The 439499-nt window shown below is 43.2% G+C and overlaps 5 protein-coding genes, 1 non-coding gene and 1 pseudogene across 25 annotated transcripts; 5 read left to right on the forward strand and 2 right to left on the reverse strand.

Moving 5' to 3' along the window:
* Positions 1-81804: 81804 nt before the first annotated feature.
* Positions 81805-105977, forward strand: MOSPD1 (motile sperm domain containing 1). Of its 2 annotated transcripts, XM_072817058.1 has the most exons (7): positions 81805-81943; positions 83642-83871; positions 94961-95218; positions 95328-95403; positions 97104-97321; positions 102009-102170; positions 104354-105977. In XM_072817058.1, exons 3-7 carry the CDS (start codon positions 95065-95067, stop codon positions 104383-104385), a joined length of 642 nt encoding a protein of 213 aa, XP_072673159.1. In that variant the 5' UTR covers positions 81805-81943; positions 83642-83871; positions 94961-95064; the 3' UTR covers positions 104386-105977. The 2 variants fall into 2 exon arrangements, with proteins under 2 accessions (XP_072673159.1, XP_072673156.1); XM_072817055.1 differs by lacking the exon at positions 83642-83871.
* Positions 105015-189765, reverse strand: LOC140628109 (P2R1A-PPP2R2A-interacting phosphatase regulator 1-like). 14 transcript variants are annotated; one of them, XM_072817043.1, is made up of 13 exons: positions 189617-189765; positions 186080-186266; positions 179458-179536; positions 176346-176426; positions 163790-163858; positions 154096-154139; positions 153953-154007; positions 151996-152085; positions 151518-151606; positions 150840-150901; positions 144993-145084; positions 107059-107212; positions 105015-106057 (listed from the first exon to the last, which is right to left on the reverse strand). In XM_072817043.1, coding segments are annotated over exons 1-13 (1125 nt in total). In that variant the 5' UTR covers positions 189738-189765; the 3' UTR covers positions 105015-106055. The 14 variants fall into 14 exon arrangements, with proteins under 14 accessions (XP_072673144.1, XP_072673151.1, XP_072673150.1 ...); XM_072817050.1 differs by adding an exon at positions 186410-186465 and having other exon boundaries at positions 105015-107212; positions 189617-189724; XM_072817049.1 differs by lacking the exon at positions 189617-189765 and adding exons at positions 186410-186465; positions 186576-186649 and having other exon boundaries at positions 105015-107212.
* Positions 166461-170020, forward strand: LOC140627795 (annexin A2 pseudogene; annotated as a pseudogene).
* Positions 189766-191556: 1791 nt separating the features above from the next.
* Positions 191557-406609, forward strand: PABIR2 (PABIR family member 2). Of its 6 annotated transcripts, XM_072817346.1 has the most exons (13): positions 191557-191662; positions 192435-192678; positions 194846-194924; positions 199365-199421; positions 199722-199765; positions 199848-199902; positions 200213-200314; positions 200609-200694; positions 201377-201441; positions 204107-204203; positions 362322-362393; positions 376231-376302; positions 406471-406609. In XM_072817346.1, the coding sequence occupies exons 2-13, from the start codon at positions 192581-192583 to the stop codon at positions 406493-406495; spliced, it is 852 nt and encodes a 283-aa protein (XP_072673447.1). In that variant the 5' UTR covers positions 191557-191662; positions 192435-192580; the 3' UTR covers positions 406496-406609. The 6 variants fall into 6 exon arrangements, with proteins under 6 accessions (XP_072673447.1, XP_072673450.1, XP_072673452.1 ...); XM_072817349.1 differs by lacking the exon at positions 362322-362393 and having other exon boundaries at positions 191557-192678; XM_072817351.1 differs by lacking the exons at positions 362322-362393; positions 376231-376302; positions 406471-406609 and adding an exon at positions 212064-213866.
* LOC140628959 (small nucleolar RNA U109) lies at positions 207147-207286 on the forward strand. Its single transcript, XR_012026870.1, has one exon. It is a non-coding gene; the product is annotated as a small nucleolar RNA U109 (small nucleolar RNA).
* LOC140627351 (fatty acid-binding protein, adipocyte-like) lies at positions 265885-266438 on the reverse strand. The gene has a single exon (XM_072815571.1). It carries the CDS (start codon positions 266436-266438, stop codon positions 265920-265922), a length of 519 nt encoding a protein of 172 aa, XP_072671672.1. The 3' UTR covers positions 265885-265919.
* PLAC1 (placenta enriched 1) lies at positions 406529-407376 on the forward strand. The gene has a single exon (XM_072817353.1). The coding sequence runs from the start codon at positions 406529-406531 to the stop codon at positions 407165-407167; it is 639 nt and encodes a 212-aa protein (XP_072673454.1). The 3' UTR covers positions 407168-407376.
* Positions 407377-439499: the final 32123 nt, after the last annotated feature.

Consider the following 439499-nt stretch of genomic DNA (forward strand, 5'->3'; position numbering starts at 1 on the left):
TTTGTGCCCTATGGGGACATGGGCCAAGGAGTGGAATGGCAACTCTGGGCCTTCTGCCTGGGAGGAGGGAACAAGGAGGGATAGGACTGGAGGGGGCCAGCTTGAGGGAAAGGGCTTGAACTTTTTCTCCTTCATCTCCTGGCCCCAGGAGGTACCTGCCCATCCACCTCTTCCCCCTGTGCCTCCTCACAGGCCACAGCTCTAGCTGGGACACCTCATGCTCTCGGCCGACTCCTCGACCAGTGTCCTCTGCTGCCAGAGGACAAGGTAGGACAGTAACTTGGATGCCTGTTGCAAACCATCATAAGAGTTTAAGTCCCGGGACACCTAGGTGGCTCAGCGGTTGAGCATCTGCCTTCGGCTCAGGTTATGATCCCGGGGTCCTGGGTTAGAGTCCTGCATCCGGCTCCCCATGGGGAGCCTGCTTCTCCCTCTGCCTATGTCTCTGCCTCTCTTTTTTTTAAGATTTTATTTATTTATTCATGATCGATAGAGAGAGAGAGAGAGAGAGAGAGAGAGAGACACACACAGGCAGAGGGAGAAGCAGGCTCCATGCAGGGAGCCCGATGTGGGACTCGATCCCAAGACTCCAGGATCATGCCCTGGGCTGCAGGTGGCGCCAAACCGCTGCGCCACTGGGGCTGCCCTGTCTCTGCCTCTCTGTGTTTCTCATTAATAAATAAAATCTTAAAAAGACTAAATTTCTGGGGGAGGTTGAAACTGCATTTAGGTCAGGCAGGAAGCCCCAGTTTGGGAACTTGGTCTAACTGACACCATTTTGGGCCTGTGGTTTTCTTAAGAACACATTATGAGGGGCACCTGGGTGGCTCAGTCAGTCGAGTGTCTGCCTTCAGCTTGGGTCATGGTCCCAGTGTTCTGGAATGGAGCTCTGCATCAGGCTCCCTGCTCAGTGGGGAGCCTGCTTCTCCCTCTCTGTCTCTGCTGTTCCTCCTGCTTGTGTGCTCTCTCTCTCTGTCAAATAAATGAATAAAATCTTTAAAAAAAGAACACATGAAACTTGTTTTTATGCAGCTTAACCTGTCTCAACTGAGAAAGAATGCACTGAGAAGATAAGCAAATGGGCATTTATTTGGGCAATTAAAATTGCAGTTTGGGAGACACTAATTCTGGTGGAAATCAGACTCAATGTTCCAAGGAAGACAAAGAGGGGGCTGGGTTAGAAAGGTGAGAAGTGACAAGTGTAGCTCTCATTTAGGTTCTCCATACAAAACAGGGATCGAAACTAACTGAACTAAAACAAGGAAAAATAAAAAGAAAGAAAGAAACTAGCTGAACTGGGATTGGTTGGATTTATTTGCCAATGAGGGATTGAAATTTGTGAAAGGCATTGGCTTTCGAAGTGAAGAATACAAATAATCTAGTTGCCATGGTGAGGAGGGAATTAAGGCCAGGCCCAGAGCTGTACCTGGCTGAAAAGTTTTTTTTTTCTTTTCCTTTCCTTCAATTTATTTTTTAATGTAATTTCTATATATTCTTTTTTTGTATATTTTTTATTGGAGTTCGATTTGCCAACATATAGTATAACACCCAGTGCTCATCCCATCAAGTGCCCCCCATAGTGCCCGTCATCCAGTCACCCCACCCCCTCCCCCCCCACACCTCCCTTTCCACCACCCCTTGTTCGTTTCCCAGAGTTAGGAGTCTCCCATGTTCTGTCACCCTCAATGATATTTCCCACTCAGTTCCCCTCCTTTCCCCGATAATCCCTCTCACTATTTTTTGTATTCTGGGAATAAATGAAACCATATAATGTTTGTCCTTATCCAATTGATTTACTTCACTCAGAATAATACCCCCAGTTCTATACACATTGAAGCAAATGGTGGGTATTTGTTGTCTTTAATGGCTGAGTAATATTCCATTGTATACATAAACCACATCTTCTTTATCCATTCATCTTTCGATGGACACCGAGGCTCCTTTCGCAGTTTGGCTATTGTGGCCATTGCTGCTATAAACATTGGGGTGCAGGTGTTCTGCCGTTTCACTGCATCTGTAGCTTTGGGGCAAATCCCCAGCAGTGCAATTGTTGAGTCATAGGGTAGCTCTATTGTTCATACTTTGAAGACCCTCCACACAGTTTTCCAGCGTGGCTGTACCAGTTCACATTCCCATCAACAATGCAAGAGGGTTCCCCTTCCTCCACATCCTCTCCAACATTTGTTGTTTCCTGTCTTGTTAATTTTCACCATTTTCACTGGCATGAGGTGGTATGTCATTGCGGTGTTGATTTATATTTCCCTGATGGCCAGTGATGCGGAGCATTTTCTCACGTGCTGTTGGCCATGTGTATGTTTTCCTCTGTGAAATTTCTGTTCATGTCTTTTGCCCATTTCATGATTGGATTGTTTGTTTCTTTGCTGTTGAGTTTAATAAGTTCTTTATGGATCTTGGATACTAGCCCTTTATCTGATATGTCATTTGCAAATATCTTCTCCCATTCTGTAGGTTGTCTTTTAGTTTTGTTGCCTGTTTCTTTTGCTGTGCAGAAGTTTTTATCTTGATTAAGTCCCAATAATTCATTTTTGCTTTTGTTTCCCTTGCCTCCATAGATGTATCTTGCAAGAAGTTGCTGTGGCCAAGTTCAAAAGGGTGTTGCCTGTGTTCTCCTCTAGGAGTTTGATGGATTCTTGTCTCACATACAGATCTTTCATCCATTTTGAGTTTATCTTTGGGTATGGTGTAAGAGAATGGTCTAGTTTCATTCTTCTACACGTGGCTGTCCAATTTTTCCAGCACCATTTATTGAAGAGACTGTCTTTTTTCCAGTGGATAGTCTTTCCTGCTTTGTCAAATATTAGTTGACCATAGAGTTGAGGGCCCATTTATGGGTTCCCTATTCTGTTGCATTGATCTAGGTGTCTGTTTTTGTGCCAGTAACACACTGTCTTGATGATCACAGCCTTGTAGTACAACCTGAAATCTGGCATTGTGATGCCCCTGGCTCTGGTTTTCTTTTTCAATATTCCCTGGATATTCGGGGTCTTTTCTGATTCCACACAAATCTTAAGATGATTTGTACCAACTCTCTGAAGAAAGTCCATAGCATTTTGATAGGGATTGCATTAAATGTGTAAATTGCCCTGGGTAGCATTGACATTTTCACAATATTAATTCTTCCAATCTATGAGCATGGAATATTTTTCCATCTCTTTATGTCTTCCTCAATATCTTTCAGAAGTGTTCTGTCGTTTTTAGGGTATAGATCATTTTCCTCTTTGGTTAGGTTTATTCCTAGGTATCTTATGCTTTTGGTTGCAATTGCAAATGGGCTTGACTCCTTCATTTCACTTTCTTCAGTCTGATTGTTAGAGTATAGAAATGCCACTGATTTCTGGGCATTGATTTTGTATCCTGCCACACTGCCGAATTGCTGTATGAGTTCTAGCAATTTTGAGGTGGAGGCTTGTGGGTTTTCTATGTACAGTATCATGTCATCTGCAAAGAGGGAGAGTTTGAATTCTTCTTTGCTAATTTGAATGCCTTTTATTTCTCTTTGTTGCCTGATTGCTGATGCTAGGACTTCTAGTACTATGTTGAATAGCATTGGTGACAGTGGGCATCCCTGTCTTGTTCCTGATCTTAGGGGAAAGGCTCCCAGTGTTTCCCCATTGAGAATGATATTTGCAGTGGGCTTTTCATAGATGGCTTTTTAAGATGCTGAGGAATGTTCCCTCTATCCCTACACTCTGAAGAGTTTTGATTATGAATGGATGCTGTATTTTGTCGAATGCTTTCTCTGCATCTATTGAGAGGATCATATGGTTCTTGTTTTTTCTCTTGTTGATATGATCTATCACGTGGATTGTTTTACGAGTGTTGAACCAGCCTTGCATCCGCAGGATAAATCCCATTTGGTCATGGTGAATAATCTTCTTAATGTATTGTTGGATCCTATCGGCTAGTATCTTGTTGAGAAGTTTTGCATCTGTTCATCAGGGATATTGGTCTATAATTCTCTTTTGGTGGGGTCTTTGTCTGGTTTTGGAAATAAGGTGATGGTGGCCTCATAGAATGAGTTTGTAAGTATTCCATCCCTTTCTATCTTTCAGAACAACTTTAATAGAATAGGTATTGTTTCTTCTTTAAACTTTTTTTTTCTTCTTTAAACTTTTTTTTTAATTTATTTTTTATTGGTGTTCAATTTACTAACATACAGAATAACCCCCAGTGCCCGTCACGCATTCACTCCCACCCCCCGCCCTGCTCCCCTTCTACCACCCCTAGTTCATTTCCCAGAGTTAGCAGTCTTTACGTTCTGTCTCCCTTTCTGATATTTCCCACACATTTCTTCTCCCTTCCCTTATATTCCCTTTCACTATTATTTATATTCCCCAAATGAATGAGAACATATAATGTTTGTCCTTCTCCGACTGACTTACTTCACTCAGTATAATACCCTCCAGTTCCATCCACGTTGAAGCAAATGGTGGGTATTTGTCATTTCTAATAGCTGAGTAATATTCCATTGTATACATAAACCACATCTTCTTTATCCATTCATCTTTCGTTGGACACCGAGGCTCCTTCCACAGTTTGGCTATCGTGGCCATTGCTGCTATAAACATCGGGGTGCAGGTGTCCCGGCGTTTCATTGCATTTGTATCTTTGGGGTAAATCCCCAACAGTGCAATTGCTGGGTCGTAGGGCAGGTCTATTTTTAACTCTTTGAGGAACCTCCACACAGTTTTCCAGAGTGGCTGCACCAGTTCACATTCCCACCAACAGTGTAAGAAGGTTCCCTTTTCTCCGCATCCTCTCCAACATTTGTTGTTTCCTGCCTTGTTAATTTTCCCCATTCTCACTGGTGTGAGGTGGTATCTCATTGTGGTTTTGATTTGTATTTCCCTGATGGAAAGTGATGCAGAGCATTTTCTCATGTGCTTGTTGGCCATGTCTATGTCTTCCTCTGTGAGATTTCTCTTCATGTGTTTTGCCCATTTCATGATTGGATTGTTTGTTTCTTCGGTGTTGAGTTTAATAAGTTCTTTATAGATCTTGGAAACTAGCCCTTTATCTGATATGTCATTTGCAAATATCTTCTCCCATTCTGTAGGTTGTCTTTGAGTTCACCACTGCTATTCAACATAGTACTGGAAGTCCTAGCCTCAGCAATCAGACAACAAAAAGACATTAAAGGCATTCAAATTGGCAAAGAAGAAGTCAAACTCTCCCTCTTCGCCGATGACATGATACTCTACATAGAAAACCCAAAAGTCTCCACCCCAAGATTGCTAGAACTCATACAGCAATTCGGTAGCGTGGCAGGATACAAAATCAATGCCCAGAAATCAGTGGCATTTCTATACACTAACAATGAGACTGAAGAAAGAGAAATTAAGGAGTCAATCCCATTTACAATTGCACCCAAAAGCATAAGATACCTAGGAATAAACCTCACCAAAGATGTAAAGGATCTATACCCTCAAAACTATAGAACACTTCTGAAAGAAATTGAGGAAGACACAAAGAGATGGAAAAATATTCCATGCTCATGGATTGGCAGAATTAATATTGTGAAAATGTCAATGTTACCCAGGGCAATATACACGTTTAATGCAATCCCTATCAAAATACCATGGACTTTCTTCAGAGAGTTAGAACAAATTATTTTAAGATTTGTGTGGAATCAGAAAAGACCCCGAATAGCCAGGGGAATTTTAAAAAAGAAAACCATATCTGGGGGCATCACAATGCCAGATTTCAGGTTGTACTACAAAGCTGTGGTCATCAAGACAGTGTGGTACTGGCACAAAAACAGACACATAGATCAGTGGAACAGAATAGAGAACCCAGAAGTGGACCCTGAACTTTATGGTCAATTAATATTCGATAAAGGAGGAAAGACTATCCATTGGAAGAAAGACAGTCTCTTCAATAAATGGTGCTGGGAAAATTGGACATCCACATGCAGAAGAATGAAACTAGACTACTCTCTTGCACCATACACAAAGATAAACTCAAAATGGATGAAAGATCTAAATGTGAGACAAGATTCCATCAAAATCCTAGAAAAGAACACAGGCAACACCCTTTTTGAACTCGGCCACAGTAACTTCTTGCAAGATACATCCACGAAGACAAAAGAAACAAAAGCAAAAATGAACTATTGGGACTTCATCAAGATAAGAAGCTTTTGCACAGCAAAGGATACAGTCTTCTTTAAACTTTTGATAGAATTCCCCTGGGAAGCCATCTGGCCCTGGACTTTTGTGTCGTGGGAGATTTTTGATGACTGCTTCAATTTCCCCCCTGGTTATTGGCCTGTTCAGGTTTTCTATTTCTTCCTGTTCCAGTTTTGGTAGTTTGTGGTTTTCCAGAAATGCACCCGTATCTTCTAGATTGCCTAATTTATTGGCATATAGCTGCTCATAATATGTTTCAAAAATTGGTGGTGTTTCCTGGGTATTGGTTGTGATCTCTCCTTTTTCATTCGTGATTTTTTTTTAATTTGAGTTTTTTTTTTTTAATGTGGCTGGCTAATGCTTTATCTATCTTACTAATTATTTCAAAGGACCGACTCCTGGTTTTGTTGATCTGTTCTACAGTTCTGCTGGTCTCTATTTCACTGAATTGTGCTCGAATCTTTATTAATTCTCTTCTGCTTGGTGTAGATTTTATTTGCTGTTCTTTCTCCAGTTCCTTTAGGTGTGAGGTTAGCTTGTGTATTTGAGTTTTTCCAATTTTGTGAGGGATGCTTGTATTGCGAGGTATTTCCCTCTCAGGGCTGCTTTTGCTGTATCCCAAAGATTTTGAATGGTTGTATCTTCATTCTCATTAGTTTCCATGAATCTTTAATTCTTCTCTAATTTCCTGGTTGACTCTTTCATCTTTTAGCAGGTTGCTCCACATGTTTGAATTTTTTCCAAATTTCTTCTTGTGATTGAGTTCAAGTTTCAAAGCATTGTGGTCTGAAAATATGCAGAGGACAATCCCAATCTTTTGGTTTCGGTTAAGACCTGATTTGTGACCCAGTATGTGGTCTATTCTGGAGAAAGTTCCATGTGCCCTTGAGAAGAATGTGTCTTCAGTTGCATTCGGATGCAAAGTTCTGTAAATATCTGTGAAATCCATCTGGTCCAGTGTATCATTTAAAGCTCTTGTTTCTTTGGAGATGTTGTGCTTAGAATATCTGTCCTTTGCAGAAAGCGCCGTGTTGAAGTCTCCCAGTATTAGTGTTTTATTATCTGAGTATGTCTTTACTTTGGTTATTAATTGATTGATATCCTTGGCCACTCCCACATTAGAGGCATAAATATTCATGATTGTTAGGTCCTCTTGTTGGATAGATCCTTTACGTATGATATAGTGTCCCTCTTCATCTATTACTACCATCTTTGGGATAAACTTTAATTTATCTGAAATGAGGATTGCTACCCCAGCTTTCTTTTGAGGACCATTCGAATGGTAAATGGTTCTCCAACCTTTCATTTTCAGGCTGGAGGTGTCCTTTGGTCTAAAATGAGTCTCTTGTAGACAGCAAATAGATGGGTCTTGCTTTTTTATCCAGTCTGAAACCCTGCATCTTTTGATGGGATCATTAAGCCCATTCACGTTCAGAGTTACTATTGAAAGATATGAATTTAGTGTCAACATAATACCTATTCAGTCCTTGTTTTGTGGATTATTTCTTTGGGCTTCCTCTTTCTTTTACAGAGTCCTCCTTAATATTTCTTGCAGAGCTGGATTGGTGGTCACATATTCTTTCAGTTTCTGCTTATCTTTGAAGCTCTTTATCTCTCCTTCTATTCTGAATGACAGCCTTGCTGGATACAGTATTCTTGGCTGCACGTTCTTCTCATTTAGGACCCTGAATATATCCTGCCAGCCCCTTCTGGCCTGCCAGGTCTCTGTGGAGAAGTCTGCTGTTAATCTAATATTTCTCCCCATATAAGTTAGGGATCTCTTGTCTCTTGCTGCTTTAAGGTTTTCTCTTTATTTTCGGAATTTGCAAGTTTCACTATTAAATGTCAAGGTGTTGAATGGTTTTTATTGATTTTAGGGGGGGATCTGTCTATCTCCTGGATCTGAATGCCTGTTTCCCTCCCCAAGTTAGTTTGAAAAGTTTTTAAGACGTTTATGGTTTCTCCCACTGAGAGCGTGCATAAATTCCTCCTCCTTTATGGCCTCCTGACCCTATTTTAAGAGAGATTGTTTTAGTTAAGCTTGCTTGCTCCGTTTGCAAATCTACTTTTATATCCGTTTTACCTCAGTTGAATTATTAGAGCAGCCAAGGAACCTAGAATGTGGAAAGGAATTTTTTTCTTCCCAACAGTAGCCAAAGAGCATGCCCCTTACACATGCTACCTTGCTGATATCCTTTCTAAGCCATGACTGCTGGTTTATCAGTTGACCTTGGTTGGGCATGTCCCATCTCCTGAGAACCTGAGACTGGGACAGCAGAACAGTACCTGTCTTGTTCCCTGCCGGGTTTCCAGTATACAGAGCATGAGACTGAATCAATGCTCAATAAGTATTTGTTTTACATTTGATCATTGAAGAGGTACAATTTAAAATAACTGTGACGTAATACGTTGCCTGTCACCTTGGCACAGATTTCAAAAGGTAGTGTTGCAAAGAAAACCACAGGGCTATAATGGGGCCAATTAAACCCATGCCCCAAATCAGTAAACCAAGACCTAATACCTAATCTAACTGCAGTTGCAACTATCCTAGGAATTTGACCTTTAGCCCCTCAACATGAGAATTTCCTGGTCAGCACTCACTAGGAAATTTACTGACAGACCCTTTCTGCTTGCTCCCTTTAGGGGTGGGTGACCTTGCCTAAAACAATGGGTTCTTTGCTAATAATTTCCTCTTTTCCTCTCCCTCTTTGCCTTTAGAAAACCTTTCCCTTTCTGTAGCCCCCTGGGGCTCCTTTCTGTTTGCTAGATGGGATCTGCTTGAATCATAAATCGTTTGATTAAGCCAACTAGATCTTTAAAATTTATCCAGTTCAAGTTTGTTTTTCTAACAAGGGGAACAGTGTTGTAACTGACAGGGGCCAGAGCAATACTCTCTCACACTTCTGGGAAGAGTATCTGTCACTTTTTGGTAGGAAACAACCTGGCAGTGTGTGTCCCAAACCTAAAAGGATCTCATTGCCTTTGAGCCAGACATTCCTCTTCTAGTCATTGCTTACCTAAAATAAAGGACTTATCAATGATGCTGTGGAGTGAGCAGAGTTTGCTTTCCCAAAATATGCCTCTTTGGCATATTTCTTTGTGGCTGCTTATTTCTGAGAGCCTGAAGACATCGGAGAAGCTCTGAAAACCCTAGTAGAAGCTATCTTTTTGTAAGAGACGTTTACATCTAACTATTTATTTATTTTAAAGATTATTTATCTATTCAAGTAATCTCTATACCCAACCTGAGGGTCCCACTAACCACCCTGAGGTCAAGAGCTCTTCCTACAGGGCCAGCCAGCCAGGTGCCCAGAGACATTTACATTTATAGGGAAATCTCCTTTTGTAAGGGTGTTTCTGTAGGTATACTGGGAAGGCAATGTCTCTGAATCTCCAGAAACTCTTATCAAAGGAAAAGACAGCAACTTAAATCTGCAGAGCAGCTTTGCTCTAGCTTCCTGTGCTTTTCTGGGGAGCCTCTCATCATCAGCACCCCCTAGCCCTAACATATTTTGTCTGAAGACAGTATTTAATGTGGTAGTTTGGGCCACTTGGGGGAATGACTAAGTTTTCTTGGGTCTCTCCCATGTACACAGGAGATACACTTGTTATTATAATTATTATAGTTATAATAATTATTAAAGGCTCTTTATTTGAGAGAAAGCCAGAGACAGAACATGAGCAGAGGGGGGAGCAATAGAGAGGGAGAAGCAGGTTCCCTGCTGAACAGGGAGCATGACGAGGGGCTCAATCCCAGGACCCTGAGATCATGACTTGAACTTAAGTCAGATGCTTAACCAACTGAGCCACCCAGGCGCCCCGGAAATATACATATTATTAAATGTGCTTGTTTTTTTTTCTGTTAACCTGTCTTTTATTGTGGGTAGGGTTTCTCAAGTAAGAATCTAGAAGGTTTAGAAGGAAAAGTATTTTTCCTCCCCTTTTGTATGTACAAAATTTAACACAAGGTAGAATGATTTTTTTTTTTTGGTAATAATTAAGCAATAGAAAATAATGCTGCAGAAGGATATATAACACCTAGGAAAGGTTTTTACAAGCTTATGTTGCAAAGTGGAATCAAGATAATATGCAGCAAAATACCACATTTAAAATATTGTATTTACATTTAGGTAAAGGGGAAATGTAATGTGGATAAAATACCACAGTGCTCTGTGTGCTTTTCTGAGGCATGAGACATCAGGTGATTTTTATTTTCTACTATTGGTTTATTTGTATTTTCCAAAGGTGGCTCCTGCTTTTGTCCTAAGAGACAATTCTAATTTACTAAAATAAAGCAATTTTGTCCCCCTGGCGGCATATTCAGGAATCGCAGTCTTTTTTTTTTTTTTTTAAGATTTTATTTATTCGTGAGAGACAGAGAGGCAGAGACATAGGCAGGCAGAGGGACAAACAGGCTCCCTGCGAGGAACCTGATGTGCTACTTGATCCCAGGACCTTGGGATCATGACCTGAGCTGAAGGCAGATGCCTAACCTACTGAGCTACCCAAGCACCCCATAATTTTTGTTTAAAATTAAAAAGGAGAGGTGGCTAGCTGGCTCAGTCAGAGGAGCATGTGACTCTTGATCTCTGGGTCATGAATTTGAGCCCCACGGTGGGTGTGTGTTGAGATTACTTAAATAAATGAATAAACTTTTAAAAATCAAATTAAAAAAAAATCAAATTAAATAGAAAATATACGCAGTATTAAAATAATTGAGAGTCTGAAACGGTATACAGTGAAATGTTGGTCTTCTTCTTACCATTGGCCAACAAAACTACTGCTATTAGCTGTACCTTGTAGGGACTTCTAGAAATTTTTTTGTGCATAGAGAAGCACATATATATGTATATATCCTTTTGAGGGCACAAATACAAAGCGAGTCATATTACACTTAATTCTTTGTGAAATTTTATTTTTAAAAAACTTTTCAGGGCACCTGGGTGGCCCAGTCAGTTAAGTGTCTGCCTTCAGCTAAGGTCATGATCTCAGGGTGCTGGGATCGAGCCCTGCATCTGCCAGTTCCCTGCACAGCAAAGGGTCTGTTTCTCCCTCTGCCTTTGCCCTCTGCTCCACTTGTGTTCCCTCTCTCTCTCTCTCAAATAAATAAAAATCTTTTTAAGAAAATTTTTTCACTTTGACTTAATTGTAGATTCATATGTAGTTGTAAGAAATGAACTGAGGTCTGTGCACCTGGTTGGCTCAGTTGATAGAGCATGTGGCCCTTGATCTCAGAGTCGTGAATTCAAGTCCCACACTGGGCATGGAGCCGACTTTCAGAAGAAAAGAAGGAAAAAATGAACCCAGGGAGCCCCTGGGTAGCTCAGTTGGTTAAGTGTCTGACTCTTGATTTTAGCTCATGTCATGATTTCAGGGTCGTGGGATCAAGCCCCATGTTAGGCTCCATACTCAGTGTGGAGTCTTTGAGATTCTCTCTCAAATAAATTAATAAATCTTTAAAAAAAGAAATAAATGAGCCCAGATCTATTTGAACTTAAAAAGTGCCATTTCTCAACTTTGGTTGCCCAACATAAGCAGTTGGGGGAGCTTTTATAAAATCCTGATGCCTGGGTTCCACCGCCAGAGATTCTGAGGGAAGTTGCCCCGGTCACAGCCTTGGCATTGGGAGTTTTAAAACTTCCTCAGGTGACGCAAATATGCAGGCAGAGCTCTTAACTTCTTTTTTTTAAGATTAAAATTTTATTTATTTATGAGAGAGAGAGGCCAAGACACAGGCAGAGGAAGAAGCAGGTTCCATGTAGGGAGCCTGATGTGGGACTCGATCCCAGGACTCCAGGATCACACCCTGGGCTGAAGGCAGGCACTAAACCCCTGAGCTACCCAGGGATCCCTTGAGCTCTTAATTTCTACACTCCCCTATCTCCAGGGTGAGGAAGAGTCAGTGTGGGTGAGACATGAGAACATCTGTTTCCTGACCTAACTCAGCCTCAGCAAGAACTTGGAGCCAGAAGAGTGTAATTAGTAGAAAAGCGAGTTCTCCTGAGAATGCCTAGACCCATGCTGTGTGTGGCTCCTCTGGATACAGGACAAGGGTTTAAGTCAATTATATGGGAATCTCAAGTGACAGGGTGATCTGAGTTGACATCTTTTTTACGCGGACCCCTGGCCCACCCCAGATGGCTCCTCGTTTCCCTATAACTGCTATTCGAAAGTCCTGGGCAAGACCTCCTTTGCCAAAGTGTCAAGCCTTAAGTGCTTGAAATATTGAAATGAAATATTTTAAAGTTTATGATGAAAACAGGGAGGCATGCTCCATAAGTGAGGCCCAATCAGTCACTATTCCCAAGCTGGGACTCAGTAAAAACCAAAACAAACCTCTTTTTCTGGCTTTATCTCCTTGTCTCCTCTGTGCTGAGTACAGGGATTTTATGGACAAGAATAAGTGAGTCGGCTCAAGGTAAGGTCAGGCTTCTCTGCAGGGACATCAGGAAAGACTATGTGGACAGTGGAGCCCAGAGGACCCTGCTGGCCAGTGTCTGGGCAGGTCATGGGCCTTTTGTTTTCCAGCAGTGACTCAGTCCTCTCTGGAGGGATTGTCCACCTCCACCTGGCACTAAGCCTTCAGGGACCCACTGCCCGGCGACCCAAAGAAATAGGAACCTCACAGGTGTGGGCATTAGAGATGCCACTCCAGCAGTCACGGGGAACAGGAAAAACCCAGGAGAGGTAGTGATGGGATTATTAGGTACATAGCTTTGTGAGAGCGCAGTGCTGGCAGGGTTCCAGCCGAGCTGGCCCACTCTAGGAACAGCAGCTACTAGTTATTGAATGCTTTGTTCCAGGCACTACTACATTCTCTTGGGATAGGGTCCTGTTAGGTACCCAGAGAGATTGTTTTCCCTGGCCCCTGGAGGTTGGTTGTTTTCCTTTGATTAGGGTATAATTTAGATTCAGTAAGATCCACCCATATTAGGCGCACAGACCTATGAATCTTATCATAGAATCACCGCTAGAATAAGGTGCAGAATGCTCCATCACCTCTGAAAGTTTCTGCATCCCCCATTCAGGGTTAATCCCCTGACCCCACCTGGAGCCCCTGGTAACCACAGGTTTGGTTCCTCTCCCTACACTTTAGGATTACAGCTAAGGACCTGAAACTTTTAAAGCAAAAGACATTCATTATCCCAAACTGAGTTTAGAGGACCGTCAACTATTAGAGCCAGCCTCCAGCCCACAAATCTCGCTGGGGAAAAACCAGCTTTCCGCCCCACTGCCTGGTAGATGTAAGAGGGCTGGTTTGGGGTTCCACGATCTTTTCCTCCCTCAAGCAGACAGAGGAGATGCTCTAAGGGAACCGCTCATAAAAATAAGGCTTGGAGGCAACCCAGCACCTTCCTAAGACAGGGTTTCTCTAAAACGTGGGGAGCAAACACACTGGCACAGTACTTGGTGCTGCCCCGGCAGAGAGGAAGGGCTTTCAGGAGCCATAGAGGCCTGGGAGATGGGACAGTAGAGAGGGAGCCAAGGAGGGGCCCCTCGATGTCCTGATTCTTGAGGAGTAAGTAAGGTATATGTGGCTTAAGTCTGCAAGCCCAGGAATTATCACAAAAGGATACATGGGATTGGGGCCCATGGTCTGGCCCCAATTTACCATAGTATGAGGGCAACGAGTCTCACACCTTAGTGAAATGTGGTATTTGGGCCTCCATCAGAGCCACAGCGCTGTTGAGGGATATTCATGGGAAGTCGAAAATAAATAAAATGAGACCATTTTATACATATATTACCAGTGAGTTGAGACACCTCAATAAACCTGTGACACTTTCAATGCCTCCATGAATCCTAAGAATGTAGGTCCTCTTGTTATTCCTATTTTATAGATGAGGAAATTAAAGAAAGGAGAGCAGGGGCTCCTGGGTGGCTCAGTTAGTTAAATGTCTGCCTTCAGCTCAGGTCATTATCCCAGGGTCCTGGGATGGAGCCCTGCTTTGGGCTCCCTGCCCAGCAGGGAGTCTGCTTCTCCTTCTCCCTCTGTTGCTCCCCCAGCTTGTGTGCCCTATCATATAAATAAAATCTTTTGAAAGAAAGAAGAAAGAAAGAAAGAAAGAAAGAAAGAAAGAAAGAAAGAAAGAAAGAAAGAAGAAAGAAAGAAAGAAAGAAAGAAAGAAAGAAAGAAAGAAAGAAAGAAAGAAAGAAAGAAAGAAAGAAGAGGGCATGTCGTGTGTCAAAAGTCACCCAGCAGGTAAATAAATGACGGAACCATGACTTGAAGCCAGCTCTGCTCATCTCTGAAACCGATGTTCCTTCCAGCACATCTGGCTTCCTTACTTGTGTGTCAAGAAGGTGGAGTGGAGGAGACAGCATGCAGTAGTGACGAGACTCCAGGGTAGACTCAAGGGTGGCCAGTAGAAGTGTTAGGTCTCTCTCTCCTTCCCACCTGGTGACCTTCCTCCCCCTTTAGCTACAAGGGGCCTGGCTTTTCAGAACAAATCTGTGAAAGATTCCATTTCATTCCCTGCTCTGAGATTCTGTTGATATACTTCTTTTTTTTAAGATTTTATTTATTTATTCATGACACACACACACAGAGAAAAAGAGAGAGAGAGAGAGAGGCAGAGGGAGAAGCAGGCTCCCTACAAGGATCCTGATGTGTGACTCGAATCTGGATCACAGGATCATGCTCTGAGCCAGAGGCAGACACTCAACAACTGAGCCACTCAGGTGTCCCTGTTGATATACTTCTTGTCAGTTCAAGTTCATTCTGACTACACACCCAAACCTAAAGCTGCCTCCTTCCTTGGGACTCAAACTGCTGTAACTCCACTCCCCATCCCTTATGCCTGTCCCCACTCCTTGTGGGGAGACTCCAGCTCCACTTCTTAGATCCTCAGTCTGTGTGGTCCCATGGCAGTAAGCTGGGCCTTGCTTTCAGATCTGATATAAATGTTTTCTTTTCGGTGTAAGGGTATAACTCAGTGTAAAGTGATAGGTAAAAAAAACCACAGCTATGTGCTATTCAGTGTGTGTACGTAACAACACTCTCTTCCGTGATAGAAAATAACCATCTTAAAAAGATGGTTACTCTAGGAGTGCCTGGCTGGCTGAGTCTGTAGAGCATGTGACTCTTCATCTTGAGGTGGTGAGCTCAAGCCCCACGTTGGGTGCAGAGATAACTTAAAAATAAAATCTTAAAAAAATGGTTACTGTAGGCTTAGAAGAAAAAAAACACCTCCACCCCTAATCTCCTTGTTAAGTACCTGCTACCTACCTTAGGACTTTTTAAAGTACTTACAGGAATTCCATTAATGTCAAAATTAAATTCCTTTCTTCAGAGCATTCACATAATGAATGGAAACAAAAACCCAGCATTCATTTATGATGATTTTAGACTAGGGGTAACACAATCCTTAATCCAATCCAGTTTCATAGGTGCTGCTGAAGCAATGGGAAGACTGTCTCATCAGGATTCACTAGGCCCAGGGCTGTTCTCTGTTAAAAGGTGGGTGCCAGGAAAAGTAACAAAACTCTGTGAAGATAATACAAATTGGTGAAAATGGTACAGCCTCTATCTATAATCTTTTTTTTTTCCTTGACGAAAAAAATTGACCAATCCAAAAACTCTTAATGCTCTAGGTCTGTTTTCTCCATCATTTTATTTTATTTTTTATTTTTAAAATAAAAAAAGATTTTATTTATTTATTCATGAGAGAGACACACACAGAGAGAGGCAGAGACATAGGCAGAAGGGGAAGCAGGCTTCATGCAGGGAGCCCGACGTGGGACTTCATCCCAGGACCCCAGGATCACCACCTGTGCCTAAGGCAGGCGCCAAACCACTGCGCCACCCAGGCATCCTTCTCCAGCATTTTAAATGAACAAGATGGTTTTATTGAATGATGGTATTTTCTAGGTAGTTGAGTCACCATGGAATGCAATATCATCCCCAAAAATGTAACAATGGAATGCAATTAAAGGTCAGCAAGTATGTTTGTCCAGTCCAGGGTTCTGCGATCAATGCAAACCAAGAGATCAATAATAGAAGAAGATGTGTCCTCCTTTAGAATCAGGAATTAAAATAGGGATGGCCTCAGGCAGCTTTAGACTCCTGTAGTACTCTACCTAGCACCCAGGAATTCATACAGATAGTTTTAAAAGTTATCACATGTTGAAGCCCCTGGGTGGCTCAGTAGGTTGAGTATGCCTTGAGATCAGATACTGATCCTGGAGTCCTGGGGTCGAGCCCTACGTAGGGCTCTGTGCTCAGGCAGGTGTCTGTTTCTCCCTCTGCCCGTGATGTCTCCCACTCTATCAGGAAAAAATAAATAAAATCATTTTTTTATTTTTAAAGATTTTATATCCTTATTCATGAGAGATACACAGAGAGAGACAGACATATAGGCAGTGGGAGAAGCAGTCACTTGAAGGGAGTGGGATCAAAACTCAATCCCAGGAACCAAGTTTTACACCTAAGCCAAAGAAGGATGCTCAACCACTGAGTCACTCAGGTGTTCAAAAAAATAAATAAAATAAATAAAAAATTATCCTGTGTCCAGCTTAAGAATTGGGTACATTCATCCCTGAACGTGCACTCCCACTGTCCAGTGACACTCACGTGTCCTTCCCCTGCAAGCCTGATGCCCGCATTCTGGCCACGTGCCCAACATCAGTCCAAGCACTGGTCCACGGTCCCCGCGCCTCCCACGAGTCGATCATCCACGTGACCATCATTCCTGTACCTCGGCCAACGCCCCTTCCATCATTCCTTCTTCCAATATCCCACACGCCTTCCTTGATCCAGAGCTCAGCCTCCCCATTCGAGAGACCAAAGTGCCTTTCGGTGGCTCAGACTCTCTTTAGCTGCTAAAGAGAGGCAATTTCTAAAGTCAGTGTCTTGTCTGTGGACCCAAGGGCCTCGGAAATGGTGGTTCGGAATTTGCTGGAGGTGGGGCAGATCTTTTGGTAGCGTCCCTCTTTTCAATTCAACTTTTCATTCTGACATGATTGTAGCTGACCTGCAGTTGAACAAAGAGAGGGGTCTCCTTTACCCTTCCAGGAGTCTGGCCAATAGGAATCGCAAAAAGTCTACTTCCAATCCAGCATATTGGCATGAGGAAGGCCTGGCTCTACTCACCTGCACCCTGTCCTGCCCATCCACCCCTTTGACACAGTCCCCGATCTTCTCTGGCCTCTGGCAACCACTAATGTGTCCGATCTCCTTTTGTTGTTGTTGTTGTTGTTGTTGTTGTTGTTAAACGTAGCCTCCGTGCCCGGTGCAGAACCCAGTGCAGGGCCTGAACCCACGACCCTGAGATCCAGACGTGAGCTGAGATCAAGAGTCAGGCGCTCACCCAATGAGTTCCCCAGGTGCTCCACTCTGTTCTCCCCTCACATCATTTTGTCATTTCAAGAATGTTTTCTACATGCAATCCTATGGTCTGTAGCCTTTGGAGATGGGCTTCTTCGCCCCCACCCAGCACAATTCCCTGGAGATTTCTCCAAGTCATTCTGTGTAACCAACCACATTTGTTTCTTTGTATGGGTGTGTAGGTATACCGCAGGGGTGTTGCAACAGTCATCCAGTGAAGGGCCGCTGGGTTGTTTCGAGCTGTTGGCTACTACAAAGAGCCTGGTATGAACATGTACTTGTAATTTTTAAAACAAGAGTTACATTGGTTTGAGAGAGAGGGAGAGGGAGAGAGAGAGGGAGGGAGAGACAGAAAGCCTGAGAGCGAGAACACAGGGCGGATGAGATGCAAACAGAGGGAGAGGGAGAAGCAGGGAGCCCGATGCGGGGCTCGAACCCAGGACGCTGGGATCATGACCTGAGCTGAAGGCAGGCGCTTCAGCGACCGAGCCACCCAGGCGCCCCCTGGCGCCGTGTACTCGTAAGTGTTATTTTTAGGATCGATGCTTTATGAGTTCATTCTGACATCTCCTTAATTCTGGAGTTAGTATCACTTGACTGTTGTCGTCCAAGTGGAGGATTTCCTGGTTCTTCGTACGAAGGATGAATTTCCATCGTGTCCTAGCCATTTCGGATAGTACGGGAGGACACACCGGGCTCTCTTTCCACTTGGTATTTGAGCAAGCAGTCGTCCTGTGGAGGTTTGGCCTGCAGGTGCTGGCCTAGTGTTGTGGGCGGTGGTTGCAAGGACGAGATGATTTTCCAAGTCCGCGTGGCGCTGTTTCTCAATTATCTGTTTTACAGACATCTGTTCAAGCTACGCGCGTGCGGCTGGCAGCCGGGACCCGGAGACCAAGGGTTGCCTGAGCCAGCGTTTGGGGGGCGGGGGGCGCTGGGGCCTTGGCGGTGCTCCTTTGGTCGCCTGGGTTTATGCTGCTGCTGGGACTTCCACTTGTCCCTGCGGATCTTGCTGGAGGAAATGGAAGAGATCTCCCCAGGCCAGGCTACCTTAGGATTCTCGGTGGGGCAAAGGATTCCAGTGCCTTCGGGGCAAGCAACCGTTTCCAGTGTTGGGAACTTTGGGAGGCAGGATGCCCTCTACCAGTGGAAGAAGGGGACCATTCTGGGCCAAACGCTTGGAGCCTGATTCGCCGCGTCGCGTCGGTGCCTGCGGGCAGCAGGGCGTCTCGGGGTGGGGTGGAGGAGGGCATTTTCGGGCGCAGCTGGGAAGGACAGGGTTGCTGGGCCAGGCGCTTTGTTGTGCCGGGATCCCCCTTGCTGGAGTCCCATGGTTTGGGCGTGTCCTTGTCGGAGGGGGGGATCTCAGGCTAGGTGGAAAACGAGAGTGCTTCCCAGGCGGGATGCCCCTTGTGGTGACGTGTCCTTTGCATGTGACCCAGTGACAAGGTGTCTCCGTGTCAGGAGGGGAACCTCGGACGTTGGTGGGGAGTGGAGTCCTCTTGGAGCTTGGCGGAGGGCCGACTGGACCATAGGAGGCTTGGAGCACCGCAGCCCAGCGGGGAAGGGACCTGTTATTCCTTTACTGTGTCCCCATCATTTCAGGTATGGTTACCCCTCCTCCCCCCGACAGTTGCCTTCTCTTAGGAGACTTGAGTCCTACGGGGCAGGGCCCAGGGGTTGGGGAAGGCACACCACGTGCTACTAATCTGCGGGATGCTACCCAGTAGGGACGCTGCTGTCCTGGGCATTTCTCTCATCTCCATCATTATCTGTCCCCTGACTTCTCTCTTGCCCCCTCAGGGGGGCCTCGCGGGACAAGATGATGGAACCGGGTGGTGTGCAAGGTGCTGCTGTGTCCCCCCATCACAAACACACCCCCCGCCCGCCGGTGCCCCTCCTCCTTGCTGCCTGCTCCTCTCCTTGGGGCCCTTGCTGCTACGTGCACCTTCTCTTCAGACGGTGCTCGCAGCAGGACCTGGATGTCATGTGGCCTTGTCTGGGATCAGGTCACCCTCCGCCAAGGGGCCTAGTAGCCTTGGACTCAAGCCTCATCTGACAGAGCTGGAGGAAGGGGAGCTGCACCTTGGTGGATGTCCTAGGGCAGAAGGAATAGCGACTGGGGACCCCCTGGCCCCCATACACACACTCAGACTCCATCTCAGATACGGCGCCTGCTCCGAGGTATTGACTCCTAAAACCTCAGGGCACTTCTTCTTCTGGATTGGATTCTCTGAGCTGTCTCTTCTCCGCTCGTATCTTTAGCCCGTTCTCCAGTGACTCCCATTTCAGGGGACCCGGCCCCGTGTTCCGGCTCATCCGTTGTCACGGGTCTAAAACATACAGCAAGGAGGGTCTGCGTGCCCAGGCGTTTCCATCAAGCGTGACTTAGAGGTTTGGAGATGTGGAACCAAGGGCTCTATCCAAAAGAGCCGGTTGTTTTCATAAAGTGCGAGACATCCATGCGATGAACTATTTCACAGAAAATTGTTAAAATGCCCATAAGATATGACAGAAAGCTAGTGGCTGGACTGTGGTGGGAGGGCTAGAATGGGCGCTGCGCACTTAAAAGGTGCTCCCTTTGTAAAAAGCTTATTTGCCTCTGAGTCCTCTCTGCACTGAACGAGGGGCTCATGCTCACACCCCCGAGTTCAAGGGTCACACTCTATTCCTTTCCTAAAAAGGATTGCATTGATTGATTCATGAGAGACACAGAGAGAGGGGCGCCTGGGTGGCTCAGCGGTTGAGCATCTCCTTTGGCTCAGGCCGTGAACCCCGAGTCGTGGGACAGAGCCCCGCATCAGGTCCCCTGCTCAGTGGGAGCCTGCTTCTCCCTCTCCTTCTGTTGCTCCCTCTGCTTCTGCGCTCTGTCTCTCTCTGCCAAATAAAGAAGATCTTAAAAAATATAAAACCGCAGGATGCATCAGAGTCTGAGCTTCACACCAGTGCGCTTTGGGCTAGCGGTCCTAGCCTGCTGGGAAGAAGTCAACGACGTAGGAGCTCATCCCGAGAAGCCAGCCACAGACAAACGCAGAAAGGGGCAACCGCAGTGGTTACCAGAGGCCACACTCACCTCCCTCACCTTGCTTCCTTTCTCCCAAAGCCATAAAGCTGCAGGTCCTGACCTCTTCCGTAGTTAGCAGAAGCTGATGAAAGCCACGCACTCACTTCCCAGAAATACACAACACACACACATACAGACGCACATCCCATGTCAAAGGTTTACAAAATGTCCATGAACATCCAAGGGCCCTCTATGACTGTGCTGCCCCATACGATAGTGCACGTCCCGTGTGGCAGTTTCAGTTGAATTAATCTGAAAGATTCAGTTTCTCATTCCCACTGGCCACATTTCAAGTGCTCTAGAGACAGAATTTCAGGAAGTCCTATGGGACAGCTCGGCTCTGAAACTCCACAGACCTAAGGCTAAGGACCCCACCCCTTAAGCGAAGCCCTATCCATCTGGGGGCTTGTAACCCCACTGCCACTCTACTGTTCGCCGTCTTCTGTTTCTGTATATAGGCGGGTCGACGCACAAGTGGGGGCAGCGCTCACACCTCTGCTGAGCAACCCTGAAGGTCCAGGTGGCTCTGAGTGACCCTCGGTCACCTTGCGCCACGGGCATCATAGCTGCAGCCATGCCTCCAAAGGCTGCAAATCCACAAGGCTTCGTGCCTCTCCGCTCAAGGGGTGTGTCCTTCAGCCAGCATCAGCGTGACCGGCCTCCTGCTAGGGCATGCGGGGCTTCCTCGGGCGGGGGCGGGCGGGGGACGGCTTGGGGGGTGGCGGAAACAGACCGCAACAGGGTGGGCCACCGGCCATCTGGGCTGCGTGAAGAACGAAGGACACGGATCGTGTCACGCTCGTCCTGCTGTGTCCTCGTAGGCATAGGCCGGGTCCCCCAGCCCTCACCCAAAGCTCATGCCCGGACTCCAGAGGAGGGGCCTGAGGCTTGTGGCTCAGGAGCACTGAATGACGCGTCCCAGGTCACACAGAATATGCCAGAGGGTTATGGCGACCGGGCTAGAGTGGATAGCCCTTGCAATGCTCACGTGTAGCAACATCCAAAGGTTCTTAGTGCAACGTCTGGGGCCAGGCTGGTGGACACAGGGGTGCTCACGTGCACGTCAGCACAGGTCTCCAGACCTGTACCGGCCCCCACCCGCGCCCCCCACATGCTCTCCCTCTCTTTGCTCACAGCCCTGGGGTCCCCGGCCTCGTCCCTGGAGGCCATGAAACAGAAAACGACTCAGGACTCTTCCTGCCCAGTCTTGGAAGACAGCGCTGTTCCCACCCCATCCCTGGGCAAGTTTCTTTTGCACAAGGAATGATTTCTTCCCTTGAGGGAGGGCGGGTGGCAGAGGGAGAGGGAGGGAGAGACTGACAAGTGCGGGAGATCCTGACCTCAGGACCCTGAGTTGAGGGCCTGAGCTGACCCCCAGGATCCCAAGCTCAAGCAACTGAGCCGCTCAGGCCCCGCCCGCCGCCGCGCCTCTGCCCCCCCTCCCCCCACCTCGGGGAAGGTATCTGCAAGGACGCCCAGGGTCTCTCCTTGAACCTTCAGTTTCCCCAGGTTTCCCGCGGCGGCGCATGCAGCTGCACGGAAGCCACGGGCAGCAGGCCGGCCTGGCCCAGAGGAAGCGCTCCTGCAGGGGGATTGCTCGCGAGCACCCATTCCTTGAGAGCGTGCGCGGTCGCCCGCCCTCAGCCCCGAGCCTTCCTCGCGGCTCCGAGGCATCCAGGAAGCGGGCCGCTTGGGCTGTGGACATACGTGCCCTGACCGTGCTGGGCCTCAGAGCTGGCAGCCCTCCCCACACGGGCCCCAACCCTCCAGCACGACCACCAGGGAGGGCCCAGATGGTCCGGCCGTCCCTCCATGCGCTCTCCCGCAGGGCAGCCTCACTGCATGCACCGCGGCTTCTCCCCAAAGCCGCCTGAGCGAGCCCGCGCTCACTCGGCCCCGGGATAAGAAGGCTGCGAGCAAAGCGGGCACGCACTCGGGGAAAAGCGAGGGCGACGCGTCTCGGGAACGTCCAAAATCCGGTTACCAGGCAGCTGCCGGGGCGCCGGGGCGGGTGCGGGTGCGGGTGCGGGTGCGGGTGCGGGCGCGCTCCCCACCAGGATGACCCAGGGCCCCGCCGGGCGCTCCTCGCCCCAGACAACCTGGGCAAGGCCCGGCCTGGGGCGCAGGGAGCGGCGGCAGGGAGTCCGGCGGGCGGGACAGGGGCGGGCCGCGCGTGTCCTTCGTCCCCGCACCCGCCGCCCATCTTCCGTCCACGCGCCCGCCCTCTGGCCACGCGCCCCCCACGTGTCGCTCGTCCTCGTCCTCGCGCCCGCCGCCCGTGCTCGTCCACGCGCCCATCATTCTTCCACGCGCCTGTCCTCTGTCCCCGCGCCCCCGCGTGTCCTTTGTCCCCGCGCTCGCCACGCGTCCTTCGTCCACGCGCCCATCGTTCCTCTACGTGCCAGTCCTCCGTCCTCGCGCGCGCCCCGGGTCCTTGGTCCAGGCACGCGCGCGGGGAGCCGCGCCTCCCGCGTCCCAGAGACCCACGCGCCCTCCGGTGGCTCAGACAGGTACTGCGTCGGGGCGCACCACTTTCCCAGGCCGGCAGTGCCCGCCCTGCGGACTCCAGCTCCTGGGCAGGCCCTGAGCCTCCCGCCCCACCGCCAGGGCCCCAGACGAGGCTGGGCCCCAGACGACGCTGACGTGGGTCGGGCCTCCTGCCGCTTCGGAAGCGTCCCCGTTTCCGGTCTGAAGCGCTTCCAGAGCCCAGGGGCTGCCTGGGTGGCACATCCCCCGTTTTTGATCCTAGCGAGGGCTTCTCTGCCGTCCAGTCGAGAGGAACCGGAGCGGTGGGGACCCCCTCGGGCTCTTCCGCCCAGGTCGCTGATTCTCAAACGTCTCAGTGCAGGGAGAATTTCCTGGGAGGCCCTGCACGGAACACTGCACGTCTCTGGGGCCCCCCTTCCCGACACCCCGACACCCTGACGCACCGCATCTCGCAGGAGCTGGACAGTTGGCACTTTCAGAAGCTCTCCTGGGCTGATGCCTCTGACCTTGGTCTGGCGGGTCCCAGTGGCCTTGAGCTACCTTCCTACTTTCTTCCCTTGGACACCTGAGCTTCCACCTGGCTAGCCCGGTGCTCTCCTCTCCGCCCTGGGCCGCCAGCAGAGGGCTGGTGGGGGCTGGGGTTGGCCTCGCCGCCCCGCCTCTTGTCTTCCAATTGGTCCCTGGCGGGCGGGGCGGGGCGGGGCGGGGCGGGGCTGGGCCAGTCCCCGCCCCGCGGCTGGGGTCCCATTTTTTCCCTCCTGGCTGAGCCGGCGCCAGGCAGAGGCTGTCACTGAGGCCAAGTGGTGCACACGTTGGTCCGCAGCTCAGCTGGAGCCCTTGGTGTTCGGACGCCAGACTTTAGGGCTGCTGCCACTTCCCTGGTGGGAGCAGGGCCTAGTGGTGCGTGGGTCCCGGACAGAGAGGAGACAGCCGCCCGCGATGGGGCCTCCCAAGGCCGCGCAGAATCGGGTCGAGGGGGCGGGAGCCCCACTCCCCGAAGCCACACAGGCCGCGGCCCCTCCGGGCTGTGAGTGGGAGCCCGGGGCACGGCGGTCGTGCACCTGCTTTTCAAGGTCTGGCGCCCGCCAGCCCGCCCCGGGCGCGGGCTCCTTGGTCGGCGGCGGTCGCGCCTGCTTTCGGGGTCACGAGGGCTCGGAACCTGACCTTGGCGTCTGGCCCGTGCTTCCAGGAGCCAAAGGCCTCCTGACTGTGACAGCCCGGGAGTTACTGCACCTGCCGCCAGGAGCTGCCCCCAGCCCAGCCCAGCCCAGCCCAGCTGGAGGGCGCAGGCTGGTGGCCTCCTACCTGCCCCTGTGGATCGTGCCGCTGGGCCCCAGGAAACCGTCAGGCGGCTCCTGGAGCTTTGCCAGCGGTCGGTGGCTTCGGCCCGAGATGCGCACCCTGGAACGGGTCCTAGGTCCCTTGGTGTCCGTGCAGCTCCTGGCCCTCCTGGCCCAGGAGATCCACAGCCGCGTGCAGAAGCTGCTTCTGCAGAGCTGCGAGGAAGCTGTTCCTGTCCTAGGGCAGAAGGAGTAGCAACCGGGGACCCCCTCGCCCTCATTCACACTGAGACTCCACCTCAGATATGGCGTCTGCTCTAAGGTATTGACTCCTAAAACCTCAGGGCACTTGCTCTTCCGAATTCTCTGAGCTGTCTCTTCTCCGTTCATATCTTTAGACCGTTCTCCAGTGACTCCCCTTTCAGGGGACCCGGCCCAGTGTTCCAGCTCATCCGTTGTCACGGGTCTAAAACATACAGCAAGTGGGTCTGCGTGCCCAGGCGTTTCCATCAAGCGTGACTTAGAGGTTTGGAGATGTGGAACCAAGGGGTCTATCCAAAAGAGCCGGTTGTTTTCATAAAGTGCGAGACATCCATGCGATGAACTATTTCAGAGAAAGTTTTTAAAATGTCCATAAGATATGACAGAAAGCTAGTGGCTGGACTGTGGTGGGAGGGCTAGAATGGGCGCTGCGCACTTAAAAGGTGCTCCCTTTGTAAAAAGCTTATTCGCCTCTGAGTCCTCTCTGCACTGAACGAGGGGCTCATGCTCACACCCCCGAGTTCAAGGGTCACACTCTATTCCTTTCCTAAAAAGGATTGCATTGATTGATTCATGAGAGACACAGAGAGAGGGGCGCCTGGGTGGCTCAGCGGTTGAGCATCTCCTTTGGCTCAGGCCGTGAACCCCGAGTCGTGGGACAGAGCCCCGCATCAGGTCCCCTGTTCAGTGGGAGCCTGCTTCTCCCTCTCCCTCTGTTGCTCCCTCTGCTTCTGCGCTCTGTCTCTCTCTGCCAAATAAAGAAGATCTTAAATAATATAAAACCGCAGGATGCATCAGAGTCTGAGCTTCACACCAGTGCGCTTTGGGCTAGCGGTCCTAGCCTGCTGGGAAGAAGTCAACGACGTAGGAGCTCATCCCGAGAAGCGACCCACAGTCAAACGCAGAAAGGTGCAACCGCAGTGGTTACCAGAGGCCACACTCACCTCCCTCACCTTGCTTCCTTTCTGCCAAAGCCACAAAGCTGCAGGTCCTGACCTCTTCCGTAGTTAGCAGAAGCTGATGAAAGCCATGGACTCACTTCGCAGAAATTCACCCCACACGCACGCACGCACACACAGACACACACACAGACAGGCGCACACACACACACACAGACACGCCACACGCACACACATCCCACGACAAAATTTTACAGAATGTTGAAGAACATCCCAGAACCCCCTACGACTGTGCTGCCCCATACGATAGTGCATGTCCCATGTGCCAGTTTTAGTTTAATTAATTCGAAAGATTTAGTTTCTCATTCCCACTAACCACATTTCAAGTGCTCTAGAGACATTATTGCAGCAAGTGCTTTAGGAGAGCTCGGCTTTGAAATTCCACAGGCATAAGGTTAATGACCCCACCCCTTAAGTGAAGCCCTATCCATCTGGTGGCATTAACCCCCCTGCCAGTCTACTATGTGCTGTCTTTTGCCCCTGTACAGTTGTGAGGACTGTGCATGAGTTAGCATTTGTATATGCATAAAGTGTTTATGGAAAATTCCGTTTTCAGTGGCCAGCATTAGGGAATAGTGTGGTAGGGAAAGCAGGGTCCAGAGTAAGGGAGAGATTTGAAGCTGCTATGTTGGTAGCTTTTCAGATGGAGAAATAGGCCATGAACAAAAGAATCCAAGTGGATTTCACAAGCAGGAAAGTTGGCTGGGGAGATTCTCCCTAGACCCTGCAGAAGGAAGATATTCCTGTTGACACCTTGATTTTTAATCAGGTCAGAGTGATCGTGGACTTCAAAGCTACAAAACTGTAAGATAATCAGTGGTTGTTTGAAGCCACCAAGTTTGGATAAATTGTTACAGCAGCAAAATGATACTAATATAAATGAAAAATGAAGCAAGAGGATACCCTGAGATATTTTTACTTTTCAGTACATACCCTTCTTTAAGAGAAAAATGAAACAAATTCCTCAAGTTTAAGAGCTAAGTGATGACCTTACACAAATAATTTTAATCGAGGCTTTGGAGCCTAGTAGGAGAGAGGGCTATGAGTGGATGGGGCTCCAGTCTCACTCAAGCTGCTACAGCTGAAGGATTTTCACTATTATCTGTCATTTATATCAGGCTTTGATGGCTGAATTAATCCAAGTTTCTAGGAAAAAGGAGGGAGGAAAGGAGGGAGGTAGGGAGGGAGAGAATTGGAGAAACCTACTGTTGCGTGTCTTTGCTTACTCTCACCCAGAACACCCACAACACTTTCTAAAACCAGATACAGTGCGGTTTTCCCCTAGCAAGTAACTCTGTCTGGAACCAGCTGGGTATCATACAATTTAACTCAATTCTGACAGCATCAACCCAGAGATGGCATTATATCTCATGTGTTTAGGGCTTATTCCTATAGGACTGCTCCAGTCCCATTTCAGATACTAATAGCAAGTCCAGTAAATCACCTGTGCTTCTGACCAATGGCTTATAATTTGGGTATTCCAAAGACCCCTCTCCTTGGGTTTGACTAATGTGTTAGAGTGGCTCATAGAGCAAAGGGCCAGGTCTGGGAGACTCCTGCACACAGGGGCTTCTGTCCCTGTGGAGTTGGGGTGTGTCACCCTCTCAGTATGTGGATGTGCTCACGAACCCGGAAGCTTCCCAAACCTGCTGGTGTTTGGGTTTTAGGGCGGCTTCATCACATAGGCATGATCCATCAGTAAGTCCATTTTCCAGCTTTTCTCCCTTCTCTTGATGTGGGTGGAGCTGAAAATTCCAAACGTCTAAGCTTGGCTTGGTCTTTCTGGAGATCAGCCCCCATCCAGGAGGCCAACCAGAGTCTCCACATTAGAAGCAAAGATACTACTAGTGCTCAGGAACTTCAAGAGCCCTGAGTCAGGGACTGGAGACAAAGACCAAGTATTTTTTCTTATTATAAATCACAATATCAGAGAAAGAGAGAGAGAGATTTATCATAAGGAAGTGGCTTACATGATCACGGAGGTGTATAAGTCCTAAGATCTGCGAGTCGGCAAGGTGGAGACCGAGAAGTGCTGACGGTTTACTTCTAGTGCATGTACAAAGGCCTGAGAAGCAAGAGAGCCAAGGATAGAGTTCTCATCCAAAGGCCGGCAGGCATGAGGCACAGGAAGAGCAGCTCTTTCAATCTGAGTCTGAAGGTAGAAGAAAAGACAATGTCCCAGCTCAAGATACAGATGCAGTGAAACGCTGGGACACCTGCACCCCGATGTTTATGGCCGCAATGTCCACAATAGCCAAACTGTGGAAGGAGCCTCGGTGTCCATTGAAAGATAAATGGGGAAAGAATATGTGGTCTATGTATACAATGGAATATTACTCAGCCATTAGAAATGACAAATACTCACCATTTGCTTCAACGTGGATGGAACTGGAGGGTATTATGCTGAGTGAAATAAGTCAATCGGAGAAGGACAAACATGATATGGTTTCTTTCATTTGGGGAATATAAAAATAGTGAAAGGGAATAAAGGGGAAAGGAGACAAAATGAGTGGGAAATATCAGAAAGAGAGACAGAACATGAGAGACTCCTAACTGGGAAAGGAACAAGGGGTGGTAGAAAGGGAGGTGGGTGGGCGGTGGGGGTGACTGGGTGACGGGCACTGAGGGGGCACTTGATGGGATGTGCCCTGGGTGTTATGCTATATGTTGGCAAATTGAACTCCAATAAAAAATAAAAATAAATAAAAAACCATTAGGTAGGAAGAATTCTCTCTTAAGTGGGGTGGGCCAGAATATCTGTTTTATCCAGGCCGTCAACTGATTGGGCGAGGCCCACCCACACTAGAGAGGGCAATCTCAGTCTACCAATTTAATGTATGTGCTGGGGAAGCAAGCACCTAGTTGACCAATTTAAATGTTAATCTCATCCGAAAACATCCTCACAGCAACACCCTGAATGATACCTGACAAAACATCTGAGCACCCAGGCGCTCAGTCAAGTTGACACATGAAATTAACCATCACAGTGACTAAGGAGGACTAAGAACATCACTGGCCTACGAAGCATCCACCATTCGACTGATGAGAAACTTGAAGTCAGAGATAGGAAAGCCCTTGATGTTACTGATCTTCCTTTACTGATTCAATTTAGGTAGAGGGCTTCATTCCCTTGTGCAGGCTCCAAGGTAGAATCTGCTTCCTTGCCGTTTCCAGCTTCTGGAGCCCCCACATTCCTCAGATTGCAACCCTCTTCCTCTATCTTCAAAGGTAGCAAGATGGGTTGAGTTTTTCTCACATCAAATCACTCCATTGCAGACCTTTCTGACTCCCTCTGTCACTTATAAGGACTCTGGTGAGTACTTTGGGCCAACCCGGATTATCCAGGATTATCTCCCCATCTCAAAGTCAGCTGATTAGCAACCTTAATTCTGTCTACAGTCTTAATGCCTCCTCGCCAAGTGACGTAATGTATCCACCTGTGCTGGGCGTTAAGAAATGTACATCTTTGGGGGTACGTTATTCTACCTACAACAATATTATTGTCAGAGATCTCTGAGAGAACCTCTGTCTTCATGCTGCTCACCAATTTCCAGAGGGAAACTGGCTCCCTGGATCAAGGCGGAACCCTCCCAACTCTCTGGCTTCCAGATCCCTACTTAGCCAGCATTATCTTCTCAGAATTTCTTCTTTTCGGGATTGCCTGGAAAGTGGTTGTTGCTTTTGGGGCCATGATTATAGAACCCAAACCAACCAACCAACCTGACGTCAGCTTCTTATTCTCAGATGCCACATCTAGGGGCACCTGGGCTAAGCGTCTGACTTTTGGTTTTGGCTCAGGTCACGATCTCAGGGTTGTGAGATCAAGCCCAACATCCAGCTCCATGCTCAGTGAGGAGTCTGCTTGGGATTCCCCCTCTCTCTATCCCCCCTCTACCCCTCTCTAAAATAATACTATAAATGGCATATCTACTCAAAAACTTGGCACTGAAGCTCTGCTCTCTATAATTTGGTCCCTGTCCACTCGTCATCTGCTCACGAAATAAGCAGTTCACGAGCACCTGCTCAATACCAGATAGCATTCTAGATTCTGGAGGCACCGGAGTGATGTGACAAAAAGCTAATAGGGACTAGCTCATAGGTCTTGGAATTGACAGGTACAGAAAGCAGAGTGGGTGGAGGGATGGAAGTTGGAGTGGAACAGCTGGGACAGAAGGTGTAAGAAGTAGCATTTGTAACCAGCTACCACCCCAGTGGCTGCTGGCTTAACAGAGCAGAAAATGTACCTTGGGTGGGCCCCCAGAATGAGTACGGGGACAAGGGAGAGAGGCAGCACAGAGCCTGGGGTTCACTTCTGACCTCCACAGTAGCCCCAGAATTAAAGACGAAAAGAAAGCTGCACCCAGGGAGGAATTGCACCAAGAATAAAGTTTACCTTGGGACCCCTGGGTGGCTCAATGGTTAAGCATCTACCTTGGGCTCAGGGCATGAACGTGGAGTCCCAGGATCGAGTTGCACATCAGGCTCCCTGCATGGAGCCTGCTTCTCCCTCTGCCTGTGTCTCTGCCTCTCTAACTCTGTGTCTTAATTTATGAAGAAACAAGTAAAATCTTTAAAACAAAGAATAAACTTCATCTTCCATCGATAATGGGGGTGTTGGGAGGATGACCCGAGTTGGTTTCTCTGTCCATTACCCAAAGGGAAGCTTGCTTCCCGGGGCCCCCACCTACTTATACAGAGATGCAGTCAGATAGTCAAGAAAGATGATCTTGGGGTAAATAGTTCTATTCAAAGGCCAAGCTGTATCTCCTATTCATCAAAATCCCCCAGTCATAAATATAAATGGCCAACAAAGGAACACCAAGTATTTGAAGGAAACTGCAACAAGAGAAGTCTAAGATGAAAAAAGTAGTATCTTGAAGGAAGCAGAGCAAACGCCTTAAAGGATCAAAAATGATCTTTAAAAAAGATCCCTGGGGTGCCTGGGTGGCTCAGCGATTGAGCACCTGCCTTCGGCTCCAGTCGTGATCCCGTGGTCCCTGGATCGAGTCCTGCATCAGGCTCCTTGCTTGGAGCCTGCTTCTCCCTCTGCCACTGTCTCTGCCTAGTCTCTCTGCGTGTCTCTCATGAATAAATAAATAAAATCTTAAAAAAATGATCCCTTATTTATCACCCCCAGAAAGATTAGAGAATATATCACATACATAAAACCAAAAAGAGCAATCAAGAAATGAGAAAGTTCTGAAAAAAAAAAGAAAATAAGAAAGTTGTCAGATAAATAAAGATATGATTAGGAAGTACAACAAATAACATGGTGCCTGAGTGGTGCAGTCACTCAGGTGTCCAACTCTTGATTTCGGCTCAGGTCATGATCTCAGGGTCATGAGACTGAGCCCTACATGGTAGGTGGGACGGTCCATGCTCAGCAGGGAGTCTGCTTGAGATTCTTTCTCTCCCTTCCCTCTCCCTCTGCTCCTCCCCTACCCCCTTGCACTCACGCTCTATCTCAAGCCTTTGTAGTTATATTATTATTACTATTATTATCGATTCCCACTTAAAGTGAGGATAATGTACCTACCTCCTAGAATTGTTCTAGTAATTAGACAAGATAATGCATTTTGGCAGGGTGTTATTGTCCAGTAAATGGTAGGAGCTATGAGAAGCAGTAGCAGCGTTACATGTAATGGGAACGTTAAGTTGCAAAGCCAGCATGTCAAGTCAAAACCACACTAAAACTATTCCTCAGGGACGCCTGGGTGCCTCAGCAGTGGAGCCTCTCTCTGCCTTCGGCTCAGGGCATTATCCCAGGGTATGGGATGGAGTCCCACATCAGGCCCCCTGCACGGAGCCTGCTTCTCCCTCTGCTTATGTCTCCACCTCTCTCTTTCTGTGTCTCTCATAAATAAATAAGTAAATAAGTAAATAAATAAATAAATAAAATTTAAAAATTCTATTCCTGAAAAGTCCTACAGAATTCCCATAAATTAAAAAAAAAGAATTCCCATAAATCTCACAGGCACACATGGTGAAATTTGCACAAATCAAATACCGTAGAAGAGACACCACTGGTTTATTAATACTAGGACGCTGGCTCCCTTCCGTGTCATCGACCTCTGAGCCCTAGACTTTGCTACTTTCTTGTTCTCTGAGACGAAAAAGACTGGAAGTTGTAAAAGGCCGACCATGAGAGTCCTTTCTATAGACAGCATGGAATTTTAGCATTGGAGACGTTCTGGAAGGGGTCGCCTCATGTACCGTATAGCAGAATATCAGAGTTTTGGATGTGAGTGTGCGACTTATAAGCCAGATGAGCCACTTACCCTCTCTGCCTGTCACTGTGCTCACAGGCTAGGTGACAGCCTGCCCATGCTGTCTGCTTTCCCAGATTGTGGAAAAGACCCTCCAAGACATTAACTATCACAGTAAAGATACCGGTAATAGCTAACACTTACTGAAGGCTAAGTTATCTCATTTAATTCTTACAATGCTCTTTATTTCTTTATTGTTTATTTTTTAAGAGTTTATTTCTTTATTTGAGAGAGAGTGTGAGAGAGAGACCTGGAGCAGAGGGGAAGGGCAGAGGGAGAAGCAGACTCCCCGTTGAGCAGGGAGCCTGATGTGGGGCTCGATCCCGAGGCCTTGAAATTATGACCTGAACCGAAGGCAGACACTTACCTGACTGAGCCATCCAGGAGCCCTATTGTTGTTTTTTTTTTTTAAAGCTCTACATGCAATGCGGGGGTTGAATTCACAAACCCAAGATCAGGAGTTGCCCCGAATTATCACAATACTCTGGAATGTGGTAGTGCCCATAATTATCTCCAGTTTACTCAAGGAGATCCAGAGACACCAGAGGGCATGTCCAAGAGTGCTCCACAGATGTAGGGGATACTTGGATGAAGATGCCGAGGGGTAGAAATACAAATGGGATCTTGTGGGCAAATCTTATCCCCAAACTGGGCCGAGTTTTCTTATCAGTACAGGAGGAGGGTTGAAGTCTTTCAGGGTGCATCTCAAACTTCCAGAGCCTAAGTACAAAAGCCCGGAGGAAGGTCTACCGCCTCGACACCATAAAGTAAAGTATTTCAAGACCAGGTCGTGATGAAGTCACTCGTCCAGCTCTCTGCAGCAGGTCTATTAGGTTGACGTGTTGAAGCACACATGCCATCTCACCCATAGCCAAAGAGCCCCTTTCTTTGATGTTTCACTGACAAGCATGAAGGCTTCGAAATGTTCTGCATATTTTCTCCTTAGAGCACATAAAAGGACCAAGGAACATTCCCTGGAAAGCCTGCTTAGTGCCGGATTACACTTTAATAATACATCCTTGGCTCCTTTGGAGCACCTTCCTGCAATATTTACTGTGCATTTATCTGCAAGACCAACAGGACACATTTATTTTCCCGTGTTTTAATTATAAACGTAACATTAAAATCTTTCAGAGAGAGAGAGAGAGAGAGAAAGAGAGAGAGAGCGAGAGAAGGGAAGGAAGGAAAGAAGGGAAGAAGGAAGGCGCAGTGAGTGACAGAGACACAGAGAGTGACCCTCTGCTCTAACACGTTCCCAACATTTGTCATCCCCATGTGCCTCCTTTTGTCCCTGTTTGGCGGCTTCCAGATATTTCCACAGTTGATTTAGTCATTCCACAGGTATTTCTTAGGCCGTGTCAGGTCCTAGGCACTCAGTGCTCTAGGAACCAAATATGGAGCAGTGAGGACCACAGAGTCCCACCTCTGGTTGCAAGCCCTGTGTCCATGTGCCTTTGCACCTCCTCACCTTTCCTGGGGGTTGGGGGCGCTTAACATTATATCATTTTTGAAAAGATTTTATTTACTTATTTTTAAAGATTTCATGTATTTATTTGAGAGAGAGATAGAGCACAAGCAGGAGAAGGAGCAGAGGGAGAGGGAGAAGCAGATTCCCACTGAGCAGAGAGCCAGATGTGGAACTTGATCCCAGGTCCCTGAGATCACCACCTGAGCTGAAGGCAGATGCTTAAACAACTGAGCCACCCAGGTTCTCCCTGCTTTTTTTTCCCTACTTCTTTATAAAGATTTTAACTTTATATCTTAAGCATTTTTCCACGTGTCTGCCTTCCAGCTCATCCTTAAGGAACTTTGATTTGGTTCCATTTCTCTGTTTTGGAGCAGGGTAGGGAGTGTAAAATCACTTGGTATTGTCTTTTGCAAATTCCATAATCACTTCCAGGTTTGCAAGGAGAGAGTAGTAGAGAGAGGGGAAGTCGCAAGCAAGTTAGAAGAAGTGAAGGAGGGATCCCTGGGTGGCGCAGCGGTTTGGCGCCTGCCTTTGGCCCAGGGCACGATCCTGGAGACCCGGGATGGAATCCCACGTCGGGCTCCCGGTGCATGGAGCCTGCCTCTCCCTCTGCCTGTGTCTCTGCCCCTCTCTCTCTCTGTGTGTGTGACTATCATCAATAAATAAAAATTAATTTAAAAAAAAAGAAAAAAAAAGAAGTGAAGGAAAATAGTAACTCTTCCTTTCTCCTTCTCTTCTTTGCTCATCTGAAGCCTTGCCAGTGCATCATTTTTATTCAAGGAAACAACGGAGGAAATGGTACAGTGTAATAGCAGTGGCATAGAACACAAATTGCTAAGATAGGGTAATTCGACTCAGTGGTCAAGGAATGCCAAGGACCCACAGCTGCATCGCATGCTCCCACCAGTGGTTGAAGAGAGGCCAGGGTCACCTTGGATGCTGGACGTATCTCTGAGGTAATAATAGCAACAAAAAGAAATTTCAATAAAAGGAATTCCTGGCTGGTCATGCAGCTCTTTCCAGTCTTCAGTACCCGGATGGCAGTTTCTCAATTATGAACAATATGCAGATGCTTCCTTTCTTTTAAAAAAAAAGTCTATTTGGTTATTTATTCATGAGAGACACACACAGAGAGAGGCAGAGACATAGGCAGAGGGAGAAGCAGGCTCCCTGTGGGGAGCCTAATACAGGACTTGATCCCAGGATCCAGGGATCACACCCTGAGCTCAAGGCAGATGCTCAACCACTGAGCCAACCAGGTGCCCCTGTGTGGATGCTTCCTATTGGAAAAAAAACTGCTTCAGAACTCAGTGTTGATCTTTTATTGTAATAGTACTTGAATATACGTTGACAGAAAATGAGACATCCTCCTTATGCTTATAATAGTGAAACAACTGTAAAACCAGAACGATTTTGCATATGAAATGCAAACCACACCACAAAATCAATAAAACTCAAAATCACTACCGTTCACCTGGTAGATGATGTTTTGCTGAAACTAAATCACTTTCCCCAAGTGAATATTGGTACGTGCCTTAATAAAACACTGCCTCTGAATTAACTATGGTATTATCTGCATGATTTGAAGCAAATGCATCATTTATGCATTATGATCTCTGTTCTTTTCTGTTGGATCGAAAGCACTGAAAACGGTACACTTTGTATTACTATGATTGAAATTGAGATGCAGGGATCCCTGGGTGGCGCAGCGGTTTGGCGCCTGTCTTTGGCCCAGGGCGCGATCCTGGAGACCCGGGATCGAATCCCACATCGGGCTCCCGGTGCATGGAGCCTGCTTCTCCCTCTGCCTGTGTCTCTGCCTCTCTCTCTCTCTCTCTATCATAAATAAAAAAAAACAACAGCCTGCCATCTATTTAAAAAAAAAAAAAAAAAAGAAATTGAGATGCAAAGTCTGAGGCTGAAATTCCATGACAGTACGGTCGACCCTTGAACAACACAGGGGCTAGGGGCACCCATTCCTTGTACAGTCGAAAATCCACATATAACTTTTGACACCCCCAGCTTTAACTACTAATAGCCTACTACTGATGGGAAAGTTTCCTGCAAACAGGAACAGTCAGTTAACACATATTTTGTATGCTCTATGTATTAGGTACTGTCTTCTTACAAAGAAGTAAGCCAGAGTGAAGAAAATGTCATTAAGAAAGTCCTAAGACAGAGAAAATACATTTCCAGCATGGCACAGTGTTTATCGTGGAAAAAAAAAATCTACGATAAGTGGATCTACGTTGTTCAAGGGTGAACTGTACTTGGTTTTAAGGTGACCACTCACTCAATGCAATTCTGGCAGATGACCTGAAGACCCCCTGTTTGGAAATGCTAGCGCTTAAGAGCCTAAGCTCTGGAGTCCAGCAGATCTGAGTTGTCAACTTTCCACTCGCACAGATTGTTAACCTCTCTGTTCCTCAGGGTTCCTCATCTCTAGAGCGAAGATGATAATAATAGTATTTAATTTCTTCATCAGAGACAGACACCGTGACCCACTTTCCAGACATGCGTGATGCAGAAGCCTGAAACTGGAGAGACACCTCAGAGCGGCTCTAACGTATTTCCAAACTCCTCTGTGACCCAAGAACCACACGGAGTTGGGCAAGTAGAAAAATAAAAACAGTTTCTCTGGCCTCCCTCCCTACCCTCCCGGTACCTGTATTTACTGTTCTGGCTTTATGCTTAGAGAGGGAGTGGGGACTGATGGGGCCTGAAAAGAGAAATAATTAGCAATCCAGTACACAGACATTGAAAGTCAGTTGAAGCCTGGCCACAAGACAGCTATTTTTATCCGAAGCCCACCAATATGGGCATGCTTTTCGGCCTCCTGGCCTGGCATGAATCCCTTGATTCTCGAGGCCCCCAAGGTTGAAAATAGCCTAGGCACCTGCCAACAGTTGGTATATTTTTAGGACCAGCAGGATTGGAAACAGGACTCTGTATGCTCGGAACTTGAGCCAGGTTCCTGGGGGGGGGTTCTCTCACCTCCAGTGGGTTGCTGGGTTCCGAGCTCATGGATCAAATCCAGCAGCCATTCACAGAAGATGAGAGAGAACTCAGAGAGGAGCACATCGGAGTAGTGAAAGGAGGTGAGGTTTGGACGCTTTGGTAGAGAGAATACACGGGGGAGAGGATGAGTAGGAGCCCATAGCTGGAGGGTATTTGGATAAAGCATGTAGGAAGGTTGTGTAAAGGGTAGGACCACATAACAAGCAAACTTCACAGTCCTAGACACTTCCTTTTTTTTTAAAAGGCTAGTTAAAATTGATCTTATTGTCTGTTAACCATATCTCAAACAAAAAGCCCAAAACATTTGAAATGATCCTAATACTGTGTATTTGTCAAATTATAACAGACAGATCTAAATATCTCGTTCTCCGTTTCCTCTTATCTCCATCTCACTCAAGACAAAAATTAATTCCGGGTGCCTGGGTGGCTCAGTTGGTTAAATGTCTGCCTGCTCAGGTCACGATCCTAGGGTCCTGGGATTGAGCCCCACATCCAGCTCCCTGCTCAGCAAGGAGTCTACTTCTCCCTCTGCCCCTCAATTTCTGCTTGTGTACTCTCCAATAAATAAAGAAAATATTTAAAAGGAGAGAGAGGGATCCCTGGGTGGTGCAGCGGTTTAGCGCCTGCCTTTGGCCCAGGGCGCAATCTTGGAGACCCGGGATCGAATCCCATGTCAGGCTCCCGGTGCATGGAGCCTGCTTCTCCCTCTGCCTATGTCTCTGCCTCTCTCTCTCTCTCTCTCTCTCTCTGTGACTATCATAAATAAATAAAAAAAATAAAAAAAAATAAAAGGAGAGAGAAGGAAACTAATTCTTCTTGTCTCACTGTGGGCCTCACTCTCTTCCTTCTGAGTGATTTATTAAAATCATTCTTCCAAATCAACCTACTCCTCCTAAGCAATCACACTAAAAAAACAGAAGACATGAGTAAATGAGAGAGCAGAACAGGAGGCCCTCACTTAATCTGGGAGACCAAAGCATTTCCAAGAAAGTAATACGATTAAAGCTAATTGTGTGTGTACGTTCATACCAGCTGTATTTGTAATAGTTGCAAACTATAAACGGGAGAAATTTCCATCAATTCTGAAGGGGTAAATGAGCCGTGGTGTGTATATACAGTCAAGTATTACTCGGTAATACAAGTGAATGGACTGGGACACATGGGTTGCTCAGTGGTTGAGCATCTGCCTTTGGCTCAGGTTGTGATCCTGGGGTCCTGGGATTGAGTCTCGCATTGGGCTCCCTGCAGGGAGCCTGCTTCTCCTTCTCCCCATGTCTCTGCCTCTTTCTCTGTGTCTCTCATGAATAGATAGATAGATAGATAGATAGATAGATAGATAGATAGATCATCTTTAAAGAAAAGAAGGTGGAGGGAGGGATGGAAGTAATGGAGAAATACAAGTTTTGTTCTTTATTCTAGAGGAACATGCAAAGTTATCGATGGGTTTTAGACAGCAGTGTGACATGATATTTGTCATTACGAAAGATCAGTCTGATTATGGAAAATAGAGTATAGAGCTGAGGAGACAGGTAGAAGGATATGGCAATGGTCCAGATTCGAGGTCATACCACCTTGAGCTAGGGCGGTAGGAGGGGCTGGGTTGAGGTGAATGGATTTAAGGTACGTGAAGAAAACAGAATCAATAGGATTTGGTGATGGATTGAATACAGAGGATGAAGAAAAAGGACAAAACAAGCCAGATGATGGTGTCATTCACCAGGATCAGGAACACTAACAGAGGACCTGTCCTGGGAGAGAGGATTATGAGTCTGATTTTGGACGCGCAGAGTGAAACGCCTGTAGGATGGGCAAGGGTAGATACCCACTGGTCCGTGAGCTATGCGGGCCTGGAGGTCAGAAGGAACACAGGGGCCAGAGGCACAGGTCTGGGAATCAGCAACATAGAAATGGTAAACAGATTAACCATGCCAGGCAAGACGACGGTGTTTCTCTGCTCCATTTGCTCTCCCAATCCCTGCAGTGGCAAGTTCACACTTTCTCCACCTTTTTCAAACCTTCTACTACCCTTGCTCAACCAACACACGAACATACCACCCCCATCATCAGCTGAGTCCCAGATCCCAACTTCTTCTCCTGAATCTTGCCCATGATTCCCTCTCTCTTCTGTATCTTCACTCAATCCCTCTGGGTTTGCTGCATCTCATCATCATTGATACACGCTCAAGCTTTTCACATGTTTGGAACAATGTTCCTTCACCCTACTCCCCGCTCCTCCCCCTATTATCCTGTTTTCCCCTTCATTGTTAAACTTTTCCTGAGAGTGGGTCTATTCTCACTGCCTCTGTTTTCTTTCCCACTCACTTCTCAAATGACCTTAACCTGTATTCCACCCCCACCATCCAATGAAGTCTTTCAAGAAGGCTGGCAGCACTTCCATGTTCCTAAATCTAATGGGCATCTTTTGATTGTGATCTTCCCTGATATCTCAGATGCATTTGTAACAGTTGATGGCAGTTGAGAACAAAGGTGGTTCTCTTCAAGTTCCAGGCTCACACCAGTCATTTCTGAGAAAAGTATCTGACAATCAAGTCTAGATGACCAGAGTTTGTGTGTCATCGTTTCATGTGAAAGTGGAGGTCCATAAAAAAAGCCAGCTAGTTCAGCTTATAACTCCACTGAGCAAGGTATTTTTTTTTATTTCATCACTACCATCCAACTTTTTTTGAAAAAGATTTTATTTTGGTGTAACCCTGGGTGGCTCAGAGGTTGAGCATCTGCCTTCAGCTCAGCTGGTGGTGATCTAGGGGTCCTGGGATCGAGTCCCACATCCGGCTCCTTACAGGGAGCCTGCTTTTCCCTCTGCCTATGTTTCTGCCTCTCTCTCTGTGTCTTGAGGGTACTGGGGCAGGATGGAGCGGGATAGTTGGGAACTGACCATCTTGTATTTTGTTAGACTAAAGGGCACTTCCCTTGGTTTTGGTTTTCTTCCAGACAAAGGAGTATCTGCCTGGAAGTACACAAATCCACACCTCTTAAGAGATGGAAATGCTTCCACCTTTGACAGGAACTTCTCCAGGTTCTTACAAGCTCATTTGAGTTATTTCCAAGATGTAGTGCCTTCTACAGAGCACCTATTCAGTTACAACAAATGGCCTTTCACCGCTATAATTTTTTTAAAGACAATGAGATTATTATCATCAATGCGAGGAAAAGATCCAGGATTGTTCTCTGTTTAAATATTAGAAGCTACTACTGCACCAACCAAACCAAAAATGGGGTTACCTATACCTATACCAGGCACAGCCCAGCCCGCCAATGAAACACAGGCGCAGGACAACCAGCCAATGATACCCAGGCACAGCCCGGCCAGCCATTGAGAGAGAGGTACGGCCCAGGCAGCCAATGAGCGACAGGCACCGCCTACCCAGCCAATGACAGAGAGGCACGGCCCACCCAGCCAGTCAAGGAGTGGCACAGCCCAGCCAGCCAATGAGGGAAAGACACCACCCATGAAGCCAATCAGAAACAGGTGCAGGCCTGCAAAGAATGAGAAAGAGGCACAACTCAGCCAGCAAACGAGGAACAGGCTCCACCCACCCAGCCATTCAGAGAGAGCCACATCCCAGCCAGCCAAGGAGAGAAAGGCACTGCCCAGAAAGCCAACCAGGGAGAAGCACTGCCCACTCGGCCAATCAGAGACAGGCACATGCCTGCCAGCCCGTGTGAAAGGAGCATGGATCAGTCAGTCAAGGAAGGACAGGCATCCTCCCCACCCAACCAATCAGAGAGAGGCATGGCCCATCTGGCTATCAGGGAGAGACACGGTGCAGCCTGACAACCAGAGCGAGGCGTGGACAAGCTAGCCAGTGAGCGACAGGCACCACCCACGTAGCCAATCAGAAAAAGGTATGGCCAACCAGCCACTCAGAGGGAGGCAAGGCCCCACCAGCCAATTCGGGAGAAGCACCGCCCACCCAGCCAATCAGAGAGAGGCACTGACCAACCAGCCAATGAGTGAAAGGCACCACCCACCCAGCGAATCAGAAAGAGCCATGGCCGAACCAGCGAGTCAGGGAGAGGCATGGTCCCACCAGCCAATGAGAGACGGGCATGGCCAACCCAGCCTAAAAATCATTGGCACGGCCCAGCGATCCAGTGGCGAACAGCACCACCCAACCAGCCAATCAGGGATAGGCACCGGCCAGCCAGCCAATCAGAAAGAAGCATGGGAGCAGCCAGCCCGACAGGGAAATACGGCCCAGCCAGCCACTCAGAGAAAGATACGTCCAAGTCAGCCAATCGGGGAGAGGTCCAGACCATCAGCAGCCAATGAAGGACAGGAATCGTCTGAGCAGCCAATCAGAAATAGCTCGTGCCAAGCCAGCCTGTCTGACAGGGGCAAAGCCCCGCAAGCAATTAGAAAGTGGCACGGTGCGGCCAGGCAATCCGCAAGAGGCAGAGGCCAGCCAGCAAGTGAGAGTCAGGCACTCCCATCCAGCCTATCAGAGAGAGGCACAGCCCAGCCCGCCAATTCGAGAGAGTCACAGGCCAGCCAGCCAAGGAGAAAGAGGCAGGGCCCAGCCAGCCAATGAAAGGCAAGAGACTACCAGTCATTGGGTAACAGGTATCTTCTACCCAGGCAAACAGAGAGGGGCACGGGCCAGGCAGCCAATCAGTGAGGGACAGGCATCTCCCAGCCAGCCAATCAGAGAGGCATGGTCCAGCCACCCAAACAGGGAGAGGCACTGCCCCGCCATTGAGGGACAGGCACCATCCACCCACCAAATTGGAGAGGAAAGATCCACCCAGCCAACCAGGGAGAGACACAAACCCAGCAGCGAAAGAGGGACAGACACCACCCAGACGGCCAATCAGAGACACCGATGCCCAGCCAGCAAATCAGCGAGATGCATACATAGACCAGGCAGCCAATGAGGAAGAGGCATGGCCCAGCCAGCCAATGAGAGAGAGGCGCAATTCTTCCAGCCAATAAGTGACAGGCACAGCCCACACAGCCAATCGGAGAGGGACGACGTAGCCAGCCAATCACAAAACGGCACGGCACGGCCAGCCAATGAAGGACGGACACTGACCACTGAGGCAATCAGGGAAGGGCAATGCCCAGGCAAACAATCAGCGAGAGGCACGGGATAGCCAGCCAATGAGGCAGAGGCATGGCAATGAGAGCCAATGAACGAAAGGAACAGACCACGAAGCCAATCAGAGAGTGCTACAGCCCAGCAAGCCAGTCAGAGAAAGGCAAGAGTCAGAGAGCCAATGAGGGACAGGCAAGGGCCACCCAGCCAATCCGAAAGAGGAAGGACCCAGTCATCCAATCAGAGAGAGGTGCAGCCTCGGCAAGCCATGAATGACAGGCTAAGACTTCACAGCCAATAAGAGACCAGCATGGCCCAGTGAGCCAATGAGGGATAGGCAAGGGCGAGCCAGCCAGTCAGAGAGGGGCATGAGGCAGCAAGCCAATCAGAGGAATGCGCAGCCTGGCGAGCCAATGAAAGACAGGCACCGCCCACTCGGCCAATCAGAGAGGCAAAGCCAATCCAGCCAATTAGAGAGAGGTATGGGCAAGCGAGCCAATCAGAGACAGCCAGGAGACAGACAGCCAATCAGGGGCAGGCATCGACCACCCTGCAAATCAGAGAGTGTCACGGCACCTCCAGCCAATGAGGGAAAGGCACCGCCCCCCTCAGGCAATCAGAGAAAGGCACGGACCAACTAGCCAATCATAGAGAGGAAGTGACATTCAGCCAATGAGGTTACTGCCCAGGTGCCGTACCTCTCTGAGCCACCGGAGGGCGCGTTGGTCTCCTCAAATGGGCGGCCGGGCTCCCTGCTGGCGAGAGAACCATGGAAGGGCGGCGGGCGCGTGGACTAGGACTGCCGCATGGATGAAAGGCGGGTGCCTGGAGGAGGCAGAGGAGGCAGATGCATGGACGGAAGACGCGTGGAGTGCCCGGGGACGCAGAAGGGTGGGAGGCGTGTGGTGGGAGGACGGGCGGTGGACCCGGGAACGGAGGAGGGGTGGCGGGTGCGCGGACGGAAGACTCCTGCCTGGGGGAGCGCGTGGACAGAGGACAGGGGTGAGGAAGAAAGATGGGCACATGGACGATGCACGGGCTGCGGGCGCGTGGGCGAATGACACTAGGGGAGAGCGTGGAGAGAGGACGGGCGGTGTGCACGTGGACAGAGGCTACACGGCCTGACCCTGGTAGCCTGACTCCCTTGCAGCAATGCGAGCCATCCGTCTGGGCCTTCCCAACGCCCCGCAGAACGCGAGCACCTGTCTGGGCACCGGGACATCCTGGTAGAGAGGGCAGCGAAGCGCACCATGACAATCTCAGGAGCAACACCGGCTGCCTGCGGAGACAGGTGCGCCCAGGAAAAAGTCTGCGGGATCCAAGTGGCGGACGAAACCACACTGTCACTTGCCCAAGTCAGGTTCCCTGGAACAATCAAGAAAACGAAAACGGCAAGTAAGATTCCAAGGGCTGTCAGTCTCCAGGACGGACCCAGACTAGATAATACACCCGGTTGTGGATCTCCTGGGCCAGGAGGGCCAGGAAGTGCTCGGACACCAAGGGGCCTAGGACCCGTTCCAGGGCGCTCATATCAGGCCGAATTCACGGACCCTTGCCAAAGCTCCGGGACCGCCTGACTGTTTCCTGGGGCCCAGCGGTAGAAGACTCGGGGGCAGGTGGGAGGCCATCGGGCAGCACTGGGCTGCGCTGGGCTGGGCAGGGCTGCAGGCAGCTCCTGGGGGCAGGTGCAGTACCTGCTGGGCTGTTGCAGTGAGGAGCATTTTTGGGGAGTGGGAGCCAAGGCGGGAAGCCAGGGCCAGGTTCCTAGACCTCGTGACCCTGAACCCGCCGCTACTGCCCGATTCCAAGGAGCAGGGCACGTGGAGCAGGCGGGCGAGACACATTAAAACGCAGGTACAGAACGGCCCTGCCCCAGGATCCAAGTCACAGCCAATTACCCCAGGTCCAGACCCAGAGGGACCACAAGCCTGGCCCCAGACGTTGCACTAAGAACCTTTGGATGTTGCTACACGTGAGCATTGCAAGGGCTATCCACTCTAGCCCGGTCGCCATAACCCTCTGGCATATTCTGTGTGACCTGGGACGCGTCATTCAGTGCTCCTGAGCCACAAGCCTCAGGCCCCTCCTCTGGACTCCGGGCATGAGCTTTGGGTGAGGGCTGGGGGACCCGGCCTATGCATACGAGGCTTAGAGCAGCACCTGGACACAGCAGGACGAGCGTGACACGATCCGTGTCCTTCGTTCTTCACGCAGCCCAGATGGCCGGTGGCCCACCCTGTTGCGGTCTGTTTCCGCCACCCCCCAAGCCGTCCCCCGCCCGCCCCGGCCCGAGGAAGCCCCGCATGCCCTAGCAGGAGGCCGGTCACGCTGATGCGGCTGAAGGACCCACCCCTTGAGCGGAGAGGCACGAAGCCTTGTGGATTTGCAGCCTTTGGAGGCATGGCTGCAGCTATGATGCCCGTGGCGCAAGGTGACCGAGGGTCACTCAGAGCCACCTGGACCTTCAGGGTTGCTCAGCAGAGGTGTGAGCGCTGCCCCCACTTGTGCGTCGACCCGCCTATATACAGAAACAGAAGACGGCGAACAGTAGAGTGGCAGTGGGGTTACAAGCCACCAGATGGATAGGGCTTCGCTTAAGGGGTGGGGTCCTTAGCCTTAGGCCTGTGGAGTTTCAGAGCCGAGCTGTCCCATAGCACTTCCTGAAATTCTGTCTCTAGAGCACTTGAAATGTGGCCAGTGGGAATGAGAAACTGAATCTTTCAGATTAATTCAACTGAAACTGCCACACCGGACGTGCACTATCGTATGGGGCAGCACAGTCATAGAGGGCCCTTGGATGTTCATGGACATTTTGTAAACCTTTGACATGGGATGTGTGTGTGTGTGTGTGTGTGTGTGTGTGTGTGTGCGCGCGCGCTGTGTATTTCTGGGAAGTGAGTCCGTGGCTTTCATCAGCTTCTGCTAACTACGGAAGAGGTCAGGACCTGCAGCTTTATGGCTTTGGGAGAAAGGAAGCAAGGTGAGGGAGGTGAGTGTGTCCTCTGGTAACCACTGCGGTTGCCCCTTTCTGCGTTTGTCCGTGGCTGGCTTCTCGGGATGAGCTCCTACGTCGTTGACTTCTTCCCAGCAGGCTAGGACCGCTAGCCCAAAGCGCTCTGGTGTGAAGCTCAGACTCTGATGCATCCTGCGGTTTTATATTTTTTAGGATCTTCTTTATTTGGCAGAGAGAGACAGAGCGCAGAAGCAGAGGGAGCAACAGAGGGAGAGTGAGAAGCAGGCTCCCACTGAGCAGGGGACCTGATGCGGGGCTCTGTCCCACGACTCGGGGTTCACGGCCTGAGCCAAAGGAGATGCTCAACCGCTGAGCCACCCAGGCGCCCCTCTCTCTGTGTCTCTCATGAATCAATCAATGCAATCCTTTTTAGGAAAGGAATAGAGTGTGACCCTTGAACTCGGGGGTGTGAGCATGAGCCCCTCGTTCAGTGAGGAGAGGACTCAGAGGCAAATAAGCTTTTTACAAAGGGAGCACCTTTTAAGTGCGCAGCGCCCATTCTAGGCCTCCCACCACAGTCCAGCCACTAGCTTTCTGTCATACCTTATGGACATTTTAAAAACTTTCTATGAAATAGTTCATCGCATGGATGTCTCGCACTTTATGAAAACAACCGGCTCTTTTGGATAGAGCCCTTGGTTCCACATCTCCAAACCTCTAAGTCACGCTTGATGGAAACGCCTGGGCACGCAGACCCTCCTTGCTGTATGTTTTAGACCCGTGACAACGGATGAGCTGGAACACTGGGCCGGGTCCCCTGAAAGGGGAGTCACTGGAGAACGGTCTAAAGATATGAACGGAGAAGAGACAGCTCAGAGAATTCGGAAGAACAAGTGCCCTGAGGTTTTAGGAGTCAATACCTTAGAGCAGACGCCATATCTGAGGTGGAGTCTCAGTGTGAATGAGGGCGAGGGGGTCCCCGGTTGCTACTCCTTCTGCCCTAGGACAGGAACAGCTTCCTCGCAGCTCTGCAGAAGCAGCTTCTGCACGCGGCTGTGGATCTCCTGGGCCAGGAGGGCCAGGAGCTGCACGGACACCAAGGGACCTAGGACCCGTTCCAGGGTGCGCATCTCGGGCCGAAGCCACCGACCGCTGGCAAAGCTCCAGGAGCCGCCTGACGGTTTCCTGGGGCCCAGCGGCACGATCCACAGGGGCAGGTAGGAGGCCACCAGGCTGCGCCCTCCAGCTGGGCTGGGCTGGGCTGGGCTGGGCTGGGGGCAGCTCCTGGCGGCAGGTGCAGTAACTCCCGGGCTGTCACAGTCAGGAGGCCTTTGGCTCCTGGGAGCACGGGCCAGACGCCAGGGTCAGGTTCCGAGCCCTCGTGACCCCGAAAGCAGGCGCGACCGCCGCCGACCAAGGAGCCCGCGCCCGGGGCGGGCTGGCGGGCGCCAGACCTTGAAAAGCAGGTGCACGACCGCCGTGCCCCGGGCTCCCACTCACAGCCCGGAGGGGCCGCGGCCTGTGTGGCTTCGGGGAGTGGGGCTCCCGCCCCCTCGACCCGATTCTGCGTGGCCTTGGGAGGCCCCATCGCGGGCGGCTGTCTCCTCTCTGTCCGGGACCCACGCACCACTAGGCCCTGCTCCCACCAGGGAAGTGGCAGCAGCCCTAAAGTCTGGCGTCCGAACACCAAGGGCTCCAGCTGAGCTGCGGACCAACGTGTGCACCACTTGGCCTCAGTGACAGCCTCTGCCTGGCGCCGGCTCAGCCAGGAGGGAAAAAATGGGACCCCAGCCGCGGGGCGGGGACTGGCCCCGCCCCGCCCCGACCCGCCCCGCCCCGCCCGCCAGGGACCAATTGGAAGACAAGAGGCGGGGCGGCGAGGCCAACCCCAGCCCCCACGAGCCCTCTGCTGGCGGCCCAGGGCGGAGAGGAGAGCACCGGGCTAGCCAGGTGGAAGCTCAGGTGTCCAAGGGAAGAAAGTAGGAAGGTAGCTCAAGGCCACTGGGACCCGCCAGACCAAGGTCAGAGGCATCAGCCCAGGAGAGCTTCTGAAAGTGCCAACTGTCCAGCTCCTGCGAGATGCGGTGCGTCAGGGTGTCGGGGTGTCGGGAAGGGGGGCCCCAGAGACGTGCAGTGTTCCGTGCAGGGCCTCCCAGGAAATTCTCCCTGCACTGAGACGTTTGAGAATCAGCGACCTGGGCGGAAGAGCCCGAGGGGGTCCCCACCGCTCCGGTTCCTCTCGACTGGACGGCAGAGAAGCCCTCGCTAGGATCAAAAACGGGGGATGTGCCACCCAGGCAGCCCCTGGGCTCTGGAAGCGCTTCAGACCGGAAACGGGGACGCTTCCGAAGCGGCAGGAGGCCCGACCCACGTCAGCGTCGTCTGGGGCCCAGCCTCGTCTGGGGCCCTGGCGGCGGGGCGGGAGGCTCAGGGCCTGCCCAGGAGCTGGAGTCCGCAGGGCGGGCACTGCCGGCCTGGGAAAGTGGTGCGCCCCGACGCAGTACCTGTCTGAGCCACCGGAGGGCGCGTGGGTCTCTGGGACGCGGGAGGCGCGGCTCCCCGCGCGCGTGCCTGGACCAAGGACCCGGGGCGCGCGCGAGGACGGAGGACTGGCACGTAGAGGAACGATGGGCGCGTGGACGAAGGACGCGTGGCGAGCGCGGGGACAAAGGACACGCGGGGGCGCGGGGACAGAGGACAGGCGCGTGGAAGAATGATGGGCGCGTGGACGAGCACGGGCGGCGGGCGCGAGGACGAGGACGAGCGACACGTGGGGGGCGCGTGGCCAGAGGGCGGGCGCGTGGACGGAAGATGGGCGGCGGGTGCGTGGACGAAGGACACGCGCGGCCCGCCCCTGTCCCGCCCGCCGGACTCCCTGCCGCCGCTCCCTGCGCCCCAGGCCGGGCCTTGCCCAGGTTGTCTGGGGCGAGGAGCGCCCGGCGGGGCCCTGGGTCATCCTGGTGGGGAGCGCGCCCGCACCCGCACCCGCACCCGCACCCGCACCCGCACCCGCCCCGGCGCCCCGGCAGCTGCCTGGTAACCGGATTTTGGACGTTCCCGAGACGCGTGGCCCTCGCTTTTCCCCGAGTGCGTGCCCGCTTTGCACGCAGCCTTCTTATCCCGGGGCCGAGTGAGCGCGGGCTCGCTCAGGCGGCTTTGGGGAGAAGCCGCGGTGCATGCAGTGAGGCTGCCCTGCGGGAGAGCGCATGGAGGGACGGCCGGACCATCTGGGCCCTCCCTGGTGGTCGTGCTGGAGGGTTGGGGCCCGTGTGGGGAGGGCTGCCAGCTCTGAGGCCCAGCACGGTCAGGGCACGTATGTCCACAGCCCAAGCGGCCCGCTTCCTGGATGCCTCGGAGCCGCGAGGAAGGCTCGGGGCTGAGGGCGGGCGACCGCGCACGCTCTCAAGGAATGGGTGCTCGCGAGCAATCCCCCTGCAGGAGCGCTTCCTCTGGGCCAGGCCGGCCTGCTGCCCGTGGCTTCCGTGCAGCTGCATGCGCCGCCGCGGGAAACCTGGGGAAACTGAAGGTTCAAGGAGAGACCCTGGGCGTCCTTGCAGATACCTTCCCCGAGGTGGGGGGAGGGGGGGCAGAGGCGCGGCGGCGGGCGGGGCCTGAGCGGCTCAGTTGCTTGAGCTTGGGATCCTGGGGGTCAGCTCAGGCCCTCAACTCAGGGTCCTGAGGTCAGGATCTCCCGCGCTTGTCAGTCTCTCCCTCCCTCTCCCTCTGCCACCCGCCCTCCCTCAAGGGAAGAAATCATTCCTTGTGCAAAAGAAACTTGCCCAGGGATGGGGTGGGAACAGCGCTGTCTTCCAAGACTGGGCAGGAAGAGTCCTGAGTCGTTTTCTGTTTCATGGCCTCCAGGGACGAGGCCGGGGACCCCAGGGCTGTGAGCAAAGAGAGGGAGAGCATGTGGGGGGCGCGGGTGGGGGCCGGTACAGGTCTGGAGACCTGTGCTGACGTGCACGTGACCACCCCTGTGTCCACCAGCCTGGCCCCAGACGTTGCACTAAGAACCTTTGGATGTTGCTACACGTGAGCATTGCAAGGGCTATCCACTCTAGCCCGGTCGCCATAACCCTCTGGCATATTCTGTGTGACCTGGGACGCGTCATTCAGTGCTCCTGAGCCACAAGCCTCAGGCCCCTCCTCTGGACTCCGGGCATGAGCTTTGGGTGAGGGCTGGGGGACCCGGCCTATGCATACGCTGCCCCCACTTGTGCGTCGGCCCGCCTATATACAGAAACAGAAGACGGCCAACAGTAGAGTGGCAGTGGGGTTACAAGCCACCAGATGGATAGGGCTTCGCTTAAGGGGTGGGGTCCTTAGCCTTAGGCCTGTGGAGTTTCAAAGCCGAGCTGTCCCATAGGACTTCCTGAAATTCTGTCTCTAGAGCACTTGAAATGTGGCCAGTGGGAATGAGAAACTGAATCTTTCAGATTAATTCAACTGAAACTGCCACACGGGACGTGCACTATCGTATGGGGCAGCACAGTCATAGAGGGCCCTTGGATGTTCACGGACATTTTGTAAACCTTTGACATGGGATGTGTGTGTGTGTGTGTGTGTGTGTGTGTGCGCGCGCGCGCTGTGTATTTCTGGGAAGTGAGTCCGTGGCTTTCATCAGCTTCTGCTAACTACGGAAGAGGTCAGGACCTGCAGCTTTATGGCTTTGGGAGAAAGGAAGCAAGGTAAGGGAGGTGAGTGTGGCTTCTGGAAACCACTGGTGTTCCTTCTTTCTGCTTTTGCCTGTCCTCAGCTGTGGATGGCTTCTCGGCTTTAACTCCTATGATTTTGACTTCTTCATAGTTAGTTAGGACCCCTAGCCTCGAGGTCAATGGTGTTAAACTGAAACTGTCATACAAACTGTTTAATTTTTTTAAATATTTCTTTTCTTTATTCAGTAGAAGGATGAAGCGACCAGTAACAGATTGAGAGAATTGAAAAAACCTACTGTTTCATGTCTTTCCTTACTATTACTCAGAATACTCACACTTTCTGAAACCAGATACGGTGTGGTTTTCCCCTAGCAAGCAACCCCGTCTGGAACCAGCTGAGTATCCTACAATTTCACTCAATTCTACAGCATCCACCCAGAGATGGCATTATATCTCATGGGTTGAGGGCTAATACCTGTAAGACTGCTCCAGTCCCATTTCAGATACTAATAGCAAGTCCAGCAAATCACCTGTGCTTCTGACCATTGGTTTATCAATTGGGGATGCCAGAGACCCCTCCCCCTGGGTTTGACTAATGTGCTAGAGTGGCTCATAGAGCATAGGACCAGGTCTGGGAGAGTCGTGAGCACAGGGGCTTCCATCCCCGTAGAGTTGGGATGTGTCACCCCCTCAGTATGCGGATATGCTCACCAACCTGGAAGCTTCCCTAACCTGCTACTATTCGGGTTTTAAGGCGGCTTCATCACATATGCATGATCAATCAGTAACTCCATTTCCATCTCTTCTCCCTTCTCTTGATGGAGGTGGAGCTGAAAATACCAAGCTTCTAATCTTGGATTGGTCTTTCTGGACCAGCCCAGATCCAGGAGCAGATCCAGAGTCCTCTCATGAGAATAAAAGATATTTCTAGTGCTCAGGAACTTCCAGAGCCCTGTGTCAGGGACTGGAGACAAAGACCAAGTATGTATTTCTTATTATAAATCACAATATCAGAGAAAGAGAGAGAGATTCATCATAAGGAATTGGCTTACATGATCATAGAGGTTTGTAAGTCCCAAGATCTGTGAGTTGGCAAGGTGGAGACCCAGAAGTGCTGACGGTTTAATTCTAGTGCATGTACAAATGCCTGAGAAGAGGGGAGCCAAGGATAGAGTTCTTGTCCAAAGACCAGCCGGCTTGAGGCACAGGAAGAGCAGCTCTTCCAATTTGAGTCTGAAGGTGGGATAAAAGCCAATATCCCAGCTCAAAAACCATTAGGTAGGTATTTTTTTATTGGTGTTCAATTTTCCAACATATAGAATAACACCCAGTGCTCATCCCGTCAAGTGCCCACCTCAGTGCCCGCCACCCAGTCACCCCCACCCCCTGCCCACCTCCCCTTCCACCACCCCTAGTTCGTTTCCCAGAGTTAGGAGTCTTTCATGTTCTGTCTTCCTTTCTGATATTTCCCACTCATTTTTCTCCTTTCCCCTTTATTCCCTTTCACTATTTTTTTTATATTTGGGTCCAAGATTATAGCACCCAAACCAATCAACCAACCTGAGCTCAGCTTCTTGTTCTAAGATGCCACATCCAGGGGCACCTGGGTTAAGCGTCTGACTCTTGGTTTTAGCTCACATCATGATGTCATGGTCGTGAGATCAAGCCCCACATCCAGCTCCATGCTCAGTGGGGAGTCTGCTTGGGATTTTCTCTCTCTCCCCCTCCACCCCTCTCTAAAATAATACTATAAATGGCATATCTACTCAAAAACTTGACACTGAAGCTCTGCTCTCTATAATTTGGTCCCTGTCCACTTGTCATCTGCTCATGAAATAAGCAGTTCACGAGCACCTGCTCAATACCAGATAGCATTCTAGATTCTGGAGGCTCCGGAGTGATGTGACAAAAAGCTAATAGGGACTAGCTCATAGGTCTTGGAATTGACAGGTACAGAAAGCAGAGTGGGTGGAGGGATGGAAGTTGGAGTGGAACAGCTGGGACAGAAGGTGTAAGAAATAGAATTTGTAACCAGCTACCACCCCAGTGGCTGCTGGCTTAACAGAGCAGAAAATGTACCTTGGGTGGGCCCCCAGAATGAGTACGGGGACAAGGGAGAGAGGCAGCACAGAGCCTGGGGTTCACAGCAGCCCCAGAATTAAAGAAAAGATAGCTGCACCCAGGGAGAAAGTGCACTAAGAATAAAGTTCACCTTGGGACGGCTGGGTGCCTCAGTGGTTAAGCATCTACCTTCAGCTCAGGGCGTGATCCTGGAGTCCCAGGATCGAGTTGCGCATCGGGCGCCCTGCATGAAGCGTGCTTCTCCTTCTGCTTGTGCTTCTGCCTCTCTAACTCTGTGTCTCTCGTGAATAAATAAATAAAATCTTTTTAAAAAAAGAATAAATTTCATCTTGTATCAACAATGTTGGTGTTGGGAGGATGACCTGGCTGGCTTTTCTGCTCATTACCCAAAGGGAAGCCTTCTTCCTGGGGGTTCCATTTACTTATACAGAGATGCAGTCAAATGGTCCCTTCAAGGAAGATGATCTTGGGGTAAATGGTTCTATTCAAAGGCCCAGCTGTATCTCCTATTCATCAAACTCCCCCAGTCATAAATATAAATGGGAAACCAAGGAACACCAAGTATTTGAAGGAAACTGCAACAAGAGAAGTCTAAGATGAACAAAGTAATATCTTGAAGGAAAAAAAAATAAATAGCTTGAAGGAAACAGATCAAAGGCCACAAAGGATCAAAATTATCTTTATAATGATCCCTGGGATGCCTGGGTGGCTCAGCGATTGAGCACCTGCCTTCGGCTCCAGTCGTGATCCTGCAGTCCCGGGATCAAGTCCCACATCAGGCTCCCTTCATGGAGCCTGCCTTTCCCTTTTCCTTCTGTCTTTGCCTGTCTCACTCTGTGTCTCTCATGAATAAATAAAATCTTTTTAAAAAATAAAAATAAGGGATCCCTGGGTGGCACAGCGGTTTGGCGCCTGCCTTTGGCCCAGGGTGCGATCCTGGAGACCCAGGATCGAATCCCGCGTCGGGCTCCCGGTGCATGGAGCCTGCTTCTCCCTCTGCCTGTGCCTCTGCCTCTCTCTCTCTCTGTGACTATCATAAATAAATAAAAATTAAAAAAAAAATAAAATAAAAAATAAAAAAATAAAAATAAAATAAAAAAGATCCCTTATTTATCACCCACAGAAAGATTAGAGAATATATCACATACATAAAACCAAAAAGAGCAATCAGGAAGTGAGAAAGTTATAAAAAAATAAAATGAGAAAGTTGTCAGATAAATAATGATACGATTAGGAAGTACAATGAATAACAGGGTGCCTGGGTGGTGCAGTCAGTTGGCTGTCCAACTCTTGATTTCGGCTCAGGTCATGATCTCAGAGTCATGAGATTGAGCCCTGCATGTTGGGGGGGGGGATCCATGCTCATCAGGGAGTCTGCTTGGAATTCTTTCTCTCCCTCTGCTCCTCCCCTACCCCCTTGCACTCGCGCTTTCTCCCAAGTCTTTGTAGTTATATTATTATTACTATTATTATATATTCCCACTTAAAGCGAGGATAATTAAGTACCTACCTCCTAGAATTGTTCTGCTAATTAGACAAGAGAATGCACTTTGGCAGGGTGTAATTGTTCAGTAAATGGTAGGAGCTATGAGCGGTAGTAGCAAGGTTATATCTAATGGGAAAATAAGTTGCAAAGCCAGCATGTCAAGTCAAAACCACATTAAAACTATTCCTGACGGACACCTGGGTGGCTCAGCAGTGGAACCCATGCCTTCAACTCAAAGCGTGATCCTGAAGTATGGGATCGAGTCCCACATCAGGCCCCCTGCATGGAGCCTGCTTCCCCCTCTGCCTATGTCTCTGCCTCTCTCTTTCTGTGTCTCTCATGAATAAATAAATAAAATCTTTTAAAAAATAACTATTCCTGAAAAGTCCTACAGATTTCCCATAAATCTCGCAGGCACACATGGTGAAATTTACACAAATCAAATACCATAGATGAGACATCTCTGATTTATTAATACTAGGACACTTGTTCCCTTCCATGTCATCGACCTCTGAGCCCTAGACTTTGCTACTTTCTTGTTCTCTGAGACGAAACAGACTGGAAGTTGTAAAAGGCCGACCATGAGAGTCCTTTCTATAGACAGCATGGAATTTTAGCATTGGAGACGTTCTGGAAGGGGTCGCCTCATGTACCGTATAGCAGAATATCAGAGTTTTGGATGTGAGTGTGCGACTTATAAGCCAGATGAGCCACTTACCCTCTCTGCCTGTCACTGTGCTCACAGGCTAGGTGACAGCCTGCCCATGCTGTCTGCTTTCCCAGATTGTGGAAAAGACCCTCCAAGACATTAACTATCACAGTAAAGATACCGGTAATAGCTAACACTTACTGAAGGCTAAGTTATCTCATTTAATTCTTACAATGCTCCTTATTCCTTTATTGTTTATTTTTTAAGATTTTATTTCTTTATTTGAGAGAGAGTGTGAGAGAGAGACCTGGAGCAGAGGGGAAGGGCAGAGGGAGAAGCAGACTCCCTGTTGAGCAGGGAGCCTGATGCGGGGCTCGATCCCAGGGCCTTGAGATTATGACGTGAACCGAAGGCAGACACTTACCTGACTGAGCCTCCCAGGAACCCTATTATTTTTTTTAAAGCTCTACATGCAATGCGGGGGTTGAATTCACAAACCCAAGATCAAGAGGTGCCCCGAATTCTCACAATACTCTCGAATGTGGTAGTGCCTGTAATTATCTCCAATTTACTCCAGGAGAATCTGAGACTCAAAGGTCATGTAGAAGCACTTTGAGAACTTGAAAGTGCCCCACAGATGTAGTAGATGGCTCAGATGAATACCCTTAGGGATAGAAATACCAATGGTATCTTGGGCAAACCTTATCCCTAAACTGGGCTGAGTTTTCTTATCGGTACAGTAGGAGGGTTGGAGTCTTTCAGGGCCTAAGTACAATAGCCCGGAGGAAGGCCTACTGCCTAGACACCATAAAGTAAAGTATTTCAAGACCAGATCGTGATGAAGTCACTTGTCCAGCTCTCTGCAGCAGGTCGATTAGGTTGACGTGTTGAAGCACACGTGCCATCTCACCCATCGCAGAAGAGCCCCTTTCTTTGATGTTTCACTGACAAGCATGAAGGCTTCGAAATGTTCTGCATATTTTCTCCTTAGAGCACAATAAAAGGACCAAGGAACATTCCCAGGAAAGCCTGCTTAGTGCCGGATTACACTTTAATAATACATCCTTGGCTCCTTCGGAGCACCTTCCTGCAATATTTACTGTGCATTTATCTGCAAGACCAACAGGACACATTTATTTTCCTGTGCTTTAATTATAAACATAACATTAAAATCTTTCAGAGAGAGAGACAGAAGGGAAGAAGGAAGGCACAGAGAGTGACAGAGACACAGAGAGAGACCCTCTGCTTTAACACTTTCCCAACATTTGTCATTCTGAGGTGATTCCTTCAGTTCTTGTTCAGCAGCTTCTAGATATTTCCACAGTTGATTTAGTCATTCCACAGGTATTTCTTAGGCCGTGTCAGGTCCTAGGCACTCAATGCTCTAGGAAACAAATATGGAGCAGTGAGGACCACAGAGTCCCACCTCTGGTTGCAAGCCCTGTGTCCATGTGCCTTTGCACCTCCTCACCTTTTCTGGGGGGCGGGGGTGAATAACATTATATCTTTTTAAAAAATATTTTATTTACTTATTTTTAAAGAATTCATGTATTTATGTGTGAGAGAGATAGAGCACAAGCAGGAGAAGGAGCAGAGGGAGAGGGAGAAGCAGATTCTCGCTGAGCAGAGAGCCAGACGTGGAACTTGATCCCACGACCCTGAGATCACCACCTGAGCTGAAGGCAAATGCTTAAGCAACTGAGGCACCCAGGCACTCCTCCCTCCTTTTGAAAGATTTTAACATTGTATCTTAAGCATTTTTCACGTGTCTGCCTTCCAGCTCATCCTTAAGGATCTTTGATTTGGTTCCATTTCTCTGTTTTGGGGCAGGGTAGGAAATGGAAAATCACTTGCCATCTTCTTTTGCTCAATTCCATAACTACTTCCAGGTTTCAAAGGAGAGAGCAGTAGAGAGAGGAAAAGTCACATGCAAGTTAGAAGAAGTGAAAGAAAATAGTGACTCTTCTTTCTCATTCTCTTTGCTCACCTGAAGCCTTGCCAGTGCATCATTTTTATTCAAAGAAACAACAGAGGAAATAGTACAGTGTAATAGCAGTGGCATAGAACACAAATTGCTAAAAAAAAAAAAAAGAACACAAATTGCTAAGATAGGGTAATTCGACTCAGTGGTCAAGGAATGCCAAGGACCCACAGCTACATCGCATGCTCCCACCAGTGGTTGAAGAGAGGCCACCTTGGACCCTGGAAATATCTCTGAGGTAATAACAGCAACAAAAACAAAATTACAATAACAGGAATCCCCGGCTGGTCACACAGCTTTTGCCAGTCTTCAACACCCGGATGGCAGTTTCTCAAATATGAACAATGTGTGGATGCTTCCTTTTTCTAAAAAAATATTTATGTATTTATTCATGAGAGACACACAGAGAGAGACAGAAACATGGGCAGAGGGAAAATCAGGCTCCCTGTGGGGAGCCCAAAGCAGGATTTGATCAGAGGATCCAGGGATTGTGCCCTGAGCCAAAGGCAAATTCTCAACTACTGAGTCACCCAGGTGCCCCTGTGTGGATACTTCCCATTGGATAAAAATTGCTTCAGAACACATTGTTGATCCTGATCATAATATTACCTAAATAGGACAGCCTGGGTGTCTCAGCAGTTAAGGGCCTGCTTTCAGCTCAGGGCATGATCCTAGAGTACCAGATTGAGTCGCAAGTCAGGCTCCCTTTATGGAGACTATTTTCTCCCTCTGCCTATGTCTCTGCCTCTCTCTGTGTGTGAGTCTATGAATAAATAAATATATAATCTCTTCAAAAATATTACTTAGGGGGGCAGGGCAAGATGGCGGATGGGTAGGTTCCCCAACTCACCTGCCCCAAACAACTTACCTAGATGACTTTCAAATCATCCTGAAAACCTACGAATTTGAACTGATATTTAAAGAGAGAACATCAGGAATGCTACAGAGAGAAGGGTTTTCGTTTCTTACTAGTACAACTCATTTTTAGCCACTCTGCACTGAGCAAAATGACTAGAAAGAACTCACCACAAAAGAAAGAATCAGAAACAGTAATCTCTGCCACAGAGTTACATAATTTGGATTACAATTCAATGGCAGAAAGCCAATTCAGAAGCACTATTATAAAGCTACTGGTGGCTCCAGAAAAAAGCATAAAGGACTCAAGAGACTTCATGACTGCAGAATTTAGAGCTAATCAGGCAGAAGTTAAAAATCAATTGAATGAGGGATCCCTGGGTGGCGCAGCGGTTTGGCGCCTGCCTTTGGCCCAGGGTGCGATCCTGGAGACCCGGGATCGAATCCCACATCGGGCTCCCAGTGCATGGAGCCTGCTTCTCCCTCTGCCTGTGTCTCTGCCTCTCTCTCTCTCTCTGTGTGTGTGACTATCGTAAATTAAAAAAATAAATAAATAAAATAAAATAAAAATCAATTGAATGAGATGCAATCCAAACTAGAAGTCCTAACGACGGGGGTTAACGAGGAGGAAGAACGAGTGAGTGACATAGAAGACAAGTTGATGGCAAAGAGGGAAACTGAGGAAAAAAAGAGACAAACAATTAAAAGACCATGAGGATAGATTAAGGAAAATAAATGACAGCCTGAGGAAGAAAAATCTACATTTAATTGGGGTTCCCGAGGGCGCTGAAAGGGACAGAGGTCCAGAATATATATTTGAAAAAATCATAGCTGAAAACTTTCCTAATCTGGGAAGGGAAACAAGCATTGAGATCCAGGAGATAGAGAGATCCCTCCCTAAAATCAATAAAAACCGTTCAACACCTCGACATTTAATAGTTAAGCTTGAAAATTCCAAAGATAAAGAGAAGATCCTTAAAGCAGCAAGAGACAAGAAATCCCTGACTTTTATGGGGAGGAGTATTAGGGTAACAGCAGACCTCTCCACTGAGACCTGGCAGGCCAGAAAGGGCTGGCAGGACATATTCAGGGTCCTTAATTCCAAAACCAGTATGCAACCAAGAATACTTTATCCAGCAAAGCTCTCATTCAGAATGGAAAGAGAGATAAAAAGCTTCCAAGACAGGCAGGAACTGAAGGAATATGTGACCTCCAAACCAGCTCTGCAAGAAATTTTAAGGGGGACTCTTAAAATTCCCCTTTAAGAAGAAGTCCAGTGGGACAATCCACAAAAACAAGGACTGAATAGATATCATGATGACACTAAACTCATATCTTTCAATAGTAACTCTGAACGTGAATGGGCTTAAATGACCCCACCAAAAGGCGCAGGGTTTCAGACTGGATAAAAAAGCAGGACCCATCTATTTGCTGTCTACAAGAGACTCATTTTAGACAGAAGGACACCTACAGCCTGAAAATAAAAGGTTGGAGAACCATTTACCATTCAAATGGTCCTCAAAAGAAAGGAGGGGTAGCCATCCTTATATCAGATAAACCAAAATTTATCCCAAAGACTGTCGTGAGAGATGAAGAGGGACACTATATCATACTTAAAGGATCTATCCAACAAGAGGACTTAACAATCCTCAATATATATGCCCCGAATGTGGGAGCTGCCAAATATATCAATCAATTAATAACCAAAGTTAAGACATACTTAGATAATAATACACTTATACTTGGTGACTTCAATCTAGCGCTTTCTACACTCGATAGGTCTTCTAAACACATCTCCAAAGAAACGAGAGCTTTAAATGATACACTGGACCAGATGGATTTCACAGATATCTACAGAACTTTACATCCAAACTCAACTGAATACACATTCTTCTCAAGGGCACATGGAACTTTCTCCAGAATAGACCACATACTGGGTCACAAATCGGGTCTGAACCGATACCAAAAGATTGGGATCGTCCCCTGCATATTCTCAGACCATAATGCCTTGAAATTAGAACTAAATCACAACAAGAAGTTTGGAAGGACTTCAAACACGTGGAGGTTAAGGACCATCCTGCTAAAAGATGAGTCAACCAGGAAATTACGGAAGAATTAAAAAGATTCATGGAAACGAATGAGAATGAAGATACAACCGTTCAAAATCTTTGGGATTCAGCAAAAGCAGTCCTGAGGGGGAAATACATCGCAATACAAGCATCCATTCAAAAACTGGAAAGAACTCAAATACAAAAGCTAACCTTACACCTAAAGGAGCTAGAGAAAAAACAGCAAATAGATCCTACACCCAGCAGAAGAAGAGAGTTAATAAAGATTTGAGCAGAACTCAACGAAACTGAGACCAGAAGAACTGTGGAACAGATCAACAAAACCAGGAGTTGGTTCTTTGAAAGAATTAATAAGATAGATAAACCATTAGCCAGCCTTATTAAAAAGAAGAGAGAGAAGACTCAAATTAATATAATCATGAATGAGAAAGGAGAGATCACTACCAACACCAAGGAAATACAAACGATTTTAAAAACATATTATGAACAGCTATACGCCAATAAATTAGGCAATCTAGAAGAAATGGACGCATTTCTAGAAAGCCACAAACTACCAAAACTGGAACAGGAAGAAATAGAAAACCTGAACAGGCCAATAACCAGGGAGGAAATTGAAGTAGTCATCAAAAGCCTCCAAGACACAAAAGTCCAGGGCCAGATGGCTTCCCTGGGGAGTTCTATCGAAAGTTTAAAGAAGAAATCATACATATTCTCCTAAAGCTGTTTGGAAAGATAGAAAGAGATGGAGTACTTACAAATTTGTTCTATGAGGCCAGCATCACCTTAATTCCAAAACCAGACAAAGACCCCACCAAAAAGGAGAATTATAGACCAATATCCCTGATGAACATGGATGCAAAAATTCTCAACAAGATACTAGCCAATAAGATCCAACAATACATTAAGAAAATTATTCACCATGACCAAGTAGGATTTATCCCCAGGACACAAGGCTGGTTCAACACTTGTAAAACAATCAATGTGATTCATCATATCAGCAAGAGAAAAATCAAGAACCATATGATCCTCTCAATAGATGCAGAGAAAGCATTTGACAAAATACAGCATCCATTCCTGATCAAAACTCTTCAGAGTGTAGGGATAGAGGGAACATTCCTCAACATCTTAAAAGCCATCTACAAAAAGCCCACAGCAAATATCATTCTCAATGGGGAAGCACTGGGAGCCTTTCCCCTAAGATGAGGATGAGGAACAAGACAGGGATGTCCACTCTCACCACTGCTATTCAATATAGTACTGGAAGTCCTAGCCTCAGCAATCAGACAACAAAAAGACATTAAAGGTATTCAAATTGGCAAAGGAAAAGTCAAACCTTCCCTCTTCGCCGATGACATGATACTCTACGTAGAAAACCCAAAAGCCTCCACCCCAAGATTGCTAGAACTCATACAGCAATTTGGCAGCATGGCAGGATACAAAATCAATGCCCAGAAGTCAGTGGCATTTCTATACACTAACAATGAGACTGAATAAAGAGAAATTAAGGAGTCAATCCCATTTACAATTGCACCCAAAAGCATAAGATACCTAGGAATAAACCTAACCAAAGAGGTAAAGGATCTATACCCTCAAAACTATAGAACACTTCTGAAAGAAATTGAGGAAGACACAAAGAGATGGAAAAATATTCCATATCATGGATTGGCAGAACTAATATTGTGAAAATGTCAATGTTACCCAGGGCAATTTACATGTTTAATGCAAGCCCTATCAAAATACCATGGATTTTCTTCAGAGAGTTAGAACAAATTATTTAAGATTTGTGTGGAATCAGAAAAGACCCCAAATAGCCAGGGGAATTATAAAAAAGAAAACCATATCTGGGGGCATCAAAATGCCAGATTTCAGGTTGTACTACAAAGCTGTGGTCATCAAGACAGTGTGGTACTGGCACAAAAACAGACACATAGATCAATGGAACAGAATAGAGAATCCAGAAGTGGACCCTGAACTTTATGGTCAACTAAGATTCGATAAAGGAGGAAAGACTATCCATTGGAAGAAAGACAGTCTCTTCAATAAATGGTGCTGGGAAAATTGGACATCCACATGCAGAAGAATGAAACTAGACCACTCTCTTTCACCATACACAAAGATAAACTCAAAATGGATGAAAGATCTAAATGTGAGACAAGATTCCATCAAAATCCTAGAGGAGAACATAGGCAACACCCTTTTTGAACTCGGCCACAGTAACTTCTTGCAAGATACATCCCCGAAGGCAAAAGAAACAAAAGCAAAAATGAACTATTGGGACTTCATCAAGATAAGAAGCTTTTGCACAGCAAAGGATACAGTCAACAAAACTAAAAGACAACCTACAGAATGGGAAAATATATTTGCAAATGACATATCAGATAAAGGGCTAGTTTCCAAAATCTATAAAGAACTTATTAAACTCAACACCAAAGAAACAAAGAATCCAATCATGAAATGGGCAAAAGACATGAAGAGAAATCTCACAGAGGAAGACATAGACATGGCCAACATGCACATGAGAAAATGCTCTGCATCACTTGCCATCAGGGAAATACAAATCAAAATCACAATGAGATACCACCTCACACCAGTGAGAATGGGGCAAATTAACAAGGCAGGAAACAACAAATGTTGGAGAGGATGCGGAGAAAAGGGAACCCTCTTACACTGTTGGTGGGAATGTGAACTGGTGCAGCCACTCTGGAAAACTGTGTGGAGGTTCCTCAAACAGTTAAAAATAGACCTGCCCTACGACCCAGCAATTGCACTGTTGGGGATTTACCCCAAAGATACAAATGCAATGAAACGCCGGGACACCTGCACCCCGATGTTTATAGCAGCAATGTCCACAATAGCCAAACTGTGGAAGGAGCCTCGGTGTCCAACGAAAGATGAATGGATAAAGAAGATGTGGTTTAGGGATCCCTGGGTGGCGCAGCGGTTTGGCGCCTGCCTTTGGCCCAGGGCGCGATCCTGGAGACCCGGGATCGAATCCCACGTCGGGCTCCCGGTGCATGGAGCCTGCTTCTCCCTCTGCCTGTGTCTCTGCCTCTCTCTCTCTATGTGACTATCATAAAAAAAAAAAAATTTAAAAGAACCTCAGCAAGAATAATAAAAGTGGTTCCTTTAAAAAAAAAAAAAAAGAAGATGTGGTTTATGTATACAATGGAATATTACTCAGCCATTAGAAATGACAAATACCCACCATTTGCTTCAACGTGGATGGAACTGGAGGGTATTATGCTGAGTGAAGTAAGTCAGTCGGAGAAGGACAAACATTATATGTTCTCATTCATTTGGGGAATATAAATAATAGTGAAAGGGAATATAAGGGAAGGGAGAAGAAATGTGTGGGAAATATCAGAAAGGGAGACAGAACGTAAAGACTGCTAACTCTGGGAAACGAACTAGGGGTGGTAGAAGGGGAGGAGGGCGGGGGGTGGGAGTGAATGGGTGACGGCACTGGGGGTTATTCTGTATGTTAGTAAATTGAACACCAATAAAAAATAAATTAAAAAAAAAGAAAAAAAAGAAAAAAAATAAAAAAAATAAAAAAAAATAAATTGAGTCTCTTAAAAAATAAATAAAATGAGTCTCTTGTAGACAGAAAATAGATGGGTCTTGCCCTTTTATCCAGTCTGAAACCCTGCGCCTCTTGATGGGGTCATTAAGCCCATTCACATTCAGAGTTCGTATTGAAAGATATTAATTTAGTGTCATCATAATACCTATTCAGTCCGTGTTTTTGTGGATTATTTCTTTGGGCGTCCTCTTTCTTTTATAGAGTGCCCCTTAATATTTCTTGCAGAGCTGGTTTGGTGGTCACATATTCTTTCAGTTTCTGCCTATCTTGGAAGCTCTTTATCTCTCCTTCTATTCTGAATGACAGCCTTGCTGGATAAAGTATTCTTGGCTGCAGGTTCTTCTCACTTAGGACCTTGACTATATCCTGCCAGCACTTTCTGGCCTGCCAGGTCTCTGTGGAGAGGTCTGCTATTAATCTAATATTTCTTCCCATATTAGTTAGGGATCTCTTATCTCTTGCTGCCTTAAGGATTTTCTCTTTATCTTTGGAATTTGCAAGTTTCACTATTAAATGTCGAGGTGTTGAATGGCTTTTGTTGATTTTATGGGGGATCTTTCTATCTCCTGGATCTGAATGCCTGTTTCGCTCCCCAAGTTAGGGAAGTTCCCAGCTGTGATTTGTTCAAATATGCTTTCTGGTCCTCTTGCTTTCGGCGCCCTCGGGATCCCCAATTAAACATAGATTTTTCCTTCTCAGGCTGTCACTTATTTCCCTTAGCCTTTCCTCATGATCTTTTCATTTGTTTTTCTCTTTTTTCCTGTTTCCTTCCTTGCCATCTACTTGTCTTCTATGTTACTCACTCATTCTTCTACCTCATTAACCCTCGTTGTTAGGACCTGCAGTTTGGATTGCATCTCATTTAATTCATTTTTTAATTTAGGCCTGATTAGATCTAAATTCTGCAGTCATGAAGTCTCTTGAATCCTTTTTGCTTTTTCCAGAGCCACCAGTACCTTTATAATTGTGGTTCTGAATTGGCTTTCTGCCATCGAATTGTAATCCAAATTATGTAACTCTGTGGCAGAGATTACTGTTTCTGATTCTTTCTTTTGTGGTGAGTTCTTTCTTGTCATTTTGCTCAGTGCAGAGTGGCTAAAAACGAGTTGTACTAGTAAGAAGCAAAAACCCTTCTCTCTGTAGCATTCCTGATGTTCTCTCTTTATTTTATTTTTTTATCTTTCTTTTTTTTAAATAATAAATTTATTTTTTATGGTGTTCAATTTGCCAACATACAGAATAACACCCAGTGCTCATCCTGTCAAGTGCCCCCCTCAGTGCCTGTCACCCATTCACCCCCACCCCCCGCCCTCCTCTCCTTCCACCACCCCTCGTTCCTCCAACCACAAATGTTGGAGAGGATGTGGAGAAATGGGAACCCTCTTGCACTGTTGGTGGGAATGTGAACTGGTGCAGCCACTCTGGAAAACTGTGTGGAGGTTCCTCAAAGAGTTAAAAATAGATCTGCCCTACGAGCCAGCAATTGCACTGCTGGGGATTTACCCCAAAGATGCAGATGCAGTGAAATGCCGGGACACCTGCACCCCGGTCTTTATAGCAGCAATGTCCACAATGGCCAAACTGTGGAAGGAGCCTCGGTGTCCATCGAAAGATGAATGGATAAAGAAGATGTGGTCTATGTATACAATGGAATATTACTCAGCCATTAGAAATGACAAATACCCACCATTTGTTTCGATGTGGATGGAACTGGAGGGTATTATGCTGAGTGAAATAAGTCAATCGTAGAAGGACAAACATTAGGTAGTCTCATTCATTTGGGGAATATAAAAAATATTGAAAGGGAATAAAGGGGAAAAGAGAGAAAATGAGTGGGAAATATCCGTGAGGATGACAGAAAATGAGAGACACCTAACTCTGGGAAACGAACAAGGGGTAGTGGAAAGGGAGGTGGGTGGGGTGTTGGGGTGACTGGGTGATGGTCACTGAGGGCAGTACTTGACGGGATGAGCACTGGGTGTTATTCTATATATTGGAAAATCAAACTCCAAAAAAAAAAAGAAGAAATGATGAAAAAATATTACTTAAATATATGCTAATGAAAAATGAGACTGCCTCCTTTTGCTTATAATAGTGAAAAAACTATAAAACCATAACTATTTTGCATATTAAATGCAAACAATACCACAAAATCAATAAAATTCAAAATCACTACCATTCACTTGATGACTCATGTTGTTTTGCTGAAACTAAATCACTTTCCCCAAGTGAATATTGGTACGTGCCTTATTAAAACACACTGCCTCCGAATTAACTATGATATTAGCTGCCTTGATTTGAAGCAAATGCATCATTTATGCTTAGATCTCTGTTATTTTCTCTTGTATCCGAAGCATTGAAAATGGTACACTTTGTATTACTACAGTTGAAATTGAGATGCAAATTCTGAAGCTGAAATTGCATGACAGAACCGTCGACCCTTGAACAACACAGGGGCTAGGGGCACTGATTCCTTGTACAGTGGAAAATCCACATGTAACTTTTGACACCCCCAACTTTAACTACTAATAGCCTACTACTGATGGGAAGGTTTCCTGAAAACAGGAAGGGTCGAGTAACACATATTTTGTATGCTCTATGTATTAGATACTGTCTTCTTAGAAATAAGTTAGCCAGAGAGTAGAAAATTTCATTAAGAAAGTCCTTTGAGAGGGAAGCCGGGGTGGCTCAGCAGATTAGCACTGCCTTCAGCCCAGGCTGCAATCCTGGAGAGCCCGAATCAAGTCCCACATTGGGGTCCCTGCATGGAACCTGCTTCTCCCTCTGCCTATGTCTCTCTCTCTGTGTGTCTCATGAATAAATAAATAAAATCTTTTTTAAAAAAGAAAGGAAGAAAAAAATAAAAATAAAAAAATAAAGAAAGGAAGTCCTACGAGAGAAGAAATACATTTCCAGTATGGCACACAGTGTTTATCAGGAAAAAAAAAAATCTTCAAGAAGTGCATCCGCGTTGTTCAAGGTCAACTGTACTTGGTTTTAAGGTGACCACTCACTCAATGCAATTCTGGCAGATGACCTGAAGACCCCCTGTTTGGAAATGCTAGCGCTTAAGAGCCTAAGCTCTGGAGTCCAGCAGATCTGAGTTGTTAACTTTCCACTCGCACAGATTGTTAACCTCTCTGTTCCTCAGGGTTCCTCATCTCTAGAACACAGATGATAATAATAGTACTTTAATTTCTTCATCGGAGACAGACACCATGACCCACTTTCCAGACATGCGTGATGCAGAAGCCTGAAACTGGAGAGACACCTCAGAGCAGAGCGGCTCTAGCGTATTTCTGAACTCCCCTGTGACCCGAGAACCACACGGAGTTGGGCAAGTAGAAAAATAAAAACAGTTTCTCTGGCCTCCCTCCCTACCCTCCCGGTACCTGTATTTACTCTTCTGGCTTTACGCTTAGAGAGGGAGTGGGGACTGATGGGGCCTGAAAAGAGAAATAATTAGCAATCCAGTACACAGACATTGAAAGTCAGTTGAAGCCTGGCCACAAGACAGCTATTTTTATCCGAAGCCCACCAATACGGGCATGCTTTTTGGCCTCCTGGCCTGGCATGAATCCCTTGATTCTTAAGGCCCCCAAGGTTGAAAATAGCCTAGCCACCTGCCAACAGTTGGTATATTTTTAGGACCAGCAGGATTGGAAACAGGACTCTGTATGCTTGGAACTTGAGCCAGGTTCCTGGGGGCGGGGGGGTCTCTCACCTCCAGTGGGTTGCTGGGTTCCGAGCTCATGGATCAAATCCAGCAGCCAGTCACAGAAGACGGGAGAGAACTCAGAGAGGAGCACATCGGAGTCGTGAAAGGAGGTGACGTTTGGTCGTTTTGGTAGAGAGAATACACGGAGGAGAGGATGAGTAGGAGCCCATAGCTGGAGGGTATTTGGATAAAGCATGTAGGAAGGTTGTGCAAAGGGTAGGACCACATAGCAAGCAAACTTCACAGTCCTAGACACTTCCTTTGTTTAAAAAAAAGGCTAGTTAAAATTGATCTTATGGTCTGTTACCAATCTCTCAAACAAAAATCCCATTACATTTGAAATGATCCAAATACTGTGTATTTGTCAAATTATAACAGATAGATCTAAAGATCTTTTTCTCTGCTTCCTCTTATCTCCATCTCACTGAAGACAAAAATTAATTCCGGGTGCCTGGGTGGCTCAGTTGGTTAAATGTCTGCCTTTGGTTCAGGTCACGATCCTTGGGTCCTGGGATTGAGTCCCACATCCAGCTCCCTGCTCAGCAGGGAGTCTACATTTCCCTCTGACCCTGAAACTCCGCTTGTGTACCCTCTCTCTCTCAAATAAATAAATAAAATCTTTAAAAAAGAGAGAGTGACATTAATTCTTCTTGTCTCACTGTGGGTCTCACTCTCTTCCTTCAGAGTGATTTATTAAAGTCATTCTTCCAAATCAACATATTCCTCCTAAGCAAACACACTTAAAAAACAGAAGACATGAATAAATGAGAGAGCAGAACAGGAGGCCCTCACTTAATCTGGGAGACCAAAGCATTTCCAAGAAACTAATACTATTAAAGCTAATTGTGCGTGTACGTTCATACCAGCTGTATTTGTAATAGCTGCAAAATATAAACAGGAGAAATGTCCATCAACTTCCGAAGGGGTAAATGAGCTGTGGTGTGTACATACAATCAAATGCTACTTGGTAATAACAGTGAATAGACTGGGACACCTGGGTGGCTCAGTGGTTGAGTGTCTGCCTTTGGCTCTGCTCATGTTCCCAAGATCATGGGATTGAGTCTTTCATGGGGCTCCCTGCAGGGAGCCTGCGTCTCTTTCTGCCTATGTCTCTGCCTCTTTGTGTCTCATGAATAGCTAAATAAATAAATAAATAAATAATCTTTTTAAAAAGAAGGTGGACGGAGGGATGGAAGTAATGGAGAAATGCAAGTTTTTTTCCTTACCATGGAGGAACATGCAAAGGTATCGAAAGGTTTTAAACAACAGCATGACATGATATTTGTTGTTGTGAAAGATCAGTCTGCTTATGGAAAATAGAGTATAGAACTGAGGAGACAGGTAGAAGGATATGGCAATGGTCCAGATTCGAGGTCATACCACCTTGAGCTAGGGCGGTAGGAGGGGATGGGTTGAGGTGAATGGATTTAAGGTACGTGAAGAAAACAGAATCAATAGGATTTGGTGATGGATTGAATACGGAGGATGAAGAAAAAGGACAAAACAAGCCAGATGATGGTGTCATTCACCAGGATCAGGAACACTAACAGAGGACCTGTCCTGGGAGAGAGGATTATGAGTCTGATTTTGGACGCGCAGAGTGAAACGCCTGTAGGATGGGCAAGGGTAGATACCCACTGGTCCGTGAGCTATGCGGGCCTGGAGGTCAGAAGGAACACAGGGGCCAGAGGCACAGGTCTGGGAATCAGCAACATAGAAATGGTAAACAGATTAACCATGCCAGGCAAGACGACGGTGTTTCTCTGCTCCATTTGTTCTCCCAATCCCTGCAGTGGCAAGTTCACACTTTCTCCACCTTTTTCAAACCTTCTACTACCCCTGCTCAACCAACACACGAACATACCACCCCCATCATCAGCTGAGTCCCAGATCCCAACCTCTTCTCCTGAATCTTGCCCATGATTCCCTCTCTCTTCTGTATCTTCACTCAATCCCTCTGGGTTTGCTGCATCTCATCATCATTGATACACGCTCAAGCTTTTCACATGTTTGGAACAATGTTCCTTCACCCTACTCCCCGCTCCTCCCCCTATTATCCTGTTTTCCCCTTCATTGTTACACTTTTCCTGAGAGTGGGTCTATTCTCACTGCCTCTGTTTTCTTTCCCACTCACTTCTCAAATGACCTTAACCTGTATTCCACCCCCACCATCCAATGAAGTCTTTCAAGAAAGTTGGCAGGACCTCCATGTTCCTAAATCTAATGGGCATCTTTTGATTGTGATCTTCCCTGATATCTCAGATGCATTTGTAACAGTTGACGGCAGTTGAGAACAAAGGTGGTTCTCTTCAAGTTCCAGGCTCATGCCAGTCATTTCTGAGAAAAGTATCTGACAAATACTCAAGTCTAAATGACCAGGGTTCGCGTGTCTTCGTTTCAGGTGAAAGTGGAGGTCCATAAAAAAAAGCAGCTAGTTCAGTTTATAACTCCACTGAGCACGTTATTTTTTTATTTTGACACTATCATCAAACTTTTTTTAAAAAATTTATTTTGGTGCTCCCTGGGTGGCTCAGTGGTTGAGCATCTGCCTTCAGCTCAAATCATGATCTCGGGGTCCTGGGACCGAGTTCTACATTGGGCTCCCTGCATGAAGCTTCCTTCTCCCTCTGTCTATGTTTCTGCCTCTCCCTCTGTATCTCTCATGAGTAAATAAATAAAATATTTTTAAAAAATAAAAAGATTTTATTTTTAAGTCATCTCTACACCCAAGGTTGGGCCAAACCTACAATCCTGAGATCAAGAGCCATATGCTCCACCGACTGAGCCAGCCAGGCACCTCTGATGTAGGATATTGGTTAGGTCTCAGAGCCAATGGCCAAGAAAGAATTCTTGAGATGTCTGTGGTGCAAAAGGTGGCTTTATGAAAGCACGGGGACAGAACCTGTGGGCAGAAAGAGCTGCACTAAGGTCATGAGGAGAGGCCCATTATAGATTTTCAAGTTGGGAGGGTGTGATGGATAGTACAAGCCTCAAAGGCATTTTGGAAAGGTTTCTAGGACTTTGAGGAGGCTAGCTGTTCTTAGGAAAGGTCATTTGTCACTGTTTAGTAAAACTTCAGTTATGAGACCCTTCTTCCAATGTATATTGGTATGTCATATACTTGGGGGATGATTGCCAACATGTAACTTGTGGCGGGTAGAGATAAAAGAAGTTTCCAAAGGAATTTCTATATGTTAAAGTAGACTCACAGGGTCCTTGGGTCAGGCTAAGGTCGCCTTTTGCCCTTAGCAAAATGTCAACATTGAAGCAGCTGAGTCCCCTAAAGGGATGTCACTCTGCCTGTTTCAAGGACTTGTCAATGGACTGTAGGGAGTAAGAAATCTTATTTTTTTTTCATTTACCTTTGTTTCCCACATCACCTCTACCATCATACTGAAGCAAGAGAGCGATGTTCTTGTCTCAGAGTCAAAGAATGAATTTCTCAGAGAAAGGAGAGTGAGCAAAGCAATAGAAGTTTATTAAGCAAGGATACAAAGGAAGCTCTCAGGAGTGAGAGGGGACCCAAAAGAGTTGCCAACATGGCCCTCACTGATAGTCTTTTATTTAGAATCAGCCCTGGAGCTTGTGGTCTGCACATTCTTGTGACATCTTGGTTTGACTAAGGACTGGTGATAACATCTTTAATGGCTCACTTTTTAGGGTACTGGTCATTTTTTTTGTGGTCACAATGTGCCTGCCATAAAAAGACCCCACCTCTAATGCCTAGGGTAAGGTGGTCTTGTTTGTTCCCTTAACTCTGATTTCCTTACACCTCAGCGTTTCTGAGATTTTTGGTGAGCCTGGTCACATAGCCCCTTACTTGAGCCTAGTCATGTAGTCCCCTAGTCCCCTAGTCCTCCCTCCCTCCCTAGCCTTGCCTGGCCCTTACTCCATACTTTTTTAGACAGAAGTGCTTTATGCATACTTCTGTTTTGTTGCACGGAATATTGAAAAGACCTGTACTTATGGGTTGAGATTTAATAAGATTAATACTTCTCACTGCTTCTTTTTTTAAAAGATTTAAAAAATTTTAAAGTAATCTCTATATCCAACATAGGGCTCAAATTTACAATCCCAAGATCAAGAGTCACATGCTCTACTGACTGAGCCAGCCAGGCACACTGCCTCACTGCTTCTTCAGGTAAAAGTGAATTTGTCTTTTGTCTTCAAGAGTGTGGTGACAGGGATGCTTGGAAGGCTCAGCGGTTGACTGCCTGCCTTTGGCTGGGGTGGTGATCCCAGTATCCGGAATCGAGTCCCACATTGGGCTTCCTGCGGGGAACCTGCTTCTCCCTCTGCCTCTCTCTCTCTCTCTCTCTCTCTCTCAGTCTGTGTCTATCATTAATAAATAAATCTTTAAAAAAAAAGAGTGGTGACAAAAAGTACAATGACTATTAGTGCAGCCTAATGCCACTCCCTAGATTCATGTCAGGGCACCAGCAGGTTTATCCACCAATGCTTTTGCACCATCATTGAAAATGTCCACACAGGAACAACAACAACAAAAATATTATTATGCAAAGGGTTTTGACCTTGTGCGGCCTTGGAAAGGGACCTCCAGGGACAACAATTGGAAAATCATCCCTTTAGATTCATCAATGTTTACCCCTACCCTGATGAATCACATCCCTGAGAGGTGGATAGTGGGAAAAGGTGGCGTTCTGTTGACATGGAGGAGGAACCAGGTCATGCTGAAAGTGTCAAAGAACAAAAACTCAACTGAGTAAATTCAAAGACGTAATTGAATACCTTGAGTTATTTATGAATAAGACAGCATCCCTTCTAGTAAAAAGAAGCATGCTTAGAGTAGTTATACAAAATGGAAGGCTTTTATAGGTAGGAATGGGGTGGGAAAAGGAAGTTATTGGTAAACGAAAAAGAGAATTATTTTCTGGAAAAGTCACTTTTCCCTAAAGGGAAGGGTAGGGATCTTATCTATGGTGCACATTATCTCACTAGAGCTGATCAGGAAATTCCAGACTGATTGGTTTAAACCTCCACTCTTGGGAGAGGCTGAAGCTGCAATTAGGAGTTGAGTCTTGGAGCTTAAAGTAAGTGACTCCATTTTGGACCTTGGGGCATTTGTTTCTATTTAACAATAGCCAGTCAAAGGTCTCTTCATTCACAAAACAAAGCGGATTTAGTGGGATAGTTAAGGGGGAGTTGGCATGATGAAAGGTTCGAATTCAGATAAATTTTGCTGATTACAAGGGTTATCTAGAATATAATCATTGGAGTGGGTGGCTGAGTGGAGAATATGGTCTTTGGAAACAAGGAGATCAAGGATGAGTGGGTTGACCACGTGGACATTGAAGGCCCCTGGATAATGGCAGCAGAACTTAGAGCAGAAAGGAAGACTAAAAGCCTGTTGTTAGAGTCTGCACTGGATACAAAAGAGTGGCTAGAAATTCAATCAAATCAGGGACCAAGATGGGGAAGCATTAGCACAGCAAAACAGGATGAACTTGAAAGGAAAGAGTAATGGTTTGGAAGTGGTGTTCCTCAAAGTGGAGGACACTAATCCTCCTCCCATCCTATAGAATGTGGGGTGTTGAGAGATGAAGTCAACACTATTTGAGCAGGCTGCAAAGGAAATGGTGTTCTCAGAGGAAAATCAGATTTCCATTAAGGTAAGGAGATGGAAAAAATTGTTCAGAAAAGATGATGAGGATATAAAGAAATGTGATGATTATGTAGCAGCCATTCCAAAATAGGCATGATAGAATTTTTTGTTTGCTGAGACAAGAATAGAACTTTGGGTAATGAGAAAATATGGACTTTTTTGGTGAGAAGTATATTTGGGAGATCGAGGAGCAGGAATATATGACTAGAAGGACTTAGAATTGGGGAAAAAAAGAACTCTGAAAATAAGCTTGTAATTACCCTAGACTTAGCCCTGACAGCCTCTGGGAGGAACAGACTATAAAAATTAATGGAGGGAAACTTCACTAAAATGGACTGGGGAGGCTCGACACGGAGAGCTCTCACACCCTACCATTCCTCTCAATAGCAATCCTGATAGGAAGAGAAGATCTTGCACACATACTATCTTTCTATGGCAGCAGGAGAAAGGCAGGCTTTCTGCCTCCCTCGGCAACAGCTCAGCCAATGAGAGACAGTCACAGCCCAGCCAGCCAATGAGAGAGAGAGGCACAGCCCAGCCAGCCAATGAGAGGCACAGTCCAGCCAGCCAATGAGATTATATCTGCAACTACCAGTTTACTCCAATGAACTTCTTGTTTACAACAGCCCTCCCAACTCCCCCACTCCCTCTATTAAAGAGCCTTCCTCTACTTTGTTCTCTGGACTTGCTTACGATTTTACTGCAGTTTGATTGTTCCAGATTCCAATTGCCCTCTATTGGCGAATAAACCAATTTTTTACTGGCAAAGTATCTGGCAGTGTATTTTTTAGGGTAACAATGTAGACCTCCAGAATTCAGCCTAGATTTGGGAAGAAAGGCCATGAGGTAATCAAGTCTTGAGGATACTGGAGCAGGATGGAGCGGGATAGTTGGGAACTGACCATCTTGTATTTTGTCAAACTAAAGGACACTATCCTTGTTTTGGTTTTTTTTTTTCTTCCAGACAAAGGAGTATCTGCCTGGAAGTATGCAAATCCATACGTCTTAAGAGATGGAAATGCTTCCATCTTTGACAGGAACTTCTCCAGGTTCTAACAAGCTCATTCGAGTTATTTCCAAGTTGTAGGGCCTTCTACAGAGCACCTATTCAGTTACAACAAATCGCCCTTCACCGCTATAATTTTTTTTAAAGACAATGAGATTACTATCATCAAGGGGAGGAAAAAGAGCCAGGATTGTTCTCCATTTAAATATTAGAAGACGGACGCCTGGGTGGCTCAGCGGTTGAGCGTCTGCCTTTGGCATAGGGTGTGATCTGGGAGTTCCTGGATCGAGTCCCACGTCGGGCTCCCTGCATGGAGCCTGCTTCACCCTCTGCCTGTGTGTCTGCCTCTCTCTGTGTGTGTCTCTCATCAATCAATAAATAAAACCTTTAATAAATAAGTAGATAGATAAATGAATAAAAGAAGATACTGCACCAATCAAACCAAAAAATGGGGTTTATCACCTATACCTAAATAATCTCTAGTTTTTTTTTAAAGATTTTATTTATTTACTCATGAGAGACAGAGAGAGAGAGGCAGAGACACAAGCAGAGGGAGAAGCAGGCTCCATGCAGGGAGCCCGACTCGATCCCTGGTCGTCCAGGATTAGGCCCTGGGCTGAAGGCAGCGCTAAACCGCTGAACCACCCAGGCTGCCCCTAATCTCTATAGTTTTAACCTGAATAAAGTCACTTGGTATGTCGTGATTTTTAAAAATATTTTATTTATTCATGAGAGACCCACAGAGAGAGGCAGAGACACAGGCAGAGGGAGAAGCAGGCTCCATGCAGGAGCCCGATGTGGGACTCAATTCTGGGACTCCAGGATCACAACGTGAGCCGAAGGCAGCTGCTGAACCACTGAGCTACTCAGGTGCCCCTGTCATGATGTTTTTAAGGTGTGACATGATTCCAACGAATTACTTCCACAGAGGTCAGTTTTACCTAAAATGCTGCAGCACTGATAAATGACCTAAAGGCATGGACCTGGTTAGAGTTTCTTATGAGTAAATTACCCTAGCAATGTTTTCTTGCCTATTTCCAGAGGCTTGCTAATGTGGCCACAGATGAGTAGCACTAGTCCCAAAACTCCTTGGTCCTTTGCAACCACAAAGGGACAGGCAATAATGGGCTCTCGATCACTGCCAAGACTGTACAGTTACGCAAGCTTATGCAAGCTCAAATACGCACTGGCCAATCAAAGTGTACTTTGATGAAGCAATCACTTGTACTTTAGTTTTTATGAGTTCAACACGGTTTTATTTGGAGGTTTTGCTTCAAAGACGAGGAGCTCATTTGGGTGTGCGCAACCTGATTAAACCAGAACTGGCTTCTTTTTATTTTAAGATTTTATTTATTTATTCATGAGAGACAGAGAGAGAGGCAGAGACATAGGCAAAGAGAGAAGCAGGCTCCATGCAGGGAGCCTGATGTGGGATTCCATCCCAGAACTCCAGGATCACCCCCTGGAGCCAAAGGCAGACGCTCAACTACTGAGCCACCCAGGCGTTTCATGAGCCATCCACATGTCCCCAGAACTTATTTCTTAAACATGGAGTTTAGGTGTTTTAAACGTTGGCTTTCATTTTTTTTTAGTGAAGTTACTGACCTCAATATACATCTCACCTCTGATTTTACCTCAAATGCCAACATTAAAAATGACTTTGTAGCATTAAAGAACTTCCATATGTATATAATCACACTCTCATTTTACAGATAAGGAAATTGAGGCTACAAGAGGCTAACTTGCTCAAGTTCACACACGGCTAGTAAGTGGCAAAGATCACAATTTAACTTAGATCTGAATGCTTCTTGTCAATGCTCTTAACACTTGCATGGCAGTATAGTGTACCTGCCTTTGGCATTGGACCTTTGGAAAAATACTTAAAACTGAATTACAGGGCTGTCACTTTTGAAGTAGGAAATCCTATGGGTTGAAGTGAAGTCTAATTATATACAACCTCCATCTTAAGTAGCTGTTATTGCAAGATCCCCCTGCCATGGTTTTACTCATCCTGATCATTAAAATCATTTGCGCCTCTGTGATGACATGTTCCCAAATGTGCTGTGGCGTGCATGCTTACCTTGAAAATATGGTTTTCAGGTATATTAACTTTGGTCTGCCTTCCAAGTTTGCCCATGAAATGAATTGATAAGCAGGTGAGCGTGATGAGTTATACATCCTGGAAGCTTAATGAAATTTTAGTGCTGCCCCTTGGCCTGTTTCTTCGACAGGGTATCCCCAAAGTCTAACTGCAGTTAAAAAAATAGAAATATATTTTAGGGAGCACCTACCAGATTCTCAGAAAAATCCCAGGTCGGTGGTACCACTGATGATAGAAGCAAGGAGTTAATCGTGAAGGGTTGAGTCATCCAATATGCCAGCATTGGAAAGAGTGAGAAAGAGTGAGGACAGCAGGATAGCAGGAAGCTACTTAGAGTATGATGTGGAGGGTCTTCATGAGAATCCCTAAAATTTCCAGGAAAGTTACCCAACTTAAAAATGCCATGTGTGTCAGGATTTCTTGTGGGAAGTGGTGAGCCTCATCTGGGTTTGATGGGGGACAGAACCAAAGTGGCCCTCACAAATGTCAGAGAGTGCAGAGGTGCTAAAGTATTAAGGGGTAAAAGCATACAAATGCCCTGGAGAGTACTGAGACAGAAGGTGGAATCAGGGCTGACCCAAGCCAGTGTCTGGACTACACCACCATAAGGTATATGGACTGCCCTTGTGTTTTTGTGGTCCAGTTGACCAGTCTCAGTGGCCCGGGGTCTTTCTGTCTTTCTTTCATCAGCTCTCAACTTCTTCATAATAATAATTATCATGTCCTGAGTGCCTTCGATGTTGTAGTCTCTTTTCAAGCATGGCATTATTTCCTCTCTTCAGGCCATCATCTGAAGGAAGGCTTTCCAAAGGATGGATCCGAGCCCAGGGAAGTTAAGCAACTTCCCCCACTTTCCACCTCTCATTACTCTATGCTCCTTCCCATAAACCACACTGCCTCACATGCCCTGTCCCGTAGTCTTCTTCTATAGTCAAAAGGAATTCCTGACCTTTGCTTCTTTCCCCTGACCACTGTGCCTCAGACCATCTTCCTGTTTTGGTCAGTTTTCTCCAGGGTGGTAAATAGCCCTCTGTAACAGTGCTGTAACCCGACAGATGCAAAAAGTACAGGTGCCCTGGTTACCACAACAGAAGGTAACAACCATCCTGGGCTCTGCCTACAGGCTCACTGAGGCCACCTCAAGCTCCTGGAGCATTAAAAATGCTCCCACCTAAAGAATAAAACAAAACCATTCATACAGAGTGGTGACATCTAGCCAGCAATCCAGTAAATGTTCTCCACTAATTGGCAATTTAGCCATTTTTATTTTTCTAATATGGGTCATTGGGTGAAGTAGGTGAGAACTACAGAACTGCATTTCTGTGGTTGATTCTGTAAGTTTGGGTGAGGAATCAGGGCAGGTGACCATCTATTGGGATGTTGACCAGCTATTTCTGGCCAGGCCTGCCACAGACTTGTGGTAGTCCAGCCACCTCATTGTACTGATGGGTGAGTTTTGAGGCCCAAGGGGGAAGAGAGGGTTTGCCCAAGGGTCATAACGGCTAATTGGAGGGACAATGGAAATCAGTTCCTTCTTTTGCAAAAAGTAGGAAATTCAAACCATCTCTCTTCTCTGCCACCAGATGCCTGCTATTATGATTCTTATTATTTCCCACCAAAAATGAGCTATGGCAAAAATTAATTCCTTTTTTAAGATTTTATTTATTTATTCATAAGAGACATACAGAGAGAGGCAGAGATATAGGCAGAGGGAGAAGCAGGTTCCCTGCAGGAAGCCTGATGTGGGAGTTGATCCCGGGACCCCAGAATCACATCCTGAGCCAAAGGTAGATGCTCAACCACTGAGCCAGCCACTCAGGTGTCCCCAGCAAGAATGAATTCCAAAAGGAACAGCAATGCAGTATGTCTGAAGAGTCTAGACTTAAAGCACGACCTCTAATACCTTTGTAGGCCTGGGTTCGCCACGTGTCCAGTTTGTCAGCTGATGAGAAGCCAGTTGAAGCTGTGTTGATGTCCGGGCCCCTGTCTCAAGGTAATGGGAGAGCTCAGCAATAGTGCCCACTCCTCTCGGAAGTCCCTTCTCCAACTGACCTGGGATCACAAGGAGCAAACATGTATAAAGGCTACGAGAATATAAAAAATAGTGAAAGGGAATAAAGAGGAAAGGAGAAAAAAATAAGTGGGAAATATCATAGAAGGAGACAGAACATGAAAGACTCCTAACTCTGGGAAACGAACTAGGGGTGGTGGAAGGGAAGGTGGGCGGGGGATGGGGGTGACTAGGTGATGGGCACTGAGGTGGGCACTTGATGGGGTGAGCACTGGGTGTTATTCTATATGTTGGCAAATTGAACACCAATAAAAAATAAATTTATATATATATAAAAAGGCTACGAGCAATCACTTCTCCCCGGGCCCTAGTCCCAAGGCTGTCAGCATGGACACCTCGCAGACAGCCTCCCTCCAAAGGAGCTAACAGGGGCTCTACCAAAAAGAGGGATCATTCACTTTTCAGTAAACTACCGACCCATGACCCTGCATGGCATGAGGCGATGACAGGAGGGTACAAAACTGACCTGTGGTTGCCCTGGGCATGCTTCCCAGTCAAGCAGGTGAAGCAGTCGATAGCTTCACAGATCATCTCAACAGGAGTGCTTCCATCTAATGCACCAGGTGCAATGCTACTACTCCGGGAAAATGGGGATGGACAAGACCTAATCCAGCCCTCATGGTTGCCTCCAACACAAACAGGAAAACAATGACGATAACAGGGTTTACCTGTCTCGAAAGAGGTCTGCTTAGGAGGGGAGGCAACTCGGCAGACAGAGATCTAAAGGGAGCCTTGGTCACGAAACCACTGCACCACCAAGAAAATCCTGGGAAGCCACCAGCTGGATTGAGAGGGCAAAGGCCTTAAAATGAAAGGTTAAACACTCTTTGTCTGGCCAGGAAGTCAGATGCAAGCAAGCCACCTAGCCTCAAGCCAGTTTCTGAGAGCTTGGGGCAAGGGTGAGGAACTTCAAAGGGAAGGTTTTGCCTGAAGGGGTTGCAGACTACAAGTTGTGACGCAGACTGGGATGTGTCCTCCTGGAGCGTCCTCCAAAGTTGTGCTCCCATGGTGACACCTCCTTGTCCTGTGAAGGCCTTTCCCAGAAAGAATCTTTTTTTAAAAAAGATTTTATTAGAGAGAGAGAGCAAGTTAGCACAAGCAGGCAGAGTGGCGGGCAGAAAGAGGGAGAAGAAGCCTCTGGGCAGGGAGCCCAACGTGGGACTCGATCCCAGGACCCTGGGATCATGACCCAGGCCCAAGGCAGATGCTCAACCGACTAAACCACCCAGGTGCTCCTACCAGAAAAGGTCCTAAACAAATTCACTCTGATAGGTGAATGCCTTTTTTAAACTGGTAATGGCAGTGTCTCCCAGGCTCGCCTGAAGTTAAAAATCACTTGTGTCCTTCCTTTTTTTAAAAGATTTTATTTATTTATTCATGAGAGACAGAGACACAGGCAGAGGAAGAAGCAGGCTCCATGCAAGGAACCCGATGTGGGACTTGATCCCAGGACTCTGGGATCACCCCTGAGCCGAAGGCAGATGCTCAACCACTGAGCCACCCAGGCGTCTCACCTGTGTTATTCCTTAATCGTGCTGTGGACCTTGTTTTTCTCCTGGTGGGATATTGTGAGTTGGAATAAGAAAAACATGCGTGGTCTTCCTCCCCAGTCCTGGCACAGGGCTCGTAAAACCGTTGGAATTTCCCAAGCTATGAGAGTGGTAAAGGTGGCTTGATATTTATAACAAACCCCCATCATGTAGGAGCTTATGTTAATAAGGTAATGGGGGGGGGGAAGCACTAGGATGGGGACTACATGCCAGGGGAGCTAACCCTGTGATTGGAAGTTTGAACCTTTCAGTCCTGCCCCACAGACCTCTCAAGATGAGAGAGGCACTGGAGATTGAATCAATCACCAATAGTCAATGATTTAATCAACCATTGATGCGGGAGAGCGAGGTTCTTGTCTCACGGAATCAAAGAATGAATCTTGCTCAAAGGAGAGTGAGTAAAGGGATAGTTTATTAAGCAGCGATACAGAGGAAGCTCTCAGGAATGAGAGGGGTTCTGACGGGGTTGCCACTGGGGGCTTGCAGGGTTGGTCCTTTATTGAAAGCCAACCAGGGAACCTAAATCCTTTTAACTTTATTGATAGCACAACTAAAGACTAGTGATAGCATTTTTAAAAAAGATTTCATTTATTCATGAGCGACACAGAGAGAGAGAGGCAGAGACATAGGAAGAGGGAGAAGCAGGGCCCATGCAGGAAGCCCGATGTGGGACTTGACCCCGGGGACTCCGGGATCACGCCCTGAGCCAAAGGCAGACAGATGCTCAACCACTGAGCCACCCAGGCATCCAGAGTGATAGCATTCTTAATGGCCCATTTCCCTGTTAGGGTCCAGTAATTCTCTATTGGTCGCAAGTATCAGTTATAACAAAACCCCACTCTGATAGCTAGGACAGGACAGTCTGGGTTGTTTATCTCTGGTTTCCTTTCATCTCCATTTTTGGGATTTTTGTGAGCCTGATCCTATGGCCTCCTACTTATCTCTCCCTACCTAGCCCCACACGTCCTTTACTCACCATGCCTACGTAATGAAGCCTCCATAAAAACCAAAAAGGAGGGAGTTCAGAGAGTTTCCAGGTTGGTGAACCAGAACACTTCTACATGTCACCATGCTGGGCCTCAAACTCCAGGGGAACAGAAGCTCCTTTGTTGGGGGACCTCCCCTTATGTATCCTTTCACACCCTTTTTTAAGAAGCTGGGAATCTAGTGAGTAAACTGGTTTCCTGAGTCCTGTGAGCTGCTCCTGCAAATTAACTGAGCCCAAGGAGGGAGGCATAGGCACCTTTGATTTATAGCCAGTTAGTAAGAGTATAGTAGGTAACAATCTGGACTCCCAATTGGTGGTATCTGAAGCAGAGGACAGTCTTATAGGACTGTACCCTTACCCTGGGGTATCTGATGCCATCTCCAGGTAGATAGCGTTACCCTTAAAAAATTAAACTACCTATCATTTAACCAACAGGAGACTTATTCAAGAATAGCAGAGAATTGCAACCCAGGAGAATCAACCTCAGCAAAACCATAGGTAAGCTTAGAGATGAACAGGACAGTTGTAAACAAGAAGTCCATTGGAGGAAATTGGGAGTTCCAAGTATTGTGGCTTCTCAGTGGCTGAGCTGTGACTGCCTCTCATTGGCTGGGCTGTTGCCAGGGGGAAGAGGAAGTCTTCCTTCCTCCTCCAGGCGCAGTAAAGCAGTACCCATGCGCAAGGTCCTTCTCTTCCTGTTGGTTCAGTAATTGACTAGCACTGGTAGGGTTTGAGAGCCACCCCTGCCCAACCTCCTGGCTCCATTTTACTGAGGTTTCCCTGTATCGATTTTCACAATAGTGTCAGAATTGAGATGAATTGTAGGACAGTGTCAGATAATTGCTTTGGTGGTATAGAAAAAACCTACACTTTAGGACCTTTGGAACTCGGGGATCCTGGGTGGCACAGCGGTTTTGCGCCTGCCTTGGTCCCCAGATCGAGTCCCGCATCCGGCTCCTTGCATGGAACCTGCTTCTGTCTCTGCCTTTCTCTCTCTCTCTCTCTCACATGAATAAATGAATAAAATCTTTTTTCTTTTTTAAAGAGAACTGTTGGAGCAGAATCTTAACCTGGAAATTTTTATTCAATGGGTCTGGGGAGGTTCCGGGAATGTTTCTAACAAGGGCTCCAGGTGACTATTCCCTTCAGGCAAATTTGGGAACCATGATGTAAAACATTACCCCAGGAATTTGCAATGAAGGCTCTGAGTCCTAATGTGGAATCTCAAACACACATACTAAGTAGTAGAGTGTAAAGGCTTTTAATAATAAAACAGACCTTATGTTTGAAGAGCATCCTATAGTTACATTATCAAGTATACTATAAATATCACCACATTAGAACCTCCTAAAAGCCTAGTAAACTGGGTAAGCCAAGGATTCTTGTCCCCATTTTAGGGGTGAGGAAACCTGTCAGAGTGTAGTTTGTAATATAATTGGAGAAAAAACAAATATGTATTAAATGATGCAAGAACAACACAAAGCAAGATGCCTGATTTTGCAAACGAAGACTGTATAACACAGCATACAAAGTTTGAAGGTATATGGGGCCCAAGGGTATAGCCTGAGGCAAATAGGAGCCCAAAGCCTCCCAAAGGAGGAGATATTTCTGCCTTGGGAAACTCAGTCATTTTCTGTGTCACCATGAAATCTGTCTACATTGGATTTTCATGTGAACTGTACCAGTTACATTTTCCACAACCATATATTATACCACAAACCAGTCTGACCTGCGGGGTAAGTACAAGCTTTGGGCCTTTTGCAATTGCAATGCTCTGCTGTCTAACCAGTTTGTGTTTGCAAAGTGACATGTGGCTGGGTCAAGATGAAGATGTCCTAGTGAAGCCTTGCCTAGGCTCCTTTCTGGGCCTACTTAGGGCTCCAGATACAGTGGAGATGAAGGATTTCATTTCACCCAATTATACTGATGCCTTTTCTGGATTAGGCATCGTGCTGGCAGCTGTGGGTCACTTTGAGGAATTCATAGTCTAGGTAGTAGAGAAAGGAAGACATAATACACAACTGGTGATTACCTAAGTCAGGAAGAATTGCAAAGCAGAATAAGCAACATTCTATGGTGATGGAGCTGGAGGTGATAGTTCTCATGGAAGATCCTGTAAGGTTTATTGGAGGAAGTAGCATTTCCACTGGGCCTTGAAAGATGGTTAGGTATTCCAAAGACTGAGAAGAAATTCCATGAACAAAGGCATCAGAAGCCTGAGCCCAAGGGTGATCTATTGGCAGCCCATTGCTCATGTGGGGCAACTGGGGAGAATTCTCTGGGCCGTTCAGGGAAGGCACCTGTGGCAGTGGCAACTTACTCTGCCTTTCTGAACAGCATTAACTTTTAATTCTGAGTATCCCATCTTTAATGATATTTCAAGGAGCCTATGAACATTACAGACAGCGCGGCTTCCTTTCAAGGGGGAGTATTTGAGGCCAGCGTTGTCCCTAGCCCCATTGCCTTCCAGGGATGCCTAGTATATTGGGTTAGAGTATTGGGTGCATCAGAAAAGGATTACAGAGGACCTTTTATACTAGGCTGAGGGGCTGTAGGCACTTCTGAGACATCCAAAGGTTTTAAGTAGAACAGTAGCAGGTCACCTATACGTGGTAGATAAATCCCTCTGGTTGCTGTCCGGGAGATGAGATGGTGTGGGCAAAGGCAGGAGTGGAGGCAGAGAGCCCAACCAGGAGGCCACAAAAGTCATGGGGCCTATGCTGAGCCTGTAGCACTGAGGAGGGAGTGGCGAAGGGTGGGCAGTAAGAGGTGTCTCAGCGATAGAATCGGCTAGCTTTGGGTACTCACTGCCTGTACTTGTGTGCGCGCCGCGTGCACGTAGGGGAGGAAGAAGGGGGAGCGAATGGAACGTGCTGCCTGACAAGTGCAAAGAGAGATGACCCTCAGCGTCTCCGGTCTCCTCAAGGGGAGGCAGGAGGAGAGGGAGGGGAGGAGGGAGGAGGGACAGGTCCTGGACAGCAGGATGAAGTTTGGAGCACGGAGGAGGAAGAAACCCGAGAGGCCAGGTGGCTGGCAGGAGGCCCCGCCCCCGGGTCCCGGCCCGCCCCCCGGCTCCGCCTCTTCTCCCTCTTCCTACCCGCCCCCAACCGCAGCTCTTCGTCGGGGGCGGGGAGAGGTGGCATTTGAGTCCTCCGGTATCCCAGCAGGCAGTGCAGCTTAGAGACGCTGACAAAGGACCGGAGGAGCAGTCGCAGCTGCTTTCCGAGGAGCCGGTGTTGCCGAGGTGAGAATCCCCCTCCCCCCGTCCCGTCACCCACTTCCTCCGACTTCGGGAAGACGTGGAAGTTACGTTACCGGGAGACCCCGCGCAAAGAACGAGCCGGACCCAACCCCCGAGCTGGGCTCTGTGACTGGCAGCGGGGCTCGGCGGCGCCGGGCTGTGGGTGGAAGGTGGGGAGCGGGCAGAGGGAGCCCTCTCTGCCCCGTCTCTGACTGTCAGCTGCCCCGCCGCCCGCGGAGCCCGGCCCCAGGGTCCGGCCGGCCCGTGCCTGCCTTTCTCGTGCCCAGGCGGAGGCAGCGGGCTCGGGATCCTCCCGGTGCCCGCCCGGCAGAGTTCCGTTGCCCCGGGGATGAGACTCCGGGGACAACTCTTTGGCGGATGTGGCGAGGAGGGCTAGGGGAGGGAGGCTGACTCCCCCTTCGAGGTGTCACCGTCCTCGCCCTAACTCTTCCTTTCCCCAACCCAGCCAGTTCCTCCGGGCGATCAACTGGAAGGAGATCGGTGGGGCTGGAGTGGGGCGTCCCGGGATGGCTGGAGGGAGGTGAAAGTGGGCTGGAGAGAGGCGGAGAGGGGGAGCGAACGACTTCGTGGGATAGTGGCGGGGGCTTGCGGGGAGACGTGGCCTGCATCCGTCCCCCTTCCTGGACCTCCGCACGGATCCTGATGGTTGCACCAGCTGCTCGGCTGTAAACAGGCTCACATGACCGGTTTCACATGGAGCGGGCCGGTATGGGGACGAAGGCTGGAAAGGCTGGGCCCCAATCAGGTGGAGCTCCAGTTCCAGGACGGACCGTTTGATACTCCCTCTCCTGCCCTCCAGCCCTTAATCGATGTTCTGCGGTTTCCCCTCTGGGTAAAGTAACTGACATCTGCCCTCTCCGACAGAAGTCGCTTTTCTGCCCTGGTAGAATCCAAGAGACCTCACATCGGGGAGCGAGAGGGCGAAATATTAAATGAAAATGGCCCCGGATTTTTGACCTTTGAGGGAAATAAGAGATGGACGCAGACCTGGAAAATGGGATCCTTTGGATCTTGCCTAAAAAGCAGTCCTGTCCTGTTGGAATGCGTTGCGTTCTTAATGTGAATTCCAGAGAGAAGGGGAAAAGTCTACTTTTTTTCAGCAAAGGCACACCTGGAATTGAATATATTCTCATTGACGAAAGTCTTGTCCATGTTTCCTTTAAGTACTTGGAAATCTGCCTATAAAGTGCTATATACAGGATATTGACCAGGGAGTGGACACCAGCTTCTAGGTTACCTATGTATTTGGTAGAAAGCTGTGGGGAGTTTGGAAAACAGGAAACCGAGCCAAATGTGTCTTTCAAGTTGTTCATGCCTACATACCCAAACAGGATACAAGATAAAGTAGTTTCTGAAGCATTTCTAGAACTCTCAGAATACAAGGTTTACTCAAATCCCGGGATATTTGAAAATTTGGAGTTTCTCAAATCTGTAAGGGGTAGTGGTGATAGAGTCCCTTTACATGTAATATATAATTAGATGTAATGGACAATATTCAGTATAAAGTCAGCCCTTTCTATAAAGTCAAAATAGCTTATAAAATAATGCATGTGTCTCCCCTTAAATTGTTCGTGCACATTTTCTTCTCCAATTTTTTATTTTTAATTAATTTCTCCTGAAGCTTTGACATTTTAACTCTAATTTCTTTCTTTCTTTTCTTTTCTTTTCTTTTTTTTTTAGAGGGTAGGGGCAGAGGTAGAGGGAGAGAGAATCTTAGAAAGGTTCCATACCCAGCAAGGAGCCCAAGTTGGGGCTTGATCCCACGCCCTTGAGATCATGACCTGAGAGCTGAAATGAAGAGTCAGATGCTTAACCAACTGAGCCACCCAGGTGCCCATTAAACTCTAATTTGTGAAAAGCAGTTAAGAAACTACAAGAAAAGCTTCCCCATCCTGTAATAGCCCAATAAAGTAAGTTATTTGCTACTCTTTCTGTTTTTAAGACGTTTAAAATGGAAAATAGAGGAATTTTAAATATTGTCTAAAATTTAAATGAGATTATCTGTGTTGCTCTGAATCTTGTTTTCCTATCTTGTAGTATTCTAGAGAATCTTGCCCTGCAATAAATAGATGAAGTGATTTACTCTTTAAGGCCCTCTGTTTCCTTATCTATAATATGAAAGTTTTGTTTTAATCTCCAGAGTCCCTTAGAGCTCTCAAATTTCATAAAATAGTGCAGGTTTTGATTGGGAATTATTCTTGGACAAAATAAGGTGCTCAGATAGGCCAAGTTATTGGTATCAGCTGGAAGAACATGCCATGCATAACAGGAAGTATCCAGAGTCCTAACAGAAATAGGGATTGTGCTTTACAAAATTCTCATTAGGTAAATTAGCCAGATGGGTTGACCTGTACCCCTCTCTCATCTTGATCAGGAAATTGAAGATTGCCTCAGCTAAATCCTACCTCCAAAATTAGAACAGTTAAGCCTGACTTTCTTGGCCTTCAGGGCATAGTACAGGGTGATTCTTTTCATTCATTCCAGCTTCTTCCTGAATTAAGTGGGCTATGTGATCAGTGACGAAGTAAGGAGGAAGAGAAAGGCTCTAGCATTGAGTCTTACCTTGGCAGTGCCTTGGTAAGATCCCCAGAACCAATGCCTTTTTTCAGCTCTCCAGCATTTGAGATTTGATTTTGCCAGCACATCCTCAAAATTGTATCAGTCTCAAGGTTTGATTCAATCTAACCAAACTCACGAAAGGTTACTATGTTAATATGAATGCCTGTTGACTAACTTCCAGTGAGAAGTAGAAGCTGACCAGAAGATTCAGGGATAAGCCTGGGCACCCCTTTTGACACTGGAAACACAGACGTTGTGCTCCATCTTGCCTTCGTTTTCTAGGGACTGTGTAGAACACTTCCTTCCTTTTTAAAAAAATTTTATTCATTTATTTGACAGAACACAAGCAGGTGGAGCAGCAAAGGGAGAGGGAGAAGCAGACTCCCTGCTGAGCAGGGAGTCCCATGCAGAGCTTGATCCCACTGGGATTGTGACCTGAGCCAAAGGCAGACACTTACCCCACTGAGCCCCCCAGTCACCCTGGAACACTTCTTTCTTAAAACACCTAGTGGTCGATACCTTTGACAAGGTTACAGCTTTTATGTAAAAACCCTTTCAGTCACACCTTTGTATGGATCTATCTATCCTACTCACCTGATTGAATCTGGGCCACCTGGAAAACCTCTCTAAAATCTGTTTCCTTCTGTTCCTCTTGCCTTCATCTAGGCCCTCATTCCTTCATGCCACATTGATTCAAGACTTACACTTGGATTTTACTGTAGCTACTCTGGATTCTGGTGGTGTGCTTGACTGGTCAGCAGCAACCAGTTTCCTACTTCTAGATCTTACCCAGTCCGTTCTGGGCCTAAGACCTCTCAGAGGGGTTTCCCATCATCAGACGCAGTGGTTCTCAAAGGACAGCCTGCATTAGAATCATCCAGAGGGCTTGTGAAAATACAGATGACTGGGCCCCAGTCCCAGAATTGTGGGGGCAGTAGGTCCAGCCTGGGACCCAAGAATTTGCATTTCTAACAAGTTCCCAGGTGAAGTTGCTGCTGCTGCTGGTCCGGTAACTCATTTTGAGAACCACTGGCAGCCAGAATCCAGCCTCCACCCCCAAACTTGGCTTGCAGGATTTTTCACCATCTCTTGCCACTCCCCCATACATGCTATTTTTTAACCATGTGCAGTGCCAAAGCTCATCTTAAGAGTCCCTTTCATGCTTCTACACATCTTCTTCCTGGAAGTCACCCCCATCTCCACTCCTACTGCAACCTCCTATTTAAGGCAGACCGTCACTTTCTTTATGCTCCTAGAGCTTTTTTATCTGCCAGCATTTTAACACTTGTCACATCATATCCTAATTACCATGGATATGTGTTTTTCCTGCCAGACTGAGTTTTTCAAGGGCTAAGACTATGTTTTCATCTCTTCTGCATATCCTCAGTGCAGGGCCTAGCACATAATAAGTGCTCAGTTAATGTTCCGTGAATGAATTTGTGATCCTAACTCTGGAGAGTGCCATATAGGTAGCAATATGTGTCCTTCATATAGTGAGTTAATATAGGTTTTGCTTTGAGAATTGCACATACATCTTAAAATACCTGAAGACATTGAGATACTGTAAAACAAAGATGGGAAATACCTAGCTTTAAGAAAAATGGTTTTAAGACACGCTGCTAGGCATCCTTATTTTTCAAAATCTTAAATGATACACGACTCAACTTTTCCAATTTGAATATGTAATAGCCCATCACCACATTATTTATAGCAGGTAGGTCTCTTTGGAAAGGCATCAAATTACACAAAAAAAACCCCGAGAACGTGTGTAGAAACAAAATGGCCTCATATTGTGCCATGAACAGCTGAACCTATAAAGTGGACATTAGGACATTGCTTGTGAAAGACTTTAGGAATATACCAGCCAGGGCAGCCTGGGTGGCTCAGCGGTTTAGCAACGCCTTTGGCCCAGGGCGTGATACTGGAGACCTGGGATCAGTACCTCGTCGGACTCCCTGCATGGAGCCTGCTTCTCCCTCTGCCTGTGTCTCTGCCTCTGTGTGTGTGTCATTAATAAATAAATAAAATCTTTTTTTAAAAAAGGAATATACCAACCATTAAAAATCCTAATGGACAGTACTGGAGATATATGGAGGAAGAGAGCCAAGCTGATGAAATGGAAGGAAAAAAGAGGCTTGGATAATAGTGAGACTAAAGCAAAGAGAGCTTATCGCTCATAACTGTTCAATATTTTCCCTGCCCATTGGCAGAGTGTGCCAGGTATGGAGGAAGGAGATAGATAGCCCTTGTGCCCAGATAAGTGGGAGCTGGCCCCGAGGTAGAGCTGGGGACCCTAATCAGTATAAACACAAGTGAGAGACAGGGAGAGGCAGTAAGGAGCTGGGGCACTGTGGCCAAGCAGATGGGTCACCAGTTTCTGGGGAAGTCTGTACCCCCCAATTATCCTTAGCAGTTTCAGACTTTAAACCACTTGAGTACAAGCATCTCCAAGGACCACTTACTTTATTTGATTTTCTTGGAGCCTCCTCTTTCCAAAAAAAAAAAAAAAAAAGAAAAAAAGTAGGGGAGAGGGCAAAAGACAATATGCTTTTATTTTTGTAGAAGTTCTTTTTTTAAAAGAATTAATAATGAGAGACACAGACATAGGCAGCAAGAGAAGAAAGCTCCCTTTGGGGAGCCTGATGTGTGACTCGATCTCAGGACCCTGGAACCACAACCTGAAGCAAAGGCAGACATTCCACCACTGAGCCACCTAAGCATCCCATGACCATATAGTTTTAAAATGGTTTCTGTTTTAAATCTCCAGTTTGAATCTGTGGTGAGCAAAGGTATTGAAACTCCCACATATCTCAGAGTCTGATCTTTTCCTCCTTCTGGTCAATCTAAAGTGAGGAAGACAAAAAATAATCACACTTCTGGGCACTGCTCTCCCAGGACTGATGGTGGAGGGTGAGGACTTCACATGTTCAGGCGTGTGTGTGTGTGTGTGTGTGTGTGTGTGTAAGAGTAGTTTGCAGACTGGTCACAAGGTGGTGTACACACATAAGGTTTCCTTACAAATTTCATTCATGATTGCATTTCTGGGCCTTTGGTGCAGAGGAAACGGACAAGGCAGTTCCTGCACTACCAGCTGCCAGCTGCATGGTGTCTCTGTAAGGTCAGGGCTGTGCCCGAGCCTAGCTGGGCACCTAGGAGCCAGGCTAGTGATGAGAGGGAAGCAGGTGGGGGGGTGTGTGGGGGTGGATGGGGAGAGGCAGCTGGAAGTGCAGATTCTCTGTTCTCCACTCCCCCCCCCCGCCCCAGCCCATGGTAAGCAGCTACTGTAGATTTCCTGTTCCTTTAATGGGGATTCTTTCCCTTTTATTTTATGGACAAAGTGTGTTTAGCCACGAGGAAGAGGAATGCTCCTGGATGGAGGAGACCATTATTAGTAAACACCTGTCGGCAAACTGATCAGTTCAGTATCTGCTAAGTGCCTAACACCGAGCTTGGGTCTATGCAGGGTGAAAAAAAAAGCCAAAAACCAAAACAAACAAGCAAACCCCACAGAAAAACAATATGGCATTCTGCTTGACATCTGGGGAGTCCAAATTAATCCACACAAAACAAATGTTAGTATATTCAATCAATTTGGCAAGTACATTAAAAGACCATGTCATAAACTTAATGAGATCCCATAGATCAGAGAAGTAGAGGAAGACCACAAAGAGGGGAAATTTGAACGAGGCTTTGAAGGATGGAGGGACATTTGGCATCCAGAGAGGTAGAATAAAATAAACCTTAGTTACCAATGCCCTAATGGTTAGCTCCTGATAGCCGTCGGTCTTCTTTTTGAATCAAGAAAAGAAAGCATGCCTAACTTAGTAAGTGAAATTGTCTCTTAGTATTTGTTCTTTATAAAACTGAAAAGGCAGCACATGCATCAAGACTTGGAATTTTAGGGCAGCCCGGGTGGCTCCCCGGTTTAGCGCTGACTTCAGCTCAGGGAGGGATCCTGGAGACCCAGGATCAAGTCCCACGTCGGGCTCCCTGCATGGAGCCTGCTTCTCCCTCAGCCTGTGTCTCTGCCCCCCCCCCATCTCTCGTGAATAAATAAATACAATCTTTAAAAAAAAAAAAGACTTGGAATTTTGGATCATCCTTTGAGAACTCTTCTGGAAAAGCAGGGACCATTTCTAGGGATGAGGGCATGTGTGACAGTGAGCCTCAGAGGCAGGACTTTTGAAAAAGACACAGAAGAGATGGTAGGTACCGTATAGGGAAGGGTGAGTCTGGAGACCAGAGATTTGTCTCCGGTACCTCGTGCAACCTTGGGTAGTAAGTCCCTTAACTATCCTGGGCCTGCTTTCCCATAGGTACAATGAGAAGGGCTGGGAGCGCACATTCTTTGACTTCATGTTAATGTTTGACTTTTGGAAAGCAACCTCATAAACCGATTTGTAGTAAGGTTTTACTGGTTTAGTGTATAATCTCTCCCCAGAATTTTTGCACTTTATCATTTTGCAGTATGGACAGGAGCAAAGAGAAAGTGTTATCCGGAAGACCATCAATTAGAGGCAGGTGTTCTGCTTCCTTATGTTTGTTGGCAGAATCTTGGATATTGCTCTGGTGACCTGGTGCTAATTCCTCCCTAATGGGACACCCAGGTGGCTCAGCGGTTTAGCACCACCTTCAGCCCAGGGCGTGATCCTGGAGACCTGGGATCGAGTCCCACGTCAGGCTCCCTGTGAAGAGCCTGCTTCTCCCTCTGCCTGTGTCTCTGCCCCCCTCTCTCTCTCTCTCTCTCTCTCTCTCTCTGTCTCTCATGAATAATTAAATAAAATCTTTAAAAAAAATTCCTCCCTAATTTCTATTGGTCGGAGTTCAGGAGGCAATGTATCTCTTAGCCGAGATAAGTGAGAAATGGAAACAGGGGTACAAAAAGAAATAAACTGCTAAAACCGATGAAATGCTTCTGTAGCAGTGACCGGGGGTAGACAACCTATTTATTCACAATTCATGGGGAAAAGTATACATACTCAACTTGTAAAGGGAAAGCTTCAAAATAAAAAACAAAGACTTCTAAACCATTATGTAAAGCGAGCGAAATTCCTACTCTGACTTGTGCCAACTAACCCCCTCTTCAGGTTGGAACCAAGAGTTTAGTGCTTGTTTTGGGTGCGTAATTTTGACTTCCCAGCTCAATTTATAAACTGTCATACTCCTTTATAACAAAAAGTTGCACATTTTCATCAGTTTTCCAGTCCTCTTAAACCTTTGTTTTTCTCACTGTAATGAGATTCTGTTGCATATAAAATGATTTTAAAGAATTGAAATCATGGTATTTAAGACATAGTTTAAGATTTTCGGTGTTAGTAAAGGATCATGAATTGGAAAATGCAATTAACAGAGGTTTTTCACACATTGTTTCTAAATTTCTTCCTGAGTTTCAAAACTGGCACCTTTTTCAGATCAGGCCCTGGAGGAGTTGTTCAATTCCACTAGAAAAACAAACCCCACACAAAACTTTTGATTTTTTAAAATATTTTATTTATTTATTCATGAGACAGAGAGAGAGGCAGAGGGAGAAGCAGGCTCCATGCAGGGAGCCTGACGTGGGACTCGATCCTGGGTCTCCAGGATCACGCCCTGGGCTGAAGATGGCATAAACCGCTGAGCCACATGGGCTGCCCTACACAAAACTTTTGAATAGGTATTCATAGGGTTCAGAATTCGAAAGATACAAAAAGGTATCCAGAGGAAATTCCCCTTCTACCCCAGTTCCTGGCTACTCAGTGGGTTTCTCTGGGGCCAACCCTGGCCATCCTTCCACAGATCGTTTACCCAGAGCCAGGAAACCTCTGTCTCCCACACAAATGGTGCCATACTCTCTACTCTGCATTGTACCTTGCTTTTCTCACTTAACACTACACTTGACGTTCAGTCTGTACCCATACTACACAAAGAGCTTCCTCTTTCTTCTTGACAGATACCTGGTGTCCCAACGAGTGGCTACATCATACTTTATTTCATCAACACCCTGTAAGGGACAGTTGAGCTGTATCCAGTTTTCTATTGGCCACAACAGCTAACCCTTACTGAGCACCAGGCTTTGTTCTGGGCGCCTCCCATACATCATTTTATTTAATCCTCAGAACTGAGATTAAAACAGTTCCACGTACATACTTCCACACAAGAGGAATATTTATGCTCGATGAATTCCTCAAAGTAGCATCTCTAGATCCGAGGACATGCATGTTTACTTTTGGCAGGTAGAATCAGTGTGCCAATTTATATCCTCGCCAGCAATGTTAGGAATATGCCTGGTTGCTCCCACCATGTGCTGTCAGAGTTGTTGATTTTTGCCAATCTGGCAAGTAAAACATGTATTCCAGTATAGCTTTAGTTTGTTCTTCTCTTGTGAGATTACATCTCCTTTGGTAAGTTTAAAAAACAATTGGCCCTTGTCTATAAAATATAGCATTTGCTCATTTTTTTCCTTTTAATGATTTTATTTATTTATTCATAAGGGACACACAGAGGCAGAGACATAGGCACAGGGAGAAGCAAGTTCCCTGGGGGGAGCCTGATGCACTCCAGGATCACCACCTGAGCTGGAGGCAGATGCTCAACCACTGAGCCACCCAGGTGTCCCAGCATTTGCTCATTTTTATAATGAGTGCTTTTTCATAATAATTTGTATTTCCTCTACATATAGTAGGGAAATCAGATCTAGCCTGTGATTGAAAAAGTCATTTTGGTTTTGCTTAAAAGTTTTTGTACCTGGCAGCATTATAAGTGTTTTTATAGAGTCACATTTAGCAATACTTTTTGGTTTCTGGTTGTTAGAAAGCCTCAGATTCTATAAGAAAAAAAAAAGATTTCCCATAGTTTCTAGTATTTTAGTTTTCTTTTTCTACACTTAAAACTTTGGTGCATTTGGAATTTACCCTTTAATAAACTGTTGGAATTTTGTAAGGAGTAAGGGATAAATTCAACTTTCTTTTCCCTAGGTGGATACCTGGTTTTACCAACATTTACTGACTAAACTATTTTCCAGAAATCAGAGATGCCATGTCACCTTTTATCCTAAGCTAAATTCTCATCCTAACGTTTTATTTATTTTTTTAAAAAAGATTTTATTTATTTATGAGAGACACAGAGAGAAAGGGAGAGGGAGAAGCAGGCTCCATGCAGGGAGCCTGATGTGGGACTTGATCCCAAGACTCCAGGATCATGCCCTGGGCCGAAGGCAGGTGCTAACTGCTGAACTACCCAGGGATCCCCTCATCCTAATGTTTTGAATGAGATGTTGAATATTATTTAGTAGTGGCAAACTTGGATGTTGTGTTTCTATAGCCAAGCTTACTAAGAAAGTAATAGAGCTAATTATTTTCTACTGGAAAAAAAAAAAAACAAAGTTCTTAGAGCACATTATCCAAATAGTGTGTATGGCCCTTAGCAAAAGAAAGAAATTTGTGGCAAATAAAAACTCAAAATTAGAATGATTTTATCAGATGCTCTTCAGAATAATCTTAGTTTTTTGTATTACAACAGACAGTTTGCTAGAGTAGAAATGCTGGACTGCAGGCAGAAGGCCTGCTGACATTATTTGTCTTTGTCTCTTCCTAATTTAATAACAACAGCAAACACTTAGAACACTGCCTGGTCTACAGTAAGTGCTAAAGCATTGCATGTATTAATTAATTCTGTATATTTAATTAATAAAAAAGTTTGTAATCTGTTATGACTGATATACATATTAAATGTTGTTACTAATAAAAATATTAATAGGCCCTTTCAGCTCGGTCAAAAACAAAAACAAAAACCAATCCAATACTGTCATAAGCTACATGTGTGCATGCTGTAAAGTGTACGGATAGGAAGTAGAAGGATGATCTGGGATAGCTTGTGGATTATGATCTTCCTAGCATTGTCCCTCACCTTCACATTTCTGTTCCTTGGCGTATGCTATTCCCTAGGTCAGAATGCCTTTCCTTGTGCCACCCACCCTGCCCCAGGAGTGTATACCTTTTTTTTTTTCCTTTAGGGACTACCTCCAGTGTCATCTCTGGGCCTCTCTTCCAGGCAGAATTATTCATGTAATCTTCTAGTTCCCTAAGCACTTAAATACATATATAGTGGTATGCATTATAATAGAGGTAGCTTATTTTTTTAAGATTTATTTATTTATTCATGAGAGACACAGACAGAGAGGCAGAGACATAGGTAGAGGGAGAAGCAGGCTTCTCGCAGGGAGCCCAATGCAGGACTCTGTTCTGGGTCCTGGGATCACGCCCTGAGCCAAAGGGAGGCGCCCAACCGCTGAGCCACCTAGGCTCTGATGGCTGAAGCATCCACTTCAGAGATTGCCGGCCACAGGACAGGACAGAGAGCCAGGCCCCCTCCCCCCAAGTGTTTTAAAGATTTGGTTGATTTCAGTAACTGATTGGTTGGGTCATTTGTTTTGTTGTTTTTGTTTTTGTTTCTCTTCCTACACTTTAAATTTCCACTCTGATGTTCTGAATCCACCAATAAAGTATGAGCCCACAAAATCCTCAAACCCAATAAAAGCAGAGCCCCAGGAAAAAAAAAGTATTTAAGCTTCCTAGAGATAGCTTAAATATTGTTTCAATTAGATTTGAGTCTTTTAAAAAAAGATTTTATTATTTAGAGAGCAAGCACAAGCAGAGGAGAGAGAATCTCAGGTGGACTCTGCACTCAAGCGCAGAGCTTGACACAGGGCTCAATCTCACGACTCTGAGATCATGACCTGAGCCAAAACTAAGAGTTGATCGTTCAACCAACTGTGCCACTCAGGCGCCCCTCAATTTGAGTCTTTCAAGAGCAGGGTGGTCGTGATATCTCTGCCCAGCTCCTGACATAGTTCCTGACCTATAATAGGTGTTCAGCTGAAAGAAACTAACAATTTGCATACATGATTATACCCTATCATATTTGATAAAAGTTGGAAAGGCCTCAAGCAGAATCTGCACAGCAGCCACTTCTGGCTGGTAAAAGCAAACAGTTTAATCTTGTGTTCTATTGCTTTTTACAGGTGTGGGAACTGGGACACAAAGTATTAAATGGTTTATGGCCGGTTTTAAAGGTGTCATCTACAGAGAGAAAAATAAAACATTTTCTGTGATTGTATTGTTTTAGCTTTTGCATTTTCAAAAGCCACATTCTTAGGATGCAGGCTAAATAACAATGTTGTTGATTAAAATTAGCTTAGGAAATAAACATAGAAACATCACACCTATCAGACAGACTTCTCCCAGCTACACTATTTAGAACATATTCAAGAACCCCAGAAGGAATCCAAAAGGTCTCTAAGTTAGAAGAAAATAGCTCTCATGTAGCCTGTGTACTTGATGTAGGGGGGAAGGCACGGTGCCACTTGCATGCCAGAGCCTCCTTACTGACTTTGAATTCTCATAGGAAGCTCCCAAGAACTCCTTCACAAGTGTGATATTCAGCTTCCCTTCGAGACATTTTTGCTTGTCTTGGGTTTTTGGTAGGAAAAAGATGAAAAGCACTCTTCCACCCATGCTGCCAGAAGACACTATTAAGGCATTGTTGAAATGAGTGTAAAAAAAAAAAAAAATAAAAAAAAAATAAAAAAAAAAAAGAAATGAGTGTAAAAGTCAGTCTCATGGTTTTTCTCCCATAACTCATGGAAACTTACTTTGTTTTATATTTTCTAGTCTTTGAGAATTCTGACGAGCTCACATAAAATCAGTTGTGACAATACTTAATCTTACTTTATAAGAAATCCAAGGTTTTATTCTTTTTAATCTGTTTCTTACTATTTTATTTATTTGGCAGAGAGACAGCAAGAGTGCACAAGTAGAGGGAGTGGTGGGCAGAGGGAGAGAGAGAAGCAGGCTCTGCGCTGAGCAGAGAGCCCAACTTGGGCTCGATCCCAGGACCCTAGGATCATGACCTGAACCAAAGGCAGACGCTTTACCGACTAAGCCACCCAGGCACTGGGGTTTTAAAAAAAAGCCATGTCCCTTTGATCTCACCTCTTTGAAAGAGGGTGATTAATTTGAGGTAGAAAGACTTCTTTATTCCAGTATTTGTGTAATTTATCATAGCTTGAAATATTTTTTATATAAAGATTTTATTTATTCATGAGAGACACAGAGAGGGGCAGAGACACAGTCAGAAGGTGAAGCAGTCTCTCTGTGGGGAGTCCAATGCCGGACTAGATCCCAGGACCCTCGGATCACAACCTAAGCCAAAGGGAGATGCTCAATCACTGAGTCACCCAGGTGCCCTATCATAGGTTGAAATTTTGAATGTGAAAGGAGCATCTGTAAATTTCTTTGCATAGTTTTGTACAACCTGTACAAGTAAGCCAAGAGGAAGAGTCCATAGGCATCTTTAAATGACTTGGGGACCTATTTTAATGCAAGCTGAGCATGCTTTTTGTTGGAGAGATGACCAATGAACACGGGTATCATTCGACCTCCTTCTCTCTTCTTCTCTTTCTAGATTGCCAAAATGCTTTGGAGTTTTTAACTAACTGACTTAAGGAAAGTCCAAAATAGATTTGAGACTGTAAAAACAGAAGCTGCAGCAAGGGGGATTCAGAGCCAATGCATCAACAAAAAAGACAGCCAGAGTTAGTGGAAGGAAATCTTCCCGTTTTTGTGTTTCCCACGGAGCTAATATTTTATGCAGATGACCAGTCAACACATAAGCAAGTGTTGACGCTATATAATCCCTATGAGTTTGCCTTAAAGTTCAAAGGTGAGTCTCCTAGGTCTCTCTCATGGATTGTAACTAGTCCCTACTAATTGTTTACTTGTAGAAACTAATTTTAAAAGACACTAATGGCCATTGTGACTTTTTCTTTCAGTTTTGTGTACTACTCCAAATAAGTATGTTGTCGCTGATGCTGCAGGTGCAGTAAAGCCTCAGTGTTGTGTGGATATGTAAGTCAAAAATCCCTTCCTGGTAACATGTTTTAAGTGTGTTAATATTTATGTGTTTAACTTGTAAAGAATCTCTTGAAGCCATTCCCCCATAGGCATTTATGCCATATTGAATCTTTTGCTGGAAGTTTGAGTCTCTCCCAATTTTTTATTTTATTTATTTTTTTAAAAGTTGTTGATTTCTTTGAGAGCAAGAATGCACAAGCAGGGGGCGTGGCAGGCAAAGGGAGAGTGAGAAGCAGGCTCCCCACTGAGCAGGGAGCCCGATGTGGGACTCAATCCCAGGACCCCAGGATCATGACCTGAGCCAAAGGCAGATGCTTTACCGACTGAGCCACCCAGAAACCTCAGTCCCTCACAATTCTTAAAGAAGCCCCTAAGATTCCAAACAGGTCGACCAGATACTTAGTAATATTTCATGATGCTGGAGCTGACGTGTATGTTAATATTTCTGTGAACATCTCAGTTGTTGTACTTGTCATTATAGTGGGGTCGCTTATGAAGGTCAAGTTCTAACTCATTCCTTTAAATTTCTCTAGCTGTAACAGGGACTTTAGCTTTCTTTGGAACATCCTATTATAGTGACATTTGGGAAACTAATAATACTACATTCACAGAACAATGGTAATAGAAGTTCATCTGAAATGATTCAGCTAATAAGCCTGGAAGTTAATCTCTGCAAACAGGAAGCAAGTGTGTAACTACTCATCTGTAAAAGGTTATCTGAGCTCTTCCAGATAATTTCGTCTTAGAGTGTCAGATAAATGGTTGTTTGTTCAAGCTGTTCATATTTAATTTTCACTTTAGAGCTAGTGGTGACCAGATGGATCCATTGACCAACTCTTAATTTAAGCTACCAAGTAAACTGTATTTGTTTAAATCTTCCATGAGAATGAGAAGCAGAAGTTTTTTCCTCTGAATATATTTTCAGCCTCCCATATCCATGAAATGATATATCTTTAGAGGACGTGTTTTCACAGGTTTGATTTCCATTCAATACACAATAAGCAAGAACTATTCCAAAGAAATGTAGTCTCTTGCCAAAGAAATGTGTTATCTTTAGCCTAATTGGTTTGTGTTCTCTATTATGAACAAAGTAAGATACGTGGAATTGTAGATCACTCTCATAAAATGTGAACTACTTTATACTCTTTTCAGAGGAATACATAAATGTATTGTTAGCCTTCCGTGGCATTGGTCATACTGGTTACTTACTTACTCAATTGCTTGTTTTTACCTGTGTGCACGGCTTTTGGTTTTGAGTCTAGGTGAGGCTTGTTAGTTGCATGATAAATAAGTGGCCTTAGAAATCCATGATACTTTTGTGGGGAATAAACCATTTCATATACCCTATTTGGTAACTGTTGCTGCCTGTAGATCCCAAGGGGAAAAAAACCTCATTGCTCAAAGGAATTTTCTTTACCTATCGTCCTTTTACTTCAGACTTTTATTCTATGTTGTAGAGTATGTGGTTTTCATCAAATATTTTAGAATCACCCATTTCCTTTTGGGTTATGCTGTGTTTTTTGTTGTTTTCTTTCTTTCTTTCTTTCTTTTTTTTTTTTAGCATCAGTAGCAAATTTCTCTACTTGGGTATTTGGTTACAGTTAGTTCATGTTCTCCTGTATGAAATCTCTGGCTGAATTCTGTTTGACGGGCCCCCAGAAACCTAAACAGCATCTATTTTTTAATGTTTTCAGTGTGATTCGTCATAGAGATGTTCAGTCCTGTCACTATGGCGTGAAAGACAAGTTCCGTCTCCAAGTGTCCGAACAGAGCCAGAGGAAGGCTTTAGGAAGGAAAGAGGTTGTGGCTATTCTTCTCCCATCTGCAAAAGAACAACAAAAGGAAGAAGAGGAAAAAAGAATAAAGGAACATTTAACTGAAAGTTTCTTTTTTGAGCAGTCCTTCCAACCAGGTAGTTTGGGGTTGCTTGGAAAGCCCTCTGGCGGTTGTCACGCATTTCTAACTTGAAAATAATCAAGGACTGAGGATAATTACTAGAGAAATGATCTGCCACTTTCCCACCTAACCTACTGCTTCAAAATGGAACCTAACTAGAGATCAGGTACCTAAAATCACACCAGGAGGCCTAGAGCTGGACCCAAAGTGGGGAGAAAAGCTCTCAGCCTCTGAGAGAGCTTATAGCAACTGTGTTGCTATAAGCCTGGGAAATGTGTAGACCTGAGAATGCAGCCCCCTTACTTTTGTTTCTGTGACTTTCCTGTATCCTTTCTCATTTAATTAGTTCGAAGAAGGAAAGAGATTGTGTTTGGCAATAGGCCAAGCCTGGTGCACTGTTCATATTATTTTGAAAAAAAAATCTCATTAAAGTTGAAGTTAATTAAACTAAGTAGATTATAATATCCCCTGTGGGCTATTAATTGAATCCCTCTCCATTCCTCATTTCCTTCCAGCTTAGATATTCAGAAGTGTTATGATATATTCTTTCAACATTGACACTATCCTCATATTCAACCCTTTGGACGTCATTCTTCCTCCCTCTTAACGTCTCATTATCTCCTTCCAACCCCATTATAAGGGGAGGAAGATAAAATTTTCCATAGAAAAACATGGAAACTTTTTGATAGTGATATATGAATGCGATAGCAGCTGTCCTTGAAATTGCAACATTATCTATGAGGAATTAAAAACAAATCTACTTGTCATTACATGAATTCGCATATCCTTATCAGTTTGTTCATCTTAGAGTATTTATTTGGATAACACAGGGAGTAATGCCTCTTTGACTGCTGTGGGCAAGAGTCTCCTCCGTCTGTGTAGGGAGTGCCCAGATTTTCTGGTGACACTAAGACGAGGGCCTAGCTAGTAGCCAGTAGATTGCTTCTTCTCAGCAACTCTTATTGCCTGATAGGATCAGATTTTCCTCTTTAGAAGCTGAAAGAGAGAGAGAGCTTCTGGTAAATGTCACTTTGATCTCTGATCAGTATTGTGAGGTTGGCTTATAAATGTTTATGGAAATACAAGATTCTCCCTTTAAAATGCCTCCTCTAGAATAAGAAAAGTGATATAATGAGTATTTGTTTTTTGATGTTAAATTCATAATTTAAAGAAAAATGGTCACTGGCTAATTTCTGTATTTAACAGACCAGTTAAAGAGTCCCTCCCCAAAAGGATTAAAAGTTTAGTTTTATATTTTCTCCTTTTTTGTTTTTTATTTTAATTTTTAAAAATTTATTTATTCATGAGAGACACAGAGAGGCAGAAACACAGGCAGGGGGAGAAGCAGACTCCCTGTAGGGAGCCTAATGCAGACTCGATCCCAAGACCCCCAGGATCATGCCCTGAGCCGAAGGCAGACACTCAACCACTGAGCTGCCCAGGCATCCCTCCTTTATTTTAAAACTTATTAGAATTCAGGTGAAAATCATCCTAAAAGAATAAATAATGACAATTGTATTAATTGAGCATTTTACTCTTATTTTACTTTGACAGTGAGCATTTGGTATCGAAAGTATATTAGTGAATTCTTCTAATTGTAAAATCAAAGTAGGTTAACAAATGAGGTGATTTCTCTTTTGAAAAAAAAAAAAAAACAACTCTCTAAGCCATCCATGTCAGGAAGCTCAACGAAAGCACATTTGTCTGGTTAACTGTCATGTCCTTGTCCACTAGTGCAGAGTAGTATATGTGTGCGTTTCATCTGGTAGGGTCTGTTGGATTGGTTTTCTTTGTCTTACGAGGTTTCCATGGCTCTTGCCACTCTTGAGAGCAAGGGCAGCAGCACAGTAGAGCATGTCCAGTTTACGAGTAGTTATACCCCAATGTTTCTAATAATGTGGCCAGAAACGGAGTAAGGTATTCTTCTGTAATAGAGTATGATGGTGACTGATTTAGCCTGTGTTGACAAACTGATATTTTTCACTTCCGTTTTTTGAATTAATAGTAAGTTATGTGTGGTTGCCAGTATGTAGAATTCTCTGGTTTGTTCATCAAGTTTCTCTAAACTAAAGAAGCAAATTGAGATTGTCAGGGGGTGTGGGGTTTGAAATATCATTATTTTTGCCCATCTTTAGCTTAGAGAGATGATTATTAGATGTATCACGAGCGCAATGTTGCACGGCTATGTGAACCAGCCAGAAGATGGTCAGAGGCTAGATCGTGAAAGATTTTATAAATATATTTCTATAAATGTATCAAAAGGCAGGAAAATAAGAAATTTCTTCTCGAGTTGATTGTACTATAAAAGACATAGCAGTAACAAATTCAGAAAGGAAAGCAGCACCTACAATCCCACACACTTAACAGATCTGCTTATGTAAGTGTTCCAGGCCTTGTCTGTGTGCAGAAGTATGTGTGTGTATATATATATATGTATATATATATATATATTTCATTTAACAGAAATTTAAGAGAAACCCACAAAGCATACTTTAACAAAATACCAAAGCCCAGGTTATTAAAAAGATGTTTTAAAAAGATGCAGCTGAATCTTAGTGAGTTTGTCTTAATTACATTACTAATGAACTGGTGTGTTGATGCAGTGTCACAGTCCGTGCCCTCTGGCTTAAGAAAATTACACTCTTTATTATTGTTTATAATAAGAAAAGATCAAAAATGACCTAAAAGTCCATCAGTTGGACTGGAGATTGGATTAAATTATGAATATTCATAAGATGGGATGCCAGGCAGGCATTTATTTACAAAGATCTGATAGAAAGATAGATGGTTGTGCATTGACATAGAAAGAGGTGCAACCATATTTCTGAGAGGAAAAAGCAGTTATAGAACAGTACATATATTGTGGTCTCATTTATGTCAAAAAATTTTGTTTACATGTTTATGTGGGTCTTGTAAAATCTGAAAGGATCTATACCAGCCTGTTAACTGTTATGTCTAGGAGAATGAGACTGATCAGGAAACTTTGTTTTCTATATCTCCATAAAGTTTTTACAACAGTCTTGTAGTATCAGGAGAAAAGCTATTTCCATTTTGAAAAAATGCAGGCATCTATGCAAATGCATTTGGAATTTCTCTAAATACTAAAAATTCCTTGAAATTATCTTTATTGTGGGTCTGCAGCCAGCAGTGTAGTAATCATAAATGTTTTCCTTAAAAGCTTATCTCTGCAACAAATACAAAGATACTTCACTTATTAAATGAAATAAGACTTGTTTTTAGATATTTATACTGTTGTTTCATCTCAAGCAGTAATTACTATAAAATTTGAATTTGTTTTTACCTATCTGGCTTTGGCAAGGCTCAATTAAACTTCACACAACAGCTAAGGTATTAATAATTTAGAAAAGTTGCATTTAATAATAAAATGAACAGTGTTATTTCATTAATAAAACACAAGATTATGTTGCTGTTGGCTATTCCTTTTAATGAAAGAAGGGTAGTGGGAACAACTATAGGACAGAATATGCTGTTGGGTTTCTTAAAAATATGGGTATGAATATTGCACACATACAGCAAGAACTGTAGAGTAGCAGGCCCAATGACGTTTTTTAAATTTTATTTTACTGTTGTAAGAACACTTAACATACGATCTACTCCACTCACAAAATTTTAAGTGTACAATACAGTATTGTTAACTATAGGTACAGTGTTGTGTAGCAGATCTCTAGAACTTACTCATCTTGCTTAATTGAGACTTTATGCCCATGACTAGTAAGTCCCATTTTAAACACACCCCCAGTCCCTCGTAACCACCATTCTACTGTCTGGTTCTGAGTTTGACTGTTGTAGATACTTCATGTAAGTGGATTCATGATGTATTTGTCCTTTTGTGACTGGTTTATTTCATTTAGCATAATAGTTGCCAGATAGTTTCTGCTTTCTTTGCTGTAAATGGGATAGAGCAGAGGACAAGAATTTTCACAGGTAGCTTTTTAAAAAAGATTTTATTTATTTGAGAGAGAGAGAGAGGGAGAGCACAAGTAGGGTTGGGGGGAAGGGGAAGAGGGAGAAGCAGACTCCCCATGGAGCAGGGAGCCTGACATGGGTCTCCATCCTAGGACCCTGAGATCATGACCTGAGCCCAAGACAGACGCGCTCCACTGACTGAGCTGAGCCACCCAGGTGCCCCCATGGGTAGCCTTAAAACACTCAAGTAGTGCCTTTCTGCAGCTTTTAATATTTTCAGAAATGGTAGCAGGATGCTACAGTTATTAGGACCAAACCTGTGTACCTAAGCTCCTCTCAGAAGGCACTGGGCTCCGAAATGGAGTAAGACACAAGCCATCCCCAGGGGTACAGGAGGAGAATATCAGGACTTCAATTTCTATTTCTAGCCCCTTCTTTAAAAATTCTGTTTATCTTAGAAACCTATACAGATGCTGCGTGCTTGAGTACTTTCTGCTGATTATGGTGAGGTGGGGGGAGGGGGAGGATGGTGATCTTTCAGTAGGAACTTGCTGCCTCACAATGCCCTTTCAACATTACATTCCATAATGACTCCGAGGAGTTATGGGCTTCCAGATAAGTCCAGCAGGTACAACCCCTTGGAATGGAAATGATGGGGAAAGAGTCAGAGGAGTAAGACAAAACCAGAATCCTGGTGAGTGGTAGACAGTAAATGTGAATGAACTTGGTCTTAGATCATTTTTAGAAACAAGCTCAGGGGTTTTTCTCTTTCACAGAAAACAGAGCTGTCTCCTCAGGACCTAGTTTACTGACTGTCTTCCTGGGAGTGGTGTGCATTGCGGCTTTGATGCTTCCTACGCTGGGGGATGTGGAATCGCTGGTGCCTCTCTACCTCCACTTGAGTGTGAATCAGAAATTAGTGGCTGCTTATATCTTAGGTGAGTGTTTTAGAGCTGCATTTGGGGCCCATGTGGGGCATGTGCGTAGGCTCAGGGGTGGTATTGGTGTTACATGTGTATGGAGTTGATAGTGATGGTAATGGTGCTGGTGCTGGTTTGTTTGTTTGTTTATTTATTTATTTTTTTATTTATTTGAAAAACAGGTAAGATTGCTTCCAAAGCATGTGTTGAGGTAAAGTGCATTTCAAGATTTAATTTTTGGCTTACATTTAGTTCTTGTTGTCTCTGTAAGTTTATTTACTTAAGTAATCTCTACTCCGCCCCACGTGGGGCTCTGACTCACGAGTCAGAGCAAGAGTCACATGCTCTACCAACTAAGCCAGCCAGGCACCCCCCCCACCCCCCCAACTAGTTTTTTGTAGCTTATTGATCTAGCACCTGATCCTGTATTCAGTTGTTTTCCTTTTGCTGACTTGGATGGTATACAACATGTATAAGAATGTAAAAGGCTATGTTCCACGATCCAGCATTTTTACTTCTAGGATTCAGTCCTAGGGAGACACTTAGACAAAGCGCCTACAGTGACAAAGGTGAACAGTGTGTCCTGATTTAATACGGTGAACCTCTCTCTTTAAACCCATTCCCATACTTCCTGTTAAATCATTCTCTCAGGCATCCTGGCTTGGAATCTTCTCATTAGTTTAACTGAACTCAGTGCCTGCCATGTGTCAGGGATCAGGGCTCCAGTCATGACTGACCCTGTCTTCTAGTCTCCTGTCACCTCTTCTGAGATGCCAGCTCTTTTCAGGATTCTCTCAGTACTCCTTGGTATACTCTTTTTTTATTTTTATTTTTTAAAAGATTTTATTTATTCATTTGACAGAGAGGGTGGCCGGGGAAAAGCACAAGCCAAGGGGAGAGGGAGAGGGAGAAGCAGGCTCCCCCCCTGAGTGCAGAGCCCCTCGGGGGTTGATCCAGAAACCCTGTGATCATGAGCTGAGCCAAGACAGACACTTAACTGAGCCACCCAACTGCCGCTATGCTCTCTTTTCTTTACTTTCAAAATTCTCGGGCAGCCCATGTGGCTCAGCGGTTTAGCGCCTGCCTGCCTTCGGCCCAGGGCGTGATCCTGGAGACCCGGGATGGAGTCCCACGTCGGGCTCCCTGCATGGAGCCTGCTCTTCCCTCTGCCCACCCCTCTCAAGAATAAATAAAATATTAAAAAACAAAATTTCAAAATTCTAAATTTGACTTTGTACCTTCTATGTGTGTCCTTTCTCTTCCCATTTCCCCCACCCCCTACCCCGTCCCATTATTTTAACCCTCCAAATGCTCCATCACATTGCTGTCAGTTGGATTTCCATTCTGGTTTGGTTTCACCACCGCCACTGCCTCTTCCAGAATCATCAGAGCCTCCCCATAGTCCACAGAAAGAAATGTGACTCTGTAGTTGGGCATCTCCAGCTCTTCACTCTGAGCCTTGCCAATCTCATCTAGCTGATTCCCTCTATAAATCCTTGATCACAGCCTGTGAGATTATTTATTCACCTTGAAAAGCTCAAGAGTCTGGTCAACCTCCTTGTCCTGGCTCTTGCCATTCCCTCACCTGAAATGCTTGCTGACCTCATTGTTTTTATCATCCCTGTCCATCTTTTAGGCTTATTTCAACTTTACCTTTTGGGGCATCTTTTCTACCTGTCCTGGTCCTATGTGATTGTCCTTCTTTTCTGTACTTTATCACTCACTTTTGTTTATACCACTTAGCACTGAGCATATTCTTAATTTATTAAATTTTTATGCTTTCTTGTATGGAGTCTCTTCAAAAGAGACAAACCAAGCAGGAATACTATGCTTCTCTTTGTGGTTCAATGTGTTTTTGTTGATGAAGTTGGCTGGCTTTACTGACACTTTAAAGTGCCATGTCTGCTATTATCATAGCTGATGTGACTGGGTAAAGTGGGAGGAATAGTTGATAGTTAAAAAATTAGCTATGGCCAGACATTAGCGATTTAATTAAATCTATCCAGTGACTGTCCATTGCTATAAATTGTATTTCTTCTGTATAATATCAACTGAATTCAAACTGACTTTTGAATTCTTGGTAGAGTGCCTGTCTATGTGCTCTATTTTATTTGCTCATCGAGACCTAAACAATTGCTTATTGAATGGAAGATTTTGTAAAATGCAGGACTTTAACTGTTCTCCAATTTTTTTTCTTTCAGGTCTTATCACAATGGCTATACTTAGAACCTGAGCAAGAAATTCAGTTGACTTCTGAAGTAAATTTATCTTGCAAATAAGAATGTGGACTGCCTTTTATCTCTCCTTCACTCCATTAACATGCTACAAACTATTGAGTGATTTATAAGACTTGCAAATGTATAATATATATTTTAAATTACTCTCTAATTTTATTGGAAGGACTCTAGCACATTATGTTACAGACAGCAAAGATGCTTCTGAGTGACACCTAGGAAATTATCTGAAGAAATTCTTTTTATATCTAAAGCTATTGTGCAAAAGACTTTAATTAAAACATCTGCTATTTTCTCACATTTTTTTCTAATTTATCTTGATTATTAAGGTCATATGTCCTTCCAAGTGAAAGGCCTGAAAGAACAAACTGACCAGCCTAAACATAAAATGACATTTATTTCCTAATTACAAACATCAATGTTACTATGTAAATTATACCTTGTCTTCTGTCATTATAAACAGTTGCCATGGTGTTTCTAAAATAAGTTTTACAGTTAATATGTGGAGGGTAAAAAAAAAAAGCGTAAAGTACTGAGGGATCATGCTTATCCTATCCTAGGATCTCACAGAAGACCAGACATTCTTAATTTATCTGGTGAACTACAGAATAGGTAGTGGTCCAGATGCCAAGCATGTGGGTTTTTTTTTCTTTAGCCCTCATAAAAGTAGCATGACTTCTCTATTTGGTTTAAGAATTTAAAAGGAAGGTAGGCATTTATTTAGTTGTTCGATTCACCCTGGCTTTACCTCTGGATCATGCTTTATGTTAATAGGAAGAGAAAAATCACTTATTTCTTCCTAGCCCTTTTCCTGACTGTAAGCAACTAGCCCACACTGGGATTACTAGATGCTGGATGTTTTATGTGGAGATGTTTTTCACCTTTAAACTCTAAGCCAAGTATAGAAAATCCTTGATATGTGTCTATTTTATATTAGTCACTGAGACATTTTTTAAGTTTATATTTATTAAAACAACTTTACCAAAAAAAGTCCCCAAAGCACAACTATTTACATTTCTTTATAGCCTCTTCTGATCTTTAACATAAATATGCAGTTTTAACTGTTATTGTCATAATAACTGATCTTTTGACTTAGGATTTTTATCTGAGAGCACAATGCGTTGAGTCTCTTGAAAATCATCTTTCAGATCTTTTTATAGAACGAACTTATGCACTGCTACTGTAGTGTTCTCAAGGAATATACATAAACATAATATATATGCCTGAGGTTTGTTTTTGCAGGAAAATAGTGCTTTAGCTTTGAAAGTAAAAGCTTTTATGTATACTCTTTCATAGAAAATCCTCATTGTTTACCAATTTGGGGAGGATGAATCATTAAATGGATCATGTCTGTACATTGTGTAATGACTGAAGAGCACAGAAATGTAATCTATTTTAAACTTTGTAAAAAAATATGTTTGGAGGCTATTCCTTGTTTCTCTGTCCCTTTCAAGTCCTCTGTGTGTGTATGTGTGTGTGCAAGTGTGTGTACGTATGCTTGTGAGCGCATGCGTGTGTGTGTGAGATAACATATTTGTAAAGGAGAGAAATCACTTTAAAATAATAAAAGAAAATGGAGGCCTGAGTTTCACACTGACTTACACACTTTATTCTGGTTACCTCTGAGGAACTCCCTTTTCGTTTCCTGCTTCCTAGAGCTGTCTCCTATTCCTGTGAGTTAAACAGAAAAAATAAGTGAAATAGATGCACTAAAATGCCTTAAGTTCCTTAATTTACTAAGGGAATTAATTTGTTTAAATTTTTGAATAGGTAATAGTCACATGCTTCAAAAATCAACTATAAAAATGTATACAGGGGTACCCGGCCAGCTCAGTTGGTGGAGTGTGCGACTCTTGATCTTGGGGATTGTGAGTTTGAGCCCACGCTGGGGTTAGAGATGACTTTTTTAAAAAAATAAAAAGGTTACAGTAAAAAAAACCAAAACACTGCTTGCCATCCCCCTCTCCACCCCCATTCTCTGTCCACTGAGGCCCTTTCAAGTGACCACTGTTGTTGATTTAAATATGCTTCCATTGTTTCTTACATATTTTCATTTTTGTGGTTTTATATATATAATGGTAGCCTCTTCTATATATTATACAGCACCTAGTTCTTTTTCACTTAACACTATACCCAGGAGAATTTTCTAGATCAGTAGTTGGAGAGTATCCTCATTCTTTTCTTTACAGCTGTGTAGTGTTTTCTTGTGTGGCTTGTAGCCTAATTCACTTAGCCAGTTCCCTCCTGACCAGTTTTACCAGCACTGCAGGAGAGTGCCTGATCTTCCAGTCTCATCAACCATTCATCAGCCATGTGTTTTGCCAATCTGATGGATGAGAAATGGCATCTCAGCGTACTTTTTTTTTATTAACTCAAAAGTGAGGTTGACCACCTTTCCATAGAGCTATTTATTCATATCCTCTGTTGCCCCACCCCCTGCTTTCTGGTGGCTGGGTGGTTTTTTTCTTACTGGCTGTGGGAGCTTTTTGTAATATGAGTTGCAAATATTTCTTTCTAGTTTCTCATTTTTCTTTTTGCTTATGTTATTTTTACCACATAAAACTTAATCTGGGGTAGTTAAATTTATGAATCTTTTATGGCTTCTGGATTTTGAATCCTAGAAAACCCCAGACCATTGCAAGGTTACAAATCATATTTAAACATATACATACAGGGATCCCTGGGTGGCGCAGCGGTTTGGCGCCTGCCTTTGGCCCAGGGTGTGATCCTGGAGACCCGGGATCGAATCCCACGTCGGGCTCCTGGTGCATGGAGCCTGCTTCTCCTTCTGCCTGTGTCTCTGCCTCTCTGTCTCTCTCTGTGTGACTATCATAAATAAATAAATAAAATCTTAAAAACATATACATACAGACACCAGTTTAAAGATCAAACAGAATAATCCATTACAATAGCAAAAAAAAAATGGGAAGACATCTTATTCTTGTATATACAGTTTTGACATCATTAGAACTTACCTTGTTTCTTTTTAAACAGTTTTTTAAAAAAGAGTTTATTTATTTATTCATGAGAGACGTAACAGAGCAAGGCAAAGACACAGGTTGAGAGAGAAGCAGGCTCCCTGCAAGGAGCACAATGCGGAACTTGATCCCAGACCCTGGGATCATGCCCTGGGCCAAAGGTAGATGCCCAACCGCTGAGCCACCCAGGCATCCCTTAATAGTTTTTTTTTTTTTTAAGTTAGGCTCCTTGCTGGGTTTGGAGCCCAACAACGGGGTTTGAACCCAGAACCCTGAGATCACGAGCTGAGCTGAGATCAAGTCAGATGCTCAGTGGTCTGAGTCTCCCAGGTGCCCCTCCCTTGTTTCTAAGTTATATCAATTTAATATGGTTCCAATAATACCAGGAGGTTTTGGTATCTCTTCTTAATTTAGACAAGTTGATTCTAGATGCATATGGAGATAGGCACAGCCAGGAAAACTCTTAAAAAGAAGATTAATGGGAGAAATTCTTCCAGACATTAAAACATTTATATAATCCCAGTAATTCTGTGGCATTGGCCCATGAATAGACTAATGGAAAAGAATTGGAAGTACAGAAATAGACCCAAAAGCATCTAGGAATGTATTATATGCTAGAGGTGTCCTCTCACAACAGAAAAACAGAAATACTGGTCAGTAAATGGCATGAGAACAACTGGACAGCCATCTAGAAAAAATTGAGGTTGCACTGATGCATGCTACCAGGATAAACTCTAAATGGATCAACAGTTTAAATGCAAAAAAAAACAAAAACAAAAAACCACCATAAAGGTGCTAGATAACAGTATGGGAGAATTTATTCCTTTATCCTCATGGAAGGGTTTTTTTCTCGATGACTCAGTAGCAGGATTTCGTACCAAAGCCTAAATTCGTAAGCAGTGTCTCTCCCAGGCAGCTTTTCTCCTTTCTGTAGTGTGTGATTTCCCAGTTTTGTAAAAGGGCCAAAGGAGTTTCTGAAGTAGATTCCCAGAGTCACCGAGCAGTTGGGTCTTCCCTGTTAGAGATTCCTTCATTCAACTGCATAACATCCTTCCCTTTCCTTGGAGACCTGTCACTTTTGGACGGGCTGTATTCGCCAAGAACTGGGTGACCGGTGAATGATCGGACAGCGGACAGCGTGTCTGCGGCGCCCGATCTGCAGGCCACGTCGGGGTGGTGGCACGGGGCAAGGGCGGGAGCGATGCGCCTCGGACAGCTGGGACCCGGGTGGCACACCCCGCCTGGGGCCGCAGGGGCTGGGAGGGGTCGGAGCTGACTTTTCAGGGGTGGGCCTGGGTCGGATACAGAGAGGAGCTGGATTCACAAGAGGCCCAGGGTGAGCATGCCACGAGGGGGGGGCAGGTTGTCTTCAAACTGTTTCTAGGGTGCTCTTGGAGACCGGGAGGCTGTTGCCCTTATTTCCCGTCTGCCACGAACAAAGCATCCTCCGTGCGGTGATGAGCGGGGACCCAATGCGGTCTGCCACGGGTATTACAAAGTTTAATCGGGAACCAGGTAGAGAAGGGGTTGTCACCGCGCAAGCAAACACGATTCATGCTGCAAGCAGCCCGCAAACAGGAAATGCACCGCCAGAGGCCTGGTGAGCGCTGTAATTATCTGTCGCTGCAGGTGTTTCTGTCACCTCGAGATGGTGAGGCCTGCACAGCCCTGCCACCCAAGTAAACTTCAAAAGGAGCTGGATGAAGTCAGCATGTCAAGTTTTGGGTTTCTAGGAAGGATTCTGGAGACGAGCGTCTCTCCTGGATATTTTCCTTCCCAGAACACTGGAGCGCAAAGATGACAGGGCAGCTGCCAAGGCGACACACCTACGGGTTTCGGCATGCACACAGAAACAGAACGCTGACATTTCAAAACTTTATTATTATGGAAAAGATTGAGGATTGCCAGTAGCACCGAAAGCCCTGACATTTGGAGAGAAGACAATTAAAGGGAACAATTTAAAATGGACCCAAAGGACATTGGAGGGAGTGGGGTGGAATTAGAAGCCCGCAGTCCCACTAGAAGATTCAGATGGAGAACTCTGCAGAGCCTGGTTGTGTTATCCCAGCAGGAGAAGGCCAAGTTAGTGATTATTTCATTAGGAAAATATTTGCTACACCTATAATCTGGAAGTGATAAACAACATACCAGAGCAGAACATAACTCTCCAGGATTAAATACCAAACAGAATAACAAAGGGTTGACCCAGCTACAGGCCATTGGGATGAAGCTTCGTCCAGTTACCACATCAAAGACCCTTTAAGTAAGCCATACACGGAAAAGAGAGGAATCGATTAGGACAGTGGTTTAGAGAGGCTTTATATAACCAAGAGAAAAAAAGAATTGCAAACAGACTAAGCTCAAGCTGGCCATGTCCTTACTGTGTTCATTTTGTTTCTTTCTGACTTGCCCCTGTCACTTGGTTAATCAAAAGATGTCCAAATGTTTGATGACACCCATCCTGAGCTATGTCAATCAGCTCAGTAGCTAATAAAAACTGGGCCCAGTTCAAGGAAGATGATGATGGGGAATGTCCGGCTCACTAAATGCATTTTCCAATTAGCTTGGCAATTGCTTTGTGAATCACTGGCTTAATGAACACACAAGCCAGGCAGATCAGGATGTGATCCAGGTAGGTGGAGGAAAGCCCTGATTCAACAAAGTGAAAAGAATAAATGATTTTATGAGGATGTGGATGGATTTTAGTCCAGCACGGCAGAGAAAAACAACGTGCAAAGCGTTGTGATAAAATGAAGTGTGAACCGTGCTAATGGTAAGGGAAAAACTGTGCTAAATCCTGGGGTGGATGGGTCAATTACTTTTATACAATCATAGGTCACAGACGGCAAGGTTGGGAATGGATTTATTTGCAGAATCGAAATGAAAGCTTTTTCTCTTCTAATGAACATGCTTTGGGAGGTAATCACTGTACTAGGTAACCTGTCTCCCACTGTTCTCAGGCTGTTAGGAAACAGGTGTTTGTTTGTTTGTGTGGTTTTTCTTAATAGACTTTATTTTTTAGAACAGTTCTGGGTGCACGGCAAACATAAACAGAAAGTACTGAGAGTTCCATATACCCCTTTCCCCCCCAACACATGCATAAGCCTCTCCCCTCTCTGTATCCCCCAGCTGTGGATTTGTTACAATGGCCGAACCTCCACTGACAGGTCATTATCACCCAAAGTCCATTGTTTACATTGGAGTTCACTCTTGGTGTATATCCTGTGGGTCTGGACAAACGTATAGTGACATGATCCACCATTGCAGTATCATACAGAACACTATCTGCCCTAAAAATCTTCCACTGGGGTTTTCTAATTTAAAAAATGTATTTTGGAAAATGTTAAACATGTACAGAGGAAGAGAGAATAGTTATAATGAACCCCTCCCATGTACCTATTCCCAGCCTTCAGAAAGTACCAACCATGGCCAATCTCAAAGAGCCATCTTGAAAAGGCTATGGGAACATAGCTACAGGCAGACCAGTATTACATTTAAGGAAAGAGGATATTTTGAGGAAATTTCATCTCAGTAATTTTTAAGTGAACTGGTTGAATTATTTGGGGGATGATCATGTATTAATTACTAACTGTGCTGGGCACTTTGCAAACGACATACTTGCAACTCAGAGTATGGTCCGTGGACCAGCAGCATGGGCATCACCTGGGAGCTTACTGGCGATGAAGAACCTCCCACCCCACCCCAGACCCACTGAATCAGAGGCAGCAGTTGAACAAGATCCCTGCGTGATCTGTGTGTACATTACAAGTTAAGAAATACTGACTGCCTGACCCAGGGTGGACACTTAAAATAGCCTCCTAACAATCCTGCAACAACACTTCAAAGCAGATATAAACTTGCCCAATTTACAGATGAGATAACTGAGGCTCAGGTATATGATTTGGCCTTCCTGAGATCTCACAGATAATACATTTAGATCCGTCTGGCTTCAGAGTTGATAATTTTATCACTTATACCATGCAGCCACCCCACTAGGAAGCTCACTTTTGGGGCAACTCAGTAACAAAAAGAAAAAAAAAGAGATAGTATGTATTTACACAACATAAAACAACCAGCCACCTCGGCAACAACAGCAACAGAAAACCACACCGTCTGCTATCACACAAGCAATCACTTACTCCACTGAAAGACCTTTTCACTTTTCAATCCATTATTATGGCATCAGGTAGACAGCTCAATTATTTCAGGAAAAAAAAAACTGGAGCAATTATCAGAGTAACTCCCTCTTGACAGTGACCGTCGACCCAAATATGAACCAAACTGCAACCACAGGCTCTCCTGGAACGAAGGGAAGATGTTACAGATCCGAAGAGCTGGGCAACGCATTTTAAAAATCAACCATACCGCTTTGACATCACCTGGCCAGAAAGGGTAGATGGTTGACCGCGATTTCACTTTCCACGCAGCTGGGTGGTCTGAGCCTATAGCTCTGGGCAAGAGCACTGCTTACGTAGAGAAGGGACCTTTCCATGCTGAGCACTGCTGGGCAATGCCACAGGTCCTTCTGTTTTCTGAGTAGCGTTTTCAAAGGAATATTACAGGAAAAGGTAGAAAAAGCATAATCCTGGATCATACCCCCAGTTTAGCAGGGACTCATCAGATCTTGGGAGCTTCTCCCCTGTAATCCTGGGAGGAGATTAGGCCATTTTCTTCTCTTTCTGCTGTCCTATTGACTCTGGAGACCTGCATTAATGGATCAGCATGGCTACTTGGTTTTGCAATGAGTTGATTTGATGATTAATTAGCCAGTAGCAGGAACCTGATGAAGTTCTCAGCTCAGAGCCCCAGGGATCCGGTTCAGGGCAATCTGCCCTCACAAAAAAAAAAAAAAAAAAAAGACCAGGTGAAGAGGCATACAAACTGGCCTGCTGATAGACACCACAGGAGTTATTCTGATTGACTTGGCATTTTACAACCAACTGGCTCAACAAAGTTAACTGTCTTTGTGCACGAGATCAAATTCCTAGTGTTTGGATCACTCTATCCCACACTTTTTTTTTTTAATCCCACATCCTTACAATTTCGTAATATTTTATGGCCAACCTCACCCTCATGCTAAAAAATATAATGAATAGTAAGAATTGAGTCCAAATAGGCCAAAAATCCTGGCCTCAGGTAAAATAGATAAGAATGAGAGTTATTTTAAGAATGCTTTTCTAGGGACGCCTGGGTGGCTCAACAGTTGGGTATCTGCCTTCAGCTTGGGGCGTGATCCTGGGATCCTGGATTGAGTCCCCCATTAGGCTCCCTGTGGCAAGCTTGCTTCTCCCTCTGCCTGTGTCTCTGCTTCTGTGTGTCTCTCATGAATAAATAAATAAATCTTAAAAAAAAAGAATGTTTTCCTAGGGGCACCTGGATGGCTCAGTCAGTGGCTCAAGTCACAATCCCAGGGTCCTAGGATTGAGCCCAGAGGCAGGCTCTCTGCTCAGTGGGGAGTGTGCTTCTCCCTCTCCTTCTGCCCCTCCCCCTACTCGTTCTTTCTCTTTCTCTCTCTGAAATAAATAATCTTTAAAATAAGAATGTTTTTCTATTTCAAGATTGCTTTGGCTATTCGGGATCTTTGTGGTTCCACACAAACTTTAGGATTGTTTGTTCTAGCTCTGTGAAAATGCTGCTGGCATTTTGGTTTTTTAAATTTTTTTTTATTTTAAAGATTTTATTTATTTATTCATGATAGTCACACACACACACACACAGAGAGAGAGAGAGAGAGAGAGAGAGAGAGAGAGGCAGAGACACAGGCAGAGGGAGAAGCAGGCCCCATGCAGGGAGCCTGATGTGGGACTCGATCCAGGGTCTCCAGGACCGTACCCTGGGCCAAAGGCAGGCGCCAAACTGCTGCGCCACCCAGGGATCCCACTGCTGGCATTTTGATAGGGATTGCATTAAATGTGTAGGTTGCTTTGGGTAGTAGAGACATTTTTTTGGGGGACATTTTAACAATATTTGTTCTTCCAATCCATGAGCAAGGAATGTCTTTCCATTTCTTTGGGTCCTCTTCAATTTCTTTCACCAGTGTTTTATAGTTTTCAGAGCATAGTTCTTTTACCTCATTGGTTAAGTTTAATCCAAGGTATTTGATTATTTTTGGTGCAATTGTAAATGGGATTGTTTTGGTAATTTCTCTTTCTGCTGCTTCATTATTAGTATATAGAAATGCAACAGTACATTGGTTTTGTATCCTGTGACATTACTAAATTCATTTATTAGTTACAGTATTTGGTGAAGTCTTTAGGGGTTTCTATATATAGTATCATGTCATCTGCAAATAGTAAGTTTTACTTCTTCCTTACCAATTTGGATGCCTTTTATTTCTTTTTGTTGTTTGACTGCTGTGGCTAGGATTTCCAGTACTATGTTGAATAAAAGTGGTGAGAGTGCACATCCTTGTCTTGTTCCTGACCTTAGGGGAAAATCTCCCAAAAAAAAGACCCCAAATATCCAAAGCAATCTTGAAAAAGAAAAAAACTGGAGGTATCACAATTCCAGAATTCAAGGTATATTACAAAGCTCTAGTCATCAAAACAGTATAGCACTGACACAAAAACAGACATATAGATTAATATAACAGAAAACCCAGAAATAAACCCATAATTATATAGTCAATTAATCTTTGACAAAGGAGGAAAGAATATGCAATGGGGAAAAACAGTCTCTTCAACAAATGGTGTTGGGAAAACTGGACAGGATGAAATTGGACCCCTTCCTTCTACCACACACAAAAATAAACTAAACGTGGGACATGAAGTCATAGAAATCCTAGAAGAAAGCACGAATAGTAATTTTGTCTGACATTGGTTGTAGCAGCATCCTTCTAGAATGGGTCTCCTGAGGCAAGGGAAATAAAAACAAAAATAAAGTATTGGGACTACGTCAAAATAAAAGGCTTCTGCTCAGTGAAGCAAACAATGAACAAAACTAAAATACAACATACTAAATGGGAGAAAATATTTGCAAATGACATATCTGATAAAGGGGTAGTCTTAAAAATATATAAAGAACTTATACAACTCAACACCCCAAGAAACAAATAATCCAATTAAAAATGGGCAAGACGTGGAAAGATATTTCTCAGAAGACCTACAGATGGTCAACAGGCACATGAAAAGTTGTTCCACATCACTCATCATCAGGGAAATACAAATCATAACCACAATGAGATATCACCTCATACAGGTCAGAATGGCTAAAATAAAAAACATAAAAAACAACAAGTGTTGCTGAGGATGTGGAGAAAAAGGAACCCTTGTGTACTACTGATGGGAATGCAAACTGATGCAGCCACTCTGGGAAACAGTATGGAGGTTCCTCAAAAAATTAAAAATAGAACTACTCTATGATAGAGTAGTCAAACTCCTGGGTATTTCCCCCCAAAATACAAAAACACTAATTCAAGGGGATACAGGCACCCCTATGCTTATGGCACCATTATTTACAATAGCTACATTACAGAAGCAGCCCAAGGATCCATTGACAGATGAATCGATAAAGATGTGGTAGATATATACAATGGAATATTACCCATAAGAAGGATGAAATCTTGCCATTTGTACCAACATGGATGGAGCTAGCGAGTATAACGCCAAGTGAAATAAGTCAATCAGAGAAAGACAAATACCATGGGATTTCACTGATATGTGGAATCTGAGAAACAAATGAGCAAAGGAAAAAATGAGAGAGGGAAACAAAGAAACAGATTCTTAACTCTAGAGGACAAACCAATAGGTTACCAGAGGGGAGGGGGGGATGGGTAGAATAGGCAATGGGAATTAAAGAGCACACTTATTATGATGCACACGGAGTCCCGTATAGACCTGTCAAATCACTATATTGTACACCTGACACTCATAGAACACCGTACATTAACTATGCTGGAATTAAAATGAAAAACTTGGTAAGAAAAAATAAAGAAAAGTAACCATTTGAATTACAAAAAAAAAATAATTTTTTAAATTTTTTAAAAAGATTTTATTTATTTATTCATGATAGACAGAGAGAGAGAGAAGCAGAGACACAGGCAGAGGGAGAAGCAGGCTCCATGCACCGGGAGCCCGACGTGGGATTCGATCCCGGGTCTCCAGGATCGTGCCCTGGGCCAAAGACAGGCGCTAAACCGCTGCGCCACCCAAGGATCCAATAATGTTTTTTTAAACCATAAGAACATTTTAAAACGTTAAAACTGTATTGGAATGTTTCAATCACTACATTTTCCCTCTGAAACTTGCACAAAGATGCTGCTAATGTGTTTATCTACATGACCTCCTTCATCAGGTTAGGAGAGCGGCCATTATTTATCTGTCCTTTGCAGATGAGGAAACTGAGGTCAGGAGGGTGGAAGTTACCTGCTCTCCACCAGGAGGTGTCCAGCTAGCAATGGGCAGAGCCATGAGCAGATTCCCAACCATGAATGGGCCCTGGGGGCTGTGCATCTGCCACAGGTTGAAGAAATAGCCGGAGAGGAGCCACAGAAATTACCCCCTAAAAAAACCAAAGCAACTAAGCACGTGTTGGGATGATGATGATGATGATTATTATTATTTTTAAAGATTTATTTATTCAGAGAGAGCGAAAGAGAGGCAGAGACACAGGCAGAGAAAGAAGCAGACTCCACGCAGGGAGCCCGACGCGGGACTCAATCCGGGGTCTCCAGGATCACACCCCGGGCTGCAGGCGGCGCTAAACTGCTGCGCCACCGGGGCTGCTCAAGGGATTATTATTGTTTTTAAAGATTTTATTTATTTATTCATGAGAGACACACAGAGAGAGGCAGACACAGGCAGAGGGAGAAGCAGGCCCCCTGCAGGGAGCCCGTCGCAGGACTTGATCCCAGGACCCAGGGATCACAACCCAAGCCAAAGGCAGAGGCTCAACCACTGAGCCACCCAGGCGTCCCATGTGTTGGGATTATTAAAGCAGCTAGAGATACGTTTTCACTTTGGAAATGACAAATCACACACACAGGTTATTTGGTGCAAGGGGAAAACCGGGAGCTGTGAGTAGCGGCATTCACCATGCATCCTGCAGGCCTTCAGCCTTCGGGCAGGAACCCGTGATGGGGACGCAGAGCAATGGCCCTTGGGCGGGGAGTGGTGGGCACACAGCAAGCTGTGGTTTCGCTTTCTCTCCCTCACTGCTCATACTCTTCCCCATCTAAGGAGAAGTGCAGAGTCTTCTCGAAGGCAGGAATCCCCCACTTTCTGAGTGGGGGGGGGGCTGGGGTACTGTTAGCCATATCTCAAGAAGGAGGGTGTTCATTAGCTTGCAGTGTCTCCTAGCCCCAAATCAGGCGCCTCTATCCTTGAAGTCATTTTTTCAAAGAGCACGTCCTACGGGGTCTGAGTCTGGCTCTGTGCATGTGCTGCTCTCCAGTCGAGAACTAGCTGCTCTTTGTTGAAAGAAGTTCAGTTTGTGAAAAGTGGACAGATTTCAACAGTCCAGGGGAGAAGAGGTGAGGGATCCAGATTAATCTCAGCCATTGAACCCTCATGGGTTGACTTCTGCTAGCCCCTTCTGGTCTTAGCCTGATTTTGAGTCATTATTTTCTGACGTGGCAGGCTATAGAATGCCCTGTAAAGCTCTCTTACCCACCACCGGTGAGTCCTGGGGAGTTGGGCTCCAGGGCAGCTGGGCTCCAGTTTGGATTTTATCTCCCCAGGAATGACTCGTAGATGTCATGGAGATAACAATCACAGTCAGCCTGGGAAATAAATTCCACACAGGCACCAATTATATTTGAAAGGCCCCAACTGCTGGAGGCCAGACTATTTAATCTATAGTTAAGGAAGGGATTTCTGGAATTTTCTGTGAGCCTTCCGGGCCTCCTGCATCTCATCCCTCTCACTAGGTAAAAGAATGGAAAAAGGAGATGCTAGCTTGGGATAGAACATATGGGAAAATCAGCACATGAGAGAAAGAGAGCCTTTCATAATATTTAATCTAAGGATAAGAGTTTAAACTTACCCTGAAAACTGATAATTGTAAGTTTGTAGGAGGAAACGATGTCCTTGCTCTAAATATTTATATCACACACTTCAAGATCCCAGAGAAACTTCTGGTTTGCACCTTGTAGTGGGTGGATGGATGCCTGGAAGAACTATAGGGGGAGTTTGTGCACAGGGTGGAAAATGGGGCGGGAGAATTCTGTGAAATTCCTTCAAGCAAAAGGAAAACTGGAGATGCCAGTCCATTTTCTTAAGGGAACTGTAGTGTTTAAAGTACAAGGTTATAGAGATGGGAGAACAAATTAATGGTTGCCACAGATTAGGGACGGTGGGGGGTAGGGTAAGGGGCAGGGGAGTGTGACTATAGAGGGATACACCAGGGAGATCTTTGTGGTGACGGAATAGCTTTTTATCTTGATTGGGGTGGGGGGTCACACAAATCTACACATGTAATAAAAAATACAACTATATACATGCATTCTACCTATGTCAATTTTCTGGGCTTTCTATGGTACTATAATTACATGTGATGTAATCATTATGGGAGATTGGGTGAAGGGCAATGACCTGTGAATCTATCCTTATTTCAAAATAGAAAGTCTAGGGGCTCCTGGGTGGCTCAGTCGGTTAAATGCCTGCCTTTGGCTCAGGTCATGATCTCAGGGTCCTGGGATCGAGCCTCAGATTGGGCTCCCTAGTCATCGGGGAGTCTGCTTCTCCTTCTCTCTCTGCCCCTCCTCCCCATTTCTGTTCTCTCTCTCTCTGTCTCAAAAAACTAAAATCTTTAAAAATAAAAATTCTAAAAAATATGAGTACACTTCTGCATTTTTAAGTGACCTAGAAAAACTTTCATGTATCCCATTTTTCTTTTGAGAGAAGGCCAGCCCCATACACCATAACTCCTTGACTGTTGAGAATTAGAACTACAGACTTAAGAAATAACTTTTCCTTTTCTTCATTGGGGGAAAAAAAGTCAGAGAATTAATGTGCCCTTCTTTTATTTTACTCTACAGATCTGATGTTTCAAATGGAGGCTCTTTGATTGGTGGTAATGGCTTGAGCAGACTGGGAAGATTCTATATCTGACTAGGCCAGCTCTTCTCCCTGCCATGGAAAAAAAAAAAGCAGAAACATGTTAAATTCCTTTCATGCCTTCTCTGTGAACAAAAGCAGAAGGGTAGGAAAGGAGGGAGAGGGAAGGCCAGGGGGGTGTGGGGTCTCGTGGTTCTCAAATGAGAGGCTCCTTTCAGTTTTGAGGGAGCTATGCTTCTGGGTTGACAAGCATGGAGAAACTGCCCCAGGAGGTCAGGGACTTGGAACAGTAACAGTTCAGCTAGCCTTGGACAGGGGGTAGTTTGTGTTGAAGGTAGAAATGTGACCCAGCCTCTTCTCCCTACTTTCCCAAATAGACCAGAAGAGGAGATGGACAGAGCCTGAGCCCTTCAGTGGGAACAGGTGGTTGTAATAGGCAGGTTATAAAGGGACTTGGCATGAGAGCACCTGCTGCAGGCTGTCAGTTTCCTGACACACTCTCTCTCCCAGAGGCCCCATCTTGGCCTTCCTAGATTCCACACAGCTCACTAAAACTTCTTGCGTGCATCTCATCTGGCCCATGCAACCAAATGCTTGACTATAAGCTGTCTCATCTTATTCTCTTATGTTGAGTCCCAGGGCTGCTGGGTTCAAATCCTAGTTCCATAACTTACTAGCTATGTGATCTTGGGTGAGTTATCTTAAACCTCTCTGATCCTCAGTTTGCTCATCTGTTAAATAGGGATAATACCTGCCTTACAGGGTTTGTCAAGTGACTGGCCCCTAACAGGTGCTTAGCAAGTGTCAACTTCTCTTTGCTGTTTCCCATGGGGATGGCACATGTTTCACTAGCCTGGAATCTCTTTAGGAGAGCTTCCTTCTCTTCTTCCCCGTCCCTGACCCTAGCACCTAGCATATGGTTGGGCACATAGCACAGTGTTAATGAGCCCTTGTTGGCTAAGTTGAATGGAACTTTCCTGGCTACCTCAGTGATCCAGATGGAGACCCAGAAATGGGCACAAGGTAATATCAATATTCTGTTTCAAAGATATGAAGGTAACATGCTGAATTCTTTACTTCCTTGATATATCATTTCAGTAAAAACTGTCTATGTGCTAAGGCCTGCCTTTAGTGCAAATATAATTTCATAATTTATAGTTTAAAATATAAAAAAATATAATTTTTAGACAATTATGTAGCTCAGGTAAAATTAAAGCCATTGCTCAAGTATTTTGACAAAATAGCATCTTGATCAGTTCATCAGAAGTGGATGAAGAAAAGAAATCAACTAGACTGACATGCTCCTTACCAGAGAATTCAGAAGGTTCTTAAGTATAGCAAAAGAATTTGAAATTGACCCAGTCACTTCTATACTCCATTGTCTTGGGACCACACCTTAGTCTGCAGTCATTTTTAATGAGGGGAAGAGGAATGGATCAGGAAATGAAGACCAGAGATACTGTCTCAGATCTAGTCATTCATTCACTCATTCAGGCAACAAATATTTACTGAGTGCCTGCCATGATCCTGCCCTGTACAAAATTTACTATCAGCAGCTGTGTGACTTTTGTGAAGTCACTTCATCTCTCTGGGTCTCATGCTCCCCATTTGTCAAATGGTAACAAATGAGAAGTCTAGGAAGGAGTGCAGGGGCCAGAGTCTGGCAGACTGTTAATGTCCTCTACTGTTGTCCTCTATGTAATGGCCATGTGAATAGCTTGTGATCATTTGAAAATTATGTCCAAAGTCTATTTCAAGGGGTGCCTGGGTGGCTTAGTCAGTTAAGCATCTGCCTTCAGTTCAGGTCATGATCTCAGGGTCCTGGGGTCAAGCCCCACATCAGGCTCCCTGGTCAGCGGGGAATCTGCTTCTCCCTCTCCCTCTCCTTCTGCCCCTCACCCCCACTTGTGCTCCCTCTCTCTCTCAAATAAATAAAATCTTTTTTTAAAAAAGTCTATTTCAAGGGGGCTAAGGATCATCTGCCTATCTTATTTTCCTTCCTTACCTGTTGGCAAGCCAAGACCAGAGTGAGCATGAAGGACAGAGAGCTCTGTTAGACTGGGCTGAAGCATTATAGTGAATAGCACTCCACTACCTGTTCTCAAATGGGTCAGATTTCAGGCATGGTTCTTGTTATGGGTTGAATCAGGTCCCCCCAAAACATATGTTGAAGCCTTAACCCTGGGTACCTATGAATGTGACCTTATGGAAATAGGGTGTTTGCAGATGTAAGATGTTAAGATGAGGTCATTACGGTGGGCCTTATTCCAACATGACTAATGTCCTTTATAAGAAGAAGGAACTTTGAACACTGATACAGACACAGAGAGAATGTCATCGGAAGACACACACACAGATGCAGAGGGAAGATGCTAGAGGAAGATGGAGGCAGAGATTGAAGCCGTGCAGGCAAAAGCCAGGAAACGCCTGAGGCTACCAGAAGCTGGAAGAGGCAAGGAAGGATCTTACCCTAGATGCTTCCGAGGAAGCATGCCCCTGCCACACCTTGATTTCAAGCTCTAGCTTCTGGAACTGTGAGAAAAAAAATCTTAATGTTTTAAGCCACCCTGCTTGTGCTAATATGTTACAGAAGTCCTAGGAAACGAATACAGTCCCCAAACAAAACACAGCTCCACTCTCCATGTAGTCATGGTGACTTACCTTTTCTAAAAGAACCCACGTGAAAATGATACCTTGATCCCAGGGCCTAAAAATGTGGGCCACCAGAATGGCAGAAGAGGTTGAGTGGAATCCTGAGTTCTGTTTTATGTTTTTCAAATAAGTCAAAATGGAAGGCAAGCGTGCTCCCTACCTTTACTACCTCTCTGCCCTCAAGTTTGATGGAAAATATGAAGAATAGGCAGGCATGGGTCCTGTAGGCATAGGCCTGACCGAGCAGGCAGCTGCTGTTGGCCTTCAGCATGGAGAGACCATCTTGGGAAGGCCATGGGGTCCATTTTAGGTTCTGATAAAAGCCAGCGGGGCTTAGAGGAAAATCGGCCTCATTTAAGGTTTCCAAGCACTGCCAGCTTGTCTCTACCTAGACTTCACTCGTGCAGCCAATCAGAGGCTGCTGTCCTAGCAAAGGAGGCATCCCTTCTGTAGGACAAATAAGCAATTAATTTAACCAATGAATAGATGTTATTTTGAAAATTACTATCTGGCAACCACCATAGTAAAAACTGATTCAGGCAAGAGTCATCAATGGATCCTAAAACTAGAGAGTTAAAGTTTTATGAGAAACATGTTATTTACATAGTCTCAAAGTATTTACTTATACATTAGTTATTAAATATGAAAAGAAAGGTCTTATCTTTTTTTTTTTTTTTTAGAGAGGGAGGTGGGCAGAGAGAGAGAATCTTAAGCAGGTTCCACCCCCAGCACAGAGCCCAACATGGGGCTTGATCTCAAGATCCTGAGATCATGACCTGAGCTGAAACCATGAGTTGGAATCTTAACCAACTGAGCCACCCAGACGCCCCATGAAAAGTCATATCTTTATAGTGGAAAAACATGGCGGGCATTTAACTAATTATTTAAAGTTAACATCAACAACAATCATTGTATGCCTTTTTATGTTTTACGCCTGCCAGAAATACATAACCTCTCATCATGAGGACACATCAGGCAAACCTCAACTGGGGAATATTCTACAAAATAACTGGCCTGTACTCTTCTAAAAGGTTTATGTCATGAAAGACAAAGAAAGGTTGGGAGCTGTTCTAGACTGAAGGACACTTGAGAGAGTTAAGAAACATGACCACTGAATACAATGTGTGATTCTAAACTGCATCATGGACCAGAAGAAAAATAGCTATGAAGGATATTCTTGGGACAATTAGCAAAATTCGAAAATGACCTGAAGATTATATGCTAGTATGCCGTATCAGTGTTATATTTCTTGATTTGCCAACTCTACTTTGTTTATCTAACAGAATGCCCCTGTTCTTAGGAAATACGTATTGAAGTACTGGAGGCAAAGGGATATGATGTCTACAACTCACTCTCAAATGCTTCACACACAAAAATGTGTGTGTGTGTGTGTGTGTGTGTGTGTGTGTTTAGGGAGAATGGTCAATTTAACAAGATGCTAACAACAGATGAATCTTGATAAAGGGCATGTGAAAGTTCTTTTTCCTATTTTTGGGTACAATTTTCTGTACATCAAAAGTATTGAAAATTAAAATTGTAAAAATGTATTATTTTGAGCATGTAACTGTGTGCCCGATGCTGTGCTCAGTGTGAGATATTCAAGGGAGCATAAGGCATGATCTTGATCCTTAGCTCAGGAGCTCACAGTCTGGGATGGACAGGACACAAAAGGAGACCAGCACATTCCAGCATGATAAAGAAAAGCTTTGAGAGCACAAGGAAGGAAGGTAGGCTAAGGGCAGACTGCCTGGGGAAGGGGGCCGGAGGAAGTAGACAGGAGGCCTCAAGCTGGGGGAACTAATTAAGTCTGGGGTGCCGGTGGGATATGCAAGCAGAGCTGAATGACAGATCTTGGGACATCGGGAAGATGCCCAGGCCTGCAGGCAGCAAGGGGAAGCCACCTGACTCCCGAAGACAGACAACAAGGCATGGATTAGCAGGTGCTGGGGGCCAGGCCAAAGTCCCCATAGCTCCTGAGGTAACAGAAGTAGTGCAGACATAAGCAAAATAACTTAAGACTGAAAGGTTGAACATAAGTGGGCTTACTGATGGCATAGGATGAACTTTGCGGTGCTGTATACTGAGTGTCCCAGAGTCATCAGCCTCCAGATTGATAAATATACGTCACCTGGATAAGGGCATGGCCCCAAATTAGTTAGGCTTGCTATTAATAGACTGTGAGGCAGGAAGAGAACGTCAAATGATCTTAAGAAACTAAAGAAGTGATTTTTTTGAGAACACAATGAGCTTGACCAGCAATAAGGGGAAGGTGGTACCCAATTAACACACAACAGGTTGTTAACAGAAAAAACCCTGAGAATAGTACTGGGTCTCAGAATAAAAGGAATCAGGGAGGCAGTACTGCTGTTTCAGAAGTCGGTGGGGGAATGGGAATTTCCACTCAATTACAAGATATAAGGGCTGGGATGAGAAAGAATATGAATATTCCTAGCAAGAACCTGGTGGGAGCTCATTTGTTTTCCGTTCTTTGAAAACTTTTATATTATGGAAAATTCACAAAAAATAATGAGAACAGCATTAGCTTAACCTGCATGAAATGGCTGCAGTGTGACCATTTTTTACCCAACCAAAGTGGCAATCTCATGGTTCAGATGAAAATGAACCCCCAATATACTCGTTGCCCAGGCTCAGCAATTATTTTGACACATGGTCAATTTCATCGCATCCAAAATTCCCACCCATTACCCTGCAAACGGACTGGTTTGAAACAAACTCTCCAGTGGGAGTTTTTGTTGTGCTTTTATTTTAATGAATTAATATCTAGAAAAGAGATCCAAATTATACATAGATATATGTATGTCTACATATAATGTTTTTAGTTAATTACTTTATTCTCTTAGTAAGTAATATATCCACATGGCTCAAGCTTCAAAAGGTACATCACTTTGTATACCTTAAATATACACAATTTTTGTCAATTACACTTCCATAAAGAAAAAAAAAAGCCACAAAACAAAAGGACGAGTGAAAAGTTGCTTTCCAAACACATCCTATCACCCAGCCAACAGCTGTCCCTCCTCAGAGGCAACCTACATGAACAGTTTTTATGTATGCTTCTGGAGATGTTTTACGTATGCGTCAGCAAATAGACTGTGAACTATCCCCACGGATCTGTACCTTGCTTCTTCCACTTAATAAGAGAAACGTCCTCCTTTTTCCAGCTACCTAGCATTCCATTTTATGAACCATGATTCAAGTGACTAATGCACTATGGACGGACTTTTAGGCTGCTTCCAAAATCTGTGACTGTTACAGACAATGCTGCAGTGGCTCCCCTTACACATCCATCTTGCACAAAAGCAAGTAAGTGTATCGGATAAGAAACTCCTCAAAACTGAATTGCTGGATGATAGGGAACACGCATTTGTACTTTTGATAGATACTGCCAAACTGCCCTCCATCAGCTAGGTGTTATTTTAACGCTCTCCTCACCCTCTTTTTTAAAAGATCTTATTCATGAGGCAGAGAGAGAGAGCGCAGGCAAGAGAGCGCGAGCAGGGGTGGGGGGAGAGGGAGAAGCAGGTTCCCTGCGGGGAGCCTGACATGGGGCTCGATCTCAGAACCCCAAGATCATGAACTGAGCTGAAGGCAGAGGCTCAACCACTGGGCCACAGGAACACCCCTCTTCTTGCCCTTTTATCCTCCTGCTTTCCTTGCTGTGCTTCCCACTTCCTCCCAGGGCGCCACAGGAGAGGCTTTGCCATCTCAGACCCAGAAACGCCACTCTGCCCTCAGCTTCCTATGGGTCTCCCTCTGTACTCTCGGCCCCCAGCCTGTCCTTCCTCCCTCCTCCTTTCCCAGACACCTTCAGGAGTCTGCTGGCACCCCTTCTTCCTTCCGAGTCAGCCCCACAACCAGCCATCCAGCCATCTAGCTCTGACCCCTGGACTCACTCTCCCAGTGACCTTCTGCAGCACCTGCCCTGCCAATCTGCAGCCCTATGAAAATCCCACCATCCATTCCCTCCACCCCCCACTCCCAGGCTGCTAGCTATTGCTGGAGAAGGTCATGAAGTTGGCTCCGCTACAAAGCCAGCCGGCCAGCCTCTGCAGGGCCCCAAGGGCTGCGAGGCAGTCCTTTTATGTATCTGTATCAAATTTCTCTCCGTGATTGTTCCAAACGCTCTCCCTCTCCTCAGATCCCCTACCTGGCCCCCTCGGCCCAACCCTTCAGTAGAGGGCCGGCTCTGGATTTCAGTGATAGGATACAGGTCATTGGGCAGACACTCCCCCACTTCTCCCTCTTTTCCTTGCCCTCCTCCAGTTTTCTGCCTTTTCCCCTATGCCTGCTTGTCCCCAACCCTTCAGCTTTATGGGGACCAGGGACTTCCTCCTTAAGGTTGCCTCTTCCGCCCGTGCCCTTGACGCTAGGTTCTCTCGCCGGACTCTGGCACTTGGCGCCAGGAGCCATCCTCTTTGCCTCTGGGAAAGCTCTCCCTTCCCGCTGGTGTTTCTCCTCTCACTCTAGAAACACTTCCCACAAATCCGTGTCACTATTCCACACTACCACCAAACTTTTGAAATGTAGGCATCTTTAAATTTACACAAGTAATTCATGCCTCCTGGCAGCACTTCCTCCTGTCAAGTCATCCCCCAAATTTAACAGAAAAATCAGAAAATTATAAGCAAAAAGAAGAAAAGAGAAATCACATATATATCTTTCCAAGCTTTTTATATGCACATCTATACATTTATCTATATGCATTTTTTCTTACAAAAGTGGATCACAGTGTACATATTGTTTTGTCATCATAATATTTCAAACATCTCAGCTTTGCTACTTATTAGTTGTCTGACCCTGGATAAGTAAATTCACTTCCCTGAATCCATTTCCTCCTGTGTAAATGAGGACTATTATAGTAACTACCTCACAGGGCTGTTATAAGGATTAAATGAGATAAAAATATATAAAAACGCTTATCACAGTGCCTGAATTAATGCCAGCTATTATGATCTTCCCACGTCAATAAATATAGTTCCACATAATAATTCAATGAGCTCTGTCATTGTTGTGTCTAATAGGAGTGACGAAAGCACCGCAGTGAGTCACCAACATGCATTCATTTGGTATATGAGCAAGTATAGCTGTGGGATAAACTCCTAAAAGCAGAATTGCTCATTCAAAGGCTATGCGCATATGTAATTTTTGTAATTTTGATAGATGGTACCAAATTGTCCTCCATGAAGTGGGAGTAATCATGATTTCTCGAACTTAACTCTGATTGATGGATATTGAGTCTGTTTCAAATTTTTCACCGATACAAACTCAGACAGTGATGAACATTTTTAAAACCAAATCTTTGTATAGATCCATGATTATTTATTCAGGGCAGAGGAAAGAATGTAAGTAACGCACAGAGATGGAGGAACAAATGGCGTGCACAGGATACTGCTGGCATCAGTAACACAGAGAGGAGGATGACAAGAGGTGAGGTCAGAAAACAGTGGAACCAGATTATAAAGGACGGAGAATGCCATGGTCATTCATTTCATCAGTCATCAAGTATTTAGTGATGGTCTCCAACAGGCCATGTGCTGTTTTAGGTACTGTGTTCACTTAAACAAAACCAGAAAAAGATTCCTGCCCTGGAGGAGCTTACGTGCCAGCAAAGAGAGATAAACAATAAAGATAATGAGTAAACTACAGAAAATGTTAGAAGGTGGTAAGTCCTGGGGCGCCAGGGTGGCTTGGTTGGTTAAGCGTGTGCCTTTGGCTCAGGTCATGATCCCAGGGTCCTGGGATCGAGTCTTGTGTCCAGTTCCCTGCTTCTCCCTCTCCCTCATCTTGCTGCTCCCCCTACTTGTGCTCTATGTCAAAAAATAAATAAATAAAATCTTAAAAAAAAAAGAAGGTGATGAGTCCTATAGTAAAAAGAAAAAGTAGATCAGGCTGGAGGGATCAGGAGTGCTGGGAGTTGGGGGGGTAGTAACAATAATAATTAATATTAATATTTCTCACTACAGTATTAGAGTGGCCACACCACTACAGAGTTTGACCTTACTCACCACCATCTCTGCCACATCCACATACCACCATCAAGATACCTAATGATTCTGCTTGAATCAACTTACTTCTTCCCACTCAAAGTTATTTTATTTTATTTTATTTTTTTTATAAATTTTTTTTTATTTTTATTTATTTATGATAGTCACAGAGAGAGAGAGAGAGAGAGAGAGAGAGGCAGAGACATAGGCAGAGGGAGAAGCAGGCTCCATGCACCGGGAGCCTGACGTGGGATTCGATCCTGGGTCTCCAGGATCCCGCCCTGGGCCAAAGGCAGGCGCCAAACCGCTGCGCCACCCAGGGATCCCTCAAAGTTATTTTAAAGGAAGCTTTATAATACCAGTATAAGTGGAAACACAGTATGGCATGCCACAAATGTCTACAAAGGGAGACTGGGAGATACCTAGGGTTGGCCTCTTCCTTTCCTTTCAGACGCCAGCTGGTAAATAAGAACAATCACAACAAGCACTTTTAATATCGCATGCTTTGGATTTGCCAGGTAGCTCAGTGTATTGCAGACAGCAGAGAATTGTGGCTTCACAATAACTCTGTGCTATAGGTGTCACTATTGTCCCCAGGATGAAACTTGGATGCTGAGTAGCCCTCCCAAGTCTCAGCTTGCTCCTAAACAAATGGGGACAATAGTGGGGATAGAGGAGAGAAGGTCCCTGGCTTCTGCCCAGTCTTCATTGTGCTAGGGGGAGGTTGGAGAGGGGACAGGAAAGGGCCAGAGCTCCCAGCTACATCATCCCCTGACCACTGCCCCCTCAATTCCAACGACTGAGATTAGAACTAAATTGCTGCTTGAAAACACAAACAACCCTCTACAGGATTAACTTCATTGGTCACTTTAAATTTCCTGTGAAGAATATTAATCAGAATATCAACATTGATTTCAGACTTGTTAGTATGGGAGATTTGCTTTTTTATTCCAGTAATGGTCAGTATATGCTGTTATATGAGTTTCAGATGTACAATAGAGTGATCCAGCACTTCCATGCATCCAGGTGCTCCTTATCACAAGTGCCCTCCTTCATCCCCATCACTTCTTTCCCCCACCCCCCCCCACTCCTCTCTGGGAACCACCAGTTTGTTCTCTAGAGTTAAGAGTCTGTTTCTTGGTTTGTCTCTTGTTTTCTTTGTTCATTTATTTTGCTTCTTAAATTCCACATCTGAGTGAAATCCTATGGTATTTGTCTTTCTCTGACTTATTTTTTTTTCTGACTTATTTCACTTAGCATTATACCCGCTAGATCCATCCATGTCGTTGCAAATGGCAAGGCTTCATTCTTTTTTTATAACTGAGTAATATTTCTGTGTGTGTTTATCCATTCATTTATCAATGGACACTTGGGTTGTTCCCATATCTTGGCTATTGTAAATAAAGCTGCTATAAACATAGGGGTGCATATATCCCTTTGAATTAGTGTTTTTTTATTTCTTTGGGTAAAGACCCAGTAGCGGAAGTATTGGATCATAGGCTAGCTCTATCTTTAATTTTTTGAGAACCTCTATACTGTTTTCCACAGTGGCTGCCTGAGTTTGCATCTCCACCAACAGTGTGTGAGGGTTCCTTTTTCTCCACATAGGATGAGGGTTTTGATTAGAAGAGGGAAGAAGATGAGCTTCTGGAGCATTGACCCTAGACCCTTCTGGAAGAGGGCAAACCTGGGCAGACACAAGTGGAGGGGAGGCTGGCACCGACAGCTGGGGAGATACGGGCAGCAGAAAGCAAGGTGGGAAGAAATGGAGACAGACTGTATCAACTTCAAATGTCTCTACTTCAAGTCCTTTGGGGAAACAAGCAGAGTACAAATACAATAAATAACACATTGGTAGAGACACTCTGCCTAGGTTCTCTTAACCTGCTTCATCTTTCAAAGCATACTCCTGTTATTCAAACTTCCTGAGGAGTGTGCTTCATTTCTAAAAAAAGCCATTTCGTTCATAGGAAACAATATGGGACTCTGAGCCATGCAATCGAAGAATTTGAACCAGAGATGTCTTTCCCTGGTTTCAGTTACCATTGAATAATAATTCCACAAAGCCACACAGATGAATCCAGGCTCCTTGAAAGGCTTACAACCAAGAAAAGATGAGTATAAGGTGGTAACCCTGGAATGTGAGCATCAGTGCAATTCTTCAATATTTGATTTATAAAGGAGAGATGAACTCTTGTGCAGAATAAATATATTTTTAAATGGCTTAGAGAAAATTGGAGATGAAAGAAAAGTTTCTCATGGAAACAAAAAAGCTAGGAGCAGAAGGGGTCAATTATCTGGTGCAGAGCAGGTGTTGCTGGATGACCCCAAATAGCCCACAAATGTGATGTGTTAATGCAGGTCCTGTATCACAGAGGAAAATGTCATTAAATCTGTTTTGTGCAGATCAGACCATCTATCATTGGATAGAAATCTCTAGAGGCAAGCACACTACTCCTGATTTCACAATGTAGAAAAGGAGATATCAAAATCCTTTAGTCGACAGTCTGGTGAATGTGGCACCACATTTTCTAGTACATGAATGGCTTCCTTCCCCTTGCCCAGCATTTGAGGAGTGCCAGACAAGACCCAAACAACCCTGGCACTTACACTGGAGTTCCTATTTGCTAAAGTGAGATTAGCGAAGCCTGTTGCTTGGTAACATGTGCTCTATATAAACCTTTGAATCTTAGGCAAGGTGAAACAGACCAAGTACATCTAATGTGTTGTTTTATTTTTTAAAAAATTCCTTTCTTGTCGCCAAGATCCAAAGGCTGATACCATGTTTCATAGCTTTCCAGATAACCCGCAGCAGGACACTGGAAAACATTTATAAAGTCAGACTCTTCTCTTGCCAGTAAGTGAGGGAGGTTGGGAGGCCAATACACATTTACTACGTTACTGGGTGCTTAGCATGCCATAGTTTCTCTCTGAATATAATTTATTTATGAATTTATCTTGAAGTTAAATAAAAGAAGTAGGAAGTCATATGAAGATATTTCTAAGAATTTTAGAAAACTCTGGAGAAAGTCAGGTCAGTTTATTTTCTAAATCAAATGGGATTATCTTTTGAAGGATGTATGCCCTTTAGCTGATCATTTTAAACAGTAATGAATAATCATATTTGGCCAAATCACAAAACCCAAGATCTATAAGTAAATTCTTTGAAAACAAATATAATCCGGTTAATATTTTTAAATAAACATATTTAAATTACTCAGCCATTAGAAATGACAAATACCCACCATTTGCTTCAACGTGGATGGAACTGGAGGGTATTATGCTGAGTGAAGTAAGTCAATCGGAGAAGGACAAACAGTATATGTTCTCATTCATTTGGGGAATATAAATAATAGTGAAAGGGAATATAAGGGAAGGGAGAAGAAATGTGTGGGAAATATCAGAAAGGGAGACAGAACGTAAAGACTGCTAACTCTGGGAAATGAACTAGGGGTGTTGGAAGGGGAGGAGGGCGGGGGGTGGGGGTGAATGGGTGATGGGCACTGAGGGGGGCACTTGACGGGATGAGCACTGGGTGTTATTCTGTATGTTGGTAAATTGAACAGCAAATAAAAAATAAATTTATTATAAAAAAACCATATTTAAATAATTTCCTTATTTTCACTGATGGCTTTCCTATCTTAAGCAACTTTAACACAACAAATCCTTTAGAAAAGCAGGATCTCAAAATGAAAACACTGTTTAAATGAACCACACACATGAACTACTTACGTGAATATGCATTGCTGGTGGGAATATAAAATGGTGAAATCACTTTGGAAAACAGGCTGACAATTTCTTAATAAAGCTAAACATGCACTCGTCATTATAATATAGCAATTCTACTAGGTATTTACTCAAGAGATATTAAAATATACATCCATACAAAAGTTACAACACAAATATTCATAGTAGCTTTATTTGTAATGGCCTCCCCATTGGAAACAATTTAAGTGTGCATCAAAAGGTGAATGGACAAATTGTGCCTTATACATACAATGAAATATGATTTAGCAATAAAAATAATGAACTACTGATACAGGAAGCAGCATGGATGAATCTCAAGGACATTCTTTTTTTAATATTTTATTTATTTATTCATGAGAGATACAGAGAGAGGCAGAGACACAGGCAGAGAGAGAAGCAGGCCCCCTGCAGGGATCCCAACTCGGGACTCCATCCTGGGTCTCCAGGATCAGGCCCTGAGCTGAAGGCGGCACTAAACCGCTGAGCCACCCGGGGTTCCTCTCAAGGACATTCTAAGCAAAACCAGTGGACACAAAAGAGTACATATTATAAGATTATATATGTATATGAAATTTTATAAAAGAGAATCTAATCTATAGTGATAACGAAAAGGAGATCAGTGACAGCCTGAAGCCAGCAGTGGGGGTGGAGATTAACTACAAAGGGGCATTCTCTGTGGCAATGGAAGTGGTCTGTATCTTGAACATAAGCTTAAAATGGGTGCAATCTGTGATAAGCATGTAAATTATAACTCAATAAAGTATATTTTAAGAATTAGTGTAAATGGAAAACTTCAATATGTGAAGACTTTTTAAAATACTTTATGATTTAAAAATAAATTTTATTTGAGAGTGAGAGAGAGAGAGCACACACAAGCAGGGAGGGGCAGAGGGAGAGGGAGAAGCAGGTTCCCTGCTGAGAAGCCTGACGTGGGGCTCCATCCCAGGACCCTGAGATCATGACCTGAGCCAAAGGCAAATGCTTAATCAACTGAGCCACCCAGGTGCCCCAAAATATATTTTATGATTTTTAAAATCTCTATGCCTAATGTGGGGCTCAAACTCACACCACTAAGATCAAAAGTCACCGAACTAAGCCAGCCAGGTGCCCCCAGAAGCTAATTTAAAGTTACTTCTGCTTAGCAAGTACATGTATTAAACATCCTATGTAAACTATGCCCCAAAATGCAGTCCCTACAATGAAGAAACTACTCTCCTGAAAAAATGAAGCACACAGAACAAGGTGGGCGAGTGGGGTGGTGGCGGCAGTCTTGAGGACACAGAAATGCAGATCTTTGTGAAGACTCTGATGGGCAAGACGATCACCCTCAAGGTCGAGCCCTATGACATCATTAAGAATGTCACAGCCAAAATCCCAGACAAAGAGGCATCCCACCTGACCAGCAGCAGTGTGATTTTTGAAGGCAAACAGCTAGAGGACGGCCATACTCTCTCGGGTTACAATAGCCAGACAGAGTGCACTTGGTGCTTCGCCTGTGGGGTGGCATCATCAGGCCTGCCCTCCACCAGCTGGCTCAGAAATACAACTGCGACAAGGGGATCTGCCCCAAGAGTTATTCTTGTCTGCACCCCGGTGCTGTCAACTGTTGCCAAGAAAAAGTGAGGCCACACCAACAACCTGTGCCCCATGAAGGTCAAATAAGGCCCCTCTGCTGGCTGGTGTACTTTGCAGGGCAGCCTTCTGCCCAAGCGCCAAGACCCTGTGGCCTCAATAAAGCTTCCCTTCCACTAACCAAAACAAAAAACCAACCAACAAACAAAACAAGTATACAGGCACATATGCCTGGTAGAAGGCAATGGGCTGCTATATACAGTTTACCAGGATCTTTTAAATAGTGCCCACCATGTGGGAGGCATGGCAAAAGGGATAAAAGGCAAAGGATTCTTTAGGCTGGAAAGAAGACCCATGCATAGACTAGGTTGGTTAGGGGAACTGGGATTAGATAAAGGACAAGAAATGATATTCTACATCACCACGAACCCTGGCTTGTCATTGTCATCTTGTTAGGTGCCTCTTAATAGAGAGGCCAGTCAATCTGGATGCAGCTTGACCTCCCAAAACTGGAACCAATGGCTTGGAAAAACAGTAGAAAATGGTATAGGACAAGAGGTTCTTCACATTCCTTGGCCAGACTGCAGAGACTCTTCTGCCTTCCCCAACAGTATGAAAGCTCTTCCCATGCTCTTTTCAGTGCTTTATAAAAAGAGTTCTACTAATATTTTAATAAATGCAGGAGACTGGATGAGGAACTGAACTGGAATATTTTATTTAGCTACGTAGCTTAGAAACTAAAAGATGGGGGCAGCCTGGGTGGCTCAGCGGTTTAGCGCTGCCTTCAGCCCAGGCCTGATCCTAGAGACCCGGGATTGAGTCCCACGTCTGGCTCCCTGCATGGAGCCTGCTTCTCCCTCTGCCTGTGTCTCTGCCTCTTTCTCTCTGTGTGTCTCTCATGAATAAATAAATAAAAATCTTTAAAAAAAGGAAACTAAAAGATGGGAAAATAGCTAATTGAGTATCTCTCATATATAATCTTATAGAATTCTGAGTACAGTCACACTGAATTGGGAAGTATTCTGAAATTACTTTTTAATTAGAGAAATCAAATACCAAATTTCTTAAGGAACTGATAACGATATGTGAGAAGAAATGTGTGGAGTGTTGTGGTCATTTCTGGGTACCACACTTGAAGGATATTGACAAACTGGAAAATGTTCAGAGGCCAATAGCTAGGATGAATAAGGTCTGGGAACCATCACATAAAGACTAGAGTGGAAACTTAGAGTAAAATGATGATTGCTGTTGCCAAATATCTGGTGATAGATACTTGGGTTGTTGTCACCTTTTGGCTGTTGTGAATAATCCTGCAAGGAATATTAGTATAAAGTATCTGTTTGAGTCCTGGTTTTCAAAGAGTGCAATTCTTGGATCATGTAATAATTCTATGTTTAATATTCTGAGGAACTGCCAAAATGTTTCCCACAGACATTGCTTTATTTTACATTCTAACCAGCAACGTACAAAGGTCCTCTATTTCTCCACGTCCTTACCGATGCTTGTTACTAGGAGATGGATTTTGTTTATTTTATGGCATTCCCTATGACAAATTAGGACCAAATGATGGAAAGTAGATTTTGGTTCAATATCAGGAAGCAAAAAAAAAATCAGTAAGCATTTTTGAATTAGTATTACTTCCTAATAGTTGAAAGGCCCTTTCACTATCCTTTAGTGAAAGTTTAAGTAGAAGTGAAGTGCCCAATAAGCGGTAAGGGAGTACTGATCCTCTCACCCTCTCCCTCATATAATTAATAATTGCCCATAGGTTTCTAAAAAATATTTATTTTAACTTCTATTATTTCTTGATTATACAAGTAACCAATATTCCATATGGAAAAATATGAAAATACAGACAAGCAAAGAGAAAAACAAATGAAAACAAAATCATCCATCTTCCCACCACCCAGAAACTTAAGCATTTGGCATACAGCCTTACAAACTTTTTTCTTTTATATATCTGTATAAAATATATACATATACTTTTTAAAAACAAAAATGAAATCCCATTAATCACACTGCTTTTTTACTCAACAATATAGTATAAACATCTTTCCATGTCAAGTGATATATGACCGTGTCATCATTCTTAATGGGTACACAGATTTCCATGGAACGAATGTACTCTTATTTGTTTAACCCAGTGTTTTCCAAAGGGTCTACATAACATACTCCCACAAGATGACCCTCAAAAACAAGAACTTAAGTTAAACAGTTTAAAAATGCTTCATACCATATCTCTTTTCTTGGGCTTTCACAATGTTTAAGAAATGATTTTAACTCATTTTCCTAAACTTACTTGACCATAGATTGCCCCCTCCCCCATGGCCTTCCCTTTCTTTCATTCTTCAGGACACTTATTCACATTTTATAAAACATCCTGAGAAATGATGGCTTAATTGATCTATTCATGTTAAATACTAGGGCTTTTGTTTTTTACATAGAACTTGCCATTTGAATCACTTTTAAGTATGCAATTCTATGGCATTGATTACACTCACAACATGTAACCATCCTCACTATCTAGTTCCAAAACCTTTTCATCATCCCAAGCAGAAGCGCTATATGAGCATTAAAGAATAACTCTCCATTCCCCTTCCGCCAGCCCCTGGTAACCTGTAATCCACTGTATGTCTCTATGAATTTGTCTATTTTAAGTATCTCATATAAGTGGAGTCATGCAATATTTGTCCTTTTGTGTCTGGCTTATTTCACTTAGCATACTGTTTCCAAGTTTCATCTATGTGGTAGTATGTACCAGAACATCATTCCTTTTTATAGATGAACAAATCCCATTGTATGTATAGAACACATTTTTATCCATTCGTCTGGTGATGGACACTTGGGTTGTTGCTACCGTTTGGCTATTGTAATTAATGCCACAAGGAACGCTAGCACACAAGTATCTATTTGAGGCCTAGTTTTCAAGGAATGGAACTGCTGGATCTTATGATAATTCTATGTTTAATATTTTGAGGAACTTCCCACAGTCACTGCATTATTTTATATTCCAACCAGCAATGTACAAGGGTCCTCTATTTCTCCACATCCTCACCAATACTTGTTATTATCTTTTTGATTCTAGCCAACCTAGTGGGTATGAAGTGATAGCTCTCTGTGGTTTTGATTTGCATTTCCCTGATGACTAAAGATGTGGAACATCTTTTCATGTGCTTATTGGCCATATGTATATCTTCTTTGGAGACATGCCTATTCATAAAGTCCTTTGCCCATATTTTAGTTGGGTTGTCTTTTTGTGGCTGAGTTATTTTTTTAAGGTTTTATTTATTTATTTATTCATGAGAGACACACAGAGAGAGAGGCAGAGACATAGGCAGAGGGAGAAGCAGACCCCATGCAGGAAGCCCAATGTGGGACTTGATTCCAGGACCCCAGGATAATGCCCTGAACTGAAGGCAGATGCTCAACCGCTGAGTCACCCAGGCATCCCTGTGGCTGAGTTATAAAACTTTTTCACATATTCTAGATTAAACTCATCAGATATGATTTATAAATATTTTTGTCACTCTATAGGTTATCTTTTTCACTGCCTTATTAATGTCCTTTCATGCACAGAAGTTCTCAATTTTGATAAAGTTCAACTTACCTATTTTTTTCTTTTGTTGCTCATGTTTTTAGTGATATATCTAAGAATCCACTGCCAAATCCAAGGTCATAAAGATTTACCCCTGTTTTTCCCCTAAGAATTTAATGATTTTAGCTCTTAATATTTAGGTTGTTGATCTATTTTTGAGTTAATTTTTCTATATGGTGTGAGGTAGGAGTTCAACTTCATTATCAGTCATGTGGATATTTACTTACCCTAGCACCATTTGTTGAAAACATTACATTTTTCACAGCTCCAAATAACATTACAGTAAACATCCTTTCCAACCTGTCCCATATTTTTCCCTAAGAAAAATTTCTAGAATTGCTATATCAAAAGATGTGCACATTATGAAGGTTTCTGATACAAACTTCCTCTGAAAGGACATTAAGAACCCACCACAGTGAATTCAAACACCACTTTCACCAAACTCTCAATAGCCATGTATACTACAAACAAATTTTAAATCTCTGCTCATCCATATGGCATGGGAATGTATTCCAGTTAAAGTTTAAGAGAGTTTTAGCTGAACTTGCCTTGATAGCCCCAACACACTAGCCTCAGCAACTGCCTTTCCAAAGGCTTCACACTTATGAAAAGATTACCTAAGAATAGGACTCAATGTAAAGTACTGCAGAGCTTAATATAAGTCTAGTTGAGGAAGCAAACTAACCCCACCCCCTCTTAAGAGTTGGGCTAAAAATGGAAAGTATAATTAGGTTCCTCCACAGGATAATGTAATTTCAAAATATTTCCTTCCTTAGCACAATGTCACAAACCAGCTGTTGGCGACTTTCAAGTGTGTTCTTTTTTGTTTATGTTCAGTAGAGAGTTACCTAGCATGAAAGCCAGGCCATGAAATCAACTAAACTGAAGTTAGAGGGTTTTTCTTACAGCCATATAATAATTAACAAGGAAAAAGAAAAACTATTTTGCTGGTCGTTAGCTTTTTAGTACTAGTTAAGTGCGAATGTGAATTGTGACCAAGTTTTTATAGTTGATGTAGCTTTTTTGCTCTGTCTCCTTTGCTTCTCTGAAGCAAACATACCAAATGTATCTTTATTTTGTTTTGTCTCAAGCTGTAGTTACTAGAAAGAAGATTTTATTGTGCATGCTTTGTCAGTGGGAACTTGTTATTAATATGGAAATCCTGAGAGGACCATTTATCCACACAAAACAAGAAACCAGGGGGAAATTAGCTTTCCACATTTCATCATAAAACATGCATAATTCATAGAAGAGAGGAAACTATTGATGAGGCTGAACAAAATGAATTTCTTGTTTCCAGAAAGAATAAAAATATTTGGCATAAAGCCCTCTAATTTCCTAAATATTTTCTTAAAGTCTTCTGAAGTCTAGTGTCACCATGATTTACACTGTTATAGTAGCAAAGATGAAGGCAGATGCTTTAACAGAATCAATAAAATTTTAAGAGGCAGAAAGAACCTTGTAAATACCTAGTTCAACTCTATTTTACAGATTGGAAATCTGAAGCCCAGATCGGTGAAGTGACCTGCTGCAAGTCACACAGAGAGAGTGACAGAGTTAGAGCCACAAGTCAGATCTCCTGACTTCTGCACTCATAATGTAGCCTGGTCACTCTTCTAAGAGGTTGATATAGTTAGGTTACAGTTTACTTTGCTATCAGTGATGCCACAGAGATTGCCAATTGCATGTATATATAAGTTATTGGTCTGATAATAACTGCATTAATTTAATGCATTTCTTCTGAGAGGCCATGGTCATTAAATTTCCCACTATTAAGAAAGTTGAGGAACGTCTGGGTGGCTCAGTGGTTTTGCACCTGCTTTCAGCCCAGGGCATGATCTTGGAGTTCTGGGATCAAGTCCCACGTCTGGCTCCCTGCATGGAGCCTGCTTCTCTCTCTGCCTGTGCCTCTGCCTCTCTCTGTGTGTCTCTCACGAATGAATAAATTTTAAAAATCTTAAAAAAAAGAAAGTTGAACAAGTTTCCAAGATTCCTATATGATAGATGACTCTCTCCACCCATACACTATAGACATTTATAAAAAGAAATCTCATTTACTCTTGGGTTAAGAACCACATTGTAAGAAATCTGTGAGATACCATGGAACTTAAGGGAAACCAACTACCTTTTTGCCAGAGTATTTATTGTTCTTTGGCCTTTTCTAAATGCACAATTTAAACTATCTGACAGTGAAGCCTACCTATATGATAGATTTTTCAAGCTCAACTTTTAAGATCTAAAATATTTAAAAACACTTGAGGCAAATTGTAATTAGTTTTCTCCATAGATATCCAAAGTACCATATATGCATTTTCATCATAGATATTTATATATAGTTGCTTCTAGGTGAATTTTAAAAATTCATTTAGGAGATGAGATTAAATATATCCTGTAGTGGGAGTAGTAATAACTCAAGGAGCAGGGACAAAGATTAATGCAGAATTAGAATCTTAACTCATCTGCTTTTAATAGCTCATTTGATTTGTCTCAGTTCTAAAGAGCCAATGAAACAGGCCACCTAGATACAAATTCTCACCCCATCCCCCCTTTTAACATAAGAGCTTTCTGATAGTGAGAGTTGTCCAACAGCAGAATGAACTGTCATGTGAGAAGAGTCAGTTCATTACTACAAGATTTCAAACTAAGGCTAAAAGATCATTTGTCTGGAACTCTTAAAAGGATTTCTGCATTGAGAGGTAGACTAAAAGGCTTCTAAAATCCTATCATCTCAATGTTGTCTTTCTTTCCTACTTTCATAGTTTAGAGGTTCTTTCATATGTGTGTATCTGTAGTCATCTTACACTGCCTGGTATCAGTATTATTTTTGTACTTATGTTATCCTGCTTGAAGACAGAGATGGTATTTCACTTATCTTCATATATACTACAATTTTAAGTATAGTTTCCTGTACAGAGAAAGTATTCATTAGATACTTAATTGAATATGCTTGAAATAACAAGCTTGATTGGTTGATTTAGTCATTATAAATCTTCAGAGCCATATTCTTCCCCTGACCTGAGAATCTTAATTACTACTACAGTGAGTCTTCATGTTAGGATGAATCTGGAGTGCTGGTCTTTTATAACAGTATAAGTAAAACAGGAATATTTGACTGAACATAAATACATTTTTAAGGCTTAACAATGATGCCTTGAAAATATTTTAAAAACATACTTCCATTTTCATTTATCCTTTTATTGACAGTGTGAAAACTAATATGTCTGTATATAAACATACAGATACATTTATTAATAAGCATATATTTATGACATATAAATATTATAAACATTTATAACATATGTTATATATTCAATATGGTCACCTCTTATTCTCATATTTTTTAAAAAAATGGGTTATAAAATAGATAGTTTAAAAAATTAACTTAAGAAAAATGAACCAAGCAAAATAAAAATTCCTAAAGTATCCTACTGTGGGTTGAATTGTGTACCCTAAAAGATGTTGAAGTCCTAACCACCAGTATCTGCAAATGTGATCTTAAATGGAAATGAGGTCTTTGCAGACATAATCAAGCTAAGATGAAGTCATAATGGATTTGCTTGGGCCCTAAATCCAATGACTGGTGTCTTTATAATAACCACATGAAAACACAGGAACACAAGGAGAAGCCCATATGATGACAGAGCCAGAGACTGGAGTGATATGTCTGTAAGGGATTTCCAACAACCACCAGAAGCTAGGAGAGAGACATTAACAAATTCTCCCTCAGAGCCTCCAGAAAGAACCAACTCTGATGACACCTGATCTTAGGCTTTTAGTCTCCAGAACTGTGAGATAATCTATTTTGATTAGTCTATCCAGTTTGTGGTACTTTGTTATGGTAGCCCTAGAAAACTAATACATGTCTTTTACTATGAAAATTGAAATGATGATTCCTTGGCATATTTAGGATGACAAATATAGTCTTACCATAACTAAAAAATAATCAACCACTCTGACAAGTGTGAGGTGATATCTCATTATAGTTTTGATATGTATTTCCCTGCCCAGCAATTGTACTACTAGGTATTTACCCAGAGGATACAAAAATACTCTTTCAAAGGGCACATACACCCCGATGTTTACAGCAGCATTATCAGCAATAGCCAAAATATAGAAAGAGTCAAAATGTCCCTCAACTGATGAATAGATAAAGATGCGGTGTGTCTGGTGTGTATGCATACATACATACATATAATGAAATATTACTCAGCCATTTGCAAGGACATAGATGGAGCTAGAGTATATTATGCTAAGTGAAGCAAGTTAGTCAGAGAAAGGGACACCTGGGTGGCTCAGCAGTTGAGTGTCTGCCTCTGGCTCAGGGTGTGATCCCAGGGTCTGGGATTGAGTCCCGTGTCGGGCTCCTTGTGGGGAGCCTGCTTCTCCCTCTGCCTGTTTCTCTGCCTCGCTCTCACTCTCTTTCTCTCATGAATGAATACATAAAATCTTTAAAAAAAAGTCAGAGAAAGGTAAATACCATATGATGTCATTCATATGTGGAATTTAAGAAACAAAACAGATGAACATAAGGGAAAAGAGAGAGAGATATACCATAAAACAGACTCTTAACAATAGAGAACAAAGTGAGAGTTGGTGGAGAGGAGGTGGGTCAGAGATGGGCTAAATAGGTGATGGGCATTAAGGAGGGCACTTGTTGGGGCACCTGGGTAGCTCAGTGGTTGAGTGTCTGCCTTTGGCTCAGGTCATGATCCTGGAATCCTGGGATCAAGTCCTGCATTGGGCTCCCCAGAGGGAGTCTGCTTCTCCCTCTGCCTATGTCTGTCTCTTTCTGTGTCTCTCATGAAAAAATAAATAAAATCTTAAAAAAAAGAGAGCACTTGTTGTGATGAGCACTGGGTGTTAAATGTAAGTGATGCATCACCAAATTCTACTCCTGAAACTAACATTATACTGTATGTTAACTAGAATTTAAATAAAAATTTGAACCAATGGGGGACCTAGGTGGCTCAGTTGGTTAAGCAGCTGCCTTAAGCTCAGGTCATGATCTCAGGGTCCTGGGATCAAGCCCCACATTAGACTCCCTGCTCAGTGGGGAGCCTGCTTCTCCCTCTCCCTCTGCCCCTGCTTCTGCTTTCTCTTGCTCACTCTCAAACAAATAAATAAAATCTTTTTTAAAAAATTGAAACAAAAAAAATCAGCTACAAAAAATATCATGTAAAAGAACTACTAAAAGCCACTTAAGAAATGGAAAATCAAAAAAAAAAAAAAGAAATGGAAAATCATTTAAGAAACAGATCCTCCCAATACAAAAGCTCAAATGTCAGCAGACTGGAAAACCAACTACAAAGTCCTTGATTCTGAGCATACCATACTAAGCTGTGGCATCCTGGAGTATAACCAAAACAATAAACACTAACTGAGTAGAATGAAATGAATTGTCTGAGTTGAAATAAATGCATTCAGATTGTCAACGTTACCAAGATTTATTGAGTAAAAGCTCCTTATACAACTCAGTAGTAGTTCTGCACCCATTGTTCACTTTCTCCATCCTTGGTCTTTGTACCTGAATATTTCACAAAACTTTTTTTTTTCTTTGCTGAAGTGTCAGTAATACATGAGGACACTTTGTCAATGATGTACAATTTCAGCAAGGGACATTACTGCAATCACATCTCATCCCATGAGGGCCTGTGTATATGCTCACAATTGGTCCACTAAGGGTCTGGCAAGTATAGAAGCTTAGTTACAAAGGCAATATTGATAGTTCACTTGTCCTTAGTTAACTTGCAGAATACTGTCCTAGTTTCCAAAGACCATCATGATCCCAGTCATCTCATAAATATTCATTTATTCATAGGTGAACAGAATCTTCCCCCACATATCTAGCCATGCTAATCAATTCCACTGGGGCCACTGTCAAACCATTCTTTTTTAAAAAGATTTTATTTATTTGTTTGGGAGAGAGGGCGTGTGAGCGAAAGAGAGAGAGAGAGAGAGAGCGCACCAGCAGAGGGAGAGGCAGAGGGAGAGGGAGAGGGAGAAGGAGAAGCAGGCTCCCTGCCTCAGTGGGAGCAGGGAGCACAACGCAGGGCGCAGGGCTCGACCCCAGGACTCTGGGATCATGACCTGAGCTGAAGGCAGACGCTTAACCAACTGAGCCACCCAGGTGCCCTGTCAACGATACTTGGTGTGACAATCTTTTTCCCACGTGGGGCATACCTGTATCAGATTTTCCGTCATTCTGATTATTTCTAATGACAAGGAAAAACTTTTAATAAATATTTTACATAGCCATTCGTATTTAATTAACTGAGGAAATTTAAACTAATTCTGAACTTCATTGCATGAGGATACATTTCTATTTTTCAAAATGTTAATGTTATCCTCAATTAAAGCACGCACTTTAGATTTTAAAATTTTAACACATAATTTTTCTTATTCAGAAACCCTTCAGACTTTTGAATAGAAAATTGGGGTTTAAACAAACATTTGTAGCCCTTAGGGAACAACTGGAAGTATATGATTCTTGCAGAAAAACCCTAACATACTAAGCCTTATTTAATCAAATCAGTAGTCATGATGATGAATAAAAAGTAATTCATAGAAATGTAAAGGACCACAACTTATCAATAGTGACTTTTTTCCCCACACTTAATTAGAATACAAAACTGATCAGGGATAATCAGGTTCAGTAGAAATTGAGTGAAGCCCAATTACATATTATTTTCTTGCTATTCAATTAGCCTTTTCATCTTATTTCCCCTACCTATTCCTTCCCAACAAATTAAACATCCAAGGATTCACGTGCAAAATGGGCAATCCTTGTATCCTTGTATAGTATAACTAGCTCAGTTTTAAAAACTACTCTAAGATAGGTAATTTTTCCCTACCAAGAGGAAACTAGCAATTATGAAAATATCATTAAGGACTAGCATGGGGAGGGATCCCTGGGTGGTGCAGTGGTTTGGCGCCTGTCTTTGGCCCAGGGCGTGGTCCTGGAGACCTGGGATTGAGTCCCATGTTGGGCTCCCGGTGCATGGAGCCTGCTTCTCCCTCTGCCTGTGTCTTTGCCTCTCTCTCTCTGTGTGACTATCACAAATAAATTAAAAAATAAATAAAAAAAGAACTAGCATGGGGGAAAAAAAAGAACTAGCATGGGGGAAAAAAAGAACTAGCATGGGCATTCAGCAACATAATTCTAAACATTATTTCACTTATTTATTAAATGGAACAATTATATTTCATCAGAATGTATAATTTTATCTACTTATTCATGTAAATAAATAGAGTTCTCAATTATGTCTTTAAAAATCAAGGTGCAGCATGTGTCTACACACTAGCAGCTTGAAGATATACGGTTTATCTTCAATATAGTTCTTATTTGGAAAACATCTTTGAAAGTATCACTATATTGCTTTTAAGGGCATACAGAGGAATTAGATATGCAAATTCTATAGATAAACAGAATTTTAGAAACTTGAGAAAATAAGGTAATAAATAGTTGCTCTAACTTGTGTGTGTGTGTGTGTGTGTGTGAGAGAGAGAGACAGAGAGAGAGAGAGAGACAGAGAGAGAGAGAGAGAGAGTAACAAATGTGTTTCTCCACTGGTGAGAAAGTCTTGGGATGGGTGAATCACTTAGTTGAAAGTTCATCTACTAAAACAAATGGAGAACGGAATCAGAAGATGATATGGAAGATTGTGACAGTGTTGATTCTAACTGATAAATTACAAGAAGATACTGTATTGCTAATGTTTCTATCAAGAATATCTGAAGATTGGAGAAGAAAGTGCCAGTTGTCCATAACAGAATTCAAAAGATCTCTGTGCACTCTGCTTTGTCTACAAATAAACACAAAATATATGAAGCAAAGAACTGGCACTAGTTACAAGAGCAATTTCACAAGAGCAGTAAAACAAAGCCAACAGTAAAATTAAATAAAACCCCATTCACTGTATTTCCCATCTTGATTATTAAAACATGCTTTCTTGGCACGCTTTTCAATAATATGATCAGCCTAACAAAGCATACAAAAATCCAAGGAAGAAAGAATGGGCAGAAGATGACTTTTTTCCAAGCTTGTATTTTTATATATTTCTCTAATACATCTTTTAAAATATTTTATTTATTTGAGAGAGACAGAGACAGAAACAGGGTAGAGGAGCAGAAAGAGAGGGAAAGGGAAGGGGATATCAAACAGACTCCATGCTGAGTGCAGAGCACCTCCCACTCTGGACAAGGGGCTTGATCTCATGACCTGAGATCATGACCTGAGCCAAAACCCAGAGTTGGACACTTAACTAAGTGAGCTGCTCAGGCACCTCTTCTCTAATACCTCTTAATCAAATGCCAAGACGCCACTTCTAAAAATGTATCCAGGGATCCCTGGGTGGCTCAGTGGTTTAGTGCCTGCCTTTGGGGCAGGGTGTGATCCTTGAGCCCTGGGATCGAGTCCCACATCAGGCTCCCTGCATGGAGCCTGCTTCTCCCTCTGCTTGAGTCTCTGCCTCTCTCTCTCTCATGAATAAATAAATAAAATCTTTTTAAAAAAATAAAAGTGAAGTAAGCCAGTCAGAGAAGGACAAACATTATATGTTCTCATTCATTTGGGGAATATAAATAATAGTGAAAGGGAATATAAGGGAAGGGGGAAGAAATGTGTGGGAAATATCAGAAAGGGAGACAGAACGTAAAGACTGCTAACTCTGGGAAACGAACTAGGGGTGGTGGAAGGGGAGGAGGGCGGGGGGTGGGAGTGAATGGGTGACGGGCACTGGGGGTTATTCTGTATGTTAGTAAATTGAACACCAATAAAAAATAAATTAAAAAAAAAAACCAAAAAAAAATAAAATAAAATAAAAAAAAATAAATAAAAAAATAAAAAAATAAAAAAAATAAAAAATAAAAATGTATCCAGCATATATTAATGTCACACATAAATGTTAGGGAGAAGAACTTAAGTTAATAGCATTCATTTGGGATTTTTTTATAACTTCTAAAAATATTTAATAATACTTCTGAATATATACAATAGTAAGAATAGATTTAAAAACCAAGTGAAAAATGGCTAGTGAATGTTTAAAACCTCATGTTAATACTCACCACATTCATATCAGACTGTTGGGTAGTATCAGAAGAAACCACGTTGGTTGTGCCATAGAAACTCCTCTTTGGCTGATCTTCAAATATTTCACCTATGACAAAAAAAGTAGGTCAAAATAGATATGTTTTATCTAACATGCGTTTGCTTTTAATTGCAAAAGTAAAACTTGCTCATTGCAAATAATTTATAAGATACATAAAAACATAAAGGAAAAAGTTTTATATTCCCACTATCCAGAGATAATCACATTTCAGTAATTCCTAAATGTGTGTATACATGACTGTTTTTATTTATTTATTTTTTTACATGATTGTTTTTAAACAAAATTGGATTTGTATCATATATAATACTGATATGCAATCTACTTTTTGTTTTTAATGATTATAATTTCTTCATATTATTAACTAAATTCTTCAACATGATTTTATAGAGCTATGTAGTAAGGCCACACAATAATTTAATCTCATTCCTTATTTTAAATGTTTAGGTTGTTGCTATCTTTATTTTGCCAAGCATATACAATTAACTAAATAGACCAATTCTTTTATAGCATACAATGAACAAAATAAACATATTTTTAAAGATTAAGGAGACATATCTAACCTCAAAAACTGCATTGCTATAATCGTTACCTCAAAGTAAATGCTAAAATCTGTACACTGTTACACCATCTGGATGAGAGAAAACTGATGTTCAAGCCCATAACTAATAAGGTGGAACATTAAGACCACCTACTCATTAAAAAATATCCCTAGGAATAGGGGTGCCTGGCTGGCTCAATTGGTAGAGCACGTGACTCTTGGTCATAAGCACAAACCCAATGTTGGGCATAGAATTTACTTAAAAATAAAATAAAATAGGGGCACCTGGGTGGCTCAGTTGGTTAAGCCTCCGTCCTCAGCTCAGGGTCCTGGGATAGGGCCCGGTGTCAGGCTTCCCGCTCAGCGGGGAGCCTGCTTCTCCCTCTTCCTCTGCCACGCTTTCTCTCTCAAATAAATAAATAAAATCTTTAAGAAAATTTTTAAGTAAAATTTTAAAAGTTTAAAAAATATCCTGGGGCGCCTGGGTGGCTCAGCCTATTAAGCATTGGCCTCTTGGTTTCAGCTTAGGTCACGACCTCAGGGTTGTTGTATCAAGCCCCTTGAGGGGCTCTGTGCTTGGCACAGAGTATGCTAGAGATTGCCTTCCTCTTCCTCTCCTCCCCTGCTCCGCGATCTCTCTCTCTCTCTCAAATAAATTTTAAAAATCTTTAAATATGCATATATCTTTAAATATATATTTAAAGATTTTAAAAATCTATATATTTTTATATATATATATATATATATATATATCTCATTAGAAATTCTACAGACCTTCCTTAGGAGTATAATCATGGCTCATAAAGCTCCAAAGAGGTCTGGGTATCTTGTCTCATGCCAGATTAAAATTACATCATTATAGAAAAACTATTCACCTTTCTTTTTGGGTTTAAATTAAAAGCCAGACAAATCAAGACAAATTCATCATATAAAAAAATTGAAATCTTCTTTGCTGAAACCATCATTACTGGTAAAATGCTCTTTATAGCTGTCTGATTTTCTGCAGATTTCTTAGAATTTCCACTTGAGGCCCTATTTGCCCTTGCCTATTTCTAGTGGAAGTAAATGCAGCTTATCATTATACAATGTACCTTCTTGTGCTTGGAGATTCTAACTGCTATCTCACACTCTCTCCCATTTTATAGTCCTCGTTCTTTTTTCTCCCCCGCCCAGGACCTCTTCGGATTTTTTATACCTCTTCCCCCCACATTTCATTCGTATTAATAGGCTCCAAATAAGATATCATTTATTATTTCCCAGTGGATATTCATATTTCCAAATAGATAAATGAAATTAAATTTCTGTTTAATCTCTTACTGTATTTAAAACTCCAGATGAATTCTGACCAAACTTATACAGGCTATGCTTGGAAAAGTCTGACTTAAAATATAGACTATGCTTGGAAAAGTCTGACTTAAAATATAGACTATAGACTATGTAGTAGATACAGAATTTGCTTTGGCATTCTTAGGGATAATTCAAAGAAAAGAGGCGGTCAGCCTCCAGAGCACCTGAAAACCAGGTACAAGATGGTCGTGTGAGACATGCCACATCCACCAAAATACTGAGTAGAAACAGTGTATTATGTCAAAATTTTAATATAAAAACAATTTTTAAAATAATAAATTCTAAGAAAATTCCAGGAATTTTCAATGTCATAAAACATTTTATGCATAAATGTCTTAGAGAATTATTTTATTTGTTTTTTTAAAGATTTATTTATTTATTTTAGAGAGAGAGGGAGTGAGAGAGCATGAGCAAGTAGGGAGAGAGGCAGAGGGAAAGGGAAAAAGAAAAGCAGACTCTGTGCTGAGCATGGAGTCCAATGACGTCTTCAATCTTAAGACCTTGAGACCATGACCTGAGCGGAAATCAAGAAGTGGATACTGAACTGACTGAACTACCCAGACACCCCAAAAGGAGAATTATTTTAATTTAGTAAAACACTGTCTTCAATTTAAGCATATTTTATTTCACTGATTTTAAAGATTTTATTTTTAAGTAATCTCTACACCAACATGGGGCTTAAACTCACAACCCCAAGATCAACAGTCACATACTCCGTCAACTGAGTCAGCCAGGTGTCACTAAGCATATTTTATTTTATTTTTTTTTGAAGTTTTTTTTTTTTAATTAATTAATTAATTTATTTATGATAGTCACAGAGAGAGAGAGAGAGAGAGAGAGGCGCAGAGACACAGGCAGAGGGAGAAGCAGGCTCCATGCACCAGGAGCCCGATGTGGGATTCGATCCCGAGTCTCCAGGATCGCGCCCTGGGCCAAAGGCAGGCGCCAAACCGCTGCGCCACCCAGGGATCCCCGCATATTTTATTTTAAATACTCAAGTGACCCCAACTTTCTAACAGCTCTTACACTATTAGTTTATTTATTTATTTATTTATTTATTTATTTATTTATTCATGAGAGACACAGATAGAGAGGCAGAGACATTGGCAGAGGGAGAAGCAGGCTCCCTGGAGGGGAGCCTGATGCCAGACTAAATCCCAGGACCCCAGGATCAGGACCTGAGCCAAAGGCAGATGCTCAACCACTGAGCCATCCAGGTGCCCCAAACTATTAGCATATGTAAATGTTTTGTCAACAGGAGTTCTTAACTTCACAGCACAGAGAAAAGTCCCTTAAGCTAGGTCATTGATCTATCATCATAAAACAATGCTTTGTTTGAAAGAGTGTTTTCCTGAATTGATCTAGTCTTAGTCTTAGAATATAGTAAGTACAAGCTGAGTTAGATGTGTTGTTAGGACAATTGCCATTAATTAATCCAAAATACCCCAAAGAAACAGATGCAGTGAAATGTTGAAACACCTGCACCCCAATGTTTATAGCAGCAATGTCCATAATAGCCAAACTGTGGAAGGAGTCTCGGTGTCCATCGAAAGATGAATTGATAGAGAAGATGTGGTCTATGTATACAATGGAATATTACTCAGCCATTAGAAACGACAAATACCCACCATTTGCTTCAACGTGGATGGAACTGGAGGGTATTATGCTGAATGAAGTAAGTCAATCAGAGAAGGACAAACATTATATGGTCTCATTCATTTGGGGAATATAAAAAATAGTGAAAGGGAATAAGGGGAAAGGAGAGAAAATGAGTGAAAATATCAGCGAGGGTGACAGAACATGAGAGACTCCTAACTCTGGGAAACGAACAAGGGGTAGTGGAAAGGGAGGTGGGCAGGGGTTGGCGTGACTGGGTGATGAGCACTGAGGTGGGCACTTGATGGGATGAGCACCAGGTGATATGCTATATGTTGGCAAATTGAACTCCAATAAAAAAATCCAAAATACAAGCAAGATTAAAGTACATTTCGATTTTAATTTCTTTCCCTATAGTTCCTTCTTCCCCTTCTCCTATTCTTCTCCTTTTCCTTCCTCTTTTTTCTTCTCCTTCTTCTTTCCTATCTTAATGGGTTTTTCACAAATACACATCTTAAAAGTTTAACCTTCTTTCCTATCCATTTTCCCTCCTTAGTTTTTTAAAGATATATTTATTTACTTAAAAGAGAGAAAGAATGCACAAGCGGGGAGGAGGAGCAGAGGAAGAGGGAGAAGCAGAAGCCCCACCAAGCAGGGAGCCCAATGCAGGGCTCCATCCCAGGACCCTGGGATCATGACCTGAACCAAAGGCTGACACGTAACTAACTGAGCCACCCAAGTTACTCCTTCCCTATTATAAACTTTGTACTAAGCTTTTTTCTTTTTTTTAAAGATTTTATTTATTTATTTATTTGAGAGAGAGAACAAGAGAGAGCACAAGCAGGGTGAGGGGCAGAGAGAGAGAGAGAAGCAGACTCCCCATTGAGCAGGGAGTTCGATGTGGGGCTCAATCCCAGGACCCCAGGATCATGACCTGAGCCAAAGACAGATGCCCAACCGACTGAGCCACCCATGTGCCACTGTTGCCTTGCCTTGCCTTTTCTTTCCTTTTTTTCCCTTTCCTTTCCTTTCCTTTCCTTTCCTTTCCTTTCCTTTCCTTTCCTTTCCTTTCCTTTCCTTTCCTTTCCTTTCCTTTCTTTCTTCCTTCCTTCCTTTCCTTTCCTTTCCTTTCCTTTCTTCTTTCTTTTCTTTTCTTTCTTTCTTTTCTTTCTTTCTCTTTCTCTCTCTCCCTTCCTTCCTTCCTTCCTTCCTTCCTTCCTTCCTTCCTTTCCTTCCTTCTTTCTTTCTTTCTTTCTTTCTTTTCTTTCTTTCCTTTCTTTCTTTCTTTCTTTCTTTCTTTCTTTCTTTCTTTCTTTCTTTCTTTCTTTCTTTCTATTTAAATTCAATTTGCCAACATATAATACCCAGTGCACATCTCATCATGTGCTCTCCTTAATGCCTGTCACCCAGTTAGCCTACCCCCTCACCTCCCCTTCTGCACTTTTGTACTAAGTTTAACTAACTCAGTAGTGGTATTAACGAAAAAGTAAGAACAACCTAGCTTAGTGAGGCAGGTTTGAGAAATGAGATCCAGGGCTATGGGAGTTAAAAAAAAAAGTTCTGTTTTTTTTCAACACCTTTTTATTACTGGGTAGGTGGGTCATTTTCCATATATTCGACCAAATTAACCCCCATAAATAAGTGAAACATCAGAGAACACACACCTTAGCATATATTTTTGCTAAGTGGATCTGATTTGTGTCAACTTATTCATATGATGCCAATAAGTAGGTGTGGCAGCAGGCCAGGCAGGGGTCAAGATTCAGTGGAATACTAGGACTGATTCATTCTGTTTGTTCATTCACTCATTTATCTTGTTTCAGAAAGTATTTAAGGCAGCTAGCTTCGTGAATTTTATAATGAAAATCATAATAGATGACTAAACTTAAATTTCTCAATTCACATTTATATGGCACTTTATAGCTTTTAAAGTTGTCTTTACACAGTTTTGTTTAAATAAAATGAAAGGCATCTAGTAACTTATCAAACATTTTATTTTTTTATCAAACATTTTTTTAAATTTTTATTTATTTATGATAGTCAGAGAGAGAGAGAGAGAGAGAGAGAGAGAGGCAGAGACACAGGCAGAGGGAGAAGCAGGCTCCATGCACTGGGAGCCCGACGTGGGATTCGATCCCGGGTCTCCAGGATCGCGCCCTGGGCCAAAGGCAGGCGCTAAACCGCTGTGCCACCCAGGGATCCCTTTATCAAACATTTTAAATAAATCCTTTAAAATTAATTTCTTATAACACTTTGATTTTATATGATATTTTATAAAAATAATTCGAAGTTATATTTGTTTTTGCTGGTAGATAAAAGTACCTTTTCTTTTTAAAGGTCCACAGATACTTGGTCTAATAGTGTTGTTGGGGCTTTGACTTCTTCTAAAATAAAATCATCACAATCATTACAAGAAAAAATTTGAACAAAATCAGCTATGACTATTTTATTATAATAGATCTAAGGACATACACTAGAAAAAGACTGTGTAGTATTACATCGTTTTATTGCTTTTCTCTAAATCTAGGTTAAAAACAGGAATGCTCAGGATAGCAAACTGTCTTGTAATTTATAAGGATTCAGGATTTTCTGAAATTGTGAGGGAAAAAAACTAGAAAGATCTACAGTTCTGGTTGTGACATGCCTTGATTCAAGGTGAAAATCATAGGTAAATGATCAGGTACAGTTGTTTATATTCAAGAATTAGCTCTTATCCTTATTACCAAGCTTGGAGAGGAAGACTGTGTTCAAACAGGGCTAATGAATTACTGATTCTTCGAATGTTCATATGTTCTTACATGTTCTTAGTCACTTGATTCTTTTTAACATACAAAATAATAAAACAATGACATTTTAATTTAGCTAAAAACATGACTTCTTTGGTTGTCACAGAACATGGAGCTATAATTTCTTTTAAGTTCCTAAAATTCTTATTTTATTTTATTTTTTTTAATTCTAATTTTATAAGCAATTTGGTATTTTCATATAACATGAACTTACACTGTAAATCGTTGTGTAGGATTAGGAATAGGACTTGGAGGCAAAGTGGTGCAACCCACACAAGTTTGTAACGATGGAGGCAAACATTGCTAAAATCAAATTAGAACAGAGGTTTTAAAACCACCACTCTTCTCAGAAAACAGATCAGTGGTTTCCTAGGATGGGCGGGGGGTGGGGAGGAGGATATCACGTGCAAAAGATCACGAGGACATTGTTTAGAGTGTGGGAACTATTCTATATGTTGATTATGGTTATGGTTACAGGATTGTACACATACCAAAATTAATCAAATTATATACTTAAAAGCTGGTGACTTGTTACATGTTAATAATAGTTCAAGAAATTAAAAGGAAGGGAAAATGTCCTTTAGAATCAGATGTACTATGACAAAATATATCCCCCCAAAATGTGTGTGGTGAAGCATTAATATTTTCTAAATATTTCAAGGGACACAATTTCTTAGGCTCTCCGTTCTTACCTTCCCAATTCCCCTGGTAGGAGAAGTTGCTGGGGATACTGGAATTAAATCGATGCACTTTGAAGATGGTTTCTCTAAATCACCGTCACTCTGTGTCAGCAGAAAGCAGTGTACAATTGTAGCACCAATTGCTTACCTATCACATACTTAGGGAGAGAACTGCTGCATGGGGAAGGGAATCTTTATTGAGTCATGGTTGTACCATGATGAGAAGCTCACATCGTCCTGAAGCAAGCAGGGGACCCAAGATTCACTTCATTTTCTCTTTTTGGCAAAGAGAGCTCCATGGCAAGTCTAAGAGCTTGCCTAGTGTCCCCAAAAAGTCTAGAATGTGAGTACTTGATATTGTGTGATACTTACCATATATATACAAATCCTAATTTAAAGTTTTTCTCTTTGCGGGATCCCTGGGTGGCACAGCGGTTTGGCGCCTGCCTTTGGCCCAGGGCACGATCCTGGAGACCCGGGATCGAATCCCACATCAGGCTCCCGGTGCATGGAGCCTGCTTCTCCCTCTGCCTATGTCTCTGCTTCTCTCTCTCTCTCTCTCTGTGACTATCATAAATAAATAAAAAATTAAAAAAAATAAAGTTTTTCTCTTTGCATTGGACCTGTGCTCTGTTATTGAAAACTACAATATTAAGTCAAGGAAACAATCAAAAAGGATTTGGTTAGAACTAAGATACAAATGTAACAGCAGGGATCCCTGGGTGGCGCAGCGGTTTGGCGCCTGCCTTTGGCCCAGGGCGTGATCCTGGAGACCCGGATCAAGTCCCACATTGGGCTCCCGGTGCATGGAGCCTGCTTCTCCCTCTGCCTGTGTCTCTGCCTCTCTCTCTCTCTCTCTGTGACTATCATAAATAAATAAAAATTGAAAAAAATATATTAAAAAAAAAAAACAAATGTAACAGCAAAAATTACTGCAGCTATATAAAAACTGTTGATAGATTTTATGTGGATAAAATCAGTACTGCATAATTCAGGACTTTAAAATATGCTCTTTATTTTCCGAGACACAGTAAAATTATGTTGCATATTCTCTTCGTTTTCCTAACACAATAATAGGTTCACTCACTCGTGCCAATACCTGAATAATTAAAATTGGGTCAGTTAAGAGAATCAAACAGTATATATAAATTGTATTAGCACCAAACATGAAAAGGGATAGGCTCCAGAGGTTATCTACTCATTCTTCGGGACCTACTCCTAAATCAGGGATAGATGTCCATCTAATACACTCAGGGCTCAAAGGAAAATAAGATGGTACTGTTTTTGCTGATGACCCATTTCCTAATCTAATAACTCCCCAAACTGAAAGATGAACCTCTTCTATGCAAATTTCAGCTCAATTCTATCATTATCTGAGATGTCCATGGAAAAAAAACCTAAACATCATTCAACTTCCACAACTAAGTAATCATAATGTGTACAGAAACATTAAAGATGCTAGCAGGGGATGTAACTAAATTCCAAATATGTTCAAATTAAAAATGGTATGTTAAAATTTTAGTGGGAGTACATGCATTACAGGCATAAAAATGTAGTATTTATCCAGGAAAACCATTGTCTGTGGTTTAAAACCCTAATATCTAGTTAATAAATTCTGTAGGAAAGAGTGAAATCATTTATTGTTTTGTCATCTAAGCAATGTGACCAGCAGAGCTGAACTTTTCTTAGATTCACCAGGACAGAGACAAAGCTGATCCACAACAATGACAGTTTTGTATTAGACAACTATTTACTTTGAACCTCACTTTCAAATGATGTCAGTTATTTTTATGAATAAGTCATCAACTGTTTCTTAGGAGAAATCAAAAATTACTTACGAGGCATATAAATTTAAGTTTCAAATGAGAGCTTACATTTATAGAAATTACAACAAAACTAGGTAAGGCCAACACTGAAAAATCAGTAAAAATTTCAAATTTTCTATAAAATTGAAGTGTTAATATCATACCAGGTTCAAACTTGCTTCCCAAGACCGATTTATCTGTATTGCAGTTTGTACCTTCCTGCAAAAGAAGAGACATCAGTACTGGAAGAAAAGATATGACTGAATATAGAGATGCTCAGAATGGTAATTCAAAGTACACTACTCACCATTCATGCATTGCTTCTCTATTTATTAAATCCATACCTTCTTCCTGAAAGGCAGAATGTAAGAATAAATGAATATCAGATCCTATGGCTTTACAAAATTATTTCATTTGGTTGTACTTTTATTATTATTTACTGGGCTACAGAAGAGCTGGAGTATAAACAAATCTTTAAACAATTGTGTAGTTCTCTACTTTTCATTGTTGCAACTTCTACACCAAAGGTCTATTACTAATGCAGTACAGTACATCAAATATGCAGAAACTTTTCAGATGAAGAACTTCATAGCTTTCTTCATTTAAAAGAGTAAACATCATTCATTATTATACTATTTTTCCTACCATTAATACTGTGATATTAATAAATATCACTCACAGTCCAAAGCAAACTAAATGTCTATCAGTATCGGTTTGTTTAAGTAAATGATGGTGCGAACATGATTTAAATCTAGTCATTGACAAAGAAAAACATGTATTACATATTAAGTAGAAAAAAGCTCAGATGCTATTTATGTAAAATTACAAACAAGAGGTGTTCAAAAGGATGTTCACCAAAAAGTTCACAGTACTTATCAATGAGTAGTGAGATTTAGAGTAATTTGTTTTTTTTTTAAGATTTTATTTATTTATTCATGAGAGACACAGAGATAAAGGCAGAGACACAGGCAGAGGGAAAAGGAGGCTCCCTATGGGAGCCTGATGCAGGACTCAATCCCAGGACCCTGGGATCATGACCTGAGCTGAAGGCAGATGCTCAAACACTGAGTTACCCAGGTGCCCCTCTTTCTTTCTTTGTACTTTACCACATTGTTTGAGCTTTTTAAAAAATAAATGCAAATATTACTTCTCATATAAATAGTTATTTAAAAAATAACCCACATATACAAAGATATCTGATGTTCATGGATTGGAAAACTTAGTATTTTTGAGATGGCAATAGTACCCAAAGTGATCTTCAGATGCAATGCAACCCTCATCAAAATCCCAGTGGCATTTTTTGCAGAAGTAGAAAAACATCCTAAAATTCACATGAAAAAAAAAAAAAAAACAAAATTCACATGGAATCTCAAGGGACCCTGAATAACCAAAATAATCTTGAAAAAGAAGAATAAACTTGGAGGACTCACACTTCCTGATTTCAAAACTTACTATAAAGCTACTCATCAAAACAGTGTGGTACTGGCATAAGGAGAGACATATAGACCAATGGGATAGAATAGAGAGCCCAGAAATGAACACCCACACATAGGGTCAATTGATTTTCGATAAGGGTGCCAAACCATTCAATGGGTAAAAGATGGTCTTTTCAGCAAATGGTGCTGGGAAAACTGAACATCCACATATGAAAGAATGAAGTTGAATCCTTTCCTTACACCATCTATACTTGAAATGGATAAAAGACCTAAAGGTAAGACCTAAAACTATAAAGCTCTTATAAGAAAATATACGGCAAAAGCCTCATGAATTGGATTTAGTAATGATTTTTCAGGTATAATACCAAAAGCGCAGTTAACATAAGAAAAAAATAGATAAATTGGACTTCATAAAAATTTAAAACTTTTGTGCATCAAAAGACACTATCAAGAAAGTGTAAAGACAATCATGAAATTGGAGAAGATAGGGGTACCTGGGTGCCTCAGTCTGTTAAAACCGTTTGACTCTTGATTTTGGCTCACATCATGATCTCAGGGTTGTGGGATCAAGCCCCACATCTGGCTCCATGCTCAGCGTGGAGTCTGTTTGAAAACTCTCTCTCCCTTTCCCTCTGCCCCTCCCCACTGTGCTGGTGCTCTTTCCCTCTCTAAACTAAATAAATTAACTTAAAAATATTAAGATAAACAAATGGTCAATGAGTTCATGAAAGGATGTTCAACATTCGTCATTAGGGAAATACAATTCAAAACTACAATGAGCTAATACTTCACACTCGTTAGGAAAGCTATTATTTAAAAATGTGGAAAATAACAAGTGTTGATGAGAATGTGGAGAAATTATAACTCTTATATGTTGCTAGTGGGAATGTAAAATGGTGCAGACTCTGTGGAAGACAGTTTGATGGTTTCTTAAAAAGTTCAATATTGAATTTCCATATGATCCACCAATCCTGTTCCATGTATATACCCGAAAGTATTAACAATGGACTCAAACAGGTACTTGTACACCAGTGTTCATAGTAGCACTATTCACAACAGCCAAAAGGTGGAAACAACCCAAGTGTTTGTTACTAGATGAATGGATTAAAAAATGGAGTTATCTTTTGGCCATAAAAAGGAATGAAGTTCTGATACATGCTACAGCATGGATTAATACTGCAAACATAATATTAATTGAAATAAACACAAAAGAACAAATATATTTTTAATCTTTTAAATTTTTTCTTAAGATTTTATTAATTTATTCATGAGAGACACACAGAGAGAGGCAGAGACACATGCAGAGGGAGAAGCAAGCTACTCATAGGGAGCCCAATGCAGGACTTGATCCTTGGACCCGGGATCACGACCTGAGCCGAAGGCAGACACCCAACCACTGAGCCACCCAGGAGTCCCAGAGCTACCCAGGCATCCCTCCCACAGTCAAAATTCATCCTGGCATTCTTAAAAACATATTTCACACATAATAAAGTACCTAGGATAGTGCTGGGCAAATATAGTGATAAATATTATGGAGAACATCAAATAAGCAGATGAGCTTTCCCTAAATGGCCTAGAATCATATTAGAGAGACAAATTTTATACACATTAATTTGGTGTTCTCCAAAGTAAGCATGATCCCAGGAAGTATACAAGGAAGTATACAAGATGATCCACCGAGAAGCAAAAAGAAAACCATAGAAATTCAATTTATATATTTTAAAATCTAAGATAGTAAGAAATGAAAGTTTGCTAATAGTATACAGATTGATACAGGTGCCCTCATTCAGCCCAGAGGGTCCAAAGATCTTGCAAGAAACCAGCGTGATTTTGGCTTTTAGTTAAATTATAACTAATTCCAAGTTAGATGGCCATATGGATATATTATTTAGTTTTAATTAAACAGAGTTCCACAAAATAGACAAGTATCTTAACAAGATTTCTATAAAGAAATGTTGGACAGAAGATTTGTAATACAAGTCTAAGCGAATGACAGGGAAATGACAAAGGTGAAGCTCCTAGCACAGCACACATCATCTGCCATCTGCTTGTGAAAACACAATGCTGAGCTAATCTCTATCAAGGAGCTGGTTAAAGTAATTTTAAATCATGAGGACTATTGGAAATATGAATTCATATTCACTCTCAATAATGACCTATAGTTAATAAAATATTTAAAACGTTCTAAAACCATAATTTTATCTTTATCTTATTCTTTAAAAAAAGATTTTATTTATTTATTCATGAGAGACACAGAGATAGGGGCAGAAACATAGGGAGAAGGAGAAGCAGACTCCCTGTAGGAGAGTCTGATTTGGGACTTGATCCCAGGGTCCTGGGACCACGACCTGAGCCAAAGGCAGACACTCAGCCACTGAGCCACGCAGGCGTCCCTATTTCATCCTTTTTATATTCGTATTTTGCATATATTCAATGATTCATATTATATACTAGTTTGGTAGTACATGCCCATCATGTATTAGAAGGATGCGCTAAAACATTTTGCATTGGTGCAGCGTATGATCCGAAGAGTTTAAATAGTATTGCCTACATAAACAATATATGTTATGGGTGGTCTGGAATAGAAGAGAAGCTTGTGTTGTGTGAATTAAAATGTGACCTAGGCCTTGAAGGTGGTTTCAAATCTGGCAAGCCAAGGGTGGAAGATATGCCAAGCAGAAGGAACCATGTGAACAGAAGCTTAGAGGCAGGAAAGCACGTGGCTGGTTTCAGGGTAGTGAGGCTAGCTTGACTGAAACAGTTTGTACTAGGAAGTCGTGAGAGAGAAAACTGGAGAGGGAAAATAGGGCCAGATTTCCAGGATCTTAAATAACTGAAGGGTTTGAGCTTTAAGAGTTTGGGCAGAATAGCATAGTTAGTTAGGACCGGGCTTTGGAGCCAAACAGAACTGGGTTGAATCTCAGCTCCGTAACTTATTACCTGTGCAACCCTAGGCAAGTGACTGAACCTGAGCCTCGGTCTCCTTGTCCATATGAGGATGATGATAAGACTTGAGGATAACAAAGCAGGTGTACAATTTCTTTTCCACAGTGCCTGGCAACCTATGTAAGTAAGTACTTACTACAACTGAGCTATTCTTATTCTTACTTTTAAAGATTTTATTTATTTGACAGAGAGAGCAAGAGAGTGAGCACAAGCAGGGGGAGTGGCAGTCAGAGTAAGAGGGGAGGAAGAGAAGTAGGCTCTCTGCTGAGCAAGGAGACTGATGCTGGGCATGATTTGAGCCGAAGGCATACGCTTTATTGACTGAGCCACCTAGGCACCCCTCTTATTCTTACTCTTATTCAATAGGTAATGGGAAGCCACTTTAACATTTTGCACAGGGGAGGAAAAGGTGAAAATGAAGTCTTCAAGAAGTTATCTTAGTGGTGGTTGTAGAAGTTGGATTAAACTGGCAAAAATAGGAAATCTCTTAGAATATTATTATAGTAATCTGGACCCAAGGGACAGAGGAAGTGGGAACAGAGAGGATGTTGTCAAGGAAGAATTAACAGGATTCAATGCTTAATTGGATACTGTAGAAAAATAAGGAAGAACTGAGGGTGAATCTAGAGCTTTGAGTTATTCTAAAGTCATTATGGAAAATGAGGGAAATTGGGAAAGGATGTTTAAGAAGCTAGTCTTTTAAAACAGTGGAATAACAGTAAATCTTTTCAACAAAATGTGAGGTTAGTATAGTTCTTCCATTTAATACTTATGTAGGTGTTTTCCTGTAGTGAGAGGCTCAAAGTATTTTGTAATTTAGTCAACCAACAAGAGTAATTTTTCCCAAAGTAAGTTAGGATTTTGCCTATTGTTCCTCCCATTGAAAGACCATTAGCCAACATCAGCTATTTTGAGGGTTGTTAGTAAAAGCAGGTTAACTCTTATTGCTTATATCTTGCCTATTTCCAAAACGGTTATGAGATGCTTATAATGAAATAAGATGGTTAAGGATAAAAGGTCAAGAGCCACATAACTGTCAAGGGGCAAAGAGTACTCTATGCTAGAAATTCAGGTTAAGGAGAGTTGCTGCACTTAAGCACTAAACTTAGCTTTCAGGTCTTTAGGATCCAGGGTAAAAATGGAAATGGTAAGTTAGACACTTGTGCTCTCTGAAGGTGAGCATGCCTGAAAGATTTTAGTTGCCCAGCGCCAGCACACTGCTTAACAAATGCTTGCTGAAAGAATGAAACAGTTTGTAAACTAAGATCAAATTAAATGTCTTTTAAAATAAACCAGGCTATTCCCTTAAAGAACATCTTTTCATAAAATAAGACTAGTAGGTTTCAAGGAAGACTGAAAGACATATCACTGAAATCTAATGTCCTTGCTTTTCTAGACTAGAAATGATAGCAAAGTCCATAAGACAACCTATCAAACTGTGGTATCTAAATGGTCCCTATCAAAAACATGCCCTGCACTCCAGCTGGCATTATCTGTTTTATTTTTTTAAGATTTTATTTATTTAGGGATCCCTGGGTGGCGCAGCGGTTTGGCGCCTGCCTTTGGCCCAGGGCGCGATCCTGGAGACCCGGGATCGAATCCCACGTCGGGCTCCCGATGCATGGAGCCTGCTTCTCCCTCTGCCTGTGTCTCTGCCTCTCTCTCTCTCTCTCTGACTATCATAAATGAATAAAAAATAAAAAAAAAAAGAAATTGGCAATTGGCAAAATGTTTAAAAAAAAGATTTTATTTATTTATTTGAGAGAGCATGCAAGCATGAAAGAGAGTGTACAAGTAGGGGAGAGGGGTAGAGGGAGAAGTAGATGCCCCACTGAGCAGGGAGCCCGATGTAGGACTCAATCCCAGGAACCTGGGATCATAACCTGAGCTGAAGGCAAGTGCTTCACTGACTGAGCCACCCAGGCACCCTGGCATCATTTGTTTTAAATGGCTTCATTTCATAGAGTTCCTTTACATTTGTGTCTCAACCCAGTTTAATTTATCCAAGCCAGGTAAGATAAAACGACCGTAATATGTATTGGAAAGTTTACATTTGCAAAGATACAAAAGGAGGAGATGCTAGAAATACAGGGCTAGCATGTAAGTAGATAATTTAACTGATGCTACTTAAGGTACTGCAGAAAAAAGTTACGTTCTAGGTATCAATGATTTTATATCCTATTTAACAAGTCAGGGAATAGAAGTAAAGCTAAAGACCATATACTGTGAACAAACTGTTATGGTTGGAATTGTGCCCCCCACCTAAAAATCCAGTATGTTGAAGTCCTGATCCCTAGTGTGTCAGAATGTGACTTTATTTGGAGATAGGGTATTTGCAGAGGTAATCAAGTTAGGATAAGTTTATGAAGGTTGGCCCTAATCCAATATGTCCTTATAAAAAAGAAATTTGGAGACAGACATATGTGAGAAAACATCATGTGAAGGTAAAGATGGCTATTTATAAGCCAAGGACAGAGGCCTGGAACACACAGACACTTCTCTCATAGCCCTCAGAAGAAATCAATCTTGCCAACACCTTGATTTCAGACTTCCAGCCTCTAGAGCTGTGAGAAACTAAATTTCTGTTGTTTAAGCCCCCTGTTTGTGGTACTTTGTTATGGCAGCCCTAGCAAACTAATACACAAGCTATTTCGACAGGGTGGTTACTTATGTTTAGGGCTCTGGGATAAGGACCTAAAAGCTGAGTGCTTTCAAACCTCTTAAAACATAAACTCAAGGGGATCCCTGGGTGGCTCAGCGGTTTAGCGCCTGCCTTTGGCCCAGGGCACGATCCTGGAGTCCTGGAATTGAGTCCCACGTCGGGCTCCCGGTGTGGAGCCTGCTTCTCCCTCCTCCTGTGTCTCTGCCTCTCTCTCTCTCTATGTCTATCATAAATAAATAAATAAATCTTTAAAAAATAAAAAAATAAAGTCCTAAAGCCTATAATTTAAAAAAACATAAACTCAATTGTTACTAGGAAAGGAAAATACATAAAAGGAATAGTTCCTGAACACTTAGGAATTGCTATGTATTTAGAAAGTTAACTTCCATGGTCATCACCTTACAATATGTACATAAATCAAATCATCATGTTGTGCACCTTACACTTAAATGATGTTGTATGTCAATTACATATCAATAAAGCTAAGGGGGAACAGAACATTAACTTCCAGCTTCATTTTCTCAAGCTCCCTAATACCTAGAAAACACCTAGCAGCCCCAATTGAGAAGAAATTATTCATTAACTGCCTGCAAGGGAAGGGGCAACTTAAACCATACATTGACTTAAATGTTGACCCAGAACCTAATATTGCGTGGGCTGTGGGCTTATTTAAAAGTAAAGGAAAATGTAATCAAATCAGTTTATAGGAAATGCAGTGAACAAAAAAACATGAAATACCACATGGAAGCAGAATCAGAATATGGGTCAGTCTACAGGATAAATGGCCTGGTTTCTTCAATAAATAAGTGGCATGGAAGAAAAACAGGAGGGGAAGGCTGTTTTAAATAAAAGACCTGAGAGGCGCCTGGGTGGCTCAGTTGGATAAGCAGCTGTCTTCGGCTCAGGTCATGATCTTAGGGTCCTGGGATTGAGCCCCATGTAGGGCTCCCTGCTCAGTGGAGCATCTGCTTCTCCCTCTGCCCCTCCCCTGCTGCTTGTACGTGAGCTCTCTCTCTCACTCTCTCAAATAAATAAATAAAATCTTAAAAAACAAGAGATCTGAGAGATCATGGTTGGAACATGTTTGAATCACTAAAAAAACATTTTGAGAACAGTAAGAATTTTAACATGGACTGGTTATTAGATGACATTAAAGAATAACTTAATTTTGCTAGATGTAATAATGGCATTGTGATAATGTAAGAAATCTCTCAGAGATTCATACTGAATGTTTATGGGTAAAAAGAGATCAGAAATTTACTTTCAGGCATCCTCCTGCCCAAAAGGTTAATAAGCTCAATAGCCAAAAGTAAAAAATCATGGTTAAAGAATGCATATAAAGAGGGACACCTGGGTGGCTCAGTCGTTAAGCATCCGACTCTTGATTTTGGCTCAGGTCGTGAACTCAGGGTCATGAGCTAGAACTTTGCATTGAGCTCTACGCTGGGCATGGAGCCTGCTGGAGACTTTTTCACTCCCTCTTCCTCTGCACCCTCCCTGCTCACTCTTTGTCTCTATCAAAAAAAAGATGCATATAAAGAAATATGCAATTTAAGATATCTATCAGACCATTAAGCTGCTGAAAATAAGTCTTGATTTTTCCATTCAATCAGTGCCCAGATTGAAAGCTAATATTATTTCTATTTTCCCATTTAATTCACTTTCTACTTGTGTTTCATTTTAAATGTTTATAACATATATTCTGTCACTATGGAAATAGATTGCTTTACAATTTATATTACTGACCAGTTAAATTTATCTTGATTTCAAGCTTCATAATCAAATAACAACATGTAATCAATTTTTAAGTATTAATCTCTTTTAGAGGAAGCAACAAAACAAATTGCACAGATAAACCAGGGGTCATCTTACCTACAAATTTTAGGTTCTTTCACTAAGAACTTCTAAAAGAGCTCCATAGTCACAAAGACAGTTAAAGAATGTTTTATCTAATGAAAAGGAAAAACATCTTTTTACCATACATTTTTGCTACTGGATGACAGGCTGGACTTTAGGGAAGCCATGGTGTGAGAGGGAGAGAGGGAAAGGAAGTAGGAGTTGGAGTCCTAAACACCAGTCTTAAGAGATACTATGGCTTTAGACCACTGAAACAGGGAAAGGGTAGCTGGAAAGGAATCCAGTAATTTGGGGCTAAACCTGGCTCTGACATTCACTACCTCTGGACATTGGTTAAGTTACTAAATTTCTCTCATCGTTAGTTTCTGACCTTATGTTGTGAGACAAAATGAGAGCACAGTTGTAAAGTACCCATTATAGCACTATAGTGAATAATAGGTGCTTCATAACAGTTAAGCCCCCCTTGAACAAAAGTCTGCTTGTACTTGGGTCAGAAAAATCCCACCACCTGTGGCAGACTGGTGATTTGATCTTTTGAGTTCTGTGGCTAATCTTTGGATAATTAAAAGGTTTAACTGTGTATTAGGTGTTTGCTATTAAACACATGCGTGTGTGCGCAATCGCCCACACACATGCACACATACGCGCCAGCACAGAACATAAGCCAGTGAGATACAAAGTGTCCCTTAGATCACTAAGAAATTAACACAAAATGATAGCATACAGGCCATTTCATCTGTCAAAAAAAAATTTCTCAAAAAAAAATTTCTCCATCTGATGGTTTAAAAAAGCATAATAATTATGGTCATTACGAACCTACAAATTAAATTAATATTCTTTTTTCTTTGAGATCTCTGAAAGAGGCCAGACTAAGGTAGAAGAGTATACAGTTTTTCTGGAAACTATCAGTTTATTAAAATAGGTAATAACTCAAAGCAATATAGGACTCCTTAGTTGTTTTTCTTTTAGAAAAACCATTCCTGGAATTAGAAACAGAATCACATGTGATCTCAATTGGAATTACTGAACAGGCATTTTTTTAAAAGAAAAATAAGGTTTCCCTTTTTTTTACCAGTTGTTGGTTTTGAAAGTCTTTTTACCTGTTTGATTTGATGAAGGTGACCAAAGGAACCACACATGGGAGTGGGGATGGAAGGAGGTGGCAAAAACTGAAATTTAAAGAAGTCAATACTTGAAACTAATATAACATTGAATGTTAATTATACTTCAATAAAAAAATAAATTGAAGTCAAGCTGGCTTTAATGCTTCTGATTAATTATTTCTAAACATTAATTAAGTCAATGTTGAAAGTTATCTAAAATATCTGAGTGCCTAATGCATGTTAGCAACAGTATTAGTTAAGTTTAAAATTAAAGAAATAATAAAAAATCCAATTGACTCATGACTGAGAATGATGCTAATCAAAAGCATATATATAATAGAACAAAATAACTTAATATAAGAGATGCCAGGCAGAACATTAAGAGAACATTTTATCTCTACTTTCCTCTTCTCAAGGCAATGGATCTTAAAATCACCTCATTTTTTCTTGCCAGTTTTTTCTTACAAGAAACAAAATAACCCCATCAAGTATCTTAGAACCCAGGTGAGGAAACCACACTTTCATAATATATAATGGCTTAAGGCAATAGTTTTCAAGTATTTCAGCACATTTTACTCTTGCTTGTTCCAATACTTGTCATATAGACTACTTTCTCCTTTTTTGTCTTATCTCAAAGCATATGAGGACCCACACAAGAGGAAAATGAAAGAATGGGGGGGGATTTAAAGCTAAGTGTGAAAATAAGGCTTGAAAATTGCCTTTAGAACTCATCCATTCTACCTGTATCCTGGTTCATTCTTGAAATGCCAGATAATGAATCTACCATATCTTACTTTTACTATCTTAAGACCACATTGAGTTGTGCATTCAGAAATATTTAATGAGGTAAACCACTGTGCTAGGCCCCGAGGATCCAAAGAGAAATAAAACATTTTCCTGTCCTTGAGAAATTCAAAGTGTAGCTAGGGAAAATTAGGCCATACGTCAGTGCCAGAACACGTTATGATCTGTGGGAAGTCAAAGCACAGAGACTATACCTCTGCCTGGGGTCCCTAGGTAAGGCTTCACAGAGGAAGGTAGGAATTCAGTAGACAGAGAAGAGGAAGCAGGTATTCAGGGAGTGGGAAGAGATGCTCGGCCAGAGGCATGTTTGGGAAACAGAGAGATTCAGGGTGGCTGAAATACTATAGGGCATGAAAGGAAGCAAATTTGGGGAAATTTAGCTGAAACCAGATTATGGATTTTGGACATTAGCCTTTGAGCCCAACAGGAAACCTGAAGCATAGATCCTTCTGAGTTCTTAAAACTCAAAGGCATTTTAAACAAGATCATATCTCTTTTAGAAAGGCAACCCTAGCACCATATACAGAACAAATTGAGGGTGGAGGGAAGAGGGACTAGAAGCAGGATCAAAGGCCAGGTAAAAGATAATGAAAGTCTGAATGAAAAAGGGTGGGAGGAAGAGGAGGAGGAAGACTAGAAAAATGATGAGAAAGTGAGAAGAGGGTCACTTGGCTGGCTCAGTCAGTAGAGCACGGGACTCTTTTGATCTTAGAGTTGTAAGTTCGAGTCCCACATTGGGAGTAGAGATTATTTAAAAATAAAATCCTTAGGAGTGCCTGGGTGGCTCAGTCAGTTAGCATTCAACTCTTGATTTTGGCTCAGGTCATGATCTCAGGTCATGGGATCAAGCCCTTCGTCCGACTCTGCCCTGAGTGTGGAGTCGGCTTAAGATTCTCTCTCACTCTAACCCTTCTTCCCTAAGCTCACGTGCACTTCCTCTCTAACATGATAATAAATAAATAAATAAATAAATAAATAAATAAATAAATAAATAAATAAAATCAATCTTTTACAAAAAATAAAAAAGTAAGATAGAGTGCAAAGAGCTCCAGATTGGTCTGAGGTTCCTAGCTGAAACCCATGGGTGGGTACTAGCCAGGAAAGGCAGTAAGAGGAGTGAATTGGTGTGTGGGGAAATGAGTGTTCAAAAGGTGTGTTGGATAAAGAAGTATTTTTATGAAGTAACTGGTCTGAATTTTTTTATTAGATTTTTAAATGTATCATATGACTCTTTAAGGAGCATTTTCCCTCACTAGTTATATTTTGCTGAAGAAATCATTAAAACCAGTTTTTTTTTTCTAATCATTTGCTAGAAGCCAAGGTTATAGAAGTAATAATAGAAAATTCATATGGGGATCACTGAAAATTCACTACATCTAAATTATATTGGACAATGAGCCATAATTACTTATCATAACAAGCCACTGTCAGAAAAATAGGGCTAACTCTTAAGTATTTCAATATTTATTTATTGGGCCCATACTATGTTTAAGGAACTGTGTTTCTACTCAGAGGGGAAAGGGAGATTAAAAGAAAAATAAGCCGGGCAGCCCGGGTGGCTCAGCGGTTTAGCGCCTGCCTTCAGACCAGGGTGTGATCCTGGAGACCCAAGATTGAGTCCCACGTTGGGCTCCCTGTATGGAGCCTGCTTCTCCCTCTGCCTGTGTCTCTGCCTCTCTCTCTCTCTCTCTCTCTCTCTCTGTCTCTCATGAATAAATAAAATCTTTAAAAAAATAAGCCATAGTTATTATCCACAGACACCTTACAGTCCAGACATGAGAGCAAATTATTACATAAGAGACAAGGAAATAAGTGTCAAATGGAGGCAAAGTGGGGTGGGGGATAAAAAGCAAAGATTAAGGGAATGGGCACAGGGAGTGGGAGATGGGAGACAGGTAAGGCATAAAGTGGCAGTGTGAGTTGGGCCTCGCAGGGTGAAGAGTTTGACAGCATAAGCAACAGAAAAAGGAAAGTTCTAGGTATGTTTTAAGAAACATGTTTTAAGAAAGTTATTTTAGGAAACACGTTTTAGGAAAGGTTGCTAGTCCTGTGTGAGTGTAATGCAAGGTATCTCTGCAGAGATAGAAGATTCTGAGGATGAGGGGGTGAAGATACTGGAAAGCCTTGAATGGCACACTTAAAATTTTTTTTTTGAACTGTGGCTAAATGATCTACTTTGGTATACACAGATGAGCAGATTATACCTAATAGCACTGTCTATTTAACTTTGGAAGAGACACAGTCCATATTCATTGGCCTGAGCCTGGTTCAGTTTCTATCCAGAGGATGACTATGAAGAAGGAGGTATCAGACAGCTAATGACTGCTCACTGGCCAGAAATTCAGACTAGCCTGTACTAATCACGTTCTAGGGTTGATAGTTCAAGAAAATTCCTAATTCAAGGAGCATGGGTGGTTCAGTCAGTTAAGCATCCAACTCTTGATTTTGGCTCAGGTCACAATCTCAGCGTGGTGAGATTGGGTCCATGTCTGGCTCCATGCTGTGCATGAAGCCTGTTTAGGATTCTCTCTCTCCCTCTGCCACTGCCCCTCCTCCTGCTCTCTCTCTCTAAAAAATATAGTTAAAATAAAAATTCCTAATTTAAATCAATAAGGCTACTAGCTGACCCTTCTCACAAAAGTCAGGAAACTCTTCTCCATAAACTTGTATAAAAAGAGATATATTGGACATATTATTTGTTGCTATATGGAAGTGTTATATGCAATGTAACAAGAGTTTCAAGTGTCTATTTGTATGAAATGTGATAATGGTGATAATGCATGTAATGTTTCACATAGCACTGGCACATAGTATGCGCTCAGTAAATAGTAACTATTACTACCACTACCACCATTATCACCATCATCATCAAATATTTCTAGAATTAAATGTTTAATGACATATAAACAACAACTAGAATTATATATGGTAGCTTTATAAGACTTGGATATCTATTCCTTGCTACCCTGCATTCTTCATTCATTTTCCCATCTGATCTTTTAATTAATTTACTTTTAATAGATTTTATTTATTTTTTATTTATTTATGATAGTCAGAGAGAGAGAGAGAGAGAGAGAGGCAGAGACATAGGCAGAGGGAGAAGCAGGCTCCATGCACCGGGAGCCCGATGTGGGATTCGATCCCAGGTCTCCAGGATTGCGCCCTGGGCCAAAGGCAGGCGCCAAACCACTGTGCCACCCAGGGATCCCTAATAGATTTTATTTTTTAGATCAGCTTTAGGTTCACAGCAAATTTGAGCGGAAGGTACAAAGATTTCCTCTGCTCTCACATAAGCAGAGCCTCCCCTGACTATCAAAAGCTGAACAAAAGTGGTAAATTGTGGGATGCCTGGGTGGCTCAGCCTTTAGCTCAGGGCATGATCCCAGTCCTGGGATTGAGTCCCACATCAGGCTCCCTTCGGGGAGTCTGCTTCTCCTGTCTATGTCTCTGCCTCTCTCTCTCTGTCTCTCATGAATAAATAAAATTTAAAAAGTGGTAAATTGTTATAAGAGGTGAACCCACACTGACACGTCATTACCATAAAAAGTTCATAGTCTACATTAGAGTTCACTCTTCATGTTATACATTCTATAGGTTTGGATATATGTATAATGATCCATATCCATCATTACAGTATCATGAGTAGTTCCACTGCCCTAAAAACCCTCTGTACTCCATCTACTCATCCTGATCTTTTTTTTTTTTCAACAGAAACTGACTCACTTTTTTCTCATTATACAGCACAGCATAAAACGTAATTAATGGGAAAAAAAAACAGCAACACCCACCACCCAGAGATGACCATAGTAATAATATCTCGGTGTTTATTTTTCCAGACCTGGATCCTACTGCACATACTATTTGCAGTTTATTTTTTTCTTTATAATTTTTTAAAGATTTTATTTATTTGGGAGAGAGAGAGAGCACAAGTTGGGGGAGGAGGGGAGGGAGAAGGAGAGGGAGAGAGAATCTCTCAAGAAGACTCTGTGCTAAGCACAGAGCCAGACATGGGGCTTGATCTCATGACCTTGACAATATGATCTGAGCTAAAACCAAGAGTCAGATGCTCAACCAACTGAATCACCTAGAAGCCCCATTTTTTTTAAATTTTTTATTTATTTATGATAGTCACAGAGAGAGAGAGAGAGGCAGAGACACAGGCAGAGGGAGAAGCAGGCTCCATGCACCGGGAGCCCGATGTAGGATTCGATCCCGGGTCTCCAGGATTGCGCCCTGGGCCAAAGGCAGGCGCCAAACCGCTGTGCCACCCAGGGATCCCCCCATTTTTTAAAATTATTTAACACATTCTGGCTCTGCATCTGAGGATGCTTGCAGCTTTCAGCTTATGGGCCAGCATCTATCAAAATGTCCACTGTTCATGAAATTCTTTTTATGTTTGTTTGTTTGTTTGTTTTTGTTCTTTTTTGTTGTTGTTCATGAAATTCTGTGCAAACTCCACTTGGAAGGTGATGACTCTACACCCCTATATGCATACAGGTCAGTCAAAATATACACCTACTTTGATGCTAAGTGGAATGCTTTCAACATTGAAATGGCATCAAGACTAAAGGTGTGGATGAAGTCACTGTCACCAACATATTGACCAACCACAGCAATGAGGGGACATAGCATATTGCCTTCACCTACCAGACAAGGACCAAAAAGGAATTTGCATGGGCACTGAATTCAGCCGTGCCTGGCCACCTGGAAAAGGCGATTTGGAGCCTACTGAAACACCTGCTCAGTATGAGGCTTCCGAGCTGAAAGCCTCCCCCATGAAGGTGCTGAGGACTGATGAGGACTCCCTCACTGAGATCATCTGCTCAAAGACTAATTAGGTGCTAGGGGAAATTAACAGTCTACAAGGAAATGTACAAGACTGATTTGGAGAAGGATACTGTTTCTAACACATCCTGTGAGTTCTGCTGACAGTTGCCCTTGCAAAGGTAGAAGTGCAGAGGATGGCTCTGTCATTGATTATGAACTGTTTGAGCCTAGATACTATGATCTCTAATGCTGAAGTGAAGAGGAAAGGAACTGATGTTCCCAAGGGGATCAGCATCATGACTGAGTAAGTGTGTATCACATCCAGAAAGAATTTGAAAGGTACGAGAGCTATAGCCCTTATGATCAAGGAGGAGGTCAAAAGAGACCTGGAAAAAGCTTTTCTGACCCTAGTCCAATGTGTTCAGAACAAGCTCCCCTATTTTGTGGACTGACTTTAGGATTCCATGAAGGGTAAGGAGGCTTGTGATAAGGTCCTGATGAGAAACATGGTTGCCCACAGTGAAGGAAAGGTACGTGTTAAAAGTTAGGTCTGAATTCAAGAGAAAGTATGCCATGTCTCTGCACTACCACATCTAGGAAGCCAGGAAGGGCAACTGCCAGAAGGTGTTGCTGTGCCTGCCTGTGTGGTGGAGCTGAATGAAGTGTGAGCATCTAGAAGTGGTGCTCCTGTGCTTCCTGCTACCAGTTCTAGGAAATCAGCTTGTAAGGAACAGCCCCTTGTGGCCATCCCTGTGAGGATGATGTTAGCGTTGCCCCCCACCCCAGCCTTATTTTAGTAGCCTAGGCATTGCCTGGCTTTCCCCACTAGTCTCTCCTTTCAGCCAAAAAATGAACAGTTCAAGGAATTGGAAGTGAAACCTATGATGTGAAACACTTTGCTTCTTGTGTATTGTTATTTTTTAAAAATATTTTATTTGAGAGAGAGAGAGTGAGAGAGTAAGGGGAGGGGTAGAGGGAGAGAGACAAGCAGATTCCTCATTGAACAGGGAGCCCAGGGCAGGAATCTATCCCAGGACCCTTAACCAACTGAGCCACCCAGGCACCCCTGTACTGTGTTATAAACAGATGAATAAACTGAATTTTTACTGTAGAAACAAAACAAAAATAACAATACATTCCACATATCTTTCCATGTTAAAATTCACCTGCAACACCATTTTTATTTATTTTTTAATTTTTATTTTAAGTGGGCTCTATGCCCAATGTGAGGCTTGAACTCATAACCCTGAGATCAAGAGCCACATGCTCTACAGACTAACCCAGCCAGGCATCCTACCTGCAACACCATTTTTTTTTAATTTTTATTTATTTGTGATAGTCACAGAGAGAGAGAGAGAATGAGGCAGAGACACAGGCAGAGGGAGAAGCAGGCTCCATGCACCGGGAGCCCGACGTGGGATTCGATCCCGGGTCTCCAGGATCGCGCCCTGGGCCAAAGGCAGGCGCCAAACCACTGCGCCACCCAGGGATCCCTGCAACACCATTTTTAAAGGATGAATATTTTATTATATGAATGTACCATAATAAGAAGCTCTCATTATGTGCCAGGCATGTTTTATCTGTCTCAATTCTCACAACAACCCCATGCTGTAAACATTTATGATAGTCAGAGAGAGAGAGAGAGAGAGAGGGGCAGAGACAAAGACAGAGGGAGAAGCAGGCTCCATGCACCGGGAGCCCGACGTGGGATTCGATCCTGGGTCTCCAGGATCGCGCCCTGGGCCAAAGGCAGGCGCTAAACCGCTGCGCCACCCAGGGATCCCTGTAAACATTATTATTGTCCCCATATTAAAGATTAGAAAACTGAGGGTCAGAGAAATTATGCAAGTTGTTCAAGTTCATACAACTAGTAATTGCTAGAACCAGGATTCAAACACAGATAATGAAGACTCATTCATTTAACCTATTCCCTAACCATTATATTGTTGCCACATTTTTTTTGCTCACTCATTAAATAATGCTGTGACAACAAGATTTAAGCTCATCTTTGTATATATCCTTAATTAATTCTTTAGGATAAATTCATAGAGATGGAATTTCTTGGTCACAATGCTATTAATACCCATTGCCAAATTGCCCTCCAGAAAACTTATACAAATTTACTTTCTAGCAGTGTATGAGAATATCAATTTCCTTCTCTCTCCAACATTAGATATTATGACTAATTTAAAAAATTGTATGCCCATTCTTAAAGCATACTATAAAGTCCAAAGCAAGTAGAAAATATTGTGATTTATCCACAGTTTTGGATATTCTCCCCCAATGCTTCTCTTTATTAGCATCGATCACTGAGAAGTTGATATACAGTGACATGCACCAAATCTGAAAAATAAAGGTTTTCCCTTAAAAAGATCCATCAAATATGTATACACACACATTCATCTTTGAACAAACAGAATTTTAATACATTTAATTCATACTACTGATGCGTATATTGTTCTCTCTCGAATGCCCAGAAAGTTCACAGTATAAAATGTGAAATACTCTAATTGGAAAGACATGCTAACCTGAACTCAAATATGTACATATGCTCAACATAAAGAAATTATGGTACGTTAGCTGTATTATGATGACATGTTATAAAAAACAAAAAGAAGAGAATTGCATGGTGTGGCAAAATGTCCTAAACTATGAAAGACTTCCTGGAAGAGATTATTTTTAATTGATATCTAAGGAATGAGAAGGAACTGGTTAGTTTCAGGTAAAGGCTTAGAATTTCCTATTGGAAAACTTTATCTAGGAAATCCTGAGAAGACTGCCTGACTAAAACTGATGAGATTAGCAGGAATGTAGTGTGAAACATCTGGGGAAGGTAAGATTTGACCTTGAGGTAAAAAATCATAAGCCACAATGTATGGATTAAATATTGGACCTGGCATTTTTTAGGAATGATTTGAAAACTTAATTGGAGAAAAGAAGGCTTCTGGAAGAGAATCTCCCATAAGTTAACTATTATAGGTGGTGTTTGCAAGGGAATTACCTAAGATAATTTTTCTACATGAAACAAAGTATTAAAATAGAAACAAAGCATTTCTGATATGTCAATAAACTTCACTGGATGTCTTTTGTGTAAATTTCTCATTGTGCCTTTCTTTCACACTCTGGAGGTAGGAGGTGGAGAGAGGGAGTCCTTAGAAAGAAGCAAGAGTGCCAGGACCAAGGAACAAGGTCATGGGGGTGGGGAGGAGTAGAAGGTGTTGGGGAGTATGGTGGGCGAAGCAATTCCCAAGCATTATCTGCAAGGAAGGAATTAAGATAGGAAAGATCAAGCTCAGTTCCATTTAAAAGAGAAACCACAGAAAACTGATATTGTAAAGACATTAAATTCTTTGGAAAGAATTTTAACTTTACTACGTTTGCTATTTTTAACCCATTGCTTCTGTAGTCACTAGAGATAAAGCACTTAGAAAATCCTGAACAAGAGCTGTATGCTATGTTTATCAATGCCTCTGCCTAGTTCCTGCAATGACTGATCCTGAACATGAATTAAATGTAGGCTAGCAAGACAGAGCATAAAGCACGGCCAGGAATGTATTATGCACTCACTACTGGGTGGGCTGTAAATTAAATTTAGTTTGTAGCTGCCACATGAAAAGCTAAACCTAATCAGAAAAATATCAGTAGCCATAAAATTAAAAGGGAAAAATTGTTCAAGAAGAGCACAAACATTTCTGACAAGAAGACGAAACATTTCTCCTGCTTTTCTTGGAGTAGGAGGGAGTGGAGACAGAAGAAATGTGGCCACATCCAATTCAACAGAGGTGCCAGGAAGAGAATTCCTAGTGTAAGAGTGGGGAACAGGTACACTAACCCTAGAGTTCTTTGGATATACAGCGAAGGGATAAGATGGGGGGAAAGCATGGTGCCCACGTCAGAGGAGGGCCTTGAGTTTCTGCTCATCAGAAGTGGGGTGGAGTGATTTTCTGAGAGTACAGAGGATAATATTGGAGCTTAATTAAAGTAATTGTGAGAGAACAGATTTTTACAAGGGTTGGAAATGTGCATTTTTATCTGCATGTTAAATTGCATCCATGGTTCTTCAATGCACTCTACCACTGCAATTTTTTCTAAAACCATTTTACCTACATTGAAATATATGAAAAGCAGTCCTGATTTTGAAAATTCTTGAGATAAGATACACGTAGAATTTGCCAACTTAACCATTTTAAGTGTAAAGTTCAGTGGTGTTAACTATATTCATATTGTTGTGCAACCAATCTCCAGAACTCTTTTCATCTTGCAAAACCAAAACTCTATACCCATTAAACCCCCTCTCATTCCACCACCATCCCCAGACCCCGGCAACCACCATTCCACTTTCTGTCTCTATGAATTTGGCTACTCTAGGTTCTTGCGGCACCAATTTTAAGGACAGTGTAGTATGAGATAGGACCCTTACACCTAGGATTCATGTTATCACTCAACAATACATGTATTTTTTCAGGAATGATATTTCTTTTTTAAAAAGATTTTATTTATTCATGAGAGACACAGACAGAGAGGCAGAGACACAGGCAGAGGGAGAAGCAGGCCCCATGCAGGGAGCCCAATGTGGGACTATATCCCGGGACTCTGGGATCACACCCCGAGCCAAAGGCTCAACCACTGAGCCACCCAAGTGTCCTAAGAATGATATTTCTATTTTGTAATGTAATATACCAGGATTTTGTTACGTCTGCGGAAACATCCTAATTATCACATCATTCTCCTAGACAATTCAGCCTATTTATACTGAAAGCAAGTATCAATATACATAAGTCTTACAATAGTGAAGTGATACTTTGAGCAAAATAAAAGTATACATTATGCTGTTACAGCAAGCCAAACCAATAAGTCTTGAAACTCCCATCAACAAATAAGTGTGAATGATGTCAGTTATGTGAAACATGACTATTCTGTAAAATGATTGTTTTAAACATGCATTATATTACATTGAACCTTATGCACATTAAGAGCCTAGAATGCCTAAGGAAGATTATGCATTTTAAAAATTGCCAGGTACATGTTTGCTCTCTATATGTACTATTACTATTAAAACATCTAATACTTATTAAGCACTTAGTATGTGTCAGTGCTGTGCAGAGTGATAACTTTTTATATGCTATAGGCAGTTTTCCTTTATTTCTTTTTTTTTTCTTTTTTTTTTCCTTTATTTCTTAAAAGATTTTATTTATTTGAGAGAGAGAGAGAATAAGCAGCGGAGAGGGGAAGATGGAGAGGGAAAAGCAGGCTCCCAGCTGACCAGGGAGCCCCAAGCAGGGTTCGATTCCAGAACCCTGGGATCATGACCTGAGCTGAAGGCAGATACTTAACTGTAGGGATCCCTGGGTGGCGCAGCGGTTTGGCGCCTGCCTTTGGCCCAAGGCGCGATCCTGGAGACCTGGGATCGAATCCCACGTCGGGCTCCCGGTGCATGGAGCCTGCTTCTCCCTCTGCCTGTGTCTCTCTCTCTCTCTCTCTCTCTCTCTCTGTGACTATCATAAATAAATAAAAATTAAAAAGAAAAAAAAAGATACTTAACTGTCTGAGCTACCCAGTGCCCCACATTTTTCTTTCTTTAAACTGTGGTAAAATACACATAACATAAAATTTACCATGTTAACAATGTTTAAATGTACCAGTTTGGCGGTGTCATGTATATTCACATTGCTGTACGATGTGCTCTAAGTCTTTTTTCTTCCAGTTTTTGTTGAGATATTTTACACTGATTAATGTACTCACTTCAACAAACCTATGAGGCAGACACTGTCACATTCCCATTTTGCAGAGGAGGAAACTAAGGCATAGAAAGAGTAATGTGCATGTGAATAACCAAGCTAAGTCTGTATGATGCCACTTGTAGGTCCTCACTTCTCAGGCATTCATTCTTCAACCCAATCCAATCTGGCTTCATCTCACCCCACCCCTCTCTCCATGGAACTTGCTTGCAAATAAAAGAAATTCATGAATAATTTCCATTTTAGTAACTCAAAGGACACCTTCAGTTTTTATCATGTTTGACCACTAGATAGCGTATGACTTAATACTTTTCCTTGTTTTTTCAAGGTACTACTGGTGATCTTTTAAAGCTGTTTCCTATGGGCTTCTAAGTGGCAGTCAGTTAAGTGGCTGTCTTTGGCTCAGGTCATGCATGATCCTGGGGTCCAAGGATCAAGACCCATATGGGGCTTCCTGCTCTATGGGGAGTCAGTTTCTCCCTCTCCCTTTGCCAGCCACTCCCCCTGCTCATGAGGTCATGCTCTCTCTCTCTCTCTCTGTCAAATAAATAAATAAAATCTTTAAAAAAATAAAGCTGTTTCCTAGAGCCTCTTTTCTCCTTTTATATTCTTTCCATACATCATATCATTCATTCCCATAGCTTTAAATAAGGATCTATTGATAATGCCTAAATGTGTGTTTCTAGCCCAGATCTCTATCCTGAGCTTCAAACTAGTACAACTAACATTTCTATTTAGAGATCTCAGAGAGGGATCCCTGGGTGGCGCAGCGGTTTGGTGCCTGCCTTTGGCCCAGGGCGCGATCCTGGAGAGCCGGGATCAAATCCCACATCGGGCTCCGGGTGCATGGAGCCTGCTTCTCCCTCTGCCTATGTCTCTGCCCCCCTCTCTCTCTCTGTGGCTATCATAAATAAAAATAAAAAAAAATTTAAATAGAGAACTTCAAACTGAACATGTCCAACACTAAACTTGTTTTCCCTTCTTTATCCACGTTTTTGCTAAAGTTTCCCCTCTTCTGTGGCCCCACTGGACCCATTAGTTGCCCAAGCCAGAGGCCTAGTAGTCCTCTTTGCTACCACCATCACCCGCCCTCCATCAAATCTATCAGCAACTGATTCTACCTTTCAAATATCTCATGAATCTTCCACTCTTCTTCACAGCCACAGCCATCACAGTAGCCAGGGTCACTGTACTTGCCTCCTATACAATTATCCCACATCTTTGTCTACTCCCAATCTACTTACCACTCTGCAGCCATCTCTCAAAGATGTGAATCTGGTCATGTCAATCACATATTTAGAATTCTTCAATGGCTTCACATTGGCCTTAGGAGGACAAAGTGAAAAATCTTTTTTTTCTTTTTTTTTTTTAAAGTGAAAAATCTTTAGCATGACTTGGAAGGCCCTACTTCCACAGATCTTACACTACTCCACATCTCCAATCCCAACTCTCATCACTTCATAATTTTTAAATTTTTATTTTTTTAAAGATTTTATTTATTTATTTGAGAGAGAGAGAGTGCACAAGAGAGAGAGAGAGCAGCAAGCACAAGCAGGGGCAGAGGGAGAGGGAGAAGCAGACACCACAATGAGCAGGGAGCCCAATGTGGAGCTCGATCCCAGGACCCAGTGATTATGACCTGAGCCAAAGGCAGACACCCATCCGACTGAGCCACCCAGGCGCCCTCATCACTTCATCTTTACTCCCACCCTGGCCAGAATGCACTTGTTTCAAATTCTCTATACGCTCTATTCTTGACACACTATACTCCCTTTAGTTTCCAGGCCTTCACACATGACATTTTTTTTAATCTGGAATACTGCCTGTCCCTATGATCCATATCCCAAGCTAGCTAACTCCTACAAATCAGTAAGATCTCAACTAAGGGAGGTCATTCCTACTTCAGCCCCCCTACTAGGTTAAATCTCTCTGGCAACTAGATCAGAGCTTAATACATAGGAGGTTCTTAAAAATATTTGTTGACTTAGGTGAGTAGAAAAGAAGAATGACTAGGTATGCAGGTCTTTGATAGACAAACAAGTGCTCAATAAATATTGTTAAGTGAATGAGTAAATGAGTGAATGAAGAGAAGAAGAAAGATTTATTTAATGAACAATTCTAATTTTTTCCCAGTAAAATATTGCATTTGTGGAATTTATACTAGATACCATTCTACTAAGAAGAAAATATCCAGGTTCTTTTTTATATATAATTTCTTTAAAAATAAGAGAAAGGAGTGGGGAGAGGCAGAGGGAGAGGGAAGGAAAGTCTCAAGCAGACTCTGTGCTGAGTGCAGAGCCCACCATAGGGCTTGATCCCACGATCCATGAGATCACAATCTGATTTGACACCAAGAGTTGGACACTTAACTGACTTTGCTACCCGGGCACCACAGAAAATATCCAGTTTCAAGATTAGGAAGCAATAATTTAAAATGAGGTCCAAGCTATAATATTTCACTAAAAATCATGTAAGAGAAATCTATGAACAATTGTATGTCAACAAATTGGATAATCTAGAAGAAATGGGCAAATTCCTAAAAAACACACAAATTACCAAATCAGCTCAAGAGAAAAGAGAAAATCTCAACAGATCTGTAAACAAGTATAGAGACTGAATCTGTTTCAAAATCCTCCCAACAAAGAAAAGTTTAGGACTGGATATGGTTTCACTGGTGAATTTCACCAAACATTTAAAGGATCAATACCAATCCTGCTCAAACTCTTCCAAAAATAGAAGAGGAGGAACATTTCCTAATATATTCTTTTTTTTTAAGGACTTTTCTTGGAGGTTATCTTTTTTTATTTATGATAGTCACAGAGAGAGAGAGAGAGAGAGAGAGGCAGAGACACAGGCAGAGGGAGAAGCAGGCTCCATGCACCGGGAGCCTGACGTGGGATTCAATCCCGGGTCTCCAGGATTGCGCCCTGGGCCAAAGGCAGGTGCCAAACTGCTGCGCCACCCAGGGATCCCTCCTAATATATTCTATATGAGATAGCATTACCCTGATATCAAAGGCAGCAAAGATACTATAAGAAAACTACAGACCAACGTCCCTTATGAATACGGATGGAAAAGTTCTCAACAAAATAATAGCAAGCCAAATCTAATAGTACATTAAAAGGATTATACAATAGGACCAAGTGGGATTTATTCCAGGAATGTGAAGGTGGTTCAATATAAGAAAATCAATGTAATGTATTTTATTAACAGAACAAAGGGGGTAAAAACACATGATCATCTCAATTAATGCAGGAAGCATTTGAAACAATTCAACATGCTTTCATGATAAAAATACTCAGCAAGTAGGAATAGAAAGGAACTTCCCTAACATGATAAAGGGCATTTACCAAAACCTATAGCTAATATTATACTCAATAATGAAAATCTGAAAGCTTTCCATGTAGGGAACAAAACAAACAGGGATGTGTTTTTTCCTTTTCTTTTCTTTTCTTTTCTTTTTTTCTTTTTCTTTTTTTTTTTTTAGAGGGAGGGTGGAGAAGGTAGAGAGAGAATCTCAAGCAGGCTCCATGCCCAGCACAGAGCTGACATGGGGCTTGATCTCACGACCCTGAGATTGTGACCTGAGCCAAAATCAAGAGTCAGATGAGATGCTCAACAGATTGAGCCACCCAGGTGCCCCAAGATGTCTGCTTTTTGAAACAAGAGAGAGGTGGTAGTTGAACAACATTGTAAATGCACTAAATGCCCCTGAATCATATACTTTAAAATAGTTAACTGTATCTTATATGAATTTCACATCAATAAAAAGATTCATAGAGTGAATCATTTGTTCATTTTGGTTTACTGATCTATAAGCATATTTCCTATGTTTACAGGATAATTGGTAGATAAGAGTTATAATTTAGAGATTACATTATAACACCATGAAAAACAAACTTTATTTTCAATTCAAGATGAATGTGAGATAAAAGTCTAAGTAAAAGCCTAAAAACTACTCTTAGGAGAGCTTGCAATTTTTTCTCTCAAAATTAGAATGTTCTTTTAAAAATTGGAAGCCAGATGGCCCTATACATAAAAACAAATCTCAATGTTAAATCCAGATGGGATTTAAAAGTTAATTCTGCTGCAGCTGCAGCAAAGCAATCATAACTGTAGTCAATGTGTTTATTTTTCCTTCAGTGATGTTTAGAGCACTTTTTCTCAAATTGGGAACTTATTGGAAAGGCAAATTTTCAGGCCCTACCCCAGATCTCCAGAATCAGAAACTCTGGGGTTGGGGATCAGTAGTCTGTTTTAATAAGCCTTCCAGGTGCATACTCAAGTTTGAGAACCACAAGTTGAGACCAATAGCACAAGCCTTGGCCAGTGAGGCTGCTACAAGCATTTTCTTACCGGACAATGTTGTGTCATAAACGTTGTGCTATTTCTTCGAGTTGTTAATGTGTCACCTTGGAACACCTGTGAGTTATCACTATGAAGGAAAAGAAAACATTTGAAATCCATAATGAAAAAAATTTTTTTAAAGAAATAAGATTTCAATTACTTAAATAGCGATGCCATTAATGTAAATGCATTCTTTGTGGAGATAGCTGTGTAGATGGAGAAATTAAAACACATGCACACACACATGCATGCACACATACATGCACACAAAGCCTCAGTTGGCTAAGCCTAACAAACGTCCGTGTAAGGGAAGGAATTCTCAAGTATGCCACTTTACCACTAATCATGCTACCAAGAATAATTTATCATGACCTTGGAAATGCATCATTTTCTGTGCAAACCTGTAACTGATTTAAGTTTATGGTTGAAGCTACAGTGTGTAGTACCAATTCCCTCTCAACTCTAAAGTTTTCACATGAACAAGAGCGATAATCAAATAGCAGAGGTTACAGAACTGAGATTTTCACAGATATGTTTTGATCTACTCAGTATTAAAATATTTTAAGTTAGTTGCACACTCTCGAAACACTGAGAGTTTCACATAAATAATCTAGATTCCATATTTCTAGCTTCTTTTGAAAATTTGCAAGCTGTGGCCACACTGGGCCACATTTCCACATGGCAACAACAGACCAAAGCTAAGCAACTGTTGTCTGTTAAAGCGGGGGCTAGTCTTCCTCAGCTTTGATGGTGTCTCAGCCCTATATGAGCTTGGGACCCTGAAGAAGTCTTTTCCTTAAGATGTCTTCTTTTCATTTTAACTTTCTATTTTGAAGCTGTTTAAGACTCACAAGACGTTGCAAAAAATACAGAAGGTTCCCATGTACCTTTCATCCAGGTTTCCCCGATGATGGTAAGAAGTCATCCTTAACTTCCTTCCTCCTCTCCCCCCATATCCAATCAGGTGCTAGGTCTCTCTTACTGCCATCTTACTCTTTTCATGCTCCTTGCCAAAAACCAATTCAAAGCCTTTTTACTTTCCTACAGACTCTGCAATAGTCTAATTCGTCCTTTCATTTCGCTTTTATCTCTACGGCAGTCTACGTATCAGACTGCCAAGTCGCCCTCCTGAAGAACAGGTTGCTCTCCTGCTCACAACTTTCAGTAACTCTCTTCATTGTGAGCTGGATTCAGTTACATTCTTTTTCCTATGACATTCAAAGCCCTCCACCATTTAGCTCTAGGTTTTTGGATTTCATGGACTAGTAAAATTTCACAACAAAATCCTGGCACAAACATATAGTTGCTAACCATCTTTCTTTTCCCAAGTAAGGTCATTAAAAAAAATCCTACCATCTACCAAGATCATCATTTCATTTATAAAAGGACATTTTGGAGGTGTGCCTGGGTGGCTCAGTTGGTTAAGCATCTGCCTTTGGCTCAGGTCAGGATCCTGGGGTCCTGGGATCGAGTCCCACATTGGGCTCCCTACTTCTCCCTCTGTCTCTGCCTACTGCTCCCGCTGCTTGTGCTTGCTCTGTCAAATAAATTTTTTAATATATTTTTTTAAATTTTTATTTATTTATGATAGTCACAGAGAGAGAAAGAGAGGCAGAGACACAGGCAGAGAGAAGCAGGCTCCATGTACCGGGAGCCCGACGTGGGATCCGATCCCGGGTCTCCAGGATCGTGCCCTGGGCCAAAGGCAGGCGCCAAACCGCTGCGCCACCCAGGGATCCCTCAAATAAATTTTTTAAAAGGACATTTTACAACGTGGATGGAACTGGAGGGTATTATGCTGAGTGAAGTAAGTCAATCGGAGAAGGACAAACAGTGTATGTTCTCATTCATTTGGGGAATATAAATAATAGTGAAAGGGAATATAAGGGAAGGGAGAAGAAATGTGTGGGAAATATCAGAAAGGGAGACAGAACATAAAGACTCCTAACTCTGGGAAACGAACTATGGGTGGTGGAAGGGGAGGAGGGCGGGGGGTGGGGGTGAGTGGGTGATGGGCACTGAGGGGGATACTTGACGGGATGAGCACTGGGTGTTATTCTGTATGTCGGTAAATTGAACACCAATAAAAATTATTTTATTAAAAAAAAAGAATTTAGCCACTAGAAAAACAAAATAAAATAAAATAAAAGGACATTTTGCTATATTAAAAAATTATAATATTCACAGGGTAAAATACAGCCCAGGAAAGGACAATTGGCCAACTACATCACAACATATTTATCTGCATTTTTAAAGAAAGATTTATTTATTTATTTATTTATTTATTTATTTATTTATTTATGAGAGAGAGAGAGAGGCAGAGACACAGGAGGAGGGAGAAGCAGGCTCCATGCCGGGAGCCCGACGTGGGACTCGATCCTGGGACTCCAGGATTGCGCCCTGGGCCAAAGGCAGGCGCTAAACCGCTGAGCAACCCAGGGATCCCCACTCTGCACTTTTTTTAAAAACAGGGATTGGTGGAAATGTCACCTAGGGTCAGCACTGGTCAGCAGATGAGTATCTGTGAGCCAGCGACCCGGGCAGAGTTGACCAGCTCTCTGGAACACACCTATGTTTTTCTGTACCCAAGCTTGTTCCATATACTTGGAATGCTGTCCCAGCTCTCCAGCTCCTCTCTTCCTGTCTGCATCCTATCAATCCATCAGGACCCATCTCATATGCCTCCTAAGAACATTTTCCTTATCCCTCACCAACTCTGCTCTCATTTCTCACTCAATTCTTCGAATCTCCCTAGCACTTTCTTTCCCTCCTTAAGCATATATCTTACCCTATCATATATTTAAGTCCTCTGATTATTTATTTGCCCTACTAAATTAAAAGCTTATTGAATCAAGACACATATTTGCAGCATGGTCATTTATATATAACAGGCAGTAACTCAATATTTTATGAGGATATGTATATATGGGTCTAAGTTTTACTCATTTCCCAGTCATTTTCCTTTTTAAGAACAGGAATATATTCTAGCAGTAACTTATAAGAATGTTGGAGAGACACTAATGGGTTGCATATTTCCACTTTTTTGTATGGTCGGGGGGGAGTAATTCTCAAAGCCGGTAATTATATTTTCCCCTAAATTTTTGTCTGTCAATTTTAATAAGACTATAACTGAAAGGAATAATGAGGAAGTATATATTTTCAACTGGTAGGAGTGATTCAACATGAATTCATAAAATCCTAGGTGATATCTACAACTGAGTTAAGTGCTACCACTTAGACAAAGTGAAGGCAGTATAACTAGATATATGTTCAATGGTCCACATTAAATGATCCTTAAGTAGCTCTGTCGAAAAATCTAAGCTACAATATGTTTATTCCAGTTATATTCCCAAAGCAATCATTCTCTATGGCCACTGTTCTCCTTCCAGGGTTGTAAGAATTAATAAGCCAGATGGTTGGCAAACTTCTTCTGCAAAGGGCCAGACAGCAAATATTTTGGGCTTTGTGGGACATCTAATCTCTGTGGCAACTACTCAAATCTGTCACTGTAGTGGGAAAGTGGCTGTGGACAATAGGTAAGCAAATGGGCCTGGCTATGTTCCAATAAAACTTTATTTACAAAACCAAGTGGCAGGCTGGATTTGGCCCAAGTAGTTTGACTTTCAAGCAGTTTAAATGCAGAGTCAAGCTAGAGTATTTACAGCAGGAAGGCACTGGCAGAAATCCCAGAACTTACTCTCTAATTCTCCTAAGGGCCAGAGAAGTAAAAAACAAAAACAAAAACAAAAACAAAAAAACTACTACCTTCAAATAAAGTTATTGACACCAGTAGTGAAGTCAGCTAAGCAGAGGGCTAACGAGTATAAAGAACTAAGAGGTTCAAAACTTTTGACATTGGTATTTTTATTAATACAAGATGTGCACAAAACAGTACAGAAACTCCTTTAAACAGTTAATACTTGTATTAAAGATGATATTTAAGGAACAAATTCTGCAAGTGTGGGTGCGAGAGAGATTGAGTTTATATACAAGCATCAAGCAGAACTGGAAAATTACTTGACAGAAGTGCAACAATTATTTAGTGATCAGTGCAAGGGGCGAGTTTTAGGGGTTCAAATAAGTGAAAGTGAGGGAGGTGAGCAGTGTACACATGCAACCGAGGAGAATGGAGGTGAGCATGAATTCAACTAAGGCGTAGTCTAATTCTACTCTAAACTGTTCTCGCTTCCCTGACCACATCGTAAGCCGGTCACAACAGCACAAAATCTGCCCTCAGGAGATCATTTGGCCAAGTTCCCTGCCCTCAGGCGTATTATGTAGCACTTCGATGCTATTCTTTTTGACAGACAAGAGTCTGACCTGATCCACCTTGCAGTTTCTTTCTTTCTTTTTTTAATATTTTATTTATTTATTCATAGAGACACAGAGAGAGAGGCAGAGACACAGGCAGAGGGAGAAGCGGGCTCCACGCAGGGAGCCCGACGCGGGACTCGATCCTAGATCCCCAGGATCACGCCCCGGGCTGCAGGCAGCGCTAAACCTCTGCGCCACTGGGACTGCCCCACCTTGCAGTTTATCTGTAACTCCTACTAAGTAAATATGCAATCGCCTCTTACCTTTCTGTACCAATTTCACTTCATGTGTCAGGAGCATAAGTGATAGAATTCAACACTGTAACTATATGCTCTAATATGATAAAAATAAAAAAAAATAAGTCCTTTGCCAAACAAAACAAAGCATGAAGGGATAACAGCCATCACTCTCCTTGCTTCTAGGACTGTTTGCAATGTGTTTTTTTCATTTCATAAAGGCTTCAAATAAAACCAATATTTGCCCCAAGTGTTTTCTTCTAGTAGCGTGGGTTCACAACAATTCATGTTTTTTTTTTTTTACAATTCATGTTTTCATACAAAAGGATTAGAGTCAATCCTGAATTTATAGAATATTCTTGTTTTCTGTCCAACTTGTACAGTGCTGCCCCTTTATTTCTTTACCTATTAAAAAAATATTACATTGGGACGCCTGGGTGGCTCAGTGGTTGAGCATCTGCCTTCAGCTTGGAACATGATCCCAGAGTCCTGGGATCGAGTCCCACATCAGGCTCCCTGCATGGTGTAAAACTAGGGTCCTGGGATTGAGTTTCGATCTGGCTCCCTTCAGGTGACTGCTTCTCCCTCTGCCTATGTCTCTGTCTCTCTCTGTGTCTCTCATGAATAAATAAAATATTTTTAAAAAATTATGTATTTTCTGTTTAATCTTAGTTTGCATTTCATTTTGTCCAGTATATTCTTCTTTCCTCAAATGACCAAAAAGCTGCATTTGGTTAGAGTTAATAAGCTTAGAAGTTGACGGATGCCTGGGTGGGCAGTCAGTTAAGCCTCCGACTCTTGGTTTTGGTTCAGGTTGTGATCTCAGGGTTGTGGGATCAAGCTGGTGTCAGGCTCCGTGCTGAGCACTGAGCCTGAGTTCCTCTCTCCCTCTCCCTCTGCTCCCCCCACCCATGCTTGCACTTTCTCTCACTGTAAAATAAATAAACAAGACTTAAAAAAAGCCTAAAAGTTGATTAGTAGTGGACAAACCACTAAGCATAGGAATCAGGAGACACAGGTTCCTAGTCCTGGCTCTGTTACTATGTCACTGTAGAGACTTACGGGCCTTGGTTTCCTCATGTTAAATAAGGAGGGTAGATATGGTCTCTGTGTTCACTTCTAACAATTGTGATTTATACCTATCAATTAGAACGATGCTAGCAAAAGGAAGGAGCAAAGTTACTAACACAATGAGCGAGTGCATTTTCCAAACATTTTTACAATACTGATAAAACTTTATATGACCCTGGGATATGAGATCCAAGATCTTACTTTCAAATTCTATGTAAAGAAATTATAAGCATGTGTCATGCCAGACTTTTGGATGCGTCCAGAAAATAGTTAATCATCAGGACAGTGTTTCTAAATCTTATGCTTTTCACTATCAGCCCTCTAAGGAGCCATTTTCAACATTCCCCTCTGCCCCCAATTACTCCCTCTTGAAAAGTCTCACAAAATGTTTATGTATAGTTGTGACTTATATATAGAAAGAGCAAGATTTTTTCGCACACCCCCAAGAACCAAGTTGGGGACAGTATCGGCCATTGAGAACGCAAAATTTATGGGGTCAAGTTTTTGTGGTACCTAAACTTTTTGTTCAAATAAAAACTAGGTGTAAAAAAGGTCTGAGCTTATTCGCTTGGTAACCATTTCCATTTGCTGGAAGTGAAGGTCAGAGGTGACAAAGCAGCTAAGAGAATGACAGAAAATTACAGTCATCACAGAAGATCTGGAGGCGAGGGTGGGGAATGCTGTTTCTTCAAAGGAGTGGGTAAGAGGGTGAAGTTAGAAAAGTTGTGCTCCACACCAATAGGTTGCTGCTTTTTGGTCCTGGTGGACTGTCAGAAGAGGACGTCCAGGTTCACATGTGTGTCAACCTCAGGGTAGGTGTGTGCTCTCCCTCCTGCCAGCCCATCCCACTCCCCCCAAGTCTGAGGGTGAGCTCTCCGGACAGCAGGAACAAGGGAGATACCTGTAGAACCTCGATGGAGAAAGGCATGGGAATGCTATTGGAAGTAGCTTTCCCCACCTCCTGCCACCCACCCCCAGCTTGCCTCCTCTAATATCTCAATCCTGCTCACCCAAGCCCATTGATCAAAGGGGCGCTGTTGGATCTTCTCAGCGTGTTGTCTGTGGTGGCTGAAGTTGGCAGCAGCTCCAAGTCTAGTTCCATTTTCTCTTGTGCCATGTCCACGTCGAAGAAGAAGCCACTCTTTGATTCCAAGTTCTCAAGGTTTTCTGGCTCCCATTCACATAAGGACAAGTCAACTGGGTGAGGAGATGTAGGCAGAGAGGAAAAGGGGAAAAAGAGAAGAGAGGAGGAACCTCTTAGAGGAGTGAGGTACTCACCTTGACAGCCCTACCATCCCTAATACCAGTGGGCACTAAGTGGGGTAGGATTGACTCCGAACCTCCCACCATCCAAGCTCGAGGTTCCTAACGCTGAGAAGATCCTCCACTTCCAAGTCTATAATGAAAATGAGGAATTTATCTTAGTCACCTCCGCGAATCGTTCTCTATTTCTCTCAGCAAAGGAAAGCCCAGGTAAGCCTTTCCGGCCAAAACGAAAACTACAACCTGTCGCCTTCGAGAATCCGTCGGGTGCCGCCCCTCTGCGCCTGCGTCCCGTCCCGCCTGCTGACGCATGCTTATTACGCAAGCAATGAGAGTCAATAGGGGCGCCCTTTGTCAGCCTTGCCTGGGGGGCACGCGCAGTCTTAGGAGTCACCTTTTTACTCCAACCCAGGTCCTCTCTTAGTCTCTTCTCGGGGGCGATTCACCGTGGTTGTTCCTCTGCTCCTATGTGAACCCTGGGATGGTTTCACTCACCGTTATTTAGGAAAGAATGGGTGGGGAGGAGTAAGGTGTATGAGAGTGCCGTCCTTTCTGCGCTATATCTAATACTCCATTTTCTCAGTTTTGATTAGCCCGTCATCCCCTTCTAACTGAGGCCAAGAAGCTTAACTCCCACGATGAATTTTTCCATCCTGTTATAGCCAATACTACATATTTGTAATTGAGAAAAATGCTATATGTCTGGGGAAAAAAAAAACAAAACAAAACCCAAAACCTGCCACCTGTTCCCCAAGTGTCTTGTGGTAGGGTGCTAACCCAATTGAACCAATCGTGCAGACGAATCATTGTTTTCCAGGTGATCTCATTGTCTTTTTTTTTTTTTTTTAAGATTTTATTTACTTATTCATGAGAGACACAGAGAGGGAAGGGAGAGACACAGGTAGAGGGAGAAGCCGGCTCCATGCAGGGAGCCCGACGTGGGACTCCATCTCGGGACTCCCAAGATCACGCCCCGGGCTAAAGGCCCGCGCTAAACCGCTGAGCCACCCAGGGATCCCCTCATTGTTTTTTAACCTTAATTGTATTTTTACACTAAGTAAAATCTAGCTTCTCAAAGCTATTCGTCTAAGAAAATGATTTGAGTTAGAGAAGCTTATTTACTTAAATATCTCAGAATTTAGTATCCATCCAAATCAGGGTTTCCTTTTTTTAAAGATTTTATTTATTTATTCATGAAAGACACAGAAAGAGAGGCAGAGACACAGGCAGAGGGAAAAGCAGGCTCCATGCAAGGAGCCAGATGCAAGACTGGATTCCAGGAATCTGGGATCAGGCCCTGAGCCAAAGGCAGATGCCCAACCATTGAGCCACCCAGGTATCCCTCCTTTAAAAAAAAAAAAAAAAGGATCCCTGGGTGGCGCAGCGGTTTAGCGCCTGTCTTTGGCCCAGGGCGTGATCCTGGAGACCCGGGATCGAATCCCACATCGGGCTCCCGGTGCATGGAGCCTGCTCCTCCCTCTGCCTGTGTCTCTGCCTCTCTCTCTCTCTCTCTCTCTGTGACTATCATAAATAGATAAAAAAAATATTTTATTTATTCATGAGAAACACAGAGAGAGAAAGGCAGAGATACAGGCAGAGGGAGAAGCAGGCTCCCTGTGGGGAGCCCAATGCAGGACTTGATCCCAGACCCCGGAGTCACAACCTGAACCAAAGGCAGACTCTCAACCACAGAGCCACCCAGATGCCCCAGGGTTTTCATTTAATAATACTGCGTGGCTCAAACATTTTAAGAATTGCTCTTTTAGAATTTTTCACCACCAGTTAATGAGCCACGCTGAGTACTGAAATCCTAACTCCACACTAATAATTTTGTAAGACCATACCTTTTAGGAACCATATACAGGACTGGCAGAGAAGGTAAGCGAAACTACTGAAATGAGAGTTATGAATTAAAATAATCATTACATGGTATAGCACTTTAACGGTTTAAAAAATGTCTTCACATACTTATCTCAATTGGTTCAATCATGAACCCTGCTCAGCTAATCAGTGGTGAACTTAAAATAATGGGATTATCTTGAAACAGTTCATGACAAGTTATGACATGAATGATCATAATCATTCCTCATTCATTCTGAGAATAGAATAAGAAAAGCTTAATTATATCAGGCAGAATTGGGTTATCTAAATCCCAGACACGAGGATGATTTGGAGTCTCCTTTCCTGATGTAAGACAGGTTAACAATAGCTACCATTTTTCATGCACTTAATTATATGCCAGGCACTGTCCTAAGCACTTTAAATATGTGATTGCATTTAATACTTACAGTAACTCTGTGAGGTAGGCACCATCACAATGCCCATTTTTTTTAAAGGAGGAAACTGAACCCCATAGGGGTTACTCAAATTATAACTGCTAAATGGCAAAGCCACTCTGCCCTTGTATGTAGGTGAAAAGACAGATGAGGTGCCTCTGGATATTTCTCTAGATACTATTTCTGTACTCATAAGCACTTGATAAATACTTATTAAATTATTTTACGAATAAATGCAGGTTTTAAAAACCTGTCATTCACAGCTATTTTGTAAAGTAGGCAAATCTACTTCTATTTTACAGTTGATAAAATTCCAGAGAGATTAATGGCACATTTAGGTAGCAGTAGAATCTGAGCTGGTACCAAGATCTCCTAAAAATCACTGTTAAAGTTCCCAGGATACCTGGAAAGTTTACAAAAGATGGTAGTTAAAGCTGAATAAAGTCAGGGCGAACGTAGATGGCAGTGGTTAAATACAGAACAGGGGTCAAAGCCAAACTAAATATCAGAGAAATAGGGGGTACACCAGAAAACAAGTAGATCTTTGCTCCAGTCTACTGCTCATTTTACTTCTCAAAGAGTTTGTTAATATTCGTGGCAAGTAATAAGGTTTAGTGGATATATATTGAATGAATAGATCATCTCATCATGCCTAAGCATCACAGATACAAATTTTTAAAAATCTAAGTATAATAACACTAAGAAAATAGATAATAAAATGACAAGGGAGGAGCAACTGTGAGACTTTGAAGAAAAGAGGTAGTAATATGAAACGATAACATGGATAACATGCTCAAGATGGCAGGAAGTTTGCAGGTATTGCCAAAAAAGAGGAATTCTTTAATTAAGTGTAGCTGAATGCCAGGAACTCAGAGTACATATGCAAGTTAGAATGTCAAAAGGAACAAGTACTACAAAAACAATTCTGTATACCACAGGGGCAAACACAACATTTAAAGAAATTATTTTTACTTCTTCCCATTTCTACTCACGCACTATTATACCAACCTAGCTGTGTGTCATCATCAGCTTCTGCTGTTCTGTAGCAATATGCCATGATCTCAGATTGCTGGTTTGCTTTTACCTTGCCACTTATGCTACTCTTGTCTTTGTCCCAGTCTGCTACCATCTGTGCCAGGCCTCTTACTTATAAAAGGTGTCCCACAAATATGTCATAATCAGTTGTTTACTAGTCGTCATGGCAACTTTAAAGCAAATTTTCCTTATCACAAAAGCAAATCAAAGGCAAGCTGAACCCAAGCCCACAAACCACAAATACCCTAAACCTCCCAAAAGATTTATATGAAGGGTAAGAGAAACTAGGTAGGCAAGAACGATATGAATAGAATCTGGAAATGATGGTCAAGGTTGCATCCATCTTCTAACATGTCTTTGAGTTTCTCCTAATTGTTAAGGTCCTGAAAGTTAGGGATTCTACTAAATCATTTGACTCCTCAGAGTTAGGAATTCTACACGTAGCCAACAAATGATTGTTTAGTAGCTATTGTGAACAATAGAATGTACTATGTTGTTTTGAGCAGATGAGGGGGTTGCTGAGACCTTGAGATGAAAAGAGCTACATAAATTGGTCAAAAACAGAGCTTGCTTTTCCAATCCAGTTGGAAGAAAAATATAGGCAATTTAAAGGAAACTATCTAAAAGTGCTTTAAAAACTCTATATTACAAGCAGTGAATATTAACATTGAGGAATAAAATGATTGGATTTGGCAAGTTTAATATGGGACAACTAAGTTGAATAGGCAGGTAAAATTATTTTTGCTAAATTAAAAAAAAACATTTAATTTATTTATGAGAGACACACACACACAGAGGCAGAAACATAGGCAGAGTGAGGAGAAGCAGGATCCATGCAGGGAACCCAATGTGGGGGACTCAATCCCGGAACTCCGGGATCATGCCCTGAGCTGAAGGCAGATGCTCAACCACTGAGCCACCCAGGCATCCCTATTTTTGCTAAATTAAAAAAAATTATTTATTTATGTGAGAGAAAGTGCAAGCATGAGAAGAGGGGCAGGGCATAGGGAGAGGGACCAGCAGACCCCCCTGAGCAGGGAGTTTCACGCAGGGCTCAATCCCAGGACCCAGGGATCATGACCTGAGCCAAAGGCAGATGCCCAATGGACTGAACCACCCAGGTGGCTCTATTTTTGCTATATTTTGAAACCAATTTCATGACTATTAAATTTTCTGTATTTCTCCCTCTGTATGATTAACACAATACAATACCATCTTTATCCCATGGTTATTCAAGTAGCGAGGATTGAATGAGTTAATATTTCTAAAGCTCTTAGAATGGTGCCTAGCACACAGCAATTGCTACGTAGATATTTGTTAAATAAAATAAGTAATTCCAGGCCTCACACATGCTGAATGACTATTGTTAGGGTCTCTGTAAATCCTAGGAAGGAAAAAAAATTCTGGTTCTGCTACTTGTTCTTCAGGACTTTTCCTAATATCGTTGAAGCTGACAATGCTTGTAAAATGAAGATGGTGATTGCCACTCGCTATATGAACTCTTATTCGATTCTCTTTATTTTTACACCATTACTTTTGTTTTTTCACTTCCCTTTTGTTTAGTGCATCCAAACGGATTATCTGAAAAAAAAAATCAGCCCCTCCAAACACCAAACAAAATCAAGGGATTTAAGAAATGGGCAGAGATCACAGAGATCAGAGCAAATAAATTGGCATTGAAAAAACATGGAAACCACAAGTTTCTGTTTCCCTTGAATATTGGCCCAAACTCCTCCTGAACGGCGATGCTCCACTGTCTCCAAACTATTGGTTCTTTTCAAAATCGGGCGCCAGGGTCCCCGGGCCAATGCCAGAGAGGAAGGCGCCGGGCCCCCTGAAAACGCTCCTCCCTTTTGGAGGAGGTTTGCGGGGCGGGGTTCCCACGCATGCTCGGTGCCCGCGGGCTCATTGGCGCGGCCGCCGGGCGCGTGCGCAGGACCCGATGGGTGCCCGGACGCGGAAGACTTGGCCCCGCGGCGGTTCCCGCTGCTGAAGCGTGGGAGGCGGAAAAGGCGGCAGGTTGTAGATTTTGGTCTTGGCCCCAAGGGGTTCCCTCGGGCCATTAGAACCCAAGAGAGGAAGAGGAGGCACCGCGGCGGCGGCTGAAGGGCCGAACCCCCCACCTGTCCTCCAGGCGGGGAGGGGGGGTAGGGAGGGGATAAGCACCCCTCACAGGGCTGAGGATCCTCCGGGACCGAGTCCCAGAGCATGGGGGGCTGGACCGGGTCCCCCAGCATGGGGAACTGGAGCCGTCGAGGCCGCCCGGCCGGGCCCTGCCCAACTGTCAGCTTTTTGGTACTAGCGCTGCCTGGGCAGCTGCGGTGTTTGTAGCCCGGCCCCGGTTGAGGTCGTCGGCCAAAAGATAGCAACATGAGTTCCGCCGCTGCCTAGTTTCCTCCCCATCCTCTTCTCCCTCCGTCCGCCTCCTCCCTCCCTCCTCTTCCCCATACCTCGTCTTTTTCTTTCCCTCTCTCGTATTCCTCTTTTCCCACCACCCTGCTCTCCTCTTCCCCCTCGGTCCTCCTCCTTTCCTCATCTTCCTTTCCCGATCCTGTCCTCCTTTTACTCTCTCTGCTTTCCTGCTTTTCTATATATCCGCTTTCCCTATCTCTTGCTCTTTTCCTTCCATCCCTCTCTTTTCCTTCACCCTCTTCCTTTATTCTGTCACCCTCCACCACCTCCCACTCCACTACCGCCCCCCTTCCTCCTCCCCTCACTCACTCTCAAGCTCCCTTCCTCATCCTCATCCTCCTTCCCTCCTCCTCCTTTCCTGCTTTTCTCCGCCCCTTAGCCCCCGCCCCTAAGCCTCCGCCCCTTAGCCCCCGCCCCCAGCTGCCAGTCCCCAGCAGCTCAGTCCTGCAGTGAGAGTCTTGGGAGTCCATAGCTAAGCACCAGGAGCTGAGCACTGTCCGCTGTGCCTGCCTGCAAGTCTCCGACATGGCTCAGGAGAAAATGGAGCTGGACTTCGAGCCTGACACATCCGATGGGGGCACCCTGAGGAGATCCAGCAGCGCTCCCCTGATCCATGGGCTCAGGTGAGGCGGGTTGGGAACGATGAAGTACAGGGTTCAGGGGCTCCTTGACCCCCTGCAAGCAATCTTCCTTCCCTAAAGTGAGAGTTGGTGCTCATCTGGGTTTTCCAAATTAAGGGCATGAGGACTTGTTTGCTCGACAGTGACTTGGGTCCCAAGGTGGAGTGAAAGTTTGACCCCAGACTCTGGGAAGTGTGGAAAAAATGGGACCCTCTTTACCTGGGGCTCTCTTGGCCCACTCTGAAAGGATCTACAAGAAGCTTCTGGATCTTGTAACAGGTTGCTTGCCCTGCCTAATTTGCACCACTGAATGTTAGCCTGAAGCCCCTGGAACTAGACTTGCAACTTGACACCTGTCTCTAAGAGCTGCTATTTCTAAGCTTAGTTTAGGAACCCTGGCATTAACGGAGCATTTACTTTAATAAATCACAATTTATCTAATAACTTGTAACAAGTGTCGTGTTCATGGCACATTAAGTGATTGGGATTTGTCGTAATGTTTTCAGATCCTAAAACTGCCTGGAATGCATATCAGTGAATAAAAAACAAAAGGTGTCTCTTAGCTTAGGTCAGTGAAAATACAGGTTTTAGAAAACAATGGAAAGAATCAACCCTTGAATTTTAGTGGTAGGGTCTTGTATTTTCACGTGAATACTCACTAGAGGGTCTATTTTAAGGTAGAATCTTACAATAGTGAAGGTTATGTTGGCAGACCTCCTGAGCCTATTACATTTCACTCCTGTAAGTAGACAATTCATCTTAGTGGAGAGCTAATTTGTGAGACCTTGTAGAAATGGAATTAGCCCAAAAAAGGGGATGGGAGTAGAATTAGCCAAAATCATTAATCAAGCACAGTGAAGGCAGAGAAATAGGTAATTTTTATCTATCAAACTGATTATAATATCTGTATTTGAGGGGAAAATGGATTTACTCATTTTCTTGTATTAAATTTTTAAACTGAGGGAATGATGGGGTGACTCTTTGCTTTCTTAATGGCTGTCCTCAGCTCTACATTTATTTTTGATACTATAGGAATAAATTGGTCTTTTGGGGTTGTCTTTTTAAATCTGGTAAGCAAGCAATTGCAAGGGACTAGGGCGATCATGCTGACCTGCATTTAGACTGTCATAGAAATAACACTGTTTTTTGAATCGAGATTTAAGTAATTACTTGCCAGGGTAGCATGATGTGACAGAAGGAGTGAGGAGACAAGACCTAGTCCCAATATCTCTCCCTAACTGTGATCATGAATGAGTCACTTAGCCATTCTAAGTGTCTGTTTTTTCATTTGAAACTTAAGACCTGAATTAGGTGATCTCATGGGTCCAGTGAAGCCCAATTCAATTCAGTCCTGAAAATTTTTCTTGGCTTCTTATCATGGGCACGGCACTCTGCTAGGCACTGCGGGGATGTTATACAAGAAGGAACAAAAGACCTCTACCATGGAATTTAAAACACACGCACACTTCTCTGTAATAAGAGGTAAAGTCGATGTCTCAAGAAGCATCTTATTTCGCATTGTGCTCTTTGGACTCAAAGGAGGGCAGGATTGCATTCGGTTTGTGGACTGAAGAGAGGCTTCATTCACAGAGGGTATTGGATTGAAATGGGTGCTCAAGGAGAGGAAGGATTTTGATTGATGGTGGTGAGAGGTAGGACATTGTGAAAGCAGAAGAGGCAACTTGAGAAAAACTCCAGGTATGTTTATTTAGTTGTACAGCAGACTCACAGGTAGAACACTTATTTAGGGCTATAGTGGGAGATGTGCTGATGGGCCCTGTACTGTAGCACAAGGCTCCCCAGCTCTTCTCATGGTCATGGCACACATAGAAAGCAGTAGTATGTTTAGGTCCTTTGGTGTAAACAGATGAGGCTGCTGGTGTCTGGTGGGAACTGGTTTGGGGGCGTGAGCTCTGACCAGAAGCAGCTGGAGGCAACCAGTTTGGAGCCCCGCCCCATACCTCTCCTAGCTTGCCCCCCAACCACTGAGGAGATCAGTATCTGGGCAAACCTGTGATCCACAGCACACCACCACAGAAGCTCTGAAGAGGTCAGTGAGGAGCTTATTCATTGTACAAAATGAGGAACCATGGAAGATTTCATTGTTGATCAGAGAGTTGATGGATATCTCAAATGAGAAGACACTAATAATTTTATTTTTATTTTTTAGTGATCTTTCACAGGTCTTTCAACCTTATACATTTAGAACTCGGAGGAATAGTACAACAGTTATGAGCCGTCATAACCTGGTAAGTATAGAAGTAAGTATTTTAGTGGTATGGATTGGGGAAAACACTTTCAAATGTAGTTCATTCTTAAGATGATGTGCTATGCCCCTCTGTTCACAAAAGAAAAAAATATTTTACCTGTCTTGCTCATTCTGTGGCCATTTTCAGTTTTTGGTGCAAAAAAGAGATCTGGTTAAAGTTTTTTCTTGGCTGTGGGACTTTGTATTTCTAAAGATTGTTGTTTTTTGTCACTACTTGCATCATGGTTATGAGGTAAGTCAGGATTAACCTCTAAATATAGCTGAGAAAAATGATCTTTATTTGTTCTAGAAAGCAAAAATCATTAAGACAGTAGCAGAGTATTTGTCTCTGGCACATATCTGTTGGACAGTGCTATTTATCCAAAGTAAGATCTCCTTTAAAATGCTCGTATTTATGTTCTCAGCAGAGTTGCTAATAGTGACTGTTTTATATAGCCAGAGCTGTTGGGATCACTTTATTAGTTGGTTGCATTGGGAGAAATGATGATGAGGTTTTTTATATAGTAGCACTTCACATGTGGAGCCCACTTATCCAGTAGCTGCAGTGCGCTGGAAGACATCTGAGATGTAAGCAAACAGACCTCTGAATGGCTGTGCTTGATTTCCATAGTCTGAGCATAAAGGTTCATCAGATTATTTATAGGGAGCCTCTCTGACCTCTGAATCATCTAAAATTTATGCATAATTATAATAAGCTTCCAACTCGGTAGTATGTGAGAAGCAGCAAATCAGCAGAGGTGCATTCGGGTTTAAGGTACACTAATAGCTGCTAGCAAGGGAGGAGAGGGGAAAACTGAAAAGCAGACAGAGGTTTTTTAAAAATTAGTCTGCGGCTTAGTATGAGGACGAAGAGCCTGTTAATAGACCCTGAGGGTCTCACTGGCATAGAACTGTAGAATTCTTGATGTTCTTAAAGGTACCTGGGTCATTAACCTTTCTTAAATTATACTAGTCCCTTTGCTTATATGGTATTCTACATGTTACAGAGTCCTTTCACACTTTTCATTCTCATAGCAACCCCTGTGAAGTAGGCAGGACAAAAGATGTTTTTCCCAGTTAAAAGAGGCAGCAGCTAAGTGTCGGCTGAGAGAAGTGACTTGCTTAGAATCACGTGATTGGTAAGTGGCAGAGCTGGGATTAGAATAGAGATGTGCCAGTGTCATTAAGAAAGGGGGAAAAAATACATCACTTTTAAAAAAGATTTCCAGCCGAAGTGGCTAGGAATGCTTAAAGGGGGGGAAATGTTAGCTATCTGGAGGTTTGATTCACTTTATCTTCCCTGAGGATACTGGAAAACAACTTAATTTCACTGTGTATGTGAAAAATGTTTCCACTTGTTACACAGCTGTGTCCTGATATCAGTAAGTTGACCAAAGAAGGGAAAATGAATTTGCCTCTTTATGCTTGACTTTGCCCTTTTCTAAGAAGCGAAGATTCCTATCGACCCTGTCTAGGCTCACCTCTCCTTGCTCCCTGACAAAACCTTTTTCTCTGTCTGCACGGAAATACCTCATTTGCCAGAGGGGCCACGTTGATTCCGTGCTCTTTGCCCACCCTTGCATTGTCTTTCCCTCCGTCCCCTTCTCCTTTTGAGTTTCCTGCTTCGGGGAAGCCTTCCGCAACACCCCTTGTGTCCTTCTGTCATCATACTGATTATACCATATATGTTAGATCACAGCGTCCTCTATCAATCTTAATACTAACCTGCCAGAAGCAAGGTGTGGAATGAAATGGAGAGGAGACTGGCACAAGAAAATGTGCAGAGGTCATTTCTTCATGATTTGACAACTGACCAGGCATAAATGCAGGGAGAAGGAGGACTCCCGGGCACTGAACTTTTATATCTTAGTGACCAGGGGAAGAATGTTGCCTTTACCACTACAAGTAGGGAAATTTCAAGGCATTGGTCATTTGAAAGGCCAGGAGATAAATTCTTCCCGGGCATTTTGGGTTCAAGATGCCACTGGCTCCTTGCTGTTCTCTAAAGTAATATTCCAATTAAAAAAAATAATAACTCTGCAAGCTTCATGCACCTTTCACTTCTGGCAGATGCCCCTTCTCCATTCACAGAGAAGGCAAACAGCCCTCTTGTGTACATGTCAGCTTTCTTCTCCTGAAAATGTCTTTACCTTCACATGTGGTGCTTTCTCCTAATGGTGCCTAGATTTTCTGAGTCTCCTGTCACTTTGCTTGGTGTGTTGTCTCCTCTCTAGTCCCTTCCTCCGTAGCTTTTTTGCTCCCACCTTCTTCTGACTCACAAATCTAATATCTGGAACACAAATTTGTCTTTTTTCATAGATCTCTCTTTCCCTGTTTTCCCTTCACCCCTCTGAGCTTTCACAAAGCTTAATCCACACCACACTGCCTCTCATTCCTTGTCTCCTAATTCTTTGCCAACTATTCAGCCAGTTTGTGATCTCACTACTTCTATCACCACGCTATTAAAAAACTGTTCTTGCAGGGGCACCTGGCTCAGTTGGTTAAGCTTCTGACTCTTGATTTTGGCTCAGGTCCTGCTCTCAGGGTCCTGGAATCGAGCTTTACGTCAGGCTCAGCGCAGAGTCTGCTTGTCCCTCTCCCTCTGCTCCTCCCTCTGCTCACACTCTCTCAAAAAAAAAAAATAAAATATTGAAAAAAAAAAACAAAACTCTGTTCTTGCAAAAGTCACCAGTGCCCACTTCATTGCTAGTGGCAGGGTCCTCTTTTCTTAGCCCACTTGAGTTATTTGCTTTACTGAACACCATTAATCAGCACCCTCCTTCAAGTGCTTGGCTTTTTTCTTAGCCTGCACATTAACACTTGTTTCCCATACCAGACACTGCATTGTTCCTCCCTGTCCTCCTTTTGGGTCTTCTCTCCAGTTCTGTCTAAATTGACAAGTTGTACATCATATAGATGTAGCATCTAAATTTCTGACTTTCTCTGCAAGCAGCTTTTTGCAGTTTTTGACTTTCCTGAAGATTTCTTTGCTGCTGGGGTTTCTTTTGTTCTCTGGTCACATCCATACTCTCTTCCATGGTACCGTTAGTCTTTCTGCCTTATTTACTTGCCTAGTAGCTTAGTGTTTTTCTTTCTTTTTTTAAAAGATTTATTTATTTATTTGAGAGAGTGCACATGCGCCAGCAGGAGGAAGGGTAGAAGGAGAGAGAGAGAGAGAGAGAGAATCCATAGACAGATCCCCACTGAACGTGGAGGAGCCCAATGTGGGGCTTGATCCTAGGACCCCAAGATCATGACCTGAGCTGAAACCAAGAGTCGGCCCCTTGGCCACCTAACCAACTGAGCCACACAGACGCCCCGCTTAGTGTTTTTCAAATGGCCTAATTAAGAGTTTACCAGTAAACATGTGTTACTTTTCTAGTGGAAAAAAAACTTAAAGAGGATTTTAGTCATAAAGTCTTTATGTTTTCAGAGCATAGGAGAGGGAAAAAGAAAGGGTGGGTACTAAAGAGATACTCTTTGAGGCAAAATCATATTTCATTGTATAAGTTTTAAAAATTTAACCCAAAATAGCTTTTGCCTAAAAAGCTTAGCAGTTTATCACTGTTTTATACTACTTACTACATTAGGATTTTTAGATGTTTAATAGGGTAGGGCTTCTTGTAACAGGATCATTGTCTTATTTGGTCTAAATAGCATTACAAATTTATTTGCATTTAATTAGGGAATAAATAGCTTACATTAAGGATATTAGAACCTTGTAAGAGCTGTTGAGATGAATTGTACCTTTCATTTTTGATCAGATTGGGATTATTTTGAAGGAACATAATTTGGCCCCCAAATAATTTTAGCTTTGTGTTGTCAAAAAATTATGATCTAAGGGAGAGCAACAGTTACCTGAAAAATACACATTGCCTTCCACACTGATTTTCTTAACTAGTAAGTAAGGGTTTGCGGTGATAGTGGTAGTGACCACATTTTAGAATTGATTTAGATCACACAAGCAAAATTTTCTTATTACAGTTTTAAAGTGTTTTTAATCAACCCTAATCATAGATAAACTACTAAGCCAGGCTTGTTAGCCTGTCTTCCTCCATGGGTACATCAGTGTTAAAATGACTAAACTCAGATTTTTCTTTCCCTTCTTACCTATTTCCTTATTTTAGATAAGTGAGGGTTAATGGATATTTCCAAGGCCTGGAATCTTTTTTTTTTTAACATAAATGTACATAGCCCTGCATTCATTTGGGAAAAGTGTTAAAGTCAATGCCTGTCTGGCGACAGATGGTGCTTTGAGGTTGGATACCTGGTGTACCTGGTGAATGTCCCGCCTCTAGTATGTTAATGTTAAGTGGTCTAAAGAGCTCCATCTTGGAAAAGAATATGAAATCTTAGCTGGGAGGAGGTTAGACACTGGGGCTGACAGCAAACTGCTGCCTTGTGATTCAGTAAATAGTAAATGTTTACTTTTCCTTTCCAGTTGCTGTCATCCTCCCCTAATCGTGTTCCTAGTAGCCGACTGCATCAGATCAAAAGGGTAAATTTTACTTCTTAGCCCAGACCTACAATTGTTTCAATTGTCCATTTTGATTTTATTTTCATTCTGAAGATTTAGCTATTAAACCTGAGTCAGGCTGCCACTCTAGGTGGCCACAGACAGCCAAAAATTCTTTTGAGTGTGCAGGTGAAATGCATATGTGGCAGGCGTGATGATCTTAGAATGTTCTGCCGCCCTGTGATATTGCCAAAGAAGGCAGGAAAATCTTTGAAAATTTTCTTCGAAGTAGAGAACCATGTGGCTGTGGATACTGTTTTCAGCACATGTTTGTCTTTGCAGGAGGAAGGCATGGATATGATGAACAGGGAAACAGCACACGAACGGTTAGTGTTTCACAAGAACAGGGCCTAGGTGTTGTATGTCTCATTCTGAGCACTGATGGCCTTTCATTTTTGTTTGTTTTAGGGAAGTGCAGACAGCAATGCAGATAAGCCAATCATGGGATGAGAGCTTGAGCTTGGTAAAGTTCTCCCATGTTTGCTTGTTTAATTTTTTTTTTTTTTTTTTTTTTTTTTTTTTTTTTTTTTTTTTACTTTCTGGAAACCTTTATGTTGTTCATTGGCTTTGTTAATTTTTTTCATACCTTCCTGTCCTTCCCATGTCCAAATTTGTATTCATTTCTAACCTCTGCTTTTCCACCAGAATATGAGATTGCAACTTTTTAGAGTTTGTACATTTCTGTCCTAAAAATGTAGGCATGTTTGAGTAGTAGAGAAGAGCTGTGATGTGCTGAATTGTGAATTATGAGGAAATATGTTTTATGTTCACAGAGTGACAGCGATTTTGAGAAGCCGGAGAAACTATATTCTCCTAAAAGGATTGACTTCACTCCAGTTTCTCCGGCACCGTCACCCACCAGAGGATTTGGAAAGGTAGGCTCATTGATAAGATGTTAACTCTCTTTCACACTCCAAGCTCTTTGCTCTAAAGTACACACACACAGCTTCATTTGTAAAGAATCCATGACTGGAAGGAAAATTAATGGAAGTCTGTGATAATAACTTGAAAAAATGGTATATCAATATATGTATATATTCTTGTGTGTGTGTATACCTATATAGATATACATAGCTAAGCAGTTTTAAGGATTTTGTTTCTCTTATTTTGAGAACCTTTTGAAAGCTGGAGCACTAGAACTATTTTAATATTAAATATGTTTTTTCTAGCAATGTTTTTCACCATCCTTACAAATGTTTGTGAGCAGCAGTGGGCTGCCACCAAGTCCTGTTCCTAGTCCCAGACGCTTTGCCAAGTAAGTAAACCTACTTTTCAAAAATGTGGTTTGAAATGCTACACTTTGAATTTGTCTCTCCTGATGAGCTTTTTTCTCAACATTTTCTTATGGAAATTTTCAAACAGACAGCAAAATTGAACACAGTGAGTATCCTATACTACCTACCACCTGTATTCTATCAGTGATGTTTTACCAGATACACATTTTTTGAGACAGCGCCAGAGAATGAACACACACACACACACGCAAAAAATATCCTTTGTTGAGGATAAGGGAAAAAAATTTAAGGTTATAGACCAGTCAAATCCAAATAAATTTTTAATAAGGTTTATCTTTAAAAAAAAAAAAGCTATCGTAGATACCTTGTTTTATAAAATGATTTTTAAAAATAGCTTCAAACGCCATGTTGTTTCAGATTGTTGTATGCCAGGTTAAATCTCATTTTGGCATTTCAGTTCCTCAAATTACAACATGGGCATTTTCCAATCGTCAATTTTTTTTTGTATTTTTTTTATTGGAGTTTGATTTGCCAACATATAGTATAACACCCAGTGCTCATCCCGTCAAGTGCCCTCCTCAGTGCCCATCACCCAGTCACCCCAAGCCGACTGTCAATTTTATTGCTTTATTTGGTGGGCTATAACATTTATCTTGCATCTTAGAAGCACTTCACATTCTCCTGTTTATTTGTTCTTTAAAGCAAGAGGAGTCAGAGTCCAGTCAAATGTATCAGGCCCAGTGTTCTTGGTCCCCTGAAAAGAAAAGGTAAGCATCCCACTTCTGATATTAAACCTAGTTGAGCTTAAATGACAAATTAGAATTTGTCTGAAATTAGCTCAAGGCATGACTCCTTTTTTCTAAAGAAATGTGAAATATTCTTCCCAACGTATGCTTTACAGATTCTAAATTTTGTGATTTAGTTATCTGATACTATGTTTTTTACACTTCCTAACTGAATCTTATTCATATATTCATATTACCAATATATATTCCAAAAATTTTGCCTCTGAGTGATCTGAATAGAAAGCAGATGCAAGCTAATACGTTGCAAAAGTTTGTGCTTATGTCCTAGCAAATACATTTCTAAACATGCTGCATGCTCAGATATAAGCCACCACCAAATTATGCCTCACAAAGAGAGGCTGCCTCATATTCGAGTCCATAGGGTTTTTGATATGAAGGGGGTGCTCTTAGTTACATTGTTTTGAACCACAGAGTTCTAAACTAAAATGGTGTCACTCAGTGCTAGTTTTAGATGCCTGTGAGGGCCCCGAATGGAGTCTACTTTAAAAAGGCACAAAAAATTAACATAGGTTGAGTCATTATTCCTGGGACTATTCTCATATGATTGTAAACATTGGATGTCACTTTAAACAAGAGTCTTTTTAAAAAAGATTTAATTAATTAATTAATTTATTTATTAATGAAAGACACACACAGAGAGGCAGAGACATAGGTAGAGGGAGAAGCAGGCTTCATGCAGGAAGTCTGATGTGGAACTCGATCCCTGGACTCCGGGATCACACCCTGAGCCGAAGGCAGACTCTCAACTGCTGAGCCACCCAGGCATCCCTAAACAAGAGTCTTAATAATTTTGAAAAAGCAATTTAGTAAGTGGTGTATTTGTGCCAATCACCTTTGCGGCCAGGAAAGCAGTCCCTCTCCTAATACTAGGTAAACAGGTATTTGCAGCTTTGGTGGAAACTTTCCACTGACAGTGCCATGCACAGATTCAAAAAGTACAATATTTCAGATAACTTAAAGTTGGTGTGCTCTGGAAAATAGGTTTCGATATGGTGATGATGTTTATATTTAGTGAATAAATTTTGTTTTATGACCTAGTAGCCTTTTACCTTAATGCTGCAAGGAATTATTTAGGTTTTAAGGACCTTCTCAGGAGATGTTAGGTGAAAATAACACTTGGAAACTAAAGCTATTATTATCATTGTTATTATTAATTTTCGATATGTTACAGGAAATTGGTGGAATTAGTATGGTTGGTTCATTCAAAAGCTATTCCAAAATATACCAGCAGATGGAGGAATCCTTTAATAAAAAGGGCTAAAGTGTTTTGCTGATGAGGTGTTGAAAGCTGGGCAGTAGCTTTTAAAAGCTCCATATTAAAGCATGGCAAAAGTAAATAAAAAATATAACCGTTCCTGAGTTAATAATTTTCAGAATGGCTCCAGAAGAAAGATAATATGAATTAATTGATAATATGAAGGGGAAAAAATGAATGCTGCATTTGTTCTTGCTTGATCTTTTTCCATCACAAGCCTCTTGTACAGCTTTTTTACTATTCTTTTTTTTTTAAAGATTTATTTATTTATTTATTTATTTATTTATTTATTTATTTATTTATTTATTTATGATAGAGAGAGAGAGAGAGAGGCAGAGACACAGGGAGAGGGAGAAGCAGGCTCCATGCCAGGAGCCTGACGTGGGACTCGATTCCAGGACTCCAGGATTGCGCCTTGGGCCAAAGGGAGGCGCCAAATTGCTGAGCCACCCAGGGATCCCCTCTTGTACAGCTTTAAGTTCACAGTTACTGAGTTCCCATTGGAGTATCTAGTTAGGCCCAAGAATTAAATTTTATTTCATATTCCATTTTATTTTATTTTTTTTCATGTTCCATTTTAAAGCTCCTCAGATGAGGAGCCTCAAAACTAAGATATTTGTGTGTTTTAGATCATAGCTTATTTGAAAAGGGGCTTTTTGTGTCTGAGGGCTTTGAGTCTTTGCATTCCTGGTGGCAAAGTGGTTACTCAATGGATGCAAAGTTTTTATGCTACCTTATAGATGTTCTGAGACAATCTATAAGATTGAGGTAGCCAGTATAACACCAATTTTGTGAATGGATTAATAATTGCTTTCAATTACAGAAGGGCATTCAAAGTAACTTCTTAAAATCTTCACTTTTACTAAGTAGTCTAAAGCAAGCTTTTATTTATACGCCATTTATTAGACTACATACTTTTTAACCCATTTGGCTTCAACTCAGGAAATGTTCCAGTATTAAAATAATATAAAATCAATCATCTTAACTAATTCTCTAGAATAAATCATTATTCACTATGAGCTTCAGCTGTTTGGGGATTTTTTATTTCTGCTGTGCTAAGCCTTGATTCATTTTGCCCAATGCAGTCAGTGTTCTGCTCTTCTATTAAAGAACATGACTATATCCGTAGCATACTAAATAAAAAAGCGTTTTTTGTTTTCTTTTTCTTTTCTTTTCTTTCTTTTTTTTTTTTTTTAGGGCTGCTTACTTTTGGTTGAGGTTATATGGAAGTATTAAAGCATGAGAAAAAACAACTTCAAAGTAATGGCTTGACAAAGTATTCTATTCTGAACCTTAAACAGAGATCATCCCATTTTAGCACCATGCCTGTATCTGTAAATCATTTCACAGTAGCATCTCTTTCTGTTTTAGGTGAAATGGAGACGGAAAGCCAGCCCAAGAGGCTCTTCCAAGGCACTACCAGTATGCTGTCTCCGGAGGCTGCTCAACTGTCTGATCTCAGTTCATGGTAAAAAATGAAATAAAAAAAAATGAAATCAAATCCAAAGGATGTTAGGGTATTATCTATTTAAAAAGAGCCACATCAAAAGCATATTGGAATCATTTGATATAATATTCAATTTTTTATTCATGCTCTCTAGAGGGGAAAGCTCCACGGAGGTACAGATAACATGGGGAAGAAAGCAGATCATTTGAAAGTCACTGAGCACACCTTTAAAAGTGTGTGTGTTTTTGGCACCTTCATCTGCCTTCCTAGCTCCTGTTAGGTCAGCCTCTCTCAGTAGGTGCTAATGGTGCAGGGGCGTGGTGACAGCTGGATGGTGTGAGAAAGAGTTTCTGGGTTGCTGTGGAAAATGTGCCTTGATCGTAGCTGCTCTGCCTGCATTTTGTATTATATCCTTTGGATGTAGCGGAGAGTACCGGCATCCTCTGAAGCATGACCTTTTCTGTTGTTATAAAATTTTTTTTAAGTTTTTGGGATATTCTGTCACAGTCCTAACTAGGGTTTTGTTTTTATACTAGCACTTCCTGATTCCTGTGGTCTGGTCACATAATTTTTTTTTTTAGTCTTACTTATCTGAGTTTAGGTATCTAAGGCCCTTCAATGTTTTTGTGCAAAAGTTACCTTCTTTTCATATGCCTGAAGTTGAGTACTTGGATGCCCACATACCTTTTGGAAGGAAGGGGCAGGGATAGTGGCAATGGCCAGGTAACATTTTGAAATCTTTCAGTCTGTATTTCTAATCAACTCACTGAGCACCCATGTTCTGGACACAATTGTGTAGTGCCTTTCAGGACTTTTTGTTCCCTGAGTTTTATAGGTGAGGGTCTTTTTTTAAAAGCCCAAAAGTGCATTCACTTTAAAAATACAAGGATGGTGCCCTCTAAATGGAAGAACTGTGTAAGTAATACTTATAAGATATAAGGATTAGAGATTCTTTCTTTCCAGATCACATATTCATTGTTTTGTGTAAGATAACTTGTACTTCTAGTTGACCAAGAAGTCACAGATTCTTCTAGTATTAGACTCGTTGATCAGTACTATTCTAACCTTGGAACAGATGCCTTTTAGATTATTCTAGCTATTTTCAGCCCCACAGTCTCTCTTCTCTCTCATCTATGTCTGTCCTTGGTAGCTCAGTGTGCTAATTTTGGCATAGAGTGCCTTTCCAGGTATGTAGATGATTGCAAAGAGAAAACTTCTAAAGCTTGTCAAGAGGACTAGTGGATGAAACCCTATACTTAGTGGAAACTGCCTATCACTTTTATGGTAAAGTGTATTTTAATATAGGCACATGACATTAAAAATAGCTTTGCTTACCCAGTTGCTAACCAAGTAACCAAGTTGGGGAAAAGATAGGGAAGACTTTTGATAAGCTGAGAACATACATTGTGAAGTGGGTTTAAAAAAAAAAAGTTTCATAGACTGTACAGGATGCCATAAAACAGATTCAGACAAATAAATAAGAAAGGAAAGAGGGGATCCCTGGGTGTCTCAGTGGTTTGGCACCTGCCTTTGCCCCAGGGCATGATCCTGGAGTCCTGGGATCGAGTCCCACGTCAGGCTCCCGGCATGGAGGCTGCTTCTCCCTCCTCCTGTGTCTCTGCCTCTCTCTCTCTATGTCTATCATAAATAAATAAATAAATCTTAAAAAAAAGAAAGGAAAGAGAGGGTCCGGGATTTACCAAGGATCTTTACCCCTTGTCCAGACATTTATTCCTCTGAATAGCAAAACTTGAGTAGTCAACGATGGTGGCTGCGGTGAGGGTCCTATTTCTGTTGTCACTACTCACATTATCCTTAGACCTGTGACTAGATATTAGAGCCCTGGGGACATCCACATTGGTGATCAAGGGCACTTTTTGATCCATAAAGACAAAAAAGTTTGCCTCACACTGGAAAGATTTGCTTTTATTCATGGCTAGTCATAGAGTGATAACAAGCCAACATAACAGTGTATGTTAAAATAAATTTATTACTCAAAATTCACAAAACTAAGTGTGAAAGGTATTTGAGTAACTAAACTTTAAAAGATGTTTTCAGTAAGTTCATAGCATCTGTACTCCTGAGGATATTAAAACTTAAAATTGCACTGACTTTTTGGACACTTTGTATCCTAATATTGCTGACATTTATGTCTGTAATGCAGAGATTCTAAACATGAGTTACTCATGATATGTGAAAATTGCAAACACTTTTTTTTTCTATCTCTGTAATGCAGTTTCATTGATCAGACATCGGTATTCTTAGAAATGAGGACAGAGACAGAGACTCTGTGTTCTGGATTCTGTTGCCAAGGATTGCGATCTACTTGATAACCAGGGAAACCATTTTTATACATTTTAGGGAGAAGAGGTACCAGATCATTAGCAGAGGGTATCTCCTCATTTAAATTGTCATACTTTGTTCCTGCCCCACTCTACAAAGAAAAGATGGATTTTAAAACTTTATTTTTTTTTTTTTATTTATTTATGATAGTCACAGAGAGAGAGAGAAAGGCAGAGACACAGGCAGAGGGAGAAGCAGGCTCCATGCACCGGGAGCCTGATGTGGGATTCGATCCCGGGTCTCCAGGATCGCGCCCTGGGCCAAAGGCAGGCGCTAAACCACTGCGCCACCCAGGGATCCCAAAACTTTAAATTAAACTTTACATATTAGATAATGGTCTTTCAAATCTGACATCTTTGAAGTGTAAATTAAGCGTGAAGTTTGAGTATGGACCTACTTGGGGTTTGTGTCCAGTGTGCCAACTACTGCCCAAAGGAAAAAGTAGGCCTGCTCTTTATATATTTTTTACTAGATGAAAACTTTGAGATCTTTGCCAGCCAAATCTGGGAAACCTTGTCAACCACAAGGCAGGAATTATGTCATTCTGCATTTAGTTCTTCTGAACCTCAAGAATTTGATCATAGCTTGGAATTACACCTTTCCATGGTGCTTTGATTCTTTTTGCATGTTGGGAATTCTTGTTATGCTCCTCGTTCCCTGAGGAACTAGATTATCTGTGGCTTGCTATATGAAATAAAGGAGTTCTGAGGGCCACTAGCCATGTAGTGAAGATTAAGTGATAGTCTGTTTCTCATACGGAAAAGGAAAAGTTCTCCCAAAAAATTTCTTGCCCAGTGCATCGTAGTGTTGGTGTGACTGCTAATTTAACCTTGACAGTTGTATTTTAACATTTTTCATTAGATTTCACTTAGTGATTTTCACATTATTTTTAATGGTATATGTATCATGGCAAGAGAGTTTAATCAGGAATATGTGATGTGTACAAAGAATATTTAATCGTGATTTATTGACTAATAGAACTGTATACATATACCTTGAACGTGTTTAAGGGAGCAGCTTAGACATCTGTGCTGGTACTTTTAAACTCCTGTCCCCAAGGTAACTGGAAATGATTATACTTAAATGTGTGATCTTAAAAACTTAGGAGTTAAATGCAGAAATATAATGTTGCATCTTTCTAAGGTAAGATGATTGAGGCCAGAAAACTTACCCCGTGGGCCTGTTTAGCCCACACCATGGGGCAGGGGATGCCCCGTAGTCTTACCTTATACCAGAATCTATTCAGGGCTTGATAGGGCTGTGGCTAATTTCTAGTCTATTTCCCTGCCTGTTCCTAATCTGATGGAACCCAGATTATTGACTGGACAAGGCATAAAGTGGCACCAGATGGTACCACTTTAATAATAGCATGAGTCACACTGGACATCCTGATTCTGTTGTTACTTTATCATTTGAATGTTTTAATGATTCTCTTATACTTGCATCCTTATTTTTTTAGACAGGGTACTACTTCAATAATCATAAGTATTTTTGGTTGTGCAGTTCAGATATTGCATCACTATACTCGGTGGCCAGAATGAATTAGAATTAGTTCATTTTTGATTTGTGTACTCCTGCGTCCAGTTCGGACTGTCTAGGTCCTTTGCTTTCCTCACACTGTCTGGGTCTCAGCCGTTAATCTAAGGCCCATTCACACCTCCATTAGAGTTTCAGCTAGGAAAGGAAAAAGATAAACTCAAATTGGACCATACTTTGTTGCTTTTAGAAGGCCTGGTAGAAGGTTGACAAGTGAATGCTATAAAAGTCACTTTTGTTCAGTGATCTCTCTATAAATAAAAAAATCATGTAAATCTTTTCTTTATGCAGATTTACTAACAGTAGGTAATCTATGACAGTGGGTAGTCTCTGCTTCCATGACCATGCATAGTAGTGTCAGATTTATTAACAGAAACTAGATTTAACAGATTTTAGTTTAGTGAAAATATCTGGTTAATGGTTTACCAAGTTCTGAATCTAAATTACACTGGAGCCTAAATGTAAGTATGCTATTTTACCATTAATGAACAAAATTTTTCATATGTTCATAGTTAATAATAGAAAAGAAGTTCCTGAAACGGAATATATGAAACAAAATATTCAGATTTGTATTATTTTTTCTCAGTAACTTCTTGGTAATTTCTCTATTAGCTTATTTCTTATTTCTCTTAAGGTAATCAACAGTGTTAGATGGGAGCTTTCTTCTCATGAGCCATGTTCTGTGTTTTTGAATGAATACAGGATTCACCTAAGCAAGCAGGTCTTATTACAAATGGAATCTTTTAACCCAGGGCTCACCATAAGTCTGGTGGTTGGAATAAGAAAGTCTTTATTTATATTCAGATTATCTGCTTGGTGGCCAAATTTTAATCTAAGCCTGTTTCTTCCTGCCAAGTAGCACAGAGCGTGTCCTTCGGCTGCCTGGCCAATATGTGCTTTAGGAAAGTAAATTCATTTTAATATTAGTCTAGGCAAAATGCTGCAGGAGGAAAAATCACATATGTTCCAAAGGCAAATATAAAGGTCTTTTGATTTTCCAATGCCTTAGATTATCTGTGTAACTTTCTTTCAGTAGTTTGAATAATTCATATTTTAGACGTATTTTACTATTGGGTTGAAAATATAGCAGTGCCAGCTAAATTTTCCAAACTTCTTACTTAAAAGTGCTGTTATTAATGATGCATTTCACAGCAGTGAGCTTAGAGTGGGAGTACCGTGGACTGTACTGTTTCCATTTTTATGTTTACTTTTCCGAAGCTTATTTGTATTCTGCCTCCACCTAAAAACAATCCACAGGCAATAGAAAAATAGCAGAGAAGTGGGGGGAAGGTGTTACATGCCATTGAGGTGGAGGGTAGGGTATCAGGCCTAGAAACTTCCAAATGTACCATGGGTTGCTTAACACTGGTAATATATTAACTCGGAGATCCATAAAAGTGATCATATTTAAGACTTCCTCCCCAAAAAAGAAAGATTCCCAACATTTAGCCTCAGAGCATATTAGACCAGGTTGGGCTTTTGTGAAAGAGCTAGTGACCAGACTTCAGCTAAAATCTATATTCCCTGATTCATTATTCCTTCTCCAATTCTACACTTGTATCCCTCTTCAAAATTAAAAAGTGTGTCTATGTGAATCCTAAAACTGCCTGACTACCTCTCAAGCTTTGTCTCTCATTGTGTTCTCACTCTCTGTACTTACAGCCACACTAGCCTGCTTTTGGCTCCTAAAACCACCCTTGCTTCCTCCCAGACCATACCTAGTTAATGCCTACTCATCTTTCAGATGACAGCTCAAGTGTCACTTTGAGGGAACGTGTTCCTCTAAATTAGATCGAATTACTCATGTTATATGCCCGCGGAGCCCTTTGTATCTTGCTTTTACTGCTTTGATCACAAATTACATATGTATTAGCACGATTACTTAAATGTCTTGTCTCCTGTACTGTAATATAAGTTCCATGAGGGCAGGGACCATGTCTGTCTTAGACACCATCGTATTTCTAATATCTAGCATACTTCCTGCACTTGGCAGTTAGTCAGTAAATATTAGAATAAATGAATGAGTGAAAAAGTGAATTCAGGCCAGATAGTGAGCATAGAATTTGTATGTTGGATTGATGGGACGCAGAGCCAGAAAGGCAACCTGGTGCGAAATTGTGAAGGCTGTTAATTGTGAACACTGAAGTAAGAAGCCAGGTTTATGAAGCAGGCTGGATGGAGGGTTGGCAGCCCTGAGAGCCTGGACTAGATGGGTAAGGCATCCCTGGGCTGGGTTCTAGAGGCTCTGATGCCCAAAGAAGGAGTTTGAGTGGAAGGATGGGAGCAGAAGCTAGCTGTGAGAATCAAAGAGGCAAGTGGAGGGTCAGAGTATTGGGTCCATGGCTAAAGAACATTCCTTTTAGCAGCCTAACTGGATAGTCACTGGAGGCTTGTAGAGACATCAGGGACACCTTTGTGTTCTGAAAGCAAGAGAAAAGGAAACTGTGTCCAAAATTCATCAAATTAGAAGAATTTAAAAGACAAACAGCAGAGGGAGAAATTTTTTAAAAATGTGTTTGAATTGAAAGCATCTTGGGAATGGGGAAGCAGTCCAATTTAGAGTAGTTGAATGCCTGTGTTCTGGAGCAGAGGAATGGTGAAGCAGTGTCCTTAGTAGGATACTTCAGACAGTCCAGGGTACCTCAATGAGTAACCATTCATCTTACTCGAAGGCTGATGGGAAGGGAAGAAGATAAATCTCAGGATAGCAATCTCTTGAGCTGAAGGTAAGGGAATACCCTCACGAAAATCATGACACATCAAGAGGAATGCTTCCTGTATTTTGGACATTCTGGTGCTTCCAAGAAAGCACTAAAGTGAAGCAGAACTTGAATGTCTTACTTTGGATTTCTGTGACCTTGTTTTTGCAGGTACCCAAATATAGTAGTACATTATGTAGTTCATTGCTGTTGCTTATGCTTTTTATTATTTACAAATGCTCTTACTGATTTGTGAGTTCTTGAAACTATGTCGTTGCATGTTATGTTTACCTTTACCCTGATAGATGCATCTGCTTATAATTCTTTTTGCTTTGTCCTCAGTTCAGATATTTTGGATGGCAGTAGTAGCAGCAGTGGCTTATCCTCAGACTCACTGGCTAAAGGCAGCACAACCGCAGAGTCTCCAGTAGCATGCTCCAATTCATGCTCTCCGTTCATCTTGATGGATGATCTCTCACCCAAGTGACTTACCCATTTCTGATTCAGTGTTTTAACTGCTGTTTCCTACATAAAACATTCAGTGAGGAACGCAGAGAACTTTGATCCATAATGAGGATTAAAGTGTGGCAGACCTAAACCATTTCAATGCCGTACTTTTTGGCATCTCTCTTCTCTAAAGTTCAATTTTACGAGTGTAGTGATCTTACTTATGTCTCTTATTGCTGATCTCATTTTGGCTCTAGTGACTAAATCTCAAATACTCATTTTTGATTGCTTAGAGCATATGTTTTTTTTCCTCAGTGCCTCAGAGAGCACCTATTTTAGAATCTATACGCTTAAGGAAAGCACTGATGTGTATTTTCGACAGAGGTTCTTTTTCCCAGCAGTGACACAACAGCTAAAGTTGATCAGAAATTCTCTTGCTTGAGAGATTTGTGGTTTGTTTTTTTTTCCTTTTTTTGTTCTCTGTTGACTACATAGTTTCAAATCTCTTTATTTCACAATAATAGATGGATTGCTTTCAATTATATTAAATTATTATTTTTCTGCATCAGCTTAAAGTACATTATTTTGTTTCCCTTTCCTGTTTGAGCTGCTTACTTGCCATTTCTCACAGAGGGGAAGAAACACATAGTCGCTTTCATTACTATCCATACCGCTTCTTTGCTGTTGGAGTGTATGACGTGAGGATTGATTTTAGTGCAGAGAATGTAAATGGACTGACAGGATGCCTGGATTACTCACCCACAGGTTCTTAGGCCTTAGCCACCACAGTTGATATTTTTCTTCCCAAACTTTTTGTTGCCCGAAGGAATATATAAAATATTGTTAATGTTTCTAGGTGGTGTTATCAAGGAGAAGAAATTCCTGCCTTGACCAGATGTGTGGAGCATCTACAAATGAATGAATAATGTTATTTACTCACAAAGCACTGTGTAGAAAAGCATACATGGAGCTTGACAGCTTGTTTCGGGTGATATTATGAGGCCTGAGGTGCCTTGGGGTACAGTGTTGTGCTGTAAAGATGGATGTCATAATGTAGGGTAGATTATGTGTCTGGTCACTACATACTGTTTCGATTGCTGCTTTTTTTCTGATTACTTTTTTGTCATTGGATTTGTTTGTTTCGTCAATGTGGTGAGTGAGTGCCGCTGCGGACCGTGTTTTGGTTATCATGTTGCCATCAGAGTCAGAATCCAGTTCTTGTCTGTGCTGCCTCATAGTAAGGGCCATTTAATATCGGGGAAACTTTTAGGAGCTGAAAAAGTCAATGTTACTGTGCATTCTGCTTTTCAGAAGCTGTTTGAGCTGTGAACAGTGTATATGATAGTAAGTCTGAGGTACCATAAGTTATTTAATTTTTAAAAGAGGAAAATCGTGATAGAGCTATTTAAAAAAACTGAGTGTAATCTATTGTTATTTATTATTTAAAACTGTGTAAAAATGTCTGATGTGATAGATATCTTTTAATGTTCAGACATCGTAGTTGGATTGTCTGTGTTTAATATGCAAATTTGCCTGCTAGGATCATAATATTCCACTTTTTAAATGAATGTAAGAAATGAAAACTACTGCCTTTGTGTCCTTTGAAGGCAAAGATTCTTGAATTTTAAAGGAAGATGATGCGCTTTGACGGTACTCAACAGAGTAGTAATACTGTATAGCTTGAAGGGAAATCTGTCCTCTTTGACTTACAAGAGAGCATCACATAGCTTGCAGTAAGTAGTTCTGTTCTGGCATCAGACGTGGTGTTTATTTTAAACTGTAATAACCACCACGATGGCCATTAATGGCTTTATTTTTTGTGTTGCTTTCACCTGTGAAAAGTCCATAAACTTTAAATCCTAATATCAATGTATATATTATGAAGAGTGTTCTCTAGTGTGCCATTTTAAAGAAAAATCACTTCGATGGTATTCAGTGTGTTTATTCTGTTTGTGAAAGAACCACATTCAGATGTTTCTGCCTATATAATGCCAAGAGATGGTTTTATCTTACATCTTTATAATTTATCCACCTTCGCCCTCCTGTCTTCTTTGCCTTAAAGGGATACTTCTGGCCATGATTTCTTGGCTCTAATTTAGGACTCATAAGAAACAACCTTTGGAAATGTGATGATATTTAAATTTCTTTTAAAATTCAGTGGTGGGTGAGAATTGGGACAGGAAAATGAAGTTGTTACAATAGTGTAAGAACTAGGAGATGAGATGAGTCACTTCATCGTTTAAACCGAGGTTCATTTTTATTGTTCAAATTGACTAGAAAGTTAAGTTTATGCAGGGGTTGTTTTGGAATAAATAAAAGATAGAGACGCTAACCTTCAGATGAGCTTTGTTGACAGTACTCCTTTATTTTTATATAAAGTCTAATATTTGAAAAGTGGTCATTATTATAAATTAAAATTCTCTCTTCCTATTCTAATATATCCTATTTCAGGCTTCTGTTTGAAAGCAAGTACAAGAGATGATATGATAAGAAAATCCTATAGATACTCTTTTTGCTTGACTAACTTATATAATCATACTGTTTCATGATAACTGCTTTTTGGAATAAATAATAGGAAGTTTTGTGAAATGCTGACCTTGTGTATATCTTAGAATGCAAATTTAATAAAGTGTGTACACATGCATAAAATTCTATAAAAGTTTTTCAAGTCTCTCTCTTTTATCATCACTAAGAACTATTTTCTGCCTCCGTGTCCCAGTATCGCGTTCTCTGTGTCTAATTGCAGTCAAGTTCAGAGTAAAATGTATTGGGAACACAGAAGAATAACCTTATTGAAGTTTGGTCTGTTACGCAAAACAAAAAAAGGAACCTCTCCATGTAATGTCAAACCTTCATGAGCATTTTGTATAATTGGACAATTTAGACAGTTTTTGCCAAGGCCACACATATTTCTTACTTCTTTTTTATTCTTTTCATGTTTTTTTTTACATATTCATAAGACTTGGTTGTTTTGAAAGAAGATGGGGGGATTGACAGGTTAGAAATTTTTTTAAAGCCTTTTATGCATGACTCAGGTTCTAAACACTCATTTTTCTTTTCAGTTTCTTAAAAACATGAACCGGTGTTATTTCACACTTACAGAAAAATAGCAAGAACAGCAGGGAGAATTCCTGTGCATCCTTCAGCCGGGCTGCCTGATTGTTAGCACCTAACCACGTTCACTTTATCATTCTCTCCCTCTCTTCCATATGGTGTGAATAAGTACTTAAGTATTCACATCTGAACCAACGGAGCAGTTACTGAAACGATACCCCATTACTTTTATGTGCCTTACCTGCTTCGGTGCACATTTCCTAAAGACTGGGACATTCTACACAGGCACATTAGAACTATCAAAATCAGGAAATCACCTTTGCTATACAAAACGACCATCTAGGGGATCCCTGGGTGGCGCAGCGGTTTGGCGCCTGCCTTTGGCCCAGGGCGCGATCCTGGAGACCCGGGATCGAATCCCACGTCGGGCTCCCGATGCATGGAGCCTGCTTCTCCCTCTGCCTGTGTCTCTGCCTCTCTCTCGCTCTCTGTGACTATCATAAAAAAAAATTAAAAAAAAACAACAACAACCATCTAACCTATAGACTCCATTCAAATGTTGCCTGTGGTCCCAATCATGCTCTTTTAGCCAAAAAGAAAAAAAAGTCTTTTCTTCTGACCCAAGAATCAACCCAAGATTATATGTTACACGTAGTTATTAGGTGTCTTTGACCTCCCACAATCTTGAAGCACCTCCAGCCTTGCCTTTGGTGATTTTCATATTTTTTGAAAAGTTATGGCCAATTTTGGAAAATGTCCCTTGATTGAGGTTTGACTGTTGTTTCCTAGTTATTAAAATTCAGGTTATGCATTCTGGGCAGAAGTACCACAGAAGCGATGCTGCCTTCTGTGTATTATTGTGGGAGGCACGTGATGTCACTGTCCTTTTACTGGTGATGGTAAATTTGATCCTTCACTTAAGGTGGTGTCTGCCAGATTTCTGTGCAGTTAATGTTTTGCCTTTGAAATTAATAAAAATATTTGGTATGGAGATACTTTGACAGTATATAAATATCCTGTTTTCTCACACTTTCACTCATCAGTTTTAGTATCCATTGATCTTTCGTGTTCGTGCCTTATGGTAGTAGGATGGCCGCCTAATGGTGACTCATTCTATCATTTTTTCCACATTTATTAGTTGGCATTCTAACTAAACATTTCTCTTCACCATTTATTTGCATCAGTGTGGACTTCTGGACTCCTATTTTCATCAGTGGGTTTTAAATCATTTTCATTATTGGGGCACCTGGGGGGCTCAGTCGGTTAAGCAGCTGACTCTTGGTTTTCAGCTCAGGTTATGATCTCAGGGTTGTGAGACTGAGCCTCACGTTGGGGTCCACACTGCGTGTGGAGTTTGCTGGAGATTCTCCCTCTCCCCCCACTCACACATGTGTGTGCTATCTTTCTAAATAAATAAAATCTTAAAAATCATTTTCAGGGATGCCTGGGTTGCTCAGCGGTTGAGCATCTGCCTTCGGCTCAGGTCATGATCCCGGGGTCCTGGGATGGAGTCCCACATCACACTCCCTGCATGGAGCCTGCTTCTCCCTCTGCCTGTGTCTCTGCCTCTCTCTCTGTAGCTTTCGTGAATAAATAAATAAAATCTTTTTAAAAATCATTTTCATTATTTTAATAATTCACATCTCAGATTTGGACAGTTGAGAATCCCTCCAAGCAGGCTCCTGTGTCCTTTTGACAAATCTCAGGGTTTTTGGAGCACTGTTTTGCTACCTGGCTTAAGATGACCCAGATTCATACTTTCCTTGCCCCTGCCTTGGGATCAGACATTTCTATAAGAAGCCCCGATTCCTTTTAGTGGAAAATGGTATTTCAAAGCCAAGGTGTAGGCACTAGGTGTAATCATTGCTATTAGGGCATTGTGGTTTAAAGGCTTTCTCAGCATAGAGAAAATATGTGTGGATGTGTGTACACACACACACACACACACACACACATATATATATATGTTCATCTATTAAAAATGAGTTCAAACAGCTACCTCTGATTCCAGTTCAACACCATAAGGTTCCTTCTAGCATCCACCCTATCCATATTTGTAACTCTGCTCTCTGATAGTGACAGACCTGGTTCCCTTTATCCTCAGCATGACTGCTCATTTCCCCTGTATGTAAGTGATTTCTGCCCCTGCCACGCTGGCTTCCTCCCCAGCCCCAGCCATCTCCTGATGCTGACCTTGAGGTCCCTCCAGTCCCACCAGCCCTGGCTGTCTCCACAGAAGGCAAAGGGAAGAAGGGCTCAAATACTCAGGTTTTAAATATTCCTAGCTTGCACCCCTCCCAGCTACCACCCCTAAGCTCCTCTTCCTGTGTGTTGAATTATTCACAGCTCAGGGATTTCTTATATTCATCAATTTTGCAACTACTTACCGAGCCCTGGGCTGGAAACTATGCAGATTACGTTCCTGCCTTCAAGTTGACCAGCCTGGTGCTGTAAAGGGAGCTACACTAGGCAGTGGAAGCGCTGGTGTGTGAAGCACTGAGTGCAGGGGCAGACAGAAGGAGAGCACCTAATATAACCTGGACTGCACTTCTGGAGTGCTTCCTGGAAGAGGTGACATGAAGCTGAATCTTGGAGAACAGACCGGGGGGCTGGTGGGAGTCAGGTAGAGGGAAATAGGGCACAGGTGCTATCATGGGAGGGAAGTAATTTGCTAATAGAAGAAAATGAGGCTGGAGAAACGGGGACCACATCCGGTTTTTAGGACTTGAGAGTCAGACTATGGAGGTGGAAGCTATGCATGTGGATGGAAAGTAGCGAGATTCATGGAGAAGAGGGTTAAGGACAAAATCCTGACAAGCGCCAACATGTAAGAGACAGGCTGAAGGAGAAATGGGATGGCAAGAGAGGTAGGAGAAAAACCTGGAGAAACAAGCTAATGCCGTCAGCAGAGCTAAGGAAGGAGTCGGCTCCCTGGTTACTTAAGATGAGGGCCAGAAACGTCCCATTGGGTCTGATCTTTAGGTCCCCTAGGGACTCATTAACATACTTTTGGTGAGGTGGAAGGGGCAAAGTCCAATTGATGTGGTGGAATAAAGGGAGCTGGGGTGGGGGAGTGGGTGCTTTTAAGAAATGGAGACAAGCAGCACAGTCTGTACTCAAATCCAACTTATTCCTTTTCTTCCAACTCTTGCTCAATTACAACTTCAAATCGCTCCCATTTTCTCTTCTGTACCCTTGGTGGCTAGCACTGTGTCCACAACATAACAGTTACTCAATAAAATTTTGCCCAACAGTGAGTAGGTAACCACATGCTCTAACCAACAGAGGGAGCCGAACTAAAAATCACTCTGATCTGTAGAGGGAGCCCAAAGGAAGAAAGAGTGGGAAGCAACCCCTGAGGAAGTGTTAACCACACAGTCTGACCTCTAGGAGGAGCCTCAAGCTTCTTGTGTTCCAGACACTCCTGAGGAAAACTTGCATGAGGAGCCTGGGAGCAGAAGTACCACCTTTAGGTAATTTTTATTAGTGTATAATACCTCATATGTACCTTCTGTTTGTGGCACATGGTATCGATTTCCTATTTCTGATAGTGATGTGAAGTTTTCTGCTGGCGTAAATTGAACAAACAATATTTTAAAATTCGTCTGTTTAAAACGTGAACAAAAAGTGAGTTCATAGGAGTAAAAGCACCTAGATACGGCCCAAATCTTCGAAGTAAAATCCGAATCAGAATTTAGAACCAGGGAAAGCCTGGGGTCACTGTGGTGTGTGGAACCGATGCTATGAAGAGGTTAAAAGCTGTTAAATCTGTGTGGAATGCTTTCCTTGGGTGCCTCTCGGATCCTCTCTCTCTCTCTCTGGGCTTCTAATTCTGCTTTTCTCCTGTGAGGTGTGGTAAGATAAGTCTGGCACCCCTGCTTTAGCTTCTGAGGGGGAGACACCCCTCTCTCGCCTTGAGGGTCGACGGAGAACTTGGTTGGGGCTAAGGGAAAAGGAACCTAAAGAGCACGTGAGGCCTGGTATGTTAGGTCCTGGTTTGCTCAGAACTGAGATGTTTCCTGGGGACTTTCAGTGCGAAAACAAGGCAGGTACTGGGCAAACTCAGACTATTCAGTTACCCTAAAAGGTTTCTTGCCTTTCCTAGGTGTGGTTTTCCTTCAGTTTCTTTCCTTACCTGTCTTCTGATTGGAAGAGTATTTAGGGCTCCAAAGCTAAGCTCAGAAGGTCAGCCTCAGAGAAAGAAGGTTCTGGTCACTGAGGCCTGTCTACTTTGGGCAAAGGAAATATCTGGTGTATAGAATTTCAAGTCATCTAGTGACTACACTGGAGTTTGAGGTAAAAGCCTGGGCTGGTGAAGTGTTTCTTTGAACCTGTTATTCAAGCATTTATCTCCCTCCAAGACCTATGGGTCAAGAGTGGCAGGAGGGGGACGCTGGCTGATGCAGGTGGTGGATCTAGAATTCTAGGATTTATAATCCTGAATGATGAGTAGTTTCTCCTCAAGGACAAAACTAATGTCTCACAGCAGTACTTAAAATTATTTTCTTTCTTGTATGTGTATTTTACTTCGTTATTTTTTATTTGTTTTAAAATGATCGGTTATGAAAAACTCACTATAAAAATTTCAAACCTCATAGAAGTATGCAAAATAAATAAACTCCTCCCCCGCAGCCTTCTTATCAGTAATTTAATAGTTTGATTTGTATACATAATTAATCTGTTTATACATTTGAAATGTACTTGTAATAGATAAGCATGCATACTTTAGAGATTTTTATTATAGCATACATACAAAAGAGGGTACTGCTTCATGAATGAGCACAAACTGGATGGTCTGTGGAATGTTCTGGAATGTTCTGTGTGACTTGGGTGATGGTTACATGGGTTTATTCAGTGTGTGATAATTCATAGACTGAATGGCTAGAAGTGAGCATTAGGGGGCGCTTCAAGAGTTCTGGAATTTTCTGTGACATGGGTGATGGTTAAATGGGTTTGCTCAGTTTGTGATAATTCACAGAGTGTTAAATGGCTGGAATTGGCATTAGAGGGCGCTTTAAGTGTTCTGGAATGTTCTATGTTGTTTGTGATAATTCATAGAGGGTGAATAGCTGAAGTAGGCATTAGGGAGTACTTTAGGAGTTCTGGAATGTTCTATGTTGACCCGGGTGATGGTTTATGGGTTCATTTTTAGCAACCGTATATTATTCCCTTGTACAAACATTCCATAATTTATCTAATCCTTAATTGATGGTCATTTAGGATCTTGATAATTTATTAGTGTACATAAGTAGTAACATACATTTATTTTCGCTTCTGTAAGTATTTCTGCAGGAGAGAGTTTTAGAAGTGATAAATTGTTGGGTCAAAGTGTATGTGCATTTTATTCATTATTTTCCTTTTGTAAAGGTAATACAAGTTCAGTGTAAAAAATTCAAATAGGAAAAAGGGCATATAGAAAAAAAGTCAGTCTTCCTTCTCCTTTTGACCTCTAGTTCCATAAGATCCTTCCTCAGAAACAACCAGTGTTACCAGGTTCTGGTGGGGTTTTTTCCAGAGACAATTTGTGCATTGCATATGCATTTACATATTTTATAGGCACTGCTTAAAACCATACCTTCAAGACTTTACCAATTTATAAATTCTCCTGTAGGGTATGAGAGTTCTCATTACCCACTAGAGATGATTTAAGGGTTCTAGAAAGATTTGAGTAAAAGAAACAGATTTTAGGGGCACCTGGGTGGCTCTGTTCAGGTAAGCATCTGCCAGCCCCACGTTAGGCCCCCTGCTCAGTGGGGAGTCTGCTTTTCCCTCTTTCTCTGCTGCTCCCCCTGATTGTGCTCTCTTTCTCTGTTTCAGATGATAAAATTTAAAAACTAGATTTTATTCATGTATTTATTCACTTATTGGAGATACATTCACGTTTCAAAATTCTGTAGGTACAAAAGAGCAGTGAAATGTCTCCCTCCCATCCTCATCCCCCAGCCACCCTAGCTTATCTTCCCCAAAACAGTTTTCAGTTTCTCATGTATCCTTACAGAGTTTGCATATGCAAACAAATACATCAGTATTTTCTTTTTACCAAAGTTTTACACAGACGATATCATTGTTTTTATGAGCTATGACTATGTATTCTCTCCCTCCCCCACTGCCAGCCCCCAAACCATAGTGCCTTATAACAATAGTTGTTCGTTTTTTTCTCAGGAGTTTATGGGCAGGCTGGAAAGTTCTACTGTTCAGGACCAGGCTCAGCTGATCTCAGTTGATCAGTTGGTCTAGAATGGTCTTAGCTGTGATAATTCAGCTCTATTCCACAGCGCTTGTCACCTTCCAGCTTACTCTTAATTGTGGTGCCATGTTTTCCCAGGAACAGAAGCACACAAGGCCTCTGGGAGCCTAGGCTTGGACCTGCACACCATAACTTCTTAAATTTAATTGATCAAGGCAAGTCACAAGGCTAGCCTAGATTCAGGGATGTGAGGAGCTATAAAGTCATCTTACAAGGGATGTGGGTTTAGGGAAGGGAAGAGGTAAGGTCATTTATTCCATTAAACAATGCTATAGGTAGATACACTCTTTTTCCCTAACAGTATATCATATATTTTGAAGATTATTTCATATTAGTCTTCAAAGTGCTTCTTTGTTGTTTTTTTAAAAATTATTTTTAATTTTTTTAAAGATTTTATTTATTCATTCATGAGAGAGACAGAGAGAGAGAGAGAAGCAGGCTCCATGCAGGGAGCCCGATGTGGGACTCGATTCCGGGTCTCCAGGATCACGCCCTGGGCCCAAGGCAGGCATTAAACCGCTGAGCCACCCAGGGATCCCCTATTTTTAATTTTTATTATTGTTTTAAGATTTTATTTTTATTTAGTCATTAGAGACACAGGAAGAGAGGCAGAGACATGGGCAGAGGGAGAAGCAGGCTCCCCTTATGCAGGGAGCCTGATGCAGGATTTGATCCTGGAACCCCGAGATCATGCCCTGAGCCAAAGGCAGACGCTCAACCACTGAGCCACCCAGGCGGCCCTGTTTTTTTTTTTTTTAATTCCATTTTATTTTGCTGGTTCCATTTTGTTTTAAAGATTTTATGTATTTATTCATGAGAGACAGAGAGAGAGAGAGAGAGGCAGAGACATAGGCAGAGGGAGAAGCAGGCTCCATTCAGGGAGCCCGATGTGTGACTCAATCCTGAGACTCCAGGACCATGCCCTGGGCCAAAGGCAGGTGCTCAATCACTGAGCCTACCCAGGCTTCCCATTGCTGGTTCCATTTTGGAGGAAATTTGGATTATTCCCAATCTCGTTATTATTTAACAATGCTGCAGTGAATAATACTGATCATATGTCAGATAAATTCCTAGAAGTGGAACCACTAAGTCAAAGGGTATGTGTACTTGCGATTTTGATAGATATGGCCAAGTTCAATTAAAACTTTTTTTTCAGGGCACCTGGGTGGCATAGTTGGTTAAGTGGCCAACTCTTGGTTTTGGCTCAGGTCCTGAGACCAAGCCCTGAGGGGAGCTCCACGTTCATCGTGGAGTCTGCTTAAAAGATTATCTCTCTCTATGGGACACCTGGGTGGCTCGGGTGGCTTTCTCTGTGTGTCTCTCATGAATAAATAAATAAAATCTTAAAAAAAAAAGATTCTCAAAAAAAAAAAAAAGATTCTCAAAAAAAAAAAAGATTCTCTCTCCCTTTCCCCCTCCCCTCCACACTCTCATTCTCTCTCTTAAATAAATAGATTTTTTAAAAAGATTTTATTTATTTATTCCTGAGAGACACAGGCAGAGGGAGAAGCAGGCTCCATGCAGGGAGCCTGATGTGGGACTCGATCCTAGGACTCCAGGATCACACCCTGGGCTGAAGGCAGGCACTAAACCGCTGAGCCACCCGGGGATCCCAATAAATAGATCTTTTAAAAAATACTTCAACTTCTTACTTAGAAAAAGGTTGTAAAGCCTATAGAAAAGTTGAAAGAGGGATCCCTGGGTGGCGCAGCGGTTTAGCGCCTGCCTTTGGCCCAGGGCGTGATCCTGGAGACCTGGGATCGAATCCCACATCGGGCTCCTGGTGCATGGAGCCTACTTCTCCTTCTGCCTATGTCTCTGCCTCTCTCTCTCTCTCTGTGTGACTATCATAAATAAATAAAAATAAAAAAAAAGAAAAGTTGAAAGAATAGCTCAATGAACACCTATATACCCTTCACAAAAATTAAACATTTCGTTAAGTTTTTTTAAGATTAAGGGCACCTGGGTGGCTCAGTCAGTTAAGCATCTGCCTTTGGGTCAGGTTGTGGTCTCAGGGCCCTGGGATCGAGCTCCTCATCAAGTTCCCTGCTCAGCAGGGAGTCTGCTTCTCCTTCTCTCTCTCCCTCCCTCTCCCTCTGTCGCTCCCCTTGCTTATGCTCTCTCTTCTCTCTGTGTCAAATAAGTGAATAAAATCTTTTAGGACGCCTGAGTGGCTCAGCGGTTGAGCGTCTGTCTTTAGCTCAGGGCATGATCCCAGGATCTGGGATTGAGTCCCACATCAGGCTCCCTGCATGAAGCCTGCTTCTTCCTCTGCTTGTGTCTCTGCCTCTCTCTTTCTGTGTCACAAATAAATAAATAAATAAATATTTTTTTAAAAAGTAAATAAAATCTTTTTAAAAGAAGATTTTTAAAGATTAAACATTTGTTTACCTTTTGCTACCTTTGTTCTCTCTCATGTCCTTTTTCTCTTCCTTTCTCTCATCTTCCCCCCCACCAGTATGTACACACATATTTTTGTGAACCATTTGAAATTAAGTTACAGCCATCAAGGCACTTTTTCAGATACTTTTCCATCCTGCATTGCCGAAAAACAGAGATGTTTGCTTACATAATCACAATTTTGTTAGCAGAACCAAGATATTTAACATCAATAAGATAATTTTATTTAATTTGCAGTCCATATTCAAATTGCTCAAATTGCCCCAAGAATCTCCTTTAGAGCTTTTCTTTTTTTAGTTGAGAATCCAAAATTCAGGATCAAAGGTCACGTAAATTCATCTAGTTGTCATGTCACTTTGTTTTATTCTTAAGATTTAAATTTATTTATTTATTTACATTTTTAAAAGATTTTATTTACTTATTCATGAGAGACAGAGAGAGAGGCAGAGACACAGGCAGAGGGAGAAGCAGGCTCCATGCTGGGAGCCCCATGTGGGACTCAATCCCAGGACTCCAGGATCACGCCCTGAGCCAAAGGCAAAGGCTCAACCGATGAGCCACCCAGGTGTCCCGAGATTTAAATTTTAAAAAAAATAATTTTACACCCACTGTGGGGCTTGAACTCACAATCCCAAGTTCAAGAGTCTTATGCCCTACTGATTGAGTCAGCCAGGTGCCCCTTTAGTTTTCCTTAATACAGAACAGTCTCCCACTTTTTTCATCTTTCATGAAATATTTATTTTGAAGTGCCTGGGCCAGTTATTTTTGCATAATGTCTCGTAATTTGGATTTTTCAGATTGTTTCCTCATGATCAGATTTAGTGAAACAAACGTTTTAAGCAAGAATACTATATAGGTGAGTCCTATTGCACCACATAAGGAGGTAGGTGACATTGGTTGGTCCACTAGTGATGCCAAGTTTGATCAGTTGGTCAAAGCAGTGTTCTCCAGATTCTTCCACTGGAAGGGCACTCTTTCCCCTTTGTAATGAATAAATTGACATTTTAAATTAGGTGTGATCATGTACATTCCCTATTCTGCAAAGACTTTTCACCAAATAGTTTTAGCATTCACTAGTGATGCCTATCTGAATCAGGGTTATTTTTTTTTTCAGGGTTATTTTTTTAAAGATTTTATTTATTTATTCATGAGAGACACAGAGAGAGAGGCAGAGACATAGGCAGAGGGAGAAGCAGGCTCCCTGTGAGGAGCCTGATGTAGAACTTGATCCCAGGACCCTGGGGTCACGACCTGAGCGAAAGGCAGCCGCTCAACCACTGAGCCACCCAGGTGACCCCAGATTTTTTTAAAGATTTATTTATTTATTATATAGAGAGAGCATTAACAGAGGGAGGGGCAGAGAGAGAGAAAAGCAGACTCCCCTCTGAGCTTGGAGCCCGACATGGAACTTGATCTTAAGACCCTGAGATCATGACCAGAACCAAAATCAAGGGATGCCTGGGTGGCTCAGCCATTGAGCATTTGCCTTTAGCCAGGGTGTGATCCTGTGGTCCCGGGATCAAGTCCCACATTGGGCTCCCTGCTTGGAACATGCTTTTCCCTCGGCTTCTGTCTCTGCCTGCCTCTCTCTCTCTGTCTCTCACGAATAAATAAAATCTTTACAAAAAAAAAAAACCCGAAATCAAGACTCAGATGCTTAATCAACTGAGCCACCCAGGTGTTCCCTGAGTCAGTTTTTCATGGTGGCTACAAAATGATGTTTTCCTATTTTTGTCATTCCTTCCACATCTATTAGCTAGCATTCTGTTAAAGAAAGCTGCCCCTCTTCTTTTTGCATATCACTTCAAATTATTTTGTTAAATTAGTATTCAATGTGTTATAACCTGTTACTATTATTGTATTGGCACATGAACAGACAGATCAATGAAATAAAGCAGAAGGTCCAGAAGTAGATACAGGTATATATGTAATTTTAATATATAATAAATACATAAATACCATATATAATCTAATAATATAATAAATATAAAACATATATTATATCTAAATGAATATATCGTTATTATATATTTAATATATAATAATACCCAAATCACTGGGGCAAAGATGAACTTTTTAATAAATGCTATTGGGATAACTGGATAACCACATAAAATAGATAATTTGGTTCCACACCTCACACTGTATACTGAAGTAAACTCCAACTGGATATGAATATAAAAAAATAAAGCCATACAAGTACTAGAAGAAAACCTGGGTATGAGGAAAGCCTTTCTACATAGGATTCCAAATCCAGATGTAATGAAAAAGATGGAAAATAACTACATAAAAATGAAAGTAAAAACCTTTTGCATGGCAAAACCACATAAGCAAAGTCAAAAGCAAGATGACAAAACTGGGAGAAAAATACCTCTACCATATACTATGTGAATACTATTTCCCCAATGCATAGAGAACTCTGGAATTTCATGGGGGGGGGATACAGTGCTAAAAATGCCAAAAGGAAAATGGGTAAAAACATGAATACACAGTTCACAGAATAAATAAATGACCTTTACATGTATGAAAAGATATTCAATTTAACGCATAGCAAAGGGAGATGTAAATATAACTTTAAAATACGCAGTCAACTTGACCACGTGGCTCCCTTGGGGAGAGAGCTGAACAGTTGACTGAATGAACTATGGGTCCTGCCACTTCATAGTCAAATGAATGACTGGGTGAATCAGATGGAGGCAACATTCATGGTTTCTTTAGTTCCTTCTCTCCACTCTGTTTCAATTCCTACTTTAAAAAAAATTATTCATGAGAGACACAGAGAGAGAGGCAGAGACATAGACAGAGGGAGAAGCAGGCTGCCTGTGGGGAGCCTGATGCAGCACTTGATCCCAGGGCCCCAGGATCATGACCTGAGCTGAAGGCAAACCGCTCAAGCACTGAGCCACCCAGGTGTCCCTCTACCCGTTTTTTTTTTTTTTAAGATTTTATTTTTTTATTCATGAGAGACACACACAGAGAGGCAGAGACACAGGCAGAGGGAGAAGCAGGCTCCATGTGGGGAACCTGATGTGGAACTCAATCCCCAGACCCCAGGATCATAACCTGAGCCGAAGGCAGACGGGCAACCACTGAGCCACCCAGGTTCCCTCTACCTGGCTTTTATAGCAAAATCTCTCTCTTATTTTTTTCTCCCAGACTTCCATCTCTTGTCCATTTGTTACCTAAAAGTAAAGCGTTAAGCAAGGCCCATCAGCATAAAATCAAAAAGAGGAGTTGTCAGCATGAAAGGGAAATGAGCTAACAATTAAAAGTGCTGGGAAAAGTCCTGCTTTGTTATCTTTCTAGAATTATTTTCTCACGCACCCAAACAAGAAAACTGGAGAGTAATTTATTGCTAAGATCATTCCTACATCTGTTTGATCTCATTGCTAGAATTGCTCCCTACAGTTTTGCTGTAAACCTCCAGTGTTTTAGCTTTCCTTTTGTGAGCTCACTTGGGAACTCGAACAGCTATAACTTCGGTTCTTCAAGAAAATGCATCCCAGGCACTCAAAAATAAATACGTCAATAAACATTTGATATGCAGCACAATTTTAAGTAGGGGGATTGCATGTTGATGGAATTTGCTAATGAGCCTTCAGCACTTGTACTTTCTTCTCTATGACTAGAAATCCTGTGTTTTTCTATTCCACTTAATTTTTTCACGCGTAGAATGAGGCTTTCTTCAAATGTTGATTTTGACCTCAGATCTTGAATGAGTCACTTGATTTTTTCAAGCCCAGAAAAACAGTCTTTCCTCCAGACAGTTATTGTAAAAGGAGCCTCTTGGTAGTAGATCCTATTTTCTCTAATATTGTAATTATAGATTTATCCAATAAATGTTACTTGGAAATTTCGCTCAGTTGAAAGGTGAAAAATCACATGTATTAGACACGAGAAGTTTGACTCTGTTACAAATCTATTTGTGCATATTTAAGAGTTTTGTTAGCCTATATAAATAAGCACGCTGCTTAGCAGCAGTTGAAGACAGTAAAACAACACTCTGCAGGGTTGTTGTTTTTTTTAAGGTTTTGATGAATGTGAATACAAATTGAATTGGGACAACAAATGAAGGGTTTGAAGTTAAAATTGAGGTAGTGATAATTTACTGTAAATGTACTTTATCGTTGTTGGAGAATAAATGAAAAGCAATGGAAAATAGAACATTTTAAAGTGAAAATAAAAATCACCCTAAATATCCCAGGTAGAAATTGCTCTAAGTTTGTGGGTTTTCCCTACCTAATTGAGTCCAGGCTCTAAACACAATATCTGAGGCTATCAAAAGGCTTAAACATTGTGAATATTTTTTAAAGAAATACTCATTCAGGGTATTTAGGTTATACGAGTTGACACACTACAGTGATGCATGGTTTGAGAATCTGTGTCTAGAAATCAATTCATAGAAGTCCTGTTTCAGTTACCTGCAGATGTCAGTGTGGATCTGAGTGTGGTTCAGCAGTTTGTTCCAGATGATGGTGAACAGTTGAAGTCCAGTTGTGAACCAGTTGCTTATTACACAAACACCAGTTTAGTTTGGATGAGAAATGTGAGCTGCAAGGGCCTTAAGTTGCTGAATTTCTTTTTACAACATTTTCATAAGCATGGATATATTCTCTAGTCACAGAGTTCACAGAAGATTATACTCTCTTGTTCCCACCCCTGGTTGTTTGACCAGGCTTTCTTAAATTTGTTCTAGTACTAGAGCAGTAGGGTTGATGTAGTTGGGTTTTATGAAATTTGACATCAACCCACATGGCAAGTCTGAGGGATATATTGCAAGCTGTGTTGGTTCCCTTTCTGCTGTTATCCTGTATTTAAACAAAGTTTTTTTTAAAAAAAAGATTTTATTTATTTATCCATGAGAGACAGAGAGAGAGAGAGAGGCAGAGACCTAGGCAGAGGGAGAAGCAGGCTCCATGCAGGGAGTCTGATGCAGGACTCAATCCAGGAACCTAGAATCATGCCCTGAGCCAAAGGCAGATGCTCAACCGCTGAGCCACCTAGGCATCCCTAAACACAAAGTTTAAAACCAGTAATTCTGGGTTGCCTGGGTGGCTCAGTTGGTGAAGTGTCTGTCTTCAGCTCAGGTCATAATCCCGGGGTCCTGGCATCGGAGCCCCTCATTGGGCTCCGTGCTCAGCAAGGAACCTGCTTCTCTCTCTTCCCCTCTCTCTTGCTCTGCTCTCAAATAAATAAAATCTCTCTCAGCTCTCAAATAAATAAAATCTTTTTATAAAAACCCAATAATTCCAACTCTCAGCATCATCTTTGCCATTCTTTCCTATTCCCTTCTCTTCTACAGGATTCCACTCTCATCCGACTTCACAACATAAAAAGTCAGTGTTTATTAAGCTAGAAAATTCTCAGAGAGTTGCAATGGCTCATCGTGGCAATGCCCTGTTCTTTCTTGGGCCATGACACAAATCTACCATCTGTTTCATAAGCTAGCGAGCTTCCTCTCAGCTATAATTTGCTATATATATTGGTACATAAATTGTTGGTAGCTTATGTTTACCTAGCAACAGAATCTGTTTGGCAGAAGGCTGTGGGAAAAGAGGCTTTCCTTTTTCTTTCTATTTTTTTAAAGCAGTTTCTTCATCTATAAATTTTCTTCAAGTGCAAGAAAAGCAGATATACTGGCCCAAGCAATCTTCCTTTTTTTTTTTACAATATTCCTTTTATATCATTTTAACCCAAATTGCCTAGTAAATGCTCACTTTAGAGATTATTTTTGCCACTTTGATTACCTTGTATATAACTGAATGCCCTCTTTTAAATTTGTTTTTCTTTTATAAGAAAACTTTGTACAAATCACTGTGAATACTGTCTTTGACCTTGTCACTATCAAAGATCACTGAGTTTTGGGACTACCCACATCTATCCAGTGTAAATTTCTCTGGTTTCCCAGTGTCTTTAGCATCGCTTGTGGATTTGGATTTTGGATTTTGAATTTACATTTCAGGAACATTGGTCAAGAGATAGAGCAAGACAGATACTGGCATGGTATCACTTATGTGTGAAATCTAAAAAAAAATGTCAAACTCATAGAACAGAGTAGAATGGTGGTTGCCAGGGGCTGAAGAGTGGGGGAAATGGAAGCTGTTGGTCAAAGGGTACAAACTTCCAGTTATAAGATTAGTAAATTCTGAGAATCTAATATACAGCATGGTGACTATAGTTAATAATACTGTGTTGTGTACTTGAAATTTGCTAAGAGAGTAGATCTTAAGCATTTTCACCAAAAAAAGTAACTATGTGAGGTAATGGATGTGTTTATTAACTTGATTGTGGTTAATCATTTCACCATGTATACATATAGCAAATCATCAGGTTTTACACTTTAAATACATTAAAATTTTATTTGTCAGCTATAGTTGACTCTTGAACAATATGGGGGTTAGGAGTGCTGACCCTCCCTCCCATGCAGTCAAAAAAAAAGTTATATCCATGTATAACTTTTGATGGGGTGCCTGGGTGGCTCAGTCAGTTAAGCATCTGACTCTTGGTTTCAGCTTAGGTCATGATCTCAAGGTCTTGAGATCCAGCCCCTGGTTGGGCTCCATGATCAGTGAGGAGTCTGCTTCGCTCCTTCTCCCTTCTGCCCCTACCCCCACTAGCAAGTGAGTATGCATGTGCTCTCTCTCAAAATAAATGAATCAATCTTTAAAAAAAATCAATGTGTAACCTTTGATTCCTCCAGAACTTAGCTAGTAATAGCTTACTGGTGACCAGAATCCTTACTGATACATGAAGTCGATTAACGCCTATTTTATATGTTGTATGTATTGTATCCCACGTTCTTACAATGAGGTAAGCTGGCAAAAAAAGTTATTAAGAAAATAATAAGGAAGAGAAAATACATTTACAGTCCTGAACTGTAGAAAATCCACCTGTAAGTAGAGGCACACTGTTCAAACCCACATGGTTCAAGGGTCAACCGTATGTACCTCAGTAAGGCCAGGGCAGGGGATGGGAAAAGACACTGATCAGGATCCACTTGTCTTTAAGTTAACTGTGACCGACTCTAGCACCATGCACTGTGTTGTCTGCATTACTTTCATTTGCCTTTAGCTGAATGAGCTGTATATTCCTACCTGCTTGCTTTCTTAGCTTTCTAATCAGCAGAGCCATGTGTCTGCTGAAAGAAAAGCCAAAGGGAGAAAACAAGTTCTGACTTCCTTTCACATTAGTTATAGACATCCTATGCTGTTAAAGGTTAGAGTGTATTTGCTGCATTCATTTTGAGAAGGGAAGGAGGTATTGTCCTGTCAGCTTCCTTCATGCAACACCGGGGTGTAATTTGCTGCGGGCTTACTGCATGCTCTTGCCTTGGTTCAAGTGACTGGTTTTCCATTTTGATCTACAACTCTTGTGTGGTTTGCTAGGAAGTGGCAGTGTGGAGGTCACTGACCCACCCTACCCTCCAAAACAGGAAGAAGAAGAGATCAAAAGGAAAAAAAAAAGAACTTCGATGCCATCTTGAGACTTTGAAACTAGCCATAAGAAAGACTAAGACAGAATTATTGGGGCAGCCTGGGTGGCTCAGTGGTTTAGTGCTGCCTTCAGCCCAGGGTATGATCCTGGAGACCCAGGATTGAGTCTCGTGTCAGGCTCCCTGCATGGAGCCTGCTTCTCCCTCTGCCTGTGTCTCTGCCTCTCTGTCTTTCATGAATAAATAAATAAAATCTTTAAAAAAAAGAATTATTGTGTAGACAAAGTTCCTTTTGGCCAGAGCCTTTCTATGTCTTTTGTTTTGTAGTCTTTGCCTCTGTCCCCCCTCAGTCCCTGACTCTTCACATGCCCACGGTGTTGCAAGGGACGTGGCAATTGACTGTGATGGTGAGATCCATGAATTGCCCTGCGTTCATTGATAACTGGGGGCATTCACTGATATCACAAAAGTGCATGCTTGCTGCTCTCCCAGTAATGGCAGGCATGTAGGCAAGGAGTGAGCATCTTGAGCCATTGAGGTTGAATCCCATTTTTGTAGAGCTGCTGGTTAAAGGTGAGCAAGAGTAGGTGAGCTCACGAGAGGAGGGCTGGCAGAAAGAAGGAGTACCGGACTTGTGGGACAGGAGGGAGGCACAGCAAGAACTCCTGGAGGAATGAACAGTCAAGGAGGGAAGCCCATTGTCTCAGCTTACTGAGGCCTCAGCCAGTGGTGTTGTGCCAGGGACCAGAGATAGGAGGAATAGGTTAGAGAAAACAAATTTGAAAAGGGTGGTGATGACTGCCCAAAAACTGGTGATGAATGCCCCAAAAGCCTTTGGTGGCATCATTTCTGTAAAGGAGGTACAGAAGTCAGATTGCAGAGGACCAAGAAAGGAGTGCAGGCCTGAAAGCAAATTTCCATTCTAAAAGTTCAGCAGAGGGGCATCTGGCTGGCTTAGTCAGGAGAGCATGGGACTCTTGATTTTGGGGGTTGTGTGTTTGAGCCCCACGTTGGGTGTAGAGATTACTCTAAAAAAATTTTAAAACTTTGGCAGCATTTAGAGACTGGTAGCTATGAGGGTAGGAGGGTCACTGTAAAGGTAGTTTTTGCTGCCATTGTGATGACATTGAAGAACCCATGGGAGACGTAAGGAATCAGAGGATCCTATTGATCATTGCTATCCTGTAGAACTTCCTGCAGTGATGAAAGTGTTCTATGTTTTCACTGCTCCATACAGTGGCCACTAGCCACATGAGACTACTGAGCCCTTGAAGTGTGGCTGAGGCATAGCAAAACTGAATTTTAAATTAAATTAAATTAAATTTTTTTTATGATAGTCACACACAGAGAGAGAGAGAGAGAGAGGCAGAGACATAGGCAGAGGGAGAAGCAGGCTCCATGCACCGGGAGCCCAACGTGGGATTCGATCCCGGGTCTCCAGGATCGCGCCCTGGGCCAAAGGCAGGCGCCAAACCACTGCGCCACCCAAGGATCCCAATTTTAAATCTTATTTAATTTTAATTCATTTACATTTAAATAGCCACACATGGCTAGTAGCTACCAGATAGGGACAATGCAAGTTTAGAGGGAGAGGATAAATGTGGAAGGAGAAAGGTAGGAAGGGATCAACTCTAAAGCAGAGAGGGAGGGATAACTTTTTTTTCATTTATTTCATTCATGTATTTATATAGTATATTATTAGTTTCAGAGGTAGAGTTTAGCAATTCATCCATTGCATATAACACCCAGTGCTCATTCCATCATGTGCCCTCCTTTGTGCCCATCACCCAGTTACCCCACACCTCCACCCCCCTCCCCTCCAGCAACCCTCAGTTTGTTTCCTATGGTTAAGAATCCATTATGGTTTGTCTGAGGGAGGGATAACTTTGAGAGTCTTGAGAAAAAAGTCTTCATCTGATATGGGAGATCTCTCATGCCTCTAGTAGCTAAGAGTTCAGACTCCCACCTTCAGTTTTTTCCACAAACTTTGTCAAGCTCATCTACTAAGAATGGGGAATTTGGAGGTAGAGTCCTTGGGGGCCTGAGGAGAAAGACTAGAATGTTCACAGGATGAGGTTGTAAGGAGCAACTGGGCCACAGTGGTAGCCAGGGTGTCATTGACAGCATGAATTTGTGGTGTGCCAAGTCTGAGGGACTTGATAGGGGCCAAATTTGCACTGGGCTAAATGTGTGCAATTCTAAAATAAGGTTCCTTTTGGACTAAGATGTGAACTAAAAGGATCTGGAAAATATTATGCAGTTTAAGCTTAGAAAGTTATGTTTAAGTGTATCTTAACTGTTCTATTACTCTACCTTAAATGTTTCCTGGTAAATTTCTTTTTTTTCTGGTGAATTTAAGCCTTGATAGCATAAAATGTGTTTGAAAGAATCTCACCAGACAGGTTGGGCCTCTTCTGCCTGGGTGGTGTTTGGTTAGGGTAATCTGCCAGATTCCACTGCTTGTTCTCCTCTTGAAAGACTTTTGGGGCAGCTAACTCATCTCTGGTATAGGAGTGGCGGTGGCAGGAGGCTCCCTTATAGCAATAAAAATTACAGCACTGTGCAAACTCATAGCTACTTAACTAACACCCTTTCCAGATTCTTTGGCAGGCAGGAGCAGGAGATGCTTATTGCAATATAGATTCTATTTGCGGGAAAGGAGAATTAAAGGAACGAGCAGAGAGGAATGGATGTTGATCAGCTAGGAGTTTTCTGTATGTCAACAACATCAAAAGAATTATGAACTCAGGAGTTTTTCTTAAAGTCTAGGTATAGACAGCAGTTTAAAATCTTGTTTTTAAAAAGATTTAAAAAAATTTTAAGTAATCTCTACACCCAACATGGGGCTTGAATTTACAACCCCAAGATCAAGAGTTGCACACTCTGCTGACTGAGCCAGCCAGGCATCCCAAATCTTGTATTTTTAAATATCTTACCAGGCCCCAAATTTTAACTTCAGAGAAAAGTACATATTTTGGCTAAGTAGTCAACTGTGTGGGTATTTCTGTGTAATTGATTCTTGTCTTTGATTCTTATCTTTTTTGTGGCCTAACACTCTTGTAAGTTTATGTCAAAAGCCCATGACAAATGACCTTGATTAGAACTCTTCCTCTCACATTAAGATATAATACAAGCACAACGTGTTTCGTTTAATATGTTCCAATGGCCAGAAAGGGGCAACACGACTACTCCATTCGCTAGAATTCCAGCCAGGGCTTTCAAGGGAAATAAATATGCTGGATCCTCAACTTGCCAATATCAGACCTAGATAATCCTCAGTGGTTTCGTCCATCGAGAAAGGTGATCTGCTATAAAGTATCAAGACATTCCTCCTATTTAAGCCCCAATGCCAGAGCCTATTTTAACCTGCATAAGTAATCCCAATAGCTACAACCAAATGAAATTTCCAAAGATGAGGGTATAACCATGGAAAGTAGAATCTGGCATACCTCTAAGGTATAAGGAGTAACTCAGAAATTGTAGAATTTTTATGTGTTTGTTCTAGACATTTGTTAAATATCTTCCAAGAACCCCTAACATTGGTGGTGAGGTAAGGAGAGGATGGAGATTCAAAGGGAGTATGAGATATGGATCTAGCCCCCAAAGATCTTGTACTCTAGTTGCAGTAACAGATCTGGAGCTTCTTTTTTTTTAAATTAATTAATTAATTTATTTATGATAGTCACAGAGAGAGAGAGAGAGAGAGAGAGGCAGAGACACAGGCAGAGGGAGAAGCAGGCTCCATGCACCGGGAGCCTGACGTGGGATTCGATCCCGGGTCTCCAGGATCGCGCCCTGGGCCAAAGGCAGGCGCCAAACTGCTGCACCACCCAGGGATCCCAGATCTGGAGCTTCTAAAGCAATTAGAGAACAATTAGGTACTAAGTTACATAGTAAGGACTAGAAGATTGACTAGAATCTATCCCCTTAAAGATAAAAGAGATATGTGATAGCTTAGCAAGAACTGGGACTAGCATGTCAAAGGCCAGTTTTGTCACTAATCTACCACATCATCTTGGCCTGAAACTCTCTAGGTCCTTAACTGGTTTTTCTATAAAAGATGGTGCAACGTGCTAAGATGGCTTTCACAGAGGGCTTCTTCGAAAATTCAGTGAGAGATTTTGTAGATGACCATCTTTCCTGAGGTGGGAGGCCATACTGGATAATTCCTAAAGTCCTGGATAAGTCCTGGAGTCCCACTCTTAAGATTCTGTGATTTTGTGGTAGTAAATGTGAAAGTGCTTCGAAAAGTGTAAAGAGGTATAAAATGTGACATTTGTGTCCTCATCACTACAAATGCTTCTTGTGGGTTCCCTGGGGCTGATATGCTCCCCATCCCTGCTACATGGCTTATCCCATAGCTCATTTCCTGACCTTAGGTTCTCAGGATGTCTCTTAAAAATTAATAAGCTGAGTGATCAGTGGAGAATTTCCCAAGGAGGTCCCCACTATTTCCCCACTCCAACAGACATTTGTTTTCTCTTCCCTGGCAGAATGCAAACTTCACTACAGGCCACTGAACAAAATAATGGCTTCTTTAAAAATCATTAAGCTGAGTGACCAGGCAACTCGAAATATAGCAAGGTGTTTCCCAGGGAGGTCAGGTCACCTCTCTTCCCACTTCTACCTTTGTCTTCCCTTCCCCATCAGAATGCAAACTGCCCTGTGAGCCACCTGGCAGACACTCTTTTGGCCTCCTGGAGAGACCAGCCTTTAGCCACAGGAAGCAAGCAGCTTAACAGGACGCTTTTGGTGCAGGTTGGCAATGGGTTAATGAGAGGTTTCATTTAACTCTAGATGGTCAGTGGTGTTCCACCCCACCTCTCCCAGAGTATGTCATTGTCTCGATTGAAAAGGCCTAAGGGCAAAGCTTAGAAATGAGTTTAAGCAGTTATACATCAACTAAGCATAAAGTTCTCTGTGTTTTTGCTGCATTTATGGCCCACTCTATACTATTCCTTTTGACTTAGCATATACTACCTTGGATTGTTCATGATTTTTCCAGAGCATATGCCACGTGTCCCTTACTAAAACCTTGGGTAGCCTCTTGAACGTGGAGCATAATGTTCTGTATACAATATTCACTTGATTTGAAAACAAATTCCAAGTAATGTAGAAAATATGATCTTTCGAAGTATTTACAGTCCAAAAGAAATTATACTGATCCTAATCCAAGAAACTTGGAAGTCTGTTCACTTCCACCCTTTCACCTCAAATAACGCAGATTGGTTTAACAGCCCACCATGTCTCACTAATGTTAATGTATGGTTACCTCTGGCAGTCGGTGCTGGGATCTAGGAGTGGAGTTTGGGCATTAGTTAGCTTTGCCAGTGACTGTGATATATCATCTATAATATATGATACGTGATATAGCCGGCAGAGCCAAACGAGTCACTCCGAGAGTGAGTTATTGGCTTTCTGGACAGAAAAGGTGTTGGGTCAAGTCCAAAAACAGCACTGAATTTTCCTACTCTGTGAGCAGCAAGAAAAATGAAGGCCAAGGTGACCACAATCCTATCTAGCCTCTACATCTGCATTTACCAAGATGTTTTTAAAGTCCTTGATGTTAACTCCAGAGAGGCAATAAAAATGGACCCAAACCGGAGGGATGTAAAGGGTGCCTTTCCGTCTCTTGGGACAATTAGGCAGCCAGCCAGCCTGGCCAGCTGATGGAGAACAAGGCAACCTGCCTGGGGAGACCAGGCAGAGGTCAGGCAGGGAACCGAAACCGTTCTGCCAGATGGGTGGGAGTTTTGAAAAATTAAAAACAGGTCAAGGAGGAAGCCGATGATGGGAACGGACGGAACCTTGCGGCACAGGCCTGTGGCCGTACACCTTCCAGCACAGGGTGTCTGTCATGCCGGGTGCGGCAAACAATCCGGCCTCATCTGTGTCAGCATATGGAGTCCACAGCCTTGGCTTGGACAAATTATAGTTTCTCAGGCCGACTCATTTTTAAATTCAACATAAACCGTAGAGAGGCGAGGAGGGTAAGCGATTTTCAGGCCCCCCACCGCCCTCTGAAGCTACAGCTAGTATTTTTTAGCCCAGCACCTTCAAACAAAGGGAGAGCCATGTTAGCTTCCTTCTGGGAGAGGAAGGAACCAGGCTCGCTATGGCTTGGGTAGTGCTTGCTACTGAGGCATTAATCAGGGTCCTGACAAACCTGGAAAGGGCTGGTTTCCTCTTCATGTATAGAATCATAAAGGGGGCACAGCATTCAAACAAAAGGCCAAGGAAACCTCTCCCAAAGATCCTATCAACTGTCATTATGGAGCAACCAGTCTGGCCAGAAGGGAAAGCCCATTTTAGAAAAGGGCCCTGTTTTTCCAGGCAGTGACATTCCTGTTACTCCGGATATGACTATAGTTCCAAAGAGGTCACTGGGGTAGACCTTAACTTCAACTAGCTTTCAGGGAGTGGCCGGTTATTCGTGGTTGGGTTATTTTTCATTATCTCTAGCCTTCGGGAGCACGGATATCCTATGCTTAAGATGGCGGCCATTGGGGGTCGATATCCTACCACCGATTCTCACACCATTTCACGCAACTCTATTTTGGGGGATTGCTTCCCCCTTCACTGGGCGGAAAGCCGAATTAGCCTAAGCCTATCTTGGCAAGGCCATGCCCCTGGATGCCTCAGGTCTACCTGGCCACGAGGATTTGTTTGGGAATGGGCACGTGACACAGTTCCTATCAATGAGAGAGGAAGGAACATTTGCTGTGGGCCTCTGAGGAGAGTTTCCTCAGTGTTAAGAGGTCACTCTCCCTCTGATCTGCTGTCATGGATGGATGTGAAGTCTGAAAGGGCCACGTGGTTTCACTTGAGCTTGAGGACAGAGGCCACTCAGGGAGGAGAGCAGGGAAAGGGAGCTGTGGCCACAGCAATCACAGTGTTCACTCTGGACTTCCAGCCTCACAAGCCAAAAGCTGTCTTATTCTGGGATGTAAATGTGACAAGAGAGACTAGTGGGTCGCTGAGACGTAACTCCCAGATCATCCATGGAGACTCTGGGGGACTGATACACACCACCTAGACTTGAAGGAGACTGTAATTCAGACTACCAGTTTATTCATTGGTAGTGAAAGGTTGGCTTTTCTGGTAGCTGGAAACCTTGTGTCCTCTAACTTCCTTTCCCAGTATTAAGGTACCTGGGAAAACAAGTTGGTAGTAATAATAGCCACAATGGAAAATAATAATAATAATAAAAGTTTGATTTGTCCAAAGTTACATAGTTTGTAAATGGCAGAGCACAGGATTTAGACTCTAATCTATCTGAGTCCAAAGCTCAAAGTTTTTTTAAAAAAGATTTTATTTATTCATGAGAGGCATAGAGAGAGAGGCAGAGACATAGGCAGAGGGAGAAGCGGGCTCCCCTCAGGGAGCCCGATGTGGGACTCAATCCCAGGACCCTGAGATCACGCCCTGAGCCAAAGGCAGACGCTCAACCACTGAGCCACTCAGGTGGCCCTCAGTTAGCCTTTTAAACTGATGCCTTAAAAATAATAATAATAGGGATCCCTGGGTGGCGCAGCGGTTTAGCGCCTGCCTTTGGCCCAGGGCGCGATCCTGGAGACCCGGGATCGAATCCCACGTCAGGCTCCCGGTGCATGGAGCCTGCTTCTCCCTCTGCCTGTGTCTCTGACTCTCTCTCTCTCTGTGTGTGTGTGTGTGTGTGTGACTATCATAAATAAATCAAAAAAATTTTTTTTAAAAATAATAATAAAATAAAATAAATAATATAAACTGATGCCTTGTGGTTGCAATTTTAGAAGCCATTCTCAGTCTCTTGTTGATTTGGAGACAATACCCCAGTCTTAATAACACCAAAAGATGAGAGTTTTCTCACTATGTCAGTTTCAGAGCATGACATTGGCTGGCCCAGTTCCTGCAGCCCAGGAATCCACCTTATTTGTATCCTGTGGAGCTCTCCTTATTGTCTTTGGCATTCTTGTGGTGTTGAATTGCCCATTCTTGCCCCAACCGTACATCTTTGCACTGAAGTATGTTTCTTTTGTTTTTTTATGCCTTTACTTTCTAACCTAATTATTTGGATTGTTCAATATTTGGAAGCCTTCTCTCTCCCAACAAAATGGCAAACTTCTTGCAGGCATTGCCTATGTTGTCTCCTTCCTATGCATTCCCCACAGCACCAAACTGAATGTTGAGCATGTAGTAAGCATTCAGTGAATGTTGATGGAATTGAATTATGAACTATTGTCTCATGTTCAGTCTTTCCACAGGGGCTTTTGGTTAGAACATTTGACCAGAATGCCATATAGACAAAACTGAATTAGGAAAAAAACATGGAATATAGGTTATAGTCAAGGCTCAGAATTTCACATTACCTAATTTATTATTATTTTTTATTGGAGTTCAATTTGCCAACATATAGCATAACACCCAGTTCTCATCTCGTCAAGTGCCCCCCTCAGTGCCTGTCAGCCAGTCACCCCAACACCCCTCCTACCTCCCTTTCCACTACCCCTGGTTCATTTCCCAGAGTTAGGTGTGTCTCATGTTTTGTCACCCTCACTGATATCTTCACTCATTTTCTCTCCTTTCCCCTTTATTCCCTTTCACTAATTTTTATATTCCCCAAATGAATGAGACCATATAATGTTTGTCCTTCTCTGATTGACTTATTTCATTCAGCATAATACCCTCCAGTTCTGTCCACGTCGAAGCAAATGGTGGGTATTTGTCGTTTCTAATGGCTGAGTAATATTCCATTGTATACATAGACCACATCTTCTTTATCCATTCATCTTTCAATGGACACCGAGGCTCCTTCCACAGTTTGGCGATTGTGGACATTGCTGCTAGAAACATCGGGGTGCAGGTGTCCCGGTGTTTCACTGCATCTGTATCTTTGGGGTAAATCCCCAGCAGTGCAATTGCTGGGTCGTAGGACAGATCTATTTTTAACTCTTTGAGGAACCTCCACACAGTTTTCCAGAGTGGCTGCACCAGTTCACATTCCCACCAACAGGGCAAGAGGGTTCCCCTTTCTCCACATCCTCTCCAACCTTTGTTGTTTCCTGTCTTGTTAATTTTCCCCATTCTCACTGTTGTGAGGTGGTATCTCATTGTGGTTTTCATTTGTATTTCCCTGATGGCAAGTGACGCAGAGCATTCTCTCATGTGCTTGTTGGCCATGTCTATGTCTTCCTCTGTGAAATTTCTGTTCATGTCTTTTGCCCATTTCAAGAATGGATTGTTTGTTTCTTTGGTGTTGAGTTTAATAAATTCTTTATAGATCTTGGATACTAGCCCTTTATCTGATATGTCATTTGCAAATATCTTCTCCCATACATTACCTAATTTTTTTTAATTAAAAACCTTTTTAGAAGTAGGCTCTACGTTCTGTCTCCCTTTCTGATATTTCCCACACATTTCTTCCCCCTTCCCTTATATTCCCTTTCACTATTATTTATATTCCCCAAATGAATGAGAACATATAAAGACTGCTAACTCTGGGAAACGAACTAGGGGTGGTAGAAGGGGAGGAGGGCGGGGGGTGGGAGTGAATGGGTGACGGGCACTGGGTGTTATTCTGTATGTTAGTAAAAGAAAAAAAAAAGAATTTAAATAAAAATATTTAAAAAAAAATAAATAAAAAAAAAAAAAGAAAAAGAAAAAAAGAAGTAGGCTCCACGCTGGGCCTACTTTTAAATCACGCTGGGTGTAGAGCCTAACGCAGGGCTTAAACTCATGATGGTAAGATCAAGACTTGAGCTGAGATCAAGAGTCGGGCGCCTAACTAACTGAGCTAGCCAGGCACCCCTAAAATTAAAAAAAATTTTTTTAAACTCCAGTATAGTTAACCTATGGTGTTAGATTTATGTTTTGACTTATTTTCAAATCAGTTATTATCTGGTCTCCTAAACATTGCCTTTCTTTTCATATTTTCTAGGTGGGCAGTTTCTTCTCTTTGCTTCTGAAGTTCACATTTTCCCCTCTCAAATCCTTGAGTGAAGTTTTTCTTCTTGCTGGAGAAATCACTGTCGTGACCATCCCATAGTGGCCTAATGTGGAACATGTGCCATTCACTTTTAGCTTCACTTTTCTTTTTTTCTCTCTTCCTTCTGTTTTTCTTTGCATTAACAGCTGTGTGGAGATGGCAGCAGCTTGAAGGAGACAGTAGAAGCAGAGGGCCTGGCCCTGGAGGTCTTTGGAGTTCATACCCTAAAGGACGAGAGACAGAGCTTCCCCAGGGAGCAGAGTACACATGTCTGAGGATTCCAGTGCAGGAGGGGACTTAGAGCAGTCATCAGGTTTCTTTTTTAAAGATTTTATTTATTTATTCATAGAGACCGAGAGAGAGAGAGGCAGAGACACAGGCAGAGGGAGAAGCAGGCTCCATGCAGAGAGCCCGACATGGGACTCGATCCAGGGTCTCCAGGATCACGCCCTGGGCTGCAGGCAGCGCCAAACCGCTGCACCACCGGGGCTGTCCCATCAGGTTTTTTTAAAAAGATTTTATTTATTTATTCATGAGAGACACAGAGAGAGGCAGAGATATAGGCACAGGGAGAAGCATGCTCCGTGAAGGGGAGCCTGATGCGAGACTTGATTCCCAGGACCCTGGGATCATGACCTGAGCCAAAGGCAGAGGCTGACCTGCTGAGCCACCCAGGTGCCTAGAAGTCATTAAGTTTTAAAGAAAGATTTATTTATTTGAGAGATAGAGAGAGAGAGAGAGAGAGAGAGAAAACACAAGCAAGCAAGCAGGGGAGGGGCAGAGGAAGAGGGGGAAGCATAAGCAGACTTCCAACTTGAACTTGGAGCCTGACATAGGGCTTGAGGTCTCCTTGAACTGGAGTTTGATGGCTGGATTTAGCCAGCAGTGGCTCCCTTTAAGCAGACATGCCTGAGAGCTGACTTCCATGAGGCTGGAAAAAGGCTGTTCCCCGGCACCCCCGCCCCTGCCCTGTGCCTCTCTGCACCTGTGACCGTTTGAAACCCCCATCCTGCCAGCTTTGTTCCTCACTAATCCCTGCTGAGGGAATTTGGGCCTGCTCTCCACGGTCCCTTCCATCTGCACTTGGCTCTCATCTTGAGTCCACAGTCCTGGCAAGTACTGACTTCTTCAAAGCCAGTGCGAGGGGAGTGCACGTTCAAAATCCTCTGACTGGGGTTGGAGAAAGTGGAAAATGCAAAACATGCTCATTTGGGAGACATCTCATTCTTTTGGAAAAAAATCTGAAACCTCCACTGGTCTGTCGTTTGTAAGCCGCCAAGTGTGTTTTTTGTTTGTTTTTTGAGACAGAGGAAACCATCTCTAAATGGCATTCATATTAACACACGACCTCTGTGCTGCGCTTCTCCCACCCACTGCAAAATTGGCACGTGAGGTGGACTTACGGTTTGGCCTCTTGCTCTTGTTGTTGATCACAAAAGGTTTACAGCTGATCCACTCTCAGCAAAAGTAAGGTTTTGGTCACTCTGTCGTTACCCAAAACTTCCAGACAGTTGCTGTCCTAGAGATTTGTTATCCCTTAACTCTTGTGCTGCCAACTTCAACAAAGAGGAAAATATGAAAGTGGATGTATGCTCCTTGCTTCGGACCTCCTGTCTTCCAAAGTACCCTGCACAAAGCTACAGTGGAAGGAGAGAGTAGGGGTATACGTTTGTTAGGGACATACTTTTTGATTTGGTGGAAAGCCTTCCTTCTTTCCTTGTTGTGAAGCCAGGCTGACACATAAACCATGAAACTTCATAAAGCCAGTCTCTCTTTACTCAAAATGGTGGGAAGTTGGAAACTAGTTTCTAGAATCATGGATTTTCTTTCAACAAATTTTTTATTGAAGTATAATATACACATTAAAAAGTGCACAGATTATTAGTGTACAACTTGATGAATTTTTACAAAATGAACTTATCCATGTAATCAAGCACCCAAATAAAGAGAACACTTTTCCTGTATTAGTTTCCTAGGGCTGCCATAACAAATCACTACAAGTTTAATGGCTTACAACAGCAGAAATGTTTCTCTCAGAGTTCTAGAAGCCAGGGATCTGAAATCAAGATGACAGCAGGGTCGTGCTCCTTCCAGGGGCTCTCGGGGAGCATTCTTCCTTACTTCTGCCAACTCTGGTGGTTCTAGACCTTCCTTGGCTTATGGCCACATCACTGTGAATCTCTGCCTCTGTCTTCACTGGACCTTCTCCTTCTTACACTTCTTGTGTGTCTCCTCTTTCATTTCTTATAAGGATACTTGTCATTGAGGGCTCACCTAGATAATCCAGGATGATCTCACCTTGAGATTCTTGATTTAATTACATCTGCAAAGACTCCTTTCTTTCCCCCAAAGTTCACAATCACAGGTTCTGGAATGTGAATATATATTTTGGGGGGCCACCATACAACCTACCACACTTCTTGTCTCTCCCAGCCACTCCTTAATGCTAACCACTGTCCTGACCTCTCATGGCATAGATTAGCTTTGCCTGCATTTGAACTTCATGTGAATGGAACCATACAGGTGTGCTATTTTGTGTCTGGCTTCTTTTGCTCAGCATCACCCTTGTGAGATTTATTTACACAGTTGCTTATAGTATAGACCACTTATTCTCAGTGCTCTATGGCATTCCACTGAATGACTTTGTCACAATCTATCCATTATATACTTGACAGACCTTTGAGTTATTATCAGTGTGAGCTATTATGAGTATTTCTGTACATGAGTCTTGTAGCATGTGCCCATGTGTTTCTGTTGAATATACTAAGAGCAGAATTGCCGAATCCTGGATTGTGCATGTACATTCAGCTTTGGTAGATAATGTCAAGGAATTATAGAATTTTAAAGTTGGTATGAATTGAGGTCAAGATCGGATGCCTCACTTAAATAAAACTCAAATAATCCCAAATCCACTTAATTCAAAGTCCACTCTTCCCACCCCCTGCTCCAGACCTTTTGAATTGGGAAGATACTTTTGCATGTTGTCATTCTGGCTTAGTACCCCTATCAAGGTCCTGGACCAAAATCCCACTACTCTGCCTTTGTCAGATCACAGAAGTGAAAGAGAGCTCAGTAGAACTGGCATGGCAGAGGCTGCTGTCTCAAGATTAAATGTCTCAGGCAGGCTCTTTATCCTCACTTGCATGGGCAGAGTACTGATATGTGCCTAGTGAAGAGCATTACACATGCAGCATTCATTTCAAGAAGTGTATGTTGCAGAAAGAGTCCCATCTTTTGGACTCTGAGCTATGGAAAGTCAAAGGCAGCTCAAAGTAAAAAAAGTAATTTAACAAGGTAGCTCCCACCCACCCCCACTCCCACCCTGCTGTGTTATTTTTTAAAAAGCATTTAGTGTAATTAAGCCATTGCCTCATAAAGTTGTTTCACCAGGAACTTCAGTTTCCCCAGGAAGAGATGAAAATAAACTGAATGTTTCATGTCACTGTTCCCACGATTCTTAAAAAATCATGTTTGTCTTTAACAGCATGATATGAAACATCTCTCATCGATAAAGTATTGTTTTACTTCAGGATAACAAGGCAACAGAATCTAGAATGACAATTTTTATGCACATTTTAAACATGAATCCTTCGTATAGATAGATTACCAGGCATGTTTGACTCCAACCGTATTTTCCCACATAATTATTTCGTTTAAATCTCCTAATTATTCCATTCTGTTGAATACCATCTGTCCTGCAAAGGGACAATTGTGTCTAAACAAATCAACAGGTTTTGCGTCATTGTCTAAATATGAGGGAGAAACAGCCCCCAAACTCTACTCTGGCAGTTGGGTGGAAATTAACAGAGGTCTAAATCCCACATTGGGAATGCCTCATCTCTAGCTCCCCTGGAAGCTAACTTTCATAACTTGTGGAGCCCAAAACAAAGCCAAATGAATTTTGGAAAGGTCAGTGGGAAAGGGATTGGGGTGGGACTTTCCCAGAGAATGTTTGAGCCTTTGCTCCATGAGCTATCTGGTCACCCAGGCAGTTTGTACTTCTCAGGGAGGGTGGAGGAGAGGACAAAAGACATTCTCTCTTGGTACCTAGGTCTGGGGGTAGGGGTGGGGGTGGGTGGACACCTGGAATTTTCCCAGTTGGCTTGGGGGCAGTCATCTCATCCTGGGAACCCCGTGAACAGTGTAGTTATGTCAGGAACCTGGGACAACAGTGCATTTGTGGGAAGAAAATTGCCGAGGCTTGCCTGCCTTGTGTCTTGTTATCAGGAGAACCGCTGATGTGTTCCAAATAATCACATACCGTGTGCTGGGAAAGTGCTTCTCCCTGCAGCCAGTTTCAGGCACCCCAGAGCTCCAGTGCTTCTGCTAAGGGCCTGCAGATGTTGCCCTTAGCACTCTACCTTCCAACAATAATTGACCTTTCCCCTTTCTTATTTTCTTTTTTCTCACCCTCTGTCTTGCTCTCACTACTTGCTCCCCCAACTTAATTTCCCTTCGTATGCTTTTTAAAAGAATTTTTTATATGTTTATTTCTTCCCTAAAAGATGTGGCCAAGAAGCCCTGATGGCTCTCAGGGTTAGAAAGGAAGTCAAGTCCACTGGTCTGAGGCTAGCCAGCAGTTCTGAGAAATCAGTAAGTCCCTGGAGATTCTTTTCCTTCTTCTATGAGTGTATCAGCCTCCCTCTCCCCTACTTGTTTATGTTATCGTATTGTCTTTTTATACATGCTCACTTCCAGATCAGTTCATTCAAAGACTGTAAGCATCTGCCTTCAGCTAATAAACTGATTTGATTTGAAGCCCAATCAAAGGGACTAGATGAAGGAGTAGAGTAGACTGTCCCTCTCTCTGCACCCCCGGCCCCCCACCAACCTCATTTCCCAGAAACCCAATTGGCTTCCTCAGAGGCCTTGGTGTGATTAGAGATTCCATATCCCCTCCCCACCACAGCCCCATGCAATGTCAGGAGGAAGGGTAAAGGAGCTCACCATTATAGTTTTGGGAATTGGCAGTGCTCCCAATCAGGTGGTGGGTCCCATTAGCGCACACACATTTCCCCAACTCTCCCCTGGCCCCTGCCCAGAACCCCAGCAAGCTAATCACAGGGAAAATGCATGTGTGTGAATGTCAGGAGTGAATAGGCAGGTGGCCTGCTTCAGTATTAGCCTGCAGCATCTCTTTTTCTAACCGCCATCCAGTATTGGACATGGCAACCACACTGGTTAACACCCCAGCTCAGCTTGGGATTATGAATGGAGGGATGGGAGATCCCCATGCAAGTAAGCAGCTGTCCCTTTGGTTAATTATTGGGATCCACAAGCCCATCCCCATTGCCAGGGCTCCAGTGTCGAGATGATGAAATAGGTGATTAAGGGACTTGGAGGCCAGTCCACACTGCAGCTTTGTCTGGAGTGTTCCAACGACAAGTGTTATTAGTCCACTAATCATAACATTGCCTGCAGTGGAATTTCCTTGGGAAGGAATGGGGCAGAGCCTCCATGCCAGAGGGCCGCACTGCATGAAAATACTAACACATCACAATTGGCTGTTCTGTGGGAAGGCGATTCCAACATCCGATTCAGGAAGTAGGTCACCAGGCTTCTAGATGCACTGTTATTTTGATTTACTTCCTTAGAGTCTCACAGTTTTTCTACACTTCTCTGGGTAGGAATCAAACTCCTCCGAGTTACTGGCTTCTGGACTGCCACGCGGGGCAGGACACAAGCAGGTTCTGAAAACAGAGCCATGGGTTTTCTGTGGCCAGACCTGCAGGGCCATGTGCTTCTGGGACTCTGACAGGGTGCCCTTCAGGTCAATCATCCTCACCTTGACCCCTTTCCATGGGGTCTTCTGGAGGTCTGAGGCCATGGCTTTTAGGAGCTCGCAGCTGTGCCTGCCAGACAACACATGTTTAGAGAGAGGGTGAAGAGGTACAAATGAGTGGGAGGGCGCCAGAGCCTTCTCAGTAATGAGCATAGCAAAGCTTCCATTTCCAAGGATCTTGGGAGGACGCAATGTACTCATTTGGAGTGTCACACTGCCAGGGCTGTTAGTACCAGCTGTCGGATTCTGGGACCACCCTGTTGGCGGGGTTAGGGGCCCAGCCAAGTCTTTCTTTTATTCTATACCTCTGGTCACTTGGGCCTTAGGAATCAGGAGTCATGGGGGCTCTGGGGTTCTGTCACCAAGCAGCTGCCTCCTCTTTCCTGGATCAGTCTCGAGTTCCCCTGGTTTCTCCTAAACCCAAGCAGTTGTCTGCTGCCTTGGAGTATCAGCAAAAGGTATTTGTGTGTCCATTGGTATTTGCAGATTTCACATTAGGCAAAAGCTTATATTTCTTTTTTTTTTAAGGTAGACAGATGGTCTGACACTGGGGACTCTGAATTTACCCCCTGCTCCCTTTTTGTTTTTAACCATTCAACTGATGGGTATTTCTGATTCCCAGTGTCTTTCTTGGTACTGTATTTTATTGGGGTATAAATTCTGGGCTCCAGCTCACTTGCCCAGAAATGTCATTTCAATGCAGTCTTTGAGGAGGTGAAGGATTGTGCCAGTAGTACTTTGGGGCATTGAGATACCATGGAAGGGTTTGAAGAGGTCTCTTGGAGAGCACCAGAGGGCTTGCTTGCCCCCCCTCCTGCCCGCCCCTCACTTTCCCCATCTCTATTAGTCACAACCTATCTAGGCAAATAGTAAAAGAAAATCTTTGTGATAAAACATTAACTCTCTATTAAACACACCCTCTACCCTTGGTTTTATTTGCTTGTTTTATAAATCTTTAGAGCAGGGGTTGCCACTCTGAAGTAACTGGAGTTGAATTTACCATCACCCCAGAATGAGCACGTGGTTACTGCATATAATGCAGAGACAAGGAAAAGCCAGGACGCCTGAGTCGTGAGAACAGGCGTGGTGCAGTGATGCAGCAGATAGTAGTGCCTTACGAAGGTGCTGATGTCAGCCGCCGGCTTTAATTCCCAGCTGGGCTGCTTCCTAGCTGTGGGGCCAGGCAAGTTCCTGAGCCCCTGCTTCCTACACTCCAGATGAAAACAAGAGTTCTTAGCACAAAAGGGTTGGGAAGAATAAATGAGAAAAACGGAGGTGACATGCTTTGTTAGGACAATCCTGAAAATTCACGAAGTGGCCGCTCAACATTGACTTTTGTCATTATGAAAATCGCCTCCCTGGCTCTGTAGTCCTGTTTCCTGTTGAATAGCAACTGAAGGAGCCCCAGGAGCCACCCCCATCTGAGTCTGGCTATTTTTGAGGCTCCCTTTGGAATGGGCTGGCCCCAGCAGTCCAGGGGGTGAGAGGCAGGGAGGGAGGCAGGCATTATGCTCTGGGTTGCAGCTGTGACAGCCAGTACAGTATCCCCCACATGCCAGATGAATCAAGCTGAGGGCCAGATCTGGGCTGTGGGCCAGAGGCTCCCCACCCTGATTTATAGTGTGGACAGAGATGTGGGTGTTTTCTGAATATATTTTGATGATGATAAAAAGAGAGAGAGGGAGAGGGAGAGGGGGAGAGAGCGAGAGAGTGAGAGAGCGAGAGAGAGAGAGAAACACCCTTCCTAAAAAATGTGCTGAGGGAGGGAGGTCCAGGCCTATCTGCAAGATTAGAGCAGCCTGACTGTGAGCAGGAGTCACTCATAGGAAGGAGGCCCTGTGCAAGAGTGGCCTGTGATAGGCAGTGCTCCTTGAAATGCAGTGAATTGTGAATGAGGCCCCTGTATGCCAGCCGTTGGGGGTTAGACCAGGCCTGCTGGCCCTCCGCAGGTGTGGAGTCGGGGACTAAGCCTGCATTTTAACTCCCCATGTGCACGCCCCACAAGCTGGGACAGAGAGTACAGGACTTGCTGGGCTCTGGGGAGACCCCCTGCTCCCATGGCTTCCCTGGTCCTAATGCTTCTTTAGAAACCAGTGAGGCTTTGCTGTGGGGGTCAGGGCTAAGTCATTGCCAATGGGCTGGGGACAACAGGCAAAGTGTGGAAGGACTGCCCTGGATGGAGTTTGGAAACACATACACACACACACCCAGGATTTATTCTCAGCCTTCATCCCAACACATTTGAGAGGGTTCCCAACTCTGGGGCCAAGAGAGCAGTGTGGAAGCAGAGAGGCCAAATAGGGGCTGGGAGTGCGGGCTCCTTCCGGAATGTTTCCCCTCCCAGACAAGGCAGAGCCAGGCACAGCCTTCCTTGTTTCACTCAGGAAATGTCAGACACAGCTGTCCCGGCTTGCTGTATTTCATCTGAGAAAGAACCTCAGGTTCCCTAGGACTCATACAGATCTTTGAAGAAAAGCGACATATTTCCCAGAGGTGAGGCTGCTAAGTGGACATCATGCTGGAGCGCATAGCACGTAGCCTCACATGGGTCTGCAAACGTTTTTTTCCTGAGGGAAGGGCAGGGAACACTCTCATGCCAATAACCTGTAGTATCTGACAAGTACAATCTGTTAGATTTTTTTCCCCCACTTCTTCACCTCTCAGTGCTCCCGGCCTCGGGCCCTCCATTCAAGCGAGGCCTTGTCTGGGTCCCTAGCACCACTGCTACCCCGCCATGCTCATCTGTGCCTTTGAGCTTTCACTCTGTCTGGAATCCTCTCATCCTTTGAGGATCCAAAGCCTCCTTATCCAGGTTTCTGAGGAAATAGTCCAAGGTACCCCTGGTCCTTCCATCGTTGCTGGGCTCACTTCTTGAGGGGCACATACTACCAGTGTGTACATTTTTGCAAACTCCAAATTTACCCATCAGTACAGAGGATAAAGAAGTCTGGAGGAGAAAGGTGAGCCTCTCTCTCTCTCTCTGGCTGCCTCTTTAGACCCAGCTCAAGTGGGTTTTTTAGAGCTTTTCCTGCAACTTTTATTTTATAATATCGTTTTCTTTTTTTAAGATTTTTTATTTCTTTACTTGATACAGAGCAAGCAAGTGGGGAGGGCAAAAGGGGGAGCAGGCTTCAGGGAGCCTGATGCAGGGCTGGATCCCAGGACCCTGGGATCATGACCTGAGCTGAAGGCAGATGCTTAACTGACTGGGCCACCCAGGTGCCCCATTTTTTCTTTTGCACACATTCCCCTCTTTTAGGTGTTCACTTCACCAAAACACAAATCTGCTACACCCACAAGTCCAACTGGGGGTTACTTTCAGAACTTACAATGATTTCCCCCCATCAGAAGCTTATCCTGCCCCGAGCCCTGCGAGTTCATTGCCTTACATCTAGGATGAAAAGTCAGACTCCATGAGAGGGGCTCCAGTCTGTATCACTTGATGCTGGCTCATTTGCCAGATGGTGAGAAGCCCTCTGAAAGTGAAATAAAATGGCTTCTCAGGCTCTTCTTTTAAATTTCCCATTTCATGCCTCAAAGCTCAACAAAGGATTTGTGTGTGAAGTGTGTGTGAGTATGTGTGACCATGGTGGGAGAATGCACACAGGATCCTTGTGCATTCACTTTTCTTGGTAGGAAACAGAAGTGGGTGTCTTGCCAACTTGCTTAGGGTGTCCTTTACTAATAATTTCATTTGATGTAACCAAAAAGTTGTATCCCTGGCTTCTGACTACATCCTACATCCTGACTTGATGCCTGCAAAAAAAAAAATGTGTCCTGTTGACATTCAGGAGACTGTATATTTCTAGCAGATAAGGGAGCCAGAGGCCATTCCCATCTCAGGGTGCTGGTGTTACACTGTAACAAAGGTCAGGGTTTCAGCTCCCGCCATGGTACTACTTTTCGATGATCTGGCTACAGACAACTTTGGTCACTGCTTTTGATGGCCCGGTCAGCATTTGGGAGCTTCTGCCAGGGACTGGGCTTCATAATGATTGAGTTTTCTTTGGGATCCTGTTAAAAATGGAGTAAGCATTGTGGGTACATGCTCATAGCAACCCTGGGAACAAACTGTTGGCTAGGAGTAGAGTGGGGCCCATTTACAGACCAAATGTACTAATTATAAATGGTTCTTGTCATTAAACAGATCTGTCAGGCCTGGGACTTGGCAGGTTTTGGTTAGCTATTAGTTCCATGCTACTGTACCGGCTGGGCAGTCATAAAACTGTATCATTTTGAAAAATGGTCCATAATATCATAATATAGACCAGCCTCCTCTGCACCCATTAGCTCAAATTGGTATGACTCGATGGTCCAATCTTGGACTGCTCAGATGCTGGATTTCATTTCTGCCTGGAGCCTTAGGTAGACTGGAGGGAGGGTCACCAGGGCTGTGTACAGTGAGGTCGCGGCAGAGGTTTTGGGCCACAGCCCCTCATCTCCCCTGGCACCACTTTCCTTCCTACTGTGTGGTGAGCCCTTTATCTCACATACTGGTTCTGTGTCCCACGCTGTCAAGTCCTGCTGAGGACTGAACTGCAAGTTGGGGCGTATTTGATAAGAGCCTGGGGCATAACAGGTACACGTGCTTATTAACAAGACTCTAGGAGGCAAAAAGCCTCCATGGGTGGAGGCCACAGTGCTAGGATGAGAGCTGATAGGGTAAATATTTTTCGATGAAGCTTCCTCAGAACATACTGTGGGCATTTCAGGCATCAGGAGGGAGTGGTTGGGAAAATAAGGGGTAGTAGGGGAGAAGTTCTAATACTCCAGAAATCCCAATAAATAGACCACACTGAATCTCCAGGCAGATGGTGCCAATCTCTCTGCTCTACCTTGGCAGTGTTATAGAGAACATTTATGAAGTACCAGGTGGCACGTGTGCCTTTCCAAGTTTAGAAGCAGGCCCCTAGGACAACTTATAATGTAGACAAGAAGGCTGAAGGCTTTGCCCAGCATTTCTAAAGCTTGATTTGGCTTTCATTTGATTTAAATATCTCAAAAATAGAGAAAGGAGCCAATCTTTTGCTGATACAAGATAGTCCTAGGACCTAATTCACAGGGTTCTTACTTGGATGCAACTAGATAACTTGAATGTGTATGAACACTTAGCATGGTGTGCAGCATAATAGGAAGCACTTAGTGAATGTTATTTGGTCTTGCCACTCCCTTGCTAAAGTTGCCTTGTCCTTAGGTCCCTAAACTATGTATGTAGATCACTCTGTTCAACTGGGGTTACTGAGTATCTGCTGAGTGCTTAGCCCTGTGCTTGGGGAAATGTGAGTAATACAATAGAAATCTATGAAGGAGGAGCTATTTTCAAGGACCTTCTTTGGTGGGATGTTTTGAGCTTCTTCCAAAAAGCCCCCCTCTGGCAGCTAGGTGGAGAGGCCCAGGGCTTTTCCTTACATGGCATAGCAAGGGCTTTAAACTCATGGGCTTTGCTATCAGGCAGGCATGTGTTTAATTCTTGCCTCCACTTCTTGACTGTATTGTGACCTTGGCAAGGCTCACTACCTCCTCATGCCTCAGTTTGGGCATGCCTTGGTTTCTGATCTGTAAATCAAGCATCGTAATTACATTCTTACACATGATGTACCCATGAACATAGATCCATACTTTCTGCTTTGTACAGTTAGCTTTTCAATCAGATGGAAAAAGAGAGTTACAAAAATACCACATTAGTATCTTTAATATTTATTTTGAGAGAGAGTGCAAGTGGGAGAGAGGGGCATAGGCAGAGGGGGAAAGAGAATCTCAAGCAGGCAGCATACTGAGTGTGGAGCCCAATGCAGGGCTTGATCCCAAGACCCGAGATCATGTCATGAGCCAAAATTAAGAGTCAGATGCTTGAACCATCCAGGTGCCCCTCCTCTCTTTTTTCAATTTAGGTGTAATTGACATATAATATTATATGAGTTTCAGCTGTACTACATAATGATTCAGTGTTTGCATATATTGCAAAATGGTCCCCACAGTAAGTCTAGTTAACATCTGTCACCATACATACAAAAAAAGTTTTTTTTTCTTGTGAATAAAGAATTTTTAGATCTACTCTCTTAGCAACTTTCAAATATGCAATACAGTATTATGAACTATAGTCACCATGCTGTACATTCCACACCTGTGACTTATTTTATAATTAGAGGTTTATGCCTTTTGACCCCATCACCCATTTTGCCCACTCCATATCCTCACTTCTGGTAACCACTAGTCTGTTCTCTGTATGTATGAGTTTGGGTTAGTGTTTTTGGTTCTTTTTTTTTTAAGATTTTACTTATTCATGCATGAGAAACACACAGAGAGAGAAGCAGAGACACAGGCAGAGGGAGAAGCAGGCTCCATGCAGGGAGCCTGACGTGGGACTTGATCTCAGGACTCCAGGATCAGGCCCTGGGCTGAGGGCAGGCACTAAACCACTGAGCCACCCAGGGATCCCAGTGTTTTTGGTTCTACATATAAGTGAGATCATATGATATTTGTCTTCCTCTGACTTAGTTCACTTGGCATTATGCCCTCAAGGTCCATTCACGTTGTTGCAGATGGCAAGATTTCATTCTCTTTTTTGGGGGGCTGAATAATATTCTCCTTCATTTTTTATTTTTTATTTTTTTTTCTTTTTAAAATTTTTATTTATTGATGATAGTCACACAGAGATAGAGAGAGAGGCAGAGACATAGGCAGAGGGAGAAGCAGGCTCCATGCACCGGGAGCCCGACGTGGGATTCGATCCCAGGTCTCCAGGATCGCGCCCTGGGCCAAAGGCAGGCGCTAAACCGCTGCGCCACCCAGGGATCCCCTCTCCTTCATTTTTTAAAGATTATTTTGCTGGGTATAGAATTGTCGGTTGACAGCTTTTGCCTGTCAACACTTTGAATATATCATCCCACTGTCTTCATGCCTCCCTGGTTTCTGATGCAAAATCAACTGTTAATTGTATTGAGAATCCTTTGTATGTGATGAGTGACTTGTCTTTTGCTGTTTTCAAGACTATTTGTTTTTGTTTTTTTACAGTTTGCTTGTGATGTGTCTAGGTGCAGACCTTTTTGAGTTTATCCTACTTGGAGTTAGTTGAACTTTTTGGTTGTGTAGATTAATATTTTTCATCAGATTTGGGTAAGTTTTTCCTATTATTTCTTCAAATATTCTTTACACTCCTTTCTCTCCTCTCCTTCTGAGACTTCCATTCTGTATATGTTGTATATTTGAGGATGTCCCATGAGTCTCTCAGCCTTTAATTACTTTTCTTCATTCTTTTTTCTCTCTGTTTCTCACATTGGATATCAATATCTTCAAGTTTGCTGATTTTTATTCTTCTGCATGTTCAAATCTGCTGTTAAGCCTCTCTAGTAAATTTTTCACATCCATTTTACTTTTCAACTCCAGAATTTCTATTTGGTTCTTTTAAAAAATAATTTCTACCTCTTTATTGATATTCTCCATTTACTGAGACATCATTCTCACACTTTCCTGTAGTTCTTTAGACATGGTTTCCTTTAACTCTTTGGACATATATAAAATAGCCGACTTGAATCTTTGTCTAAAAAGTCCAACATTTTGGCTTCCTTGGGGACAGTTTCTGTTGGTTGTTTTGTTTTATCCTGAGTATGGTCTATTTCCTGGGTATGGCCTATTTCTTTGCAAGTCTCATAATTTTTTGTTAAAAGCTGGTCACTTTGAATATTATAATATAACTCTGGAAATCAGACTCTTTCTCCTCTAGTATTTGTCATTGCTGCTTGTTGTAGTAGTAGTTGTTGTTTGTTTGTTAAGTGATTCTATTTGAATTTCCACCAGAGCTGGTTGGCCCTATCTCATAGTTACACTTTACAAAGTATAACTCTCCCTACAGTTTGCTTTGGCTGACTCACAACTCTTTTGATGAAACTTGAGGCCAGTTATTGGGAGAAGCAAATTATAAATATTAAACTTGTCTAATGCTTCTTAGATCTCAGCTGAGCTTATGCTTCTTCAATTGCCCCATTTCAAGGAACTTGTAAATCACAAGGCCAAACAGCATTCATTATCTGCCTTCATGTCAGCAAGAGAAAAAAAATAATGAGAATGATCCCATTCCATTCTCCTAAGAGGGTGAAAATAACTCTCCTAAAGAGAATAAACTATAATCTGGAACAAGAGTCGAAGTCCATGTCACCCAGGATATATGCCCCCAGCCCTCTCCTTTCTTTTTTTTTTTAGCCCTCTCCTTTCATTCCTGATCTTCCCTACTTTTGAGGGAAGAGGAGAACACCCCTGCAAACTTGAGTTGGCCAAGTCTTACAGTGTTGCCAGAGACAGGTTCTCTCCCCACAGCAAAGGGGACAGCTTTAATGGCAACCTGGAGGCAATTAGAGACTGGGGCAGAGGGACTGGAAATGTAATCTGAGGAGCAGGGGCAGAGTATGTTCAGTGCTGGACTTGGAGGTGGGGAGGAAGAGAAAGGGTAAAAGGGAGACAGGCAATGGGAAAAATAATTTAATCAATTCTGCATGGCAGGGGCAGGCTTATAGCAAGAGGCAGTCTACTTTTTCTGATTCTATATTTTCACCAGTTTGTATTTTTTAATTTTAAAAGATATTTAATTTTTAAGTAATCTCTACACCCAGTGTGGGGCTTGAAGTTAAAACCTGGAGGTCAAGAGTTACGTTGTATGGACTGAACCAGCCAAGTGCCCCTCACCAAACAGTTTTTAATATTGCTATTGGGGTTCTGGTGATGTTCCCCAATCATCAACCTTGTACATTCATTTACAAGCATTTACCATGTATCAGGTACTGGGCATACTAATATGAATAAGCTAGGTCCCTCAGGGTTATGGGGGAAACCACTCTATAGAAAATTGCAGGATAGCTCTATTTTTAATTCTTTGAGGAACCTCCACACAGTTTTCCAGAGTGGCTGTACCAGTTCACATTCCCACCAACAGTGCAAGAGGGTTCCCCTTTCTCCACATCCTCTCCAACATTTGTTGTTTCCTGTCTTGTTAATTTTCACCATTCTTTAAAAATAGGGCTACCCTATGACCCAGAAGTTGCACTACTGCAGATTTACCCCAAAGGTACAGATGGGTAAATCTGCTGAGACACCTGCACCCCAATGTTTATAGCAGCAATGTCCACAATAGACAAATTATGGAAGGAGCCTCAGTGTCCATCGAAAGATGAATGGATAAAGAAGATGTGGTATATATATACAATGGAATATTACTCAGCCATTAGAAAGGACAAATACCCACCATTTGCTTTGACATGGATGGAACTGGAGGGTATTATGCGGAGTGAAGTAAGTCAATCAGAAAAGGACAAACATATGGAGAATATAAAAAAGTAGTGAAAGGGATTATAGGGGAAAGGAGAAAAAATGAGTAGGAAAAATCAGAGAGGGTGACAGAAAATGAGAGACTCCTAACTCTGGGAAATGAATAAGGGGTAGTGGAAGGGGAGGTGGGCAGAGGGATGGGGTGACTGGGTGACGGGCACTGAGGGGGCACTTCATGAGATGAGCACTGGGTATTATACTATATGTTGGCAAATTGAACTCCAATAAAAATACACACACACACACACACACACACACACACACATAAAGAAAATTGCAGGATAGTGAGAGCAGGAAGGAAAGCCAGAGAACTGGGGGCCCCAAGGAGGCCCCTCACCCCAACGTGGAGAGGGGGTAGGAAGTAGGATTCTGTTAGGTTTGTGGAAGGAGGTAATGCTTCAGTTAAACTTTAAAGCACAAGAAATTACTTAAGTGTTGGTGGAAGGAGCATGTGAGAGTGCAGGCATCCTAGACAGAAGGAATAGCAAATGCAGGCAGGAGCCAGAAGGAGCTTCTGCTACATTCCGAAATGGAAAATAGCTTTGGAGGATGGATATGAGCTGTATGGAGGATACCAGAAGGAGATGAGATTAGAAAGCTAAGTAAGACCAGATCATGAAATGCCCTATGTATTTTAAGGAGACATCTGTGTTTTATCTTAAGATTATGGAGGAGTCAATGAAGGGTTTTGCAAGAGGATGACCTGGGTGATGTAATAAGGTGGTTGACTTTAGAATCATATACTATTGATGTTCAAAACTATGGCCCTTCTACCAACAGCAGCAGTATCACCTGGGAACTCATTAGAAATAGAAATTCTTGGGCCCCATCCCAGACCTGCCTAATCAGAACCTCTGAAGGTGGGACCCAGTCATCTGTGTTCGAACAAGCTTTTCCAGTGATTCCAATGCTTGCTCAATTTGGAGAACCACTGCCCGAGACATACCACCAGGTTGGAATCGTAGCTCTTATAGTGCAAAATTTTTTGACCCCATTTACTCAACTGAAAAATGGGGATTGTAAAACTGTTGTGAGGATTAAGTACATTAATGTGTGAAAAGTGCCTAGAATAATACCTGGTCCGTAGTATATGTGCCATTATCATGTATGTTATTGTCATCCAAATTCTTTCTGGAGGGCTGAATGTTTTTATCTGACCTGTCGCCTTATAAGGTTTAGTGTCATGGCTCTTCTCCTCCCTTCCCTTTTCTTCACTCATATGTAGTAAAATAACTATTAATGTCTGTTATAAGCAGAGGAGTGCTTTAGGGGAATTTACCTGGAGCTAATGCTAGCACCCTAATGAGAATCCAGGTTTGCCGACTCTAGAAAAGACAGAGCTCAGAGTACAGCTGGACAAACCCCCTTCCCAGGTCTTGTCCTCAGTGTGCTCATCCATAGAGTGAGGGGGTTGGACAGATGATTTTGGAAGACTTTGACATTCAGTAATTCTACTTACCTTTTAAATGTCAGATTCAGCAACTGTTCATTAAGTAATTATTCTAGTAACTTTTCACAAGCCTGTGAGATAAGTGGTATTATTATCCCAACTGAAAATGAGAACGTGGAAGCCAAGAGAAGAGAAGCTTGCCCCAGATTGTATAGCACCCAATGGCAGGGCTGAGATTTGAGCCAGGTATGGCTGTTTCTAGGGCCTATGTCTCTTCTGCTTGTCACATTGTCTCCTATGGCATACTGTGACTTCCTTCAGAGAGATAAATGGGCTTGCCCAAGGTCACACAACTAAGCAAAGGGCAGAGAAAGGACCAAAACCCAGGTTTTCTGACTCCAGGGCCAGTGTTTGGTCTACAAATCACAGTGGCCTCTAACAATGAAGGCTAACAGCGTGCTAAGTGCTGGACAGATTAATGGCCCGCCTCTTGCCTATAGGCTCCAATAATCTAAAGTCAATAGACAACATACCAGCGTTGTAACGAACGGCCATGTGGCACAGAGGTCAGCAGTCCTCTGCAGGAGCCAATTTGAAATGCCTAGAGGGGTCCAAGAGGGTTTGAGGTTGACTTCCTGACAGAGGATGCTTTCAGGAGCTATTTGAAGGTGTTATGACAAGTGACATGCTGCCTCTTTCCAAGCAAATAATGGGTATGGTTGGATATCTCTCCATTTACCCCACTCCATCTCCAGAGCAGAGTGTGTACATTGGGGTGCAGGAAGACAATGTTAGAACTTCTATTCCAATTGCCTGTTTATCACTTTTTAAAAACAATTTTATTTATTTACTTGACAGAGAGAGAGAGAGAGAGAGAGAGAGAGAGGGAGGGAGAGAGAACACAAGCAAGGGGAGCAGGAGAGGGAGAAGCAGACTCCCCACTGAGCAGGGAACTAGATGTGGGGCTTGATCCCAGGATCCCGGGATCATGACCTGAGCTGAAGGCAGATGCTTAACCAACTGAGCTACCCAGGCGCCCCTATTTTATCACTTTTAAATTTCTATTTTCTTTCTTTTTAAAAAATTTATTTACTTATGAGAGACACACAGAGAGAGGCAGAGATGTAGGCAGAGGGAGAAGCAGGCTCCATGCAGGGAGCCCGATATGGGACTTGATCCTGGGACCGCGGGATCATGCCCTGAGCCAAAGGCAGATGCTCAACTGCTGAGCCAGCCAGGTGTCCCTAAATTTCTATTTTCTGTATATGCTTTATGATGGAAAACGGACATACTAAAATTCAGGGTACATGATTAGAATTTACAAATTTCTCATCTATCACTTATAAATCATTTTCTGGTTTAGGATATATGATATAATGTCCACAATTATTATGTTAGTATGCAGTACATTAATATAATTTGTAAACCAGCAATATATATGTACTTAAGTACATATGCATAAAGTAAATATATAAATAAATATATTAAAATTATAAATATATGATATTTGGGGATATACTCAAACACTTTTCTAAACAGGGGTTTGGGGAGATAGGCACCACACCTCACCATCATCCACCAGGAAGCAATATTCTGAGGCTTGCTTAGATTTTGGCAGAGCAAGAAACCCTATCTTCTTTGGTATTTCTTAGCCACATATGTCTGTTGGTCCATTTGGCTTGGTTTAAGTGCCTACCTGGCATGCAGAGACTCTGGCAGAGACAGAGCCCCTGGCCCTGTAGGGTTGATGAGCACAAGATCCAGTAATAGGGGATCAGTAATATCAATTTTGGTGCATCCACACAAGGGAATTTTATCTTGTGATTAAATTTTTTTAATTTAAATTTTACTTAGTTAACATTCATGTTTTAAAATGTAGGAGAAAAATGTCATGATGTGGGAGAGATGGTCTTGTAATTGTAAAGAAAAGTAGTTTGCAGTTACATTGGAAAGATTCGTATTTTTATTAAAAGAACCCCCCCACATCATGTATATATATGCATGGAAAAAGACTAGGAAGAAATAGCCCAATATACTCATGGTGGTGTGTAATTGCAGGCATTTTTATTTTCTTCTATGTAGCTATCTTTGTTTTCCAAAATTTCTATTTTCCAAAGAAGTCTATTTTTTTTTATTTTGAGAGAGAGAGAGACAGAGATTGAGAGAACATACAGGTGGGGGTGCGGGGGAGGGTCAGAGGAAGAGGGAGAGAGTGAATCTTAAACAGGCTCCACACTCAGCATGGAGTCTGAGGCGGGGCTTGATCTTACAACCTTGAGATCATGACCTGAGCTGAAATCAAGAGTCAGACACTTAACCAACTAAGCCACCCAGGCGCCCCTCTATAAGAAGTTTATATTGCTTTTGTAATCAGGAAGAACACTCTAAAAGAAAATAAATAGAACACCTGCACTTGAGAGAGCTGTAAGCATCTTCTCAGTGCACAATGCAGACCTACAGAAAGAAAAATGAGCCCTACTTGTTTCTGTTTCCTGTAAGAGGATGCTAAAGGACCTTATCACATCAGTGTGTGGTGAGGGCAGCGGGGTAGAAGTTTCTGTCGGGGATCAGAACCAGGAAGAACTGCACTGGTTTGCTTTTGTCTCGTAGACACTGTGACTCATGTCACTCAATAATCAGCAAATGTTTTTGCCTGTGAATCTCCTGTGATTTTCTTAGACTTTTTTGTTTTGAAGTGATTTTAGATTTATGTGAAAGTTGGAAAAAAAATAGTACAAAGATTTCCCATATACCCTTCACCTAGTCTTCTCTGATGTTAACTGACTTAACCATAATACAGTGATCAAAACTGGGAAATTAACTTAGTTACAATAATCCTGAATAAAGGTCTTAGTTCAGGCTGCTATAACTAAGTGTCACAGATTGGGTGGCTTATAAACAACAGAAATTTATTTCTCACAGTACTGGGGGTTGGAAGTCTGAGAAATGGGTGACCGCATGGTTGGATGAGGGCCTTTTTCTGGGTTGCAGACAGTCATCAATCACATTGCAGAAAGAGGAGGAGAAAGCTCTCTGGGGTCCCCTTTATAATAGCACTCATTCCATTCATGAAGACCTAAATCAAGACCTAATCACCTCCCAAAGTCCCTACCTCCTAATGTCATCACATTAGGGGTCAGATTTCAGCATGTGAATTTGGGGGGGGCGGAGGGGTCACATTCAATCCATTGTACTAAATACCACAGTTTATTCACATTTCCCTAGTCTTTCTTTTTCTTTTCTTTTTAAAAAAGATTTTATTTATTCATGAGAGAGAGAGAGAGAGAGAGAGGCAGAGACATAGGCAGAGGCAGAGGCAGGCTCCATGCAGGGAGCCTGATGTGGGACTTGATCCCAGGACTCCAGGATCACACCCTGAGCAGAAGGCAGACGCTTAACAGCTGAGCCACTCAGGTGTCCCTTCCCTGACCTTTTAATAACAAAATCTCCCCTTGCACATTAAAAAAAATATTTTTATTTATTTATTTTAAAAAAGATTTTCTTTATTCGTGAGTGACACACACAGAGAGAGAAAGAGAGAGAGAGAGAGAGGCAGAGACACAGGCAGAGGGAGAAGCAGGCTCCACGCAGGGAGTCCAATGTGGGACTCGATCCCGGGATCATGCCCTGAGTCCAAGGCAGGTGCCAAACCACTGAGCCACCCAGGGATTCCCTCCCCTTGCACATTTTTATCATACAGTTTTACAGTCTGAAGTATAAATAGTTGCAGAGGTGTTATTTTCAATCTATTGTAAACATCAGCATTTAAAATAAAACTGTTTCTTCTTTTTCTTTTTTAAAAAAAGATCATTTATGTATATATTTATTTGAGAGAGAGAGAGAGAGAGAGCAGAGCCAGTGAGAACACAGGTAGGGGGAGAAGGGCAGAGAGAGAGGGAGATGGAGGCTCTCTGCTGAGTAGGAAGCTCAAGGAGGGACTCAATCCCAGGACCCTGGGATCATGACCTGAGCTGAAGGCAGACGCTTAACCAACTGAGCACACCAGGCACCCCTCTTTCTTCATTTTTTAAAAATGTATTAATGGATGGGGCACCTGGGTGGCTCAGTTGGTTAAGTGTTGACTCTTGGTTTCTGCTCAGGTCATGATCTCATCATGGTTCTGAGCTCAGCCTCAGGTCTGCTTGAAAGATTCAAAGATTCTCTCCCTCTGCCTCTCCCCCTGCTTGCTTGCACTCACTTGCTCTCTCTCTCTCTCTCTCTCAAATAAATAAACAACTCTTTAAAAATAAATAAATTAATTACTTAATTAATGGAATCTAAATTCCAAAGTGATTTTACCCACCATTATTTTATTTGAAAACATATAAATGAGATTTTTAAAAAACATTTAACATTGTACTCCTTCAATCTGTATTTCTAGTTTACTTCCTCCGGGCAATTTTATCTTAAGGTAGTACATCTTTATACATGAAAGTCTAATGTTGGGATGCCTGGGTGGCTCAGTGATTGTGAGTCTGCCTTTGGCTCAGGGCATGATCCCGGGATCCGGGATCCGGGATCCGGGATCGAGTCCCACCTCAGGCTCCTTGCATGGGGCCTGCTTCTCCCTCTCCCTGTGTCTCTGTCTCTGTCTCTGTCTCTGTCTCTCTCTCTCTCTCTGTCTCTCTTGAATAAATAAATAAAATCTTTTAAAAAAAGAAAGAAAATATAATGCTCCCCCATCAGACTTTTCTGTAACAAAAATATACTCATAAATTGAATTAACTTTTACTTCCTGTATCCACAAAACACTATTTAAAAATATTATAATTATTGTACACAAATGACAAGAATAGAATAAATGTATTAAAAGTTTTTGAAAAGAGAGGCACCTGGGTTAAGCAACTGATTCTTGGAGTTGGCTCAGGTCATGGTCTCAGGGTGGTGGGATTGAGCCCTGTGTTGGGCTGATTGGATATTCTCTCCCTCTGCCCCTTCCCCTGGTCATGCTCTCCCCCCACTCTCACAAATAAATAAATAAATCTTAAAGTTTTTGAAAATAATTATTAGCTACAAAAAGTAAATTTTTATTTATGTGCATCTCTCAATGAAATGGATGGGATTTTTTTTTTTAGTATCCATGGATGAACATTGCTATTGCTAGAAACACAGTATTCAGCACCAATTCCATTTCTAATTTCCTTTCTTTATATATATAAGGACTAAGAAATCTTGTTCCTAGAAATAGGAAGACAAGAGTTGACATAATTCCATGAGTTCTTTCTGAGTTATATATGAAAAATCAGAGTGATCTCCCCCAAAAACCTTTTTCCCATTTTTTTATTGTGGTATAATTCCCATGCCATAAAATGTACTCTTTTAAAGAATAAAATTCAGTGGTTTTAATGTATTCAAAAAGTGGTATACCTATTACCACTATCCAATCCAGAATGTTTTCCTCACACCAAAGACATTCGCAGTCACTTCCCATTCCCCCCTCCCCACACTCCACCCCCGCACCTGCCAGCTCTTGGCAACCACTAATCTTTCTGTTTGTATGGATACTGCTCTTCTGGTCATTTCATATAAGTGGAATCATATAATAAGTGACCTATTTTTGGTCTAGCATCTTTCACTTTGCTTAATGTTTTATTCTTTTTTATGGCTGAATAAAATTACATGGTATATATGTACTACATTTTCTTTATCTATTTATCAGTTGATGGACATTTCAGTTGTTTCCACCTTTTTGGCTATTGTGAATAATGTTCTTATGAACATTTGTATACAAATTTTTGGGTGGACATGTTTCATTTCTCTTGGGTACATATACCTAGGAGTGGAAGTGTTAAGTCACAAGCTGTGTTTAACCTTTTAAGGAAGTGCCGGACTTTTTTCCAAAGTGGCAGCATCATTATACATTTCTACCAGTAGTGTGCAAGCATTCCAATTTCTCCACATCCTCGTCAACACTTGTTATTATCTTTTTTATTATAGCCATTCTAGTCAATGTGAAATGGTATCTCTTTATAGTTCTGATTTGCATTTTCTTGATGGCTAATGATGCTGAACATTTTTATTTGTACTTATTGGCCAAGCCTTTTGGGATCTTTTGCCCACTTTTAATCAGGTCATTTGTCTTTTTGTTATTAAGTTTATAAGAGTTCTTTATCTATTTGAGATACAAGTAAGTCCTTTATCAGGTGTGTGACTTACAAATATTTTCTCCCATTTCTCTTGCTGTCTTTTCATGTTCTAGATGGTATAATCTGCAGTACAACAGCTTTACATTTTTGTGTAGTCCGATTTATCTTTTCTTCTTTCTTTTGTCACTTGTGCTTTTGGTGTCCTATTTAAGAATCCATTACTCTAATCCAAGGTCATGAGGATTTATAGCTATATTTTCTTCTAAGAGTTTTCATTTTTATAATTTTATCTCCTGGCCTCTTGCCATTTCCATATGAGTTTTAGGATCAGCATGTCAATTTCTGCAAGAAAAGCCCACTGGGATTTTGTAAGGGATTGCATTTCATCTGTTTAATTCAAAATAATTGATTTGGGGTGTACTGCCATCATAACAATATTACATTTTCTAATCCATCAACAAAGGATGTTTTTCCATTTACTTCAGTCTTCTTTTATTTTGCTCAATAATGTGTTATAATTTTCAGGTACAAACCTTGCACTTCTTTTGTTAAATTTATCCCTAATTATTTTATTACTTTATTATAAATGGACTTGTTTTCTTAATTTGATTTTCAGGTTGTCTGTGGTTTGTGTATAATAATACAATTGGTTTTTAAAAGTGTTTTTTAAATAAATTTATTTTTTATTGGTGTTCAATTTGTCAACATACAGAATAACACCCAATGCTCATCCTGTCAAGTGCCCCCCTCAGTGCCCATTACCCATTCACCCCCACCCCCCACCCACCTCCCCTTCCACCACCCCTAGTTCGTTTCCCAGAGTTAAGAGTTTTTATGTTCTGTCTCCCTTTCTGATATTTCCTACACATTTCTTCTCCCTTCCCTTCTATTCCCTTTCACTATTATTTATATTCCCCAAATGAATGAGAACATATAATGTTTGTCCTTCTCCAATTGACTCATTTCACTCAGCATAATACCCTCCAGTTCTACCCATGTTGAAGCAAATGGTGGGTATTTGTCATTTCTAATGGCTGAGTTTTATTTTAAATTCTAGTATAGTTAACATACATTGTTTTGTTAGTTTCAGGTGTACACCATAGTGATTCAGCACTTCCCTACATCATCCAGTGCTCATCATGACAAGTTCACTCCTTAATCACCATCATCTATTTAATCTAACTCCCCACCCACCTTCCCATGGTAGCCATCAGTTTGTTCTCTATAGTTAAGGGTCTGTTTCTTGGTGTGTCTCTCTCTCTCTCTCTCTCTCATAATTCTTGTATCCTACAGCCTTGCTGAGCATGATTACTAGCTCTAATAGGTTATTTGGGTAGATTCTTTAGAATTTTCTACATATAAGATAATATATGAATAGGGATATTTTTACTTCTTTCTTACCCAAATGGGTACCTTTTATTTCTTTTCTCTTGCCTAATTGACCTGGTACAATGTTGAATAGAAGTGGTGAGAGTAGAAATCTTTGTCTTATTCCTGATCCTAGGGAAAGAGCTTTCAGTATTTTTTTAAAAAGATTTTATTTATTTGAGAGAGAGAGAGAGGGCGAGAGAGAGAGAGAGAGAGTGCATGAGGGGAGGGAGGGGCAGAGGGAGACAGACAAGTAGACTCCTTGCTGAGTAGGGAGCCCAACACGCAGCTCCATCCCAGGATCCCATGATCGTGACCTGAGCCAAAGGCAGATGTTTAACCAATTGAGCCACTCAGGTGCCTCAAAGCTTTCAGTCTTATACCATTAAATTTTATGTTTGCTGTGTTTTTCATAGATGCCCTTTATCAGACTGAGGAAGTAACTTTCTATTCCTAGTTTGTTGAGTGTTTTTATCATGAAAAGGTATTGGATTTTGTAAAACACTTGTCCTGCATCTATTGAGTTGAACATGTGGTTTTTATCCTTTGTTCTATTATTACTACAGCATATTACAGGGATTGATTTTCATATGTTGAACCAACCTTGAATTCCTAGTTAAAAAATCCCACTTGGTCATTATATATAATCCTTTCTATATGTTGTTGACTTCAATTTTGGGGTACAGTTGACCCTTGAGTGACATGGGCCTGAAATGCATAGGTCTGCTAATATGTAGATCTTTTCCAATAAGCACAGTACAGTAGTGTAATGTATTTTCTTTCTTTCTTTCTTTCTTTCTTTCTTTCTTTCTTTCTTTCTTTCTTTCTTTCTTTCTTTCTTTCAAGAGAGAGGGTGGGGAAGGGGCAGAGGGTAGGAGGAAAGAGAATCCCAAGCAGGCTTGGTGCCCAGTGCAGAGCCTGACATGGGGCTCCATCCCATGACCCTGAGATCATGACCCGAGCTGAAACCAAGAATTGGGCGCTGAACTGACTGAGCCACCCAGGCAACCCTTTCTCATGAATTTCTTGATAACATTTTCTTTTCTGTAGCTTATGTGATTGTAAGAATATAGCATAAAATACATATACAAAATATGTGTTAATTAACTGTTATTGTTGAGGCTTTCAGTCAATAGTAGGCTATTAGTAGTTAAGTTTTTGGGGAATCAAAAGTTGCATATGGATTTTTGACTGCATGGGGGGATTGGTGCCCCTAACCCCTGCATTATTCAAGGGTCAACTGTATTTTGTTGAAGATTTTTTATTATTGTGGTAAAATACACATAACATAAAAGTCACCATTTCAACCATTTAGTGTCCAACTCAGTAGCATTTAGTACATTCATACTGTTGTGCAATCATCACTGCTATGTAGTTCCAGAACATTTTCATCACCCCAGGAGAAAGCCCCATACACATTAAACACTCCACATTCTCCCCTCTTCCCAGCCCTTGGCAATTGCTAATCACTTTCTGCCTCCGTGGATTTACCTATTCTGAATTTTGTTGAGGATTTTTACATCTGTGTTCATAAAGAATATTTGTCCATAGGTTTTGCCCAGGTGTGAGGTAAAAATGGCTTGGGTGAAATTCTTTCTATTTAGAGAATGGCTATTATTATTTTTTTATATCTAAAAGGTTTTATTTAACAAACATCCACGTTGGATAAGATCATTTGGGGGAAATCGGTTGCTTGCTAATTAGTAGAAAATAACAATACATGTTTGGACAATACATCCAACAGAATGTTGTAGAGTTCAATGCAAACTTCAGCTCGATGTCCCTTGGATTATATGCTCTCTCATAAATTCTGGTAGAAGTGATGCCTTTCATGATACATTCTACCACCAGTTTATCATCCACTCGTTTTCTTTTTATGGTAGTTGATTTTCCGTCCCACTTCTGTACCTGTACCAGGACACCTCCATCTAAGGTTATGATGCTCTTGACTTTTCTGTCATCCACAGTGACTTCATCAAATTCCTGGCCCAGTTTGAAGGAAATCTCTGTATTTTTAAAGGTGCTTTCCGATTTAATGGTGATCACATCCCCGTTTACACTGATGATCATGTTGGGTTTGGCCATGCCAGCCACTTTCCTGGTGGTGAAGCCCACTCCCACTTCTTTCATGTAATCATCAAAGTTTTCACTGGAGCTAAGTTTCCAGGTACCCACAAAAGCATCACACATTTTTTTTTAGCTTTTAGGATTATCTTCAAGATGAGAAAAAAGCTGTCGTGGTCTGTAAGGTGTTATGAGAATGGCTATTATAAATTATTTAACACTAAGCAGCCCATAAAGAAGGGGCCTTGCCTTTCTGCCAAACAGTTATTCACAGTCCCCTTTATAGCCAATTTATTTGGCAAGGGAGGGAGATGTGCAGAGAAAAGGAGGTGAGCAATCTTTCAGCTTTGTGTCCCTTCTGTCTGGTGAGAAAGAAGGACTCTGGGAGAAGTGCTGCCCAGTGTGGCTCCAGGCAAAATGTAAACATATGTTTGCCCTCAAATCTCTCTTCTCTACTTTTGTGTCTAGTCCCCGAGTGGCCTCAAGTAGCCAGGTCCTGGGATTTGATCTCAATGGTCTCTGCCCCCCAGCTGGGACCTTAGGCCCTGAGACTCCTCTCATAATTGGTTCCCTGTTGAGTGCCCCTTGCCCACAAGCCTTTCTAACTGACCAGATGGCATCCACTTGCTTGAGTCATGTGTTCTTGCTTGCTAAGGCCTCCTTAAGTTACCCTGTCCAAATTCTCTGATCATGAGGAATGTCAAGCCCTAAGGTTGTTAAAAAAAAAAAAGACTTGCCAGAAGCCAGGAAGGAGGTATTTCTGGAGAGCAGCATGTTCTTTAGGTACTTTTCAAGTAATGTACAAAGGCAAGTTCATTAATTGATGAAGCTAGTTCAGGGGATGGGGAATGAAAGGTATACTCCTACCCTCGGAGTGCCCCTCACAGCCCAAGTCCACCTTCCAGCTTTGTTGAAAGCCAGAAGTCTCTGGAGAGACTTTGTGATGGGGAAAATTTTTTTTTCTCCATGGAGGCTTTCTGGCTCACACTTCTCCAAACCCCAAAGACACTCCCAGGCTCAAGATGATGTCATTGGAGTGTTTTCAGATAGAGAATTTAAGACTTTCTCTGACTTCATGGGCTTTGTGTTTATAGCTGAACTCAAACTTTACAAGACTTAGGTTCATTTGCCTTTAGTCAAAAATTCCCTTTCTTGGCTCCATTTCTAAATACACATGGGCCTCTGAGTCTTCTTGGCCATCAGGTACCTGTTGATCAAAAGTGCCACATACTTAGGTGGGACTAATGTGGCTGACATGTCCTTTGAAGTTCAAATAGGGTTGGAAATGAGTACACTGTTGCTCACATGATGTCAACTCACATGTTTGAAATGTAGTGTGTGACATTTGACAGACTCAAGCACATGGAAAGATGGTCATTCTTCTTATAGAACCAAAGACTCCACTCAAGAATAAGGGAATGGCTTCCCATCAGGGTCTGTTTCTTTGATGAAGAATGCTATTTCTGGGGCACCTGGGTAGCTCAGTAGGTTGAGTGTCCACCTGTTGATTTTGGCTCAGGTCATGATCTCAGAGTCCTGGGATTGAGCCTGATGTGGGGCTCCATGCTCAGTGGAGAGTCTGCTTGAGGATTCTCTCCCTCTCCCTCTACTCCTCCCCAACTCATGCATTCTCTTTCTCTCTCAAATAAATAAATAAATATTTTTAAGAAGAGTGCTATATCTAACCCTTAGGCAAGTAGTGGGATATTTGAATAGTTTCAGAATTTTAGTAGGCAGGCCTACCCTCCATCCTTGCCCTTACTGTGAGGGGCAGTCCCCACTGAAGCCCTAAGCTTTTTTCTTACACCTACATGGCTGATAAAAGCAATTTGCCATATATATGCAATGTACTTCTCCCTGAAGAATATTCCAGATGGTTCAGGGTTGGCCACTTGTATGGCCAAACCAGAGAAGGCAAATCCCCTGTAAGTTCCCACTTCTCCTATCTTCACTCATAGTAGGCCTTAAAGCACTCTTTTCCATCGAGTTGGGTTGAGACCACAGAATTCTCAATTCAGCATTCCCAGCAATCTAGACCAGTTGCCTGGGGTTGATATACAAATTAATAATAATAACAAGAACAACTAACATTTTACTGAGAATTGATGGGTCATGCACTGGCTAAGTGCAGTATGTGCATTATTTTTTAAATTCACACATTACTTTTTTATGATACTATTATCTAATATACAAGAAAACCAAGGCCAAAGGAGGTTATCTTTCCCAAGGTCAAACTGTCAGAACCTGGGCTGGAATTCTGATCTGACTTGAGAGACTGATCCCTTAACCATTACATGATGCCAATTCATTCATTCACTCAGTGAGTATTAGCACCAATGAGATGTTAGTATTGTTCTAGGACTGGGGATACAGCAGTCAGAAGAGCTCTATGCAGTGAAACATGCCACACTGTATGGGCCTCCTGGAAGAAGAAGGCCTCTGAAGATCAGTGAACTAACAATGGGCGATCTATCCATTTGCTAGCAGGATGAGGGATCTCAAAAATGGACAAGCTCCAATCTGAGGACAGGGAATGTATGAAAAACACAAGCCACAAGGCAAAGGAGCAGTGGTGGAGTTTAAGCTCAACTCTGGTCCTATCAGGGCGCTGTGTGCTTAGTATAGGCTGTGGCTCATTCTCCAGTGCTTGAGGTAGAAAACATGCCCATTCATCTCTATAAAGGTCAACCACCTGGGCCCCTCTAAACATGGGCCAACCTTCAGCTTCTCAAACACCCCATGTCTGCTTCTCTTTTCTGCCATTAGCAGCTGGATGTGTGAAGCTCATGGCTCTCTGCAAGGAACCCTGGGGCAGATCACAGGTGGGGCTGAGCTCACCCTTCCTATAGAGACATTCCTCTTTTCTGAAGGGGAAGGAGATAGATCAAAGGACACCTGGGCCCATTTGCTTGATAGGGAGACCCGGGGCGAGGTGGGGAGGGGGGTGCTGGAAAGGAAGAGGGAGGAGGGGACCGGAGCAGCCTAGAGCCGTACCATGATTTATTGGCTTGTTTTGCTCCTGCACTTCTGTTTACCCAGCTGGGCCTGCTGCTGCCCAGGGTACCGGCATGTGCATAGCCACTCTGACCAGTTTTTGGGGTAATGTCAGAGAAAGCTGTGGACCTGGCCAGCTCCTGGCAAAATTGAGGCAATTGAGTTTGTGTTTTCTATTTGCAAGTGCCCAGCCCCACTAGGCTTTTTCTCTCATCCATGGGGCACCCCTGCACACAACCCAACTGCGCCGCCCCCACCGCCCCCATCTCAGCCACAACATCCCTCAGCCCTTCTTTTCCTTGGTGGAAAGTGGTGTCACCCAGGCTTCTAAGGCATGCTTACACTAACAGGTAAACATCTGCCAACAGCCTCAAGCCTAATTCTTCTAGAATTTTAAAATGCTGGGCACCTCTTTAATTAATCCATTCAAGAGCAGATTGCCTCGGGAGAGGAAATGAAACAAACAGCTTATGGAAGAGTAGCAGATCCAAGAACATGAACTGAGTCCCCAGTCTAGGGCTGTCTTCTTTCTGCTAATTGATGAACAAAGTTAAAACAAATCCCAGCATCTCAATAAGGCTCACTGCCTGGTTTAAACAGCAACAGAGAAGTCTTGACAGCCCCCAGAGTAGGATGATTTCAAAACTCTGTGTGTGTGTGTATCGTACATGCATGTGCATGTGCAAGAGGGTGGTGGCCAGGATTTTAAGACCCAAAGGGCCCTTCCAGGCACATGTGGTCAGTGCTCTGTCAGTGCGTAGAATCAGCTCTACATTTCTTACAAACCAACCCAATCTGAGACCAAACAGAAGGAACTGGTGGCAAAGGGCCTCTGGGCCTCGGGTAGGCACTAGGAATGATGCTTCCAAGTAGGGGCTTTGCAGCCAGGCAAGCCTGACTGGGGTTTTCAAACCCAAGCTCTGCTATTTATTGTTTGGCCTTAAGCAAGTCGTTTACCTCTTCTTTTTTTTTTTTAAAGGTTTTATTTATTGATTCATGAGAGACACAGAGACCTAGGCAGAGTGAAAGGGAGAAGCAGGCTTCCTGCAGATAGCCCAATGCAGGACTTGATCCTGGGACTCTGGGATCAAGCCCCGAGCCAAAGAAGATGCTCAATCACTGAGCCACCCAGGTGTCCCTTGCTTAGCTCTTCTGAGTCTCAGTATAAGACTGTTATATGGAGAGAAACACCCACTTCACTGCATTGTTGTACAGATTAGATACTGTGAAATATGCCAACCACTTAACAACTGCTCTGAGTGCTCATACCTGGGGACTGTGGTAGTCCAAAATAAGGATTCTGGAAAGCAGGAGATAGGGCAGTGGAGAGCTTCAGCACTTTGGGTGTTCATTCCTAATGTTTTCACAGTTCAAAAGAAAATTCAGAAGGTGGAGGCAACCCAGTGTCTATCAACAGATGAATGTAAACAGAAGGTGGTACGTTCATACAGTGGAGTACTATTCAGCCTTCAAAAGGGAGGAAATCCTGACACCTGCTACACACTATAGAAGAAACTTGAAGACATTAGGCTAAATGAAAGGAGCTTGTCACACAAAAAATAGTGTATGATTCCATTTACATGCGGGACCTAAGGTACCATTCATAGTGGCAGAAAGTAGAATGGTGGTTGCTAGGGGCTTGAGGTAGGGGCAAAAGGAGAGTTGTTTAATGTGTCCAGTTTCAGTTTGAGAAGACAAAAAGAGGTCTGGAAAAAGATGATGCACAACATTAATGCCACTGAACTGGACACTTAAAATGGTTAAAATGTCAATTTTATGGCCTTTTTGGTGGTGACGCCCTCCTCACGAGAATATGCCCCTCATGAAGGACCCCCCTCCACCCAACCCTGGAAGAGGAGACGAAGAAGCACAAGAAGAGGCACCTAGTACGAGGGCCCCAACTCCTACTTTATGGATGTGAAGTGCCCACAGAATTGCTTACAGAATTGCCACCATCTTGAGCCATACACAAACTGTAGTTTGTGCTCCACTGTCCTTTGCAGCCTACAGGAGGAAAAGCAAGGTGTATAGAAGGATGCTCCTTCAGATAAAAGCAGCACTAAAAGCACCCAAAATCAAGATGAGTGAAAAACAATCCAATATCACATTTTGGGTTAAAAAAATGTCAGGGCACCTGGGTGGCTCATCAGTTAAACATCTGCCTTCGGCTCAGGTCATGATCCCAGGGTCCTGGGATTGAGCCCCACATCCAGCTCCCTGCTCAGTGCAGAGTTGGCTTGTCCCTCTCCCTCCCTGCATTTTTTCTTGGCTCTCTTTCTCTCATAAATAAATAAATAAATAAATAAATAAATAAATAAATAAATAAATAAATAAATCTTTTTAAAAAATGTCAATTTATGTTCTCTATGTGTTGCTGTAGTTTAAAAAAAGAAAGTTTGAGAATTACTGGGATTAGGAGTATACATGTGAGGAAGAGGAATGAGAGAAAAAAAAAACAGAACAACTCTGGCAAAGGGATGAGTGCCCCAGGGAAAGCCTTGCTGGGATGCTACTATATTCCACCCTACTATGAGTGGGCAACTGATTCCCATAAAGGGTCAGAGAGATAGAGCAAACAGAAGAAGGAGAGGAGGGGGGCCTGGGGCTGTCCGTGTCAAACAAAAAATAGAAAGGAATGGAAGTTTCAGAGCTCTGAAAATGCAGCAAGCAAGGAAAGAAGGCTCTATCTCTAGTCCATGGTCACCTGGAGTAGAGGAGTCCCCAAGCCCATTTGAGCCTCAGCTGCAGCCAGACAGGGAGACCTCAGGAGGGGAGGAGGAGGTGATTTGGGCTGGTCCAAGGTAAAAATGGCTGAGATTCACAGATGTGATGGGTTCAGGTCCCTACCACTTCCAGGCAGAGTGTCTGAGACTAGCTTCTCCTCTTTCCCCAGTCTCACTCCCTCTAGGCTCCACGGGGTCCCTGGAGGCTGCTCTCTCCTTTGGTTCAGCTGCCTTATTTCCCTGGATAGGATGTTGTGGGGGAGGGGAGGCAGGGGCTGCCATTCCTCTCATCCCTGGGCACCTACTTCCTCACCAGGCCACGCTGGCCCCTGGCCGTGTGGACACACCTGAATCCAGAAACGACCCAAGCTGCAGGGAACTCAGCCCAGGCACGGAGGTAATTAGGCACGTCTTCTCTGCTCCTGAAGTAATGTTTGTCTTTCAAATTCTGCCAACCAAAATGGCTGGGGCTGTGATTTACCATCACAACGTTATGTCATACTTCCTTACTGCTTTTATGACCAAGAAAGACTCCAGGCACAGTAGCCATATTATGTCCCAGCAAACTCCTGCCTAAATTAAGTCACTATTTCTGGTCCCTGTCGCTGGTCAAAAATGACATCCAAGGGTAATTGCTGTTTTAGGGGCACATTTTTAAGGCAGATGCAAAAAAAAAAAAATGAATGTACCTATTTTCTGACTGAAATTTGCATCTGTCTTTTTACCCTCTCCTGGCAAACATGTTTTATGTTTATTTAAATGGTCCTTAATAAAAATGTACAGCTGCAAAGCATCTTACGACTCAATGCTTTCTGGTTAAGAAAATTGCTCATAATCACAGTTGACTTTCCTATTCGTAACAGAATATTATTTTTCATCGGAGCATGGCTATGGCCCAATGTGTGACTGTTACAAATGCAGCGGGAGGCTTATCTGAGGTCGACAGCACTTCATTCATTCATTCCTTCAGTCAATTGACAAACTTGTTTTGTGGACTTATTATGTGCGGCTTCGAACCTCTTAGAGCAGAGGGAAAACCATGCAAAGAGCATGGCAGGTCACCAATGGGACAAGAGTAGTTCTTGTTAACCACAGCTGATGTGTCATGATTGGCTGTAAAGTGCTAATGTCAATAATTTGTTACTGATGGGAGTGAACATACTAAAATTGCTGAATGATTTACCATGGTTATACATTGGAGTGGATTCAAGGTTATCCTTATAATAACAGCATCACTCTTGCCTGCTTGCATTTTGGTATGTTTAATGAGAGTTAGAGAAAGGGGCCCAATTAATAGCTGGCATGCCAAGAATTATGTAGTCCCCAAGTATACCCCTGGGAGTATGTCATGCACTCAAATATCATCTGTCAGTTGTATCACAGTTTAGAATTGGAGCGATCCACAAGACGTGTGTTATCTGGGAGAGATGAACTTAGGGAGGGGGGGATGGGCAGATGCAGCTTTTCAGAGCTATAGTACACACATTTTCATTTGGATTGCTCCCAAATTTTGCATGGCAAATTGTCGTTGATATCACAGAGCTACTGCTCATTTGTCAGGTATTTCCCCTGATACAGAGATGGGAACATAGTTAAAGTAGTGACAATCAACCCATACTCGAGAATGTAGCATGTCTTGGAGAACCCATAATTAGACTTCTTACAATCAACTACTTCTAGCACTGGCTGCATTACATGCTGAGCTCCTTACAAATAAGAATGTGATCTAAGAGGCCATTTCCAGGTTAGGTTTCATGGACTGATTGTATTGGGGACCTCATATGTCTTGGAAAACAGGTGGAAATTGTCAGTAATGAATCAAACTAGAAAAAGGAACTTTCTAATAACGAACTTGATATGCTATCTCTGTTAGACACGTGGAGGGCTGTTGGAGTACAGAGAAAGGATGCCCGTGTTGCCTTACCTTTCCAATATAAAATGGATTTCTGGAATTGACCAGAAGATACTAGGCATGATACTAAGCATGTGATGAGCAAATAGAATAACTGATTGGCTTGGTGTTCTGATTTGAAGGGTACTCAAAATGTTTCCCTGCCCTTGAAATAAATTGTTCTTTGAACTATTTTCTTTTTTTTTTTTTTTTCAAATGTATGCTTTGGGAGAGGAGGGTAGTTCCTTTAAAAATAAGAAGCACTTTCAGGAATGAACTGGAAGCCTGCTAGAATTGTTAGGAAAACTAGTTGTGTGTAGATGCGACCTCAGTAATTAATCAGTGAGCATCTAGCCGCCAAATATCTGATGGGAGGGAGGAAGCTCTCTCCTTTGAGGGGGAAAATGACTCCCTTCTGATTGAAAACGCACCATCCCAGACCTTCTTGCTGCTGACATGCAGATGTACATCTGGCTGTAATCTCTCACTCCCTGCTCGCCTTTGCCAAACTGTGTGGAACAGAAATCCAGTTTCTCCCCCATGTAAAGAGACAGAGAGAAATTGAATAGTTAGATAGTTAAAATTCTGAGCACTGGCTAGGAGAAGGAACATGCCCAAAGCAATAAAAAGACTCTCACTTAAAAGCCGTGGCTGCAGAAAGATTCGAGCTGTTTAAACAACTGGCAGAGTTGATTGGGGTGAAGGGAGTAGGAGCCTCTGAACTATGGACAAGACTCAATACTCTGCAGACAAACCAAGAAATATTTAAACTGTGTTCAGTCTACGCAAGGTGGATGGACAGCATAGAATCCATGCTTGATAAAATTGGAGGGAGTTTATTTGCATACAGGTATCCATGTTTCTATGAATCTTGCTCTTTTATTTCACATGCAGTTGTTTTCAATGCAGTTTTATTTATAAAGAATGAAAGCATAACTGAATGGGAAAATGTTTTGTTGTCTCTGAGCTGTCCAACCTAATGGGAGCCTATCATTCTGTCAAAGTGGTGACAACTTACCCAAATTGCAAGGCTAGTGCATGAGAGGAAAATAACTCCCTTTGAAGTTTTGTCTTCAAAACTTCATGACCCACAGTTTATAAGTGACAGCAGATACCACTGTGCCTCAATCTTTGGATTAAATACTGCAGCCTTCTTTAAAAACGAAAGTGTCCCTGGGAAGGTTAACCTATAATGTTACTAGTATCTTAATATGATGGTTCCCTAAACTGAGTATTTATCAGAAGCATCTGACACCACACCTTTCACTTATACTGAGAGCTTTCAAAATACAGGAAAGTTCAGAGAAGAATATAACAAACACTTGCCATGTAGACTATTTTTGCCATGCAGAGTGGAAATACACTACCATATTTACTTTGTCTTCCATTTTTTCATTTTTTAAAACTTTGTGAGAGGGAGAGAGAGAATCTTCAAGTAGACTCTCCGCTGAACATGGAGCTAGATGTGGGGCCCAATCCCACAACCCTGAGATCATGACCTGAGCCGAAACCAAGAGTCGGACCCTTAACTGACTGAGCCACCCAGGCACACCTGTATTCCATTGCTTTAAAATGAAAAGGGTAAAATACTTAAGGAAAAGTATTCTTTTTATCTCCCACTTCTTGTCAAACCATTCTCAGCATTATTTTCTGAGATCAGTCCGTGTAGGTACATATTGATCTAGATCATTTCACTGCTGAACAGTAACCTATAATGACACACTTAATTTACTCATTTCCCAGTTGATGGATATTTAGGTAGTTTCCATTTTTTTTTTTTTTACTAATAGCCCTACCAGTGGTCTACGTGTTCCCATGACATCATACCACAGGCAACTTTTGAGTTTTAATTTTTGCCAATCTGACAAGTAGTTCCCTGAATATTTGAGGGAGGTTGAGCATCTTTTCATATATTTGTAGATCATTCCAGTTCCTTCTGTTCATTGCCTGTTGGGATTCTTTGCCAATTTTTCCTTTGGGTTGGTTGCCTTTTCAAAATGTATTTATTATATACATTTTGGATATGGTTTCCTTTTCAATTTTGTGTGTGGCAAATGTCTTCTTCCACTGTATTGCTGGTCTTTAACTTTATAGAGTTTTTTTCTATAGACATTTTAATATTTAATGTAGTAACATTTATCAGGCTTTTCTATTAAAATCTGTTAGTTTATGTGCATGTGTGATTACTAAATTCTTCCTTACTCCAAGATCATAAGGGTATTCTATATTTACATCAAAATGTTATAAAATTTTGCTTTATAACATTTAGACCTTTAGGGTACCTTTATAACATTTAGACCTTTAGGGTACCTGGCTGGCTCAGTTGGAAGAGCATGGGACTCTTGATCTTGGGGTCATGAGTTCAAGCCCCAGATTGAGTATAGAGATTACTTAAATGACTAAACTTAAAAAATAAGAAATGTGTGGGAAATATCAGAAAGGGAGACAGAACGTAAAGACTGCTAACTCTGGGAAACGAACTAGGGGTGGTAGAAGGGGAGGAGGGCAGGGGGTGGGAGGGAATGGGTGACGGGCACTGGGTGTTATTCTGTATGTTAGTAAATTGAACACCAATAAAAAAAAATAACATTTAGATCTTTAATTCATTTTGAATTAATTCTTAGGTAGGATTTTAAGGTGTTATCTAATTTTATCTTTTTTCACACGGATAATTTTAATAACATTTATCAAATAGTCTATATCATATCTTCCATGATTTATATATTTTTAAAAGATTTTATTTATTTATTTGAGAGAGAGCAGAGAGAGTGCACACATGAGCAAGGGGGAGGGTCAAAAGGAGAGGGAGAGGCAGAATCCCTGCTGAGCAGGGAGCCTGATATGGGGCTCAATCCCAGGACCCCAGGATCACAACCTGAGCCAAAGGCAGATGCTTCACAGACTGAGCCACACAGGTGCCCCTCTTCCATGATTTATAATCAATCTGTCATATACCTACTTCCCACAGATTTATATGAGTTTTTAAGGCTCTTTCTCTATTCCACTGATCTATTTATCCACCAGTACCACACTGTTATTATTGCTATAATGATAAGTCTTGATAATCTGCCCTCCATTGCTCTTCAAAATTGTTTTGTCTATTCTTGGTGCCTTACTCTTCAGCATAAATTAGGATCAGCTTGTTAAGGTTCATAAAACATCCTGTTGCAATTTTGATGGAATCTGAATTAAATTTATAGATCAGTTTGAAGAGATTTGACATCTTGATGTTGAGTCTTCTCATACATGATCATTTATATTTCTGCTGAGGTATATTTCTGAGGTTACCATTTTGCAAGTTTTTATTTTGGTGCAATTATGGATTCACAGGAAGATGGAAATGTAGTACAGAGGCCATCCCCTGTACTGTTTGCTGATTTTCTCACAGTGGTTACATTTTGTTTTTTAATACAGTTTTATTGAGGAACAATCGATATACCAAAAGCTGGACATGTTTAATGTGTACAATTTGATGAGTTTGAAGATATGCATATACCTGTGAAACTATTACCGCAATCAGGTGATAAATATATCCATCACCTGTAAAAGTTTCCTCCGGCCCCTTTTTGTGATTGTTGTTTTGTGCTAAGAAACTTCGCATGAGATCTGCCCCTTAACAGATCTTTAAGCGTAAGATGCTGAATTGTTGACTATTGACACAATGTTGTACTGTAGATTTCTAGAACTTATTTGTCTTGCCTAACAAAATTTTTTATCAGCAATTACATCTTACATAACTAGAGTATGGTATTAAAACCAGGAATTTGACACTGGCACAATGTTTGTGTATATTTCTAGGTCATTTTATCATGTGTAGATTTGTATAGCCACATTGAAATCAAGATACAGAACTAGTCTATCACTACAAAGATATTCCTCGTGCTACCCCTTTATAGTTACACCTACCTCATCTCTAACCCGCAGAAACCACTAATCTGTTCATCTCTACAATTTTGTCATTTTAAGAATGTTATATAAATGGAATCATATGGTATATGACCTTTTGAGAGTGTCTTTTTTTATTCATCATAATTTCTAGATATTCATCTAAATTGTTACATGTGTCAATAGTTTTCTCCTTTTTATTGCTGAATATGAATCCATGGTATGGACATAGCACAGTTTCTTGAACCATTCACCTATTGTGTGACATTTTGGACATTTCCATTTTTCATATTTTATGTTTGCTCTATCTTTTGCTTCTCTGTTTTAGTTTTTAAATCTTCCTGTGGGTTACTTGAACATTTTTTAGAATTTCATTTTGATTTATCTACGGGTTTCCAAGAGTATCTTTTTGTATAGGTATATATATAACTCATCACAGTCTACTGGTGTCATCATTTTACCTAGTAGAGCAAAATGTGAAAACTTTGCCTCCCTTTATGTCCCTTTATCTCCTCCCCAGTTTATAATATAATTATCTTAAATATTTCCTCTACAGGTACATCTGGGTGGCCCAGTTGGTTACGCATCTGACTTCAGCTTAGGTCATGATCTCAGGGTCCTAGAATCAAGCCCCACATTAGGCTCTGTGCCCAGTGGCAAGTCTGCTTCCCCCTCTTCCCCTGCCCCTCTCCCTGCTCATGCTTTCTCTGCCCCCATATAAATAAATAAAATTAAAAAAAATAAATAAAAAAAATAAAAAATAAAATTTTATTTTTTTTTAAAGATTTATTTATTTATTTATGATAGACACACACAGAGAGAGAGAGAGAGAGAGAGAGGCAGAGACACAGGAGGAGGGAGAAGCAGGCTGCATGCCGGGAGCCTGATGCGGGACTTGATCCTGGGACTCCAGGATCATGCCCCGGGCCAAAGGCAGGCGCTAAACCGCTGAGCCACCCAGGGATCCCCAAATAAATAAAATTTTAAAAAATATTTACTCTACATACACTGATAAACATACTAGACAGTGTTTTACTTTTTATTCAACCATCAAACATAATTTAGAAAACTCAAGAAAAGAAGGAAAGCCTATTGTATTTATCCATATTTTTTTTATCTTTCTTTGTTCCTCCATCCTGATGTTCTAAGGCCCTTTTTTTATCCCTTCTTTCTTTTTGGAGAACTTCCTTTAGCCATTCTTTAAGTGTTGGTGTACTAGTGACAAATTCTTTTGTTTTTCCTTCATCTGAAAATGTCTTGATTTCCTCTTCATTTCTGAAGGAAACTTTTGCTGGACATGGAAGTGTGTGTAGGTGGTTCTTTTCTTTCAGCACTTGAAAAACAGTATGCCACTTTCTTGTGACCTCCACAGGTTCTGATGAGAAACCCATTGGTCATTTGTTGGAATGATAGGAATTGTTTTTCCCTGATAGGTAAAGGTATCATTTCTCTCTGGCTCTTTCAAGGTTTTTTCTTTGTTTTTAGTTTTCAGAAGTTTGACTATGTAGCTCAGCCTGGATTTCTTTGGGTTTATCCTCTTTGGGATCCACTAAGCTTATTGAATCTGCCACATTTGAGAGATGTTCAGCCAGTATTTCTTTGACTACTTTTTCAGCCTTGTCCTCTTTCTCCTCTTCTGGGATTCTGATGCCATGTCTTTTGATATAATTGCATAGGTCCCTAAGGCTCTGTTCATATTTTTTTGGTTTACTTTCCCTCTGTTGTCCATCCTGAGTAATTTCTATTATTTTTATTTTTATTTATTTATTTATTTTTTATTTATGATAGTCACAGAGAGAGAAAGAGAGGCAGAGACACAGGCAGAGAGAAGCAGGCTCCATGCACCGGGAGCCCGACGTGGGAATCGATCCTGGGTCTCCAGGATCGTGCCCTAGGCCAAAGGCAGGCGCCAAACCGCTGCGCCACCCAGGGATCCCTCTATTATTTTTATTGTCAAGTTTACTACTTTAAAAGCTATGTCGGATAATTCTAACACCTATGTCCTCTCAGTCATGGCATCTGTTGATTGTTTTTTCTCATTGATGTTGAAATTTTCCTGGTTCTTGGTATGACAACTGATTTTGATATTTTGGGTATTTATTATTATTGGGCATATATTGTTGAAATCTTCAGTTTTAGCAGGCCTTCTCTGACAGTGTTGCAGTGGAGGAAGAAGAATTATGGCCTCCTTACTCCCAGCTGGAGGAAGAAGTGTAGGCTCCCCACAGAGTTGCCACTTTCATTGTGTGAGGAGGCACCTTGTTACAGTCCTGGCTTCCCTCTCAGCCCTCGTTGACAATACCCCAGTGGGTGGTTGAGGTACCTGTTTACAGTCTGGGGAAGGTGAAGTCCAGGCTCCCTACTCTGCCTTGCTGGCAAAGGTCAGACTGGGATTACATTTTTTTCCCCTGTGGAAAAAAATTCAGCTGGAGTAGGGAACAGTTATTGGTAAAAGTTTTCTTTCTCACTACATTGCTTCTTTCCTGGTACCATGGCTAGAGATATCAGACTTTTGTTGGGACTTTTTCTGGTCTGTTCTTATTGGTATTTTAGGATTGCCAGTTTCTCTAGAACCTAGTCTGGGATAGATGAGGCCAAATGAAAACAGAAGGAACTTACTGACATGTCTCCTCAGTTCCCAGGGTCCTTAGCCCGTCTGTCTGAGTCTTCTCTCCACCTATCAGAGTCTTCTTATGTTTGTTTTCTATTTAGCATTAAGTTTTTACCTATACTTAGTGGAACAAATAGGGAAAAGTACTTCTACTTCATCTTGTCCTGCACCGGGAAGCACAAGGTCATCTTTTACGACTTCCAAAATTTTCCACAAAGATCTTACACAAATTTTGTGTATGTGTATTTCTAGATCCTTGCTAAGAATATATATTTTTTATTAGTATCATTCCTTTTTTTAAAATTACCTATTCTGATTAGTTGTTTCTAGTATATTGAAATGATTAATACTGATTTTTCATATCATTGTATCCATTACCCTTGTTGAATTCTGTTTTAATGACTCATAAATTCTATTGTATTTCATATGTAGGCAGCTATATCACCTGCAAGTATGATCATTTTTTCTTTCTTCCCAATCCTTATATGTCTTATTTCTTTTTCATATACTATTGTGTTTGCTGGGTCTTTAATTACAGTGTCAAACACAAGCAGTAATGACAGGCATCCTCACCTTCTTTTTCTGAGTTTTAAAGTAAATGCTTGTATTCTTTTATCATTGAGTATAATAATTTTTTAAAAAAGAATTTATTTACTCATGAGAGACACAGAGACAGAAAGACAGAGACACAGGCAGAAGGAGAAGCAGGCTCCATGCAGGGAGCCTGACGTGGGACTTGATCCTGGGACTCCAGGATCACGCCCTGGGCTGAAGGCATCGCTAAACCCCTGAGCCACCCGGGCTGCCCGAGTATAATAATTTTTTAAAGATTTATTTAATTTTGGATGCCTGGGTGGCTCAGTGGTTGAGTGTCTGCCTTCTGCTCAGGGCATGATCCCGGGGTCTGGGGATCGGGCCCCGCATCAGGCTCCCTGCAAGGAGCCTGCTTCCCCCTCTGCCTATGTCTCTGCCTCTCTTTCTGTGTCTCTCGTGAATAAATGGATGAAATCTTTTAAAAAATTTATTTTTGAGAGAGAAAGCAAGCGGGGCAAGGGGAAGAGTAAAGGGAGAGGCAGGGAGAGAAATCCCAAGCATACTCCCTGCTGAGTGTGGAGCCCAGCACAGGGCTGGATCTCATGACCCTGAGACTGACCTGAGCTGCAATCAAGAGTCAGGTGCCCACAGACTGAGCCACCCAGGTACCTCATTAAGCACGATTATTGTAGATCTTTGGCTTCTATATAAAGAAAGGGCTGTAGAAAGGCAACAGGGGCAACTGAATGACCAGTTAGGAGGCTAATGCAGTAGCCCCAGTGAGAGGCTAGAGTGGCCTGGATTAAGATGGTAGCAAATGAATGTAGCAAATATAGAGAGAAAGGGAGAGATCTGAACTACATTTTGGAGATAGACTTGAAACATCTGACAGGGGGCTGAGGGTAAAGAAAAGGGGAGAAATCAGATCGATGCCTTTTTTGAGGCCTGAATAACTGCATGGATGGTGATGCCATTTTCTGAAGTATACGAGATTGAGATAGGAATATATTTTGGGGCCAAAATTAAAGGTTCTCTTTGGGTTACATTAAGTTTGAAATTCAATGCCAGACATGCAAGTAAATATTCTAAAAAAGACCATTGGATAAGAGTCTAGAGCTCAAGAAGAGTTGTCAAAATTGTAGATATAAGCAGCATATAGATACTGTTTAAAGCCATGGGATCATTTGAGGTAATCTCGGATGTAGTGAAACTAGAAAAGAAGACTAAGGTCTTTAACATTTAGAGGTTAAGCAGGGATGGAGAAGACAGCAAAAGAGACAGAAGAAACAGCAAACAAGATAGGAGTAAAACTAGGAATTTATCTTAATAAAATGATTGGACAAGCATGTACTTATGTACATGTATATACTTATACATGTATAAGTAGACTTATCACACTATTTTTTATAATAGCAGAAATTGGAAATAAATGTCTGTAGGGAGATGATTAAATAAATTGTGGTGCATATATACTCTAGAATATCCTAGGCAGACATTAAAAGGTTGACATAAATCAATACTTACTGACATATAGGAAGGTCCATGATACATTATTCCACGCAGGAGCAGGTTACAAAATCACATATATAGTATGAGCCCATTAATGTAAAATTGTATTGTGAAGGTATTTGTGTGTATGTGTGTGTGTGTGTGTGTGTGTGTGTAAATAGGACCATGTGGGTAGTTTTGTTTTTCTACTCTGTTTATTGGTGCATCTCATGTCTAAAACAGTGTTTAGCACCTAACAGGCACTAACACATGTTTTTTGAAAGAATGAACGAACAAATGAATGTTGAAAAATGCTCACCAACATGTTCAGAGTCAGTTATCTCTAGGTCTTGTGATGAAGGGCATTTTATTTTCCTTTCTTTTACATTTTGTTTGGATTCTTTTACAATGAGCATACGTTCTTTTTATCAGGAAGAAAATTCTTTTAATTTTTGAAACCACCTCCACCCTCCCCAGTTACCTATGACCTCCAAGTACCCCTATTTGGCTGAATTCAGAGCAAAGCAGTTGCTTTGCCATTGTAAATCCATATTTGGGCAGGAAGATCAGAATGATAGCAGAGAGATATGCTGGCTCTTAGAGAGCTGGAGGCAGGAAAAGTGAACTAGGAGGTGAAGACTGACAGGAGCTGCAGGAAAGAAAGGAGTGAAGCTGGGTTTTGCAGAGTGGAGCCAGCATAGCACCTGAAGCTGGGGACCCCTTGCAAAACCTGGCCTGGGGGGAAAGAAGCCCGTGGCACCCAGAGAGCACAGTGAGTTTTGCAATCTAAATTCCTGACTCACAATTGTGGATGGATATAGGAGTTAAAAAAAAAAAAGCCACACTGTGGTTCCAAGATTGTACCGTTTGGTATAGAAATGCCTCATTCCCTTTGGTGGTGGCAGTGGAAAATGACGAAAGCCTTCTGTTTGAAGAAGCCCTTGATTCCCTGTTTTTTTTTTCCCTGAGGCTACAGGAGGAGCAAGTTGGATTATGTTCTTTGAATAACTGATTGGGACATACTTTGGAATTCCATGTGTGTGTTTGCCCAGCCACGCTCTGTCCTCCCCTCCATCCCCCCGGCACTAGCCTCTTGCTCCCCATTACCAGAATATACCTATATTTCTTCAGCATGGAAGTTTAATCTCCTGCTAGCATTTCTCCTGTACTGTATTATGCTAAATGAGTGTTCATTTCCTTCCTGGTCTTGAGTTACAAAACCCTCTCTTCTGTTGCCCAAGTCTTGGAAAGTGCAGGCTCCAGGAAAAGGGTGGTGGTAGAGATAGGGTTGCCAGATAAAATACAGCATACCCAGTTCAGTCTGAATTTCAGGTAACCAATGAAATTTCAGGGTAAGTATATCCCAGATATTGCACGGGACAGACTTATGCCAAAAAATTACTCATCCTTTATCTGTAATTCAATTTTTTTTTTGCAAAATCTGGCAACCTTAGGTAGAGAAAAACTCATCTTGTGATACAAGCATTTTCTCAGTGCTTTTCATCCAAAATTTACCAGATGTTTCTTAGATGGACTTTCAATTTACAAAAGGAGAAATAACTCACTTACTAAGTCAAAATTAGACTGCAAATTAATACTGGACCTGAAATTTTAAGTTTTCAGCTTCTCCAACACATGATTTAATTCAGTGATCTCTACTTCAGTAATTTATTGGCTAGCAGGAAGCAGGAATAGAGTTATCAGAAAGGCACATATTCCCATGAAGAGTAAAATTTGAAAAGAACTTAGAAGCAATAACTCTTAAGATATTAATTTCCTTTGGACTGTGGTCATGACTATATTTAGTCTCTAAGGTAGTGTTTCTCAAAGCATGGTCCCTGGACCACCTCCATCAGAATCACCTGGGAAGAAGTCTGTGAATACAAGCAGAAAGTAAAGCTAATTGCTCCTTTCAAAGATTGAGCCTATGGTCTTTCTCTTTCACTGGCACCACAATCACTTCCTCCTCCATTTCCAGAGCTTTTATTTCATTCCACTAATTGCTTTTATCTGGAGGATCTCAGTGACAGAGGATTTGTTAGTTACTTTTAAGTTTTGTTTCTTCCACTGTACACGACAGAAACAAAATTGTGAAAAGGCAAAAATTACTAAAGACAAAATTGAAGACGGATTTGATACCCCCCCCCCACATCCTTGGATAAAGGAATCAAAATAATTGTTGATTCTAAGAGAAGAGATGATCAGACCGGGCCTATATTAAATCACCAAATTTAATTTGATCTTGGAAGAAATCTCTATCACCTTCATCTTGCCTTGATACCTAGCCATTCCATAAAATCTACTCCCTAGTTCTCCTGGGCCTCATTCCAAGAGAACTAATCATATCTTAATAATTTGGTACAGAATCACAGTGTAATTGTTCCAGGTCATTATTGTACCCTATCAGATTGGAGAGCAGAAATTAAGAATGAAAAAGAATGAGGTCAAGAGGTACTGCTTGACTTTCAAAGCACCCTAGGACATATGTATAACAGAATGACTTTTTAAATTAAGGAATTACAATTATCCTCTGTTAGACTGACTGAACACATTTGCTTTGCTTTACTCTATCATTTCCCATTTATAGCAAACAATCTCACATTTGGTCAATTCCTTAATCACATGCTAATAAAAATAACATAAATAGTTTGGTAACTCACCCCATGCTACTAAAATGCAAGTAACCCAAGATGGCTTGGCTGTGCTGTTCTCATCTCATTTTATCACCAGAGACTCGATTCTTCTTAGTTAGCCTTATGTGCTGCCAGTTGATACTTGCCTAAATATTTCCTTCATACTTAGAACATTATAGTTCCTTTTTCAGGCTTCAAATATTTCCACCTAATTCTAGAAATACGTGAGGTACGCCTGAAACGCTGACAGCTGTAGCTTAGACCCAAAATAGTCAGGCCTACTCTAGAAGACACATTGAGCAAACAGAACCAGGAGTTTGTAGGTGACAGCTGAAAAGGCATCAATAGGAAACTGCCAGGTGCTCAGTTGATCCAGCTAGGGATGGGAACAGACAGATTCTATTTCTAGAAATAGTACAGAGAATGCCAACAAGTCATGGGATATACACGATAGTATAAATCTTCCCTTCCATTTGTGGGTAGCTTGAGAGGATGCCTCAGTAACCTTAAACTTGCTGTGAAAATTAACATGTCTAATGAATAATCTTTGACGTTGACTTGTTCAACTCCTATTATTTTCAAGTTATTTCGCTAAGCACTTTGAAGAAATATAAAAAACTTTAGGACACAGGCTCTACTTACATGGAGTTTTCACACCAGTTGGGGAATCAAGACAAATATGGGAGAGTCCTGTTTTATAAGGGGTTAGGTTCCTGGTGAGCAAAAATATAATAATTTATAGACAAAATACCCCTCAAAAGTTCCTTTGAAAAGTGCTACACTGAAGACAGATATACCATTTTTCAGTAAGTCCAACACAGGTTCATTTTTATTATTTCCTCTGACATTATACTAAATCACTCTTCAGCTGAGAACCAAGCCAACTGGCTTGCATCTAGGGGCCATATTGAATTTGCAAAGCATGAACATTTAAGCATGAGGCTCACTAGTGAGAGGCTCATGGGAACCAACACCATGTGAGGGAATGGCAGATTCCCATCTCCCAGTTTAAGTAAACTCCAGGGCAAAGCAAATTGAAATGGTAGATAGAATTACCCACAGGCCTTCAACTGCATTCTCCCTTCCTCTCTTCTTCTTCCCACCTTCTCTCTCAAAGTCTCTAACTATAGATGGATTCATATAAGAATTATTTGCTTATATTGTACTTCTCTATACCCATGTACCCTGATAGAGAGGCCATGAGAAAGCGGGTTTTGCCACACACTGATTGTATGATGTTGGCCAAGTGGACCCCACTGAGCATCAAGTCCCTCTTCCATAAAATGAAGATAATAATTGCATCTTCCTGACAGGATTATTCTGCCAATCAAACTCAATGCTCACAAAATGCTTCACCTAGTCCCTAGTAATATAAAAGCCTTAATAATGCCTAACGTGTTGTGCGTATGTGTGTAATTGCTTGTATTTTTTTTAGCTCTATTGAGGTATAATTGACAAAATCATAAGATATTTATTTTTATTTTTTTAGAGGGAGATAGAGAGTAGTGGATGGAGAGGTAAAGAATCTCAAGCAGACTCTGCACTGAGTGTGGAACCTGGCATGGGGCTCCATCTCACGATGCTGAGATCATTACCTGAGCCAAAACCAAAAGACAGACCCTTAACCAACTGAGCCATCCAGGGTCCCTAAATTGTAAGATATTTAAAGTACACATCACAGCAATTTGATATATGTATACAGTATGAAAGGATTCCCATCATCTTGTTAATCAAATCCATCTATCACCTCAGATACTTATCTCTTTTTTGGGTAGAACATTTAAGTTCTCTTTTAGCCAGTTTCAATTATATAATACAGTGTTATCAACTATAGACACCATGTTTTACATTATCTCCTCAGACCTTATTCATCTTATAGCTCAAACTTGATAACCTTTTACGAACCTCTCCCTGTTTTTCCCGCCACCCCCAGCTACTGGCAACCACCTTTCTACACTGTTTTTAAGAGTTTGACCTTCTTTTAAAGATTCCACATATAAGTGATACTGTGCAGTATTTGTCTGTATTTGGCTTATTCACTTAGTGTAATGCCCTCAAGGTCCACCCATGTTGTCACAAATGGCAGGATTTTTCTCCTTTCTCATGGATGAATAATATTCCATTGTGTATATCACATTGTGTGTGTGTGTATATATACAATATATGTATACAAAGAAAATGTGATTATATATATTTTTCCTTTATTCACTCATCCACCAGTGGGCACTTAAGTTGTTTTCATATCTTGGCTATTGTGAATAATGCTGCAATAAATATAGGAGTACAGATATCTCTTCAATATCCTGTTTTTATTTCCTTTAGCTATATACACAGAGTGAAATTGCTGGGTCATATGGTAGTTCTATTTATAATTTTTTTAGGAAGCTGAATACTGTTTTCCAAAGTGGCTGTACCAATTCACATTCCTATCAACAATGCACAAGGGTTCCCTTTGTTTCATATCCTTGCCAACACTTGTTATCTCATCTTTTTGATGATAGCTATTCTAACAGGTGTGAGGTGTTATCTGATTATGGTTTTGATTTGAATTTCCCTGATGATTAGTTATATTGAGTACCTTTTCATGTACCTATTGGGCCATTTGTATATCTTCTTTGGGAAAATGTCTATTCAGTTGCTCTGCCTGTTTTTTAAATTAGGTTGGTTTTTTGCTGTAGAGTTGTATGAGTTCTTTTTATATATTGGTTATTATCCCTTATTCCTTTTTATATATTGGTTATTATCCCTTATCCCTTATATGATTTACAAACTTTTTCTCTTATTCAGTAGGTTGCCTTTTATTTTGTTGATGATTTCCTTTGCTGTGCAAAAGCTTTTTAGTTTGGTGTAGTCCTGCTTATTTATTTCTGCTGTTGTTGCCTTTGCTTTTGTTGTTGCCTTTGCTTTTGGTGTAAAACCCAAAAAATCATTGCCAAGGCCATTATCAAGGAATTTTTTCTGTTTTCTTCTAGGAGTTTTAGGGTTACAAGTCTTATGTTCAAATCTTTAATTTATTTTGAGTTGATTTTTGTGTATGGTGTAAGGATCCAGTTTCATTCTTTTGCATGTGGCAGTCTAGTTTTCCCAACACCATTTATTTTGAAGAGATTATCCTTTCCCCATTGTGTATTTTTGGCTCCTTTGTCATAAATTAATTGACCATATACATATGAGTTTATTAGTAAGCTCTCTATTTTGTTCCTTTGATCTATATGTCTGTTTTAATGCCAGTACCATACTGGGGCTTTCTTGGTAGTTTTGTGGTTTTATTAACACAAATGCAGTATGCACATGAGCTATCTATCTGTTCATTTTCTTCACTGCACAGGCTGGCATCGGGATTGGTCATTCTGATGGCCAGATGGGCTGCTCTTTCCACAATGACTTTGTGATTCTTAGAGAAGACGCTGTGAGCAGTCTCTGCACAGTAAGATTTGTTGCACATCAGCAGCACTTCAAGCTCCTTGGTGTTGTGGAACTAGGAACTTCTAGAAGCTGCTGGGCAGCATATGCTTTGTTTTCTTGTTGCTCCTATAACCAAATGTTGGGTGTTGAATCTTCTGTGCACCTTATTGTCAGTGACTCTGGGTTTCTACCAGTTGTGCTTTATTTTGACATATCCATCTAACTGGTGCCAGATGAATTTCTTAGTCCTTTTTTTTTAATGATCTTGGGTTTCACCAGAGGTCTGAGGGTAGCTGTAATGCCATGTAGGAGATGACTGCTATTTTTGTAGGCAGCACTGAGGAAGAACCCATACTGTCCTGATAGCTATAGCTCTATGATGTAGTTTGGAATCGGGAAGTGTGATGCCTCCAACTTTATTCTTTTTTTCTCAAACTTGCTTTGGATGTTCATAGTCTTTTGTGGCTCCATACAAATTTTAAGATTGTTTTATTTTATTTCTGTGAAAAATGCCAGTAGAATTTTGATAGGGATTGCATTGAATCTGTAGATTGCTTTGTGTAGTATGGACATTTTAACAGCATGAATTCTTATCTGTGAACACAGAATATCTTTTTATTTATTTGTGTCTTCTTCAATTTCTTTCACCAGTGTCATAGTTTTCAGTATACAGATCTTTTACCTCCTTGGTTGAATTTATTCCTACATATTTTATTCTTTTTGATGCAATTGTAAGCAGGATTCATTTCTCAATTTCTCTTTCTGGTAGTTCATTTTAAGTGTATAGAAATGCAACTAATTTTTGCATATTGATTTTGTATCTTGCAACTTTACTGAATGTGTTTATTAGTTCTAACAGTTTCCTTGATAAAGTTTTTGGGTTTTCTATGTATAATATCATCATGTCATCTGCAAATAGAGACAATCTGCCTTCTTCTTTTCCAATTTGGATGTCTTTTATTTCTTTTTCTTGCCTAACTGATATGGCTGGGGCTTCCAGTACAAAGACGAATAAAAGTAGTGAGAGTGGGCATCTTTGCCTTGTCTCTGATCTTAGGGGGAAAATTTTCAGCATTTTACATTGAGTATGATGTTAGCTGTGGGCTTGTCATATATGGCCTTTATTATGTTGAGATACATTCCCTCTATACATGCTTTTTTCAAGTTTTTTTTTTTTGTAATGAATGGATGTTAAATTTTGTCAAATGCCTTTTTTGCATCTATTGAGATTATCATATGATTTTTATCCTTCATTTTGTTAATGTGGTTAATTGCATTGAATTATTTGTGGATGTTGAGCAATCCTTATATCCCCAGAATAAATCCCACTCAATCATGGTGTATTATCCTTTTAAGTATTGTTGAATTCATTTTGCTAATACTCTGTTGAGAATTTTTACATTTGTGTTCATCAGGAATATTGGCCTGTAATTTTTTCCCTCTAGTGTCTTTGTCTGGTTTTGATATCAAGGTAACGCTGACCTCATAAAATGAGTCTAGAAGTGTTCCTTCCTCTTTTGTTTTTTGGAAGAGTTTGAGAAGCATTAGTATTAATTCTTTAAACTTTTGGTAGAATTTACCCCTGACATGATCGGGTCCTAGTGTTTTCTTTCTTGGGAAGTTTTGATTATTGATTATTGATTATTATTATTCCTTACCAATAAGAGATTATTGGTCTCTTCAGATTTTCTCTTTCTTTATAATTCAGTCTTTGTAGGTTATATAGTTCTAGGAATTTATTCTTTTCTTCTAGATTGTCCAGTTTGTTGTCAAACAGTTACCCATTGTAGTCTTTTATGATCCTTTGCATATCTGTGGTATCATTTCTTTTTTTTGTGGTATCATTTCTAATGTCTCCTCTTTCATTTATGATTTTATTTGAGCCCTCTCTCCTTTTTCTTGGTAAGTCTAGCTTAAGGTTTTGTCTGTTTTATTTATCCTTTTAAAAAGAGCTCTTAATTTCATAGATCTTTTCTATTGTCTTTTTAATCTTTATTTCATTTATTTCTACTCTGATCTTTGTATTTCCTTCCTTCTCCTAACGTTGTACCTGGTTCTTCTTTTTCTAGTTTCTTGAGGTATAAAGTTAGGTTGCTTATTTGAGCTTTATTTTTTTCTTAATGTAGAAATAAATCACCATGAATTCCCTCTTAGAATAACTTTTGCTACATCCTGTAACATACTACTGTTAACTATTATAACAAGTGGTTTATATGTGGCATATCAGATGAGAGAGACGTGCCTTCTATGTTGAGGAATTTCAGAAGAGGAAGACATAACTGAATGTGTATTGGCAGGGATGGGTCAAGGGTAAAGTGATTTTTGAACTTGACAAGGAATGAGTGACATTGGAGAACTGGAGAGGAGGGAAGGAGTGAAGGTGGAACACAGAGAAAGCCAAGATAGGGACAAGTGGGGATGCTCAAGAGACCAGAGGCAAAAGGGAGTGGGTGAGGGATCCTGTGTAGCAGAACATTAGGAGTTACTGTTGGAGGGAAAAGATGGGGAAGTGGGGCCATATGACTGAAGGCCTTGAATGCTGGAGGCATTGTGATACTGGAGGAATTGTTTGAAATTTTTCATAGGGTGATAGGATGATAAAACTTACCTAAATATACTTTCCAAATGTAGTGCGTCTGTCAAAGTCCAGTTCACAGCCACTTCCTATTGGAAGCCTTACTGAACCACTTCCCCTCCTGGATTTCACTACTCCTTTTCCAAATTCTGTTGACATTGATTGCTCTTCCCCTGCTTCATTTTGACCTTAACCTTCTACTGTCTCATCTTGGGAGCTAGCTATGTTTTGTGTGTGGGTGTGTGTGTTGTGTAGGGACAAGCTATCTTTTCTCTGAAGATATAGCCTTGCCTTTCACTTCCTCTTTCCCACACAGAGCTTAGCACAATGTGGGCTCTGAAGGAATAATTTGAATTAACTCAGTGATTGATTATGGACATGCCTAACTGGAGTAGGAAAAACAAAGTGTCCCACAGGCAGGATGTTACTGGCTCTGTGCGGAAAGTAGTAAAATTAAAGAAAGGTGGACAGGCTTCACTGTCACAGGCTCATTCCTGAAGCCCCAGATTCAAATTTTTAAAACATTTTTTAAAAGATTTATTTATTTATTCATGAGACACACAGAGAGAGAGAGGCAGAGACATGGGCAGAGGGAAAAGCAGGCTACCCACAGGGAGCCCCATGTGGGACTCGATCCGGGATCACGCCCTGAGCCGAAGGCAGATGCTCCACTGCTGAGCCACTCAGGCGTCCCTAAAACATTTTTCTAAATATCCCTGCCTACATTAGTTGGTACCTTCCAAGCCAAACAAAGGCTGGATGGCTGGACTAACTGGCATAATGGCTTCAGAGAATGGAAGGCTGGCCAGGGAGAGATGCCCCAAGTGCAGTCCTATGGGGGAGACCAGCTTCCTCACAGCCCAGAGAAGGAAGAAAAAGAGCCTTGGTCTTTAATTGCAGCTATTCAAGAAACCAACTCTGCTGAGAGCAGCAGACTCTGGGAGGAAAAAAATATAGTATTTGCAAAGGAAACTTTTTTCCAACCTGAGGTCAAGCCCAGGAGTCAAACTGGAAAAGGGACTGGGAGGGAGAGCCTGGGTATGAAATGAAACAAGCGAGTCTGTTACAGGCCTGATTCCAAAGAACCGCATCTCTGTGCCTGCCACAGTTCATCTTCCCAAACACCCATCAAATGAAATAACCCATCTGTACAAATCTTCATTTGTTTAATGTGGAAGTTCAGTGCTTTTCTAATAGAAACCTACATGCTATCCTGGTTTGCATAAGCTTTGAAACACATCAACAGAAGAAGTTATTTGAAATGGATTCCAATTAGGACTTGTCTCCTTCCTCATGTTCACAGTGATATCATCATTGACAATTTAGAGCCCTGATACCTGCTGCCCTTCCTGGGCCCCCATGCTGCTTTCTGGATTCCCAGCTGAAACTGCTTCCGGGGCTCCCAAATGACCCTTTCCTGGACCTCCACCAATCAGAGCCCCATCCCTCAGCCCACCCATCTTGCCCAGATGTTGAGGAGAAAGCATTCTGATTTAACCAACACACACTAAGGTGTAAGTGAGGTCATATACAAACTAGCCCAGGTGTGTTTGCATTTCCAGAAGGGCCATCAGAAGGAACAGAATTCTCAACAGTCAAATTTCCAGTGTTATTTTGGGGCGTTGTGTGATGAGCTGAGTCTTACTGGGCCAACTCAAATATACCACATGGGTAACCGCCTCAGCCACGTCTGATGCCATTCCCTTCTCTTGGAATGTTCTGGCCTCTACTCTCTCTCTCTCTTGTTTTTCCTTCAGGGCTTAGCTCAAGTCTTACCCATGAAGCCGGCCCAGAGTGCACCTGGCTTGAATTTCTGCCCCATTCGGAAGTCATTGCTTCTTACGTGTTCCATCTGGGTTAGTTTGGTTTCCTTGAGCAGATCCTGAGCTCTGTGAGAACAGGAATCATGTTTTAAACTTCTTGTCTACATCTTCCACAGCTCTTGGCATGATGCTGGGCTCAAAAGAAATGTACAAGAAAATTTTATAATAACAGCCTTTGCTTTCACACATGTTAACCCAATTTGAGTCACAGTTACCCTCATAAGGTAAGGTATCATTACTCCTATTTTATAGAGGACCCTGCTAAACTTACAGAGGACACTGCTAAAAAGAAAAAGTTAATTTAAAATCTTATCTCTTTTCTATTTCTGGAAATTCTCCATTTATCAGTCAATATGATATTTTTTAGTTTGACCTCTGTGACCAGCACTGTGCTAGTGGAAATGTAAAAGAGGCATAGACCTGGCATCCTGCCTTCAAGCTAGTCATGGGGGAAGGCCTCCAAAGCTGGTTGATCATCACAAATGCCTCGGGAGCTTGTTAACATACAGACTTCCTGGCCATCCCCAGAGATTCTGATTTAATAGGTCTGGGATAAGACCCAGGTCTTTTCTCAAAGCCACTTGAAGACTTCTGATAATCAGCCATGTTTGAAAGCTACTGCTGCAGTGAACCATATATTTTTAGTGCTCAACAAGTCTATGGAGATTATTGAGTCAGCTGTTTGTTCCCTTAAGAGTGAACGATATACTACTGATGGGACTGAGGCATACAAACTTTATTTTTATATATTTATTTTAATATGTATTAGAAAAAATATATCCATTCCATAAAATCATGATTTCATAGATATGATAGTTTTCTTTTATTAAAAATATACTTAATTCTCGGGCACCTGGGTGGCTCATTTGTTGAGCATCTGCCTTTGGCTCAGGTCATAATCCTGGGGTCCTAGGACCGAGTCCCACATCAGGCTCCTGTCAGGGAGCCTGCTTCTCCCTCTGCCTGTGTCTCTGCCCCTCTCTCTGGGTCTTTCAGGAATAAATAAAATAAAATATTTATATCATCTGGTTAGTTGCTAGCATGGTGAAGGCAACAGACCCAGAAGGTACTCCATATATGCTAGATAAGTCAGGGAGAGCTTGATGAGGGGACTGGGCCTTGTCATAGGCCCTCAAAGATAGAAGGATGTGTAAATGAGAGGAGATGGAAGCAGGGCACAAGGACGAACACAGGCCTAGAAACAAAAATGAATGTGGTTTGTGGTTCATTCTGACACAATGAAGCTGGAACCCTGGCTAGAGCTGTGCTTGTGTTCTGAAAAAATGGAAGACTCTTGAACAATAGGTTAATTGAGACTTGATACCATAACTAATGGGCAACCCCTGTAGAATTTTGAGCAGAGGTGTGACATGCTGAAGCCAGGTTTGTTGGAAGATTAATCTGCTGGTGGGCAACAAGATGGGTAGAATGAAATCAGGCCAATGAGTGGACTCTTCTAGGAATCCAGCCATGGTGTGAGAAGAACCAGAGCTGAAATGGTGGCAGTGGGAACAAAGAGGCAGAGGTAAATCAAAGGCTGTTTTAAAGGCAAGTCATAAAGCAGAACAGCCAAACTTAGTCACCTATGAAAGGGCGGATGGAGGAAAGAGAGCAATCTAAGATGACTCCAAGGTTTCTAGGCCTGGGTGATGGGGTCATGGTAATGCCCTCAATGGAAATGAATGGAGAGGAGATGCTCTGGGGCAAAGGTGAAACATTTGGTTTGGGACACAGGGAGTTGGAGGTGATAGTGGAACATCTGAGTAGAGATAGTCTTGAAACATGAGATAGGAGATTGGAGTGAGGTTAGAGGTTAGAGGTCATTAAACTCCTTTTAATTTTGGATACTTTATACAAGGATGATCTTCCAGTGACATATTCACTTTTATTTAGCATTAATTTAAAAGACATATTGTTTTCATAAAGAAACTGTGGTGTAAGACTTTGAACACGAGGGAGCAAGCATTTAAGTGCCTTCAAAGCCAGAAAACATCAAGGAGAGGGTGGGAATGGCCCAAGTGAGTAATTATATTTCTTCTTCTGGAAAGAAAAGAGAGAAAAACCATGGTGTAATTTCCAGTTGTCCTTTCTTGGAGCTCTAGTGCATAGAAGGATTTAGTGTCCTTGTCACCCAATGCAACCTTTCAAAGAACTGCTGGATGAGTATTTAGTAATGAACCTTTGGGAACACCTTGTATGGAATCCAGCTCCTCTGCAATTAATGCAGTATGGCAGCTGCCTGAATGATTCATATCAGAGCATCACGCAACACCACATTATTTGACAAAGTGGGAACAGGAGGATTGACAATATTTGCTGTGTTGTCTGTTACATAGTTGCTCTGTGTATGAAAGGCTATACCCCCTTCAGCATGACTGACAAAACTCTTGGATTTGCTAACCCCCCTCCCCTACGAAAAACAATCTCCTCTCTGATTTCTATGAGTTAAATGAATGGAAAATGTCAGAGTTGGGGGAAAACAGCAGATTTAGCAGATGTTCTTATGCACTGTTACAGAGAACAAGAAGGGGAAATGGTTTGCTCTGGTCACATTTACAGAGAGGATTCGGGGAGCCTTTTCTTCTAAGCTTATTTCCTTGGATCAGGGCTAGTCATCAGGGACGAAGGAAGTTTCTCTTTAGCCCCTTCACCTCTCTTCCTGTCTTCTGTTTCTTTCCTCACAATTACCTTCGGTAGTCCACAGGCTTACCTCCAAGTGCCCAGAGCTATCACACAGCCCCACAGTGAGGCCTCTCTAAAACTAATAATAACTTCTGTGTGTTGACAATTGACAGTGTGCCAGACAGGCGCTGTGCTGGGTGCTTTATATATGCATTATCTCATTTAGACCTCAAACTGATGAGGTAAGTAACTATTATTCCCCTCATTGTACAGATCAGGAAAGTGAAACTTATGAGCTTAAATGAATGCCACTGAGGCACAAACCCAAGTCTAGCATTCATTCCACCATATGGCTCTTTGTCAGAGAGGAGGAGGAAAGAGAGGGGGCATGACCTAGCCAGCCAAAGCAGCCACATCAACTGTAGCAACCAGTAGACTCTCACATCATCTATTGAGCAATGAACTTCCCAGAAGACTTTAAACTACCCCCTAGGACAGACTCCACGGATGGTCTAAAAGAAACTAGAAAGACATTTTCTACCCTTGACATAGGTAAAGGCAGAGTTTTGATTGGACAAGAAGCCTATGATCACTCTTCAGATGATTTCAGATGAGAAAAGTATAGTACACATTTTCCTTGGGCTTTGCACATGTTTTTGAATGTGCACTTTGCCTCCAGCTCCTCCTGTGACCCATCTGTGACAGAACCTTAATGCCAGTATCCCTTTCATAATCTCTTTCTGCTGATACATCACTCTTAAGAGGGGCATAATATTAGAGAGGCACTGGGTGAGCTTTATGATTTGCACTTATGCCCCTATTGGCCTACTCTTTTGGAGGACTTAAAATCTATCATTTCTTCTTGAATTACTGCCCAGTTCCTTATTAGGATTAATTCATCCCATTGGTTTCCAAGAGGAAGGCTAAAAACCATGATTGTTGGTCATGCTGAGGAAGAAAAGGGGCAAGGGCCAGGCTGCAATTTGGGCTCTGGAAGGGGGCAACCAAAAGAAGCCTAGGCTCCTTTCCAAATTCATGAAGGGGCAGCACTGGCCCTGAGCACATTGCTGTCTGTATGGTTGACCAATGCAGAGCTTAAACCAAGACCCTTTGTCATCTGCCTATCATTTGCAGGAGGCTGAAGGAGGATTTAATTTTAAAAAATTATAGTAATAACGAAAGTGCTGGCCTACCTTGGAGAAGCTGACCACTGCTGGCCCACCCTGAGTAGGGTTGGATTTCAAAGAATTTGTCCAGCAGCAGACAAGGCTCATACTGAACACCTCTCACTATTGCACCTAGTCCTCCTTATGCTGGCTGAGATGAAGGGGGACAGGGATGTTTAGCTGGAGAAAGGCATTTTACTTTGTTTATTTACTTTTCAATAAAAAGATAAACCAGCAATTTTGCCCACCTTGGTATACCCTGGGCTTGGCATTGTACCCTGCAAGGGATACTCTTGGCCACCAACTTTCCCATCTTCAAACCATAGAAAGACAGGGCTGGAAAGGAATTTCTAACTTATTTAGTTCTACCCTTAGTCACACAGATGGGGGACAGAGAGGCTTGGAGAAGGAGATGGATTTGCTCAAGGTCACGCAGTGAGTTAGTTGTGGGCTAGAACCCAGATGTCTTGACTCCTGGCTGAGCATTCTTCCACTCCACCACATTGTAACCTCATCAACAGCAGACCTCCGATTAAGTACCTCTTGGCTTACATCCATTTCAGGTTCCAAAGTGTTGTCCTAGCTTGCTTGGTAATCCAAGGCCGTTTGGATAGTGCCTAAGTATCATCCTGGATTGTTCTTCCCAGATCAGCTGCAATACAGGCCAGGATGGAACACTGCCACAAAATCAGTCCTCCCTGGCCTCTGCATCATGAGTAAAGGAAAATGAATGTCTCCGTCTTCTGTCTGGGGCTTTCAGATTGCTGAACAGATGTCTGTCTCAAAATGACTCCTTAGCTACCAGGCAGGGAAAAATATCAGCTACAAGCCCTGATAAGAGACCCAAGCTTTTAGAGTGCAAAAGAACTGCTATTGTCTACCTACCTCTCCCCCACTGGACCAAATATATGCACCATGTTGAATTCCCCTCATCAAAGAAGATGTGTACAAACTCCCCTGGCTTGAAACAGCCTGGTAAGCCCTGTGTTTTGGAAAATTGGCTTTGAAGCCCAAGCTCAAGTTCCTCTCAGAGGGCCTTACCTGTTCTTCTACTAGGTACTGGACTCCAGTTCTTCCCATTTAAAGGCAATAATCAATACTTTTCCAGTCCTGACCAAAAAGGGGAAAGATTCCATTTCATCCAGCCTGCTATAATTCCATATATTTCCATGCTTCATCTCCCCTTATCCAGTGGCCTGTGGACCCACATGGGCATTATTTTTGGAACTAACCTAAGAGAAAGGATGGCGGCACTGGGGTGAGGAATTTGAGAAGGGATTCCTGTGTCTAGGGCTAGGCCCAGTACAAGTAACACTCTGAGGTTACCACTCAATGCTGAAGGTGTTTAGTTTCTTCTGGGGCTACTTTCAAGAGCCCAAATATAGCAGGACACACAAGTCAGAGCATGTTCCTCAGGAAGGGCACACGACACGTGGCTACTCACACAGCAGGGCCAGAGTTACTCCTCTGTAGAGAATGGCAGCTGCTCTGCTGAGGCCCTCCGGAGGGGCTAGGCAGCCTTCCAAGATACAAAAAGCCATGTAATCTCCACCACACCTTCTGCCATCAATAGAAAAGCTTAGGCAAAACTGTCTTTCTCCTACATAGTTCAAGTCAGGAATGGTCTTGCATCTACACTATGGGATTTGAGGAATACGCCTCAGGCCAGATTTAGGCACAGCAATAGGTGACCCTCTCACTATTCTGATGCAAATGGTGTCCAGCAGGGCCTTAATTATCTCTCTTCCCCAGCCATTACTGCCAGTCAGAAATCTTAGACCAGACATGCCAGTTGGAATCTGCCTCTCCACCATTTCCTTTTAAGGGAAACTACAGTCCACAGTCCCGTGCTGAAGAAAATGGCCCTAGACTATTATTCTTTGAAAATGGAGTGGTGACTTCTTAGGTCATGGATGGGCACCTGGCCCAAGGACAGTCAATCTATCAGCTGGTGTATGATCGTATGAAGTGGCCTAACAAGAAAAAATGTGCCCAGTAGGGCAATCGCAAGTAGCTAGGACATATGACTTGTCTCCCTAGAATGTAAGTGGGGAAAATACTGAGATTTTTCAGTTTGTTAGCAGCAAGAGTATAAGTGAGAAGACACTAGATTAAAGCAGAGAACAATTATAGTGTTTTCTTTAGTGGCAGGGCATTGCATAACATTCTGGCTATTGAGGAGATAATGAGATTTAATCCCTAGAATTCTCTTAGTTTCTGAATGATACCAAATCCTGAGTTCCCATGAGAAGTTTTAGATGGCATGTAGCTGGGGACCAGGCTGAAGTATGCAAAAAGGGAAGGGATCCTTCTTCTGTTGAGGGTGATGTGGGAAAATTCTTAGCACTGGGTGGGCTCTTTTCCCTTGGAACTCAATTTACACTATTGATAAGCCTTGGTAAATGGACCCAATCCCTTACGTGTTATATAGAAGTCCCATCCTTAGTCTTTTTCTCTCTTTCCACCTCTCTGCCCAATTCTAGTCCAAGACTGACCATCATTTGATGTGACCAGCTTTTCATCATAGTGGCAAAAGATCACTCTCTTTCTGACTGGGCATTTCAATCCAGGTCAGCACAGATAGGCAATGCACAGGAGGCCTCTGCCACTTTGCCTGTAATGGGCATGCCAAATTAGCTTTCCCTTCAGATCTAGGCCAACATGATTGCAGATATCCAACTTAATTTTCAGGCCTTAAACATGGTACTCAAACAGACTGATGTGGGCACCAAGAGGGGTTGGGCCCAAAACCTGTGTTGACTTGTGGCAGCTCCTGAAGCAGGAGGCCTTTCTTGGGAAAATAAGCATCCTTCCAAGCCTCTTGCCACAATAGCTACTATAGATGATTTTCAATACCTTAAAAGTCACATAGATGCTCTATGTTTGGGCTCAGTGTTATGGACAGGACTTTGGAAGAACCCTATCCTTGACTTCACCAAAATCCAGTCCTATCATCTGTTTTTAATCTGGGCTGAATTAGTCTGTGATGGGAAGCAGAGAAAGATAAATGATACAAGGCCACTGTTTGCAAGCCTCTGGCAATCCTTGGTGGAAAAGATTTGTGACACTCAGATCTTGTGCCATCATGTGGTGAGAACAGACTAGAAATTCTTCTAGAAAAGGAACCTAGATTCTAGAGTCCTCTGAGTAGGTCCATCTGAACCAGCTTATGAAACTAACTTCCCCATTTTTGCTGTTTATACTGGCAGGGAGAGTGGGTAGGCCTGCAGTGATGGGAAAGGGTACTGTAGCTGACATCTATAGGCTCTCTCTACACAGTGTGAGAAATAGGCATGGAAATTCTGGGATGATCCCAAGGCCTGCTGAACTAAGCCAAATCCCATTTCACTACCAAATGCACATCCCAAAAATCAATTTTGCAGCTTCAGTCAGAGGAAGAATGAAATTTTGAGATTAATGTACTCCTTGATTTTTCTTAGTGTACTAAGACTTCATGGAAAATTCTAGAAATGGAGGAAACGAAGAAGAAAGCATAGAGACTGGACAAGTAAATCACACACAAAATAATACTGCCTATATTTCCTGGGCTTTTCTCTACCACCTGTGAACTGAAACAAGGATGAAAGTGGCATTTTGTCAAATTCAGATGTCCTTTTACTTTATCTTCACTTACTAAGTTTGGCTTTACAGGGATGTATGTGACACTTCTTTTGGGTCATCAGAGTAGCTTGCATCCTAGAATCAGCAGTGAATAGGGAGGCACTTGAGTCACCTGTGGCCAGGCCAGGCTGCAGTAACTCTGATCAAGACAAGAGAAGCCATTGGCCCAACAGTTCTTCCTTCTTCCTTGACTCCTCAGAATCCATATGAGCTTGTTTGTCTACTTCATTGGCCCAGCAGCCTGGGCTCCATGCCCCATCCAGCTGTTCTATGAAGAACTTCATTAGTCAATGGCTCTTCTCTCCAATGTCTCTGCTACCAGATAAATGAAATCAGGTTTAATGAGAGAAACACAGAACATCTGAGTCAGAAAGGACCTTAAAAATCACTTTGCCTGAAAGAATGCTAACAAATAGAGAAGAATCACAGAATTAGCAGGTCACCATTTTGCAACCATCATCACACTGATGGATTCAGGCAATAGTTGTCAATATGTGCTGAATTGCTAGGGCATGAGGGTGTGTGTGTTTGGTTTCTTGTTTATGTTGGTGTCTGCCTGATTTCTCCATTGTAAAATTATCTTTTCCCCCTTTGAAATTACAAACTTAACAACCACAATCGAGAAAACTTGTATAATATGCCTCCTGATACAATGCAATGATAGGGACACAACATCATTTATGTAATATTTTTGAAATTAAAATATGAGAAAATGCCTTTTTGAACACACTGGGAAATTTTTTAATGATTTTGTTTTTATTTATTCATGGGAGACACAGAGAGAGAGGCAGAGACACAGGCAGAGGGAGAAGCAGGCTCCCCGCAGGGAGCCCAATGCAGGACTCGATCCTGGGACCCACGGATCATGCCCCGAGCCAAAGGCAGATGCTCAACCACTGAGCCACCCAGGTGCCCCCATATTGGGAAATTAATACCCCAAAAGGAAAAGGAACAGAGTAAAAAACTGAGATTTGGAGTCCTTTCTCCATGACCTTTTGGTGAGCCACCTAGTTCTAACCATGATGATGTCACTGCTGTTGTTACATTCATTTTCTTCTCAGCAAATGCTGTTATGAGTTCCTACTGTGTCCTAGGTACTGTGCCTGGCACACTGGAGTTGTCAGTGAGTGAACTGTCTCGCATTCATGGGGCTTCCATTCATTGTTGTGTTATTTCATGTCTGCCTTCTTCTTTCCCATTCTCGCTATTGTCATTTCATTGTATTTGCTTGCTTTTATATTTTTGTTGTTTTTAACTTCACAAGGTCATTTCATCTATTCCTCTGCCACCAGTGGGCTAAATATAGTGGGTTATTAAGGAGGGCATTTGATGTAATGAGCGCTGGGTGTTGTGTGCAACTGATGAATCACTGAACTCTCTCTCTGAAACTAGTAATACATGATATGTTGAGTAATTGAATTTAAAAATGAATGAATGAATGAATGAATGCAGTGGGCTAAATGCTCACCTTCTTTTAAATTTGTGATCCTTTGCAGAGAGACTCCTAAATGGATATATCTCTAGGGCCTGGCACAGAGTAGGAGCTTTATAAATAGTTATGGAATTAATAAATGTGTGTGCACACATGTGAAGATTATGTATATATTACCACTCTCCATCTGTCCTTTAGCTCAACCTATCCCTCACGGACAGACATCTCCCTTCTCTCCTATTATCCTTTAAGGCAGCCTCATTTCCTCACTGAAGTCTTCACAAGAGGATCTCTTCCTCTTAACAACCAAAGCATTTACCACTCATTTGATTCTTATCACACTGGTAGGTTCCTTCAAGGTAGAATAATTTCCAGTTTCCCAGGGAGCCTGTGGAAACAATGAGCAGCTAATACAATTTTTGGCCCTGAGAAGAGGAAGTGACCCCTTGATGTGCAGAATTTTTCTGGCCTGGTCACAGGAGACTGATTGCAATTCTTCCTCCAACCTCCTCGTGTGACTCTGGGCAAGTCTTAGACCCTCAAAATTCAGTACATTCACCTATTCAATGAAGGGGTTGACCTCTGGACACTGGAATCCTTTGCACTTTTCTTTGTTTTTTAAAAAGATTTTATTTATCTGAGAGCAAGAGAACATGGGTGGAGGAGAGGGACAGAAGGAGAAGGAGAAGCAGACTCCTCCCCACCCCCAAGTAGGGAGACTGATGCAGAGCTCAATCCTAGGGCCCCGAGGTCATGACCCAAACCACAGGCAAACATCAACTGACTGAGCCACCCAGGCACCCCTGCACTTTTCTATCTATTCAGCTTGATCCCTCCTGACTTCAAGAAGGGAAGAAGTAGCCATGACTAAAGGTCCAGTGACTTCTCAAATAGCCTTCCATATCACCACGTCTGTGCCCTGTCCTAATTAAAAGTACAGTGCACAGACATTTGGATATTTGCTTTAATTAAGGCAACCAAATGAAAATTCTAGAATTACAGCCAATGGCCCACATATAGAACAGATTTTCCAAGCCTTGAACTGCATCATTTTCTTGAGAGGCCACGAACAAGTGATGTAGGGGTAGGCGAAAGCATTTTCCCTTTTTAGAATACTGGCTAATGCAGAAGCCCTTCCAGAGACCAGGAAATGCCTAACCTTTGAGGTGGGACTTGTTTCTCTTTTTCTTTCCCCCTGCTCCACAGTTCCAGGGCATATTGGAATGTGATATGACAAGCCAGGTGATAGGGTAGCTACGATGGTATGCTCTGGGATCGGGCCAACTTGGGTCTTCATTTCAATTCTATCATTTGCTGGCTGTGTGACTTTAGCCACATTATTTACCCTCTGACTCCTAGTTTCCTTATCTATAAAAGAGAATGATAGTGGTACTACCTCCTCAGGTCATCATGCAGATTAAATGATGTGATACACTTAGAATAGTTCCTGGTGCTTAGTAGATGCTCTGTCAGGGTTAGGGGGGAAAAATTCCAAATCAAAATAGGGACAGGGATACAAAAATACCCATGTATGTGCTTCTAGGGATTCAGGGTGATAGATGTTTGAAATTGAGGCTGTCCTAGAAAATTCAGTCTCTGGGACAAGGAGGTATCTCTTGCACTCTTCTCTTTGTCAGCTAGCGCTAAAAACTTTCCCCAGTGGCTTGACTCAAGTGAGTTTTTACCTCTCGCTGGGGGAAAGAACAGACATGCAGACTCTAGGGCCTGGTGGAAAGCTTAGAGAGCAGCTAATGCAATCAACGTGCTCCCTGCCTTCACTCATAGCCGCTCAAAGAACCCAGAAGCTTAGAAAAAGGAGGTACATTACATGAGGTCACACACAATAAACTTGTAGTGGAGAGTTGGTTGCCACCTCTTGCTCTTTTCCCTAAATCTTTTATCAGTAAGAGTTTAGAGAGAAAATATGTGCAGCACAAAATAAATGAAAGAAAAAAAGAAAAAAAACCCACAACAGCAGGAGACGTAAGCCAGTCCCTATATATAAGGGTTCCTCATCTTCAGCACTATGGACAATTTGAGGCCAGATAATTTTTCATTGTGGGGCTGTCCTGTGCACTGTAGGATGTTTAGAAGTGTCCCTGGCTTCTATCCACTGGATGCCAGTAGCATTCTTCCCCACCCCAGCTGTGGCAACTCAAACCATCTCCAGACATTGCCAAATGTCTCCTGCTCAGGAAGGGTAGCAAAATCATCTTAAATTAAGAACCACTGCCAGAAAGAAATGGCACTATAACTGTTTCCTCCTCAGCCTTCTTCTCAATCTTAACTATTCTGTCTCCAGTGAGGATACCATCTAGCCCCATGGTCAATGGTCCCCAAGTGGATATCTCTAGCTTTGACCTCTCCTGTCTCGTACACCCATTGCCTACTGGACATCTATCTTTTACATGCAATGGACATCTAAGACAAGATGTCTAATACCAAACTCCTGATTCCTGATCTTACCCTTTTTCCATTCATTCTTGCCCACATTCATTCATTCATTCCTACATTAGACAACATTGCACACCGACTGTATCAGTTTCTTGCAGCTGCTCTAACAAATTGCCACAAACTCAGTAAGGCTTAGCAACAGAAACTTATTCCTGGGATCCCTGGGTGGCGCAGCGGTTTAGCGCCTGCCTTTGGCCCAGGGCGCGATCCTGGAGACCCGGGATCGAATCCCACGTCGGGCTCCCGGTGCATGGAGCCTGCTTCTCCCTCTGCCTGTGTCTCTGCCTCTCTCTCTCCTCTCTCTGTGTGACTATCATAAATAATAAATAAAAAAAAAAAAAGAAACTTATTCCTTTGCAGTTCTAGAGGCCAGAAGACCTAAATCAGGGTGTCAGCCATGTTCCCTCCACCGGCTCTAGGGGAGGATCCTTCCCTGCCTCTGCCAGCTTTTGGTAGCTCCAGGCCTTCCTTGGTCTGTGGACTGCATCCCTCCAGCATCTGCCTCTGTCTTCATACAGCCTTCTCTTCTCTGTGTCTTCCCTCTATGTGTCTCTTGTAAGGACACTTGTCACTGGATCTAAGATCCCTCCCACACACGTAATCCAGGATGATCTCATCTCAAGCTCTTTAGCTTCATTACATCTGCAAAGAGCCTTTTCCCAAAGATCATATTCACACCTTCCTGGGGATTAGAGTATAGACATCCACTTTTTTAGGGTGCCAGTGTTTTCATTCTGTCCACTATGCCCACTCTGCACCAGTGGTATTATAGGTGCTGGGGACACAGCAGAGAACAAAGCCTCTGATTTCATGGAAATGATACTAGGTCGGAGGCTGTTGGATAATCAATAGATAACTATGTGATATAGAATGTCAAGTTATAATACAGTATAGTGAAGGATTGTATAATATAACAGAATGTAATATAAATATCGCTAGGAAGAAAAAGAAAGTGGGATAAGTAGATAGACAGTGGTGGGAGCTGCCGCCTTTGATAGAGTACTCAAGGGGAGTCTGTTGGACGAGGCAACCTTGAAGTTGAAAACCGAAGCACTGGAACAAGGCTTGGGAAAGTCTGGGAGGAGGTGCTAGAAACAGGTAGAAGAGCAAGTGCGAAGGCCTTTAGAAAGGCCTCTTTCTTGGCATGTTTGACAAAGAGGCTAGGGTGACTGTTGTATAGGGAGTGACCAGAAGAGTAGCAGGAAATGAGTTTGAGGAGGCTAGTAGGAACCAGGGCACCTAGGAAATTGTAGGCTTCTCCGTGGTATGATGGGAAATGTTGGGCTGGGGTCTAGAGAGATCAGGGGAATGACATGGCCTGAACTGCATTTTGAGATGGTCAGCCTGGCTGCCATGTGGAGAGTGAAGTACAGTATCAGGGTACACGTGGGGATAGGTGGTAACTCTAGCCAGGGAAAGGGAGAGGTGGCATCGCCATGTAGTTGCTTAGGCTAAAACCCTGGGAAGCATTCTGGATTTCCTTCTCTCCCTCTCCCCCAAGTCTGATCCATTGGCAAATCCTGTTGGCTTCATGTCCAAAACATATCCAGGGTCTGACCACCTCCAGCACTATCATCCTTGTCTAAGCCATGGCCATCTCTTGCCTGGCCCACCATCACAGCATCCTAACTGGTCTCCCTGCATCAAACTTTGCCTCCCTAGTCTAGCTCTAACACAGCAGCCAAATTCATCTTTTAAAAGCATGAATCAGAATGTATTCCCCTAGCAACTACCTCCCCGCCCCTGGCTTAAAACCCTCAGTGATATTCCAGTGCACTTAAAATCCAAACACTCTACCATGGTCCTGTTATCTAGCTTCTGCCTACCCCTCCAACCTCATTTTATACCATTCTTACCCTCACTTGCCACATTCCAACTACTTTGGTCTTCTCTCTGTTTCTTGAACCCTTTCAGCTTGTCTCTACCTCAGGGTCTTTGCACTAGTTCTTTCCCTAGATAGTAATATAGGTATTCTCAGCTGCTATCACCCCCTCTAAGAGGCCTCCCTGATTACCCTCATGGAAGTAGGATCCCAACAGTCACCCTATTTTCTTTTGCTTCCCTCAGAGCATTTATTATCCTTGGAAATTATAACAGGTATTTAGTTAACTATGAATTTATATGGTAACTTGTTTATAATCTGTCTCTCTCTGCTAGTAGGTGAGCTTCTTGAGGCAGGGTTCACATGTGACTTGTTCACTGGCATATCCCCAGCACCTAGCACAGTGCCTGGCATATGACAGTCCCTCTGTTAATATTTATTAAGTAAATGCACATCTCACAGTACACAGCTGAATGCTCAGGGACCACCTAGTGTCTGGGCTTCAGAATCACCCAGGGGGGCCTTTTAAAAATCCATATTGCCAATGCCCCTTCCAGATCCACCAAATCAAAATCTCTCAGGGTGGGATCCACTAATCTTCATTTTGAACAAGTTTATTTATGTAACAAACACTTATGTAGCCCTAACTACTACTATTCTAAGGACTTTACAAATATTAACTCATTTGACCCTCGCAATAGTAATTTTAATATTCCCATTTTACTGATGGGGAAGCTGAGGCACAGATAAGAGAATGAATAAGCCACAGTCAGGGATGAGCCAGGTTTTGTGTCTCCCCATCTAAAGAGCATTCTGTTCTGTCCAGTCATTCTGTGTTCTGTGAGGAGCAGGACCCAGGAGCATGCTGCTCACATAAAAAATCCAGTCACAAGATGTTATCTGGAAATGTTTTTGCTATCAATGCTTGTTGTCAGGGAATGCAGGAACGCACCCTGGCACTGGGTTCTCCAACCATCTCGACGGGAATATAATCTTAAAGTCAGAGATTCCCCTCCCATCAGGACACAGTTAGCAAAGCCAAAGGCTCCGTGGAAGCCTGGGTCAGTGGGGCGTGGACTGGTTCGAGATGGTGTACAGGAGTAGCCCCCATAACGTATGTGGCGGGGGCAGTGTGTGCTGTAGAGTTGATCTGCTCCAGGCACTCAAAAGTACACCAGGCTTAGGCAGTGTTCATTCCCCCGGCCCAGAGTCCCCGCTGAGGGAGCAGAGGATGGCCCAGCCACATGACATGCATCAATTACTCTGCAGGGAGGCCCTGGGCCAAACAGGCTTTTCAATTTCCAGATGCTTTTCAATTAAAATAAAGGCCACTCTGTAACCTGCCTTTGAATGGACAAAGTTTCCATAGTAGAATAACTCTGCAAGTTCACCCTTTTTCCATTACTTTTCATTGAGCAACTGAAACGTTTGTAACCAATAAATTATGACTCGAGTCACATGGCAGTAAGGGGCACGGAAGGGTTAAGTGACTTATGGAAGGTCACTCTGCTGAAGAAAGACTCCTTTGTTTCTGCACCCCCCCCACACACACACCCTTTTGCTCCTGCCTCTGCTGGTGTGCATTCTACCTTTGGGGGAGACAGAGAAGCTAGGCTGCCTCCTCACTCAGAACAACAGAGGGTTGAGCAATGATGTGGTGACCTTGTCCATCTGGGAATTCAGGCTCTCTGTCCCCTGCCCCAAAAGGAATCTTGTTAGCTCAGACTTTCTGTATCAGTCACCCACACTGTAAGCTCTGCTTGTCCCTCATCCTCTGGGGCAAGAAGCAGCAGGCAGTGGGGAGAAAAGGCCACTTTTATTTCTCTCCAGGCCACAGTTAAAGGAAATGTTTGCAGAGGCCGATGGGGAGACAAGCAAGCCTCACCAGGTCTTGTCTTGGACTTGTCTTTTCTCAAATTCCAGCATTGTAAAGGAGGAAGGGGCCAGGCAGTATTGGTAGCCAAGGGCTCTGTTGAGATAGGACAGCTTACTTGTTCTTCTTGATGATAAATGGGCTCAGCCATGAACGGAGTTCAGAGACAATGTCTGTGCATGGGCCCAGAACAAAGCCTGCTGGTCGTAGATGGCAGAGTTGCGCATGATCTCAAGGGATTCAGCTTCCCTGCCTCAGATGAGAGGATGCCACTCACCACATCCTGTGGGTTGGACAGCTGAAATTCAGGTGGTTACATGACATGTCCAAAGACCCTCCACTAAGAACTGAGGAGGGCAAGGAGTAGGTGTTTCTTTGTGCCTTTTTTCTCTTGCTAAACCTCCCCAAACACCAATCATATGGATCTTTTTTTTTTTTTATGGGAGCAGAGCTTTTCCCACGTTCTCTTTTCCCCGTGCTGCTGAAAGAGTGGGTCTAATCTGTATTAATCTATATCGCCAGCTATAGAGACAGGAAGAGGAAGGAATGAGAAATCAGCGAGGGGAAAAAAATCCAGTTTCCAGTTTTCCTTGGATACACCACAGTGGTCTCTTCTGCCACCTGGAAGTGCCAAAACTCTTTGCATGGTCTGTCTTGGGCCAGGCGGACCTGACATGAACAGAGACAGTAGGAAAGAGGAGGACCCAGTCACCCTCTGTTTAAGAGGTTGGTGATGTTTGTTTCTTAGAAGTCGAAATTACTCATTTCGGGGGCACTATAGAAACTGGGGAGTTACGGTGCGTATGACTGAGGTTAGGGGAAGAATGTTCTAGGAACTAAGTTTATTTTGTCTCGGATTGTTTCTCCCTTGGGCCTTCTCTTATTCCTTGTTTGGATCCGCCCAAAACACAGAAACTCCCCCGCCCTTCCAGCCCAGCCCTACCCGCTTGTCTCCTGAATGGCCTCTGGGGTGGAGGTTCTCTCGGCTTTGCAAAGATCCAGGGTGTCTCCTCGAGTCCTTTTTAAGCTTCCCGAGAGACTTTGAGGCGTGAGGCTGCGAAAATGAGTTTTAGGATTTAGTGCTTAGAATATTTTTCCACATGTCATCCTGAAGCTAGAATTTCCAGGGAAGATCCGTGATATCAGATCCCTTTGGACAGCCTCAGTGTCTTCCCATATCCATTAAACTTGTGAAATATCGCAAAAAGGCCATATCCTAAATGACTCCCAAGTGGGCTGTTGGGCCAAGATTTTGGTGTCCAAGGCAAGCTTCTTGTGTTTCACCCCGTAGGGGATTGTTGTAATCATATCCAACAGATGTGTAGCTTCAAAAAAGCGAAGGATGGTAGCCTTTAGAAATATCCATCTGTTGAACATTTTCCCTTTCATCTCCAGAATAGATAGAAACTGTGTGAACAATGCTGCCCAGCTCTGCACTAGATTACAGTCACATTTTTTCTCATTAGCGGAAGAGTAAAGACAAGTAAGGAACATTTGGGGATTGGCCAGCAGTACCTAGGTCACATAGTTAGAAGTTCTCTGGGCCCTCAATTTGAGATTAAGTTATATCAGAACAAGGCGAACCAAATTCCTCCCTCTACAGATGGAGATCAAAAGGCTGCATCAGCCTCGCTGACCACAAATCTCTCTGGCGTTTAACACTCACTGTCGATTAACACCATCTCTGCTAGCATGGTGGCAGTCTGGAACAGTCTCCTCCAGGGGGCTTGTGGACCACAGTAGACTCTGCTTCCTTTGCCATTTCTCATTTGGGATCATTTGGGCCAACTAAATCTCTCCGTAGAACTTAACTTTTAGGACCATGATGAGGCTTTTGAGTGACAGAGTTTCTAGGTGGAGAGGAAATGACCATGGAATAATAGGACATTTCCTTTCTCACATCCTGTCATAAATCCACTCAGCTATTTCTCTTCTTTCCTCTTCCTTCTTCCTTCTTCCTTCCTTCCTTCCTTCCTTCCTTCCTTCCTTCCTTCCTTCCTTCCTTCCTTCCTTCCTTCCTTCCTTCCTTCCCCACTCTTTCTCTCTCTAAACAAATAAACAAACAAACCTGCAGAGGTTCACCCAGTATAATTTCAGCAAGTTCACAAACCCTAGATGTTTCTCTGTCTCTCTCATCTTGGCTTCTGTCGGCACCAACTGGATCCCCCAGAAGGATTGTATTGGTGTAAACAGATATAGAGGAGGAAAAACCCATCTTCTCCTATAACTGACATAAGGAGTTTGAGCGTCCCCACAGCCCCCAGTAAGTCTTGAGTTTGGCTCCAGTAGCAGGCTGAAGAAGCCTCTGAAATAACAGGAGGTGTGCAGGTACCTGGTGAGGCTGTCAGTGGAGAGAAGGCTCTGCAGCTCTGATCTCTGAGACCCTGAGCCTGACTCCACTCCTCACCTGCCAATTGGTCACCTGCTATAGGGCACTGGTGGGGCAGCAACTTCTATACTATGAGCAGCCGCCCCTCATTGTTCATTGGTATGTTGTGAATTGGGTTTTTTCTTTTTTTAAAGATTTTGTTTATTTATTCATGAGAGACACAGAGACACAGGCAGAGGGAGAAGCAGGCTCCCTACAGGGAGCCTGGTGGGGGACTCAATCCCAGGACCCCAGGATCACAACCTGAGCCAAAGGCAGATGCTCAATCACTGAGCCACCCAGGCGTCCCAAATTGTTTTTTTTTTTTTTCAAATAAATCCCCTTTGAGGGTAACCTTCATGACTTCTGAGAGTCACTTGCTCTGTTTCATCAGAATCCCAACTTTCGTCATGCTAGTATTGATCAAAGGTATTTTCTTCTGAGTGGGGAGGTACCTCCAAGCAGCTGGTGAGATTAGCAATACCATCATTCTCAGCCACTGAGGAAGAGAACAGAGTGTCCCTTGATTTTCGTAGAGCTACTGCAAGACCCTCTAGAGACCCCATTTAACAGCAAAAGGGAAGGGAAGGGAGAGAAAGTATGTATATAAGAGAACTCATGCTTCATATGTGTCTGAGTCTGCAGCCAGCTAGGGTATTAGGACCACCCAGATGCACCAGGTCAGCCTCTGCTTTTCTCACAGGGGATGTTATTATAAGCCCTCGGGACTTGTGGGGAGGTGTGCTTCAAGGTCATCTAATAACCCTGAACCCTCTCTACGGTCCCCACGCCAGTGGCTCTCCAGCCTCTCCTCGCACTCCTCCAGGGGCTAGGACCTCACCCCCAGAGCTGAGCCAGCACTCTTGAGTGGCTCAGACTGAAAAAGATTTTCCTTCCATTTATTCAGTCTCTCACTTCTGTTTACTGAGCACTTGCTTTGTGGCAGGCACTGTACTGGGTACCTGGGGATGCAGCAGAGGATAAAATAAGTATGGTCCCCACAATCATGGAGTTTAGTGGGGAAACAGGTAATAAAGGAACACAACTCTCCCCATGCAGCTTAATGCTGTATCCACTTACCCACCAGTTTGTGGTGGCCAAAATGTCACCCAGTGACTCAGGGGGATTTTGCTTGAGCAGAGCTCCTTTATTCTGAAGAGTAGGCTTTTATGAATACAGCCTAAAACCACTTTTTCTTTTTGGTTTACTGGCTGTATCACATGTTGACTTACATTGGGCCAACTCACCAGAAACCCCTAAGCACCTCTGCCCCCACCTTTTTTTTTTTTTTTTTTCACATATTACACCATGAAGCCAGTTTTCTCCGATGCTATATTTGTGCAGTTGATTTATTTTGGACCAAGTTACAGGACTTTACATTGATTTCTGTTAACTTTTCTTTTCCTAAAATACCCTGTCATTCCAGTCTATCGAGCAAGTTTGCGATTCAGCAGGATAGGAAGTCCTGTACAAAATTTACTCAGGGGCCTGTACATTAAGCTAATAACACTGGATTATCACAGGGAGAAACTGGGTCTTAGCCAAAAGTCAGAGGCCTGACAAAAACCAACGTGTCACAGGAGTTTCACCCCATGGGGTTACTTTTTTTTTTTAAACAAGGAAGAATAGCATAGATCAGTCTTCTCAGAAAAATCCCCAACTGTTCACCATGTGGTTGATACTCGATAATGTCTGTGAACTTTAAAATCCAGCAGTCAGTGTTTTTGTTAGGTGACAGTAGGGGGAGGGGGCTTCTCAGATGCCAGATACTCAAGGCAATGGGACATGATTGGAAAAGGTGCCCATGACCATTAGCTCTTGGTAGGAGCTGGGGCATCTCCTTGTCTTGTTTACGTCATAGGGCTGAAGACTGTGCTACAACTTGGTGTTCTATGGGACAAAGGAAAGAGTAGCTGATGACCCTCTGTCCCGTGGAGGCCAGACAGAGCAGGTTCTTTGGGTGGTGCACTCAGGGAGTAGGGGAATAGGTTTGTGCTTAGAGACTGAGACTCAGGGGCTAGAAGACTCAGCCAACTAAGCCGGCTGGCAAGCCTCACTCAGGCAAACACCCCTAACCTCCTCCACCCCTCCCACCCTCCACATTCTTGAGGCTTTCGTTCACCAGACCTGAGTGAAAGACTGGCTGCCTGACTGCTAATTATTCCTGGAAGTGGCATGCTATGAAGTCTGCAAACATTTTCTGCAAACATTGGCCCCAAAGAGGCGAGCTGTTGAGTTCTGGAAGCCAGGAGGATGGAGGTGGGAGGGAGCATTCCTCGAGCATGAGGCAGTAGGGTCCTTTTGCCTGCTGAATCTCTGCTGTAAGGTCAGTGGGGAACAGATGCGTCGACAACTGTCCCCAGGTGGAATGGGATGACCCTGGGGACTTGGGCTTTTCACACTTGCTTTTCAGGTGAACATCTGAGACCGGAGGCTCTCATGTAGCCAGACTGTTGATGGCTTTCTGTTGTCAAAAACGTTTCATCCGCCACCCAGCCAAACTTTGCTTGCACACATGTTTTCCAGAGACAGAGACAAAAATGTGTTTCGGGGGGTTGAGAGGGGGGAGACTGGAGTGACAGTTACATTAGCCGTATGCAGGGCCATCCTCATCACCTCGGCATTTCCTGGAGATTGTTGCAGCCTCCTGTGAACCCCAGCCAAGGTTCTATCGAGATCCAGGGCAAGCCCCATGGCCAAAAACAGGCTGGCCTGGCTCGGAGGGAGAAAAAGGAGACTTCAAGGAAAGTAGTTAGGTTTCTAAGGCCCTCTGCCACCACAGCCTACTCCACCAACCTCTTCAGCCTCATATACCACTGCTCTGTGCCTCCAGCTCTAGTGGTAGCAGACTGTACTCCTAGCACCCTGCTTGTGCCAAACAGTTTCCATACTCTCTGCTACGGATCATGCCCTTCCCTCTATGCACAACATCCTCTCCCCACTGCTTCTTCACCCTAACTCCTACTCATTCTCCAAGGCTCACTCCAATGTCACCTCCTTTGGGAAGCCTTCCCTGATTCCCTCTGTCTGGGATTGACCTTCTCCTCTGTGTTCCCACAAAATGCTGTATTATAACGATAGCTCACCCTTTTCTTGGACTCAGGATGTGTAATTCCCTGTTCTAAATTCTTCACATGTATTAAAACTTCATCCTCACAGCCCTACAGTGCTATCAATATCCTGACATGATTGATAAGGAAACTAGAAAGCCAAGAGGTTAAGGAACTTGTCCAGTGTCCCACAAATAGGGAGTGCAGAGGTGGGGATTTGAACCCAAGCTGTCTTTCTCTGGAATCTGTCCCCCTAGAAAGGGAACACTTTGAGGGCAGGTGAGTAAAATCACCCCCGAATTCTCAGAGTAGACACTCCAGAGATGTTGGATGACCATAACCACACGTGACTACTAAGCCCATAGGGAAGAACCTGAAAAAAATGAAAATTGATCAGAAGAGCAACCCCTCATCACACATATCTCCCTACTAACCCTGTGGACAGACATCCAAGCCTAGCAGACCCCTCTGTGGGTGAGCTCCCTCCTCCCAGCCCATAGCACAAAAGCTAGAACCAGGCCATAGGTCCCATCTTGGGAGTCAGACTCTGGGAGGCCATTTCCCAAGGCCAGACCCATTTCCATTGGGCCTGCCTTCCTCATTGACCCTAGTATAACTGAGGGAGTGGGTAGGGTAGGAGAGAGCTTTGTTCGGAGAATTCATGCTTAGCCCATCCTGCCCCAATCCCAAGGAGGTGTTTGGAGCAGCCAGGAGGAAATCTTTCTGAGTTCTAGAACTTTGTCTTCAGCCTTGAAGCCTTCATGTGAAGACTTCACCTATGTGTAATGCCTATAGACAAGTGTGAGCTGGGCATTATGACTGGATTTTGACCTACCATTGGTCCTTCCCAGGACTCTCAGAGGACCTTTTGTGGAAATAGATTATCCCTGTGTGTGTGTGTGTGGGGGGGAAACAGAGCATGATGCTTAGGACCCAGAGCATTGGACCGATTCTGAGCATTCACCTCTGGGGAGAGTGGGTATGAGTGCGAATGGGGAGTAGGACTGCTCAGACTGGCTTCTTGGCCCCATCACTTGAGAGCTAGCTGGCCCTGGGTTTGGCATCTGTATAGTAGATGTAACAACCCCAGCCACTTGCCTCATAGGGTTAATGCGAGCATCAAATCACTTAACTGTAAACAGCTCCTAGCATGTCATATATGTTCAAAGATGGCACACTGTTCCCAGTCTTGGTTCTTACGCCAATTAACTTATGGACTTGGACAGGTCTTGAATCATTTTGGTTTCCTCATCTGTAAAAGAAGGGGTTGGACCTTTTCCCTGTAGTCCCTTCCAGCTCTCACGTTCTGTAACAACGTAGTTCTGTCATCTTAGTTTATATTTTTATTCCTTTAGTTGAGGTACAATTCATATCTGGTTAGATGTTCACATCTCATGCTACAGCTCTGTGAATTGTTATGTATGAGTGTCTCCATACATGCATCTATATACACCACTCAGATCCAGATCTAGAATGATTCTAGTGAATCACAGCCTTGCTCATGGCCCCTTCCAGTCAACACCTGCCCCCAAAGGTAACTCCTCATCTGACCTTCACCACCAAAGATCAGTTCTGCCTCCTTTTGTACTTTCTGTACATGGAACTATAGAATCACAGAGTACACTTTGTGTTTGGTTTCTTTTGCTCAGCATTCTATCTCTGAGCTACATCTGCATTGTTATGTGTACCAGTAGGCTTTGCAAAACTTGCTGAGTAGTGTCCCATTGTACGGCTATGTTACATTTTTTTTTTAGATTTTTATATATTTATTCATGAGAGACACAGAGATGCAGAGACACAGGCAGGGGGAGAAGCAGGTTCCCTGCGGGGAGCCTTATGTGGTACTCAATCCTAGGACCCCAGGATCATGACCTGAGCCAAAGGCAGAGGCTCGACCACTGAGCCACCCAGGTGCCCCTGTTAAATTTTATCCTTCACCCAGTTGATGGACATCTGAGTTGTTTCTAGTTTGAAGCTATTCCAAATGGGAATACTGTGTCCATTCCTGCACATGCCTTTCAATGAACATTCTTCTGCTTTACTATTTGGTGTATATGCAGGAGTTAAATGGCTGGGTTGTAGGCCATGCATCTGTTTGAACTGTAGTAGGTTTTGCCAAACCATTACAAAAGGGGTGTTACTAATTTCCAGTTCCATTAGCAATGTACGAGAGTTCCATTTACTCTCAATCTTTGCCAACGCTAAGTAGTATCATTTTATTTTCCCCATTTTGATGTGTGTGCTCTTGACTATGGCTCAATCTACGTTGCTATAGACACGGTGACACATGAGTATTGTTACAACTTCTTCAGCTAGCCAGATGTGACTCTTCATGAAGGAAACCCATCCCTAGCATAGCCTCTGAAGTAGGCACTACATGCAGGGTAAAAAGTATCCGAGGGACATATGTCCAAATTGGCCTTCTGACAGGGGCTGCTTCAGAATAAAGGCTGTACTGTGCTAACGTCATTGAGAAAAATGTTACTTGGGAGCAAAAGACAAAAGCAGCTCCAACCTTAATTCCTAACTTGTGACTGTGCAGGCCCAGGAATCTAGAATTGAATAAAACTGACCACCTATCCAGGACAGCTAGAAGAATCTGAGATGTGTGAGTAACTGGGTGATTAGGCATCCACAGGATTTTTTTTTATAGCAGCTTTATGGAGATATAGTTCACCTACCATAGTACGTTCACTGAGTTGTGCAACTATCACCAGTGTTCTAAAACATTGTCATAGCTCCAGAAAGAAACCCTGTAGCTGTTAGCAGGCAATCCAGTTCTTTCCCCTTCCAGTTCCTCTCAACCCCTAGTTTACTTCCTTTCTCTGTGGATTTGCATGTTATGGACATCTTCTGTAAATGGAATCATGCAGCATGTGTCCCTTTGTAGTTATACTTTTTCACTTGGCATAGTGTTTTCAAGGTTCATCACATTGTAGCACGTGTCTGTGCTTTATTCCTTTTACGGCTGAATAATATTCCATTGTGTGGGTATACCATGTTTTGTTTATCTGTTCATTTGTTGAGGTGGACATTTGGGTTGTTTCCATTCTTAGGCTCTTGTGATTAGTGCTGCTATGAACATCCCTGTATAAATTTTCATGTGGATATGTTTTTAAATCTCTTGAGTATATTCCTTAGGGGTGAAACTGCTGTATCATAGGGTAACTAACTCTGTGTTTAACTTTTTCAGGAAATGCCAAACTGTCTTTTCTTTTTTAATGATTTTGTTTATTTTGAGAGAGAGAGAGAGAGAAAGAGAGAGGATCAGCAGCAAGGAGAGGGCAGAGGGAGAGAGTCTCAAGCAGACCTGATGTGGGGCTCCATCTCAGGATCCTGAGATCATGACCTGAGCCGAAACCAAAAGTCAGATGCTTAACTGACTACACCACCCAGGTGCCCCTGCCAAACTGTTTTTTCAAAGTGGCCACACAGTGTTATAACCCCACCAGCAATGTGCGAGGGTTCTGATTTCTCCACATCCTCACTGACACTTGTTTGTTCCCATCTTACCTTTTATTCTAGCCACCCTAGTGGGTGTGAAGTGGTACCTCATTGTGATTTGATTTGCATTTCCCCAGTAACTAGTGAAGTTAAGCATTGTTTCATGTGCTTATTGGCCATTTGTGTATCTTCTTTGGAGTCCTGTCTATTCAGATCCTTTGATCATTTTTGAGTTATTGGTGTTTTTATGATGGAGTGGTAAGTGTTCTCGGAGTGTTTTCTAGATATGAGTCTCTTTATTTTATTTTATTTTATTTTTATTTATTTATTTTTAGATACAAGTCTCTTATCAGATACATAATTTGCAAAAATTTTCTCCCATCCTGTGGGTGGTCTCTTCACTTTCTTGTGTACTTTGAAACACAAAAGCTCTTAATTTTGATGTAGTCCCATTTATCTATTTTTTTCCCTTGGTTGCTTGTGTTTTTGGTGTCATATCTAAGAAACCATTGCCTAATCCAAGGTCAGAAAGATTTATACCCGTGTTTGTTTCTAAGAATTTTATAGTTTTAGCTCTTCTATGTAGATCCTTGATCTGTTTTTATTTAATTTTTATATATAGTACAAGGTAGAGGTCCAGCTTCATTCTTTTGCATGTGGATATCCACTTGTCCCAACACCATTTATTTAAAGGACTATTCTTTCCCCAATGGATTGTCTTGGCACCCTTGTTGAAAGTAAATTGACCATAAATGTGAGGGTTTGTTTCTGGTCCACAGCATTTTTAACTGACAGAAATGAATGGTCAGATATGAAGTGCCCACAATAGTTCCAATGTCTCCAGCTAGCACACCCAGAGGCCTCTCATCCCTCCACTCTGCAGAGAAAGGGCACAGCCTGGGGAAATGGTAGTCACTGAAATCAGGTCTAATGACTCAAACCTGGAAACAAATCGCGTTGGAAAGCTACACGTGTTTCCAGAACCAACCTTCCTTTCTCTGGAAAGTCACACTTCAGTAGAGATCCCATTCATCTTTCTGAGCCTGCCACCCCGAGTTTAAGAGAAGCCTTCCCCTTTGACTGAGGCCCCCTTCCCCTTAGCTGGGTGCTTTATCCAGTGAAGACTTCATCCTCTTAAGATGGCCCACTCTGAGTTTATGCTGGAGCTGGAGCCCAAACTTTCAGAAAGGAGAAGAGCTTGCCTTCCTTCCTTTTTTTCCCCTCAAAGGAAAATGCTCTTGCCCACGGCTTATTTGCCTCACATGCAGCCTTACACTTTGGGCAGCACCCCAGCAAGTGGCAGCAAGTGTTTTGGACACATCCTTCTCACTTTTCTGTCAGGACTCCAATTAATCATAAGCACCTGACAGAGCGAACTGTCAAGAACAGAAAGGGAACCAGGCCTGCCCCTAGCTTTGGCCTTACCTAGCACCCGATGACTGTGGCTCATGCTGTGAAGAGGTTCTTTATCTCTTGACTAGATGAGTTGCTAGACTTGGGGAAGGCAGCGTGCCTGAGTGGAAAGGGGGACAGACTTTGGCTCCAGGTAACTGGGGTTGGAATCCCTGATTCTGCATTTAGTTGGCAATGGCGGACATGAAGATACAGTACTCAGAACCCCTGCTGAGAAAGAACCCACTGCCCAGCTGTGAGTACTGTGGTTAGTTGACAGCCTCCAGCTGTTAGCTTCTTCGGGGTCTGCGTCAGCTTTGGCGCCAAGGTCATCCTGTTCTTGGGGTGGCCCCCAGCCAGTGACTGATCCAAGGAGGTGATCCAAGGCCCATTTCCACCACACAGAAGATTCCTCTAAAGGCAGGCTTTGCTCTGGTGCTCCCCTTTGGGCTGGTAGACTTTGACATGTCTGTGCCATGATCTGACAGACCCCTTGCCCAATCCTGCTCCTTCCCCTTTTTTCACAGGTATTCTTTCCCACCAAACCATTTGCACTTGTAGCTGTTGCAGCAACTGCTCTCCAGAGAACCCGACCTGTCTCTCTCAGCATCAGTTTCTGCCCCTGTGAGAGAGGGATAATGACATGGTCTCACCCAGGGCTGTTAGGATGATTGGAACTAAGTAAGATACCTGGCACAAAGTAGGCACTCAATAAAAGCACGCTGTTACTATTAAGGAATCTATCGTCTCCGTTATTATATCCTAACTTTTGAAAGAAATAGAGGAGGTATCCAGGGTAACCCAAACCTGGAAATAATCTCAATGATTGTCAATAGGAGAAGGGATAAAGAAATCATGGTGTTTCTGGACAGTAGAATTCCAATTAGCAATACAATGGAAGGAACTATTGTTACAGGCAACCACTTGAGTAAATCTTACCAGCATTAGACCAGGTTAGAGAGACTAGACACACAAAATACATACTATGTGATTCCATTTCTCTGAAGTTCAAGAATAGATGAAACTTATTGGTGATTCTAGAGGTCAATGACTCAGTGGTTACCCTTGGGGGATATTGACTGGGGGCATGAAGGAGCCTTCTGGGGAGCTAGAAATGTTTTCTGTCTTGATCTAGATTCTGATTACATGGGTATACACATACACAATCATGAAGCGTATATTCAAGGTTAGGGGAGTTTATGTACTTAATTATATAAATCATGCATCAAATTTTTTAAAAAGGGAAAATGGGAATTTTAAATTATTGATTAGCATATATACATGTTAAGTTTTTTTAACTTAGAAAATGCAGAAAAGTAGAAAAAAATATAACCTATGGCCCCACCCACCCCCAAAGATAACCACCAGAGGCATTTTAGATATTTCTTTGCACTCTCCAACTCTCCTATCACTTTACCTCTCTATGATGCCACCTTGGTTCATGGAGAAAGGAAGTTCCACCATCGCTTCCACTTTCTTGGGAATAGTACTGGGAGGATTATTTCTAGGCTCACTTTCTAGCCCCTCTTTCACTAAGCTTCCCCTTAGAACCCGAAACTAAGTAATGCCAAAATGTCAATGTCCTAACCTGCACATCATCCCCACACTGCAGGTGGGATTCACCTGGACCTCTGAGTCATTTCTAGAACAGCACATTTATCAGGGGTTCAGATTCACCAGGTATTTTGCCTTAACAGGAGTTGAAACACTGACTCAGGCTCCTAAGGGCTTTTTTAAAAAAGATTTTATTTATTTATTCATGAAAGACACACACAGAGAGAGGCAGGGACATAGGCAGAAGGAGAAGCAGGCTCCCTGCAGGGAGCCTGATGTGGGACTCAATCCCAGGACCCCCGGATCACGTCCTGAACTGAAGGCAGACAATCAACCACTGAGCAACCCAGGTGCCCCTCCTAAGGGCTTTCTGGTGGGAATGGAGGTGACTTTCTGTAAGGCTGAAAGGATCCACGTTCAGAGCAGCCAAGCCTTTTGCCTATTATTGTGTGAATTGTAGGAGAAAGGCATTTTCCAGATTGCTTAGATGACCACAAACTGTCGAAGTGACCCTGCAGGGAACATCTCAAGAAAGATTTTAATCAAAACCAGGCAGCTGGAACGCAGGGGCTTTCTTCTTAGGCAACTGGTTCTCAAAGTGCAGCCCCCAAACCAGCAGTGTCAGCATCATCACCATCACTGAGGAACTGGTTATAAATGCAAATTTGGGCCCCCCACCATAGACGTGATACAGAGACTCTGGGGGTGGGACCTGGTTGTCTGTGTTTCAATAGCCCTCCAGGTGATTCTGATGCAGTCTCAAGTTGAATGACCTTTGCTCTAGAAATTTCTAAATTCCACTGCCAGAGTAAGCAAGAATTCACTCACGTGTGCTCTTTCGTGTCATAACTGGTGCACTGTGTCTTTAGCATGACTTAGGGGCACGTGCCAGGTCCATATAACTTCAAAGTTTCTTGTTCTTTATATCCTGAACCCAAGGAAATGCATTCCTTTTTTCTCTGTTAGCTGAGCAAAGATGAAATATAGCCTAATGTTCCCCAACAAAAAGATTTATTAATTTGTACTAATGACTGTTTAGAGAAAACCATAAAAACCAATGTCCTTGTTGAGTGCTCCTTCTCGAGGGCAAAATGTGGATGTTATCTGCAAAATCAACAAATTTGTCACCAAAGTGAAATGTTATCTTTTCCCAAGGATTTTCCCAGGCAGCTCAAGGCCTCGAGGACTAGACAGCCTCCTCCCTCCCCATGATCAGATGAAGAGGGTTAGAATTTGCAGCCATAACTCAAATGCTTTAAGACAGCTCACGTGTAAGTTTGTTTTCAGGTTAGTAGCTTTGCTCAGACCCAACTGAAGAAAGGGGACTCTGAACCTATTGAAAGCCTCAAAGAATCCTCACAGACCTTTGCCTCCTTAAGATATGACCAGTGCAATGATCCCTTGGCTAGGACAACAGAGGCACAGGCAACAAAACAAAACTAGACAAGTAGAATTACATCAAACCAAAAATCTTCTGCACGGCAAAGAAAACTATCAGTGGAGTACAAAGGCAATCTATGAATTGGGAGAATATATTTGCTAACCATTTATCTGATAGGGCTTAATATCCAGAATATATAAGAAACTCCCATAACTCGATAGTAAACCCCACATCCCAAATAATCCAATTTAGAAATGGGCAAAGGACCTGAATACACGTTTCTCCCAAGAAGACATACAAATGGCCAAATGATCTTTGGAAAGATGCTCAATACTACTCATCATCAGGGAAATGCAAATCAAAACCACAATGAAATATCACTTCACACTTGTTAGAATGGCTAGCATCAAAATTGAAAAGATAGCAAATGTTAGCAGGGATATGAAGAAATTGGAACCCTTGTCAATTGTTGGAATGTAAAATGGTTTAGCTACTATGGAAAACAGTATAGAAGTTCTTCAAAAAATTAAAAATGGAACTACCATATGATCCAGCAATCATACTTTTGGGTATTTATCCAAAAGAATTGAAAGCAGACTATCAAAGAGATATCTGCACACTCATGTTCACTGCAACATTATTCACAATAGCCAAGATGTGGAAACAACCGAAATGTCCATTGATGGATGAACAGATAAAGAAAATGTGGTATATACATATAATGGAATATTATTCAGCCCTAAGAAAGAAGGAAATCCTGTCATTTTGAACCTGGAGGGCATTCTGCTAAATGAAATAAGCCAGACATAGAACAACAAATACTGTGTGATTCCTCTTATATGAGATATTTAAGATGGTCAAACTCAAAGAAGCAGAGATTAGAACAAAGATTGCCGGAAATGAGGGAGTTGCTAATCAATGGTCATGAATTTCAGTTATGCAAGATGAGTAAGTTCTAGAGATCTGCTGTACAACATTGTGCCTATGGTTAACAACACTGTATTATACACCTAAAAATCTGTTAAAAGATGGATCTCATGTTAAATGTTCTTACTTCAATAAAAAATATTAACTAAATATGTTAACTATAAAATAAACTAGAGATCTGGGACACCTGGGTGGCTCAGTCAGTTAAGCATCTGCCTTCGGCTTAGGTCATGATCCCCGGGTCCTGGAATCGAGTCCGGCATTGGCTCCCTCCTCAGCAGGGAGCTTGATTTTCCCTCTGCCTGCCACTCTCCCTGCTTGTGTGCGTGCTCTCTCTCTCTTTCTCGCTCTGACAAATAAAGTCTTTAAAAAAAATGGAGATTTGAAAACCAAACCAAGGGCATGACCAGTGGTGTACTGTTAAATGATTAATAACCTGCTCTCTGAAAATAAAATACATCTATATATCCTGATTATAAATGTGTAGGACACAATTACAAATAATAATAAATATTCCATAAATTTCACCAAATAACTCTTTAGAATGTTTTAGTTGATTTTTCCCTAACTTTTGAATCTGTAGCCAGTCTAAGCCAATTTACAAACAAGTGTATATCTGACATGAATATCGGTAGATGTGTTGATTTACATTAATGAGTCAAGACACAACTGAAACAACAGAATGTCGAAATTTCACTGGCTTAACATCAGTGACATGAATGACTTCTTCACTAAATCTGGTAATAATTTCTCAATACTGGAAGAATATTGCCTCAATTTTTTGTGTTATTTAAAACATAACAACTACAAGAGTGCCTGGATGGCTCAGTTGGTTAAGTGTCTGCCTTCAGCTCGGGTCATGATCTAGGAGTTCTAGAGATCTAGAGTTCTATGAGATCGAGTACAGGGAGTACAGCTCAGTACAGCTCAGCAGGGAGTCTGCTTCTCCTTCTCCCTCTGCTCCTCTCACCTCTTCTTCTCTCTCTCAAATGAATAAATAAAGTGTTTTTAAAAATAAATAAAATGTAACAAGTACAGAGACAATGCAATTTTAAGTTTAATTCTGCACTATTAACATTTCTCCATCAGTTTCTTAAGTCTAGACCAAGGGTCATCAAAATTTTTCAGTCAAGAGCCAGATGGCAAATATTTTCAGTTTTGTGGCCACATAGGGTCTCTGTTGCCTATTCTTTTCCATTATTTTTTTACAATCCTTTAAAAATGTAAAAACCATTCTTAGTTTGTGAGCTGTAGAAAAACATGCTGCGGGCAGAAATTCACAGACCTCTGGTCAAGGCAATCAACAAAATAATAGATTAAGCATTGATTTGTAGCATTTGCTAATTTCCATGATGTAAATATTCTTTACCATGGCTGATTTCAAACTACCAACTTGACGTCACTGAAGGTGGAGTTGCAAAGAGATGAACAGTTGCAAACATTATATATTATTTACCATTTATATCTGTATACAAATGGCATAAATAACCTCGAGCATGGATAATAAGTAAAATGTAGTAAAATAATTAGGAAGTGATGAATTTTGAATATTTATTAGCTTTCTTTTTAATCTAGCTTATTTCATTGTAAGTTGATATGATTTAATTTTTAATATGGCTGTATTTAACAGCCAAAGTTTCTGAAAATGTAACAATTGACTCTCACAAGCTGATACAAGCAGCTACTGTGACTACCCCAAATTTCAACCTGTTTGTTTTGGTTCTGTTGGATAAAATGAGAATCTTCACTCAATTTGGTCTATTATTCCCTGTAACAAAAGGATTTATTACAAGGTTTCTTTGAAGCTGGCAATTTCCTTGGCTTTTCTAAAATAGGAAATGATTTTAGATGTTATTTTTACATATTTTCAAAAAGAGGTCTGTCTCTATTCTCAACAGCTTCCTGACTACCTTTTGCTTCCAAATAATAAGAACTATTTAAAGGATAAAGGAACTGCTATGGTGTGGTTTTAGGAAAACACACACTTTGCTCTTTCACAAGTCGTTATACAACAGTTCTGCTCATAGACTGGGGAAGAGTTAAAATAGCCTTTCCAAGGTCCCTCCCAAGGCTGTGATTTTCCTCTCGTGTGCTCAGGTAATGCCACTCATTGTACTCATTCATTTATTCAGCTATGTGAGCACTCACCCTGTGGCAGCCACTGTGCTGAGCTCTGGAGTCACAGCAGAACACGAGACACATAGGCCTTGCTGAATCAATAACGACACAGATCATTATTTACTTAGACTTTTCAAAAGCACATTAAAGGAGATCATATAGCGTAGGTTGCCTGACCTATTTAGGGAGGTTCAGGATGTGACAGTTAACCCTGATACCTGAAGAATGAGTAGAAAGCCAGGCAAAAGAGGAGGGAGAACAGAGTAGAATAGTCTTTCTGCAACCTCCCCCCTCCGCCTTCCCCCCACCAGTGGTGAGTACAGCCTATACTATATCATGCTTATATAAAGCGCAGTAGATACAGAGCACATCCAGATAGACAGTATATCTTTGGCATTAAGAGGGAGCAATTCGGAAGAAGTGTCTGAAAAGGCTCCCAGGAGGAGGAGAGGCAAGAATAGAAAAACCTTTGAGAAACATTGGTCTTAATAAGGAACTTGGCATTTTTGAACTGTTCTGGTAGCAGTGCTAGAGCTAAAGATGCCAGCCTCTTCCCATTGGGACTGCTGACCTACCTGCAGGCTCCTGAGCCAGATCCTGCAACAGGAAGTTAGAGGGCTCCTGGTTTTCACCAACTCTGGCAATTTTCCCATATGACCTTTCAAGTACTACTTCTTCTCCATTCCCTCTATTTTCTCCTACTGGAAACTTTTTAGAACTTCTCATTTTATCCCCCAAGTGGTTTTGTGTCACTTTTATATTTTCCACATTCTTTATCCCTCTGCTTTGTGTTCCTGATGATTTCCTCAGATCTATCTTCTTGTTCACTAATCCATTCATCAGCTGTGTCTGGTTTGCTGTTTACCTCATCTATTGTGCTCTTTCTCTCCACTTCAATGCCCATAGTTTGGTTCTTTTTCAAGTCCACCCATATTTTTTTCAGCTGTTCTGTTCTTGCCGTATAATTCCTCTTCCTTTTTATTATTTTTTTTTATTTTTTAAAAGATTTTATTCATGAAAGAGAGAGAGAGAGAGAGAGAGAGAGGCAGAGACACAGGCAGAGGGAGAAGCAGGCTCCATGCAAGGAGCCCGACATGGGACACTAACCCGGGACTCCAGGATCACACTCCAGGCCGAAGGCAGGCGCCAAACCACTGAGCCACCCAGAGATCCCCTCCTCTTCCTTTTTAAAGAATCATGGGGTGCCTGAGTGGCTCCATCGGTTAAGCATCTGACCGGCTCAGGTCATGATCTCAGGGTCCTGGGACTGAGTCCCTCGTTGGGCTCTCCACTCAGCAGGGAGTCTGCTTGTTCCTCTGCCCCTCCCCCGGTCATGCTCTCACTCCCCCTCAAATAAATAAATAAAAGCTTTAAAAAATCTTTCAGGACATTCTAAGCATACTCACTCTGAAGCCCCTTTCAGATTTCTCTGTTAGCTATAGCTTCCAAGATGTGAATTCTCCCATTTGTTGTGCTAGTCTCATCGTGGTTTATCTCCTCATAGACTTAGCAAGTTTGGGTTATAAATTTATCGTCAGAGTCATAATTACCAACACAGACTCATCCTACACTACCTGAGTTTGGATTTTGGCTCCATCACTTAGTAGCTGTGTGACCTTAGGCAAGTGACTTAATCCCTCTGTTCCTTAGTGTATCTGTAAGATAGGGCTATTATAAGAATGAGTTAATATAAGGAAAGCACTTAATACAGTGTCCGGCATATAACTAAGCAATTACTGTTATTTGGCAAGAATTATTTTACCTGGGAGGCCTGCCTGCCTCCATACCCTGATTTATATGACTCTCTTCCTGCTCTCTACTCATGGCGACCAGTATACTTCTGAACTGTTTTCTTCCCCCCCACTCCTATCCGTATTTATGGGTTAGCCCTTCCAGCTGCTGGCTTTCTGTAGGAGTTAAGATCCCACTCCCATCTCCACCCTACCATTAACACCCTGCACCCAGGATGCACATCTACCTTTGATTTCTCTGTAGCCTGTATAAGTGCCAATTCCTGCTCACGGCTGTGGCTTTGAGCTACCTCTTCATTTCTGGCACTAGAATTTTTTTTTTTTTGGTTTTGCTTTTGATCTGTACTACATATTGAAATTTTTTTCTCCATCCTTCACAATCATTTACTTATGATTCTAATCATTACTAATCCATTCAGCAAAAATATGAATTGTGATATTATGCTCAAGCCGCCTTGCTAGACCCTACAGGAGAATGAAAAAAATCCAATTTTCTCCCCAGGGAACTGACACCCAAATAGATAAAGCTATGCAAGTCAGTTACTATCCTGAGCCTGGTTTTTTACAATCTTTTTTTTGTTTTTGTTTTTATTTTACTGTCAGTTAGTTAACATACAGTGTTATGTTAGTTTCAGATGTACCATGTAGTGATTCAACAGTTCCATACAATACCTGGTGCTCAACCTGACAAGAGCCTTCCTTACTCTCCATCCTGTTTCACCCATCTCCCCACTCCCCTCCCTTGCATATCGAAAATTGTCTTCAAACAACGTGTTTGAAGTGGAGGAGGAGCTTCCTACAGAAACAGCTCAGGCAACCAAGATAACCAGAAATCCCTGAATGTCCTTTCAAAAGAAGCTTACCTCTCATTTGGACATGAGATCCTTGAGAGGACTGGGGATGAGAAGGGCCATGTCACATTTGCTTTTGTATCTCGTGTCTAGCACAGGTCCTGATACACTTGGTATATATTTACATAATCAAAATGAAAAACTACACTGGCCACAGCAAATGCTGCAAGCGGCCAGCTCACTATTTGGTTTCTCTAAAAATTACCATCACCACCACGGTGTGCCCCTCCAACCCTCCTCATCCCTGTGAATGAGCTCTGTCAAAGCAATATGGTTTCTAACAAATGAAAGTAGGTATAATTCATTTAATCAGTGACTGTCTCAAACGCAAGCACCAGATGTGCGTTTCTTTTACTCTCAAAGCAAAATACTAAACTAGAAACACTGCAGAGACAACAGAGTATTCTGATTTCCAGGCTGGTGGTTTTTGCGTTTGTTTTTTGTTTTTTGGTTTTTTTGTTTTGTTTTGTTTTTTTAAGTGCCAGGGTGAAACGTTAAGCAGGTAGCTGATGCAATCTGGCAAAGTGAGTGTATAGCTCTATTTATATAAAGACACACACATATATCAGGCCATCAGCAGTGTTTGTGTAAACAGTGACTCTCCTATGAAGGTAAAGGCCACCCCCCTTCAGTTCCAGTGACTGAGATACATTTTTCCAATCCTGGGGGCAAATACAGACGCAGCAAGTTCCTTCTTCCCTTTGGAAATTTGGCAGGCACAGCAGCCATGCCTCTGTTGCCACATTCCCTTGGGGTTTTATGACTCTATGCATATGGCCTTTGTGAAGGCTTCACTTAGGTCACCTTATGCCTTTGGCGGCCAGCATGGCGTATGACGATTCAGGAAGACCCTGGTGTTTCCCAGATGGGTCCAGATCTGGCCATGCAATTACTGCCCTCCAGCTGGGAAATGTGACGCCAGGGTGATGAAGTGGTCTGTTCTTTATTTAAATCCAAAGATTGAACAAATACACACACACACACACACACACACACACACACACACACAGGCCCTACTCCCCACTGCAAGGCAGCGTTCTTTAGGATTTCATGTAGGATTCCCCTGAACACATATTTCCTAAGCTAATCTCCTATCCTGTCCCCTGTTTACTTGCCATCTTATCATTCTCTCTTCCTTTGCTCTCCTACTTACTTAGTTCCTTATCATTGCTTTTAACCCTCTGGGAGTTCCCATTAACCCAGATGGTCTGTTTAAGGCCCCTTGAGACAGGGATGGGGACCCTAGATCCTTTTCCAGTATAAGCTGTTTCCCTTAATTCTCTCCCATGGCCACAGAGAATCCTGTCTCAGGACCTTGATTGTGAGGGAAGATAGATTCATGGAAGTTACTCCACCATTGGTGATACAGCACTACCATCAGGGTGGATGTTCTCCTTTATAAAGATAAGTGCTGGAATAAATTTGGTCCTAATCACAGTAGCTCTAATAACTCATCCTTCCTTCCATCAATATGCTTACTGTTCACTGTTACTTCTGAGGCAGTAGAGAAAGAATATGTGCTCTGCATTTAGACAGATTTGGGCTCAAATTCCAGCTTCAGCAGTTAATAGTTGGGTGACCCTAGGCAAGTAACTTACACTCTCTGAGACTCTACTTCTTGATTTGTAAAGTTGGAATCAAATAGAATATATATTCAAAGCGTGGGACACATACGAGGCACTCTATATGTGGGAGTGGTGAGTATAATACATTTGGATGATGATCATGGTCCTTGGTCCTCCTTGTCTCACCCGAGACAGGGGTTCTCAGTTATATTTTCTCAGAGTTAAAAGGAGGACTTCAAACACCCACAAAGCATCTTGTCACAGAGCACCACTCCCCTGAGCACTGAGAGCTCAGGCAGTACAAGCTCTCTGAGCTATGCAAGAAACCAGACAGATCTCTGCCTGCCCTCAACGGGCCCCAGCCATCTAAACCAGAAGATAAGATGAAAATGTAAACACTGGGGCTTAGGTTTTGACATTTATGAAGGGAAGGGGAGCATAAACATTTAGTCCATAGCAACTGGCATCTGCTAAATCATTCTGTATAGACCACAAATGCTAGGAGAATGCAGAGCAGGAGAGCTACTGTAGATAGGAAGTCTTCCTGGAAGAGGCAGGGCCTGAGCCATGACTCAAAGGGTGAGATTTGAACAGACCTTTTGAAAAAGTGGGGGCTCTTGCAGATACGTGCTGGGCAAACATGGGAGGAGGTACCATCATCATTTCCACTTTACAAATACACCAGCAGAAGGTCAGAAAAGTCTAGTGACTTCTCCAAGGTCACTCAGCAAGAAATCTGCAGAGCTGGGATTTAAGTAGAGCTGTGTCTCTGATGCTAAAGGCTGTGTTGAAAGCTGGCTGTGACAGAAAACATGGGCTTTTGCTGGAGAGTAGGAAATAGGAAGGTATTGATGGACTTTAAGGGAGCAGTGACATGATGTAGGCAGTGTTTCTTCTCTAGTCACAGCACAGCAGATGTTTAGGGGAAGATCACAGCACTTGAGGAGTCAGTGAGGAACCAGTTGCAGTAACTTAGGGATGAGGCATTGGAGGCCTGACCTGGGGGCAGGGGTACATTGGGACCAGAGAAGGCACGAGAAACATGACTTGTATCAAAGGGCAAGTGACACATTTGCAGGAAAGGGGCTTAAAGAATCAGGTCCGAGGTTCAGAACACTGGGCAGTGCCACTGCTGGAGATACTGAGAAAGCGGGCCAATTTAGAGGTTGCTGTTTCTATAAACCAGGGCCTGATTGCCTTTACTACTATTGCTATTAAATCTTTCTATTGAAAAAAAAATGCATACCCAGAGGAAACGGACAGATCCAGAATATGGGATATACTACAACATGACTGACCGGATTCTTCAAAAAGTCAATGTCACATGCACACAAAATCAAGAGCACACAGTGACGTAAGTTAGATAACACCGAAGAGACAGAAGTAAAATGTAATATGCAAACTTTGAATTTGGGTTCTTCTTCTGGATTATAAAAACAAACAAACAAACAAAAACCAAACCAAACAAAAAACAACCTCTAAAACACATTTGAGGATGCTGAGACAATTTGAGTAGGGATTAGAAATTAGATGATATTAGATTATTTATTTTCTTAGGTGTAATAATGGTTTGTGATGAGGAGGGAGAATTTCCTTATTCTTAGGAGAATCATTCTGAAGAAGTTAGGGTAGTGTATCATGATGCCCTTAACTTATATTCACGTGGTTCAACAGAGAAATACACACACACACACACACACACACACATGCACATATACAGAAATGTATAACACATATGTCAAAATGTTAATTGTGGAAACTTGATAGGTATATGTGTGTTCATTGTACTATTGTCAATCTCTTTGTATTGTTGAAAATTATGGAAAAAAATTGGGGGCAAAAATAATTCATGAACATAGTGAAAACTTAAAATAGCACAAAAGGATGTGTAGTGAATCTTTCTACCCCAGGCACTCAGTACTTCCCAGGAACAACCACTGCTCACATTTCCTGAAATTTTCTCTGCATTTAGCAACCTATATATGTATTTATAGGTCCTTTTTTTAAAAATAGATGGGTTCATGCTAGAAATCTTTTTGTTAGCTACAGTAGAGACTCTTTTGTCTCTGCAACTGGGGGAGTAGTTGGTCAATTAATTAAAAATCTGTTAAAGCAGAAGTGCCTGGATGCACCAAGAGAGATACATACCAGTGCATCCAGAGGCAGTGTCTTTTACAGAGGGCATGGACAGCATCCTTTAATACTGAGAGGTGGCTCCCCAGAGGCCGGGTAAGCGAGGTTCCACTGTCCTGTTGGCAGCTTGATTTTTTAGAAAAAAAATTTTTTTACTACTTCATAGATCTTCTTGGAAATTGTACCACGTGACTGAGTGTAGATCTGTCTCATTCTCTTGGCAGCTTTTTGGATGAGTTGCTTTTTAAGATGAGCATGGTTTTAATCAGATTGTGCTTGGGGGGATGGGGAGGGAGCACCTGGGTGGATATAGCTTGGGCTTCCTGAAGTGGCTTGATCCTAAATATCACTTGGATATTTTTTTAACAAGCTCCCAAGCCTGAGCAGTGCTCCCCTAAGCAGTGAGAAAAACATGGCTGGGGTTCCAGGGGCAGGACTGCTTGGAGGGATGGCAGTTCTGCCAGGGTTCCAGTTAAAGCAATAGAGAGGAAGTGAGAGGCCAAAGAAATGCTAAGGTCTAAGGACAGAGCCCACGAACCCCTAGGAGCGTTGGCCTACTGCCCCTCCCCACCAAAGGTCATTGCCTCCCATTGCCATGATAGGGGTTGGGGGAGGTCACATTTCCAAAGCATCTGCCACTCTATGAAAACCCTCCTCAACTGCCAGCACCTGGGCATGTTCAAATCCCACACTCGAAGTAAGGCTCCTCCCTGCAAATGGGAAGGATTTGATTGGAAAAATGTGATTCTAGAAATCAGATCTGGGACTGGATTGAAATTGCCTGAAAAATGAAAGCATTGGCACAATTAACAAAAAGGGACTGGATTCCTTTGTTTATTTTTTTTGCAGCTAAATCCTGTGCAGCTTGCAAACCTTGGGAGGCAGCCATCCTATTATCATTCCTGATATGGACTTGAATTTCTAAGAAATGCCTTTTTTTTTCGAGCACTGTGGAATTAAATCTCTACTAGAAGCAGTCCTAGGAGTCTCAGTTAGAATGTTTCAGGATCAGTGCTGAGACAAGAGCCAGAGCTCTGAGGTCTTGAGTGCCCACAGACCCATAAAGCCATGTACCGACCCCAAGTGGGTCTGTTCGAGAGTCTTGGAAAACCTAGCCCTGCACCTAAACCACATTCTGAATTGGGACTAGGTAGAGTAGGCAGCCAGAACACTACGTTGTTTGAGGGACCCCAAATGCCAGAGGGCCCCACTGGCTTGTCACACTGCCTGAAATAGTCACACCATAGTGTGAAGCAGTGGAATCCCTGTCTTCACTCAAGCAGAGTATCTCGGAGGTAGAGGCATTCCCCAATCCTTAAAGGAGATTAGCTTTTCTCTTAAAGCAAAACACCAAATGAAGAAGGGAGGGTTTTCACTGTGATCCTGGAGGTCAGAAAGGGATTGGACCAAGAATAGGATGCCTGGAGGGCCCAGGGCCTGACCCTGAGATACTGGTAGAACCTTTAGGAAGAAGGGAGGTGACTCATGGGGCTCCAGGGAGAGGCAAAGTCAGATGGGGCTGGGGCCAGGACTCTCATATGTGTCCCCAAGGGCACACACTGGCTCTAATAACTGTCACCTCAAGAGGCCATCCCCACAGTCTCCATTCCCTAACTCTGCTGTCACCATGACCACTCTGGATGCATGCACTCTGCATTTTCTGTGAGCCTGCCTAACCTGTAGATACGTCCACATGTCCCATTATTGGGCAGTGCAGATAGACCACAGCGGCAAGGGACAGCCACAGACGTTACAGCTGAGGATCTTACAATAGCTTTGTTCCAGCTCTGCTCAATTTCTTAAGAAATCTACAGTTTTGATTTTAAAAAAAAACTTTTAACTGTCCCCATAACACTCTTTAAAGTGCACACTATGTGCTAAGTGCTGGCATAAGCATGTGGGCTATATCATTGATCTAATCCTGGGTTGTAGACCTGAGAAGGTAAGTCACTTGGCCAGCACCGCTTACTTATTTAGTAGCAGAGCTTCTAGAAGTCATCTAACCTGTTGGAATCTTTGAAATTACTTTGCCTAACTCAAACTCACTTCCAGATTATCTCTCCCCATTGATTCATCTCCTGTAGTGAGAGATTCATCTGCAAAATGAAGTTGCCTGGGATAGCTCTGTTGAGGAGTCAGCCTGACCAGGAGCCAGCCTCCCCACTCACCCAGGGTCAGTCCCCTGTAGAACCAAAGAACAGCCATAACCTGCCTCACTAGAATTGTCCACAAACCTCAGACTCCTTTACAAGGACCCCAAAATGTCTCTGAAGAACAATAGTCAGATCACTGACCTTACCACTAGAGAATCATTGTAGCAAGTGCCCATCCACTTTGAGCCACTTGACCTGCCACTTTGGGTCTTATTCTGACAAAAGCCTTCAGTTAACCCAGCAATTCCAGCCTAGGCTCCTTTCGGAGTCTGCCTAAACTAGCTAGATGGTTGCATCTGGGTCACTGTAACCCCAAAAGCCTTAATTAAAATCAGGAAATATGCTCAAGCTCCTATTCTGCAATGTTATAAAGTCTAGATATGGCAAATTAGCTTGTGAGAATGTAAAAGCCTAAAAGGGGCTCTGGGCACTGCACAATCATTTGGGACACACACACACCCCACCAGTATAAATTGAGAAATGAGAAAAGGGAAGTATTTGGCTCTAGGTGAATTTCCTTTTGTAAAGACTGTAGACAAAGGGGATTGTCTACTAAAGACACTTTGTTTGGGTATGGGGAGAACAATCTCCAGCCCACAGGGCCTCGGACATGAGTTTGCAGGGTGGGTGTTTGGGTGGGTGGGGAGGGGCATGTGGGTGATGCCTGGCAGGCTGAGGGCATAAGGAGGACACAGGAAGAAAAGGGGGGGGGGCAAGAGAGGGAGCAAGAGACTGGAAAGTGCAGGGAACAGGTGCAAAAGAGAGAAGAGGAATGGCAGAAATGTTCATACTGGGGCAGTAAGGGGAAGACTTGTGCCACTGGCAATCTGCTCACCCTCTTTTTTTTTAAAGATTTTTTTTTATTGTGGTGCTTTGGGTGGCTCTCTCAGTTAAGCATCTGCCTTTGGCTCAGGTCCTGATCTCAGGGTCCTGGGATTGAGCCCCACCTCGGAGTCCCTGCTCGGTGGGGAGTCTACTTCTGCCTCCCTCCCCCTCCCAACTCGTGTGTACATGCTCTCTCTCTAATAAATAATTTTTTTGAATCTTTAATTTTTTAAAAGATTTATTTATTTATTTATTCATTCATTCATGATAGACACACACAGAGAGAGAGAGAGAGAGAGAGAGAGAGAGAGGCAGAGACACAGACAGAGGGAGAAGCAGGCTCCCAGCAAAGAGCCTGATATGGGACTCAATCTTGACCCCAGGATCACGCCCTAAGCCAAAGGCAGATGCTCAACTGCTGAGCCACCCAGGTGTCCCTAAATCTTTAATTTTTAAAAAAAGATTTTATTTATTTGAGAGAGAGAAAGACGGAGAGGGAGAAGCAGACTCCTCACTGAGCAGGGAGCCTGACCAGGGCTCTATCCCAGGACCCCAAGATCAAGACCTGAGCCAAAGGCTGACTGAGCCACCCAGGTGCCCTTCTTCTCACCCTCTTGATCAAGTCATTTCCTATTTATTAGATACCCCTGGGGCATTGGAGGTCTTACACCAATGACTTATCCAGTAATTGACGCTTACCCCTTCAGGTATCAACACTTTTGTAACTCAACTTTGGAGAGACAGCTTTTCAAAATACATTCATACTCCATGGCTTTCTGACACAAAAACGACCTGAGTTACCTTTTCTGGAACTCGTGGTGAATTAGACAAGGGTTGCTCATGAACATTGGTTTCATTCTTTCAGCAGAAAGCGATTAAGGGCTTTTGATATGCCACGCACTGTGCCACAGCACATGCTGTGGCACTGGTGGGCATGACACAACTGGAGCCTTCCTATGGACCTTATTTTGCCTATAATTTAGCCCATGAGAGAGTCAGAAGATCAATGCTACCACTTCCCAAAATGTGGGCTATGATGCACTGAGCCCTCTAAGGGTCTTAGGAATGAGTTGGGTTGTTTGCTCAGGACTGTGATGTCAGGACCTCCCAATGCCAGCCGTCAATTCATGCTGTTGTCACTATGTTTCTTCTCATCTGCCATGTAATTGGATGCATATTTGCCTAGGCAGGAGCCTTGCAGTGGCTTGTCATTTGCACAGAATAAAGTGTATGTATTTTGTGATAGTGGTCACTCAGCCATATATCTTCTCCCCCCTACCCCAAGTTCTAAGCTGCAACTATAGTTGAGGTTGCTGGAGGTATAGCTTCCAGGGGAAGTGAGGACTTATAGCATAGTCAGGAGTGTGCTGGTAAATGTTTAAACATTGGCTCTCTTGGTTGGTAGAAGAGAAGGGTGCTGATTGATAGTGTTTGCTGATTTCCGTGGTGTAAATATTCCCACTGTGACCAGTTTCAAGATCCCAACATGATGTCATAGAACAAGGGGCAGAGAAGACATGCACATACTCCATAGTGCACCACTATAGAGCATTTCCACCATACAGAAATAATAGTAAAGGGTAGCAAAAATAACCAGGAAGTGATGAGTATTGAGCATTCATTAGCCTTCATATAACTTAATTGCAAGTTTACATACTTTAATTTTTAATAATCACTGCGTGTAACAGACCAGGTCCCAAAATTCATATTGAACAATTGGTTCTCACTATCAGCTGAGTGGAGTACTATCTTACCTTTCTCTTAGGCTCAGCAGTAGAAAGAGAAGCTAATTAGACAGAGCCCCAGGGCCCTCACCCTAGCTTTAACCAGGGTGGCCCCACTTGTATTGGTTTTATTTATAATGCGATTCTGTGTTTGAACAAAGGATTCCAGTATTTTTTTAATGTGTTTTTTTTTTTTTGGAAAAACACTGGTATAGACAGTCTATGAGGTTCCCTCCAGCTAGGATGGCCCAAGTTAGCCAAGTCTGTGTACCCTCTTGTTTTCCCTCTCATTCCCTTGTCTCCTCTTGTCACTCAGGCTTCCTATTCCTGCCGTCCCCATGAATCTTTTTGTCCCATTCCAAGGATCTCTGTCTACACTGAAGAGAGAGGTGTTATCACCTGATCTGGTTTAAAGTGAGATCCCTCCTAGGCACATTTTACTCTTTAACACATGACTCTAAAAGACTCTATAAAGTTCTTTCGAGATCAAGGGGATGGACTTCTAAAAGGCAGGATCCCAAGAAGGGGGAGGGGACCCTTAAGATCAACCTGTTTTCCATTTTGTATTCTCCTTCAAAAATCCCTGGATCTCAGTGGATTGCTGGGTTACCCCCAAAGAGCTATCCAATAGCACACCTCTATTTTTCTTTATACAACACATGATTTTTGAGTAAACACTAAAAACTTTTCTTAGCATGTGTTTGGTTGCTCCTCCACTGAATTCAAGCTTTTCAGCCATGGAAATGCATAGAAGAGGCCGCAGGAGTTGTGGATATGACACAATTCTTTTCTGAAGACAAATTCACCCTCCTTAGCCTGCCAGAGAAATTATTTTTCCAGGAAAACTAAACAGTAAGCACATACTTGGATGTTCCTTTCAGGCAAAAGAGGAGCCCTTTCTATCCCATTAAGGTCAGGCAATTGCCCAAATTTTTTGCTTCACTGCCTATCATAACGGGGAGTGTGGGACAGAACCAGCGGGGGCCTACACTCATCTCTCTCCATCCAGCAGTCACAATGGAGCAAAGTTCATAGTCACAGGCACCCTCTGAAGCCCACAGTCAGAGAGGCTGAGGCTGGGGCCACTCGGGAACCCCCACCACCACATACACACACAAGCCTACAATGTTCCCACAGTTCAGTACAGCAGCTCATTGGGTTCAGTGTTCTAGAACCAAAGGTGAAATGATGGAATATGGGGCATAGAAGCTGGTGGCCTAGGAGTCCATGGGATGAGGCCCAAAGGTGAGCTTGCTGGCTAACCACCAGGTCTGCTGGGTGCCCACTGTTCAAATGCAGATAGGATAGCCAGTAGCCCAGGAGCTGGTGGGGGGGGCAATGCATCAAAACCTAGGAGCGTCCCCCATGGCTTTGCTTCTCAGGTTCTGTCCCTGCTCCTGACACTGGCAGCAACCTCCCTTTGTTCCCTTTTCACTGAGAGTGACTGCTCCCTATCTGAAGGCTCCAACTGTAAGGAGGTATGAATGCATGCCCAACACATAAAACAGACTCATAGCCAAGCTCTGTCCAGTCTAAGCCAACTTAGGTGATAAATCTTGCTCAATTCCCTGATTCGAATACCTTTGGCTACCTCTGCAAGCCCAGTCTATTCTTGATCCAAGACCCTTTGGCCAAGGTCCCTGCACAGTCGGCCCTTTCTCCTCTTCTCTGTCCAAGCTGAGCTCATTCTCCCCTGGCTCCCCACAAGTCCTTTACTTTCAGGATCAGAATCTTTTGAACCCAAACTTTCCCTCTTACAAAAATCTCTTCTCTTACCTCTAACTTTGGTCCAACCTAGGCTCCCAAATTCTCTTGACTCTTACAATACTTGAATTCTGGAGAAAGCTGGTCTCTCCAGGGGAAGCAGAGGATCTCCTTATTTATTTAGTAACATCCAATGGCTAGTATCATTTATAGATCATGTACAGCAGACAGCAATCTTCAAGTGTGTTTTTCCTATGTCATTTGCTCTTGACCTTGGAGAGAGGTTTGAAATCTAAATGTCAGCCACCGGCAAAATACTGTCTTGTCAATGCACCAAAAAGAGGGAAAGTTAGCTTATCTTTCAGAAGTCCCCAGAGTATTGTGGACTAGCTGAGTAAGTGTAATTAGAAAAAGGAAAAGGAAGTCAAGGATAAATTCACATGTAGCTAAAGAAGTCTCATGATAAAGTGAATTTTTCCCAAGGTTGCCAGAAAGCAAGTCGTGCAACCTTTGGGAAATGGTGAGTCCAAGAATTTCCAAAGAGCCCCCACCCTTCACCTGGCTGAGTCCTTGATATTACCAAAGAGCTCTGACTGCTCCACTTCAGGCTCAAGAAGCAAGCTGCTTTTCATTGCTACTTTCCAAAGTGTGTTCATATCCATTATCTCACTTGATTGTTACCATGACCCTGTGAGGTAGGTAGGATAACTATTAGTTTTCCCCAGGCTCACTTCTGGAAGATTCCCAGGAGTCAGATTTTGCACAATGGTAAGCTGACAGCATTGGCTCCTTTTTCACATGCTAACAAAACCTGGCCTGGTCTAATCCTTATTTAAGGGAAGATTCATCATGCAACATTGACCTAAGCTAGGCAGAGAGAAGCCTGATCATCAGGGAATGACAGGATTGGGGGAAGTTAATCTTGAAAAATGGAGCAATTCTACTCCTCCCTTCCCTTTCTGGAGCTGAAACCCCAGGCTTTTGAATGGGAAGGGCTTGTGTTCTCTTCAAGCTACACAAACCTTCTTTCTTGAAGACTGGATGCTAAGACCAGATCTCTATGTATTTAGCTATATTTGATTAACCCTTACCAATTAATCCAATGCCCATTGTGGGGGCAGCTCTTTGGGAGAAGTATGAGATGTGGACCCTGATCTCTAGGAGCTTACAGTTCTTCTGGGAGCTAAACTTGCACACAGTAGACAGCAATGCAATGCAATTGCTTAGACAGCAATCAAAGTGATGAAGAGAAAGTCAGAGGGGATTGATACAGCCAGGGAGGCAGCCCAGGGAGTCAGGACAGAGAGGCGCTTAGGACTATGGGCTCTGGGTTGGGCAGTAAACATGGCTTCGAGTTCCAGATCCAGCATTACTAGCAGTGTGAACCTGGAGCACATCACTATAACCAATCCATAAAGGTTCAGAAACTTCAGAAATACTTATCATATAAGGTTCCTGAGAAGATCAAATGAGCACAGAACCTGGCACATAACACTTAATGCTGTTAAGTGTTCAACAAATGGTATGATTCAGGCCCTATTTAAGCTGACCATTGAAGAATGGGAAAAGATTTGGAGACACTGAGGGAGAGAGACGGGTCAATCCAAGACTCTGAATTAAAAAGGGAAGGAAGTATGTGAGGATGCTGAGGATCCTGGTCTTACTAGAGCAAGGGGGATACATTAAGGTGGCAGGAAAATAAAAACTTTGGTTGGGTGCAGGTAGGAGGTGAGAGGCCTTACCACCAAACAGAGGAGTTTAGACTGGATGTGCTAGCAAGTGAGAAGCCACTGGAGACTTGTAAGGAAGTGCATAACCTGAGGATAGGTTTTAGAGTGACATTGACCTGGGGTGTGCTCAGTGACTTGAGAGGGACTGAGGGCTAGCCACTGTTTCAGGTATGAGTGGATGCGGACCTGGACTAGAATGACAATAGAAAACATCTGAAAACCGTTCTGGTGGGGGGAAACTAACTAGATGGACTGGGTAATTAGATATGAGAAAGGGAGGAGAAGGACAAGTCCAAAGGGATTCCAAAGTTTTGAGCCTACATGACTTAGTAAAATGGGAGTCAAGAGAAGTAGGCATGGAGGAAGATACTGGATTCAGTACTCAGTGTGAGATGATGGTGACATATCCAAGTAGAAACACCTAGAAGAAAATAGTGATAGCCAAAGGTCCTAGAGGGCATATATATTTTTTTAAATGTTTCAACCCCCTTCACCCATTCCTCCCACTTCCTTTTCTTGTATTTCCTCTCCGAACAGAGGCAGACTTCATTCCTGGTTAGATGTTTTCCGTATATATTGACAGTTTTATTCCTTCCTTTGTGGTTCTGTTAAATATTTTTCTTGTTCTATTACATTAGCTTGGACCTCCAGTAAAACATTGAATAGTAGAGGAACAGTAGTCCTAGACATTCCTATCTTGTTCCTAACTTTGACAGAAAACATGTTTCACAATTTATTAACAAACACATATGCACATATGTGTTGCTTCTATCTACAAAGCACTATTATGAATATAGATTAATCCTCCTACAATGTTATGAGATGGACATTATTATTATCTCCATTTTACACATGAGGAAACTGAAGCACAAAGAAGCTATGGAATTTGTCCCAGGTCACACAGGTAGCAAGTAGCAGAACAGAGACTCAAACTGCCACTATCTAGCTTCAGAGACTGTATTTTTAACCACTCTGCTATGCCTGCTCCCTCTTGAAGTATGGAGTTTTCTATAGATTTCTGGAAGATACTCTTGATCACATTAAAGTTTTCTTTTTTCAAAAAATATTTATGTATGTATGTATGTATTTATTTATTTATTTATTTGAGAGAGAGAGAGAGCACAAGCAAGGGGAGTGGCAGAGGGAGAGGGAGAAGCAGACTCCCTGCTTGGCGGGGTGCTCCATCCCGGGACCCCAAGATCACTACCAGAGCCGAAGGCAGCCACTTAACTGCTGAGCCACCCAAGTGCCCCTAAACTTTTCTTTTATTCCTGGTTTTCTTAGAGCTTTCTAAGAGCAAATGGGTGCCAAGTTGTCAAATACTTTTGCTCTGTTTATTGAAATGATCACATGGTTTTTCCTGCATCAACATGCAAATATAATGCGTTATGTTGATAAAGTTTCTAATGGGGAAGCAGCCTTGCATTGCTAGGATTCAACCCTGCTTGGTTTAGGTTATATCCTTCTTTTTTTTATTAAATTTTTTTATTTATTTATGATAGTCACAGAGAGAGAGAGAGAGAGAGAGAGAGAGGCAGAGACACAGGCAGAGGGAGAAGCAGGCTCCATGCACCGGGAGCCCGACGTGGGATTCGATTCCGGGTCTCCAGGATTGCGCCCCGGGCCAAAGGCAGGCGCCAAACCGCTGCGCCACCCAGGGATCCCTAGGTTATATCCTTCTTTTGCAAAAGTGCACAACTTGATTTGCTAGTAATTTATTTAGGGCTGTTATATACTGTTGTTTTTCTGTCCTCATACAATTTGCTATTGATGTAATGATAATTTAGGAAAATAAGTTAGGAGCTTTTCATCTTTTTCAATACTCTGAAGCAGTTTGTTTGATAAGGAGATTCTCTTTCTCTTAAAGGTTCTGTACAACATATTTTTAAAACCTTTGGGTGTGAGTATATGTTAAGAGGGTTGACATGTATGCATGTTTGATTCTATTTCAACTTCCTTTTTAAAAATATTTTATTTATTTATTCACGAGATACACACAGAGAGAGGCAAAGACATAGACAGAGGGAGAAGCAGACTCCCTGAGGGGAGCCTGACGTGAGACTTGATCCCAGGACCCTGGCATCACGACCTGAGCCAAAGGCAGACGCTCAACCACTAAGCCACCCAGGTGTCCCTCAACTTCTTCTCTAGTTTATTGATGGAGTCAGATCTTCACCTTGTTCTCAAGCGCCAGTTTTGGTCATTTCTATCCCCCTAGAAGACTGTCCGTTTCATCTACGTCCCAAATGTATTGGTATAAATATTAATACAAAATACCAATTATTTATAAGTTCAGATCTATACCACAACTTCTAATTACAGAGGCAAACAGAGGTTATTCTAACCAGAGAATTGAGCACAATTCACTACTAGTTACTAAGAGTGTTTCATCTTTCCTATGTTTTTAAATATATTCTCAATGTAGTTCTCTCTTACTTCTCTCTTTCCGTCTCCATCTATCTTTTCTTACTCCTAAGTGGTTTATTTTTTTTTTTTTGAGCAAACTTGCCAACTGTGCCCATTTTAATGGTCCTTCCAAAGAGCCAGCTTTTGCTTGTATGGCTCAACTTTCCATTTTTTGTGATTGTGTTATTTTATACATTTTTGCTTTAATCTCTCTTAGCAAGCCTTATTCCTGCAAAGCCCATCTGTCTGGAATATCCTTTCCTCCTTCTCTTGTACTTGGCTAACTCCTACTCATTCTTCAGTTTCTGCATCATGTCTTTTAGGAAGCCTTCCCTGACCTTCCAGCATGATTTAAATGCTCCCCCTTTGGCCCTCCCCCAGGCAGCTTCCAGTGCTCATCATTCTATGTTATCATTAGCGTCTGCTTGTCTCTCTTCCCTATTAGAATGTAAATTCCTTGAGGGCAAGGACCGTGTCTAGTTCAAAATTGTACCTCCAAGCGCTAGGCAGAGTACTTGGCCTCCCCAGTGGGAATTCCAGTGGAAATTTTATTGGAGATGGCAACCCAGGAGCCGGCAGGCAGATCTAACAAAGGGGCTCCCACAACACTGTTGCCTGAGGTTTGGGGTCTTAAAAAAAGAAAAGGAAAAACAATTATCTTTGCTAGAATTTCTTTCCTTGATTTTTAAAAGACTCGTACCCCTTCAAGTGTGTAATTCCAGTGGTCATCCCTTGGGGGAGGGGACCTGCCCTGCTCTCCTTTCAGCCCTGCACTCCAGCAAGGATCCAGAAGGTTTGACTCCAGAAGGAGCCCAGGCCAACCGTTAGCCATAAAGGAGCAGAGGCTAATGGGAGTTGAGAAGGACTATAGATTGCCCAAGGGCGTTTCTGTTTAAAAGCAGCTTTCCTGCACAGAGGTGCTTTCCTTCTCTCCAGTGGGGGCATGGGAGCCTCACCCCCATGCTGCCGCTTCTCTGGCTTCTAATATAATCTGAGATAGCTTCCCTCTCTATTTATCTACCCCTTTAACCCCCCCACCTCCTTTTACTCACCACTGACCCCTGTAGTTTTTTATTACTTGTATCCAGGAGGGTGTTTCAAGAATATGAACTGAAGTTGTAGTTTTATGAAATTGGCAGCATCCCTGCATCGCGGTCCTAGGTTTTCTTCTGGAAACTTCTGTGGTTAGCAATCAGGTCCAAGGAAAGCAGAACACAGGCCGAACTGAGAGAGAAGTATACCAAAATCATGGAACACCATGAGCATTAGGGCCGGCTCCTGCCCACTTCCCAGCCCCTACCTCCACCCTGTCAGCCATGGTCAGATAGAAGACCCTTTCTGGAGAAGTCAAACTGGTGACCGAGGAGGGCTTTTCTGTTTGCCATGAATTTACTCCCTGGGAAAGATAGTCTCACTTCCTCATACAATCTAGGTTCCTCTTTGAGGGAGGGATCATGAAACTAAAAATAGAAACACACTTTCAAAAGAGAACTCATCCTGAAATTGAAGGAAGGTCAGAGGAGGCAGGACCCCCAAGTATACCCACTCTGTGCCACTTGCCTGAGACAGAACAGGACTGCTGGGACAGGGAAATGTGCTGACAGGCAGCCTACTTCAGACCTTTCTGAGGGTGCTTTGCAGACAGCAGATGTGTTCCAGGCACCATGCTAGGCTCTAGGTGTATAGCAAAGAACAGGACACAGTTACTGCCCCTAAGGAGCTCATAGTGTGAGGTTGATGTGGGTGGTACATGGTGTCTACATTTGGAACTCTCCTGGCTGCTATGATATCTGGCACCTTGACGTGAATGTGCACCATCTCCTGAGCATCTTCAGTGTCCTCAAAGATGGAAATTGCATCTTGTTCATGTTTGTACCCCTCAGTACCTAGTATGCTACTTAAAATATGGTAGGCACTCAATTAATATTTGTTACATGAATGAAGGAAGGGAAGAAGAGGAGAGGAAAGGATGGTGGGAAAGAGAACTAGATGGGAACACTCATGCTAATACTCCAGAATCCTGAGGCAGCCCCTAGGGTTATGGGACAGAAATCCAAGGATACCTAGGTCAGCTTCACAGAAGCTGGTGACTTTCAATTGGTCACTTTTGTTGTTGTGTCTACTAATCCTTGAGGGTATTTTTAAAAAGATAATTTATTTATTTATTTATTTATTTATTTATTTATTTATTCATTCATTCATTCATTCATTCATTCATGAGAGACACACAGAGAGAGAAGGCAGAGACATAGGCAGAAGGAGAAGCAGGCTCCATGCAGGGAGCCTGATGTGAGACTCGATCCCAGGACTCCAGGATCACACACTGGACCAAAGGCAGGTGCTCAACTGCTGAGCTACCCAGGCGTCCCACCTTGAAGGTATTAAAATAAAAGGGTAGAAAACAGTTGGTGGCTCCTCAAAAAGGTAAACATAGAATTACCTTGTGACTCCACAATCCCATTCTAAGGTATGTACCCCAAAAGAATTGAAAACAGGGATTCTGACTAGTACATGTGTACATATGATCATAGCAGCACTACTCATAATAGCCAAAAGGTGGAAACAGCCCAAAGTCCATCAACAGACAATTGAATTTAAAAAGTATGATTGGGACTTCATCAAGATAAGAAGCTTTTGCACAGCAAAGGATACAGTCAACAAAACTAAAAGGCAACCTACAGAATGGGAGAAGATATTTGCAAATGACCTATCAGATAAAGGGCTAGTTTCCAAGATCTATAAAGAACTTATTAAACTCAACACCAAAGAAACAAACAATCCAATCATGAAATGGGCAAAAGACATGAAGAGAAATCTCACAGAGGAAGACATAGACATGGCCAACACGCACATGAGAAAATGCTCTGCATCACTTGCCATCAGGGAAATACAAATCAAAATCACAATGAGATACCACCTCACACCAGTGAGAATGGGGAAAATTAATAAGGCAGGAAACCACAAATGTTGGAGAGGATGTGGAGAAAAGGGAACCCTCTTACACTGTTGGTGGGAATGTGAACTGGTGCAGCCACTCTGGAAAACTGTGTGGAGGTTCCTCAAACAGTTAAAAATATACCTGCCCTATGACCCAGCAATTGCACTGTTGGGGATTTACCCCAAAGATACAGATGCAATGAAATGCCGGGGCACCTGCACCCCGATGTTTCTAGCAGCAATGTCCACAATAGCCAAACTGTGGAAGGAGCCTCGGTGTCCATTGAAAGATGAATGGATAAAGAAGATGTGGTCTATGTATACAATGGAATATTACTCAGCCATTAGAAATGACAAATACCCACCATTTGCTTCAACATGGATGGAACTGGAGGGTATTATGCTGAGTGAAATAAGTCAATCGGAGAAGGACAAACATTGTATGTTCTCATTCATTTGGGGAATATAAATAATAGTGAAAGGGAATATAAGGGAAGGGAGAAGAAATGTGTGGGAAATATCAGAAAGGGAGACAGAACGTAAAGACTCCTAACTCTGGGAAATGAACTAGGGGTGGTGGAAAAGGAGGAGGGCAGGGTGGGGGTGAATGGGTGATGGACACTGAGTGGGGCACTTGACGGGATGAGCACTGGGTGTTATTCTGTATGTTGGCAAATTGAACACCAATAAAAAATAAATTTATTATAAAAAAAACAAAATAATGTTTGCTTAAAATTAAAAAAAATAAAAATAAAATAAAAAGTGTGATATATCCACACAATGGGATGTTCTTCAACCATATGCTATGATTTGGATGAACCTTGAAAACATTATGCTAAGTCAAAGAAGCCAGGCACAAAGGCCACATATTGTATGATTCCATTATTTGAAACATCCAGAATAGGTAAATCTATAGAGACAAGACATAGATTGGTGGCGGCCAGGGGCTGGATGAAAGGAGAAAATTGGGAGAATCTGCTAAATGGATAAGGGTTTTACTTTGGAGTGAGGGAAATGTTTTGGAACTTGATAGATGTGGGGGTTGTATAACATGTGAATGGACCAAATTCCACTGAATTGTTCCGTTTGAAAATGGTTAATTTTATGTGAATTTCACTTCCATGAATTTTTTTTCAGTGACAATATTAGGGTAAACATAGGAAAAGCCAGGCTAGAGAAGCCTCAGTTCTGATTCTGGGCAGACTGGGTTGTTGTAGGAAGTGGTAAGCTAGGTGGGTATAGAGTAGGAACCTATAACCTTCTCCATCCCCTACTCCGTCATGCTCCAATGCTTGTTCCTTTCCTACTCAACTAGGCCAACTGTTTATTACTCTCTCTATTCCTGTCCTTACCCAAGAATTGTCTGGAATTATTCTCAAGAACATTCCACTTCTTTAAGGACTGTTCATCATTTAAAAAAGCAGTTGTGGGCAGCCCGGGTGGCTCAGTGGTTTAGTACCGCCTTCAGCCCAGGGCTGATCCTGGAGACCCGGGATCAAGTCCCACATCAGGATCCCTGCATGGAGCCTGCTTCTCCCTCTGCCTGTGTCTCTGCCCGCCCGCCCCCGCCCTCTCTGTGTGTGTGTGTGTGTATGTGTGTGTGTGTGTGTGTGTGTGTATGTCATGAATAAATAAGTAAAATCTTTTAAAAAAGCAGTTGTTTGTTAAGAGGTCTTCCAAGAAATCCCAGATATCAAAGGTGCTAGGAATATAGGAAGTTGGCATGAAATCATAGATTACTTTAAGAAGATGGCCTTTTGAGGAAAGTCTTCAGAAAATGTTGATATAGCCAAGGTGATAGGTGGGCACAAAGTGTTGAGTACCTGGGGGATGTCAGGATGTGTGTTAAATGACTGATTCCTTGATTGAATAGACAAAGAGATTTACATGGAATATCTCACTTCAGTGGTGGGCCTATCTTGTTTGTGGTCCTCAGGCCATATTTTGCAAAAGAGCTTTCATTCATCCATTCTTTCTTTCATTCAACAAATATTTGTTGAGCATCTCCTATGTTCTAGGAGGTACAGCTAGGTATTCATCATCATAGACATGGATAAAAGACATTCCCATACATGAATAAGTCACAGGGATGAAAGACACAGCATAGGGAATATAGTCAATGATATTGTAGTAGTGATGTATGAGGACAGATGGTAGCTACACTTGTGAGCACAGCATAAGTATGGACTTACCCAATCGGTATGTTGTACCTTAAATTAATGTAACATTGTGTGTCAACTGGACTTCAATTAAAAAAAAAAAAAGAAATTCACATTCAGTTGCAAAAAATATTTTTGGACATTAATTCAACCTTTTACCATCTCCAGAGCTTGAGCTTGACTACACTGATAGGCAAAACAGGGCAAGTTACAGTGATGTGGTCCAATGAGTATGGTTCAGGAGGAACAGAGCAGAATCCTTGAAAAGGCCATCTAAGGAAATGGCCCTGGCACAAGGGAGGTGGAACAGCTTGGGAGGAAGCCTGAGCAATGTCTTCTTCCAATCTGTCCTCCTCCCTGTCCTCTAGCCCCAAGCCCGGACCACCAGGAGACAATGGATCGAAGCAGCGTTCCCCTAGACTGCCATGGCTCCACACACTCTGTGTGCAGCAAACATTTTCTCCCACCCCCAGCACAGCTCATGAGGGGCTCGCTGTGAGCACTAGGTTGCCTGAAATTGAGGGGAGGCAATCTGGTCAGAACTAAGGAGGGTCTACTTCTTGCCGTCTATGCTACAGTTAATCCATTGCCATCTGTCTTTATTTTGCTGACTCACTGCTTTCATTTGGGTTGGCAGTTCTTTTGCTGTTGGCTGCAGTCTGTAACTGTTTACAGAGGGCTGAGATGGATGGAGAATTAGGGGCTTTGCATTCATTCCCTGGATGAAATCCTACCCAGGTACTGTGGGCCTCTTGTTGAGGGCTGGGGCCAAGGCCCCTGGATTTTGATGGATGGTGGAGATTAAGTGTAGGGTAACACATCATTTAGTCTGATTGCAAGGCCAGATTTCTCCTGAGTGCTGCCAAATGAGCTAGGAGGTCATGTGAATTGTCTGCCCAAGCACAAGGGAGCATGGTGCCTTTTAATTAGAACAAGGACAAAGGATATTTGGGACCTTGATCTGTCAAGGAACTTGGAATGCCCAAATCCTATACTTCATTCAAGATTCTCTTTAGACCTCACCTCATCCATGGAAGCCTTTCCTGAATACACTTATATCCAACCCCTCCCCCAAAATATACTTTCCTACACTTTGAATCTCATCAGCATTTGGTTTCTCTTGTGTATGACTCTGGTTCATGCTATTGTTTGGGAGCCAACGTTCAGCAAGTTTGAGAGATCCTTTCTTTATTCCAGTGAGATATAAGTTCATTAAGATGTGAAAGTCTGTAGCCTTTATAACTCTGAGTGGGATGCTGGACATTACATCTTTGCGGCCTAAAGCTGAGAGGACCATGCAGTTTATCAACCTGGGACACTTTTTTTAAAAGATTTTATTTATTTATTCATGAGAGAGACAGACTGAGAGAGAGAGGCAGAGACCCAGGCAGAGGGAGAAGCAGGCTCCAGGCAGGGAGCCCGATGTGGGGCTTGATCCCGGGACCCCAGGATCATGCCCTGGGCCAAAGGCAGGCACTAAACTGCTGAGCCACCCAGGGATCCCCAACCTGGGACACTTTTGAGAGTGACAAGCAGGGCTGTTAATAATAACGCTGTAATAGTAAGTGTAAACTGGGACCATCAGGCAAACCAGTACACAAAGGTCACCCTACCCAAAGCACTTAGGTTCTTTTTTGACTTCTTTTGTTCCTACCCCAATTCCCAGGCAGGACTGGTGGACACAAGACTGAGTAGGCAGATATGCCAAAACCCCCTCTCCTCCCTCTATCCCCAGAAATTATCTGTTGCCGACAGAAAGTACCTTAAAAGGGCTAAAACTGATATAGGTTTCACTACAAACTCACACAACATCTTATTATGAGCCATTCTGCCAGATAGCATGGAAGTGTTTCCACCAAATTCTTGAAGGCTTCAGAGGCCAATGGTGGATTCCCCCAAGTCACTTTCTCCTAGGATCTAACCACCATAGAACAAAACAGAGGGGACTTGCTTATAAAAATTATCCCCTTAAAAACAAAACAAAACAAAATTATCCCCTTGAAAAGCTAACATTACATGGTCCAAACTATCCCAGGGAGATGGCTTCTCCAAGCCATCAACCCTGGAAAGTATTCTCTACCAATGGGACACGATTAAAATGTAACCTTCAAAAATTGGAGCCCTAGTATGCTGCTGGTGGGACTGTAAAATGGTGCAGCCACTTTGCAAAACAGTCTGAAAGTTCTCAGTTAAACACAGTTACCATATGACCCAGCAATTCTACTCCTAAGTATATACCCAAAAGAATCAAAAACAAATGTCCACACAAAAACTCCTACATGAATGTTCAATAGCATTTTTCATAATAGGTAAAACATGGAAACCACAAAACGTTCATCAATGGGTGAATGGATGCAATCTATGCAATGAAATGTTATTCAGAAGTGAAAGGAATGAAGAATGGATCCACACTATAACATGGATTATGCTAAGCACAGGGTGCCTGGGTGGTTCAGTTGGTTACGTGTCTGCCTTCAGCTCAGGTCATGATTCCAGGGTCCTGGGATCGAGCCCTGCCTTGAACTCCCTACTCAGCGAGGAGTCTGCTTCTTATGTTTCCCTCTGCCCCTCTCCTACTTGTTCTTTCTCTCTCGAATAAGTAAATAAAATCTTAAAACAAACAAACAAACCCATTATGCTATGCGAAAGAAGCCAGTCACAAAAGACATCGTATGATTCCATTTCTAAAAAATGTCCACAATAGGCAAATCCATTGAAACAGAAATATTAGTGACTGCCTAGCACTGGGCAGGGCGAAGAGTTTGGGGGCAGGGGCATGACAGCCAAAGGGTGCAGGATTTCTTTTAGGGGTGATGAGAATGTTCCAAAATTGATAGTTGATGGTTGTACAATTCTGAGGATATACTAAAACCCACTGGATTGTACATTTTAAATGAGTAAGTTGTAGGGTATATGAATCATATCTCAACATGGCTGTTTAAAAGTGTCCTCCAGGCCTAAGCAAGACTCAAAACCAGCTATCCAGGCTAGACTTGCATTCCTTTAGTAAGGCCAGGAGCACTGTTTTCCAGGCCATTCTTCTCAGGGTTCAGAATGATCAAGCACCAACTTGGGCAAATGCCTCCTAAGGGCAGACAAGAGGAGAAGCCTTGTCAGTACTGATAAGGCTTTGGCATTTGCTCAGTTAACCTTTATAGAAATACCCAATACAAAGTCACAGGGTCGAGTAATATTTGACAGGAAAAGGCCTTAGAACATATCCACTCTAATGCTCCCCATAGAAATGCTCAGAAAGAGGAAGTGACTTGCCCAAATCACACATTGAGTCAGTGACCAAGCAGGGACCAGCACCCAATGCTCCTTTAACTCCCGTGCTCTTTCTCCCACCCTGGCTTCTCCATTGCCTCCCCTTTCCCTCCCCTACCCAGAGCAGCCCCCCTTGGCCCTTCCTGCTGCAGTCCAGGAGAAGGCAATTCTGAGAATCCAAGCTCAAGATCTGAGTGAATTTACAATTTTGGAAATATGGTACAGCTATGGAAATACGGTTGACTAACTAGTAGGTCAGGAAATCAGCATTATAGGTCTCCCAACATCAGGATGTGGACAGAGTACAGAATTTGACCCCTGGTATAACTAAATTTGTGGAATAATCACATGCTTCTCTTTATACTGTATTTGGCAGTATTAGAAGAGAAAAATAATATTCGTCTTAGGAAAACCTTGGTAACTGCAAATTTGCTGGCAACCTTACTTCCTCTCGCTTTCTTGGAAGAAACCAAATGAAAAAGCAGCTGTACAAATTAGCCCTGACCAACAGGCTCAGGACCAAAACAAAACAAAAACAAAACAAAACAAAGCCAAAAACAAATCAGGCTAAATATTTAAATCAGAATGGAAAATATATCCAACTATATGCCTACTGGAACTCTTGAAACTGCTAATCTCCACTTGATTATTGACAGCATCCTCTTTCCAAGAGGTCAGGACAAAGCTGGGGACAGTGTGACCAAAACTCATCAGCAGTTTTCTGAGCCCCTTCATCTGGATTCACAGATTTTTCTGATAGCCCTCATAGAGGCAAAACTGTTCATCCTGCTTGTGAGAGGCAGATTGGTCCCACAGTCAAAAGAAACTGTACTCAGTAGATCATCAGTCAACCCATACCAGATGCCAGGCACGGCTTCAGTGCTAAAGAAGGTGCAAGAGGAGAGCGGGAAGACACGATGCCTGGCCAACCTCCAGACTAAGGTCATGGCCAAGGGCAAAGGACAATAGCAAGGTTGAGCGAGTGGGAGAGTTTATATATGTTGAATAACAGGGGACCAGTCTTTCTGGAATAGAGATTTCTTTGAAGGGGGTCAGGGGAACATTTGGTTGAAAAAGAAAGTTGGAGACAGATGGTGGTAGCAGTGTCAGGTTGGAGGTGAGTGGCCAGATGAAAAGGACATCAGGAGAGTCTTCTCTTCACTCTCACCTCAGCTCTAGCTTAGGTGCTCTCCTCTAGGCTCCCAGAGTTCCCGGGCCCTGGCATTGCACCTTTAAAACCTTCCTGTATTTCTCTGCTTCCTTGTCCCTCTTCCCTTTGAACTGTTTTTCTTGTGGGAAGAGCTTGTGTCTGATTGATGTGCATATCCCTGGCACCTAACAAAGGGCTTATCCCATAGTGTTTGGCACTCAGGAAATGTTTACTGGGATGAGATGGAATGGGATGGGATGGGAGGGGATATGATATAAGGATACATCTCTGGAAGAGCCATCTTGAAAAGGGAGCAGGGAGAGGAGACCAGTTAGAAAGATGGTGCCCTAGTATGGACATGAGGAAATATGGCACTGACTCCAAGTAGCAGCAATGGTGACAGAGAAGAAGAGAGGATGTCAGATGCATTTTGAAGGTAGAATGGACAGGACTTGGGAACCTTACTGAAGAGCAACCTGAGGAAATAAAACAAAATGGCTGTCGCACTGGAGTAGGTAGCCCACGAGGTAGTATGATAGGTCCCGAACACTCCAGTAGGATTAACCAGCCCCTGCTTCCACTTTGTGAGCAATTGGTCACAGACCCAGCAGTCTATGGGGACCCTAGTCCTTCTGTTCTTTTCACATATGTGGAGTCCCCAGGGAGCTCTTGCTGACCAGTAGGACGGGACTCTAGAGCTATGAACTAGCGTTTGGCTGTCCTAATCCTCTGGTCTCGGCTCAGCTCCCACCACCTGGAGGTGTCAAACAAAGCAGTGCCAAACAAAGATGTGAGAGTCTCCTTTTCCTAGCCATGCCTGTTTCGTTCCACCTCGGTCTCTCTGCAGCTCAGGAAGGGAGGGGCAAGAGCAAACCATGGAACTTTTCAAAATCCCGTTTTCCAAAAGCTAAATCAGATTCCTTCTGTGTCTCCTGCACAGACTGCATTAGTCTGGGTAATGTAAACACTGTGAGGCCACAGCTGTCTGCCAGCTGCGATGCTGAAGCCCATTTCGGGGGGCATGAAAAAACCTGTCTGTAACTATCACAGACGAGAAGTGTTAGCTAATGAATGGTCCCTGCTGAGTCCAGAGCCCAGCTGAGTTATTTCAGTCTTGGGCCTTAGCAGAGATTTTTATTGGGTAACAAATCTCAAATGCTTCAGTCACCCTCTAGACCCCAGATTGGAGCTGGTCCCTCAATCCCCCCAAAACTAATTCACTCCAGGGACATTCCTGGTTGCAGCTCAAGAATCTCAGCATTTGGAGTGTTGGGTGATTGCTCAAGGAGGGGATGGCAGAGGCTTAAATGATCACATGAGCCCTCCTAGGCTCCCTGGGGTAGTGTGGACAGTGGTGTTTTCCAAGAGCAGGACTGTCAATGGCTTTCATCAGGGCCAATCAGCTTTGAGTGGCCTGACTGAGGAACAGTTGGCTTTGAGTTGGGCGCCACTGTTTCTGCTGGGCCTCAGCCTAATCCTCTGGTTCAGGCTGGCACTTTTCCTACTGTTCTTACTCCTCTAGCATGGGCTCAGGTCAGGGGAAAGACCACAGGACCAACATAACACCAGCTCAAAGGAGATGAGGGCTAGGGCCCAGCCATTTGGGAGACATTGGCCTAGAGTGTGAACACCTCATAGCCGTACCCTCTAGCCTTTGTGGGGTAGAAGCAGGTACCTGATTATCAGCCCCTGTATATGTGCACTGTCTCAGAGCTGTCTGTGAATTAGAGACACACAAAAGAGAAGAAAATGCAAAACCCAAACCAATGACTTTTTTATTGTAAAATATAAACAGCACAAAACTTACTGCTTTAACTGTTTAAAAGCATGCAGTTCAGGGCCATTTAGTGTATTTACAATGTTGTGCAATCATCACTTCTGTCTAGTTATGGAACATTTCATCACCCCAAAGGAGACCCCATACCCATTAAGCAGTGACTCCCCATCCCACTCACCCCCTAGTTCCTGGCAACCACTAGTCTGCTTTCTGCCTCTATGGATTTGACCATTCTGGATGTTTTACTTAAGTGCACACAGGGCACCTGAGTGGCTCAGTTAAGCATCCAACTCTTGATTTCGACTCAGGTCACGATGTCAGGGTCGTGGGATCGAGCCCCGCATCTGGCTCTGCACTCAGAGGAGAGTCTGCTTGGGATTTTCCCTCTCCCTCTGCCTCGCCACCTACTCTCTCTCTCTCCCTCTCTCTCAAATAAATAAATCAATCTCAACTGGCCTCATATAATATGTGGCCTCTTGTATCAAGTCAGCATTTTTCTGAGTACCTACAATGTGCTAGCCACTGTAATAGGCTTGAGGGTCCAGCCCCAGATGCATACAATGTGCTATGTGTTCTGGTACAGTTAGCTCACCCAAGACACATGCTGGGTGATTTATTTGCACCATCCTGTTGAAGCCACACAATACCTCTCAGAAGTATAAGAATAATGTCTCCATTTTATTTTTTTCAGATTTTATTTATTTATTCATGAGAGACACACACAGAGAGAGAGGCAGAGACACAGGCAGAGGGAGAAGCAAGCTCCCTGCTGGGAGCTTGATGCAAGATTTGATCCCAGGACCCCAGAATCACAACCTGAGCCAAAGGCAGACGCTCAACCACTGAGCCATCCAGGTACCCCAATGTCTCCACTTTAAAGGCAAATAGTCTGAGGCTCAGAGAAATTGAGTAACTTAGCCAAGGATACACTAGCAGTTTAGATTCCAACTTAAGTCCTTCTGTTATTTATCATGTATTTAGCCCAACTTAGAGCCAGTCTGCTTACTTAGGGCCAGCATACTGCCTTCATGGTATGTGCTGCCTGCCCTGTCTTGCCTGCCCTTAAATCCCCGCTGTGACAGACCCCATCGGCAGGGAAATAATCTCATGAGGCCCTTGTTAAAATACCCAGGTGCTGCCAGGGATGGGAGCCTGGCATGAGCGCCCCTAGTGTTCACATGCCCTCAGGCACACCCACAGTTCTTAGTTCCCAGAGCACTGAATATAACCCCACCCCTTTCTCTCCCACTCATGACAGCATATGGGAATGTTAGAGTTATTTATAGAGAAATCCTTGAATCTGCTTGAGTTTATTTTTTTTTAAGTAAATCATACACAAGCTTTGGTATTTGATTATCAGAAACAGAGAGTAACTGATTGTCAGACACCAGAGTGTACTGACATCAAAGATGAGAGCCTCTGGTCCAAAGACATCCTCCTTCCTGGCCCATCTGGAGTCCTCGGCGAGAGAGAACTCAGCTCAGTGGGTTCCCGTTTGCAGGTGAATTCCTGGATCAGTCAAGATCCCCCTGGGAACTTGCTTGTTTCAAACAAAGGTCTGGAATGGCCTTCATGAGGCAACCTCAAAGTCTGGGTACCTGATGTCTGGACTTTTGAACAGTGATTCTGGCTGCATTTGACGGGGACTATCATGTCCCAACCACGTGTGCAAGCAACAGCCAGGGCTTGACCCAAGTTCTGCAGTGAAAGTCAGAGAAAATGAAAAGGAAAATGGGAGTTGTTCCACTGTTTTATAGACTCCAGGATGTATGTTTAAAAGATCCACAAATGGGAGTGGCACCCCGGAAAGTTCAATGGAACTGAAAGAGACAAATATTGATACTCAACAGTCAGCTTCTACAATAATAATAGCACTGCCTGAATTCAAATAAGCAGAACAGATGTTCCTCATGTGTTATGAGTTGAAAATCATTCCTTCATGTGGAATCAGTTAAAATCAAGCTTGAGACTTAGTGTATGTTTAATATAAAAACTCTCAATAAAGAGACGTTGGAGGCAAAATCCAAGTGAGGGCAAGCTATAATCATCTGTGCAAATAATCAACTATTCAGCATTTGCCTGGAAGACATCCAGGATGTAAATGTGTGATGATGGCCATCACCGAGAATGGAGGTGGTAATGAGAGAAATGTTCTTCGCCATCAAATCTGACCAGAGCTCAGCATGTATGGTTTTTCTCAGCGTTAAGTGGGGCTTGGAGCTCACTGCTAAGGTGAGCCCTGGGAGAAAAAAAAGAAATAACAATTCTTTTGACATAGAATATACATCAGAAAATTTTTCAGGAGATGGGCTCTTAGAAATGCATGAAACAGTCCCACAGAATAATTAATTTCAATTTGAACCAACTCAGCTCATACACTAGGATGGGTGTGATAAGAGAACTTTGCCATAGTCTCTTCCTTCAGGACCCATCCCAACCAGACAAGAACCTAGCATCAGAGCTGTAAGACACACTAGGAACTATGCTCCAATACTCTTATTTCACTGATGAAGAGACAAGCACAGGAATCCCTTTGACATACCTGGGGTCACACACCAAAGCTGTCCACAGGCAAAGCTGAGACAGCAGCCTTGCCTTTCATGAGTCCACCCTGGGAGCCCATTCAATGAAGCAGGCAGAAATCAAAATGGGACATAAAGACATCATTTCTCTTTCACAATAATGGTATAAAATGAGGATCTTACAAGGGAAAAAAAAACAGAACTGGCATGCCCTTTCATTCCACAGCATGAGCTAACAGCCCTTTTTGTTTTAAAGAATTAGTGGAGTAAAATAGTCACCTGATCCCAAAGAAAAGAGACACGGAACAGGCAACCACAAAGAAACTCTTAATAAAGCCAGGAAAGGACCAAAGTCTTTGGGATGCTACCCTACAAGGCCAGGCAGGAAAGATTAGTGAAAAATAGTTGGGGAAGATGAAGGCATAGAGGGGTGTCATATGATTAAAGTCTGTAGAAAAACTCCTGGAGGCCATGGATCCAAGGGACGTGGACACGTCCTCCAGATTTGGGGGTACAAGAGAGGGGCAGACTTTGGAGTGCATATCGGAGGAAATAGACAAAAGGTGGCCTTGCCATATGCAGTAGGTTACTGAAGCAAGAAGGAAACATGTGAAACTTCTTCTTCCAAAAGGTGTTATGAAGTTACAAAGTATTTCTCAAAGAACTTCAAATGAACCAATTTCTGGTTTAATAATAAAAATAACAACAGTAATGATGAGTCCCATTTATTGAGCCCTTACTATGTGCCAGCCACCATGCCAAGCTCTTTACATGGTCATTTCATCTGAAAACTACCCTGTGACTATTTTACAGATGGAGAAACTGAGGCTTAGAGTGGTTAAGTCAAACAGCTAATCAGCAGTGGAAGCTACCCTCCCATTAGATTTCCCTTAATCCCAGAACAAGGAAACACTCCACCATCCTGCCTCCCATCTTTGTGAGAGCTCAGTTGCTTGAGACTCTGCCTCTGGCAGTAAAGAGATCTGGAAAAAGTGATGTTTTTGAATGTTAATTCCAGTTGATGGGAAAGACAAACTGGAAAGAGAGACCCTGGGACCAGGAAAACAGGAGACTGAACCAGCGGGAGGAAATGAAAAGGCAGGATTTTGTGAAATTTCTGGAAGGAGGAACTGACAGGTTCTGAAGACACAGGATCCTCCTGTGCCAGACTTTGTTTTATTTCATTTAGAACATCATGGAGATCTTTCCATGACAGTACATAGAGACCCATCTTACCATTCTCTGTGCTTAGGGTTCCATTCTGTGGGAGCACTGCTATTATAAATGCTATTTCAGTGAACACTCTGGAGCAAGAAGTCCTTGCGTCTTGGCACATATACAGTATCAATTCCAAGTAGTGAACCTTCTAGGCTGAAAGAAACATATTTTAAGTCTTGGTAGATTTTTTGGAGAATTTCATAGTTGAGATGATTCATATTTTAAAACAGGGATGGGAAAAGCCTTCTTTGGTAGGGTTAGTGAAAAATATAGCAGATATAAATGGATTGGTTGCCATTCATAAGTGTAATAAGAAAGCACAGGGCCTTACATACCTTTCTAAACTGGACAAACATCAGTGCTGTTGCAGCTAATGACAGGAAGAAAGGGAACAGAAGGCATGGTAACCCTAAGGGAACCCTAAGGGAATGTTGACGATCTGGTAACTCGTTTTTTCATTACTTCAAGGAAGGAGACCTAAGCAGCTGGGTGGCTGTGGCTGTCATTGACTAGAGCAGACGGCCTTTCTCCAAAAACAGGACTGGCCCACTGAATGGAAGGCGATTTTCAGACATGATAGCAATGTGACGTTATTTGTAGTTTTGAGAAGGTTGGCTGTTATTTTTAGACAGGAGAGCCAAAGAACTCTTAAAATTAGCTCCCAAAGGGAAGAGACAGTAGACTTGAGTATTATTATTAAATATAATGGTCCAGTCCCAGAGCACCTGGGTGGCTCAGTGTTTGAGGGTCTGCCTTTGGCTCAGGTCATGATCCTGAGGTCCTGGGATTGAGTCCCAGATTAGGCTCCCAGCAGGGAGCCTGCTTCTCCCTCTGCCTGTGTCTCTGCCTCTCTTTGTGTGTCTCTCACAAATAAGTATATAAAATATTTTTTTAAATAATGGTCCTGTCCCCACAAAATGACATTTCACTATGCTGCTAAGAGAGTCAGTTCTGAGTGGCATATTCCCGGCACTAACTGCCTCTGGCAGAAAAGCTGCCTGGTCCCAGTGCCCAGATCCTGGGCATCGTGAACCACGTAAGAAGTAGGAAGTGGATTGGAATGGGGGAAGGATGTGGCTGAGAACTAGCTCTCTCTCCCAGATAGACAAGTGGCAACAAATGCAGGGAGTTTTTAGGAAGAAACCTGTGCAAGGAGATAATGAGCCTATTTTTAAGATTTTCACAGACTGGATCAGTAAGCAGAATACTACCAGGTTTCTTCATTCACTCAACAAATGTTTATTGAGCATTTACTATGTGCCAGGCACTAGGATTGGCATCAGGAGTCCAGTGTTGAACAAAACAAAAGTGGCCCCTGCCCTCATGAAGCTTAGTATATCACAGGAGAGATGAGTACTAAGCAAACACATAGATGAATACATAGCTGCAGATAGTAATGCGTACTTTAAGCAGAAAAAAAGAAATAGGTTCTGTGATAAAGAATATACCAGTAGGGCTTGGCTGAGGAGTCAGGAGGGCCTCACCGAGATAGCCTGACATTTAAAGTGAGTCAGGCATGAAGAGAGGGGGACAGGTGCTTAAAAAGCCAGGACGAGGGATGCCTGGGTGGCTCAGTGGTTGAGCATCTGCCTTCAGCTCAGGGTGTGATCCTAGAGTCCTGGGATTGAGTCCTACATCAGGCTCCCTACATGGAGCCTGCTTCCCCCTCTGCCTGTCTCTGCCTCTCTCTATATATCTCTCGTGAATAAATAAATAAAGTATTTTTTAAAAAGCTGGGAGGAGAGCCTTTAAAGGCTGAGGGAAATGTGTGTGAAAGAACTTTGGGGAATCACTCTCAGAGTTGCTGGTCAGGCTCTAGAGACCCAGCTGGACAAATTGCCTCATGAATGTCCACAGGAACAGCTTGCATATGGGTCTGGCCAGTTCCACAGAGTGAGCTTCCATAGTATCCCCAGGCCCCGGAGCCTCAGAGCACCAGAGTCCCTGTGATTTCCACTTCTGCTCCACACTTGCCATCAGCAGGGCCAGCCTGCCTGCTGGACACCCGGGCCTCGCCTCGGTTAGGGTTTACGACTGAAGCAGCCCTAGCCTTCAGGAGAAGAACAAGCAGCAACAGAGGCCGAGAGCAGGAAGCAGAGCCAAGGAAGCAGGCCCTGCCAACAACTTCCGTGCCTTCTCTCTCTGTCTGCATGGCTGCCCAGGGAGCCCCCGGTGACTGTTTATGGTGATCTGTTTGTTTCACAACTGACAAAGAAGGAGGGAGCCCTTTCTGACATTTTTGCCCAGAGGCCCCAGATTTTTCAGTATGAAACTGCCAAATACGCAACTTTGGGGTGGATATTTGGCTGAATCACTTTGAAGGGCCTGTCAGTGCCTAAAATGGAAATTGTTAGAAAGCAGAGGCGGTCGGTTGCCAGCAACCATGAAATGGTAATGACCAAATCATTTATTTTTGCAACGAAATGTCATCCCCTAACACTACAAAGGCAGGGTTTTTTTTTTTTTTCTAGCTTGAAAGTCCTGACTACCTATTAAAAAAAAACCAACCTTCCAAAGTGGTTCTGTGTGCCACACACGTGTGCATACACGCCCTATCGTGCTCCCACCCTCCATCTTCCCGCCCAACCAAGCCTCTTCCATGTTCCTGGAGGCCAGCTGCAAGCTGGGATGAATTAAGACGTTGGCTGATTGTGAAAGGTAATCAGGCTTTAGCCACCCTATAAAATGAAGGGGAGTTCATTCGCTTATTTATAAGATAGTGTGTGGCCGACTTCACCCACATGGCAAAGTCTGTAGGCAGCAACAGACTCTACCCAACAATGTGATGTGGGTCTTTTTTTTTTTAAGATTTTCTTTATTTATTCATGAGAGACCCACAAAGAGAGGCAGAGACATAGGCAGAGGGAGAAGCAGGCTCCTCACAGGGAGCCCAATGAGGGATTCGAGCCCAGGACCCCGGGATCATGGCCTGAGCCAAAGGCAGACATTCAACCACTGAGCCACCTAGCACCCCATGTGTCTGTTCAAGTCTAGCTGGAGGAGACATGACCCTCCTCCATAGAAACCCTAAGGTTTCTATCTGCTCAGTAGCAGGCAAATCAGGCAAAAGCTCTAATTCTATATCTTTTTATTTTTAAACCCTGGTACTTTGTTCTTAGTTTAGGAGGAAGAGGCTGGAAAATACATTGTGGATTCACACTGGGGAATGAAAGAGGATCTGCTGTTTCTTTGAAAACAGCCATTAAGACCCTGTTCCCTAGGGCCAATTCCTGGCAGCTTGCCCCGCTGACAAAGCCCCAAGTCCTTCTTTACATTTTTCCATATTGACTCTCCTGTGAGGATCAGTAAAAACGTATACTACCATAAGATTCATTTTAAAAGAATACTTTACAAGCCTTCTGGCTTGAAAATATTTCAATGGTATCTGCACATTCAGAACTGAGAAGCAAGGTGGTTCCACTTGGCTCTCACAGGAGTAAGGTTTGAGAGGTATCTTGGGATTGTGGTCATTAGTCCTCAAGGTTTTGACCAGCTTCTTTCTCAACAGAAGTGGTTTTCCCCCCAGAGCCCCTTGTGATTGTTGGTGTGGGATCCATTTCGTAAACAGGTCTGGTGTGAGGTTATGGGGACGTTACCATCTAGCTGTGAGCCTTGGTCATATGAATGCGGCAGCCCCTTGGCATCTCACTGCATTAGAGCCTGTTCTTATGAAACCCCTGTCCTTCGAGGGGTTATGGCTCTGGTGTTGGGGGGGATACCTTCCTTCCTATTTCCTCATATGGTGGGCTCAAGGGAGAATTATAAATTAGGTCAACTCTGTCATTTCTGGCCCTTTCCCCAACTTTTAATAACTCACTGATGCTCAGTCCACAGGCATCTGATCCCCTTCTCTCAACTTCAGTCTCTCCATCTGTAACAGGAAAGACTTTGAATTTGCTGCAAGTTCTCCCCAAACTCTGACACTTGGCAAATCTAATGGATTTACCAGCTCAGAGGAATGGGGTCACTTTCCAATGCTTGCTTTCTTTTGAGGAAACCCATCTTCTAGGATGATCTTTCCCTATGTTGTCCTCATAAGAGGAAAACATGACTCATTTCAGGTGATGGAGAGTCAACACTTGGCAGCTCTGCATGGAGAAGCCTTTTTCCCTGTAGAAGGGGCACAGAGTGCCACGGAAACCAGGCCAGGCACCTACACCTGGCCAGGGATGCAGGCACATGAGGCAGGTGGAGTGGGCAGTCTTTACAGGGGCCAGCATCATCTGTACCATCTCAGTCCTCCCAGGAAGCTGGCCCCACTTGGAAGTGTGATGGCTCAGAGCTGAGCCCTGGGTCAGAAGAGCAGCTGCCCTGCATACTAGTGGTTTAAGTTCATGAACCTCTATGTACCTCAGTTTCCTAATCTGTAAAATAGGAATAAGAACTCTACTGTTGTGAGGATTAAATGAGATCAAATGAGCATGTAAATTGCTTAGAACGATGTCCAGCATGTACAGAATAAATGTCCAGTAAATGGTAACTGTCTTCATCATAGGGTACCAGATATGTATCCAGGAGTGGAGAGGGTCACATTATAAAAGGTTCTTCTCTCTCATGTGCCTGAGGACAAATCCTCTGAGGTGTCTGATCTGGAATAAGTGCCTTCTTCCTTTCTGCAGAACCAACTGTCCAGCAGATAGCCAGTCTATCCCAGCCTAGGGTCACAAGTCAGTGATAACAACCAGTAGGGTGGCAAATGATCTGAGGAGAGGGAAGTGTGGTCATTGAAAAGTAAGCAATTGCTTTCCTTGCCTGCAGAGGATTTATCAGAACTCAGAACTGAAGGCTTTCAGAGTTGACAAAGGATCTTTTAGAAAAGAATGTTCCCTAGGGGTTCTCCATGCCTGCAGAGGTTCAAATGAGAGAAATCAGAGTGTGGTTAGACCCAGGGAAGACATGTGCATGTGGACATTTACCCACAGATGAATAAAATGATGGGCCAGGCTCCCAAAACAGGTCATGTAGTGTCTTCCCCTGGTAATTTCGGAAAAGAATGGCTGGTCATTGGTCCTAGATTGTCTCATAGACTGTTAGAGCAGGAAGAACCCTTGCAGGTCTCTTACTCAAGCCTTGATTTTAAGCCTGAGAATGCTAAGACCCAGAGAGAGGGGACAGTCGCCCTATGGCCGTAAGGCTAATTATTGGCAGGACCAGGATTTAAGTTGTAAGCCAACAGATCATGCCACTGTATCGTACTGGTCTTTTTAGGTACTCAAACTATTGTCCTTTCTAGTTCTGGAATGCTCTGTCATAGCAACATACTAAAAAGTAATTGAGGCCCACCCAGGGGACCTTGTAGGTACTGAGCAGCACCTCGCTTGCAGCTCCTCCAATGTAGCCAACCCAATTTTGGAGCTCTGGCTGTCAGAGCGTTTCAGCCAAGGCTCCTCACTCAACTAACTGGTCTTCTAAGCTTACCATTTGAAAGCAGCTGTGGTTAAAGCAGAGCTTGCTGACTCAGCCCATAGAGTAAGGATGACTAAACACAAGAATTTCCTGTTGGGGGGGGTGGTGGAAAATATCTTTCAAATGCATTTGTTTCAGGGAACCATTCTGATCAGTCAGGACCTGGCCCACCGTGGGCCCGTGAGGAAAAGCAGCAGGCTGTCCCCGCTCAGCACCAACACAGGATTTGCAGATGTTTCCTTTCTTTTTGCTAAACAACACTGTGGCTGTCTCGGCACCATTTTGGTCTGGCCCGCATTCACACAGAGCTTTATCTGCCAACTGGTACAGCCCAAAGCCAAGGGGAGCGGATGTCTCCCCTGACCGGAGGGGCCTTTCACATTCCCCTGCTCGGAGGCCTTCCCCCCAGGGGTGAATGGGGCTGATCTGCTTTATCTCAAGACAGCTTCAATTCTGAGCCCACCTTGAACTCGAAAGAGAGGTTCATTTATGCTGACTGATCAGAAAACAGTGTGGGCTGGCTTCCATCCTCAGGGTGCACTCTGGGGAGTTTGCAATCTGGAGTAAAGTCATCATTTTCAGGTCTAAATACCACACAGACATTGGACAACTTTAGGAAACGAACATTGACCTTCAGTTGGATTGCTCACCAGCTTAAGGCATTAATTCAGTGAAGCTAAAATTTGGATAAATATTTCAAGGCTCTTGGCTGGGAAGGAGTCTGCCTTGCTCAATTAGAAAGTTGGAGACACCTGGTGCATTTTGGGGGCGACACATTTTTACAACTTGCAAATTAGAAAGGGGGGCGGGGAAAGAGGGAGAGTGAAATCATCGGCCATCTTCTCAAAGCAATACACAACTCCAACAGTTCCGACATAGAGGAGTCCATAGAGGGGTTGAGTCCGAGGGGCTGCCTCATCCCCTCTCTCCTCTCTCCATCCCCAGCCGCGCATTCACAAGGAGGAAACAGAACCGACTGCCTTGGAGGTCTCAAAGAGGGTCAAGGATATATTTTTCGTAAGTGAATAACAATTTCTTATTCCAATGGGGGGGATGTTCTGGGATAGGCAATGTGGGGTCATGGAAAGGCATCTGGGTCTTGGAGGGGGGAAAGTAGGAGAGAGAGAGAGAGCCCCAATTCCTTGCCACCTGGCAGTGTGAGCTTGGAAATGTTATTTTACTTTTTTCCAAGCCTGTTTCAGATCCTGTAAACACTTAAGGTACATAAAGTGCCTGGGAATAATATGGCCTCAATAAATGTTTTCTAAATTTCTGAATTTCTAATGGTTATGGATCCTTACGTTTGTCCAACACATGACAGTGCATACAATATTTCTGTGTTCACTCTCTTTTTCGAATCTGGCAAGATGCATATGATGTAAGTGGGGTAAGGATTGTTACCTGTCTGATAGAGGGAAGTGAGGCTCAGGGAGGTAAGGAGGCTATACCTGCAGGAACAAGGGCTCCAGGTCCACCATTCCTTCAGACATTCTACACAACGTCTCATTTTCAAGTGTAAAGGTTTTTAAAGGATAAAATGCTATAGGATCAATGCATCAGATCTGTGCCTTGCAACTAAGTGCCACTTGTATGAGGGCTCACACACTGGTCTTGGAATGACTTGGGTTGGGATTATCTAATATTTTTGTAAAAGAACAATAGGACCTCAGGTTAGTGAGGAATAACACTTGGTATTTGGAATAACATGGGCCAGAGTTGAGAAGGTCAATTATAGACTCAGGCGAGTGAGCGAATATATACTTAGTCCACCCCCATTGGGTACCTGGCCTCTCATTGGAGCTATTAAATGCTTAACAGGAGTGGACTTGTGGTGTGAATGTTCTTTGGCTTTCCATAGGTCTTAGAACCCTTGACTCATGGTGCTGAGTGGGGCTGTTATAGGTCAGATAGTCCAGTCGCCATCTAGCAAAGCCACTCCTGTCCACTGAGTGGCTATCCACCCTCCAGTGACCAAAAAAACTTCTTACAAGCTCTATGTGTCATTTCTAGTTCTGTGCCCTGCCCAGTACTGATGATGATCATCTGCGCCATGATCGTTTCTGACTGCATGGCGCTCTAGGGAAACCCAGAGATGCTCATTGCAAATGCAGCTTATGCAGGCAAGTAGGCATGCTCCTGAAAGTTACATGAAAACAAAATTTCCGTAGAGCAAATCCTGGTTTTTGCATCCAAGGCTGTTGCCTAATTTATCACTTTTTAAAACATAGGATTAGATTTGCTTAAGCAGCAATTTTTTTAAAACCTAGGGTCCGTAATTCTTGGATGAAATATAGGAAGCTCTATGGATTTTTCTGAAACTACACAAAATTGCATGTTTGCATTTATACACAGTTTTCTAGGAAGAGAGTTCATAGCTGCCCTTGGATTCTCAAAGGGGTCTATCCCCCAAAAGGTTAAGAACTGTTGGCCTAGAGGAAGGTGGAACTGTGATCGTGTTCATGAACGTCATAGTTTGCAGCCCCAACCTCAGGTTTCTAGGACGGTAGCTTTGGTTTGTTGTCTTCCCTCCCGCTGCCTCAGAAGGATGGGTAGGATGGGTACCCATGGGGCATGCTGCCAAGTTTCAATCATCCCCTGCCCTATTTGCAGATTGGCGGCCACACTAAGAGTTTGAGTGGGGATTGTTGGCTGTACGGCTTGAACTTTGGAGGCAAACAGCTCAGTGATTTGGGGCATGTCGCTTCATCTCTCTGAGCCAGTTTCCTCATCTAATAGGTGGGGAAAATCGCCAAGGTTGTTGTGAGGATTCTAAGCATGGTGATGGCTGTAACGTGCTTGACACATAGTAAGTGCTTGATAAATAAAAACGTCAACAGTATCTCTACCAGGTGGACAAGTCCTTAAGAAGACCTAAAGCAAGGCACCTGGGTGGCTCAGTCGGTTGAGCATCTGCCTTTGCTCAGATCATGCTCCCGGAGTCCTGGGATGGAGCCCCACATCAGGCTCCCTGCCATACATGCTTCTACCTCTGCCCTCTGTCCCCACTCACGTGCTCTCTCTCTGTCAAATAAATAAATAAAATACTTTTTAAAAAAAATACCTAAAGCTCTTTTCTGGCTGCATGGACAGCTCCTTCTGGGGGCCACATTGCTGCCCAGAGCCATACTCAGTGGCCCATTTGTGGGCATAGGAACAAAAACAATTGCACCTTTGCCGTTTGGCCAAACACTGGCTTTGGTCTTTTTAATGCTCATTCTTTGCTAAACACTGTTGAGGGTCCCTGAAACCATGTTTGGTTATTGAACCCAGAAATTCTAGGTAGGGGTTCAGGCTGTGTCTATAGGAGGCCAGAACAACCGGTGGGGTTAAATCAGCTCCAGACCCTCAGTCTGTGCTTTGTCTGGGCAGCAATAATATTGTCTAAAGGGCTTTTTCAACCCTGCTCCTATCTGTCTCAGAACAACCAGTGGAGGTCAGCAGGGCAGGTGTCAGAAAAGCCACTTATTGGTGGCAATCACGTAAGCAAGTCTGGGGGTTTTGAGTACTTGGTGAAGATGTGATGTTTTGCAAAAAGGAAAAGAAGCAAAATGAGAGTGTTAGCAAGAAATGTTAGTACTGAGTATCAGTTTTTGAGTTTTGGGTTTATTGGGAACAAATGAACATAGCGCAGAGCTAGGCACATGGCTTCTAGAGTCAGATCAGGCTATGGCCAGTTCCACAGGAGGGGAACTCATGAAACAGTCTAACATGTCACTGGATGGTTTGGTATGGTCAAGGGCTGTAAGGCCTCAGAGGAGAGAAAATGTAAGTCAGAAAGCTTCTGAAAGGCAGGCCTTGGGTTTAGGGAACCAGAGGAAAGAAAGAAAGGGTCGTAGGCAGATGAGCAAGAGCAGAGAGGCTGGACGGAGTGTGTGCCAGGGGCTAGAGGCACTTACACAGTAGCTAACCAGGGGGATGTTCAGGAAAGTAGCAGGAATTTTGGTTGGCATGGACCTGATATGGTAGGCAGTGAGGAGCAGCTCATAGTGGCAACAGAAGGGAATTAAAGGGGATGAAGTCAGAGAGTCCAGCTGGGAGCCACAAATAAAAATCCAGGCTTAAATGGGCAGAATGGTCTGGCCTAGCATGAGGCCATGGGAACAGCGAGTGGGAGCTTGCTGGTCTCTGGAGCCTCTGCCTAGAGTATCACCAAGAGTCTTCTCTCTGCAAGGAGCAAATTGATTTTGTGTCTTTATTTTTGTTTCTTTTCATTTTCATTCCAGTATGGTTAGCATAAAGTGTACTATGAGTTTCAGGTATACAATATGGTGATGCAACACTTCCATACATTATTTGGTACTCCTTGTGATAAGTGTTCTCTTCACCCCCTTGACCTATTTCCGCCCCCCCTACACTCTGGCGACCACCATTTCTTCTCTAGAGTTAAGAGTCTGTTTTGTGCTCTCTCTCTCTTTTTCCCTTTCCTTGTCTTTTTTTTGTTGTTGTTGTTTCTTAAAATCCACATATGCTATTTGTCTTTCACTGACTGACTTATTTCACTTAACATAATACTCTCTAACTCTACTCATGTTGTTACAAATGGCAAGACTTCATTCTTTTTGATGGCTGAGTAGTATTCCATTATGTATATATACCACCTCTTCTTTATCCATTCTTTGGCTGATGGACACTTTGGCTGCTTCCATATCTTGGCTGTTGTAAATAAAGCTGCCATAAACATTGGGATACATGTATCCCTCTGAATTAGTGTTTTCATATTCTTTGGGTAAACACCCTGCAGTGCTATAGCTGGGCCATAGGGTAGTTCTATAACTTTCTGAGGAACCTCCATACTGTCTTCCACAGTGGCCACACCAGTGTTGTCTAGCATAAGGAATGTCTCTCTCATACAGGACCAATCAGGCAAAATAACTTGCAAAGGAGAAAAACCAAGAGGTGATTCTCCATGTTACAGAATAGTTCTTTACCAAAGGATGCACAGAAGGCTCTTTGACTTGAAAACTCCCTTAAGTTTAGAATGCCTTCAGATTAGAACAGTAGTTTTTTTTGAATTTAGAAAGAATGGTCAAAAATTATATGGAAAAATTTTGTTTAAATAGCTAAAAGGGGGTGGTGAGGAAACCAGTCACATGTCTCCAGTTGTCTTTCTTATGATCCATGGCACTGTATAAAACTTACAACTTCTGAAAATAATACTAAGCTGCAGTAATTTTAAAAATAATTTATAGGGGCGCCTGGGTGGCTCAGTCTGTTAAGCATATGACTTCTGCTCAGGTCATGATCCCAGGGTGCTGGAATAGAGCCCCTCATAGGGCTCCCTGCTCAGCAGAGAGGCTGCTTCTCTCTCTCTCTCTCTCCCTCTGCCTTCTCTCTCTCTCTCTCTCTCTCTCTCTCAGATAAATACATAAAATCTTTTCAAGAATAATAATAATTTACATATGAGATTTAGTGAGCAGTAATAATAATAGTCAACATGTATCAAGGTCTTGCATGTTACTAAACAATTTAAAGACAGTACCCTGTTTAATATTCACAATAGTCTCTTGAGATATATTTTGCTATTTTCCCCCATTTCACAGATAAGGAAAATGATGCTTTCAGAGGAGTTAACTAAAGCATACAATATCCCCCCAAAAAAACAAGAAAGAAAGAAAGTCCCCTAAGTTATGTGCAGGTGAGCACCCTGCCTCCCAGGCAGGCTTTGGGGGTGCAGCGTGATAAAACACCTCCATGGTCCTCCTCCTCAGCCTCTGCCTGGAGTTCTACTTGATGTAGCAGATCTTGGGAAGCTTTTCAGGTGGAAAAAACACCTCTCTCAGCCTGCACAGATTGGTCATGGACCTGGTCCAGCAGTGAACTGATTTTGTTGACATTTCAGCAGGAAAGGTACAGAGAGAGAGGGTGCGGTGGGCGGGGTGGGGGGGGACGGGACTCAGGATTCAGTTCCCTGGGTTGTCCTGATAATTTATTTCCTCCATTTGAACATTTTCCTTTAGGAAAGAAAACCCAATGACGTGAAGTAGTTCTTTGCTCTGGTTCAGGATGCCCCATGCAGGGTGATGAATGTGGAGATGCCTCTGAGCGATCACGTTAGCTAGGACTCTGAAGCACTACTTCTACCTGCTATGTGTCTGAGTGGCCCAAGCCTGGTTCAATCCCCTTATACCCTAGACTGGGCCCCCTCATCTATGGGGGATGGCCATGCACTTGATGGAGGTCACCGACAGAGGCTGGATTCAGCACTGGCTCAGCTGAGGGAAGGTTGCATACATTCGCGCTTGCTAGAAGAGGATCTTGTTTTCACATTTAAGGGAATATAAAAATGACTTTGTTGTGTTCAAATTGCCTTGCTGGATGAATAGAGCCCTGTGGCTTCGGGGCTTAGAAAGGATTGGGCAGAGATGACATATTTCCTTATGTACGTTTCCATATGGCTGTATTTCCATCCAGGTGCTAAGTCCGTAGCTTTTATCTCAGGAGTCCTGTGAAGTTGTTTGGGGTCCCCAGGCTAAAACTAAGATCCTGATATCATTGAAACTCTTTTGGACAAAAGCTAAGGGTAGGGAAATCCTGGTTAGTTGCCGTAAGCAGTTTGTAACGTATAGGAGATGAAACCTTTGGTTATTGTTTAGGACAAACTACAGTTAACTCTTGAACAACCTGTTCACCCCCTATACAGTCAAAAATTGGTGTATAACTTTTGACTCCCCCAAAATTTAACTACTAAGAGCCTGCTATTGACCAGAAGCCTTACCGATGACAAAAAGTCTATCAACAGACATTTTGTACACTGTATGTATTATATACTGTATTCTTATAACAAGGTATGCTCAGAGAAAAGAAGATGTTATTAAGAAAATCATAAGGAAAATACAGTTCCTGGACTGTACTGTATTTATCGAAAAAAAATCTGGGGATCCCTGGGTGGCGCAGCGGTTTAGCACCTGCCTTTGGCCCAGGGCGCGATCCTGGAGACCCGGGATCGAATCCCACGTCGGGCTCCCGGTGCATGGAGCCTGCTTCTCCCTCTGCCTGTGTCTCTGCCTCTCTCTCTCTCTCTGTGACTATCATAAATAAATAAAAATTTAAAAAAAATCTGCCCGTAAGTGGACCTGTGCAGTTCAAACCCATGCTGTTCAAGGCTCAGCTGTATTCCCATTTTAATGATGACAGCAGCTCCTATATATTGAGAACTTCCTATGTGCTTAGAACCATGCTAACCTCCTTATGTACATAATCTCACATAAGCTTCACAAATCCCCAAAATCAAGGTGCTGGTGTTATCCTCCAGGTAACGGAAGAGGAAAGTGATAGAGAGGTTAAGAGATTTGACCAAGGCCAGGTGGCTAGCAAGTGGAGAGCTGGGATTTAAACCCATCATGTTCATGACCATGAAAACCTTTCCCCCAGGAAACTGCTCAAAATTCATCTCCCTGCAAATTTCAAGCAAAGACTCTAATGAAACTAAAATGTAGTTCAAGAAGCAAAAGTAGGGGCACATGGGTGGCTCAGGAGGTTAAGTGTCTGCTTTCAGCTCAGGTCATGATCTTGGGGGTCCTGGGATTGATCCCGGCGTTGCATTGGGCTCCCTGCTCAGTGGGGAGCCTGTTTCTCCCTCCGCCTCTGCCCCTCTCATGCTCTCCTTCACTTTCTCTCAAATGATAAAATCTTTAAGAAGCGAAAGTGGCTTTGTGAGGAGGACGATTTATAAACTTGTGTATGTGGGAGGCGGGAATCATGTCTGCAGGTTAGTTTGCTAGGGGAGCAATTATATCTCAAATGGGGAGAGAACAAGGAAGCTAAGGGGATGACGTGGAGTCTGACAGCCAGTGCCTTCAGTGGAGCTCGAGCCCCGAGGGGGAGAGGGCCAAGGCCAGAGGCTTGTAGGCCTGGGAATCTGTAGCACCAGGGAGAATACTTCTGAGCCTGGCTGTTGCAGAGCTGGGCAGGGGGACACTCAGCTCTTCGTGCTGACCTTCGCTGCTCTTGTGATTGGTGTCTTTTGTTCATATTTTTCTGCTATTGTTGGCATCTAAGAAGGTTTTTGATTTTGTGTGTTCACTGTGTCTCTAACAACCATACTGAAATCTTGTTAATTCTTTTTTTTTTAAAGATTTCATTCACTTATCCATGAGAAACACACACACACACACACAGAGAGAGAGAGAGAGAGAGAGAGAGAGAGAGAGAGAGAGGCAGAGACACAGGCAGAGGGAGAAGCAGGCTCCATGCAGGGAGCCTGATGCGGGACTCGATCCAGGCCCCGGGATCACACCCTCGGCCGAAGACAGACACCCAACCACTGAGCCACCCAGGCATCCCAAATCTTGTTAATTCTGATATAAAATTAGAATTCACTCACATCTCTTGGGTTGTGTAGGTATGCAAACATATCATTAATGTGTATACACACACACACACATATCTTCTCCATTTTACAAATTAAAGAAACTGAGGTTCAGAGAGGGTTAGTAACTCCCCCTAGGTCACACAGCTAGTAAGTGACAGTGCACAGGTTAAACAATAGACCAGCCTTGAACCCTGAATTACTATACAATAATCTCTCTCTTATACCTATATTATTTTGTAAGGCAAGATGATGCTATACATATTCTTTGTAATCTCCTTCTTTCACTTAACAATACATTGCAACAACTTACCTATATGCCTAAATATTATTCAATAGCATTTTAATGGATGCATAAATACCTTTATCATAAGGGTAATAATTAACGTTTATTGAGTGCTTACAATGTGTCAGGCACCTGAACATGGACTATTTCATGTCAATAGTGTTTACATGACTCCAGAATTACTGGTAGTTGTGATCACATCGGTTCAAAAGCTCCAGCCTGCTACTCTCCTACTTGGTGGCACCTTCACCTGTCACCCCTAACCAGCTCTGGGGCTGTGGGATCTGCATGGATTGCTATGTCATGTAATGCAAGACATCCACATCAATAAGACATGGGAAAAAAGCAAGTAGCAGACATCTAGGCTGGGCAGAGGGCAGGCAAGGGTTGAAAGAGCAACCGTTGATGTTGGCAGGGCTCCCTGGGAGGGGGGAACCTAACATTACTAGTATAAATAAGGGACCGAGAGAAACTATTCTTCTCTAGATTCTTGGAAGATTTGAGCTGATACTACAACCCAAGGAAAGCTGTGTCAGAGAAGAGATTTTAGGGGCTGTGGGAGCAGGTACCATGGGTGGGTTGGAGGGAGAAGGTGTCATGAAGACATCAACATCCATATCTTGCCCAAGATGATCCTTTCCACTGATGCACAGTGACTGCTTAATGCATCCCAGCTGCTCTTTACTGAATTATGCCCGCCACCCCCCCAATTCCCATGTAGAAGCCCCAATCCTTCAGTGTGATGGTCCTTGGAGATGGGGCCTTTGTGAGGTAATTAGGTTGAGATGAGGTCATGTGGATGGGGCCCTCATGATGAGATTAGTGCCCTCATGAGAAGAGATGCCAGAGACCTTGCTCTCCTTCTCTCCCCACTGGCTTTATGCTTCAGCTAATTCCCTATATTCTGAAAATATGAGAGAAAAATGGTTTGTGCTCCTCAGATGGCTCTCAGGATAGCGTTAGAAAAATATATTTTATTCATTCTTTTAAAGAACTCCACAAATAATTATTGAGTGCCTATTAAGCACCAGGAACACTTCTTGACAGTGACCAAGGCAGAAACTATGCTTTACTTTCAGATAACAGGAGAAACCTGGGTACAATTCAGTGGCATGAACTCACTCAGTGACATGCAGCCCTCACCACTGTCTAGTTCCAGAACATTTTCATCACCTCTAAAGGAATTCTTCTACACATTAAATAGTCACTCTTCATTCTTCATTACCCCCAGCTGGATGTATCACTAATTTATTTCTGTCTCTGTGGATTTGCATATTCTGGAGATTTCATACAGCTGGAATTGTATAATATGTGTCCTTTGTGTATGGCTTCTCTCACTTAACAACACTGTGTTTTCAAGGTTCATCCTGTTGTAGCATGGGTTACTACTTTGTCCCTTTATGGATGAACTGTATTCCATGGTATGGATAGACCACACTTTGCTTATCTATTCATCAGTTGATGACATTGGGTTGTTTCCACCTTTTGGCTATTGTGAATGGTGCTGCTGTGAACATTGATGGACAAGTTTCTTTTTTTAAGATTTTATTATTTATTTATTTGAGGGAGAATGAGAGAGTGTGCATAGAGGGAGATGGAGAGGGAGAAGCAGACTCCTCACTGTGCAGGGAGCCCTACATGGGGCTCAGTCCCAGGGATAATGACCTGAACTGAAGGCAGACTTTTAACCAATGGAGCCACCCAGGCACCTCTGATAGACAACTTTTTGTTTGGACACAGAACTCAGTTCCCTGGGATATATACCTAGGAGTAGAGTCGTGGGTCATATGACATTCTTTGGGGAATCAGAGAATGGCACCACTTTTATTACTGAAGAGAAAAACCCAAGAACCAAAATAATCAGTTGAAGCTATATTTTTAAGCATTATAGGTAGTCTGACCGGATTAGCGATAAAATGGATCCTCCATTTTAGAATCAAAGTGAGTTGTTATTCAGTGCACACCCATCTCTACAGTTAGAAAAACTATGCAAACACCATTTTCTGCTGGCCCACTGAAGCATGAGCACAAACCTCTCCTTGGGACTGAAGCAGGACTGTTTGTCATAGCCCCCAGTAATCACTGAGACTGGCGATCCCCTCATCCATTTGTGAATACCTTGAGGATAAAGGCTTATCTGAGTCATCTGTGTTATCCCAGCACGTGGCACAGTCAACATTTGTTGGTGGAAGGAAGATAGGAATGCCCCCAGCCCCTTGGGGGAGGTGATCTGGGCCACAGTCTCTTTCTTCCCATGTCTCTGCAGCGTATCAAGGCACACCAAACCCTCACACCAGCCTCCTTCCCATCAGCCCCCACTTGGGGTGGTACCGCCACTGTCAGTGAGCAAGCCAGCGTTATAGCACTTTTCACATAAACAAATTGGCAAATCTCAGAAACTGATGTTTGTCAGACCCAGGTATTCTGGTTGTTGTTTTGAACAATCTGATCATCCTTTCCTTGGACAGTCTCCTAGGGTCTGGTCATTTGCCTTTCTCCACTGTAAAATAGGAATCCTGTTACTGGTTTCCAATCACCTCACAGTCTGGTGGGGAGTCTCAAAGCAGATCTGGAAGCTGGATGTCTGACCATCTCTGGGCTTGTGTAGTTCTCCCCAAGTGGGCAGTGACTGGGCATGATCCCCTGGGGAGCCTGTCACTGCTGTTGACATGGAGAATACTGGTGTGGGAACAAATGCTGTCTTTGTCACAAGCTCGGCTATGGGGGGCCTCTCCTTCCCTGAGCTGGCAGCTGAGGCTAAGCACTTGAGATCCCTGGGCCAGCTGTTGTGAAGTAAATGCCAGGCAGTAGGTAAGGCAGGATTCAGAGCTGGGCAGGCGGCCAGGCTAGAGCGGGAGCACAGATGGGGGGTGGGGGCACAAAAGTTGGCAAACAAGTATTTGCCAAGGGGGGAGTTAAAAATACAATTTTGCTTCTTGAGTAGACAAAGCACCAACAGGGGGGGCTGCCTAAAAATGCCTGTTTTCACTCACTATCAGCTAAAGAAGATTCTTATACCAGGAAGGCACTGTGAGCTGTGCTTCCCCGAGGAGGCTTCCCCGGGAGCCCAGAGAGATAGCCACACCCTTTGAAGTTTGCTGGGAGCTCACAAAGGACAGTGTTGTTTGCACCAAGGAAGAATGATAGCCCCACATAATGGTATCCTTATTCTCTAAACGTCAGACCTTATGTGATGAGGGGCGAGTGAGCCTGCAGGCCCAGGCCAAGGGGGAGGGGGCGAGTTCGGCAAATCACACAGGCCTTCAGCTTGCTTGCGAGTCAGCATGGAAGGTCTTCCTAGGAAGATGGTGCAGTCTAAGTCAGGGGTCTGTTTCAACTCTCTTCCCAGGGGGACAGTAAAACCATACCAAGATACTTGTTCATTTGGTGATGGCTGATAAAAATTTCCAAGTGGACGTTATCTTCCATAGCACTTGATAGATTTCAGCTAAACATGGCATGAGCTTAAAGCTCATAGAGATAAAAGACAGATGAGAAAAAAAAAGGTTCAACCCATTGTTTTTATTGATTGATTGATTGATTGATTGATTGATTTTTTAAAACATTTAATTTATTTATTCATGAGAGAAACACACAGAGAGAGGCAGAGACATTAGCAGAGGGAGAAGCAGGCTCCCTGGGAGGAGACGGATGTGGGACTCAATCCCAGGAACCTAGGGTCACAACTTGAGCCAAAGGCAGACTCAACCACTGAGCCACCCAGGCATCCCTAAACCCATTGTTTTAAAATCAGAATGAGAATGGTTGTGTTTCCCAGGGCTGAGATTCCTGTCACACAAAAGGGAAAGTCAGTAGGCTGGCAGTCGCTGTCAAAGGCAGCTTGTCCACCAGTTATTAGGAAATGGAGTCCCAAAATTGGGCTTTAATATAGCCATGACCAACTTTGGGATGTCTATGGCATTGCACCATGCGTGCGTATGTTGGGACCACTTCCAAAATTCTGACTCATTTCCTAGCCGATGAAACCATGTCAGGCATATGAGTTTCATTGCTGGTGTCATCCCAGGGAATTTTTGTCAGCCCTGGTTCCTGGGAATGATTCCATTAGACCTGGGAATAGCTGTGTGCTGCCATGGTAAAAGCCATGCAGAGCCCGAAGCTCCAGCCCTAGCTCTGTCGCCAATTAACTGTCATTCCAAGTGAGTCTTTTAACCAGTCTGTGTCTTGATTTCTTTAGTGGTTAGAAAGAGACTGTTTAATGAGACAGTTTCGTCCCTTCTGGCTGTAAACATAAAAATGTCTGTCTTTCCGTGTTGGATTTGACAAAGGATCATTGTGGATATGTAAAGTATCTACTTTGATAAATTTTTTTAGGTCTATAAGGGGTCTCAAAGTTCAGCTAGTCCAACAACCCCGTTGTGGTACAGATGTAGAAACTGAGAGCCAGAGAGGAGAAGGGAGTTGCTCAATTAGTGCAGTACCAGGGTTTAGAGATCAGGTTTCTCGATCCCCAGTCCAGTGCATTTTCCACTACATTTATTTTTAAATCAGAGCAATACATGAGCATGGTTCAAAAATACCAAATAATACAGGAGAGCTTGGAACAAAAAACAACAGTTCTCAGCCCCACCCCTAGTCCCACTCCTCAGAGGCAACCATTTTGAACAGATTCTATTTTCAATTCATCTGGTGGTTACTCTGATATCACTAAATAATATGCCTCTACTCCTGTTTATCCATTTGGGACCTTATCTATTGACTTTGTGCTATTAAAAAATGAGCTTACTTAACATTAACCCAATCTCCCCTCTTTCCTCCACCTCCCCAAGTTCCATAGTGTTATCTTTATGAGATTTTTTTCATTTACTTTTTAAAATAGCATACAGGGGTGCCTGGGTGGCTCAGGTGGTTAAGCATCCGACTCTTGGTTTTGCTCAGGTCATGATCTCAGAGTCAAGAGATCAAGCCTCCAGGTCAGGCTGCATGCTCAGCAGGGAGTCTGCTCGAGATTCTCCCTCTGTCCCTCCGCCCCCCAATAAATGAATAAATCTTAAAAAAATAAAATATATACAGTAAAGTTTACTGGTTTTGGTATACAGTTCTACAAATTAAGAGAAATATAAAGTCATGTAACTACCACCACAATCAAGGTATAGAACAGTTTATTACCTACCTAAATTTTCTCATGCTGCCTTTTATAATCAATCCGTCTCTCTATCCTCAACCCCAGATAACCACTCGTCTGTTTTATGTTGTTGTATTTTGCTTTTTCCATAATGTTATAGAAATGGAACAATAGAATATGTGATCTTTTGAGACTGCATCTTTCACTCAGGATAATTATTTTGAGATTCATGTATCAGCAGTTCATTCTTTTGTAGTAATGAGTAGTATTCCATTGCATAAATGTACCATAATTTATGCCTTCACCGGTTGAAGGACATGTAGGTTTTTTTTTTCCAGTTTAATGGTATTATTTTTAGTGATTACATTGGTTACCTTTTAAATTGTAATCATATTCTTAAACCTCTATTGCTTGAGCCATCATCTACTATTTATTAAGTAGATCTTCTTCAGCATAGTAAATGCTTTTTTTTTTAATTTTTATTTATTTATGATAGTTACAGAGAGAGAGAGAGGCAGAGACACAGGCAGAGGGAGAAGCGGGCTCCATGCACCGGGAGCCCGACGTGGGATTCGATCCCGGGTCTCCAGGATCGTGCCCTGGGCCAAAGGCAGGCGCCAAACCGCTGCGCCACCCAGGGATCCCCATAGTAAATGCTTTTGATTGGATTTTAAACATGATACTTTCATTCATAGTCTCAGTTTTATTTTATTTTTTTAAGATTTTATTTATTCATTCATGAGAGACACAGAGAGAGAGGCAGGCAGAGATATAGGCAGAGGGAGAAGCAGGCTCCATACAGGGAGCCCGATGTGGGACTCGATCCTGGGACTGCGGGATCACGCCCTGAGCCAAAGGCAGATGCTTAACTGCTGAGCCACCCAGGCGTCCCCGTAGTCTCAGTTTTAAATCAATTTCATTTGAGGATATAACTTTTCATGGGGGTGGGAAGGGTTGTTTAAATGCTACCTAGCAGCCTTATTCAGGGCTACTGTTATTCTAGATGATTCCTGTAGCATAGAGGGCCTTCTCTAGTACTAGACATATTTGTTGCTGGGAAGATATACATGTACTTTCTTTTCTGACCGTTGCTAACTAAGGCAGTAATTTTTGGGAAAAAGACTTTTCTTCATGTGGATTTCAGCTTTTGTCTGTCATGCTTTTTCTGTTCCAGCTGCCTTCACCAGCGAGCACAAAGCCACGTTTCAAAGGAGACTGACAAATTATCCCCAGCTGCCAGAAGGAGGTTAGCTTTCTGTATGTTCTGTGTCCCCCTTCTCTGATAACCAACAGGTTAACTTTCTAAAAAGAACTAACAAAAGCAGAAATTGTCTTTTGGCTCAAATGGGTTTTTTACTCTTTTAAAAGATGTGGATTTGTAATATTCCTCTCCATTCATACCCAAATTTATGCCAAGAAATATAGCATAAATGATCATAACTGAACCTTTGTTATTTGCAAGATTCATATTGATACATTTTAAAAGTGTTTACCAAAGCTAAATTATTTTTGAAATTTGCTAGCATGGTATCTTTCCTCAAACAGTAGCCATTTAAGGATGGAATTATATCAGCCGTGGCCATAGAGATGTATATGTTATATTACACTTGTGTTTTTAACCAATTTTGTATGTACGTTATCTATCTAGCACTTAAAATACATGGCAGGAGTGAATCTGATGCCTGAACAGTACCCTACACATAGTAGGTGGTCAGTAAATGCCTTTTGAATTAAAATGGTACAAAACAGTGTCAGGTATACATAATGGTGAAGTATTTGGGCAGGCATTCTCAAACACTACTGGGAATGAAGCAGGCATTCTCAAACACTACTGGGAATGCAAATTGGTACAACTCTCCCACGGGGCACTTAGACAACATGTGCTGAAGCCTTAACAATGTTCTTCTTCTTTCACCCAGTAATTCTCTTCCTAAGGACTTATCCTAAAAAAAATAATAGAGATGCCTGAAAAAATGTAAAATGAGGAAACTGATTGTAACATGTTTTAATATAGAGAAAAAGTGGAAACGACTTACAAGTTGTCCTTACTATGAAATCTTAACACAGTAACATTTATACTATGAAATGCTATGTAGTTATTTAAAATCATGTTTAAAGGTTTTTAGTAACATGAGGAAATTCTCAAAACCTAAATTAAGTTGGAGAAGGGAGGATACACAAATGAATGTACAGATGATCCCGTGTGTGTGTGTGTGTGTGTAGAAAAGACAAGACTGGAAGGAAGGAAATACATAGAAATATTAATACTTGGGGTGCCTGGGTGGCTCAGGTGGTTAAGCGACCAACTCTTCATTTCAGTTCATACCACCATGATCTCAGAGTCATGTTGGGCTCCATGCTGGATGTGGAGCCTGCTTAAAATTCTCTCTCCTTCTCCCCCTCCCCACACCCCATCCCCGTTCATGCTCTCTTGTCTAGGTTGTAGGATTATAAGTGATGTTCATTTTCTAGTTTCTGCAATTTCTAAATTCCTTACAATGAACTTATATTACTTTATAATCTGAAAATATATTTTTCATTTGAAAGAAATAAATACTATTTCTGATAGATGGAGGTCTTACATTCATAAAATCCTAGTAATAAGATATGGAACCATTTCTCAAACCAAAGTCAACTCTTCAGATACCACATGGAAAGTCACAGCACTGTTTAGTTTCAGAAAGACAAAATGAAGCCTAGAAGTCTTGTGTTTAAGCCTTCTGAGCCCCAGTTTGATATTGAAGGGCAAATATTGTTCATCCTCCTCTAGGCCTAGTTAGGTTTCATCCTTCTCTTCTCATCCCCACCCATTTTTAAACTGTACAGATCTGTGGAACAAATGTTGAGTAAACTGGAAATAAATAAAACCCACTGGCCTTAAGATACCACAAAGCCCTCCCTTCCTGTGTACTAATGGCTACCCGCCCATTGTACTCCCCAGAGTGGAGGGCTGGAGTCAGCCAAAATGGAGGCTTTGCTGAATCAAGCATGAACACTGCAAATGCTCAAAAGAGTGAAAAACTTATATCTGTAAAGATCAAGACACAACATGTACAACATTTTCTCTCCCCTACATTCTTATCTTCATATAATATAAACTGGTAAGCTCTGCTGAGAAAAAAAAAACAACAACTATGAAGTAAAAAAAAATCATAGAAGGCAATACAGTAAGGAGGACTGTTGAAAGAAATCTCAGAATCCTAGAACCTTAGAGCCAGAAGGAAAACATTCCAACAAGTATAGGGCTCCTTCCAAATACCAGATACTATGCCAGGTGCTGATCAAATGTTATGTCATAAGAACCATCTAGCGGGGTGCCTGGGTGGCGTAGTTCGTTAAGTATCTGACTCTTGGTTTCGGCTCAGGTCATGATCTGGGGGTCCTGAGACTGAGCCCCATGTTGAGCCCACACTCAGCATGGAGTCTGCTTGGGTTTCTCTCTCCCTCTCCCTCTGTTCCTTTGCCCCATATTTGTGCACACTCTTTCTCTGAAATAAATAACTACATCTTTTTAAAAACCATCTATCAAGGCACTCCATTTTACCGATGAGGAAGTCAAAGCTCAGGGAGGGGTTGTGAATCCCCTTAAATTGCAGTTTGTTGGCTGCAAAGCTGGAGCTAGGTCCTACATCTCCTGGAGACTCAGAGGAAAAGATGGATTTTTTTCCTAGTATAATCTTCCCCTCAGCTCCAGAGAGTCCAAATATTTGCTGTGCAGTTGTGCCTGGATGTTTTGTTAACAGCTCAAGATAATCATTAGGTCCCAAATCAAACTCATATCCTTCCCCTTGTCTCCCAGTCACTGAGCATCTGAACTAAAGTCTAACTGGCTCTTTCACCTCCACCCCGTAAACAAGTCCTGTCAATTTTTCCTTCAAAAAATACTACTCAACCTATAAGACAACCCAACCTTTACCTCCATATGAAATCTCTTCTTGATACTTCAGTCCATGCTGCTGCCCTTCATTTGGGGGTGATTAGCATGTGGCCAGCAGAATTCCTTCGTGTGACAAACATGTACTGAGAGTCTACTATATGCCAGGTTCTGAAGATGAAGAATTCATTTGTTTTATCTCCCCAACCAGACATTAAGAACTCTGGGAGTCTAGGGGATGAATTTTTCCATAGCCTTTTAAACACCTATTGCAGCTCTGGGCACATATTTGAAGATTTGTTTGTTCAAGATCAGAACAGATTTAAGGAATCTGTCACCAGCTCAGCAGCTGGAAAACTCTTGGGATGCCCTACTATATGGTTCTTCCTCAACATCTCACAAGCTACATGGATATGATCCACTCACTCAATAAAGACAGCATATTAAAATGTAGCTTTTAAATACCATACCTTAACAAATAAGTGATGAGATTGAACTAATATGAGATGTCAGATCTTAAAAGTCACTGGGGACTTCTGCCTCCAAGAAGGTGGAATAGATATATTGTTCCCCATTCCTCTCAGTAAGTACAACTAGGAATCCTGGACATTATATATAAAACAAATATAAGACCAATAAAGATAGAAGAAGGCAGACTGGCTAAGGACCTCAGTAACCAAAGAATGACATGGTAGTAAGTTTTCTGAATTTTCTTTTTGCCTCACATATCCCAGACTGGCTGCTAGAGAAGCCGGCTATTCATAAAACACCCAACGGGAGCAGACAAAAATAAAGGCCTTCTCTCCCTGGCCAAAGGACCAGGAAATGGGCAACATAGCAAGATAGAAAACTATTACTGCTCTACACCACAGGAAAAACTGTGACCCCCCCCACCTCACCTCTGCCAGAAAAGGCCAAATGGGGAGCCTGACCTTCTACTCCAATCTAGCAGTAACCAGGCAGTATCCCCTCCTTTCCACTCCCAGAGCAGCATCAGAAAAAAAGCCAGCTAAAACAGAGGGTTTGAATAAGATCCAGAGTTTTCATTACATGATACCCAAAATGTACAATATTCATTTGGAAATCATTTATCAAACTGAGAATCAGGAAAGTCTCAAACTGACTGAAAAAACACTATCAATAGATACAAAACAAAGATGACAGGGATGTTGGAATTATCTAACAACGATTTTGAAGCAGCTGTCATAAAAATGCTTCAATCAGCAACTACAAACATGTTTGAAACTAATAAAAAGAAAAAATCTCAGCAAAGAAATATTAAGTCTCAGCAAACAAGAATATATAGAGGACAACAAAATGGAAATTTTAGAACTGAAAAACTCAGTGGACAGGCACAAAAGAACAGAGGAGACAAATGAAAAAATCAGAAAATTTGAAGATATAACAACAGAAATTACACAGAGAAAAAACAGACTGGAAAACAAATGAACAGAGCTTCAGGAACCTGTTGGACTTGAACAAAAGATATAGCACTCCTATCAATGGAGTTCTGAGAGAGGAGAAAGAGAATGAGGCTGAAAAGCATTTGAAGAAATAATGGCTGAAAATTTCCAAACTGGGAAAAGATATAAACCTACAAATTTAAAAAATTGAGAGAACCCCAAACAGGATGAATCCAATGCACATACAGCCATATCATAGTCAAACTTCTGAAAACTAAAGACAAAGAAAAGAATCTTGAAAGCAGACAGAGGAAAAAAGATATTACTTATAGGAAAATAATGTTTCACATAAGGAATTGACACATTTTTCAAGAACTAATCCTGCCAACCCAGAATCCTATACCATGTGAAAATATCCTTAAGGAACTAAAGGGAAATGAAGATATTCTCAGATGAAAATCTGTCACCATCATACCTACCCTAAACAAGCAGCTAAATGTTGTACTTTAAACAGAAAAGAAATGATTCAAAAAAATCTTGGAACATCGGGAAGAAATAACACAATAAAAATATGAATAGGTTAAATAGACTTCCCTTCCCCTCTTGAGTCTTCAAAATTATGCTTGGTGGTTGAAGCAAAAATTATACCACTGTCTGATATAGTTTTAAATGTATGTAAAGGAAGTATTTACGACTATATTATAAACTGGGGAGGGCAAAGGGACATAAATGGAGTTAAGGTTTCCACACTTCCCTGAACTGATAAAATAATACCACCATTAGACTGTGACAAGCTCTGTATATACAATGTAATACATCAAGGAACTACTTAAATCTATACCAAGACATATACTCAAAACCCTAACAGATAAATCCAGATGATATTCCAAAAAATATTCAAGTAACCCATAGGAATGCAGGAAAAAGAAAACAGAGAAGTGAAAAACAGAGAACAAAAAATAAAACGGCAAACATAGACCCTAATATATCAATATTAACATTAAATGTAAATCATCTAAATACACCAATTAGAAGACAGAGATTAATATTAACATTAAATGTAAATCATCTAAATACACCAATTAGAAGACAAGAGAAACACCATCCAACAATATGTACTCTAAAAGAAACTCACTTCAAATATAATAATATAGGGAGATTGAGAGTAAAAGAATGGAAACATATATCATGCAGACATTAATCAAAAGAAAGCACGAGTGTCTTTATTAATATCAGATAGGCTTCATCATTGCCTATGATGGAGAAGGACATTATGATATGTGATTATGACATAATGATAAAATGGTCAGTCCATGAAAAAGATGGAGCAATCCTAAATGTGTATGTGCCACACAACAGAGCTGTTTTTGAAGCAAAATACATGAAGCAAAAACTAATAGAACTGAAAGGAGAAATAGATAAATCCACAGTTGTAGTCAGAGATTTCAACACCTGTCTCTCCACAATTGATAGAACAGTTAGAAAATCAACAAAGATATAAAAGAACTAAACAGCACCATCAACCAACAGAAGCTAATCAACAGTTTATAGAGCCTATCACCCCAAACCCGCAAAATACAATTCTTGTCAAGTACCCATGGAACTTGATAGACTGCATCCTGAGCTACAAAACAAATTTCAACATATTTAGAAGAATTAAAACCATGTACAGTGTGTCCTCTCATTATGGAATCAAATTAGGAATCAATAGCAGAATGATAACAGGAAAATATGCAAACACTTGGAAACTAAACAAGATACTTCTAAATAATCCATAGGTAAAAGGGGAAGTCTCAAGAGAAATAAAAAATACATTGAACTAAATTTAAAATAAAATACAACATTTCAAAATGTGTGGGACACAGCAAAAACCATTTAACAACACCAAATACATATGTTAAAAAAGAGGAAAGGTCTCAAATCAGTAATCCAAGTTCCCACCTCTAGAAAAAGAAGAGCAAAATAAACACAAAGGAAAGAGAAGGGGGTGCTTGACTGGCTCAGTCAGTAGAGCATGCAACTCTGGATTCTCAGAGTTGCAAGTTTGAGCCCCACGTTGGGTGTTAGGGATTACTTAAAAATAAAATCTTAAAAAAAAGGAAACAGAAGGGAGGAAGTCATAAAGAGCAGAAATCAATGACATTGGGCAGCCCAGTGGCTCAGCGGTTTAGTGCCGACTTCAGCCCAGGGCCTGATCCTGGAGACCCGGGATCAAGTCCCATGTCGGGATCCCTGCATGGAGCCTGCTTCTCCCTCTGCCTGTGTCTCTGTGCATCTCTCTCTGTGTCTCTCATGAATAAATAAATAAATAAAATCTTAAAAAAAAAGAAATCAATGACGTTGAAAAGAGGAAACAAGAAAGAAAATAATGAAACAAAAAGTCATCCCTTTGTAAAAATCAGTAAAATTGACAGATTTCTTGCAAGATTGACAAAGATAAAAGAGAGAAGAAACATATTACCAATATCAAGCCAAAACAGAAGATATTACTACAGACCCTGCAGACATCAAAAGGATAATAAGGGAATACTATGAACAATTCTACACAGATAAATTTAACAGCTTCGATAAAATGGACCCATTCCCTGAAAAACACAAGCTACCACAACTCACCAAAAATAAATATTGTTAGTAGCCCTATAACTATTAAGGTAATTTTTAAAAAGATTTTATTTATTTATTCATGAGAGACAGAGAGAAAGAGGCAGAGACATGGGCAGAGGGAGAAGCAAGCTCTTGGCAGGGAGCCCAATGCGGGACTCAATCCCGGGACTCCAGGATCACGCCCTGGGCTGAAGGCAAACCCTAAACCACTGAGCCACCCAGGCACCCACTATTAAGGTAATTAAATCCATGATTTTCAAACTTTCCAAAAAGAAATCTCTAGGCTTCATTAAAGAATTCTACCAAACATGTGAAGAAAAAGTAATGCCAATTATATATAATCTCTTCCAGAAAATAGAAATAGTGGGAACATTTCCCATTCATTTCATGAAGCCAGTATTACTCTGATACCAAAACCAAAGATAGTACAAGAAAACTACAGACCAATATCCCTCATAAATATAGATGCAAAAAATCCTTAACAAAATGTGAACAAATAGAATATATTCAGCAATATAAAGGAATTTTACATTATGACCAAGTGGAATTTATTCCAAGTATGCAAATCTGGTTCAATATTCAAAAGTTAATCCGTGTAAAACAATATTGAAAGAAAAAAATGGCTAAAGGGAAAAAATGACATGTTCACATTAATTGATGCAGAAGAGGCACTTGACAAAATTTAACATCCAGTCCTGATACAAATCTCTCAGCAAATGAGGAATAGAGGGGAACTTCCTCAACTTGATAAAGGGTGTCTACAAAAATACCTACAGCTAACATTATGTTTAATGATAAAAAACTGAATACTTTCACCCTAAGATCAGGAGGAAGGCAAGGATGCCCACTTTCACCACTCTTACTCTCAACATAATGCTGAGTTCTAGCCAGTACAGTACGGTCAGAAACGAAAATAGAAGGCATACAGATTAGCAGGGAAGGAATGAGACTTCTCCTATTTGGTGATAACATGATGATCTACATAGATAATTCAAAGGAATCTATTTTTTTAAAACTTCTAGAATAAGTGAGTTCAGCAAGGCCACAGGATGAAAGATAAACATTCAAAAATCTATTGTATTTTTATACACAAACAATGAATACATGGACATCAGAATCAAAAATACGACACCATTTATAATTGCCAAAAACGACTCGAATGTATAGCTAACAAAATATGCCTAAGACTTATATACTGAAAACCACAAAATTCTAATGAAAGAAATTAAAAGGAGATCTAAAAAAATGGAGAGGCATAACACTTCCATGGATTTGAAGACTCAGCATAGTAAAAATACCAGTCTCCCCAAATTGATAGACAGGTTTAACATAATTCCTACTCAAAATCTCAGCAAGAGTTTTGTAGGATTTTATCTAAAATTTATACAGTAATTCAAAAGGAACTAGAATAGCTAAAATGTAAAAAAAATAATAATAATAAAGTGGGAGGAATCAGTTGGCCGTATAGTCTGTGTGGTATTGACAGAGAAATAGACACATAGAGCAATAGAACAGAATAGAATCCAGAAACAGACCTACATACATATGCCCAAATGATTTTTTTTTAAAGTACAAATGCAGTTCAGTGAAGGAAAGATAACCTTTCCAGCAAAAGATACTGGAGACTTTAGATATCCACAGGCTAAAAGACAAAGAAAAAAAACAACCTTGTATTAGTCAGGGTTCTCTAGAGATACAGAAGAGAGAGAGAGAGAAGAGAAAGAGAGATTTATTTTAAGAAACTGGTTCATGTGATTGTGGAAACTTCAGGCAGGATAGGCCAGGAGGCTGGAGACCCAGGGAAGAGCTGACGTTGAAGCTCAAATCCAAAAGCAGTCTGCTGGAGAATTCCCTTTTCCTAGGGAGAGGTCAGTTTTTTTCTTAAGGCCTTGACCTGATTGGATGAGGTCTACCTATATTAAGGAGGGTAATCTGCCTTATTAAAAGTCTACTGAATTAAATGTTAATCTTTTCTTTAAAAAAAAAAAAACCTTCACAGCAACATCCAGGTGTTTTACCAAATATCTGGAGACCATACCCTAGCCAAGTGGATAATTAACTACCACACACCTCGTCCTAAGTCTCATACCTTATACAAAAATTAACTCAAACTGAGTCATGGATGACTTCAATGTAAAAGTATAAAACTTCAAAAAATAAACAGGAAATCTTCAGGACCTACAGCTAGGCAAAAAGTTTTAGACTTGATACCGAAAGCAAAATAGATAAAAGGAAAATCAAGAAATCAGACCTGATCAAAATTGCAAACTTTTGCTCTGTGAAAACCCTGTTTAGAGGATTAGAAGACAAGCTACAAAGTGGGCAAAAATATTTGCAAGCCACACATCTGACCAATGACTCATATCTCAAATATACGGAGAACTTTTAAAAACTTTAAAAACAGGGATCCCTGGGTGGCTCAGCAGTTACGCATCTGCCTCCAGCCCGTGGTGTGATCCTGGAGTCCCAGGATCAAGTCCCACATCAGGCTCCCTGCATGGAGCCTGCTTCTCCCTCTGCCTATGTCTTTGCCTCTCTCTCTGTGTGTCTCTCATGGATAAATAAATAAAATCTTAAAAAAAAACTTTAAAAACACACAGTCCAGTCAATTAAAAAAAACACAATCCATTCAGAAAATGGGTGAAGGACATGAAGAGACATTTCAGCAAAGAGGAAATGCAGATGGTAAATACCATCATTTAAGCATTAGGGAAATGCAAATTTAGGCCACAACGAGGTGTTACTACACACCCATTAGAACAACTAAGACAAAAAGTTGTGACAATACCAAATGCTGGCGAGAATGTAGAGAAACCAGATCTCTCAGACACTGCTGGTGGGAATGTGAAATGCTGCAGCCACTGTGGAAAAGAGCTTGGCAAGTTTCTTATAAAACTAAACATTCAATTACCATAGGACCCAGCAATCACACTCCTGGGCATTTATCCCAGAGAAATGAAAACTTATGTCCACACAAAATCTTGTACATGAATGTTTATAGCAGCTTTATTTGTAATAGCCCAAAACTGGAAACAACCAAAATGTCCCTCAATAGGTGAGTAGTTAAACAAACTGTGGTATGATGAAAAGCAATGGACACCAAGTTGGGTGGATCTGAAGGATATTATCCTGAGTGGCAAAATGGTCTGCACGAAGGTCTCCACCCCTCACTCCCCACCCTCTCACCCCCACCCCACTAATCACAAACATTCTAGATTCAGTTCCCTATGATTGAAAAGACAAATTGGCCAAAAGAAGCACCCCAGGTGATTTCAGTTTTGTGGCAGTGAGTGAGGAGTGGCAATCTCTAAGGCAATGTTTCTTATATATATTGTTATCGTCCCACATCTACAAGACACACACACACACACACACACACATCCAAGATGTCAGGATTTTCATACTATGGGATTCTGCTTCTATTGACTCATTTTCAAACATGAAAGATAGATGGGGTGCCTGGCTGGCTTAGTCAGAAAAGCATGTGACACTCAATCTCAGGGTTGTGAGTTCAAGCCCTATGTTGGGTGTAGAGATTACTGAAAGTAAATAAGTAAATAAACAATCAAACTTAAAAAAAAGATGTAAGAGACCCACCTAAGTCACTCTCAGGTGAGGGGAGGAAATGGTGGCTGGTAGCAGCACAGGGGAAAAGAGTAGCAGGGAAGCTGGGAAGGTAAAACCATCAGAGTAGTAGGGACAGGACTGTCCTGCCCTGTGCTCCAGCTCTGTAGTTTGGTCTCAGCCTGTCCACTAACACATGCTCAAGATCTTCCCCATCTGCAGCCCCAGTTCTGAGTCTTCAAACTGATTTGGAAATGTCTTCTCTCTGGAGAGGCCTTGCCAGACCCCAAGACTAGGTTAGCTCCCTGTGTTGTACATTCTCATTACACTTGAACCTAACCTTGGTATTATTTATCACAATCGTAATGACATATTTTGAGATTAAGTATTCAATGTTAAATAATGGTGGGTGGGTATTTCTACTGAATGTATCTCTGATCTGGGGCTATAAACTCTACCAGTATAGGGACCCTGTCGTAATTCACTTTTGTATATTCTGGCACCTAAAACAGTGCTGGTCTGAAGAAGGTGCCCAGTACCTATTTGTTGGATGGATCAATGAATGCAGGGCAGGGGAATAGGGTGGATAATAAGCATAATTACTTACAATCGCATAAAGGAATGTAAACTTTGATTTGTATTTATTTTCTGTCTTACAAAATTGGAAAGACATGAATTCTCCCACTCATCACATCAGATAAGACTGAGTAGACAGGAAGGTGCTCTGGAGTAAAAAGCATGGTTCAACTACACAGGGCTGATCTGAAGAATGCAATGACCTCCCAGCCTTTGAGCTTTGGAGGCCCACTGTACCTTCTCTGAGGCATGGAATCCAAGCCCCAAATGTGCTACATGTGGGAATGTGGCCATCAGCACCCATGTGGCTATCATCAGGAGTTCCTTTCCACCCACCAGGGCTCCCTCTGAATCCCCCCATAGAGCTCAGGGGTCAGGGGGAGCATTGGCCAGGTCACAGTCCCCGCCCAGACTAATTAGAAGGACTGGTAGCTATCAAAAGTGGTTTCCATTACCTATATTTATTTCCCCTGAGGGAAGAACGAGTTGTGAGAGCAGAAAAGATTTGAGAGGAGACTCTCCTTTAGACTTTGACTTTTCTCCTTAGACTTAGGGCCCAAATGCTGTCCGTCACACTTATGCAGCTTTTCCATGACCTGTCATTCACACCAGAGCCCTCCCCATCGGCCAGTAAGGAAACATAGGCTCTTCTAGCGGCAGGGATGGGGGGGGCAGGGATGGGGACGTGCAGAGGTTACACGTCAGTACATTTTAGGGACAAGTCCAACCTGTTTAGCCTTTAACATTAGAAGCTTGCCTTTTCTTCTCAATATCCCGTGATTCAGCCCCAGGCCACCTAGGCTCCCCCCATGCCCTAGTCCTTTGGGAGAAGCAAGGTCCTTGCTGGCTGAGCTCCACATTCAATCCCTAAGTCAGAGTGAGCTCTGTCCTCCTCCCCACCTCCCATGTCCACCCACAGCCACCTGACACCAGAGCTATTGCTCAACTCTGGCCTGCAGGGCTTGAATTAGTTTCTCTCCCCGGCCCCCAAAGAAGTCAACTTCTGCCCAAGCTGCTCTTCTGCTTTCTGCTGTTCTTGACTGAATTCATCCCAAGTTTCTCCTCACTTCCTGTAGCCTGAGCTTTCTCTGTCCTTGAGTACGCCTGGGGTGGGAGGCCCTTCCCTCACCAACCAGATGACAGTGGAGCTACGCAAAATTGCTAGAGCTGGGAGGGGCTCATTGAATCCCACTCTGGGACGATCTGTGCAAGGGGGTTTGATGCCCCTGCCCTAGGTGCATACTTTTCATGCGTGAACCTCGTTCAGAGTGCCCTGGAAAAAAAAAATACAAGCATGGAGCTTATATTTTTGATACATGAGGCTTTTCCAGGCCCAACAGCATTTTTTTTTTTTTTTTGGCCAGGGAAAAACTGTATCAGTTCTTAAAAACAAGAAATATGTTGGCAATTGCTTGATTCTGCCTGAAACTTGCCTTTTTTCATAGCTTGGAGGAAGTGCCTGGGCCCCCTGTTCATGAAATCATCCAGGAGCACTGAGGCCTTGATCCCATCAGGGTCCACAAGGCAAGGCTTCACGAGGGAAGCCTCCTTTGTGGTTTCTGTGGGGAGAGAGCCAGCTCCAGAGTCACCTCACCAGGCCTCAGCCCTGGTCCCCTGCCAGGATGCAACCCATAGGCCCAAGTCCTGTGAACTCTCCAAGCCTCGGTTTCTTCCCCTCTAACATGGGTATTTGGCATACTGTAAGTACTCAATAAATGTTAGCGAGGAGGGACACCTGGGTGGCTCAGTGGTTGAACATCTGCCCATCTGCCTTTGGCTCAGGATGTGAATCCGGGGTCCTGGGATCGAGTTCCGCATCGGGTTCTCCACAGGAGGCCTGCTTCTCCCTCTGCCTATGTCTCTGCCCCTCTCTCTGTGTCTCTCATGAATAAATAAATAAAATCTTAAAAAAAATGTTAGCAAGGAGGAGTGGTGGGGGTTGGGAGGAGAAGGAGAAGGAAGTGACAAGATGACCATGGACTTTACTAGGACAAAGGGGCCTGGCCAGCAGTGTCTATGTCCTTCCCCTGTCCCTCTCCCTTTCCCAGCTCAGTCAAGGCTCCCACCATCGAATAGCCCAGACTCTGTTTCCAAATCCACAGGTGTGCGGCCCTGGGCACCTGGGTGCAATGTGGCTCCTGCCTGCCTACCATTACCCAATCGCTTCCAGGGGGGGAACGCAGTGCATTTTCTCAAATGAAGCCTGCTGTTCGTGTTTGCTCATGGTGAATTTTAAAATTTAGGAGATGACGAACTTGTTTACTAAATAAATATGTGCGTTTGGGTCTGTTTGTCATGTTCTCCCTCCCAGATGCCTTTGCCCCCTCCCGTTGCTAGGCTCCAGAGACGGCAGTCGGGGGCACTGGTGTATGAAGATGCCAGTTGTTGATCTTCTTGGACCTGAAACCTATTTACAGAGCACAGGATTTACAGTCAGGAAGGATTTTTTTTTTTTTTTTTTTTTACAGAAATGGGCAAATCCTCGATCCTCTCTGGATACAAACCTCCTTTCCAACAGTTATGAAAGGGCATTTTAACTTTAGATGAGAGCCCTGTTGGTGGCTCAACATTCTCACTGCTAAGTTCCATCAAAACATTGTATTGAGGGCAAGGTCACATGGGAATTGCCACCTTTGGGTCCTGAAATCTCCCCAGTAATGCCGTGACTCTGGAAGTGGGCAAAGATCCTTCTTTGTGTCCCTGGCTCACTCCCCCCCAGCCCTTGTGCCTCTAACGTCAGAGCATCAGCCAGTAACATATACCAAGGGATAGAATTCAACCCCGGGTCAGGGCAACTTGAACAGCTCTGTACAGAGGCCCAACTTGCAATTCTCCCCTCCATGGAAATTGTCCCCTCCAGGAGCAGCTGCTCTCCACCAGCTGCCCAGCCAGCTGCCATTAGGCCCAGATTTACTCCCACCACCTTGGGGTCCGCTGCACACACTCGCTGGGGCTCATCCACCGACCTCTGAGCTGGAACTGCCCACATTGGAATAGAGCCCTGGTTTCCTCTGGGATTTTTTATCTTAACAATAAAAGGGCAATTTATAGAGAGACCCCTCGCGCTCAGCCCACGTGGAATGAGATAAAACAAAAGCTTGCTGAGTCAGACCCCCAGAACCAGATTGAGCCAGAGATGGCACGAGTGTGGAACCAATCAGGAAGTGATATGTGTTCCAAAAGACTGGCTTAATGGGTCTCTTTAAAATACTTTTTTTTTTTTTAACTCTTAATCGCATCATGTAGGGTAGAACCCTCACACTCTTCTTCTATTTCCTTGTTCGGTTTGTGTTTGTTTTTTGGTTTTTTGTGTTTTTTTTGGGGGGGTTGGTTTTTTTTTTTGGATGTTTGGTCTGCTTCTATATGCCATTTGTAGAATTCGTGGGTAACTGGAGGTTGGGTGTGAAAACAAGGCTGGCCACTCACAGAGAACAAGAGGTAAAGAATTAAGGATTCAGGATCCAAATCACTGTTGCTTCTGTGTTGAGAGGTTGTCACACAGGCAATTAAGTGTATGTTAATTTCCCAGCAATGTAGTGGGAAAATCAGCACATCAAATAAAATATTTAACACCCAGGAAAAGCCAAATGCATATTCTGCATGTGTGTCCTTAAGTGGTATTTTTATGGAAGGAGACCTTATTTGAAACAAATGTCAGAACAGAAATTGAGCTCATGAAAGGCGCTGAGAAACTATAGCACATAAGGTTTTAAATGTTGTTCATAAAAAGTATCGTCCTCAGCCTCCGTCCCTTCCATGGTCAGCATGCACATCAGACGCATGTGTTGATCTACCTGTGTATACAGTTGTCCTCAACCATCTGCACATGATTCTCTGCAAGACCTGGTAGTCAGGTTGCTTCCACGTGTGGATCCATCCCCTGGCACCCCACTGCATAGTATCAGACAAGGAAGGAATCTCCTAATGGCAAAGGGATTATTATCTGGAGATCCTCAGAGGAGGTCGCTGAGACCCACCTTAGAAGGAAGCTGCTTTCTCCCCATGGCAGAGAGACTCGGGGCTCTGGACCCAGAGTGGGGAGCCCCAATCCACCTTCAAGCTTCTGTCTGGGGATCTCGATGGGGGCTGAAAGCTTTTGAATGTAGCCTGTGCAGAAGGAAGCAGAGATTTGAGGTTGCCCCCAGCCCATGGCCAGGGGAGGCCCCCGAGATAGAGATGTTGTCCTGGCCGAGTTGGGGAGAGTTTGCCATGACTCTCATTTCTTTCTGTCTGTTCCCAGATGCCTGCCTGCCTGCCACCTTGCTTTTTCATTCATTTGTACATACATTCCTCAAGTATTTACCGAACACCTATTTCAGGCATACGCCTGGGCTCGCCAGGGCAGGAGTATACAGAAGATGTTTGTTTTCTCCTCTCCCTCTCAATGGTTCTTCTCTCCTACTCTCTCCCCATAATTCAGTGGTAACAGGGGTGGACGGAGGAATATCCAAAATTCATCCCTGTAGGAGACATCTGTGCCAGGAATTTCCGGCAACCCCCAAGGAGAGTGGCAGATTGATGGCACTCTAGTTAGGACTTACAAGGGGGCATTGGGGGGGGGTTGAAGCCTGCAGCCAGGCTGTCTGCCCAAGCCTATTCTATAGTTCCCATTTATCGGGTACTTGCTCTATGCCAGGCCCTGTACGTGCAGTTTCTCATTCCTCATTCGATCCTCCAGTCCTGTGAGGTGGTTATTATAACTGGCCCTGCTTTAGATGAGGAAACAGAGGCCAGGAGGGGCAAGTGACTTGCCCAAGGTCATACAGTTAGGATGTGACAGAGTCCCATTCAAGCTTAGGTCTGTATTGCTCCAACTCCCAGGCCTTTGAAAAACTCAGATGTGGTTTAGACTTCAGCATGAAAATAGATGAGGAGGAGCTTCTATGATGTGCTATGAACTCTGTTTCAATGCAGTTTACTTGAGTTTATATATCCACCAATAAAAAGTTACTTTTTAAAAAATATTTATTTATTCATTCAGAGAGAGTGAGAGAGAGGCAGAGACACAGGCAGAGGGAGAAGCAGGCCCCATGCAGGAAGCCCGATGCGGAACTCGATCCTGGGTCTCCAGGATCACACCCCAGGCTGCAGGCGGCACTAAACTGCTGCGCCACTGGGGCTGCCCTTTTTTTTTTTAAAAAAAAAAATTTATTTATCACCAATAAAAAGTTAATAGTAGCTCACATTTATTGAAGGCTTGGGTGACAGAAAGTCTATGGAATAGTTTTACATTTGTAATTTTCTGTAATTGTTGCACAAAACTGTGAAGTACTTTTTAAAGGTTTTATTTATTTATTTATTCATGAGGGACAGAGAGAGAGAAGCAGAGATACAGGAAGAGGGAGAAGCAAGCTCCATGCAGAGAGCCCGATGCGGGACTCAATTCTGGGACTCCAGGATCATGCCCTGAGCCAAAGGAAGATGCTCAACCACTGAGCCACCCAGGGATCCCAAAACTGTGAAGTATTAATGCAATTATTTTTACTGTCCTCATTTTATGAATGAGGAAGACAACACTTAGAAAGTAACATGCCCTTGGGGCACCTTGGAGGCACAGTGAAGCATCCAGTTCTTGATTTCAGCTCAGGTCATGATCTCCGGGTTCTCAGATTGAGCCCCATGTCAGGCTCTGGGCTGAGTATGGAGCCTGCTTGAGAATCTCCTTTTCCCTCTCCCTTGACCCCTCTACCCCCTACTTGTGCATGCATGCTCTTTTTCTAAAAAAAAGAAAGAAAGAAAGAAAGAAAGAAAGAAAGAAAGAAAGAAAGAAAGAAAGAAAGAAAGAAAGAAAAGAAAAGAAAGAAAGAAAAAAGAAAGAAAGAAAAAAGAAAGAAAAAGAAAGAAAGAAAGAAAGAAAGAAAGAAAGAAAGAAAGAAAGAAAGAAAGAAAGAAGAAAGAAGGAAAGTGGGGTGCCTGGGTGGCTCAGTCAGTTAAGCATCTGCCTTCGGCTCAGGCCATGATCCCAGGACCCCTGGGATAGAGCCCCGCATCTGGCCCCCTGCTCAGTGGGAAGTCTGCTTCTCCCTCTCCTTCTGCTCCTCCTGCCTGCTTGTGTTCACTCTTGCTATCTCTCTCTCTCTCTCTCTCTCAAATAAATAAAATATAAATAATTTTTTTAAAAAATTTAAAAAGAAAGTAATATGCCCAAGGTTCTAGTAAAACCAGAGCACAGTTTCATTCTGGTTGGGCTCTGTGGCACATCAAAGACCCTCACAGATACTAGACTGTCCCTGTCCTGCCGTAAACCCTACAGAACTTCATTATTTTGAAATGATGACTTCTTTTTTTTTTTATGATGACTTCTTATACTCCTTTTCGGACCATATAACAGTCTCACCCACTCATACCCTGTAAGATGAGCTAAGTCATTGTCTCCTCCATAACCACCTCACTGAGAACACTTCTTAGCCCCAATATCCAATTAACCAAACCTGGAAGGCCCAGTGATGTGTTCACACAGGGACAACAAGAACCAGAATATTATGAGCCTCAGATTTCCGGACACCCTTACAGGTTCATGGGCCTTAAGATGAAGGCAAAATAAAGGCATAAATTTTTGATATTTAGAAGTCATAAATGCTATCTAAAATTTGATTTTTGAAAAAATACCCCCCTCTGTGTCTACAGTCTACACAAGCAGAATCCCCAAATGGGAGGCAAAAGAGAAGTCCTCCTCTCTGAAAATCAGTTTATTTTATAAATAATAAGGTGGCCCTCATGAAAGTATTGCTTGTTTAGAGATGTACATCACATTACTGAATGACCATATTCCTTGACAGAGAGTGCTTCATGCTCTTTTGCCCCTCATTCTGTGGCACAACCACTGAAGACCCAGGACAGCTGCCATTTTGTGCCAAGAGATTCTCTTTCCATTTTCCAAGGAAGCAAAGAACAAGGCATGTCCCCCTTATCTCCCCATACCCTGCCTGGGGTCATGCCCTCGAGGACTTATTCTATTTCAGCTTCTACCTCTAGGCAGCCAGAAAAATGACTCTGAACCACCCACAGAACAAGCACCTGCTTCAGTTGTCCCAATGTGAGCATTCTAATCCCTAGGTTTAGGAGAGGTTTGCCTTCCACCCAAAATGGCCAGGCCCTTCTAATAGGTCAGCACTGCTGATCTTAATACCCCACTCTTGATTTGGAACAGGTGGGTGCCACAGTTGTTCAACTCTTGTTATGACCCAGAGCATGGCTCAAACAATATAAGATTCTTCATAAAGAGTCTGCGAGAATGCCAGATGGTATTATTGGAGGGAAACAAACTCAATTCCTTTCTGTAACATCTCCAGCTAATGGCTTTGACCAGGAATAAAAAGCACCCAGTCCCTGGTGCTTTCTTTACACTCACTAAGTAGGCTTTTTTTTTTAAGTGGACACCAAAATGTTTGTGAAAACCCAACTTTTGTCAGGGCTTGGGGGCTGCCTAGGCCTCATTGTGTAGAACATGGTACTGATGTAAAATGAGCCACTGAATCTACATTTGGCTGTCTGGTCCCCTGCCCCACACTCTCATCCAAGCCCTGTCTGGAGCTTCACAAACATCCAGGCTTGGTAAATAAAGCCCGGCATTCTTTTTAAAGACATGATGAAATCAGAAAAAGACACAATCTCTGTCCTCAGGGTGGAATTGGGAATATGTGATCTCCCACTTCCGTAACAAATGTGAGAGTTTGGGAATGTGTGGAACCCTTTTTCCATTCAGAAAGATTTATTGGGTGAGCCTGCAGGCCATTATTCATAGTTTGGGGTTGCCATATTCGGTTGCTTTGTACAGAAGCCATGCACAGTTCCCTTGTCAAAATCGATTGGGAAGGCCTGAATATACAGCGTGTCCTAAGGTTCATTATGTTCTGGGTACACATGCACCTCCTAGAATAAATGTGTTACATGGAAATCAGGAATGACTGCTTGTTCTCAAGAAGTCTAAAATACAAGGAGTGATCAAATATAAACAGTGATCTAGAATTATCTTCTCTGAATGCCTCTGAATTTCTGTCTCTCATTTATGGCCTTTCGTACCCCCTGCACTTCCCCTGCTTGAAAAGCTATTAATTTCCCCACCTCCCCATCACCCTAGACTCTGATCCCCATAAACAATCTATGCTTTTTTTATCCTCTTTTTTAAAAATACATTCCCTGTGTTTACGTTCTCAGTGGTGGCATATACGAGAAAGAAAACTGTGGAAGCTCCGTGAGCATGGCAGATGCTTCCAGTCCTGTCTTTGCCACTTACAAGCTCTGTGTCTTTAGTGAGTTTCCTAACTTCAATAAATGTCTATTTCCTTCCTTCCTTCTTCAAAGGAATTTGGGTTTCTGCCATCAGGCAGCTGCCTCTGATGAATGGTCCTGTCTCCTGGGTGGACTTGGTTTCTGTCTTTGTTCCGGTAACTCAGGAATGAAACAAAAACGTGACCAAGTGAGAGGGTCAGGGAGGCACAGACTCTCAGCTCAGCTGGTGTCTAACCAGGTCAGCCCTCTCCAGTCTGTGAATACTCTGTCTTTTCTCTTGTCTTTTGCAAATCTTGAGCAGATTCTAGAAAGTTTGGTCCTTGCCCCTCACAGCCTTTTGCCCTCTTAGAGCTTTACCCACCTTTTCCCTAGCTGTGGGAAGTTGCCGCCAGAGGCCCTCTGTGCTTTGGTTTGCTTAGCGACCTCAACTGAATGGGAGTTAGGTGGGACTCCCTCTCTTGAATAACTGGGCCACCATCGCATACTGGAGCAGAACTCTGCCACAAATCTTGGCACAGGAGCCCCTGGGTCAGGGCACTCCAGGACTTTCCCTTTCTTTCCACATTGATTAACTCATAATAACTCACTATGTTGTATACGGTGTAAAGGAGGAGAGAAACCAGGCAGGCTGGTGGGAGGGCCTGAGGCCCAAATCCACTGATCCAACCTCAATCTTGGCCAAGGCCTTCTGCCCTTCTGGGCTCCCATTTCCACAGCTTAAACATGCAGTACCTTTCTTTGGAGGACCGTCCAGGAGGGATGTAAAGATCTAGGGAGATAACAGGAGAGCTGTGCACTCTATTGAGGGGAGGAGGGGGTCTTTTGTGCAATAAAAAATATCCAAGTAAAAGAAAATGTTTGAGATCTGTTTCCATACGTGACCCATATGTGTATGTTCAAGCAAACTTTTAAAAATCTTTGGATTCTGCGATTGCTTAAAACATTGCTAAGAAGCATAAGCATAGAAAATAAGTCATGACTGCTCCTCCTTTCTAGGTTAAACAGAAAATATTTATACTTTGGAGCACTTACCCTACAGCTATGCTAGGGCTCCCATAGATGTAGCTCCAAGGAGCAGAGCCCCAGCCTTTTTGATCCAGTGCAAGAAGTTTGGCAAGAGAACCTCTGGTAAGGGGCTTTCCGTAAGCATGCTGCTTTTAGAAAGGCTATGTCAGCCCCCCGCCGTTTAGAGCTGGGCAGTGAACCCCATTCTGAGTATCTTCCTCAACATCATGACCCACCTTCCTTCTTCTCCCTCCTGCTTCCCCCTTGTAACTGTCACCAATATCACCAAGCTCCAGTGACAACAAAAACCTGGCTGGGGTGGGGGGTACTCAATCCCTGGTAGACAGTACTACATGATCTTCTATGTATGAGGTATAGAGGCTTTGGGTGTCAAGGACATAGTGAGACTTTCAGAAGAAGACCTATGTACATAACCTATGGGTGCATGGGGTGTGTGTATGTTCTCCATTGCCTGTGTTTATAATATATATATACTAATCATGAGCATGATATGATACATAATTCTGAGCACACTACAAATGATGATATTATGAACGCACACATGGGAACACACATGCGGCTTCCTGTGATAGAACTTTAAAGACCCTGTTGGGCAGCCCCCGTGGCCCAGTGGTTTAGCACCGCCTTCAGCCCAGGGCATGATCCTGGAGACCCTGGATCGAGTCCCATGTCAGGCTCCCTTCATGGAGCCTGCTTCTCCCTCTGCCTGTGTCTCTGCCTCTCTCTCTCTCTCTCTCTCTCTCTCTCTCTCTCTCATAAATAAATAAATAAAATCTTTAAAAAAATAAATACCCTGTCATCTCATGCCCCACCGCCCTTCCTAGGACAGGAATGCCCTCTCCAGCCATCCTGACCAGTGCCCATCCAGCCTCTACCTGAATGCCTACAGGGAACCAAGAAAACCCTTGTAGATGAGGAGCACCAGCATCAGCATCTCTTTAACTGTCCCCATTCCTTGGAACCTCACCATCTTTGTGATTCTTCATGAAATTTAAGATCTTAGCAAGACATGGAGTCAGAAGAGCCGTGGTTGCAAGCTCTTACCTCAGGAAGGAAGTAGGTGTGTCTATTGGGTTGATTAGGAAAATATATTTATTAGCTCACAAGGGACGCTGTACAAAGTACCACAAACTAGGTGGCTTAAAACAACGGATACCTTGGGGGTGCCTGGGTGGCTCATGTGGTTAAGCATCTGCTTGCAGCTCAGGTCATGATCCCGGGGTCCTGGGATCGAGTCCTGTGTTGGGTTCCCTGCTCAGCAGGGAGTCTGTCTCCCTCTTCCCCTCTTTGCTGGTTGTACCTCTCTCTCTGTCTCCCTCTCTCTCTCTCTCTCTCTCTCAAATAAATATTTAAAAATAAATAAAAACAACAGAAATTTACTCTCTCATAGTTCTGTAAGTGGGAAGTCCCAGATCAAGTACCAGAAGAGCCATGTTCTCTCTGACAACTCTAGGAGAGGATCCTTCTTTGCCTCTTCTAGTTTCTGGTGTTTGCTGACAATTCTTGGCATACTTGGACTTGCGAATGCTTCATTCACTCCTTTCCCATGGCTGTCATCCTCCACGTGTCTTCGCATTATTTTCCCTCTGTGCAGATCTCTGTGTCCAAATGTCCCCTTTTTATAAGAACATCAGTCATAATGGATTAGGGACCACCCCAATGATCTCATTTTAACCTGATTATTTCTGTAAAGAACCTATTTCCAAATAAGGTCACATTCTGAGGTACTGGGAGTGTTAGGACTTCAAGTATGAATTAAGGGAGACACAATTTAACCCATAAATATATATAACTATATATATAATATATTATAGATAGACATAGAAGGAAGACAGCGACCTAGGGTGGAGGGTTATCTATTATATAACAAATATATTTGCATATGTTATGTACATGTATACAGGTATTTGCATACATTACACACATATATTTCAAGTCTTGGCCCTTGAGAAAAATTTCATAAGAGTTCTTTATTCTTTGTTAAGGGAATGATAGATTGTCAGGGCAAAGGAGACCTCTTTATCTTGTTAAAATATATTTTAATAGTATTATATATCACATGTATATACTATCAGAATAATATTATATGTCAGCATGTTATATTTTAACATCCATATATTACATATTTATTTTAATTATTTATATGTTCTGATATACAAATAATGAACATAAGTTCAACCCGTTAGGTATATATATTTTTTACAATGTGCTTGCAACTCGAACTCATGACCCTAAGATCAAGACCTGAGCTGAGATCAAGAGTCGGACATTTAACCAACTGAGGCCACCCATGTGCCTCTGCAATGTGTTGTGTTTTCGTTGTTTTTTAAAGATTTCATTTATTTATTGGAGAGAGAGAATGCACAGAGGGAGAGGGAGAAGCAGACTACCTGTGGAGCAGTAAACCAGTTGCAGGGCTCAATCTTAGAACCCGAGATAATGACCTGAGCCGCAGGCAGATGCTTCACTGCCTGAGCTACCCAGACGCCCTTGTAAAGTGTTGTTTTAACTAAAGTATAGTTGACTCACACTGTTACATATTATGTATATATTTTAACCACATGCTAATTGCATGAGGAAGGTACCAAGTCAACTCTCTGCCCCAGGTATTTTGGTATTGCTAGGATAAGGAGCTGTCACACCCAGTATCAAACCTTTGTTATAGGGGCACCTGGGTGGCTCAGTGGTTAAGCATCTGCCTTTGGCTCAGGGCATGATCCCAGGGCCCTGGGATCGAGTCCTGCATCAGGCTCTTCACAGGGAGCCTGCTTCTCCCTCTACCTATGTCTCTGCCTCTCCCTCTGTGTCTCTCATGAATAAATAAATAAATCTTTAAAAAAATCTTTGCTATATAAAAGGTATAAGTAAGAGAAATGGAGGGTGATATTTACCAGTGAAATATGATAGCATATGTGAAGATGGGATCGACCTCAAAGCATTTTGAGAAGCCCTCCTACTAGAGGAAGTTGAAACAAACCTGAAGTTGGCCTGGATGTCTCTCTTGCTCTGGATCGGCAGAGCGGAGAGGCCAACCCAGAGGGAGCGCAGGGTCAGCTCGTGGTCGGGGGTACTTAAGCCATCCTGTCTCCGATCCATCGCTGGGAACCTCTGCTGCTTTCTGACGTCCCCCTCCGTGCTGGAAGCTGGCAGCTCCGAGGGGAACAGATACGTGTAGCCCAGGCTTTAGCTTTCTCCTTCCAGCCGAGGGAATCCAGCCACGGGCCACTGCGGTTGGCCACTGTGTCCCCGTGCCTCGGTTGACCCAGGCAAGCTCCTGCCAGGCACCCCATCGCTCTGTGGTACCTGTGGGCCCGGGCCTTCCCGCTCTGACTACACCGTGGCTGGGGCTTGAGAATTTCTTCTTTCCTCCCAAGTAAAGCCAGTCCGGAGGACAGTTGCACCTGTCTTCTGTCTAGAGGTGGACTTAGTTTACTTGCCCGAGACCATCAGAGCAGGGATAGCCTGTGAATCTGTGGCTGAATCCAGGCATGCTGACACTGTTTGTTTGGGTGTTTGACAGAGGGAAGGAGGACAGTGACCAGGGTTGGGGTTAATATAAGAAGTCCTGGCTCTCTCGGGAGTGGCTGGCCGAGAGCTCATGGAGAGGGCTGTGAAGGGTACCATTGTACTGAGCAGATGTAAAGCCCTTGGCATCAGTGAGCCCAGCAGGCAGGCAGGTAGGTAAGTGGGTAGGCTGGAGACCTTGACCCTTGACCCTTGACAGGGGCCCTGCACTCTCTACCAAGAAATACTCTGCTGCTACTCCAGGCCTTCCGCCAAGAGTTTGGGGTAGGAGTGGTGCAGGGGTTTAGTCAGTAACCAGATTCAGACTCTTAGACCAGACAAGGAAGGACAGGGGCAGGTGGCTGGTGGTCATTCATTGATTCCTTTGCTCTTTCATTTGATAAATATTTACCAAGTACTTACGATTTACCAGATACTGTAGTAGACCAAGACCCAGTTCCTTAAGGAATTTACAGTCCAAGGATTAAGGAATGGAAAAAAATAGGAGGGACCAGGGCAACAGCAGGAAAGAGATTTGGGCTTTCCTTTCTCTTTAGTGTGTCTGTCTGTCCAACCGTCTGTGTGTGTGCATGTGTGTGCACATGTGCACACGTATATGATTTCCTCTTCCCACAGTGTCCTTGCCACAGAGCAATGTACTTTTCCCTCCTCTAATATACAGCATGCCTCCCAAATTGTAGGGTGACAGTGACCACCAAACTTCCTATCAGAGGATCCTTTTCCAAATCTTTTTTCCCCGCTCAAGAGCCAAGGGATGGTGAACGGCCTCAGTCAGGGTGTCCACACATCACCAGTGGCCACGTTCTGGGTGGGACACACATAAGGAAGCTCTGGATGTGGGAAAGATACATATTGGTCAAGTCAGTTCCAAATCAACCAAACAGCCCGTAAAGTCAACTATGGTTGGATTTGGACTTAAGCCATCCTTCTGCTAGGGCCCCATACATGGACCTTGCTTTAAGAAAACCTGTCGCCCCCAAATCCCAACTTTGAAAGGGAGAGAGGAATGTGCCTGACCATTTCTGGAAGCCATCTAGAGCCCTCCTTTATTGACACAGGTGTCCCAAAGAGGTGGTGAAGCCCTTGAAGGAGCATCTGATTCGATCTCTGCCTTCAGTTGGTAACATCAGGAAATCATCTCAGGCAAACAGGCCTTTATCTGGTTTGGGCAGACCCCCCAGAGACCGCTAGTGGGTTAAAAATGCAGCATGTCACCGTGGGGCTGGGAGGTCTGCATAGACACAAACTCACCTTGTCTTTTAAAATGAGAGGGAACTCTAGGGCTTTGTGGCCAAGGGTGTAGCTTTCTGAAAAATCGAGCTCAAATAAATTATTAAATTAAAACATAAACTGAATTAGGGGCATACCTTTGAGATTTTCCGTACATTTTATGGAAATTATGAAACACATCCCTTCATTCAACTTTATAGTTAAACTCTACTTCTCTGCACGAGGGAAGGCGTTCCACGACCTGATATTTGCAACTTCCACTAAAGCATGGCTTTCTGTATTTATTTGGAAATACTTACGTTCCGTCAGGGTCCAGCTTACCCTTGTTGTGCAGCCTCATTATGGTTTCACTTCACATCGGACTACTCACTTTTTAGTAACCAGAGTTGTGACCCAACAAAAGCTTCTCTTACAAGGAGCTTGGGCTCTTATTTATTTCGCAATCTTTATTTGTGCATGAGATGAACCATGACATTTAAACTATGCCTGATAGCTTAACAGATTATAAGAACAAAACCAGATGGCCCAAACAAAAATAATGCTTTGATTGCTTTCAAATTCAATGTCAAAAATTAAAAACAGCTTTCAAAAAGTCTTGACTTTTTTTTTCCAGAAATGACTTTGGATTTTACATGTATATGTATATATATTTTATATATGTATTTATACACATAAAATGTATTTGTTATATAAAAATATAAAGTATATATAGATATAAATATATATAATGTTTTGTATATATATAAAATGTATATGTATGTGTGTGTATATATGTATAGATAGATAGATAAATAGATAATCTGCCCCCAAAATCCAGAAGCACAGAAACCAAAAGTTGAACAGTGGTTACTTTAAAGATTAAGAAGTGTTTTCTTTCCTGCATCCATGCATTTTTCCGCAGTTACACTTAGAATCTGCAAACCCTTTTTTAATGACAACCTTTTTTCATTGAATTTTAATGAAGTCTTTTCTGGGGTTGAGTCAAGGTGTTTTCCTCTGTTGAGAAAGTGGACATTGTTAAGCATTAGCAGTTCATAATTTTTCTTCCACCCACAATGATGAATAACGTGTGGTTACTGTAACACTGTGCTTCACAAGCCTCGCAGCCTGAACCGAACCCAGATTCTTTTGAAGCGAGGTGGATCCCACCAAAGCAGTTATTTAATTCTCTGACTCACTTTCACGTACCTTCAACATCATTAGCATCATCACAGCCCTCACTTTTCTTTGAGCACGGTTAACCAACAAATTCTTTAAAGCTGGGCTTTATAAAAAAAGAACTTCCATTTGAAAAGCCTCCCAAACCTTGAGGAGGCTGGCAGGACACAGTCAGAATGTGAGGATTCGAATTTCTGGACTACGAAGTTCGAGCAGAGTGTGGGGATCCTTCTTTTCTGTTCTTGTTTTCTGAAAGGATCTTCGCTCCAACTCAGATTCATTTTTCTTCACATCAGCTGCAAGAGAGCAAACAAATTTTGCTGCAAATCAAAACCCTGACAGTTCTATTTCCCTGAGATAATTGCATACTGCTTGGGAGTTTCCTTTTGTTTTGACAACAAGATTCTGAGAAAGCAATATACAATTGATAACTATGCTGTCGTGAGTATACTGAATTTTAAAAATAAATAACTGTCGACCCAAAAAGCTTCCAGGAGCCTATGGAGTGAGTTCTTTTTCCAAACTGTTCCAAAACCAGATGTGGAAATGTTTAGCTAATTCCTCTCCCCAATCCCCATGCAAAGGATTCATATGTGTCTCTAACGACATCAGAGGAGATGGGAAGGCAAAAATCCTGTCTGCTTTCACAAAACATACACAGCACAAAACAAATTTGGTCTGCAGCTTTTGTCTCTTTTAGAAAGGGTCTTTTCTTCCCGAGATTAAAAATGTTCCGTGTCTATGCCAATATTCAGTCTCTTTCTTGTAAGACGTTAAGAAATAGAGTTCCTGTTCCCAAAGTGAAACATTTCATGATTTTTCTTAAATGTGAAAGATAATGAATGAATGAATGAATGAATGAATGAATGAATGAAAAAGATTTATTAAGAATTAGGCTTATTAGGGAGTTCTTGAAAAAAAATAAAGGCAAGGAGGAAAACTCTGTCCGAGGAACTAATGGAAAATATATATGCAAAGACCACATTTAGAAAAACAGAAAGCTACTGTACTCTGTAGCTGCAGGGAAAGCAAACATTTTGCATCCAGGTGCCACTAGCAGCTCTGGGTTAGTGGGCCTCTGCAGCTCGGCTCAGGACGGCTTGTACCAATAGCTGAGCCCTGCTTGGCCATATGAATGCACCAAAGCTCATTGCTTCTGGAATGTCACAGGGATAATTTGCAATCAAGTCCAAATGGGGCTACGGTAATGCAGTCACTGAGAACTGCTTTCTAAATGCCTAGCCTCCTCCTCCCTTTGCCTCCTCTTCCTCCTCCTCAAGAAGCTGGATAGTAGTCCCAAGGTGAGCACTCCCTTCTCTGCATTTATTTCTTCCTTGTCCTCAGCTCCCCTTAACTCGGAAGATTTCTGGAGACTTTTAAATAGGATTCTGTCCACAGCTCCAGGGATGCTGTGCACAGCCCCAATGATGGCTAAAAATACCTTCCACTTGGCACCCCCCACGTGCACGCACAACCTGCTCTTCTGATGCCCCTTCCCATCTGTAGCCCCTCAGCCTTCTTCTTCCTCTTTTGCCAACTACCCAGAGCCCACCCTGTCCCTTGCCTGTCAAATCCCATTCTGCCAGCAGGCCTCAGCTAGAAGTTAGGAAAGCCAGCTGATTGGATGTTTTTGCACTGTGTTGTGAATGACTTGTCACCATCCCCCAGCACGCGCGCACGCACACACACACGCATGCACACACACACCGCCTCTACCCCAGCCTGGGAATTGTGGGCAGCAGGAAAGGGGAGGCTGCCCAGTTCTGATGATCTGTACTTAGCAAAACAGAGTGACTCCTGAAGCGTGGCACTGAGCTAGGGTTACCAAGCTTATTAGCAAGAACATTCTGCTCTCCTCCTGGTCCCCCACTCCTCCCTCTCACCTCAGAGTTGCGTAGTCTTGAACATGAGTCCCCCTGACTTCCATTTTTAAGTTTTATCTGAGCTCAGAGGTAGGTTGTCACACACACACAGGCATCCTCATGGATTGCCCCCTTGTGTGGCAATCTGTTTCTGGCTGTGAAAAATCAGAGAAAAGAGACTGTCCTGAGTTTGGAGATTGGTACTAAATGAATCCCCGAAATTGGCAATGTTACTAAACCCCTTTCTTCAAGATTGATTCAGTGCAAGGCCATTCAGAAAGTGGATGTGGAGGGTGAGGTGGTCCAAAATGATTGGTCAGGGGGATGACTCTTTTGTTTCTCAGAGACTCTGGGCTTTTTATAACCTGTTGGGATTACTTGTGAGAGGGAATGGCGGGGGAGCAGATAGGAAAGATGCTTCAGAAATGGAAGGCTGGACTCCCCAGACAAGAACTCGGCCTTAAACTTGGGTCTCAGTTTGGGGTTTGGACAACCAACATGGAATAGAAGGATTGTTTCTTTGGCTCAATTCCAAGAACTCCTTAAAGGGCAGGTATTTTTTGTTCAGGGCAGATAGGTCCCAGCTATGAGATGATATTAAGGACAGGAAAAAAGAGAGAGGGGGAGAAAGCCACTCCTAAAACACACTCAGGGTAGGATGGGCTCCGTTAGATCAGGACCAGAGTGGATAGCGCGGTGGTGATGGAGTGATGAGCTCAGCGAGTACTGCATGTTGTTCCAGAGCAAGCGATCTATTTGTATAACTGTTGAGTCATTATCCAAGAACAGCTGGCATTGGAGTGGACTTGTGTTTTGTTGTTGTTGTTGCTATTTTATTTTGTTTGTTTTGTTTTTTTGGAGGGGTAAGAGGGTCAGTTTCTCTGTTCATTGCTGCTGCTTCTATTTCTGCTTTGCACAAGACAAAAAGGCAGTCCCAGGAGAGACATTTCAGAACAAGCCAAGAAGGAAGGAAGGAGATGGCTCTTTACACCCAACAAGCCCACGAAACTGAGGAGTCATGAATGAGAGACATGGGGAGGCCCAATCGGTACCAATCAGATCAAGTCAAGTGCCTGAGTTAGAAACAAAGTCTTTCATGCAGGCCACCGCCCTTTCCTAGTGGGTTCATTATACCATGGTTTCCATCAAAGAATGCAGCAAATTCATCAGTTTCAAAGGAAAGGAAAGAGCTGCATTTTTGCAACTGGGGAAACAGGAAAGATAGAAATGCCTCGGGATGCTTTTGAGTACAGTGCCGTGCATGTAGTAGGCACTTAATAAGAGTCAAAGGATGCATTTGTATACACAGGGGTGACTTAACTCATCAGGGAACAAAAGTAAAACCTCACGCTTGCACAGACATTTCCTTCAAAAGTTTAGGGTCGTTTCTATTTGATGTCATTTTCACTTTTGAAATGAGAGCTGAGTCCGACAATATTTGATGGTGTTCCTCTTCCTTCCTTCTTGCGTTGTTTGTCACCTCCTTCTCATATTGTGGGGTTTTTTAAAAAGATTTTATTTATTCAAAAAAAAAGATTTTATTTATTCATGAGAGACACAGAGAGAGAGGCAGAGACACAGGCAGAGGGAGAAGTGGGCTCCATGCAGGGAGCCCAGTGTGGGACTCGATCCCAGGACCCTGGGATCACAACCTGAGCCGAAGGCAGACTCTCAACCGCTGAGCCACCCAGGTGGTACCCCAGACTATATCTCCTTCTCTGACTTTTATTAACTCCTGTTTGTCTCTAACCAACACAGGACAATAAGGAGGAGTCTGTTTGTGGCATATGAGAGGACACGGGGGCCCTTAAAGAGGGCAGTGCTGCCAGCTTGAATCAAACTGTATCTCCTGTCACCTTAGTTCATGTGTGGCATGAAAAACAGTTTCATTTCCTTTGTTGGGGTTGCACACAAAGGGATGCCATCACTGACCAGTGTTGACTCTCATTCAGAAGATGAGGGACATGCGCTTTATACTGCAACAGTGTGGCGAAGCCACTTAGAGAAGCCGCTGTCATCATCTAGCAACACATGAGTTCCAACAATGAAATTAAAATCCTGTTCTCTCTCACAAGAAGGTTTTCCTTTTCTATGTTTTGTTTTCAGTCTTATTGAGGTATAACTGACAAATAAAACTGTAGGATATTGAAAGCGTACAACGTGATGGTTTAACATATGTATGCATCGTGAAAGAATTCGCCCAATTGAGTTGAACACATCCATCACCTCACCTTTTTTCCATTTAAGTTCTCCTCACTTCACCTTTTGAAAATACTTGTTTTAAAAGGGAAAAAATGATTGTGTTTGAACTTTCAATAGGCAATAAGATGATTGACCTTTTGTGTTTTTGTGTGCTCTAGAAATCCTCACCTGACAGCGTCCTGATTCCTGAGAGTCGTTACCTGATCAACTACAAGGATGAAAGTTTTCGAGTTGATAGGAGGGATGGTCATCCTTGCCTCTGTGTTCTCAGCCTGTTCCACACAAAGCCCAATGACTGTACTGTGCTCTATAGACTGGTTCATGGTCACTGTCCACCCCTTCATGTTGAATAATGATGTGTATGTACACTTCCATGAGTTACACTTGGGCCTAGGGTGCCCTGCCAACCATGTCCAGCCACATGTCTACCAGTTCACCTACCGCGTTACCGAATGTGGCATCCGTGCCAAGGCTATCTCTCAGGACATGATTATGTACAGCACTGAGTTGCACTATGCTTCGAAGGGTACCTCTTCTAAGTATGTGATCCCGGTGTCATGTACTGCTCCCCAACGGTCCCCATGGCTTACTCTGCCCTGTTCTGTAAAAGTAGCCAGTGAGGCCGGGGCCACAGCCCAGAATGGTGAGGCAAGCTATGAGGTGTTCACCTTGTCACAGTCTAGCCAAAGGCCCGACTGCGACTGTCCACCTTGTGTGTTCAATGAAGAAGGGCGTGACCAGGCTGCACATCACCAAGTGGAGGCTGAGGAGGGCCAGCTGGTGCTGCCATCTTCCTCTGTTGATATTTCCGAGGATTGGTCTCTTCGCTCAGACGATCTCCTTGAGTCCATGTGATCCCCAGGTTTGGTATGGGGAGTCTCCTGTAGATAGATGCTTTTTCTAACATTAGTATAGAGTATTTTTGAATATCAGACAAACGTGTTTTGGAAGCCCCCTTATGAGTGCCTTTGAGAGAGGGCAGTTCGTGGTTGTTTCTTGAATAAAGCTGTTTTATATTTTTATATATTTTTAAAAGGAAAAATAAAACTTTGATGGTATAAAAATATCAGTTCAACATTTTGATTTAATAAGCACATATATAACTTTTGCTATGGGCCACAGTGTTATCAGGGCTTCATAAACATTAGCACCCAGTCTCTTCTGTCTGAGATGACTGGGCTCTGCTCAACTGAATCCCTCCCTCAGTGTCCCCATTTCACTCACACTATGCACCTCTCAACCTAGCACTGAGCCTCACACCTTCCGGTCTAATCAATGGCTGTACCACTTTTCATTCACGGGAGGCATAGATTCCACTCGTGATTTATAAACCACCAGTGATTCTAAGGATTGCTCGAGTCATGTTCCACCAACTTGATGGTAAGCTCCTGAGGCCAAGGGCTGGATCTTCTATTTAGTCACAGACCAGTAGTACTTTGGAAGGAGTTTTGTTCCCTGACTTATGTGATCAGCAAATTTTCACCCAGGTTTGGCTCTCCATTAGTTTTCACATACCCTCGGAAGGGAAGAGGTGAGTAAATATATTCAACAGATATTCACTGAGTGCTACTACATGTCAGGTACCATTCTTGGCACTGAGATGCAACAGTTAATAGAAACTGAGCCCCAGAGAAATTGAGGTCACACAGGCAATAAACAAACGAAGAGCAAACAACAGTACGTCCAGATAGCAATGAAGGCCATGAGAAAGCTTGAAACCAGGTCGTACAAGAGTCGCTGGAGAAGGGATCAGAGCAGTCTCAAGGACTCCGAGGCCTCGTCTTTTGAACTGAATCTTGATGTGAAGAAGGAGCCAGCCCTGGGATGATCGAGAGAACATTCCAGATAGTAGCAGCATCTCATATAATCTTCACTACAACCTTGATCCATTTTACAAATAAGGAAACTGAGGCACAGAATGATTAAGAGACTTTCCCAAGGCCACACACTATTAAGAAGCAGTGTTAGCACAATGTGCATGATACTATACACAACATGTATGATACTATACACAATATCTATGATAACATACACAATGTACATGATATTATACTCATTCAGCAGGTGAGTAGAAATTCAGTCATTGTCTTAGTCTGTTAAGGCTGCTCTAACAAAGTACCACAGATGGGGGACTTATAAACAACAGACATTTATTTCTCATGGTTCTGGAGCCTAGAAATTCAAGATTAGGGTGCCAGTATGCTCAGGTTTTGGTGATGCACTCTTTCAGGTTGCAAACTGATATCTTCTGGCTGTTTCCTCATGTGGGAGAAAGGCATCAAGAGAGCTCTCTGGGGTCCCTTTTATAGGGCACTAATCCCATGCATGAGGGCCCCACTTTCATGATTTACTCACCTCCTTAGGGTCCCACCTCTTGATGCCATCACATAGGGGCTAGATTCAAACACATCAAGGGCACACATTCAGTCCATTGCAATCATGGTAGTTGAAGAAAAATCTCGTTTAAAAAGCTCCTGGCCCCTTGGGACACCTGGGTGGCTCAGTCAGTTAAGCATTTGACTCTTGATTTTGGCTCAGGTCACGATCAAGTCCCTGGTCTGGCTCCACGCTCAGCACAGAGTCTGCTTGTCCTTCTCCCTCTGCTCCCTTCTCTCTCTCTCTCTCCCTCTCTCTCTCTCTCTCTTCCAAATAAATAATCTTTTAAAAGAATAGCACTCCTGCCCCTTCCTGAGGAAAACCAGAATGTAATCTCCGAAAACAGTCTATTCATTCAACAAACATTTCTTGAGCTTGCCCTATGTTACAGGCATTGTATTAGACGCTGAGCATGCAGTGGTGAACAAAACCAACAGTCTAAGCAGGAGGAGGCAAGTAAAGAAGCCTAGGGAACTGAGGCTATTCCACTCCAGAAAAAGCCTGTGTAGAGAATATGTGCTGTGGCTATCAGGAGGACCGCAAGTGGTCTAAGTCCAATACGATGGGGGGTGGGTGGCAGTCATTGGCAGCGAGGGATGAGACTAGAGAAGTAGCAGTGCACAAGACCATGTGCAAGAGAACCAGCACTTAGCCTCATCCTCTCTTATGAAGCTTACAGATTATGAAACACATAGAATTTACCAAGCCATTGATGCTAAACACATTAAACCCAGGCTACCATGTGTGGGTTGTGTGCTTAACAAATGCAAGAATTACTTTTCACCAAGACCTCCCCGCCCCAGGGTTGTGTAATGTATCAGCCCTGGAGGAGACTCAAGACCTACTTGAGAATGCTACTCCTTACCATGTGCCACACACCTTATATGCGTAATCTTATTTTAATCTTCACAACAGTTCTGCAAGAGGAAAATTATTTCCTCTGTTTTGTAGATGAGGAAACAGGCTCAGACAAATCAAGGCCATGCAGTGAGCGAGTGACTCCATTCAGATTCAATCCCAGGTTTGTCTGGCTCCAAGGTCCACTCCCCCTCCTCCATTCTATTCAACACCTCCCTCCCAGAGAAGCTTCTGGTTGGGTTGGGAGATCCAAGAAGACTGCCTGGTAGAGGTGGGCAATGATCCCACTCTTAGAAAATGAGGAGGATTTAGCCAAGCAGACAAGAGGAAGAAGAGCCTTCTTTGTGAGCATAAGCAGTGACACAGGGGGAAGAAGCATACTGTGCTGGAGGGCAGACACTGGGGGGCTGTTGCTCTAACCACTCAAGGTGAGAAGAAAGAAGTAGAGTAGATGGGGAAAGGAGTTGAGGAGCAGGAAGAGATGAAATTGAGAACCATTTCAAGCGAAGAGCAGCAAGACTTCAGTCCTTTTAGCCTACAAAACAGTTACATGTCTATAGAAGCCCCATTCAAGATTAAGAGGTAAAATAAATAGTGCCGGCAAATTTGGAGGCTGGAAGACTCCAGAGCAGAGAGAGCAAGCTTCATGGAGGGCATAAGACTTGAGCTAAATCCTGATCTGACTGTGAAAAACGAAGAAAGTGTCGCCAGTTAGAGCCTAAGAAACTCAGAAGACATGTTAAGCTCTGGATTTAAGTAGGGAAATTGGAATGAGGGTAGAGGACAGAAGTGAAGATGAGTCCAGGTTGGACACGCTGAGTTTGGTAGATGATAATAACATCCCAGTGGATATGACCAGGAATGAGTTCAAGAAATCAGAAGAGCTCAATACTGGGCAATCCAGGCTTGGGGAGGTCACATACATCCAGGCAGGTAGGACCACTGTCAGAATTCCCTAACACTCACTATTCAAGGCACAGTTAGGAAAAGCAACAGATACATCAAGGGAGACAGAACAGAAGGGGTCAAGAGGTGGAAGAAGTGTGACTCAGAATTCCAGGGAAGGGAGCTGAGTGGGCTCTATTTTCCAATGCAACAGACAAGTGAAGGTGAAGGTAAGCCTAGTCATCATGGAGCTGGGAGCCTCTGAACTAGGCTTTAAATCAGAGGATTTCATTAGGTGAAGTTGGAGAGGAAGAGCATCTTAGGCAAAGGAAACCACGAGAACACACATGCAAAGCAACATCGTGGTTGAGAATCATATTTTGCCTGAGTAAACGTCTCAGAATAATCAGGCCTAACTCTTCAAATCCAGGCGTAACCTGCACGTGTTGACTTGGACTTGTCATTCCTTAGAAGACATGTGCCTCAAACATTTCGGCTGCGTGTTTGGTCTTCTCCACTTGACCGTATGCTTGCTTGAGCGTGGAGGACCCTCTCCTATTTGCTTGTTCCTTTGTTTTGCTTTTTTGCTTACTAGCACTTGGCAGGCACTCAATCCAGTTGACTGTGTGACTGGTACTGAAGAAGGGGCTGGGGGTCCATAAGCATAGGAGCCATTCCAAAGATGGGAAGATAAAACTGCTATAAACCCCACCACCACCAAAAAAATGCATTTTGAATTGGGCTAATTTACTTACCCTTTGAAATCCCAAGCTAAAAGAATATTTCCCTTCTTTACAGTGATAATGTTCACTCTGTTTTTAAAGTGACAGGACTAAAAAAAAAAAAATAAAAAAAAATAAAGTGACAGGACTTCTAAAAAAATTGGCCATATAGTGTTAATCATATCTGTAATAATAAGAAATGTTTTATTGCCATCAAGAGGAATGAGCATTTTCATCTTTCTTTCGATCTCTGGGAAAGCCAAAAATGTCTGAAACCATTTGTTATGGTAATCGCTTGTCAAATATTTAAAAATTAGAGCCATGGGGCGCCGGGCTGGCTCAGTTAGAAGAGCATCTGACTCTTGATCTCGGGTCATGAGTTCAAGCCCCACATTGGGTACAGAGATTACTTAAAAATAAATTAGAGCCATAATCTGTACACTTAAAAGAGGGTTGAAATGGCAAATACTATATTTATTTTAATACAGTTTTTTTAAATCACCAACAAAATTAGAGCCATAATGAGATTTTTCATCCATAAAAGGAGCCTCAAAGTAACATTAAAACTTTTACTCCTATAATCTGAAAACGGCAAACCAGATTTTTTAAGCATGTAAATTACATGTAAATATCAAGGGCAAAAAGTCTTTTATCCCTAATTTTAAAACAATAGTGCATTTTGGAGATGCATGTAAGTACACCCATCCCTCCACCTCTCCACAATAATGAGAGCCTGGTCTAGTATTAAACTAAGCACAGCGCTATTCACGCGGACACACACACAGGCACACATGCCATGTTTATAAGAAATGCACTATCAAGAGACAAGTGTTTATTATAAAGGGAAAGCTTTCACAAAAACTTTAATTCTAATTATTATTAATCCCTATGATTGATCCCTATGATATCCCATTTAAATTGTCACAATAGGGGTGCCTAGCTGGCTCAGTCGGAAGAGTGTCTGACTCTTGATCTCAGGGCCATAAGTTCGAGCCCCACTTTGGGTAGAGAGATTACTAAAAATAAATAAATGAAACTTACACAAAAATAAATTGTAATGATAATCTTTTGTTTCCAAAAGAGAGAGAAAGAGAGGAGAGGGGGGAAAGAAAGGAGTTGGGCTTGAGAAAGAGAGAGACAACAGTTTTGTGATTTTCTCCAACTTTTTCAGAAGAAAACAAATTATTGGGTCAGATTTTGGCTTATAAACTTAATAATGTTGGTTATACAATGACAAGACCTTCTGTATTAGTTATCTATCGCTGAACAACAAATCACCCCAAACCCCAGCCATTTGTGATCTCATAGCATCTGTGGGTCAGGAATCTGGCACTACAGAGCTGGGGCTTCTGGCTCAGGGCCTCAGGATGCTCGCGGTCAAGCCCTCAGTGCAGCTGCATTCGTGTCAGGGCTCATCCAGGGATGGAGAATCCACTTCCAAGCTCAGCTCCCTTCTGTTGGCCTCCCCATAGGCTGTCTGTCTGAACGTCCCCATGATATGGAAGATGCTCGTGATGATGGTGATGATCATGATGATAGAACTAGATGGACAGGGAGGGAAGGGATAGGAAAGGAAGCGAAGGGCAGGGAAGTGGAGAGAGAGAGAGAGAGCCCAAACCAGAAGCCACAGGCTTTTTGTAATCCAATCTCAGGGGTGACACCTCATCACTTCTGCCATGTTCTATTTGCTAGAAGCACGTCTTCCAGGTCCAGCCCGGAGGAGACTACACACCGGTGGGACTACCAGGAGGTGGGGGTCACTGGGGACCATCCCACTGGCAAACCACAAACACAACATTCTTCAACTTATTTCTGTAAATGCCATGAATGGCAGGACACAGACTTGGTGGAAAAATACACGATATGTCACTGCTGTACCCTTGCCTCGGTCAGTTCTATTTTCCTTCTCCAGGGAAAACAAGTCCTACAAGCTGCAAGTGACAGGACTGGCTGATTGACTGGTGGAAAGCATTCCAGAGGAAGCTCCCAGTTGTTGTTATAAGAGGACACTGGCGAAGACAGTTAAAGCCAAAGGAATAAAAAGCATTAAAGGTAAATCAAGTAATACAAACGCTGACATTGGGTAGAAATGTTTCCAGTGTCACCCATGTTAGTGATAACAACCCTGTAGTGTAGTATAATTCGGATGAGGCCAAAAATCTTGTAATGTCATTCGGAGTGGGAGTGGGGAGGTGGGGGAATGGGAGTAGTGTGTGTGTGTGTGTGTGTGTGTGTGTGTGTGTGTGTGTGTGATTATTCCAGCTTCAAAATCAAGAGGCAGAGGGCTTTGCTCATTGATGTATATACTACCAATAACACGATAACCAATAACTTCCCATCACTTACTATTTCCATTTTTTCCTTGCCTTTTATCCAATTCGCAACCACCTGACTTGGCCATTGGTGACATTCCTGTAACCTACCTGAAGGGTGATGCATGAAATCCAAGTAGGTCTAATGCTATTAAACAGCACTAGCTGAGGGGCTCCCTGGGCAAGAGCAGGTGGGAGGCTTGGGGGCAGGTATTCATTAACGGGTCTCCAGAAGTGAAGTGACAGACTGGCCTTTCCCTAAGTGGCTTTGTCAGCATTCATTTGTAGACTGGTAAGGGGAACTTGCTCTGAGTCAGAGAAGCCAATACTAGGACCAGTTTTCGAAAGCAAAGGAACATACACAAATCCCTGCCTAGAAACTGGTACCATTCGAAGGCACTTATAGTCTACAGTTACTAGGAGGAATATTTAAATTGCCCAAGCTATTTTCAATGTTATTTTAACTTTGTCACACACACTCTATTATATAAACACCATGCTAATGTAAATTATTCACCTCTTAAAGTTACTTCAAAAATTTTGACCTTTAGCCAAATACCTATTTCTTTCTATCAAGAATTCTTTTTAAGTTGTAAGTCTACAACTTAAACACACACACATCTTTAAAAGAAAAGTTTATTTTCCAAGTAATGCCCATAGAATGTTTGGTCTGTTTTCTACACTGCGTTCACGTGACAAAATACTAAAAGAAAGCCAGTGTGGGGCGAGAAGGACCAAGTCCTATAGAGAGAGTGAGACCGGCTTCTTTGGGGCTCCAGGAGGCCCAGCCCTCCTCACCACAAAGGGTGGGTCAGCTTAGGGACAAACGGACCCAAAGTCAGCCCTGATGACCTTCCCACACCAGCTCCCTGGAATAATTTACAGCCTGCCATCGAAATCAAATAATCTCTGCAAAAATCTGCCTTTTGAAATCACCGAAGCTACAAATTAATTCTTATTTTCATTTCATATTTCATCTGCTGAATTTTGCTCCATCAGCGTGGAAAAATCAAACCCCTCTGATTATATTCATAAGCGCCGAAGTTCTCCGTATGTAGCGATACGTGGTTGACAGTAACTACAGGAACATTTAAGTTGCCCAAATTACTTTCCATGTTGTTTTAACTTCATGAGGCAATGCTATGACAATGTTTTAAAGGAGCCTGTGAAAAATAACATGCTCCAGTTCAAAGCTCTGCCACCACCACCACTCCAGTTCAAAGCTGAAAACAGCTGGCTCCAGGCCGAAAGGTGTGTGTATATTCAGCCCCCTGTTCCATCAAATCAGCAAAACGTTAAATTTCAGGATTCTTTCAATGAATTTTTTTGCCTGATATTGACTGGTATTTTATTTATTTTTTAAAGATTTTATTTATTCATTCATGAGAGAGAGAGAGGCAGAGACACAGGCAGAGGGAGAAGCAGGCTCCATGCAGGGAGCCTGATGTGGGACTCGATCCCGGGACTCCAGGATCACACCCCGGGCCAAAGGCAGACACTAAACCACTGAGCCACCCAGGCATCCCTTGACTGGTATTTTAAAACATATTTAACAAACTGTTTGTTAAATATGTTAAATTTGTTAAATACAGTAATTAAACAAGAAATTAACTGTAAAGGCCAATCAAGTCCTAATTGGGGGGTATTTTGGTGTGTGCATGTACAGTATGTGAGAGAAGGAGGAAGTGTGGAGGGGAAGATGTGGGGGAGAGAAACAGAAAGAGAGAGAGAGAGAGATTGAGAATAGCAGCTGAAAGAAAGCCTAGCCCAGGGGCACCTGGGTGGCGCAGTTGGTTTAACATCCGACTCTTGGTTTTCGGCTCAGGTCCTGATCTCCGGGTCCTGATCTCAGGTCATGATCTCAGGTCGTGAGATCCAGCTCCGCGTGGGGCTCTGCACTCAGCTTGGAGTCTGCTTAAGTTTCTCTCTCCCTTGGGGGCACCTGAGTGATGCAGTCGCTTAAGCATAGGACTCTTGGTTTCAGCTCAGATCATGATCTCAGGTCATGACCTCAGGTCATGATTTCAGGTCATGATCTCAGGTCATGATCTCAGGGTCGTGGGATCAAACCCCGAATGGGGCTTGGCAGAGTATTTGCTTGTCCCTCTCCCTCTGCTCCTCCACCCCACCCCCAGCTCTCTCTATCTCTAAAATAAATAAATAAAATCTTTTTTAGAAAAAGTTTCTCTCTCCCTCTGCCCCTCATCAGGCTTTTTCTCTCATTAATTAATTAATTAATTTTAAAATAAAGCCTAGCCCATCTCCTTTTGCATAGTAGGCATACAAATGCAACAAGATGGTATTTTTCCATCCTTTCTCTCCCCTACTAAGAACCCCCACTCCTGTGTGGTGTGGAAAATAGCACATTCCGATTATGCAGGTCACTGTAGGTTTGCCATAGTTCAGAGTTTAAGAGTTACCATGTAAACCAAGTCAATCTGTTGCAAACACTGTCTTCATTACATCACATCCCTCACTCAAGGTCCTTAAGCTTTCACATCATCTTGCAACTAAAGCCCAAACTCCTCTGCCTCTTTGCACGGCCCCCATAATCTATTTGTTCTAGATTGGATGCATACTATTTGTCCAGCCCAATCTCCAACTAATTCCCCAGAAGATATCCTCTGTCCAGCTCTTCTCTGACTTCTGGCCTCTGAACACCCAGTGTCCCCTGTTCCAGCTAAACTCCACTTTCCTTCAAGGACCAGCTTGAAACTCAGCTTGCAAAGTATAAAACAATGATGACAGTATTTCCGGAGAGGGTTTGCAGAACTGAGTAGCTCATTTAAAAGTAAATTAATTCCATATTATTAAAGGGGATGTGTGTCAGATGTCAGTCCCAGGGCCACCAAAGGCCACCTAAGCCAGCTGTTGAGGACGTTGGCCTTAAGCTTTCCCACCAACAGAACACCTACTTGCTCCCTCCACTCACTCAGTTCCCTTCTCAGGGATGCATTTGTTTCACGAGATACGTATCAGACACCAACCGATGGTGTGTAGTGATTGTGCAAATTGCTGAAAATATACCCAACGACAGACACGTCTCACCCTCCAGGAGCTGGCTGTCTGCTGGGAAGAGACTCAGAATAAATAACTTTATTAATGTGCCAGGACAGGACAGGGCAGGGGCAGTTAACTCCACTCCGAGGTCGGTGAGAAGGCTTCCAAGGGGAGGTGGCCTTTGAGCTGGGCCTTGAGCGATGAAGAAATGGGGGGAGCAAACATCCCTGGTAGGGAAGCAGGAAGGTGTGGCCAGAGGAAGGTGAGGGCACAAAGCAGAGGGACAGATTCCAGCAAAACTCAGCTGGGAGATGAGTGGGAAGCCTGAAAAGGTGACCTTGGTGACCCAGTGGCACAGATGGACGGTGTGAAATAAAAGACAGGAATGAAGGAGAAGGATTTGGTTTTGTTTTCTTTTTGTCGTCTTCTTTCTGCCTCTCTTTTGCCCTCGCGCACTCTCTCCACCTCACTCCTGTCTCCACCCGAGCCTGCCCATGGCCTAGAAATTCCCGGGGGACTCTGAGCTAAGAAAGCTGGGTGTACGGCAAATGCAAAAAATGAAAACTAGAGCTACATCCTCGGCTCCATTCCGTGCCGGTGGATGGGGCTTGATCTGCTCAGTAGCTACTCCAGAATCCCACCTGTTTGTAAACCTGATACTCATTTTAGGAGATGGGAAGTAAAACAAATGACATTCTCCACCGGTCCAAGAAATTCTGCCTATTAAGTATTGTTTTTTCTTTTAAAATGCAGACGGTTCCGTGACCGGGACAAGAAGGAGAGCTGCCAGTGAGTGCAGGGGAGTGTTAACAGCTTTAATGTAAATGTTGCAGTTATACATATTGACTTTTCCTCCTTCCCTATTTCAACAAAGTATTTCATGGTTTGGAAAACACATCTCGGGTTTGAAACAAAGATAGCTCCCCTTAGCACCCTTCAATTCCCGTTCCCTCCTCTTCCCTCTCCCCAGCAGGATTATTATGTGTCCCCAGGAGCGGTTTCCCTGTAGCGAGATCCTACAAGTGAAGTCATTCAGACTTGGCACAGCTCTGTGCATTTTTACGGGACCTCCTTGGTGCTGGTCACTTTGGGCTTTGAAAAACATTTTTTTTTTTTATAAATGGAGCAACCAGATGTCCAAATGCCCTTCAGCCTCCCTGAACACCATTACATTTGACATGTTGGCATTGATCTCAACTGAGTTCTTTTTTCTTCTCTCTTTTTCATAATCAGGGAAGGCTCAAGGAAAGTGCCTGAGGCGTAAGGTTAAAAACTGATGATCATAACGCTTCTGGTGAAAGCAAGTGGCACGTGCACTCCTGGTCTTGCACACAGAAGGTGGGCTTTCGGCTCCTGACTCCTCTCGTTGCACTTGGCTCTGTCACTTCATACTCTGCACCAGGGAGAGGGGGTCCTGCTCACTTCCAGGACAGGGACACTGTAGGACCAGCACTGTAGGACCAGAACTGAGGCCGCCCTCTGCCCCTTCACCGTGGCCTTCCTGTGCGCCAAGGTCCCATCGGTTCTGGCATCTGAGACAGTCTTTGATTTAAATGGGCAAAACTCCAGGAATAATTAAGACAATAATAGTACACACCCAACAAGGAAAACATGCCGTGTTTAAAGAAGAAATCTCTGCAGCATTGAAGGCAGTGATTCTGCTGTCTTTGAGGATGGAAAAGAGACCTTGAAATAAAAAGTAACAGCCATCAAGGATTTACTAAACTCCTCTTTGGCAGAAAGGAAAAATGTACTAATTCATTCTACTTTTTCCTGGTGAGATCATGGGGGTGGGAGAAGCTAAGATCTGAACATTTTTCCTCAAGTTCTGAGTTTTACAAAGAAATATTTTTTATCATAACTAATTTCATAAAGTGCAATAAAAATATAAGGGGCATTATCTTTTTTGTTTAATCTGACAGTTAGGCAAGCATTATTCTACGATTGCTGCTAACTACTAGCTTTTGCTTGAACCCTGAAAAAAGCCTTTACAAATAACACAGTAGAAGCTTCATAACACGATTCCAGTTGTTTTCTTTCTGTTAAATCTGTAACTCTATCCTGATTTTATCTCTCTGAAGACTTCTGGATATTTACAACATAAGGAAAGTCTTGTTTCCCTAAGTCAAGGCCTCCATGAAAAACATAATCATAAAAGACATTTCTATTGAAAATAAAAATGGTAAGATCTAGAAATGTTCTTTCCAATTTAGAAAAGACTCTTCCATTCAACACCTTTCTCTAGTACCTATTTCCAAACACTCATTGGCAATTGCTTTTCAGAAAACACTTTCCAGAAATTATTCCAAATATCTTGTTGTGTGTAACTTCCTTGCTGAATATCTCCAGTCTAGAGGTAGTTTGTTTTTCTCAGCTGCACTTTCAGACACTTGAAAACTATGGCTAAATTCCCCTCCCTCAGCTTACTGTAATTATTTCTTAGCAGGGTAATTTCTGAATGCTGCATGCAAGATTCGAGGAAGAAAAAAAATGTGCTATTTGCCTGAAAACGCTCACTTGGAAATAGTATTTTCGAGATGACAAAAATCAGTGGCCGGAGTCCCTTTCATTTTGGGGTCCCCAGTTGCCCCAGCAAGAAGTTGTCTCACTACCAGTGAGGGGCCTCCCAGATGCCCCTCTGCTGAGCCAAGCAGGGTTCTAATCCCAGAATGAGTTTCTAAGCATTCCGTGGGGGAAATTTCTGTCCTGCCAGTTTTGTCAAGTTGAGAAAGGGCCTACTAAAATGAAAAGCCATTTGCAGAATTAGGGTTTGCTGCAGAGGTCCTAAGAAAACCTAAGAAAATCCTTGAGACATCATATTTGAAAAATATTTGAAGATTGTTCACTTGAGTAAATACTTAAGCCTGCCCTCCCTCACTTTCTGCGGCCTGGAGCCATGTTACTCACCCTCAAAGAATTCATCAATATTCAACTGGCTCTCTAATTTGCTGATGTAGCAAAAAGAGTTTAATGAAGAAAGCTGTTGCAATTTTTCTTTTAGAGGACGTCCACAAACTCGACTTTTGTCTGACGGTGCTGGAATCTTCTGCCCTTATACTAATCTAGGTGGGGAAATAAATGCTTACATGCAGTTAGATCAACCCAAGCAAATTTACCCACGAAGCCGAGCTTTAAAAGCCCAGAAAAGTCTTTCACCCCAAGGACACTGGAGCTTTATAAATGATCTGAGGATTTAGAAGCTTGTTCAGTCACGTCTGACAGCCCGGCAAACTTTCAGCCTGTCCACGAAGAGTTCGGAAGACTTGAATAGGGAAATTGTAGCTCAGTCATGAGTTTTTAGCGCCCACCGAAGTCGTACAAGTCACTGCAGTTTCAAAACCCTTCCTAAAAATCCCATCTTCGTCGTAGAATCTTTCTGGTTAATTTTTAAAAACCGCTCTGCAGACCCTGTTAGAGTCTACCCCCCACCCCCAACTTCTAAATTAAAAAAAAAAAAAAAAGTCGCAGGCGCCGGTGAAAGGCCGCTGCAGCACTTGCAATGCCTTCGGTCTGCGAAATCGCCCTGGCAAAGAAACTAAGATTTTTTACACCAGAGCCACAGAAGCATCACAGCAAAACGCAAGTTAAGTAGCTCCAGAAACTTGAACGCCGAGCCCGGCGGAACCCGTGGTTCTATTTGTGTGCACCGATTTCGGCCGGGCGCGTGTGTGCGTGCGTGCGTGCGCGTGTGTGCCACTGTTGCATTTTTCTTTCCGCACCTTATTTTTTTCTTCCCCGGAGGCCGCGCGCTCTCCTCCACCACCCGGCGCGCGGGACGCCGCGTGCAGGCCGAGACAGCCTGGGCCTCCCTCGGGGAGCGCGGGGTACATGGGCCGCGGCAGCGGCGGCAGCGCGCTGCTCTGCTCCCCGAGGCTCTCCCCGCTCCCCTGCGGTGCGGGCGGCCAGGCCCAGCGGGGCCCACCCAGCCGATGGGGGTGGGACCCGGGGTCGCCCGGAGCCGCCGGGGTCGGCGATCGCGCGGGGGCAGCTCCCCCTCCGCCGCGCGTGGCGCCCGGCAGACCACCTGCCCCGAGGGCCCCGGGGCCTCTCCCGGCCGGCGTGCGGTGTCGGGGCTGCGGCCACAGCCCGCCGCGCTACCCACTGCCCTTCCTGCCCGGGGCCGGCTCGCTTGGAGTCCGGCTTGCTGACGGTTTGTCCCACCCGGGACGGGGAGACAGAAAGCAGCCGCGCTCATTTTCTTAGACAGCGTTTCGGCGCTAATTCATAAGGAGTGTCTCGCAAAATTTGTATGATGACATCTTGCAAACAGGCAGGAAAGTTGAAAGAACGACAAGAAGAACGTCTGTTTACCCACCGTCCCCCCCCCCCGGGGGGCCCCAGCTTGGATCTAACAACTGTTACCCGATTGCAACACTTGGTTCCTCTGTGTGCGCGCGCGTGTTAGCTGCATCATTTGAAAATTGCGGACATTGTGACATTTCACCTCTGCGCTTCCCAGGGCATCTTCTAAGTGTAAGGACATCCTCCCACTTCTCTTCAACAGCAGTCTCACACCTAAGGAAATGAACTCCCCGTCCTTCGCCGCCTCTAGCACCCACGATAAGGGCTCTGCCCCTCCTGTCGCCCCACTTCAGTCTTTAAATCAGTTCCCCTTCTTGGAATGGGGCTACAGTAGTCAAGTGCGCCCTCCCTCCGGGCTCTGCCCCCCGCCCGTGCGGAAGGCCAGCCAATTCGGGGCTCGCCTCGTGCCAGGGGTCTCTGTCCCTGAGAGCTCGGCCGGGGGGCGAGGCCAGGGGAATCCCGACCAGTCTGGACGCACACGCTTGGGGAGAGCGCTGGCTCACGCGGTCCCCCCACCCCGTCTCCTCCCCAAGCGTTTTACAGGCACCCCCAAGCGAGCACAGCGCGAGGGGCATAGCTCAGCCTCCTTGCTCCCTCCCGGCCGCTCAGAGGGCACCGCTACGGGACCCAGGGGCGTGGGGCGGCGACCGTCGTGTGGGAGTCTGGATGTGCGCTGCGCTACCGTGCGCCCCTGGCTCCGCCGTGTTCCACACTCTTGTCTTTTCTCCCTGAAGCCCGCTACCCGGCTCGGCTTCGGCCACTAGGCGCGCCCGGTGCCCTCCAGGGCCCTGGGCGGCCGCGGGCCCACTCGGTGGCGTCGAGCGCCCGCACCCCCTCCCCCTTCCCTGCCTTTCCCTCTCACCCCCTCCCCCCTTCCGCCCCGGGGCCCCGGAGGAGCGCGCCGAACGCGGCGGGGAGGGAGGGGGCAGCGTGAGCTCCGCGTGGCCACGCCCCCGGAGCCGGCTTTTTCTAGGGCCGCTGCCGGAGGCTCTCCGCCGGCTCTCCGCTCGCCTCCCGGGCGCGCACAGGCCCGCCGCCGCGCCGCTCCGCCTCCGCCACGCCGCTCTCCGAGCTTCGGCGCCGCCAGCGCGAGAGCGCGCCCTCCGCGCCGCCACCCCGGCGTCCGGCGCCCGGTCCCCGTCGCTCCGTGCCCGGCCCCCTGCGACCTCGCCGCCTCCCCTGTCCCGGCCCCGCTCTGTCGCTGTCTGTGTCCTCCCCCCGCCCCCCCCCCCACGCCTTCCCCGCTCTCTTTTGCTTCGCTTGCTCGTTCGCCAGCTCTCAGACCAGGCGAGGCAGCTTCGCAGGAAAATCCCAGAAACCTTTGCAAAAAGCTGACAATGAAATTTAAGAAGTTCTTCGATTTCGGCGCCATTTTCGAGTGGAGCGAGAGGTGACATGCGATTTTTTTTTTTTTAAGGGACTTGTTTGCTGGCGTCTTCCCGGCTAGTAACGTTGGTTACGGCAGACTGAAAAAGATCTGGTGACAATGCTGAAAAAGTTCTGTGTGGCTTTGGGGTTGTAAAGCGCGTCGGGGGCCGGGGCGCGGGTGAAACAGACCTTGAAAGTGTTCAGCACACGAGTACGGCCGGGAAAATTCTTAGGAAACGGGCTGGCGGGGGGGGGGGGGGGGGGGGTTGCTAACATGAAGGGGCGGGGAGAGCCAACGGAGTAGAGGGGCTGGGACCGACTGTCAGCCTCGCCGGGGTCCGGAGCCACCGGTTTTGACATACTGTCTAATGCACTTTTCGGGGCTCTTATTCGCAAGCAGGAAAAATGTGTTGGAAAGAAATGTGATTAATTTTGCATTGTCTTTGCCCGATTAAAACTTTCAAGGATGTTTAGTTTTCCCTGGATGAACTTGACATTGGGAAAGTTTCGCACGACTGCGCCGAGGGAAGGGACATCGTGTGTTTGGGGTGTGGGGATGAAGGCATCTGCAAAATTAAGACAAAACGTTGTAAAGTATGAACGGAGGAAGAGGCGTATTCTTTGGCTCTTATATGGTTTGGCCAAATGCAGTTCAGTTCGGCGGGGGAGGGGGGGCAGGGGGTGGGGCTATGGGCCACTCGCTAGTATTGATTCTTTGTCTATTGTATCAACGACGGACCGGCTCCTGAAGTGACAAGACGCCTCTTTGTAATCTGTTTTCGTAAGTAAATTTCAGTCTAAGAGGTAACCCGTAAACTAGGGGAGTGAGGTGGTTTTTTAGGAATGTAAGTCGTTGTACTGTCACGGGGAGAGAAGAAAGGGGTTAACGTGAAAGGTACAAAATGGATTCAGTTCCAGTGAGTTGGCAGAGCGATCTGGAGGGGACCTTCGCCTTTGACACCATGGCTATTTCGAATCACTGTTATGTTTCTCAGTAGTCAACTAAGGAAATGTTATAATTATGGATGCTTCTAACATCTAACATCCATAATTATGGATGCCTCTAACATCTGATGGCTCACATATTTGTGTGGAACGTAAATACTTAATTGGGAGAGGGTTGTGGAGTTTTAAAGTATAACTGTACATTTGCTAAACATGTTTTTTTTTTCTTTTTAAGGGCAACCAAGGACGTTTTTCGCCATTAATCCCAAAAGTCACTGTAAAAGTTGTTTGTAAATAGCATAGCCAAAACAAGATGGAATTCAGAGACACTTAATTGTATGTTCCAATTAATGACTGTGCTTACTGTGACACAGTAGTGTATTTGGGAACACTGGCTGGAACTCCGTCTGATGTTAAGAATTTGTTCTTAGTCTGATTAAAGACTGCGCATTTCATTAACTAATAAATGGGACACAACATCCATTCTACTGGTTCTGAAAAACCGAGGTGATTTTTAAATGAACCAGAACACTTAGCAGACTTGGATACTTTGTGTCCATTACCCTATTGAAATGTATTTTAATTTTCAAAACCATTAGAGCTTTGTGCTGGTTTTGTTGTTTTAAGTTTGCCATTGAGGTTACAGAGTAGTTTCTTCTCTGCTTAATTGACTCACTTAGGGACGGGGAGTGGGTGCCATGTAACTTATTGCTAATGTGTGTCCATTTTAAAAAGGAGAAAGTGGTATCTAATGAGTTAATCATTAAGGAGCATGCACTGTGCCGGCCATTTCAGGACATGAAAGAGTTTCTGTGGGACTGCTTGAGAGAGGAAGGAGTGAATTGACATCAAGTATTTAAACTTGTTTTGATTTATGGTTTGATAGGTGACATTGAAAAGTATAAAGTATTTATAAATAAGTTTGAATAACCAGTTTCATATGTAAACATCCAGGTTATTTTATTTAAGGACAATTATCTCACATTCTTTGGTACCAGGGTGTGTGCTGCAAGAGTGAGGCACTGGGGGTTAAAGAGGACATCGGATGCTTGTATGGACGGACCTATATTTCCCAGCTCCCTTATATGATAGAATCAGCTGAAGCTGCCAGAGACATTTTGGTTCTCCTTTAAGTCAATAAATGAAGTTTTTTTTTTAATGGGGACATTAAATGAGACTTGTGATTTGTAACATGCAGCAGAAAGAAGTTTCCCTAAGACTTTAAAGCTGGAAAGAGTGATCCAGATATTGCCAAAGTGCCTCAATGTATTTTATCTTATTATTATTACCCTCAGAGGTAAGATTCTTTCTTACCCTCATTCCTGTCTCCCTCCCCTCTGCTTTTCACCCTACACTTTTCCAAGATTTCAGACGCTGGGGAGAAAAACTGAGAGTCACACCCTTCGCTCCACCTGCCAGTCTTAGAAGTCAGCGGTGAAGTTCTAAAAAGTACGTGGATCTGGAATGACGCGTCTTAGTCCTATGTTTTGCTTTATTCCTTAGCTTTGGGTGGAACTTAACAGGGCTTCCTTCCAGTCATCGTGTCTTTTTCCACCTGCAGGTACCGCAGAGCGATCCCCCCTTCGTTGACTCCGAGGGGATGCAGCAGCAATTCATGTTTTGAAGTGCTTTAAATGGTTCAAAACGTGAGGCGCTGCTATACCCCTTCGTGGGGAAGTTGGAAGGTTGGGGTCTACTGGACGAGAGCTCCTGCGGGGCGCCCGCTCCCAAAGGCGGGTTCGGGACCAGGTAGGTGGGCGGGGGCTCTGGTCTCTCTTCCCTCTACGCCCTTCCCCGCCCACGAGGCCCAGCCTAGGAACACTTGGGGCGGTGGGGGGCCGTGCGCAGGTGGTGCGCGCCGAGGAGGGACGTGGTGGCCCGCACTCAGCCGTGCCCTAGCAGCGGGAACAGTACTGCAGTGGGCAATCGGTGTTCTGGAGTATTGTTTCTGCTGCCCGGGCAAGGCTGGGACTCCCGCACGGGCCCACCCGCCAGGTAAGTCCTAGTGCAGCGCCTGCAAGTGTCCACCCAGGAGCGGCGAGCAGCGAGGCCCCAACTAGTGCCGTTTCCTCTCCATCAAACGTTTGCCCAACTTTGAATATGTAAATGGCTGTCAAAGATGCTTGTTGTTAGCACCCTTTCCCCTGCCCAAGTAAAATTTAAACGATTGCAGAAATCCCTTCCAGATCACTTAGGATACCACCCACACCACCCAGAGCAAGGAATGCCTTCAAGCCCCAACAACTAAAAGGGGGCCGGGTATTGGGAAAGAAGCAAGAGGAAGCAGGAAGGGCGACCAGCGGCAAGCAGTCCCCAGGCCGCTCTGTGGCTCCTGGTAACTGGGCTCACATCCTGCTCGTGGAGAGGACTTTGGGGTCCAGGAAAGATCCACGTTTCTGGGCCCTTTCTGACCCCCTCTTTCCCTTCATCCCCGCTGTGTTGAGGGGAGCTCCCTCTGGCCCGGGGGACGACGGATGACGGATCCGGCGAGGCTCCGGGGCCTAGCATGCAGGTGAATGCCAGCATGCGGATGGGAAGGCCCTGACCTGCCCCATCTGAGGCCTGCAGGAGAGCAAGGGCCCAAGGGGGTGGCTCGGGAATGGGAGAGACCCTGCGCTTTCTAGCTGCTTCTTGCTTTATCGCCCCAAATCTGGTCCCAGGATTCCACTCGGGAGGCGCTGCCCCGAGGCCACCCTTGTCGCTCCCCGGGCCTCACAAGAAAGAGATTACCCCACTGGCAGGGTACTGGCCTGACACTCCCCCAGAAAATGGCAGCACCCGAGCTGGTGCTGGGGTCCTACCTGCCTGCAGAGCTCTGGCACTAGGGCCCATTCGAGGCGCACCACCGTCGGCCTCTAGGGCCACCTCCACCCCTCGCGGGGGTCCCAGGAGGCTGGGAGCGGGCTGGCCGGCCTGGGGAGGAGACGGCCGCTTCCCTGGGGAGGCCTCACTTGTCCCGTGGAAGTCCCTTTAGGTGTACACGGTTCTTGACCTGGCGCCTGGCAGGCAGAGGACAAAGGGCGGTGTGGGATCTTCCCACGCCTCCGGCCCGCTCAGAGCACCAGCACCCCTACAGCCCCTCCCGCCCTGTGGGGGCCGGCCGCGGCGCACGCACCTCTGCGGACTCGCGGGGGGCGGGGGGGAGGTCAGGCCCCAGCGCCCACGCGGCCGCGCTCCCAGACTCCCTTGCGCCCGGCGCGGCCACGGGGCGCCTTGAGGACCCCCCCCCCTCCGCCCGTCCGGCTGCCGCGGCCCCTCCTCGGGGGCGCCGTCCCCAGGCCCGAGCGGCGAACGGGTTTCCCCGCCCGCCTTCACCTACGCGCTCTGGGGCGCGGGCCGGGGAGGCACCTCGCAGCCGCCCCCCCACCCCTCACCGGCCTCCCTTCTCCCTCTCTCCTCGCTCGGCACGGGCGCCCCTCGAGCCAGAAGGAGGCCCAGTGGCGGCCGGCGCCCACCCCCGCCCCGGGGAGGACGGCGCCCGCGCCTTCCGGCTCCCTGCGGGGGGCGCCTGCAGGACCCAGGTGAGCCGGCGGCCGGCGGGGGGGCCGCGCGGGGCGGGGGCGGGCCGTCGCCTTCCAGAAGCCCCCAGGCCCTTGGCCCGGGGGAGGGGGGCGGCCAGGGGGCCTCGAGACCCGGAGCACCCACAGCCGTCTGCGCGGTGCCCTTTTCTGACTTATAACATTCATCTTGCACCATTATTCACACGGTCCAAGTTGCAATGTGCCGAGATTTTCCCCCAAGGACAAAAATGTGAATAAAGCAATATTTTAGTCAAACATTTCTGTGTTAATTAAGAAGATGGCAATTCGTTCCAGACTATAAATTCTCTTTAACAACTCTCCAAGGTATTCTTTAAAATTGTTTTTTCAGCATTGCTAAATGTGCATCTTAATGTGTGGGAGACTTGTGTAAAGTGAATCAATTTATAGTCGAAGGAACAATCGATCCAATGTTACACCTTCAAGGAGGCACCTTCCCATTGTTTTCTCATTTTCCCCCAACACATGTTATTTGTTAGTGAGGAAGCTGCATGCACACAGCATTGTTTTAAGTTTATTAGGCAGACGTGGCTCTTAAACTAGGAAAAGCTTAGTCTAGCTCTGAATTTAAAATTTGACATTCCTTTAAGTTATGGGATAAGATACACAGGTAGCTCTTAGGATCCTCGATTAAATGTGATTAAAGAATTAATCACAGGAAAACAATTTTGAAGGCGTCCAGCATCTCCATTTAGCAGTACTGACACCCCCCCCCCACCCTCCAACAAAGGCACACTACATCAACTCCCGGATCTGGACACAGAAGACTCCTGTTTCAAGAAAACACAATCATCTCTCAAAGTCTGTAATTTATATGCATTTTTAACTCACTAGGTATTGAAAACCACCCAAGTGTCCCACAACATGGGGTAAAATATAATAGATCACTGACTGTAATATTATACATCCTTTAAAAATGTTTTTGGAAAATGTTTTATGATCTGTAAGACGAAATACCCTCTCCCACCATTTCTTTCTCCCTGCCGCTCTCCTATACCCCCCCCCCCCACATCTTTGTTCCAACTGGCACGTTCAGCTTGATTTTCCCGCCAAATGAGTCAGTTACGATGGGAACGTCAATTGATTTGAACAGATGTGTATCAGTGTTACTTGGGAAACTAGATGCCAATAACCAGGGCCACAAAAAAAGGCAGTGGTTGCAAGTCCGTAAAAATGTATGCGGCCATTCAGACAGGGACTAAAGTGGAACCCCAAACAGGAAAACAGTTCAATATACTCCAGTGCTGAGAGATTGAATGAGCTCTTGATTCCCATTACTACAGGCAACTGTCCAATTAAAAAGACCCAAGAAGACCCTGCAGTGCAAAATATTTTGCTGTTTTCAAACACCAGACCCATCAAGTCCTCAAGGCAGATGGGGCACTTAGAGCAGAAGTGCTCCCACACAGGTGGGAGTTCACTGCTAGGCAGCTTTGCTGAGAGACGGTGCAAGATGAAAGTAAAAATAGGTTCAGAAAGCATTTCTTTTTGGAAGATCAAGGAGTTTACTGATAGGACTGAAGGACTTAAATCAAGGGCTGTATATCCCAGTTAGCATAACTTTTTAGAGATCTATTTTCCCATCAACCTGCAGCATAATTTATCCTCATAACCCTAGAACTTTATATATGTATTTGTATTTCTAATGATCACATTACTCTTAAACAAAAAGCTACACACACACACACATAATTATAGCAAATGTGTATCTCCCTAGCCCCATCCACCCCACTTGCAAGTTACTGCTCGGTAAAAGAACAAAGATCTGCTCGTTCTTCCATCCTATGTCACCAATCCACCACCTTTGCCTCCCTCCCCTCCTCCACAATTGATCTCTGGGGCAAGTTCAAAAAGGTTTAGACCCCAGTGTGGGATAGTAAATCGAGCCTTTAGGGAGGAGCCCTGAAAAGATCTCCATTTCCTGTGGTGGCCCAGGCTTTGGAGCACTCCCCTTATCCTAGCGAGCTCTCTAATTTGAGCAGCCGGAGGGGGGCAGGTGGGGGGGGGAGGTTGGGAGGTTAAAGCTGTTGGTCTGCGAGCTGAGAATGGAGCTGATTGCTTTGAAGTGTGATTCTCTGCAGAGGCAGCTCCCTCACCTTGTCCCCCTTTCCCTACCCGCCACACGTTCTCCAGACCAGACCGTTCTCCCAAGACCAGATCTTTTAATGGCCTGGCCACAGAAACCGCAATAAGCAGAATCCCAATAATCCCAGCTTGTTGCTGTTGTGGCATGCTTTTACGTGCTTCTCCAAATGTTTTCATATTTTCTACTGCAACAAGAGATAAATAGGATAAGGCAGTCAGAAAAAAAAAAACAATTACAAACAAAAAAATGGGCTTCTGGAGGTTAAGGGTTTGTCTCAGACTGGTCTGGGGCCTCTCCCTCCAGAGCTCTTGCTGTGCTACTTATTACCATTACCTGTTCATCAGAACCGACAACACGGTAGTGACTAGGGCAGGAAATGGAGTTGAATTCGTTTGGTTAGAAAAGTTCAAGGTGAAATTGATTAGTCTTATGATGAGCCCACACCATGGACACTTCCTGGTGGAGGCCCAAGATTGGCCCCAGGATGATGAAATAGTGACTGTGCATTACCCAGCTGCATACAAGTAGACATGTGCAACCCCCACATCACTTAGGTTCATCTAAAACCTCTGGCCCATATTGAGACTTTCTGTAGGTTCAACCAAATTAATGTTAAGGAAACAAATGGAACGTCCAACCATAAGGGTTAACCTCATTTAGTCACTCACCCAATGGATCCTCTTTCAGCCCTTCCAAATAATAATTATAAACACTATATAGAAATCTGGAAAATGCTTATGCTATCAAGTTTTACAAATCAGGAACATAAAATCACATGGACACCTGGTTGAAAAGTAAGTCTACGCAGGGCAGAAACTGGAAAAAACATGGAAAACAAACATACTCGTGGCTGAAGGCAGTGGGATTTGATCTGCAGTTTTTTTCTTTCTCTACTTTTTCCGTGTGTTTTTGTTATGCCATATTTTTTTGTTATGTTGTCAAGCATAATTCTCTAAAAAGCCTTTAGGGTCATGGGCAACCCAGAAATTTGGGGTCACAGATGCGCAGACCTCAGACATCTCGGGGATCATCATGTCACGAGATACCACTGTGCACTTGTGACAGATTGATAACTGAAAGGTCTGGGAGCCACTCATCTTCATAGCAATACAGCTGGTAAGTATTACAAAACCCTTGGATGAAAAGATGGGTGGGGGGTGGGGGAGCGGGCCCTAAGCAGGGAAGAAAGTGGTTGCCATGAAAGTAGCCAGAGGAGGGGCTGAGTTGTATTTTAATAGTTTAATGGGAGGTGGGATCAGACTGTCTTTTTAACTACTTTAAGTTTCTTCTTAATGCATTGGAACTTAGATATTCATGCCAGAATGTTAAAACAAAGAATTTATGCTCAAACAACTGCAAATACATGAGCTATAAGCACTGCAGACTTAATGTCACCTTTAATATACTGACTTCATAGAAGTGATCAAGAAAACCCAAAAACTGCATGAACAAAGAGTTCCAGGAGGAGAACACATAAAAACACTGATTCCGGTATTTTTAAGGGTGGAAATTAGGAATGTCCTGACAAGCAACGACACAGGATTGGGTAAATAAAATACGGTGCATCTAATAAGTGACATGAGAATGTGCTCCTGGTGAAATAATTGGTGCAAAAAGAAACATGCCAAATGGTTGCAGTTTCCAACTGCCCAGTCTACGAATATAGGGAGCGTTCTGTGTGCAGTTTTGTTTCAATATGGAGACAAAAGGCTGTGAGAAAACATATCAATGCTTTAATAGTGGTTGTCTTGGAGTTGCTGTGGAAGTGACCAAAGAAAGATGCCTAACTATTTTTGCGATGTGTTCCTAATATGTACTATAAGTGTATTGGGAACATTTTGCATTCATAGTTTTGTGTCAATCATATGGAAAGAAGGCTGGGAGGAAGCATGCCAAAAGCCCTGCAAAGAAAGATGCTGAACTGTTTTTGCGATGTGTTCCTAATATGCAGTATGAACATATTGGGAGCATTTTGCATGCATGGTTTTGTATCAATATACAGATGAAAGGCTGGAGGGAATACACCAAAAATCTTGTAACGGTTATCTGTGGCTTGCGATATGATAAGTAATAAGGGTAAGGTACAAAATTATTTTTGCAATATGTTCCTGAATATGTAATATAAGTGTATTGGGAACATTTTGCATCCATAGTTTTGTATCAATATTTAGAGAAAAGGCTAGGAAGAAATATGTTAAAATTTAATAGTGGTTATTTCTGGGTTCTAGTATTATAGATGATATCTGTTTCTTCCCTTTACGCTTTTATGTATTTTCCAAGTAATACTTGTATAAATAACAAAATTCATTACTTCTATAGCAATAATAAAACTTATTTTTTTTTAAAAAAGAGTTTGTATTTATTTAAAAAAAAAAAAGGCAAAAACTCAGCATAGTCCTCTGACCTGGGGATGGGAAAGGACTTCCTATTTGGGCAGTGAGGGGCCTAGAATATGTTTTCAGACCTGTCCAGGCAAACCCTCCACAGCTTCAGTTGGTTTTGCAGTACAAATGTGGGTTATCATTTGCTCTTGGCAAAGGGAAAAAAAGCATAATTTAAAAAATGTAACCATGACGGAGTTCTAATAGTAATATTGCTAGAGACTGCTATCTCCAGTCTAATCAAAGCAGTACTTTAAGAAGTATAGAAAGTTGAAACAGGAGCAATTCAGGATAGCGGGAGTTGGAGGCTTGCCCAGGGCCTCAAGACATACTGGCCAGTTTGGGACATGCCTGAGTCAGGAAAACACCCTACAGAAAGCCTAATTCCACGTAGCCAACTTTTTGCAGATGCAGAGAAATCCCCCTGCATTTCCCCCACCAGAACAACCCTGGTGTTGGGGAGCACAGGTGACACCCAAATTTAGGCTTTCCCTGTTCTGTTAAGAGAGACATAACCACTGAGAAACACACCAGGCCGGTGGCCTGAGAAGACACCAACCGAGGGCCTGAGCTGCACTTAACTTGCACAGAGACATCCTAGGAGAAGAGGATGTGCAGCTCCTCCCACCCTTTTAGAACCCCCAAAGAATTATTCGCACCCTGGAGCGAAACCATATTACTGGGCATGACTTTCAAAACATGTCTGTCGTATTCCTTAAAGCAGAAGCTGCAGTTGTGAGGTGAAAATATACTTGGAGAACATTCTTCCCATTTCCTGGTGTCGTGCCCTCGTTCTGCTTAAGAACAGAGTCATCAGACCAAAGGTATCCTTTGGAGATGATGTGAGTGCTTCTCTGTACATGTACCCTAAGCATTTTTGTCTGCCACGTTCTGTCAATCTGAGTATATTGTCTGGGGGGCCTGGCTCTGTGCTGCTGACTTGTGGGGAGAGGGGAGAAGCAGAGGGTAAGGGGATTCTGAGCCAGAGTGGCCTGGAACACATAAATCCTTTCCTGCATCTGCCACTGGGTACACAACTGGGATCAGCTGGGGCTTTGACCTTCTTCTGAGCCAGGTCGGACCACACAGAGAATCTGCTTTGCTTAGCCAAATTATCCAGTGTCCTCCTTTCCCCTAGGCTCCATTCTAGTCCCTACTAGGCAGAGATACAGGGGAAGAGGGTGGGAGGGCTCCCCTGCCAAAGTGGAAGGTCTCATGCCCAGCTGAGAGGGAGAGCGAGAGAGCAAGAGAGCAAGAGAGAGCGATCCTTAATATAAGCACTGGCCTTAATTCTTTTCACTTACCAGTGAGAAAAGCTCTAGCCCCTGACTTTCTGAACCAATAAAATGTCCCAGTATTTGGCCAGTTCAGAGCACACTCCCAGCTGGGAGCATGCCAAGAAGGGCTGGGTCGAGGGCAGGGGCAGGCGCCGAAGTTTCTGGGAGCTGCCCTGTGCTAACAGGGTCAGTGCAATCCCTCATCTTACGGAAGAGGAAACCGAGTTGCTGAGACAGGAAATACCTTGTAGAGAGGTCGCGCAACGTTTGGACTGGAACCTCGATCTTCGGTACCCAGGGAGCCACTCAGGAAGACACTCTGAGGGACAGGGGGCTCCCTGAGTACCCTAGATGGCCGGCAGGGCCAGAAGAGGCAGAGAGGGCCGGGGAAGGCCGGGGAGGGCACACATAGGCAGGGATGGAGATGATGTGGCACCAGGGCAGTCAGGAAATAGATCTGCAGGACATCATTAAGGTCAAGTCTGGCTGCTCCACGTGAGCTCTTCAGACCATGCAGAGGTAAGATGGTGTTCCAAGGGGGTGCAGAGGGCCACAGAAGACATATGGCATAACTTCCTAGAGCCCACATTTGACTCAATAGTGAGTCATTGAAAGCCTCGTTTTCCTGTTAAAACCAGCATAGATCCAAAAAGATAAAACTGAGACCTCAAAAGCATTTCAAGTTCATTGCAGGCCCTCCTGGCTGTCCTACAACTACCACCCCAGTACCATTCCAAGGGAGCATCTTTGCACTGGTCTCTAGACATTTCAGCTTTTTGTTTTCCCTGCCAGTACCAGGACCCTCCACTTCTCCTGACAACAGCTATTCTGCTCTTTCCTTGGGTGAACCGCTCCTCCCCAGCCCACTTGCAACAAACTGCTTAACCTCCTGCCAAGCACATGACCCAAGTCAGGCCAATTATAGTGTCTCCTACCCCTTTCCACGCTGACTGTGGGAGGGAAAGGTCATGTGACCCTATCCTAACCAATGAGAATCCTGCCCTGGGATTTTTTTTTTTTTCTTCTGAAATGGAGAGAGTCTCTTCTGCCGTTTCTAACCCTGGAGCTCTGTGTGGCTATGCCCCCACTCACCCCACTTGAGCATGTCCATCACTGGGAGGAAACCTGCCTTCAGTAGAAGAGATGAGAAGGACATGCCCACAAAAACACAGGATGTAGAGAGGAGGAGAGAGAGAGAGAGAGAAGAAGAAGAAAAGAAAGAAGAAAGAAAGAAAGAAAGAAAGAAAGAAAGAAAGAAAGAAAGAAAGAAAGGAGACATTGCTTGAGTCCCTGAACCCAGGTCCTGAGCACATATTGTAACCCCCCCCCCAACCTTTTTAAAAGCTGGTTTCATTTATTCATTCAACAGGTACTTACTGAGTGTCTTCTTGGTGCCAGGCACTATTTTAGGGTCTGGAAATAGAACAATAAACAAAAGAGACAAAGATCCTGCTCCCATGGAGTTTACATTCTAGGTTGAGTTGTGCTTCTGTCATTTGCAGCTGAAAACAATGCTGCCTGCCAGATCCCGGAAGAATTTACAAGCTAGGATAAGGATCAGAGAGAGAGAGAGAGAGAGAGAGAGAGTCCATACTATAAACAAGGGAAAGTCTGAAATTTCTTGAGCAGAGGAATCACATGATCTGACACAGCCCTCCGGCCTGGGGGGCAGACCAGGTTTTGCAAAGGCTCGAGTGGCCGGGGACGCTGATGTACTGCATTTTTTTAAAAAGATTTTATTATTATTTATTCACGAGAGACAGACAGAGAGAGAGAGAGGCAGAGACACAGGCAGAGGGAAGCAGGCTCCATGCAGGGAGCCCGATGTGGGTGGGACTCGATCCCAGGTCTCTAGGATCAGGCCCTGGGCCGAAGGCGGCGCTAAACCGCTGAGCCACCCGGGCTGCCCTGTGCTGCATTTTTAAAGTACCCTCATGAAAAGGATGTCTTACCTGAATCCAGGTTCCCGGACGAGACTCAACTGAGAAGGAAAATGAAGTGCTCCCCGGAAGCGCTCCAGGCCCCGCTCTTTCGGGGCTCCCACCCTCACCTTCAGCGGGTGGGGCGGGGTGGTTGGCTTCAGCCTTTCTCCGCCCTTGGCCCGCGCGCGGCGCCGACGGCCAGTCCCTGGGCAGGTGGAGCGCACACGCCCGCGGCCGGACCCGTTAGCTCAAGGGAAGGCCCGTGGGATCGCGCATCCAGGCTGCCCTGTCCCAGCCCTGACCCCACTGCGCCCAGAAGAGCCATTCCAGGTGCCTCCTTGTGCAGAGGACTTTCTTGGTCGCCACCCACCTGCCCCCCACCCCGCGCCGCCCGCCGGGCACCGCCTTCGAACCCCTGCCACACCCACGTCGGGCACTTGCTGGAGCGGAGGGGCACGTTTTCAGGTGCGAGGAAGCCGCCTGAGGACAAGGGCCGGGCTCCCCTTCACCGCCTCCCCGTGGAGCCTCCCCTGTGCCTGACTCAGGCTGGCGGAGGGACTGATGGCGGAGACGGCTCAGGGATACGGTGACCTGAAGTCCCTTGCCTGGGACAGTCCCAGTTTAGGCCTATCTTATTGTCCTCATTATTGGTAGCATCCTCTTTCACTCTCCGAAGCGTCTTAGGGTAGACCAGACTGTCACCCGCGTCTCCGGGAGTGCCGGAGGGGCTGTCGTCCCAGCCCGGTGGAAGCGCTCCCGATAGAGGACGAGATGCTGATAAAACCCCAACAGCACCCCATCCCGGCAGCGCCGGCGCTCGGAAGTGCGCATGCTCGCGGCAGGGCTCTGGCCGGGCCCCCCGCTCCGCCAGCACCCGCCCCAGTAAAGCCACCGTGCGGCCACCGCGGGCTTCCCGTCTCTGTGTCACGCCCCACAGAGACGGGAAGGGCACACGGGCCGTGTCCCGGAGCGGAAGGAATCCACCGGCGGCCCCGGGACGGGAGGCCGGTGGACGGGGCCAGCCGCTGCCCGACGGGACTGCTCAGCCCTTCGCCGTGCGAGTCCCACGGGAGGACGCCCTCCTCCCATCACCCTCCCGTCGGCCCCTCCGGTGTCCCCAGCCTGCCGCTGCCCCGGGAAGCTCCGGGGGCCTTACCCACGGTCTCCAGAACAGAGCGCTCGTCTCCAGCCAGTCTCTCCCTGGCGGCGCTCAACCTCGGCCGCGGAGGCTTCGACGCTGCCCCCTCCGCTGGGACGTGGGGTCTCCGTCCCCCCAGTCTGGGCTGGGCCTCGGGGACCTGCTGCCTGCTGTGGCCGAGGTGCGCCCCCCCCCCCCCCCGCAACTTCCAGCTGGGTCTCTTGGGAGTCCTGAGCTCCCACACAGAAGTCCAGCCACCCTGAGCCCCCCGTGCTGGGGCAGCCACGCGGAGAGATGGCGTGGGGAGGCCCTGAGCCTCCACTCAGGAGGGACAGAGAGGCCCAGGCAGCCCTTAGCTGTACCCCCCCCCCCACCTCCCCGATCCCTGTCCAGCCCTGGCACATCACAAGACATACCGGCTGAATCCAGATTCCTGAGCAAAAGAAACGATTGCTGTGGTTTCCAGGCCCCAAGCCGTGGGGTGGGGGTGTTATGCAGCGGCTGATGAGCAGGACGCCCCCTTCTTGGGGCCGCATATGGGGCCGCTGTGCTAGTTAAGCTCAATAACCCAGAGTGAGGCCGGGGCAGGACAGGGCAGGCGGAGGGAAGACAGAACCGGCTTCTGCTGTGCTCTGAGTTCAGAGAGTAGGAGCACCTCTACTGGTGGGGGGGGGGGGGGGGGCAGTTAGTGAAGGCCGAAACTTTCAGACATCTTCGGTACTGTGAGTTTTACTTTCTATTCATGGCAAGTGAAGATGGTTTTTGTTTACCATAGCGAAATGAAATTATACTTAAAAATAAATTTATGTCATGCTTATTAAGATGGCTACTATGAAAAAAAAAAAACCAACCAGAAAAGAACAAGTGTTGGCCAGGAGATGGAGAAATTGGAACCCTTGTGCGCTTCTTAAATGGTACAGCTGCTTTGGAAAACAGCATGGCAGTTCCTCAAAAATTAAACACAGAGTTACCGTATGACCTGGCAATCCCACTTCCGAGTACACACACAAAAGCTTTGAAAGCAGGGACTCAAATGGGTATTTGCACACCAGTGTTCCTAGCAGCATTATTCACAATAACCAAAAAGTAGGAACAAACCAAATATCCATTGACAAATGAATGTGTACAGAAAATGTGGCCTATCCATATAATGGAGTATTAGCCTTAAAAAGGAAGGGAATTCTGACACCTGCTAACAACCTGGATGAACCTTGAGGACATTACACTCAGTGAACTGAGGCAGTCACAAAAACCCAAATATTGTATGATTTCCACTTCTGTGAGTTCTGTTGCCTGTACGGGCAGTCACTCCTAGAGACATGCATTCTGGCAGCTAGCTGTCCTTCCACCACCCACAAGCAGAGCAGTCCACCGCTAAGTGCCCTCTGCGCTTTTCTGGCAGGTCCCAGCAGTGGGGACCCCCCCCCATCTAGCACAGCGCATCCCCAAAGGTCACCTCTGGCCTGCCAATAAGAGACAAGAGATTGGACTCTGAGAACAGGAGATTTAAGGTTGGGGCCAATGGCACGGCCCCACAGTGGCAAGCTGGGACTCTCCACAGGCACCTGGGGGGTCCCTGCCTCCCCAGGGATGCAGAGCGCAGGTGCCCAGGGCCCGTGACCCTGGATGGCCCCCTCCCAGAGACCGTCTGGCATATTACCCAGGCCTGGGGGTGGGTGGAGCCTGGAGGAGAAGGCCCAGGCCTCCCGACTGTCCTGGCTCATTCTGACCAGCCTCCACCCCACCCCACTGTCAACTCTGCCCGTGACCACCTGCAAGACACAAAAGTCAATACCAGAGACCAGTGATGGTGTGTACACGTGGAGGGGCCACCTGGCATGGCATGTCTTGGCCCAAGTGAATTCAGGAAGACATCCTATGGTGGGGGTGAGGGGAAATTATAGATCTGTTCTTGGTAGCCCTTAACACAGCTGAGGATGGGAATTATTCGCTAAACCAAAAGCAGAACAATTCATGGAAAGTCTAAATGATTTTCACTGCCCCCCCCCCCCAGCCTTAGCCTCCTTTCCCCACAGCTCCCAGGATGCTGGCAATCTGGCATATGTCCACCAGCCTGGAGACTGGATTTTACTCTATGTAGCAGACTCCTCTAGCTCATCTTGTCCCTTCCTGGGGGCCACCTCTGCTCTCAGCAACATACATGCACCATCCTGTACAAGATCAGACTGACCTCATGCTGGTAGTGTTCGATCTTCAAGGAGCATTAAGTTTCTTTCTGCTAGCAGTTTCCAGGCCTTCTCAGATGCCGTGTGCCATGGTCTGAATATCTGTGCCCCCCTCCATGCATGTTGAAACCTAACCCCGAAGGTGATGGTATCAGGAGGTGGCACTTTTGGGAGGTGATTAGGTGGTGAGGGTGGAGCCCTCATGAATGGGAGCAGTGCTCTTATGAAAGAGGTTTAAGAAAGATTTCTTGCCTCTTTTACCATGTGAGGATACATCAAAAAGATGGCTATGAACCAGGCAGCAAGTCCTCGCCAGACACGAGATCTGCTGGTGCCCTGACCCTGGCTTTCCCGGCCTCTGGAACTGGGAGAAAGAAATGTCAGTTGTGGATAAGCCACTCTGCGTGTGCGATTTTGTTATAGCAGCCTGAAGCATGATCAATTATCACCCCAGGATTAATGCTCCACTGATGGGGAGCTGGGGGCTGGTGTTTCCACGCTCCAGCTTCCTGTTCTCAGTGGTCAATTCTGGGAGGCCCTAGGGGGAATGAAACCCATGGTTCCCATGGGGGTGACCTCAGTCACACACATGTATATGGGCTTTCTGTCTTCCTCGTGTCACTCTCAGCTCCTCCACTCCGAATTCCCAAGACCAACTCCCACTGCCTTCTCTCAAATCCTTTTCTCAGCCTCCACTTTTCAGAAAACCCACATTAAGATGCTCTCCATTTGGAGATGCCATAATGAAATGTCTGTATCTCGATCCAGGCATTCTAGAGTGAAGCCAGGGCACAGGCCTGACCCATGCCACAGAGCTTCCAGCAAGCATGTTCATATCTCATCCCTAAATATGGATCAGGCTCCAGAGCTGGGACTAAAGTAAGGCAAGGCACCCAGGGTGCACAATTTAAGGAGGCACTCACTCACAAGAGCTGAGTCTGCATTTCCGTGAGCCTGAGAAGGGAGTGCCTTCCTCCATTCTGCACCCTTGGTGTCCTGTTCATCTCACCTGGTCTTAGTTCTGGCCAAGACCCTACTAAAAAGCCTCTAAGATTAAAACAGACAAAGAGAAAAAAGGAAAATTCAAATAGTCTTTAAAATTTATTTTTTGGGGACAGCTCTGTGGCTTAGTGGTTGAGTGTCTGACTTCGGCTCAGGTAATGATCCCCACGGGGAGCCTGCTTCTCCCTCTGCCCCTGTCTTTCTCTCTGTGTCTCTCACAAATAACTAAATAAATAATCTTTTTTAAAAAATTAAAAAATAAAAACAATATTATTAATTTTTTTTAAAAAAGAATTCACAATACCCTCAGAGGTAGAATTCATCAAGAAGGAGCATTTCAAGAACAAGAAAGTTTAGGACAGCTCTCAGAGAGTAGAACAAAAAGGCAAAGACTGGGAAAATAGGACCTAAAAGAAAAAGGATATTTTTCAAGTTTGGAAGAATATGGTGTGCCCAGCATTGTAAATGTAAAAAGCCCAGATCAAAGCACCTCATGAAAATTTCAAACACAAGGATAAGGAGAAGACTTAACAGCTTCCAGGAGAAAAAACAAAACAAAACATAAATTAGATGAAAAAGATCAGAAATCGGAATGGCTTTGGATTTTTCAAGAGAGATACTGGCAGCTAGAAGACAAGAAAACAATCCTTGCAATATTAAAATTAATATCAAACTAGAATTCCAAATCCAAAAACCAACAATGATGAGAATAGAATTTTCAAACATACAAGGGCTCAAAAAATTAATTCCGTTTTTTTTTTAAAGATTTATTTACTCTAGAAAGAGGGAGGAGGGGGAGGGGAGGAGCAGACTCCACACTGAGCATAGAGCCTGACGCAGGGCTCGATCTCATGACCCTGAGCTCACAACGACCTGAGTTGAAACCAA

Source organism: Canis lupus, chromosome X (assembly GCF_048164855.1).
Source record: "Canis lupus baileyi chromosome X, mCanLup2.hap1, whole genome shotgun sequence".
Taxonomy (NCBI): domain Eukaryota; kingdom Metazoa; phylum Chordata; class Mammalia; order Carnivora; family Canidae; genus Canis; species Canis lupus.

Excerpts from the sequence above, each read along its gene's own strand:
- MOSPD1 (XM_072817058.1), top strand. The coding sequence starts at position 95,065 with ATGCATCAACAAAAAAGACAGCCAGAGTTAGTGGAAGGAAATCTTCCC. Across the intron at positions 95,219-95,327 it reads GTTTGCCTTAAAGTTCAAAG|TTTTGTGTACTACTCCAAAT; the intron begins GTGAGTCTCCTA and ends TTTTTCTTTCAG. Across the intron at positions 95,404-97,103 it reads CCTCAGTGTTGTGTGGATAT|TGTGATTCGTCATAGAGATG; the intron begins GTAAGTCAAAAA and ends TAATGTTTTCAG.
- PABIR2 (XM_072817346.1), top strand. The coding sequence starts at position 192,581 with ATGGCTCAGGAGAAAATGGAGCTGGACTTCGAGCCTGACACATCCGAT. Across the intron at positions 199,766-199,847 it reads AGGGAAACAGCACACGAACG|GGAAGTGCAGACAGCAATGC; the intron begins GTTAGTGTTTCA and ends TGTTTGTTTTAG. Across the intron at positions 199,903-200,212 it reads GGGATGAGAGCTTGAGCTTG|AGTGACAGCGATTTTGAGAA; the intron begins GTAAAGTTCTCC and ends TTATGTTCACAG.
- PLAC1 (XM_072817353.1), top strand. The coding sequence starts at position 406,529 with ATGAAAGTTTTCGAGTTGATAGGAGGGATGGTCATCCTTGCCTCTGTG.
- LOC140628109 (XM_072817040.1), bottom strand. The coding sequence starts at position 189,737 with ATGGTAGCAGACTGGGACAAAGACAAGAGTAGCATAAGTGGCAAGGTA. Across the intron at positions 154,140-163,789 it reads ACCTTCATCAAATCAAACAG|GAAGAAGGTATGGATTTAAT; the intron begins GTAAAAAGACTT and ends TCTGCCTTTCAG. Across the intron at positions 154,008-154,095 it reads AGAGAAGCAATGCATGAATG|GAAGGTACAAACTGCAATAC; the intron begins GTGAGTAGTGTA and ends CTTCTTTTGCAG.
- LOC140627351 (XM_072815571.1), bottom strand. The coding sequence starts at position 266,438 with ATGTGTGATGCTTTTGTGGGTACCTGGAAACTTAGCTCCAGTGAAAAC.